A 492,346-nucleotide genomic window follows, 5' to 3' on the forward strand; every position below is an offset into this window, starting at 1 on the left:
GCCATAGAGGGAGGATGAAGAGAGAGAGAGAGAGAGTAAAAAAGGAAAACCTGAAGAGTATAATATCCTGGAATCCACACAGGGAAACTTTCAAGGAAAAGGGAGTGATCCACTATATCATATTTTGATGTTGGGTCAAATGAGATAGTACACAAAACCTGATTAGGATTTAGCACTATGGAGGGCCCTGGTGATTTAATAAAAGCTATTTCATTAGAGTGGTGACTTCAAAACTTGACTGGAAAGGGTTTAAAAGACAAAGGTAGGAGAAGAATTGGGGACTGTTAATTCAGACAACATTTTGAAAGTTTTTATACAAAAATAAATAAGAAATTCAGTGGAAGTTAATTGGGGACAGGGTCAATAAAGTCATTTTTTAAGATGGGAGAAATAAGAGCATGTTTGTACACTGATATAAATGACGTAGTAGAAAGTGGAGGGAAATGACACAGGAAGGAGAACAACGTCTATAAATAGAAGAGAAAGCCAAGTGGAGGAATTGTCTTTAGATAGGAACACGCTTAAGTCAAACACTGTCAAAGCAACAGATGAAAGGAGGGGCTGTGGAAGCTCTTTTCTGCTTGTTTCTATTTTCTCGGGAAGCAGTCATCAGCTGGGACTTAGGATTTAAAAGGAAGTATTAGAAGTTTGAAGAGAGAAGAAAAAGTAGGAAGTATTTTTCAGGGAGAGTGGGAGAATGAATGTACTAGGGAAATATAATATGATTGCCAGGCAGCATTAAGAGCCCACTTGAGATTAGAGATCATAAATTTAAAGGAAGACAGTCATTATGGTTGTGATTTTCTGCAGCCGTATTCAGCTGTATGGGAGCAGATGTGGAGTAGGCAGAGAGATGGATTTAACCATGGATTAGCCATGGATGAAATTCTGTAAGACAGATACAATGCAAGGGAAGAGGGAGTAATTATAAGGATGGGTCACAAGATGTAAATTGGGTGAATAAGAAAGGGACAATGACAACTGGGTGACAATGAAAAAGTGGTGTGAGCAATTGATTTTGGTCCCAGTAGAATACAAATATGTGTGAATTAGAAAGACAAAAGGTAATGGTCACGGAGACAGATTCCTGAAATGGAAAGCTTTGGAAATTAAGAGTTGTTAGTACAAAGAAATTAAATGCTATAACCTGAGTATTGATTGTCCTGTGTTGATAGAAGATGACCCTTTTAGGGGACGTAAGGTCAAGGCACTGAGAAGCTAGATGGAAGCATTATATGACCAAGGATAAAACGGGAGTAGTTTAGGACACAGTGATTTTTATCTCTTGAAAGGAAAAGAGAGAATGACCTGGAGATACATAAAGGAGTGCAATAGGGAAGGGTGATACGAGCTCACAGCATGAACTTTAAAACGGGAAGGATTGATGAAAGAAGGAGGAAAGATTGCCTGGAAGTGGCAAAGTGCATTTTCCCCATCTCCAGGCCCTGTGGTATTAGAATGTGCAAGAGAAAAAGCCACTCATTGAGAGGACTTTTGAAAAAGAGCCTCCTTAAGGAAGAACCAGTTTGTAATGGGAGTGGTTCTCAACCCTGGCTGCTCATCCCATAAATAGTTTAGACAGAGGATCAATTGACTGACAGATGATAGATTTATTTAAGATAAATAGTTTCCAGTTTCCCTGTTTAAATGTTCCCCCCAAGTTCGAACAGACGGTCTACAACATGTTCAAAACAAGTAATTTTTCAGTTACTTAAATCATATGAATGGCATTATTTTCATCTTCTTTATGCAGTGAGAAAACTAACCACCGTCTTGCACCTTAATTAGCTGATATTACCTCAGAGGAATTACTGAAATGTATTTAAGCAGGAAATGACCTCATTTAAACATTTTTTTTAGTATCAAGAGGGAATTTTCCAACAATAATAAAGTCTACTTCTTCATGTTACACTAAAGGGATAGGATTGAATGTGTCACGGGGTACAATTCTGAGAAGGCTACTGACAACAACTACAGATAGGCCATGCAGCCATGTAGACCTAAATGTCTACGCAGCATCGATCCTTCGGACATGATACTCAAGAAGACCGGGAAATACAATGTGAGTCCATCACATTAGGGGGAAATGCCACATTCATTTCCTTACTAAAGGTGTCATGGTGTATAGTCTATGGTGAATTAACATACAAATGGTGGTGGGAACAAGTTCAAGTGCTTAATAATAAGAGAGAAAATAACCAAGTCAAATTGATTTTTAAGACTGGATATTTTATCATTTTTAAGTTTATTCATTTATTCCTCCAGACAGCATGTTTTGAGGGTCTAATGTATGGGAGGCACTCTGCTGGCTAAAGAGGACACAGCAACAAACGAACTCTTAACTTCCCAAAGTTTATAATGTGGCTTCTGCACAGTGAAGGAAATAATCAACAAAAGTAAAGGGCAGCCCACAGAATGGGAGAAGATATTTGCACAATTTACAATCTTCTTCATGCTTGTGAAGAATATTTTTTACTCACCACTCAAAAAGGCAAGGTATATGTGTATGCCCTGATAATTATAATTACAGCAATTACCTTTCATTTAGATATTTACTCCTAAATGTATTTCCTGATACCTCTTGTGAAGACTCGAGATACCTAGGAGTCTTACAAAATTTGGAATGAGGAACCACAAACTCAGAAAAAAACTAGTATTCTTAGTAAATCTCTCATGATTTTTGTGACTTTAAAAATCAAGAATAAACATTTCTGTCACCCCCAGTAAGGGTGGAGGCAGTTAAAATCAACTCAGATGTCTTTGGGTTTTGTTTTTTAACATGAATACTAATAACACAGATTAAATAAGAATAAACAGAGATACAAGGGTTGAAGAAAAAAAAAATTTAATGCATTTGACCATAATTCTTCTGAGAAGAGGAACAAAGTGGAGTAATGTTGCAGAAAGAAATGAAAATCCCCAAGGCAACCCAGAGAAGGGAGAAGAGCTTCTCTTAAAGTACAAATGGGTCTTTGTTGGATTTTAACAAGCCCTTGAAGGAAAGATTCCTGGAGATGTCTGAAGTTCTTCATTTAATGTGAAAATACTTTACACTTTCTCTTAAACAAAGAAATCACCCCACTGGCTAGGAGCCAGAGCGTGCACATTTTTTGAGGCACCACAGGAAAAGAGAAAAGAAGAAAGAAGGCCAGAACTAGCACATTCACCCTCAGGGAAGAATGTGCCCCACTTCCCAGAGTTGTAATCAGTGGCAGTTCTGGATCTTGATTAATGAGTCCTTCCATGTTCCCCGCTCTGCTGTCCCTCTGCTGCTCTACAGTTTCAATTTTCACCCCAAATCTGGAAGTGCGTCCTCAGTGAAGAAAGCCCTGAGATGATGTGCCGGGAATAAAAGGGAAATGCAGATATTGGTGCTACCTGACCAGCAGGAAATTTGAACTGTAGCAACTGAGATGGCCCAAAGAGTTGTTGAAATGTAAGATAAAGTTCAGAAAGGGATTACTATGTCATGTTTCTTTTTGAGGGGGGCAGGGAGCAGAGTTTGAGTTAAAAGCTTAGGAGTCAGTGTGTGGCACACCCTCACTTTTTCATTGTGTCCTGCTCAGGGCTGGGACTTCTTGGAGTCACAGCTGCAGTGAGGATTTCTACTTAACCTGAAAAAGGCTTTTGGTGTCAGTTGGGTGGCTGAGCTGGGATAACTCGTCTGTGAGTTATGATTTATTCAGATATGTGACTATGATATTCACAGACACATTAATGCGAGTAGTAGCACCTACATTTGCATACTATCTGCTGAACAGCGTTAGGGCTTTATAAATACAAAGTAAATGAATCTCCCCAAGAAGGCTATATGGCACAGAAATGGAATTACAGGGATGTACGCCATTGACTCACCATCTCACAGCAAGGAAATGGTGGTCCTTGCTTCAGAGTCTGTGCTTTCGAGCACTCAACCATTTGCATCTCAATTCAAGGAAAACCCTGATATGAGTACTAATTATCATGTTCAAAGAATCCCAGATGCTCCTTTTAAGAGAAACTAGTACTTTATAAAAGTACAAAAGGAGGAAGTATCTAAGACAGCAACAAAGAACAGGAGTTAAGAATTAGGACTGAGTTTGGAGGCTGCCTTTTGCCTGTTTCCAAGCTATGTGACACTGAGCAAAGGGCAATGTTGTTAAAACTCAGTTTTCTCACCCGTAGGATGGGGATAATAATAGCAGGTTTGCCATAAAGAATAAATGAGATAATGCATGTTAGGTAGCACCTATCCGGTACAAGAAAATTATAATAAAGTGTAGCCAAAAACTTAATGCCTTTAACATAGATTTCTCATAAACAATCTGATAGTGAATTTACTCCAGTGAAATCTAAGCTTTCCAATTATTTTACGCCCACAATATAAATTAGAGGACTGTTTTATGTATTTCAAGAACTTGGATATGGCACAGATACTTTTGGCTACAAAAAAACAAATGTGAAAATTAACTTCAGCACATCCAAATCCGGGCATCTAGCTGACAACCTGAAGCAAATTATTAGACTGAGAAGTGACTATGTGCCACACATCAGAACAAGTAATGCCTGTCTTCGTTTGCTTCCAAAACTGTCCCTCAGTCTCAGACTTCTTCTGGGTTACTTTGCAGTCACTGTCCCTGGAGGAGCAGTTGCTTGTAGCTCAGCACTGTGGCTTCTAGCACCAAAGGAAGCTTTCTGACCAGATCACTCTAAGTCACTCTGTGTCAAGCTGCCAAAGACTTTGTGGTTAAGAAGAATGGTCGAAGCCTTCTATAATTTAAAACCAGGGTGTTTTTTTTTCCACTGGAGTGATTCAATGTACATTGTGTGCACACATGTTCCAGTTACAGATGGAGACTCAAATGACTATCAGACCCTTTGGTGTGAGTTCAAATTTCCTGAAGGTGTTGGAATGTCTGTAAAACATCAGATGCCCTTCTGCTTGAGCTTTTTTTTTTTTTAATAAATACATTTTAATTCTTTGCTGATTTGACATCCCGCTTTATTTACGGAAAGATTTGACAGTACCTTTGAAAAAGTATCCGTAAAAAATTTTTGAGTCTCTGGCAGGTAACTGATTTTCATATTAAGCACTTAGATCTGATTTGCCTATAACCGAAGACGAGTCATTGTGTTTGTGTGTGTTCCCTTCCCACCAAAAAATCTAAAATCTTTATTCTTGTTCCAATACTATTAGTCATATTTTACAGAATTATTGGTGAGGTGCTGTCATCACTCTAACGATTTAGTTTTCCTACTTAACCTTCAGAAATTCTTTTCAGAGAAGCTTGGGCAATGTTATCAATGTATACTTGGGCATTTTATTTCTAAGCCTTGTGATAATTGTGAAGTAGCTTCCACTTACCTCTTTTTGCACTAATCCTGATTGTCAGAGACAGAAAAAAAGCCTCCTGTGGTGTTGTGCTTCAAGTAGCAGATGCTGCAGTCCGATGGCTTCCACCAGCTGCCTTTGTTTTTAATGTCTGAGAATCAGAATGTTAAGAAATTGCCGTGAGAAGAAAAATATTTGAAGCAGATATAGTCTTCAGTTGACACCCTGCATTTTTGGTCTCAAGCAAAAAATGAAAACACAGAATATCCATCATCAGCCACCAACCCTGCAGATAGGCTGAAAATGTAGCTGTTTATATAACATGCTTTCAGGTGTATTACTCCCCGGCATGGGATCTCTTGCTCCCTTTCCGATGGCAAAAATTCTACCATTAGAGTCATTAGAGTCATTCCTAAGAATATTAAAGCAATGCCACTGTAACAATGTAATATTACGATGCCATATCATCAATTCAAGACAGGCTCTTCATGCTGTGGTAGCAAATGACCTCCAAGTCATAGTGATTTAAAATCATATAAGTTTTCATTATTTTCTTACTTATGTGACAGGTCTATCAGTGGGGCAGAGGGCTTCTGTTCATCAGTCATTCAGAGACTTCTCTTATCATCATTCCTAAAGAAAAAAAAATCCTAAATGGGTCTGAAAGTCACAAGGAGGTGCCCAGATCCCCACCCTGATACTGATCAGTTCTACTCACAACTCACCAGCCAGCACTTGTAACATGGTCTCTACAACCACAAACGGGTCAGCAAGTACATCCAATATGCACCTGAAGCAGTGGGAAAGCATTTAGTAGGAGCACTAAATGACTCCTTCTTTAAGGGATTCTGAATTTGGAAACAGCCTTTACCTTAATGCTTGAGAAATTCTGAAAAGTCCTGAAGAAGCAGAGGTGAAGGAAAGCAAGGCTAATTGGGTTCAGAGGTTTCTCGGGACATAAGCCCAAGGGAGAGGAACCTGTTTGTTTGGAAACAAACAAACAAACAAACAAACAAACAAAACAGATGTTAAACAAAATTAAGAGGCAGATCAATTTATTATGCAACTTTGTTCATATCAGTTGTGCTTAAAACTACATTGCAATTAGTGTCAAATTTTTAAAAATGTAAGTATAGCATTTATACTTTAAAAATCACACAAAGTAATATTATATGTGAGGAGCACCTGGGTGGCTCAGTCAGTTAAGCGTCTGACTTTGGCTCAGGTCATGATCTCGCAGTCCGCTGAGTTCAAGTCCCGCGTTGGGCTCTGTGCTGACAGCTCAAAGCCCGGAGCCTGCTTCCAATTCTGTGTCATCCTCTCTCTCTGCCCCTCCCCACTCACGATCTGTCTCTCAAAATGAATAAACGTTAAAAAAATTAAAAATATATATACTATTTGACAAGATTATCACAAAAATGTTAAACACATTTATATTTGTGTAATACTACAAATAACAAAGCCAGGTCATTCATTATTTGCTTCAAATTAGCATTGAAAGAAAATAGCCAAAACATGATATGGACATATGCTAAGGTTTTTTTTTTTTTTTAATTTTTTTTCAACATTTATTTATTTTTGGGACACAGAGAGACAGAGCATGAACGGGGGAGGGGCAGAGAGAGAGGGAGACACAGAATCGGAAACAGGCTCCAGGCTCTGAGCCATCAGCCCAGAGCCTGACGCGGGGCTCGAACTCCCGGACCGCGAGATCGTGACCTGGCTGAAGTCGGACGCTCAACCGACTGCGCCACCCAGGCGCCCCTATGCTAAGGTTTTTTAAATGTCTTTATTTATTTACTTTGAGAGAGAGAGAGAGTTTATTGTAAGTCTCCTCAGGATTCACTAAAATGAATAACTACTTGCCAGGAAATCAGTTTTCTTTTGAGAACTATAAGTGGCAGCCACATTTCAATTTGTCTGCTTCATACTTAGATGACAATATTTTCATAACTAATTACATTTTTTATAGCCACTCTCTCTAACCATGAAGCTACCCATCGGTGCTAGATCACTCAACAGTCCCTTAACAGTTAAGTACTTTTTATTGTACGACACACTGCAATTGTGTATCAATTCATCTGTTGAGGAACATTTGAGTCATTTCCAGTCTTTGGTATTACAAATAAAGGTGCTTTGGACATTTAGGTGCAAGTCTTTGTATAGACATAAGCATTCATTTCTATAGAGCATGTACCTAGGAATAGAATGACTAGCCATAGAAAAGTGTGATTTTAACTTTTTAAGAAATTGCCAACCTCTGTTCCAAAGTGATTATTCAATTTTCCTTTCCCTTGAGCATTGTATGAGAGTTCCAAATGTTCCATTTTCTCAAACACTTGGTATAGCCAGCCTTTTTAATTTTAGGCATTCTAACAGGTGTGCAGTAATATCTCGTTGTGGATTTAATTTGAATTTTTCTAACAATGAGTACGTTTTTATTCACCATTTAAACTATTTTTTGAGGTATCTGTTGATATCTTTTGTTTCTTCTTTGATTGGATTGTCTGCTTTTTTTCTCTTTTTCTTTCTTTCTTTCTTTTTTTTTTTTTTTTGGAATTGATTTGTAGGAACTCTACATGTTCTTGATTCAAATCTTTTGTCTGACAGATGTGTTTTGGATAGTTTCTACCAGGCTGTCATTTGCTTTTCATTTTCTTAACTGTATTTTTGGAAGAGTAAATGAAAGAAATGAAAAATATTAGGCAAATGACACTGAAAGTTAGATATTAGTTTTTCTAAAGGAAGGAGCTGTCCTCAAAATTGCATCACATTCTTTCTGGGACTAAGATATTAGGTATCATTAAGATACGCAAAATTCAAAACTAAAGAAAATCATATAAAAAACACCATCACAACAATGTCCATTTCCTGAGTGCCAAGGCTGTGCCAAACAATGTGGTTGGCTACTTAGATAGGAAGTGACTGAGATAGAAGCCTGTCCAACTCCAGAATTATACAACTTTTATCTCTGCCAAAGCCAGCATATTTCTGTTAGTGTTTCATGATTAGTCTGAGAGCCTAAAAAACAGTGAACAAAAAGTACACATTGGTAAACTTCCACTTCTACAAACTTAACTTTTTTAAGTACTGTGATATTGAGTCTGAAAAGTAGAACATTGAAAGTGATGATCTCAAAATGTCGGATCAATCTTTCCATCCATCTTAGTTTGGGGGACTCAAAGGAGTGGATGATACAGGATTACTCTAAATAACAAAGAGGAGTTGTTTGCATTTATTTCTTAAATTATTTTTTTCTTAACGGTTATCTAACATACTTTTAAATGTTAAAGCAAACAGGTATACCGTGAGGACATTCATATGTATTTTTAAGGTAAAATTTCAAGTTTCTGGAAAATATTTTTTTTAATTATTTGAAAATTTTATGTATTTGATTTGAGAGAGAGAGAGCGCATGAGCAGGGGAGGAGGAGAGAGAAGAAGAGAGAGAATTCCAAGCAAGCTCCATGCTGTCAGTGCAGAGTCTGGTGCGGGGCTTGAACTCATGAACCATGAGATCATGACCTGAGCCGCAATCAAGAGTTAGATGCTTTACTGACTGAGCCATCCAGCTGCCCCAGAAAATATTATTTTTATGGTTGATTATTTCAATTATACCCTCATGTACTGGCATTCTTTATTCACTGGCATTTGTCATTTGGGTCTTTCTGAAAAGACAGCTATTTATTGAGTTTCGAGTCAAGGAGTTTGATGCTCAAGTCTTAAGTAGTGGTAAAAAGTTATGCATAGAGTTAACTCTGACTTCCATGTGATCAGTCATAATTTTAAGCTCATGCACTGAGATTAAATGATAAAAAGTCACACCAAAAGAAGGTACAAAGTTGAGGAAATACGTTTATATAAAATATGGAAAATATAAGAAAATAGTAAAATGTAGATTTAAACACAAATATGTCAGTAATTACAGTAAATGTTAATATGTTAAATTCCTTATTAAAGTCAAAGATTTTCATACTGTATTTATCAACAGCAACAACTCTATGTGTGTTGGAAGAAATATATCTAAAAACAAAGTTAAGAAAATAATTGAAAGTAACAAATAGAAAAATATGAAAAGCAGAAACAGCAAACAAAGCAACTATAGTGATCTATCACAAAGTATATTACAAGGCATAAAGCATTTTAAAGAGATGAAAAGAAAATATTCATGGGTAATAAGAGGTTCAATTGGCCAGAAAGATATAACAATTCTAAATACCTAGTTTTATAGCTTCAATTTTATGAGACAAAAATTAACAGAAATTCAAGGAAAAATACAAAATAAATACAGAATATTCTAAAAATTATGATTAAACACTGAACTATAAAGCAATGACTAAAAATAATATTAACCACAATGTGGTTAAAGATGCCAAAACCAAATCTAGAAAAAATAAAAATAATATTCCAATGAGGAAGGTGTTATCCCAGTAATTCTAGAATGAGTCAACCTTTGAAAACCAATCAGTGTATTTAATCACATCAACAAATAAATTAGAAATGCTATTATTCAGAAAAAGAATTAGCCAAACTTTAATATTCATTACTTAGAAAAACTTTTATTTTTTTTAGCAAAGTTTTCATAAAACTGAATTTAAAAACATTTTAAAACAAAAAAAACCAAAAAACTTTCTTCTATACTAAACATATCTACAAAAATGCATAGCAAAATATAAAATTATAAATTTTAAAAGTCTTTCTCACTAATAAATATTCTATTATCACCAATATGTCCAACATTTTATTGGATTCCCAAGCAATTACAGCAAGACAGAAAAGAAAATAAAATGTCTACGGCATTGAAAGAAACAAAACTGTTTTGCTCTTCACAGTGAGAAAATCCAAAAAATTCTACATGTAAATTATTAAAACAAGTAAGTACATCAGGGCTACTGAATATAAGGTTGTAAGAGTGCTCCTGAGGAAAAAAAAGAATGAATAGGATAGACAGATGTATTTTAAGAAAATGCCTTATGCAAGTGTAAGGACAGGCAAGTATGAAATCTGTAGAGTGACAGGCTGGAAATTCAGGCTGGAATTGATATTGCATTCTTGAGGTTGAAATCTTCAGGGCAAGCCAACAGGCAGAGTTGTTTCTCCTCCTCCTCCTCTTCCTCCTCCTCCTCCTCCTCCTCCTCCTCCTCCTCCTCCTCCTCCTCCTTCCCCTCCTCCTCCACCCCTTTCCCCTCCTCCTTCTTTCCCTCCTCCTTCTTCCCCTCCTCCTCCTCCTCCTCCTCCTTCTTCTCCCTCTTCTCCCTACTTCCCCTCCCCCTTTTCCCCTTCCCCCTTATTCCTTTTTCTTCCTTCCTCCTTCTTCTTTCTTCCTTCTTTATTCTGACAGAGAGAGTTAGCATGCACAAGAAAGGGAGGGGCAGAGAAAGAAAGAATCTCAAGCAGGTCCTGAGCTGTCACCACAGAGTCTGATGCAAGTCTTGATCCCAAGTATCTTGAGATACCGACCTGAGCTGAAACCCGGAGGCTGATGCTTAACTGACTGAACCACTCAGGCGCCCCCAGCAGGCAGAGTTTTTATACTGCAATTCTGAGACAATTGTTTCTTTTTGAGGAAACTTCAGTCTTTGGTCCAAAGGCATTCAACTTATTGAATGTGATTCTCCCATGTTATGGGAAATACTCTGCTTTACTCAAAGTCTAATGAGTTAAATATTAATCACATTTTAAAAATAGCTTCATAACATCTTGATTGGTATTAAATAAATAAATGGGCAACATAGCCTAGTCAAGTTCACACATAAAATTACCCATCACAGTCTAGCACTTGTTGTGAACTTGGCACCCCTACACGTCTCCTTAAACCATATTTAATCTCTAATGACATAATCCAAATATACTTCTGCCTAATATGATACAACTATCCCGTGTGCAACCCAAAATCCACTAATTCTTTTACCAGAAGATGATGCAAACTCCTTGGGTGATAATCCCTTTTCCCTCATATCCTGTAACTTAAATACTATGATGTAAAGTTAACAAAACTTAAATACCATGATGCAAAGTTAATACATCTTATATAAGAAGAAAAACAGTATGTCTACATGTACAGAGACACACACAAATATATTCATAGTAGAATAAGGAAGAAATAGTCATAACGATTATAGTTCTAGTTTCTGAAACTGATCACCTGGTTGTGGACGGTATTAATAACCACCTCTATCCATTCCATATTGTCTTAGCCCTCAGGAAGCATGTCAGCAGAACATGGCTCTTTACCTGCTACAGAGACCCAAATAGTCATTCACGAAGAGTCTAGGCCATTAGTAGTCCTGCCTGAATTGGGTTGTTGTAATTTTCCACCGACTCTAACCACAGAGCATGGTAGTAGTAGGAGATGCCTAACAGAGCTTCTGTATTTCAGACATTCTCTTCCTTACATTCATTTTATAGTACCAGCTCAATTTCCTCCTGGAAATTGGAACCATTCCCCCACCAGTATAATAACTCCCGACTTTGACTATTGGTTTAGAGTCAGTCTTAACTTCCAGTTCAATGGAATCATTCAGTGTCCCCTGGTGGAAGCCTTTCTTCCTTTGAAACTAAGATCTCTAGACCAGCAAAACAGAAAATGGTGAGGACAGGAAGGAAAATTTTTGCTAATGGACCACTAAGGGTAATAGTGAGTGGAGCCACTTCCATTCCCACCCCTAGCTTCTTGGACCCATGAGTCCTGGATATGAAATAAAGCATATGTTGAGCACTGATTCTCAAGATTCCTTTATATATTAATTATATATTATATCATATTATATTATTTATATCTGTATATGCATACTATATATTCTAATATATAGAGAATGAGTTATAAACCATATCTTTTTATATAATGTATGGAAGCATGCCTCACAGTATTAAATATTATTGACAGATATATAAATAAAGTATTAAAACTTAGACACAAAAAATACACAAAATATAAGGACAGGGTAACATTTGTGTAAGCAAAGTGGCATGATTGGAGAGAGGTATAAAGAGAACTTCAATTATGAACTTGTTATTAAAAAAATTTTTTTTCTGAAGCAAATATGGCCAAAAAAAAAAAAAAAAAACACTGAATTTTTCAAATGGGGCATGTGAGTCAATGGTATGGACTGAACTGTGTTCTCCTAAAATTCATATTTTGAAGTCCTAAACTCATTACGATGATATTTGGAGATGGGGCTGTTAGGTGGTAATTAGGTCCAGATGAGGTCGTGAGGGTGGGACCCTCATAGTGGGCTTAGTGCCCTCATAAGAAGAGGCTTCAGAAAACTTGCTCCCTGTCTCTCCACTATGTGTGAATACACCCAGGAAGCAGCCATCTGGAGACCAGGAAGAGAGCTCTCACCAGAACCCTACCCACTGGCACCCTCATCTCAGACTTTGAGCCTCCCATACTGTGAGAAAATAAACTTCTGTTGTTGAATCCACCCAACTCATGGTATTTTGCTATGGGCCCACAAGCTGGGAGAGTCATCATTATGCTATTTGTATTATAACTCCTCACATTTAAAAAATGACCCCCCTTTAAAAAAAATTTCATCACCATAAATAGCAAGGTCATGTTGCCCAAAGAATGCATGGAAACATGGAATACAGCAACAATTAAAAATAAGTGAAGGCATTCTTCAATTAAAAGCAAGTGAAGGCATTCTTCAAATTTAAATTACTACACAAATAGCAGGTATTGTAAAATCCTTGAAGGCAGGAATTATATGAATATCCCCAGTGCCTAGTGCAATACTTGCCATATACCAGTGCTTAATGTCTGTTGTATATAAAGAGTACATAAGTTAAACAACTTCTAAAACTACCCAAAGAAACAAACTTTACAACCAATGTTTTCTGAAATTCCATAAAGACATAAAGCTACATCAATAACAACTAAATATTTCTTTGAGCGGCTTATTATTATGTAACATGTTTCTTAACTTTTAAAGTTACTATAAGTAACATGGACCTCTTGGTCTGATAAAAGCAATCTTCTACTATCTTCTTTATACAAATTAGCAACTCTGACTTTCCCTGCTGTCTTTATAACTCTTTTCAATTTCCCTTCCCTAGCCTTCCTTTTCTGGTCCAAAGTTGGATCCTTTCAAACTAAATAGGGGCATGTGATAGCTTCCTTATTTGTCTTCTTTTGAACTAATAGTCCCTAAGAAACTATTATCATTTTTATTTTCTGTCAGTCCCAAGACACATACTGCAACTTTTTCAGGAAAAATGATCACATTTTCTTTATTAACCTGCATCAGACAATGCTCAGATTTTTTTATTGATATATAAATAAGCTATCATTGTAGAGAACCACATCTAGAGTGTGGACCTGGGTGCTATTTCTACAAATGGAGCTATCGAGGAAATTTTAAAAAGAGTGGTTGCAAGCAAGCACTGTATACACAGGTTTTTCTTTCTCCTTTCTTTTGTCTCCTTTTGTCTCCTTTCCTTTCCTTCCTTTCTTCCTTTCTCTTTTTCTCTCTTCTCTTTTCTTTTTTCTTCTCTTACATCATATGTGTTTATACTTTCCCTAACTTTGCAAACGTGTTAATTCAAACTGGTCTCCTAAGTATTCCCTCCTGTTGGTGGCATTTGGCTGTATAGTAAAATGAGCAGCTCCCACAATTGTTAATGCTTCCTTCCTCAAAGGGAGAGAAGTACAAATTTAAGTTTGTGTTACTCCCCACCTGAGGCAAGATGTCTCGTCGTTTTTTGGTGAATTCAAATAATTGCTACAACAGTTTGTTCTTATTTGCATTATATAGAACTATAGCAACAATATTTGCACTGTTATTAACCTGTTTTGCAGTAAATGGTGTTTACTTATGGCCTTGTACATGTGGTATCTATTAAGTAACATCCCCAAGAATGGAAGCTTGCTTACTTGCTAAATGGAAAACAAAATGTCAAAAGTAATTGAGGGGAAATGAAAAGTAAATGGCAAATTTTGACAGGCTTAAGGCTTACTCAAATTATCAAAAATGCAGATTACTTAGACATTAATAAATGAAATACTAATAACAGTTCTTCAGGCTTGACTGGAACTATTTATGGCAAGATTTCAACATTTCTTCACATAATATGACATATTTACATTTTCCCAATGCAGTTAAGATTTCAATTATTAATGTAATACATATTTTATTAGTCATTTAGTAATACTGTAGAATAATTGAAAAATGCAGTGAATGATTTATAAAATGAGAACAGTGATTCCAAGAGACTTTCTTCAATTTAAGCAAGAAAATAATACAACTTTTTTTATAGAAGGAAAACACCATCTTCCATGGCTTTATTATTGTTGAATGTATAGCTCATATTTCAGTTGTCTTTAAAAATGATTTGAGATGGCCTAGCATAAACATAATGCAACCCATGTTACTTTAAAAAATATATATTTTAAATATTTATTTACTTTTGAGAAAGAGAGAGACAGAACATGAGCAGGGGAGGGGCAGAGAGAGAGGGAGACACAATACGAAGCAGGCTCCAGGCTGTGAGCTGTCAGCACAGAGCCTGAAGTGGGGCTCATATTCGTAAGCCGTGTGATCATGACCTGAGTGAAATCTGAGGCTTAGCTGCCTGAGCCACCAAGGCACCCCAATTAAAAATATTTTTAAATGTGAATGATAGGAGTCATTTGGGAAAGGAGAATCTGAGTACTTTGGCCAAAGGGTAAAAGTGGTATCTCACCAAGTGTTTTCTGCTCAGAAAGAGAATTTGTTGTTGCCAGCATCTCATGTGACATCAGATCCAATATGAGAAATGTTCAACCATTCTGCAAGACGATGCTACTCAGAACTTGAGCAAGAGGGGCGCCTGGGTGGCGCAGTCGGTTAAGCGTCCGACTTCAGCCAGGTCATGATCTCGCAGTCCGTGAGTTCGAGCCCCGTGTCGGGCTCTGGGCTGATGGCTCAGAGCCTGGAGCCTGTTTCCGATTCTGTGTCTCCCTCTCTCTCTGCTCCTCCCCCGTTCATGCTCTGTCTCTCTCTGTCCCAAAAATAAATAAACGTTGAAAAAAAATTAAAAAAAAAAAAGAACTTGAGCAAGAATTGAATTTCCTCTGGGAAGGTGTTCTTTTTTTTTTTAAGTTTTTTAAAATTTATTTTAACTAATCTCTACACCTCCTGTGGGGCTCTAACCCAAGACCCCTAGATCAAGAGCCACACGCTCCTCCAACTGAGCCAGCCTGGTGCCCCTCCTCTGGTAAATTGTTGCGCATCTACCTCATTGACAATGTGGAAAAATGCTGGGAACTAACATAACATCAGAAATTGCCCACCTGTAGCACCTGGGTGAATCAGTAGGTTGAGTATCTAACTCTTGATTTCGGCTCCGGTCATGATCTCACAGTTTATAAGATCAAGCCCAGGCAACAGGCTCTGCACTGACAGCGGAAAGCCTGCTTGGGATTCTCTCTTTCCCTCTCCCTCTGACCCTACCCCAGTCAACCACACTCTCTTTCTCTCTCAAAGTAAATCAGGATTTAAAAACTATAGGCCAATAGGTAAGACTTTGAACTATGCCACCACTCAATCCTTGATATAGCAGAGTATTAGAACACAAATTCCAAAACCCAAAGAAATTTGGAGAGGTTATACTATGTCTGTGGATAGGTGGAAGAAAGAACTGGAAATAAATCTAGAACCTTGGATCTTTCATTCTCCAACTCACCAATTTTCATTGACAAACCTTAAAAAAATCCTAATGCAACAATATTAGGTTTCTGTTTTTTATGTAATCAAACTAATCTCACAACTGAGTTCCCATCCTGTAAGGACGTTGAGGAAGACTCCATTTCAGTTTTCCTGGGGGTCTCCCTACCCAGAGTAGTACAAAAGTCCCAATGTTAACAAAATGGGAAATTGTTCTGAGTCACATGTCACAGTTGACATTGCTGCCCTCCAGAGGACTGATGTCCTCTGCCTTCAGGAGCTGTGATGCCCCTTTTTAGGCATGTTTGAAAAAGCTGGAAATATTCTTCTCAGGGAAGCTCCAGGGACTTGTGTGACCAATGGATCTTTAACCTCTCTCTTGAGTCATACTAATACCCCCATATTTTTCTGCTTCTCAAAAGCACACCCCTCTCTTCTGCCTCCACAAGACCCCAACAATGCACTTTCACTGATCCTAGGAGAAGTCTACATCATGAAGTTTCTATTTGCTTCCCTGCAAAGACCTCCAAGGAGAAGAATAACAAAGATCAGCTGTCTGCCTAGAATGAAGGGAAGAGAAAAATTGTACGGAGCACAAATGCTATTTAATCTTGAAACCAAATATTGCCACCAGAATGACTTAAAAATGATAAAAAGTTTGTCAGAACGTTTTAATTTTAATACTAACTGAACCAAAGTGTGCAAGGTATTGTATCTTACCTTTTCAATGCAACCCATTTTAAGAGGTCATGAAGCACATGATGTAATTTTTTTCCCATTCATTTTTGTTCGGTTTCTTTGAATTCAAACTAAAATTGACTTCATCACTCATTTGACTCTCCTCTCCAAACTCTCCCCAATCCACTGATTTTTTTTTCTCTTGTCTGTGTTGGTGATTGCACTGCCAAGGTAAGTCCTGTGATATCTCTTAAAGAAAAGAAGCAAGAAACCAAAATAACTCAACCCATTTAGGCAATCCGTTATGGTAGCTCCTACACAAGCTATGGACACCCATCTCTCTGTTTTTACAGAAAGTACTTCTCTATGATAAGGTATGGCTCTTCTACATCTGGAGCAACCTCCAGGATTCTCTAAGTCCAGGTCAAGACCTACCTTCTCCAAAAAAAGTGCTCCTCAACCTCTTTTTTTTTTCTTCTTGGAAAAAGTTGTTCCTTTTGTCTGAAAACTCTCAGATTTGCTTCTCTGCAACATTTCACTATTTCCTGGAGTATATACTTGTCTTAGGCATCTTATGGTTGTACTTATATTTTTATTTATTTTTTTGCACTTATGATATTTTTAAATCATTTATATTGTTTATAAGACTTTGCCTATGTGTCTCTAGACCATGAGCTTTGAGGGTGAGGTTATGATTCTTCTCCATAAGTTCTCCATACAGAGATCTCCATAGGCCCCCAATGAGAGGCCCCCTGTGAAACTGTTGTATCCTGCCTTCAAGATGTCTGAGAGGAATGTACAGCCATACCTCAGCCTGGTGATTCTGACAGAATTTAGAGAAAAACATGTTTCCAGTGTAAATTAACATAGAATAAATTAGGTAAGCAAAGGCATTTGATGCCTTTATATTTCTCACACATTACATTAATATTTTAAATGTGTTCCATATACATATATGTGTACTTATCTATTTATATATACACTTTCCTTATCAATAAAATGGTTTAGTATATATATCCTGATTTTTGAGAGATTTGGAGAAAGGAACCTCACATTTTCTGGAATAAAGAAAGAGGAAATTCAACTAGTGCAGGAGGTATCTTTCCTCCAAAAGAAAGCGGAAAACTTCCTCCAGCAACCAAGACCCAATCTAATTTTAAAAGGTCCTTTTTATGAATGTAAAAATGAATACTATTTGAATTATCCATTCATCAAAGCATTAAACTTAAAAACGAATTTCTGCTCTCCAGAATGGCGCCATTGCACATTTCTGCTCCAGAATAATTCGTGTGGCTATATCTGGCAGCCAAACATGAAAGTGTGGGTGTTGAGTGGCTGGCAGCTGGCCCAGTATTTAACCCTGCTGTTTTAGAATGCCATAAAATAAGCACAATTTAATCTTCCCAAATCATTTGGTCAGTGACTGTGATTTCCGCAGAAAATAACTTCAAAGAAGACAGGCACCTTTGTTGATGCTTGTTTAAGCAGCTTTGAGTGCCAACATATTTAAGGATAGGAAGCACAAACCTCAAAGCCTATAATACATTCTTGGGATTATATACCAAGGGGATGTGTAGACTGGCCTATTAAATTTCCCTGGTGGTAAGGATGTGCTTAGATTGACACAGTTAAGAGATAAGGTCATCAGATAAAAAGTCTGGCTTAGTTAAGTAGAACATGACACTCTTGATCTCAGGATTGTAAATTCAAGCCCCACCTTAGGTGTTTAGATTACTTAAAGATAAAATATTTGGGGCTCCTGGGTGGCTCAGTCACTTAAGTGTCAGTTCAGGTCATGCTCTAGTGGTTGGTGAGTTAGAGCCCCCCTCAGTCTCTGTGCTGACAGCTCAGAGCCTGGAGCCTGATTCAGATTCTGTCTCCCTCTCTCTCTCTGCCCCTCCCCCGCTCATGTTCTGTCTCTCTCTCTCTCTCTCTTTCAAAAATAAGTAAACATTTAAAAATAAATAAAATATTTAAAATAAAAGTCATCACAAATGGATAGGTACTGCTAGTTAAAAATCTATGAAAGTAGAGACTTTGCCCTAGATACTGAAAACAGACTGGTGGTTGCCAGAGGTGGGCTGGGGGTGGATAAAATGGATGAAGGGAGTCCAAAGGTACAAAATTCCAATTATAAAATAAGTAAATCATGGCAATGCGATGTACAGCATTGGAACTAAAGTTAATAACACTGTAGTGCATGTTTGAAAGCTGGTAAGAGAGTAAACCTTAAAAGTTCTCATCACAAGAAAAAGTGCTTTTTGTAAATATATGTGGTGATGGATGTGAACTAAACTTATTGTCATCATTTAAAAATATATACAAATATGAAATAATTATATACACCTGAAACTAATATAATGTACATCAATTATATTTGAATTTTAAAAAGATCGAGACTTTGCTATAAAAAAACATAAATCAGCATATAAAACTATGATGTTTACTTATGACCTGGAAAAAAAAAAACTTCTTTAGGATACTCTCCATAATAACCTCCATTAATTGATGACATGAAATAAAGATTGTATCAATTTATCTCATGTTTAGTTGGGAACATAATAAACAACTATTTTTTTAATGTTTACTTATCTATTTTTGGGAGAGAGAGAGCAGGAAAGCAGGGAAGGAAGAGAGAGAGGGAGACAGAATCTAAAGCAGGTTCTAAGATCCAAGCTGTGAACTCAGACTGGACTCAGGACTCAAACTTACGAACTGTGAGATCATGATCTGAGCCAAAGTCAGACACTTAACCAACTGAACAACCCAGGCACCCCACAAACAACTAGTTTTTTAAGCTGTCATTTGACAGTTTTGGAGAATATTACATGATGTAATTTCAGTAAGTGTATCCATTATATGTAGAAACAAACTCTAGGGAAAGTACCTGATCTCCTTTGATTAATGCTGAGAATCTATTTTAAATTAAGGAAACCAAACCTGACCTACTCTAGTATGAGGGAACCTGATGTCATAAACGAATTTTGGTGTTTTCAGTAAAACTCTAAGACATGATTTATTTTTAAGAGCTTCCCATCTTGTCTTGAATTTAAAAAAAAAATGAAAGACCAACAATACATTATTTTTCCCAATGCATTTATCTCACTTAGACTTACATATGTAAAAGTAGTTTAAACCAAAATTACTTCTAATATCAATAACACAAGGCAATTTACCTTCTTTATCTTACCACTGAAGACGAACATAGATAAGTCATATTACATATTTATTAAGATGCCTAAGAATATTTTCTGTCATCAATTTTGTCCATTATTTGCTGTGCAAGTATTCTATTTTGCCTCTCTTTATATTTTCCAGTGACAACTTTTAATTCGCTTCTCAGTCCCAGTCTCTTACATAACTCAACCCATTTCTTAGATTTTCAGTTCCTTTATCTCTTTCTCTTAACTTTCTTTTCCAATCCATACTTAATTTCTTCCCTACTTAAAATGGGTTCCATGATTTGTCCTAATACTACCCTCAAATTCCTTGCCCCTTGACTATCTTTGTGTTGTACTCTTTAGAATGTCAATTTCTATCTCTGATTCATTCTAACTAGTTACTTTGTTATTTTTCCTGGCTACCAGCGATTACCAGAAAAAAATAAAATGGCTTAATTCTATTAATAAATGCCATTACAAACATGATATTAGCTGGAGCCATCCTCATAGTGATTCTTATTTTACCCAGAGATTGTTATGTTCTTCTCATACCTATATGATTCACGTTCTGCAAAAGATCTATCTTTGGAAATCACAGGGCAAAATTTCCTCCCCTCAAATCCCACAGGGATAAAGTTCTGGATCATTCCATGAGGAAAGTAACCTAGAGTGTGACAACTACTAGTTGATCATGAGGGCGTCTAAAACAGGTGGTAGAGGAGGGGACAAGAGTATTAATTACTCTCCAAAAGATGACTCACTAAATAAACCCAGAATAAACCAAACATTTTCTGAATCTTCATGTAGCAGATGTTCTATCTTTTCTTAAAGATTGATGTCAATTATTCCTACCAGTACTGTGACTCATTTGCTTTCTTCATGGTCTTTGGCATAAGGAGCCTGAAGTAAGTGACTGATAGGTATATCATAGAATTCCAAGGGACTATTACTGTGTACACTGATGGAAGAATTCTCCTTTGAGAACCATAACCTCTCAATTCACAGAACCCTAAATTTGTGGCAATGAGAAGTACAAGGACCCCAAGTATGTCACTGGGAGTGATGGTAAGTGGGAATATTTGTACTTCAGCTACTTGGTTCCCAAGTTCATGTATTCTCTTTGAAGACAAAACCTCAAATAATAGTGTTTCATTTAGAGTATACACTCAACCCTGAGAATAATGTAGTCCTGGAGGAGGATTCTTGCAGGACATAATTTCAAACTTGTGCCTCAGCCACATCTTTAAGAGGTCAAGATACTGTGTTCTGAGGCTAGTGACTGGAAAAGAACCGCGGATCTCTTGGTCATTTTTCCACTGCCACACTTCCTTTGATATACTTACCAATATTAGTTTTATTTGTGAATAAAACCACTCTGCAAGCCCTCAGATAGTGGGTCTAGAGAAAGCTCTGTTGGCATGAAAGTCAATCCCATAGCAAGAATAAGTGTCAATTACAGAGAATATGAATTGCGATTCTTTCAGAGTGGAAGGGTCCAATGTAGTCCACCAAGAAGCTGACTGTACTCTTCAAGGAACAGCCATGTACTAGGGGCCAGGATTGATTTCTTTGCTGACAATTTGCATATTCAACAGGGAAAGTCACTAGATTAGCACTGGTAAGTCAGTGCCTATGCAGAGCCCCCATGACTACATTCTTCATTGTCCATAGTGCCAGCACTAGGGTGGATTATCATGGAGGTTGGGTGATGTCTACTGGCCAAGTCACTGTATCAATTTGGTTGCTCCCTTCTGTGGACAATGTGTGTTTTCTCTCGGAGATACTGACATACCAATCAAAGATCTTCACATTTTGTGTTTGTTTCATAGGTCCAAATGCAGGTCACTTCTCCAGACCTCTTGGTCCCCAATTTTACATTCTTCCTTTTCTATGTCCCTGACTAACCAGCTATTGCCACTATTGATGAGTTCATGTGACCATGAGGTATTTCTCTTTCCACACAAAGTGAATGCCAAATACAATACTTCCAGCTTTACTTATTGAAGAGTTTTCCTACACCACTGCCTTCCAAGGAAACCTCTGCTTGGAGGTGTGATTCATCCATGTTTTCACCTAACATCATAACATACCAACCCTTTAGTGAACTCATGACTGAGGGGCATTCTCTTCCATCACCTGTTTATAAGTGAACTTCAACACTGCAGTAGGTGTGACTTGGGGGAGATGTGCTGCTACAGGAGTGGTAGATAACATGGTGTGGTGGAAGGGATTGTCTGGGCCACTAGCTTATGCAATTTATTATCTCTCCTTACTCCTGACCCTGGATGTATCATTTCCATCTTACAGCTGTTGGGTTCCATCTGATCGTATTACTTAAATAATCTTAGAGGACTCAGTACATGGTGGCCATCTCTGGCTATTTAATCACTGGATGCCACCAGGTCAGAAGCTCAATTCCTGCCAGGGCCCAGCTGCATACCAGGAGCTGTCTTTCAGTAGGTATGCAGTTCATTACAATAAATAATGCGGCCTTGTTCCAGAAACCCGGGGGTCTATGTTTTAATATTTCCACCAGTGATGCCTCTGGTCTCATATTACCACAGGGGCTACGTTTTCATTCTCCCAATGCACATAATCCTGGTATCACAGTACAATATGGCTCAAGAGACACTGTGATTACACCATATTATTCCCTTTCCTGCTTTGAGCCCCGCTAAAAATCACAATAGCCTTCCATGTCACCTAGAAGATGTATTAGAACATCAGTCTTAAGTGCTGAAGATGCTAGCTAGAGAATTCAGAGTTTTGTTACAGAATAGCGAGTTTTGTGCTTCTTTCTTAGAAAACTTATTTAAATCTCCACAATCACCAAATTTTTCTTTGGACTGGTAGTATATGAACTTGGATAGGAACATTTTTACATCTCTATTTACCATTTCCATCAATTATGTTCCACAGTTGTATTAGGCAATACCTATTACTGTGTCATGAATAGAATCATAGATATTTTCATATGATATTATAGTTATTATATATATCTTGAACTAGTATTTTTATACATGATTTTAATATTTTGAGGTATTAGACCTGCCTCTATCTCTTAATATTTAATAATTTAATTAATGCATATATTACATTAAAAATGCATGTTCAACATATTTGACATAATATTTCAATATAATAGATTTAACTTACAATTCTATAAATTTTTCCATTTATTTACAAATATTTTTACTCTGTAAACTTCTAAAGAATGCCACAGAAGTCCAGTTTATAACATAAAAACATCTAGAACCCCTACCTAGAACAAGCCTCTCTCTCTGGTGAGTACGCCTCTATGACATTCAGGTCATCCACCCTAAAGCAGCCTCCTGGGTGCTTTTTACAACATCCTGTTTTTTAGATTTCTTTTCATCACCATGTTTATAAATGCCTATATTTCCTCGTTCATATGGCTGGCTGTTGTTGGCTCACACTTGATCTGGTTGACATTTCCTTCTTAAAATGTCCCACTTTAACATGTCAGGCTTATCCCTCTAGACTTTCTTCAATGGATAAACTTCCTTTGAAAGATAATTTTCCTTAGTTTTTGTCCACTAACACTTCTTTATTCTCTAATTCATTTTCCTATGTGGATAACTTCATCCATTGACACTAGTCCAAACATCATTAAAATGTATTATTCCCAAGGGGATATACAAGTCCATAATCCCTTATGTGTCATCCTGAAATCCCTAAACCTCCTTTTTCTCTACAAAAGTCACTGGTGGCAAAACATTACCTGAAATTACAAAATAGCCTATACTTACCTCATGTCCTATGAATATTCATACATTTCACCAATAGAATTTGTATTATGGTTTATTACACGGTGCAGCCAGGATCCTGCTAAGAATACTACCTTTCAAAGGATGGGAGTAAACTATTATCTTTTTTCATTTAAATTATAGTTAGTTGGGGTGCTTGGGTGTCTCAGTCATTTAAACGTCCAACTCTTGGTTTCTGATCAGATCGTGATCTCACAGTCCCTGAGACCAAGCCTTGAATGGGTTCTGTGCTGACAGCATGGAGCCTGCTTGAGATTCTCTCTCTCTCTTTCTCTGCCCTTCCCCCACTCATTCACACACATACTCTCTCTCTCTCAAAAAGAAATAAACTTTAAAAAATTGAAAAGAAATAAATTTGAGTTAACATACAGGGCAATTTTGGTTTTAAGAGTAAAATTCAGTGATTCATCACTCACATACAACACTCAGTGCTCAACCACGAGTGCCCTCCTTAGGACCCATCGTTCACCTAGTCCATCTCTCACCTACCTCCCTATGTCAAATCAGAGTTTGTTCTCTATCATTAAGAGTCTCTCGAGGCACCTGGGTGGCTCAGTCGGTTGAGCGTCTGACTTTGGCTCAGGTCATGATCTCCCTGTCCGTGAGTTTGGGCCCCACGTAGGGCTCTGTGCTGACAGCTCAGAGCCTGGAGTCTGCTTCGGATTCTGTGTCTCCCCCTCTCTCTGTCCCTTTCCCACTCACGCTCTGTCTCTGTCTCTCTCAAAAATAAATAAACATTAAAAAAAAATTAAAAAAATAAGGGTCTCTGGTGGTATGTTTCCTTTTTTCTCTTCCCCCCACCCAACTTTCCATATGTTCATCTGTTTTGTTTCTTAAATTCCACAAATGAGTGAGATCACATGGCATTTGTCTTTCTCTGATTGACTTATTTTGCTTAGCCTAATACATTCTAACTGTATCCATGTCATTGCAAACAGCAAGATTTCATTCTTTTGGATGGCTGAGTAATATTCATTGTTTGTATGTATGCATGTATGTGTATGTATGTGTATATGTGTGTGTGTGTGTGTGTGTGTGTGTGTGTATGTACACAAAACTTTATCCATTTATCAGTTGATGGACAATTTGGGCTCTCCCCACAGTTTGGCTATTGTTGATAATGCTGCTATAAACACTGGGGTGCATGTACCCCTTCAAATCTGTATTTTTGTATTCTTTGGGTAAATATCTAATAATGCAATTGCTGTAAGGTAGGGCAGTTCTATTTTTAGTTTTTGAGGAACTTCCATACTGTTCTGCAGAGTGGCTACACTAGTTTACATTCTCACCAATAGTACAAGAGGATTCGCCTTTCTCCACATCCTTGCCAATACCTATTGTTTCCTGAGTTGTTAATTTTAGCCATTCTGACAGGTTTATCTCACTGTGGTTTTGATTTGTATTTCCCTGATGATAAGTGAGGTTGAACATCTTTTCATGTGTCTGTTAGCCATCTGGATATCTTCTTTGGAAAAGTGTCTATTCATGTCTTTTGCCCATTTCTTCACTGGGTTATTTGTTTTTTGGGTGTTGCTTTAATAAGTTCTTAAGAGATTTTGGATACCAACCCTTTATCAAATATGTTGTTATAAATATCTTCTCCCATTCTGTAACCTGTCTTTTACTTTTAAAGTCTGAAAAACTGTGAAACTGAAAAGAGATCAAGAGACGATATTCATATTGCTAGCCCATATTTAGAGAAGGATTCAACTGTCTTCTGAACATCCCCCAAACTCAACACAATTTCCTTCCTCTCCTATATGCCAGTCACATTGCCACTCATCTCCCTAAGGACATCCAGTGTTTGACCATGTCTGACCAGGTTCCTGCATGCACCTTACTGTTCCACACCTCTGGCCCTGGACAGTAACAAAGCAGGATTCATAAATACCATCTGGGACACTTATGGCTGAATAATTATTGCTGAAATCCTAGCCATATTAAATTACAGAAATGCACCTTCTAGTATTTCTCTCACTACTAGATGAGGAGCTCCATAAGTGAGGGAGGCATGTCATTTTCCCATAACCCAACACAGTGCCTGGCTTTGTGTTGTCTATTGTGTCTGTCACTTAAGCTGAGTTCCTTTATTCTCCCTCTCATCTTTCTCTTTAACCTCTGTACCTATCAATCATGCCTTTTGAATCCATCTTCTCACCTCTATCCTTCATGCCACTACTATGTGCCCTCATGAAGCCACCCAATGTCCTGAGATACTGTCCACTGTTTCTCTGTCAAGTCACTTTCTATATAGTCCATTATCAATCTAAATGAATGCTTTAATTGTTAAATGCTAATGTTATTTTTTTTAATTTTTTATAACATTTATTTATTATTGAGAGACAGAGAGACACAGAGAGTGAGCAGGGGAGGGGTAGAGAGAGGGGGAGACACAGAATCTGAAGTAGGCTCCAGGCTCTGAGATGTCAGCACAGAGCCCGACGTTGGGCTTGAACTCACAAACTGCAAGATCATGACCTGAGCTGAAGTCGGTCGCTCAACCAACTGAGCCACCCAGGCGCCCTGCTAATGTTAAAACTTTTAAATGACTCTACACTATCTGTAAGATGTTCAAAACTATTATTGTGGCATAAACTTCCATAATTTGCTCTCCATCTGCTATTCGAGCAATACTGTGTATAATCCAACATCATTTTCTTTCTTTCTTTCTTTCTTTCTTTCTTTCTTTCTTTCTTTCACTTCTCAGTAATACCTCTTTGAGTTGAATCTTCTTGCTCTTGATCCCATGGCAAGAATTATTTCACAAGGAGGCCAGGTACAATTTCATTGGTAAATTTGTAGAAATTCTCAGGAAAAACAATAAAACAAAATACTTTGCCAAGAAAACAGATCAAAACACAAAATAAGTACATATTGTCATTTTTAAAAATAGCATAAAAAAAGAAAATTTCATTCTAATCTAACTTAGGCTATTCAAACTAACAGTGTATGACAAAAATATCACATTCCAATCTAATTTGCAATATGAGGACAATAAAGTAATTCATATAAAAATCCAACAATTTAAAACTTTTAATTTATACTTACTTTTCTTTAATGAAAAACAATTATATTTAGTATTAGGAAATATAATCTAAACAATTATATTTAGTATTAGGAAATTAAACTCACCAATTAATAGATTAAATGATGAAAATGGCACATCTATCTCAATATAAATGGGTAATCACCTAATAAAATTCAATATTCACGAATATGTCAGCAATATATGGATAGTTCTGTAGTAATATTAAGTTTTTTCTATGATAAACCAATAAGAAGAATATACTTTAGAATAAAACACTATTTAATTTGTATTAAAATTAGTGTTTTCATAGGGTTCTCTAGATAAACAGAACCAATAGAATATATATAGGCATATAGGAGGAGATTTATTATAAGAATTAACTCACGAGGTTATGGAGGTCAAGTCTCACAATCTGCTGTCTGCAAACTGGAGAACCAGGAAAGCCAGAGATATAATTCAGGCCAAGGTTGAAGGCCTGAAAATCAGGTATAAACAAACAGTATAAGTCCCAGAGTCCAAAAGCCTAAGAACCAGGAGCTAAAATTCCCAACAGCACAAGAAGATGAACATCCCAGTTCAATAAGAGAAAGAGAATTCACCTTTCCTCTGACTTTTTGTTCTATTCAAGCCTTCAATGCATTGGATGCTGCTGCCTATATTGTTGAGGGCAGATCTTCTTTACTAAGTCTACAACTCAAATGCTACTTTTTTTCCAGAAACACTGTCAGAGACCCTCCCAGAAAGAATGTTTTGCCAGCTATCTGGGTATCCATTATAATAGTTAAGCTGACACACAAAAGTAAGCATCATAGTTAGAATTAAGATAAGGGTATCAGTTATCACCACTATTATTTAATTATTCCATAAGTAGTCAACACATTAGTAAATATATATATATACACACACACACACACATACACACACATACATATAGGTATATAAGAAACAAAATTTTAATTTTTTGTAGATTATATGACATTTCTTCAGAAAAGCAAAATAACTACTGCATAAATTATTAGAAATTTTAACGTATTTCTTTGCAGATAAATTATTTTTCTTTACCAAAAGTATCACATATAAAATGTATATCCCATTTACAAATCAATAGGAACATAACATGTCTGTAAGAAAACTTTAAAAGTAATGGTTAATATCAAGATAAATATGATTATAAAACTTACTAAGGGTCATTAGGGTGCCTAAGTGGCTCAGTCGGTTAAGCCTCCAACTCTTGATTTCAGCTCACGTCCTGATCTTGGGGCTTATGGGATCAAGCCCCGCATGGAGCTCTGTGCTGACAGCTCAGAGGCTCCTTGGGATTCTCTCTGTCTCTGTCCCTTCATTACTCACACTTTTGCTCTCTCTAAACTTAAAAGAAAAAAAACTTAAAAAAAATTAATGGAGTATATATCATATTACTGGATAGTAATTTTCAAACTATTTTAAAATAGTAACACTTCCTAAATTAATGTGAAAATTCAGCACATTACCAATGAAAGCAACATTTCTTTTTCTTTGGTCTCAAATCAAACATGAATAAAGCTAAGAAAATTCTTTGAAATACAAATAATGCGAGTGACCTAGTCCTACACAGCATTAAATTTTATTACAAAGTTAAAGTGATTAGAAACATTTGATATTGATGTGGAAACAAACATATCAATGGCACAAAAGAGAGAATCTAAAAATAGATGCGAATGTGCATGGGAAAATAATATACGTAAAAGTTGGCATATCTACATAGTCTAGATCATTCATCAAGTAGTATTGGGCCAAATAGCTTATAATTTGGAAAAAAAAAACACATGGAAAATAAACCTGGACAGCTACTTTACTTGCACTAAAATAAATTCCAAATGGACTTCAAAGTGTTATGCATGTAAAAAACAACTAACATATTGTAAGAAATAATATATAAATATCTTTCATTTTGAGGTAGGGAAGCTTTTCTAAGTATGTTGCAAAATTCAAAAGTCACAAAAGGAAAAATTTAGTAAGTTTTAAAACATAAAATCAAAAACTGTAAGGAAAAAAAGGAAAACCCTTAACAGAACAGAAAGACAAAAATATGAGAGTCAAATGAGTGATAATTCCAATATAAAATAAAGTCCTATGAATCATAAAGTAAGCAAAGATCAACACAAAAGAAAATTTAGCAAATTTCCCCAACTGACATTTTAGAGTCAAAGGTATCCAATGCCCTAAAAACATACAATCAGTTTCTTCACCTCAATAATACAAGAAAATTGTGACTAGAAACAGTGAAATATTATTACCATATTGCTGACAATTATTTTTAAATGATGAATAAGGCAATTGGCAGTATTTATCAAAATTTTAGTTTTGCCTATTTTTGATTCCATAATTCCAATTCTACATATCAATTCTTCACAAATACACAAGTGGCAAAGATTTCTGTGTGAGGTTGATATGAGTAGTTTTTGTAGTAGGGAAAACCTGAAAACAGCATAAATATTTTCAAAAGGGGAAGAATAAATTAGCATACAAACTACATAATATGAAGTCATTAAAAAAATAGACATGCATGATATATTTGCAGGTGCAGAAAAGGGTATTGTAGAGTCAAATATAAAGTAAGATCCTACTTGTGACCAACAAGTAGTATTTATGTTAAGAACACATGCCCACACTGAGATTTTTTAGAAATACGGAGAGACTATAGCAATAGATAGGGGAGTGAGATTGGTGTGTGACCAGGAGGAGAGAGGACGTAAAGACCAGTGGAGAAGACAGTAAAAATTGCTTTTTAATATTATATATAGTCATGTATGGCTAAGAGATTTGTACATTAGCACATACTATTTGTATTATTTTTTTTAAGGAAAAGAAAGAAGAAAGAAATCGTGCTAATATTCATGTTTGATTGAAGGGTTAAAACGTGCATTCTCTGGGGCGCCTGGGTGGCGCAGTCGGTTAAGCGTCCGACTTCAGCCAGGTCACGATCTTGCGGTCCGTGAGTTCGAGCCCCGCGTCGGGCTCTGGGCTGATGGCTCAGAGCCTGGAGCGTGTTTCCAATTCTGTGTCTCCCTCTCTCTCTGCCCCTCCCCCGTTCATGTTCTGTCTCTCTCTGTCCCAAAAATAAATAAACGTTGAAAAAAAATTAAAAAAAAAACGTGCATCCTCTGGACAATTTTTTGGCAATGTAAATTATGAGAATTTTTTGGAACCATGATAAGTTTAATTACATACATACAATCTCTCTCTGTATGTGTGTGTGTGTGCATACATATACATGCACACAGTATTATATTATATATAAGCCCAATTACGCTTAACTGTTTATGAGGGGATGCCTATTGAAGAACTGTCCCTAACAGTTAAAATCTGGAAACAATCTAAATATTTTATCAATAATGAATTAGTTAAATGAATTATGATTTATTATTTAAGAGCGTACAGTACAATATTAAAAATATTGGTGCATATCTCTGTGTACTGGCAGAGAAAGTGATCCATGAATTATTAAGCAAAACGAAGAGGTTGTAGGACAGGATCTAAAATTCCATTAGTTTTTGTAAATTAATAATACCATTTACATAACAATAATATGAACTATTAGTGTATAGCCTATTGGTGTACACATGTAAAAAATCAGAAATAACATGAATCTGTTAACACATATATGCTGCATATAGAAATATTGATATAAACTTGGATATATTTTAAGGGTAACATTAAGGAAGTTCTCTAAATTTCTGCTCTCCTATTGATAAATCCTTTCAACCGATCACTTAGTACTCTTAAAATTACAAAATAAGAATATATTATTGATAATTCAAAACTACCTAAGTTTTTAGATGTCTACACGAATTGTTAATATGAAGCATGTCTTGGTGAAATTAAATATACTGTCTTCTTTGCAAAAAGGCAAATGAAACTTAATCTATATGTAAATATATTAATTCAATGTCATTCTTGTAAAAATATAAATACCCAAGAGTTCAAATATTGCCTTTTTGCACAAATGACACCACTCATACAGGTGATATTAAAGGGTAGGAACACTCCACATGATTTTTACAGAAATTAGCTTATCTCTCTGTAGGCCTAAGAAATACAAAGACTTTCATCAGTGCCCATATCCTGTAAGTGGCGGTTTTCCCTCATTCAATAACCTAAAAATAGTTCTTAAGGACAAGATTGTTCATCCTCATCTCTGTGGTTACAGTTGAGAATTTTTTTCTTTTGGAGAACTATAGAAATAGATGAGCCACATCATCACTAAGCAACCCACTTCCATCTTATGCATTATTTGTGCACTCTTAAACACTGAGAGCTTGTATTCTCTTATGAAAAACTTATTCCCATATGATATTATGACACTGAAGCTGAAATTCACAGAGATAATATTAAAAGAGTCAATTACGTTTTCAGAAGATTTTATCTTCTTTCAGACTTTGGTCATAATTAAAACCTTTAATCACTTGTACTTTGTGAGTTGAAGAAAAAATTAAGTATAAAATTTGGTATGGTATAGGAACTCAAAGTAACTTATGAACTGAATCTAATATATACAAGTAAGGAAGTCTATGTTAAATATCTCATTTAGATTGGATTGAAAGAGGCAATAAAAGCATGAGTAACATGATTTTCTTAAACATATATTGACGAAAGACTATTTTAATAATAATAATTCCTTACCATTCAATTTGGAGTTAAGTATGTAGATTTTAGTTTCCTACACATATAGTATTTATGCATCTTAGAAACTCTAAATAATTTTCATTTTACGTAAAGTCACAGGAGGGCAAAACTCAAAAAAAAAAAACACCTCTAAAATTCAAGCTGATAATGGAAATAACACCAAGAAATAAACAAATAGATGGAAAGATAGGTAGACAGATAGATAAACACACACATGTAGATATCTGTTGTAGGCTCTAAGTTATAAAGTCAAAGGTTGCAGGGTAAGATAAACAGATACCCTTCCTTCTGCACATATCTTATGTACACACATTTACTGAACTACACATACGTATGCAGACACACACATACGTATATAATACATATACACAACACATACACCTAACACTGCATCTCCTGGACTCTAGAAGCAGAATGCCACCTCTCAACCACACCCATGCTCACTGAGCAGTTTAAAGGCATGGCTACTCCATACTTTAGGGCTGTTTTTTAATTTTGAATCATTTCCTCTAGCTTTCCATGGTAAAGTATATTTTTTAATATTTCATATAAAAAATACTGAATGGCCTTATTAGCTGCAAGCTATAAATGCCACAAAACAGATTTGGAAATTGGAACACACCCAACATAAATGGTTACCAACAGTGAATGGGAAGGCATACGAAACAGGGCAGTAAAGCCACCACACAATATGAGGAAAATCATTAAACGATCTGGAAAAGCATCAAGATGGCTGGCCTCTTTGTAGTTCCAGCACAAAGACTGAGACTTATTTCTAAATATTTTCCCTGGTGGGGAATAACAGCTTGAAAATAATCCCAGATGTATTCATTTGTGTAACCATTTGCTTCTTGTAGCATATAGGCATGGAAAAATTATTGAAGGCTTCAATTCTGGACTTGTATTTTTTAAATGTCAGGCTTTTGAAAAATAGCACCATTTTTCTTTAAAACCATTCATTTACCTGGAATGTTGGCCAGCAGGCCTATAATATGGACTTGGTTTTGTTAAGATTGAAAAAATGCCCAATGGCAAAAGAGGAATGGGCAATTCCAGTGGATATAACTAAATATGAACCCAAATTCAAATGAGCAAATGTCCAAGCAGAGTAAAAAACAATGTTTTTATGTTTCTAAGCTGGCCAAGGATTTCTAGATCCTGTTAAACATAAATTTAGAGAAAGAACACAATCTAGAAGGTTTCCTTTAAAAATACTGGAAGCAGAGCCTGTGCAATAAAGTGTAAGCAAGTTCATTTTTTACTCAGGCATTTTTTTCCTTTGAAAGTCTCTCAGTTTGAATTTATTCTAGACATTGAGACAAGAGGCCCAAAAGCTAAGTGTCATTTTTAACAATCAATTTTAAAACACAGATAGAGGAAATTCACAGTTCTTTTTCAATTGTCGGTCAATTAATTTAAACTCAACTTTTCAAAGTTCTAAAAATATATATTATTTTAAAATTTAAAGAAATACACATATTCTAAATGTAGAGTACTTAACTGTCTGCAGCAGAGTACTTAATACAGAGCATTAATACTCTGTTTAGTATTAATTCTGCTTTTTACATCTGAATATACATTACTTTTTTTTAAATAGAGTCTGTGGTAAGTGTGGTATATGTGCATGTCTATGTGAGTATGTGTAGAGAGAAAAAGACAGTGAGATTATAATCAGTGTCTTTTTCTTCTACTTGATCATATTTTGTTTTAAAAGTCAATGGGGAATATCTATGGGGCGCCTGGGTGGCACAGTCGGTTAAGCGTCTGACTTCAGCCAGGTCACAATCTCGCGGTCCGTGAGTTCGAGCCCCGCGTCGGGCTCTGGGCTGATGGCTCAGAGCCTGGAGCCTGTTTCCGATTCTGTGTCTCCCTCTCTTTCTGACCCTCCCCCATTCATGCTCTGTCTCTCTCTGTCCCAAAAATAAATAAACGTTGAAAAAAAAAAAAGTCAATGGGGAATATCTAACTTTTTTTGGTAGGCATTCTAGTGTTAAAGTAAATGTTGGATAAGATTGTTATTGTTAATAACCGGGTTGCTGTTTAGAATGTGAAGAGGTGTGTTTGAATCCATCATCCATTTTTCAAATATTTAATGAGCTCCTATATTATGCCAGCCGCATTCTGGCAACCAAGATTTCAACATTGGCAATGAAATTTCAGTAAAACCTTCCTCTAGAATGCTTCTTACGAAAACTTAGAAGCATATTCCTGATCATCTAAGGAAAACAATTTGAGATTAGAAAAAAGTAGGAGAGTATTTTTTTTTTATTCACAGAACTCTGTTTTATGGAGAGTGCCCCAATACGATGATTTATGTAAATGATTTATCATCTATGCATGTGTAACTGATATCCACCAACTTAGAAGGGATGCCTTTGACGCCAGTCATCTGCTGCTTGGAGGCACACTATGAGTGACATGACAATGAGACCAGAAGGAACGGATTGGATTAATTTCAAGTGAAAATAAGGAACTCAATCTAAACTATGTAAAACTCACCTCACTCTGATTTATTGCTTTTTCAGACCATTGAAGCTACAAATAAAATTTATGAGGGAAGAACAATAAATTAGGATTGGATAAAGGCACAATTTTAGGCCTCAAGTTGCTTGTACAGTTAGATTTTAGCACATAAAATTGGGAGCATAATACTAACAAGTTAATAAAATCAGCCAAGTGCTGACATGTAAAAACAATTTTTTTTAACAATTGGTTGGTCCAATCAGTTAGCCTTGTTGACAACTTGAAATTTTGAAAACCTACGTTACTTATATTCGATGAACATTAAAAATGTAGAAAAGTTCATGGATGTATGCAACAGAAGTTCATTGGTCTTGGAATACATTTGGGGGGTGGGGAACTTGCCTTTAAAGTTAAAACTATAAAATTACCACATAATAAAAGGCTGTGCTTTGAACACTAATTGCCCATTTACTTATTTTTTTTAAATCTCTTTTCCTATAATTATGGTGTGATGTATAAACTTTCTTTGGTTTTACTGAGGTGTGTTTTATATATTTTCAGTTCTACGGCTCTTTTCCATTTATTCTTAATTTTAATTTTACTAATATGCATTAGTATCAATCAGGCATCACGTCTACAAAGATTCCTACAGCGTTTTAATTGAGAGTAAATTGCCTTCAATAAATGGGGCCTCCTACTGGCCTAGAAAACTGGCCCACCCTAGTGGCTGGGCACAAATGCTCATTTGAAGAGTTAAACCGAGGCACGATAGCCCACTTTGTCAGCTGCCTAGAGGGACGTTGTCAAGTCTGGGACCCTGCTGCTTTATTCCTATAACTGTGTTTTAGAAACACCTCACAAGTGGAATTGTGGTTGCCTCATCCAGAAAATGTGGAAAGGATTAATGTGGCATGTAAAACAAATCACTCCTGAGCTCAGCTGAGAAAGTGGGTATTAAAAGCACTCCAGTCAAAAGAGCTTTAGTGAGAGGGTCACGGTGATATACAGTCAGCATATGTTGGGCTGGTAATGCTGCAGGGTGTTTGGAAATGGTAATGGTCCATGGGTGTAAAGTCTTTCAAGACCTCTTAAAGACACATGTGTTTCTTGAGCGTGTTCTCCAAACAAGGACCTGTTATGGGTTAGATTCACTGAAGCTTTTAAACTTTATTGATTGGTTTGTGGGATTCCAGGTTCACTCACTGCTTAAAAAAATCTGTTGATAAACACAGGCAAGAATCCCACTTTAATCTTAACCTTATGAATCAATAAACAACGTGGGATGTTGCCTCCTCATCGATTATGGTACGTACTGTTTATTTTTATCATGGAAGTGCTTGCTAGTTTTCAGAGTTAATGGGCAATATATCTATGTTGTTCTTCTAAATCCAGGTGCTTTGTAGATTTATTTTGAGGGGAAAGAAAAGGGAGACACCTGAAGATTTCTTGCTATTTGAAATATGAACCATAGCCTTAATAAAAACTTGTGGGTTTCAAGTTGAGAGAGAACAAATAAACCTGCTAAGTGTAATTTCATAAACTGAGACAATTTTCCTTGGTATTTCCAATTTAGGAAGGAATTCATTAAGATTTAACATTATAATGCAAATACATAACTGTAGCCACAGCTGAATGCACTCTTAAGGAAATAAACTGTACTAGTTTTCTATATGTGAGTAAACTGTTTCTGACTATTCTCGGTTTGGTTTATATTTTGCACTTTTTAAATGGGATCCTTATACTTTTTTTTTCCCTGGAAGGTTATACCTCATCAATTTATTCATTTTTTTAAGTAAACTATACCAAAGGATCATGCAAAATCTTTGAAAAGATGAAAGCACAGGCAAAGCTTGCAATAAATAAGGGCTGATGCATTTAAGCAGTTGTCAGCACATGTACTCAAAACAAGCATGTGTTTTTAGATTAGACCTGGTAAAACATCAAGACAGGTTAGCAGGAAGTACTAGTTAACTAACCTAAAAATCTCTTCAGTAAAACTAAACAAATAAAAATATTATGTGAGGCTGGAAAAAGTCATGGTGCTCTTGGATTTGGGTTCAGTGCTCCTGAGTTTGACCCCAACTTACAACCATGACTGCAAATATTTTTTCACCAACTTCAAGCATGACATTATTTGTTACCTTTACTTTACTGCAGGCCTGGTAAAAGTCAAGATCAATAATTTCGCAGGAACATTTCCACTCTACACTGAAAATACAGCCAACTTGAAGGACACAGCAGATATAAAATTTCTTGCCATCTCTGTAAAACTCATAAAGCATCACCACCACCTTGTGTTTTAATTGAACTTCCCGTCTTAGGCCCATTCATATCATTGCTATCTAACTCACACATTCAGTCAGGAGGAAGGCCTCAAATAGGAGTACATAGTCATTGCATGGCCTATGAAGAAGTTAGGTACAGAAACAAGATAAAAATGTTGCAATATAATATCAAGATGGTAAGGGCAAATGAAGCTGTCGATATCATATGGTTGTATTTTACTACAATATCATGGCTATGGCTATTTAATATTCAAAGAAGCAACTAATGTTGCTGCCTTCCATGTGCTTGATTGTGGCTAAAAGAAACACATAACTTTCTATACAAAATGCTTGGAGGATTATGAGTCACTTCCATGCACTGACTGCTTGCATAGACTTTTGAGCTTCAGTTGCATATATTCTAGTGAAAAATTTTCAGAATCCACAAGTAAGCATGAATCTGCAGTCGTATCTTCCCAATTTACTTCTAATTACTGTTCCAGGGGCTTCCGTGGCAATAGGTATTTCTGCATTGTATAGAAATGGATGCAACTTTTATGTTTTCTACTAGAAAACACCAGTCACAAATAGAAAACAATTGAAAACTTCCTATTCTAGGTTTAAATTTTTTCAAATGATTTTTCCGAATAAGTTAAACACCCAGAAAGTCAAAGTGCAATGCCTGTCTGTTCCATATTACTGAAAAAAATAATTTATTTTCATGTCAGAATGATGACAGCAAATGCATGATCTTGACGACAGTCTTTCTTTTGTTGTCAGGTGTGTTCGAGTCTGTGTGTGACATTTTAGCAGCTTTACACTGAAAATTATTCTGGGCCTGAATGAGAGATTCTGCGACGCCTAACCAGTCCTCAGTTGGGAAATCACTGACCACTTGTCCCGTGTGCTCAGTGGTCCTGACTTTGAATGCTTCCCCAAACACACTAATTGGAGACCTGGACTATTTTGAGTCTTGCAGGTTTCCATGTCCCCCAGACACACTGCACATGAGGGCAGACTAACCCTCACCAAGATGGGCGGCACACCTGTACAACAGATGACCAATTTGAAATGTGCAAAGAAAAACCTCCACAAAATAATACGATGTTTCCTTCACGTGGTGTACATACAATTCAGACAGCTAAGGGGCTAAAGCATGCCATTTAGCTGTAAGTTTTCATTGCTAAAGACATTTTATAGGGCTTAAATTTTATATAGTCCAGTATCAAGTAGTACTCCTAATTGCATGACTTCAAAGTAGACATGTGAGCCCTACTTTCATATTATTTTAGTGGCAAGCAGTCATTGCCCTTCCAATTGTTCCTATGAGGTCCTATATTAACATCATTATTGGAGATTTTATTTAACTTCAATTTTAGTGAAAACTATGCCTCCTTCTTTGAATGGGAGTTTGAACACTGAGATTAAATTGATAGAGAAAATCAAGTCTGAATCAGTTTACAGCCCAGAGGTACATTGTGAATCCCATAAAGCATTGTTGCAGGAACCTGGTTAGTGTTCTGTACACCTGCTTAATGTTTTTTTCATCATCACAAATGTCAAAGTGCTCGGTAAGTCACTGGGGTTTGAATGACAGCCATGCACTAAGCAAGCAGTTATGTTTTTTCACTACCAAATTGGACCATAAATGATGAAAAAGAGGTCAAAAAGGAAGTATGGAACCATACAAATTTGAAAGGGGAAACTGCTAATAGCCATAAACCCGGTGCAATCAAAGGCTTGGCAAGTCATTGCAAATTACCTGCTCTGTGAATTACTGATCGCACTGCATTATGATATAGAACTTTCTAACTCCTTTCATCTGTAGTAACAGGCTTTCTAATAGCTCACAGATCAAAAGCAAAACACTGCCAGTGGAATTTTGATACAAATACACCAAGGTTGTACAAGTATAATGCATATGAATAAAATGTTAATATGCATCCAATATTGCATCTAGTCCATTATTTAATATAGTATATGCATTTTACAAACCAAACCCACTAATATCATACTTACAGAAAGAGATGACTGGTAAGATATGCTTAATTTAAAAGGAAGATGAAATCTTGCATGATACTTTCAGCAGGGATTAATGTAGGTTGGTATGCTTTAAGCAAGATCTTGGCAATCTTTCAGATGCAAGAGGTCAAGTTCCTAAATCCTTTTCTTCTAGCTCAAGACTCAGGCATGTGGAAGTCCCTCCAAATATTGCACCGCCAAATATTGTTCCTATTAGGGAAAATATCTGTATCAATAAGTTTCTTTCAAAAAGATATGTAATGCCCAGGAAGGGTGAAGTCTCCTGGTCACTTTAATCAGACTTTCCGCTTGCCTCCTTGCAGGAGATAGTATGTACCAAATAAATGGACTGTTTAATTCTAGGTAAATAGCCTGGGGGTGGAGGAACTTTGGATGATGAGACATTTTATAATACAGATTTGGCTGAAGTATTGCCAAGCTAGATTTTGCAATGATACAAAAATACCTCTGGTGCCTGGGTGGGTAAAGGGATAGAGGCAGACAAGGTTGACAGTTGGAAAAGAGAGATAGTTGCAAAAAACTTGGATCCTTTATATTTGATAATGGCTGATATGCTTGAAATTGAAAATCATTTCAACTGTGTGTGCTAGATGTGGGTTCTTACATAAACCACTGTGATTCTTTTTAAGAAGAGTTTAGTTTGCTTTTGTAACAATTAACCATCAATTAGTGTTACTTCCTTTCATGTTGAAAATAGAGATAAGAGAGATACCATGCCTATCTTTATGGGAAATGGAAATATATAGAGACATTCACATGAATAAAGAAAGTACAGATTATAACAGTGCTATAAAGAATATAAGCATAAGCCTGAGAGGGCTTTTGAATAAGACTATTTGAGGTAGAATGATCAGGAAAGACTCTCTGATGAAGTAATCTAAAAGTTGGGATATGATTAATATGAAAAAGCTAGGCTAGTGAAGAATTGGCTAGATGGACAAGATACGACACATGGAAAGAGAAACAAGCATAAAGACCCAAAGTATGTGAAGGGCCAAAAGTGTTGATAAAGAGCAAGAAACACAATGTGGCTGAACCATAGTAAGCAGGGAAGGAAACAGAAAATGACAAGATCAGATAATCTAAGGCTATGAGTCAGAGTAAGGAGAAGCAACACATTGGAACTGGCTATTCTAGGGAGAACACCGGATCTGTGAGAAAGAACTGAATCAAGAAGACCAGCTAGGTCAGCACAGAGTTGCCCAAGTGAAGGATGATAGTGGTTCAGGTTAGAATGGTGGCAGTGGAAGTGAACAGAAATGAAAGCAACATGACTCATACCCATCAAGTCCCCAGAGAAATCCTGAAAGGCTCTCAGCCTTCCAGTCCATGTGATATAGCAGCCGAACCTTCTGGCTCCAGTGTTTCAATGAACGGCTCTCTACCCTCAATCAGAAATTTTGGTTCTCCCACTAACATTTCCTTGGTGGGAAAAGTACATAAATTGGTGAAGTACTGTGTGTGTGTGTGTGTGTGTGTGTGTGTGTGTGTGTGTGTGTGTGTTTCTACCTATTTAATGAGCAAACTACAGAACTCAGTGACACATACAAATCACTTCCGCAATGTCTGTTTTAAAAGTGGTTTCAAATCTCTGTGGCATGAGGTAGGGTTATGTATCCATTGGTCAATAAATTGCAGCTGATTGAATCTGAGTCACTGAGGTGAAGTTCTTATTTTTGTGGGGGAGGTAGGAAGAATGGGAAGTTGGCTGGTTATTAGAGAAATGGGTGTGAGATTGGGGAGGGGTTTAGAAAAAAATGACTCAGTTCTCTTCTACACATTTTTGCGTATTATTTTTAAAAATAGCATGCATCAATGGCTATTTTGCATAAATGAAAAAAGCTTATTTAAAAAAAATTTTAACGTTTATTTATTTTTGGAGAGAGACAAACAAAGAGCGAGCAAGGGTGGTAGGGCAGAGAGAGAGGGAGACACAGAATCCAAAACAGGCTAACAGCACAGAGCCCAATTCAGGGCTCGAACTCACAAACTATGAGATCATGACCTGAGTTGAAGTCAGTCGCTTAACTGACTGAGCCACCCAGACACCTTGAAAAAACTTTATTTTAAAATTAGTTTAAAACTTTTTTTTACATTTATTTATTTTTGAGAGACAGAGTGAGACAGAGTTCAAGGGGAGGAGGGGCAGAGAGAGGAGACAAAGAATCTGAAGCAGACACCAGGCTCTGAGCAAGCATTCAGCACAGAGCCCAATGTGGGGCTCGATCCCATGAACCATGAGATCCTGACCTGAGCCGAAGTTGGACACTTAACTGACAAAGCCACCCAGGCGCCCCTTAGTTTAAAACGTTTGGAAACAGTGTCTGGAGACTTTCTGCAATCAGTATCAGATCAAAGACGGAAGGTATGAGCAAGGAAAAGAGCAGACCAAAAAGATCAGAGGCTGTTTAAGGGACTATCTGTAACAGAAATTCAAAAGTCTGCTCTCCTAGTCAAGCCCAGGGCCAGGGTCGTGAGAGGAGCAGTTGGTAGATACTACTAGATAGTCATGCCTGTATTTCATTTATAATTGCTGGTGATATATAATTGTTTTGTGAACCACATATAGTTTACCATAGAGTACAGATCAGTGTTTATGAACTCTTGTGTGTTTTATAACCAGACTTAATTCATTAGTATAAACAACAATGGCCCATAAGTTATCAATAGATGATACCACTAAAAGGAAGACCAATAATCAGTATGTCTTGCAGCGGAGATTCCTTAGTCCTTTCTTGCCATGGCATACAGAAAAAAAGGATGATATTTGTATAGTTCACTTGAGGAAAGTAGAAGGGATTTAAGAGTGTCTATAAATATCTTTTTGGAGATGAAAAAAAGCATTACATTTTCTTAACATTAAATAATTACAAAGACACAAAGCATTATGGAAAATATTAAATGTTGAATTTGCACCATACTTACAAATAAAATCTTTTCAAATTTTCTTTGAAAAACTGGTTAACTTTCATGCTTATTATTTTTTTTAAGTAAACCCTATCCCCAACATGAGGCTCGAACTCACAAACCCCAGCTTAAAAGGAACATGCTTTTCCAACTGAGCCAGCCAGCTACCCCTTTCATCTTTAAACTACTTGCATTTGGAAAACTCAATCAGGTCTTTCACTGACAAATGTAATTGAAGTTGGCATTTCTGAGGGCAAAGTGATTGTTAATCCAATTAAACTTTTTCACATAAGTTATCTCAAACTAAGACTCAGAAAGTGTATGCATTGTCAGAGCATGGACAAGCTCAAATGTCACTAAGAGAACACAAATGTGAAAAAATTATATAAGTATCCCATATATGTGAATACAGGGATTGAGACCGCCACTCACAATTAAGCCTATTAAGAATCCTTGTAAAACTCTGCTGCCACTACAGGCTGTATATCATGGTCTTTAGATATGTGAGACCTGAACTCAGCTATAAACTGGTAGGGTCCCACAACTAGTACAACCTGAACCCTAGTCCTGAATAGATAGATACCCACGGATAGAACAATTATTAGCATGAGTGAACACTATTCAGATTGTCAGATGGCTGCAGATATTATTGGACTTTCCTTCAAACATACTGTTTTGTAGCTATTAGCCAGGGATCATTTCAATGTTGCTCATAGTTGGAGGCTACTAAACAAGGATGCCAGCCACCTCTGGCCCTATCTGGACTTTCTAGGCCTGAGAGAATAACTTGCTATACATCTGCAATTCATTGTTTAGGCTATGTGCTGGAAAGTTATACTTTACAAAACAGTCACTGGACCAGGAAGCTACCTCACTACATACACACCAGCCTGTAGAACAAATAGGCCCAGTCATGCCCCAAAAGAGGCATAAACTGAAATTTCTCTTTGATATACTCATCCCAATAAGCCAAAGGGAAAGGGGGGAGAGGTGGAATGAAGGACAAAGAATAAATGACTGGTTTTCTAAGAGGACTGTTGCATTTTCTTATTAATATATATTTCTGGCTAATATTTACAACATAGCATATGCTGGCCTCTTTCTGAAAAAAAAAAAAAACACAAAAATGCTCCAGATTATTTATTTCTTCCCTACCTTTTAGACATGGAAAAAATAAGGCAGCACAGGTTCATTGTTTGCCTTAGGTAATAATATTTAATTTATAATGACAGAGAAGCAAGTTTATTAACTAAAGTGATACAGAAAGAAAAATTAGTATTTCTCAATTTTTCTCAAAAAGCCTTAATACTTCTATTTGAAACATAATAGCTGATGTTCCCCAGATGATCACTTTGCATATTTAAAAATAATATTGCAATCATTTTATCATAGAGTAACTGATCCAATATCGAATTAGAATTTGGATCCCTCTGGCCTTCAGTCCTTGCTTTGCTTGCTGTTTGTGCTCATTGCTAAGCTTCCTCTCTCATATTCATGGAAATTTATTTATTTACATGTTTCCTTTCACATAACCAAAAGCACATCCAGAGGTGTCACAAAAAAATAATATATCAAACCAAAAGAGTGTGTTTTTGCATATATACATGTAGCATACTATTTTTTAACCACAATCTAAATTTTTCCAGTGTTTTCCCATAACGTGCATTTTCCTCTGAAAAAGAGAATTTGAAAAGAATTGCCAAATCTGTCTTGGAACTTCCACTTTAAATTCAAAACAGATCCCAAAATGTCTACTGGGATATATCTCTAGTATGACTAAGAATGTGCACCTGTGATTACCTAAACCAGCCAAAGAATGGCACCATTGCTTCACATAAATGTAGTCACAGATATTTTTTATATGGTTATAGAATTTTGTCATAAATCCCATGGCTCAGTGTAGAATTCTATCTGTCCTACAGGTCCACTTTTTGCCTTTAGATAACATTTTACAGCAAAAGCCTGATGTATTGCTTCTGTCACCCTTTGACCACTAAAGGAACTTAGAACAGCACAATGGGTGAATAATAAGGAGTCAAAGGGAATTTTCTGCCCTTCTGGCTCAGTCCATGCATATGGTCATAATTTTCCAACTTTATGATAATAAGGGGAATGCATTTATCACCCCTCTGCTCCTTCTCAAGTTGATCCCCCACTGTTAAGTTTAGCAGTTGGCTATCGATAATATAGAATTATTAAATAATATGGAGGGTAATGAGTGAGATGGCCACTTGAGTTTCACAAGGAAATAATAAATGGTGGAGAGAGATTTCCAAGTTTGAGGGACAAGTTCAGAAAAGTATTAACTAAATCAGATGGTTATCTTCCAACTTCTGAGAGTTAAAATGAAAATTAAAGATAGCTTGAGAGATCTTAGGCTAGTTTGTGCTGTCATATTCTGCTCCAGATAAGATAAGCCATTATCAGCACTGGGATAACTACAATGAAAACATAAATTATTTTCTTCTTTAAAATTGGAGACTGTGCCTAATATTCCTTTACTTGATTTATCTACATTTGCTTTACAATTTGGATAGTTTCATATAACTGAGGTTTAAAAAAACCTGATTAAATAACACAGTGATTTCACTTGGATTCAATACTCTCAGTTTTCAAAATGGGGCAAGGAGAAAGAAAAACAATCAATTTTTTTAATGGGAAAAAATAATGAACAGTTTATATAGGAAGATAATCAAATGATTGAAAAACACATGAAAAAGTGTTCAATATCATGAATCACCAGGAAAATGTAATTTAAACTACAATGAGATACCTCTAAAGAAAATCTAAAATTTAAAAGACTGAGAATACCAGATGTTGGCGAGCTTATAGAGTCACCAGAATATTCATACATTGTCAATGAGAATGTAAAATGGTACAACCACTTTGGGAAAATATTCCTTTATAAAACTAAACAAATATCTACCCTATAATCCAGCAATGCTACTCTTAAGTATTTACCTAAGAAAAACGAAAACATGTGTACACCAAAAAGACTTGCACGAGAATATTCAGAGCAGCTCTATCACCAAAAGCTTGAAGTGAAAACCACTCCAAGCTTCCATCGAGGGAAGAATGAATGAATAAATAAAATATAGTATGTTCATGCACTGGGATATTACCCAAAAACAGAGAGGAATAAACCATTCATTACAACATGGATGAATCTCAAAATCATTATGCTGAATAAAAGAACCGTTGCACAAATGAGTAGATATTATACAATTCATTGGAATGACCATGAAATCTACTATCAGTAGGTTAATCTATGCTATAAAAACTGTAACAATGACTCTCTTAGCCGAGGGCTAAAAGGTGAGGATTATGTTGGATTTGACATAGTAATAGTCTACACCTTTAAAGAGATTTTAGTTCCATAGATGTACATACTCGTTAAAAATCATGAAATGAGTGGTTGCCAGGAAGGAATATTGTGGAGAAGGAAGATCCTGAGCTCACCTCCTCCCATGGACACACTGAGACAACAAGTACATGCATTACAACTCTCCCTGAAAACAATCTAAAGACTGGCAGAATAAATCTTCCAGAGCTAGTCATAGAGAGAAGACCACTTTGGAAATAATAGGTGGGATGGAGATGTGATTAGGACCCAAGCCTCCAGTGTGACTAACCACAAATGGGAGAGATATAATAAGCATGGGGAAGCAAGGACATCAGACTCCTTACTAGGCACCCTTGGCCCTGGGGACTCACACTAGGAAGATGGGTCCCCATAGTGTCAGTCTTTGAAAATCAGTGGGGCTTCATTCCAGAGTCTTTAAAAACCAGTGTGCTTTACTCCAGGAGAACTGAAGGGCAATGTAAAGCTAAGTCCCCACACTTAAAAAGCCAACATACCAAATAACTGAGCCCAAGACCCAGCACAGAAGCAGCAGTTTGAAAGTGCCTGGGGCATACATAAAGGAGATTTATTGACTAATTTTAAGACATGTACCAGTGTAACAGATATCTACAGAAATTTTCTCTGGCAATGAAGGAGCAGGTAAGCACCATTTTTCTTGCCCTTCCCCAGCCTAAATAGCCAGACACTTGTGGGAGTCTGTGCTAACATTCTCCATCTACTGGGCTAGCACTGTGTGATCCATCCCAGCATCTTCTGTAGACGTGTCACACCTGACCTGATCACACTGGCAGACACCACTCCAAAGCAACTCCCACCTCCTCTATACCTGGGAGGCAGCCCCAGCTGGGACCCATATCCTCCAAATCAACCCTACCCTGAGGAGGGAGGAAGTTAACTCCACATACCACTGTGCCCACAGGTGCTGGAGTTGAGCTTTTTAGTTGGCAAAAAAGGGACCAAGTGCATGCATCCCACACAGAGGACACTCTTGGAAGCCTGGTCCTGGTTACCAGTGACGATTGTGGTACAGGGCACCACAGGACGCCTTCTACACAAGGCCACCTCGTTTAAGATCAGCAGATGAAGGTGACCTACCTTCAATACTAAGAAACATAGAGTTAGAAAACATGAGGAGGCAGAGGAATATGTCTCATATGAAAGAACAAGAAAAAGGCAGAGAAAAAGAGCTAAAAGGAATGTAGATGAGCAATAGGGTGGATATGGATAAAGAGTTCAAAGTAATTGCATAAAGATACTCACTGGACTTGATAAAAGAGTGAATGAACTCAGTGAGAATTTCAACAAAGAGAAAGTATTAAAAAACAGAACTGAAGAACAATAACTGAAATGAAAAATACACTACAGGGAATAAAGAGCAGATTAGAGGATGCAGAAGAATAGATCAGCAACCTGGTATACAGGGTCATGGAAAGCAACTAATCTAAGCAACAAAAAGAAAAAAAATGTATTAAAAAATCAGGACAGGTTAAGAGAGCTCTATAACATAAGCATAATAACATTTATGTTATGGGGACCCCAGAAACAGAAGACAGAAACAAAGGGGCCGGAAACTTATTGGAAGAAATAATAGCTGAAAATTTCACTAATCTGGAGAAGGAAACAGACATTCAGGTCCAGGAATCACAGAGAGCCCCAAACAAGATTAACCCAAGGAGGTTCTCACCAAGATAATAAGTTAAATAACAAAGATTAAACATAGAGAGTCTTAAAAGCACCCAGAGCAAATAAAGTTACACAAAAGGGAAACCCCAGAAGACTATCAGTTGATTTTTCAGCAGAAACATTTCAAGTCAGAAGGAACTAACATGATATATTCAAAATGCTGAAAGGGAAAAACCTACAACCAAGAATATTCTACCCAGCAAGGTTGTCATTCAGAATTTAAGGAGAAATAAAAAATTTCCCAGACAATTAAAAGCTAAAAGAACTCATCACTAGCAAACCAGGTTTACAAGAAATGTTACAAGGACATCTTCAAGTAGAAACAAAAGGTCACAACTAGAAGAAAATTATGAAACAAAAGAATTTCACAAGAAACAACAAACATATGGTAAAGGTAGTAGAGTGATCACTAAGGAAGCCAGTATGAAGTTAAAACTCAGAAGTAGTAAAATCAAAAATATCTACAAAAATTAGTCAAGTGATATAAAAATGAAAAGATGTAAAATATGATATATATATAAAACGTGGAGAGAGGAAGGAGTAAAAATTTAGGGCTTTTATAGTGTGCTTGAACTTAAGTGACCATCAACTTAAATTAGAGTGTCACACGCATATGATGTTGTATATGAACCCCATGGTAACCACAAACCAAAAATCTATAATAGAAAAACAAAATATGAAGAGACAGAAATCCAATCTTAGCACTGAAGAAGACCTTTTAACCACAGGGAAGAGAGCTATGAGGAAAAATAAGGAACAGAGAAGAACTATAAAACAACCAGAAAATAATTAGCAAAATGGAAATAAGTACATACTTATCAGTAATTACTTTAAATGTAAAAGGACTAAATGCTCCAATCAAAAGATATAGGATGACTTAATGGATGAAAAAGTAAGATCTATCTATATGCTGTCTACAAGAGACTCACTTCAAACATAAAGACACATATAGACTAATAGGGAAGGTATGGAAAAAAAATACTCCATACAAATGGAAGAATAAAAAAGCAGGGGTAGCAATAATCATATTAGACAAAATAGACATTAAAACAAAGACATGAACAAGAGACAAAAAAAGAAAGGTCATTATATAATAAAGGGATCAATCAAATAAGAGGGTATAATAATTGTAAATATCTATGAACCCAATGTAAAGGCACTTAAATATATAACGCTTATATCAACACACATAAAAGGAGAAACTGACAGCAATACAATAAAAGTAGGAGGCTTTAACACCCCACTACATTAATGGACAGATCATCCAGACAGAAAATCAATAGGGAAACAGTGGTCTGAATGTCACATTAGACTAGATAGACCTAACAGAGGTATATATAACATTCCCTTCTAAAACAGCAGAATACACATTTTTTTTAAATGCACACAAAATATTCTCCAGGATAGGTCACATGATAGGACACAAAGCACGTCTCAATAAATTTAAAAGGAATGAAATTATATTATGTATCTTTTTCTACTGCAACGGAGTGAAATTAGGATTTAATTATAAGGGGTTAAAAACAACAAAAAAAAACTGAAACACAAAATATGGAGACAATATATTACTAAACAACACATGGGTCAACAAAAAAATCAAAGAGAAAAATCAAGAAATACCTGAAGACAAATGGAAATGAAAACACAATGGTCCAAAATCTTTGGGATCCAGCAAAAGAAGTTCTAAGAGGGAACTTCATAGCAACACAGGTCCACTTGAAGAAATAAGAAAAATACCCAACAATTTCACCTAAACCCCCCAAAAAACTAGAAAAAGAACAAGCAAAGCCCAAAGTCAGTAGAAATAACAAAATAATAAAAAAGACACAGAATGAAATGAAACAGAAACAAAAACAATAGAAAAGATCAATGAGACTAAGAGTTGGTTCTTTAAAACGATAAACAAAATTGGTAAACCTTTAGCCAGATCAATAAAAAAAAAAAAAGATCCCTTTCTCTGACGCAAATAAACTTTAAAAAAGAAATACAAAGGATTTTTAAAAATTCATAAAAAAATTATATGCCAACAAACGACAATCTATAAGAAATGGATACATTCTTAGAAACATACAATTTTCCTAGACTGAATCAGGAAGAAATAGAGAATCTGAATAGATCAATAACTAGTAACAAAATTGAGCTGTTTATCAGAAAACTTCCAACAAACAAAAGTCAAGTATCAGATGGCTTCCAAAAAACAGAAAGAATGCTTCTAAATATATTCTATGAGGTGAGCATTACTCTGATACTAAAACCAGACAAAGACACCACAAAAACAAAATTAATAGACCAACATTTCTCCTGAACACAGATGGAAAAATTCTCAACAAAATATTATCAAACTGAATTCAAAAATACTCTAAAATGATTGTTCACCACAATCGAATCAGATTTATTCCATGGATTCAAGGATGGTTCAGTACATACAAATCAATAAATGTGTGGTACATCACATTAACAAGATAAAGGATAAAAATCATACGATCATCTCAATAGGTACAGAAAAAACATCTGACAATTTTCAATATGCATTCATAATTAGAAACTCCCAATAAAGTAGGTTTAGAGGAAACACATGTCAACTTAATAAAGACAAACATACATGACAAACACATAGCTAGCATCATACTTAATAGTGAAAAACTGAAAGCTTTTCCCCTAACATCAGGAACAAGGCAAGGATATCCATTCTCATCTTTTTATTTAACATGGTACTGGAAGTCCTAGCTAGCTATTAGACAACAGAAAGAAATAAAAGGCATCCAAATTAGTAAGGAAGATGTAAAACTGTCAATATTTGCAGATGACTTATACTATATAGAGAAAACCCTAAAGACCACATGAAAATCAAACCTAATAGATCTAATAAATGAATTCAGTAAAGTTGGGAGACACGAAATGAATATATAGAAATCTGTTGCATTTCTATACACTAATAATAAAATAGCAGAAAGGAAAATAAACAATCTCATTTACAATTGTATGAAAGAGAATAAAGTACCTGGAATAAATTTAACCAAAGAGGTAAAAAAAAACTGGACTCTAAAAACACCGATGAAAAACAAAACAAAACAAGGACCAAAAAACAAAGATGACACAAATAAATTGAAAGATGCAAAGATACACAATGCTCACAGACTGAATTAATGTTAAAATGTCCATACTACCCAAAGCTATCTACAGATTTAATGCAGTCTCTCAAAAAATACCCAGTTTTTGAGTTGAGTTTCACAGAGATCCAACAAAAAATTCTAAAATTCATATATAAGCACAAAAGTCCCCAAAGAGCCAAAGCAATCTTGAAAAAGAAAAATAAAGCTGGAAGTGTCACAGTCCCACTATAGTACTGACACAAAAACAGATACACAGATCCATGGAAAAAATTGAGAGCCCAGAAATAAAGCCATACATATATGGTCAATTAATCTATGACAAAGAAGGCAAGAAGATATAATGGGAAACTCTTCAATAAATGATGCTGAAAAAATTGGGCAGCTACAGGCTAAAGAATGAAACCAGACCATTTTGTTACATCATATACAAAAATAAACTCAAAGTGGATTAAACACCTAAATCTAAGACCTGAAACCTTAAAACTAAAAAAAAAGATAGGTGGTAATCACTTATACAGCAACCTTAGTAATATTTTTTTCTTAATCTGTCTCCTCAGGCAAGAGAAACAAAAACAAAAAAAAACAATTGGGACTATACCAAAATAATTGCACAGCAACAACCCATCAATAAGATGAAACGGCAACCTAGTGAATAGGAGAAAATATTTGCAAATGATAAATCTGATGAAGAGTTAATATCCAAAACATGTGAAGAACCCATACAACTAAACAGCAAAACAAACAACTCCCCCTCCCCGCCCCCCCCACACACATGAAAATAACCCAATTAAAAATAAGACTCTTAACTACAGAGAACAAACTGAGGGTTGCTGGAGGGGAGGTGGGCAGAGGGTTGGGCTAAATGGGTGATGCGTTTAAGGAGGGCACTTGTGATGAACATTGAGTGTTGTATGTAAGTGATGAATCACTAAATTTAACCTGAAACTAATATTACCCTATATGTTAATTAACTAGAATTTTTTTTTTAATTTTTAATGTTTATTTATTTTTGAGACAGAGAGAGACAGAGCATGAACGGGGGAGGGTCAGAGAGAGAAGGAGACACAGAATATGAAGCAGCCTCCAGGCTCTGAGCTGTCAGCACAGAGCCCGACACAGGGCTCGAACTCACGGACCGGGAGATCATGACCTGAGCCGAAGTCGGACCCTTAACCGACTGAGCCACCCAGGTGCCCCAATTAACTAGAATTTAAATACAAACTTGAAACATAAAAAAATAAAAAATGAGAAGACTTAAACAGGTTTTTTTTTTAAAGAAGACATACAGATGGCCAACAGACAGACACATGAAAACATGTTCATCATCACTTACCATCAGGGAAATGCAAATCAAGACAACAATGAGAATTAGAATGGCTAGTATCATAAAATATAAGAAATAACTTGTGTTGGTGAGGATGTAGAGAAAAAGAAACCCCTGTGCACTGTTGGTGGGGATGTAAAATGATACAGCCACTGTTGAAAACAGGATAGAGGTTCCTCAAAAAACTGAAAATAGAAGTACCATATGATAGGGGTTCCCAAGTGGCTCAGTCACTTAAACATTAGAGTCTTGTTTTTGGCTCAGGTCATGATCTCATTGTCAGGCTCTGTGCTGGCAGCATGGAGCCTGCTTGGGATCCTCTGTCTCCCTCTCTCTCTGATGCTGCCCTGCTCACACTGTCTCTGTCTCTCTCAAGATAGATAGATAGATAGATAGATAGATAGATAGATAGATATAGATAGATAGATAAATAAACAAACAAACTGAAAAACAAAGAGAAAAAGAAGTACCGTATCATACAATAATTCCACTTCTGCATATTATCAGAAAAAACCACTAATGCAAAAAGATATATGCACCTCTATATTTAACACAGCATTATATATAATAACCAAGTTATGGAAGTTACCTATGTGTCTATTGATAGATGAATGGATAAAGAAGATATGCTAGATATACACAATGGAATAACACTCAGCCGTGAAAAGAATGAAATCTTTCAATTCAAAACAACATGGATGGACCTATAGGGTATTTTGCCAAGTAAATTTAGCCAAAGACAAATACCACATGATTTCACTTATATGTGGAATATAAAAAAATAAAACAAATGAACAAATAAACAACAATAACAAAGAAACAGGCTCATAAATATAGAGGACTGGGCTCCAAAGGAGACAGGGGCACAAAATGAGTGAAGGAGATCAAGAGGTGCAAACTTCCTTCCAGTTATAAAATAAATAAGCCACAGGGATGAAAAGTACAGTATAGAGAATATAGCCAATAATATTGTAATACTCTTATCATGATGAGCATTTCATAATTTTTCTAATTCTTATATCACTATGTTTTACACCTTTAATATTACATGCCAACTATATTTCAGTTTTTAAAAATCATCAAACAATACACACGATTTGTGCATTTTACCTCATATAAAATTTACCTCATCAAAATAGTTAATGAATAATGAACTCTAGCTGATGAGATGTGCATTAAGTGTTTTGAGGTGAAGAATACTGATTATCTTCAATTTTAAAATGCATAAAAAAATAGAAGAATGGATGGACAGAGATATTGATGGATAGATAGGTGAAAACTGAAGTCGGCAAAATTATAGAATGTGATAATGGTATTCCCCATGTAAAACTTCAGCTTCCTTTATGTTTAGAAATCATCATAATACTAGAAAAAAATAAGGTAGATCATTTTTCCTTTCTTTCTTCATTTTTATTGCTCCTGAAATAAAATTTCAGGGGCATGTACCATTGAGGGTCATTCTAAGGAATAATAAAGTACTACGGGTACTAACAATTATTATCACACACACACACACATGGAGAAGAGAGAATGGAAAAGAAATTAACTTTGCTGGAATTTAAAGAAAAGTTTTTGAACAAAGGATCTAATGATAAAATAAGGAGCTAGAAAGTATTGAACTACACAATTCCTAGTTTTTCCTTCCTTGCTTTTTTTTTTGTTTTTTCACTGTGTGGTTTGGAGATTTTTGGGTTTTTTTGTTTTTTGTTTTTTTTTTTTCCTCTTTGAACACTGAAGCGGTGACAGCAATGATTATTCCTAAGTACACATTTGAATGAAAAGCCACACTATGTAATATTTTACTTTCCCTGCAAATCTTCTCACAACCTTCTCATAAATAAATGGGGCTAGAGTCAAGGAAACTGGGCTAAATCCCTCCCTTACTGCTTGGACTATTCCCAAATCATTCATCAGGGACAGGGAAGGATGGGAGCTTCTCTTTGGCATATATCTTAGGGAGGTCTGGCAGGGTTAAGGTAAAGAGACAAAGAAGCCTATGCTCAAATATCCTGGGTATTTTTGCCAATCTACTTAAAAAAATACATGCACAGCATGCTTTTGTCAATAAATCCTCCATGTGCTTATACTGGAGGTGCTGAAAATTGCTTGGATAGTTCAAAATTGTATCTGGAGCTTTTGGCAGATCAGTGTTCTGACAAGTGAAGTTGAAAATTTCTACCTCTAGATCCTGTAGTCAACAACCTCTGAGAATTGCTAATGGTTTTTACTGGATTAGAATTGACGGACTCTTCTGATTTGAGCGGTATCCATTTCAATTATACCATTACTCCCCAGGCAAGGAGAATGATCTTGTGCAGGAGCATTGGGCCAGCTTGAGAGCAAAAATATCCTGGTCCCAGGGAAATTATGCATGGTGTGTAACAGTCACAGAATCCATGATAGATTGTTCTGTGCAATTGCTCTTAAGTCTGCTTAGGATTCTATGTCCTATTTTAAATCTGTGAAATGAAATTTCATGCCATAGGGTTCTCAATGAGAGGAAAGATTACAGGAAAAAAAAAATAAAGAATAAAGCCAATGCAAGACAGAACACCTTTTATGGTATGAATGGCTCTTAAAACTCTTTTCCTTTCACTAAAAAAAAAAAAGTTTTATTGTTAACTGTTTCATTTTGGGAGTATAAAATTGTTTATGGGGCTTAGAGCAGAAAGCCACCATGCCTTATCTTTTCCTGGCTCCTATTCTTGAAAAGAAAAAAAATGCCTAATAATAGTGTGGCAAGACTTTAAGTAAAAAGTGTATTTTATAATTTCTTTAATTAAACATGATCAAAGGTGCCTTTAAAACATTTGAACGAGCACTTTCCTAGTTATGTGGCACTGTCTATATTCTTTAAACATGGCCATTGGCTCAATGTCCCTGTTGTTGGTTCAATAGTTTCTTTTGCTATGGACGACCAAAATTTTCCATTCTTTGAAACCTAGTGTTTTTACTATACACAGATGAAACACACCTGTTTCTGATATACAACCACTTTCAATTCTTGTTAGCTGCGAAAAATTCATGAAATGGAAAAAATCTGTGTTCTCCTTGCTGGTGTAAAATATAAATTTGGAGCTTCACATTGTCGATTAAAAGAAAAAAAATAGCAAACACCTACTGTGTGCAAGGAGGCTGCCATAGAATTCAACAAATCTGAAAATGCTTATTGAGCACCCAATCTGGGTCATGCTGTCTCGCACAATCTAAAAGGTGGGCTATGAAAACAAACAAAAACAGAAGCAAAAACAACAATAAGCAGGAAGAAAGTGAGTAGAGAGTTCTGGGGATAGGAGGACTTTTAAATAGGATGACCAGGGTCCTCTTTATGGGGGAAAATAATATTATAATGGGGAAATCTGAAGATTGAAGGAAGCAAAGGTTTAAGCAATGTTGGTTTTGGGGGGAGGACCTTTCCCAACAGAAGGAGCACCAAGGGCCTCGAGGTAGAATACCGAACACTCTAAAAAAAGAAAGGAGGCCAATGACATCACAGGTAAACACCTGAGGTGGGAAGCAGTAAGAGATGAGAGCCTGGAAGGACAGGGCACCAAATTATTCAGGGTCTTGTAAGACTCGGGGTTTTACCGTGGTGGGATGGGATATTTTAGAAGAGTTGAGTGAAGGGACACAGTATCCGATTTTATATAATACCTCAATCAATATGGCTGTTCTATTGAATATGTGTACACTACACGATGCAAGTGCAGAAGAAGAGAAGCCAGTTAGCAAGCCACTGGGTACCTCAGACAAGAGATGATTATAGCTTTGATCAAGGTCATAGATATGGAATGGTGAGAAGTGGTCAAATTCTCAATATATTTGGCAGATAAAATGAGCAGAATTCATTGAAAGGTTGCATGAGGGGCACCTGGGTGGCTCAGTCGGTCAAGCGTTCGACTTCAGCTCAGGTCATGATCTCACAGTCTGTGAGTTCAAGCCCTGCATTGGGCTCTGTGCTGACAGCTCAGAGCCTGGAGCCTGTTTCAGATTCTGTCTCCCTCTCTCTCTGCCCCTCACCCACTCACGTTCTCTCTGTCTCTCTCAAAAATAAATAAACATAAAAAAAAAGGTTGCATGAATGAAGTGAGAAAGATGAATCAATGATGATTCTAAGATAGTGGTTGCCATTTGCTAAGATGGGAGGTAAAGCAGATTTGAGGGGCAGCAAATGGGGATTTCTGTCTGGGACACATTACATTTGAGACACCAGGTAAAGATACAAGTGAAGATGATTCCACATGAAGGTGGAGATAACCATCTGGAGTTCAGGGTAGATGGATATATGTGTATATATTTGTGAGTCATCAGATGATTCATACATATATACAGGACCATCAGCAACTAAGGGATTCAAGGCTGAAATGACAATGAAGTGAGCAGAGGCATGCAGCTGTGAACCAAATGTAGGATAATTACTAGCAGTTAGCCATTACAAGGTTAACTGCTTGTGTTCTGTTAAGAGTCCAGACCAGTGACTCAAAACAAAACAAAACAAAACAAAACAAAACAAAACAAAACAAAACAAAACAGTAAAAATAAATGGCCATTGAGGGAGGGAGAAAATTGAGAAAGCATGATGTCCTAGAAACCTACTGAAAAAACAAGTAAATAACATTTACCTTGTGATAAATACAAATAATTTTCTAGCTTATAATGAAGATAAAAGTAGATAAAAAATATTCAAAATTTAGCATACAAAGTGGTAAATGCTGCAAAAGATTTTAAACCCAATGTTGAGAGATGGATAGAAACCTGACTCACAGAAAGAGGAAGAGTAGACATTTATATTAGAGGGAAACTCTTAAAAAGGAGTCCTGAGAAGGGAGCACAACGTATATTTGAGGAATAGTGAGTAGTCCAAGGTAGCTGGGGAGTACAAGATGTTTTTTATAAATGTCTGAGGCAGGTTTCCTATGCCAAAAGATATTCAGATTTTGCTGTATGTGCATGTGTGTGTGTGTGTGTGTGTATCAAATCTCCAGAAACAATGGGTCTGAGAACATAATAATGAAACTTACTTTATTTGCCATCCCATCCCCACCCCCGCCAATCTCTCAGCTATCAGATTTTGTCTTTTCATCTGTAAATATACTAATAGCTAAGTAAAACATCTATCTCTATCTGTTTAACATCTATGGAGTGCCTGCTCCATGTAAACTCTGGTGGAAGGAGCGAAGGACTAACATAAACATGCAAAAATATTCATTGCAATGCACGGAACTGGGCCTTGTGGAACGAGGAGGGAGAAAGTAGAGAAATATGAATACGATAAGACTCATTCTCTGAACAGTTGTATAAATTTATTAGGATAGTCTGCCTTAACAGTTGGAAAATAGAAAATCCATGCCATAGATTTGGAGTTTGGCCCAGCATAATCTGACCTATGCTCCAGTTCCATGGAGACGAGAAAGCTATTTTGCCTACAATCACATACAAAATTCTTTAAGGATAACAGTCATCACTTCTGGGGTCAGAACAACTCATGGCATTGAATAAAGGAAAAGAGAATCACAAGGAATCACACAAGACTTTATTTTTAGTAACAGAAAAACTTACTATACTCCATTCCCCAAAGAGGAACGTGGTAAATTTTCGTAAAAATTTGTTAACGTGAGTTTTAATTTTAGGGCCAATTCTTCACAGGTATTTTTCCCACCTTTGTATTCTCAATGACATAGTGGGATGAACTGAGTCAGAGGACCTATTTCCCAATCTAAACCAAGACACCAGTTGATCCCCTTAGTGTCTTTACATCTCATGCGTCTCATTTGCAAAATTAAGAGAGAGGACAGTGGTGTAAAGTGGGAAGGAACACTTTGGAGTCATACAGACTTAGAAGCTATATGATATTAGGCAAGTTACTGAATGTCTGAATTTCAGTTGGTAAACAGCAAATTAGAATAACAGGGCTCACACAATGTTGCCACAAAGATAAAGAAGTCATGTACAGAAAATTTCTGGCATATAGTAGACACTCAATGAATGTTCATTTCCTTCCTGCTTTTAACTTGAGCAATTCAGTTCCAATATAATGTTAAGACTTAATTCTAGAAAAAAAAAAGTTTAGGAAAGTAATTATAGAGTTTTACCACTATCGGCTATTTTTAAACATTTTTTTTTTAATTGGCATCCGGTCTATCTCAGAGTTAAAAGACAACTTCTATCTTTAGAGTAAAAATAAAGAACTTACAGAGAGCATGTACCACGCAAACGGTGAAGAAAAAAAAATGCTCCCCTTGAGAGAAGTTTCAAGAATATTGAGGGGAAAACTAGAAAGAAAGAAAGGCGGAAAGAATTTAGTTGATACACAGTTTTAGAGTCTATAAATTAAAAATAAACCAAGTAGGAGAGAGGTATTTGCTGTGTTGCCCTCCTGATTAAGATGGGTTAGGTACTATGGCTGGCATAACACAGTCATCTTCCTTTCTCTCAAAACGGAAAATTTATTTTTCATGAAAGTGAGAATTTATTGCAGGAATGTCAGCTCAGTGAATGAGTCTATGCTCTATGTAAAAGGAAATGGATACTTTACTACTTTGACCTTTCTATATTTTTCATATTTTGTCTGGCTGCATATTGCAACCATTCCTTTCGGTTAGCAATTAAAGTCAAATTTGCAGCTGCTTTTACAAAACCAACACTTCTCTCCTACAAATGAAAATTTCAAAGTCCTCATGTTTGATTTCTAATATCATCCAATTTGTTATTGAGACATATAAAATACTCCAAGGATGAAGAAACACAATAGTCACTGTCCCTTAGCACTATCTATCACTCTGCATTTTAGTTTGTCATCCAGTATAAAAAGTAAAGAAAGAAAAGTAAGCAAGAGGTTGCAATAATTTACGCCTGTCTAGGAAGTTTGGCACTGTAGCTTCAAGTATAGGGAGCCCTTTACAGGAGAAAAAAACGTAACCAGAGACTATGTGAGTGTGGAAGATGAGATCATCCACCAACAGCAATCTTTCAAATTCACAGACACTTCCGGATTCATGAGGTGAGAATGAACAGTGCAGAGTACTGTAACACTCATTTGTAGTGTTTGAATTTGTTAACACACACTCTCAAGCTGTCTTTGTCTGAGATAGCGTTTATACCACAAGTGAAAAAAATCAGTATGGACAATACCACTATCATTTGAAATCAGGATAGTCTTTAAGTATGAAAAAAAGGACAATATGTAAATCTAAAGCATATTTAATAGAAAAAAGTGCAAATTTGGGAGAAACTTGCCATCATCTTGTTTTTCACAAATATTTTCCTAACGAGTCTTTTAAATTATTAACTTGAATTAATTCCAACTTATTTGAATGTATTTGTTTCCTACTGAGCATGATCAATCTTTGTCTTGAAGGTTTTTTTAACTAAACATTCTATTCAAGGTACAATTAAATTTATCAACGATTAAGAAAGATAAAAGAAAATAATTTATAGAAGCATGCAGCGATCCATACCTCTTTTACATGTCTCTAATAAAAACTGACGCCGATATAATTTCAGCCTCAACATCAGAAACAGGAGATGAGAAATCTATCTTGGTAGTTTCTCTAGAAACATGCAAATCAAAATCTAGGGATCAGATGGTGAGAATAGTAAGGTGTTTCAGGGTAGGAGAAGGAGGATGTGGTATTAATATTGGCTACTTGGGTCCTAGTGTGTATCAAAAAATATTAAAATAATGTGCATTAGTGAAGTATCACTTACTTTGAAGGACTTATGTAGCGACCCAAGAATTAAAAAAGCAAGTATTTGGGCTAACAAAAATACACAGATATGATGACAGACATTATTAAATTAATAGATCAGGAATACATGAAAGTATATGTAAGGGACTTTGAGGTATAGACCAAGGCTCGTCAAATTTTAGAGTATAAAAAACAGATTTGTGAATCAGTAGATTTGGGATGGGACCCAAGATTCTGCATTTCTTGCAAGCCCCCAGGCCATGCTGAGGCTGTTAGTCTAAGGATCATACTCTGAGTAGCAAAGCCCTGATCATGACAAAGAAAGTTTAGGGCTTATCTTAGAAATTGCACCTAGAGAAGTCTGAATATCAAGTTATCTGTCTCACCAACTCGTGCCACCACTCTTATTTTCAATGGAATCCATTCCAGGAAATAGAAATACAAGTGGCTAATGCTTTTAATCACAATGTGACATTTTTATATTAAGGTAAATAAATGAATTATTTAATTTAACCCTCAAAAGAGTCCATGAGGCAAATACTTTTGTTATCTTCACTTTACACTAAAAAGGAACAGGCTTGGGGAATTTAATTAATCAAGCAGGATTCAGAAAGAGAATTCTGAATATGGTAGCCCTGACTCCAGAGCCTAAATATTTTCATCAATGTTACTGCAATGATCAAGACTGTTCTATTGCATTATTAGTAATGTTACAAAGGATAGGGATACAATTTTGTATAAATTTGGGGGTGTATCATCATTAGCTTCTAGAACAGGATTTATTCAAGAATAACTGCTCCTGACATTAGAAATCTTAAATGAATGGTGACTAGCAGTTTAGATACACCAAATATAATCACTTTCAAGAGTCAGAATAAATAAAGGATGGGACTAAAATTCTTACTGGATTGAGTTCTTTGGATTAAAGAAAGAACAGATTCTAGATAGGGACTGGAGGCTCTATAGTCCTCAACATATGGGATAACCCTTAAAGCTCCACGTCTGAAAAAAATACCCCTTAAACTTTAGAATCCCTAAAGGATTTTTACTATTGAAGGGTACACTATTAAATATTTTATGCATTCTGTTATTTTTAAAGGGTGTAATCCCTCCTAAGGTGTGTTGGCCCTGGGGTCTTTGAACCAGTCTAGACCAGAATTAACTAGGAGCCATCATTTTCATTATAAGTATGTTATAATTATGTTTGCTTATTTCACACTGTTTAATATACTCCGTCCTGTTAAACTACATCACAGGGCCTTCAGCACCTGTTGCTTATTTCTGCCAGATTGAAAGTATTCCTTTCTCTTTATTTTTTGTGTGCAAGGATAAGATGAACTTGCCAAGGGTTGTCATTCTTGCATACACCTGCCAAGAGGCAAATAGTTTAATAGTTGAAATGCTTATAGCATATGCTGCAGTTGCTGCAGCTACCAACTTCCAATGCCTGGTATTTCATAAGAGATTGAATATAGTCGGGATGACAGATTCATCCCTTGATATATGCATATGAGACCATATGCCCCTGAGTATACACCCTGTTTATATACCACATCCCTGGAATTAGTGTTGGCTGAGAATATATCTTTCAGTAATTTACTACCTACATCCTCAACTTTTAAAAGTCAATAATAAATCTCTTGACACTTATTGATTTGTTGGCACTGCTTACATGAAAGATGGCATCAGGCTGTGCCGAAAAAACAAAAACAAAAACAAAACAAAATAGGGTTTATGGCTGTAAGATAGGATCCTTCTTCTTGCTTTGTTAACTTCTTTACTTTCCCTAAGGATTCCTGTTGCATTTCCCACTCTTCTGTTAGGTCTTCAATCCAGATGAAAGTAAATATTGATAAGCTATGGTATTCAGAGTTGAGCTAAGCTTAGAAAAATAGGGTGAAACTACCCAGCTGCTGGGGTTCGGCCAGTTGACTCTAAGACTCAAGGGACACTAGACAGTTTTCATGTAAGGCACAACAATCAGCATCCTAAAGATAGGCTTTCCCTTGGATGTAATTGAGAAATGGGTCTTAGCATAATACTGTCTTTCCTTGAATCCTACTGAGGTAACCAGAAAGATAAAGGCAGAAAAGAATATATCCCTTTTCAATGATTTTTTTCAACTCTATCCTACCAATCTTGTCAGATCTCATCGGAAGTGTAGAATGGAAGGTAAGAAGTATAGTTAAGGTTTTATAGAAGGCTGACATGTGACTAAAGTGAAGAAAGAGCAATGGAGATATGTTTCTGCTTTCATTGTTTTACTACATTCCCAAGGACACGTGAAGCCTTCCTGGCATTGAATTCCTGTCAAGCCCATGCACATATCAGTATGTCTATCTTTCCTATTCATGAGTTGATCAAGGTGGCACAACCTTAACTCCTATTCCTTGACAAATAAAATTCCATCCAAACTCTCCTGCAATCCACAGTGAAATTGACCTCTACAGCAGTTTTGTGAGTACCCTCAGGAGACTGGACAGTTAGTTTTCCTTTATAACAGTGCAACACATTCCTAGATATCTCTTTCCATCTCCCTCTCCTTCCCTCTCATGGGTGCAAACACCACATGAGCCCAGGCTGTTTGATAACCAAGGAATGAATTACATATCTTCAGACCTTCACAATTAGAAGAGAGATGGGTTTAATTCATTAACTGCAAGCTTTCATGAACCAAGTGGTCAAGAGCTTTCTCAGGGTAGTGTCAGAATGGAACCAGGGGATTTTTCTCAAAGAAAAACTTCTAATGACATTATTTTTAATAAGTCCACTAACCTCTACACTGGCAATTCATTATACTTTCTGGAATAAGAGGTAGGGCTATAGCTAACTGGCTTTTCCTTGTCCTGAGCTACTTACTGTGCCTCAGTAACTAAACCTCCTTGGATATGGTTCAGTCACAGATAGATTTTCTCAGAGGTTCTTGGCACACCTAATTTTAACTTTTTCAAAAATGTTATTTATTTTTGAGAGAGAGATAGTGCAAGTGGGGAAGGGGCAAAGACGCGGGACAGAGGATCTGAAGCAGGCTCTGCACCGACAGCAGTGAGCCTGATGTGGGGCTTGAACTCCCAAACCATGAGATCATGACCTGAGCCAAAGTCAGATGCTTAACCAAATGAGCCACCCAGGTGCCCCTAATTTTAACTTTTTAACTGATGCATCTGCTGACATAAAACCAGGAATGGGATGTACTTGAAGATACAAAGCATCTTCAGGTATGCTCAGGTACACTATTATACAGGAAAGAAACAGATAAGTTCCTATGGGCTATACGTCTACTACCTAGCTGGTAGTGTCACTGAATCATTACCTGGTAAAACATAATAGGAAAAAGGGTCAGAGTTGGTGGCTTTCATCATACTCAGAAAAACACATAGGAGACACAGCAGAAACTCTTTCTTTTAGAGCCTATGTCACTAATCAAAGAATTCCAAAGAGAATTCTATGCACTGTCACTGTTAAAATTTAAAAGGAGATTAGAGACCCACTTCCAGCCAGAATAATTTGAAAGCTCTGACATGTACCATTAGATTGTTTGATGAGCATTTGCAGAAGAATGAAATGTCTGTTTTGACCTTTGCAGTGTGAGTAACATATGTCGAAAAGAAGGACAGGAGGCTTATTTTTATACAGATAACAGAAAGCTGCTCTCCTTGTTAAGAAAGTATGGCAGGCTGATTCTTTCTTTTTCCTTTGTAATTTCAAAGTCCTCCCAGATAAACCTTTGCGATATACAACTTGGTTTTGACATCCTGGCTTTATGCCTCTTACTGTTTATAAGTCATGTAAGGAAGTCATCTATCTTGACCAATATGGCTTAGACATATTTTCCATGTTAATTACACATGTTTGGACTGACACTGCAGTGATACAATTTCATTTGTTTAAAACAACAGAATGGATGGCTCTTTAATTCAACAAATGTAGGTAAAAATTCTTCCCAGAGTAAATTGAACAAGTCTGGAAATTATAAAGTCACAGGCACTAGTGGCTGAAGCCCCAGAGACGAAGAAGCTGATATTCTGCAAGGATCCTTATTTAGATTAAAAGCATATTGGAAAAGTACAACACAATTATCAAAAATATATAATTATAATAATATATACGTTAGACACTCCAACAAGATTGGTGTCCTAAAAATAATCACCAGTTTAAAAGGAAGCAGAAGCATTTTTTACTTTGACCCAATGGAAATGTTCAGATTTGGGCTGTGTTTTTAAGCAGGGCATCAACCCTTTTTTACACTTAACAGAACCCCAGCAGTTAACCCCGTAATGGCCAACTGCTAGTTATTATCCTACATTTGGTCCACAGCTGCATGGTTCTGCTCACTTTATTGTCGTTTCAGCCCTCAATCCATTAGCTGCCTGGTGACCGCTTGCATGCAGAGGGGCGTTTGGTTAACTAAATCCCCATCAGGATCACAGCTGTTGTAAAATATGCGGTGACAAAAATATCCATGTGCAATGCATTGTAGATAAATCTGTAAGCCAATTTAAGCAAAACTTGAAAAACAAATGAGGGGCCTCACTGAATTCTCTGGCTTCTGAACATTATAAACTACATTTCCTTTATTTTAGGGAATAGTCTTTGTAAGATTCCAGCATTCTCCTTTTCCTGCATGGGATGAGTGGGGCTAAATTTCAAAATAATAGGTCCAGCTCAGGAAAGTATTTCTTCACAACTTCTTTCACTCAGCAGTAAGAGAATAAGAGTCATGTTCAATAATTCAAACAAATTCCTGATTTTGGCATAGCATTAATGTCAGCATTAGGTATTTATTCACAATGTGCCTGGACTTAAACACCATACCATTGTCTGAATTTCTCCCAGCCAAGAGGCTTAACTCAGTGGTTATGTATGTGCAAATACATCATACCACAACTGTTTGCAACAGCCAAAGCTGCCAGGTTGAGTTCATCTCACAGAGGGCTTTGAAAATGCCCTAAAAGTATTTTGGTTGGTATTATAATGGTCAACCCTATGTCCAGTTATGACAATGAGACATTATGCTGATTATGCTCCTTCTTGCTACCTGGAACTATTTATAAACAGGAAGAAGATGAGGAAGTAAACAACTATACCAAAAATAAATAGTGAAGAAATCCTTTTCTGTATTACATCAGTGAATGTCACTTCTTTGTCACTTTGTCAAAATCCAAAATCAAGAGGCAGATGTGATCTGAAACCTCCTTAGATCTAACCAAACTTGACCCCACCAATGGGGAATTGTTTCTATTTCTAACTAATCTAAAATTTGGTTTGTCCCTGCCTGTGTTGACTGATTTGAATACCTACCCCAGATTCTGCTTGTTTTACTAAATTGTTCAGATGTTCCTTACAGTGACCTAGATTTTTCTACTTCATTAACTCATTCAAATATATCTTAAGCACCTACTATGTGCAAGGCACAAGGGATAAGATATTAACGAGTTGCAGTCCCTGCATGCAAGGAAGTTAGGTTTCAAAGGCATAGAATCTGCCAAATGTAAGAGGAAAGATTCTTTTTTTTTCTTTTCCTTCCATTCATCCTCCAGTCCTGTGGTGTCATGAATCAAACAAGTGAGAGAAAAAGTGCCATTAGTTCTTTCTAACTGTTTTACCAACTGGGTGAGATAAGTGCAAACTCCTGAGATATGTATATTACCAGTATGCTGGTGACTTATTAACTTCTTCCTAATGTTCAGTGAGAAAAAAATTAATTACAAATTATCAGGTAGATATCCAGAGTATTACCAATGTACTACATGCGGGAAATTAAAAAAAAAAACAAAACAACAACAACATAGTATAAATTATACATATTATCTTCCAGGAATTTACAACTAAGTCAGGGAGACAATATTATGACAATTAAAAAAAAACAGAATGCAATGAATTGCGGTATGTATGTGTATATACATTTACACAATTGACATAAAAAATAAGAATGATGAGTTTTAGATATAAGAGAGCTCTTAGTTTAGAACTGTCAAGGAAGGTTTAATTAGTTTAGATCCTCCTCATCTCACATGATATGGTTCTACTTTATGGTTTTTTGAGAAGGGTCCCCTCTATCCACAAGATAAAGCATTGAAAGGACTGTGTGGAATCCAGAGGTGGAGTGCAAATTCACTCTGCTACATGGAGCCGGTAACCTTGTTACAAGTTTGGTCAAGAACAGTGAATTCCACTGGGCTCCTAACTATTAGGCTAAGTCCTAAGCCTACTGGAGTCCTAATTTTTCTTCCTATATTTTAGGCCTTTTTTTCTTTTTTCTCTTCTCCATTGGTTAATTCTGTGCTACTATTTGAAGGCAGGTCATGGTCTATAAAATAGGGTTTGTTTGTTTTTTTTAAATAAAGTTAACAAAGATTAAAATCAAATTTTTTTTCTTAAAATCTGGATTTAAATGTGAACTTCTATCTGACCAAGCAGACCCACAAGACAGATCCCTTTTTGCTATATATATATATACACACACACACACACACACACACACACACACATATATATACATACATACCTGGAGCTAAGAATTAAATATTTCCTGTTCTTTATTCTAATTTAAAAAAAAATAATAAAAACTTCTTGAAATTGTAGTTTAAAGTTGTTTTTTTTTTTTTGGTTTTTGTTTTTTAATTAGAGCAGCCCAGGTCTTAGATATAACAGATGAGAAATAGAGATGTTGATATTCAATTCAGTTCAAAAATCTGTTACTGAGCATACGTATCTATCTTCTATCATCTATCTATGTCCTTTAAATGAGATATTATGAAAACAAAATAAGACAGTCTTATATGTCAAGTTACCTCTAATCACTGGCAAAGTATAAAACAAGCCAAGACTTTAATCATGATATAGCTAGATTGTAAGAATCAAAAACATCATAAAAAAATATACAGGTTGAGTACCTGACACATAACAGATAAGATCTCAAACAGAAGGCATACTAATTCTTAAAAGAAAACCAAAGTTAAGGAAATCGAAGAAACAGGAATGAAACAGACTTTACTTCCAAGGAAACACCTTCTAAAAGGAACAGAGATATAAAATATGTTAAATTTTAGGGAAAAAAATGCAAAATTCAACGGATAGGGGCACCTGGGTGGCTCAGTTGGTTGAGTGTTCGATTTTGGTTCAGGGCATGATCTTAACGTTGGTGGGTTCAAGTCCCATGTCAAGCTCTGTGCTGACAGCTCAGAGCCTGGAGCCTGCCTTGTATTCTGTGTCTCCCGCTCTCTCTCTGCCCCTCTCCAACTCATGCTCTCCCTCTTCCTCTCTCAAAAATAAATAAACATTTAGGAATTTAAAGAACAAAAACAAAATTCAAGGGATAGAGAGATGAAAGAAAAGTTGGAAGAGTAGTCTGGGAAGGAGGGCTTTATGTACCAGATTACAGAGTTTGGAAGTTATGAGATAATGAAGATACATTTAAAAATTCTGTGAAAAAGTATCTCATGATGAGATAATGAGGACTTATGCTAAGTACTATTTGTCATGAACTGGAAAAATAAATATACTGAAAATATTCAGAAATAAAGTCAATAGGACTTCATGTGGGAAAGACAGAGAAAACGCTTGTGTCAGATATGAGGCTGAAGCTCCTATCTTGAGTGAGTTATTGGTTGATAGATTTTATTACCTGTAATAAGCAGCACAGAAAAAGTAATTAGATCAAGGCTTAAATTGAAGGTAGGAAATTGTATATCTGAAATTACAGAGTAGGTAAGAAAAAGTAAAATACCAATGAATTTGTATTCATCAATTTTCTCTTAAACTAGATAGAATTTTAGAATCTGGCTGGCAAAATCTATCTAAAAGAAAGATTTTTTTTTTTTACAAAGATTGCACCTAATAAGAATGAATCTAGGGGCATCTGGGTGGCTCAGTTTGTTGAGCGTCGGACTTCAGCTCACATCATGATCTCACACTCCGTGAGTTCCAGCCCCACGTTGGGTTCTGTGCAGACAGCTCAGAGCCTGGAGCCTGCTTCCGACTCTGTGTCTCCCTCTCTCTCTGCCCCTCCCCTGCTCATGCTGTCTCTCTCACACTCAAAAATGAATAAATGTTAAGAAAAAAATTTAAGAATGAATCTGAAAGTCAGTCCTCCTGAAGAAATAATCCATATTCACAGAAAAAAATGTAAGAAAAAATATTTCATGGGAGGTCTAACTATAAATTTTTGTAGTTTTAGAAAGTGTTAGATGTGCACCATTATCTGAAATACATTTTTTATTTAACATATAAGCTTTGCATTTCACTTTAAAGTGAAAATATTGTTCTCTAGATCTTATGAAGTGAATCATGGAAAATATACAATTTATAAGATATTATCCAATCTTTAAATTTTTTTTTTCAACGTTTTTTATTTATTTTTGGGACAGAGAGAGACAGAGCATGAACGGGGGAGGGGCAGAGAGAGAGGGAGATACAGAATCGGAAACAGGCTCCAGGCTCCGAGCCATCAGCCCAGAGCCCGACGCGGGGCTCGAACTCCCGGACCGCGAGATCGTGACCTGGCTGAAGTCGGCCGCTTAACCGACTGTGCCACCCAGGCGCCCCATCCAATCTTTAATAAAAAAATATATTTATAGGCCCACCATTCACAATACTGTGAGAGAGAAAATGAGAAAATATCCATATACATTTAATAAAAATACAAATTAAAATAATTTGATATCACTATCAGATTGGCAAAGTTGAAGAAATATTTTAAATAGTGCTTGTAGAGATAAAAAGATAGTTTCTTAGTTGGAATTTGAAAATATAGATTAAAACCTTAAAAATTTTCTCATTCTTTTTATCAAGCATGTTATAATAACTTATGTATTCAAGAATTGGGCTGCAAATATATTCATCTCTATTATTTATGTATTGCAAATTAAGTCGTTTTTACCATTGGTTTTCATTTTAAAGAAGTCATATTCAAAATATACAAGTATTCAAAAACTATTTAAAATCAAATTTTTACTATTTCTCAAAAGGACTTTTAAAAATATTTATTTTTGAAGTATCATTTGACATACAAAGTTATATTAGTTTCAGGTGTACAATGTAGTACACGGTAATTTTTAGTATTTCTCAAAGGGACTTCTGACTAATTCTAGGCATACTACATTACAGAAGTTCCAAAAATCCTCTTCTCCCATTTATCTTTCCTAAAATCGTACTCATCACAATTCGGCAGCTGGTCCCAATATCTCTGATTCTCTATTAAAACTCTCCAAAACTTTCTTCTACAACTGAGTGCTGGCCATTTCTTCTCTCTAACCTCTTTTCTCCATCTTTTCAGCTCAATCTTTTTCCTTCTCTCAAATGTGTCCTCACATGAGTTAATATAGCCTCTTAGATATATACAGCGCTCTAATTCATCAATTTCCTGGACCAACACAGCAAAAACCAATGCCTGAAACTGCCTAAGCAATAAAGTTTTCATCCTCTTTAAAAGGTAGAAGAGGGGCGCCTGGGCGGCTCAGTCGGTTGAGCGGCCGACTTCGGCTCAGGTCATGATCTCGCGGTCCGTGAGCTCGAGCCCCGCGTCAGGCTCTGTGCTGACGGCTCAGAGCCTGGAGCCTGTTTCAGATTCTGTGTCTCCCTCTCTCTGACCCTCCCCCATTCATGCTCTGTCTCTCTCTGTCTCAAAAATAAATAAACGTTAAAAAAAAAAAAGGTAGAAGAGACGCTTTAGAAAAAGAGCCAGCTGAGAATTATGTTAATTTTTGAAAATATCTGTCATAATTATCATACCTGTCATTTATCATAAACACTTAAAAATCTGATTATCCAAAAACAATAGATTGATTAAATTAATTATGTTAAATTCATGCAGTGAAATTTGATGCCACGGTTTAAAAAAAAGTGTGTGTACATATTTAATGACACAGAAATATAGATATTATATTATATATAGATGTATTAAGTTTTAAATTCAAGAAACAAATTAGAGTGTATCATTAATCCCTACACTTTTTTAAATGGATATATTTTTATACCACAATCAGAATATTTTTAGTAATTATCCTTACATAGTAGGATAAAAATTATGTTTTACTTTTGTTCTTATCCTTCCATGTTTTCTAAATATTTTGTAATAAACATTTGTGATAAGAATAAAATTAAATTATTTTTAAAGGTGAAAATCTTTCCTGCTTTCATGTGAAGTAATATGTTAAGTTCAGAGTAAGGAAATCATATCTAATTTCATCCCAACAGAATTTTTTTTAAGTCTCCAACTGACATTTATGCAAAATCATGCATGCCAGTTCTAAAAAAAGATGACTATGAATTATTTTTTATACTAAATTCCAAAAAATAAAACCATTTCCAACTGTATTAGTTTGCTAGGGTGGCCATAAAAAAATACCAGACTTGGAGACAAAACACAAATTAATTTTCTCATCGTTCTGAAGACTCAAAGTTCATGGTCAAGGTGCTGGCAGAACTGCTTGGTTTTCTCACTATGTTCTCACACGGCCTTTCCTCTGTGCACAGACAGCCCTGGTGACCCTTCCTCACCTTGTAAGCACACCAGTCCCATTGCATTAGGACCTCACCCTTGTGACCTCTTAACCTTAATTACCTCTTCAAAGGCCCTATCTACAAATATGGTCACACTGAGGTTAGGGCTTCAACATATGAATTTTTAAGGGAGCACAAATGAGTCCAAACATCCACTAAAACATACTTTGTAAGTTAAAATAGAATTAAACTTATCCATAACTTTATTAACTAAGAAACATAATTAATTGAAAATTCCTTCTTTCACTAATGCTGAAAATGGAAAAGGCTGAATGCCATCCCTTCATTTTTAACCTAGCTGTGCCATTACAAGGTGTCACATATATACCTGTACTAAAAAGGTACATTCGTCTCAAATGCAGGTTTGAAAGGAGATGGTAGACTTCAGGAAATGCCTTAAAAACAATAGGAGGCCTACTCTTCAGTTGTTCTTTGTTTGCTACCTTGGATTATATCAAACTAACCAAAACTTGGATGTATAATTGGTCGGTTAAAACAAAAGCAAAGTTTAGACAGAGAACATTAATCAATTCATATTTCAATATGTACTGGGACCTTGGGCAAATCACTTAAATTTCCAGTGCTTCATATTCTTTATCTGTAAAATGAGGAAATGATTCTTATCGCATCTTTTAGAAAGATCAAATGATAATAGTGTTTGAGCATTTAGGCACAAAGCAGTTCCAAACTAAGAAATACAGTATATCCCCTAATCTAACCAAATGCTGCCCTCCCTCTCAAATCTTTTTCCTAGCCTTGTGAAAACCCAGAATAGGTAGGGGAGGCTTCATAGACGTGCAACGGGTACAGTCATAAAGGGCTCCACATTTAGAAGCATAGTGTTGCCATGTTGACATTCTTACTGAATTGGGGACATGATTTCCTACATGTCTACATTGTACTGGATCCTGCAAATTATGCAGTCAATAATATGTCATCCTGAGATTCCCTTAACACTTCAAACTCTCCTCTGAATATTATCTTCAACTTCTTAAGTCCTGAGGACATCATTCTCCTTGCAACGGTCTGAAGCAAAGGATTTTTTTCAATCATGCACCATATACCCAATAGCACTAGAAGGTAAGGAGTTAGTGTGTGTCACTCCCTCCTGTTTGAAGCTTGCACTATCAGACTATAATCACCTACTATATCTTCTTAGACTCATGTACTGACTCAGTTACTGCTTCAAATTTACTCTGGACTCATTCTCTTCCTCTTCTTCTCCATTCCTATTCATTCCATCATATTTGGTGGCTTCAGAATTCATGCAGATGAACCATTTTGCCTAGCTGTCAGATCCTTCCCTTCTTCGCCTCTAATCACCTGTTTTCCCACCCCTTCCCAGCCAGTGATACTGACCTTGCACCAGCAGCAACTCATTAAACCTGAAATTTTAATATCAATCACTCTTTTCTCTGCTTCCCACCTGCTGCTCTTTCAGGTTTCACTCTTCAACTTCAGGGAAACATCTATGACAATGACTCCACTTTTTGCCCTCTTTCTATCTACTTCTGTGTCCTGTTCCCTCTTTCACCTGGCCTTGAGTCTATGTTTTCTACTTGAAATTATTCCCGTTTTAATTATTTTAACTTGCTTTCCCCTTTCTCTAGCTTACTCCAGTGGAAAAATGCATACACCAATTGAATCCATTTTAAAACTTTTTCATGCCAACTTCTGACATATTTGCTGACTATAATTGTAAAAGATCACGAATGAGGAAGAAGAAAACCACTTCAAATTAAGGCTAACATTTTTATATGGATACCCAACACTGACTACCAGACTTCCTGCACTCCTGTAGCAGTTTAACTTCCTAAAAGTGAATCATAAATGACACTTTATAGTCTCTCCAGCCTCTTCTAAGAACTACCTGTTTCTCTGTTCCCCTTCAGTGCAAAGCTGCTGGGATGATTTTCTAGCACTTGCTAACCATATTTGCTGCCATTCAGTCTTCAACTTACAACACTGTAGTTTTTTTCCCCCATCATTCTCAACAATATTTTCTTGTTAAAGTCACTTGTCACCACCATCTTGCCAAGTCTACTCTTCTATCCTATTCTTGACATTCACCAGCATTCTTTGGTTGACATCCTCTTTTCCCTTGGTACCAAATATCTGACACTTTTCTGTCTTCCTCTTATCCATCTCACTGGTTATAACCTTCTAAAATTACTTTCTCTTTTTTTTTTTCAACGTTTATTTATTTTTGGGACAGAGAGAGACAGAGCATGAACGGGGGAGGGTCAGAGAGAGAGGGAGACACAGAATCGGAAACAGGCTCCAGGCTCTGAGCCATCAGCCCAGAGCCTGACGCGGGGCTCGAACCCACGGACCGCGAGATCGTGACCTGGCTGAAGTTGGACGTTTAACCGACTGCGCCACCCAGGCGCCCCTACTTTCTCTTTTAATATTTACCTGATTCAATCCTTGAATGTGATCTCCTTGGTTGCTTTTATCTGATCCCATGGTGTAAATATCATCTGCATAGGGTAAGCCACTGCCCCTGTCTGCCAAGGACTAAGAGGATTCCCAGCTCTTGGGATTTTCAGTAACATAATAGGGACAGTCTTGGGCAAACCAAGATGGTTGTTCACTCTGTATATGTTATAACGCCTCAAGCCATGTAAGTCCAGATCTCTCTGATGAGCTGTATTTTCACTTGGCTTGTAAAATACGCTTCAAACCTAAATCTATATAGAGAAACGGAACTATAGAGTTTTACCTTCACATTCTTCTTCTCTAATTATCCCTTATCTCCATACATGTTATCATAACATACCAGTTCCTAAGGCAGAAGAAATCAGAAATCATTTAAGATTCCTCATGACTTTTCCTTTTCCATTCCCATGTACAGCTGCCACTACTGGGTCCAGGCAGCATCATCCCCCACCTGCACCACCATAATTTTCTCTTAAGTACTCTCCTTCTTTTAATCCTTTCCAATATGTTCTGCACAATGAAAGCTGGAATAACTCTATTTCTAAACTAGGGAACTTCTTTTTCATAAAACATATACACTCATTTCTTTTCAAAACATTTCAGTGGTTGCCCACTACTCTAAGAATAGCAACAAAACATTTCTCCAGGGTTTACAACAGTGCTTCTCTACCAACCTGTGGAGAGGATGAGTTTGTTTTCATTTTTGCTTTTGCTTTTTTCTAATCCATTATGGACTGACACATGGTCCTACTGCACATGACCAGAAGCAATTTGCAACATGAGATGCATGATGAAAGTCTGAAAATATGTGAACTGAGATGATCCAGTGATCGTGTGCTGGAGTCTCAGCAATGTGAAGTTGCTGCAAAGATTTTGAAGTTTAAGTGCTGACCTTGTTTAATGACCACAAGCAGTCTACAAACCCAAACGTTTATTAGCAGTGGTCTACAAGGCCCTGGCTCTCTGACCTTAACCCACACAATCCAGCCAGTTTCTCCCAACACAGCAGGTGCCCTGGCTTCCTTTCTGCCCTTCAAATGAGATATCAGGTCCATGGACTCAGCTGAAAACATTCTTTGTCCAGCTCCCATCAATAAAACTTTTTGTTATCCTTCAAGTCTCAGCTTACTCTCCTCAGAGAGGCTATCTCACACCACTCTCTCTGACTTGATGTTCTCCAATTATTCCATGACTCATATAGTTTATTCCCTTTATAATACATTCTTGTGTAGTAACATATATTTTTAATTAAAATATATATTTGTGATTTTTAAGATTTGTTAGTATTACGATATTAAAATTACCCTTTGCTCTCCAATTCTATCCTGAGGAAACCAGAATATCAATCGGTGTGTATCCTGTCATCTTGCTGGTACACACACACACACACACACACACACACACACACACACACACACTTGTTTGTTTACTTGCTTTTTAATGGAATTATTTACATATTATTTTGGAATATTAAAAAAAATTTTCACCTAATAATATGTTTTAGACATGTCTAAAGTGTAGAACCCTAAATGCTTTTATAATTTCTCTTGAAATAGGTATACATATAACTCATGTGAATAGTTTTATATTAATGAGAGTTTTGAATATGTTTTTAACTTTCAACTCTTGTTTTGTTTTTCTGTTTCCCAGCGTCTCTGTTCTTCTTCTCCACCTGCATCACCTTACCTCTTTCATGTCCACAACCCAATGTGATTCTTGTTAACAACTCAGTGTCTTTCCTTTCTCACAGTGTGTTTTGTATGCTATTCTATTTGCTTCTCTGCATCTTGCTTTTCTCATTCAAAGCTCATTGTCAAAATAACTCCAAGACAAACAACATAGATCTTACCCATTCCTTACAATTGCTTTTTTAATACCTCATAATGTGAGGGTATCATATTTTTTTTTCAACTGAAGTCCATTCACACTTTCAGTCTTTGCCACTACAAAAAATAAAAAAGAACATAAGCATCCTTGTATATATATTTTTATATAGTGGTTCTTTTACTTCAAAGGAATGGGGTTGCTTCTAAGACTATGGTTATTTTAAATTATACAGACATTATTAAATTGCTTTCTAAAAAGGTGGGGATAGTTTCTGTTCCCGTAACAAAAGGTGGGGATAGTTTCTATACCATTTCCTTCACAGCCTGCTGGCAAATTTATTAAAACTTTTAAATTTTGTCAGTCTGTTCAGTCAGTGCTATCTCCTTGTGATTTTAAGTTTAAGAAATTTGAATTTACTCTTCTGTGGACTCCCTCTTCATATCCTTGATCTATTTTTCTATTGGGTAGATTGTCTTTTTCTTAACAATCTTTAAGGACATGTTCTCTATCAGAGAAACATTAAACATTCATCTTCATCTGGGTTGCAATACTCCCCCGGCCATTCTATCATTTGCTGACTTTATGTTAATGTAGTGGACATTTGTCATACTTGTGGTTGCTAGAGGAAATAATGAACATCTTTTCTATATGTGAGACTTTACCACTTATGAGTCCTGTCCCTCTAAACTAGAAATGTGATTTCACATGCTATCTTGCAGCTAAGACACAAGAATATGACCCAGTCTCTTCCTATCAGATTCTCCTGCACGTAACTTCAGCTAGGAAATGATCAAGGCAGGACAGTAGCTATAGTACTGATGCCCTACAGAGGTAGCAGTGGTATATTCCCAAAGTAGTCTCTCAGTGACATTTAGCTGTTTTCTCTTCCAAATTGTTTTTCTGGCTATGCAGTATTGTTGGTATACCAGTGAGCACAGCTGCCTGCCTAACTGTTTTCCGCAACATATATCTAAAATAGATGCTGTTGCTTTCAGTCAAGAACTCCAATGGATATTGGTTTCTAGGCTTGTACAAAAGTTATAATTTCTTATGTCAAATATATCTCTTTTTATTTTTTTCTGGGTTTCTGGTAACGTTATCGTTTCCCCCGAAATCCTACATTGCATACGTAGCCTTGATGATTTTCTTCTAAGTGTTTCATATGTAAGTTTCCTTATATGTATAAGGAAACGGAGGAAGGGAAGATCAATACTGTCCAATATAACATTTTACAAAGATGGAAATCTTCCAATAATCTACACTTGCCAATAAAGTGAACATGGACCACGCTTTAAAACATGATTAATGCAGCTGAAGAACAAAATTTCAATATTTATTTTTAATTAATTTATATTTAAATGGCACTTGTAGCTTGTGGCTACAGTATTGATCAGCAAATGTAGTGAAAATGGGCACAACAACTTCCTTCTGCATAAATAGCTAATTGGTAGCCCCATTTGCTAAATAATTATTTTCCCACTGAATATACCATATATGAAATTTTCACACACAGTCATCTATTTTATAGATTCTCTATTTTTTTATGGCTCCATATGGCTAATACCATATTGATGTGATTATAGTGACTTTATAGTCTGATGAATAATGTGTAAAGCAAATTTCCCAGCTTTTCATTCTTCTATATGAAACTTTTCTTGGCTGTTCTCAGACATATATTCTTTCAAGCAGACTTTTAGGTCACTGTATCCATTCTAAAATCAACCTTGATGAAGTTTTATTTAGAAGTGGCTCAAATTTATAGAATATTTCAAAGAATTGACATTTTTACTGTATTAATTCTTCCCATGTAAGTGCATATTTTCCATAAATATTAGTTTATGTCCTTCAGTAAGATTTATAGATATTTTTACATAGATCTGATATTTTCATCTTAAAATTATCTGTAATATTATTGTTTATTGTAAATAGATATTCAATTTTTATTGACATTTGCTTACAGATAACATGGACAAAGCTGTTGATCTTTACATATTTACCTTATTTATCTTACATATTACCTTATTTCTACCTTAACAAATTCTTATTCAATTTTTTCCTGGATTTTGATTTTAATTAGAATCTTGAGATTTCTAGGCATACAATATTGTCATTAGAAAAAAAATCTTATTTTCCAGTGTTTATACTGACTTCAATTTTTTTTAACTCACTACCCCACAACAATGATAGCAGTAGAAATTTCCATCTCATTTTTAATATTTAAGTTTATTATTTTGAGAAAGAGAGTGTATGAGAGCAGGGTAGGGGTAGAGAGAGGGGAGAGAGAGAATCCCAAGCAGGCTCTGTCAGTGCAGAACCTGATGCAGGGCTCAAACTCACAAACTGTGAGATCATGACCTGAGTGGAAATCAAGAGTCAGATGCTTAACTGACTGAGCCACCCAGGCACCCCTCTCATTTTTTATATTAATCACAATGAGAATTTTATAATTTAGAACTATAATTAGTTTTGGTTTGAGGGAAGTTATTTTGTCATATTGTGTAGTTTACTTTTATTCCTATTTAACATAAATATTTTTTTAGGATGTATTGATATTACCATAAGATTGTGATCTTTTATAGACTGACATAAATAATTATACTAGTTGGTTTGTAGATATTAAAAATAAAAATATTTTATAAATTTTTTAGTTTTATATGAAAGTTATATATATATATATATATAATTTATTGTCAAGTTAGCTAACAAACAGTGTATACAGTGTACTCTTGGCTTAGGGAGTAGATTCCCATGATTCATCACTTACATACAACACCCAGTACTCATCCCAACAAGTGCCCTCCTCAATGTCCATCACCCACCGACCCCCCCACCCCATCAACACTCAGTTTGTTTTCTGTATTTAAGAGTCTCTTATGGTTTGCCTCCCTCTCTGTAACTATTTGAGAAACTTAACAGAAGACTAGGGGGGAAGGGAAGATTTTTACATCTGTATTTGTATATGAGATTAGGCTACAGTTTTGTTTTTTATGCTAAATTCATGAAGTTTTATATTAACGATTTTTTATAGTGGATTTTACTATTTTAAATAACGTGGAGATTATCTGTTTTGTTTTCCAAAGGTTTGAGAGAATTCAGTTGTGAAAATCTGTGGTCTCGGTGGATTTTATTAATGGCAGATTTTTAAACTTCTCCATCACTTTTGTTATTATTGAATTAAGTTTTTTACTTTCTCTTGAGATAATTTTAGAAATTTAAATTATGTTACAGAGGCATCTCTGTTATCTCTAAGGTTTTTAGGTTTGTTGCCACAAAATTGTCTGTAGAGATACTTTATTTTTTTATTACTAATTTAATCACACCTCCAGTAATGTCTCATATCTCATGCCCATTCTTGTGTATTTTGCTCCTTTCTTTTGTCTTAAACAGGCTTATTTGCCTAACTTCTCAAATCTCACTTGACTTTCAGTATGGTTCAATAATTATCAAAAGTGTAATCTCTAAAGACCAAATGGATACAGTTTTAGGTCAAATTTTTACATGATATTTCTAGTTTGTTATTATAAAACAATTGACACTTATGAATAAGAAATTCTTCTAATAGCTTGAGTCTCGAAATAGAGCTCAATCAGAAGATCCCATTCAGTAATCAAAATTCACTGCTCTATTTAGGGCCTACTATGGGTAAGAGAGGAAAGAAGGCAAAGAAAATAGCAAAGTGGGGAAGGACAACTGTTAGTGCTTAACAAATTTTGGCAACACAGTAGTGCAGCCTTCAAGTGGGCCTGCATGACTGACTTCCAGAACACCACTGAAGCAAAGATCCGTCAGCACTGACTCCTCCTATCACAATCAGTAAACTTCAACCAACACTACGTAACAGGCTGTACTATAGTTCCTGAGGATATAACAGTGAACAAATCAGACAATAAATACCTGCAGTAATAAAGTCTCCCTTCTGGGGGCAAGGTAGGGATGAGAGAGGCAAGATAGGAAAGCAAGCAAGGTGAATATGTAAAATAGATATTATGTTAGATGCTGATAATTGGTATGGAGACACACAAAGCAAAGGAGGTCTGAAATTTTAAATAGGTTAATGAGGGCAGGGAGGAAGGCATGTTGATAACTGATGGAAAAAAGTTCCAGGAGGGAGAATAGCTGGCATTTTTAAGGACCAAGGAGACAAATGGGGTTAAAACTGAGTGAGCAAAGAGTTGAATCATAATATGCTGTGACCACAAGGTTATAGGTAAGATGAGAAGTTGGGGATAGGCATAAGGGGCAGTGTACATAAGGTCCTATGGGTCGTGACCAGGATTTTGGTTCTTACTCAGTGAGGTGGAGAGCTATTGAAAGGTTTATTGTTGGAATGACATGATCTAACCTATTTTTTAAGAGGATTCCCCTGGGTTGAGAAAAGGGAAAGGGAGGCTTGTTGGAAGACTACTGAAGTCAGCTGAGTGAGAGACAATGATGATTCCCATTATGATGCCATCAGTGGATGTGTTAGACAGGAGCAAATTCAGCACAGGTACAGATAACAAAATGTGTTGATCAATCAGATACTTGGTGTGAAACAAAGTGGGGAGTCAAAAGTAACCCAAGATTTTTTATGAGCAAATTCAAGGATGGAGTTTCCATTAACAAAGATGTAGAAGGCTATGAAAGTAAAATTTGGTGGGGGCAGATCAGAAGTTCAGTTTTGGACCTGTTAAATTTGAAATGATTGCTACCCATTCAAGTTGAGTGTCAAACAAAAATATGAGTCTGGAATTTTATGGACAGCCCAAACACAGATTTTTCTGCTGAGATGTGGAAACAAGATGCCACCTAGTTTTCCTACGAAAACCTTTTATCCCTTCAATCATTTCCTACACTTTCCTTGAAGTCTTTTTTTCTTTCATATTTTCACCTATGTTTGCTCTAAGCTTTCAGGTATTTCTTCCACTTGATCTTCATATCTTAGTAAGGCTTATCCTCGACCTCATTTCAATTGATCTTTAATTTAAAATCATGTCTGTAATTCAAGAAAAAGGTGTATATATATGCACACAGACACTGCATCATGAATGCCCCAATATGTTCTTATTATTCTTACTGTGTTAATTTAAATGGTCCCTTCTTCTACAGGATCTCTACTCTTTACCTGCCTAAAGAAGTCATATTGTTCCTCGTACTAACTGAAGCTCGAGTACCACCTTGGGATATACTTCCTATCGTGTCATACTCCTGAATAGGGAAAAGCTCAAGTGGTTTGGTCTCTGGGACCAGGAAAGAGGCCTCTGGAAGACATTATTATAAAGGTACCAGAAAAAAGAGTGCCTGCCCACAGACCTATTCTGAGGACTCAGTCCATGGGGGTTGTAAAAACCAAGCACCTTCACTGGAGCCTATATTGCCAGTGTCACAAGAAATGCAGTATCTTATTGGAATCCTCTGTTTCCTGATTCCTGTCTTGGACTTCTATATTCTGGATGCCATACCAAGAGCATAAAGTTTCCATTTGCTCTTTTTTGATGTAAAAAAAAAAATGTCAGGAGAATTCCCCTGGAAAACCACCCTGGACTCTTGTTTGTTGGGAGATTGGGAGATTTTTCATTACTGATTCAATTTCTTTACTAGTTACGGGTTTGTCCAAATTTTCTATTTGAAACATGTTTCAGTTTTGGTAGTTTATATGTAAGAGTTAATACCTATTCTTTTGAATGTGTTCCAAAAACTAGAAATGGAAGGAAAACTTCCAAACTCATTCTATGAATGAGCATTACCTTAATTCCAAAACCACACAAAGACCCCACTAAAAAGAAAAATTACAGACCAATTTCCATGATGAACATGGATGCAAAAATTCTCAACAAGATACTAGCAAATTGAATCCAGCAATACAGTAAAAAGATTATTCACCACAATGAAGTGGGATTTATTCCTGGGTTGCAGGGGTGGCTCAATAGCCTAAAATCTATTGATGTGATACATCACATAATAAAAGAGAGTAAGACCCACATGATCCTCTCAAAAGATGCAGAAAAACCATGTGACAAAATACAGCCTCTTTTTTTTGTTAAAAAAAAAAACCTTGAAGAAAGTAGGAATAGAAGGAACATACCTCAATACCATAAAGGTCATATATGAAAGACCCACCACTAAGATCATCATCAATGGAGAAAAACTAAGAGCGTTCCCCCTAATATCAGGAACAAGACAGGGATGTTCCCTCTCACCACTGTTGTTTAACAGTGTTGGAAGTCCTAGCCTTAGCAATCAGATAACAAAAGAAATAAAAGTCATACAAATCAACAAGGAAGAAGTCAAACTTTCACTCCTTGCAGATGGCATGATATTTTACATGGAAAACCCAAAAAACTCCACACAAAAAAACGGCTAGAACTGATACATGAATTCAGCAAAGTTGCAGGATATAAAATCAATGTACAGAAATTGATTACACTTTCATACACCAAAAATGAGGCAGTAGAAAAAGAAATCAAGGAATTAATTCCATTCACAACTGCACCAAACACCATAAGATACCTAGGAATAAACATAACCAAAGAAGTAAAAGATCTGTACGCTGAAAACTAAAGAGAGCTTATGAAAGAACCTCAAGAATACGCAAAGAAAATTAAAAATGTTCCATGCTCATGGGTTGGAAGAACAAATGTTGTTAAATGTCTATACTACCTAAATCAATCTATGCATTTAAGGCAACCCCTATCAAAATAACACCAGCATTGTTTACAGAGATAGAACAAACAATTCTGAAATTTGTATGGAGCCAGAAAAGATCCTGCATAGCCAAAGCAATCCTGAAAAAGAAAATCAAAGCTGGAGGCATCACAATTCCAGACTTCAAGCTGTATTACAAAACTGTAATCATCAAGACAGTATGGTACTGGCATAAAAACAGGCACATAGATCAATGGAACAGAATACTCAGAAATGGACCCAATGTATGACCAACTAACCTTCAACAAAGCAGAAAAAATATCCAATGGAAAGAAGATAGTCTCTTTAGCATATGGTGCTGGGAAAACTGGACAGTGACATGCAGAAGAATGAACCTGGACCACGTTCTTACACCATACATAAAAATAAGCTCAAAATGGATGAAAGACCTAAATGTAAGACAGGAAATCATAAAAATCCTGGAGGAGAAAACACGCAGCAAACTCTTTGACTTCAGCTGCAGCAACGTCTTACTAGGCATGTCTCCAGAGGCAAGAGAAACAAAAGCAAAAATGAACTATTGGGATCTCATCAAGAGAAAAAGCTTCTGCAGAGTGAAGGAAACAATCAACAAAACTAAAAGGCAATGATGGAATGGGAGAAGATATTTGCAAAGGACATATTGGATAAAGGGTTAGTATCCAAAATCTATAAAGAACTTATAAAACTAAAATTAACAGTGCAGAAAACAACAGATGTTGGTGAGGATGCTGAGAAAGGGAAATCCTTTTGTACTGCTGGTGGGAATGCAAACTGGTGCAGCACTCACCCTGGAAAACAGTATGGAGGTTTCTCAAGAAATTAAACATAGAACTACCCTAGGAATCAGCAATTGCACTACTAGGTACTTATCAAAAGGATACAGGAGTGTTGATTTGAAGGGACACAGGCACCCCAACATTTACAGCAGCACTGTCAACAATAGTCAAACTATAGAAAGAGCCCAAATGTCCATCGACTGATGAATAAAGAAGACATGGTATACATATACAAGGGAATATTACTCAGTGATCAAAAAGAATAAAATCTTGCCTTTTGCAGCAACATGAATGGTACTAGAATTTATTATGCTAAGTGAAATAAGTCAGTCAGAGAAAGATAAATATCATACGATTTTATTCTTATGCAGAATTTAAGAAAGAAAACAGATGAACAAAGGGAAGGGAAGGAAATATAAGATAAAAACAGAGAGGGAGACAAACCATAAGAGACAAACACAGAGAACAAACTGAGGGTTGCTGGAGGGGTGTTGGGTGGGGGAATGAACTAAATGGGTGATGGCATTAAGGAGGGCACCTGCTGGGATGAGCACTGGGTGTTATATGTAAGTGATGAATCACTAAATTCTATTCCTGAAACCATTATTACACTATATGTGAAATCACTTGGATTTAAATAAAATTTTTAAAAAAGAACAATTCCATCACCACACCTCCTAATGTCCTTTTGTAAATACAAACACCAAAGTAATGTTGAAAAAGAAAACTAAAGCTGGAGGCATCACAATTCCAGACTGCAATTTGTATTACAAAGCCGTAATCATGAAGACAGTATGGGACTGGCACAAAAACAGGCACATAGATCAATGGAACAGAATTGAGAACCCAGTATGGAGGTTTCTCAAAAAATTAAAAATAGAAATACCATATGACCATATGACAATAGCCAAATTATGAAAAGAGCCCAATGCCCATTGACTGATGAATGGAAAAGAAGATGTGGTATGTGTATACCACATTACTTGGCGATCAAAAAGAATGAAATCTTGCCATTTGCAACAACGTGGGCGGAACCTGAATGTATTAATAATGCTAAGTGAAATAAGTCAGTCAGAGAAAGGCAAATCTATTATGTCACTCATATGTGGGATTTAAAAAACAAATCAAATGAACAAAGGGGAAGGGAAGGAAAAGTAAGATAAAAACAGAGAGAGAGGCAAACCATAAGAGACTCTTAAATTCAGAGAAAAAGTGAGGGTTGCCGGGGGGTGTTGGGTGGAGGACAGGCTAAATGGGTAAAGAGCATTAAGGGAACCTGTTGGGATGAGCACTGCATGTTATTTGTGACAAATCATTAAATTCTACTCCTGAAACCATTATTACGCTGCATGTCAACTAAATTAGAGTTAAATAAAATGGGAAAAAATTGTCAAAATTGTCCAGACCCACACTTTATATGCTCAATATTTTATTGCCAATAGAGGCCCCAAGTAGCTATGGGAGGCTATAAAGTGGAAAATGGAGGAAATATAAGCTAGCACTGATTTAGTACCTAAAATGTGTCACACACCCTGCTAGGTACTTAACATCTAGTCCTTGTAACTATTCTACAAAGTAGATAATATTTACCACGTTTATACATGAAGACCTCTATTTCAGGTTCAGGTAAGAAATTGCTCATAGTCACTCAGTGTCAATCCAAAACTTTCTGACCCAAACCCCATGATTTTGCTACTGAACTCTTTTTACCTTTGAACTATTGTTAACTTTTCTGAAAAGATCAATATATGCAAACATGTCTGAATACTTTTTGAATATTTCTTGATACTTTCTGTATATACTATCTCTTGGGATGATAATGTTTCAAGTCCCTCAGCCACTCAAGTGTCAGAGATTGAAATGGCAGAGTGGGTACTAAAACCCAGAACTGGCGGTCTCCAAAGCACATGCTCCTTCCACTGTACTACAGTGTATTTTTATATTAACCATACCTCAGCTCCCCTATTTATGCATACACAATTAATATTGATGTTATTTAGAGAAGTAATTGGACTTAAGTATATTAAAGCAAATTTCCTTGTATATTCCTGGCCATAGGGAAATTCCTAGAAAGTTCTGACCACCTACTGTGGTACAACCCAGTTATTGCTCAGTCTGAAAACATGGTGCCTTGAGTTTGGCCTTAAAAAATGCCAACCAAGGTTGGCAGCAGAGTTGGTGATGTGTGTTTGATGGGATCTCTAGTCCTTTCAATTTATATACTGAGATACTTAGGAGTAATCACCAATCTTAATAGACTGGGTCTTGTCCAGGCCTAGTTTCTTGGACTTTTGTGAATCTTTTATGATGGCCCCAGAATTCATCTGTATTAACTGCTAAGGACCACCCAGAAGTATCTATTAGCCATATCTATTATTAGTATCTATGGCTATTATTAGTATCTAATAGCCACATCTATTTCCCAGAGTTTCTACAAGCAAAACGAGGTCACCAAAGGACCACACAGAGGCAGAACAGGATATCTTGTGGAATTCTGGTTTGAAGCCAACTTCCACCCTTGTTGCAATGTCTCCTCCAATACTGAGTAAACAAGAGAGAAAGTCTAGAGCCCACTTACTCATGGAAGCAGCTTGGATGCAGTGTATTAAGCCACCACTTGGCTTCAGTGATGTGTATAAGCATCAGCTGTCTTCATCTGAAGATCACAACGTGTAAATTCTAAACTGCATTATCCCAAAATTATGGTAAAAGCCATCTCTCCAATATAGCTTACTCAAAAGATTAAAGAAACCTCAACCTTTGTTACTGCTCAATTGTCTTTGTTTTATTCTTGGTAAATTCAGAATATTTTAATCAAGATTTTATATAAAATTATTAACAGGTTAAATGTGTAGTACCTTGCAGTTTTTAGATGAAATGTGTCATATACATGAAGGCTATTGACATAGTCTGTCATTCAGTTTATTTCTAGCTGTGAATTTTGGAAACAACACAATCCCAAATATCTATTAAACAAAGACTATATCAAGATTAATCCTGTGAAATGACACTAGTAGGTTGAGATTTGGTACTTTTATTTTAAAGCCTGATTATGCAGTTCCATGGTTTAACTTACATTAGTTCTATGTCTTTGTTTCACATGAGCAAAAATGGAATGTGATGAATGAGCATATTGAACTAGTCTCTAGCTGAGAATTTTTGACCTTTTGAGTATATATTACCATTGCCATATTCCAAACCTTTCTGTTAAATCCCTGAGCAAGCCCAAATTGATATTGTTATTTAAAAGAAATTTTTCTTGTGTAAAGGGATACTAGTATAGTAACACTACAAGTCACCATATAATCTGACCTAAGCATAGACATGCCTTTGAAAAACTCAGGATGCTGCTTTTCCTTCAACCATTCATCAACCCAATGGCTGAGAATATAAGAAAATTCTGTTTATGACGTTCCAATTTCTCGCAAAGCCAAGAACAAGAGGTTTCATCAGCTTTTGAAATATTTTAAAATTCATCTAAAATAGATAAATTGATATGTGGGTGATAGTTCTAGCGAGAAAAGGGAAAGTTCTGCTGGATTTGTCTATTTCTTAAAAAAGAGGAGGGGTTAACCCAAGAGCCATTCATCAACCACCATGTGGAATCACTTATGCCAGACTAAGCCATCAATTAAATTGGAAAGCATCGCCCTGTACTTTCTAGATCGTAGAAAAATGCTCATACAACTGAGAAAGAAGGAGCAGCAAGACTGTACCTGGTTAGTCCAATCCCCTGAGTTCTTCCAATTCTATTACCGTAGATTGTCTTTCATCACCTTCTGGATTTTTACCTACAACTGCACTGTAATGCCAGCATCCAGTTACATATCCACACCACTGGTTAGCAGACAGACTAAGAAACCTCTCCAATTTAGTCATTTATGTGTCAGCAAGCAGGGAGCCCCACTTCCCTCTTTGCCAGACAACTTACTCCTGCAGCACTGAAGTGATGGCCAGACATTTACAAGCCATTTTCTTTGGCTGACAATTTTGTTTTTAAACTCTTAATGGAGCATCTGCAACTACTGTTTTATTGAACTAATTTCAAATGCAGTCTTGTTTCCAGTAATCTATGACAGTTTTAAAAGTTTGAAGAGACCAGGAGTTGGAGACAACAGTAGAGCAGATGTGTTTCATTGAGATTTGTTAACATCTTACTACACTATGATATAGACATATTTTAGGAGGCAAACAATTAGTCAAGCAACAACTCCCCTTCATACATATATAATTCCACGTCCAATGATAAAATGAGAACACATGAGCCTTGTCCAATATCCAACTTTCACAAATGTACACATAATAAAGGGTGAGTGATTACCAAAAAAGTCCTGAAAATGTCACAACAGATCATTATTTTGAAGAAAATATACTCATTCATTTTTTTTAAATGAATAACCATTGAGCACCTACGGTATGTCAAAGACTGCCTTAGATTCATGGGATTCGTCAATGACTAAGGTGCCTGACTTCAAGAAGCTTCTGTTACTGGGAATGGGGGGGAGTGGCAAAAGCAGACTAAAACAAAGATTAATAAAAAAGTAAATTACAAATTTTGCTAAAAGGTGAAAAGTGCAGTAAAAAGATGAACAGGTGGAGCAGTATAAGGAAGCTCCAAAGTACAGTGACTATCAGGTGACAGAATTTGGCTAGTCAGGATACTGTCTGACAAAGCAATATGTGAACAAACAGCTGAAGGACAGTTGGGGAAAAGAAATTATATTTTAATGATAAATTATTAAAAATGGAAGTCTAAAGAATTAATCTGAAAAACTGCACACAAATCTGATAAATAGAGCTGAAGACTAGTAGTACACTATCAAAAAGTAAGAGTGATGGAAAAAAAACACTCTACTCAGGTACTTCTCACTTTGATCTTCCCACCAGTTTTGCCTAACTCCCTTTTCCCTCATTTCCTGCTTTGCTCCCCTTTTCTTCCCCTGAATAATTCATGTACTTCCTCTCCCTCTTTATATGTATTATTAAAAACTATATGAATAACTATATATTTTTTCCAATAATACAGTACTTGTCCCCCCTTATCCATGGGGGATACATTCCAAGACCCCCAAGGATACCTGAAACCATGGATAATACTGAACCCCACATATACTGTCTTTTTCTTTTTTTTTCTTTTTAATCTTTAAATGTTTCATTTACTTTTGAGAGAGAGAGTGAGCGAGGATGAGTGGGGGAGGGGCAGAGAGAGAAGGAAGCACAGAATCCGCAGCAGGCACAAAGGCTGTGAGATGTCAGCACACAGCCCAATGCAGGGCTCAAACCCACAAACCGTGAGATCATGACCTGAGTTGAAATCAGACGCTCAACTGACTGAGCCACCCAGGCTCCCCATACTGTCTTTTTCTATACATACATACATATGATAAAATTTATCAACTAGGCACAGTAAGAGATTAACAGTAATACATGAGAACAATTATAATATATTGTAATAAAAGTTATGCAAATGTGCTTCCTCTCAGAATATCTTGTGCTGTTCTCACCCTTCTTCTTGTGATTATGTGAGATAATAAAATGCTTATGTGATGAGACAAATGAAGTCAATGATGTGCACACTGTGATATAGTGCTAAGTGACATTTGTCAGGCTATGTATCCTCAGAAGGAGGATCGTGTGTTTTGGACTGCAGTTGACCTTGGGTAACTGAAAGTGCAGAAAACAAAACCATGAATAAGGGGAGTATACTGTATTATTTCCCAGGAAACCAATATATCCACTTACTTTATTCTTGCTGGAAACTCTTTGCTCATGTTGTGACCATGAAAATCAAAGCAAAGTCTACGTCTCATTTAATAATTTTCATTTTGCTCTTGAAAATTTTGCCTTCAAGTGAAAAGCCATCAACTGAAAACAAAATTAATTTTAAATGGTAATTATGAAGTATATTATCTCAAACCAAAATAATTTTCATAGATTGGAGTGTATGTTTATACATATATATGTATAAACATACACTCCAATCTATGAAAATCTATGTATATGTCCATATATATAAAACAATAAAAACAAGTTTACAGAGATAATAAACAATAGTGTGAATGTAAAGTTTGAATATAAATCGTAATGAAGTTTATTTTACTCACCAAGAAAGGAAAAAATTGGATAAGGGGTGGCGGTTGGTGCTTATCTTTAGACAGGCATTTGCTATCAAAATGGGATATGCTGGATATATTAATTTCCTAGGGCTGCCATAACAAATTATCACAAGCTGGGTGGCTTGACACAAATTTATTCTCTCATAGCCCTGAAAGCTCAAAGTCCAAAATCAAGTCCAAAAGGCTTGGCAAGCTGTCTGCAGTCTCTGAGGGAGAGTCTGTTCCATGCCTCTCTCATAGTTTCTGGTGATTACTGGCAAGGTTTGGCATTCTTTGGCTCATAGATACTTCCTTCCAGTCTCTATTTGTCTTCACATGGTCTCTCTCTGTGTCTCTGTATCCAAATTTCCCTCTTCTTATGAGGATATTAATCATTGGATAAGCATTCACTCTCCATTATGATTCCCCTCATAACTTGATTATACCGGCAAAGACTCTAATTCCAAATCAGCTCCTATTTACAGGTACCAGGGTTTAGAACTTGAACCTATCTTTTTGGTGGACACAATGCAACCCCCTGGATATGCACTTCCTTTTCCTTAAGACTGTGACAAAATAAAGAAACTACTGTGTTAAGTAAGTGGTGTGTCTTTTCCTGAAGCTATACTGATTTAATGTATTGTTTTCAGAAATTTAAGATTAAAAAAAAGTTGTTTTATTCCCCAAAAAAGTGTTGAGAAAGATGAACTGTTGTGGTGAAAAGACAAAGACATAATGGTCACAGAGACATAATGTGAAGTATCTATATTTCAGATTCAAGAACAATCCAACTGTGACCTAGATACGTTATATATTTTCACGATAACGTACTAGCACTATTTCCAATGTATGCTATTGAGGAGGCCCTTAAGAAGTATTAAATATCCCTATTACAAGTATACATATCTTGAACAGCACTGAGTAATACATGGAATTGTTGAATCACTATATTGTACACCTAAAAACTAATTTAACACTGAATGTTAACTATACTGGAATTAAAATCAAATTAAGTTAAAAAAACAAATAATAAATTCAAGATTTTAAAAAGTACTATAAATTTTTTTAAAATCTTAATACCCCTACAGCCTAAAATTTCCCCATAAAATGGAGGAAGAGAAAAAAAATGTCATAATGTGGATGCCACAGGATCATTTGATAAGTAATTTGCATATAATCTGTATTATGAGTTATGTTCTCTCAAAAAGATATGTTCATGTTCTAACCCCTAGTACCTCAGAATGCAATCTTATTTGGAAATAGGGTCTTTGCAGATGTAGTCAAGTTAAGCTGATGTCATTAGAGCACTAACCCTGTATGATGCGTGTCCTCACAAAAAGAGGAAATTTGGATAGATACAAATACTGCATGAAGATGATGACAGAACACCATGTAGAGATAAGGGCTGAGATCAGGATGATGCTTCTACAATCCAAGAAAACCAAAGACTGCCAGAAAACCACTAGAAACTAGAAGAAAGGCATGGAACACATTTTCTCTCACAGTTTGGTTGTGAGAGACCTGCCCTGATCTTGGATTTCTAGCCTCCAGATATGTGAGACAATAAATTTCTATTGTTTAAGCTACCCCATCTGTGGTATTTTGCCATGGCAGGCCTAGAAAACTAAAATACCTTTTGGTATAAGAAAATTTTACAACTCTTGTGTGAAGAAGGCTAAAATAGATAGGACAGAATATATGTGATGAAACTTCAAGGTTGCTCTTCGACAATGAAAATTTCTTTCATATGTTGAATGCCAAGGGGTAGGGCTTCCGGGTACAATCCTGTCCATACTGCCCCCCAACCCCCAGGAGAGTTTAGTCTAATTACTGGTCCATCAATAATGGGAGATGAAAACTCAGGTTTCTATAACAAAGGTGGTCAGTGGATGAAGTTTTCTAACTTTGGCTTTGCATGATTAACTCAGAAGAGGAGTCTAAGTGGGTACTGAAATTCAACGTATGTAGCAGTAAGACCTCCATGTTTCTATTCCTTCCTTTATATTATTACATAGTTGTAATAAAGCACTGGATGAGATGTCTGGAAAAGTTTTATTAAGCTGACAGGTAGGTGCTACTTTACTTTACATTTCCCCCTTCTTTCTTTTCTTTCCCAAAACCTAGTTGTAAATTGAGGTCCAGCAGCCATTTGGGGACCATGAGTGGATGGCTTACAAATTCGTCCAAGTTTCCCTGACATTCCCATGCTATTGAATAGATATCAGTAACTGCCTGTCTACATACTTTTTTATTGACTGACAAAAATAAAACCATATATATTTAAATTATTTAGCAGTCTCTCATCGGTAGCCAAATACAATTCTTAACTGATGTAAACACCTATCCATTCAGCAGACACACCTTTGGTTTAAAAGTCTCTATGTAGCTTAATCCAACTTTGTCATATTTTACAATGCAGATCAACACACTAACATTCCTCATTTTTGAAACTGAAATAAATATTTGACTGTGAGGGCATTAATGTACATTTTAAGAAATATAGTTCTAAGAAAGCCACAATAAACATGGTTTTATTTTGTGGTCTATTCTTATCAGGCAACTAGTTCAGAAATTAAAAACAAAACCAAAACAAAACCATTTGACTCACTTTCAGTTTTTCATTAGCCACAAAAGTAATCATTTTTCAACAGCTACAAAATGGATAAGACCTAATTATGTGATGCGAGCTTGACAGTTTGTTCCTTTGTTTATTATGAGCTTGAGAGTTTTAAATTTTATAGGTTGCTAAAACAGATGAAGGCTGGCAATGGTTAAGCACTGATTCATTGAGACTTCTCCAAATATTTTCACTAGTCCAGGAGTGGAGAAAGTGGAAACTTAAAAAGGAAGCACTTGAGAGACCCTTTACTCCATGGATATATTAGCTACTCCTTCGAAATACAATGAATGTCTAGGGCAAAATTCTGAGAGGTTAGGTAGTTTTACTATGGAAAACACTTTAACTGGGGTGCCTAGGTGGCTCAGTTTTTTAAGCATCCAACTCTTGCTTTCAGCTCAGGTTATAATCTCATGGTTTTGTGAGTTCAAGCCCCACATTGGACTCTGTGCTGATGGTGTGAGGCCTGCTTGGAATTCTCTCTCTTCCTCTCTCTCTGCCCCACCCTGGCTCACATGCACGTGTGCACACGCTCTCCTTAAAAATATACATATGGAAAACACTTTAAGATATACCACAGAACCACTTACCTGGGGATCTACCAGGAAAGTTTTTTTCCCCCATAGTTTTATAGACAAGAGAATAAATACAAGCTACTCTTTGCTTTTAATAATTTCTGTTTCCTTCCTCCATTCAAAGAAAAATGGAAGGAAATAGACGGGGAAAAAGGAGACTATCCTCAAAATTTCTTATAAACTGAGGCTAAAACATTGCCTAAGATTAAGTATATATCATCTTTAATATCATAAAATTAGAAGTGCATGGTCAAAATGTCTCTTAAAAAAAACAAGGTGATATTTTAAGGAATTTCCCCATGCTTTCCTAGTTAAAAGGCCTTATTAAAAACCTGTACTTTTTTCAGCAGTTTCCCTAAAAATTGTATTATTTCACTTAAGAAGTCAGTCCAATTCAATTAGGTCAATTATTTGGTATTGTTTCTTCGTGGGTATCATTTTCCACATGAAAAAACAAGTTGCCGATGATGAGCAAGTATATGACATGCTCCAAATAGTTTGGCTTTTCTTTTTGGCTACAACCAAACTTAGCAAAACTGTGTCAGGGGCATAAGAAAAAAAAATATTTTCAATTTATTACCATTCTAGAAAAGTTAGCCACCAAAACTTTTTGGGATAGAACATTCTAGGACTGTCAGTCAGTGAATGACAATCTTAACCTACACCAGACTTCATTTAAGAACTATAATTCTTGGCCAAAGAAACAAAAGTCTTAAATGTTTCTATCATTCTCTTCTATCTCTTCCTCCATCTAAAGATTTTCATTTTAAGACTTATGATTCTGCTACTATTCTAAGTGCTTTCCCCCACTTCCAACCATTCCTTTCTTTTTATTTCCATCACTGTTATCCTTCCAAAACCTGTTCTGAAATGACAACATTCTTGAGCTCTTTGAAGCTTAACCTTGATATATAAGTGTAATATTTCAAATGTTTATGACACCTTTGAGCAAAATGAGATTTTGTATGCATTATCTTATTTCTGATGAGGTAGGGCAGGTAGGGGGACTCATAAATACAAAGTTGGACAGTGAGGGCCAGTATAAGTATTTATCACTCAGCTAGGATCACATATACACTAAGTGATTGAGCCAAGACTAGAATCCATTCTTCAGCTTTCTACTTCATTCACTGTAGTGTACTTCACTTCTACTCTCACTTGTGAAATGGGTATTTTTGCCCCATCAACAGGACGGTGATTGAAGTGACTCATGAGAGATAGAATTCTCTCCCAGTTAGACATGTCTCCAAATTTAATTATTATTGTTGGCAAAAGTTTATGAAGGTCCTAAATAAGGTAAAGAAAAATGTCTGTTTGAAATAAGCAATTTGTATTATATTACTCTCTACAATTAGGTCATTTACAAAACTACAATATTCAATGCCATTCATTGCAAATGGAACACAAAAGCCATTCTTAAAAGCTGACCAAATGACAAATGTTTTCAGAGGTATCTTTTGCCTGAATTATGTGTTTACCTTAGGGAATTTTATGAAGCCAGGTACAGGATGTCATAATGTTTGCTTGGATCAGAGGGCTTTTGCTTCTAGATTTACAGGACATTTGGCTTGTATTCTTTGTTCCTCTGTCTCATCAGTTATTTCTAAGGAGACCTATAGTGCCACAGTCTTGGAAAATGGTCTACAGGGTTAGCGAAGAATGAAGATTGGTGGCAAAAATCCAGTTCTTCCAATTGCTACTTAATTTTAGCTCCATCTATAGCCATGAGAATCAGCCTACTATAACTACAAAAATAACTACAAAAATAAGGTTGAGTAAGCACACCCAGAGCCCAAAGAAATACAAACTTTGTATGTGAGGGTGTAAGTGGCTACTAGCTTAAGCATAAGGTATACTAGTGATTTCTCTTGATTACTTTTCTGTTTTTCTTAGCCATCTTGATGGGAAATAAGTATTCTGAGTTTATACATTAAAGAAAAAAATATTAGAAATATTTTAGAAATATTTCTAATTTTATTAGAAATTTTATTAGAAATATTTCTAATATTATTAGAAATAATAGAAATAAAGAAGTAATTTGTTACATCAATTACTGGTTCAGTGAATATCTATTCAAAGTTTATTCTGAGAGAAAGTATGAAATTCCCATGATATAATGTGAACCAGATGAGTATGGTCTTGCCATCATGAAGCTTACAGTCTGATGGAAATGTACAAAGTAAAAATAAAATTAAACATAACTGCTACAACAGCAGACATATGAGACTCTCTAAGATAATTTGAACCAAAACATTCCCGTGGGCATGACTAAGACTAAATATGACTCACTGTCCAACAGGTTTAACACAACTCTAACTTTCTTTTGCTCTTAAAGGATGTAGGAAAAAAAATAAGACTGATATTATTATAAGGATAACCTTGAGCTTGTTAAAGTGTAGAGAAAAATTTAGACTATTCTTAAATACATTACTTTTTAAAATTTTATTAATTACAGTTTTGTGTGTTGTAATACTATGCTTCTGATGTCATCCTAACATATAAAGAGATTATTTTAAACATTAGCTTAGACTAAAATCAAAAGACATCATCTTTCATGCTAATAAATGTTTATAACAGTACAACTTTACCTTCATTGTTCCATGTGTTAAACTGAATGCACTTAGGGTATAATTTCAAATACCCTACCAACCAAATAAAGCCAACCAAAATTTAGTGGTAGGAGACAGCAACAGCTAATGTTCATCTATATTAAATGTAATAAATAAATTTTATTATTCTATAATATTGTCAGTGCTTTAGCACTGAAAAGATACCACATTTTCAAATTGCTCAACTAAATTTATTGTTAAGAAGCTAATTGTGATGGCCCACAACTGATGTTAATACTCAAAAAGTAATAATGAAGTAGAGTATGTTACAAATTACTTTCTATAACTCACTAAATATACTGAGTGTTTCTATGAGAAATAACTAAGAAACCCTTCTCATGATTCCACACTGATCTTATAATGTCCTTCCAGAGAAAAAACTTGTGATAGGATCCTTAAACCTCCAACTACAAAAATCCTAACTTTGAGTTCATATCTTGAAAAACAACAACAATCAAAATGAACGAACAGGAACATTTATTTCTGTTGAGGGATCTTTACTGCTATCAGCTAGTTTAGAAAAATTTTCCACAGGAACTTCATTCTCATCATTAAGATAGCCAACAACTGAAACAGATGATAATAGATGTTCAAAGATTAGCCAGCTGGATTTTCAAGGTTTTTTAGAATTTGAAATGCCTATACATTTCAATAGTTAGAGTCATGTCTACTGAATTTTAGTCTGAGGTCAGACAAGAGTTATTGTAGTACTAATTTAATAGAGGAATACTTTGTTGAATACTTATTTCTTCCTTGTCTCTCTAATATAATACATGTTTACTTGACAAATACTTCAAATTTAACTATAGAGATCCATGAAACTGACAGGGATTACGATACCCCAAAAACATAGAACCCATGCAAATGTTTGCCAAACTCAGGTTTATATCAGTCCCAAATAAATACTTCCTAATTTCTCCTTCTAGTCTTATCTCCTAGAAGACTACCAATTCTGACAGCTGCTATTACTACAGCTATAGCCAAGCCTACTCTAAAGCAGATAATACCAAATATATACATATACAATTTTTTTCATGTTTACAATTCCCAAGAGAGTAGTTGTCAACTGGCCAGGGAATGTGTCTATGTGGGCCAAACCACAGGGAAATATTCTTATCTAGTGTATATTTATTTTACTATTTGGCATATCCTAAATATGATCCAAATTTCCCTTCCTTCATGAGATGTTAATATATGTGTCCTGATCAGAGACTGGAAATTTCTGCCATGCGAGTGTTTTTAAAAGAAAAGCAAAATAAAAAGTTCCATATTATATCCAGATATTATGATTTAATGCATTGTAAAAATTTAGTTATATAAGTAGCTTCAAATAATATCCAAAATATGCATAATATTAAAAAATAGAAGAATATTATTATTCTTCAAATACATTTCAAAAGAAAACATTCTCTTTCTAGAATTAAGTAATGTACTTTTTGTGAATATTTTTATCTGGGATTTGGCAATTAGTTCATGCTCAAAAAAGATTATTAAATTTACTTACAGAACAAATTAAGTACGTAATTTAAAAAAAATCTCTAATCACATTACCATAAGAACTGTGATATACTAAACTTTCTTATATTCAGTCCAATATACAACACTTTTTCACTAATCCACTTTAAAAATTCACTTTAAAAATAATGAAAAATAAATATTCATAGGAATTTTTAAAAATTACCTGCTGCCTTTTATTTTGAAAATTTACATTTTCAAAGTAACTAAATTTGGCTTTTTCTAATTTGTAACTTAAGGAATTTGACTACACATATTTGCTTTCCTTTCCTGTTGCAATGACTTAAAATGACAGTAACAATAACAACAACAAAAATAAAGAATACATTCATAACAGTTAAAGAAATGGAAGGAGAATGAGTAGTATACTAGAGAATTTGCCAAAAATAACAAAAGGTAGATGAGGCAAATTCTTTTTCTGGCAGCTGGGAAGCCTAGATACCTTAACATAACCTGCCCTAAAAGTAACTAAAAATGCAATGTACATAGCATCAGTTAAATTTGTGGGTGTGCTATAAAAAAAGGTAAGGACTATTTGAGGCTAAAAATAAAGTGAAAGAAACTAAGCAAAAGAAAAATGCTTTTACCTGGAAGATATCTGACAAACCTAGGTAATCTGGAGCTTCCATTTTCAAAGTTTCATAGATCATGAGAAACATGAATAAACCCTAGAGCCAAGCCAACATGGAAACCTTTATAGATGATTTTTCTACATGAACTGGAAAGGACATAGTGTCATATTCTTGGTTAATATACAGGTGTACTCTGTTTCCTACAATCTCTTACATCCCTACCCTCACCCCAACTCTCCATTTCTTACCACCAACCATACCTTTTCTGCTAATGGTAAAAGGGAAAAAAAATGTGCCTTGAAACTTGGTACTGGAAGAGGAAAAAAGTTACCTTTCTTAAGATTTCATAAATACAAATAGGTTCTTACTTACTTAGTAGTAATTATAGACACTGGCAGAAACAATTTCATTTATTTCCTGAGGGATACCAAACTTAGACCAAGGACTTAAGGAAATGCCAGATAAACTTCTAAGAAATATGAAGTCATAGTCAAAAGTCACCAAATATGTAGGAAATACAACACCATGAAGAAGAACCAGCAGATTTAAGAAATAGCAGAATTAGACAAAAATAGAAACAAATATCAAGGGCAATAAAAAGAAAACAGTAATGGACACAGTAGATATTAATCCAACCACATCAATAATCACCTTGAATGTCAAAGGTCTAAATGCACCAATTAAAAGACAGGGACTGTCAGAGTGGATCAAAACAAACAAACAAACAAACAAACACACACCCACACACCACCAAGACCCAAGTATATGCTATGTACAAGAAAACTACTTTTAAGATAACGATGAATATGGATTAAAGTAAATGGATAGACAAAAATAAACCACTTTAACACTAATTAAAAGAAAGTAAAAGTAGTTATATTTCAGATGGGAGACTTCAAAGGAAAGAAAGTTCTCAGGAGTAAAGAATGACACTATATAATGATTCTTCAGGAACACATGACAATCATTAACATATATGTACCTAACAACAGAGCATTAGACTATGTAAGGTAAAAACTAATAGAAATCCAAAGAGAAACAGATAAAGTCACTAATAGAGACTGCAACATTTCTCTAACAGAAATGGACAGATCCAGCAGGAAGAAAATCAGTAAAGACATAGGTGAACTCAATAGTACCATCATTCAACTGGACATAATTGACATCTATAGGCTACTTCATCCAAAACCTGAATCCACATTCTTCTCAAGCTCATAAAAAGCATTCACCGAAAAAGACCATGTTCTGGGCCATGAAGCACACGTTAGCAAATTTAGAAGGATAGAAATCATACCATGATTCTCTTAGACCACAATGGAATTAAACTAGAAATAAAAGCTTAAATAATACACCTGTAATACTTGGATCAAAGAAGAAACCTCGAGAGGAATCATAAAAATATTTTGAAGAAATAAAAATGAAGACTCAACTCATCAAAATGTGTGGGATAGAACAAAAATAATGCTTAGATAAAAATGTATAACAATGAATGCATACATTAGAAAGAAGATCTAAAATTAATCATCTAAGTTTCCAACTTAACAAACTAGAAAAGAAAGAGCAAACGAAGTCCAAAATATGCAGAAGAAAATAAATAGTAAGAATTAGAGCAGAAATCAATGAAATTGTAAATAAGAAGTCAATAGAAAAAAATCAATGAAAGCAAAAGCTGGTTCTTTGAAAATCTCAATAAAATTGCTAAGCCTCTAGCCAGACTAGGAATAAAAGAGAGAAGACACAAATTACTATTGTCAGAAATGAAAAAGGAAGCATATCATTACAGATTCCACGGACATTAAAAGGATAAATTAATGTTATGGTCAATTCTACGCCAACAAATTTGAAAACCTAGATAAAATGGACCAGTGCCTTGAAAGACACAATTTGCCAAAATTAACACAAGAATAAACAGACAACCTGAATAAGCCAAATTATATTAAAAAAAAATTGAACCAGTAATTAATCTTCAAAAACAGAAGGCCCTAATATGTTCACTGGTGACTTCTATCAAAACTTTAAGGAAGAAACTATACCAATTCACCACTATCTCTTTCGAAGATAAAAGGAGAGAGAATATTTCCTTACTCATTTTATAAGGGCAGAATTACCCTAATACCAAAAACAGACAAAGACATTAAAAGAAAACTACAGACCAATTTTTCTCATGAATATACATGCAAAAATCCTGAACAAAATATCAGCAAATAAAATCCAAGAATGTATAGAATGAGTTATATACCACAACCAGGTAGAATTTATTCCAGGTAGCAAGTCTGGTTCAATATGAAAAAAATATAATGCATCACTCATCAACAAATGAAAGAGGAAAAACCACAACAATAAATCACATAAATAGATAACATAAATCACATCAATAGATATGTAAAAAGCACTTCATAAAATCCAACACCCATTCATGATGAAAACTCTTAGTAAACTAGCAATAAAAGAGGAGGATCCTCAAGTTGATAAATACCTACAAAAACCTACAGCTAATAAACTTAATGATGAGAAACTCAAAGCTTCCCCATTAAGATCAGATACAAGGCAATGATATCCCCTCTCACCACTCCTTGTCAACATCACACTGGGAGTTCTAGCTAATGTATAAGATAAAAAAAAGGTATAGAAGTAAAAGTAAAGAGATTAGAAAATAAGAAATAAAACTTTGTGGATAACATAATCAGGTATGTATAAAATCTCAAAGAAACAACAAAAAACTTCTGGGAATAATAAGCAATTACAGCAAGGTTGCAGGATATGAGGTTAATATACAAGAGTTAATCACTTTCGTATACACTAATAATGAATAAGTGGAATCTAAACTTAAAAACACAGTACCAGTCACATTAGCACCACAAAATTGAAATCCTTAGGTAAAAATCTAAGAAGAAATGTACAACACCTACATGAGGAAAACTATAAAGCTCTAATGAATGAGGGGCACCTGGATGGCTCAGTCGGTAGAGGATGTGACTCTTAATCTCAGGGTTGTGAGTTCAAGCCCCACATTGGGCATGGAGCCAACTCAAGAAAGAAGAAAAGAAAGAAAAGAAAAGAAAAGAAAAGAAAAGAAGGAAGAAAGAAAGGAAGGAAGGAAAGAAAATAAAAGCTCAGATGAATGAAATAAAAACAAATCACATAAAGAGAGATCCTATACTCATGATGGATAGAAAGACTCAATATTATTATATATTATATCAGTTCTTCCCAACTTAAACCATAGATTCAATGCAATCCCACCCAAAATTCAGGGAGTTATTTTGTGAATTATCAACAAACTGATTCTAAAGGTTATATAAAAAGGTAAAAGACCCATAATAACCAACACAATATTGAAGGAGAACAAAGTTGAAGGACTGACACTACTCAATATAAGACTTATTATAAAGCCACAGTTTTCAAGACACTGTGCCTAAAGAATAGACAAATAGATCAATGGAATAGACTATAGGGCTCAGAAACAGACCCATACAAATATACATAACTTGTCTTTGACAAAGGAGTAAAGGCAGTACAAGAAAAAAAGATGGTCTCTTCAACAAATGGTACTGGAATTACTTGATATCCACACTGGAAAAAAATTGAATCTAAACACAGACCTTACACCTTTCACAAAAAGTAACTAAAAATGGATCACTTATCTAATTGCAAAACCCAAAACTATCAGACTTCCAGAAGGTAACAGAAGAAAACCTAGATGACTGTGGGTTGGCAAGAACTTTTCAGATACAACACCAAAGGCACAATCCATGAAAGAAAGAATTGATGAACTAGACTTCATTAAAAGGAAATAACTAAAAAAAAAAAAAAAAAATCAAAAACAAAAACAAAACAAAACACATCTGCTATGTCAAGAGAATGAAAAGACAAGCCAAAGACTTGGAAAAAATATTTCTAAAAGACAAATATTATAAGGAAATGTTATCTAAAAAATACAAGGAACTTTTGGGGCACCTGAGTGGCTCAGTTGGTTGAGTGCCCAACTCGCGATTTCAGCTCAGGTCATGATCTCAACATCATGGGACTGAGCCTCACACTGGGCTCCGTCCTGAGGGAGGAGCCTGCTTAAGATTTTCTCTTTGTCTCCCTCTGCCCCTCTCCCTGACTTGCATGCTCTCTAAAGAAAAAAAAAATTGAAAGAACTTCTAAAACCCAATAAGAAATAAAAAACCCAATTAAAAAGTAGGCAGAGCCTTAGAGACACCTCACCAAAAAAGATGCACAGATGTCCAATAAGCATATGAAGAGATGCTCCACATCATGTGTCATCAGGGAAATATAAATTAAAACAATATAGAGATACTGCTGCACACCTATTAGAATGGTCAGAATTCCCACAACACCAAATGAATGTAGGGATGTGGAACAACAGGAACTCTCACATATTGTTGTTGGGAATGTAAAATGGTTCAGTTACTTTGGAAGACCATCTGACAGTTTCTTACGAAACTAAACATATTTTTACCGTATAATCAAGCCATCACTCTCCCTGATATTTACCCAAAAGGAGCTGAAAACTTTTATCTACACAACAACCTGCACACACATTGCACAGCAGCTTATTCATAACTGTTTTTCTTTTTTTGTTTGTTTGTTTTCTTCAATCTGTTTTATTTAATATCAGGAGAATATATTACATGCAACCTGAGTAAATATGTAATAATATTTCCTTTTCATCTGGAGACTTTTCCTACCACCTGTCTCTGAACTTACTCAGATATCAAATCTATTACACACTGGAATCTGGTGTTAAAAGAATGAGTAAGAAGTCATCTAAGTGAAGTTGAGAATAGTCTAAAAAAGTGGAGACAGGGGCGCCTGGGTGGCTCAGTCGATTGAGCGTCCGACTTCGGCTCAGGTCATGATCTCGCGGTTCGTGAGTCCGAGCCCCGCGTCAGGCTCTGTGCTGACAGCTCAGAGCCTGGAGCCTGTCATAACTGTTTTTCAAAACTTGGAAGCAACCAAGATGTACTTCAGTAGGTGAATGGATACCTAAACTGTGGTACATCCAAACAACACATAGTATTCAGCACTAAAGAGAAATGAGCTATCAAGTCACATAAAGACTTGGAGAAACCTTACACTCATATTACTAAGTCAAAGAAGCCAATCTGAAAAGGTTACATACTGTATGATTCCAATTATACGGCACTCTGAAAAAGACAAAATTTTGGAGACAGAGAAAAGATCAGTGGTTGCCATGGTTGAGGGAGGGGAAAGGGTGGATAGAACACAACGGGCTTTTAGGATACTGAATATATTCTATAAAATAGATACTATGATAAGGCTGAAGAAAATGAATGTTTTCAATTAAAAAAAATAAACATGTAGCAGAACACAAAATCAAAAATTACAAGGAGCTACCTCTTTGGAACAGGACTGTGGGTTATAGAGAATTCCTATTTCTCATTATAAGCTGTCCTGTACTAGGTGATCTTTGTCCTATTAAAATGAACTGCTTCGGGAGCACCTGGGTGGCTCAGTCGGTTGAGCATCTGACTTCAGCTCAGGTCATGATCTTGCGATTCATGTGTTCGAGTCCTACATCAGGCTCTGTGCTGACAGTTTGGAGCCTGAAGCCCCTTTTGAATTCTGTGTCTCCCTCTCTGTCTCTGCCCCTCCCCCTGCACATGTGCGACCTCTCTCTCTCTCTCTCTCTCTCAAAAATAAACATTAAAAAACGAACCACTTCCATCTAAATAATGAATGATAAATAACACAAAAAACAAAATACAATGATTCTTGTTCAGAATACTTATCATTCATATAACTAATGGTTGCCCCAGCCTGACATTTTCCACTTGATACTACTTTTACTTCTTTGTTAAGATATACTATCCCATATCATGAGATATAATGATATCTACTTTTCTTTGCAAGAAAAGAACCTGAATAAACCCCAGGGCGAAATGCAGGACATGTTTTCAGTAGCTTATAAAATATTTTATAGACATCATCGTAAGGGAGTTGAGTTGCCTTATCAATCATAGAAGAGGAAGAGAAAGATGCAAGTGAGAGTTCCTGGAATCATTTCAGCTAATTTATAGCCAGAATACAATTGGAATTTAGAGATCCTCAAGGATGTAGAGTTGACAGCTCAGTCATCTAAACAGCCCCGCCCCTTAATTGGAACACACCCAAAGACAGACAATGATGCTCTAGGTCTGAGGTTCACTCAGTGAATCCTGCAGTGACCCAGGACCAGCTAGTGGACAATGTGACTCACCTCTGAGTCAGTCCCATTATGTCCCTAGTTAACCCGATACAAAGTTCTCTTGGTCTTTTTATTTTATTTTTCAGGCTTCATAATTGAAGAAAATATTACAGGATAGAACCTTGTTTTTCTCATCTCCATGTAGAAACAGGAATGACAAGTTGCAAACCTGTCCCCCAGTGAAATAGCTGATGCCTGACTGGGTGGTTTGCCACTATACCATCAAAAGGACACAGCTCTCTAAACATTGTTAAAGAAAGCATATAATCTCATAAAGGGGCCAAATATATTCTCTTTCTTCTACTACTGAGAGAGAAAGAGAAAAAAAAAAAAAAAGAAAGTTCCAATCTTGTCTTACTACTGTGAGTTTTAATTCAGTGTTCCCTCCAATTTTCATTCCATGAAACTACTCCCAATATATCCCAAACCAGGAATATGGAAACCCCAAATCACACTTTTCTAAAACTGTCCCCATTTAGTGAACAAGCATAAAGTAGGGACTTACATTAAAGGAATGATTAATGCCCCAATTTTGACTTTTAAAAATCTTGTTTACTAACTCATCACATATCCCTATATTATACTATATATTTACTTTATATTCTTTACTATATGTTCTCTAAAACTTTATCAACTGAATGAGTCTTGTGTTTCATATCACCTTTAAAACTATGCAGAGAGACGAGAAAATCATTTCACAGACTAGGTCTCCCAAAAAGAAAGGATCAGTAAGAAATCATTGTTAATCTTATGATGAAATTTATTTATAGGTTTGATGCACTTAATATACTGTATAATATTAGCACAATATAATCATTGTGATTATAAAATCACAAACACATCAGAATCATCTTTCACCTCCCTGTATTTGCTGTTTCCCATCTCCATGTAAAAAGCAGATTTTTCAAAGAGCAATTTATCTAAACCTGAATTGTGAGTAGTATACCTTAACATTCAATGACAAAATTATGTTAATGAAATGTGTATTTGCTCCAACTGTCTCAGGTATTTAATTTTATTTTATTTTAATTTATTTTAATTTATTTTATTATTTTATTTTAATTTAATTTAATTTTATTTTATTTATTTTATTTTATTTTATTTTATTGAGAGAGAGAGCACTCACATGTGTGTGGGTGCAATTGGGGAAGGAGTAGAGGGAGAGAGAGAATCTTAATCAGGCTCCACATTCAACACAGAGTCTAACGCAGGGCTCAATTCCACCAAATGACCTGGGCCAAAGTCAAGAGTGGGACGTTCAACTAACCGAGTCACCCAAGCACCTCTCAGCCATTTAAAAATGCCTGCATGTATTTAAAAAAAAAGGGGAGGAAGGGGCACCTGGATGGCTCAGTCGGTTAAGCATCTGAGTCCAGCTCAGGTCATGATCTCATGGTTTCTGAGTTCAAGCCCCGTGTCAGGCTCTGTGCTGACAGCTCAGAGCCTGGAGCCTGCTTCAGATTCTATGTCTCCCTTCTCTCTCTGCCCCTCCCCTGCTCATGCTCACGTTCTCCCTCCCTCCCTCTCTCTCTCTCTCTCTCTCTCTCTCAAAAATAAATAAACATTAAAAAAAAATTAAAAAATAAATAAAATAAAATGCCTGCATGTACAGAGGTCAGGGGTGCACTTGCACATGGGTGCAGATGAAGTTAGTATAACCACAGACATACATGCCATAAATATTAGCCTTCATGCCATTCTTCCAATACATCCTGTCCCCTTGTCTTGGGGCTCTTTACATACTCTTCCTGTCTACCACGCTTTCTGAAGGAAGACAGACAAATGGTTTACCCCTTCCACAACTTGATGCTTTGCTCAAATGTCACTTTCTTAGGGAGGTGTCTTCTGATCACCAACTTAAAAGTATAATTCCTCCACCCCAGCACTCCACATATTTCTTTTCTTTTTCATTTTTCTCCATAGTATTATTTATCTCCTACTATAACTGCTTTATTACATTTGTTCTCTAACACAATATGCCTGGAACATCAAGATGTTCTAAAATAACTTTTTGAACAAACAAATGAATTTATAAAGACAATGCAAATGATGTCAGCTTGGTTTTCTGATAATTTTTTTACGGTGTCAGTTTTCCACTGGAAACATGCATTTTCTTTTACATTTTAGTAAAATTATATCCCCTTTTAATACACAAATGTTGTTTTATTTTTTTTCCCCAAGAGACATCTCAGGTTAGCATTTTCAATTGGTAACATCTCTCTGGCCTTCCACTCTGTCTTCACCCGGTGTTTATTTGACATTTCCTAGTTCACCAAGGACCACCTCAACAAAGAGGGGTTTTCCAAGCAAAAAAAATCCCACAAAGAAATCAACTTTGATGCAGGGAAGAAGACAATCTGTTGTGGGAGATCATGTAAACATGGGAATTATAGGCATTGCTCCACTCAGAAAGAGAAAGAAATTGGACTATCCAAGGAATCCCTTGCTCCCCTTCCTCAGATGAGAGGCCTCTGGCAAGGGTCCCATTTACCCCCTCAAAGGGCAATAATTTTCCAGCAGAACCCTTTAGACATATGGCTACTTTCCAGTCATTTGAAAAGCTCTCCAGAAAACGTGTCCTGAGAAGATGTCTACAGTGTAGGTATGATTTCAGAAGATAGATCTGCCTGAATGATTTCTTGCCTAGACTTGGCTGGGACTTTTTTTCCATCTATTCTAATTTTTTTCAGTCTATATTTTTATGAGTATTGAATAATAAGAGTATTTTAGATGTCTCTAGTAGCTGAGATCGAGTCTTAGACAAAAGACCTCTAAGACTGAAATAAAAATAGAGAAGAGTTCAGGATGACATCATGTTGTATGCACACCAGAAGTGACCACAAATAACCTACAATAACCTTTAAAATTAGTTTTTTCCTGACTTCATAAAACAATATTTTATTTGGCAGGCATATATTGGCAAGCTCTTTCAAAAGCTCTATTTGTTTTCTGTATCCAGGAAGACACAACCAGTGTTTTCACATAGGTTTCCTTCTATGCTGTGGTTTTGCCATTTTCTGCTTCTTTATGAGTAGCTGCTGGAGAATATTTTTCTTTGGGACGTTTATTAAGAGTAACAAGGATATGAATGAAAAACCATCCTTATAACAATACAGGGTGGGTTTCTGCTTCCATATGTAATGCTGACCAAATCCAAAGGATGTAAGAAGAATATATCAACAGTGATATGGTTGCTTTATTCTGAGGTTATATAATAACATGCAGCTGGATCAAAATATATTACAGTGAAAGAAATCAGTCTATGTGTCCTTTGATGAATTAATTAAATCCAATGATAAAAAAGAGAATGTAAAATCCTAACAGAGCTTTAAAAAAAAGTGTAGAATTATCTAAGTCAAATTGAGGTGTAACAGACAGCAGGAAAACACTATTTCAAAGTTAGTTAACTTATGTCATAAGTTAGCCAATTGTTCTAGTTTTTTTTTTATGTTGCTATTATAAAAGTGATATAGTTTAACATATTACTAAATCTTGTCTGGACTTGATTAATTTTTTATCTCTCAGTTTTTCTAATTTCTACTATTTCCTAGAAGACCAAGATGAATAAGTGCAATCTTTTCAAATGTAATAAAAACAAAACAAGTATTTCCCAAATAAACATCTCTTCTAGAATAAATCACTATATTTCATTTTCTTCTTTTGGTTCCTATTAATCTTTTACTCTCACACAGGCAAAAGAGGAAGGTTCCAATAATTAACCTTGTGCTGTTGACCTAACCAAAATTAACTGGCTATGCAACAATTTAGTTGTCCATATAAAAACAGGAAGAGAGATTTCCCCAAGTAACCCTTATTCACCATGAGAAAAACAGCTGGTGCTCTCTCTTTCCATGTAAGCCTGTGGGGCATGGATGAAAGGATGTATATTTCTGATATCCTCTCTTGTAAATGGGTGGGTTTTTTGGTGGAAGTGTGCCAACACTCAGTTCCTGAGAAGCAGAGGCCCAAGAAAGTCTGGTCAAAATATTTAGAATTATATCTTTATAAGATGAGGTCTGTGAAAATGAACAAAGTTTCCTCACCAGTGTTACATGAATAATCACTGCAAAGTAATAGTGGAAACCTACACCTTTTCCTCCTAGGAAAGGAGGGAAAGATTAATAAGAAACATTGCCCTTCCAACAGCAAAAATCAAAGTTTTAGTACCAGACTTCTTTGTGTCCTGTTTTCCAGTAGTTCTGCTACATTTCCCACAGTACACTGCTGGGATTTTTTATTTTTTATTTTCGCTACGCATGCTCACACATCTGTTGCACATGTGTGATCAACCGACTAGATTTTTGAGCCAAATGTCCTGTTAAATGGACAGAGTGGGCAGAGCATTCCTTTGAGAGTTAGACTCTGCCTCTGGTGGATTGCCTCCAAATGCAGTGGTGCAATAAAGAAAAGAAATCTGCTCATTTGAATTGCATTGAAATGAACTGTGTCCTCTCCTAAAATACCATATGGTAATGATCCCTGGAGGTATGGCGCATAACACCTAAGTCTGGCAGACTCCACTGGAAGGCTGTAAATGTCCCTGTGTATTCAGACTGTGAAAGGCAAGATAGTTGACAAGAAGCATGTCGAGTAAAACAAGAATCCTATCTGATGTCTCCCCAATCAACTCGAAACGAAAAGAAAGTAGATTAAACAAAGAAATCCTAGCAGTCATCTTGGAGAAATCCTTCTTCTCCCATTAAAAAGCCGTTCTTGGATCTCACCTCCAGTAAAGTGAAACCGTATGGAAAGAAAGCTGTTTCACCTGAGCAGTAGCCAGAGTTTCTTTGCAGCAAATTATCTCAATAAGACTCAAGTGTATGTCTGCAAAACAAAATGCAGTCTTCATAATCAAACCTCCACCAGAGAGCAGATGGACCAAGTAACCGGAGACGCTGCGGCGTGCCTCTGCTTTGGCTAGCACTCTCAGTGAACCTGATCCTGCCGCAGGTAGTAGCTAGTGACCTGCACACCATCCTCAGAAGTCTCTTGAGGGACACACACACACCACAGTCTTTTCTGGTGACGAGAAACTGAGGTAACATTGGGGACGAGATGCTGTAAAGTCTGTATGAGAAGAAATAGAAAAGAATAGCATATTTTGTCCCCTAGAGCAGTAAGGTACTGCTTATAGAAATTAAGAGAATGGGACTTAGCTACGATAAAACTTCAATAGCCATTGGTGCCTTAAAAATTTCCATTTATGTCAACAGCTCAATTCTGGTCTGTTCTTTCATTTTTCTTGAAAAGGAACACATATTCCACTAATTTGGTTCATAATCAAATATACTTATAGAAATAATATAAGAAATTCCTAAACACATGAAGCTATTCCTGTTTGAATTTTTCCTATTCCTTTTTTAAACACTTTTTCTATTCTAATAATTTGATCATAATGGTGTATATCTATTAATGGGGTAAAAGAATTCGTGAAAGTAACTTCTGAATTCTCACTATTCTTTTTCTAGAAGTTTTGACAACTAAAGTCCATCCATATACCCAAATTTAAGTACTGGCTTTATAGACTTCCTTGGGACTTTTCTGAAAATTTAAGTTTTATTTTTCCTATCAAATGTAACTTTGCTTTTGATTTCTACAATTTCTTTGTGATTCGTTTGAGGAAACTATGTTATTATTTACAAAGCACAGTGTGTAACAGGATAATAGTAGCTAGGACATTTTAAGCAGTTTTATCTTAGTTTGTAGTAACTCATTTAATCTTAACCATAATCTAGTACCGTAGGCATTATCCCTGTATTATACAGATGTGGAAATTAAGATTTAGCGGAATTCTGAAACATGCCCTAGGCCAAACATAGGTGGTAGAGTTGAGGTGTAATCCCATTTTCTGTTTCCAGAGCCAGAATTCTAAAATGTCTATTACACCATCATGCTGGAAGAGTGTTTGGTTTTATATGGTTTTTGAAATCCAGACTCTAGAATTGTCATTTCAAACATGTCTTCTCTACATTTTAGGACCATCAAAGGAGAAAATTCTATTTACCGCAATACATTCATAGTTGTTTTAAAAAAAAAAAAAACATGTGTAACTCAATATTTTTACTTCTTCAAATATGGATCTTTCCCATCACGGAAGTAATAATCTACTGTCTTTAAATTCTGCCTCTAATATGATTATATAAAAAGTTTAACTTTCTCTTCAATTTTTTCTTCATGAGAAGGAGACAATTTCCCCTACTGTTATCAGAATTATCTTTTTTCCACAAATTTCTAAACCAAGAAAGTATTTTGCTAAAAGTAGAGGTCTAGGAGTACAAATACATACATAGATTTTGTTTTAAAATATTTTGAGAGAACTAAGTGTGTTTGATTGAAGTCTTCATCTCTGTAAGGGCTTGCCTTGTTGGGTGATTTTTACTTGAGGATCTCTATGAATATCGAGATCACAAAAATGGCTCTTGGAAATCATGTAGCAAGCAACTGACATTTCCAGTCATATCCATAATGCAGAATAATCCTCATAATATCAACACAGATGTTTCTCTTTTTCATTAACCATAATATCTTCAAATTTGATACTGAAACACCAAATAAATGTCAGCCCCTCTTTGTTGTTGATAAAGAGAACATTGGATTCTGAGGCGGTACTCAAATTCATATATTACAACCCTGTTTATTGTTTCAACAGAGGAATTCTGAGCACAAAGTGTGTGGGAAGAATATTTATCTTATTTTTACAGATCAGAAAGCTGATGCATAGAGATTAAATTATATTTATGAGGTCAATGAAAATATCAACAGAACTGTGATGAGCCAAATCTGCATTCCACAAAAAGTCTAAAAATAAATTATATTTCTAAGTGATATGTAACTAGCATTTTAAAACATTGTATAAAGTACTCTTATAGTCATGCCTTTCATTTCAGCTTTAATTTAGGCTATCTATATTTTATTAGATTCACAGGAAATTACCAGCACAAGTTTGCCAAATGATATTAGAACATAAAGTCCAAACATATATATATATATATATATATATGTATATATATATATATGACTTTTATATATATGATTTTTATATGTATTTCTTTTTTATTTATTGTATATATGTATTTCCTTTTTAATTTACAGGGTGTGTATCTATGAAATGCACAGGATCATATGTGCTAAATAAACCTAAAAGTACCAAATTTGCCTTTAGATAGGGACAAGACTGCAGAAATACAAAATCTCACATTTTTTAGCTTTATTGTAACAGCTATTTTCTAGCCGTTTTAATAATGCTACTAATTGTCATGGATGCAAATTTCAGAGTCGCTGTATTTCTTTTGGGATGTTTTATGTCTTTCTTGTACTAATGTGGATTCTTAAGATTCCACAGAAGCTTGATTTGTCCTCCTGGACCCTCATGTCATTAATCCCCACCTCTTACTGAACTTAAGTACAACTGTTAGGTATGTTTTGGTGAAAGCAAATAGCAGTCTCTCCCCATTAGCATCTGCAAAACTAAGAAAAAGGCTCCTGATTAGGCACATGAGCATGGTCCGATAATAATCTTGAAAATTCTCCCTGAAATTTCACATTTGAATTAAATTTAAGAAATTAACACAGCAGCTCTCTCACCACAAGCATGTGCGCACACGCACACACACATACACACACACAGAGGAGAGATTGAGAAATAAGCAAATAAACGAAAAATAAGGATTTTTGCAGACCCTTCTCAGATGGATGCCTCAGAGACTAGAGTCCAACTGCCATTTCTCCAGTTGCACACGATGTGTTGTATGTGAAAACAATCATACATAAACAGGAATTTGAGCCCGACAACACTTCTTACTTTCTCTTCCACTCTCCTCCCTTCTCAACATCCTTTTACTTCCTAATCTGCCAAGTCAAATGGTAAGTCAGGAGCAACAGCCTACAATTAGCTTTTTTTCAATTAAAATGTAGAGTTCAAAGTTGACTCCAGAGTGAGTAATTGCTTTTGAAAACCACAACCAGCAGGCAGCTGCCAGATTATTACAACAGTTTATTTAACCTCAAAACATCTGATCAATTTTATTATCTCAGCAGAAGGGAGATATCCTGGAGAGTAGGATTTACAATATACTACTCATCCTAGCTGTCTGAGAGAATATAAAAATTATTCAACACTATAAATACCCTTGTGCCATCACCTTGCTGAGAAAACAAATTCAAATCACACTTTCTCCATTGGAAAGTCAATAGAAATGAAGAAACTGAGTGCAAATCTTCGTGACATCACTGGGGTGGGAGTGTGGGGAAGGGGGCCAGGAACAATCCACAAAATTACAAGGTTTAAAAACATTCAAACATCCGGCTCATGATGTTTGGAGTTTTTATTCATCCAGAAAGAAGACACAGAGAGGGCTGCCAACTTCACCAAAACAAAGACTATCACGTTTCCAGGATCCTGATTTGGCTGCCTCCACACTGCCGAACTTATTTGGAAATCTGCTCTGAGGCTCCAGAGAGATGAAGGGAAATGAAATGTTCATATTACACAAATGGGCTGAGCAGCCCTCAGAGCTCCCGCCTTGTTCAGCAGAACCAGGGCACGCAATGTAACCCTTCTTGCCCCCACGGAATGGCCTTGGGATTCCTCCCACTTCTTCCTGACACTCCTACCAGGACTTCCCTACAGATCTTTGCATTCCATCTCCCCCACTGCTCCTTCAAGTCCAAGGGAACCTTCCACATGAAATAGGTCGGGTTGATTATTTCACCCTTTACAAAGAGGCAATATTTTGTAAGAATATAGACCCTTCAGCAATTGTCCTGGATTTCACTGTCAGCTCTACCATTCACTAATAGAATAATCTTGAGCAAATTATTTCTCCGTTGCTCAATTTTCTCATCTATAACCTCATGGCTTTGTTGTGAAGATTGAACAGTTCTGTGTTGAGTGGTTAGAACCAGGTGTGGCACATTGGAACTGCTATGAGAATTTTAGCTGTTTGTTTTTAGCATTCACTCAGGATATAGTCTTTAGTTCCCTTTGGCTCTGAACCTCAACTGTTGGACAGTTCTATCTGCCTCAGGCCCAGTTCCCAGCTCTTGGAACATCTCATCATTTAGCCTGGAAGAAGAGTTCAAATAGCTAGCTACCTGGGCTATTTTTGTATCTTGACTTTGGGATTATAACAAAGCTTTAAAACGATCATCTATCTCTCATCTTTCTACCAATTTAACCACCTTGAACAATCCCAGATAGACCGAAAATACAGATAACCCTCAACTGTAGTCATCTCCAAAATATACCATCATTCACAGCCACAGAGGAGAGTTAGGTAAGAATTACCGTCACTGCATCTGAGGAATGTGAGTATTGCATTTTTCCTGTTGATTTCTGCAACTGTTCACTTAAAAGAAAAACAAAATTCAAAGATCAACTTAGAAGTTCATGGGGAATAAACCACTGATTTCTATAATAAGACACATCAGTATCCCAAAAAAGCATGAAGACATTGTTAAAAATGCTTATTCTGTTTTAGTTTCTGATTGTATTTGGTTTATTCTCCAATCCCATTTCACTCTTCTTTCTAGAACCATGTTAACATATTGGATATCCTTGAATTCCTAGGGCTTCTGGTTTAATACACAATGTTTTGTGTATATTTTAATGTAAAGTGCATTCATTTAGGACCTCGTAATCATTAAAGGAAAGGTTATTGATTTAAAAAGATTTTGATTCATTCTATTACATGAAGCATTCATTAGTGTTCTTACAATATATTTGTGTTGTTTTATATACAATAATTTGTTGCTTTTAATTACTATAGAGTACTCCAGAGTGTGTCGTCATAAGAATTTTACTAACCACCTGATGCCTGCCATTTAATTAAAAAAAAATTAATATCGTGTTGTTAATCTCATATTTGATCAACCTGATCTAAAGTCACAGTGATTCTGGTAATTCACAGGGAATTTTTCCTCCAATCTTTTACATAAGAGTTTCCACCTGAATTAGTAAGACAAATGATTCTTTCACTTTCTAGTAAAGATACACTTAAAGAAAAAGCACTTTTTATTTTGAAATCTAACTGTTGGGACCCAACATGCTTTGTTGATAAAAGTAAATACTGTTCAGAGACACAGAACGATATAAAACATAGACAAACTTTGTGGGAAAAGGCCATGAATAAAACGTAATTAATAAGGCAGCCATTTTTGAGCCATCTATAGCATTTAAATTATAAAAAGATAGGAAATGCACAAGATTTCAAAAATGTTCAAATTCCTACATTGCAGGACTTTGCTATAATGTGATACTAGAAACAATTTAAATGTCTATCAGGAAACTGGAGTCTAAATAAAATATGGAATTCTATGGAACTGTAAAAAATGAAGTAATTCTGTAAGCACTGACACAGAAACATCTTAAAAATACATTGTTAGTGAAAAAAAGAGTCACAGAAGAGGTTTTTTTTTTTAATATGACTCCTTTTTTGTAAGAAAAGGGAACATACATGTATAATAATGTGTACATATGCAGAAGAGCATGTGCTAGAACGTATCTGGGAAGATACAAACTGCACAGAAAGATAGCAAAACCTTAGAGACAGAGAAAAAAATTACCTTTTAACTTTTGTCCTTCAGTACCATTTACGTATGTTTGATTGTTTACGACATATATTAATTCCATACTAGCCTTTTCTAAACATAAATAAAAGTAAATAAAAGTGACTTGTGAAGAAGGTTGGAGACTGATTTTATTTACAAATGAAGTAATGAAGGAGTCCACCCAGAGACAGAATCACTGAGGTGGGCAGAAGCAAATTTAAGAAAGGAACAAAAGAGCAGATCAAGAGATTAAGAAGTCACCCTTGCCCCAAAGAACTTATTAAAAGGCAATATAAAGTCAAAATAACTTAGCTATTTCCACACTGACGCATCATTTGCAAAGTGGTGGTATTTTTTTTTATTGCAATGGAAAAGAAATATTTTTTAATTCGGTCTAAATAAAGTAATAATTTTCAGTGAACTGAGAGGTTAGGGGAAAATTCTTTTTTGACTACTGATGCTGACAGGAAGGTAACTGATAAAGAAAATCAGTTGAACATGTTTTTCAAATAGTTAACATCCTAAGAAATTAACGTCTTGCATTAAAAGATATTTGAAATAATATACATGTGCTTTTTTTCCTTTGACAAGAATGATGTAAATTCCAGTTTAAAATATATTTAAGCAATAAAAAGCTAATATCATCTTAGTTTTTGAGAAATAATTTACCTTTAACTTTTAAAATCATGTTTTAATGTTCAGTGCTTCAAAACAGATTATAAATTATTTTGATTTTTTCTCCAAATATTCAAAAATTAAAAGTTCAAAACAGAACTTGGCAACTTATGTCAAAATTTAAACTGTATTTCAAATTACTTACAAGAACTTGGAAAAATGTAAGAAATTTTAACAGAAATATGAGACAATTAGAGGTAAATGTAGAATCATCCATATGGGAATGAGTAGTACTTTTTATCCTTGAGCAATTTCCATTTTTAATTTTCCTAAGACAGGAAGATGTTTTTTAAGAATTCAACATTTGATTTTTTAACTGTATAATCAAACCAGTTCTCCAGTGGAAAAGTTTATCTTAAATGTCTAGGAAAGAGCTCATAGAAAGCGGTAGCAGGCTTACAGGTAAACACTGGAATCATATCCATGGCAAATAAAAAAAGCAACAACAAACGTAACAAAATTTGGTGATACATACTCAGTATAGAACCAAGATGTTTTATGGTGATAGGCAATGTAATTGTGTGGATTCTCTGTCTACACGATGATTTTAAATTCTGAACTTTTCATGTATATAGTGAAAATACTAATGTTCTATTAGTGTATACTACACTAAATTTTCTTAGGACAAAATGTCTTTGCTTATCAGAATATTCCTTAAGATTTCAATGAGAAAAATATTAAGAGAGTATGAAGTAAATTCTAGGAATTTGAACTTCAATCTTGCTTTTCTACTGCTTACCAGAAACAAGGCAACTGAAAGGAAGTATTTATGATGTTATACTCCCTCTAGTGGGCATTTTTTAAATAGAAAGTTCAGCACCCTCCCTGCACACTGCAATACACTGTGAGCTCCAGGATTCTCATGATCCTGAATGGGGAGGGTCTTTGCAGATTGTCTAGTCAACAGCTCCTGGGAAGCAGGAACTGCTTCGTGTCGGTTCTGTTTCACCCCCTCAAGAAAGCTACTGTTTCTATTTTAGAGGAACTACTGTCAGCAAGTTATGTTTGAGTCCAAATTCCAGTCTTTGTAACAAGGGGTTAACAAGAGGTCTTTTTGGACCTCTTGAAGAAACTGGGAAAAGTATACCCTCTTTTCCATTTTTCCCATCTTCAAGTATATTTAGAAAGTGGCTCACTGTCACAGCAGATACTAAACAAGTGCAAAACAGTAGTGTTAAGAAGTCATTTAAAAAATACATCGTCTCAGGCAGGAGTAACAAAGTAAGAATGCCCTATTGATAATCTGTAAAATCACAACCTTAACAGGGTTATTTTACTTGCCACTATATAATACTGTTGCCCGTAATACTCCAAACGGAGTATTATACCCAAGACCAAAGAGTTTATGAGGACAAATATGTCCAATAAATTTTTAAGTTTTTAAAAAATATTCATTTCACTTTATATGAAACTACAAGATTAATTTCTATTAGGTGGAAAAGCTAGTGCGACTTATTATTTTTATTAATCCACAGTAGTAGAGGGGGTGTGTGTAGAACCTAAAAGACCTCGAGGGACTTATAGTCCAAAGGGAGAGTAAAAATGTCTGTGGGAAATAACAGGATTTAGTCACACAGTAAAGGAACTTAAGCCATACCTATCCTACATTTACTCAAATTCAATTCCCCAGTTTCAAAGATTTCACATGGAAATTCCCACCATTATGTTGTACGCCCCTTGAGCAGGAAAATCCCCCTGCCCCTTTGCCCCTCTGAGCTGACACAGAACCTACAACTGAATAAATGCTTACGTCAGGCTTTCTGTTGATGAAAATGTATCCCCAGGTTCAATGCTTGGGGTCACCAATAGGTTCTAACTCCCCTTGATACCACATTATAGATTAACCTGCTTTTCAGGGAATCTGCTGCTCATGGAACTGTTTTAGGAAACTAGGTGTGAGGAATAAGCTTAGGAATTCCCTGAGCTTGCACCTATGGGTTAACAAGGCATACAAAATAGAAAGCCACAGAATGTATGCATCCAAGATTAGGTAATCAGTGCAAAGGTCAAAGATATGGGAATACCAAAGCCTCAGGATGAAAGCATCAAAAATGGGGTTAACAGGATTAGGTATGCAGAGCAGAAACTCTCCCCCGCCAACTTAGTACAATAGCAGAAAGCTGCTTTTACAGGAAGCAAGGACCAAAATAGGTAAACAGAGGTGTAAAGGAAGCAGGGAGAAGGTGCCCAGAGCAAATTAGCAAAAGAAAGGTGCCTTGTTGACCCTGTGGTAGCCTGCTCTTTCTTATTCCCTAGGCCAGTTTAGGTTAACAGAGGTGGGGCTCATGTCTGTGGTAAAGAACCTTCTGCCCAGGGCCAGGATTTTGTTTTGTACTGACCCAAACCCCTAACACCGCATATCTTCAAAACACCCTTTTCCCCACTGACAGGAGTTAACGTTCACCTTTTCATTGTCTCTTTGTGCCCGCTCTCAGGCCTGCAAGCCTTCTGCTCCATAATAAAAAGGATCCTTACTTGAGGCTGTTGTCTCCTCCCGGACATTAGCCTCTTTTGCATTTTAATCCTGCGTTCTCTCTTGCTGGACAAGAGAGAACTCCAGACTCAAAGTCTGTGACCACTAGGGAGAGCAATGAGAATTAGGACAGGTCTTAGGGTGTGTCATGGTGGGGAAAACCTTGGCAGGCAGGTGGTTACATGACTTACATAATTGCAAGGGTGAGGGAGCAGGTGAGGCAGAGGAGAGGTGCTGGGATATGGACAGCTAGATGGTAGGGAACGACTGGGTAGACTGGATATTGTGGGCACACACTGATGTCTGTACAACCACACAAAGGCACCGAGTAATCTAAGGCAACGTTTTGAAAGGGAGGGCCTACGCCGATGGACTCCATCTAGTTCTGTGTCCTTCACCTTGACCACACCTCCTCCCCTTGAGTAACCCCCCCCCCAACCTGCCTAACAGGACTCAGACCCTTCCCCAGCCAATCGGCTGAGGCCACAGCCATTACCTCACCAACTGCCCCTAGGCCCCAATAAAACCTTTGTCCTTTTGAAACTCGCTCTCTCTTCCCGGTATCTCACCGCTGCCTTGGTGCAGGTAGGGGATTGAGCTGGAGCTAGCTCGAATAAAGGCTCTTTTGCTTTTGCATCGGACTCAGCTCCCTGGCGGTCTTTGGGGATCACGAATTCTGGGCATAACAGTTTCTCCAAGTATGGCCTGGGATATCCACTACAACATCCACCTGCAGTTTTTACAAACACAATTTCCAAGATGAAATCCAAGACCTATTCAGTATGAACTCTAGGAATGTTGCCTGATAAGCAATATATTTAACAAGATCACTGCTGATTTCTGTACAGATACTCAAGGGTAAGAATCTTAGCACCAGGGATTTTAAAAACCTCTACACAGGTCCTTACATAAGGATGAATATGCAAGGAATGGGAATGGGGACAAGTAGCCTCTCAAATATCAACTACTATGGGGAAAATCATACATAAACCTTTACAAATCCCTTAGAAATTGCCATTTGGAGACAAACATGCTCTCTCAATGAGATTTCCCTGCTATGTGGCAAGAGAATTTATTTTTTTGACTAAGCACTAGATTACAAAATTATCTAACATTTGAATACCATACTGAAAACATTTATCTTTAAAATCTAGAACTACCTTGGGCTTGCAGAAATTGTACCCAGAATCCCCGGGCAAAACAGAGACTAGCTGGGATATACTGGATAAATCAGAGAAAGTGCCAATAAAATGAAAAGACAAATTTATTGATTAGTTCATTTACTCATATTGGGCAGCAACTCTATATTCGGTGTTATGCTTAATGACAGGAATATCAAGATCGTGAGTGAAATTAGTGTGATCCTAAGTAATGCAAGTTTGTTTTACTTCCAGAAAATACACTATGAAAAGTTATAAAGCTAAGGTGAGAAACCTCTTAACAGATATTTTATCTGTGAATTGATACTGTAATACGTATTAAGAATTCTAATTACGTGAAAGAAAACCATAGGGACAACTAAGTGGAGATAAAGAGAGGAGTTTTCATCATTCACAGGTGATAAAGAAGGAAGTAAGCCTATTGTTCTATAGAAGTGATTTATTTATTTTAAGGTGTCATGGCTTTCTGGCCTATTTAGTTGATGTTATTAGTTATTTAAATGTTTTATAGTTATCACCCACTTTCTTGTAAATCTGGCATATGATTCTAAGAAGTGGACTACTACGAGGACTACTTGCATGAATATTGGGTCTGGGGGCTTGACTGTCTTCTATGTTCCTTGATTACATGTAAATGCATCATTGCCCGAAATATACTTGACAGCCAATGTATCCATCAATAATATCATATAAGCCACAAAATGTTCTTACTGTGCCATACTACCGTGGAAAAAAATATAAACCATCACTGTTTTAGTGCACTGCAAAATGTCAGCAGTTCTCTGGTTTAAAGGCAATAGAAAAAATTTAAAAAAGTTCCTAACAAACATCATGCATCTCAGGAGAAACAGTGACAGAGTGTCCAGAGTGATCATAATTAAAAACACATTCTCTATTCTCAAGGAAGTCAGCTGCAGGAGCATTCAGAGAGCTATACGAATTTATGTTTTTATTTGCTAAGCACTATTTCAATCATAAACCCCAAAGAGTATTGACACAAATTCCCTTTTTGCTCTAAGTGCATTTTCAAATGAGAGAGAACATTCTGCAATTGATTTACATAGAAATACTTCATGTGTGCTTAAATCCATTTCTATTGACAGACTCTCAATATTCTGATGTCTAAGCTTTCACATTGAATTCCTAATTCTGCACGCAAGAGCAACTACACTTCCCTCTCAACCCTTTCCATTTACTTTCCCCAAAATCTGTGTGCCATGAACTTGAATCAAAGAGTCCCTCGTGTCTATAGCACTACTTGGCTGTGGCCTTTCCAACATTAGATAAACTAAACCGTGGCCAAATCACCAGTATTATTTTGAGAATTTGTCCATATGTCATTTTTAAATTGAAGTAATCTATGAACAGACGATGGGACTCTTGGGGAAAATAAAAAGAAAGTTTATCTTTTGATACCTTCTACCTATTGCTAGTTCTTTTTACCATCTGTCTCCTACCTGCAAAGTCCCATTGCCCTGCCACACTGGAGAAACTAACATAAGTCTTTAATCAAACCTTCTCTCTCTGCTACATAGGGGTAGGAATGGCTTAGAACAGTGATTCTCGAGACAAGGTAGGGAAGAGGAGAACAAGAGATGGTAAGAATTTTGCATTGTTCTAAAAATTACGAGTTAAAAAAATAATAAAATAAAAAGTCATGACTACCTTTGAAAATATTTTCTTTTCATAACAATTTCAGAGAGCAAACTTCAGCCAAAACTTCTTTGCTGGTATATTAGTTTCTCATTGTTGCTGTCGTAAATTACCACGAACTTGGTGCATTAAAATGACACAAATTTATTACCCTCCAGTCCTGTAGGCCTGAATTCCAACATGAATCCCCAAGAGCTTAAATGAAGGTGTTAGAGGGCTATGTTTCTCGAGGCTCAAGGGGCCAATCTGTTTCCTTGCCTTAATCTAGCTTCTAAAGGACATCTGCCTGCCTTGTTCTGTGGCTCCTCCTTCCCTAAGAAGAACACTTCAGTAGCCAGCAGTGCCACATCATGATTATTGGGCCCATCCATTTCATGTAGTGTAACATATTTAAAGTCGACTTTAAATAAAAACCTTTTTCAACTTTTTTTTTTTGGAACAGAGAGAGACAGAGCATGAACAGGGGAGAGGCAGAGAGAGAGAGGGAGACACAGAATTGGAAACAGGCTCCAGGCTCGGAGCCATCAGCCCAGAGCCCGACGCGGGGCTCGAACTCACGGACTGCGAGATCGTGACCTGGCTGAAGTCGGACGCTTAACCGACTGCGCCACCCAGGCGCCCCTAAAAACCTTTAAAAACCTTAATTTCATCTTCAATCCTAATTTTCTTCTGCCATGTGACATAATACATAATATGGTTTACAATGTAAACATCTTTGGTGACCATTGGTTTTCTGGCCACAACTAGTGATGATGGTTGTAACATGGTAATTATTAATCACAGAAGAGGTGCTCCCTTTAAAGGGAGATGCAAAATGAAAATCAAAAAAGTGGTGGGGCATCAAGTATTTAACATCCTCAGAGGGGGACCAGGTTTGGAAGGCTGGGCAACTAGCTTAGTAATAAAAATAACTGTTCAGGACATGATTTGATTGGGTGGGAAAGGTACATATATTTATGTGGGAGCTTAGATTTTAGCCTTAAATCTTCAACAGAGGACTCGTGTGCCTTTGTCAAAGCCACACTGTCTGGAGACCAGTTCCCTTTGTGAAATAAACATTTGGATCTGAGGGGGCCTAAAACAACTAAAATAATCTCAACATGAAAATAAATAATATAGCTTTGGATACTTCCCAGCCCAGGAGTTTGTGCTTTAAAGAAAATGAAACCTTTAAAATTTGTGTCAGCTAGTCATTAGGGAAAGTACTTCTTTTTTTCAAATTTTGTACATATGAAGCACACCTATTCCACTGCTGAGGCTATGTGTTAAATCTGAGAGAAAGCAATTCTTTACTTTCATATGAATTGCTTCCTTCATGGTTTTGATAGTTACTGACCCACCTTTCTTTATTTTCTCCTTCGACTAGACTATAAATTTCTCAGAGAAGCATCACAGAAGAACAACAATGGTCACAAATACTAATACCTACAGAAGCCAGCCAATAATGATGAGGATACAGAGTATGAGCATGAAGGAGTAGTGGGCTTATGGAAAATTAGAACATGTACCCCAACTAAAAAGGAGTAACTGTTGCTCACATTGAGTTTACTTGCCTTGCAAAAAATAAATAAATTAATTAATTAAAAAGTCCCTTATTGCTAGATAGCTACATTTTTTATGACATTTTCCAACTTTCAAACATGGGTAACTCTTTTAAATTTTAATACAAATATGAAAAAAAAAAACCCATACCCATGGGTTAAATCCAGCCAGAGGGCTTCCAGTTCATAAACTCTGGAGAATTTTCTAGTCCTTATAAAGCTAAATGCTACCCAACGTCACTCAATATATGAGGTATACATAATAATGCTCTCTCATGCTTGTGAGAGAGAACACAGTTGTGTACTGAGTAAAGGGTTGAGCTATTCCAGCATGAAAATATGACTTAATACCTTCAAATGCTTCTCCATGTTGTTTGTATGATATCATATGAATTATAAGAGCCTTTATATCAAAGCATAAATTAAGTCCTTTGAAAGAATAGTATGAGACATGGGTGGGAGAAAAGATTTGGTCTGTGATTTTCACAATAAAATGGTCAATGCTGAGAGCCTGAGCATCATAAAACATTTAAAATCATACAGTGCTAAATGCCCTGTTTTAAATGTCAGTGTCAGTAAAATAAGTAACAAGAGCATTTCACAACTTTTGTGACAGAGGAAAGGCTGCAAAACACACACACATGCACACACTACTGTATGTATGCATGCATGCATATATAGAGATAGAAAGATGTATATTGAATTTGTTATTACTAATGAAATGATCGGTGTACATTGAGTTCAAAACAATAGCAAATTCTACCACCAGGTGGAGCTTAGCTTCCATTAAAGCAGCACGTATATAAAACGATTTCAAGAGCTTGTTTGAATTATTCGTATACCTTCAGAAAAGAGTGAAGTAAAAAGTAAACTTCAAAGGAGACTGAGCTTTAAAAGCCTGTTACAAATGCCAGGTATCGAGGACTTTAAGCATTTTTCATGAGAGTGCACAACTGATCAGGTGTTCAGGGGCCACTCATAAATGATTTTGACAACTGACTTCCTTCCTGCTCTTTTCCTTTTCCTTGTATGAGAATGTTGTTAAATTCCTCAACATTGAAGCACTCTCTTTTAAAAATCATAGACACCACCATAATAGGACCTAAGAAGTAAAATTAGAAAAAGAAATAGCTTATACTATGCAAAAGCTGGACTGTTTATTTTACACACCAGAACATGTATTCTCCATTAGGTGAAATTAAATTTCAGCACATAGAGTATCTAATGCGGTACCTGAAATAGCTGGTAATAAAAGTTACTTCTGCCACAGTTGCAAATGAAATGACCATTCCATGATTAATCCCTAGCAAGTCAGTGTTCTACATGTCTATGAAATGCTCATTGCATATTCAAAGCATATCTAGGGTCTGTAGAGCAGCCAATTATAAATTGAGATATGGTGTTCGTCCTCAAATTGAGGAGAAAAAAAAATGCTATACAAATAAGCATACCTGACTCGGCATGTGAATTGTCATGAATTTGCACCTTGTAAGTACCATAAGAATGGAGAGGTCAGGGAAGGTATGCTGACAGAATAGAAACAGGAATTAATCTGGTAGGAAGGATGGGGATCGAATCAACAGTGGACAGGTGACATGTTTCTGATAAGAGCAAGAGTCAAAGTGCACAGCCGGCGTGTGCTCAGGAAGGCAAGATGTCTAATTCCACTGCAGGTACGTTTTGGCCTAAAGGATAGAACCAGACAGGAAATAGGTGGACTAAGATGATGGGTCCTAGTGAAAGACAAATGGTGGATTTACTTGCTAGAAAAAGTAGGTAGAGCGTTACTGAGGATGGTGGGTCAGTAATTCAGAATGAGGACAGCATCATCTATGTGGCTTATTGAAGGGAAAGAAAATCTGGGAGGCTTACTCAGTATTAAGTACGTCTGCCTGCCGAACTTCTTTATACCTGCAACCAACATTTACTATTCTAATTTCAAAGAAAAGCGAGACGTATAAAACGTGTCCTCTATTTTTAAGTTGTCTAGTGTTAAAATACTGTAAGTTTTGTAGTGGTGGGTCAGTACTACATAAGTATAGATGCAGAAGAGTGATTCAAATGTGTATAAAAAGATCTAAGAATAGAGCATGCCAGGCAGTAAGAGTGCGTTCAAAGGTGCAAGGCAAAAGAACAGTGTGATCAGGAAATGGTAAGTGGTTTCCTGCCATGTGTGGCATATCAGGCACGAGTAGCTTATAGCGATGAGGACACAAGCCAAAAGGACGACAGAAATAAGAGAGCCTAGATTTGATGGATAATTCAAAGAAAGATATGCAAGTTGCATAAGGAACAACTGTGGGATAAGGTGATACCAAAGGACCCAAACCTCCCAAAGAGTAATGTTCCTGAGGAGGACAAGAGAACTTCAGGTTTTTGTTTTTGTTTGAAGTTTAACTAAATAATAGTTAAGTCCAAGGATAAAAGTGTTTTTCAGTAAGCAGTTGGCGGTTCACGTGATATCCGTTGGGTGTGGGAGGGGTTTGCGAGACATCAGAAAAATGCGCTGCAATGCGTGGCATTCGTCATCGGCATCCCTCATTTAATGCTTAATATACGGTAGCCAGGATTACTTGAGTAATTCGTGTGTCTTTTGCTCTTTGTACTTTTTCCTCATACTTACACTTACAGATAGTAGCCTGGCTTTATGGTTCCTTACTTCGGGGATTTCGGAAAGGGGGAAAGCAGGAAGAACCTAAAATTACTGGTGCAGCTGGTTCTGGTGTAAAAGTCAAACTCCATTAGAATTACTAATGATCCTTGGGTAAGGGGAAGAGAGGAAGGACCTTCGAGGCCAGAAGACAAAAAGAGAGATCTGGAGATGGAGAAGGGGGGTGATGACCCTGAGAGGACCGTGAGGACTAACCGCTGAGGATGAGAGGGACAGTTATGATGGTCTGATGCTTGACACCCAGGGTCTTCCAACATCCATGAGAGAAGAGCCTGAATGATGCCTGAGGTTGACTTCTAGCCTAACCCCCGAGGACTGGGGCTTGACATCACAGATAAACAGATTTTTTAAAAATAGGTTTTGTAGACACATGAATTTATGAATTGAAGATTCCAACACGTTACATAGGCTCCGATGGATTCCTAGATATCACTTCATCTATGTATTCCATCTCTCTTGCTAAACAAGACTGTACATTTCTCAAGGGTTTATATCCCAGCAGATAAAGGCTTAATTAAAGGGTGTTGATACTGTTGAGAGTCTGAAATTAAATTTCATGCCTGAAAGGGACCTTACTTTACAGGTTACTGTTACATTTAATGAAAACTGAAATTAGCCAGATAGGTAAAACTTTCATGCTTAGCCTCAAGGAGATTACATCTTCAAAGTGGACAGAGATGTATAAAAAGAACATTTCAATAAAATATGTGATCAGAAAGTGAAGGTATCCACCGGTGCTACACGAATACTGGCAAAGGAGGAAGTGCTGCCTTGTGTGAAAGCCCAGGGAAAGAATTTAGTAAGAGCCTAAGTGAAATCATCAAGACTAGGGCAACAATAAGACCGAGAAGCCTCTACCTCAAATGCTTGAATTTCTCTCCTCTGAACCCATCAATACCTAATGATACCACTTATTTCACATTTACTGTATCACTTTCCATAGTCAAAATTTTCATTTGTTTTTCTCACTTTTCCAGGAAAAAAAAAAAAAAAACATTTCAAGGAGAATAGGAATCCTGCCTTTCATCTCTTTATACAATTTCCACAGCACCTAGAGGTCTTGAACATAAGAGACACTCAATTAAGGGACCAGCATTTGGTCTGCTCTGGCGTTCTCACTTTACTGACCAGGAAATACACCTCTGTTGTTAACGACTACCTCTGACAGCTGGCCTGAAGCCCACAAAGTAATGAGGATAGAAACAAAAACTTAAACCCGACTGATCAAGTAGACTCTCAAAAGCTGCACTGATAACCACATTTATCCTTTGTCATTTCTTATTCTAACTTATAACATTTCTTACTGATAACTTTTAGACCCTATTGATGACAAGAAGCATAGGGGGAATTAAAAAAAAATACAGGATTTGGGAACTGGCAGTGCCACTTATGAGTTGTGTGATCTTAGGAACATCACGTGTTCTCTGTGAGCCTCAGGCTTTTCTATAAAGTATAGATAACTGAGTTCTCATAAAAGTTATATCAGATATGTAAAAATTATTAGGAGAAGACTAAAATGCGACTCAATGGTAATTATAACTGAATAACTGTCTCTAAGATCCTCTTCTACTATAATAAAGATCACAGCAATTTTAAAAAGAAAAAAAAAGCAGAGTCTTTATTTTACATACTTTACCCTTCATTTGTGTTACTTTGTAAAACTGTCTAATTTATTCAAGTCTCGTAAAATATTTCTCCCAGTTAGATACGGTATTTTGGGGAAGAAAAGACCATTTTCTTAGTGTTGCAAGTTAACCATGGCTAACACTAAAAAATCCAGACGTTAGGAAATCTGACATTCACACTCCTTTATGTTGAACTTGTTGGACACATTGAGCTTTTCTCTTGAAGAGAAGGGATGATAGTGCTATCACCCACTCTGAAGAGGGTCTCATTGGGAGATAAGACATAAATCAGTCCTTCAAATGAAGATGTAGCTGAGGGTAGACACGGCTTGCTCTCTGGTCTAGGAATAACTGGGACCAGACACCCAGGAATCGAGTGTTTCTGATAGTGAGCCAGTGGAGACAGGCCTGATGTGACTGGCAAAACCTACCTTGGCTTCTCGCTGGTAGCAACACATATCCCTGCAGCAACAGAGAGATGACTGCAATGTTGGGGAGCATCCAGCCTCTACCTCCTAGAATTGCTCCTTGGTTAAGCTCTCTGAGTGAGCTAGAAGAGCATCCAAGACTGATACCCTGGATACAAGGACAGTCCCTCCTCTGGGGCTACAGGAGGACACACAGGAACAGTTAAGACTAGAACCAGCAGGACCCAGAGTGGTTTTCTCATGACCATCATTAGGAGAAGTTACAACATGGCAACACAATGAAAAGAGTAAGAGAAACTGAGGGACTTATTCTAGAGCATTCATGAAATTGTAGGGAGTATGACTTTGAGTCAGTGTAGCCACTGGCAGAAACCATATGAGTTCATGTTTTAATAACATGGGTTTAAAAAAAATAATGTAAAATCATTTTATATCAGGGGCTAGTGAGGTCTCTATTACTAAAGCTATACAATTACTTAAAAATTGTGTTGGATCTGCTTTGCCAATCAGTATTGTTAATTATGCATAATTACTATATACAAATTTGTATTTGTTATATTTGAGTAGGTACAATATATTTTCTCTATTTTCCCAATTTATTTAAGATAAACTTTGCTAAATCAGTGAGAGCTAATATGCTAATCTCTAGAAGTTCTTCTTATATGTGCAGAGGCCAAGCTCATGCTGCAATTGTTTGAGAATAATTCTTTCAAAAAAATGTTGACATGAAAAAATATATCCATTTTTTTCTTTGTCTACATTCTCTCCCTACATGCACACGTGCACGTGCACACACACACACACAGAGAGAGAGAGAGAGAGAGAGAGAGAGAGAGAGAGAGTCAAGATGAAATTAATAGAGATATCCTAATGGTGATAAACCTGTTCAAAGTTTAAGAGGAATTAAACTTAGGGTAATCTTTCTTAAGGGGAAGTTTTACATTTAAGTTTTAATTCTAAGTGAAAGGAACTAGAGAGACCACAATTTTCAATTCATATGCTAGAGAGACAGTTGGAAGAAGAGTATATATATCAAAAAAATACTAGTGGAAAAACCCCCAGTCTACCAAAGTGTCATTTACTGTAGTCACAGATTTATGCAGATGGGTAGAGGGTGATTCATTATCAAGGGTAAAGATAAATAATTTACATATCCTATATATTTGGTGGGCCAAAATAATTTAAAGCAGTGGCTTCAGAGTTGAAAGTTTGTCTGATAGTAAACAACTAAAAGTTAGTGAAATAAAAATGAAATTCAATTTAGGCAACATATATAAGTTTGGGGAAAAATAGTGTTATGTATAACTGCACAATTAAACCAGATCTTTTAATATCCATGAAGATTCTCAAACTAAAGCCAAGGATATTTGGTCTATAGTTGTTTCGCCCTGCTATCTTATTAAAGCATATTACACTTATCTTAAATTCCTGATTCATGGTAAAATTTATGGATATTCCCACTGGGATACTCAAAATTCTTAATTTGTTTACACATTTTGGCTTCTTTCCAGATTTTATGTGAACAGTCACTGATCCAAGAAACAAACAGGCGGAAATGTCTTTGAATAGCATTCTTTTACTATCAGGTCATACATACCTCCATTCAGTAAAACAGGCAACGAAATTCCTGAACTGGGCAGTTCAATAACACATTTTTAAAACTCAAGAGAATGATCTTCCATTCAAACAAGAAAAGAAAAAAGGAACTATGAACTTAACAGGGTCTTAAAAACACACACAGGATGGAAGAGAAATTCCTTCAAACTATTGAAAAAGTTAGTAACATGCAGATTTTATCATCTATTTCCTTCTCCTCAAAGGGATGTTTTGTTATCCACTTAGACTGAAGAGCTTGCTTTCAACCAAATTAAGGGCTCAGATGCAAAGAATAAGAAGGGGGGGGGGGGGGAGAAAGCAAAACCTCACATACCAACAAACCAACCAATTTCAATAGCGCATTTTATAATGAGGTAGAACAAAGAACAAAATGGATAGCTCCAGAATGGCAAACCTCCAGAAACCTCATTCAGTTAATCTTCTAGATGCTTTGCCAAACCTTATCCAAATAACCCAATTATTATAGTCTACAGACTAGTGGAAATTCTTACAAAATTGGCTTCCTTCTGGAATCTCAAATCATGTCTCCACTCGGGTCAGAAAGATCACTAAGAGTGCCTTGTTGAAGTTTTTGCCCCTGGGCTCAACTGCAATTTTGCAAAATGAAAAATGAGGGAATGCCTCCAGGTAAAATTCTGGATGCAGGTTTAGATTTTGTTAAAACCTTAAGTACAGAACAGCCCCTTCCTAGTTGTAATCTAATTCCCTGAAAAACTGTCTGAAGTAGACTCAGAAATTCTGGATTCCCAAACTCAGTTTGGCTTTCAGTGTGTGGAGTGATCAGGAGGCCTTAATCTCTGCATATGCCTTTTTGCAACTGTCACAACACAAGGCTGATACAGACCTACCTCAAAGAGACCCTGCAAAGATTAATTAAGGTTAAACTGGCAAAAAAAAAAAATAAATAATAATGCATTTGACAAGTCAAGCTTTATCCATGCTGCTAAATAGACCCATATGTTTTAAGAACTGCTCAGAGTATTTGGTAGTATCTTCAACTAAGTAGAGAATATATTTACATAATGCATTTCAGCTGTGAAGCCATTTTTAAAAATCAAAGATTCCAGTATTTCAGATGGTAAGAGAAAACAATCTGGCTCTGCTCAGGTCTACCTCATTATATGGAGCACCATTCACCCCAAAAACTGCCCATCAAGCAAATACTGACATATGTGCTTAGGACTGTCTAATGGCCAGGGAAGACTTCATACTTCGTCATGCCTTGGCATTTCTCTAGACTTTCCTTTCTCCTATAAACATGACGAATGGATTTCTACTTCTCTTTTTATGTCTTCTCATGTTGCTGAGGCACAAATGGCTATCTATATTCACCTCTGGGTCATCAGGAAAGTACTTCTGATTTTTCGTTATTCAAGTGTATCTGAGATCCACTAAAAAATTCCTACAACTTTAGAGCCCTCAGAGATGGCATTGATAGTAATTGTACATCAGTATTAGTCTTTGTAAATTTTAATGGCACAGGCAGACACAGTGATGTTCCAAAGCATGTTCATGTGTTGGGGGTGATGATGGGCAAAGGAAAGGAAGAGTATAGAAATACCGAAAGACAATGGGACTTAGCTTTTTCACCTCTTATTAAAGAAGACTCTTTTGAGAGTCATTCTTTAACAGATCTTAAAGTATTATGTTTTTGTAATATTGCATGCCATTGTGTTTAGGAATATGAGCTCTAAAGTGAGAAAGCCCTTTGTGAACCTCATTTCTCCCACATGCTGCTTGGGTGACTCTTACTCTCAAGAAGTTATTTGAAATGTATATGCCTTGGTTTCTTCATTTTTTAAAACAGAGATTGGTACACAACCTGGCACATAAAGTTATTATGAAGAAAAAAAAGATACATGAAAAGCACTAAGAACAATTTCTAGAACATAGCACTCATTCAATAAATGTTAGTTATTTTTATTATTATTTTAAATGCCTATATTTCAATTCAATATCATTTTAGGCCCAAGAAAGTTTAACTTCCTTTGTAAACTTTTCTAAAACTTTCAGGTCTGTTTTTCTTTTAGTAACTATTAAATAGGGAGGAAGAAACCCTCAGGACCTTCTAGTACTTTGGGACCAACATTTCTCCTCACAAGCATTCTACTTAGCAAAATGTGTGTCAGTAGATACATCCTAGATTTGTGAGGACAAACATACTGATGCATTGCCACAGATGTTCTTTCCTTGGTTACCACTTGGTGTGCAATAAAAAGTTTCAAAACATAGTATTAGCAAACAACACTGAGCGTTGCTTTAGCTCACCTGTCTGGTGGAGGTCACCTGAACTGGCCTGGGGAACCCTGCTGCTCTCAGCAGGGCCTCTTCATCCATTTGTTGATTATCTGGACATCAGCTGATCTGGGCTTTTGTTTTCCTTTGGAGACACCAGGCCAGGTAGGACATGTTCATCTCATGGTGGGAGCAAGAGCGGAACGGAGCAAATGGCAACATGCAAAGTCTCTTAAGTCTAGTCTCAGGCATACACAAGCCACTTGTGCCTCACTCTGCTGGTCAGAGCAGCTTACACGGTGAATCCCAAAGTCAAGGTGTGCACATATATTCCTCCTATGGAAGCTAAGTGGAAAGAAAGAATATTTCTGAACGAAATTCAATTCACTACCCCCATGCAGACACTGTTAAGTAATCACAGTACTCCGTTCCACTGTGACTGAATATAGCTTTTATATTCTCAGCAGCCATTTTAATTGCTAGGAAACCTGCTAAATATGAGGGAAAGAAGAAAAAAAAAACTGAGACTTCTGATTTTGCACATTTTTAATATATTTTACAGAACAATAAATCTGGATCTCAAATTCTATAAAATAAAACATCACTGTTATTTTCTGAGAGTAAATGTTATATTTATTCAATTGTAATTGAGTTAGTTTTAAAAATATGTATATATACACTAAATATCAATGATAACTGCCATTGGATATTAAAATACCAACCACTTAGTTATTTATCAAACACATATTTTGCTTTATAAAGAGAATATATTGAAAATCTTGAATAGTGTGTTGCTGTCATTTAAAAAAATCTGTACATTTTTCACAATTTTGAAACTAAAAATGTACAAGAACATATAAAATGGTACAGTACCCCAGGCACCTCACACAGCCAGTTCTGACTTATTTTAAACCATACTAATAAAGCCCAACATGATAAGTATTTTTCATTTATTCTGTTTATTTTTGAATTAAACTTTTAAAATTCAATCTTTCTTCATCAAAATGGCTTTAACACTTAAACTATTACTTATTTTTCCTTGGCCTAAGTAGTTTCAATATTAAAAGGAAATAAAATGTGAAGATTTAATATAAGAAAATGTTTTACTGCATTGTAATTTTTATAAAATGATCATTGTATTTATACATAGTAAAGTTTTATAGTGCTAAAGATCCAGTATGAAAGTGAAAGTTTACCTGTTGAGCCAATGCGAATCGCTTAAAGTGACCACAGAAAGAACGGCTCTGAGTGGAATAGAGAAGTCTAATTCTTACCTGTAAATTCATATACTTGCAACAAGTTATCTCTCAAACTGAGCGGTTCTAAAAAATTTATACCTCTTACCAGTATGTCATTAACCAAACCATTGAACACACTGTTAAATTCTTTAAAAGGCTAATTAAATTGCACTCAATTAGCAAACATTTAGAAAAAAAGAGTCTTTCCACAGAACTTTCCACAGGTAGAGGACAATGCACACCCCTGAAGCATAAATTACTATTATTTTTAACGATATTTGGGAAAATAAAGTGAAAAAAAGAGTTCCCATGAAAGTAATTAAGTTTACAGAAGCAGTGATGAAAATGTAACTATAAAGTTTGCCTCTGGATCTCTTAAACAATAAAAACAATCAGTTTATCTTTCTCTCTTGGCTAATACTTCTCTCCATTCCCTTCACCTCTAGGTATAATTACCAATTAGTCTATGTTGGAAAGATGGCTAGAAAGCCAAAAGCTTCAGGACTTTCCTCTGGTCATTGGGATGATCTGTCCCTCCTTATCCATTCCTCCAATGCACATTTGGAGCCTCTGGCTTACTTCCCATAGCTTCTCGGCTGGATGTCCTTTGCCAGCATTATGATTAAACAGGGAGATGAGGTTGAAACTTACTATGAGTGGTCCTGAGTTTAATCCCTACTTTTTGTCACTACGCAGCCCCACAGCTGTGGACAAGGCAGTTAAAGATCCCTGAACCTCCAGTTCCATCTAAGCAGTCAAGGATGTGAGAAGACTTCTTTAAATTATTTTCAAAGCTGTGAATCACTTTATAAACTGTAAAGAAAAAGATTGAATGCTATGATAAGGTGATGATGATGATGGTAATTATTTCATGCACAATTTAATATTAACTAAAACTTCATTACACTATTCCAATTGCCTAGGGTAAACTCACAGTCATTGCTCCTAGATAAATTTTCGTCTTGCATAACAGTCCATAAATAAGTTGGAATCTAAGGTAACTTAATTAGCACTCAATCGATAGAATAGTTTTGTTGTGTCATAGATAGGCCGATTCTTGCCTTTTACTCAAAGGCACTTTCTCTTTAAAACCCGGATAACATTTCCCTATTTGCCTTTATAAGCACTTCCAAATTCTTAAAACATTTTCACCTGAAGACTTAAAAAGGTGCAGGTGTGAACCTTTCGCAACACAGCCAACCCACCACCTTAACAATGACACAGGCATTCTAACCAAAAATCTACACATTATCCATATATTTTCATCCTCAAGAATTTGAACTATATCATTTATTTTATATTTCTTAACATCCCTAGAGAGAGAGGAAAAAAGTGGCAAGCCCAGAAATTTACATCCAAGCTACACTGAAACAATACATTTCATTTAAGAGAATGAATTATAGTAATAACTCCAGGTCCATTATATTCTACTATTACTGAAATGTAAAACATCAACTCTCCCACCAAAATAGATCCTTGAGAAAAATAGAGAAAATCATCCAACTTGTTAAGAAGAAATTCTGTAAGGTAGGTATTTCACAGTCGATCTTCAACTGATAACATCTCCTGCAGCTTTTATAGTTTCCACATGTAACCTAAGTCTTGGAATCTGATCTAATGTGTTTTATAAAGTAAATGTAAATATAGAATAAAAGTTATCTCTAATGATTGGATGTACATGATTGTAAAATTTAGTTTTAGGGAAAATCATTTACACATTTAAGGTGTATATACCAGGGGAAATTTGAAAGATTGAAAACTTGATTTTAAACAACAACAGTATCTGTATCAAAAAATAATTTAATTCTTGAAGATGCAATGACTCCCTCCTTTTCAAAAAAGACTAATTTGGGATTGACCAAAATAATTTCACTTTCATGGGGATTTCCAGTCTTCTTTTAAATGTATCCAGAAAACTCAGAGACCATTCAAAGTAAGTCAAAATTATTTTTCATAAACCAAGGAAAACATACAATTTTAAAATGGAAAGTAGGAGAGGATTACATCTTCTTTATAGACCTAGAGTAATGTGGGCCCAACGGTGAAAATATCTCAACCAGAGTTCCCTGTTATCTCCTCTTTTATTTATTTTTTAAGGTGTGGAAAATTAGAATACAGGTCAAAATATCACATGGAAAGAGGACAATTTTAGTATTAAGAATAATTCTAAGTCATATCTTTTAGTATCAAGACAATGTGATTTGCTAATTAACACAGAGATAAGATCATGGTTGTTTTCCGAATTCTCATTTCGAGGATGATTAGCTCAGCCATCATTATTTCTATTCAATCTTTTATGCTTTTGTGCAAAGATTATGTGAAAGCAATTACTTTCCATTTACCTATTTTCTGATTCGATTTATATTTGACATGCACAAAAGTATATTTTTATTTCACAGATAAAACAATGATCCACTTTTTTAACCCAAACATCACATCCCATCAATTATGAGACATAAAAGACAATATAAACATGCCACTACATATAATAGGGAGGGAGCACAGCAGAGATACCTAGATAAATGTTTCTAAAACCCAATAAGTAATTATCTCTGTGTTCTTCATGCTACCAGGAGCTGACCAACAAGTCCAGAATTTCTTTCTTTGATTAAGGTGGCAATAATCGTAGCACCTTGCCTTAAACTTTCCTGTAGCTTCTGCTCGTCCTAAAAAAATAAAAAAAAAAAGAAGATAATAATAATTTTTAGAAAGATGTCACACATTAAATTTAATAGTTACTTCAAGTTTTTTTTTTAATATTTCTTCATTTTTACTTTTTCCATCAGCTTTATAGAGACATAACTGACAGATAACATTGTATAAGTTTAAGGTGTACAATGTAATGATATAATATACATATAAATTATGAAATGATTACTACAAGAAACTTAATCCATCACCTCATACACCTACCACTACAAGGGTAGTGAAACATTTAAGATCTACTCTCTTAGCAACTTTCAAGCATAAAATATTGTTACCTATAGGCACCATGTTATACATTAAATCCCCAGAACCTATTTACTTATAAGTAAAGTTTGTACTGTTTGATCAACATCTCCCCATCTCCTCCCCACTCAGCTGCTGATAACCACTATTCTACTGTTTTTATGAGCCACTCTTCAAGGTATGCTGCTCTCTAGAGTAGGCATTTATGGAACTCAGGCCACAGCCACTGGTATATACTTGGTCCCTCAAATAAAGAAGAAATTAAAAAAAAAAAATAAGGTATATATATTTTTGAGAGAGAAAGACAGAGCATAAGCCAGGAGGGGCAGAGAGAGAAGGAGACACAGAATCTGAAGCAGGCTCCAGGATCTGAGATGTCAGTGTCAGAGCCTGACACAGGGCTTGAACCCATGAACCATGAAATCATGTTCTGAGCCCAAATCAGAGGGTTAACTGACTGAGCCACCCAGTGCCCCCAAGGAGAAATGCTTTTGCAAGCACTTTTCATTATATGCAAAAAGTATCCGCTGAAGATACCAAGAAAACTCTGACACAGTTTCAAATGTTAACAGTATGAAACAAAAGATTTTCCCTTAATCCAATATCTGACCAACTTTGGCTCATCACTCAAGTGTGAATAGTTCATCAATGATGCAAACCTTTCCTTCATCTTGTTTCTGAGTGTTCTCCAACAACAGACTTTGTTATAAACTGTGAATACTGGTTGGGAGGAAAAATAAAAACGGCTTGTTGTTTGTGAAGTAAGGATCAGGCAAATTAGTGAAATGAGTTTCTCACAAGTTGCTGAAATGTGGTTTTGCCTTTGAAATCATACTGCCTATGAATATATGTTTACTCTAATGATTTACTCTTCTTGAGGGGATGAAGGGATGATAGTATGAAGGGGAAAAGAAAGTCAAAAGAGAGATAATACCTTTAAAAAGATTTTTGTGTTATTAATTGCACTAGGTTCAAAAAGAAGGACCTGGTAACCAACCTCTAAATGTGGGCATCATCCTTAACGCCTTTTCCTTTTTTTTCCCCCCATGTTTATTTATTTGTTTTTGAGAGAGAGGAGTGAGCAGAGGAGGGGAAGAGAGAGAGGGAGAAAGAATCCCAAGCACACTCCATGCTGTCAGCACAGAGCCCAATGTGGGGCTCAAACTCACGAACCATAAGATCATGACCTGAGCCGAAACCAAGAGCCCAACGCTTAACCAACTGAGCCACCCAGGCATCCCTTTAATGCCTTTTCCTAATGTTCAGTGTAGCAAAGTACCTCCTGCTTCTACCTCCTTGGTGTTTTTTTCAATCCATACAAGCCATTCAAAGCCCTGCTCCCAGCAAAACATCTCTGTCCTGAATTACTGCAGCAATTTCACCAACAGTCTCTTTCAAGTCTTGTCCTCTTCTACCCTGTTTCCCACACAGGAATCAAAACACTTAAAGTACAGATCTGCTCACCTCACTACACTGCCTAAAATCCTTTCAAGGCCACCTTTTGAACTTCAGGATCAAGTCAGAACCCTTTACCTCTTTACCCTTCCATCCTCTTCCTGCCTTTCCCTTATGATCACTAAATTCTCCCAGCCACACAGAACTGCTTATGATTGCCCAAACAAGCTCTTTTTCTAGCCTTTCCCCCCTTTGCACCAGTTAATGCCTTTGCCAGAAAAGCTATCCCACTCTCTTTCAAGTTTGGCTGACCGTGGTTACTCTTTATAGTTCGACCCAGTTTTCAATGGCTACAATCTACCCTAACTCCTGCCCTCCAGCCCAGTTGGATGAGGTGAATCTGTTTCCACAGCTATGAATTCCTCTGGTACACTGAGTTTGCAATAGCCTTTTGAGTTAACCATCTATCTCTTCCACCAGATGATGAGTTTCTTGATATAAAGAATTTTTCATTTTCTTTCTGAATACGGAACACTTAGTTCAATGCCTAACACATGGTAGCACTCCACAAATTATAATGAATTCAAATCACAGGAAGCTATATGATAGAGAAATCATCACCCTCTCAGTTTAACTCATTTGTTAATAACAGTGACCGCTTTTGGGTTACTCTGTTGACTCCTGTTTTCACATTTACCAGGAAGCCTGGCAATGGCACAAAAAATATAATCAAAACCTTTCTACTATCACACCTTCACCAGCTCAGAGATCCAAGGTTCCTCACTTATGAGGATGTTGGTGAGAGACCACCTCTGCATAAGCTCCTCTTTTCCATCAGTTTGCCTGATTGTGTTCGCAAGGGGGGAGCTGGGGAAAACCCACAAAGGGGCTAAATGGTCAGTACTTTGCATCTTGCAAGTGAGGTTTTTTTTTTTAAAGATTTTTAAAATTAATTATTATTTCTTAGAGAGGGAGCACACAAGTGGGGTAGGGGCAGAGAGACAGAGACAGAGTGAGAAAGAGAGAACCTCAGGCAGGCTCTGCACTGTCAGCACAGAGCCTGATGTGGTGCTTGAACTCGTGAACAGTTAGATCACAACCTGAGCTGAAGTCAGACGTTTAACCCAGTGAGTCACCCAGGTGACCCTCAAGTGAGTTTTTTTAATTTTTTTTTTAACATTTATTTTTGAGACAGAGAGAGAGAGCATGAATGGAGGAGGGGCAGAGAGAGAGGAAGACACAGAATCTGAAACAGGCTCCAGGCTCTGAGCTGTCAGCCCAGAGCCCCACGCGGGGCTCGAAATCACAGACCGCGAGATCCTGACCTGAGCTGAAGTCGGACGCTTAACCGACTGAGCCACCCAGGCACCCCTCAAGTGAGTTTAATGACATTTCAATATTGGATTTCAAATGCTGTACAGGTTTCCTGAAAATCACATATTAACAAATCATTCTAAAGCCATATATGTTTATGCTTAAAATGTTATTCATTCATAAATACACAGAATACTCTAAAACTGAACAAAATACAAATTAACTATAAATACGTATTTGTCACTCCTTATGATTAATTACAATACTGTACAGTTTATAATACACATCCACACCTGTCTCATTTATTGAGACATACAAAAGATGATGACAATTAAGTTTCCTTCTCTAAAAATAAACACAAAAAGACTATCTGAATAGCTTCTATGAAAACAGTTTATACTTGTGATAATGAAAGCCACCAAGTAACAAATGAACAAGGGGAAGAAATCTGTTTAAGATCCTAGGGCTACAAAAATCACATTTCTTTATCTTAGAATAAGGCTTCTGGGGCGCCTGGGTGGCGCAGTCGGTTAAGCGTCCGACTTCAGCCAGGTCACGATCTTGCGGTCCGTGAGTTCGAGCCCCGCATCAGGCTCTGGGCTGATGGCTCGGAGCCTGGAGCCTGTTTCCGATTCTGTGTCTCCCTCTCTCTCTGCCCCTCCCCTGTTCATGCTCTGTCTCTCTCTGTCCCAAAAATAAATAAACGTTGAAAAAAAAAGAATAAGGCTTCTGTCCTCATTTTATAGTCCCATAACTTACACATTGTTAAACAATGAATTTAAGTAAGAATGCTCTTTTAAAGGTTAATTTATTTGTGCAAACTTTATAGGCATCATTTAGAACAATTTTAATTTGGTGAGAAGAAACTATGTTATTCTACTGTTTTCCCTCCTGAGCTTACTTTATTCCTGAAAAATAGAGAAATTTAAAAAGTGATTAAACAAGATGCTGAGACACACCTACAATCAGAAAATTCTAGTATGTACAAAAGCAGATATTCAAATAATGTGTGGATTTCAAACTCATCTCAAAATTTCTTACCTCTATAAAAGTATTGCTAATGTAGTTTTGAAAAAAGGCAAATTCACATAGATATTTTTTTTTGAGAGTGAGAGAGAGAGAGGGTGTAAATAGTGAGGGGCAGAGGGGGAGAGAGGAAAAGTGGCACTAACCGGGGGTTTGTGTTTTACCCAAAGTGGGGCTCGAGCTCCTTGAACCCATAAACTATGACATCATGACCCGAGCCGAAGTCAGATGATTAATGACTGAGTCACCCAGGTGCCCTGGCTGAGATCTTTAAAAAAGCATTTCTTGCTGCCAGGGGATATGCAAACCAGTGTTTTTAACCCTTGAGGAGGGGGGGAACACAGGGGCCTTACAGGTGGTCATTTTATTATCATTCTCTCTCTCTCTCTCTCTCTCTCTCTCACACACACACACACACACACACACACACACATATGTATATGTATACATATGTGCGTTCCCTTGTGTATACCAGGTATTATATAATAAAAATGTTTAATGTTAAAACTAAGCAAATTCAACATAAATACTGAAAACTCCTGTTGATAGTACACATTCTTGGTATGATATAATGAAATGGCATTTACTGCTGTGGTCTTCCTCCCCAAAACATAAGCCCAGTCTAATCATGAGGAAAACATTACATACAAACAAAAGAGGGCATCCTACAATATATCTGACCAGTCCTCCTCAAAATTGTGAAGTTTATCAAAAAACAAGTCTGAGAAACTGTCATCGCCAAGAGGAGCCTAAAGAGACATGACAACAAAAAGTAATAAAATATCCTGTAATAAGAAAATACATTAAGTAAAACTAAGGATATGTGAATGAACTATGGATTTTAGTTGTTAAAAATAGGGGAACCTGGGTGCAGGGCATGTATGTTCAATTTAAAAATATTTCTCGATTTATGTGCCAGAATTACAAAACTTGAATTACAAAGGTAACTTGTGCACACCAGCCCATTTGTATATTCCTTAAATAAAATACACTATTCTTTTAATAAATTATGCAACTGATAAGGGCACCAACTCTGTCACGAGTCCGCTGGTACTAGAATACAGGCTTTGACAATATTCAAGTGATTTTTAGCAAATTCTGTAGTTTCATAGTTCTCCTTTTTTTTTTCATCTAAAACAGAGATAACAATATTAGCTACATCACAGCTTGTCTGTGGGGACTACATCAGACACCCGTAAACCACAGACTTAGGTAAATATCCATTCATAATAACTATTAGAATTATTTTATGGTGTGCGCTAATTTCACACATGACAGAGGGGCTGATATCACCCTCTGATCATATGTGACAGTTAAATCTGATGATCTACTATATGTAAAAATACTGTTGCAGGTCTTGGACAGGTCACCTCTCTATGTCTACAACCCTTGAAAGACAAGCCTATTAGCTAACATTCACCCCTGCTATCGTGTTGAGAGATTTTTTCCAAAGTATAAAGTGATACAGAGCCCAAGAAGAGAAGAATGATAATTTCTCAGGCAGAAAAGACACAGATTGCAATTTAGAGTTGTTAAGGTCATTGGACTTCTGCAGGCAAAGTCCCTGGGAGTGGGGACTTGAGAGAAGTTCTAAAAATCTGCTAAAAATTCCTTGATTCCTTGGCCAGCTTTTAAACTGGGCTTACACAGGAAGAAACTCAATGGGGTCTAGCAGAGAATAACTGCTGGAAAGCTGGGGAGCTGAGCAAAAGTTTCAGAGGCTACACCGTACTGAGGACAAGAAGGTTAGATCTGAGTTCGGCTAGAATGAAGAGACCTTGGTGAATACCCATGGCTTGCAGTTCAGAGCTCTAAAAGGCTATGCGTGAAGCCTGGGAATAAAGACAAAATTGAATTGGACCGGCCCTAACAAAGGTTAAACAGTCTCCAGAAGATCAGGTTGATCTCCCAATAATACAAATGCTTTCCAGAACAAATTTTAATATTCTTTGGAGGAAGATAAAATAAGCTAGAGCGTTTAAAACGTTTTATAACTCAAGTATGGCATATAATAAAATCTTACTACATGAGTAAAGAGGCAGAAAGCAAAAAAAGCAGGAAAAAAAACCATAAAGGAGAGAAAATGATCCATATATTGGATCCATATATTGCACCATTTTCAGACATAGTCCATATGTTAGAATTGGCCTGAAAGAATTTCAAAATAACTATAATTAATATGTTAAAAAAAGATAGGGAAGAGATGGCAACATTGATGAAAAATGGACATTTTCAACAGAGAATGGGACCTATAATAAAGAATGTTTTACAACTATAAGATGTAACACTTGAAATTAATAACTAATTGTAGTGGTTTAATATGAGATGGGCAGGGCTGATGATCCTGAGGGCAGATTAAAATAAATACATACATATCCAAACCAAAGCACAGAGAGAGAAATGGTGAATTGTTGCTATAATCATCTTAATACCTGTGACCAACTACTATTTCACTTCCCTACCGCTTCCTTATCTACTGTTACACCCCAGTGCACCACCAGGAAATTTGTTTGGGACATTTAGAAAATCACCTATGGGTTATCTCAGCAGCCATGTCACCTGGGAATATTCACTACATGAAACTAACAAGCAAAAAAACAGTCAACCCCATTTCTAGACAAGCAGTGCAATGTCATGTACCTAAATGTGCAAAAGATGAGGCTGAAGGTAGTATTGTTACAGCTGGCCCTAAAGGGATGAGAGAATTCAGAGTGTGGTAAGACCACATAAGGCTGGAAAAATGCCTGAAGGAGGTACAAGCAAAAGGTGAGAAAAAGGCAAAAACTGCAGAGCCCAGGATGGACAAGAAATACTGAGGGAACAAGAAATCATGACTAATTTTCATGGTGGCATATCACTGTGAGAGGCTAGACCTTGCAAAGATATTGCAAGAAAAGTGAGTACCCAAACTCCCCCCTACACACACACACACACACATAAATAAAATTACCAAAATTACATTTATCAACAGTTCATATACTATCTGTAATTCTAGTAATTTCCAGGCTTTAGGTTTACCTTAATTTCTACTCACAAGTCATAAAGAGCATAAACTGTAAACACGGCACACCAATTTTTACATTCTCACACATAAAAATCAAAAGCATACATTTCGTGAGTTTAAAGAAAAACAGGAGAGTATTTAATGATACAAAACGTGTTAAAGTTTGTGTTAAATCTAAATTATTGTCATAATCGTAATTACTTCTTTTATCTTGCTCACTTCATAGCAATGTAAAATTTTTGAGAAAAATCATAAAAATTGCCAATTCTAACCTGTCATAAAACAATAAAAACATAACTTTTAGCTCAAAAATAGAGCATTTACTTTCTTTGGTTACAAGTGTATTTAAACAAAAAATTGGAAGCCAGCAAGAAAGGAAATAAAGAATACAGTGGTCTGATTTCTTGAAATACTAGAGGGGAAAATAGCAAAAAATTAACAAGAGTTCTTTTTGGATGATGGATTTATGGCTATTCTTATTTCTTCAGTGTGTTTTATTTTCAGAATTTCCAAACGGAACACAACTTACTCTTCTAGTAAGAAGAGTAAGTTGTTCTAAAATTTAGTTTCAAGACTATTTAAGTCCTGGTAACTAAATTTGATTTGTTATCGCATAAAGTCAATAATATAGAACACTGTCCAAATTTCCAGGAAATATTTATCTTCATAAAAAATCTTAAAAATCGATATGAACACTTTTTGTTTGAATATTTTTGTCTTCATTGGACAGTCCAAGAAAGAATTATGTTAATAAATCACAAGGCCTTAGCTTTCCACTGACTTAGAGCTTAAGAAAAATACCTTGGACATCACACGAAAGGAAACAACAAAAATTTTGTCCTTAATTTTATTCAATACATTAAAAATTGTTCATTGAGATCCTGGATAGTTTACCATGCTTTTTCATATTAGGAAGAACATTAGATGAAATATCAACATATAATAGCTATTTTTAATTTCATATACTCTCAAACTGAATTATTTGGGATTAAAATTCATATGGATTTCATATGGACTTCATCTAGAAACATCACACTTAGCTATTTCTTTATCCTTTGTCATTTCAAGATTAAGATGAAATGCCCTATGTTTAGATGAAAGATGCACAGAAGTTGCAATTATTGTCTTAAACACAGAAGGTAATTCTAAATTTACTCCACAGCAATTAAATCAATGGAATGTCAATGGAATCCTGGTCTTTAGTCTGTCTGTCTGTAGTTGGTTTCTTTTCCAGTTGATACATAGGTGTCCATATGATGGTTGTGTGTATCTATCAACTTCCATAAAGGAGTAAAGTTTTGATGCAAAAATTCTCACGGGACTTTGAAGCAGTTGGCAAAATTTGGGAACTCGGGGAAAGTAGGAGGTGTTATTTTCATAGAAGACTGGGAATGACAGGAATGGTTCCATAATTTATAGCAGCTCCTCTTTTCCCTCCTCCGTATCAGCTACCAGTAGTGCCATTTTCATATAAAGCCTATGTCTTCGAAATTCCTTACTCTCCGAATGTTCCCTTCCATTTTCTCAAGGACAACTTATGGCAGAACTATTCCCAGTGTACATGAACTCTGAAAACTTTTTAAAAGATTTTTTTTAAACATTAAATTCTATCACTGTACTACACTGCTCTGAGTCTTTGAATTAAAGAGGCATAAACAAATTTATAGTATGCTGTTAGAACCAAATTTATGTCTATTTTGCAGAATATGTTGTCAAAGAATAGCAGGAAAAGCTATGACATCATTGTTGTCCAAATCTTTATAGACAACCTGAAAGGAAATCTTGTAGAGATACTCATCCTCCCTACACATCACTCCTAAAGAAAACTGTACTGTGTTAAAAGGAAAACTATAAAGTTAAAATATATGTATATATTAATTTAGGCTTTAGATATGTCACTAGATTACACAGCTCTTTTTGAAACGTAAGCATTATGTTGTCTCAGCAAATTCCATACCTAAACCCTAATTCAATTTCTATGAATTACAAAACCATCCTGAAATTCAGGTTGCTCTTATTTTGATATTAATATCCTTCTTTTCAGCTATCCTTGTTTTGGTGAACTTATGCAAAATAATATCAAAATGTCAAAACTGTCAAGCATTCCAATTAAAAGCTCACTATAACATACATTTACAGAGAGCATATACAATATACAAAAATATATAATAAACAATATATAAAATGCTACATTGTTGACTTAAAAATCTTTTAACACTTTTGTTACATTTATAAGATAATATCAAATAAAAGAAATTGTATATATTTTCCTGATATGGAAGGAAAAAAAAAATCTAATGGTAACACACTGCCCCCTAGTGGATATGAAGATAAAAGTTTGCTGTGTATAAATTTCCAAAACTTCAGGAAAAAGCAGTCACTTATTGATGAGAGTTTGAGAAAAACAAAACAGTCCTATCCAAATGAAAAGCATTTGTCTCTTGATAATTTGAGTTAAACAGCTGTCTCCAGAAAACCTCGGTAATAAAACAGTATGATATGCACTTGGATTTACTTACTAACATAATCATCACATAGCAGTGTCAGTCTCCTTTTTTCTTAATGCCTTACCCATACTGTAGGTATTCAATAAGTATCCGTACAAAGAGTTAACTAAGAAAAATAATCAGTTAACAAAACTCTGGGGTCCACCACTGTTACTTTGCTTAACAGATAAAGATAGGAAAGACCCAAACTTTGCAGTGTTTAGCGCCATAGCACAGGGGGGTAAAACATGGGCAACCAAAAAGCAGATGTCTACTCTGAGAAACAAGCAGTTCATTGTTATGTCAATTATTTCTAGATCTGGGATTTGTCACACTGTCATCCTTTATTTTCTTTTAACATCATTCTTACTATCAATTTCACAACTTAATAAAGTTGAAATAAAGTGTTCTCATACACAATGTCCCTTTTAATTAGCAGAATGTTTTGATCCTACACAACTTGCCCAGCAGCCCTGCTAGCTTTCCACTGTGACATCCCTCGCCAGTCACACTCCAACTGCTCAAAGTCTGCATCCGCACCATCCTTTGGCTGGATGCTACAGGGATGCTGGATGCTACCTAGGATGTCTTAACTGGAGTGGTCTAGGATGTCCCAGCTGGCTACTCTTCTTTGCTTTTGGCTACAGCTCTCATCTCACTAGGACACCATTTTCATTATCAAACCCACCTTACTTTCAGCACATACTTGACATTACAATCTAAGACTCTCCACAAACAACCTAATTAACCCTTCTAACCATGGTTCTCACTTCTTTACTATACAGAATCCACTTTTGTGGCCATACTGGTATAATCAGCTATTCCTTCTTTAGTAAAATGGTTTCCTCATAATTGTTTTTCTACTTCTCATCAATTTTCAAAAACCTGGCTGTGATGACATGCTCTAATGAAATTATCTATTTTAGTGAACATCAATAATTTACATTATCATTCTCTTATTAGTATTTTTATTAGGTTTCACACATATAAGTCTTATTTTCTTAGCTAAATTGTAGATAGTAAAAGAAAAGTCTCCTAAATTAAGTTATAACATCAAATAAAGTACTATATTCATAGTAGGTACTCAATAAATACTTACTAGGTCAATTTGCTAATTCTATAAAGATCTGGTCCCATATATGACTATTAAGACATCGCTGAAACATCAAAGTATTTAGATAAAGGATGCATCTTTATAGAAATAACCTATTAAAAATAAAGTAAGAAAAAAAAACCCTGCTTTCTGTACTTGAAAATTGGAAAGATGGCAAAGGCTAGAATTTTGTGTTACATGATTCCTCCTACTATGAAAGAGTGCTTGGTTTGGGAGTTAAATCTAAGGGACATTGATAAATTGACATTAATATACCTAAGTCAAGGGGATAAAGCCAGATGATGAGGCAAACATTCTCAGATAGGGTAGGTACATAAGCAGAAAAGCAATATATACTAGACATAGGAGGGCAATGGGTACTGTTTCCAGAACGCATGAGAAATGACAAGGGGGACAGAAAGATGATGCACAAGTTTCTTCTTGAGGGGAGGTCTAGGTAGAAACACAGTTAGTGGGAAAATGTTGATGATTCTCTCAGCAGAAAAACCTTTTTTCCTATAAATTTTAGATTCAAATTTTTAATAACAAACTTAATACAAGGGAAAAACTTAAATGGATCAATGCAAACATATTTTCTTGGTAGCTGTGTGTGTGTGTGTGTGTGTGAGAGAGAGAGAGAGAGAGAGAGAGAGAGAGAGAGAGAGAGAGAGAGAGAAGGGGGGGGAATTATTATTGGAATAGTTTTCAGCAGTTAAAAAGAAAAGGATGCATAGTTAATGATCATTAGATTCTTGACTATTGGTTAAATGGGTAAATAGTATCCAAAATCTTAATCCCCAGGTTCCACAGAAAAGTGTTTAACATTGCATTAAAAACTCTATTTTATTCCAAGAAGCATGCTTTCAATTACAACTTACAAAAAGAGTTGCATCCTGACCAGACTGGTGCTAATTTTTGTCAGTATTAACCAGCAAAAAGTAGATTGGCCAAGCTCCCTCCAAGCATCAGAGCAGAATTATTTCTCAGGAAGAAGCTCACAGATAGTAGAATTGTGCCTCTAAAGCACTTTCCAGGGAGGAGAAACAAAAAACCAGATATGCAAAGCAGCATTCTAGGTGGAAATAACTTACTGGAATTATCAGAATTCAGTCGCTTTCTGAAATGACACTACTAAGTGAAGACAGTAAGATTAAAGAAGATGATTCAATCATAGGATTGGGAACAAAGAAGGAATAATTTTATGTCATAAGGGATTTCATGTAGGTATTAAATAAATGTATTTTGAATTAAAAATCTCATTGGAGGTGACAGATAACCTACTTTTTCTATATAAAACTGAATTCAATAAGTGGAAGTCAAAATTTGAAAACGTTTACAACTCAGAAGAATAAAGGACAAAAAATAGTAAAAAGTCAAGGCATTATATTAAAAACTAAACTATATAAGAAAATTGGGGGAGAAAACACAACAGATTATGCAGAAGTTATCATGATGCAGGAAAAAAAATCCCTTAATTAAATAAGATCAGGAATTGCAGAAAGGTATCATTTAGTGCCTTGAAAAATTAGTGACAACCATCAAAGAAGCCATATTCAGATGTTATCTTTAAATTTAAATATAAAAATTCAACAGCCTTCAGCAGACAATACAGATTATTTCTAATAAGCAAGAATGGTTCATGTGTAACTTATGTGAAATGCTAAGTATTAAAAGAAAATGGGGTTTAAGGAAAACATTGTTACCAAAGAATCAGGACTGTGTTAGAAGAACAAAAAAGAAGACATTGTGCAATATGCAAGGGCTCTAAATGGCCAGTTAGTGGAATGTTTCTTTAAAAAGAACTATTTAAAAACTTATCCAATTATTAAATGAGGAAAAAAGAATAGGGACTCCTTTTAACAACTATTTAAGGAATTTAACTAATAACAGACAGTAAGCTATATATTAAGAAGTAACAGACACATAGTTCTTTACCTCTGTGGAATATGTGGTCAGTTAAGTCAAACAAACACATAAACATATTCTAATAACAAGTTATGAAGGAAACAACAGACCCATTTATTACCAAAATAAAATCAGCATTAGAATTATCAGGCACAAAACATTTTTAAAACCATATTAAAAAATCCGAATAAATCAACACAGGAACACAAAAATGCGCAAGCAAAACAACATTCTCAAATATGTAGATTTGAAAAATAAAAAAAACAGAACTCATACAAATGAAAAAAATTGCTGACTTTAAACAAACAAAACAATTTCAAACTATGGGTCAGAATAGAGATTAGACCTAACTGAAAAGAGTATTACTGAAACTGAACACAGAGTTGAAGAAATTACTCAAAACTCATATCAGAGATGATAAGGAATAGAAAACATAATAGAAGTTTAAGGAATTTGGCAAATAGGACAAAAACGTCCAATATATATTTAATCAGAACCCCAGAAAGGGAGAACAGAGACAATGGGGGGAAATAAAAAATAATTATTGCTAAAAAAAACTTCCAGAAGTTATGGACTACATGAATTCATTCATAAGGGAAACCCACTAAATTCCAAGGTTGATAAAAAGGAACACAGACCAATAACAAGGGAACTGTGAAACACCAAATATAAAGAGACAATTAAAAAGCCACTAGAGAGAACAGACCAAGAGAGGATTAACAATAGACTTACAACAGTCTTCCTCACAGCAACAAGGAAGCAAGAACATGATAATGTATTTGTAAAGAGTGGTAAAGACAAAAAACAAACATTAACTCCCTCCAAAACAAAACAGAACAAAACAAAAAACTATTAACCTAGAACACTTATTACTTCCTATCACAAACACTATGTATCAACAATGAAGATAGAATATGGGCTCACTCAGTTAAACAAAACCTAAGTTTACTCATTTTATTTTTTTTCTTTTTCTTTTCTTTATTTTATTTATTTACTTATTTTATTGTTAATTTATTTATCTTTAAAAGTTTACTTATTTATTTTGAGAGAGAGAGAACATGAGTGGGGGAGAGGCAGAGAGGGAGAGAGAGAATCCCAAGGAGGCTCTCCCTCTCTGCCTCTCCCTCACTTATGCTCTCTCTCTCTCTCAAAATAAATAAACTTTTAAAAATAAATAAATTAACAATAAAATAAGTAAGTAAATCTGAAAGCAATGTCTCCAGAAAATTAATGAAAATAACATTTAAGGGGTGCCTGGGTGGCTCAGGTGAGTAAGTGTCCAACTTTGGCTAAGATCATGAGCTCATGGTTCATGAGTTCAAGCCCCACATGGGACTCTCTGCTCTCAGCAAAGAACCTGCATATGATCCTCTGTCTCCTCTATCTCTGCCCCTCCTCCCAGCTCTCTCTCAAAAAAAAAAAAAAAAACAAAAAAAAAACCCAAAAAAAACCATTAAAAATTAATTAAAAAAATAGCATTTAAGGGGTGCATGGGTGGCTCTGGTGGTTGAGCAGCTGACTTCAGCTCAGGTCATGATCTCACAGTTCAGGAGTTTGAGTCCCACGATGGGATTGCTGCTGTCAGTGCAGAGCCTGCTTTGGATCCTCTGTCCACATTTCTTTCTGCACCTCCCCACTCATACTCTCTCTCAAAAATAAATAAACATTTTTCAAAAAAGTAACATTTAAATACAGACGGTATTTAAAAGAACAAAAAAAAATACTGGCTAAGAACAGCAGCATAAAAAGTAGAAGGTGGGCAATCAAACAAAATATTCTAAGATCAATGAAATTGTAGGGAGAGTGATTAAAATTCTAACTAGACTTTCACATAAATATGCAAAGTAAATTTCAGAAGGCCTCCTAAATGTCTAATAATAGAATGTGGGGGTGCCTGGGTGGCTCAGTCAGTTAAGCATCAGACTCTTGATTTTGGCTCAGGTCATGAGCTCATGGTTCATGAGTTCAAGCCCTGCATTGGGCTCCACCCTAACAGTAGGAGTCTGCTTTGGATTCTTTCTCCCTCTCTCTGTCTGCCCCTCCCTTGCTCACACTCTGTCTCTGTCTCTCTCTCCTTCAAAATAAATAAATGAACTTAAAAAAACAAAACAGAATGTGAAACCCATTTATTAGTTAAGAGAAAACAGAGTGAAAAACCATTGGGGCTTCCAGGTACCTAAAACCAAAGATGGTTCTCACAATATTTTAAGAAAAAAAAACAAGAAAAAGGAAAAACAAGAAAAAGAAAAGGAGAAACAAAACAAAAAACATAAACAAAACTTAACAATGAAAAGATCAAATAAAATTTACACACAACAACAACTTGAGTATAATTTGAAGAGAGAGAACTTCCAAAATAACTTTAAGTCAAAAGAAAAAAAAAAGAAAAATCACCAAATTTAAATAAGCAATTTCTCATATTCTTCTGCCCTAACACAAGCCTTATAGCAATGAAAGGCAATCTGGGAAAAACTTAGAAAGAAGGAAGAAGGGACCTACTGATGAGTAAAAAGCTGATCTAAAATAATCACCACAAAGAGTAAGCCTGCCTTAAGTTTGATAAAACAGTAAAAAGAGTGTACATGTGACCAGCATGACCAATTTTAAAAGACTTAAAATTATGCTGGATTTGAAGTGGGAGCCTTATTCTGGTGGTAAAAACCACAAAAGGAAGAGAGAAGTGATCTTTGTCAACTGAGTGGTAAAGGGGAAAAGAAACAAAAAGGAAAAATTTTAGAGTCCTGAAATACAAAAGAGAAAAAAAAATTAAAGGACACACAATTCCTCTTTCCACCATTAAATGAGATAAATTAACTAAACTGTATTTTGCTATATTGACAAGAGAGGGTGGCACTGAATTAGGTACTAGGTAAACTAGTCAAGTCCCCAACAGATGCACAGGAGAGAACTTAATACAGCCATACAGAGTTATTACACAACAGAAAGATTTAACCACCTCAATTAATGAACCACCCTCCATAAGAAGAAAGAGTTGCAGAAGACAGTAAAGTAACACTCCAAACGGAATAGAATTTTTGCAGAATTGCGAAACTAAGAATCACACTAATGTTTCACATACTCAAAAAAAACAAAAAACAAGAAACAAAAAAACCCAATTAGAATCAACAAGGTCAGCAGGGAGCTATCCAAAGTGGATTATTAACAACATCAAATGAACTCCAACATATTATAAATAAATAAAGAGCATTAAAAGGATGGCTAGGAAAAGAACTAACCTCAGTAATTTTGAACAATATTATTTTGATTCTATCCTTTAAGATAAAGAACTGTATATGACTATCATATCCTAATTAGTAAACTTATTTTCCCAGAGTGGCATTTCTGAAATTATACTTCGGTGTATTCCAGGATTCAACAAAGAAGTAAACATACTGCTGATAATGAAAGATTCCTCACTGGTGGAGAAAGTATTTACATATAAGAAAAGGGAGAGGCTATGGGCACCTGGGTGGCTCAGTCTGTTAAGCGTCTGACTTCAGCTCAGGTCATGATCTCATGGTTCATGGGTTTGAGCCCCATGTTGCTCTCTGTTCTGACAGCTCACAGCCTGAAGTCTGCTTTGGATTCTGTGTCTCCCTCGCTCTCTAACCCTCCCCTGCTCACGTTCTGTCTCTTTCTGTCTCTCTCTCAAAAATGAATAAACACTAAAAAAAAAAAACTTAAAAAAAAAAAAAGGAAGAGGTTAGAAACACCCTCTAATGTTAGACTGGAAACAGATGTTAGTATGAACTCAGTTGATTTGAGACAGGTTATAGATTATATACAAACACACACATAGATATAGAAATAGGTGTATGAAAATATATATATTTCCTAGCAAAGTCCACTGTAAGAGAATACAAATAATGACACTCTGGAGCAATGAACACCCTTAGTGCCCAGATTCTGGTTTCTAAATACCATCACCTACTAAAAGAAATAAGAATTACTTGGAGAAACTGTTGATTCCAAAACTGCAAGAGGAAAAGAACAAGATGAGCCTACAACATCTCTTGGCGCAAAAGCGTAAGAGGATGCTCAAAATCTGAAAAAGATATTTTGAAACACAATAGAAGGTAACATGAAGAGGTTTCTAAAAACCAAATCTGGCACTACTAGAATAATAATATAATGAAACAGAACCCATAATGTAAAACTAATATTCATGAGTTCTGATAGACTGATAGACAGATGGAAAGATAGATGAATAGTTTACAAGAGAAAGCTCTTCTTTATGATAGAATACAAATTGATAAATTTGGAAAGAACGACAGAAATAGAAAACCTCCATTTGATGAGCACTATCATTTATTGCCGGAAAAAATCATGCATGTATACTAAAATAAGTCTGCACAGCTATCATAGAAACTGTGATATTTACCAAGTCTTAAGGTATTTTTCCACAAGATACCTGCCAATTATAAACAGGAAAATAATTTTCAGTGGAGAGATCTAGCAGGCACTCCCTGAACCAAATGATCACGATTAACATCAACAGTTAACAGACTCTGAGACGTCAGGTGACCCCTGATACGATGTACTGAAAAGAATACACTACTTCTATTGGTAGTCTTGCCAAAAATGCATAGCCTGACTTTAATCATGAAAGGCCATCAGACAAACTTCTACTGAGAGACACTGTAGGACATTAACAGGCCAGTATTTATCAAAAAGGCAAGGTCATGAAACACAACGACTGGTGATGTATCCCAGATTACATGAGACCAGTAAGAGGTGACAACAATATATAAAAATTGGATGCTGGACCAGAAAAAGGATAGCCTTGGCAACAATAACAAATTTTAGTAAGATTTGTAGATTACAGTGTTACATCAATTTTAACTTCTTGATTTTGAAAATGGAGTGATATAAAATGTTGATATTGGAGTCAAAGGTGCATAGGAATGCTTTGTACTCTATTTGAAAAAATTTTAAGTCTGAAATTAATTCAGGATGAAAGTTAAAAAGAATAGAAAAAATTAAAAGCAACAAAAAAAATCTCAATTAGAGAGTTAGAAAAAAAAAACACAAGAAATGCAGAAGAGACAGAAGTCAAAAAATAAGGTGGGAGAAACTGTTCCCAGTATTTTTCTAATTTCAACAAATGTAAATGACAAAACTCAGAAACACAAAGATTCTCAGATTGCATTACAAACAAAACACAGCTATACAGTCATACCTAAAACACAAGGACATGAAAAGCTGAAAATCAAGTAACTGAAAAAGGTCTACCAGATGGGCACTAATCAAAGGGAAGTTTTGTTCACTATGTTCAGTATATGCACTAAAAAACAAAAAAACAAAACAAAAACAAACAAACACTGCCTATAAGACAAAAAGCAATTATTATGGAGAGTCACTACAAAAGTTACAAAATGTTAAATTCACCAGAGGCAGGTTTTCCATACTGTGAGTTATGAAGTCCATTCTGGAAAAATATGAAATGCTAGGGAGACATCCAAGACAAAACATCAAATATGCAGTTGTGCATGTGAATCTGGAGCTTGGAAATGACTCACCTGCACAAGAAGGGTATTTAACATCACAGAGTAAATGAGAATTCTTCAGAATCTCACCAGACAGTGCCCTAAGAATCTCCATCAGTTAGGGACAGAACAAAAACAAACAGGATGGCAAGGAGTCTGAGAAGGAGCAGAAATACTTTATAGAAAGAAATCAGAGGAGTGTAAGATTATAGAACTTGAAATTTAAAAAATCCACAAAGATGGGGTGCCTGGGTGGCTCAGTAGATTGAGTCCAACTTCAGCTGAGGTCATGATCTCGTGGTTCATTAGTTCAAGTCCCTCATCGGGCTCTGTGCTGACAGCTCAGAGCCTGGAGCCCGCTTCAGATTCTGTGTGTGTGTCTTTCTCTCTGCACCCCCATGCCCCATTTGTACTTTGTCTCTCTCTCTCTCTCTCTCTCTCTCTCTCTCTCTCTCTCTCTCTCTGTGTGTGTGTGTGTGTCAAAAATAAACACTAAAAAAAAAAAAAAAGAAAAAAAAGAAGCCATGAAGAAGAAAATGGTACCTAGTTATCCATCTGTATTTACAGATTGTTACAGGAAAAAAAGAGTCAGTTATACAGAGATAAGGATAAGGATAAGGATATTGTTTTTAATAGGTTATGAATCAAAGCACTGCTTTAATAATAATCATTATTCTGCAAAGATAATGTTCAAAAAATAGGTTAAAGTGCATCACAAAACAATGGAATGTGAAAAGGTAATTAACAAGGTTGAAAATTACATTGAATTCCTCATTTTACACAAGGTCAAGACAATATATATTAAATCATCATTGATGTACATAAAACTCAAAACGTAGTATGAACCCAGATATCTTACAGAATCACTAGAGACAAAATTAAAGAAAATGGAAGAAACCTCGTGAAGCAAATTCCATTATTTAGAAAACTTATAACAACAAAGGTTGAATAACATGTCTAGAGTCACAAAGATAATGACTGAAAAACCCAGATTTGAAACCAGAATCAGAATCTATAGAGTCTAAAGCATTTAACCTTAGGGACATTATTATCCAAGAAAACTTGCTCCTAAATGACTATTACAAGTTCAGATCCATTATTTTTAGATGGCCTAATTTAATACAAAATTAAAAAATACAATCCCTCTTGAGATTTTTAAATGACTCAGCAGCAATAAGTTTACTGTGTGGTCCAACACATATTCACACCCCCATGGGATGCATATCCTGGTTTCACCACTGCAAAAAAATCACCAGGGTAATTCATGTTTTATGTCATGAATACAAACTGATGAGAGAATTACATCTCTTTGGTTAATAATAATAAATACTCTAACTTGTAAATTGGGACACTGATTCCAGAATTTTTAACATCCAGACAAAAGGTAGAACCAAGTACTTTTCAAAGAATATTGATGGAGGAATAAAAAAAAGTTCTGTAAAACAGATGTAGGGGACATAAAGCAAATATTTACTGAGTCAAAATGCCATTTTCTCTTATAGTTTATAGCGTCACACATACACATTGGAAAGATATGCAGGAAGCCTTGTCAATTTCAGGACCTGTCATGCCATAAAATGATAAGCCAATGGGAACAACAAATAACAGAGTCAAGTTGCTAAAGCAAAGGCAAAAATAAAAATCTAAAACAAAACATACATTGATTTGACTGTCATGGTTGGTTGGGTTTGGCATGATCCCTGGCGGGATCTGTTTTGTGTAGAGAAATGATGAACATTTGCTTTCTCTGCCGACATGTTTTCACTGAGGTGTAGAACATAAGAAAGGCTAAGCAACATTTTAATTACTGCTCCAGTATTTTAATAAACTGAAAAAGATCTGGGGACAGCAGAAACAAGCAGCACATTAGAAATCTCCTGTGACGCCCTGGAAACCTTACAAAGGAAATGCTAACATGTTTTCCATTCCCTCAGCCTAAAGCCTAATTCTCCAGTTTCCTGGATATACTAATTTCATAAAGAATAATTTAAGTGTTATATAGAACACACACAATCAAAAGGAAAAGAAAAGCTACAAAACCTTTCTTCCTTTTAATTGTTTATTCATTCTGATTGGGATTGGAAGGCCTTTAAAAGACAAATAAATGCTTGCGGCTATAAATAATTAAAATACCAGTAAAGAGGAGTAATAATTACAAGAAAGAAAATGTCTGTCTGGATTACACACACGTCGACTAAAGGAGTGAGAGACACTGCTGAACAGTGAGCACTAAATCATGAAAGCAAAAATGATTGATAATCTTTATAGGGATATATTAAAAGGCATTTAAAAAGTAAGTGTCAAGTTCAATGAAGGAAGTTCTTATTATATACGTTCTTATAAAAATATAATCCTCTCACAGAATGAAATATCTCCTGACTTAAAAAATGAAACAAAAGCTCGCATGAGGATTTCTAGCCTGCTTAGATTTGTTTTGTTTTAGATCTGAGCACTTTATTTACTTGGAAATAAGCTCTCAGCATTGCGGAACAAAAACAAAAACACACACTCTCACAGCTCCCCTATGAAAACTGTAGCTTACAATGGCATTCTTCCATATATTATATCACTGATTTTTTTAAATAATAAGTATTGTGAAGTTTAGGAAAAGAAGGGTAGGGGAAGTTGGTCTCATTATTATTGGAGATGCCTTTGGCATCGTTATTTATATTCTCAATAATAAATGCTAGAGTAACAGCCTGATTTATAACAATCATTTTCAGTCTGAGGTAAGCATTTCTTGTACATCCCTTTATAGCATGTTAACTTTCTGCCTTCAAACTAATTATATATGCTGAATAGAAGGAGTAAAGTGAATGTTTTAAGAGGGAAACAAGATAGATTAAATTGAACAGTAAAACATTCCTTGTTTTCAACCAGGAACATCTTACACATAAGAATTTAATGGAATACAACAGAGTGCAAAGAGTCTTTAGTATCTTATAACATTAGTTTGGTTATTTACAGTAGGCTTATGAATCCAAAACAAGAAGTTATAAGAAGAATACAAATATAATTGATAAATGCTAGATATTATTAAAATTTTTCTTTCATGTCTATTATTTATTTTTGAGATACAGAGTATGAGCAGGGGAGGAGTAGAGAGAGGGAGACACAGAATCAGAAGCAGGCTCCAGGCTCTGAGCTGTCAGTGCAGAAAAGCCCAACATGGGGTTCAACCTCATATACAGTGAGATCATGACCTGCCCCAAAGTCGTACGCTTAACAAGTTTAGCCACGCAAGTGCCCCAATAAGTGCTATATTTTAATATGCTTGAGATTTAAACATCCTAAGATTCTAAGTACTTATTCTTCTTCCCTTCAAAAGAAAAGAATCAGTTGCCATTTCCTGCAGCCTGATGTATAGCTTATTGCTAGGGTGTATAAAGCAACAAAACAACAAGTTAAGTTACGGAAAAGGAATAGTGACTATAGATAAGCCACAAGGGAGTCAAATTTTAGGGAAGTCCAAAGGCAAACTCTGTTAGATTCATGCAGATCTATCTTGTTTGTCAGGAAATAAGATTCAAAAGCCCTAGTAACTCAGAGCTCTGTCCAGCAACATCCACCTGCATATCAATCACTAGGAGCCGAAGATATTTTTAAAAAAATAACTGTTTTAACGTGCATAGCAGAAGCTCATCCAACTTACAGGGCCACCCAATAAATATCATGTGATGGTGATAATGAACTCTAACATGTGCACTGTATGCCAAACTGTATGGTGCTTAAGAGGAATGACAAGAAGTAGTCACCATACCACACTAAACTACAGAAATCATGGGTCAGGGATTTAAAAGGGATACTGAATGTGTGGGGCTTTTAACTGCTTTACTTACAACTCTCTATATTTTATAAAAATAGCTTGAGGGGCACCTTGGTGTCTCAGTCAGTTTAGGGTCCAACACTTGACTTCAGCGCAGGTCATGATCTCACGCTTCATGGGATCAAGCCTGGCCTCAGTCCCCACAGAACAGAACCTGTTTGGGATTCTCTCCCTCCCTTTCTGTCTCTGACCCTTCCCTCTTCATGTTCTCTCTCTCACTTAAAATAAATAAACAAACTTAAAAAAAAATAGCTGGTAAATGAAGGACAAATACATAAAGGTTTTCTTCAGCACCCAAACATTAACAAAGTATTTTCATTAATACAAACAAAATAAAAATTGTAAATTTAATTTGACTTAACAGTTATCATGATATTAAATTGCTAATCACCTCTTTTCAAGAGCCATTGAAACATTGAATATATCACCGTGGCATGAAAAATACAATTTATTTCACTAAAGGGAAGGGAAGGAAGCAACAAAAGAGTGGTTTCTTTCTTCCAAACTATAACTAAAACTTGATCTTTTAAAACTGTGAATAAACATAAAACAGTTTTGTTACATAAACTTTCTAACAGTTTTGTTACATAAAACAGTTTTGTTACATAGTAATTATTCAGTTTCTTGCTTCCAGTTAGAAAACAGACAAGGCTATCTTCCATTTACTCTGGGGCCATCTCTATAACATACAATTCATTTAAAAATAGCTCCTTTCTCTTATGCAGCCCCATAGAATCATTTTTACGTTCATTAAGAATAAATTCAATGAATCAACTGGAGAGTAATCACCACAAATTTGAAGATAATATGAGAAAGATAACAGCCAAGACAGGATGACCTTTCAATGAGGGGATTATAAGTAATGAGAGTTACTTATTATTCATTATAAGTAATTACTTGTAATTACGCTTACTCGTTATAAGCAGTAAGAATTATAATGGTGGACCTCTTTGGGGACCCCCCCCTCAAAGAAAGTGTTATAAATTCTAAGTGTACCTTTCAAGAAGAATTCAATTACTTTTTAATTTTATGAAGTAGATTGCCTAATGGATAACTTAATAATGTATCAGAAGAACAAAACTCTAATTTGTGAAAGGGTTCCTTTTTAATAAATCATTGAGAAGCTTGATCAAGGTGGTAGCCTAAGGGCACATGTCTTCCTCATTTTAAATCCCTGCAAATGTGTACTGGTGGTTATGGTGGGGTTAAATGCACTTGGAACCTCATACATGCACACACAGATACACATATGATAATACTGGAAAATAACAGGTCATGCTATAATGTGACTAGAAATTTTGGAGAACTCTTGAGAAAGAGAAAGAGAGAGGACTAGGCCAGAAACAAAAACTACAGACCCAAGTATAGCTCTAGAGAAGACAATTCTGTGTTGATTCAATTTGGGATTGAACAAATTCACGGAGCAGAAAAAGATCCTGGCCCAATCTTAAAGGTAAGTATTCATTAACTACATTCTAAGGAGTCATTAGGCTGACAGATCCATCACTCCCTACCTGCATTAAAGAATTGGCAATACAGATGTTTACTCACAGCCTAAAGCAGATCATAAGAGCACTTAATCTGGAAAAAAATGACAATGTCTTAAGTTGTCAGGGAATTTCGAAAGAAAAATAATCTTCTATAAGGGAAGCAAGCTATTGGAAGTAAATGACATTTATACGGTAATAATAATGTGAATACATTGTGTTAACTAAAAGTTGTGATAATATGCATACAATGTTCTCTCACCACAATACACTGTGAAAAAGAAGAGTTTACACTAAGATTTCTAGTTTGGTTTCAACATATAAAAATCTGTTATTTAACACATTATAAAATGAAGGGAATAACACAGGAAGAACTTTTAATTACATTTAGTATTTGTACTGTTCAACATCTATTCCTGAGAAAGAAAACAAAAAGAAGTCAAGTGGGGAGAAGAATCTCTTTCATACGAATTTCCCTTAAAAGAGACACAAGGATAAGTGACATCACTTCTAATATACCTCACTGCACTGGATTTCTTAGCTAATATAACAGGGAAAATAAGAAATATAAGGGTTAAATACTGGAAAGTAAAATACAATCTATCCTTCTTTTAAACATAAAAAAGTAATCATTTGAAAATATAAAAGAACTGTGAACAGAGTTCAGTAAGTGGTTAGGTTTAAGAACAATCCACAGAATAATATGCACTTTCCTGTAAAATATTAAAAAAAAAAAAAACGTTATAAAATTTAATATTTTCAAGGGCGCCCAGGTGGCTCACTTGAGTTAGCAACCGACTTCAGCTCAGGTCATGATCTCACAGTTTGTGAGTTCAAGCCCCACATCGGGCTCACTGCTGTCAGCACAAAGCCAGCTTTACATCCTCTATTCCTCTCTCTGTCTCTCAAAATTAATAATAATAATAGTAATAATAATAATAACCACCTTTAAAAACTTTAAAATAATTTAATACTTTCAAAGACCCTAACCACAAAACTTGGTAGCTCTCAAAACATTGGCAATAACCAATTATGAAATGTAATAAAAAAGATAATTATCACATTGGCAAAAACAAAGCAAAATAAATTAAAACCCATAAAATGGTCATAATTAAGTCTTGAAAAGTGTCAGACGGAGTACCAACATTTCTAAATTAAAACAGAATTATCAACAATAACTTTTAGTAACTGCAACTCACACCAAGTAATTTGAGTCTACATTTGTAGGATGTTCAAAAAGAATAAATCACAAAAAAACTAATTTAAATTTTACTTACGCCATTTTATAGCAAATGGATTCATTTTTTACACTGATAAACAATAAATACCATGTGACTTTTTCACATGAGTTATAAATCAGGGAGAAAGGGTTTCTAACATAAAGAAGAGAAACCAGATGACAAATAACAAAGCCAAGAGAGTAACTTGGTAAGAAAGCTAGATTTAGGCTAGAACATAAGACATGGAAATACTTTTTTAAGTTTATTTATTTATTTTGAGAGAGAGAGAGAGAAAGAAAGAGAGAAAGAGAGAGAGAGAGAGAGAGAGAGATACCCAAGCAGGCTCCATGCTGTCAATGCAGAGCCCAACATGGGGCTCGATTCCCTGAACACAAGATCAAGGACATGGAAATTCTTAATGATAGAATGGAAAATTAAAAAAAAAAAGTCAGTGAAGATCAAGAAGAATCCACACCAATTCAAAGTCATAAGGCAGAAAGACAAATTAGACCCAAATAACACACCACGTTAGTAGGAGCCCATAATGGACAGAACTAAGAATATGCCACACAGGGTATATTTACAAAACATTATGATAGTCATAGAAATAAAGTCACTATGACTAGGGATAAGATGAATAAAAAAAAAGAGAAAGTATAGTAATGAGCAATCCATAGACATCCGAAAATAATTAGTTTTACTTCATGACTAAATGCATAATATACAAATTATTTTCAGTCTTACAGGATGGTTATAAATAAACATTGGTATATATTGCTTTAATTACTGTAGCTTAACCATGAGAATAGAAGCATAAAAGAAAAAGATTCAAAGTTTGAGCAATACATCCAATTTTAATCAGTACAATCAAACCCATTATTTTTTTTAGGAAAAAATGATTTGATCCCTCTCGCCACATCACACATGGTGCTCCTCTATAATTATGCTCCTCCTTTATCTCTCCAGTCTAACCTCATTAGCCTATTCTTAAGCCTTTTGAGTTGAAGTTCTCTTCGGTCATAAGGCATTCTTATCCTTTCTTCAGAATTCTTTCTCTTCCATCATTACTTTCCTTCAGATCTCAGAGTGGGTGAAAAAGTTCCTTTTCATTTTTGTTCCTCTTCCTCAAAAAAGTCCTTCTGGACATGCCTGCTTAGGTCAAATCCATCCATCGTGGCTCTCATGGGACCTCTCCTTTTTAGCTCTTGTCTCTGTTCCAATTTTGTATTTATTAATGTGATTCTTTCCTGGCCTGAAGCTCTAGGCTGATACCAGATACATGTAATCTTGTCTGTCCAGGCTCAGCACTGCACTCCCAGTTTCCTTATGATGCCTACACCAGAGTGAGTGCTAATACATATTTGTACAGGGAAGCACATATTTTGAATGAAAAAAAATGTCTAAGAAATGAAATTTAGGTTTCTGGCTTTATTTGTTGATAACTCTCTGCAAGCCAGATGTAACTTAGTCTCTTTTCCTATTCTACATGTCCATTTCATCTCCCTCCCAGTGTCTCTCATTCCTCTTTGATATGTAATCTCAGGGACCAGAAAGTATATTTCTCTTTCAGTGTTTCACCATTTCTGACAGATTGCCATTCCAACTCACAGGACTCATTGTTTCCCTATTGAGGCCCTACTTTCACACAAGACCTGAGACAAGAATGGGAATGTAATCGAACAAGTAACTATTGAACTTAAAAAAAAAAAAAAAAAAAAAAAGCTGGTCCACATTCTACCCAGGATCATCTGAGACTGCACCCACCGCATGACAATCATACCCCCCCAGATCAGTTGCCCTGATAAAACTCTTGAAAGGACTTATGTGCAATAAAAAAATTATAATAATGAAGGTTAAAATAATAGATGTGCTATAATATTTTGATTATTGGAAAGAGAGAATATTCTTTTTTTGAAATCAGAAGAAATACTTATGTTCCTTTAATGATGCATATTAGATATTTTCCAGATAGAAGGAAGCAAGAGAGAAAGGGGTCTTTTTAAATACAGACTCTAGGAAATTGTTGGTTATGTCAGAGACCATCTGAAGCTGCATGGTTGAGAAATTATGCTGCTGTGTCAGCAAAAATTGAGTTCTGAAGTGAGAAGATGGGCACCTAGCAGAATCTGTCTTACATGTTTTATTTAATCCTTAAAACAGAATTAAATAAACAAATTAAAAACAAAAACAAAACAAAAAACACCATGACTGCAAGTCCTATCCTTACTGCCCATTCCTAAATTGGAAAATGGATTTGCAAAGGGCAGATATCAACTCCCTAACACTGACCCAGCCTCATTCTGCCAAATTGCATTAATTGGGAAACTCCCTTGAACTAAGTTTCTTCCTTTGTATACTGCCAAGGAACACTTTTATTTATGGGACATAAGTAATGAATCTCTGTATCCTGTTTTAAAAATTAGGTCCAAATTGAATAACATCTGGAAGATATTCCTAGAAGTTTAGGATTTAAGGATGAGGACGTTCCCTATTTTCAGAATGGAATATATGTCCTGTTTTTTGTTGTTTTAGTTCATTTTTAGGAAAATTTCAGCAAAAAAGATGAATGTATCTATTTAGTCCTTATAATCTATAAATCTGCCCAGGCTAAGATTCTGCTTTCTGTTTACTTTGTTTCCAGTATGACTTTTGATGACTTGGCCATGTTACTCTGTTCACACAGTTAATAACTATCTATTATGTATATACATAGTGCTATATATCCAAGTGTGAGTTACATAGCAATGTGTTATCAGGTAGGTTCTGTCATAAAAAGATTTATAATCTATAAGGAATTTTATAGTTAAACATATACCAAAAAGTTAAAGAGTAATACAAGGGTTTGTATCTTAATATTATCTGATAATGCCTCAAAGGCTGCTTAAGAATCTAACAAGAAATCAAGGAGACTGAAACTTCTCATTCTGCTCCTCAAATAGATAAGATTTCTGGTTTCCAAAGGGAATATGCTCCATATTATTATTTTCTTAAATTTACATCCAAATAAGTTTGCATTAAGTACAACAATGATTTCAGGAGTAGATTCCTTAATGCCCCTTACCCATTTAGCCCATCCCCCCTCCCACAACCCCTCCAGCAATCCTGTTTGTTCTCCATATTTATGAGTCTCTTCTGTTTTGTCCCCCTCCCTGTTTTTATATTATTTTTGTTTCCCTTCCCTTATGTTCATATGTTTTGTCTCTTAAAGTCCTCATGTGAGTGAAGTCATATGATATTTTTCTTTCTCTGAATAATTTCACTTAGCATAATACCCTCCAGTTCTATCCACGTAGTTGCAAATGGCAAGATTTCATTCTTTTTGATTACCGAGTAATACTCCGTTGTATATGTATACCACATCTTCTTTATCCATTCATTCCTCAATGGACATTTGGGCTCTTTCCATACTTTGGCTATTGTTGAAAATGCTACTATAAACATTTGGGTGCATGTGTCCCTTTGAAACAGCACACCTGTATCCCTTGGATAAATACCTAGTTGTGCAATTACTGGGTCGTAGAGTAGTTCTATTTTTAGTTTTTTGAGGAACCTCCATACTGGTTTCCAGTGGCTGCACCAGCTTGCATTCCCAGCTCCATTTATTTTTGCACAATGGATTTCATTGATAGAAAGAATGTTTTAAACTGAAGATAATCAGAGAAATGAGAAAATAAATAGTGAATAAGTAGTATACAGATAATGACATAAACTCACTGAAATGATTTTGTACAATGGTTAATTATGTCTTCCAGGACTTGAGCTAGTTCAGAAGTACAGGTAGAAGAATTCCCCAGCACCACCAGGGTAAGAGTAGGTGGCTGCTGTGAAGATATGGGGCCCAAATACATGCTAGAGTAGGACTGTTAAGTCAACTCCCTAACTAACAAAGGCAACAGAAGACCTCACAGCAGCAGGGATGGGATGTATTAATTGAGTAAGTTTGAAACCAGGGTACAGAACTTAGATCATGTACTCATAACAACACCCTTGAAGATGCTTCATCAGGTGATTTACATAGCATAAGTAGTATTTTAAAAAGAATCATCTGGAGAACAAATGATCAAACAGAAATTAGAGCAGGGGTTTTCAACCTGAACGTGATGGTCACTCTAGGCTTGAGTAATGATCACTGGAGGCTGTCCTGTGCTTTGTATGATGTTTATCATCATCCACAACCTCGGCTCATTATCCGCCCATAGCACCACACCCTCGGTTATGACAACTCAAAATGTCTCCAGATATTATTGCTAATGTGCCACAGGATGAAAGGTAAGGAAAGTAATTATTTTTAGATATGAAGGGAGACCTTGACTACAAGGATGAGCACATATATATATATATATATATATATATATATATATGTATATATATATATAGTATGAAAGTTTATTCAGAATTCCCTCAATGATTCAACTTTGTAGACTTCTTAAAAAAAATTTTTTTAATGATGTTTATTTCTGAGAGAGAGAGACAGACAGACAGTGTGAGTGGGGAGGGGCAAATAGAGAGGCAGACACAGAATCTGAAGCAGGCTCCAGGTTCTGAGCTGTCAGCAAAGAGTCCAACGCAGGGCTAGGACTCACAAACCATGAGATCATGACCTGAGTCAAAGTGGGTTGCTTAACTAACTGAGTCACCCAGGAGCCCCTAAGTTTCTAGACCTTTTAATGGGAAAGTAGCACTCAAAAAAGGGAAAGTAGAGAAGAAAGCATGTTTTAATGAGGGAAAGGAAGGTGTGGAAATAGGGATATCAAGTTAAATAATTTCTTATATATGAAACCTGTCTGTACAGCATAACATCTTAAAGAACACTTTCTATAATTTTAACAGATAAGTAAAAATGAACATAGGATTAAATGATACAGAAATGTATATGGCAGGATATGCATAATACTGACATTTCTCAACTTGCTTTTAAAAATTATGATTGAATTTTAGCCACAAACATACAAATTTGCAAAATACTAGAAATGTTTCTAAGAAGTTGCACAAAATTGGGGTGCCTGGGTGGATCATTGGTTAAGCATCTGACTTTGGCTCAGGTCATGAGCTCACATTTTGTGAGTTTGAACCCCGTGTTGGGCTCTGTGCTGACAGCTCAGAGCCTGAAGCCTGCTTTGGATTCTGTGTCTCCCTCTCTCTCGGCCCCTCTCCCACTTCTCTCTGTCTCAAAAATAAATAAATGTTGAAAAAAATAAAAGTTAAAAAGAAGCTGCCCCAAATTAAATCTAACCAGAAAGCAAAGGTATCATGAGAAGTTCCATATTTAAGTGAATACTATGCTAGACTTTTCTGAAAATTAACAATTCTATAGTATGATTACTTACTAATATCCCATCTTAGGGTCTGGTTTTTAAGTTTTATTTCCCCCAAAGTCAAACACACTATTTGAAAAGTAAATAAATAACACTAACTGTCCTTGGCCAAGATCTCAAAACCACTTTATTCCAATATACCTAAACAAAGATGTAGCATTTTCTGCCTTTTGAGGATCACCTTCTTAGCATTATTGTGAGGTGCTTTTGGAAATGCTCACAGCAAAACAGAAAATTCATACAAGGATGTTTTAAACAGGCACAATTTCAAATGCACAGCCAGAAGGTTTTAATAAACCTAAAGAAGTAGAGTGTCAAGCAAAAGGTTAAAATATACTTCTGTGAAGACCTCTGCTTGACTGTTCTTTGACTACTTTGTGGTGAGGTAAGACTCTATTATATAAACTATATATTGAGCTTTACCTTATAATTATGGTAAGTGTTATTTGTGAAAGTTACTTAAACTGATTTGGAATTTTGCTTCCTCAGCTGGCAGCAATTACACAAAGACCACCAGAAATTATTCTTCAGCTCCTTTTGGGATCTACAAGCTTGTTATGAACACTTATGCAAGCGTGCATGAACATTACACTCTGACAACAAACAAGGCCAGAGGGAAGGTTTTTCTTTGCTACTAAAAATCTGCTTGTGATTCAAAAGCCAAAAGCTAAATCATAATTCTACCAGCATATACAACTTTATCTAAAATCAGAGTCACTCCATGCAGGATTTTGACAGTAACAAGTCACACAAATTACTAACTACTTCTTACCCAGTGAGTACAATCATCTAACAAAGCAATTTCCATACGAGCAACCAGAAACATTTCTGGCTTCAGTTGTTAATCTTCCATGAAAAACTATTTCCATACTATTTTTAACTTGTATATGGTAATAATTATATGTTTATCTCTGAAGCATGAAAACTCTTACAGGACCCTTTTTAATGCATTTGTGGACCGTTATCCCTGCCATGTCCTTGGCAGATGGAAGTATTCCTATCTTCCTTCCAGGAACACAAGCTGAGAAACACACTGCTTTCTTTTCAATTGGCTCCTTTTGTGTGTCCTAAACTCGCACATTTTTGGGCCTACTTCTCAATAACCTTTCAATTTTATTTTCTTAGATAAAAAAAAAAAATGTAACCGTGTGATACCTAAAGCCAATTAATATGGAAAAATACATTAAACGGCAAATAAAATTCATGATTTACCTTGACCACGTACATATAAAATTTAAGTATTAAATATTTTACTATAAATTGGAAAGTTTATTTAAAAAGCAAAGGAATCATTTCAAGATATTTAACTATAGAGATCTGAACTAAAATATCTTACACACCTTTTACCAACTGTTTTAAACTCATTTAATACACTGAATAACCATATGATATGAATATTCTTTTATCTTTATAGAGGAGGAAAATTAATCTAAAAAAAAATTAAGTATCTCATCCAAGTTTAGACAGAAAATAAGTGAGGGTCCTGAGTATTAAGTCCAGTTCCATCTGAATTTCCAAAATAACTTTATTTCTTTGATTCTATGTATGCTCCATCCTTTCTGAAGTTCAAAAAGGACCCAATTACCAACTAGACTGACTTCAAATACGTAAAACCTGAAACAGGGTTACAAATTAATGCTAACAATTGCTAACCAACACATGGTCTTTATTCTTAAGGAACTCATAGTTTAGTATTGGACACTAACATTTTATTTCCAGGGTGTCTTCACTGCATCAAATGCATAAAACATCAGCACCTCACAGAGATTTCATACAAGAAAGTAGGTATCCATTGTCTACTGTAATGGAATGAGAATGAGGGTAATGGGAAGATATTAAACATACATTTTATTAATGCTGTATATCATATAAAGTTATAGGATTGTATTAATGTATATAGACAAAAACATATATTAAAGTATTAATTATACATGTTTATATTGTATACACATATACACACATATACATACACACACATATATATAATACCCAATACATATATATCAGGTATGTCTTTCCACTACCCTCCTCTCATTCCACCTCAATAAACAAAGGATATCTACTTTCTTCCATAAAATTACTCTGTGAAGTGATGTACCATGTATCTCTGACACACATATACACACGTGTGTGTTTGTGTGTGTGTGTGTGTGTGTATCTGCACATTACTTATATCTATTTCTTTTTGAAAGAGAGAGAGCAAGCATGCACAAGAGTGGGTGAGAGAGAAAGAGGGAGAGAGAGAATCTCAAACAGGCTCCACACTCAGCATGAGCCTGACAGTGGGCTCAATCTCCCTTCTGTGACATCATGACCTGAGCCAAAATTAAGAGTTGGTTGCTTAACCAAGTGAGCTACCCAGGTGCCCCACCTATATATTAATGTATGTATGTATACATCTTAAGACTTCTGTCTAGATTAATCTCTCTAAAAGTATTCCCTACATCTGAGAGCTCTGAGATCGCTAATTTGCACCATTTGAATTCTTTACGATAATTTCTTGAAGCACTGTATCATAGAAAACAAGATTGAGATACTACTTCAGAAAGGAAAACTGAAATACTCAACTCTAATGATCTATACTTTAACCTTTTTGATGTGATTAAGTATGGGAGGGGAGGGGAATAGGTAGAGGAAAAGACTTTTGCTCTTAATTATACTTTTACACTTTAAGAATTATTTTATAAAAAGTATGGGTATTAACTTTATACTTTTTAACGGTAACAATACTGAAGACACATGGTATTCAAAATTAAATATTCAAAGGAGGACTGAGGTTTACAGATAGCTACAGAAAATCTCCTTTTATTAGCATACGATTACGAATATTAGATCCTTTTGTAGTCCTAAGCATGACTGCGTGTTCACACCTTTGTGTGATATGTGCCTCCCTCAAACCTTATTAGGACCTTGGCACTTTACCTGTCTGATATGGAAAAAAAAAAAAAAAGAACACTACATAAAATTTAATTTTTAATCATCTTATTTCAAAAAAGAGGTTCATTTTTTCCTTCAACTTCCACTGACACTATTCTTCAGTTTTTCATTAGAATATCCACTGCTGTAGTGGTTCTTTTTTTTTCTTTTCTATAAGCATTTTGTACACAAAAATAATAAGAATAAACCTAATAATGAAAATTCTGAGCCAGATGTACAGATAGTTATGAATTTTGCTTTCTCATTATCATACTGTATGATATGATATATACAAACAACCATGAAGAATCAAAGATTCATGCTTGCAATTATAATCTTGCACAAAATATGAGCACTGAGTGCTGATTAAACTAGTGATGCTTTATTAAAACTTCAGGAAAATACCATGTAGGAAAAATATTTTACAACATAAGCTTTATTCATTTTTGAAGTGACCAAAAATAGATATAACGTAAATATTAAGACAACAATAAAACCAACATGCTGTAAAAATAAACAAGGTTAACAGAACATAAACTATGTCAACTATTCACATATATATCTGATATATTTCTCTAACTGAACTCTTTACAGCTGAAGATATTTATGTGAAAACAAGATCATCATTTCTAGACGTCTGCTGCTTACTTACCACCTACAATAATTTTCCAGATAGAACAAATCACTGTCGGCTTAAATAACTCTAATTTCTCAGGAAAAGGATTTGGCTATGCAAGGGTACAATTGGCAATGGTATGGTATCTTGGGGTGAAAGGAAAAAGTTAAGCCATTCTTGAGTATACCCTGAGAAATACAAAAACTAAATTTGAAGTACTGGCAAAAACAATTAACCAAGAATATTTTAGAATCATTCAAGAGGTTTTAAGAGATCAGAGGGTATCCAAATTATGCCTTCAGTGTGTATTTACCGGTATTAACCTGTGTTTCATGCTTTAGCAATGAGGGGTGTGAGCTAATTATAACTTGAGCACCAAAACATAAGCACAAGGAAAAAAAAGGAACTTGATGACCCTAATATACTTTTTAGTTCCATAAAATTGTCTACATATTATGAAAATATTTAAAAATCTATTTTCTTTTTTAAAATTATGCTGTACTTTGGTGAATGGTAGACGGTAAGAATCATGAGTTAAAATATTAACTAAACATTTTAAAGGACCTATTTATTCTCTGTGTGTGTAGCTCACTTTACATGAGAAAGCCCTAAGGGGTAGTAAGTGAGGAAGAGGCAGAGTGCAGCATGGTAAAGAAGAGAGAGAGGAGGAAACAGGCAGTCTAACAGATCTCTGATGTAAGATCAGCGCCCTTGGGTATCATTAAGCTTCTTCATTCTCATTTTCTTTTACATCACCAAAACAGAGACAACAAAACCTGATGTGTCCACCCCTGAACCCACCCTATCCACACCAGAAATTTTCTAAGGTTTAAACGGCAGATCCAAAAATGTCCTCATCAAATATAACATTTTAAGAAATTAAATTGCTTTATTTATCATGAGCTTTCCCCCCAAGTAAATAGTATTAATACTAATTCAAAAGAGAAATGTGATACCAAAATCAAATGCTTTTTTTCTTTCTCTTGCAACTAGACTATATTTACTACAGACCCCAGGTGCTTAGGATATAGTAGGCACGTAAAAAACATTAATCAATAAATGAAGGAATGTACAAATGCATCTCTTGTGTTACTTAGACTAAAATCTGCTATACAGCTTAAGAATTAATAATATTACTTAAATATTCCCAAAGTAGACACTTGGCAGAATTTTCTACATTGGAATTACAATTCTAACCTTCAATAGGTGCAGTGTTTTTCCAGGGAAAGAAAACCTGCTACAAAATACAAAGAAGTACCATTATGGCTAACAGACTCATAGTCTGGTCAGCCATATTTCCCACAGACATGACTAAATTTAAGACTGATATTACTTTGCCATTATTAAATTCTCTGTTAAAAAAAAAAGTGTCAAGCAGAACTATTGCCCATGATAAAGTATATCCAAAGAAATACTGTACAGGCTAGGGAAAAAAACAACAACAGTAAATTGTTCATTAACTTACTATTACACAACTAGTTTTCAAGAAGTATGATCTCATTTCTTATATTTATATTAATTAATATGCAGAGACTTAAAGAAATAAATACAAAGGTGAATTGCCTCCATTGAAGATCAGGAGCAGCAGTGACACTTTCCTTTCTGACTCCCTCATCACCCACAGAAGCCCGTGAGCAATCTGTTGGATTTTTCTGTAGAGCATAGTTTCAAAACCATCGCCTTTTACAATCCTTTTTACTCAATCTTGTAGGAACTGGCTTTCTAATTGATGGGCAACTTTGATGAGGTTTAACTATTTCTCAGCATCTCCTAGAGATCTGTTTGAATAATCCAGGAAACATTTATTTATAAACTTTTGCCATTTTTAATTAATAGAATGCTTTTTAATATTTGGGGGGCACAATCACTCAGGCAGTGAAGACAGGCATGAAACATTTCACAAGAAAAAGAAACCAGTATACAACATTCTGCATGCTAATGCCTAAAAGTGATCAATGGACCAAATATTAAGAACCTTCTCTTGGTTGGTGTGCCTGGGTGGCTCAGTCAGTTAAGCACCAGACTTAGGCTCAGGTCATGATCTAATGATCAGTAAGTTTGAGCTCCACCTAGGGTTCTGCATTGACAGCACGGAGCCTGCTTAGGATTCTCTCTCCCTCTCTCTCTTGCTCTCTGCCCCTTTCCCTCCCTCAAAATAAATAAACTTACAACAAACAAACACTTTGCTTCACTTTCCTCCTTCCATGTCAGGGGTCAGCAAACTACGGCCCTCACAACAAATCAAGGTTCCTTCGGTCTTTACTATGTGTCACTGGTACATGGCCAATCATTCATTTACAGTTTATCCATGGCTACTTTTGTTAGAATGGTGGAGATGAGCATCCACAAACCCCCTATATCTTCTTTTTTCTTTTTTAAGAAAAATATTGTATAACAATTTATAAAATAAAATATTTTGACACCGAGGCTTTAATTATACAATTTCTTAAATATTTAACCAATACTCAACACTTGAATTTATTCAAAACACCAAGAACCAGCTTTTATATATTTTTCTTCTCTAATTTATGTAAATGAGTAAAAAAAAATGGACCCTAAATGAGCAAAAAGCTGTACAGAAATTTTGATTTATTTTCTTACAAAGACTAACAAATCTAAAATATTAAAATAAGAGATTTAACTGAGCTATGTAAATATGAATATTAAAATATTTCATTTTAAAGGGCATAGCAAAAAGGCATCATATATTCAACCATTCACTATAATTCTTATCTTTCCCAGGCTAGTAATTATCAGAGTGCTAGAAAGATTATTTATTTAACTACATTTCAAATTCCTTGATGAGAAAAACCCCAAAGCATTTGTATGCATAATTTTAGACAAGCCTGGATCTTCCGCTGAGTACAAAATATGCACATACTCAATTTAAATACAGGACCATGCTTATTATGAAAAGGTTTCTAATTTCAAGAATAAAGTTCTATATTGCATTAAAGAAATTATATAGTCCAAAAAAGACTTTATTCATTGATATGCTGGTAATTTAAATATAAATTATAATAAAACTATTGATTTTGAGGTAGGCATGGAAAAACAATTGTTCGAAAATAGTCCCCATATCTTAAGGAAAGTACTCTGTGATAAGAGTTTTCCACGTTTATATTCATACACTATATTTTAAATTTCTTTGGCTATCTTCCTAACCTACTCAAAATGCACCACCTACATTATAAGTATAGGTCTGTAATAAATCTCTTGAGAATAATGCATAATTCAAAACCCTGTCCTGTGTTAAATTCTAATGAGGTTTTAAGTACTTTTCGATTTTAGCACATTAATGCATTATAAAATCACCAGAGCAAAGAGTAATCAATCTCAACCCCAGTTCCCCTATAACTTAGTTTCTTCCTCCTCAGACAAGAATTGTCGTAAGGTTCCACCAAGATGATTTAAAAATGAGTAACAATTGCTTGAAATAGACCAAGAAAAACTATAGTAAGTATTTGTCATCAGGTAGGCTTGGCAGTTTTATACTCTACTTGAACCTCATGGTTGAAAAATTAAGTTGGGAAGAATATCAGATATTCTTTATGTTCTAATTGGCTGAGTTACTAAGTACAAAGCACCGAGAACAGCATGTGCCATCTATGTCAAGCAGTTTACAAACTCCACACCATGACCATCAGAACCATGATTGCATTTCCATCGTAGAAATGAAAACACAAACAAAAAAAATTAACCCATATGTAATCTTCTCTGGGAGTAAAGTACTTGAAGGCCAAAGTGATTTGAAATGCATGCTTCAGGGCATTTAGAGGGTAAAACTTTCCATTATTCAGGAAAGATTTTATCAAAGACATCCAGAGAATTAAAGACTTCTCTTATGCAACAATTTTGAGACACAAGTCAATAAAAACACAAGTCCCAGAAAAGTGTAGCACAGAAAGCTATGAACATGCATGAAATCCATTTAAGCTAGGGGTTAAGTAGGATGTTAAGTGTTCACAGAAGCAAGTTCCTAACTGAAGAGAAAAGTACAAATAAGGTCACTGGATGTGCAACTTATCTCCAAAAGAAATCCTTGAATGACGAACATTTAATTCTGGTTGAAGTCATATTTACATAAAGTCTATTTCTCTCTGACAGAGGAATGACTGAAAAACTATGGTTTCCTTAGTCATGCGCAAAGCACTAATGTACCTATCATCATTGTCTCTTTTTTTTTTAATTTTTTTTTAATGTTTATTTATTTTTGAGACAGAGAGAGACAGAGCATGAACAGGGAAGGGGCAGAGAGAGAGGGAGACCCAGAATCTAAAACGGGCTCCAGGCTCTGAGCTGTCAGCACAGAGCCTGACGCAGGGCTTGAACTCACGGACCGTGAGATCATGACCTGAGCCGAAGTCGGATGCTTAACCGACTGAGCCACCCAGGTGCCCCTCATCATTGTCTCTTAATAGCAGCCCAACACAGTAACAATGGTATGAACAATGGAATCTACAGATGTAGTCAGGTATTTTAGCTGTGGGATGTAGGACAGTTTTCAGAAAAGACATTACTGGAGGAACCACCTATGAAACTATCCCAGCAACTCCTAAGAGGCAATGAATACCTAAATTATAGTGGTCACATTAGGAATAAAAAAAGGAAGTGGGAAATGCCAGAAATATAGAACTAGAATTCAGAGCACTTAGCTACTGACTCTAGAACATGGAGGAATAATTAGGATTCTTGGTGGCATTCAAGTAACTAGAAGAACAATGGCTCTCCTAACAAACAGGGAGTCAAGAAAATATATTTCGGATTCTTTACCTATAAAATTGGAATAAATACTACCTCAGAGACATGCCTTGGCAATTAAAGAGATAAAGCCTGACTGCTAACCAATGGAGCACACAATATCAGGCCTTCAACACGTTGGCCTCTATTGTCTAAATAGAACTGATGGACCTTGGAAAACACAACTATGATAAAGTTTGCAACCAAGGGGAAGCTGATTCATGCAGCTGATTTATGGTCACAGTAAACTTTACAATTTCTTATATAAGTCTTCTACAAAACTATGACATGATTTTAGACCTAAATATAATTATTAGCATGCATTCATAAAATAAATGATGTCACGCACAATTTTTACTAGAGTCACCACAAACACTTTGAAAAGAGGCGAGTTAAGATCAACGGGATATAATGACGACGATAATAGTACTAACAATAAGTAAATTTTTTTAAGTTATGAAATTAAAGATATTAAGAATTATTTCTGAAATCCCTAGTCCCATAGAAACCTTTATAAACCTCTGTGGTTCTCTACCTGCAAAATGAAAGAAGAAAATAAAGGAATTTCAATTGATTGTAAAGGTGCAGTACCTCCCTCCACTGCCATGTTCCAACCATAAACTCCTGAGGCCTTAGTTTCCTTACATGTAAGTTTCTGCATGAAGGCAGTTTCCAAACAACGTTAAACAACATGTACTGTATGTTCTGTGACAAAAGGGTATCATAGTCTGCTAAGTGTGGGAACTGCTGGGTTAAACTGGCTTCTTTGCTGCCTGACTACTGAGAGCATCTTATAAGTCAATATAAATCATCAGTTTCCATGAGTATTATACAGTAACATAATTTTGCCAATAAATTTCACCATGCAGTCATTAACTTTGGCGGGGGGCGGGGGGGGGGTGCAGAGGAGAAAATACTGAAAACCCATGCCTTAGATTATTTCACATGAGTCTCTAATATATTATGTCATTTGAGCCTCACAACCAGAAAGTAGGCCACAAAAGGGTCCAAAGAGAGAGAAAAGGAAATTTAAATTCAAAGAGATAAAGCAAGCAGCAAGTAGTGAGATTTATCTTTACATGTACTAAATCTCAGTCCAGCAATATTGTTTTATTAACGGAGACAAAATTTCTGATCTCAGGACGAGTATCAACCTGGAAGTGGGAGAAACTAATGTCTCTTCCAAATAAGATATTCTATTCCACTGTATACAACAGCCACAGTGCAGTTTACTGGCTAACTTTGAAAGATTTAAGCTTTTGGAAACACACTTTATAACTTAAGCCTAAATGGGAAGGCCCTTGGTGTTATGAAAGCACGTACCAAGTCAAGTGTTTGATATCCCTGGAACTTTCTGTGATACCTAAGTTCAAAGTTCTCTTGGGAGAGACTAATGGCTGGAAAACCAAGGCAAAAAGAAGTTTTTCAAAGATAAGTAATATTTCTGGAAGGACAATCAGCTGCTAGCTCTTCACTGACAACCTTCATGAGGGGCTCTTTAAAATTCTTGAGAAATTACTAACTGCACATTTGCTTTAAGAGTCCAAATGTATTTTGCACATGGTTCATTTTAAGTTGCAGAAACATATATAGTCCTCTATTCAATCCCTTATACAGGAGACCTGGCCCCAATACCAAAACTTTTCCTGGGAAAGCTCATTATGGTACCATTTGTAACCCAGAGAAAATGATTCTTATTTTGTTAAAGCACACATCCCCACACACAGACATGTACACAAAGATACACATACTTCATTATGAATATTAGAAACTTTAAGAAAATAAGGATTAAGGAAATCTTTTCGCCAATATCATGACATATAAAACATGATTCCTCAGATTTGAGGTACTTTATTATACTGTCAATATCCAAATAATATGGGTGCCAGCATATTTATAATTCTGCATTATATTTAAAAATATGTACATCCCCTTTTAAAAATCCCTAAATCATGCCAATGAGCTTCATGTGGTTAGATTCAAATTGTTGCTTCACCAGCAAATATTAAAAAAAAAAAAAAAGTACTCTAAGGCTCACACTTATTCTAAACAAATCATGATTTTAAACTATGATATTAAATTCTAATATATTTTAATTAATTTTTATTTATTTATTTATTTAGAGAGAGAGAAAGTGAGAACGAGCATGAGCACACAAGCAGGGAAAGGGTAGAGAGAGGAAGAGAAAGAATCCCAAGCAGGCTCCATGCTGTCAGCACAGAGTTCAGCTTGGAGCTTGAGATCATGACCTGAGCCAAAATCAAAAGTCGAACACTTAACCAAAGGAGCCACCCAGGAACCTCTTAAATTCTATTAATTTTGACATTTTATTCTCCAACTTCTTGTTGGCACTAATATATATTTTGTTTCAAGCATTTTCTAACAGTAACCTGTAAATGTTCCTTACCACTATTAAATATTTATGTATTAGTTTTCTGTTTGTTGCCGTAATAAATTACCACAAATTCAGTACCTTAGAACAATATAAATTTATTATCTTAGGTATCTTCTAGAAATTACCCATATTCTTTGGCTTGTAGCCTCCTTCCATCTTCAAAGCCAGCAATAGCTGGTCACATCTTTCTCGCTTCACATCACTGAGCCTTTTGCCTTCGTCTTCCACTTTTAAGTACCCTTATGAATACATTGGGCCAACTCAGATGATGCAGGATCATCTGCCTATTTAAAGTCAACTGATTAGCAACCTTATTTGCATCTGCAACCTTACTTTTCTTTTGCCATGTAAGGTAACGTATTTGCAGGTTCCAGGAGTTAGGGCATGGGCATTTTGGGGGGGGGGGGTGCCACTATTCTTACTAAGTTGGCTAAAGCTTATATTTTATATGCTGTCGATCAGTATCTATGCTTATCATCAAATGCATTCCTCTCTAAAGAATATTTAGTAGATAAACGCCTCAAATAACAAGTAAAATAGCACATACTTTATACTAAAAAATTGAGGACAAAAGCCTTAAGCAACAGAGTATCTCATACATAACTTATCATTTTTGAACTTTTAATAGAACCTAATAAACTTTACATTCATCACTTTTGAAATCATAAAACTGGGATGATGTCACAAGTGACAGCCTCACCCTCTCACATCAAGAGGCAAGTCCCTAGTTTTTGGAAAAGCACTCACCTGACGCATGCCACATGCCTCTCATCCACCTCATTATCAACCTCCAAGGAGTCATCTTTTAAATCAAACCTTCCATCAGTAGCATGATGTAAGTATGTGCGATTACAACATGCCCTAACTTTGTAACCACACATGCTTCCATTCTTCTGTGCATGCGTGTCTTCTGCCAAGCATGGCTTTCATATGACTGATGCTATTTACGTAGCAGTTGCTTACTTATCTATGTTCAAGAATTAAACAACAGAACTTGCCATCCAAAAACAGTAAAACATGAATTTCCCCTACCTAAACCCAGTTATACTCTAAGCTCTTTGATGGTCGGAACACATCTGCCTTATTTTAGTGCCTTTTACCTATCCCAGTACAGTTCCAAAAAGTATTGTTCAAAGAATAAATGAAGGCACAGTACCAAGTATCTCAAGCTTTCTACCATTTTTTGTCATTACTTGTCTAACAAAATCTATTACTCTCAGTATAAGTTTTGCTTTAGTTAAAAATCCAACAGTAAAATCTGTGCTACAATTATGTATTATCTGCAAGGCTTGCCATACCCTTAATTATCTGCAAGGCTTGCCAATTATCTGCAAGGCTTGTCATACCCTTAATTAACACAATGATTATTTAGTTCCTGCCCTCATTCTTGTAACTGTGGTCTTTCAGATTTTTTTAAATGTTTTTATTTTATTTGAGAGAGAAAGAGAGACAGAGCATGAGCAGGGAAGGGGCAGAGAGAGATAGAGGCACAGAATCTGAAGTAGGCTCCAGCCTCTGAGCTGTCAGCACAGAGCCCAACGTGGGGCTCGAACTTGTGAACCACAAGATCAAGACCTGAACCAAAGTCCAAATCTCAAGCGACTGAGCTATCCAGGCACCCCTTAGATTTTCAATGTTAGGCATTTGATATTGATATCTATTCCATAAAGCATTTCTCAATCCCCTTGAGCAGAATGATCTGTCTCTTCTAGCCCTTAAAACTATCTATTCCACCTGCTACTTGCACTATCTCATGTGGCACTTATTTATACACACATTGCATCTCCCCCAGTGCAATTTCTTATATAACTCCTTTGAAGTTATCTTTACACACACACAACACTTTCAGCAGAGTTGGACATAAATGCTTTTTTCTCTTCAAAATATATTCTCCAGAAAACTTGGGAAGGATATGTTTTCCACTCTGAAACTGTAATTCTCATTTTCATTAAAAGTAATTCTTTTCTCTTTATCAACAATGAAATATTTATGAACTCCTGGCTAATACAAAATATTTAGAGTGTGATTACAAAGTAAAACCAGGGCACAATGGATAAATATACAGAAATTATTATTCTACAAATAAATAATATTCATTTCAATTATCTCTGTATACTAACAAAAATTATAAAACAAAAAGTTCCCCTACAAGGGGCATAATTATAATGTTTTTCCTAATGATATTAGTGACGACAGTCATATGCAGCAATCATTATACAGTTGATCCTTGGACAATATGGGGGTTATGAGCGCTTAACTCTCATGTACTTGAAAATCTGTGCATAACTTTGGACTCCCCCAAAACTTTAATAGCCTACTGTTGACCAGAAGGCTGACATATAACATTAACAGTCGATTAACACATACTTTGTAGGTCATATTATATACTATATTTGTACAATAAAGGAAGGTAGAAAAAATATTAAGAAAACTTTAGAAAGAAATACATTTACAGTATGGTACTGTATCTATTGAAAAAATCTGCATATAAGTGGATCCACACAGTTCAAACCCATGCTGTTCAAGGGTGAACTGTATTAACAATAATTTAATCCCATCACACTTTCCATCATAAGGGAAGAGAGCAAAGGCAGAAAATAGTTGTAAATAGAATTCAAAATCAACTGCAAGATATGCATCTCATATGCCAATCTCTAAGTCTTTCTGTAAAGCTTATGAAGGCGTATTCTGGAATATTCTATGGTATTAATATAAAAACAGCATAAAAATCTGGTATGTACGTGATAGTAGGGGGTGGCCTTTCTTCGAGAGTGTTTGAATCTAAAAAAACTTAAATTAGAAGACAATAGACGTGTGGCCCAGATTAAGTAGACTGTGTCGCAGAGAATGTGGCTACTTGACAAACGAAGTAGGATTTGATCTGCGAATGGCTGTCAGCTCTCATTTCTAACCCTTTGTAAAAAGTAATGACACTGTTGCCTCAGGAGAGGGCAATCATGCAAACCTGTGTGTATGAACAAGTTGTTTTGTTTTGTTTTGTTTTTCTCAATTTTCTTGCCAACTAGTATTTCAAAAATGTTTGTTAAGGCTTTCTTAAATAAACAAGTCTGCCAAATACAATAAAAACCTACCTGATACGCTACAGTGAAACAAGTGGATAAGCAACGACTATAACCACAAGGTTTCAGTTCATGCAGGAGAAAACAATTTTAAGTGGTAAACAAAAATAAGGCGTCTCGGTAAAGTTTCTGAAACATCTTAATGCACCATTTGGGCTTGAAACGATTTATATCCAGAAAAATGAATATTGCGTGTTAAGGATCAGTAAAGCCTCAAGTTTAATTTTAAAGTTAACTATTTCCAAGTTTGAAAATATCTTCTGTTTTGTTTTTTACTTTATCTTCAGAAAGAAAGAAAAGTAACCTCTAAGCAGCCTATTATCATAAACAGTATTTTGTAAGCATCATTATAAGTGTGATATTAAGTAAAGAGAAATCCATAGGAAACACAAACCAGAATTTCATCTATGCACAACAAAACTGGATTTTAGAACAAACATGGGCTTTAAAAAAAGTCAGGTCTACATATGGTTTGTTTCACCACGTAGCCACGAACAAAGCCATTGGTGATGTGGAAGTAACTGAGTTGACTCAGATTCACCTGGGATGAATTCCAGGGTTAAAAAAACACACAGGCCTCAAATGGCATCACCTGTGCTAGGTCAAGTCCCCAAACCAGGGCTTAATACCTAACCTATTTGTAATCTCAGCCTCCCTGAGAAACTAGTCCTGGTCAGTCAGGATTTTTCTGGTCAGCACTGATGAGGTAATCTGTCACAGGGGCCCTCTCAGTTCCCTAAAGGATGATGAGGCAATCCACCTAGTAAGACCCTTTTCTCTTCCTCTCAGGGAAGGTGACCTTGCCTGAAACAATTGTTGTTTTGCTAACTGTCCCATCCAATTCTGCCCATAAAATCCTTCCATTTCCACAATTCCTAGGAGCTACCCTTTTCTAGACTGGATGTTGTTGATTCATGCATCAATTAATAAAGCCAATTAGACCTTTTAACATTCACTTGAGCTTCTGTCATCTACCACTAAAAATCTCTACTTTTAGGGGCGCCTGGGTGGCTTGGTCGGTTGAGTGTCCGACTTCGGCTCAGGTCATGACCTCACGGTCCGTGAGTGCAAGCCCCACGTCGGGCTCTGTGCTGACAGCTCAGAGCCTGGAGCCTGTTTCAGATTCTGTTTCTCCCTCTCTCTCTGCCCCTCCCCTGTTCATGCTCTGTCTCTCTCTGTCTCAAAAATAAATAAACGTTAAAAAAAAAATTAAAAAAAAAATCTCTACTTTTAAATGCTTTCCAAAGAAGCTATTAGGTAGTGAAGTTAGAACATCGGCATTCTATCTTGCCACAGCATGGAAAGACAGACCAAGTTTATGGTGGTGTTATTGAATGCCCTATGCAGAAGAGCATTCTATATGGGATGTCCAGGAAACATGCAGGTATCTTTTACAGGCCAGTGCCAGTGATTTCTAATTACGTGGTAATAAATATGACATGACTGGTCATGTAAAGGCAGTGCGTTTAGTGTGGAGAACATTATGGCCTTTATCTAGTATTCTCGGTTTCTTCAAAATTTAGGATTCAAGCTTAACATTTTTATTAAAAAGTAGTATGTGGTATCCTATTCACTGAAATAGTTCTTGAAGATACCACCAAACGGATTCATAAAAATTAAAGTTGTAACTACATCCATATAATCATTTAGCTTTTTAAATAGAAACATCAAGTATTAATAGAAGCTCATTTCATCTTATTGGGACATTCTACATACAATAAAAACTGGTGCTATTTCATAATCACTGATAAATCACATAATCACTGATAAATTAATTTTGAGCCATAATTACTTAAAACCTTTTACTCATACACTCAAATTAAGACTTTAAATGAGCAAATGACTTTTTAATGACAGGTTTATCAAAACCTTGTGCTGTACAATCTCCACAGAATATTTAGGGAATGGGAATCTACTTAATAATTTCCCCTCATTTGGAAATAATCAGCAACTTCCTTTTTACTTTAGAATCTTTACAACTCATTTTAACTATTAAGACCAACACCTGTCTTCTTAAGGAGGCTATAGAATGGCTATTCATGGGAATACACAGAAGGGATTCTACTGACAAATCACCATGTTGAAGATACTAAATGTTAGGACTGAACCCCTGTTACACCTTGAAAGTTTTAAAATTTTAAGTTGCTTTGAAATTGCTCTTTCCATCTCACATTAAATACTATGACTTGATGCTAACTGGGGTCATGGCCTGCCTCCTCCTAATTTTAACACAGTGAGCCAGAATCAAACAAAAACAGAACTCAAGGTTTTCATTTCCAGGAATCGAATGTAAATACATTTGCCGAGCTCTGGTTAAGTTTTACAGACTTGATTCCCCATTAGGAATTATATGTTTCCAAAATTATATGTCGAATGGGAAGGAATGCTTATATATATCATGTCTAAATACAGTAACAAGATTAAACTTTTGCCACAAAAGAGTAAAAAAGTGTGCCCGAGTATTAATTATATAATCACTGATAAATTAATTTCTTAGACTTGTCAACCAGATTACAACTGGAGACAACATTTGAGATTTTCTTGTTCTCAACACTTTAGAGCAAAAAAAAGTTTTTTTAATGTAGTTGTTTTTGATCACTGCTTTTCTATATTAATATTTTATCAGTGATTCTTACTTTAAAAATGTGTAAACTGTTATTGCATTTGAATACTAATGCATTGCTGCACTGTGTCTACTTGCCTATGGATGTCTCATACCAAACCAGAGGCCAGCTATCACGATCATACATATTCTACATTTATCAAGTGCCCTGTCATTTTAGGGCTGCAGAAATTCCTGCAAATAGCATCCCTGCAATTTCCAAGCAAGTTGTCACTGGACTCACTCAACAGGCTACAGACCAGTTCAAATATTGTTGGATTTAATCCAGTGAGTCATTGTGACAAGTTGCTCAGTGGGTATATACAGTAAAAACAAAATGACAGGTTGAGGAAAATTACAATTTAATAAATAAGTATGTGTGGTAAAAACACATAGATTGGGTAAAATCACAATTTAATAAACAAACAAATGAACAAAACTGGATCATTTAACCTCAGTTACTTTGAGAATCCATAGTCTCTAGGATATGGGAGAGACAAAAAGGGAAATCAAGGACAAGGGGCAGCAGAGATAAATATGATTAAGGTCAATATAGATCCTGTGAAAATTTCTTAGAAGACTAAACCATTGTTTATAAATTAAGCAAACAGAAATGAAGCTAAACTCTGTATATTCTTATGGAGTTATGGAGAAACAAAAAGTCATCAGTATATAATTATGCTATCTGGAACTTACAAAGTCTGTTTGGGTTAGTTTATTTGAGCACTGGCCAACGTTCAGACTTAAAAATAGCTCTAAGGTCAACACTCATTCTCGCTTTATCTCACTCACTTTATCTCTGTAACTGTCACTGCTCTGAGTTAGACAAGCTTTTGGCCAGTTTTGCTCATGCTTGTACTTTGCAGCCAATTTCTGTCCAGGACAGACATCGGCAACTCTTTTAACAGTGCCAAGGGTTTCACATCCTTTCTTGCGGCTTGCATAAGCGAAGGGAAGAAAATCTAAACATGCCCCTAGTCTCAAGAATCAGGTGGCAGAGGTTTTGACCACACAGAATCCTCCCCCCACTGACCTCTGTGATTTTCCCCACTCCATCCTCCCCCTCAGAGACCTGATGCTGTGATTAAGGTGGCATCTTAGATGATCATAGAGGCACTAAAAGGAACAGAATAACTTAAGAATGAATTCCTAGAATAGGGCTACATCTAAGAAAACTATTATGCCATGCCGAATATTTTTGCTACCAATAGCTTTATGGCAACAAATCCAGTGGCTATGTCAATGATCATACTAGTGTTTTTTGTTTTTATTTCGGGGGGCCCAGAACCCTAAGAATCTGATGAGAGCTGTGGATCTTGTTGGAGACAAGTGCTTCAATAAATAGACATACAATTTTCCATGTAATATTAGGGATCCCCTAAATGAGGTCAAGAGCCAAAAGAGTTAAAAAAACTCTTATCTAATCCAATCCTTTAATTTTATAAATAGCGAAATAAAGCTCCAAAAGAGTGACATCTTCTGCCTAACACAAGTTAACAGCAAAGACAAGTTTTTTCATTCTAGCTCCAATGCTCTGAGAGACTCAAATTAATTCTCCTGACAACAAAGACTTCAAAGCAAGTCACAGGAAGCAAGTCACAGGAAGAGAAAAAGAAGAAATACTTCTAGTGCTTTGTGAGGCACAGGGAAATCTTTCAGAGCACAAATGTGATGTGTGTGTGTGTGTGTGTGTGTGTGTGTGTGTGTGTGTGCGCGCGCATGTGTTTTCCCTAGAGAGCCAAGAAGTGAAATTCATAAGCGTGTTCTTGCCATTCTGATTGGGAGACACAGACATGAGGAAGATAAGCAACTAGAATTGGAGGAAGTACTTGGAAGGACATCTAAGAGTTGGGAGAAGGTTCTCACATGGAAACAATATGTTCTGCTTACAAGTCGGCATTAGCATAAAACTGAGTCATATGAACATCTTTGTCATTATACTAATAAGATAATATTAATTAAATTTCTAAAACTGAACACATGTGTGAGCTCCCCTTTAAAATGTTCCCTCTTCCTCTGCTTGGCTTCCACCTGCACTGGCTGCAAACCTGAACCATTGAACCATGCACCATTCTGGGTCCCCAACCCACCTTGCCCTCTCATTCTCTAAGATGTCTCCATTCTGCCCCTAATGAGTCTCTTGACTGCACCTTCTGAGCTCCTCCCCACCCTTCCTGGGCTCACCTCTCACCGGGCCTTACTTTTCTGTAGTCACTTCTCTTTCTACCTGTCTTTATTTCAATTCATCCTGTAAGCTGCTTTGAAAGGAATCTTACCATGAAGTAATGTAATACATTACTCTCTGGCTAGAACACCTTCAGTAGCTACCCGTTACCCATAACCTTCCTTGGAAAGTTTTATGAAGTTTTGAAATCTTCTCAACATGTTATATGAGAAATGCTTCATCATTTAGTAAGGTTGAAGACAAAAAAGAATGCTCATTTTAGATCATTATATTAGCAGAGACTGTATAACAAAAGTTATCTCAGTCTTTAAACTCATTTTATATGTAAAAAAAGAAAGTGCTCTTCTCATTGAAAAATGATGGATACAATTGTATTGTTGTATACTTACTATTTAAGAAAAAAGATTTAAACCTTATTGCATATTAAAATGTAGACTGAACTTTTATTCTGTTACATAACAAAAAACAGATTTAAAAAATACTGTTATACCCTGAAATTTGAATTTCATATTTAGAGCTTAATAAATCAGCTGGTTTATTTTTTATGGTGATATGTTTAATGATTAAAAGCTAAGAAAAAAGAGAAAATATTCTAGAATACCATTTGAAAGAACTTCTCCACAGTGACATGAATCCCAGAAATGCATTCACACACACCAGGGGTTTTGAATCACCACATGGGTCTCACTGACATATCAGCGTGGCATCCACGGTCCTTTTGAATACTCTGCCCCATTTCTGAGCCCTTCACTCTACTTTTATCGCCTAATTTGACGTTCCCCAGACCCCATGTACTTGAACATACATTTTTTTTCTTCCTTTAATGTCACTGCTTTGTTATTTTCCTTTTTGTAAATGTTGACAGTCTATTCCATTCTTCATACCGCACATTAGGATCATCTATTCCCTGAGTCCTTCTCTGAAACACCTCCTCTTTGCCACCTCTCTATTTCATGTATTACACACGATTGTCACCAGATACACTTCCCCCTTCTGAACTCTAAAGTTCTAGGCAGGAAGAAACCCAATACCAAACATAGTACGTGGAAATGCATATTTATGAATACATTTAGAAATAAACAGTTAATTCAGGAAAATAATTCAAGCAATTGGAAAACAGGTATAGGTCAAACAAGTATACGTGAAAATCTAACTACAACATGGCTTTTTATCTCCTTCTATATTGTTGTCCTCTCCTTTAAGAAGGTTTGTTGGTTTTACAGAAAATCGGTTACATGAACTTCATGCATTACGACTGAATCTACAATATCACAGTCATCTGGAATAATATTAATGAGACAATCATTTAATTGTCTTTCCAAACCTCACTTTCCAAAAATTTCTAGGAGTGCAATGATGCTTCTAAAACTGTGCATTTCTCCTTTACTGGACTTGTACCTGTGTTAGATCTTGTTAGCTGTCCACTAAAGACTTTCTCCTCCCTTGCCCAGAATAGTCAAATGTGGCTGAGACACGGCTGCTGGATAGGTATATTTCCTAGCTTCGTTTAGCTACGTATGTGACCATGTGATTGATGCCTCATTGCTAACGGAGGGCAATCAAGAATGATGTGAGCAACTTTTATTTGACTTGCTTCAGAGGAAATCTTTGGCCCAAAGCTTATGTTCTTTTCTTTCCATTTCTATTGACAGCAATGGCAAACAATGACTTTTGAAGTTACACATTACAAGTAGCAGGGGCGCCACGTGCATGAGACAGAGCTGCTGAAAAACCTAGATGATATATCTGGATTGTTAGCCAAAACATAAATAAATATCTATCTTATTTGAGCCACTGCTTTGGGATGTCTTTGTTAGAGCAGCTTAGTCCTTTACTCTGATACATACTGTATCAGAAATTAGAACACTACCAATCTTGGGGTGCCTGGGTGACTCATTTGGTTGAGCGTCCGACTTCGGCTCAGGTCAGGATCTCTCAGTCTGTGAGTTCAAGCCCCGTGTCGGGATCTGTGCTGACAGCTCAGAGCCTAGAGCCTGCTTTGGATTCTGTGTCTCCCTCTCTCTCTCTGCCCCTCCCCTGCTCATGCTCGGTCTCTCTCTCTCCGTCAAAAATAAATAAACATTAAAAAAAAAAAAGAAAACTACCAGTATTCCTTTATTCCTATACATATTTTAATCCAATTTAAATAATCCTCAAAATAGAACTTTTAAAACTAGCAATATTAATACTTATAATGAGAAACTCATTTTCTGAAGTGTAAAGCCTTTGGATAGCAAATTTTATAAAACTTGATATAAAAAAGTTATCTTTGTATCTACATATAAAAATAATTTGCTGACAAAGGTAAGTAAACTTTTATGTACAATGGATGTGACAATGTTTCCTGTGTCAAACCCTATAAAAAGAGAAATGCAAAGATACAAAAAAAGAACCATATGTTTTCCAAAAATGGTTAGGTCACATTTCAAATTTTTGTAGTTTGAGTATGACTTCTCAATCATTAACAAAACTAAGAAGACTGCCAGTTTCTTTTGTTATACATGAAATATTATTAATGGGATCCCAGCTTCGTGGTAGACACAACCCCAAAAAAGCTTTACAGTCTAGTTTCTGCTAGTTTTCAAGTCGACTCCATTCAGAATAAAAACTTCTGTTTTGCACCAATCATACATATTTTATAATTCATTTTAGAAATGAACTCTGTGGTAAAGTTTCTCTTCTATTTTTATGGCCAAAGGTTGCTCATTAAAAAAAGGTGGGGGGGGGGGAGGGCTACAAGATAAATTGATTTTCTGTAGATAAGTACTCAAAAAGGGAATTTTTAGTATTACAAATAAACAGGTGGATAGATAAGCAATTTTTGAATGCTTTTTTTCCTAGCATTTTAAATTCAATGAGAAAGACATAACAGGTGCACCTGCATGGCTCAGTCGATTAAGTGTCCGACTTTGGCTCAGCTCATGATCTCACGGTTTGTGGGTTCGAGCTCCGCATCGGGCTCTGTGCTGACAGCTCAGAGCCTGGAGCCTGCTTCGGATTCTGTCTTCCTCTCTCTCTCTCTCTCTGCCCTCCCTGACTCGTGCTCTGTTTCCATAATAAGTAAACATTTTTTTAAAAAAGACCTCATTTCTGGTGGTGTTTTCATGGCTTTAAGTAATTTGGCCACCTATTGTAAAGCCGACCTTGCCTCCTGTGGATGCTCATCAACACCACCTCTCTGAGGCTTGCCTGCTGTGCCCTGGGACCCACAGAATTCTGTTTGAGGGCTAAACTATGACTTCTAGTAGTTTCTTAAATAAGTAGCCCCCATTAAATGGAGTAGTACTGGCTCTATTACTCTCACAATTTACTCAAGTACTGAGGGGTACGATGTTTTCCAGGTGGATATTACTGTTCATGTCATTCTTCTTAAAATTTGCCTCTCTTTTTCAAAGAGAAACTGCTAGCTATCAGACAGGAGTTTCATGAACCTGAGATCAAGTTGCAATGTAGCTGCAGAGGAAACATCCTTTCTCCCTGGATTCCATTACAGTCATCCTTACCCCTTGAAGCCCCGCTGCTTAAGCATGCTCTTTATCCTGCTACTTCGACATCCTTATGCTATGGAATATCTCCTCTCATCATATTGCCACCTACTTATGTTGGCCTTAACACCAGCATGTTTTCCCATCTTAGAAAAATGAAAATATCATAAGCCCACCACTCTCTCTCAAGCCCATACTTTCCTCCCTGCCTCTTCATAGGTATTACTATTGTCTTCAAATTTCCCCAAATCAGACTTCAATTGATTGCCATTGGACTTCCCCTTAATTACAAAGTGACATCTCTTGTCAAGGTTTCTTCTTTCCTGCATTATGGTTAGATCTGCCTATGTAAAGCCTTTGGTCAACAGAGAGCCTCAAGTGAAATCAACTCAACAAGCTCATGCCTAAACATAATTAAGATTAAAGCTGATTAAGTTACCAGGAAATATGTTCCGACTTCATCCACATAAATATGGTTTAAATACACAATGTAAATATAAATTTAATTCTGGCTCTTCCAAGGTGAAAATAATGCTTTGGAAAATTTTATAAATTTATGATGCTAGACATCAGCTCACTTATTTAGAAGAAATAAATTTCATGAAAATGCAGATTAAATATATTCACTTTTAAGAATGTGATTCACTCAGAGCTGTTTGTATCATTAAGTCCACACATCAATTAACCAATCACAGCACAGAAATGCCCAAAGATCATCCATGAAGGAGTATATGTATTTGCTCCAACTCAGGAAGAAAGAGTAGTGATAAAAATGTCCTTGGGGCATGTGGGTGGCTCAGATAGATGTCTGACTTGTAGTTTTGGCTCAAGTCCTGATCTCACGGTTCATGAGATGGAGCCCAGCATCAGGCTCTACACTGATGGTACAGAGCCTGCTTGGAATTCTCTCTCTCCCCTCTCTCTCTGCCCCTCCCACCCTTGCACTCTCTCTCTCTCTCTCTCAAAATATATAAACTTTTTTTTAAAAAAATGTCTATTTTAGGTACTACATATATATACATATAATATGAAAAAGTTATTTAGTCAAAGTAGCCGACAAAGTGACATTTTACCCATAACAGGTATGCACGTGATAAAGGCAAAATTCTTATTTTATTTTTAACAAAACCAGTGACAAGGGGGCATAGATCAGGGGTAGAACATTTGACAGCAAAACCAGTGACAGTTTGTGCCTTGTGTGTGACTTTAAGTTGAGGGTGCACTAAAGTTGCTGCACTAAAGTTGTTTCAGCATCCAAATCATCATGGCCAGAATGGAACTCATCACCTGTTCCGTCGAATCTGCTTCCTGCCTCATGTCAGGTTTGTAGTTAAAGACCCCATCATAAACTAGAAGTCCAGCCAGAAACATGGGTATCATCTTTGCTTCCTCCCTCTTGACAATTTCCAAAATGCTTTTGTACTATAATCTCTATATTCTGATTGTAGCAGTCCTGTGAGGGTGTATTATCTTTATCTTATAAATGATGATATTTATTATGTTCAGAGTTTAAGTGCTCTGCCCAAAGGCACAGAATAGTCATGATACTTATTTTCTGGTGGTTCATTTAGTTAATATATTCATGCACACTATCTTACTGAATCATTAAAACATTTATGTGCTTTCAGTCCTTTTTTCTCAAATAAGTACATGGAGAGATTGAGCCCATCATTTGAGGATTTGAATACATCAGCCTTAAAATCTCCACTTAATTATTCCTGCTCTTAGTGAATTACTGAGTAGGGATCTAAGATCTAAATCCAATCTATTTTCCCAGTAGGCAAGCATTCACCTGACCGGATATCCTATTGATGGGACATTCACCTTAATTTGGCACTAAAAGCTTTATAAAAACACTTTTACTTTAAGCCTTTTTCTCAAAAAACATTCTCACTTTTGCACAGTCTGTTAAACAGAGCTTATATTTTAGTGATTAAGAAATGTATAATGCATTTCCAATGTGTCAATATTAAAAACGATTTTCTGTAACAGTGACAGAGTTTTACTTATAGAAAACAGAATAGAACAAAAACATAGAGAAGACTCTGAAAGCTACTTTTCTGTAGAACGATTTCATAAGTCTATTTTCTCACCATTTTTTTTCTTACCTAAAACTAAGATTCATGATTCTTCTCTAGCCATCTTCCCCAACCCTCTCTCCCAGAAAAATGCAACCATCTGTATATTTTTAATTAATAAAGCCTGCAAGTTTTATTTATGATTACACATGACAAAAGAGAAACACTCAGAGATTAAATGATCTGAGTTATACAAATGAACTAGCAATAGTACGAGGAGCACAGTGTGTTTAAATTCGTTGTATAAATTAAAGCCAGATACTTTATTTATGACATATGGGAAAAAGAGCCATATTTCTAAAATATGTTCAGTCATCATCAGTTCCAGGAACCAGATCAATGCCATAAACATATTCCAGTGATCGAACAGCAACATCAGACTGCATGTGCTATAGCAGCAGTCCACATATATAAGCACCACACATGAGAAGTCAACAATTAACTAACTTCCTATGTTCGTTTCGTCAGATGGAACCCACGTGTAAATGTAAAATCAAAAATAGCCCTTTCCCTAGAAAATACTTAGGATGAGGTTTTGAAAATGCCAAAATTGCTTTCTTCCACCTCTCTCTCTCTCATTCCTCCCCACCCACTCCAGTCTGACTGCTATAAAGATCAACAGAACCCAAACACAAAAATGCATAGCTCATGTGGGTGAGCCTGGTCAGAAACACTTCTGTAGTGGTCCTGCCAGGTGTACTGGCAGAGCCTTCTGGAGACTGAGAGATATAGATGCCAGTCTATCTTCATATTGTAAAATCTTCAGATTGAACAAGGCCAGGAGGTTGTATCTACATTGTCATCATTCCTCCTTCATTTAAAATCTCCAAATCCCACATTAAATTTTTCCCAGTTAAAAGAAACTGCAAAACTCCCTTGATCACATTCTATCTAAACAAGAACATTTTATGGCTCCCCCTTCTTTCACTATTTTTTAAATGTTATACTTATTTATCCAAATATCCAAAATTAAACCTATGTTTCTGTTCAAGAGGCTTTGGTAATTATATCAGTTTCGCCTGTTTTCATTTGCAGACCCTTAAAAGAAAGGAGATGTAAGTGATACATATTTCTCTGTTTAAATGGTTCTTTTAAATGATGTTTCCAATACTGTTGTTATTGCCTAAATTATTTTTAATAGACCATAAGGTAGGGAATTTCCACAATGTTTGTTAGTTATCAGTTAGTTAGAAATGCACTGGCCTCTAGTGCCTCCAGTATCTCCTTACTATCTACAGTGCTAACTTTAAATTCTTTGGACTATTTCACAAGACTCAGAGCATGGCCTAATTCGGTCTCTGCTCTCCACTGGCATGAACCCAACACTCTATGCTGTTAAGTCCCGCTCCTTCCCATCTCTTCATCTTTGTCGATTCCTTTCTATTTGCTTTTCTTTTCAACATAACAATACAACCCTAATATTGTTCATAATCTCTTCAAGAAAGCTTTCTCCGTCTTTTCCAACCACTGTCATCACCAATTTCTATGAATTCGTGGAAAATTCATTAGGTCATAAGACAAACTGATATCTATTTGTTGCTCCTAGGTGATTGCATTGACTCAGTTCAATTTCATCATCTAATTGATACACTCTGTAAGCACAGGAAATAAATCTTGTAATTTATTTTGGACATCTATTAACAGATACTACCTATATGGAGGGTGATCAATATCCCAAATATATTAAGAGATTAAAATATTTTCTGCCCCAGATTTTCCAAGAAGTAAGAAAGATTTCTACTTATTAGCTATCTTACTGGGATAAGCAAGTTCATCTCTGAGCCATTGACACCTTTGTTTAAAATAAGTAGAAGAATACTCAGTTTTCACTGACTTCTTTGATTTCTTTGAATATACTAAGCATATGTTGCCTCGGGCTCTTCATTGTGCCTCAATATTTCTTTTCCATCTGTTTATCTAGTTACTTCCTCTCTATCCTTAAATATAACATTTTACAGAAGCTTTCCTTCTTACCCCTTCCTCCTATCACTTTATTTATTCAATGACCATCCTCCCTGGTAAACTGTATCCTGCTAGAAAGCATGGATTGCATAGTGTTATTCCACACTGTGTATTCAGTGCACTGTGTAAATATGTGAATATTCGTTATTGAATATTTGCTTTTTTCTTCTTTGATCTTGTTTTTATCTTGTTTTGATTTGTACTTAAAATATCATAGTTATTTTTCTTATTCCTTGATGTGTTTCTTGGCATTGGATGATAGTCACCAAGCACCATGCAATAATTTGAAGTGGTAAAATATAAAATTATGTTATTTATATAGGTAAAATAAGATCAGGCCAAACAGTTCAAACATGAGTCCACATCCTCTTTGAGTGAACTGGAAAAACAGAGGATTTGCAGTCAATGCTAAGTTAGCTGCTCATTTTGATAGCCATAAATACTTCTTACAACCTGAATCATGATAGACAATATGGCTTAGTTTTAATGACTTACTGTGAAGCTATTTAGAATTAAGTGAACAGAGAAAACGCATTCTATGATGGGGAATGAAATGTAAATCAGAGATGCTTCCTTGGACACAAACCATTATTAACAGGTACTATACTGGAATAAATTCCCATGACCAACAACATGAAAATTGTAAATTGACAGGTATTAGTATTTTCGTACATAACGTCAGTTTTTTCACTCTCATTCAACCTGCATAAATAGGAATCCAGACTGTTACAAGTTATTAAGACTGACATGAAACACACACAAACACACATGACTGACAGCACCAAAATCAGAAGTGACACTGACATTATCAATGAAAAGAGATGACACTTATTATTAACACAAGGGAGTTCGAATTTCAATGACTCAGAAATAGTTTATTAAAAGTCTAAAAAAAAAAATCTCAGTCTATACAAATAAATTCACCAGTTCAATTTAGTAAGACTGAAGGTTAAGGTTAATCAGTACATTCTGAAGGGGAAAAAAGGAATATATCCTATGTGACTTTATTTACAAAACTGTTAATGAAAATCAACTTTCTTAACAAACAGGTAATGATGACTACCCAAGCAGTTACAGTAAGACTAGGCTGATATTACTTGGCAAACCAATGGTCCCTGAGGGGGCTTCTCAAATAAAAATCACAACCACACACAGCTGAAGACTTGTAATCAATGCTCATATATGTGCCAAATTTTGTTAGGGAAATTTAAGGCACCTAAGATTTAAAAAATTGAAATCCAACTCCAGAAACATTTTGTACTACTTCTTAGCTGGCATAACAGTACCATCATGCCTGTCTTATACAGATAAAAAAAGACCATGGAAATGTTATCTTAGTTCCACTTTAATACCTGGTTTATATATTCCCTAACTTATAAAAGGCAAGATATCATTCAAATGGATAAAAATACTGCTGGGGCACATTGAAAAGCACCTGCATTACATTAACAATAAAGAATGAAGGACAGGAACTCATAAAGCAGAAATACTTCAATCTATTCTCCAAGAAATAAAAGTTTTTTGAAAGAAAACAAGCTTTAACTGTACACTTCTAATCCTACTTTTGTCTAATATATTTACGTAACTAAACATTGCTAATCATAATCTAAAATTGAGGGCCAGGAAAGTGAATTTACCTAAGTAAACTATTTCTCATAAAGGGAGAGAATGACTGCCTTTTAGAGTGTACTAAGCATTCAAAGAGGAGCATGCTTACTTAGACAACAAGAATGTGGGCAGTTTAAGGAAGAAATAGTAAGGCTTTAAAATTCAAGAAAGAAAAACAAATTCAATGATGTTTAACGTCCAGCTAACTCACAATGTGAAACAGTTGCCTAGGAATTACCACTCCTGAACCAGAGATCTTTCCGCCTCATGGTGCATCACCATTTCACTAGTGTGTGTCTGAAGGATTAGATCAGGAAAGGAAGTTATAAAATTCAAATGCTTCTTCTGAATGATTGGCAAAATGAGGCAATTTCCAACAGTCCTTTTGACTACTTAGATAATAGGAAAAAAAAAAAAACCCTCCTTAGATCCAGAAAAATGAAACTCCTGTACTAAGATAAAATAAGGACAAATGCTAATAATTAAATTATAAAAAAATAATTTAGGTTTTCTTGGTAGACATGATAATATAATAGTTTTAGGAAGTTCTAAATTTCTGTGACCAGTGGCCAACATTTCTAATTAGTTCATATATATAAAAGAGAATGTTTAGGCCCTAAATAAATTTATATAAACTGTGATAACCAAATAAAATATGGAAGTACAATTCATAAGCATAAAGTAGAATATGATTATTTCTGTGAATTTATAGAACTGATTCTTTATATAATTTCTTTGAGAGAGCTATTCACCCATATTCTCCTATTTCCTTTGCAGTAACAGAAAGCAATTAAAATTGTATATATTTAATTAGAAAACCAGAAAACATATCTTGCAACCCAAGATCTTTAGAAAATTTTTACAGAACAGATTTTTAGCTCAAAGACATTATCTTAAAATCTCTCATTATTGAATATCAGAAGGCACCTGTACAGTATCAGCAAACATTTAAAATGTTCCTTCTACTTTTTCTGTAACTCAGAACTGATTGCACAGCCTTTTATAATTAAAAACACTAATTTACACTGAAACTTAAACAGTGAAATATGTTGTGTGTATTTTTATATTACCTGTTTCTTTCATATAATTTTTGTTTAAAATGTATCTGGCTGATTTTTAAACTCAAAGCTTCAGCCTCAACTATTTGAGTGTAATCAAAAAGAACACTTGATGTCAAGCTGTTTTGAACAAAGGATGAATTTTCCCTTATAGATAATTGCTTTGGTTCTCTGTATTTCCCTCTTGCCAAAACAAATAAGATATATTATCTATTCTTAGCAGGTATACTAACTCATTGGCCTCTTCCTTGCAACAACCCTCTTGATAATCACAGTAAAATTTTTTCAAGGAGTTTATTTAAATAGGTTATAAATATAAATATAAATATAAATATAAATATAAATATGAATATAAATATAAATATAAATATAAATATAAATATAAATATAAATATAAATATAAATATAAATAAACTATGTTACAAATACTACTATAATTTTTTTCCTTACCTACTGAAATTGCCATTTTAGTCTCATACGCTTTCTTCAACTTCCTCCCAAACTGGCAGAGTATGGCTGCTATTCCACCTGTTACAAACTTTTAATTTGTTAATTAGAAGGGATTCTTACCCAATTCCTTTCCACCATAAGTAAGGCAGCAGAGACATTGAAGAACCTCTTCTCTGCAACCATATAAAGAGAAGGAGGCAGAATAGACCCTAAAGAGCTTGGCACTCATTGTTCTGGAAATGTAGCTGCAGCTAGAGGTAAAGAATGGTCACCAGGCAGCTGCCGAGGTGAGCTCCTTCCTCACACAGTGGAAACAGAAGAAATGTGGCACACAACATGAGAAATGGGTAGTCAGGAACAAAAAGGGGAAGACAGTTGAAGACAGGTTTGTCCCATAACACAGGCAAATGGAAGGATATCTCTTCCTGTAGAGATAGCCCTGCTGTCCAAAAACTTGAGCTTTAAAATAACACGTGGTTATATGAATCATTTCCAGGTAAGGGTTTTTTAAAGAGGAGGTTGCTAGTATGTAAATGGTGAGTCAACTCACATTCTGATAATGCAGAAAAATGAAGACTACTAAATAGCTTTTCTTTTATGAATTATACATGTGATTATAAATATTTAAAACTGCGGAGCATATTATCTATCCTACATGACCATCATACAGGTCTAGAATAGGTGTGCAGGTATTGGATAAAAGATACTTACCATGTTAATCTTAATCCATATTCATTTTGCAAACTTTTAAGTAAGACATGAGGGATCCTGGGGTGGGTAGAAGACCTTTTGATCAAAAATAATTTAAGTATCAGAAAGTCAGCAGTTACAACACACTGTGAGAATAGGAACACTTTTCTCCACAACTAAAACTACCTTCTAACATACTAAAATTCATGATATCCATGAATAAAACACTGATGTATTTTTGTTCTTAACCAAAGAAATCCATAATATTCTAGAGTTTTGTCAATATGTTTTAAATTATGGAGTCAATATTTAGAATTTTCAACTAGTTTAGATAAATATTTTTTAGAGATTTGTTAGTTCAATGGGCCACTCCAATGATTCTCAAACTAGTTGCAAAGACAGTATCACATGGAAGTCTCCTGGGTAGCTCAGTCGGTTAAGTATGTGACACTTGACTTCCACTCAGGTCATGATGTTGCCATTCTTGGGTTCAAGCCCCACTTTGGGCTCTGAGGTGGTAGTAAGGAGCCTGCTTGGGATTCTGTGTTTCCTCTCTCTGCCCTGTGCTCTCTCTCTCTCTCTCTCAAAAAAAAAAAAAAAAAGGAATCACCTGGGAAGCTTACAGAGGCCTAATTCCTATCCCAGACCAATTCAGTGAAAAGCTCAGGGAGTATAACCTAAACAGAAATAAGTAACTAGGCTTCCTCAGATGATATCAAGGCAGGCTGGGAGAAAAATCATTGTTCTGCCCTTGCACCTAAATCTTCTGTGGAAAACATAAATTCGTGTTCTAAGAAAAACTTTCCCACTGTCAAATATTTGTGAAGTAACCAAGGATAATCATTATATTTAATGGATGTCTGAAGCATTCTTTTAATGATAGAAAATAAGGTATTTCTATTCTCATAACTACAGTTAATGTAATTGAGCAAGTTGTGATTAATACTTTCTGGAAAGAAGAAATAACATATGTTAAAGCCTTAAAGAAAGAATGAGAATGGTAATATTTGAAGACTACATGATCTGCTTACAAAAACTAATAAAATCAACATATAAACTCTTAAAAGTAATCAGAAAGTTTAGCACTAAGACCAGATATAAGACTGATTTATAAGAATCAAGAGCACTCCTCTAATTTGCCTCTAATATGTATTGAATACAGGAAGCCAGTCACAATACTAAGAAAAACTACTCAGTATGAAGGAATTTGTTAACAAACTATTTAAAGATTCCTATAGAAAAACAAATAAAAATAAAATAAAATAAAGATCCCTATAGGGAAACAAACAAACAAACATTAAAGGCCTTTTAAAAGGCATAAAGGACTGAATGAAGAGCTATTTCCTGTTATTGGAGGAGATGATTTAATATAGCCATGCATTCCAAGTTAAACTATATATTCAGTGCAGTCTCAATAAAAATTCCAGCTGCATTTCTTTAGGAATACTCAATGGTAGCTGATACTGAAACAAGTTGATCGTTATATTGAGAAAAAAATTCAAGTCTTAACATGAAAGTTAGAGTCCTGACAGATTAAATTTCTAAGGATGGAAAGTAAATCAGTAAGTTAATAAAAATAATGTAGGAGAATATATAACATTTACTACATAAGGGTGAGGAAAGACTTCTTTAAAACTCCAAAAAAGTAGGGGTGCCTGAGTGGCTCAGTCAGTTGAGCATCCGACTTCCACTCAGGTCAAGATCTCACAGTTCATGGGTTCGCGCCCCACTTTGGGCTCTGTGTTGACAGCTCAGAGCTTCGAGCCTGCTTGGGAACCTGCCTTCCTCCCTCTCTCTCCCTCTCTCTCTGCCTCTCCCCTGCTTATGTGCTGTCTCTTTCTCAAAAATAAAATTAAAAACCATTAAAAAAGTAAAAAATAAAACTCCCAAAAAACAAAAACCTATATACTTTATGTGTCTATTTACAAAACAGTCTAGAAAAGGCAAAAATACTGCATCAGAAGGTAATAGATCAGTAGTTGCCATGGATTAGAGGTGAGGGGGCATAAGGAATGCAAAGAAATACAAGAAAAGTTTCTGGGGTGATAGAAACATTTGATATCCTAATTTGGATGGCAATTGCACAATTATATACATTTGTTGAAACTCAATAAACTGTCAATTTTAAAATGTATAATACTGAATGCAAATTATACCTCAATAATCCTAACAAAATTCCCTTTAAACCATAAATTACAAAGTTGAAAACTGATTAACTTACTACATAAATATTAAGATTTATATTCAAGGAAGGGTAGCATAGAAACATTTGGAGAAAAGAGACTTGCAATGTCCGAAAAACAACAAAGAACAAATACATAAGCAATCTCTGCAAATAAAGAAGACAACAGACACCTCAATAAAATTATGACCAAGGATAAAATCAGATCAATCATAAAATGGAACTCTGTAATGATAATAAGGATTTGAAAACAGTTGCTCATTAGTGGAACATGGAAAAATATATAAAAAGTGAAGAAAGGGGTGCCTGAGGGACTCAGTTAGTTAAGTGTCACACTCTTGGTTTCAGCTCAGACCATGATTTCACAGCTTGTGGGTCCGAGTGCCTCAACAGGCTCTGCTCTGTCAGGGCAGAGTCTGCTTGGGATTCTCTCTCTCTTTCCCTCTCTGCCCCTCCTCTGCTCAAGCTCTCTCTCTCAAAATAAATAAATAAACTTAAAAAAAAAAAAAGGTGAAGCAAAACATCAGTTACACCCAACAGTTAAACCCAACAAAGGGTAGACTGAGGACTGTCTTATTATCTTTGTTGACTCCATTGACTTTGTCCTAACAGCCAGCTTGAATATTCATTTATTCAATTACATATTTAACCCACCTCTATTCTTAGCTTCATGAGGTTTAGGTTATATAAAACAATTTTTATTTTATTTTTTGCTTTTTGTACATAAGGAAAGACAAAATTAATGGGGTTTCATTGAATGGAGATACTGTGACTCAGGAAGTCTATGTGTTACACAGGTATTCTAATCCACATACATCTGAGGTAGAAAGTTTTTTAATGGTGAAAATGAAAACTCAGATGAAATGAACATACACCTCTGAAATAGCAACAACAACCTTGACAATGGCTTAAATACTTAAGTGCAGGTTCACTGAATGGAACACTGAAAATATGCTTCTAGTAAATTTAAGTGGTAGCCTGAAAACACCATCCTGATGCAACTGAGTTATACAATAACCTCAAACAATGGGAAAATGCAAAAGTAACAATTAAAATAATAAAATATCAGATAGAAAAGATGGAATGCCAGTTGAACTACTAGAAGAAATTGTTTTTCCTGTAACTATGAGTCATTCTGGACTTAAAGTTGTTGATTTTTTTTTATCAATCACAACGCCTTTGAACCTAACACCATCCAAATCAACACTCTGTCTCAAATCTAAAATTTAGTACAAAACCAGATTCTTCTTTAATACAGGCAGTTTAAAATTTTTCCATTACTTTAATTACTGGAAACATGAACTCACCAATTTGGGGGGAAGAATATTTTTTACCTTAAAATTCTGAGACAAAATTCTTATGTAGGCTTTATTTAACAGATGTATCATCAGGAATTTGTTTCATAATATATACAAATCTCATGTTTTTCATAATGACTTTCTTTTATCCAAAGGAGTACAGAGGAAGAAAGGATATGATGGGGTGCAAAAACAAGGCCCCCTAAATCAATGCATGAATTCCTAGTAAATTATGAACTGCATGTGTTTGGACTGAATCAGAGCAATATTGCAAAGTATTCAAAAACTGAACTATTTATTACACAGAACATTACCCAACTCCTAGACTTGGCCATGGTTGGGAACATGTGGGATGACCTGATACCATTAGGTTTGAAAAATTAAACTGAAAATTGAAACCACAGCACTCAAGAGGCAGAAGAGAATGTGTAATCTGAAAATAATTAGATGAGTTGAATATTAAAACAAAATAAATCAACATTATTGATGGGATTTCAACAGAATATCTAATTTCATAATGCAATATTCAAAATGTACATAATAAAAATTTTACTCAGGGCACAAAGAACTGGAAAAATCTCAGTTCTCAAGGTAAAAAGATAACCAAAAGACACCATCCTCAAAATCACCCGGGGGGGAAATTATCAGACTTTTAAATGGATGCAATAACCATGCCCCATGAAATGAAAACAAAAGCTCTTAGGGTAGTCTTGGCAAAAATATATATAAATTGCAACCAATCTAATTTAAAAAACATAAATAAATAACAACAACAACAAAAAAAACAAGTGTAGGCAAAAATGTAGAGAAATTGGAACACCTGTGCACTGTTGGTGGAAATATAAAGTGCTGCAGCTGTTAGGGAAAAATGGTGTGGTAGTTTGCCAAAAAATTAAACATATAATTAAACATATGATCCTCCAATGTTAATTCTGGGTATATGCCCAAAAAATGAAAGCAAAGTCTTAAAGAGGTACTTATGTGACAATGTTCACAGCAGCATTATTCACAACAGCCAAAAGGTAGAAGCAAGCCAATGTCCATCAATGAATGAATGGATAGATAAACATCACATATACACACAGTGGATATTTATTTATTTATTTATTTATTTATTTATTTATTTATTTCACACAGTGGATTTTTAAACAGCCTTTAAAAGTAAAGAATTCCAGAGTTCTCGAAAGATGGCGGCGTAGGAGGACGCTGGGCTTACCTCGCATCCTGCTGATCACTTAGATTCCACCTACACCTGCCTAAATAACCCAGAAAACCGCCAGAAGACTAGCAGAACGGAGGCTCCGGAGCCAAGCCCAGACAAGAGGCCCACGGAAGAGGGTAGGAAGGGCGGAGAGGCGGTGCGTACTCCACGGACTGGCGGGAGGGAGCCGGGGCGGAGGGGCAGCCTGCCGGCCAAGCAGAGCCCCCGACTCTGGCTTGCAAAAGCGGAGGGGCCAGACTGAGTGTGTTCCCACAGCAAGCAGGACTTAGCATCTGGGAGGTCATAAGTTAACAGCTCTGCTTGGAAAGTGGGAAGGCTGGAGAACAAAGGGAGGGAGAGTTGCTGAGCCCCGGACAACAGAGCTCAGTTTGGCGGGGAACTAGGCGCTCCCTAGCGCCATCTCCCTCGCCCATCCCCCAGCCAAAATCCCAAAGGGAACCAATCCCTGCCAGGGAACATGCTCGCTCCGCCCGACACCCAACACTGTGCTTCTGCGGAGCCACACCTCCGGCAGCGGATCTGACTCCCTCCCACTGCCACAGGGCCCTTCCTGAAGCAGATCACTGAAGGAGAAGCGAGCTAAGCCTCCCCCTCCTGCCCCCGTGCACCATGCCTACCCACCTCAGCTAATAGGCCAGATCCCCAGCACCACAAGCAGCCCAGACGGGCCACGCCACCCCACACTGAATCCTGCCCCTAGGAGAGGGGAAGAGAAGGCACACAATGGTCTGACTGTGGCCCCAGCGGTGGGCTGGGGGCAGACATCAGGTCTGACTGTGGCCCCGCCCACCAACTCCAGTTATACACCACAGCACAGGGGAAGTGCCCTACAGGTCTGCACCACTCCAGGGACTATCCAAAATGACCAAGCGGAAGAATTCCCCTCAAAAGAATCTCCAGGAAATAACAACAGCTAATGAACTGATCAAAAAGGATTTAAATAATATAACAGAAAGTGAATTTAGAATAATAGTCATAAAATTAATCGCTGGGCTTGAAAACAGTGTAGAGGACAGCAGAGAATCTCTTGCTACAGAGATCAAGGGACTAAGGAACAGTCACGAGGAGCTGAAAAACGCTTTAAACGAGAGGCAAAATAAAATGGAAATGAACACGGCTCAGATTGAAGAGGCAGAGGAGAGAATAGGTGAACTAGAAGATAAAATTATGGAAAAAGAGGAAGCTGAGAAAAAGAGAGATAAAAAAATCCAGGAATATGAGGGGAAAATTAGAGAACTAAGTGATACACTAAAAAGAAATAATATATGCATAATTGGTATCCCAGAGGAGGAAGAGAGAGGGAAAGGTGCTGAAGGGGTACTTGAAGAAATAATAGCTGAGAACTTCACTGAACTGGGGAAGGAAAAAGGCATTGAAATCCAAGAGGCACAGAGAACTCCCTTAAGATGTAACTTGAATCGATCTTCTGCACGACATATCAAGTGAAACTGGCAAAATACAAGGATAAAGAGAAAATTCTGAAAGCAGCAAGGGATAAACGTGCCCTCACATATAAAGGGAGACCTATAAGACTCCTGACTGATCTCTCTTTTGAAACTTGGCAGGCCAGAAAGTATTGGCACAAGATCTTCAATGTGTTGAATAGAAAAAATATGCAGCCGAGAATCCATTATCCAGCAAGTCTGTCATTTAGAATAGAAGGAGAGATAAAGGTCTTCCCAAACAAACAAAAACTGAAGGAATTCATCACCACTAAACCAACCCTACAAGAGATCCTAAGGGGGATCCTGTGAGACAAAGTACCAGAGACATCACTACAAGCATAAAACATACAGACATCACAATGACTCTAAACCTGTATCTTTCTATAATAACACTGAATGTAAATGGATTAAATGCACCAACCAAAAGACATAGGGTATCAGAATGTATAAAAAAACAAGACCCACCTATTTGCTGCCTACAAGAGACTCATTTTAGACCTGAGGACACCTTTAGATTGAGAATGAGGGGATGGAGAACTATTTATCATGTCACTGGAAGTCAAAAGAAAGCTGGAGTAGCCATACTTATATCAGACAAACTAGACTTTAAATTAAAGGCTGTAACAAGAGATGAAGAAGGGCATTATATAATAATTACAGGGTCTATCCATCAGGAAGAGCTAACAATTATAAATGTCTATGCGCCGAATACCGGAGCCCCCAAATATATAAAACAATTACTCATAAACATAAGCAACCTTATTGATAAGAATGTGGTAATTGCAGGGGACTTTAACACTCCACTTACAACAATGGATAAATCATCTAGACACATGGTCAATAAAGAAACAAGGGCCCTGAATGAGACATTGGATCAGATGGACTTGACAGATATATTTAGAACTCTACATCCCAAAGCAACAGAATATACTTTCTTCTCAAGTGCACATGGAACATTCTCCAAGATAGATCATATACTGGGTCACAAAACAGCCCTTCATAAGTATACAAGAATTGAAATTATACCATGCATACTTTCAGACCACAATACTATGAAGCTTGAAATCAACCACAGGAAAAAGTCTGGAAAACCTCCAAAAGCATGGAAGTTAAAGAACTCCCTACTAAAGAATGAGTGGGTCAACCAGGCAATTAGAGAAGAAATTAAAAAATATATGGAAACAAATGAAAATGAAAATACAACAACCCAAATGCTTTGGGATGCAGCAAAGGCAGTCCTGAGAGGAAAATACATTGCCATCCAGGCCTATCTCAAGAAACAAGAAAAATCCCAAATACAAAATCTAACAGCACACCTAAAGGAAATAGAAGCAGAACAGCAAAGGCAGCCTAAACCCAGAAGAAGAGAAATAATAAAGACCAGAGCAGAAATAAACAATATAGAATCTAAAAAAAACTGTAGAGCAGATCAACGAAACCAAGAGTTGTTTTTTTGAAAAAATAAACAAAATTGACAAACCTCTAGCCAGGCTTCTCAAAAAGAAAATTGAGATGACCCAAACAGATAAAATCATGAATGAAAATGGAATTATTATAACCAATCCCTCAGAGATACAATTAGCATGGAATACTATGAAAAATTATATGCCAACAAACTGGACAACCTGGAAGAAATGGACAAATTCCTAAACACCCACACTCTTCCAAAACTCAATCAGGAGGAAATAGAAAGCTTGAACAGACCCATAACCAGTGAAGAAATTGAATTGGTTATCAAAAATCTCCCAACAAATAAGAGTCCAGGACCAGATGGCTTCCAAGGGGAGTTCTACCAGACGTTTAAAGCAGAGATAATACCTATCCTTTTCAAGCTGTTCCAAGATATAGAAAGGGAAGGAAAACTTCCAGACTCATTCTATGAAGCCAGTATTACTTTGATTCCTAAACCAGACAGAGACCCAGTAAAAAAAGAGAACTACAGGCCAATATCCCTGATGAATATGGATGCAAAAATTCTCAATAAGATACTAGCAAATCGAATTCAACGGCATATAAAAAGAATTATTCACCATGATCAAGTGGGATTCATTCCTGGGATGCAGGGCTGGTTCAACATTCGCAAATCAATCAACGTGATACATCACATTAATAAAAGAAAAGAGAAGAACCATATGATCCTGTCAATCGATGCAGAAAAGGCCTTTGACAAAATTCAGCACCCTTTCTTAATAAAAACCCTTGAGAAAGTCGGGATAGAAGGAACATACTTAAACATCATGAAAGCCATTTATGAAAAGCCACATCTAACATCACCCTCAATGGGGAAAAACTGAGAGCTTTTTCCCTGAGATCAGGAACACGACAGGGATGCCCACTCTCACTGCTGTTGTTTAACACAGTGTTGGAAGTTCTAGCATCAGCAATCAGACAACAAAAGGAAATCAAAGGCATCAAAATTGGCAAAGATGAAGTCAAGCTTTCACTTTTTGCAGATGACATGATACTATACATGGAAAATCCGATAGACTCCACCAAAAGTCTCCTAGAACTGATACGTGAATTCAGCAAAGTTGCAGGATACAAAATCAATGTACAGAAATCAGTTGCATTCTTATAAACTAACAATGAAGCAACAGAAAGACAAATAAAGAAACTGATCCCATTCACAATTGCACCAAGAAGCATAAAATACCTAGGAATAAATCTAACCAAAGATGTAAAAGATCTGTATGCTGAAAACTATAGAAAGCTTATGAAGGTAATTGAAGAAGATATAAAGAAATGGAAAGATATTCCCTGCTCATGGATTGGAAGAATAAATATTGTCAAAATGTCAATACTACCCAAAGCTATCTACACATTCAATGCAATCCCAATCAAAATTGCACCAGCATTCTTCTCAAAGCTAGAACAAGCAATCCTAAAATTCATATGGAACCACAAAAGGCCCCGAATAGCCAAAGGAATTTTGAAGAAGAAGACCAAAGCAGGAGGCATCACAATCCCAGACTTTAGCCTCTACCACAAAGCTGTCATCATCAAGACAGTATGGTATTGGCACAAAAACAGACACATAGACTAATGGAATAGAATAGAAACCCCAGAACTAGACCCACAAATGTATGGCCACTAATCTTTGACAAAGCAGGAAAGAACATCCAATGGAAAAAAGACAGCCTCTTTAACAAATGGTGCTGGGAGAACTGGACAGCAACATGCAGAAGGTTGAAACTAGACCACTTTCTCACACCTTTCACAAAAATAAACTCAAAATGGATAAAGGACCTGAATGTGAGACAGGAAACCATCAAAACCTTAGAGGAGAAAGCAGGAAAAGACCTCTCTGACCTCAGCCGTAGCAATTTCTTACTCGACACATCCCCAAAGGCAAGGGAATTAAAAGCAAAATTGAATTACTGGGACCTTAGGAAGATAAAAAGCTTCTGCACAGCAAAGGAAACAACCAACAAAACTAAAAGGCAACCAACGGAATAGGAAAAGATATTTGCAAATGACATATCGGACAAAGGGCTAGTATCCAAAACCTATAAAGAGCTCACCAAACTCCACACCCGAAAAACAAACAGCCCAGTGAAGAAGTGGGCAGAAAACATGAATAGACACTTCTCTAAAGAAGACATCCGGATGGCCAACAGGCACATGAAAAGATGCTCAACGTCGCTCCTTATCAGGGAAATACAAATCAAAACCACACTCAGGTATCACCTCACGCCAGTCAGAGTGGCCAAAATGAACAAATCAGGAGACTATAGATGCTGGAGAGGATGTGGACAAACAGGAACCCTCTTGTACTGTTGGTGGGAAATCAAATTGGTGCAGCCACACTGGAAAACAGAATGGAGGTTCTTCGGAAAATTAAAAATAGACCTACCCTATGACCCAGCAATAGCACTGCTAGGAATTTACCCAAGGGATACAGGAGTACTGGAGTACTGATGCATAGGGGCATTTGCATCATGAATGGATAAAGAAATTGTGGTTTACATACAAAATGGAGTACTACATGGCAATGAGAAAGAACAAAATATGGCCCTTTGTATCAACGTGGATGGAACTGGAGAGTGTGATGCTAAGTGAAATAAGCCATACAGAGAAAGACAGATACCATATGTGTCCACTCTTATGTGGATCCTTGAGAAACTTAACAGAAACCCATGGAGGAGGGGAAGGAAAAAAAAAAAAAAGAGGTTAGAGTGGGAGAGAGCCAAAGCATAAGAGACTCTTAAAAAGTGAGAACAAACTGAGGGTTGATGGGGGGTGGGAGGGAGGGGAGGGTGGGTGATGGGTATTGAAGAGGGTATCTTTTGGGATGAGCACTGTGTGTTGAATGGAAACCAATTTGACAATAAATTAGATATAATGAAAAAATAAAATAAAGAATTCCAACATGGGTGAACCTTGAGACATTATGCTAACAGAAATAAGTCAGTCATAAAAAAGATACCGTATGATCCCACTAAACTGAGGTATTTAGAATAATCAAATTCATAGAAATGGAAAGCAGAATGGTAGTTTCCAAGGATTGGGGACAAGAGGAGCATGGAGTTATTGTTTAATGGGTGCACAGATTCAGTCTTGCAAGATGAAAAATGTGCTCTGGATGAATGGCAGGTATGGTTGGACAACAATGTGAATGTAATTATGTCACCAAACTGCACATTAAAAAGGATTTAAATGGGGGCACCTGGGTGGCTCAGTCTGTTAAGTGTCCGACTTTGGCTTAGGTCATGATCTCACAGTTTGTGGGTTCAAGCCCCACATCGGGCTCTGTGCTGACAGCTCATAGCCTGGAGCCTGCATCAGATTCTGTGTCTCCTTCTCTCTGTGCCCCTCCTTAGCCCATGCTCGCTCGCTCTCTCTGTCTCTCTGTCTCTGTCTCTCTCAAAAATAAAAGAAATTTTAAAAAATGATTTAAATTTTGTATTATATTTACCACAATTTTAAAACATACTTTAAATATTATAAAAAATAAATAAAATGAAATTTTGTAATTTAAAAACAAAATACTGAAATTTGGGCTGGATGAGCTCAATTACAGATTGTAGAGAAGAAAGAGTTACTGTCAAAACAGACCATTAAAAATTGTCAAATCTGAAAAAGAGTAAATTGTTTAAAACAGTTCATCAGAAACTCAGAAATCAGTAAAACAATATAAGTATGAGATCTGACATGAGTATCCTTAAAGTTTCAGGAGGAAAGATTAAGGCAGAAAAAAAAAATTAGGAAATAATGACTAATGTGAGACCCAAATGTGAGACCTGAAACCGTAAAACTCGTAGAAGAAAACACAGGCAGTCATTTCTTTGATATAACCCAAATAATCACTTTTCTAGATATGACAACTCCTCAGCCAAGGGAAACAAAAGCAAAATTAAACTATTGGACTGCACCAAAAAAAAAAAAAAAAGTTTTCCACAGTGAAGGAAACTATCAACAAGGCAATCTACCAAATTAGAGAAAATATTTGCAAGTAATTTATCAAATAAAGGGTTAATATCCAAAATATATAAAAAACTTAAATACCACCAAAAAACCCCACAAATGATCCAATTAAAAATGGGCAGAGTACCTAAATAGACATATTCCACCAAAGACATACAAATAGCCAACAGACACATGGTAATACGCTCAACATGACTAATCATGAAATACAAATCAAAACCACAATGAAATATCACCTCACATCTGTCAGAATAGCTAAAATCAAAAACACAAGAGAGAAGAAGTATTGCCAAGGGCATGGGGAGAAAGGAACCCTTCTGCACTGTCAGTTGGAATGCAAATTGGCACAGCCACTGTAAAAAACACTAGGGAGGTTCCTCAAAATATTAAAAATAGAATTACCATATGATCTAGTAATTTCACTATGGGGTATTTATCAAATAAGAACATAAACACTAATTTGAAAAGATCTGTTCACTCTGATATTTACTGCAGCATTATCTACAATACCCAACTGATGGAAGCAATTCAAGTGTCCATCCATAAATGAATGGATAAACAAGTGGCATTTGTGTGTGTGTGTGTGTGTGTGTGTGTATGTGTATATGTGTGTAATAGAATACTACTTAGCCATTAAAAGGAATGAGATCTTGCCACATGCAATGATAGGGATGGAGCTAGAGAGTATAATGCTAAGGAAATAAATCAAAGAAAAACAAATACCATACTTATACATGGAATTTAAGAAACAAATGAACTAAGGGAAAAAAGAATAGACAAACAAGCAAGCAAGAAATAGACTCTTAAATATAGAAAACTATTTGTTGCCACAGGGAAGGTGGGTAGAGGATGGGTGATATAGATGAAGGCATTAAGAGTACAATTATCTTGATGAGCAGCAAGTAATATATAAATTTGATGAATCATAATATTGTACACCTGAAACTAATATAACATTATATGTTAATTATACTTCAATAACTAAATATCCCCAAAATACACATATATAAATATAAATATTTATATATTTACAGATTGAAAAAGAGTGCCAACCCCAAAAAAGGATAAAGAAAAAAGAAGACCAGAGGCAGATGCATATCAATCTCACAGATGAAAACTAAAGATTAAGAAAACGTTTTGGTGGCATAAAAACAGACACTCAGCTCAATGGAACTTAACAGAGAACCCAGAAATGGACCCACAAACATATGGCCAACGCATCTTTGACAAAGCAGGAAAGAATATCCAATGGAATAAAGACAGTCTCTTCAGCAAGTGGTGCTGGGAAAACTGGACAGCAACATGCAAAAGAATGAACCTGGACTACTTTCTTATACCATACACAAAAATAAACTCAAAATGGATGAAAAGACCTAAACGTAAGACAGAGCGCCATCAAAATCCTCAAGGAGAAAGCAGGCAAAAACCTCTTTGACTTTGGCCGCAGCAACTTCTTACTCAACATGTCTACAGAGGCAACGGAAACCAAAGCAAAAATGAACTATTGGGGCCTCATCAAAATAAAAACTTCTGCACAGTGAAGGAAATAATCAGCAAAACTAAAAGGCAACCGACTGAATGGGAGAAGATATTTGCAAACAACATATCAGATAAAAGGTTAGTATACAAAATCTATCAGGAATTTATCAAACTCAATATCCAAAAAACAAATAACCCAGTGAAGAAATGGGCAAAAGACACGAATAGACACTTCTGCAAAGAAGACATCCAGATAGCCAACCAACATATGACAAAATGCTCAACATCACTCATCATCAGGGAAATACAAATCAAAATCACCATGAGATACCACACCTTACACCCGTCAGAATGGCTAACATTAACCATTCAGGTAACAAGAGATGTTAGCAAGGATGTGGAGAAAGAGGATCTCTTTTGCACTGCTGGTAGGAACGCAAACTGTTGTAGTCACTCTGGAAAACAGTATGAAGGTGTCTCAAAAAAATTCAAAATAGAACTACCCTACAACCCAGCAATTGCTATATATATATATATATATATATATATATATATATATAGTATATATATACTATATATACATACACACATACATACATACACCCAATGGAGTATTACTCGGCAATCAAAAAGAATGAAATCGTGCCATTTGCAACTATGTGGATGGAACTGGAGGGTAGTATGCTAAGCAAAATTAGTCAGTCATAGAAAGACAAATACTATATGACTTCACTCATATGAGGGATTTAAGACACAGAACAGGTTAACATAAGGGAAGGGAAGCAAAAATGATATAAAAACAGGGAGGGTGACAAAACATAAGAGACTCTTAAATATGGAGAACAGAGGGTTACTGGAGGGGTTGTGGGAGGGGGGATGGGCTAAATGGGTAAGGGGCATTAAGGAATCTACTCCTGAAATCACTGTTGCACTATATGCTAACTAACTTGGATGTAAATTAAAAAATACAATTAAAAAAGCAAAGAACATGTCTTGGAAGCATGCAGAGAAAAAAATGGCACATTATATGTAGGAGAACAATGAACTTAATGCTTTCAGATTTACTATAGAAAACATAGAAGCCAGATGACAGTGCAACATTATTTTATAACTGTTCCAAGAAAATAACAACACAGAATAGTATTTTTACTATTCAAAATTCAAGGCAAGAGAAAACACATTCTCAAATGAGTGAAAGTAGGAGAATTCATTACCAGCATTTCTGCTGTAAAGGAAATGCTAATGTAAGTTCTTCAGGCAAAACAAAAATGAAACTAGAAGCAAATTTGGAACTCCGGACTAAAGGAAGATCAAAAGAATCAGTAAATATCTGGGTATATATAACAAACTATTTTTTCTCTTCTTAAGCTTGTCAAGTACGAAAGACTATATAAAGTAAGAATTATAACATTGTTGGAAGGGTTTCCTTGTGTGGATGCAATGCATGTGACAACTGTAACATACAGGCTTACGGAAACAACATGGTTGTAGGTTTCTAAATTTTACTTTAAGTGATAAAATATTAACTCTAAGTAGACTAGGAGTATGTGTGTTATGATAAACCAACCAGTCAAAAATATTTAAAGAGACAGCTAAAAACCAATAAAAAATTAAATAGGGGTACTAACAAATATTCAAACAATCCAAATAAGGAAAGGGAAGCTAGAAGATTGAAAAGACAGGGAACAAACATAAAACTATTATAAGTGGGAGACCTAAATTTGCCCATGTCAGTTACAACATTAAATGTAAATGATCTGAACAAAAAAATAAAAGAAAAAATCAAATTGGATTAAAGAACTAAAATATACACAAGAAACCAATTTTAAACACAATGATATTCCTAGGATAAAAGTAATGTCCTAGTAATAGAGAAAAAAACAAAAAAGACCAATCAAAAGAAAGCTGCAATGAATATTTTAATTTCAAGTTAACGAAGATTTCAGGTTAAGGAAAATTTTCAGGGATAAAAACAGCATTACCTAGTGGTAAAACTCAATTCACCAAGAAGACAAAACTATACATGTGAGCACTTCACAACCCATGAAGCAGAAATTGATAGAATTGAATTCAGACTTAAACAAATGCACAATTACACCTGAGAATGTTAAAATTACTAAGAGATTGACAGAACAAGTAAACACAGAATCTGTAAATACATAGAAGCCCTGAAAAGACAAACTCAACCAACCTGAACACTCTGCCTAACAAGAGCAGAATAGGCATTCTTTTAAGTGCACATAAATGGACCATATCCTGTGTCCTCCAACAAACCTTAACTATTTAAAAAAGTTGAAATCATACAAAGTATATTCAATGACCCTAATAGAATTATGTAAGAAAGGAACTACTGACATATACCCTGAAAATCCCCCATATTTATAAATATGGAATGAAACAACATATTTACAAATATGGAATGAATCAAAAAAGAAGTCTTACAAGGATCAGAAAGTATTTTGAACTAAAAAAAATGAAAATATAACACATCAAAATTTTTGAAACACAGCTAAGGCTGACAAGAGTTAAATCTATAGCAGTATTGCTTTTATTAGAAAAGAAGAATGGTCTTAAGTTAACCATCTAAGCTTCCACTTCAAAAAAAAGAAGTGAACTAACCGAAAGGAAAGAGAAAGTAAATAGTAAAAAACTGAAACAATAAAATTAAGAGGAAGAAATGAGTAGAAAAATAATCAATGAAACCCAAAACTGGTTCCTTGAGAAGAATAAATTGATAATTCTCAACTTCCTCAACTTGATAAAATCTTCTATGAAAACCCTACAGCTAACATCATACTTAATAATCAATTTATGAGTCCCTTCACCTAAGACCATAAGTCAAAGGTATCATTGCTGACAACTTTTTTCTTTTTCTAATTTTTCTTAATGTTTATTCATTCTTGAAGACAGACAGAGCATGAGTGGGTGAGGGGCAGAGAGAGTGAGGGAGACACAGCATCTGAAGCAAGTTCCAGGCTCTGGGCTGTCAGCACAAAGCCGGATGCGGGGCTCAAAGCACAAACTGTGAGATCATGACCTAAGCCCAAGTCAGAAGCTTAACTCACTGAGCCACCCAGGTGCCCCGTTGACAACTTTTTTTCTAACAGTGTACTGAAAGTCCTAGTCAATGCAGCAAGGAAAGAAAAAGCAATAAAATATGGAAAGATGACAGAAAAAACTATTTTATTTGCATAAAACATGCTTTGATTGTCTTTGTAGAAAATCTCAAAGAATGTATAAAAGAGATCCTAAAATTAATAAGTGAGTTTAGTAATATCACAAGACACAAAGTGAATATATAAAATATCAATAATATTTCTATGTAATAACAGAGAGTGACTGGAGAAAACATTTTTCAAAAAAAGTACTACTCGCTACAGTATAGCTCTCCTAACCACTCCCCTCCCACCAAAAGAAAAGAAATTCTTAGGAATAACTTCAAATGATCTGTATGCTGAAAACTACAAGCCACTAATAAAAAAAAAAAGTGGTTTTTAAGTCCTAAGTATATGTATAAACTATGTTCATGGATTGGAATAAATGTTGTTAAGATATCAAATCTCCTCAAATTGATCTACAGAAAGCAAAACTCAAGCATGAATTTTTATAGATACTGACAAGCTCATTTTAAATTTATACAACAAATGAAAGGAAATAGAGCATTCCGAATAACTTTGAAAATGAAGGATAAAGCTGGGAATCTTGTATGAACAAGATTTTAAGACTTACTATAAAGCCACAGTAATCAAGACAGCATATTATTAGTTCAGAAATACCTACATGACTATTGTCAGTTTATATGTGAAAATAGCACAGAGGCAGCGCCACCGCAAAAGGATAATCTTTTCAACGAATAATGGTAGAATTTGTTACCTGTTAAAAACAAACCGATACTTCATGTCTTAAATAAAAATTATTCAAAATGGTTCATATATCTAAATGTAAAACTCCAAACCATGTAATTTTTAGAAGAAAATATAAAAGAAAATCTTTGTGAGCTTGGATTAAACAAGGATTTCTTATTTAAAACACTCCATAAAAGAAAAAAAAAAGTTAATACATTCAGATTTCATAAAAATCAGTGTATTTGTTCTGTAAAAGATGTCACTATAAAAATAAAAAGACACATACAGACTGGGATACAAACAACTGTAAATCACATATGAGACAAAGGACTTTAATGAAGAACATATAAAGAACACTCAAGACACAACTACCAAGACCACGAAAGGTGGGCAAAAGATTTGAACACACCATTCAGCAAAGAAGATATATGGATAGGAAATAAGGACATAAAAATATGTTCAGTATCATTAGCCACTAGGGAAACATCAACTAAACCCACATGAGATGCCTTTACACATCTATTGCAAAGGTTGGAATAAAAATAAAGCAAATAGCCAGTGCTAGTCTGTAAGTGAAGCAACTGGAAATCACACACTTCTGGTAGTAACGCTAAGTGGTAGACCTACTCTGAAAAACAGTTTTAAAAAAAGTCGGGGTGCCTAGTTAAGCATCTCACTCTCGATTTCAACTCAGGTCATGACCTCACAGTTCATGAGTTCAAGCCCTGCATCAGGCTCTGCAGGGACAGTGCAGAGCCTGCTTGGGAGTCTCTTTCCCTCTCTCTGCCCCTCCCCTTATAAAGTCTTATAAAGTTAAATGTCATCTTTGCATATGACCCAGCAATCACACTCCCAAGTATTTACTCTAAAAACATTAAAACATCTCACCACATAAGAACCTTTACAGGAGGGGTGCCCGGGTGGCTTAGTCAGTTAAGCATCCAACTCTTGGTTTTGGTTCAGGTCATGATCTCATGGTTCATGGGATCCAAGCCCCGCATTGGGCTCTGCACTGATGGTGTGGAGACTGCCTCTCTCTCTGCCCCCCACCCCCCCGCTTGCTCTCTACTTCTCTCTCTCAAAAATAAATAAACACTAAAAAAAAAAAAAAAGAGCTTCTTTAAAAAAAAAAAAAAAGAGGGGCGCCTGGGTGGCGCAGTCGGTTAAGCGTCCGACTTCAGCCAGGTCACGATCTCGCAGTCCGTGAGTTTGAGCCCCGCGTCAGGTTCTGGGCTGATGGCTCAGAGCCTGGAGCCTGTTTCCGATTCTGTGTCTCCCTCTCTGCCCCTCCCCCGTTCATGCTCTGTCTCTCTCTGTCCCAAAAATTAATAAACAAACGTTGGAAAAAAAAAATTAAAAAAAAAAAAAAAAGAACCTGTTTAGGAACATTTGTGACAGCATTACTTGTTATCTGCAAAATCTTTAAACAAACCAAATATACTCCTACAGGTTCATGCAAACATCGTACATCCACCAAAACAGTATTACTCAGCAATGAAAACTTAATATAATCAGCAAAACAAATTACTCTCAAATGCATTATGCGAAGTGAAAGAAGAGACTCAAAAGGTTACATATTGTTTGATCCCATTTATATGACATTGTTAAAAAGCCGAAACTTTAGGCACCCAAAGCTGTTGTTGCCAAGGGGTGAAGAGGTGCATGACTAGAAAGGGACAGGGTGAGGAATTTCTTTTAAGTAAGGGAAGTGTTTTGTTATCCTAATTGTGCTGCTGGTTACTGGATACATTTGTTAAAACTAATGGAACTGTATACTACAGACAAACATGAAGCTATTGAACTTAAGTTTTAAAACACAGTTAAATATCCAAAACAAGATGAAGTATGTATTATGTTCTGTTGGGGTCAACTTCATTCATTAACTTACTTTTTAAAGAAAGTGGTAATAATTCACTTTTTTTTTTTTTAAAGCAGTCACAGAGATTTTTCTGTTCAACAGCCTCTGTGCAACATACAGAATTGTAATTCTATGAGGCAGTTAGAACTAAAACTGCAGAAGTCAGATGATTAGCGAGATCTGGAAATAATCAGTTGGAGGTCATCTTCAGGTGAATGAAAGGTATCGAAGTGCTAATTCAGAGAAGATAATAAATGTATGTATTTCTACCCACTACTCTTCAACACTAACAAGTTTCAAGGCAAGTAATTAACAAATCCAGAGCACTTCATTTTGAAAACACATTCTCCCACTTTAAATGTATTCTTCACATAACCTATCTTTTCTGTTCAAATAGAAATACAGGAGCTTAAATAGCAGTAGTACATGACAGTTTTTTAAAGCTGGGCATCATTTTAGATGGGCCATCAACTGAAGGGCTACTTTCCCTTTGGAATTTTTGCAGGCTTACCCATAGCAATTGCAGTCTGTCGAAGCACTATAATTACTAAGTACATTTTTTTTTTTATCTTTCTGTAAACCCACTATACCAACTTTTTCCATCAAATCAAGAGCCAGAAGATAATTTCACTAAAGTGTAAATAGTACATAAAGAGATTAAGTGAGGTTTCTGGCTGTTGCCTTGGATAGGGGGGAAAAGGGACAAATGGCAGGCCTGACTGGAACTTGTTTAAGACATCTGAATGTTTTTGAAGACAGCTTTAAGGCCTTTCCCTTGGCTGCTCTTAAAGATGTCTGGCTGCTAACTTTAGGGAGAGAATGTTTATTTGGAAGATTTTGGCACCTAGGAAAGAAAGTGGGATGTATTTCAGGACAGTAAAAGACGGAAGTGACATACACAAAGAATAGTATGACACTTGTAAATGATTTTTGTCTGCTGGCATCTGGGAATAGCCAAGGATATTTAGGGAGGAACCCAAAATGGTTTACTAATGATTCCCAAACCATATGAAGTACAGTTGTCGAGCAGAACTTCTAAAGATTCATACTGATGTCTGTAATGCTTTAGAATTTTAAATAAAGACGTAATTGGTGGAATATGAAGACTAAAAAAACCTTCATGCATACACACACAAATTCTTACGTGAATTACTGGGAAGTAGCAGGGTAAATAATTTTATGTTAGCTTTAAGAAACAAATGGAGCATACATACCTCTTATCAAAAACCTTTTATCCTCCACACTAAAATCATTTTTCTGTACCTCTCTTAGAGTGCTTTTAAATTTCTTTCCTAAACAGGATATTATATATTCAGTTGAGGGCAGAATGTCAATGATTTATGTTTGTATCATCTATCTACCTCAGGACATTAATAAGAGCACATGACACATAAAAGCATCCAACGAACATACGTTCCTTGCCAAATAGATACACAAATCTACCAAGATAACAATAATTAAATGTTGGCAGAATGTATACATAGCCATTTTTTTTTTACTGATAAGCAATACTACTACTAATAACTAATTTATTGTTCACTTACTATGTTGCTCTTGCTATGTGAAGAACATTAATTGCACCTCTTAGGCATCAACACCTCCATAAAGTTTGTTTAGTATCCATTTATCGATGAATATGAAGACATGAAGAGATAAGGAAATATAACCACAGTGTGTATCTTGAAAATGTCTTATGTACACACAAATCTTATCTCAATTCATACATTCTTGGAAACTCAAACTCTAGTTACATAATAAATCAATGAGAGAAGTGATATGGAATAATTAATTAAAATATTTCTATTTGATTCAAAGTCTTAAAACTCACGTTCAAGAGTTCCTTAAACAACTTTTCATTTGTTAAAGTATTCTTTTCACTGTCCTGCTTGCTTTTGAAACTCTACTTTCTTTTCATTAATTTCTTTGCAGACACTTTATTCAAGGCAAAAAACAACAAACAAAAAATTCCACATTTTAGAAAAAAATATACTAGGCCAAAGTTGTTTGTGGTAGACAAAATAATGTTTCCCTAAAAATACCCTTGTCCAAATTCCAGAACCTATGAATGGGTACTTTATATGGCCAAAGGAGCTTTTCAAGTGTCATTAAATTAAGGATCTCAAAATGGGAAGATTATTCTGGGTTATCTTTATATGGGTGAAGCCAAAAACATCATAAACATAATTCTAAGAGGGAAGTAGGAAGATGAGAAATTGAAACAAATGTGACCATGGAAGCAAAAATTGTAGTAATGCTCTCTGAAGATGGACAAAGGGGCCACAAGTCAAGGAAAGCAAACAGCCTCTAGAAGCTAGAAAGGAAAGGAAAGGGATCTTCTCCTTGAGCCTTGAAAAAGAATAAAACCTTGATGACACAATGATTTAGGACTTATGACATTCAGAACAGTAAGAAAATAAGTCTGTTGTTTTAAAGCCACTACACTAGGTTTGTGGTTATTTGTTAATAGCAGCAATAGGAAACTAATACAGTGTAGCCTACATTTGGGCAGTAAATAGCATCTATGGCTATTTGTACATGTCTTTTTTTTTTTTAGCCACAAACCATTCTTGATATTAATTTATATCAACAGAAACACTTCCAAAGATTGAGCAGCAATAGTAGCGATACCCCTTACATTTTGTTAGATTATATTCATTTTAGCATTATTTATATGACAAAGGCTATGCTTGCTGAACATCAGCAATGAAACCATAACAAGTCAAAAGTTTTTTTTTTTTGGTTTTTTAAGAAATACATAACTCATAGTTTAAATCACATCAAATCAAACCTATGAAATGTTTGAATAGGTCAAATGAAATGTTACGATAATAGTTTGAGGAGTATCTTACACTGTATTGACATGTCTTCAAACCACACTACGCATTACACATTAGAATCAACTGCGGGATTCCACTGCCTGACCCTAACCTGATTCTGATTTCATTCGTTTGGAGTAGGACCCAAATATTAATATTTGTTAAAAGCCCTTCAGGTGATTCTAATACACAACCAGAGCTGGGAACCAGCAATACAGATATCTTTTTCCTTCCTAAAATACTATATTCTACAACCTTTAATTAGTAACAAATTAGGGAAGTAGAATGTTCACAGGCATTTAACAATATAAGAAGGCAATAAATACACTACATAAGATGGTGCCATCCTTCCTTCAAAGATGATGATAATGGCAGGTGTATTGATCAAGCCATACAAGGTTGCCTAATTTCTCTAACCCCATTGGGTATTTATGTGCCAACCATTATGATATGCATCTATTTCAAAACCATATACTTGTATATATTTTTCTAACAATATTTTCTATAACTTATTCTTAAACTGAATGAAGTTTTACTGCACAATGGCAATTCTATAATTGTTACAGTCAACTTTTTCTTTTTCTCAAGAAAAACTGATAGCTGCAAATTCTATAGTAAGTATTTAAGAAAAGCTCTCCTTCCTAAACTGGTGATGTAGCTTATGGGAATTAAGCCTACACATGATATCTCATAAAAATAAAAAAAAACCAGATTATTTCTAAAGTATAGTTTCCTGGAAAATATAAAAACTCTATGTGACTTAGGAATGCCAGGGTGTTTCAGTCGGTTGAACAACCAACTGTTGACTTCGGCTCAGATCATGATCTCACAGTTCATGGGATCAAGCCCTGCAATGGGCTCTAACAGCTTAGAGCCTGCTAGGGATTCTCTCTCTCCCTGTCTCTATTTGCCCCTCCTGTATATGCATGCTCTATCTCAAAATAAATGAACATTTAAAAATTCAAAAAGCTTAAGTGACTTAGAAGGCTGTACCTATGTCTACAAACTGCCATACTCTCTTATTTCCATTGTGTAGAAAATTTATGATATTAACTTAAAGCCTCTGATAATTTTTCTGCAGTGTTTTGATCTTCACTAAAGTCAAGATACAGAAATTCTAATTAATTCTAATACTATGGAAAGTTGAAAAAACCAAATGAGATTATTGAACAAGTTTTATTGGTTGAGGCATATGGGAATTATTTTTAAGAGAACACTACATTTAAACTTAACACTAACTTTTTCTTAGAAGAGAAAAAATAGCAAATCCTAATTATAGACCTTTAACAACATACTTTCCAAATGAATTTAAAATGTATGAATATCCATTAAGATGTTCTAGTAAAATATTAGAATCTGTCCTATCATTCATTAGTTACCATCACAATCACTTTTAGAAGAATATACATATGATTCTAAACAATTCAAATTATTGAATTTTATTACTCTCTCTGTGGCTTATGTACCAAATCTCTAGCTTTAAGATATAAACAAAACACATATGTGGTACCAAAAGCACCAAAATAATAAAAAACACAAACTTAATGACAATTTTCACTGCTAAAGTCCAAATTTTACTGTCAGAGTATATTTTGTTTTTCAAAATGACATTCCCTTTGAAAAGAAAGGAACCCTTTTCAGAATTAAAGTATAAATTATTAAGTGAATGCAAAGATGTGCAACTTGGTATTCCACAACCTGTGTGTTAATTATATTTCTCCAGATATACAACAGCTTTTAAAATACTTTTATACCTCAAAATACTTAGAAATACAAATGTTAAATATTGGCAAAGAAAAAAAAGCACTGACTATATATTTTAACAATATAAATTGTTTCTCAAATAATTATATTTACAGTAAATAATTTATGCAGATTTTTAACTCTTCCATATACAATTCATATACATATGCAATGCAATAAATACCTAATGAACAACAGAACTAGTGTAATTTTGATTATCAATATTTATTTCTCAATCTATAAACCTAATGTTCAATTGCTATTAAGAATAGTAAACATTTGCCACTTAACAGTGAGTAAAAACATACATAATTTATACTCTGAATTTGTTTCATAAAATGTCTCTTGGCATCTGGCTGAAATACATTATTTCAAATTCTATAATTGGCCAACTACTTGCTGTTAGGCAATCATAAAAGGGGTAACAGGAAAAATATTTTTTCTCGGTAAAATTTTATCAACTATTGTATACTTGACATTTTAATTAGCATTATTTTTTTAAGTTTACAACTTTAAAAATATTATGAAATACAGAGAGGTTCATTAAAAATTTTTGAGGTGGGGAGGGTAGAGTGGGGCTGTTGGTAAACGAGCCACAGTAAAATTCCTTGTTCAGACAGAAATGATTTAAGAATTACAAAAGTATAGATTGTCATTATGGTTTGTAAACATCATTTCAACTATATCATAATAAAGATATTGAGAACATCAATATTGAGAACAAAGCCCTCTGTAACAAACTGCTAAATAAATTAAGTATGTCATAAATTATCTCAGGGAAAACGCCAGTGTTAACTTGACCAAAATAATTTGGGGGGATTGGACTTTAGAGAGCATCAACTCCAATTCTCCCATTTTAAGAAGAGAAAACAGACGCTCAAAAAATTATTGCTTTCAAAGCTAGGTCATTATTAGCGAAGCATCAATCCTTGCTCCCCAATTTCCACTTCAAGACCATGCTGAGCCTCAAAATTTATAATCACTTTGAACTCACCCAAAGTTTAATTGTGACTTGTGCCAAGCTTTTATTGCTCTTACCCTGTTGGGTTTCTCCTACCTACACTCTGTCCCTCCATTTTCAACATGTTGCTCAACCTCAAGTCAACAAATCCACCTTTACCTTCATTAAGTGTACGCTCAGTGACTGCCCTCATGACATTTCAGTCAACAGGGTATGAAAAACTGCCTTTAGGTTCATTTATGCTGTCTTCAGAAATGTCCAAAGGCAGGCTTTACCATTTGTATTTCAAGTAACAGAAAATCCTAAACCACAGGAGCTGGCTCAACTTTCACAGAATGAGGACGTTATTATATCAAGCTTCAAGAACTTTACATTCAGAGCACCAGTTGTATGTCTAAAGAATGATCTCCACCATTTTGTTCTGTTGTCAACAGTATCCATTTCATCTTGAGTTTACTTTTTTGCTATTAATGTAAAAAATGGAGATTTCTCTATTTATACCTAATGGAGGAGAGAATGGTTTCCCAAAGACTTCTCTTAAGAGTGTGAAAAAAAATTTCCCAGCAGCCTCCAGAAAACTTCTGTTTGCATCTCAATGGCCAGAGTTCACTTATGTCCTGAAGCAATAATCAGCAAAGCATATGAGATTATCTTTAGACTAACCAGGATATCTCTGAGACAAAAAATGAGTTGGTTTTCTCTCAGACACATGACATAATGCAACCAGAATAGATACCAAACAAAATTTAGGTTCTGTGGAAAAAGAAGAGAATCATGGTTGCGGAGTATTCAGCCATCAGTGTTAACTACTCTTTTAGCTATAAAATATCCCCACACCCCTCACTACCTTATTTTCAAAGCTGCCCAGCCCTACCTATTTCTATACCTTCCCTAAAGGACTAGAACCAAAGTCTCAACCAATCACTGCATCAAGCTCCAAGTCCAAGATTTCCAGGTAAGAGCCATTATCTTCAGTAGGTCCAAACTGCTTAGTGAACTCATCATTTAGGATGAAGTATCTACTCTCTCACCTTTACACACCAATCAACAGTGGAATTAAAAAAAAGAAAAGAAAAAACAGTGGCAACCCTAAAATGTCAGAAAGGGGGCCAATAAAAAACAACTCCGAGTAATCATTGCTCTATAGCATCCTCATAGCCTACATTCTCCAACAGAGAAAGTCCCTATTTCCAGGTCTGAGAAGGGAATGTGCTCCTGGATAGCCTATGTTTCTGCTTTCTGAAAAGCTTACCCTCATCCATTTTCCCCCATGGCCACAATGAGCAAAGTCTTATGGAGAATGTCTTTTCAGGGGGCTGTATACTTACTTACTAGCACATCTCTTCGGAGGACTGGGGAGCCTAGGTATGAACTTGCTTTATGATTGAACAGCACCAAGTACTTATCAGGCCTGGCATTTCTCTGGCTACAGATTTCTCATTTAAAAATGAAGCTCCTAGTGTACCTGCATCTGATTAAACCTGTGGATTTCTAACTACAATCAATGAGTTTCTTTAGCCCTAATCCAGAAGTCTGGAAACTCTGTTCTTCCACTGGCACCGGGCTCTATTTGACAGTCCTATTTAAGACATTCTTAACTAAAAAAATGACCTCATATTGTTTGTCATGTATAATCCTGTCTGTGGTGGAACAGAAAATAATGTGGTGGAACAAGAAAAATCTCTTGTAACAAGCAAGAGAAATAGGTTTGCCTTTATTCCAAACTTCTCTCCTGCCAAGTCTCCAACATCATAACTACTGCCAGCACTTTGGCCTAAGGCACAGAATTCAAATGTTCTAATCCCAAAAGATTCAAATTTAAAAATTCTTTCAACTTAATTTTTTAATGTTTATTTATTATTTTTGAGAGAGACAGAGAAAGAACACAAGCAGGGGAGAGGCAGAGAGAGAGAGACAAAGAATCTGAAGCAGGCTCCAGGCTCTGCGTTGTCAGCACAGAGCCGAACATGGGGCTCAAACCCACAAACCGCGAGATTATGACCTGAGCTAAAGTCAGACTTCCAACCAGCTGAGGCACCCATGCGCCCTTCTTCAAATTAATTTTGAAGTCACATGCAGAAAGGTATTGCCTGACTCAAGTCATGTTTTTTCTTTCTATTTTCAGATAGGCTACCTTTACCCTATATTTATTTCTTTATTTTGGATTACAAAAATAGCCAATGTGATCTAGTATTTTTAATTTTTCCTACCATTTCCTCGAATTTTGCAGCATCTTTAGGCACACAGTCAACGTTCTACTCCCTCGATCCTCCATTTGTTCAAGTACATTTTAGAATTTTTGACTGGCAGTGCCCAGCTCCATAAACCAAATACTATACCACCCCCCCCCCCCATCTGCCACAAAAATTATTTGCTGCAAAGAGCAAATATTCTTTATCCAAATCAGATTATACAAGAAAGCTATTAGGTCACCTAAAAGAAATTAAATGTAAAACATTCTGAAGAGCTGGTTCATATTGCAACCATGGGTGGTTGCTGGTTCATTTGTTTCATGTGACTATGTCATCAAGGTCCAATGTTCTCTCTCTCTGCTTTGAGACCTTTAATGTTGGTTCTATTGACAGACTGCTATCAAGATGACTATAATGGTTTTAGAAACCACATCTTGACACAATGGTGTATAGAGCAAGAAGTAAGACCTTCATTCTATGTCATTCTTTCTTGTGATCAAGGAACTTTCCCTTAAGTCTGTAGTAGAATTCTCTTTATGTCTCAATGCCTAGGATTAGTTTCAATGTCCATTGGTAGGCTAATTATCAGCACGGAAAACAGGATTGCCATGATTAGATTAGACTAACAACTTAGAATATATTTGATGTAGAGAGCAAACCACCATGACCATAACAAATACTTTGCTCACTATTCAATTTTAGACCTAATGAACATTAGGAGAACAATTGTGAAGCAAAAGTCCTTAAATAGCAGGGCTTATCTGCAAAATAAACATGATTTGCCTCGATCAGTAGTCTTTTCAATAGAATCTCCCAAGCATCCCTAAGAAGTATGAATTGGAGTAATATAATAAACAATTACAGTGATGGTTTACTGCTGTTACTTAGTACTGGATATTCCTCTTCTTGTAGTACAAAGCCATGGGAGGCTCCAAGAACACAGGGGACTTGACAACAAATAGACTTCAGCCTAAATTTCAACTCTTGCAGTTACTTACTGTTTGATCTAGGACAAGCTGCTGCAATTCCCTGAGGCTCAGTTTCCTCACCAGTTAAATAAGGATACTAACACTAACTCATGTCACAGGTCTATTTAGAGTCTCAAGCAAAATAATGTGCATAAAGCATCTGCACAGTACCTTGTATATACAAGATAATGTACTTTTACTTGTTTTCCTTTCCTAAACATGACTTATTCTCATGAATTCCTTCATTTTAAATCAATCCCTTTCACCCAGCATAATTACCCACATATATTAAGTTATTCAATAAGATACTAGGTTATTCTATTAGGAGGGTAGGTCCCAATCATTACTGAATTATTTAGAAATTCATTACTAATATTGTTGTTTACAGCATCTTACTGTCTTACTGAAGTGTACTTCTTCATCAAAAAAGTACTATTATATAAAGATATATATATGTAGTTAAAAATATGCACAATTTTTCTATCAGTATAGTAAGCCAAATGGTGGAAATCCAAAAAAAAATCTAAAATTATCAATCTAGTCAGTAAAAAATATTATAAAAACCCTATTATGTAGTTCCCCAGTTTTGCAAAAATTAATAGTGACTAATGCACAAATCCACATTACATAATATCAACACTTGATTATTAAAGCAACTCAAGCAACAGAAAAAAAAAACTCAAGTTTTCCTAAATGCTTATAGTGGTTTGCCACCCAGTACCAAACATTACCTGTTTTTCCAGTAAAATATTACATATGGCTCATGAAAGCAATGTGCAGTATTGCAACTTAGCAGGTAACACATCAAATCTACACTCTTGTAGTTTCATCTCATATTCATCTCATATTTAATTTGTAGAACAATTTTTCTTTTCTCTTAACATTTTCTTGATATCCCACCTACTTAATAAGTATCAAATTTGACAAAAAATTAAAGAGCCTCCTAAGAACTAAAAACATAATATGAATACAACCACCATATTGGTTTTAGTAGAAAGTCAGAAGATTTTGTCTAGAAAATAATTTTTTGATGGCTTCTCAATGGCAGAGATACTCCGGCAGATAAAATTAAAATATGCATGCTAGTTATTATAGATTTTCAGTAAAACAAATATAGTTTCAAGTAACATTAACTAAACACAAAGATCATACTACAGTAACTAGTAGTGATTTTATTTACCTTTTCCTCAATGCTTAGGTGGGTTAAGTGTTTTTTTTTTTTAATTTAAAAAAAATTACCTATTCCTTTATTCGAGATGGCTGAGTTTGTATAGCTAGAATCTTATCTTTCCATACAACTCTGATTGTTGACTACTTTACATAATACTTCCCATGTGTCTCATATTTCTAACTAGCAATGTTTAATAAATCCATCATCTACCAGTGAGGTTATATATCATTTTACTGAACCATTTCTGTGGAGTCTTTCACATGATTTCTAACATTTGGGACATTTTTGTACATATAATTTCCTACACTTGTGATAACTAAAATAGGATAGATTGTCAAAAGGAAAGTAACTGCGTATAGATTACATAGTCAGTTTGAGACTGATACTTAATTCCAAAGCTCATTTTACTACCTCACACATTCTCTCTTAGAGTTGCCTAATTGTGGCATAACAAAGGAAGTGTCAGTAGAATATAAAGCTCAGTGCTTTTGCGTGTGGCCCCTCCTGATAGGAATATGTAAAGCTTACACTCTAAATGATAATTTATTTAGTTTGGTCTCAAGGTCAGTTGACGATTAGGAGAGTAACACTAATTGTGATATGAGAATGAGTCAAAATACTTATTTTATATTCCACTGGGGGTTGAAAAATCAGACAAAAATAAATCCTTCAGGTGACAAGTTATATACGAAATACCATTAATGGCTACCGGCACAGCTCCAAGGCATTGGAAAAGTGCACAAGCACAAGAAAGGGCAGTCACAAGAACGAGCTAGCTGTGGAAGCAGTAAGAAGGCGTCTGTGAAAGAATGCACATATTATTTACTTTAAGAATTCCACTCCTAAGAATACACTATTTCTCTTTCACAAAAATAAACACACATGAGCATGATAGCACATGCTCATATGCCTTAATCCTCTCTACAGAATCAATAGGCCATGAAATAGCTTATAGCAGTGAACACAAATGATAGACTCAAATACATTAGCATGGGAAGTCCTGCAGGATGTAAAACTCCACATGTACACATACATAAATATAGACAGACTCGATAATGCATAGGAATTTATCCCGGTACACACCCGCTAAAATGCTATCTGCCGTTTTCTTTGGAATGGGAGTGGTGGGATTAAAATGAATTTATTGGTTGATGTATGATGTGTTTATTATTTTTCGGCAAATATGTTAAAAATGATAGCTTACTAAGTCAAATAAAAGTGGTAATGACTATCAAAAAAAGTCTTAGCCTTAGGATATCATTCAATACAATCGATGTTTCCTCAAACATTTTGAGGCTTGGTTTTCTAATAATAATAAAAACAAGAACAAAATGTGCTCCTGAGGTTCCTATGTACACTTGGAGGACATTTTTGGACACAGAGCAACTGTCACTCAAGTAACAGACTCAAAGAAGGGCAATACCAAAGATACGATGCCATTACCAAGGGATGCAATGTATTCAGCAATATTAGTTAACTTAGATGGTAAGTATGCTGAGAGTACTCATCAGAAAAGACCGACAAAAGATTTTTAATATTCTAATGTTAGTCTAAGGTTTTATAACTGTTTTTCATGTCCAAAAAGTTGCAAATATTTAAGCGCAAGAAAGCTCCTCTTTTTGTAATTTCCACTTTGCAGAAAAGGTTTGTGAGATGTAATTTAGAGGGGATGCTATAATCAATCAATAAAAAGAGAATCTTTCCCCTTTCAATTTTATAATGCCAAGTTAAAAACAAAATATCAAATAATCATAGCATATATCATCGAATAATATTCAGACTTACAGACTAAACCATGAAAATAAGATTTTCTTTCCCTAGGTATTACCTTCTTGGTGCCTAGCTCATTACTTTAGGCCCATCAAGTGTATGTACCATGTAGTTTCCTTTGTGTTCCATTCATATGTGTCTAATTAGTCACGATAGAGTAAAAACACACACCCTGCCTCTACACAAATTTTTAGGGGATTTTCTGTTCCTAAAACTTGAACCTCACGTTAATATTTCTGGATTATGGCCCCATAAGCCCATATGTAACTTTTTGTTTCATTAAGACAGAAAGACATTTTATTAGCATTTTAATAGTCCATGCCTGCACAAGGAATGTAACAAAAAAAGCCCCACACATATAAAATGAGGCATTTTCCTGAATTCTTTTCAATTCTAGCTTCTGCTTATCATTTTTAAAAAATATTCTGCTTCATTTTTCTGTGAACCTTATAAGATCCAGAGAAACTCATTCAACAATAAGCAAGATTCTTCAGTTTTCAATACAATTATAGATACCACCAACAAAATATAGATACCTAAAACATCAGAAAAACACTAAAGCCTCCATATAAAGAGAAATATGACTACAACTTAATAGACACAATTCAGCAGTCTGGAGGGGACATATGGGATGAATAGGAATTAATTCTTTAGAAATGGGGAGGTGGCAGGGGTGCCTGGGTGACTTAGTCGATTAAGCATCCGACTTCAGCTCAGGTCATGATCTTGCGGTCCACGGGTTCAAGCCCTGTGTCAGGCTCTGTGCTGACAGCTCAGAGCCTGGAGGCTGCTTTGGATTCTGGGTCTCCCTCTCTCTCTGCTCCTCCCCGACTCAGGCTCTGTCGTTCCCTGTCTCTCAAAAATGAATAAATATTAAAAAAAAAAATTGTTTTTAGAGTGGGGAGGTGATGATTAACATACATGAACTGGGTAAGGGGATGGAGAGAAGAAGCTTCGTAGAAGCATAGGTAGGGATAGAGACAGCCTGGGGATCATATAGGTGAAACAGTTATATTGGACACTAACAAACAATTTTTAGAAGTTGGCAAATGCAAACGCACAGGTTTAGCATTTCGGGCTGCACTGTTATCTAGTTCATGGTCTTAGATAAATGAGGATCTACCTCAAAGCTGGGACAAGATGGAAGGAATTAGATGAAGTCATTATTTCAATCCCTCAGTAATTTTGTTTTGTACTATTTCACAACCAGGACAACGAGAACAAACGATGACGTGGTGACGTAAAGAGATGACAATAAGAGGGAGTGGTGTACTATAAATGCTCATCTATTAAAGGGCATATTCAGTGATAGAAATACCAGTAAGATTTCAAAGCCATATTCACAGACTGAAACATTATTTTGCATATATACATGCACACATATGTATACACATATATGCCCAAATGGAACATACAGTATTGTAGTTATTAATATTACAGACTTAGATATCAGACTAACTTGTAATTCTATTCCATCTGCCACTATTAGTTGCATAACCTTGGGCAAGATACAGAACCTTCCTGAGCTTCAGGGAGTTTGCATACCTATGGGATAATTCCCCTAGTAGGGTCATTGTAAGCATAACATTAGATAATGAATTTACAAGCTAAATTCAGTGTCAGACCATAGTAGTCCCTCAGTAAATAATAATACAATTCTTTATCATCATCTACCCAGTTTCTCAACAACAGTATAATCTTTACTATTTACTTTTACACACATTTCTTCCAAAATCAAAGATAATCTGAAGATTGTAGGGGCACCCGATTTCGGCTCAGGTCATGATGTCATGAGCTCAAGCCCCGTATCGGTAACTGTGCTAACAGCTCAGAGCCTGGAGCCTGCTTTGGACTCTGTGTCTCCCTCTCTCTCTCTGACCCTCCCCTGCTCACGCTATGTCTCTCAAAAATAAATAAATGTTAAAAAAAAATTAAAAAAAAGACAACCTGAAGATTGTAACTCTATCATTTTCCCAATCTTAATGATTTATAAATAAGCAACCAATATACAGCACATCTTTTAGCTCCTTTACAAGTCCCTTAACAAGGTCCAATATACAAAAGACCATTATTTCACCTTCTCTAGTCAGAATGAAAAAAGAAAAACAAAAGAAAAAAAAAGACAATTGAAATGCAGACTAAATGACTGATTCCAAGTTGTAATATCATTCACCATCTCCTGGCCCTTGATGGATAGCCACACATCAATAATCTCATGTAGATTTCACTTATGGCGATTTCTTCTCTTTGCCTAACGTAGGCATCAGTACAAGAGCCCCTCCCAGCAGTGCATTGCTGAGCCTATCTCACTAGTCTCACTAATAACTGGTGTATTAACAATGCAAGAGATTTCCTAACGGTGAATAAAACCGCTGTAAATGTAGAAACCTGAGGACTCACAGAACTGCAACAGGCATAGGAGATCCATTTTTGTTGTGGATCATTGAATATTCACAGTGATTAAAAAAAAAAAAGTACACATGAAAGCTCAGAATGTACAATGATTTGTACCTAGACAACAACTGTCTGGAAAACTGTGGCTGCATATTTACCATCTGGCAAGTGGGAAGCATTAGCAATCGAGCATCTAGATGTATAAGCAAGAACCACCACATACCCACATGCATGGAAAATCTGAATCAGCAGCAAAGCCAGAAGCATACATCCTGCCAAAGAATGAATATCCATAGTGTTGCCAGTACCACACAGGTTGAATTAAACACAAATGCAAACAAGTGTTACAATTTCATATTGATATTCTGCCTGACAGCAACATCAAAGACCAAAATATAGAATAATATAGGGTAATTCATCAAGAGTGGATATGCAGTCAGTGTGAAGAAATGAATCAGAGTAGTAATCACAAAGGAATGGCCCTTCTGAGTGGGAAGGCATACTGGAGAGGAATAAAATACAGAACACATGGAAAATCCCAAGAAAAAGTAAGCAAGGTAAACTGCAATCTTTGTAAATCCTTTACAGAGATATTGCTTGAGCCGGTCAAATCTGAATATGTTGATTTCCAGCTTTCTCAATTCTCCTAAGAAGTATTTATTGCTACTTTAAAACCTTCAATGTTAAGTCTCAGCGGAGGGAATTTTACTGATTATCAATATATATTTCCAAATATCTCATACAATAATTATTTGGCTCACCACGAAGATCAAATTAAAGTTCAAACTCTGAAAGCTAGACTTTCAAACAGGAGGCCGAAATGAAAGTTCATCCAAACATCGAAATGTCAAATTATCCTGCAGACACATAAACTAGACATGTATCTGCTAGCATGTACATACACCCTCAAAAGGGTCTGTTTTAACTGTTGCTAATGTTTCCCTTCAAGTATCCCAGGCAGGGCTAAGCTAGAAAGCTATTTTTAATTGCTAACTTTTAATAGAGGATACCTGTGCCTTGGAAATACTGCCTCAAATAATGGATACTGCAGAGAAATTAGGATTTGAAGTCCTTTTAAGCATGAGGAACAGAGATTTAAGTACAGTGAAGTCTGCGTCACTATGTTATGCATCAAGAAACTATAATTAAACTGTAAGCATTCCTCAATAGATTTATTCCATTTGACTTCCTCTGGATAACTCAAAATGAAAAGATATTTTCCAAAAAACACAGGTCTAATCACGTTCTTCCTCCAGTTGAAAATTTCAAAGGCCTTCCTTGTCTTTAGAAATAGCAAATCTTTGGTGTGGCTTTCAGAGCCAATTCAATCTGGCAAACTCATAGCATAGAGCAAAGGTTTTCAAACATTTTCAAGAAGGAGGACTCTTTTCAACTTCACAATTGCTCAAAGATAATGTACCACCCAGCATGACCATAATGGAACTTTTGGTATTTATCAGTTGAATAAAAAATGCATAATTATGAGTTGAGTAATGTCTAAATTGTCTTTTTATCAAGAACACATATGGAGCACCTGGATGACTCAGTTGGTTTAGCATATGACTCTTGATTTCAACTCATGTCATGATCTCATGATTCGTGGGTCCGTACCCCACAAAGGGCTTTGTGCTGAAGGCGTGGAGCCTGTTTGGGATTCTTTCTCCCCCCCCTCTCTCTGCCCCTCCCCATGCTTGTGTGCTCTCACTCTCTTTCAAAATAAACTTAAAAAAAAATAGAATACATATACATATATATACACACATACACAAACACATATATGTAATGTGTATAATTATTATTATTATCTACAGAAAATTTTCAGGGCAAAATATATTTGAAGACCTTTGTAATGACTTTCCTGCTCATGGGTGAGGAACCACTCCCACAATGAAAACAAAGAATTAGAAATTCCCTTGGCACATTATGTGTTTTTACTATCATAGCTCCAAAGCCTAGCACTATGCTTACAGCAAGAATGTACTCAATATCTAGACTTAAACAGTGAACAACTTAAGACCAAGGTTCTAGCCTTAGTTCCCAGGCTTTCAGGTTTCACACTACTGGCTTCCTCTAGTGGATAGGCTCTCCCAAGATATCCACAAGGATCCTTCAAGTCCCTGGTGAAACATGCCACCTTCTTAATGAGGCAAACCTCATATGAGATTCTCAGTGCCCCCTAATGTATTCTACCTATTTTTTCCCCCAAGCACTTATTACTACTATTCCCTAAATTACTATGAAATTTTCTAGTACTTTTATTATTTCATATCCACTACAATACAGGGTCCACAAGTTCAGAGATTTTCCTGTCATCTATTCCTTGGTGCATTCCAAGCTTCTACAAAAACCTGGCATAGTGCAGTTTTTTTAATGATCAAATCTTTGACAAATGATGGCATCTTATAGATCCTAACCCTTCATCTATGAAGAAGGAATTAAAACTCTCTTATCTGCCCAGTTGTTTGGACAAACACTAGATTAGCTGCGAAGAGATTTTGTTAGATAGGCTTAACATTTACAATTGGTTGACATTAAGCAAAGCAGATTATCCTCCATAATGAGGGTGGGACTCTTCAACTCAACCAAAGCTTTAAGAGCCATGACTGAGATTTCACAGAGGATCAAAGTTCTGCCTCAAAACTGAGACAAAGAAATCTTGCCTAATTTTCCAGGTTGCCAGCCTCCCCTACAGATTTCAGACTTACTGAAATCCCGCAATCAAGTGACAATCTCTCTCTCTCCCCATATATTTTCTGTTTCTCTGGAAAACCTTCATTAATATAATAGAATTGATGCAACTCAAATTTTAGGAACAATGGTAGTAACATGCCTGCTTAGAGAGGCAAAGACAACATGCACAATTTGATAAATTATTTCTTAAGAAGTCTACTTTTGAGACATAATTCAGGCAATCTAAAATGCACAGATGTTAAGTGTAAAGTTTAATGAGCTCTGACAAATACAACTGTCTATCCACCATCCTCATAAATGTACTCTTTCATAAACTCAACATGTTGTTTTTGAGGTTAAACTATGTATTATTTTGTGTGTATACCTATAGATTCAGTTTTAAACTTTATATTTAGGTTTCTGGTCATCTTGATTTTCCTTTTGTACCAAGCTAAAGATAGAGGTTGAAGTTCAATGTTCTCTGATAACTCTTTACAACTATTTTAGAAATAGTTGCTGAAAAGATTTTCCTTTCCCTATCAAATCACCTTGATGCCTTTGTAAAAACACAATTTATTAAATATGAGGCAATCTATTTCTAGACTGTTCTGTCCAGTTCCTATTTCTTACACCAATTCCACACAGTTTTGCTTCTTCTGTAGACTCACAAGTCTTTACATCAGTTAGAGTGAGTCATCCCACTTTGTTCTCATAAAAAAAATAATTACAGCTATTCCAAGCTGTTTGCATTTCTATATAAATTTGAGAATCAGGTTGTTATTTTCAATACTCTTGGTATTGTGAGTGGAAATGCACTGAATTTGGTATCAAATCATTATCTTGACAAACCATGAACATAATATATATCTCCACTTATTTAGGCATGAATTTCTCTCAATATTTTGTAATTTTAAGTATAGAAATCTTCAACATTTTCCTATTTATTTATTTATTAAGTAGGCTCCATGCCCAGTGTGAAGTCCAACGTGAGGCTTGAACTCATGACCTTGAGATCAACATCTGAGCTGAGATGAAGAGTTGGACACTTAACCAAGCAACCCAAGCGCCCCAACATTTTTCTATTTCTAAATTTTTCATATCTTATCATGCTACTGTTTAATTACTTTTTTAACATTAGTTTCTAATTGTTTGTTGCTAGAATATGAAAATAGAGTTTTCTGTTTTGATCTTATAGTTAAGGAAATTTAATATTCCTCTAAAGTTAGTTAACTATGGCACTTTTTCATGAAATACTTACTAAAAACTTGCAGAGTATTTTATACAGCACAATATAGAATAATTTGTTTTACTTTTAATGTAAATTTGCTTCAATAAACAACTCTGTATTTGTAATTTGTGATATACTTAATGTTCTCAACCACAGAGCTGCCTGTTAATTAAAAGATATAAACTTTAAGATAATAATTCCACTATATTTAAATTGCTGCTCATATAAGCTTAGGAAGGAACTGAATCAACACTCTAGCATTAATACCATAAATGTAAAAGGGGTTAAATATAAATCTTGTTTTAAAAAAATCTTCAGAAATCAGTAAAGTAGCACTGCTTTTGCAGAGCTAGGACAAAAGTATCTCAAGGCATATGTCCTCCGTGCTTATCCTCTTATGTATGAACAGGGACAATTCACTTTGCACTGTCTTCACTTGTGTAAGATTCTCTCCCCCAACTCTTCAAGAATTTAGAACTCTCTTGACCTCTTCGCCACCCACACCAGTCTGTTCCAACCAAATAGGAGTGAGTTTGACTTTTTACATGTTGTGGCTAATTGGTTGATTTCATTAAAACTAAAATACTCAATGGAAAACAAAAAAACAAAAAAACTGACCAGGAGCAGAAAGTTTAAGCCTTAATGATAGAATTAAATACCTGTTGACCTGTGACAAAAATTTTCACAAGCAAGAAGAGAGCCAGAATGACAGAAGGGAACAAAGAGGACTTGAAATCACATGAGGATTCTTTTGTTGGCCTTTGAGGAAACCTAAGTTAGGCCTTTAAAGCTATGTTGTAAGCAGAAAGGACTATGAACATGGGCCTTTATTCCCACATACACCACCACTATCCTGAGACACACACTGTCGAAGCCTTCTACAAGTGAGTAAGACAGGGCACTTTTATCTTCGCTCCTTCTACAATATGGTGCCTACTCTGTTGAAGTAGAAAACCTTACAGAGGGCTCCTTGGAGGGCTTCCCTTTACAGACCATTCCTACTCTTCCCCTCAAGGACATGTTATATATCCACACACATTTTTTGTAGTACTTATTTTTCAGTCTCAAGTCCCTTACCATGTCTGTCCACATTCCTTTGCCTTTTAGCCTTTTTCTCAATTTGATTACAAGACTTTTAACATGGCAGTACATCATGGAGCTGAAATTTCTGTCAACACAAACCTAACAAAAATCTATCAGAAAGAGCAAAGATCTATTGACAGTATTCCTCTCCCCTATTCTAGGTAACAAAAAAAACCTAATTTTGCATTCACTTCTTATATCCTGTTTTATTTTGCTAAACTGTTTTCATGAGATTTTTTTCTCTTTTATTTTCCTACTCAAGTTTTATGAATATAAGGTATATTTATACATTCTCTTAATGGTGAAGATAAAGAGTACCAAAGGAAAACATGACCAGATTGAAGAGTAGTCTGATCTATCTTAGCACTGTAAAACTTGTACAGTTTTGAAAATTATGTGAGTTTAAACACTTGGTTTTCCTTTCCTTTTGTTTTCCTTTTTTTTTTTTTTTAAGGGGTGGGGGGCAGTCTTAACTAAATAATATAGCATCTGACCTAAAGAGTAGAGATTTTTGCAGTTTGAAATTTCCCCAGGTCATTCTGATAGGTTCCTACACCACCACCAATTATTGCCCCACCCCACCAAGAACCATAGAAGAAAAAAAAAAAAAAAAAAAAAAGCATGAAAAACACTGTTTACAATGTTCTTTGTAATATACAATTAGGAGCCCAACCCAAAACAAAGTAAGCTACACAATGATCCCTGGAAGCAAAGATAATTAAGATAAGCAGATAATTAAGGTGAGCAATATTAGAAAAACAGTGTTATGGCTCCCTAGTACTCTCTGGAATGTATCCCACCAAGCCAATTCTGGCAGTGAAACTAATCAACTACCTAAGAACTATTCTTCCTGGAACCAAATATGTCACAGAGGTTTTGTCTCTTTAACAGGGTTGCTTTTTACAATTTAAACGTTTACTCTAGTTCTTTGAAAAATCAAAACTTCCCCGTCACCCCCCAGTACAGCCTCACCTGCACACATCAAGGTAGTATAGACCAGGAAACAATCTATCTGGGTCTTGATGATACCACAACAAGTGTCAGATCCAAATGCACTGAAATAGGCATTTGCTACAAGAGCAGAGAAGGGCCTCAGCCTCCCACCTCTGGAATGAACCAGAACAATTCCTGTGGAGCCCTCAGCTTCACTGTGGCCAAGAGTGAGAGACTGACAAAGTTCAGGGATACCTGAGATGGTCAGGCAACTCTACTATCTTCCTCCTCAATATCGGGGCTTGGTTATGGGTACTTCAACATAAAAGGCTCCTCCCCTTGAAAGGACTTGTTCTCAGGGGCCATCTTTGGGCTCTGTTCTCCAAGACTCCTCCCACGCTGCACACCCAGTCTTGCCACTCCATAGGAACAGACAATTTGCTTCAGATCCATTTCTTGCTGTTCACTCCTCTGTAAAAACTGATGACAAAGACTGGTTCGGGGATTACAAGTCCATCAAGGCCAGGATTCCTTTTGTTCCTCTAAGTTCCACACTCAATCATCAAGGAAAGATCCTGCCAAACTCCATACCCAGCAGCATCCCACGCTCAACAGCCAAGAAGGAAAGAATGGATCATATAACAATCTAAAGAGAAATTAAGTTTTATTTTTAGGATAAATCAGAAGTCTGGTAAATGTTAATAATATAACACGGCTTCCATTTTAGAGTAATTTTTTAAAGAAGCTCTTCTACTCAAGCCTCACTGAGCAGCTACACATTGTGGTACATTTTAGGTCCAAACCCAATTCAACTACTTACGAGCTTATGGTGTGAAGAGTTACTAAAGTTTCTGGATTAGAGATTCCTCACCAATATATAGTTGAGGTATTAACCCATCATAGGACTATTCTGAAATTTCAATGAAGTGTATACAAAGTACCTAGTGCACCCAGTGCTCCAAAATGTTAGTCTTCTGGTGGCTCTTTCAGCCCACGGGTCCTGTCTCTGCTTTAAGAAAACTGCACTTAAAAACAAAGTGTTAGTCTTCTTCCTACCCTCTATGAATGCCCTTCACTTAGCAGGTCACTCAACTAGACATGGGCACAAGTAGAACATAAAATAAACAATCAAAATTAATGGAGTTATCTTAAGTTAAGAGAACTAACACTATAGATACCATGATCAAGTTCATTCAAGAGAAATGCAGTGGTGTTTTCCAAATAATGTGGCTCATTAAACTTCAAAGATGTAGAGTGTCTTTGCAAACACTCAGGTGTGAGACTCCAGAATTCCAGAAGTCAAGATCAAGAGCCACCTTCACTGATCAGGGTGAGGTCTGTTCCCTTTACATCCGACTGGTCACATAAAATTAGCCATCACTCTAGGGTACATTTTCCTTGAACAGCAAAGACAGCAAACACTAAATTACTCTCACAATTTTGCTGTTTCCATAATAATGTCTCCCTATGACCTAATGATATAAATTATTTTAGTATGCAAAGTAGGCCAACCCTGTTGATTACTCAAATGCTGGCAATCATGTTTCATTGCAATAGAAAAGCCAGTCTAGTGGTCTGACAACATAGCTGGGAAAACCCTTTAATAAAAAGACAAACACCTACCCAAACCCAGGTGGAACAGAGTAAGGAAAACATGATAAATGTGACACACCTACATCATGAATATACCATTGTGAATACGAAGCAGGCTTGAGGGCAAAGAAAGGAAAACCTAGTTATGAAATCTAATCACACACCTGTGAAGGACAGATGCTCCTGTTAGGGGAGGAGACTAGGGTCTACTTTCCGCTGTGTGCATGGTAAAATTGTACATGGTTTAAGTTTAAAAACATGTGAATTCACTTTCTCTCAAAAAAAAGGGGGGGGGGATACATCTGTAATCCTTAGCATTGTCTCATTTGAAAAAAAATGAAGTTTCAATTCAGGAAAACTTATTTCCTTCATTCCTTTAGGTTATAAAGTAACTTGAGAGCTAAATTATTTTTTTTTCAACGTTTATTTATTTTTGGGACAGAGAGAGACAGAGCATGGACGGGGGAGGGGCAGAGAGAGAGGGAGACACAGAATCGGAAACAGGCTCCAGGCTCTGAGCCATCAGCCCAGAGCCTGATGCGGGGCTCGAACTCACGGACCGCGAGATCGTGACCTGGCTGAAGTCGGACGCTTAACCGACTGCACCACCCAGGCGCCCCGAGAGCTAAATTAAATTAATTCTATTTTCCATTGGAAAATTTGAAAATTCTCTATTTTCTATTGGAAAATTTGAAATATTTTTTCACTTCAATTTTATGTAATATAAAGTAACAAGAACTGCACATAAAGACTCTGCCCACAACTCTGTACTGAGATGACAAAACCCTGGCATGCCTTCTAGCAACAACAAGACCAGGTCCCTAGAATGACACCAGTCCCCTATTAAAATGCTTAAGGAAACAACATGGCCAGTCCAATTTACTGTTTGTTTTAACCAATACAAGAGGATAGGCCCCTTGAGTTTCCTTAAGAACATTTAATAAAAAGGGCTTACAAAAATAAATCCTTTCTCTGTATGTTTGGGATGTACGTTTATCTCCTACAAGTCAAGAGTGTATTTCTCAAGTTCCTTCCTTTATGTAATCATCAGGAAGGATAGAACCTTGGTCTCCCTGACTCTGTGAGAGGACAGCATCCCAGCTTCAGCAAGACCCAGCTAGCAGACACATCTGGCCTTATCACGTTTATGTTGACATCCCTTTGTAACTTTTTACTTGAAACTCACTCTGCTCCTCCCTACTCTTTCATTGTCACCTCTTCACAAATCAGAATGGAGCTCAGCTGTTTCCCCTGCTATCATGAGTTACTGAATAAATCTGGCTTCATGACTTTCACTAACATCTGGCTTTGCTTATCTTTGACAGTAATGACTTTGGTATGTGTAAAGATTATGTCCAAAGACCATAATTTTTAAAATTCAGCATCCCAAGACAAAATTTCCTAATAAAATAGATTAGAACTAATCAAAAAACTAACATATTTAATTGATGGCCATAAATCTAACAATTCTATTAACACACACAGGCCATTTAGTAGGATCCTAATTCTGTAGAATGAGTCCAGAAAAGGAAAAGAAAAATTCTTTAAACACAAACTAAAATTATTTTCATATTACCATCAAAATAAAGTTCTCCTTAATCATAATTCCATGTAGAACTTGTATGTTTTCTGAGTGTATGTTCAAAGCATAATTTTTTTTTAAAGTTTCAGTAAAGATCTTTCTTTCACTTGTATTATTGTACTGACTAGAGAATTCATTACAACAGATTCATTAATGAATGGTGTTTCTAGTTTCCAGATTTTGTTATTTTCATGGACCCAAATCAATCAGACATTCTATTATAACTGTAATTTATTCCAAAACCATCACCTTAAGATGTGTAAATGTCCAAAAGAAATTGATTTTATTCGATGGACATGAATATTTTTTCTATAAATAAATGAATTTCTATTACTTCACATGAGTTCTTGTGCAAAATGCATCATGGTTATGCTTAAATACTAAGAACACATTCTTCATCATTACAGTGATTTGCAGTAATTTAAATTCATGCCTCAGTGTGACTATAAATTGTTCAATCTCATAGATGTTGAAAAGTACTGTCTCATAGTAGAAATTGGTAATGTTCATCTACAAACCTCAAATCTACGCATTATTTAAAAACATTTTTTACACCAAGAGTCATATTTAATCTCAATATTAGCTACATTACAATGAGCATCTGGAAATACTATAAACAAGACCTACCTTAAATATTTTCTGTATGGCATTCACATTCCTACAAATTGAAAAAGCCTATGAAGTGCTAGAATGATTCAAGGTATAAAGTTTCAACTAAAAAAGTGAAGCTACTACCGAACTTAATTTCTAAAAACCATATAATTAATCCAGTGATTTACCTTATGGTATCCTAAGATGTTTTATAAGTCAATTAAAATTTTTCTTACAAAAATTTTTGAAAAAAATGGTATCACAAGGCTTTTTCCAAAATGTAAGTAGTGTGTACATTCAAATTCCTAATACTGTCAAAGATTAATAAATTGGCACATGACCAATTCCCTTAAGGGACAAAGCAGCTACCTGACAATGAATGTTCACATGGTAATGTGTTAAGAAAGCATGCAGAAACCTGAAACAGAAACATCTACTACCTAGATATCAAAAATTGTTCTTGCTTAACAGTTTACCAGGAAAAGGGTAATACTGAACACTTCCCAATCAAAAAGTTATGTTCTGTTTTTAATTACTGCTTTTATATTTTTCTAATTATCTTTCTTTTGTTATTTTTGAGCTAAGAATGACAGTCATTTGAACGGAAATATAAATACACCAAAAAATCAAATTCACTCACTGTAAATAAAATAGTAATTACAGATCCTGTAAGAAAGGTCAAGAGAACACACATACCCTCCACTTGGCATAATTCTATTTTATAAAAGACAGCATTTAAAATTAGTAACAATTTGTTGCTTTTGTGTTGAAGTAAAAATGTACTGGTATGTTGATTATACAGCATATATTCTTGAGTTCTCAAATTTGAAAATGTACAGATTCTTGACATTTCTACCAAGACAATCATGTTATTTACAAATATTAATACATTTCTTTCTCACTTTCCAATCCATTGACCTTTTTTCTCTCTTTTGCCTTACTGCTCCAGTAGAACATCCAGAGCAAAGTTGACCAGAATGGTGATTATGGTCATTGTTTCCTTTTCTTTATTAAGAGGCAGCAGACCTAACACACCACCAGTTGGATGTTTAATTTTTTAGGAAATCACTTTATCAAGAAATTATTTCTATTTCTAGTTAGTTAACAGCTAATCATGACTGTACTGGGTGATGAATTTTATCAGCTTTTTGTTCCACCTTGAGATATTTTTCTTCTTTAGTGTGAATAAATGGCAAATTGTTGCAGTGAGCTTATTAATAAACTATTTCTAAGTTTCTGGGATAAGCCACCTGGCACTCATTTATGAATGATAGTGACCTACATTTCAGCATTTATTTACTTTCACCTTTCTATAAATTTAACTGATAGCATAAATACACGGTTTAACCACCTTTCTGTTAATATTTTGTATACTTTCAGGAACACAGTGTGACATGAACAAAAACCAGAGAAATCTAGTAAACAAGAAAGGTAAGGATACTACTCAAATTTGTTATGTTCTGATAATACTTACAAGTATATGTACAATTCTGCACACTACATGTTAGTAAATCAGCATATGGGCATCGAGGGCCTACTTTGTAAGAGGCTCCATTCCGGATGGTAGAAATAAATCAGTAAGTAGAAAAAAAATACACACACATACCCTGCCTTCTAAGGGTTCCCATTTCAGGTAAGGGAGAAGGATAATAAATATATGTAAGTAAAGAACACTGTGCACCAGATTGTGTTACAGTGCTCTGAAGAAAAAGTATGATGGGTGATGCACAGTACTTGAGTGGTAGAAGGACAAGGTCAATACATTTTTATTACAAATCCCATCTGGAAAGAAATCACTAGGAGAAAGGCAGTCAAAATTAAGTATTACAATAAACAGTACGAATCTATGAAAACTATTTCTTTCTGGAAAAAAAGCCAAGTATGGCAAGATTGATAGATAAATAGAAGAGTAATTTCCAACCCATTTCCTTCTACTGTAACAAAAATAAAGAATCATGCTCAGAGTGTGACCTGCTTGCCCTCTCCCTTTTCTAGGAGGGAGACTCTTCTCCCTCCTCCCACTTTCTTCCAGGAACAAGCTGGAATGAAGATAAGATGAATGGGTGTTACTATTCTAGTGGCTAATTGTTTTTATTAATTTGAGTCACTATTTTCCAAACTGTGAAACTATTTTTAGCAATGTCTTTTTCTTACAGAATTACTAAGATACAAAACACCCCAAATAATAAAACAGCTTAGTTCAGGCTGCTATAATAAATTATCATATGCTGGGTGGGTTAAACAACTACTTATTTATCACAGCTCTGGAGGCTGGCAAGTCTAAGACTGAGATGCATGCAGATCAGTATCTGTTGAGCACCATGTCCTATGTTGCACATTGCTGGCTTCTTGTGTCCTCACATGGCAGAGGAGAAGGGCACTAACCCAATTTAGGAGGGATCTACCCTGATAATGTAATTGTCTCCCAAAGACCTCAATGTCTAATACCATCACATGGGGGGTTGTATTTCAACATAGGAATGTGGGGGAAACACACTCAGTCCATAATATTAACCGCTATGCACTTTGGGTCTGTCCAGCAACTATTCACCATGCTGTTGACAATGGCTCCAGAATTTTCTTTTGTGAATGTATCCAGTCCTTACAGTCATCCATGTTGTTTGGATAAGCTGACCTGGCTTCAGAGATGGGCATATTAACTAAGCCTGTTAAGAGAATGAACATCCACATGGGCCACAGTAATTCAGTCAGAAAATAAACAAGCTTACTGAAAGCAAGAACCAAAAGTTGTGGCAAAAGTATTGGGATAAAGACAATCTTTTCCATGCAATTTACTACACTAAAAAAATAGATAAACTTATAACAGTTGATGGTTATGGTTGATACTACTTAAAAATTACATGAGACACCTGTCAGGCTAAAATCAAAAACACAAGAAATGACATGTCGTCAAGGATGTAGAGAAAAAGGAACACTCTTGCACTGCTGGTGGGAATGCAAACTGGTGCAGCCACTGTGGAAAGCAGTATGGAGGTTCACCAAAAGGTTAAAAATAGAAATATCCCACAACCCCGCAATTGCACAAGTAGTATTCACTCAAAAAATAAAAAAAAGCACTAATTCAGAGGGATATATGTACCCCTGTTTATTGCAGCATTATTTACAATAGCCAAATTATGGAAGCAGCCCAATGTCTATTGATAGATGAATGGATAAAGAAGATGTGGTGAGCATGGGCGCGTGCGTAGACACACACACACACACACACACACACACACACACATACTCACACACAGGAATATTACATGAGCCATAAAAAGAATGAAATCTTGCCATCTGCAACAACATGGATAGAGCTAGAGAGTATAATGTTAAGTGAAATAAGTCAGTCAGATAAAGACAAATACTGTAAGATTTCACTAATATGTGGAAGAAACAAATGACCAAAAGAAAAAGAGAAAGAAACCAAGAAAGATACTTTAAAAAAAATTTTTTTAAGTTTATCTATTTTGAGAGAGACAGAGACAGTGCTAGTAGGGGAGGGACAGAGACAGAGGGAGAGAAAGAATCCCAAACAGGCTCTGCACTGCCAGGGCAGAACCTGATGCAGGGCTTGAACCCACAAAACCATTAGATCACAACCTGAGCGGAAACCAAGAGTTGGTCAATTAACTGACTGAGGCAACCATGCACCCTACAGACTTTTAACTATAAAGAACAAATTGAAGGGAGGTTGGGGGAGCAGAGGAGCAGAGATAGGTGAAATACATGATGGAGATTAAAGAGTACACTTACCATGATGAGCACTAGATAATTGATCTAATTGTTGAGTCACTTATTATAAACCTGAAATTCATGTAACACTATGTTAAGTATGCTAGAATTATTTTTTTAATTACATGAGAATAAAGAATGAAGTTATTGGGTGTAGGCAGGGGTGGAAGAGAGACAACAGAGAAAAAGAGGTCATCTCCCTTTGAGTATCTGGGTCTAATAAACCCTAAAGTTATGAATCTTGGATTGGCCAGTTACATTAAATCAATATATATTTTGTTTCTGATATTCACCATTAAAGTTTTCCAAATGATAAACCAAGTAGTTCGTCAATTAATTCAACAGGCTTTAAACTCCTTTCTGCTGTGATTTTCCCCAAGTCAACTTCCTTGAAACTGACATACATGCTACATTTTCTTTAAGTTTTGAAATAATCATAAAATTTTGTTCAGGACGTATAATACTGAAATCTGTACATTAACAAAGCTAGCAGCTTCACATCCATTTATTAAGATAATGTTCCAGATATAAAAAAATATGTATCATTTGTCAAAATTTCAAGGTAACTGGTGGAACATTTAAAGATGAAATTTAAATTCACATTTCTATTGTATAACAAACTGTGGCAAGTGTACGTTTATTTTATAGCTCATTAAAAATTATCAGTCTGTTTACCGAAGTGATAATTCTGCAAATTGCTAACAGACTACACTTGTGTTTTCAAATAAAAATTTTAAGGAACTTGGTATTTTGACTAAAAACCCTTGTTTCCCATCTAAAACATCTTAAGCATCTGAAAAATTCATAACATTTGAAATGAGTCAAAGGTAAGCCTGAATAAATATCCAAATGATACAAACACCAATTAAAATTCTGATTGAGAAGGCTTTAAGTTAGCAGTAATTTAGCCACCATATCTAAGCCCAACTTTGGATGCTTGAGGAGATAATTACAGAATTATTCTAAAATTTCATTTAAATTTAGCACTTAAATGAAATGTCATGGTAAGAAAAATTCCCCTTCCTTTATAATCCTTGTTAAAGTAAGGAAACTACAGAATAAGCAAATTTAGTTCTTAAACTTTTCTAAGACTTTACAAAAAGCATAACTTGTTAACCTTTTGGGATTTTTACTCATTATTTTCCTTTATTGTACATTTTAGTCAGGAAATTTACTATTCTCCAATGCCTAGATGATATCACGGTCTACTATTTTGTCTTAGCACATATGCTTTCTTACTAAATAAAGCCCCAAAAATATGAGAGCTGAAAAGATGTGTAATTCCAAGTGCAATATACAGGGTTTTAGAAGGTAGAGGTTTCCAGAGAGCTAGCCAGGCTGACAGAAGGCAAAATAGCTATTTCCCCATCACTGATTTTCATGAATTCATCACAAGGGTCATAAGGCTCTTGCTTAACTAGTCTCTTGGAAGTAGCTACCTTTGGAAATAATTAAGCTCTGAAAAGCAAATGTTATGCATTTTTAACACCCAGTTAACCTGCTATAGTTCCTTCATTGAAACCACTCCCTGAGGGCAAGGGTCTCAGCCAAGGTTTGACTTTCTCAGTGTCCCCTACAAAGGGACTTACACATATTTAAAAACACAACTTGTCCTTCTTTTCAAGGTCTTAAAACAATCTGCATGGGGCGCCTGGGTGGCTCAGGTGGTTAAGCATCAAACTTCAGCTCAGCTCAGGTCAGGATCTCACAGTTTGTGAGTTTGAGCCCCATGTTGGGCTCTGTGCTGACACTTAAAGCCTGGAGCCTGCTTCTGATTCTGTGTCTCCCTCTCTCTCTGCCCCTCCCCTGTTCACACTCTGTTTCTCTCTCTCAAAAATAAATAAATATTTTTTAAAAAAATCTGCAAAAATTTGAGGAATGGTTGGAAGCATTCAGTTGTGATTTACTTGACTTAGGAGAGTGTATTTATGAAGAAAATCCACGTTCTTGTTATGTTGCTGGCAAAGACTGGTCATCTTTACGAGTAAAGAAAACACAAAACAGGAGGCCCAACTTTATAAAATACGAGTAGAGGCTTCTTAAAACTTATATTGGCCATATCTCTGTTGAATATCATTAAGACTCTTCCCAGTTGTGTTTCTTCTTGAATGCTTGTGCTTCTTGATCAGCACATTTTGGGAAAATTATATTTAACATCCAAACCAAAAAAATTAAACGTAGGGAACATGCTCATTCTCCATGAACCAGAACTGGTAATTCACTAGCTAGATTTTTCATAATTTCTAATGTATGTTTTTATACTATTCTCAAAAAGATCAGAAAAATACTAGGTCTACATCAATGCTGAGTTTACATTATTTTGAGAGAGAGAGAGAAAGAGAAAGAGAGAGAGAAAGAGAGAGAGAGAGAACGCACATAACCAGGGCAGGGGCTGAGAGAGAGGGAGAGAGAGAATCCACGCTGTGAAGCCCAATTTGGGGCTCGGATTCATGAATTATGAGATCATAACCTGAGACAAAACCATGAGTCCAGTTCCTTAACCAGGTGGGCAACAAAGAGCCCCTTGACTTTCTTAATATAAGAGAAAAAGAAACCGACCACCCTCCCTGAAGAGCATAAATCCTTTAATTGCAACAAAATACTTAAAAATATCAGGACAGAAATGTAATCGAGAGATAAGAGGAATAAGATGGTGATTAAGATGGTGATGAAGACGGCACATTTGATACCCATTTCAGTGTGTTATTAATCCTTTTTAAAATTCAACACTAAACACATCACGTCACAATCAGACCTATGTCCAGTAGGCAAGCAAGAAATGACCTGGCTTCTCACTGCAAAGGAACTAGAAACATATACTATAATGCAGAAGCATTAAAAAACCATAAATGCATACATTCCTATTATATGTAGCTTGTTATTTAATAGTATATATCTTTTCACAAACACAGATCTTCACTCGAGCATCAAAATGTTTTTTTGTTTTGTTTTGTTTTCTATCTTTATAGTAAGAAGAGAGCACAAAGGTGGCTCCCACTTGCAAGCCCAATATAAGAAGAGCACACCAGTAGGTGGCACAGATTTGTTTCATGGTCCTTATTGTAATACACTTCACATTGCTCCAATTTCAGCTTGCAAGGTATGTAAAAACAAAAACAAAAACAAAAAAACCCCTACATTTTCTTTGAATAATTTTAACGGAAAATATTTTTGTGGTAAACAAAAGTAAAACGTGTCCTACTAATAATAATTAACTTCCTTTTCTCCTGAATGATCTTTGCAAAAAAAAAAATGCTCATGTAGCAGATCCGTGGCCTAGTTAAAAAATATATTTTGATTTAGACCTTTTAAAGGCCATAAATACACAATGAGAATCATTTTTAAAAAGATAATATGGTAAAAATGCAATTAAACTATGTAATTTTAGTTGAAAAGGTGGTAAATTATCTGTGGTATTCTTTGAACACTATTTCCTTACATATTTTCCTAATACAGGTTTTCAGCATGATACTGTGATGAGAAACATAAAACATAAATAATGACAGAAGCGTAATACTCATCATGCATAGTGTTTGTAAAATATGTTTTTCTTTCCATTAAAATTCGGATTCTACAGGTTAACTGTAGATATGTTTGCTACCAACTCATTTCCTAATAGCGTTAGTATATAAATGCCATTATGCATTCAGTTAGAGGAAGTTGAAGGTTAATTAAAATACATTTCCTTAGCAGTTGTCAAAGGTGAGTAATGAGATAGAAGGAAAACTAATAAACCTACCATTTTCTATACACAAATCTATTTGCCAAACATTACTCATATCTCCCTGATTCTCAGTGGAGAAGGTACCTCTGTATTTCCATTACGATCATAATCAGAAATGCTGATAGAATTTTCAGAGACAATAAAGACATATTCTAATTTTACAAACTACCCTTCTTCCTAAATAGTGACTGGGGTAGAAAGTAAGGGATTCATACCTGGTTAGATATCTTTTTTCTGGAAAAGAGTCCTCACATAGTCTCTGGTCTTACAAATATTACTCTTAATCTCAAGGACATGAAATATCTAATAGTCAATAGGACCCAAATATTTCAAAGTATTCAGAGATGCCGTCATTGGCTTAGAATGTCAAATCTTAAAATAATTATCTTGACTTCACATTTCTCTTAATTTCATTTCCCACTCTACTTGATGTCTTCAAGTCCTCTAGCATGCAGGTGAAGTTCTCCACTTGATTCAGTTAAATGTTGCAATTTTAGAGTTCTTTGTACAGCTGCTTCTGAAGTTTGGATAATTAGTCTTCCATAGAATGAAAATAAACAGAGAAAGGTATCTCCTTCCAGTGTTATTTAAGGAAAATCCACATTAAACTCAGAGTATATATACAACACACTTTATTTCAAAGGGCTGACATAATGCCATATACATTAGAAAACTCTCAATTTTCCAGGAACTAATTATTTAGTTTACTCTTTCACCCTATTTGCCATGTCTATTTTTTTTTCTATTTCATGAGTCAAAATATCAGACTCATGGCAACTAAAATTAAATCTTATTTTTGACTTTGCTTTGATATTAGTATTATAGCAGTTTTGCTGCGGGGAAGGTTTATAGAAAATCATGACTCCCGATAAAGTTTCTCAATATTTTCTGTAAGTCTACAAAGCTGTCTTCCCTGAAAATTACCAATACAATGTCAGATTCATTGGATTCCTTTTATTCCTAGTCACTTAGACTTCCTACGATACCTATCTTTTCCGGAAACTCTTCTCCAAGCCTCTACGACAAAACACTTCTGGGTTATATACTCTTAATGTAATAGGTCCCAACTTATTGAATACTACCACTTTATAGCTATTATTTTGTAATTCAAGGTTCACTCACTAGAACTCAATAAGATAGCTTATCTACAAACATATGTTTATCTTTTTGATGTATGGATACTTGATACGGACTTGATATGAATTTGACCTAAATCAAGCTCTTGAAAAAAAAAAAATTATATAGATTACATCAAGGTAAGTTGCTATTTCTTTGCTCTTCATCTCTCTGCTAGACATCTACAGCTGTTATCATTCTATTCACATATCAAAAAAAATGTGTATGATATGTACATGCATATATATTACTTATTATATATATATATATATATATATATATATATATACACAACCTAGGTTTTTCATTAAAACATTTCTAGCCCTATTTAAGGTTACCAACCCCTTACTCTGCATGGGGTAGGTATCAAGAAATATTTAACCTTAATATTTGCACTCAGGTATTATTGTGGAAGACAGTGTCTGATATGACTCCTAATCATCACCACCTCCAAGTACATATGCCCTTGTGTAATCATCTCCCCAGAGGGTGCATAGAGCCTAGTAATTTACTTCTGATGGACAGAACACAAGAAAGATGATGGGATGTCACTTGGTGATTATGTTCTAGAAGACTGACTTTTTTCTTGGTCCTCTCTCTTGCATGGTCTAACACCGTGAGATACTCTATGAACAGGCCCCAACCACAAGCTTGTAAAGATCTGAGGCCTCAGTGCAAAAGGGCCCAGAAGAACCAAATCCTTCCAATAGCCAGATAAGTGAGCTAGGAAGCAAATCACTACCAGTGGAGCCTTGAGATTATTTGAGTCTTGAGAAAGGCCCAGAACAGCTGAACCCACAGAGGCTGTGAGATTATAAACATTTTTTAAGCCACTAAGTTTGAGAGTAATTTGTTATGCAGTAATAGCTAACTAATACATTATTTGAAAACATAAGTGCATTAGTTTTCCAAGGCCATTTTCATTCATAATGTTGCTTCATTTATTCCAAAAAATTAAGTTGAGATCTGTAGCAGAAGTTTGTTCCTAATACACCATTTCATTTACGTATATCTAAGTATAATAGCTTATTGCCACTCTAATGAGGCTAAGTAAGCTATCCAAACTCCCTAAAAAGTGTTTTGTTTTTTAATCTCACACAATTTGGAAGATACATTATATTTTATGATCTTCGTATTTTCCCAAAGAATGACTAAGTTTAAACATTAAAAGCCAAAACAATATTGGAAGTGAAAAATATTTAGTCTCACAAACATTCCCACATCAAAACAGTCTGATTACTCTGAACAGGGTATTATGGGTTTCTGTAAACAGATTTGGTACAGCATGTGTGGTGTGCATGCCACATGATTCAGTGCCATGGAAAGAATTGTGTGCTAAGTAAATAATTCCCAGTTAAACTACAAGTAATTGCTTGCTGCGGGAAGTGGAGTTTTAAGTCTAACCTCCTCCAAGATTATCATTAAAAATCAGTGTTCTGCTATTTGATAGCATATACCTATTCTCTAAATGATCATACTTAAAGGATGACTCATGTTAGAGGACAGAGAGCAAACGGGATACAGTTAAGAGGGAAAGACTGGTATCAACTCTAGCTTACAAATTCAGGTCTTTTGGCACAAAAGTATCCTATAGCAGTTGGACCTGTTCATACAGTTCTCAGTGTTTCATTATGAATTTACCCGGAGTAAATGACAAAGAGATCCATCAACAAGAATGATTACTGAATGTCCTTTACCGTACATACAAGACTTTGAAAACCCAGGCAGTAGAAAAGGACAATAGTATTTAACTCATCGAGTAGAGAGATCTGGCTTACACTTTGTGACAGAAAATCAATTTACACGGCTTTATTTAAGTTAATGTTGTTGTTAAAACACTTCATTTCACCATTCCATATCCTATTGTGGAGGTTTATAGAAAAATCTCTAATCTTTTACAAATAATTTTTTTTTTAAAAACCACAGAATTAGAAACCTGCTTTGGTAAATTTCTTCATTTTTTATATGCTTTCCAGAGCTGTAGTTGAAGAAAGAGTGACACTGATGAGCAGTGAGAAAGTAACTAAGCTCATCACGTTACCTTCTGACCTCTCCGAGACTTGGATTTTCTATTTCTGCCAATTGGTGCAGTCCTTCCCAATGGCCTCACCTTGTGAAAAATACTCAAAAAGCCAAACTTTGTTTCCAAAGACCCATTTCCCACTTCATCAAACCCAGTGGAATGACAGCCCTGAGAAGAAAGGAGACAGAGGAAAATGCATAGACTAAAATGGTACACAGTCCCTGCCATGCTAACTTGTATACTATTTTAACATTTCACTGATGAATGCTAATTTGTTTCCTGTCACAGACTGCATGTGTGTGTCTCCTGTCAAAATTCCTGTTGAAATTCTAACCCCCAGAATGTGTTAGTATTAAAAAGTGAAGGCTTTGGTTGGTGATTAAGTCATGAGAGTGAAATCCTCATGAACAGATTAGTGCTATCATTAAAACAGACCCCAGAGAGGCCTCCCCCTCTCCCTGACATGTGAGGACGCTATGAGAAAATGGTGGCCTGCAACAGGGAACAGGGTCTTCACCAGAACTTGACCAAGCAAGCACTGGGATCTTAGAATTTCAACCACCAGAAATATGAGAAATAAATTTCTGTTGTTTATAAGTTACCCAATCAACGGTATTGTTTTAGCAGAATAGACTCGGACATTCTCCTCATTGACTTTTACTTTATTGACGTAAAAAAAAAAAAAAAACCCACAAAAACCAAAAAAAAAAACAGTTCCCTCTCTCAATTATAATGAAATATATCAACTATAACAAATAATTTCTCAAGAAAATAAATGAAATAATATTATGGGTAAAGTTTATGGTCACATAAGAAGAGGGAAGAATATCTAGGCTCAGGTTCAGAATCTCCCTGTCAGAATGAATGACGGTTGATGGGGTCATGTGACATTGGGGTCATGTCATACTGTCATGTGCCCACCTCCTGTGTCTCCATCTTCTCATCCAGTGGAGGCTTCAAGAGTTTCTGATTCTGCATTTTACAAATGAATAGACCTACACAAATTATATCACTTGCTCAAGCTCATATAGCTAGTTGTTTCAATTAGATGGGATGATGCTAATTCAGACCAAGAAATAATCAGTTAAATAATAGTTTTGGAAAAATCTTTAGCCATAAGCCTGTGTGCTTCTATTTCTAAATCCTTGAGCATGTAAAATGTATAGATTAAATTAAAAAACTGGTACAGGACTTTATAAATTTTACAGAGTTTACAGATTCTATTGTCATAAAAATTCAGGTGTAAAATTTTATTTTAAAAAAATTTTTTAAAAATTTATTTAAAAAAATTAAATTGTGACATTAAAATACCACATGGAGGCCTGGATTCAGGTAAATGACAAGCCCTTGACAGTCAATATAACATGTTAAGGGTACTGTGATTTCAACCTAGGACAAAATTCTTTCACCTAGGTTGATGGGGCTAACACTGCCAAGTGGTTCAACCAATACCTTCTCCAACCATACCCCAGTTTTCGTTAATATGCTAGAGAGACTACAGAGAAAAAAAAACTACATTTCTTCAGATTCTGTTTTATCAAAATTCTATGGATTCTGCTATGCACATACAGGAGACTTAGAAGGTAGCAGTGAGCAGGTTGACTTGGTTCCAGAAACAGGCAAAGTAGGTCTAAGGCAAAGACTTTGAATTTTCTGTATGATCTGTGGTACAGTTTCTACCTGTAGTTTCCTAGCATCGTATGTACCCAGAGTCAGTGATGGAAGGCACTTTTACTAGCACAGTCACAGAGGAGCTGAGCATTTCTGCCCCCTGCACTGTTCTTGACTAGGTGGTATCCAATCTTGGCTTCATGACTTCAGAAATTCTTTAAGATACAAAATGTACTAAAATAAAACTTTCTTTTACACAACCACTGATACATTTTGTTTACAACTAAGAACCTTAACCAGATAGTTTATGAGTGTTTAGAATGTTTGCTCTTAATGAACAAGAAGAGATGATCTCAGAGGTAGCGGAGAAACTTTTTCAAATGGTCATTCTTCATTCCCTTACTCAAGTTCATCTCCACATTCCATCATGTCATCTGGTATCCCAGAACCTCCACAGAGGTGACAGTCATAAATAACCTAAAGAGGGTCAACAGTTCATTCCAGTATGTCAATATACTGAAGAACCACTCACCTAAGTCAATCATCCAAATCTGGTTCACATTACACTTTCATCAGGGCTTGAGCTTGTGAAATATATAGAGCCCCAGGTATATGCCTGATCGATTGAAATAGATTCCCTAAGGTACAGGCTAGAAATATATATTTATTAAATTAGTCAGGTGAATATAATACTGCCAGCTAAGGACTTTTACAAGAACCAGTATTTAGAAGCCACTGGCACAGAAAATCATTCATCAGCTGGGCCTAATGTAACTTCATCAAAACAACTTAAACTTATTTCTTCCTCCCAGAATACCAATAGAACACTCAAACAAGAGAAAAGTGTACAAATGTTAGGTCTGGACTTGAGAAAAATACATACTAAGATTTTTCATGCTATCTTTGTGAAGAAGAGGGATAAAGCTGAATGTAAAAAGCAGTGGGCACATTATTCAATGGTGCACTGTCTATACAATGACATCAAAAAAGATACTTATCATTGGAATAATATCTTTTGAACCTAGAAGCCCCATCTGTGAATGGTGAGTATGGTTTAAGTTGTATTACAGTAACAACAAAGTTTCTTTTTCATGCTACAACTCTACTGTCAACTTGCTGGAGGCTCTAAGTCACAGCATTTTCATTACCGAAAGAATGCCCACAGTTTGGAACATTTCTAGTGGTACTGGGTACATAAAATATATATCAAGTTTTATATTCAACAAATGGATAACTGTTTTTCTATTCGCAACACTTCTGATACCAAATGTTCATTATTTTATTTTTCCCACACTAAACAATTCTGACACTAACTACCCAGAATGAGCACAGACCATAAAGGTTAATGGTTCAGTCCCACAAGACTACCTTCTGGTTCAGATGGCAATCCAAATCAGGGTCATCTGTACTCCTTACCAACAGGCTATATATAGATCAGGGGTTCCCATAACAACCCCCCCCCAACCCTTGTGTTTGATAATTTGCTAGAATTGGCTCACAGAACTCAGGAAAACAGTTTACATATTATCACCAGTTAATTACAAGAAACATTTTTTAAAAATATACTTGCAAATGTTTGCCTTGAAAATCAGAGTTGTGACATGAAAAAAATATTTTAGACTTCAACAAAGACTGAAAGCTCTGAACTATGGTCTTGAACAGTTCATGCCAGAAATACTAAGTGTCTATAACTTCACTATTTTATCATCACATACAGATTTGAAATAATTAGCACAGGTTCCCAAAATACATAATTTATATCATGGACCTCATGACAACTTGCATCATAAACTTAGAATAATAAGATGAAGAGTAATATTTTACATATAAATTTAAAAGAACACTTAAAAGGGGGATTAAGATCCTTTATGTAGATTAAGCTATAAAACCTGGTTTTAATTATTCACAGTTATGCTTGTAAGGTTATTTTAGAAAGAGGAACAGGACTTGATTTAAATTCATCCAACAAATTTTAAGGGCTAACTTTATGCTACGTTTCTAGCCTAGAACATAAATTTCAAATCTTTCCTTATTTATTTACAACTTGAGGAACTGAGCACTCGATGATAAAGTCAGAAAACTTAATACATAAATGGTCAAGCCAGCCACTTGATCCATAAGTCTAAGTTGAAGGTACCTACAAAGAATCTATTTCTTTTTTCCTTTTTTTAAAATTTTAATTAAATCCAAGTTAGTTAACATATGGTGTAAAAATGGTTTCAGGAGTAGAATTTAGGGCTTCATCACTTACATACAACCCTCAGTGTTCATCCTAAGAGGTACCCTCTTTAATGACCATCACCCATTTAGCTCATTCCCCCACCAACCTCCTCTCCAGAAACCCTTAGTTTGTTTTCTGTATTTAAGAGTCTCTTGGGGCACCTGGGTGGCTCAGCCAGTTAAGTGTCCAACTTTGGCTCAGGTCACAAACTCGTGGTTTCTGAGTTCAAACCCAGCGTTGGGCTCTGTGCTAACAGCTCCGATCCTGGAGCCTGCTTCAGATTCTGTCTCCCTCTTTCTCTGCCTCTCCCCCGCTCAGACTCAGTCTCAATCTCTCCCTATCAAAAATAAACATTAAAAAAAAACTTGAAAAAAACTTTAAATAAATTAAAAAAAGAGTCTCTTATGGTTTGCCTCTCTGTTTATCTTATTTTTCCTTCCCTTCCCCTATGTTCACCTGTTTTATTTCTAAATTCCACATATGAATGAAATCATAAGGTATTTATTTTAAAGGACTAATTTTTTGAAGCTAGCAGAATATTTTAAAGTCAATTTTGGAAAAAGTTAATTTATTCTTTACTACATTGATATAGCTAAGGAACATATTCAGTAATTTACCAAATGTTATCTCTATGATCAGAACAATATGCAAAGTTATGAAGTATATCTAGAGCTAAGCAAAGCATTTGTTAACATTTCTTATATCAATAAAAAATATGGATAAATTGAGTTGAGTTGAAACATTATATAATTAGATGGCACTTGTGAGTAAGTGAATTATCAAGGAATTATCAGTAACTGATCATGGATAACATTGTAGAACATTTATACTCAAGAAGGAATCAATCCTTAACCTTTTCCAAATCAGTTTCTTCCCTAAAGATGCACAGAGACTGCAAATGTCTAATTATGAAGAAACTATGGCTAATTGATCATAGGTTATATTACAAATCCAAAAAGATAAACGATTGAAATACAATTAACAAGTTTAAATTCACCAAACACAGAAAGCCCTACATATTTATGGGGAACTCTATACAAACACAAATAGAGGCTTTACAGCATCATATGTTTAAAAAGAAAAAAAAAGCTTGCATAATTCTATTTAATTATAATTATCATGTATGTCAACACTGTGAAGGAGCAGCCAAGCAGTCCAGACCATGCACATAACCAGAGGTACTATATACATAACAATGCAGGTCTTCTTAAAGCTAGAAAGACCACATGTACAAGCACAGATACTGAAGCCAATCGATTTTATCTTCCAAGGAGGAATTACCAGTAAACTGAAAGCCTACCCAAACAAACTCTTAATGCTATGTCTTATGAAAAATGGTTAAAAATCTTTCTATATTTCACTGATCTAGGTTTCACAGATCAGAGACTGAAAAGGACACATAATAACAATCTATGAAAACACCCTAATGCTTATCATAGAGATGGATTTGTTTAGGGAACAAAGTTCAACATATGAACACTACAAAAAGCTATGTCTCCCGACACCACGGAAAGTACAAACCAACACTCTTCTCACTAAACAATGACAGAAGTTCCACCTTACGAAACTTGGTATTCTTAGGGTTGATATAATACTTGTCAAGTAGGCACTCAAAATTAAAGATACTGATTTAAGTAAGTGGAAAAATTAGTACTGAATTAAAAAGTCAAAGTTTAAAAAAAAATTAAAGATACTGATTTAACTAAGTGGAAAAATTAGTACTGAATTAAAAAGTCAAAGTTTAAAAAAAAAAAAGTAAAAAGACTGTCCAGAGGTACTGCTTTCTTTACACGTGGGCTATTTATGAGCGCTATTCCCCCAAGTTTCATTTAGAGAATAGCCTCATGAGTTGTCTGTGCTTAATCAGGTATAGTAGAAAATGGAAAACAGCATCCAATTTGTCCCCAATTTGGAGATATAAAATGTTCATTAGTATATTAAGCATTTGTGAAAAGCCCTTCATAGAAGACATCTGTTTAACTCTATTCACTGATGTCTCCCCAATTTTTTAACCACCGCCCTTTTTAATGGGGTATCTGATGAACATTCCAGGGTCCTTTGGTAAATGCTCTTTAAGGTAGAATTATGCACTGGACATGTGTTGAGCTAACAGCCAACTGGCACCTGTGTCTTTAAGGACAAAATTAAACACTGTATTTTAAATGTCCTCACATATTTGAAACATCTTTACTATTCTATTTTTAGGAAAACAAAAGCAACATCTACTTAAGCTATCTTTGCTTCCTAAAAAGATGAGAGACATATCTTGAAGGCTTTGCAAGGTCATCTTTTCCCCACTCCTGATAGCTAAGTAGATAGCTCAATTGACAGGTCCAAATTTGCTCAAAATAATAATGGTCAGATACAAAGTTGTAGGCGGGAAAGGTGGCTTCTTTTCAACAAGGCCACTTTTCCAACCAGGAAGCCTTCCCAGGTACAGAGTCACATAGATATGCAGCTGCATTCCACTAATGTGTAGAGCAGGCCAGTTGGGAGGAAATGAAGCATTTTATTGTGAATATCAACTCTACAAGGGTTACCAGGTTTAGTAAATAACAACACAAGATGCCTAGTTACATTTGAATTTCAGGCAGGATAACAAAGAATTTTAGTGTTAAGTACGCTTCATGCAATATTTTGACATACGAAAAATTAGTGTTTATCTGAAATTCAGATTTCACTAGGCAGCCTATATTGCATTCAGACCATACTGTCCACTGGCATGTCAACTACAATGCATACAGACTCTTTGTGCTTAGCCTAAATCATAGGAAAAACAGAGTCCCAGAGAGTGTGTGCGCTCTACCAGTTCTCAGCTTTTGAGATTTTTTTCAAAGAACTATATTTTATTACCTGGATAGTATAGCGTTACTACTGTGTATCCATGACTCCTTTGCATGGCCCAAGAGAAAGAACTGATCATTCCTACCACAATAATCTGGAGTACAACCAAAGACACTCTAGTGAAGAGGAAATATTCTTGAACAAAGATACAGACCCAAGTTTTTATTCTTATTCTGCCAGTTATGCGCTGTCCCGCAAGTGTGTATCTTTAGTCCTTGGCTGTTCTGACTTGAACAGCCCTTATAACACTAACATATTGCACTTCCATGATCCTAAGTAAATTCAGCTTTGCCTCGTACTTGATGATCAACTGGAAGTAATGCTTACATATTTTAGAAGCAGAGAAAACCATCTCAAAGGAAACCAAGGAACTGGCTAAACGATGGTCCTTATATTTAATTAAAATCCATTGTTTCAAAATAAATATTGTTACCTTCAGGCTAACAAGGTACCTTAAAAATCTCACAAACAATAACTGTTATTCATCAACTATATAACTTTAAATGTCTGTCATTCCTTACATAGTCAATACCAAATCACTTTTATTCTACACCATTAAAAACCCCATGGACTATTTCACTTTCTTGATTCCTGTGGGGTACCTGTAACAAACTACAAAGCATTCTGCCATTTCAGAGAAAGCAATCTATGCACAAAGGGCAAATCCATCTTCCCTAACAGATTCTCCAAGTAGTCTGATTTAAATAGCATTTCTCTGCACTCAGAATCTATAATGCTAATTCATTTTGCCTTCAGCTTACCTAACTTTCTGTTTTGAATACAGGGACAGTAAGAATTTTTCCCTGATTAAATACCATGCCCTCTTATAATATGAATGCCAGGCACTGCTTTCAAGTAACTGAAAACCTGATCACCAACATTTTTAGCACAACATAAAAGAAACAAGCCATTTCAAACTATACAAATGGCTGAGTTGTGAACTCAGTTAAATACAAAAGTCTATTTCAATTTGAATTTCAAATTTTGAATTCCAAATTTGGGGCATATTTAATTTATTGTTTAGGGGTGCCTGGGTGGCTCAGTTGGTTAATCGTCTCACTTCGGCCCAGGTCACCATCTCACAGTTCGTAAGTTTGAGCCCCGCGTCAGGCTCTGTGCTGACAGCTTAGAGCCTGGAGCCTGCTTCAGATTCTGTGTCTCCCTTTCTCTCTCTGCCCTCCCAAGCTCATGCTTGCACTCTGCCTCTGTCAAAAATAAATAAACTTAAAAAAATTTTTTTAATTAAAAAAAATAATTTATTGTTTATTTGAAATTCAAATGTATTCAGATATTCTGTATTTTTTATTTGCTAAATGTGGACAATCCATGAGGGCCACCTTGTGTAAGATATTCACCAATTTCACTTTTTTTGTTAATCAAAACATTTTTTTTAATTTTGGGGCGCCTGGGTGGCTCGGTCGGTTAAGCGTCCGACTTCAGCTCGGGTCATGATCTCACGGTCTGTGAGTTCGAGCCCTGCATCGGGCTCTGTGCTGACAGCTCAGAGCCTAAAGCCTGTTTTGGATTCTGTGTCTCCCTCTCTCTCTGCCCCTCCCCTGTTCACGCTCTATCTCTCTCTGTCTCAAAAATAAATAAACGTTAAAAAAAATTTTTTTTAAATAAATAAATAAATAAATAAATAAATAAATAAATAAATAAATAAATTTTTCCATTAGAGTCAAGAGAGGTTCCACCTACTACAGAACATGAATAGATGGGTAACTTTCCAGCCACAATTCTTCTCATCATTATTGTATCTTTGCTTTTAACAACTCACGTTCTCACCCTTACAACTGTAGTGTACAGAACATAAATCTGAGACCAAAATTTTACCTACCTGTGGATAATATATAAGAAGACCACATAATAAAATATTTCTTTTTTTCACTTCCTTTGCATATTCCCTAATCTGCATTAGGTTTTCCATTTTCTGATCAAAAGGTACTGATTTATAATCAAGAAAATACACCTGCAAAATAATACAAAAGGTCACATTAGAATATAATCCTTTCTCTTTGCTTTGAAAAATATAACATTAAAAAAGCTCAAAATACAAATATAATATTATAATATTTAAAAGTTTGTGTTAATTTCTAGATAAGCATATCAAGCCATAAATGCTCAGTAAGATTCCTGTATCCTTTACAAAGACAATAAACAGTCACTGAGAACACGATGTTGAAAAATATAAAATGCCAATATTCTATTTCCACTTGTGTCAGAGTCAAATGTATAAAAAAACATGATTTCCACCATTCACCTAGCTTAATTTATAAATTGCAACTAGGCTAGGTAGAAATATGATAAATTAAGCAATTACTAATATTAATAAAATTAAAGGAAGTGCTCTATTACATTCATAGTTTTTTAGAATCCCTTTCAAACTGATAATTCAAATTCTAATAAATCATCTATGTCTTAGAGTAAATCCAGAATTATATAATTTTTTGCAGTGTTAAATAATATTTTTCATGAAATTACTCCAATGACTATTTTTTTTTTAATTTTTTTTCAACGTTTATTTATTTTTGCAACAGAGAGAGACAGAGCATGAACGGGGGAGGGGCAGAGAGAGAGGGAGACACAGAATCGGAAACAGGCTCCAGGCTCTGAGCCATCAGCCCAGAGCCTGACACGGGGCTCGAACTCCCGGACCGCGAGATTGTGACCTGGCTGAAGTCGGACACTTAACCGACTGCGCCACCCAGGCGCCCCGTCCAATGACTATTTTTTAAGCATTATTTTTCATTTAAATTTTAAGGAGCTCAGGATAAGATTTCCTCCTTTCTTCAAATTTGAAGTTTTAGGGTAATGTTTGTCTTTTGTGGGACATAAACTATCTAAATCACAATAATATCAAAATAAAATGCAAATGCAAACACAGAATAAACATTAAGAAATATTTCTATTTTTTTCACAGTATCAAGAATTGTAACTCTTAAAATTTACAATTTGTTCAATTACACGTATTTATTATCTAGAAGCATTTTAAAATCTACCCCACTCAAAAACTCTTATACTAATCCCTTCCCTTTCTCATTCTTCGATATAGAAATACACTCTATAGAAAATACACAAAATTTTATTATATTCTTTAAGTAACACAAGGGACTGAGTTTTCACCCAACAGATTGCATTTTGCTTGTCCAGGGAAAAGTACTTTTAAAATATCAATTTTAAAAGAGAATTATGTTAGGACATTTATGTATATTAATTCAGTAGGTAAGGTAAGTGAAATAAGCCATACAGAGAAAGACAGATACCATATGTGTCCACTCTTATGTGGATCCTGAGAAACTTAACAGGAACCCATGGGGGAGGGGAAGAAAAAAAAAGAGGTTAGAGTGGGAGAGAGCCAAAGCATAAGAGATTCTTAAATAAAACTGAGAACAAACTAAGGGCTGATGGGGGGTGGGAGGGAGGGGAGGGTGAGTGATGGGTATTGAGGAGGGCACCTGTTGGGATGAGCACTGAGTGTTGTATGGAAACCAATTTGACAATAAATTTCATATATTAAAAAAAAAAAGACATACATATGTCATTGCTTCTTCCTAAAATCTAAAGTGACAATAAAGGCTTTTTTCCTTAAAAATGCTCTACTATTAAGAAACAAAAAGAGGGGCGCCTGGGTGGCTTGGTTGGTTGAGCGTCTGACTTCGGCTCAGGTCATGATCTCACGGCCCGTGAGTTCGAGCACCGCGTCGGGCTCTGTGCTGACCGCTCAGAGCCTGCAGCCTGTTTCAGATTCTGTGTCTCCCTCTCTCTTGGCCCCTCCCCTGTTCATGCTCTGTCTCTCTGTGTCTCAAAAATAAATAAACGTTGAAAAAAAATTAAAAAAAAAAGAAAAGAAACAAAAATAATAGAAAAAGAAGAAAAAGCAAAACAAAACAAAACAAAAAACAATGAAGATGAAAAGCAGGAAGAAAAGGGTCTCAGGCCTTACTATACGCTGAATAGCTGAAGAAAAGACAATGTTATCCTGTGATCTTGAGCTCACCCTCCCCTAGCAGTGATTCCCTGAAAACTTATAAAGATGAAATTTCAGATTTTTTTTTTTTTACCAGGCAACATTGCTTATAGCAAATATAATTTGAGACTTGTGAACTACAGCCAGGCTGGAATAAGTGTTAATGAACTATAAATGCTAGACCTTTCCTTCAGTGAAATTTAACTTGAAACTAGGTGTTGCCCTAGCTGAAACTTAGGAAGCTAACATCAGTTGTTACTAAAGATACTAGTTCCTATTTATAGTTTGAGCCTTTTAGAAGGATAGCTCACCCACCACCTTCTCTGACCTCCTTTCCTCACCCTTTAGAAGCCAAGGTAGAGGAGAAAAAGGGAGGGGGGGGGGGGAAGGCAGTCCTTATAACTAATATGACATTGTGAGCTCAACAGCTAAAGCGGAAGACACATGACCATCACCGTCTTTTTTCCTGTCCTGTAGTCTTTTATAATGTTGCACAAACTAGTGCCACAGTTATCTTCTAGTCTTCTGAGTTTATGATATCTATGTGAAGCTAAAATTGCTGGTTGTGGGCTTGCCAAAAAAAAAAAAATGCAGGGTAATTCCCCAAACTCAAAAGGCATTTATGAAATTACAGTCATATTATGAATCTAAAGCTAGGAGACTGGACAAGGCTAAGACTCTCTCCTGGGCCCATACTGCCAGATCATTACATAGCCCCATACCATCTGGAATGATGAACAATGCTGCTGTTTGGGGTTACAAGCCTCATAGTACTATTTAACTCTTTTAACTGTGTAATTATTCTTACTATTCAGATACCATGAAATACTAGCAACCACCTTACCCAACAAACTTTATGTCAATGAAATGTCCTTGAGTTATGCAATGCACAACCCAGGAAACCTTACTGTTAGCCTAGATACTGAATCAGGCAGACACTTCTCATTTAATATAAGTCTTCCTAACAAATTTTCAGTTCTGAAAAATCTTAAATTAACTAAGGGGGCCAGGGGTGGGGGAAGTACAGAAAGGTTTTCTGGAAAAAATAGCACAAGGAGCAGAAAAGACAAGACCATTCTACTTCATAATTACAGCCTCCATAGAGATTTAAAAATGCATAGAAATTAAAGAGCGGAAATGCTGGGAATGCACTAATTGGAGAAGGAATGATAGATACAACTGGGAAAGTTGCTCCGCACTGCAAAGCTGTCATTGAACTTGGCCCAGGAGGAAGTGCACCTGCCCATGGAACCTCCATGTGAAGTCAGAGCCGGGAGTGGGTGTTCATTTTTCAATTTTCTTAAAAGAGTATCCTAAAAGAGAGCCTAAGGGTAATAACTTTGGGAGCTTAAAAGCTGTAGAACTAAACTGTAGACAAGAATAAATTATACTGAAATGAAAAGGTTCAATAGGTAAAGTGTGCTGAATGTGTGTTTTGTTTTAAACCAAGGACAGAAATTAGAGACCTTACACTGAGTTAACTTACACTTAATTACGTATATTTAAAAAAAGTAATGGTATTTAATTAAAGCTATATACAACTACATTTTATAGGTTTTAGAACTAAGAAGAGGGAGAAAAGGATAATGTGTACCAATTATAGGAGTAGATTATAGGAGTAAATTAAAAGTAGCAAAAATATAAATAAAACAATTGGCCAACAGCAGTAACAAAACAGGCTTGTCAAAAGAACTCAAATATAAAGGTAATACACATAAATTAAAAACATTTAACTCTTTCATAGTATCAGATTGAATTTTTTAAGGAAAATCTAGCTGTAAGACAAATATCTAAGGCAAACTATCCTGACAAGCACATGTTAAAGTATGAACAAGATATGCCATGCAAATACTACCAAAAAAGAAGGATGTAGCAATATGATTCATTTTAGCTTAAGACAAAAACCTTAATTCAGAGGAATAGGGTATAGTGAAAAAAAAAAGAAAGAAAGAAAATTATAATCATAACCTTATTACTAAGAACAATTATTTGAATACACAAAGGAAAAAAAAAATTCTTGACCCAATTATGAGAACAGTTTCCAAATCCACAAATGTATATGTTTTATTGCACTTCTCTTAGAAACTAGTGTATCGGTGAAGCATATTAAAAAGCAAAACAAAGTTGTAATACCTTCTGCTTCCAGTGCAGCAGCTAAATTGAGAGGTTTTTCCTCTCCTTCTTCTCCTTATTATTTTATTCCCGTCTTTCTGGCTGTTCTTATCTAGAAAAAGTTGTATATGAGTTGATGCTAATTCCAAATTATATGGACCTAACTCCCTTATCTACCACTTACACAGAAGCTATTTTTTTTTTTACAGAAACATGTATTACAGCAAAACTGCATAGTGAACTAAAAAACAAAGCACAATAGTGTCAGTTCTCACCAAGACATGAAATGTCAGTCAAGGACTGGAGGATTTTCACTCCAGCTAAAGACCTATGAGACACAAGACACCCTAGTTCCTTGGAAAGAAAAAAGAAACGGAACGCCAAGAAACCAGTCAGCCAATGCTATTCACCAAACATTCCATGAATTAACAAAACCATTTATAGAAATGAATTCCAGGCAAGCTATTGATACATCTACAAATTGCCTATGTTATCACATCAAACCACCAAACTATACTACCCATTAAGTAACCAGTTATTTAAACTATAGGTAAACTCAAAAATGTAGTAAAACCTAAGAGCATAATAAAGGTCATTTTCGTGAATGTGCTTAATTTTGTAATAGTTGACACAATCAGCTTTTAAAGAAACAGATATGGATATGGACTTATGAAATGTAAAGAAGTACAATGCATCTCAAAATTCTCCTTGACCGGATGGGAAGGCCTGATGACATCATGAGAAACAGAAGAAAATCTCTAGCATATGGATTTCCTAATATGAATACCGTGAAACCTAAGCATATACTTTACATTGTGCTACTAATTTTGAACTTCTAAAATCCACCAGTTACTGTGAGTTCCAGGAAAAAATTCAGTTGGTACAATAATGCAATCAAGTTTAATTTTAAAGACAGAGCAGGTTTATACAAATACAGCAGAGGGCTACAAAATGATCATGATAGCTCAAGAGAAATGTAAATGTTTTTGCCTTAATAAAACAAACTTACAGGGTGGACAGTCTTGCGTCCATGGAAATGTAGCAAAACATTTCATTTAGGTTGAGTTCTGCAGATTTGCTTATAAGCTACATTACGTAGATATTCTTTGATCTCTTTTTGAACTATTGACTCATTTGCTACATATAAATTATAGTAACAGTATTTCTCCTTTAGGATGCCATTTCTAACAACTGTTTTTCATGCATATATAAAAAAAAGATAAGGATATCTTCCTACCCTCCACCCCCACATGCAAAGGAACATCTCATTTCATTTTCTTTTGACATAGCAAATTCACTCCAATAAACTAGTAAACTGCTTAAACATTTAACATATGGGTAGCTTCATGGCTTTGTGGGTGGGCAAGGTTTCTGGCAGAGTTTGGAAAAGGCTCCTCTGTGCCTCATGTCTTCTACATTCAGTTCTACACATGCTTTATATTTGTCTGGTAACCATTTAATATATCCCTGGCCCCAGATGAATTCCAATCATTTTTTTTTTATATTTTTATATGTAATTTTTCATTTGTCTCTGAGGACAGGTACATTAATTAAAGGACAATAATTAATATCAAGTATAATATTCTTTACAACATCAGGAATGTTCCATAACCCCACATTTAACACTTCTGTCTCATTCCAGACCCCATGTTAACAGGAAGGCCTGAGAAGGGAGTCAGGAATTGTGGTACGAAGAGAAATGGAGTCTTTGTTTATTTGATTAAGAAGTCAATTTTTGAAGTTTAAGTATATATCTAAATATACACTGCTTAATGCCCACCTAAGTAGAAGGAAGGTCAATCAAAATCAAAATTCTGGTAATTATCAATCAAGTTACAAAGAACTGGTAGGTGGACCAGAGGCTCTCTGAAACCACACAACAGATATTGTGCAATTATCTACCTAGAGGTACAGAAAAGTAAATTGTGGGAATTAGGCCCAGTATCTAGACAACATTACTTTCAAAATAATCATGGGGAGATCTAATAACAGATGAAACTAATACTAAGCAGATCAGAGTAAGAGTTTATCTTAAGGATTAAAAAAAAGTTAGGGAAAGTTTCATCTCACGTCAACTATTTATGAACTACATGGATTCTATTAATGAAAATGAATAAACTATACCTTATTTTTTTTAACTATACTTCTAAAAAGAAAAAGGAACAAGCTTTTACTGTTGAACCAGTTCATTTTGGAACAAGTTTAAATCAATGCTACCAAGAAATTCAATGGATAATTATGATGAATAGAAGCTAATTAAAAGTTATAAGCTATCATAAAAATTCAGAGCAAATGTTTAACAACTCATCTATAAATCTTAAAATACCAGCTAAACTATTAGGTTGAGAAATTATGCCATGTAACCAAAGTAGTAAACAGCATTTTGCGTTAAAATATTAGCCATACAAAAGGTTTAAATTTTTCTATTGATTCAAAGAATTAAAAAATAAAGGAGTTTTATAATGTCAAGACAAATGTTATACTTGTATACCCATTTTGTTTAGATCCTTATGTAAACAATCAAGGAAGTAATGAAAACAGAACTTCACTTTTTAAACGATTTATTTTTGAGAGAGAGTGTGATCAGGGGAGGGGCAGAGGAAGAGGGAGACAGAGAATGCCAAGGAGGCTCTGCATTGCCACTGCAGAGCCTGATGCAGGGTTTGAACTCACGAACCATGAGACCATGACTTGAGCCAAAATCAAGAGCTGAACGCTTAACCAAATGAGAAAGTGAGACAGCCAGGTGCACAGGAACTTCACATTAAACAATCAGTGGGAAAACCTAACGTATCTTGAAAATATATATTTTTTTTCTTTTCAGATTTCACACGGTATCCTCCTAGAAGAACAGACTTGGCCACTGTTGCATTATGGCACAACTTCCTGAAGCATTACATACATATACAAGGGTATAGCAAACATTTCACCTTTGTACAATGTACTAATGGGCTATACATATGCCTAGGACAAAAGAAGCCTGTGTGATATAAATACATTTTATTTGTTCATCATAAATCCTATTAATTTTGGGGGGGGTCATTAGTTATGTGTTTGAGTTATAAAAAGAATTTTCTTTCCTGACTAAATGTTATGTTACTAGTTAAAATCCTCCTCTGAACAAATTGCATCTGGAATATGCAAAACAATAGAGAGTCTGACCTAAAACAGCCTGAGATTTTCTTATTTACATATAAAATATATTTCTGAAAATGTCGATGAATATGAATGTATGAAAATAAAATTCTTAAATTGAGAAAATTCCAGCTTCTGTTTCTGCCTACAAAAGAATAATATGGGCCAAATTTACCTTACCAGTTGAAACAGACAAAAGTATGCAAACCAAAGAAATTTAAGACATGAGGCACCTACAACAAGGGACACCTCTTAGAAATGAGAAAAAATGAAATGAGCCTTAGATTTGCACCAACCTACTCTTCCTTAAAACAGCTTCCAGGCTCTGGCACACTGAAGGGAGAGGCAGATATTTGGGTTTCACAGCATGGGGAGACAAATGTGGGTAGAGTTCACAGGGCAAAGTACTGAAGAGCAAAGAGGTACAAGGAGGCTGGTGACTATCAGACTAACTCACATATACAGCAGAGTACTGATCCCTGCACGCATTTGAGAATTAAAAAAAAATAAAATAAAATAAAAAAGGTGATGCTGGGCAAAAACCTATTGGAGAAGATAAGAACATTGCCTGATGAACCTCCAAGGTCAGGAATAATGGTGGTAACCATTAGCCAGAGTAGAAAACTTCATAATATAGGGCATTAGGTAGAGTACTGAAAAAGAGTCTTGCCTCAGTTACAAACAATGTTTAGACCCACATTAAACATACTAGCTTGACCTAAAAATCATAAAAGCAATGCTTAAAAGGATCAAACTGTTTCTAACTATATCCCAGGAAAAAAAAAAGTTCAAAAATATTCTAGCAATTAAAAAAAAAAAAAATTCAGTAACCAGAGCAAGGTAAAATGCACAAAATCTAACAGCTAATCAAAATGTATCAAATGCCCAAAAAAGCAGAAAAACGTGGTCCATAAGGTGAAAAATCAATCAAAACCAACTCAGAAGTGACACATTTATTAGAATAAAAAAGGACATTAAAACAATTTTACAATTATGTTCCATTTGTTCACAAAGCTCTAGAAGAGAATGCATGGGTTAAGTAGAAAAAAGATGTAAAAGAGACCTGAACCTAAATTATAAAGATGAAAATATCATCATCTGAGATTTAAAAAATATACACTGGGAAATATTAACAGCAGATTAGATACTGCAAAAGATTCGTGAATTTAAAATTATAGCAATAGCAACTGCTTAAAATCAAACAGAAAAAAAGACTCAAAGGAAAAAAAAAAGGAAAAACAGAGCAGTAGTGAGATAATGGATCAATTTCAAATAATCTGCTAGACAGATAATTGGGTATTCCCAGAGAAGTATGGTAATGAACAGAAAAAATTATGGCTGAAAATTTTCCAAGTTAGATGAAAATTAAAAATCCACATAGCACACTTTAAAAAAAAATTTTTTTTTCAATGTTTTTATTTATTTTTGGGACAGAGAGAGACAGAGCATGAACGGGGGAGGGGCAGAGAGAGAGGGAGACACAGAATCGGAAACAGGCTCCAGGCTCTGAGCCATCAGCCCAGAGCCCGACGCGGGGCTCGAACTCACTGACCGCGAGATCGTGACCTGGCTGAAGTCGGACGCTTAACCGACTGCGCCACCCAGGCGCCCCCACATAGCACACTTTAAATACACACACACACACACACACACACACACACACACACACACACACACACACACTTTCCAGGCATAAAAAACAGCAGGAAAATACCCTTAAGAAGGAAATAAATACATCACTTGAAATGGAATCAAACTAATATCAAAGTACCAAGTAGCAGACTAGGATATTAAAAGTTACCATAACTGTTTCTCATATATTCAAAAGTAGAAAAGTAGAAGAGATAAAAAGGACACACACCAAATTTGCAGAAATGAAAACAGCAGTGCCTAAGATGAAAGACACACTGTATTTTTTAAAAATTCAGGCCTCTGCAAGTCTACATACATAGAATGGTGCAATGAGGTACATTCTCACAGCATATGTGTGCTCAGTTCAACAGAACGGCCGACCAGAGGTAAGAAACATCTGCGTGGCACATGCTCTCATCATGGTGTAAGAACAAACTGAGCAACACACGTTAACGAGTGAAATATCACATTCTGCTCATATGTTGTCATCTTAACGTGTATTACAGGTGTGAAGGTAACTTTTGTTCAATTTTATATTTGTGAAAAGGACACAAGCTATTCACTTTCAGGCTTCTGGATTCATTTAATTTAGGAAGACTTTTTTAAGAAAAAATCCTTCTTCAATTGTTAATATTATAATTCTCTAGTAGATCAATCAGTGTATTACACAATCCAAATAAAATGCAGAAATAGACTAGGAAATGAAACCTCCAAATATAATCCATAATCATTGCTTTCAAACTTTAGTCTTCATCAAATAACCTAATATTTCTTATTAAATATATAAGTAAATGCTGTACATGTGAATTAAAAGATAAAATGAATGTTCACAAATATACTTTTTAAAAATTTCTCAATATAGTAGTTATCCACTTAGAATTTATTTTGAAACAAAAAAGTAAGACTCCTCCAAAAATGTTGGAATATTACCCCTAAATTCAATTTGTAAGAGAAAAACAGATTTCCTCTTAGGAATGAGAAACACTTCAAAGGTTAATGCTATTATTTAGGGTAAATACATAAAGTAATTTAAGACATAAATGGTCATTTATAGGCACAATAAGGTATTCTTCCTAACATGAAGCATAAGGATATGATTCACAAAATCTGAAAAGATAAATATGTTAATTAGACAATTATAGTTGAAGGGAAACAAAATTTCTTCTTCTAAAAGGAATAATGGAAAAAATTTAACTGTACTAAGAAGGATAACATCAATCAAAATAGTATAATTTATTAAGTTTAAATTTATATAGTAAATAATACCCTCAGGTAGAAGTAATACTATTCTCAGTCGAACATAGCTATTACTGGAGGTGCAATTTCTATGTATTTCCTTGTACCTAGCCACCTTAATTTCTGCAAATCACTATAAAGCGTCCATTTGTGGTAGGCAACACTGAAACAGGATGGAATAAGAGACATCATGACTAGGAATCCCAAGGCAAGTTCAAGTCAATAAGTCAATAAACATTTCTGAATGCCTACACATGCTTTGGTGGGAAAGGGGGAAAAACTCGGAGCATGGAGGGATTGAAGAATGACTCCAAGAAGAAATATTATCACTCACAAATAACAGTAAGAATTGGGCAAGAAAAACGGTGTCCAAGGTCAAAAAACTCAGAGGAGACACATATATACCAAGCAATCGGGTCAACGGGCTAAAAAGTTCAGTATTACCAGAGGGCAAATTGTTTGGTGAGGAAATAAGAGTCAGGACAATAAAATTAAGCAAGAACCAGACCAGGCCAAGGCTTTGTCATATGACTAAGCTTTGTCCAGTAGGGGATGAAGAGCCTCTAGAAGGTTTTAATAAAGAGACTAGCTCCTTATTAGCAATTAGCAAAATCTGTCACAGAAGCAATGGTGAGGTCAAACTGAAATAAGAGACTGTTGGGACAGCTCTTGGAGACAAGATGATAAATTCTTTTTTTTTTTTTCCCCTAAGTTCATGAGCTTGAACATTCCTGCCAAAACTGAGAAGAATGATAAAGACTAGAGATAAAAATGTAGGAACTGGCATATGAATGACACTTTGAATAGTGAGACTTGATGACCCAGAGAGTGTATGCCTATTACAGAAATGTCTAAGAGGTATTTTAGGTAAAGGTACCAAGTAATGGTGGCAGAAAGGTCATACAGGATTTAAAATCTGAGCCAAAATCCAGGAGACTATAGTCTATGTGTCTAATCCAGACACATGCCTGTTTCTGTAAGTGAAATTTTACTGAAACACGGCCACACCCATTCTTTTACACTGGTCTATGGGTACTTTTGCACCAGAACAGCACAGCCGAACAGTTGTAACAAAGACCGTATTGGCCCACAAAGCCTAAAGTATTTACGATCGTGACAAGAAAAATTGGTCAACTCCTAATATAAAAAATCTATCTCAGTCCAGGCACAGAAAATGACCTGAATTATCTATTATAAATTAAGAGCATCCTATTGAGTGGTTTATAAGATCCATTTCTCCTTCAACAATCTATTTCTCTCTTACTCAAAGAGGGCCAAGTATTGACATCCCTTAAAAAAAAAAAAAAAAAAAAAAAGAACATCATTTGAACCACAAGCGTTATTCTTGAAATGAGCATAATGGCATCTATGATCTTCAACTCTTGGGACCCCTGTGAGGATTAAATGGGATCATTTATATTAAAAGAAATGAATGGTGATTCATTATTTCAAAGCAGTGTCTGTTATTACCACCAGTAACATAATTATACTAATATTAAGTGTTAGTAGGCCACATTTGCAGGGGGAGAAGGGGGCCTGAGGATTATATATGTAGAGGGAGCTCCATTTCTTAGAAATGGGAAAAGCAAAAAACACAAGATCATAGTTATCACTGGTCTAGCAAAAAACTAGACATCCAGTCATTACCCTGAACATATTAAATTAAAAAACTTAAATCTGCAGTTCTCTCTCCAAAGATGTAATACTCAGGTACAATACTCCAAATACTTAGAAGAAACATGCAGGTAACTTTAACTAGTCCAGTCATTCCCAAATAACAATTTTCCAGCATTTAAGTATAAAGTTTAAAATCCCGTAAAACAAAACCTCTGTTGCCTGAAAATTTAATCACACTTTACAAAAGTATCACATACAAACCTATTGCAAATAGGGTTCAAGCCAAAGCATGTTTGGATAAAGAAGTTTTTTGCACTGATTCCATCACCCTTCTATACTTTCAATAAAACGACAGTTCAGGCTTTCCAGAAAACTGCGGAAGTAATCTATTTTTAGGTGGCAAAAAATTTTTATCCTAAAGGAACACTACTTAGGCATGATAATATTCTTACCGTCTTGCTGCCTGCTAATGATTCAACCCATGAACAAGATTTTGATTTTTTTGTTTTCAGTTGCATTTTTCTTTGCATATGAAATGTTGCCACAGAAAATATTTTGTGAAACAACACGATTCATCAGACAAACTCTATGTAAGAGTCTGGGACACGTGGGTGGCTCAGTGAGTTAAGTGTCTAATTTCAGCTTGGGTCATGATCTCGCAGTCTGTGGGTTCAAGCCCCACATCAGGCTCTGTGCTGACAGCTCAGAGCCTGAGCCTGCTTCAGATTCTGTGTCTCCCTCTGTCTCTGCCCCTCTGCTGCTTGTGCAGAATAAACATTTTCTCTCTCAAAATTATCTCTCAAAAATAAACATTAAAAAAATAATAATAAACAAACCTCAAATACTAAGGAAGCTGTGGAGGAATGGAATTTCTCTCTCCAAGTTGGCTTTAGGATAAGAGATTCTGCACATAAACACACACACACACAAATGAATAGAAAGATTTTGACTATGGGCTAAATCTCTGTAAGTATCTCTGAGAACAAATGTGTGGTAATCATCTGCTGACTCAAACTTCATGAACCAAAAAGACTGTTCTCTAATGTCCCCTATCTTAATATTATTCACTCAGTTTCACAAGATACAAAACTTGAGATTTTACCTCTTCTCTCTCATTAAAGCACAAATCTGGGGCACCTGGGTGGATCGGTCAGTTAAGCGTCTGACTTTCAGCTCAGGTCATGATCTCACAGTTCATGGGTTCAAGCCCCACGATGGGCTTTGTGCTGACAGCTCAGAGCCTAGAGCCTGCTTCAGATTCTGTGTCTCCCTCTCTCTGAACCTTCCCCACATGCACTCTGCTAGACTCTCTCTCTCAAAAACAAAACAAACATTTAAAAAAATTAAAATGAGCACAAATTCTTAGTGCTTCTACTTCTTAAATATGCCTCAACTCCAGCAATTTCTGCCCATTCACTCCAAAATGACCCTAGTAGCAGCCACCACCATTATTTCTGAGACAACTGTGATAGCCTCCTAACTACAAGAAATGCATCAAGGAAACTCTCTGATCATTTTAATCTGTTCTCCATACTGTATCCAGAATTATAATGTAAAATGCAAATCTGATCATCCCATCCATTTCTACTGAGCAGTGCTGCTTCATAGAGTTCAAACTAAGAAAAAAGGCCCACCTTGACCTTTTCCTGCCTAATCCTCAACATTCCCCAGTGTGTGATTCAGTCAGTCTCAGATCCACTGGCTCTTTCTAGTGGCCATGAAGAAATGCTATTCTTCCTGCTCCTCAAAGATGTGGCCTGTTCAGTCTTCCAAATTTCAGGTTCCTCTCATATTCTTAAGATCTCTCCTGATCTTCTATTCCAGGCTTATTTACCCCTTTTTCAAAGAGAACTAGTTACAACTTAACCTTGGAATGGTAAATAGAAGAGTAACCAAAATTCTATGAACTCCCAGCCACTGGATCACTTCCCAAACTAACTCTGGCCACTCACTTAAGCATATGTTACTAAAAAATCTTCATCTTCAAAAGAAAATATATAAATAAAATTATTTCCTTACTTAACAAGATAAAATCATCTGAAATACTCTTCTAAAGATGCAGTTTAAAAAAAACTAAATTATTAAATAGCATATGTGTATGTCAAAATGCTTGTCACGCAGATGTTCAACATATGTTCTATTTATTGACATTAAGTCATCAGTTAGGTAATAAAGAGAATAGGATAGTTCACTGTGAAGAGCAAAGTACATGGTGCCTAAAATGAGTTTAAAATGAATAGGTAGGGGTGCCTGGGAGGCTCAGTTAGTTAAGCATTCAGCCCTTTATTTCAGCTCTGGTCATGATCTCATGGTTCATGGGATCGAGCCCCCTATCCGACTCTGCTCTGACAGCTCAGGGCCCGCTTGGAATTCTCTCTCTCTCTGCCCCTCCCCTGCTTGTTTGAGCGTGGACATGCTGCTTTCTTTCTGAAAATAAACTTTAATAAAATGTGTAGGTAAAAAGATGCACTGGTACTTTAATCATTCTCAGAAGGTAGGGCCTCGGATAGACATGAATGGATAGATTCTTTGAAGGGGTGGGATAGGAAGGAGACTCATCATGCAATATTACAATGGTTTTAAAGAGACCAAAAAAAAAAAAAAAGGAATGATTGAAAAAAGATTTAGACTTAACCTAATAAAAATTCTACCACAAAAAGAGAAAGATAATGGATACATGCAAGAGGAAGAATCAAACAATAACGCAGAAATCTTGAATGAGGATTAAAGTATACACAATTCTCAAAAATGGTTCCTAACAAGAATACTATACCACCTGATTCAAAATTAATATGATTGTTATAATTTGAATTGCTCTATTATACCTGTACATAAAGCACATTCACAGTGGGTCATGCAACAGCAAAATGCCTTGACACTATGTATCTGGTATGAAAAATATCTTTAGAAAGAGACGTCACTTAAATTCCTTCACGAGCATCCCACTCTGTGGCCAGATAAAGACTCTGAAGTAGAGGCACCAGGGTGGCTCAGTCTGATGTTAATCTGATGTTAGTCTGATGTTAATCCAACTCTTGACTTGGGCCCAGATCATGACCTCATGTTTTCTGAGTTCAAGCCCCACATCAGGCTCCAAACTGACAGTGTGACATTCTCTCTCTCCCCCCTTCTCTGCTATTTCTCTCTCAAAATGAATAAATAAACTTAAAAAAAAAAAAGACCCTGAAATACAACTGAGAGACATAAAAGTTAGTAAACACTTGTTATTTGTACCTATCTATCCCTTGTACCTTGAACCTCAGTCTTGGGATATCATCCTCACCATACCAAAGAGTTCCTAAAACTTAAAAGAACAGTCAATTCTTCTGTTTAACACCACCTTTATGACAACGTAATTTATTTTCTCCAAGGAGTAAAACCTTCTGAATAGTAAAATAAAAATATACCAAGCCTGACTTTAACCTATATAAGAAATCAACTTTAATCAATGTATATAACACATATAACATGTAATTGTCAAATAAATGATACTGAAAATATATTTGGTTCCATCTTTGTAAAGAAATAGCACAACACAATTGAGCTAAAGGCCATTATTTAAAATAGAGTCCTGTATTCAAAAAAAAAAAAAAAACTAGTAAAAGAAATCCTCAGGCACATTTTCTGATATGACAGTAAATGATCAAATCCATTGCTCAACGCCTTTTCTAAGCCTAAAATTAATGTAAGCTGCCTAACAAAAAAGGCTAGCTTCATTATTTGCCTCCTGTGCATTTCATGTTAAATTTTATAAACTGATTTATATGGAAAGCACTAGCAAATAAAATCATAAACAATTTAGTGCATCTGACCAAATTCAGTGAACTGCTTAAATTAGGAAAATAAATAGCAATTTCAAACCCTGTGCTTAATCAAGAAAAATTCATTCATTAAACTTATAAAAAGTATTCTGGAATTTATTATATTTGCATATTCCATTATAACATCACTCTATCTGAAAATAACCATAATTCATTACCAGAATGAATTAAAACTAGAAAGGTATGTCCTATAAGAATAATTTCTCTCCACAGCGTCAGTTATGTGCCCATCACAATTAATCGTAGGGAATTTTAATATCCCACAACAAAAACCTTGCAGTAACTATTTAGCCATAAGCAAAGATCTTCTAAAACTTAAAATAACAGACAATTCTTTCTATTCACCACCTCCTACAAGAATGACTTCATCATTCCTCACTTTTGTGTTAGATATGAATCCCTTCATGACTAAAATTTCAAAAGGTTCTCAAGGAATTTAAAACCAGGATTGAGATTTTATTATTATTTTAGGCAGGAAATACTTCAGACTTAGTTTATTACCAGAAAACAAATGAAAACATTTGTAGAATTTGTAGAAATGATTACGTTTCTGCCACATTTCTACAATGGCCATATACAGCCATGAAAGAGAACACATTAGTGTACCTAAAGTAAAACATGAAAACATTCAGTATACAATAAGATCATAATTTTTTGAAGGAAAAACAAAAGGCTACAGAAGCAACGTGGTTGAGACTGTAATAGAAGAATGATTTGACTATTAACCACATACACACACATGCACACATAGAGAATATCCATTCAAAAATAAAGACAGATAAAGGGCGTGAAATATACACACTGTAAAAAGTAAACCCAGTATGATGGCAGTGAGAATTACAACAGCCAGCTCTCTTTTGTTTTTTAAGAATTTGTGACCTAAACACATATTTTGTCAGTCTATTAGTAATAGGGTTAACAGAAGGAAATGTATAGAATAAGTAGTTCAGTAAAACATGACAAAGATACATGTTTAGAATCTGGTAAGAAACTTAACAGGACCACAGATTTTTATAACTTAAATTCAATAAGCCTCAAGTCAATACCTTGTGAAGCAAAGAAAGAAACCATTAGCACTTAAAAGAAGGCATCAGTATGTTCTTCCAATTGTCATTTGTTCTTTATTAGGAAAGAATATTAAATACATATATGTGTGTATGTATACTTTTAACCTTTTTCAATATTATTTAACACATCCATGAATGCATAAAAGTAACAAGTTTATATGATACAGTACACAGTGGATTGATTCTGTTCCTAACTCTGCCATTGGTGAGCTGTGGAACCTTCTGGAAACAATTTACATTGCTGAGTTTCCCCAGATGTCACAGTATCAAGTGTCAATGGATGGTGGTTTTCTATTTTTTTTATTTGCTAACATGTTCAAATATTAAACATTTTGAAGTATTTTACAGACCATATATTCTGATCTGTTATGTCAATAAACTACTTCCAGGTAACTAGAACTAAATTAGGTACTTTTGAAGGTTTATTTTTATTTTTCAAAGCATTAAAATTCCATATGGTAATTTATGTTTTTGCTAAATTCAGGAAAAGACTCCTAACACTCATAAAGCACCAATAAAATTATAGTCTACATAGTCAAAAATTAGAGCTTTTGTGTTATTATCCAGATGAATACTGTGAATTTATTTTGTAGTGGGGAAGTGATAAAAATTTTCTCAAGTAAAAGAGTTTGCTTCATTTCTCAGTTTTGAACTTATGTTTTTTGCCAATTTTATTCTGCTTTTAAAAATTAAACATTTCATTGGTGTCTATTATATGAAACAGCTTTACTCACTGAAAAAGTAAGCTTTAAACAAGAATAAACTGTTCATTATATCATCTGATAATAGTAGGAACGGATGTTTTGCACAAAACTTGCCAGATCCAAATAAATGAGAACCTCTCTTTTACTTTTTGCACCTGGGAAGGAATTTTTTAAAGTTTTACAATTAGTTTTACATAACCTTGGCTGGAAAACAACTATACTTAGTTTTGCTTCCCAAAACTCTTATTCTCCATTGTTGGAAAAAAACAGCTCCTTGATCATTAAATACCAAGCAAAGAACTCAGCCTGTAATTGAGATTCTTAGCACTTTTGCATCTTATTTAAGTAAAAGCCTATTTTTTGGGGGGTGGGGGAATGATTTTCATAACAAATTTTATGAGTTCACCTTTTACTATTTGAATATATTTAATATATTACTTTATTTTTCTAAATATTTTTTCATAATTTAAATAGTGGGAAAAAAACACAATCAAAGTAGAAAATAAAGAAATGAACATGCCCCATGTTGCTAGCTATAATATCAGGTGATTCCAAAGAAAGTTTTCAGTCAATCCTCTTGAGAATAGCAATCTGAAAAAGTTGCTAGCAGTGTAACCCCCCCCCACACACACACCCGTACTGGTAACTGCAAAGAAGAGAAGGCTAACAGTAATTTTAGTCAACTCAAGATAAAAACTTGGTTCCTTGATAATTTATGATACATTAAACAGCATCAGAAATCTCATCTGAAAAGGGCTCTCAAAACATAACTCCTACACAATTTAACAAAAGAAAACATGGGCTTTTATGCTTATAAGGTTTTTCTTGATAAAAGACATATGAAAGAACCTACATTTTAAATATTCCTTTGTGCCAATCAGTCTCTAAAATATATATATATGGGGGCATCTGGGTGGCTCAGTTGGTTAAGCGTCAGACTTCAGCTCAGGTCATGATCTCGCAGTTCTTGAGTTCGAGCCCTGCGTCAGGCTCTGTGTTGACAGCTCAGAGCCTGGAGCCTGTTTCAGATCCTGTGTCTCCCTCTCTCTCTGCCCCTCCCCCACTTGCACTTTATCCCTCTGTCTCAAAAAATAAACAAACATTAAAATTTCTTTAAATACGTATTTTTTTCTTTCAGTTAGGAGAATTTTCCTAGTACAAGACATGCTTCTTATCTGATTACCTGTTTCTAAAGGCTCACAGTTAAAAGGCTACATAGGCTAACAAATGTCATCCTAACATAGATGCAGACTCAATGAAAAACAAAACGCTTATAAATTGAGCCCACTCAACTACCTCTGCCTACTTTAATGCTGCATCTATGTAGGCCCAACAGTCAATAGTATCAGTTTCCATCTGATCAAACCAATTTTAAAAATTCTAATGGTTTAATATGATTACAACAAAATTAAGTTACAACTATCAAAATTTGGGATTTTATTAAGTTGAACAAATTAACATTGGTAAACTCCATAAATCCTACTCAACACCATTGACAAATGAGAACTTGGCTAAGTTAAACCCTTAAAAAGAAATAAAATAAGAATTATGACCCCAAAGAGAATTTTGAACAAGGTATTAAGATATTTTTACAAAATTAAAAATGTCCAAAAATATTTTTATAAAAATGACCACTTGAAATGAAGCATCTCATAGCATATTATCATGCAATGTTCACAAAACTAAGCAAAGATGCCTCTTCCAAACACTCTAATTTTTTAAACAGATAAAATTATTTTGATCATTATCTTAGTTATTTTAAGATAAAGTCCTAATTATTTTTTCTACTTTTCATGGTGAAATTTTATTTCTTCTTCTAAGCAGATCTTAAGGCAGTAGCATCTTTCCTGTCAGTTTACCTGAGATCACAAAAACCTCCTACAGTCAGTATTTCCTAACCCATTTCAGCTTCATAAAGGCAGAGAGAAGTTCATCTTCAGACAATCAACACCCTGAAATAAAATTTATTTTAGCTAAATACCTGTGTGTGGTGAATAAGCTTAGGAATTCCCTGAGCTTGCAATGATGGGTTAACAAGGCATAAAGAATTAGAAAGCCATAGGATGCTCACACCCAAGTGTGGGTAAAGATTAGGGAAATAGGTATAGATAGGGCAGGGAAAGGCCCCAGTATAGGATAAAGGTATATGAGATAAACCATATTAGGTATTCAGGGCAGAAATGCCCCCCAACTTAGCACAACAACAGAAAGCTGCTTTCAAAAAAAAGGAAGGAAGGACCAAGTTAGGTAAACAGGTAAATAGGGCTATAGACAGCTGCAGGGCAAAGTAGCCCAGTGCAGGGGGAAGTTGCCCAGATCGGAGTTGATTAGCAAAAGAAAGGTGCCTTGTTGACCCTGAGGTGTCTTGCTCTGTCTTTCTTGTCCCCTAGACCAGTTTAGGTAAACACAGTTGGTGCCTCAGGTCTGCTGTAAACAACCTTCCACCCACCGCCAGGATTTTGTTTTAACTCAAACCCCTAACACTGCATATCTTCAAAAACCCCTTTCCCTCACATCCATGAGTTCATGTTCACAGTTTCATTGTCTCTTTGTGCCCATCCATCACCATGTTTATAAGCCTTCTGATCCTAATTAAAATGGTGCAACGACCTCTAATAGGGGCTCTTGTCTTCTCCAGAACATTAGCCATCTCTCGAATTTTAATCCTGCGTCCCACTTTCTTGCTGGACAAGAAAAAACTCCAGACCCAGAGTCTACAACACCTGTGTACCAAGAATCTAACACCATTAGCCAGTCATTCCTTCAGTGCTTAGCTCTCCCTCCAAGGGATTAAAGTTTCAGATGAGGTTGAAGGTCCGATGTACCACTTAAATGACTACCAAATGACATTTAATAGCAAATTCCAAAATATTTTTCTGCATCTCCTTGAAAATTTAAGACAATGTAAGTTTCACCAGCATGGCAGACCAGACACCAATTTCCAACACTTAAAACCTGATCAAGTGTTGGGGCACCTGGGTGGCTCAGACAGTTAAGCATCTCATCTTATTTTCAGCTCAGGTCATGATCTCATGGTTCCTGAGTTCAAGCCCCACATGGGGCTCTATGTTGACAGTCTGAGCCTGCTGGGATTCTCTCTCTCTCCCTCCGTGCCCTTCCCCATCCTCTCGCTCTCTCTCAAAAATAAATTAAAAAAAAAAAAATTCAAACACCAACAAACAAAAACTGACCAAGTGTTACTTTTGCCAAACAAAATGCCCCAGCTTAACATCAGCCCCATTTCCTCTGAAAGTTTGTCCTTGTAGAGTGAATCATGGTAACATTACAAATGACCACCTTAACTAGTCTCTCAGTTGAAAAAAATCCTCACTAACACCTCATCAACCACAATTTTACTTTGCAACTGGGTGATTCCCAAGTCTTCCTCTCTTCAGATGGACTGAAATTGGAAGTTGATAAACCCTCACATAGGAAAAAAAGGACCACTGTACTACATCTCAGCCTAGACAAAATAGGGTTTTAAACATTTACAATACATGCATTCAATAACTACCGAATCACATAATTCCAAAACAATAATGCATTTATTTTTCTATGACCTTGAAGTCATTTTAGATTTATTTTCTGGTGAATAAAACCTGCCTGCTCAGGGAAGGAAATAAGCAAATTCTTTGGCAACTCTTCTGAGATTTTAGAAATGTTTAAAAGCCTTATTTAAAAAAAAAGATATAATTTAATCTTCTAGCAAAGTAATTCAGATAAAAGTAAAATACACATACCATTCTAGACTGGTATGACCTGCCTATAGTAACATCTTTCCAGTTACATACATATGGATCTATATCTTCATGTGTACTCATACTTCTATCTCCAGACACTGCATGCATTGTTTTTTTTTTTCTACTTACTCATGTATAACTTATGTCCCCAGATATTTAGACTCAAATTTAAGTTTTTATCTTATTCATTTTGCAACTAGAATGATATTTCCTACACAACTACTCATTTGGGGAATATTTGAATGAATCTGCCAAAGATTAAGTCATAGGAAAACTGAAATGGCCTTTTGGCCATTTGGGGAAAAGTACTATCAGAAAGAAATGGGATGAAGCCTTTATTGAATCATTTACAGGACAATTCAAAAATCCAGAAAAATTCATGAGCCTCTCAATCCAAGAACAGAGCATTCTTTATTTTACCTTTCCAGTGATTTGGTCCATCCTAAGGATACAGACTCTAGATATGTTCTATTGACATTTTACTATTGTTTAATAATAACTTTCATATCCCTACACTGAGTCTACCTTTTCACTGAGAAAATAATGGGTGAACAAACATTAATCATGCAGTAATAACAACTCTCCAATTTAAACATTTTCCAATGTTTATGGTATACAAATTTATAATAATACTATCCTCAAACTAGTTCTAGGAGACATTTACTCTCTAATTAGAGGACTATCCATCTTTTTCCTTGGTTTGATATAGAACACCAGGGAATCAAAAATAAATAAATAAATAAAATTCTAGCACTTACTGGGATACATAAAATAGAACTCAACAGAAATAAACAGAAAACTAAATTCAAATATTTATGGAAAAATACAAAAAAAAACAGGTTGACGTGCAATGAAAGAGAACAGTTAAAAACTGTGTGTGTGTGTGTGTGTGTGTGTGTGTGTATGTCCACACACACACGTGTGTTTGATGGTGAGAGGCAGAGGAAAAAGGTAGAAAGGAAATTCAAAGCTAAGGCAGATTCCCACCTGAGTCCCAGCCACAACTACTGCTGCTAAGAGAAATCAGCTTGTAGGAAACATGTTTTTGTGATAGATCTGATACAACACACTTAAGATGATAATGAAGTACTCAAACTGAAGTACCTAATAGAATGTTGAAAAATGTATGATTCAAACTCAGCATTCAGATTAGAAAGCAGTGGAAGTGAACTTTGAGTCACCTAATCTAAATGGGAAAGAAGAGGAGCTAAGCTATTAAAGCTTTTTTTAATTTATTTATTAAATGAAACACTACATGCCTCCCAAAGAGATACCAACTTCAGTTTGCATTTATGTATTCATTCATTCTTCTTAATCCTTACAATGATTTAAGAAGTAGGTTTATTAGCCTCATTTCTAAAATGAGGAAAGCAATTGTCAGGAAACTTAACCAAGGTGACCAAGGAACTGAGAAATTCCAAGTTTAAAGCCGTTGCTCCCTTCATAATGTTGTATACACTTTAGAGTATTATCTGGGGACATGGAAAGAAGGAGATTTCTAAGTAACTTAACACAAAGGGAGGAATAGAGGGCTATACACAGGACTTTTAACCTAAATGTACCCTACAGAGCCTTAGAGCCTTCCAGCATTAAGTAAATTTCATGTTTCCCACAACACCCCCAATGAAAGGCACTGATACTTCTGTTAAAATCAGTCGCTTGTGGAACTTGATTTTCCATAATCAGCAGGATCCATGGAACTTACCATTAGAATATATGCCCACATACAATAGGACAGTAAAACCAATCTTCCCAGTTGCTAATTTGGATGTATTTGCCATGCTAGACTTATATTCATTTGTATTACAAATTTTCTTTTTGTATTAATGATCTTACCTACCATGAACTAAATTCTAAATTCCCACACTATTGGGATGGGCCCAAGATTAGAAACTTGGCAATTGTTAAGCAAATGATTGGAGAATGTCACATTTAGAACCCCTTCCCACAGTAAAATATCACAGACTACACTCTACTCAACTAGTCTCTGATTTTATTCCTTCCTGGTTGTGCTGAGATCTCCCTCTTTTGTACAGTTTAATAGACCAATCAAAAAAAAATGCTGTATTAAACATGTACTTTTAGTCTTTCACAGGAAAGACCTTCCCAAAATTTTCATGGGCCATCTCCAAGGAATTCTCTTTCATCTGTTTCTCCTTCTACTTTGCTGTCCAAGTGACAGAGAAGATGATACAACCTAAGAGACAATTTACTTCCACATGCTATTTTCCCTCTTTTTTTTTAACCTCGGTATTTTTTCTCCAATGGTGTTTTGCTAACATGCTAATAAGCTCTTTCATATTCTCCAAACAGCTAGTGAATTCAGCAGTATACTTTGCAATTTTAATGAAGAAAAAGAAATAAAACTGGTTGCTAGATTAATTTTTTTCCCTAAACTTGTCAATTCAAACAAATAACTACAGTAATAAGGGAATAAAGTCATGGAAGTCATAACAAGAAAGAAAGCTCAGGAATCCATAAAAGGAGTTTCTTCTGGGCTTGGGTAGATTTCCTCAATTGGATGAAATTATGTTAAAAAGGAAAACTGAATCCCAAGGAAGGAAGCCTAAGGATGAGGAGTTAAATCTGAATTAAATCACTTACTGAAATAACAACAACAGGATATAAAATGGAAAGATTACTCTCTTCCAGCATATTCACTAACTTTCGGATTTCCTCAAAATCAGAGGTCATAACCTGAAAGACCAGAAAATAAAAGGAAGTGAAAAGAAGTTCTTAAATGATTTAAAAGTTAATTCAAGAATTAAAAGTTAATGAAGGAAAAAATATGGAGCTTTTACATACACATCCAAAATATTTATCAAGCTTAATTTTCACTTTTTGAAAATTTGAAAATTTTTTGAACAACTTTCAAGGATACCCATATGGTCATATCTATTAAAATTTGAATTCTTCATTAATTCAAACCTGTGTCATCTTATCTGCTTCATACCAAATAACTGAAAATGGCATCTACAGAAATATCACCTTCTTCTCATTATGGGAATTAACTTGTGAAAAAATATTTTTTTTATTTCAAGAATTAAAAAATACAACTTCCAAATACATACTGAATAACACAGCTCATCACAAAAACTTAAATTCAAACAATTAAAAATCAAGAAATAGTTATCTTGCACATTACATTTACACAGATCGTCAAAGGCTTTGAACCATTTAAGGTCACTACTTACATTCACGCAAACGTAACTGTAGCACTGCTCTGACATGATTTGATCAAGATCTCTGCCAGTGTGACATGGAAGTCGAGACGTGACTTTTACATGCTAGGAGAATAAATAATTAAGAAAGAGCAGTTTATAAACTAGATACAAAGACCAAATCAGAACCTAAACTAATGTTACAAATGAGCATAAAATTTCAACAGACACAAAAAGCCAAAGACCATAAAAAGTCAAAATAATTCAGTCTAAAGTTTATGAAGCTTCCAAGAAAAAGACATCTGAACTACTCTATGACTGATGAATATTATTTTGGTGAACAGAGATACAGATAAAGGAAATAGTTTCAAATAAGTAAAGGTACAGGATATATGCAGGGACAGGCAGTACCTGTTTTTTTCTTATACAAAGGATGTATTTCAGAAAATTCTGGATTATAATCAAATGGTTGGTTAGATGGGAGTTGTTGGATGATTCTGCAAACATGTTAAATTCTACAGTTAGATAGATTCTGCCAAACCTGGAATGACTAGAAGCAGGAAAAGCATTAAGAAATTATTAGTGAGGGAGGAGTCAACATGGTGGACACAGCACTATCAACAGCCAAAGTATGGAAAGAGCCCAAATGTCCATCAATTGATAAATGGATAAAAAATCTGAAACACATAGATATATATACACAATGCAATACTACTTGGCAATGAGAAAGAATGAAATCTTGCCATTTGCAGCAACATGGATGGAATTGGACGGTATTATGCTAAGTGAAGTAAGTCAGTCAGAGAAAGACAGATATTGTATGTTTTCACTGATAAGAATTTGTGAAACTTAACAGAAGACCATGGGGGAAAAATAGTTTTAAAGAAAACAAACCATAAGAGACTCTTAAATACAGAGAACTGAGGGTTGATGGGGTGGGGGGGAGGGGAAATGGGTGACAGGCACTGAGGAGGACACTCGTTGGGATGAGCACTGGGTGTTGTATGTAAGCAATGAATCATGGCAATCTATCCTGAAGCCAAGAGTACCCTGTATACACTGTATGTTAGGTAACTTGACAATAAATTATATTTAAAAAATTATTATAATAATCTGAGAGAGAAATAAGACTTGAACTAGGACAATGATAATAAAACAAGAGATGAAGAGATTATTACTAGAGGTGGTCCCAGACTAGATTTAGAATAGCACATATAATACAAAAATTCTCCTAATGAGACTTTTATTCCATAAACTCAATATTCTAATTAACTTCCATTGTTTCCCTCTAATAGCAATAAGAACAAAAACTTAATTATTAAACAAGAGGTCTTTTATGTATGTTATTTTAATTCCCCAGAAAGCCACATTTCAATGGTTAATACTGGCATTACATTTACAATGCTTTACAATTTACGATTCTAAAACAGTAGGCCAGTCCCTTAGTAAAACATTAAACTGTGTACTTCCAAGAACATTACATAGTAAGTAGGATTCATCTTAGTTCTATGTAATTTTGACAGAATATTAGAGAAGGGGAAGTAAATGTTTTGAAGTCTTAGCACTGCTACGAATTCATTGGCTTGCAAATTTCAAGACTTTTTTCATTTTAAAATTCTTATTGAGTACCAAGTTCGAGACAACATTAAAAAAATTAACAAAATAGTTCCATTTGCACCAGCCACATACTGATAGTTAAACAGAGAAGAAATTATTGGCTTTCACTGTGCAACATTAAGTTTGTTCAAGGAATCACATCTTCTAGATATTACAAGGAGATAATTTTCCAGGGATGTCTTATATACCGAAACATTTTCAAAGACATTAATAGCTAACGCACTCCAGATGGACTTTTCAAAGATGTCTGCATAACAGGCAGATTTGCAAAGATAGGGATGTCTCTTCCTGGAGTATATTTGTGCATATTCCAAAAAAATAAAGGTAGCCTCCTCTCTCTCCCTGGGGCAGATCCGCTTGACATTCCAGAGGAATAAAGACAACATCTCTTTTTTTTGCCCATGGTCCCTGAACAAATTAAGTGCTTCCCAACATCAACATCTTTAATTTACCTCAACTAGAACAGCACCTAGTGGTAACAGCGTTCCCCTGTAGGAATTGCAATGTAGACTATCAGTGCAACGCTATATTCTCCTTAATGCTACTGCTGTTAACAAATAGTCTTTCCTCTGACCACAGAGTTAAGGTCTTATGCCAGTATTTAAGATATTAGTGTGAACAGGGGCACCTGGGTGGCTCAGTCGGTTAAGCATCCGACTTCGGCTCAGGTCATGATGTCACGGTCTGTGAGTTCAAGACCCGCATTGGGCTCTGTGCTGACAGCTCAGAGCCTGGAGCCTGTTTCGGATTCTGTGTCTCCCTCTCTCTCTGACCCTCCCCTGTTCATGCTCTGCCTCTGTCTCAAAAATAAATAAACGTTAAAAAAAATTTTTTAAAAAGGTATTAGTGTGAATGTCTGCATACAAGTACTATAAAATTCCTTAGATCCTGCCAAGTTTGACTTAACAGATATAAAATAAAACAATCACATCATGAGATAGTAACTTCAACAAATGTGAAATGTGCATTTTACAAAATGATTTCATTTAAAATTTTATTTTGCATATACATAAATGAGGTCTAGGATGAGAACATGAGAGACTGATTTAACTTCTGAAGTACTGAAATGGATAAAATTCTTAAGGAAAGGATATGGGGTCCTTGTGCACAGAAACACGAATGTTCTTCCCACTAGCAAATACTTGATATATAGGTATTTTAAATTTAAAACAGTTTCAAGACAGGGAGGGGGACAAAACATAAGAGACTCTTAAATATGAAGAACAGAGGATTACTGAAAGGGCTGTGGGAGGGGGGGATGGGCTAAATGGGTAAGTGGCATTAAGGAAATCTACCCCTGAAATCATTGTGGCACTATATGCTACCTAACTCTGATATAAATTTAAAAAAAATAGTTTAAAAAAAGTCGTTTCAAGAAAAATGGTGTATTGTTCTTAAAACCAACTACTTGAAAAAGGTAAAAAAAAAAAAAAAAAAAAGATCCAAAAATACCACTACCTAGTAACAATTACCCCGAACATTAGCTAAACATCATTCCAACAATACTCTATTAATTCTATTAATATATGCAGTAGGATTGTAGGACAAAAGGATGAAGAAACAAAAGCAATATGGCATTCAAATCAGATAACACGAAGGTCTTTTTTTAGCTAGTGAGGAAAGAAAATTCAGTAGAGTGAAACTGAAGCAAATGCTGCTAAATCTCAGGTAATTTTTCACTTTCAGAACCCTAAACTTCTAAACGTTAGGAAGAGGTAGTATGGATAGGATTAAAATACTGGATTTTTAATGGCAATGCATTTTATTTGTCGGCATTAGCTGTCCTCCTTCTATGAAAGAAATAGCACATTTTAGCTTCCACCTAGAGCCTAGTTCTGGTAATCATGTGATTTTTACCCATTTAATAAGATTAAATTCACATCCTATTCTAACACCATAAAACCCACAATCTAGACTTATCTACACTCAAAAGCATTGACTTTTTAAATTTTAACATTTATTTATTTTTGAGACACAGAGTGCAAGTGGGGGAGGGGCAGAGAGGGAGACACAGAATCTGAAGCAGGCTCTGGGCTGGCAGCACAGAGCCCGACAGTGGGGCTCGAACCCACAAACCATGAGATCATGACCTGAGCCAAAGTCAGAGGCCCAACTGAGTGAGCCACTCAGGTGCCCCCCCAATCATTGACCTTTTAAACAAAATTTCTCCATTTTTAAGCTCTTCATTTTAATTCCCTTCTTTATTTGATAAACTTTATCTGCAAGTAGTTTCTTTAGTTGGTGTTCCTTTTTTTTTTTTTTTTTTTTTTTTTTTTTTTTTTTTTTTTTTTTACAAAAGCCTAAACATCTTTATGTTCCTTGAGTTTTGCTTTTACATTCAAAGAACCTATTACCCGGGAGTCAAAGTTGGGTTCGCTCTTCTCTCACAGATTTGTAGTCACTGTTCCACCATCTCCAAGAATTATAAACTTATCCTAAAGCTTATAATCCATCTGTCAGTCACTTACTCTCCATTCATTATGTCACCGGGTAGATTCAACATCAGTAGTTCTATTACGAAATACAGTAGGCATTATATTTGGTTTTCCTCCTCAATTTTGACTGAAAATTTGGCTGGTGGTCCCATTCTTCGATTCTATATGCATTCTCTCTGAAGTTCACAGACACTGTTTCTTTTTATTTGGATAATGAATATTGTGGAGACGCAAGAGGTCAGGCAGAGTATCCTTTTTTCCTTTAACTTTTGATTTTATTTTCTTATACCTAGGTCCCTATGTGAAGAATTCTTTATGAGGAAATTCAAAATCCTAATCAGAATCAACATGTGTTTAATTGTCAATTTTTATACCTCAGTTTTTCCCAAGTATGCCTGTTAGGTCTTACAGCATCAGTTAGTCATTTCAAGAAAATTCTCTTCAAGCTTCCCCAAGAAGCATTATCCTATGCTGAATGCCTTTATCATCATTCACATCTATTCTCTTTTAGTTATCTTTTACTTAGAACACACTCTAATTATCTCAAGTTTCCTACTATTATAATAACCTGACATCAGCTGTAGTCTATTTTTAATCCATTATTTTGTTTTAATATTGATTCTTTGAGAGAGAGAGAGAGAGAGAGAGAGAGAGAGAGAGACACAGCATGAGCGGGGGAGGGGCAAAAAGAGAGGGAGACACAGAAACTGAAGCAGGGTCTAGTCTCTGACGTGTTAGTACAGAGCCCCACACAGGGCTCAACCCCACGGACCCCAAGATCATGACCTGAGGCAAAGTTGGACTGCCAACCAACTGAGCCACTCAAGTGCCACTCTGATCTGTTAAGCAGTTCTAAAACAGTGCTGCTTTAGTCTGAATTTTGTTTCCTCTGATAGTTAATAACTGTATTCATCTTTTGGCATGCCATCTTTGAAGTTTGTCTTTAACCTTTGTGAATTCATTTTTTTAATCTTTTTATGTTTATTTATTTTGAGACAGAATTCAAGTGGCATAGGGGCAGAGGGAGAGGGGAAAGAGAGAATGCTGACCAGGTTCCACACTGTTAGCGCAGAGACCAATGTGGGGCCCAAACTCAGGAATTGTGAGATCATGACCTGAGCTGAAATCAAGAGTCAGATGTGTAACCTACTGAGCCATCCAAGTGCCCCTTGAAGACAAATTTTTACTGAATTGTACCAAAGAAAAGGTATGATAACATTTTAAGGGGTGAGCTGTGGGGTTTCTTTCCTATTTTTAAAATCTGATTTGCATGGAGTATGATTTTTTGGTATGAATTGCAGAGTTCCCTAATTATTTTTTCTCACAAGTTGTAGAGTTAAGAATCAGTAGGCACTGAAAAATTTCCCTGCCTCTGCCACTGTACTACAAAGATTTAAAAGGTTTTCTCTGACTTTTCCCTGACCTTCATTTCAGCACATCCATCGGTTTCTCCCTCAATTAAAATTTAAGAATTTTGGGGGCGCCTGGGTGGCTTGGTCGGTTAAACGTCCGACTTCGGCTCAGGTCATGATCTCGCGGTCCGTGAGTTCGAGCCCCGCATCAGGTTCTGTGCTGACAGCTCAGAGCCTGGAGCCCGTTTCAGATTCTGTGTCTCCCTCTCTCTCTGCCCCTCCCCTGTTCATGCTCTGTCTCTCTCTGTCTCAAAAATAAATAAACGTTAAAAAAAGTTTTTAAAAAATTTAAGAATTTTCTGGATAATCACCATTTGCCCTTTCACAGCGTCTTACAGATCCATGGGTGGGGTTTAGAAGACATGACAAACCAGATGAAGGTGTAGGTAGATTCACTGACTGATAAGAGTCCCCTTTGTGGTTCAAAAACAACAGTCTTTCTACTGCATCATCACATGATGGCAAAAGCAAGGGAGCTCTCAGGAGTCTCTTTTGTAAGACAACTGACCCCTTCATGAAGTCCCCATCCTCATGACCTAATCATCTGCCACAAGCCTCACCTCTTAATACCACCACACTGAGGTTAGGATTTCAAAATATAAATTCTGAGAGAGAACACATTCAGTCTATAGCACTTATGCATCATACATTCTTTAAAAAAAAAAGTATTCACTAAGTGTCAAGAGTATTTGAAGATTAATATTCCTAAAACTGAGTTTCATTTTTTCGATTCAGAATATTTAAGAACATATAGTTATATATAGAACATGTATGTGTTTATTTTTTTTTAATGTTTATTTATTTTTGAGACAGAGAGAGACAGCGCATGAACGGGGGAGGGTCAAAGAGAGGGAGACACAGAATCTGAAATGGGCTCCAGGCTCTGAGCTGTCAGCACAGAGTCCGACACGGGGCTCGAACTCACGGACCACGAGATCATGACCTGCGCCGAAGTTGGCCGCTTAACCGACTGAGCCACCCAGGCGCCCCAACATGTGTGTGTTTAGATTGAATCTCCAATTGTGAAATTGTCTTTAAAGTACTCCATACTCTAATTATATTCAACTATTGCCTTTTATAATGTTAATTTTTGAGAGAGAGAGACTGAGAGAGACAGATAGTGTGTGTGTGTGTGTGTGTGTGTGAGAGAGAGAGAGAGAGAGAGAGAGAGAGAGAGAGAGAGAGAGGAGGTGGGGCAGAGAGAGCGAGGGAGACACAGCATCTGAAGCAGGCACCAGGCTCTGAGCTGTCGGCACAGAACCCAACGTGGGGTTCAACCTCAGAAGCCCTGAGATCATGACCTGAACCTAAGTCTGATGCTTAACCGAGTCACCCAGGCACCCCACTACTCAAATGTTATTAACCATCCAACTCGACTTATTAACTCTTCTCATCAACACAGGTATTCTTAAACTCCAAGGCCATTTTCTACTATTGCCACAAATACTGGGTTCATTCTTGCCTGTGAGGGTTTTAGCTGATAATGATTTCAATATATACTTGTTTCCTTATTAAAGCTTTTATTTCTTAATTATTAACAGTTAATAAATACAACAAAAGCTGCTCAAATACAGGATATAGATATATGGGAAGCACAGTACCCAGCCAATGTTAATTATTGTTGCTATTATTAAAATATATTTGTTCTACTATTACTTAGTGAATTAAAATTCCAATTAAAAGATAGTCATTCATTAACTAGGGCCTACAAACTAAGAAATGGACACACAATATTCTTACATAAAGTATTAAATAGTAGCATTTTTTAAATACTTCTAAAACAAAGCAAAACAACACTGCCACTTATTCCTTCCTGAAAGTGACATTCTTAAGAACTGTTTCTAGTTAAGTGTCTTTTTTCTTTTTCTTCTCTTTTTTTTTTTTTTTTTTGGTCACACTCCTTTTCCCAACCAGAAAGTATTTTCCATGCTTGAGTAAAAAAAAACAAAAAAACAAAAAACCTTAGATTTACCTAAATATAGCAAAGGAGTCTTGAACACCTTTGATAAACAAAGACCACATCAGACAATGCTATTAAGTTGTTTATGAAAATGCTCTACAGTATCATCTTATGCTGTCATTCCTAATGTTTCCACACTCAAACACAACAAACGAAACAATCTCCTGGCTAGAAGAACTCCTTGTTCTGTAAATATTTTGGTTCAAAGAACATTTAAACAAAATTTGAAACAACCTTCCATTATGTTCAGTAAAATTAAAGAGGTATACCAAAAAAACAAAACAAAAAACCATGAAGTACTTTCCTTACATCATGACAAATAAGAATTTAGAAAAGATTTACCATTAACTAAATGCAACCATCTGGATACTAAAAATACTATTTAAAGCATGGCTATTAGGAAGGGAGATGCTTTGTCAAAAAATGTTTTCCATCTCAGGAAGAGTTAACGATTAACTAAGGCTCAAAGACTTTGGTTCAAGTCCCATGAGTCAGAGGTTCAAAAATGTGTTTCTGAAAAGCCAACCTTCTTTTTACAGAACATGTTGGCTGGATCATGTCTGAATCTGATTCCATTAAATTCTCACCTCCCTCCCGTTCAAACATGATACTCATGTGGTCATAAACAAGAAATCAGAGCAAGATGCACTTTTTCACTCTGTAGACAATACTTACAATTAAAAGTCTTGTGTTTGCCAAGGGCTATGGCGGGGGTGGGGGGAGTGGGGAGATACTGGTGTAAGGGTACAAATTTTCAGGTCTACAAGATGAATAAGTCAGAGATCTAATGTACAGCACAGTGACCGTAATTAACAATATCGTATTATATACTTGAAATAATTTACTAAGAGGGTAGACCTTTAGAAAAAAACAAAAAAACATACAACAAAGTGGTAATTATGTAAAATAATGGATATGTTAATTAAACATGATGACCATGGTGTATATGTGCATCTTATCATCAATAGATATAATTTTATATATGTAAAAATAATTTTTATTCATCAATTATACCTCAATAAAGCTTAGGAAAAAGTATCTTTGTATACTGCAAATCCTCATTTTTGAAAGGCATCTTCTGTAACTATGACTCCTGCCAAATGAAGGCTGTGACTGGTCCCTCAGTTCATCCGTCACTGTGTTTATCAGTGGAGTCGCCTCTGGTCTGTGAGTGCTGTGTCTGGACCTTCAGTCAGAGGTTAACAGCCCAGAGCCTCTCCTTCATATTTAGTAATCTTCACCTCAGTAACTGCTTTATTAAGGATTTATTATTTTCTAATTTTCAATTGCCAATTCAACTTTACTTCATGGTTATTTTATTCTTTTGTGGAGGTTTTGTCCACTGAGCATTTACTATTTTTTAATTTTTTAAGAATCAGCTTTAAAGCCCGTTTTTGTAGTTAACAGCATGGCCTCTGGAGCCAAGATCCCTGCCTGTAAATCTAGCTGTGTCACTGGCTTTCCATATGACTTTGGATAAATTATTTAAGCTTCATGGCTCAGATGAATCATCAGTAAAATAAACACTTCATTCAATGAATTGATAAGAAAGTTGATTAAATTAGTATATGAGAGTTAAGGTTTAACTTTTCCAGAACTTCTCCCCTATGGTTGGGGTTCCTGGAAAGCTTCAGAGGAAAAAAGCTATTGGCCAGAGCTTTAAACCAATAAATCTTAATGCACCTTTGAGGTGATAAATGATCCAGGTTACCGTTCTCCCATGTTACATATGCTATGGACCTCCCAACATGAACAGTGAGCTGGTACATCATACTAGACTCCTTGTACTTCACAAGCTGCAACCATAAGCCTCAAACTCTAGCCTGTTAGATATACCAAAGAGAGTCTTGACCTTCTGTTAGCCTTAAGTGCTGGGCAGGCAGGATAGCACTAGAACCATGGTTCTACAATGCCAAAATGATGTTGGACCCCAGTACTTTATCACACCAGGGGAAGGGCTGGTACTCCCTTAATTATGCAGCTTAAAAGCCACACTATGCAAAGACTGGAGTCTAACATGAGCCTTAAGATCCATTTGCAATGCTACATAATACAATGGACAGTGCCTCTGTTCCTGAGTCCATGGACTTTCCCCACTAATCACTGTTCTAGAAAATCTCAAGTCTAGCATGAGTGTTGTCACGTCATTCATCTTTGTTTGCTGGTATATATTTAAAGCATTAATAACTATCCCTGCACCTAGTGCTTTATTAAATGTTTGCTATGATTATTCCACTCCAGATTTAACTTACATATTTAAAGAGCACTTTAACACATCACCACACCTCCATTACCCCTTGACATTTTATGCTTTACGTTTAAAGTGTTACCATTTGTAAGAATCTACACTAAATACTTTGAGAAATTATCTTATTGAAGTCACCAAGTACACCTGTGCCTATATTATCATGATCCTTACGTTAAGAAAACTGAGGTACAGAAGTCTATTTAAATAACGTGAGATCATAAAACCAGTACATAGTAGTACTCAGACTAAGATCTACTGGATTTCCAGGCCCATTTACTTAATATCCACAATACATTGGGTATCAGTTTACTCCAAGTGACTATTACCTTATCATGAAAGTCACAAGGCCTTTCTTCAGAGAAAATGACACTATAGATTCCAAAGTCAAACCAAAAGAAATGCTTCATCTAGAGAAAATAATCTGAGTACTAAGAAGTTTATTTGTTGCCACACACAATCTCCTAACTTAGATCATTTTTCTGGGTCCTGCACAGTGAACTAAGTATCTAAGAAAGGTCCTCCAATGCAGGTTCTTAGATTTTATCCTGGAAAAGAGTCAAGTAATTCTGGACCATTGCATTCAACACATGCTGAGTAGTTGGTGATGGTAGCAGAAGGAATTATTGTGGTAACACTCCCTTAATAAAAGTCTACCATTATACATCCCCTCTATTAAAATACTCTTCAAAGGCCATTACTGTTCTGATTCAAAACTACAAAGATTGAAGGACAGAATATACAGACCCTCATCTCAACAAACCTGAGCATTATCACAACAAATTCAAGGCTCCCATTTTTTTTTATGAAATTTATTGTCCAATTGGTTTCCATACAACACCCAGTGCTCATCCCAAAAGATACCCTCTTCAATACCCATCACCTACCCTCCCGTCCCTCCCACCCCCCATCAACCCTCAGTTTGTTCTCACTTTTTAAGAGTCTCTTATGCTTTGGCTCTCTCCCACTCTAACCTCTTTTTTTTTTTTTTTCCTTCCCCTCCCCTATGGTCTTCTGTTAAGTTTCTCAGGATCCACGTAAGAGTGAAAACATAAGGTATCTGTCTTTCTTTGTATGGCTTCTTTCACTTAGCATCACATTCTCCAGTTCCATCCACCTTGCTACAAAGGGCCACATTTCATTCTTTCTCATTGCCACGTAGTACTCCATTGTGTATATAAACCGCAATTTCTTTATCCATTCATCAGTTGATGTATATTTAGGCTTTTCCCACAATTTGGATACTGTTGAGAGTGTTGCTATAAACATTGGGGTACAAGTGCCCCTATGCATCAGTACTCCTGTATCCCTTGGGTAAATTCCTAGCAGTGCCACTGCTGGGTCATAGGGTAGGTCTATTTTTAATTTTTTGAGGAACCTCCACACTGTTTTCCAGAGTAGCTGCACCAGTTTGCATTCCCACCAACAGTGCAAGAGGGTTCCCGTTTCTCCACATCCTCTCCAGCATCTATAGTCTCCTGATTTGTTCATTTTGGCCACTCTGACTAGCGTGAAGTGATATCTCAGTGTGGTTTTGATTTGTATTTCCCTGATGAGGAGCGATATTGAGCATCTTTTCATGTGCCTGTTGGCCATCCGGATGTCTTCTTTAGAGAAGTGTCTATTCATGTTTTCTGCCCATTTCCTCACTGGGTTATTTGTTTTTTGGGTGTGGAGTTTGGTGAGCTCTTTATAGATTTTGGATACTAGCCCTTTGTCCAATACGTCATTTGCAAATATCTTTTCCCATTCTGTTGGTTGCCTTTTAGTTTTGTTGATTGTTTCCTTTGAAGTGCAGAAGCTTTTTATCTTCATTAGGTCCCAATAGTTCATTTTTGTTTTTAATTCCCTTGCCTTTGGGGATGTGTCAAGTGAGAAATTGCTCCGGCTGAGGTCAGAGAGGGCTTTTCCTGCTTTCTCCTCTAGGGTTTTGATGGTTTCCTGTCTCACATTCAGGTCCTTTATCCATTTTGAGTTTATTTTTGTGAATGGTGTGAGAAAGTAATCTAGTTTCATTCTTCTGCAAGTTGCTGTCCAGTTTTCCCAGCACCATTTGTTAAAGAGAAAGGCTCCCATGTTATCAAATTATATATCCAATGCTGGATACTGTGTCTATAAAGAAGAGAAAGCTATCAAATACACATCTGCTCAAGTTTATCTTCCCATTGAGTTTTACTACATAATGTTATACTACATACAACTAGGGGTGCCTGCGTGGCTCAGTCGGTTAAATGTCTGACTCTTGGTTTCAGGTCAGGTCATGATCTCAGGGTTTCATGAGCTCAAGCCCCACATTCGGCTCTGAGCTGGCAGCTGGGAGCCTGCTTGAGATTCTCTCTCTCCCTCTCCCTCTCGCCCACTCACACTGTCTCTGTCTCTCTTAAAATAAACAAACTTAAAAAAAAATTTATACTATGTGTAACTAATAGACAACTTTGTAGTAAATGAGAAATTATTGGCTTTAGCTCCTAACTATTTTTTGGCAGGTATATCATGTAAATATTACCCATTTTGTCATTTTATAAATGATAAAAAAATATGTTAAAAAGTATGTACAGTGGGGGCACCTAGGGAGCTCAGTCAGTTGAATGTCTGACTTCAGCTCAGGTCATGAATTTGGGGGCTGTGAGTTCAGGCCCCACGTCAGTCTCTATGCTGACAGCTCAGAGCCTGGAGCCTGCTTTGGATTCTGTGTCTCCCTCTCTCTCTCTGCCCCTCCTCTGCTTGAGTTCAGTCTCTCTCTCAAAAATAAACATTTAAAAAAAATTTTTAAAGTATGTACAGTCATTTGACCTCTTTCTTCTTCCTAGTAATGCATAAAATATTTGGAAGGTGAGAACTGGAAGGCTGACACCAACAAATCTTCTGCTTAATAAAATATTTAACAAACATAAATAGAGTAGCCTATCCACTGATGGATTTGCATTTCATTCACTCAATGAGTATTTATTGAGGGCTCTGAGCCAGACGCTAGATTGTACATTAAGATCATAGAAATGAACTACACAAAGTTTCTGTCCTTATGGAGCTTAAATCATATTGGGAAGATGAAATCAAGTTTAGACTTGTATTTCTCCAATTTATTAAAAATACAGATTTTTATTCCATTATATGCGTAGTGGGGTTTAAGAATCTCCATTTCTAACAAGCTTCCAGCTGATGTTGCCTTAACTGGTTCATGGATCACACTCTGAGGCAAAAAGAGGTTAGATAATTTGAATACCATTTAATCTAAAAGCCTACTCTCATTTTTAGTTAAGAGTGTGCCCCCATCTAGCAATCAGAAGATCACTTAGCTTTGACTCTACTGAAGCCACTGCCTTTCTGTGTCATCTAAAATAAATTACCCATATCTTGGGGCACCTGATGGCTCAGTCGGTTAAGGGTCTGATTCTTGATTTCGACTCAGATCAAGATCTCATGGTTTGTGAATTGGAGCCCCCGTGGGTTCTGTCAGCACAGAGCCTACTTGGAATTCTGTCTCTCCCTCTCTATGTGCCCCTCCCCCATGTGTGTGTGTGTGTGTGTGTGTGTGTGTGTGTTCTCTCTTTCAAAATAAATAAACTTGAAAACATTACCTGTATCTTGATTAAATCTATCACACTATAGCAAATATACATGAGTAAAATTGAAGAATTATTTCAACTGTTTTATCCAATTTCTTACCAGATTTATAGCATCATCTAATTACTTTTACAAAATTTTAACTTTTTCTAAGTACAGAGACATTGCCAGAAGTGTTACATAAGTATAATTAGAGCCCATTTTCTATATAAGTATACACTAATAAAGTACATACAACTTATATTCTAGTCAAAATGTCATTGATTTAATTAGAATCAACATGAACAAAAAGTTCCTAATCAGTTTTAGAGATGATTTAAATAGTATACTGAAGACTATAGTTTATTACGTTTAGCTATGCATTCCCTGGAAATTACAAATACATATATGGCTTTACTCCCAACGCACTGTAAAATCTGAGCATCCATGACACATAACAGGTTGTATTAGCAGTTCTTAACTTTAGGCAACCTTGTCCTCAGAGGGAAGTCAGCAATGTCAGGAGACATTTTCAGTTGTCACATGTGGGATAGGAAACTACTAGTGGCACTTAGTGGACAGAGGACAGGAATGCTGTCAAATATTCTATCATGCACACACAGGTCAACCTCCAGAATTAAAACAAAACAAAAAAAAATACACACACACACACACGCACACACACACACACACGGAAGGCAAAAGCAGAGCTACGCTGAAAATTTTAATATTAAAGATAATTTACATTTTAAGCAAAATTAACTAAAACATGCTCATGTGACTTATTTCAAAAGTGTGTGAACATGTGTTTACTTCAGGATATTTTTTAAGCTGTATATGTCCAGATAATGAAGAAAGATAGATTCATATCTTGATGTAGCATCAGAATCATATTACACATTCTCAAGAACAAACCTTAAAAGTGTTGCTTATGGATCTATTTCTTCACCCCACTTCAATTCCCCCTCTGCAAAGCTTATTTCTTCATCACTCCCTCCTTCTCTTTTCCTGACAGAGGCTGCCGGACACCAACTTCAACCTCATCACTCTAGCTGACTCCAGTTCATCTCATCTTTGCAACATCTGCTCTTTGCCCTTCCTTTCCCTCATTTTGTGAAAATAGTTGTCTTCTGGCTGGGAAATCAATTAGAGCTTTTTGGGCGTACTTTGTGTTCTAAACTCCTCTCAGCGATTCCCGTGATTGATGGATGCCTGGCGGCCACCTCTTTATCTCCAAAAATGTATTTGGCTGATGTCCAGATGGAGAGGTTTTCCATAAGCTTGCTTGTTCATCATCCTATCACCATTAACCGCAACTATATATCTAGCTCTCACTGTGTGCAAGTCTTGTGCAAGGATCAGTGATAAAAGATATGGTCAAAGAGATAGATGTAAGAACAAATAACAATATAAAGTAGATCATGCATAATAACACCACTGCTGTTAAGTAGTTTAGGAAGTCCAAGAACTGGAAAAATGAAGACAACTTCATGAAACGAGTAATATTAAACTGAGCCCCAAATGAAATCTGCAAGTGACAAGCAGGGATGGCATATAATTAAACACAATGCTGAGTAAAAAAGAGAGAAAACTACATAATTTCAAGGCATGAGCAAGACAACATTTTGGACTACCATAGAGATAAGTGAAAAGTTCAATATAGACTGCAAAAGAGATCAAATAACTGGTCAAGCTGTAGAGACTTGGACTCACACACAGTGAACAGTCATTCAAAGTATGTGATATCAATGCAAGAGAAAAAGAGACTTTAATTTAAGCAGGTAAGTACTTCTAGGCTTTGGAAACAAGATGCCATGGATAATTTATTATGACCACAAGCTCAAATGGATATATTTTGCTCAGTTTCCCTGGAAAAACAAAAACCCTAGAGCCATTATGTAGCAAAAGTCATGAGAACAATATATAAATGCCTTTATGGTGTTACAAAATAGAATTATAATGCATGCAAATAATTGAAATGGAATGCATCTCTCAAATCATTAGGGGAAACACAATAACTAAAAATATAAAATTGTATTTTTAGAACAGGTATGCTCTATTTGGAACCAAAGAAAGTCAATAAAATGAAATGAAATCACAATAAATAAGCTCTAAAATGATACCACACTTTAAATAGCATTAAGATAACTAGTGAATTCATCAAAATCAACTGATGAAGGATGGAAACTAACATACATTCCATACAGTATTTTTTTCAGCTTTTTATGAAGACTCCCCTCCTAAACATACTCACCAGGTATGTGTGTAAAATTAATTAATTTCCTGAATTAGAAGTCCTGATCTTTACAAATATATGCCCAAAGCTAAATGTTGGGTATTCTTTTGGTTTGTTTTGAACTCAGCATAACAGTTGTCTAGAATTTGTGAAGAATGACCTCATTCCTAAGCGGGCAAGGATGCAGAAAGCATTGTTCCAAATTAACCATCTGGTTCCTTGAGAAAGAGTAATATTTCATTATGTCCCTGCAACTCAAAAGCATAAATGGATACAAAAAATGAAGATATGTATATAAAGTAAACAAAGTGGTATGTGAGGAGGATTGTACTTAACCCCTCATTAATAATCATCCTAAAACTATGACAAGTAGTTATAATTGTAAACTGTTAATTTTACTAAATACAGCATGAATATAATTAATACCATCCCAAGCAACTAGGTGGTCCAATAATTTTGATTTTTTTTTCTTTTTTACCCCTGGAAAACTGATCAGGAAATCTGGCCAACATCCCAAACAAACTAAAAGAATCTAATTGGATGGTCTTCAGCTAGTTTCTGTAGTCCTATATACACACTAAAACCACATACTCTAAGTGAAGCAATTATACTGGTATTGTTCAGAGGTCCCATTGTAGTGTTTACAGTGTTATTTCACTGTACTTCACTGCAGTCAGCTTCAAAAAATGAACCAATCTTTTATCTTTAAGCTAAAATATTATGCTATGTGTCAAAATAAGCATAAAATAACCCCACTTTGCATGGGCCTAACAGTGCTGCAATGGCTTAATTTGTTCTCTTTCCTATCTGCTCTTATTTCATTTGCTATTTGTGATGTTTTGTTTAACTAGTATGTCATACACTGGATCTAGTTAGGTCTGTAAGAAAAGGAACAGATCCATACACTCACTGGAAACAAACTTGAGGGCAGCAGGCAAAATGAACTAGGTATCTCAGACAGCCTCCACAAAACCAAAGCTTGCTATACACCCAAGAAAACAAACATGCTTCAGTTATATCCTGCCCATCACAAAATGGTGGTTACACAAAATGATAATTAAATTAAAGGCTCCAGGAAACAGGAAGGCGTTGATAAGCAAATACGTGAAAATATCCTAGAGTCCCTGTTTGTTCAAAATACAAAATAAGCATTATTTAAGAACTTTGTTTCTTCTATTATATGAGTGAAAAATGGATTAAAAAGACCTGTGCTTTTAGAAGTACACGTGACATAAGAAAACATTAAATACTATGCGTCTTCCATAGAATTTTACTTTAAGAACCAATAGTCAACATAATCTCTTTATAGATATAACTGGTTTATGCCATTTCCAGCTCAACGTTTCTATCAGTTCGTTTTCCTCTTAGGACAAATTATTAGTAACAGTAGCAGCAGCAGCGGTGGTGGTGTTAGTCACCTTCACACAGTGTCCCCACACCCGCACCTTCCACCACACGTCTTATTTCAGTCCACTCAACAAAGCTCTTTGAATGCCTTGAATGTGCTCTTTTCTCCTGGATTTCTCCTTAAATAGCTAATTCCTGATTACTCGTTTCGGTGTAATTAAATGTCCTATGTGCCTTCCTTCTGCAATTTAAATCATTTTCCAGGGCTCTCTTACATTAGCATACTTTACTTTTGGCTTAGAATAGTCATCGCCATTTGTAACTCAACATGTTTTTGTGTTCATTTACTGTGTCATCCCCAACTGGGAGTACGTTCCAGATAACCCCTGAAGGAACCATACTTGTTTAGTTCAACTCCATATATCCAGTGACTAAATCTTGATAGTCAAGTATTATTTGGCAAGTAAATTAGGAAGTTAAGGAACTAATGAAGAATGATCACATCTTCCTCCTTACAAATCCCTAACTACTCAGCCCAGCATATAGCATAAGCTATTAAGTTAGCAAGAAATGAGAGCAGACTCTTCCATCACTGTCTCTTGTACCTTGAGAGAGCTCTATCTCCAAAGTAATTGTGGTGCATGAAATACCTCAAACTCCTTAAGAAATCAAGGAAGGAATGTAACAAGCCTAATAATAAAGCCTTGAAATTCAAGTCTGAGCAAAATGTTCATGTGTATGAAAAGTGGGAAGGGTGTCCCTTACTTAGTTTCTTATTATTTTTTTTTTTTAACCAACTTCCTTCATGGATATGGTGTGTTCATCACTGGAGTTTAGGTATTCAGTTCACACCCTAAGGTATGTTTCAAAATCTAGCACGGATAATGACAACAAGAATACCCAATCTCTTCCTTGAGTTTCAATGAGAAACACTTTTTCTTTTCATGCCAACAAGACAATCCTCCCATTGTGTACTGAGCAGCTCCACACCCACACCTATCTGCCCAGCAGGTGCCTGGATTTCAACCGTGGTGACTTCAGTGTTTTTAGATGTTCTTTTCAAAGTAAGAAAAAAGCTCTGAGAGGTAAAAATGTCAGAAAGTGTGACATTTTGTGTTTGTCTTAGGTTATGAGCTGAAAAATGACACAAGGTAAATTTGCCCATATGATGGAGAAAGACATTACAAAACTAAGTACAGTAAAACCTTGGATTATGAGTAACTTGTGCTATGAGTATTCTGCAACACAAGGAGACATTTCTAATAAATTTTATTTTATTTTATTTTTTTAATTTTTTTAATGTTTATTTATTTTTGAGACAGAGAGAGACAGAGCATGAACGGGGGAGGGTCAGAGAGAGGGAGACACAGAATTGGAAACAGGCTCCAGGCTCTGAGCTGTCAGCACAGAGCCCGATGCGGGGCTCGAACTCATGGACCGTGAGATCATGACCTGAGCCGAAGTCAGACGCTTAACCGACTGAGCCACCCAGGTGCCCCTCTAATAAATTTTAACATGATAAACAAGCAATGTCTTGCAATATTAGTACATGATGCCAAATGTCAAATGACTACAAGTGAGCCAATGGTTCTTCTCTCTCTAGCTCTATGTCTCTCTCTCACCGCACAATTGTGGGTGATTGTCTCCCATGCTAGGATGCTGGGTCTCAGGCCACAATGTTTGGCAGAAATCAGTGTTTTTTTCAGAATGTTGGAAGGTGCCCACCACTGGCACTAGTGTATTTTTTGTCACTTCAAAGCATCTACATTCCTTTGCTTTTCCATTTAACAGTAAGCTTAGGAATGCTTTGCTTCATTCTATTTTATTAGATAGGTTCCTTGTTATTAAACTTGCAAAAAAATTAAAAGATTCCACTGAGCTAATAGCCGTGATTCAGTTAGTGATAGTGAAAGTCATCCTACACACTAACTCTCCTCTCTCTTGTCTCCCTCACAACAGCCACGAGGGTTTTCAAAGGAAAGTGCAAGTTAATTTAGCTTTCTTTATATTTTGTATTTTATTATTTTGTGTTATATTACAGTAATCATTTTTATAGGAATATTTTTGGGTTTTGGAACGAATTATCTGGGTTTCCATTATTTTTAGGGGGAAATTTTGCTTTGATATACAAGTACTTTGGGTTACAAGCATGTTTCCAGAACCAATTATGCTCACAAACCAAAGTTTTACTGTAATTCTTTTCCCAAGGGGACCTTCATCCTGACTTTGGGTATAAACCCTATTAAACATCTGTTGTTGTTGTTTTTTAATTTTCTTTTACTTTACCTTTTCTTAAAGGAATATTTAGTAAAGTCACCATGAATCAATTAGCGCCTACACTCATTACTTATGTAATCACAGGCAAATCATTAAACCATAGTTTTCCTATTTCTATTTGTAAACTGAGGGGGAAGTTGTAGGATTATTTTAGAGGATTAAGGTATATAGCATAGTCCCTCTGGCACATAGAAAACACGCTAATTGTTAGTGTTGTTGCTGTTTGAGAGAAAACATTTTGTTAATTCCTTCTTTGGTTTAAGAGTTTTTAGGTAAATTTAGAAACCAGGACAGATTTTGCAGCTATGAATGACATCTCCTTCCAAGATAAACCAAGATTGTCTAAGTTCACAGCACACACAAAGCTCATTTTTCTAAGTTCTATATTAACTCCTAGTGTTAAAAAGTCCAACATATTGTCCTCAAAGGAGTATATTAAAGTTAAGAGATGTTTGATAAACAGTGGTTCTTCTTTCTTTTGAACATCCATGTACTTCTTGACTTTATAAAATCCTTATGAAATCCTTAACTTCAGTCAAGACTAATTTTTTAAAGTTCCAAAAATGCCATGTGTATTTATAGATCAATTAGATACTTGAAAATCAGAGAGAAATTCAAGTGCTTAAAATTACAAATACTAGGCGAGTACACATAAATAAAGGGGAAGAGGATTCTGGAAAGATAGTTCTTTTAGTCTTCAAGTGTCTGTTGATCTCTCCTTAAAAACAGACAGTACAAGAAAGACTTCAAAACCAAAAATCTGTAGATAATATCTACCACAAAACCAATTGTCAGTGGGTAGAGACAAACTGCCAGGATCTATAAAGACCCCCACCATTTAAGACACTGTGCAGAAGAAAGCAGAGTGGGGGGGAAGAGCCCAAAGAAAGTAACTCAAAACCATCATTGGGTACTCTCTGGATAGCTTAGCAAGCCATTCTGGAAAGAGCAGCAAAAACTAAAAGAGGTTTTTCTAGTCTCTGAGTTGAAAACAAAGAAGCTACATAAAGGTTCTCACTCTGCTGGGGATTATTAGGAGTCGGGACCCAAATTAAGAAAGCACCTTCAAAGTCAAAGCATCAGGCAGAGAAATCTAAATTGTCAGAGGTGTGCTAGGAGTGACAGGGAACATCCAGGCAAAGGAGAAAGGTAACAGAGACAGAAGCTGAGAAAGAGCAAGGCAATCTCTTCCATCTTTTCCTGAACAAGTGAATAAGAAGCATATGCCACTTATCTATAAAACTTATTATGACCCACCCTTTCCTCCTAAAAATAGATTTAAAAAAACCCTCTTAAAGAGTAGCAATAAGAAAGGACCTCAAATCTCATATAAGAAATAAAAGAATAAAGAGCAAAACAATGTCCCTACAGACAATACACATACATCACAAAGATATTCACAAAGCAGGTGAAAGCTGCAATCCAGCATTTAATAATAAGCTAAAACAAAATGAAAAACTACAAAAGTGAGAACTGGAATAAATCAGAAACAAGGTGACTAGAACAAGAAATTGGGGAAATTAATTTGAGAAAATAATTTGTTTCAGAAATGAAGGGTAAATTATGAAGAACACCAAAGAAAATAAATATGACAGACAACTCCTGAAGAGAAATATAAAATTGAAAGCATGAATTGTTTAAATTAAAAAAAAAAATCCAAAAGAAATTAATAGCTACAAAGATGGGTAAACAATATGTAGCTTTTATGCAATAGTAATCCAATAGCAAGAGAAAACTAAAGTGATGGAATGCAAATATACTAAAAACAACAATGCTATAAAAGTTTCAGGAAATAAAAAGATGTGAAATTACACAATAATAGACACATTGTGTACAGAGCAATATTAACCTAAAAGGACCAACACTGAGAAAATTCTAGTACAAATGGACTTTAAATAAATAAAAAAAAATTCAGCGGGCATCCAAGCAAATATGCCAAGTCATTTATAAGACAATCAGATTTTAACCACACTTGATCCAAAAACTCTATGATAGAAGAAAATACCAAGCCACATTTAAGGTGTCCAAAGAGAAAGTTTTGAACCAACATTTTTTTGAGCCAAAACCAACTTGCAGATTTTTAGCCAAAGACTAATTTTATTCATATGCAAGAACATGGAATACTGTGTCTGTCGAGGAACCCTCCCTAGTGAATCTACAGGCGCATTATTTTCAGAGAACCAACATATCTGCAAAATATCAATGTAAGTCTTCTTAAAATAAGACCAGCATTTATTATAGAACTAAGTATAAATAATGGTTTTGAGGGAGACAATATAATATGTAATCACATATTAATGGGAGAGAATATAAAAAAGGTGTTAAAGTGGTACTTAAAGACATTAATTCAGATTAGGTAGGAGGAAGAAGGCACTAGTTAATTTCAATGTTGCTCAGAAAAGAGATCCATTAGACAACAGCCAAAAGAATTTAATATTAGTAAAAGACAAAGGTATTTCCTAAGAATTTTAATAGAAAGGTAGTCATCAAAGGGGGACAAGAGGAAAACTTTATAAATGCAAAACAATACTTACTATACAGAAACTGATAAGGAGGGTAAGGAATAAACCATAAAACTTCAAAAAACTGGTTACTCGTAGAAGAGGAAGGCAATAGGCACAGAAAGCAGAGACAAAAGTTGGACTTCTTTGAGTGTAATTTGCTTTGTAGATTTTATTTTGGTACAGTAGAATTTCATACAAATTTATAAAACATGTTTCTTTTAAAAAATCAACGTCTAGGGGCGCCTGGGTGGCGCAGTCGGTTAAGCGTCTGACTTCAGCCAGGTCACGATCTCGCGGTCCATGAGTTCCAGCCCCGCGTCAGGCTCTGGGCTGATGGCTCAGAGCCTGGAGCCTGTTTCCGATTCTGTGTCTCCCTCTCTCTCTGCCCCTCCCCCGTTCATGCTCTGTCTCTCTCTGTCCCAAAAATAAATAAAACGTTGAAAAAAAAAATTTAAAAAAAATCAATGTCTAAAAATAAGATAAGCCGAATGATTTTGTGTATCCAGATAGTGTCATAATCAATTACAATTCTAAATGGCTGGAGAAAAATTAATTTGATTGTTCATCCTAAATAGGACATAGCCTATTTAGAAAATACCTTACCTATTTTAGAAAATACCTTACATTGTTCACAGGAATGGACTGATGACACGGTGAAATTGAAAGGTTAAGACCACCTTGTGGTATGTGTATCATGAGAGAAAGTAAATGTGTTTGTTATGTTGGAATAATGTAAAACAGTAAGTTTCACTATTGGCGAAAGTAGAGCTAAAATACATTAAAAAAAAATTCTGCAACTCCAATTCTAATTTCATTTGGAAATATCATTGAGAATTCAAGATGTGTTTTATGTTTAACAAATAAGGGAAATAGTGTTTTCTACCTCTGTTAACAAAATAAAAAGTGAAAACAATGACCAGTCTAGCAGCAGTCAGCTAGAGAACTAGTTGATTCCAGTTTTGGTCAGGAAATGCACAAGATGAATCTAGAACATCTTGTCACACCAGAAAGCAGGAGTTATCAAAGACTATTAGACTAATGCAAAAAGGATTCAAGCTAACTTGAAAATGCTTCACATGGCCAAACCTGGACCAATGGAACATCAGTAAAAAATAACTGCTATGGATTGAATCCCATAAATATATTTTAAAATCATGACTCTATCTATAATCTTTAAGGGAAAAAAAACCCATTGATACTCTCCAGAGGAGAGCCACAATCTCCACCTTTCTTGCAATGCACTTTTTATCATTTTGCAACCTTCACATAATAATGGTTCTAGACAGTAGTGTCTGTCTATACCACAAAAATACACAAGACTAGACTTATGTACTTCTTGGGAGAAGTATACATCGCCATGAAAAAAGTAATTTATTTTTGCCAAAGAAAAACTTTAGTCAAAATCTGAACAAACCTCTAGATCTTATTAACAATTTCTAGGATATACAGGGGACAGAGAGACTTGTTAACTGACACCACAGAGTCACAAACAATAAAAGCCACATTATGGGCATTTCTAAAGGACAATTTACTCTAAAAAATATGAAGATAAAAACTGTAGATAAAAATAAATTTCAGAAACATATTAACTGATGGTTGTTTGTGGACATTCTTGAAAGAGAATGAAAGGCTCACTGAAAGAGACAATGATTCAAATAAATGGAAAACAAAAGAATAAAATACATAAGAGAATTGGAGAAAGTGAATAACTGATGGACATTTGATGATATTATGGCACAATTAAGGATATTTTGGAGTGTGGTTATTGTATTATAATAATAGCTTAAAAATAAACTTTTTTTTATACAGGTACATACTGAGATATTTACAGATGAAATGACAGGATAGCTGAGATCTTCTTTAAAATAATCCGGGGATAAATGAGTATAGAGAAAACAATACTGGCCATGAGTTGGTCATTGTGAAGCTAGGTAATAGGTACGTGAGAATTCTTAATAGTATTGTCTCTTTTTAGGTATGTGATTGAAAATTTCTATCGTCAAAAGTGACAGAGAGAGGGAGGAGCACGGGAAAATAAAAAATATATAGAAAAGAAGATGAGTAGAAGCTCAGAAACTATCTCTGAAGCTGTGAACAATATGTTAAGACCATTATGTCTCTCTTTTGAAGGCTCATTTCTTCTAAGATTAATTCAATATTTAGTATGTTTTACCAGATTATACAATAGGTTACCTAGGGTTATACTATGGACTAATCAACATAAAATTCTCAACAAATTAGTCATTGACTCTTTTCTTTGTTGGAGTTTGAAAATTTGTTAGACTGGTTTATATGGAAAGAACTGCATTTAATTCAGGAGATTACAGTCATTCCTGCTCAGAGTACATCCTGAGGCTTTTGGTTTAGGCTAGTTAGCTCCTTTTGTCTGTCGTTGATTTGACAACTATTCAGATGTTTCTGATTAACTCTGGTGTGAGTCATATAGAATATCTGATGAACTCAAGTACTAATCCCTAGTTTTCATGTCAAATAGATTGTGCCTCCATTTATTTAACCAAGGAATTATAGTTTGGCTGGATAATGATTTCAATGAGGAAATTTTAGGTAACATAAGGCAAATTTCTAATAGAGAAGACTGAGACTTATATACAGTACTGCTTCACATACCGCAAGAAGCTAGATGGGACACGTTACTGGGTATTTTTTTTTCAACTTCATGATGAATATATGTTTGTAGCAAGCAACTTCTAAGAGAGGTCCACTGGGGCATCTGGGTAGCTCAGTTGGTTGAGCATCTGACTCGATTTTGGATCAAGTCATGATCTCAGTCATGAGATTGAGCCTCATGACAGGCTCCACAGTGACAGCAAAAAAGCCTGCTTGGGATTCGTTCTCTCCCTCTCTGTGGCCATCCCCCACTCAAGTGTGTATCTACTTGCATACTCACTCTCTCTCAAAACAAACATCTTAAAAAAATAAGAGAAGCCCACTAACAATCACCCTACCTCTCAATATTCACCATCTTGTATATTCACTTCCTCTGGAGTGTGGGTTGGATATACTTACTTCCTTCAAAAGAAGGCAAGAGGACAGAAGTGAGGGGATATTCTTGTAAGATCAATTTACAAAGACATGCCTTCAATTCTGAATAGCATGTTGTGAGGCAGCTCTGTGGAGAAGTCCACATGGCAAAGGATTAAGGCCCACCAGCAACTACTTGAGTAAGCTTGGGAGCAGATCCATTTCCATGGCCTCAGCCTACAGAAAACAGCTTGACTACAACCAAATTGAAACCCTGAACCAAAGCCTACTGGCTGTGCTGTGCCTACATTCAGGTCTCGCAGAAACTGTGAGATAATGAATGCTCATTATTTTAAGTCACTAAATTGGGGGTAATCAGTTATGCAGAAAGCACAGTACAATACATAATACAATGTTCAACTTAGTGATAACAAGTCATGATCATTTATCCATTTTGTTTATTTAACATTCAATAAATCTCCTCCTAGAATCAAGATTGCACTAAGCTCCGGGAAGACTTCAAATTAGTTCAGATAGCAACCTGGAGAATACAACAAAAGAGTATGTAAACCAGACTGTAAAAAAATAGTGAGCAGGAAAAGCTCCCTGGGGAAACACTATTGGGGACAAAGAGTGAAGAGGTAGGAAAGTGCTATCCAATTTGAGAAACTCAAAGAAGTAGAGCTAGCCTGAATAGTGAGCAATATGGAGAAGCAAGGGTACCACTTTAAGAGGATAGACTTTGGTATCACATAAATCCATATTTATCTCCATGTTCCTGCTTTGCTACTTCATGGCAATGTTAATAAGGACAATTTAGTCATGCCCCTGTGCCTCAATTCTCTCATCTGGAAAATAAAAATAATACTACCTATTTCAGAAGGTTATTAACAACATATGCTATGGTACCTAACATAAAATAGGTGCTGAAAAATGTTTATTATTATTGTTGCTGTGTCTGTCGTCTTTAATAGCATCATTAGTAACATGAGAGATCTTATAAGATTGGCAAGGAATTTTTACATTAATTTAGGATCAATGGCAAATCAAGCAACAGTTTTGAGTGGAGAGTAACATGGTAAGGCATAGGAGTTCTAAAAATGAATCTAACAGCCATACCAAGAATAGATGTGACAGAATCAAGACTGGAGGCAGGATATCAGTTAGTAGACTGTGTGATAATCCAGACAAGAGCTGGGGTACATAGGATAGCGACAGGGTTGACGAATACAACACAGTTGAGAGATAATGAGGTAAAATGAAAGTGTTTCAGAACTTTATTTGCTTCAGGGATGAGATAGAGAATGGGTGAAAAATTATACCAGGTTTAAGGATCTAGGAAAAATATACGCAGGTCAGATGAAGGAAAATTGGAACAATTTATGAAATATGAAATATTACTAATATTCAAACTTGAGAGTCTGGGAGACTTCTAATTGAATTTATATCTCTAACACACAGGATAGTGATCAATTAAACACAGGGTCAGAGACTGATTTTGTCCCTAACAATTAGAGGATATATGAAGCATCGGCATAGTTTTTCCAGAGAAAACCACTCACCTATGTACAGGAACCAGAAATTATAAACAGTATCCTATAAACAAAATTAAGAGGAAGCCACAAAGAAAAGAAAACAAAACAAAACAAAAAAAAGGATGTTCAAAAAAACAAGATTTTACAAAATGGGATGAGATTCCTTATAGAAGAAAGTATTAGACAAGAGGGTCAAATGCTGCAGTAAATCAGGGTAAGGACTGATGAGGTATTGTGGATTGCTCAAAGGGTCATCGAGGACCTCACTGAGAGTAGTTCCTTCAGAAGGTGGGACTAGAAATGAGGCTATAATATATGAAGGAATGAGAAGTTACATTACTCTAAATAAGTACAGCTTCAGGTAACCTGAGTTGAGAGGATTTTTTTTTTTTTTTTGCTCTGTTTCCATTAATGGAAGGAACTTGAATATGGTGGAATGTTGATGGCAGTGGGGAGAGTGGAGGGAGGGGAACCAGAGCTCAGAAGAGAATACAGTCTTAGTAAGAGCATGACTACAGATTGAAGACTCTGCGGAAGTTTGGTGCCAGGACGATAAGGAGTTCCCATGTGAGAGTATAAAATTATGCTCTGAAGCTGGAGACAATTTCAAAATAACTAAGAATAGGGGTCAATATAGAATTAGACCAACATTTCTCAACTAAAGGGGGATTTTGTCCCCATCCAGGCACCATTTACTATATAAATGCAGATATTTTGGTTGCTACAATCAGGAGCTGGGAATGATAGTAATATCTGGAGATAACAGGGACATCCAGTGGTACAGACCAAGGATGCTTCTAAATAGTGTACAATTCACAAGAGAGCTCTAATAAAGAATTATCCAGCTCAAAATACCAACAGTGCTGAGGTTAAGAAACCCTGGGTTTGGCATTTGAGAGAAGTGCTGGAGGTCTAAAATATTCACTGAGGAGGATGGGAGCTCACTATGCAATCATGGTATGTTTGCTCTAAAACATTCTGTGTCCACTGCAGATGGAGACCAGTATTTTTTTTTTAATGGCAACAATCTGAACTGTATAATTTCCTCCAGCAGTATTGTTTGAGTCAAGGCTAAGAAAGGTGAAAGTTAGACTAATACATGGATACGGCTTTAACCAAGGGGGTGAATTCCAAAGAACAGGGAATTGAGGCTATCAGTAGAAGATCCATGATCCACTGAAGTGATAGAACATGGTATGTGAACGAGGCAAAGAAGGGTATAAGATAAAATGTAGCCAAAAGGGACAATATAGGGGACCTAGAGCTCCCTATAAAATTCAAAAATGTACAGGAATGCATTTTGTAAAAGTTATAGAATGACAAAATCTGTGATCAGAGGTTAAGATATAGCCTTAGTACTTATTTTTCAGCCCAGTGAAGATGACGGCAATATCCAGACAGGGTCCAACAGATAGGTAAATCAAGGTCACTGAAAATGAGAGGGGTAAGGTCTTGAGGGGCCATAGTGATGAATCAATCACACAAGACCAGTAATGAACCACTGTGTGTATCCCCACATCTCATGCCGTTTTATCACTAAACATGAACAGAAAAAGAAGCAACAAAAAAATACTCTATTAACAGAATACTGCATTAACTGTGACTTGCTTAGATTTATTCCTAGGTGTTTTATGGTTTTTGGTGGAACTGTAATAAATAAACTGTAATAAATAAATAAATGGGACCGATTCCTTGATTTCTCTCTCTGTTGCTTCATTGTTGGTGTGACCCTGAGAGAATATTGTTGGAACTCTGGCTATTCTTCAAGTCTGAGGTGACAGAGCTGGGTTTTTATACTCTTGTTGAGTACCCAGCTGTAGTGACACAGAATATAACAGCTGGGTACTCAACAAGAGTATAAAAACCCAGCTCTGTCAACTCAGACTTGAAGAATAGCCAGAGTTCCAACAATATTCTCTCAGGGTCACACCAACAAAGAAGCAACAGAGAGAGAAATCAAGGCATCAGTCCCATTTACAGTTGCACCAAAAACCATAAAACACCTAGGAATAAATCTAAGCAAAGAGGTGAAATTTATACGCTGAAAACTATAGAAAGCTTATGACAAAAATTGAAGAAGACACAAAAAAATGGAAAAAGATTCCATGCTCCTGGATAGGAAGAACAATATTGTTAAAATGTTAATACTACCCAAAGCGATCTACATATTCAATGCAATCCCTATCAAAATAACACCAGCATTCTTCACGGAGCTAGAACAAATAATCTTACAATTTGTATGGAACCAGAGAAGACCCTGAATATCCAAAGCAATCTTGAAAAAGAAAACCGAAGCTGGAGGCATCACAATCCTGGACTTCAAGCTACTACAAAGCTGTAATCATCAAGACAGTATGGTACTGGTACAAAAACAGACTCTCAGATCAACGGAACAGAATAGAGAACCCAGAAATGGACCCACAAATGTATGGCAAACTAATCTTTGACAAAACAGGAAGGAATATCCGATGGAATAAAAACAGTCTCTTCAGCAAGTGGTGCTGGGAAAACTGGACAGTGACATGCAGAAGAATGAACCTGGACCACTTTCTTACACCATACACAAAAATAAACTCAAAATGGATAAAAGACCTAACGTAAGACAGGAAGCCATCAAAACCCTCGAGGAGAAAGCAGGCAAAAACCTCTTTGATCTTGGCCACAGCAACTTTTTACTCACCACATCTCCAGAGGCCAGGGAAACAAAACCAAAAATGAACTACTGGGACCTCATCAAAATAAAAAGCTTCTGCACAGCAAAGGAAACAATCAGCAAAACTAAAAGGCAACCGAAGGAATGGGAGAAGATATTTGCAAATGACATATCAGATAAAGGGTTAGTATCCAAAATCTACAAAGAACTTATCCAACTCAACACCCAAAAAACAAATAATCCAGTGAAGAAATGGGCAAAAGACATAAATAGACACTTCTGCAAAGAAGACATCCAGATGGCCAACCGACACATGAAAAAATGCTCAACATCACTCATCATCAGGGAAATACAAATCAAAACCACCATGAGATGCCACCTGACGCCTATCAGAATGGCTGACGTGAACAACTCAGGCAACAACAGATGTTGGTGAGGATGCAGAGAAAGAGGATCTCTTTTGCACTGCTGGTGGGAATGCAAGCTGGTGTAGCCACTCTGGAAAACAGTGTGGAGGCTCCTCAAAAAATAAAAATAGAACTACCCTATGACCCAGCAATTGTACTACTAGGTATTTATCCAATGGATACAGGTATGCTGTTTTGAAGGGACACATGCATCCGAATGTTTATAACAGCAGTATCTACAATAGCCAAAGTATGGAAAGAGCCCGTATGTTCATCGACAGATGAATGGATAAAGATGTGGTATATATATACAATGGAGTATTACTCGGCAATCAAAAAAGAATAAATCTTGCCATTTGTAACTACATGGATGGAACAGGAGGGTATCATGCTAAGTGAAATTAGTCAGAAAAAGACAAATATCATATGACTTCACTCATATGAGGACTTTAAGAGACAAAACAGATGAACATAAGGGAAGGGAAACAAAAATAATATAAAAACAGGGAGGGGGACAAAGCATAAAAGACTCATAAATATGGAGAAGAAACAGAGGGTTACTGGAGGGGTTGTGGGGGGATGGGCTAAATGGGTAAGGGGCATTAAGGAATCTACCTCTGAAATCATTGTTGCACTATGTGCTAATTTGGACATAAATTAAAAAAAATTAAGTATTATGTTGAAAAAAAAAATTCTCTCAAGGTCCCACCTCAGTGGCTTCTGCATTGATTGGAAAAAGAATAAACGAGATTACCCAAGAGTAAAAGACTATTTTTGAGGCAAAAGGGCGCTTCAGTGGGCTAGACAGTGGAAAGTTATCTATAGTTTAGGATTTTTTTTTTTGTAAAGAGAAAGAGTGTGAGAGAACGAGCGCGCGCACACACTCAAGCTGGGGAGGGGCAAAGGAAGAGGGAGAGAGAGAATCTCAAGCAGGCTCCACACCAATGGAGAGCCCAACTTGGAGCTCCATCCCAGGACAGTGAGATCATGACCTGTGCTGAAATCAAGAGTCAGACTCAACTCACTGAGCCACCGAGGCTCCCCAGGAACAGATTCTTAACAAGTGAACTTGAGACAGAAAGCAGAGAGCAAAGTGCTAAAATTTTCAAAGATGGGGGGAAAAACCCCAGAAAGTCAATGGATAGAAGTAATACAGAAGACTAGATTATAGTATGACCTTTCCACCTAAGAAACAGTGGAAATGGTAATCATTTTTTTTTTTTTTTTCAGCTTTGGGTCGTTGCTACAAACACTACTGGTAGAATTTGTCACTGATTGTCAATACCACCTGGGGAAGCTTGTTAAAAATTTGGATTCCAGAACTAATCCCAGTGTACGGTTCACTCAGTTTTTACATATTCCAGGGATCTATGTTCTTAACAGTTCGTGTACCTAATTCAGGACTAAATTTTGGGAAACCAGTAGTATTTACTACTTAATACATATCTGTGTCATCATTGAAAGTTTAATTATTATAGCTCATTTTCACCAAAAACTTATTACAAGCCAGATGCTTTTCTAAGTACTTTAAATTTATTTAAACTTTAAATTCAAACTTTTAAGTTATTTTATTCAACCCTCTTAATAATTTCACAAAGTGGATATTATTGACATCTTCAATTTAAGATAAGGAAATTAAGCAATAAAGCTGCCATCTGAGTACAGACAGTCCTAACAGAGCTCATTCCTCTTCTAACTATGCTATTGTAATAAAATTAGCTACCAAAAATCAACTTTTTCCTTCAGCTTTTAAATAGAATTTGATCATGTATATTGTTAACAAGTTATCACATGTTCACCATAAACTTTGATAGGTGGTATACGTTTTAACAGAAACAGGGAAGTTACTTACAGTTAAATAAAATCATTCTGTCAAAACATTTCAAGACACAAAGTTGTCATAGAAATAAATAATTGAAGTCATTAGTGGTAAAACTTACAAATAATTTCTATGGACCTCACATTTAATTACTACTTTCATTTCCTTAGCCCAATTAGATATGAATTTAACTAGCAAGTTCATCAGCTCAAAAAAAGAGGTATAGAATGAACTCAACTCTTTGAGATCATGAAACTCAATCTTTGAATACTTACATTTAATTCGTCTTTTAGTACTTCTTCAAGACGATGACCTACATGATTCTCATCTTTTGTGTCCATAACCAGGCAAATGTGCTGTGAAATTCTTTCTGAGATTAAAAAAAAAAAAAGAAAAAAAAAAGAAAAAAAGTAAGTTTCTAAGAGAAAATGGAACAAAGCCCTAGTATGCTAAAACCTGGATTAACCTGTTGTTTGTAACTGTCAAACTACAAAGCTTTTACCTGCAGGCCAGTGAAGTCACTTGGAATCCACACTGGTAAGTCCTCCACTCTTTACCACCCAAGTCAATAAAGATAGGGATTCAGTGCTGTGTAAGTGGCTAACCAGGACATCGTATAATCAACAGAAATAAGACATCATAGGATATATCTAAAAGGACTAACTGAAGGTGACAGCTATTTGCCTGACAGTTCATTCCTTATCTGTTTATAAAGAGTCCCCTAGAATCTGATAAAATCCCATCTCATGCAGATCCCCCACTTCAGGCTAGAAAGTACCTTCTGTGTGCAACTCACTGTGCCACCTAGTGTCCTGGATGAGCACAGAAGTGTCCTTGGCATTCGTCTTAATTCAGTCAATTCAATACAATTAAGTTCTTGCCTGTTTAACTGTTACAAGTGAATATAATAGCCAAACTATTTTCTTCAAATTTGTTAAGTGTCTTCGACATGATCCATTTTAAAAACACAATTCAGGGGCGCCTGGGTGGCGCAGTCAGTTAAGCGTCCAACTTCAGCCAGGTCACGATCTCGCGGTCTGTGAGTTCTAGCCCCGCGTCAGGCTCTGGGCTGATGGCTCAGAGCCTGGAGCCTGTTTCCGATTCTGTGTCTCCCTCTCTCTCTGTCCCTCCCCTGTTCATGCTCTGTCTCTCTCTGTCCCAAAAATAAATAAACGTTGAAAAAAAAAACTTAAAAAAAAAAAACACAATTCATATGACATAATCACGCTCACCTTTGTAAACCTTGGATGCACTCTCTCAAAAGATACATAATCCTACTCTACACTAGCTAGGTCTATAATACTAAGAAATAGCTATATTGCTGCCAATTAAGAAGACAATGCATGCTATTATGTCAAAAACTTTTACAAAGGCTTACTTTTAAATAAGAATCCTAAATCAAATTAGTTTAACATTTAACCCAGCTGCTTCTTCAAGGAACAACTTTATATAACATGATATATATAAACGTTAATCTAGTAATAGTTAATCATTTTTCCAAGCACAGCTGGGGACAACAGACATTTAAAATATTAAGAAAAGCACCAATTAATAGTACTCATTTTACTAACTACCTCACATCTATCAAGAATATTGTATGGTGCAAGAGCTCTATGTTCTATTATTACCAATGTTCATGATGGCCCTGCAAACAATATTATTATGAATCTATATATAATAGAAACCAGAAACCTGAATTCACAGAAATGAACTAACTTTTTCATGATCACTCTTGCTGAGGCTTTACAAAGGGGAGATAATGTAAAAAAAATGGGAAAATGGTATACCTAGGCAAAAGACAGAATGGAAGTTATATGTACTATTCTTTCATCTTTTGTTTGAAATAAAAAATATTCTGCCCCCCAAAAACACATAAGATACAATAAAAAAATACATGAATATGTGTGTGTTGCATATGTATGTGTATAGTAGGAGATCTTAAAATTCATCTTCTAAAAAAAATTAACTATTGGATGTAACGAATATATTAACCTTATTGTAGTAATCACTGCACAATATATACATACATCAAATCATTACATTGCACACCCAAAACTTGCATGATGTTATATGTCTTTTATATCTCAATAAAGCTGGATTAAAAAAAAATCACCTATTTACCGAAGATCAACGAAAAAAAAATACGAGAACCTAGATTCAAGGCAATATAACAATAAATAAGGTGAATCTTCTATCACGTCGATTTCTATACTGTCTGTTTACGCCTTGTAATTCCCAGGGATTTATACTCCAGAGTAATCTGTGCCAGATTGACCCTTTTCTTTATAGTGTCAATTGTCCATACCAATATGTCCTTTTCCTAGTCATATAAAATTCTCTACCTGTCCAGTGGCATTCACAGTCTAGACCAGGTTAAATCTTCATCAGTTCCCCCAATTCAATGGTTCTCAACTTTGGTTGCACATCAGAATCAATTCTGAGTAGGTTTTGTTTGGCTTTTGTAGTTTTCAAATACATACTTTTAAAACCCACCCAACAAGATTCTTGCCTGTATTTTTTTTGAAGCTCCAAAACTGATTCAGATGTTTAGTCACGTTGAAAACCTCTGCTTGTTCATTGCCTTGATTTTCTACAATGTGGAGTTTATACAAGTTTTCACTTTGAAAAAAAACAAACAACAAAAAAACTAATTGTCTATGATAGCTGATTAATTCCCCCAAAATGGTATAACTCTTTTTGAATATAATCCTTTTGGGATAATTCTGCAGTTTTCTCTAATCTACTCCATATTGTAGCAATTGGAGCATGCTGAGAATTGTTATTCAATTCCCTTTGAGATTGCTAGCGTCAAACTGTTTAAAAAAACCCAAATCCATCCACCTACTCTGATCTTCATGGCTCACTAGAGTTTACAGTTTAGCCGTTTCTTGGCCAGTATTATAAAGGCAATCTAAGAAAAAAAAACACACAATAGTTCATAAATTATAGATATAAGGCACTTCTTGGGCATTTAATAATGTTTGTTAAGTTCATGAGCAATGTGCAATTTTTTTAAATGCTACAGGAATCCAATATCCAAAAAATTCTATAAATAGTATATTCATGCTTTATCAATATTTTACATGTCTGAAATATGCAAAGACTAAAAATCAGTTTCTATGTAGAAATGACAAACTTTCTACACAGAATTTATAAATATACGAGAAATGAAGGAAACATGGGATAAAAGATCTAACATTATGACATTTTAATGAGGATTAAATGAGGATTTAATATACCTAAAGTTACATAGAGTGTCTGGTCCAAGTAAATCCCTAATAATTGTTCACATAATAATTGTCACTTCCATGGTTACATGGATCCAACAAAAATATAAATTAAAATTAGTTTTGTCTACTCAAGATACGACCCATCTGTAACTACAAATGGCCCCTGGTCTCTATGGTCTTAATTATTTCAGTTTGGTTAAAAAAAATCCATTTCAATTTTGTCCCACTAATCCTTTTCAAATTTCCAAGTTACACCCAAAAAAGCAGTAATTATGTGTAATAATAAAAACCACATCTTAAGTAACAGTCCTGTGTTTTCAACCCTGCACTTTGTAAGGTTTTTTTTTGTTTGTTTGTCTGTTTGTTTTTTGAGACAGAGACAGTGCTAGTGGGGGAGGGGCAGAGAGGGAGAGAAAAAAATCACAAGATTCCACACTGTCCGAACAGATCCTGATACATGGCTCAAACTCATGAAACTGTGAGATAGTGACCTGGGCAGAGATCAAGAGTGCAACACTTAACAGACTGAGCCACACAGGTGTCCCTCCCTGAACTTCTTTATAACTAAAGTGGATACATTCTGATCATTCTTATCTTGGTTTATCCGTTAGATCTAGGTTGAAGCATCTCATGTGGTTTCTACTGATAATCCCACACACACTGACAATCCTAACTGGGAATACTAATGTACGTAAGATCTTTACCAACAAAAGACAATAGCAATGACTGCACTCAGGCCATGCAGCTGGAGGCTCAAAATGGTGAAGAATGCAGCTATGGAAGCAGGGCTCCAATAGATTGAACCTCCTCAATGCCAGTTACTCTAGTACCCCCAACTCAGAAAAAAATGTACATTTAAAATTCATTTTTTCATGAAGGAGAAAATTCCTTCCAAACATAATATAATTAATACTTACTATTTCTCAAAGCAAACAATTTAACAACTTCTCTGAGGTTAATAATGAAATCAACAAAAACAGGGGCCTTTAGAGTTGTTAATCTGTTGTTCTAACTATTAATAAAGCGATTCTTAGAAATTTTAGACATTAAAATCAACACAACAATAGAATGAGGGAAAACCATAAAATCATTTTGTTTCCCAGAATCATGAAAAATATACCACAGGAATGTAGTCTTTGTTCTCTCCCTTAAACAGACCTAAAGATAAATTAGAAAAATAATGCAGTTAAATTTAGCTCATACCTGACCTGTCAACTTTATTACTAATATTATTTTTTTGAGTTTACTCATTTACTGTAAGACAGTGTGCACGCATGTGTGCAAGTGGAAAAGGGGCAGACAGAGAGGGAAAGAGAGAATCTGAAGCAGGGTCCGCACTGTTAGCTCAGAGCCCGATGTAGGGCTTGAACCCACACACCGCGAGATCATGACCTGAGCCGAAATCAAGAGTCGGCTGTTCAAGTGAATGAACCACATACCCACCCCCAACTAATATTAACTTGTTAGTTTTAGTTGTCACGCTACCTTTTTTATAAAATATTTTTTTAATCTTCCTAAAAGGACAATTATGACACATGAAGTATTTTAATATCTAAACCTGTAGGGTATGTTCTCCACCAAACATCGTTTTTAACACATATTCTCTGATCTGCACTGAAAAACTCTTTATTTACGTACAGCATCTAGGTATCACAGAGCTCAACACAACTAAAAAACAGAAAAAATTCTAAAGGAACATTACGTATAGTCTATACATTAGTTACAAGCTGTAAGCGTTAATAAATAAGAACCAATTTTTCAATTAATACCTCATCCTTGTGTGCTAGAACTTTTAAATGGTCAAAGTATGTGCACAATTGCCAAAAGTATTATGCTAAAAATAATGTACAATTTGATTTTACTTTCCTGGCTGTGATGGATAATTTTATGTCAACTTGACTGAGCAATGGGGTGTCCAGATACTTAGCCAAACATAATCTGTGTGTTTGTGTGGGGGTATTTTTAGATGTGGTTTACATTTAAACTGGTAAACTAAATAAAGCTGATTGCCCTCCCTAAAGTGGATGGGCCCCCATCTAAACAGTAGAAGACCCGAATATAACAGAAGTTTGACCTCCCAGGAGTAAGAGAGGAACCTGCCGCTTACTGGCCTTGGATACGAAACACTGGCTTTTCCTGGTTCTACAGCAGCCTGCTGGCCTGAGGACTTAAACTGTGACACTTGCTATGGAGATTTTGGACCTGCCAACCTCCATAATCTATAATCACATGAGCCAATTCATGTGTGTATCCTGTTTGTTCTATTTCTTTGGCAAACCCTGACAAATATGCTAGCAAATAAGCCTAATTCTTCAGATAACTAGTAATTTCCCTGTCTTCATCACAAAATTCCCACCTCCTGCAATTCTATAAAAGGCAACATAGAATCACCCATGCCTTGAGCAACACTCCTTACTCCTCAGCCAAATCATACCACCTATAATTCCCTGGACATATCTTGATCTTTGGACTAATATATGTGTTCCCCCTACCTGCAAATGCCATTCATGTCCTTGTCTAGTTCTCCAGAAAGGCCCACCTCAAACCATTTGCTTTAATAACCACAGGTCGGTGTTTTAGATGCATTTTGGTCAGGGGTGGGAACAGGAGGAGAGGAAAAAAAGGAATAGGGAGGTAACCTTCACCAAAGAGACTTTTTTGAAACTACAATAAACCCACATCTCCAAATTCCCACTTGTGATACATAAAGCTATCTCTCTCAAACATGTGTAAGCACGCAGCCAGGATTTTCCTTATACCCAGATATGAATTACTGTGTTACTAATCTGCCAGGATTTTCCTTATACCCAGGTATGAATTACTGTGTTACTAATCTGAATGGTTCTAAGGCAAGGCCCTGCAGTGTAAAGTTTCAGAAACAGAAATTTACACACACTTTGGCTGTAATAAGCCACTCACAAAGCTGATGTTCAGGCAGTACCCAGCAACAGAGTCCATATGGTCAGCAATCAATCTGGTAGTCAGTGCATTTATTCTAATTAATCCATATGCATGCCATACTAAGTGGCTTTAATATTGTCTTTACTTTTTACCAAGGTAGACAGTTTTAAACATCATTTATCTCAATCATAACAAGCAGAAATTATTCTCCCCATTTTATAGATTGAGTCTATACAGCCAGTAAGTTGCCTAAAGTCACAGAGCCATGAAATTATAAATTTCTGTTCGCTAACTCAAATCTATGTGAAGTTAGTATCCTAAAGGGTATTTTTTTTCTTTCACATTGGTCTGCATTTTTATTTTGCTTTTATTACAAATTTTACATTGAATTTTATCCTTTGTTTTTCTCTACCATAAAATCACTGACTCCTAAACTCAGTAAACTCTAATTTATTTGATAACTTCTGATTTCCCAACACCACTCCAAAGTTTTAGCACAGGGCACCAACAAGAAGGTATTGACAGTCATTTGTTTTGAGGCTGTGTGCTAGGATCATGACTAAGACAGATTTTGATGGGCTGAATGAATTTTGTCCCCTATCAAATTCATTGTGGTATAGCAGGATTCTTGCACAGAGCCATGACACTGAGCCTTTTCCTTCCAGGAACAAACTGTATTCCTGCCAGCACTGCTCAGTTGGGTTGGTACCCCAAGAACTGAGCCCTGAACTCCATGTGGCATTTATTTTTTTTTTTGCTTCTTTGTCCCTCATATATGGTAAGATACAAACATGTAGTCTGATTAAGTGGTCCCATGTTACAAGGTTGTGAGGGATGTTGTTATGTATGGGTATAATTAGGTTGCCTTGTTTTTGTTTTTTGTTTTGTTTTCCTTAGGGAGGGGACGCTTCCACAGTGGGAGCTCTAACCCTAAGCATCCTCAGAATGTGACCATATTTGGAGACAAGAGACTGTAAAAGGTCATCAGGTTAAAATAAGGACAATTAGAGTGAGCCCTAATCCAACATGACTGTTTTCTTTATAAAAAGACAAATACAAATTAACAGAAAAATTATCAAAGTCAAGCACCATATAAATTTTTTATAAGAGAACACTTCTAAAAATAATGAAGGTGTGCCAGAAATATGTGCCTATGAAGCCAATCGAAATTGCAATCTACTATTTTACAACAAGCTACAAAACATACAGGTAATGAAACCAAACATTAGAGAACTATATAATTTAGAATTTACAAACACAGAAACTAGGTGGTAGTCCTCAGTAAAGAATGTAAAGTAAAACACTATTTCAGAAACAAAGACCATACAAATATGACATAGGTACTAAATTAACAGATAATTTAAGATAAAAAGTTAAAAATGAAAAATAGTTTTAAATTAAAAAATGAAGAGATAAGGATCCAGTAAAGTTACATATATTGAAGTTGGATAAAGATGATCCAACATAAATGTAATAGGAATCCATGAAGAATACTGACATTTTTATTTACACACACACACTCAGATCACATATAAATATCCTCAAAAATTTACCAAGAAAAAACATTACCAAGACATTTTCTAGTAAAATTACTTGACTTTAAAAAAAAAAAAATCACTCCTTTGGTCACCTAGACAAAAGAATAGAGATAATAAAGGTAATGAAACAATCATCAGAATGTATTCAATAAAAACAAAGGAACATATTTAAGTTATTCAAGGAAAAAATTATGAGCCAAGATTTTATATTCAGCAAAAATGACTTTCAAGTATAAAGCACACAATTTTCAACTTGAATTAAGAAAATGATTTTCCTGTGAATATTTCCTAGGGAATGTACTAGAGCTCAAGTTTCAGACAACCAAAGTCTAGAGACACATATATACAATGACTGAGGAACAGCATAAAACAGTTACTTGCAGAACTGTGACTAAATAATGTCTAAGATTAACTGAATACAGTAATAATGGCTATATAATCTGAAAATATACAGTATCAACAAGAAAATGCAACAGGAGAATGAATGGAACATATAAAAAAAATATGTAACTTTTTTCAGAAATAGTCTTGGTTGATAGTACCTACACTTTGAGACCTGGAGGGTACACTGTTGAATAAAGTATCTGAATGATTATACAATATTCTGTTAATTCCTGTATCTTTAAAAACCAAGGTTCTTATTGGGGTGGAATGAAAATAGAATAATAAACTGGAAGTATCATATACATTTATGAAGTATTTCATCTTTATGTAAACACACACACACAAAATAATTGGTAAGTTTAGAGAATGAAGAGAATAAATTTATTCAGTTGAATACTAATAAAAGAAAATAACCATTTACCTTTCTATGTAAACTGTACACTGGGTAAATAAAGTATAGATGAGAAGTGTTTATGAAAGTACCTCAACTAATAGATGAAAACTAATTAAAGGAATTAAAATGTCATGATTTTTAACACCACCTCCACATATTAGGAAATCTAGTCACTGGATATCAATGGCTGCTATCATCAGAAAATAAGAGGGGCGCCTGGGTGGCTCAGTCGGTTGAGCATCCGACTTCGGCTCAGGTTGTGATCTCACAGTTCGTGAGTTTGAGCCCAGCGTCAGGCTCTGTGCTCAGAACTCAGAGCCTGGAGTCTGCTTCGGGTTCTGTGTCTCCCTCTCTCTCTCTGCCCCGTCCCCACTCATGCTCTGTCTCTCTCTGTCTTAAAAATAAATAAAACATTTAAAAAAAAAAAAAGACAAGAAATAAGAGATTACCAAACATTTGGTGTGTAATAAAAAACTCACACCACCTCTCATCTTACCAAAGAGATGAAACTAAATCTTATTAAGTTTCTAGAGCCAGCTAACACTTTGTAGAAGACAGAAAAACATACAGAAATATGCATAATTGAACCATGCAAGAATATACACTCATCAAAATTCAAAATAGGAAAAAATCTACACATCGCATAAACTGGGTTCATCAGGCAACAAAGTTTAAGCAAAATAAAACGATGGGGAACCGGTAGGGTAAGTGAGATTAAACAGGTCATGAAAACACACACACACACACAACTAAACCAAAGTGTCTAGAAATGTACATTTGAGTGATAAAGCTCAGAAGAAATATGGGGAAATTGCTGTAAAATCTGGATAGAGATAGAACAAGTTGTAATTGCCTAAGAATACAAGAAAAAGTCTCTGCTGTGGGTGGGAAAGTTTTATTCTTGATCTGGGTGCTATTACACAGATATGCACATTATTCTTTAAGGTACAAATTTGGTTTGGATTTATTTGGTAATAAAACGTTTTAAAAAACATATGCAAGTGTACTACTGTTTTCATCCATCCTTCTTTCATTCAGAAAGTATCTTTATATATGATCAGAGGACAGGATAAAGGTCTGGAGTGTATCACATAAGGAAATCTAACCAACTGTTAAAACAACGTGTGAACTTTGAAACGTTTAAGAGAAAAGCTAAAAACATCTAGACCCAGGAGCATTATTTTTATTCACAAGGCACTAGGCATTAAAAATTCAAGTTACCACAGAGAGCCCTTTAAATTCTAATTCATGAAAGCAATGTTACTAATAAATAAAAGATATTAACACCCTTTCAGTAAAAACAATTGAGGCACAGAGTAACTCAGCCAAATCACTGGATAATTTCTCACTCGGTAATTTACAAATCATATTATGTATAACATAATAAATGTATATTCTAACCAAAGTCGTATGATGCAGGCAAAACCATTATGTCGTTCTTACAGGTAAAGATTTAAATGATTTTCCTGGGCTTAATTTGGCTAGTGACCTGAGGAGCCAAGATTCAAACCAGGTAAATTAGTCTAGAATTGAAGCCCTCAACCATCGCACATGCTGATAAAACATATAAGGAAGATAGGAAATTTCCTAATTCAGGAATCCCCCCCCACACACACTTTTTTTTTCTAATTGAAGCCACACATGTCAAATGGTAGTCTCACAGATGCATGGAGTAAATAAGATTCTCTGCAGTTTCCAACAAACCTTTGCAATAGAAAATGACATTAGCAATTAGAAAATTGCAATAGAAAATGACTAGGGAAAATAGGAAGTCTTCTTTCATTGTTTTTAATTACATAACTAGCAAACTTCCAACACTTTATTTAATAAGTTAAAACTCCAATGCTACCTCTATGTAACAATCCTAAAATAGAAAGAGCATCTTCCGGGCCATGTGAAGATATACTGATCTCTAGCTTTCTCTGCATTGGTATGCACTAAAATTACCTTTATGTCATCTCCCTAATTTTAATACATTATAAGTTTGTGTAACCACAACATCAGGATACAAAGCAGGTCAATCTCTCATATCATCTCTTTGTTCTCACCCCCTCTGAAGCTCCTTACTACAGGCATCCTCTGTGCTACAGTCCAAGATAGGGCTCCATCTTACGAACCCATGTTATCATGATCTGAGCTGAAACCAAGAGTCAGGCACTTACTTAACTGACTGAACCACTCAGGCTCCCCTCTTCAGGGCTTTTGATCCCCTTGTGTAACATGCTTTGCCATCTAAAATTTAGCCACCTTTGGTTAGGGTATGTGGTTTAGCAAAATACATTCTTGTACAACATGCTGTCCAAAATGTTTAATTCCAGGGGCACCTGGGTGGTTCATTGAGTTAAGCATCTGACTCTTGATTGCAGTTTAGGTCATGATCTCATGGTTCCTGAGTTGGAGCCCCACATCAGGCTTTGTGCTAACAGTGCACAGCCTACTTGTGATTCTCTTTCTCTCTCTCTGCCCCTCTCCAACTTGGGCATGCTTTCTTTCTCTGTCTCAAAATAAGTAAATTAACTTTAAAAAAATGTTTTATTCCAATGTTATTCTGAAGTCCTTCATAGGACGTAGGAAATATTATGTAGACATTCTTAAGTTTATGAATGAGGCCAAACACTAATTTGTAATATACTCATCTTTTAAAAGTTCATCTTATTATCCTTGAACACTGGGCTTCTTGGTAGACATGAAATATAGGGTCTTCCTTCAAGGGTTAGAAAACACATATAATTTGGGGTTTTTGCATTCAACTTCAGAAAACAGTAAAATGAAAACTTTCTAACATGCGCAACCTTCTCTTTACCACATGAAAACCCAATGACACATTAAGAGGAGCACGGGAAAAAAGTTTGGGGGGCACCTGGCTGACTCAGGTAAGCAGCCAGCTCTTGATTTCAGCTCAGGTTATGATCTCACAGTTCATAAGGTTAAGCCCTGCATTGGGTGACAGCACAGAGCCTGCTTGCAATTCTATCCCTCTCCCCCCACTCTCTCTCTCTATCTCTCTTTCTCTCTCTCTCTCTCTGCCCTTCCGCCACCCCGGCTCTCTTTCTCAAAGTAAACAATAAACATTAAAAAGAAAAAAAAGAGGAACAAGGAGTATCTAGACATGTGCCTGCAACTAATAACCAGTAAGAACTCAAGAGTGCTCAAGATTGTATTAATTTTTACAAGAAGGTTTCAAAACATCTTTCAGTAGAGACAAACCTAAATACTAAGTTATTAGTAAGTTCCACAAGTGAGCAAAAAAATCCAGGCCAGCCTTCAATTTTCTTAGAAACATCCTATACCATGACTTCATCAAGCCTCATCATTCACTTTGCTGACCTCTTCAGCCAAAATGTTAGTGTTCTTAGGTATATAAGAAACTATCAAATCCAATACTACTCACCTCCAAAAGATACATCTAGCCCTAACCCATTCAAAATGAAGGAAGTCCTCTTCCATTCCCCTGTTGAGTTCCTTGAATCAACAGCAAATCATATTTTCTGTCTTACAGCAAGGATTTTAAAATAGTATTAAACAGAACCATCACTGCTGAGCCCTGATATCCCTGTTTTCATTTAAACTACAGGAAGAGGCTTCAGGTTTCTCTAAACACCTTCATAGAGGAAGCTATTAGAACAGGAAAAGGGCAGCATACAATCGATAAAGGAAAAAAAGCCAACAAGTCATGTCTCCAGGACAAGCAGAAAATAGGGATGGTACAGAGAGTCTTGCAAGAAAACCACACATACCCACTTTAATAGGTCAAACTGATCTTCAGAGAAGTTAGTTCTATTTTTGACTGTACCTGTTTCAACTGAAGGGCAATAGTACACAGGCAGATACTTTTTTCCCAAGATTTGTTATGTCTGATCTTAACCACATTTTTGAATTAGTCATTGAATACAGGATGAAGTTTCCTGCCTTTCCTACTTACAACTAAAAGTAAGGAGCAGACATGTGATATCTTGTCCCATGACATGTTTTTACATGTAAGATATTACTGTTTTCCAAGTAAATGATGCCATATATTTATATATATTGCTTTTCAAAGTATATATATTCTGACTTAACAGAAATGTGAAAGAAATACATTTTTTAAAATCTAATGACTCACCAAGATATTTACAAAATGTATTATTGCTTTAAGCATAAACGTTCATTTAGAGTTTTTGTTGTTTTATATCCTACCTACATCAGAGTCAAGTATAACTGTCTTTTGTCTTATCAAGTCTTATTTAGCTAATTGCTTGATAACTCACTGTGACCTTAGAAGTTTTTGAATATGATAGATTTACTTCCCTATGCTTTAGTGAGCATCTCACTAATGACAAATAAATTATAAAATTACAGTCAACTCTACTTTCTCTAATCTTCACCCAAATATTTAACTTTCCAATTTACATTCTTTTACAGTAAGATTCCAAGGAAACCAAACTGCTATTAAATCATTTGCAACCCTCCTGTTCTAACTAATTAAAGTTTGACGCAAATGTTCTTACAGATTCTCGTAAGATACAGTCACAGTACTACTTACAAGACAGTGAAGAACAAAAACTATTATGTATAAAGGAGTTACAGTATTAATGTGAAAATGTGGAAAATGAATAATCACAGTGAAAAGCCAGATACATCAAAAATTACAGTTTGTATGTAAATCTTAGCTGTCACTTTGCATTGTACAAAAGCATGGTTAATGACATAAATGGTGCCATCACTGGGTATTTAACAAGAAAAACCTGCTGAAGACATACTACAGATGCAGAGCATTGTCCTCTTACAGATGTAGAAAACCTGATTTAAAGTTTCTCATTCTTTCAATTTGATTTAAAAACCTAAAAATACATTACACTTAAGATGCCATGACTTTAAGGGTAAATATTAAAAAAATCAAAAATATATTGACATGAGTTTCTGCATATGCATAAAATACATATTATCACAATGAGTCTCCCTAATTCTCAGTAACACTGAATTTTATTCACATGTAATTTTACCTTGTTCCATGCAGTCAAATCCAGTTTTAATGTATAAGCTACTTTCAATGTGTAAGCACAAGATGATTCAACTGCTTGCCTACTGGGATAATTTTCTAAAACACTGTATGAAACATAAAAAAGCAGGCTTATGGGTTTTATAGCTTACGTGTTAAAAAAGCACAACAGTAAAAGAATTGCCTTTATCAGTGACGTTGAAAAAAATGTATTTTCAGAATAAAGTCTGTTTCTGAATAGATGTTTTCGAGCAATCAAAGTCAATTTACTTTAACAAATGGAAAACACTAGATAATGATTGGTAAGACATGAAAATTTAGGTAAACATTAGCTATTTTTAATTAATATTAACTGAAGCCATGTAAAAATTAAATTTTCCTTTTTTATTATTTTGTTTTTCCATGTTTACATAAACCATCTTATGACAAGAGGCACCATGAGGCTTTTTTTAATAACACAAACTTACTTAGGTTTGTACAATTATAACCAAGAAAGAATAAAATACTATTTTTCAACAGTTGTTAACCACAAAATTAAATATATTCAAAGATTAGATAGGTTATGATAGATCAGAAAGATTATGCTACAAAATAAATGCAATCTCTTATTTAAAAGTTCTATAGGAGAGGTGCCTGGGTCACTCAATCGGTTAAGCATCCGACTTCAGCTCAGTTCATGATTTCGCAGTTCATGGATTGGAGTCCCACGTCAGGCTCTGTGCTGACAGTGAGGAGCCAGGAGCCTGATTCGCTGCTTCAGATTCTGGGTCTCCCTCTGTCTCTATCCACCCCTCCCCTATTCATGCTCTGTCTCTCTCTCTCTCTCAAAAATAAGTAAACATTAAAAAAAAAAAAAGTTAAATAAAAATAAATAAATAAATAAATAAATAAATAAATAAATAAATATTCTATGGGTTATGTTCTGCGAAAATCTTAGAATATTGCTCCTTTTGCCAAGATAAGGTCACTCGGCCTATTAAATTAAGTGTTGGTTGGGATTGTCTGTATGTCATGTAAATCTAGATTAAGTATGTTACTGCTGGCATCTGTTAACACTAATAGTTTGGGGACATCTGAGCAAGCAAAGCAGGCTTGGGTGGGCTTAACCAGCTTCTGTAAAGTGTAATACCTCTTCATTAAGAAGATGTTTACAAACTTAGCGCGTAAGTTCAATGTCTTGTTGAGTTTAATGACTCTACTCTAGCAAAGTTTGTTTTAAATTTCACTCTTTACGTCAGAAAAAGGAGCAGTAAAATGGTGATGGGAATCCCTATAGCATTTGGCCTGGAAAGCAAGAGGGTCCAATTTCCTGACTTCTGCAAACCAGCTTAAACCAGTTTAAAGCCTGGAGTTTTAAAGGTCAGAGGGTGTGGCTGACGGCTTTGCTCTGCTTTTAGAGAGAAGATTAGCAAACAATACATGGATAGGCATCTTGAAAAGAGGGACCAGAAGAGTGCCTGGGGCACACAGTGGGGAGGTTAATTGCTCATCTCAGAGCACTACCTAGAGAGGCAGCATTCAGTGACAGACTCCTCCAGGAACAAAGGAACTTGGAGGCATCACACTCCTACCGCATCACTCAGCATAACCACAGAGCCACTTGCAGGAACTAAGGCAACACCTCCACCTAACTAGCTTACACCAAGCTTACCTCCCCCATACTCCCATCCAACTATACTTCCCAGTCTCACTTGCCTGAGTCCCAGCACAGCAGGCCTCATCCCCCAGAAGACCAGCTCAAATCCCTGCTCAGATCACACCTCCTGATTCGAGGGTTGTGCAGAGCCTCACTTCTGGCAGTGGTGGCAACAGATCTCATCACAAGCAGACCAGAACACAGCTACTTAAAGCACCACATTCTGGAAAGGGACCAAATCTTGCCCACATCAGGCAAAGAAAGCCTCCACAGATGACCGGCCTGAAGGATAAAGTGGCCAGGACAAAATAGCAGAGTGCACAGAGCATACAGTGGAGACACTCCCGGAAACATTAGGTCCTAGAAACAGGGGGACTGCACTAAAGGGCACTCCTGGACCTCTTCTTCATAAGGCCATTATCTTCAAGAACAAGAGATGGAGCTGACTTTCCTAACACAGAGAAACAGGCACAGAGACTTAGACAAAATGAGAAGACAGGGAAATGCATCCCCAGTCAAAGAACAGGACAAGGCCATGACTTATAGTTAAGCAAAATAGATATAAATAACACGCCTGAAGGATTGTGTAAAGGATCCTAAGGATTCTCACTAGACTTAGGAAAACAGTGGAAAATATCAGTGAGACCCTTAACACAAAGGAATAAGAAAAGAGATATAAAGGGCTCAATACAAGAAATGAGAAATACAATTGATAGAATGAACAGCAGGATGGAAGAAGCAGAGGAACAAATGAATGACAAAGACAACAGAGTAATGCAAAGTAATAAAATTTTAAAAAATAGACAAAAAAAGACTTATACCACATGAGAATAGACTTAGGGAACTCAGTGATTCAATCAAATGTAATGGCAATAATATTACAAGAGTCCAAGAAGTAGGGAGAGAAAAGGAGGCAGAAAAAATTATTTGAAGAAATAGTAGTTGAAAACTTCCATACTCTGGGGAAGAAAACAGATTATCTGGATCTAGGATGCAAAGAGAACCCTCAACAAAATCAACAAAAGCAGATCCACAGCAAGAAACACTGTCATTAAATTCACAAAATATAATGATAAAGACAAAAAATTAAAAACATCAAAACAAAAGAAGACAGTAACATAGAACAGAAAACCAATAAGGCTAACAGGGACTTTCTGAGCAGAAACTTTGCAAGCCAGAAGGGAGATGCATGATATATTCAAAGCGCTAAATGGGAAAAATCTGCAGTCAAGAATACTCTATTCAGAAGGACTATCATTCAGAATAGGAGACACAAAGTTTCCCAGACAATCAAAAACTAAACGAGGTCATGACCATTAAATTAGTACTGCAAGAAATATTGAAGGGGACTCTTTGAGTAGAAAGGAGACCAAAGTGACAGTATGAAGGTAGGAAACAAAAGAAGTAAAAATGAGTATATTTGTTTAAAAAATTCAGTCAAGAAACTCACAAAATAAAGTAAAATATGACAACATGTACCCAAAATATGGGGAGGACAAAAGTAAAAATAGGTTCAACCTTAAGCGACCACCAACTTAACACAGACCAACAAATGCAGGAGAAGTCATACACAAATCTAATGGTAACCATATTTAAAAAACCACTAATAAATATGTAAAGAATATAGACAAAGAAATACCAATGGATCATTAAAGAAAATCAACAAACCATGAAAGAAAGGATCAGAGAAAATCTTCAGAAACAACCACAAACACAAATAATAAAATGGAAATAAATACATGTCTATCAATAATTACTTTGAATGTAACTGGACTAAATTCTCCAACCAAAAAGATACAGGGTGACAGAATGGAGTTTTTAAAAACAAAACAAAACAAAACAAAACAAACATTCATCTATATGCTGTCTGGCAGAGTCTCATTTTAGAGCTAAAGACACTTGCAGATTGAAAGTGAGGGGGTAGAAAAACACCTATTATGCAAATAGGTGTCAAAAGAAAGCCAGGGTAACAACGCTGTATCAGACAAAATAGACTTTAAAACAATAACTGTAACAAGAGACAAATAAGGACACCTTCTATAATAAAGGGAACAATCCAACACAAGGATATAACAACTGTAAATATTTATGCACCCAACATAGAAGCACCCAAATAATAAAACAGTTAATAACAAAAATAAAGGAATTAATCAATAATAATACAATAATAGTAGAGGACTTTAACACCTCACTGATATCAATGGACATATCATCCGAAAAGAAAATCAACAACAATGGCTTTCAATGACATACTCGAATAGATGAATTTAACAGATATACTCAGAATACTGCATTCTAAAACAGCAGGATGCAAAATATTTCCAAGTACACATGGAACATTTTCCAGAATACATCACATATTAGTCCACAAATCAAGCCTCAACAAATTCAAGAAGATTGAAGTTATACCATGCATCTTTTCTGACCACAATGTTAGGACATTAGAAGTTAACCACACACACACACACACACACACACACACACACACACACACACACACAAATAAATAAGTATATATATATATATATATATATATATATATATATATATATATGGAAAGACTACAAATACATGGAGGTTAAACAGCATGCTACTAAACAATGAATGGGTCAACGAAGAAATAAAATAATAAATTTAAAAGTACATGGCATTGGTGGGGAACAAAGGCGCTCGCCAGCGCCATCTCCCCTGCCCATCCCCAAGCCAAAATCCCAAAGAGAACCAGTTCCTGCCAGGGAACTTGCTCACTCTGTGCAAAAACCCAACTCTGTGCTTCTGCGGAGCCACACCTCCGGCAGCGGATCTGACTCCCTCCCGCTGCCACAGAGCCCCTCCTGAAGCGGATCACCTAAGGAGAAGCAAGCTAAGCCTGCCCCTCCTGCCCCTGTGCACCTTGCCTACCCACCCCAGCTAATACGCCAGATCCCCAGCATCACAAGCCTGGCAGGGTGCAAGTAGCCCAGACGAGCCACACCACCCCACAGTGAATCCCGCCCCTAGGAGAGGACAAGAGAAGGCACACACCAGTCTGACTGTGGCCCCAGCGGTGGGCTGGGGGCAGACATCAGGTCTGACTGCGGCCCCGCCCACCAACTCCAGTTATACACCACAGCACAGGGGAAGTGCCCTGCAGGTCCTCACCACGCCAGGGACTATCCAAAATGACCAAGCGGAAGAACTCCCCTCAGAAGAATCTCCAGGAAATAACAACAGCTAATGAGCTGATCAAAAAGGATTTAAATAATATAACAGAAAGTGAATTTAGAATAATAGTCATAAAATTAATCGCTGGGCTTGAAAACAGCATAGAGGACAGCAGAGAATCTCTTGCTACAGAGATCAAGGGACTAAGGAACAGTCACGAGGAGCTGAAAAACGCTTTAAACGAGATGCAAAACAAAATGGAAACCACCACGGCTCGGAATGAAGAGGCAGAGGAGAGAATAGGTGAACTAGAATATAAAGTTATGGAAAAAGAGGAAGCTGAGAAAAAGAGAGATAAAAAAATCCAGGAGTATGAGGGGAAAATTAGAGAACTAAGTGATACACTAAAAAGAAATAATATACGCATAATTGGTATCCCAGAGGAGGAAGAGAGAGGGAAAGGTGCTGAGGGGGTACTTGAAGAAATAATAGCTGAGAACTTCACTGAACTGGGGAAGGAAGAAGGCATTGAAATCCAAGAGGCACAGAGAACTCCCTTCAGACGTAACTTGAATCGATCTTCTGCACGACATATCAAGTGAAACTGGCAAAATACAAGGATAAAGAGAAAATTCTGAAAGCAGCAAGGGGTAAACACGCCCTCACATATAAAGGGAGACCTATAAGACTCGTGACTGATCTCTCTTTTGAAACTTGGCAGGCCAGAAAGAATTGGCACGAGATTTTCAGGGTGCTAGACAGAAAAATATGCAGCCGAGAATCCTTTATCCAGCAAGTCTGTCATTTAGAATAGAAGGAGAGATAAAGGTCTTCCCAAACAAACAAAAACTGAAGGAATTTGTCACCACTAAACCAACCCTACAAGAGATCCTAAGGGGGATCCTGTGAGACAAAGTAACAGAGACATCACTACAAGCATAAAACATACAGACATCACAATGACTCTAAACCTGTATCTTTCTATAATAACACTGAATGTAAATGGATTAAATGCGCCAACCAAAAGACACAGGGTATCAGAATGGATAAAAAAACAAGACCCATCTATTTGCTGTCTACAAAAGATTCATTTTAGACCTGAGGACACCTTTAGATTGAGAGTGAGGGGATGGAGAACTATTTATCATCCGACTGGAAGCCAAAAAAAAGCTGGAGTAGCCATACTTATATCAGACAAACTAGACTTTAAATTAAAGGCTGTAGGGGCGCCTGGGTGGCGCAGTCGGTTAAGCGTCCGACTTCAGCCAGGTCACGATCTCGCAGTCCGTGAGTTCGAGCCCCGCGTCGGGCTCTGGGCTGATGGCTCAGAGCCTGGAGCCTGTTTCCGATTCTGTGTCTCCCTCTCTCTCTGCCCCTCCCCCGTTCATGCTCTGTCTCTCTCTGTCCCAAAAATAAATAAAACGTTGAAAAAAAAATTTTTTTATAAATTAAAGTCTGTAACAAGAGATGAAGAAGAACATTATATAATAGTTACAGGGTCTATCCATCAGGAAGAGCTAACAATTATAAATGTCTATGCGCCGAACACCGGAGCCCCCAAATATATAAAACAATTACTCATAAACATAAGCAACCTTATTGATAAGAATGTGGTAATTGCAGGGGACTTTAACACCCCACTTACAGAAATGGATAGATCATCTAGACACACGGTCAATAAAGAAACAAGGGCCCTGAATGAGACATTGGATCAGATGGACTTGACAGATATATTTAGAACTCTGCATCCCAAAGCAACAGAATATACTTTCTTCTCGAGTGCACATGGAACATTCTCCAAGATAGATCATATACTGGGTCAGAAAACAGCCCTTCATAAGTTTACAAGAATTGAAATTATACCATGCTTACTTTCAGACCACGATGCTATGAAGCTTGAAATCAACCACAGAAAAAAGTCTGGAAAACCTCCAAAAGCATGGAGGTTAAAGAACACCCTACTAACGAATGAGTGGGTCAACCAGGCAATTAGAGAAGAAATTTAAAAAGATATGGAAACAAACGAAAATGAAAATACAACAATCCAAGTGCTTTGGGACGCAGAAAAGGCAGTCCTGAGAGGAAAATACATTGCAATCCAGGCCTATCTCAAGAAACAAGAAAAATCCCAAATACAAAATCTAACAGCACACCTAAAGGAAATAGAAGCAGAACAGCAAAGGCAGCCTAAACCCAGCAGAAGAAGAGAAATAATAAAGATCAGAGCAGAAATAACACAGAATCTAAAAAAACTGTAGAGCAGATCAAAGAAACCAAGAGTTGGTTTTTTGAAAAAATAAACAAAATTGACAAACCTCTAGCCAGGCTTCTCAAAAAGAAAAGGGAGATGACCCAAATAGATAAAGTCATGAATGAAAATGAAATTATTACAACCAATCCCTCAGACATACAAACAATTAGCACGAAATACTATGAAAAATTATATGCCAACAAATTGGACAACCTGGAAGAAATGGACAAATTCCTGAACACCCACACTCTTCCAAAACTCAACCAGGAGGAAAGAGAAAGCTTGAACAGACCCATAACCAGCAAAGAAATTGAATCGGTTATCAAAAATCTCCCAACAAATAAGAGTCCAGGACCAGATGGCTTCCCAGGGTAGTTCTACCAGACGTTTAAAGCAGAGGTAATACGTATCCTTCTCAACCTATTCCAAGAAATAGAAAGGGAAGGAAAACTTCCAGACTCATTCTATGAAGCCAGTATTACTTTGATTCCTAAACCAGACAGAGACCCAGTAAAAAAAGAGAACTACAGGCCAATATCCCTGATGAATATGGATGCAAACATTCTCAATAAGATACTAGCAAATCGAATTCAACGGCATATAAAAAGAATTATTCACCATGATCAAGTGGGATTCATTCCTGGGATGCAGGGCTGGTTCAACATTCGCAAATCAATCAACGTGATACATCACATTAATAAAAGAAAAGAGAAGAACCATATGATCCTGTCAATCGATGCAGAAAAGGCCTTTCACAAAATCCAGCACCCTTTCTTAATAAAAACCCTTGAGAAAGTCGGGATAGAAGGAACATACTTAAACATCATGAAAGCCATTTATGAAAAGCCCACAGCTAACATCATCCTCAATGGGGAAAAACTGAGAGCTTTTTCCCTGAGATCAGGAACACGACAGGGATGCCCACTCTCACTGCTGTTGTTTAACATAGTGCTGGAAGTTCTAGCATCAGCAATCAGACAACAAAAGGAAATCAAAGGCATCAAAATTGGCAAAGATGAAGTCAAGCTTTCGCTTTTTGCAGATGACATGATATTATACATGGAAAATCCGATAGACTCCACCAAAAGTCTGCTAGAACTGATACAGGAATTCAGTAAAGTTGCAGGATACAAAATCAATGTACAGAAATCGGTTGCATTCTTATACACTAACAATGAAGCAACAGAAAGACAAATAAAGAAACTGATCCCATTCACAATTGCACCAAGAAGCATAAAATACCTAGGAATAAATCTAACCAAAGGTGTAAAAGATCTGTATGCTCAAAATTATAGAAAGCTTATGAAGGTAATTGAAGAAGATATAAAGAAATGGAAAGACATTCCCTGCTCATGGATTGGAAGAATAAATATTGTCAAAATGTCAATACTACCCAAAGCTATCTACACATTCAATGCAATCCCAATCAAAATAGCACCAACATTCTTTTCGCAACTAGAACAAGCAATCCTAAAATTCATATGGAACCACAAAAGGCCCCGAATAGCCAAAGGAATTTTGAAGAAGAAGACCAAAGCAGGAGGCATCACAATCCCAGACTTTAGCCTCTACTACAAAGCTGTCATCATCAAGACAGCATGATATTGGCATAAAAACAGACACATAGACCAATGGAATAGAATAGGAACCCCAGAACTAGACCCACAAAAGTATGGCCAACTCATCTTTGACAAAGCAGGAAAGAACATCCAATGGAAAAAAGACAGTCTCTTTAACAAATGGTGCTGGGAGAACTGGACAGCAACATGCAGAAGGTTGAAACTAGACCACTTTCTCACACCATTCACAATAAAACTCAAAATGGATAAAGGACCTGAATGTGAGACAGGAAACCATCAAAACTCTAGAGGAGAAAGCAGGAAAAGACCTCTCTGACCTCAGCCGTAGCAATCTCTTACTCGACACATCCCCAAAGGCAAGGGAATTAAAAGCAAAAGTGAATTACTGGGACCTTATGAAGATAAAAAGCTTCTGCACAGCAAAGGAAACAACCAACAAAACTAAAAGGCAACCAACGGAATGGGAAAAGATATTTGCAAATGACATATTGGACAAAGGGCTAGTATCCAAAATCTATAAAGAGCTCACCAAACTCCACACCCGAAAAACAAATAACCCAGTGAAGAAATGGGCAGAAAACATGAATAGACACTTCTCTAAAGAAGACATCCGGATGGCCAACAGGCACATGAAAAGATGCTCAACGTCGCTCCTTATCAGGGAAATACAAATCAAAACCACACTCAGGTATCACCTCACGCCAGTTAGAGTGGCCAAAATGAACAAATCAGGAGACTATAGATGCTGGAGAGGATGTGGAGAAACAGGAACCCTCTTGCACTGTTGGTGGGAATGCAAAGTGGTGCAGCCGCTCTGGAAAGCAGTGTGGAGGTTCCTCAGAAAATTAAAAATAGACCTACCCTATGACCCAGCAATAGCACTGCTAGGAATTTATCCAAGGGATACAGGAGTACTGATGCATAGGGGCACTTGTACCCCAATGTTCACAGCAGCACTCTCAACAATAGCCAAATTATGGAAAGAGCCTAAATGTCCATCAACTGATGAATGGATAAAGAAATTGTGGTTTATATACACAATGGAATACTATGTGGCAATGAGAAAAAATGAAATATGGCCTTTTGTAGCAACGTGGATGGAACTGGAGAGTGTGATGCTAAGTGAAATAAGCCATACAGAGAAAGACAGTTACCATATGGTTTCACTCTTATGTGGATCCTGAGAAACTTAACAGGAACCCATGGGGGAGGGGAAGGAAAAAAAAAAAAAAGAGGTTAGAGTGGGAGAGAGCCAAAGCATAAGAGACTGTTAAAAACTGAGAACAAACTGAGGGTTGATGGGGGGTGGGAGGGAGGAGAGGGTGGGTGATGGGTATTGAGGAGGGCACCTTTTGGGATGAGCACTGGGTGTTGTATGGAAACCAATTTGACAATAAATTTCATATATTAAAAAAAATAAATAAATAAAACAACCAGAAGGTCAAATAAATAAATAAATAAATAAATAAATGTACATAGCAACAACTGAAAATAAAAACTCAATGGTCCAAAACCTTAGGGATGTAGCCAAAGTGGTTCTATGAGAGAAGTTTTTAGCAATACAGGCCTACTTCAAGGAGCAAGAAAAGTCTCAAAAAACCTAACCTTACATCTAAAGGAGCTAGGAAAACAAAAAACAAAAAACCTAAAACCTGCAGAAGGAAGGAAATAATAAAGTGTAGAGAAGAAATAAATGATACAGAAACTAAAACAATAATAAAAGAGATGAATAGAACCAGGAGCTGTTTGTGGAAGAAAAAAAAAATAAAATCTATAGTAGTCTTCAAGAAAAAAAAAATCCTAAAATACTATCACAAAAAAGCAAATAACAACCAACACTACAGAAATACAAACAAGTTTAAGAAAATATTATGAAAAACTATATGCCAACAAATAGGTTGACCTAGAAGAAATTGAAATTTCTAGAAACACATAAACTACAAAAACTGAAAAAAATTGAACAGGCTGATAACCAGCAAATAAGTTCAATCAGTAATGAAAATACTGCCAAAAAACAAAATTCCAAGACCAGATGGTTTCACAGGAGAAAACTACCAAACATTTAAAGAAGAATTAATACTTACTCTTCTCAAACTATTCAAATAAATAGAAAAATAAGGACAACTTCCTAATTAATTCTACAAAGTCAGCATTATCCTGATATTCAAACCAGATAAAGAAACCAAAGAAAAGAGAACTAACGCTAATATCTCTGATGGACATAGAAACAAAAATCCTCAACAAAATGCTAGCAATGATTTTAAAAAATCTTTCACCAAGATCAAGTGGTATTTATTCCCGGGTTGCAAGGGTGGTTTAATATTCACAAATCAATCAATGTGATATATTACATCAATAGTAGAAAGGATAAGAGTCATAAGATCATTGTAATTGATGCAGAAAAACACACTTGACAGAGAACAACATCTTTTTATGACAACCCTCAAAAAGAGGTTTAGAGAGGGGCACCTGGGTGGCTCAGTTGGTTAAGTGTCCAACTTTGGCTCAGGTCATGATCTCACAGTTCATGGGTTCCAGCCCTGTGTTGGGCTCTATGCTGACAGTTCAGAGCCTGGAGCTTGCTTTGGATTCTGTGTCTCTCTCTCGACCTCTCCCTCGCTTGCACTCTCTCAAAAATAAATAAAAATTTAAAGAATAGGTTTAGAAGGACCATACCTCCATATAATAAAGGACATCTATGAAAAAAACTGAGCTAATATCATCCCTAGTGGCAAAAAAATGACAGCTTTTCCCTTAACACCAGGAACAAGACAAGGACATCCTCTCTCAACACTTTTATTCAACATAGTACTTCAAGTCCTAGCCTCAGCAATCAGACAACAAAAAGAAATAAAATGAATCCATTTTGGTAAAGAAGAAACCAAACTTTGCACATGACATCATAATATATATAGAAAACCCTTAAGACTCCACCAAAAAACTGCTACAACTGATAAATTTAGTAAAGGTACAGGATACAAAATCAGTATACAGAAATTTGTTGTATTTCTATACACTAACAATGAAGCAGCAGAAAGAGAATTTTTTTAAAATCCCATTTATAACATCACCAAAAAATAATAAGATACCTAAGAATAAACTCAAAGAGGTGAAAGACCCATAGTGTGAAAGCTATAAATCACTGATGAAAGAAATTCAAGAAAACACAAACAAATGGAAATATGTTCCATGCTTATGGATTCAAAGAGCAAAAGTTGTTAAAATGTCTCTACTACCCAAAGTAATCTACACAATTAATGCGATCCCTATCAAAATACCAACAGTATTTTTCACAAAACTGGAACAAACAATCCTAAAATATGTATGGAACTACAAAAGACCCCTAATAGCCAAATCAGTCTTGAAAAAGGAAAGCAAAGCTGGAGGTATAACAATTCTAAAATTCAAGTTATATTACAAAGTTGTAGCCATCCAAACAGTATGGTCCTGGCACAAAAAGAGACACATACATCAATACAAAAGAAAAGAAAACCCAGAAATAAACCTACAAATATATGGTCATTAATGTTTGACAAAGGAAGGATATCCAAGGGGGAAAGACAGTCTCTTCAACAAATCGTGCTGGGAAAACTGGAAAGACACAAGCACAAGAATGAAACTGGACCATTTTCTCATACCACACACAAAAGTAAAATCAAAATGAATTAAAGACCTAAATGTGAGACCTGAAACCATAAAAATCTTAGAAGTGAACAAAGGCAGTAACCTCTTTGACATTGGCTATAGCAACTTTTTTCTAGATAGGTCTCTTGAGACAAAGAAAACAAAAGCAAAAATAAACATGGAAGTACATCAAAATGAAAAGTTACTGCACAGTTAAGGAAACAATCAACAGAACTAAAAGGCAACCTATGGAATGGGAGAGGGTATTTGCAAATGACATGTCAGATGATGGGCTAGTATGCAAAACACAGAAAGAACATATAAAACTCAACACCCAAAAAACAAATAATCCAATTTAAAAATGGGCAGAAGACATGAACACACACTTCTCCAAAGAAGACATTCACATGGCACATGTGAAAAGATGCTCAATATCACTTATATTCAGGGAAATACAAATCAAAACTACAATGAGATATTATGTCACACCTGTCAGAAAGGCTAAAATCAACAATACAAGAAACAACAGGTGTTGCTGAGGGTGTGGAGAAAGGGGAACCCTCTTGCACTGTTTATGGGAATGCAAACTGGTGCAGCCACTCTGGAAAACAGTATGGAGGTTCCTCAAAAAGTTAAAAATAATATTATCCTACGATCCAGCAATCGCACTACTGGGTATTCATCCAAAGAATACAAAAACAATAATCCAAAGGGATACATGCACCTCTCTGTTTATAGCAGCATTATTTACAAGTGTCAAACTATGAAATAGTCCAAGTACCCATCAATTGATGGATAAAAATGTGGTATATATACAAGAGAATATTATTCAACCATAAAAATGAATGTAACCTTGCCATTTGCAACAACATGGTTGTAGCTAGAGAGCATTATGCTAAGTGAAATAAGTCACAGAAGGACAAATACCACATGATTTCACTTATGTAGAATTTAAAAACCATAACACATGAGCAAAGGAAAAACAAGAGAGAGACAAACCAAGAAACAATCCCTTAATTATTATAGAGAACTGATGGTTATGAGAGGAGAGGTGAGGTAGTTGGGTGGGGGATAGGTTAAATAGGTGATGGGGATTAAGGATGGAACTTGCTGTGATGAGCACCGGGTGTTGTATGGAATTGTTGAATCACTATATTGTACACATGAAACTAATGGTCACTGTCTGTTTAAATGGAATTTAAGTACCTTTTTTTTAAATGTTTATTTGTTTTGAGAGACACAGTGCATGTGTGAGCAGGGGAGGTGCAGAAATAGAGAATCCCGAGCAGGGTCTGTGCCGTCAGTGTGAAGTATGACGTGGGGCTCGATCTCAGGAACCATGAGATCATGACCTGAGCTAAAATCAAGTCAGACACCTAACCAAGTAAGCCACCCAGATGCCCCCTACCTAAATAAAAACATTAAGGGATGCCTGAGTGGCTCAGTCAGTGAAGCGTCCAACCTCGGCTCAGGTCATAATCTCCTGGTCACTGAGTTTAAGCCCCACATCAGGCTCTGTGCTGACAGCTCACAGCCTGGAGCCTGCTTCAGATTCTGTGTCTCCCTCTCTCTCTCTGCTCTTCCCTTTCTCGCTCTCTGTCTCTCTTTAAATACACATTTAAAAAAATTGTTTTAGGGGCGCCTGGGTGGCGCAGTCGGTTAAGCGTCTGACTTCAGCCAGGTCACGATCTCGCGGTCCGTGAGTTCAAGCCCCGCGTCAGGCTCTGGGCTGATGGCTTGGAGCCTGGAGCCTGTTTCCGATTCTGTGTCTCCCTCTCTCTCTGCCCCTCCCCCGTTCATGCTCTGTCTCTCTCTGTCCCAAAAATAAATTTAAAAAAAAATTGTTTTAACTATAAAAAACAAAATACAAAAAACGATGCTTTGTTTTACCTCACAGTAAATTTGTGATTAACTATATGATTTTCAACACACACAATTGTGTGAACAAATAGAACACTTTATATACACATTTACTATTATCAAATACTTCACTATAGATGCAAATCTATATAAATATACTGATGCTAAAATAAACCTCAAAATACGACTTATCTAAAAATACAAAAATAGAAGTCAAATTTCTAGACGCTACAAGCCACAATTTTAGTCAAAAGCTTGGTTAAGGTTAGTTACATAAAAATTCCCACACTGAACAACAACAACAACAGCAACAAAAAATGGACTTTAACAAACATTCAGATGGACCAAAACATGGATGTTATTCTAGTGAGAAATAAATTGGGGAGTACAAAATGCACTTGTGAGACAGGCCATAAAACAAGAAATGTTTTATAGAGTCTTAAAATACCTATACAAGAAAATGCTTTCATCAGAAGGTAATTTGTTGAGCAGCAATGATTGGAATTCAAGTGAAAAAGCAGCTGGGGAAGGACGATTTACAGAATGAAAACTTCCAACCTTCATCTTGGAAATGGACAACTGGTATGGCTAGATGAACATTCAACTACCAGAATTAACAAAGAACAAAACTAAACAGTAACCAACCAATCATTTTGAAACTATTGCTTTGAGTTTTTATTTTTACTTATCCTTTGGGCATGTCTAGAAATCTACTATTTTAGTATTATGTTTTATGTTTTTCCCACACTCTCTAGAAGAATACACTGTGTGGTTAGCGCAGCACTATAAGAGAACATGTCCACCTTCGACTGTGTGGTTGGACACTCTTCATCAGGCCACAGTCAGATTCGGATAGGCTGAATTTTATAAACCCTAGGCTATCCTGGCTAAAAGAGCACTAATGAAGCTAATATCCACTACAGTACTCAGCATGAGTAACTCATGAATCAGAGGTGCCAAGTGGCCACGCCCCAGAGCAAAGTCAGACTTAAAGACAAGAAGAGAACTGGGTTTAAATTGTGCATCTTGTTCTTACTGTGTGACCAAGAGAAAAGTACTAAATCTAAACATCTGTTTAACTCATCTCCAAAAGGGGAGGAATATTATCTCTATTATAGCATTATAGTTAAAAAAAAAAAAAAAGAGGTAATGTATTTAAATGTTATAAGTGCCATCTATTCCAAACCCTGGTTTTCAACTTTGACATAAAAGTCATACATGTGATTTTATATCATCTTTTATATCATCTTTGAGAAAATATATATGTAATATAGGGACTGATACATGGGGGTCTCAATATGTACCTGTCAGAAGCAGGTAAAGTGGTATGGTTGGAGAAAAAGGCCACTTGTCCCCATCATTTAAATATTTTCGACTCGAAGGAACAAAACCTTGCCATAGCCTACAACATACAAGTCCATTCAGTTAAACTCAGTGTTACAGGCTACATAAGAAAAAAGAAGAGACATCCTCTCATCTTCACAGAGTTCAATCTAGAAGCGTATGACACCAAGTAATGGTCAATGCTGAAATCCAAGATTGCCTTAAAATAGCAAATTTAATCATGGTTTTCCTATATAAATTTGGTGGTAAAATAAGACCTGAATTTGGACTAGATGCTTCATACTCTTCACTCCTGTACTAGATATAAACATTCTTGCATCCTAATTTCCATTATGTGGCAAGGTCCTTAATCTCCACTACTGATGTGACTTGTTGGGTGCTGCATGAACTTCTGAAAAAAAATCAGTATTCCAAATTTCAAAACACATGCAGTCCAAGAATTTCAGAGAAGACAGTTTTAACAATCTCTGCATAAGCAAAAAAAGAGGCAACAGCTGCATTAAGAGATAAACTACTGAAGATAGAAACTTGTGGTTTAAGAATTTATTTTCTGTCTTAAAGCAGTACTTGCTTAGAACCCTTGATTATTTATTCCAATATGGACACAGTGACACAACTTACATCATTAAGTTCTTGGAGAACCAAGAGATGATACCCATGAAATGCTTTAAACATTGTCTGACACAAAGTTAGTACCCAATAAATGCCATGTTATAGTAGTGTCTAGAAAAATATTTTGAACATTTACTAGGAAAAGGCAAAGAGATGAGTATGTAGCTCACTCTACTATATATCATATTTTATTTAAACAAATCCAAGGGTATTCGTTGGCCTATGTCACACATGTTTGTTTCTCCTATCAGGCCTCAGAACTAGAATTAGTGCAAGTCACAAAGGTACGTAGCCATTTCAGGTATGCAAACAAGCATTTGGAGCTGATAAAGTACAGTAAGACTTCAAGCTCTTAATGCAGTAATAATATTATCTGAAAAGAAATGATCTATGAAAGACTCAAGAGCAGCCTAGAGGAATGTTTCCAGAATTTAACATACAAACTAATGATCCAGAGTTTTTGTTAAAATTCATATCCTGATTTAATGTGGTGGGGTCACACATTCTGCATTCGAGTTTTCAGGTAACCTCAACTCTGTTGATCTAGAAGCCCACACTGAGAGTAGAGGAGGCCCCAGAGCAGTGGCCCTCCCAGTATATCCACAACATCACAATCTCCTGGGAAGATAGAAATGCAAACCCTAGAGCATAAGGAAAACCTTGGAGATCATTGATGAGCTCTTTCCATCCAGTCATATTAGTTACTCTGAGAATAAAAGACTACTTTTTTAAAAAATACTTTACAAATAAAAATAAGGGCACCTGGGTGGCTCCAACAGTTAAGTGTCCGACTTCAACCCAGGTCATGATCTGACAGTTCATGGGTTCGAGCCCCATATCAAGCTCTGTGCTGACAGCTTTGGATTCTGTGTCTCCCTCTCTTTCTGCCCCTCCCCCATTCATGCTGTGTCCCTCTCAAAAATAAACATTAAATTTTTTTACTGAAAATAAAAATAAAAATAGCACACTAAAACATGTTGTGTAAATAAGAAAAGCAATTTATCTCTATACAATTTCCAAAAGTGTAATCCCTACAATTATACTTCAAATGTAGACTTTTATAAGAATCCTGATCTGATCAACACTAGGCAAATATAATTTGTAGAATCCTCAGTAGGACCACTTATCAACTACTCACAAAGTAAATCATGTCCATTTTACCTAGGTAACAAAGGTATGATTGTGTAAGGAAACCAGACTAGTTTTCTATTTCCATGTGCTGAGAGCATAAGTAACCACATCATGGTTTAGCCAACTTGTCCACAGTAATGTTTACATAATGCCTGCTTATTGTGTAAATACATGTGGACATTTTGATTTACAGCTATAGATGATCTGTTTGCATACACAGATACACAGATGTATAAATAATGGTACATTAATGGTTTGAAACACAATATTCTTGAAGGACAAAAACCTTAAGGGTAAATTACAAACATACAATGTCATGACCAGAGAAAAGATTTCAGTTTTGTGAATGGGAAGCCAATTGATAATTCAAAATTTGGGGAAAACCTACTTAACATAACGGATGCATTGAGAATTCAGATTCGGCATTTTTTTTTTTCAACTTCCAAGCATGAATACAGACATTCAGCTCTCAGTCAAAACCTAAGCACACAGGTCAATCCTTTATTTCAAAGGAGTCAGTAACAGACTGTAAAGCACCACACCTGCTTCAGGATTAGCACTGTAATTTTTGCTAGGACCACAGATTTTTTAATTTGTTTTAACATTTATTCATTTTTGAGAGATAGAGCGTGTGGGGGGGAGGGGGCAGAGAGAGAGACAGAGACAGAGAGGGAGACACAGAATCTGAAGCAGGCTCCAGGCTCTGAGCTGTGAATACAGAGCCCAATGCAGGACTTGAACTATGAGATCATAACCTAAGCTGAGGTTGGACACCTAACCAACCCAGCCACTCAGGCGCCCCTTAGGACAACGGTTTTCTAACAGTGATTCTCTCAAGATACATCTTAGATGTTGCATCCAGGGGAAGAGTACCTCAGGTGCCTAGTGAATACAGGCCAGGCATGCTGTTCAACAACCTACCACGGATCAAACAGTCTCCACCACAAAGAATTACCTGACGTCAAATACCAAGGGTGCTAGGATTAAGAAACACTGATTTAAGTGACAGAGGCTGCCAAGATACACACTCAACGTCCTTGGTGCATCATCAGTGCATTCCCAGCACGGTGTTCAGCACAACAACAAATATTTGTTGATAATCAAATAAACTACCTTGGTGTAGATGGGAGACGAAAAACAATGATAAAGGGGTTATTACACGTGTAGTATCTAAATTCCAAAACAAAATCACAGTTATTGTCAAAACTGAAATTTAACAAATCATCTAGCTTTACTTCTCTAGTTGGGGGAAAAATAGCTTCATACGAACATGATATACAGTGTACTAGTGTGGCAGTGTTCTAAGGGGTGCAGTGGAAGCTGGCCTCTTCATAAAAGTAAGTATCCTAAGTTAATTAAAATTAGTTTTTACTTCTAATAGTATAAGGATACCATCCTTTTCTTTTTTTTAATTTTTTTTTAACGTTTATTTATTTTTGAGAGACAGAGACAGACAGAATATGAGCAGGAGAGGGGCAGAGAGAGAGGGAGACAGAGAATGTGAAGCAGGCTGCAGGCTCTGAGGTGTCAGCACAGAGCCCAATGCGGGGCCCGAACTCACAAACCGCAAGATCATGACCTGAGCCTAAGTTGAACGCTTAACCTACTGAGCCACCCAAGCGCCCCAGGGTCCCATCCTTTTCTAAGTATTTCCTCTATAAAAATTAAAACTAATGTGACATAAATAATAAGTGATATTTCACAAGCAGGAAACACAAAATGTAATTGTTTTCCAAAAACACCAAATCACAGACCTCTGTGGCCTACAGGCATTTATACTTCTGAGAATTCTGGGATTTAAAATGTCATGAGAAATTCTAAACTGGCTTACATTTTTGAAACACAGGAACTGACAGTCACAAGGCCAAACATACCCTTAATAATCGATTCAGCTGCATACAGATCTCGTTTGTAGGTCACCTAAAGGACCAAAAAAAAAAAAAAAAAAGTCATTAGACTTAACAGACCAGGAAGGAATGTGAGAGCAATAAAATTATGCCCCAAAGGAAATTATTATGGAGAAACTATGAACACATACTATGGACAATTTATAAATTATAACAACATTACCAAGTTCAGAAAAATATATTCTATTTCTGCAAACTGCTTAATATTGGATTTTAGATCTTTAAATTGAGATATTATGTGGCAGTGGTTACCAAAATCTTATTAATATAATTCAAATACTATTTCCAAGACAACGTGGTAGTGTTTAAATAAAAGCACCAGCACTGGAGGTTATTACTGTTTCATAGTAAAGTTTTATGGTGTAAGGAAGGAAGAAAAGTATGTGTAACAAAAAAATCACAAAATTGCATTTTTAGTTCAAATGAGATGATTCTCAAAGATTCATTCACATTAAGGGGTGCCCGGGTGGCTCAGTCAGTTACACGTCTGACTCAGCTGGAGTCATGATCTCGCGGTTCACAAGCTCAAGACCCGCATGCGGTTCTGTGCTGACAGCTCAGAGCCTGAAACCTGCTTCTGCGTGTCTCTACCTCTCTGCCCCTCCCCCACTTGTACACGTTCTCAAAAATAAATTTTAAAAAAAGATTAATTCACATTAAGAGAGACTTCATTCTGAACGGAGATCTTTATGTAGACAAGGTTCACGTTTCAAGCTTTTTATTGACATATGCATCTAATAGAGACTAGATGGTACCATCATGTACATAAGAACAATCATTATCTTTCCTTAAGAACATATATACATCCTCCTTCTAACTGTAACCTGCTTTAGTCCAATGGCACATACTTCCCAGAACACAGCCATGAGTTCAAATAGAGCCTGTCAGGTGTATGGGTCTGCAGAATTAGTTCTCACATCAGAATTGAAAAACCTAGAAGCTAAGTACTACATTGATAAGTACTATAAGCTTAGGAGTTAGTTTACCATTAAAGTACCCAGATGATTTTGATGAAAAGGGTCTACAAACACACTTTGAAAAATCCTTAACAAATTAGTGTATTTCTGTATCTGTTACTCATACTTCTTTTCCTTCAGATTATCTCATAACTAGACTTCTATAGAAACTGTGTTCAGCCCAAGTTGCTCAGGGCACTTCTACTCAAAATAGACTCCCCTGCTATGCCTTTATCCTGGTAGGTAAATCCCGATGCAAAACTATACCCTAAAATTCAAAATTAAAGTAGTAGCTAACAGGGGTGCCTGGGTGGCTCAGTCAGTTGAGTGACAAACTTTGGCTCAGGTCATGATTTCATGGTTCGTGGGTTTCAGCCAGGAATCAGGCTCTGCACTGACAGCAAGCAGCCTACTTGGGCTTCTCTCTCTCTCTCCCCCTCTCTCTCTTCCCCTCCCCCACTGGCTTGCCTGCTCTCTCTCAAAATAATACACTTAAAAAAACAAACAAAAAGTAGTAACTAACCTAAGATAGAAAGCTGCTTGAGCCTTCAACTAAACTATTAAAGTCAAATATGGCATTGCTACATCATTGCCAAAACAAGCATATACCAACCAAAACTAGTACAATAGTTCCTGATCCACAATATAATTCCATTATCTGGATACAAAACAGATGTATTCACCAAATTAAACACTATATTGATCTCATTCATTCATTCAACAAAAGTTTATCAAATAACTACTATGTTCTAGGTCCTATTCTGTTTTGGGAATAGAGAATGAAAAGAAGGAGCAAAATGCCTTAACCTATGAAAACAACATTTTGGTGGAGAAATTTTCTTAGAAGAAATGCATCAAGTAAGTTCTTCTTCTGTGTTCTTGAAAACCCAAAGTCAGCTAGGTATCTAAAATCAGGCTTCAATATTTGTAATTCAAATGAGACACTAGTGTTTTTCTGTAATAATTTTCTGCTGCATAGGGCAAACTTAGACCTGAACGGCCTAATTACCATTATTCATTTTGTATTCTTTCCTGCTATAAGGAATAAAACTGCATTCAAAATTAAAATAGAGGAACTATGAAAGTACCTTATACTGTTTTTTTTTTCAAGGAGATTTTGACACATTTTTTTAACTTACAGAAAAATTGGTCTCAAATCCTAAAATCCCTTTTCTAGCATTCTTGCAACACTTAAAAGTTTTGCATTGCAATCAATCTTAGTAAGACACACATTTTTATCACCTAAAGGTCCTTTCTCCACTATTATTAAATCATTAACCGTATAAACAACAAAGACTCCTCCATTTCCTTTTGTCTACTCTTTCTTGTAGGCTGTAGATACTGACTATACACAGATTAAAGCTTTTATTTTTTACTAATATCTTCTACATAATGCCTTACATCTACTACTTGAACTCCACTTCTCACCAAACACAGATTTAATGAAAATAAAGTACAAAATGTTTCTCACAAACTCGTAAAATACTGCATTTAAAAATAGCTTTCTTTTTTTCCTAATTGAAAGTTAACGTACTTCAAAGGGAACAAACAGTACTGGAAAATGCTGTAATTCTGAACTGATGAGTTATACTTTTTCTGTCAAACTTTTACCGTAATATGGGTTGCCCTTGCCTTATTTTTTTAATTTTCTAAAGTTTATTAGATCAGTTTTGAAGTTGATTTCCTTCTGTCAGCATGATCTGTAGTTTTCCTTTGACCTTGCACAATGCATTATGAAAATTCGTTACTTTAAAACATCAACCCTTAAGTGAATCAGAGGATTGAGGCTCTCTTCCATCACTCATTTTCACACCACTCAGTAGAGGCTCAGGAGCCGCCTGAAGACCAGGGCAGGTGCTCTGTGCGCCTGAGGCTCAGGGCCCCGAATGTGCCCCACAGCTATCCATTCTGTCTCTTTTCTTTGTGCTTCTGTGCAGTATTTCATCTGAGCTAAGTGTGTAACTGCAGGAAAAAACTACTCCATGGAAAAGAAGCTTGAAACTCAGAGCCAGAGCGGTGGTCTTCTGGTTCCGTGGCCAGGGCTCCCTCAGCTGCCTCAGGGTGGGTCCCCAAGACCACCACCATCACACCTTCTTGTGTTGCTCAGTGTCAGCACTCGATGTAGGAATTTAGATTTCTCAGTGCCCAGTTCAGTTGGCCACCGTCTTCGGTAAATTAGAGAACACGTAATCCCTATCTTTCCCATCTTTTACCTTGTAAGAAAATGAATATGTCACTGCAATGATTAGAAGCCTGAAAACAATAAATTTTAAAAATAGAGTATGGTGTGTTATTAGACACAAATGTGGATTTGGGGATATATTGATTTTATTTATTTCATCAATTGGATCTATCTGAAGATATTCTTTCGTCTACACTGGATGACTAGATGAAAACCTCTGAAAATAAACAAGGTCACCACATTGCATTTTTGAAATTAAGAAGTGAGACTATTTTGTTTCTTCTGTTTTAAACAAAGATGGCAGAACACTTGGATCTTAAAAAAAAAAAAAAAAAAGGTAGTTCTCATCAAAAGGATTCCTGAAAAGTCAGTTATTCCAGTAATATGTGATGACTCAAACAATTCAGAAGCTCCTCCTAAACAAGTATTTTCAGACAATGGAACACAGTTGAATTTCTTTAATACCTGGTTATAAATCTTTTATGCCTTAAGGATAGTTCTAACATTTAAAAACAAAAAACCTATTCAATTAGTCTGTATAGTGTAGTGAGCATGTATTTAAATATATTGGGACAAAAATATGGTACAATTATAAACTAAAGGAGAAGTTCTTATGTCTACTAGATGAAACTTTGTAAAAGTAATAATGTGTTCACTAAGGCCTCGCAAGGCACAACCCCTCAAGGGAAAGGAAGAGAGCCAATTCCTACTCCAGAAATCAGTCCTGCTCTCTTCTTTGTCCCAGGGAGTGGGGGACATCCTCTACCCTGCACGGTGATTTAAATGTTTCCTCCAGGCCACAGAGGAGCTACTCCAAGAGAGGTGCCTAACTCTGAGCATTTACTTCTTGCATTTACTTTTACAAAAAAGTATGTAAAATACAAAATGTCCCTCTTGGGATTTCTGGTGGCAGTTCAAAGAGTTCTACAGGCACGAGACATGCCTAGTCACTCCTCACATCACGGTGGGAGACAACTCCCTGACTTCTGAGGGGTAGGGAAATGTATCCTGGATCCATGTTTCAGAATCCTCCCTTGCCTTACTTTTTTATGGTTGTAAAATGACTCCTGAAATGCATTTTTCAGCCTGTCAAGATTTGTGAATCACGTGCCAGGTACTTGGCTCAGCCATCTGATTCCAGTATCAGTTTTAGCCTCCTTGTACTAAATATTCTTTCAGATCTATATTTTTAAAAAATGGCAGCATCTTTAGTGCTAGTATAGAATTAGAACACTAAGTTCTAAGTGTAGATTCCATTGCTTTGGTTTAAAGAGAAACTGAAAAACTTTTACGCAGACAAAATGCCAGGACCTCAAAATTAAATGAGAAGCCTTTATACTGAAGACAGTTCACACAATGTCATCCAGATGCTCAACAAGGTGATACCAACAGCTAGGAAAATATCAGCAACAAGAAAAAAGCTGCGGGTGGGGGTTGCGGAGGAAGACAATGAGAGACAGGAGGAAGAGGAAACATAGAAGCTGCAACAACTACAGTATTTGTACTCAAAATAATTTCACATCAACAGAAGAAATGTGGTATCTATAAAAGACATCCTCACTGACATTAAAAGACTTTTTGCCCAATCCATTGTGTTAAGGACCCTTTTAGAATCCAAGATCCCATTCTTCAAACATTGTAAAGAAACGGGCTTCCCCCTATCCCTTCAGGTTTGTAAACTGATACTATAAGGCTGATCCCTCTGGGCCTAAGCTTGTGGAATGTTTATTAGTTTCCCAGGGTTACCATAACCAACCACAAACTGGGTGGCTTTGAGACTATTCTCTCACAGTACGGGAGGCAGGAAGTCCCAAATCAAGATGTCAGCAGGGCCATGTCCCCCTCTGAAAGCTTGATGTGTCAAAGAATGCTTCCAGGCCTCTTCCCACTTGGCTTTCCTTTGCGTGTAGAGGCAGCACTCCAGTCTCTGCCTCCATCATTAGTCACTGGCATCCTCCCTTTATCTCTCTCCCCCTTTGGCTATTCTTCTCTGTTGAATTCAGGGCCTACTCAATGACACTAAGACCTCATCTTAACTTCATTAGATCTGTAAAGATGTTTTTTGTTTTAATGTTTGTTTATTTTTAGAAAGAAAGAGAGACAGCAAGAGCAGGGGAGGGGCAGAGTGGGGGGGAGGGGCGGGGAGAGGATCCCAAAAGCAGGCTTTGTGTGGTCAGCGCAGAGCCCAAAGCAGGAATCGAACTCACAACCATGAGATCATGACCTGAGCTGAAATCAAGAGTTGGATGCTCGAGTGACTGAGCCACCTATGTCCCCTGTAAAGATACTTTCCAAATAAGGTCTCTTTCTCAAGTGCAGGAGTTAAGTTAAACTTGAACATAAGTTTGTGGGGGACACTTTAACCAGTAACAGCATCATGAAATGACTCACAAGGGGAATGATGAGAAGCACTTGGCAAGGCCAATCCCTGACTCTGGGCACAGACATTGGTGCCCATGAAAGGGAAGCCAAGCACCAAGATGTGAGCGCTAAAACTGTGTTGCTGGAGAAAGCAGTGAAATATGAGATTTCACAATTATTTTTTTTAATTGAAATAAATTGGTGAGGAACAAGTGGAAAATTTCAAGAGCAATGTGTTACTTTACTTTCATCTGCAAATCTCAGGGCACTTGACAAGTTTCAAAAAGGCTCTGAACACCCACAGAGATAGATCACCACACCCCCTAAGACATCAAAAATGAGGTCAGGGAGTGTTATGTTAACATGTTGTCTGCGAGTTTTCACTCCCTTCTCCCTCTGCCTACAAATTTATTTAGCACACAGTCAAAAGGGGCCTTACAGAGATAGGAGTCAGCATCTTGAACAAAACATCTACTTGGTAAACACCACAGTCCTCACAATATGTTCATCACCATCAGAGCCACATATAGAAAAGAATACACAGAATGAATAAAATATTTGCCTGCTGGATTGATGACATTTGGATACCCTTAAAAAAACAATAATATTGCATGGATTTTCTCCACCAGCCAATAATCCAGACATGCCAATATTTTGTAATTTCAGAACATTTCAAGTGTGTATGAGACAATCTTAGAATGCAGCAAGGCCCTTCAGTTTAACATACATAATACCTAATGAACTTAGTAGGTTTGCTTTCTGGTTTGTTTTCAAGTCAATGGGGAAATATGCCTTTGGATTCATAAAATCTTAGAGTTAAAATGAATCTTTCCTAACCAGATTTAGATACAAATATCACTATGACATTTATAAATTTTCATCCCATATTTCAAAAGCAGCAATACTTGAAAAAAGAAAACAACCCTACCCTATTCCAGAATAGATCGTTCAGTTCGACACATTTCCACCTTTATACAAACGAAAGCCACACTGTGAAACACTCCATCCTCCACAGGAAGCTTTAGTATGAGAGTGTTATCACTTCATTCCCTCCAAAACAAATAATTTGTCATTATGAGTCAAACCTTATTACATTCAAGAGTCCAACTGCTCACTGGGGCTATCAAGTGGGTCCAGTCATCCAGTCCACAGAGTCAGAACTATGGCCGATATTTCTTTAACCCAGTCAAGTTGGAGCCACCACCCCAGGGACCAGAAGGAAATGTTGCCACTTTGGGAAGCAGAGTTGCATCCTTAACCCAAAGCAGTATAAGGCAACAGAATAGAACGATATAGGGAGAGAGAAGGAAAAACAATGAGTAAAACCATCTTATCAGCTAAAATGGAATTTATTTGAATAAATTATCTCCAAGTGAATTTTCTTAAAACAAGGAAATAGAAATGATACCATACTTTGATGGCTCAGATAACCCAGTGAAACTCTGAATGCCTTTAATATATACATACATACATACACACACATACATACATACATTTTTTTCCTCAAAATATTCTTTCAGTATGAAACCACATATTTTTATACCACTTCTCCATTTCCTGAAGCAGCCAGAAAGTGTTTACACTTACAGAATGGGTTTTAGGAATGATATACAAGCATAGCCAAGACCCAGAGCAAAACACCAACTCCCTTACCTTCCAGAGGTCAGGTGATCCTTCCACAAGTTTGGCTTTAATGCGACCATATTTTAGAGCCAACTGTAAACATTCAGTTCCAAATTCCAAGTCATAGTCACTGCACTGGATAGAAAAAAAAAAAAAAAAAGGAGAAGAAGTTGTTTCAACATATTTTAAGTACAGCTTTTTTTTAAATTACATAATCAATACAGAAAAGATAGGGCCTAGAGAACTCATTAACTCTTTGATTAGCTACTTATTAATTGATTCGCTACTTATTAATCACAATACACAATACACAATAATTTTACCTGTGCCCTAAAAGTCAAAAAATATATACAGTGTAGGAAAATTGTAATCCCAAGTTTTAAACTTCCTCAATAGTTTTATGGGTCAAATAAACATAATGCTTTGCTTCCTTTGATTATAAGCTACCTTTCCAAGCATGTTTCTAAAATGTCTCAGAGTATGGCTGAAGATCCCTGTATCAGAATTTTATTTAACAAATACACGTATCCATCAAACTTCAACTCTGATATTTATATCAACATATTTTCAGGTCACAGCTCTTGTTCATTTTAATATTTTACTTGTCAACATATCATTTTTAAAAATGTGTATTTTTATTCTTAACTTGAAAACATTTCAGTATTCCATTATTAAACAGGAATGGAAAAGCCTCTCATAAACTTAGCAAAATACAAGCAACATTTTTAAGCATTTCAGGCAAAACTATTAAAATGACTAACAATTCAGGTGAATAATACTGGGTGCCAATTATGTCCAAGCTCTGTATTACATACCAGCACATAAAGATAAATGAGACATGTATTATGTCCTCAAGGAACTCACCTCTTAAAAAGGAGGCTGATCTAAAACAAATATTTTGCAACAGAATGTGATAAATGCAACACTAGAAATATATCTATAAGTAGACCAGGAAATAAAATACTTAATTCTGTGTAAAGGCATCAGAGAAGGCCTTTCAAAGGAAATGGTCTCTGATCTCACTCTAAAGACTGAATACAATTGGAGGAGAGAGGGATACCTTTAAGAGAAAAGGTGGCATAAAAACATACCAAAGTTTCAGACATCTGATAGATTTGGATTTTAGAATGAACATACCCATGTAAAGAAGACCAAAGAAAGGCCACAAATATCAGTATGAAATGCAGCACTTGTTGCCAATGTTGTACTGTTGTACTGGCGATTCCAAAATCCTAGCTACAGTGGTTTGGGAAGGTAATGGCGAAGAAAATAGAAGCATCAAATATACATAGTCCCAAGTTGACTAGGATGGTCTCAGCTTCTATCTTCCATTTTGATACACTTTAACATGACAGATTTCTTAGACATTATAATCTTTGAAAAGTATTACCAACATTAGTTATATGCAAATAAATGAATTTGTTAAACCTCTTTGTAATTCCAGCATCTGGTCTCGTTTAGCAGTACGTGAGACGTATGTACAGTCAACAGAATGTTCTCTTTAACACACGGTTAAATCTGAAAGATGACCAGTATTAGCCCTTTTCTTGACTCTTTTCAGAAACAAGATATTTACCACATTTGTAGGAAGACTTCAAAGTGCCCACGAAGTTCATACTGAGAGGAGACCATAGGAACAGGTGTTCCCTCCTGTCTTAGGTGGTACAAAGAGAATTACTGGATGCTAGACTCTTGCCGGCCACATATTGTACCATGAAAGATGACAACAGCCTACAAAGTGTATGAAGTCTTTAAGATTCCAGCCACTAGGGCCAATGAGAAACACAGAAAATTCTGGTCAGGTATATAGGAAATATATACTAGAAACAGAGGCTGAGCCATCTTGACAAAAAGAACAGCCCGAATTTGTCATTCATTGTTATAGACTAATAGTACAACTATTTATAAGGCTTTTGGTAATCTTTGCAATAAAATTAACTGTGGGGGTAAATTCAAAACTACACATGTTTAATGACCAATTAAATTTTGAATTTCTACATTTCTCTCTAACACTGATTAGGATTTCTATTTTTGTGTAACATATAGAAAGCTGGAAGAAGTCATGTTCTTTTCTGAAGAAAAAACAGGTAAGTTACCAAAGCAGAACTTTTCTTGAATCCACCAGAGCCAAGGTCACAAGAGGACCAAGCATCCTTAAATCTAAGAAAAGGCAGGCCTCCCCCAAGGACAGAGAGAATGCCATCACCAGCTTACAGACAGTACAACAGAAGAACAAGAGACATCAGGTGTTATACAAGCAGCTAAGAAGAAATAAGTAGAAAATTTCAACACATTGCTAAGTACTGAGTGGAGGTGAGTAGGAGAATATAGAACTTCTGGGAGCCACATACTCAACAGGAACTTTTACACCCCTGCAGGCTCCCCTTGTGCAACCTACTACTTTGGGCTCATGAATACTATATTATTATTTGAAGGTGACCGTGACTACACATACATTCTGAAGTCAAGACATGCACTAAGTATTTTTAAGTTAAAAATAAGAAATCAACAGTGATAAGACAGAATCTTTAAAATAAAACAATTCATATAAAGGCAGGCAGAAAAAGAAACACAACAGATGGAACAGAAAACAACTACCACAGTGGTAGATTTTTACATTAAGAAAGTTAATCAGTGTGTAATTGCTGAAAATTTAGATCTTTATGATTCAGCATAGGAATCATAGTGATATCACTGGTCACAAAAAATACACATACACACACTGACGCTAAGAACCCTCTGCCTCCATCAACCTGCAGCCCAAAAGAATGTCAAACAATATTCTTCCTAGGCAGAAGCCCTGAGGACACTGTCAGAGATCCCCAAATACGGTCCATCTCAGTCATGGTTATAATGAAACTCAAAGTCAACAAGCTCCACCTACAAAAGCCAACACGTACAGTCACCCAACAGATAAATATGACCAGAAAAAACAGATTTAACTGAAAACCAAGACTAACATGAAATCTAAAGTCAAAAAGGCAAAAATTAAAATGTTTACAGAAATTATGCAGTTAAAAAAAAAAGGACTAAAGCATGATAAGGGAGAAAGTGTTTATAACTATAAAATAGGGTAATATTTAAAAAGCAGAAACAGAGAAAAAAACAGTGACCACAAAGTCCAATATGTTAAAAAAGAAAGAAAAGAAAAAATAAAAGTCAGAAGGGAAGAACACAAAAGAGTAGGAGAAAGATCAAGTGTTTCAAAAAAAATTACAGTAATGAAGAACATGAGTTTCCAAATTAAAAAGTTTCAAGGAATGTAGAAGCTCATGAATGAAAATACACCAAACTCAATTAACAGCAGCAACAAAAGGTCTCCTATAAAGCAGGAGCCCAAATTGGTTGAGACATAATAGCAAGAATGAAAATTAGAAAAACAAAGGGATAGTTTCTCCATAACTTTGAAGGTAATGATTGTCAACATAAAACTGTACTTCAAAAACACTTTTTCATCACATGTGAGGAAAGGATATGGATTTCTACAAACACTGAGGCTCTCAACAGAATTTTAGTTCCTCTGCATTCTCTTTCATTTTGAGTTTCATAGGCTTTGTCTTTTTAGAGCAATTTTAGGTTTGCAGCAAAAGTTAATAGAAGGTATATGTATTTCCTATATACCCTCTACCTCCACATACTCACAGCTTCCCCCATTATCAAAATTCTACACCAGAGTGGACCATTTGCTAACATTGGTGAGCCTACACCAACACATCATTATCACTTCAAGTCCACAGTTAACACTAGGATTCACCCAGCGTTTTTACATTTTATGAGTTGGCACAAATGCGTAATGTATTTCATCATTTTGGTACCATAAAGAGTATTGTCCCTGCCTTAAAAATTCTCTGCACTCCTTCTATTCATCCTCCTCCTTGCCTCCAACCCCTGGTAACCACTGAATTTTTCCTGCCTCCATAGTTTTGCCTTTTCCACAAGTCATATACTTGCACTCACAGTACGTGGCCTGTTCAGATTGTTTTGTTTTGTTTTCACATAAAAGCATGCATTTAGGTTTCTTGTATGTCTTTCATGTCTTCTTCAATCATTTTTTAGCCCTGGGTAATATCCCATTTTCTGGATATACCAGTTTATGTATGCATTCACCTTTCTGGCTTGCTTCCAAGTTTTGGCAATTATGAAAAAAAGCTGGTATAAACATTCACGTGTAGGTTTTTGTGTGGGACATAAGTTTTGTGCTCGTGTGAGTAAACAAGAAGTGCAATGCCTGGACCATATGGTAGGAGTATGTTTAGTTTTATAAGAAAACTGTCAAATGGTCTTTCCAAGTGTATATGCTGTCCTACATTCATTCTTGCCAGGAATGAATGAATTCCTGTGGCTCTGTATCCTCACCAGCATTAGGTGTTGGCATTCTAAATTTTAGCCACTCTAATAGATGTACAGTGATATCTCAATACTTTAGTTTGCATTTACCTAATAACTTAGAATGTGGAGCACCTTTTCATATGCTTATTTGCCATTTGTATATTTTCTTGGTGAGATGACTATTGAGGTCTCTTACCATTTTTTGAATTGTTCTTTTTCTTCTTGTTGAGTTTTAATAGTTTTTTTTTTTAATGTTCTGGATAGGAGTCCTTTATCACATGTGTCTTTTATAGGTATATTCTCCCTTAATTTTAATAAAGTCCAATTTACCAATTTTTTCTTTTGTACATTATGTCTTTGATGTTGTATCTAAAAAGGTATCACCAAACCCAAGGTCAGCTAAGTTCTTCTCTCTCCCAGGAGTTTTATGGTTTTGTGTTTTACACTCAGGTCTATGATCCCTTCTGAATTTTTGTGAAATGTGTAAATTACATCTAGATTCATTTTTCCATGTGTATATTTAGCTGTTACACCATTTATTGAAAATATTACCTTTGTTTCATTGTATTTCCTCTCCTCTTTTGATGAAAATCAGCCATTTACATGGTCTATTCCAGAGCTCTGTACTCTGTCCACTGACTGATTTGTCTGTTCTTCCACCAGTTCCAGACAGTCTTGATTACTATAGCTTTATAGTAAGTCATGAAGTTCAGTAGTGACAGTTCTCCAATTTTATCCTTCTTAAATAGTGCACTGGCTGTTTTGAATCTTTTGCCTCTGTATATGAACTCTAAAATCAGTTTACACATACAAAAAAAATGCTGTTTTTTTTTAATTGGATTGCTTTGAGTCTACAGACCACATAGGAAGAACTAACATCTTGGTAATACTGTCTTCCTATTAATGAACATGGGATAGATCTCGTTTATTCAGCTCTTTAATTTTGCTTAGAGTTTTGTAGCTTTTCTCCTATGGATCTAATACATATTTGGACAGATTTTCAAGTATTTTATTTGGGGGGCACTACATACAAATTGATGAGGGAGCATAATGCAAGCTGAGGGCAAAGTACAGGCTAGCGCCCTTCCCTGCAAGTGAAGTATGTGTAATATTCCTTGGACACTCCAGGCTACCAAAGAACAAAGCAAAGGGGTTTAAGTGCTTGCCATGGTGATGCAGGAAACTAAGGCAAATGAAAAATTCAATTCCCTTACTGTCTACAGCCCATTAAACAAGTCCTTGAAACCAGCAGAGTGACCTCCCTGTAGGAGCTCAGCTGCCTTGACGATGACACTTTTCTAGGAGCAAAAGGGAATCTTGGCTTAACATTATCCTGACCCCCCCCCCCCCAGGATCCTGCAAGTCTACTTTAACAAATAAAAATTCTCTTGGAGGGGCGCCTGGGTGGCTCAGTCAGTTAAGCGTCCGACTTCAGCTCAGGTCACAATCTCGCGGTCCGTGAGTTCGAGCCCCGCATCGGGCTCTGGGCTGATGGCTCAGAGCCTGGAGCCTGTTTCAGATTCTGTGTCTCCCTCTCTCTCTGCCCCTCTCCCATTCATGCTCTGTCTCCCTCTGTCTCAAAAATAAATAAACTTAAAAAAAATTCTCTTGGAAATGTCCTTTATCTCAATTCCCCCAAGATATACTCTAGCAACCATACTCCAGGTTTATGGCCCCCTGATAGATATCTGAAGGGTCTCATTTTACTAAATGAGATTTTACTAAATGGTTATAAATGGCATTTTCCTAACACCACCTAGCTCCTCAAGGTCCTGGGAACCTTGCTTCCCAACTTACTGAGAGACTTCCTCTAACCCTAACCCCATCCCAACCTGAGGGTATATAATCAGTTACCCGTCACAAGCCTATTGCAGCTTTTTCTGCCCATGGGCTCTGTCCCTGTGCTTACTAACATCATCTTTTTGCACCAAAGACATCAAGAATTCTTTCTTGGCCATTGGCTCCAAACCCCACCATCACCCCCAAAATCCATCACAGATGATGTGTTTAATTACAAATTTCACCTGTTGATTTATTATATAAGAAAGCAATGGACTGTTGTATATTAACTTTGAATTATGCAACTTTTCTACAACCACTTCCCTCCAAGAGTTGGTTCCTTCTTCCAGATTTTCTACAAAGACAATTTTGTCACCTGCCAAGAGTTTTATTTTACCTTTCCCAAAGTACTTACTTCCTTTTCTTACTAAGAGTTCCAGTACAATGCTGAAAATGAATGGTGAGAGGGTACATTTTTGCCTTGTTGCTGATCTTAGCAGGAAAGTTTCTAGTTTATCATTAAGTGTGATGTTAGCTGTAGGTTTTTTGTACATATCATTTACCATATTGAGGAAGTGCTACCTCTATTTCCAGTTTGTTAAACTTTTATCATTAATGGGTGCTGGATTCTGCCAAATTCTTTTCCTGCAAGTAATGAATTATTTTATTTTTTCTTCAGCCTGTTGATATATTGTTATTGATTTCTTTTTAAGAGGAGCTAGCTTTGGATACCTAGGATAATTCCCACTGAGCTCAAGTCTTTAATTACTCACATACATTGTCGGATTCTACTTGCTATTTTTTTTTTTCACTTGTGTTCATGACTTAGTGCTCTGTTGTTTTCTTGTAATACCTTTGTCTGTTTTTAGTGTTAGGATGGCATCAGAATGAGTTAGCAAATCATCCCCTCAGCTTCTGTCTTCTAGAGGAGAATTGGTATAATTTCTCCTTTCAACATTACTGGACTTTACAAGTGAATGCACCCAGAATTGGTGCTATTTTGGAAAACTACTGATTTCATTTCTTTAATAGATATTAGACTACTCAGACTGTCTTTTCTTATGTGAGTTTTGGCAGATAGTCTCTCTCAACTAATTGGTCCGTTTCATCCAGGTTATCATCCCCTTGAGGACGTAGAGGTGTTCACACTATTCATTTATTATCCTTTTACTTTCTGGTGGTTCTGTAAAGATGTACCCTATTTCCTTGCTGGGTTAGTAATTTGAATCCTCCTTCCTCTTTGTGTGGCACAGTTACTTTATTAATCTTTTCAAAGAACCAAGTTTTGGGTTTGCTTTTGATCTTACTGTTTCCCATTTCATTTGTTTCTGCTCTAGTTTTCATTATTTCTCATCTACCTATTTTGGAATTTATTTGCTCTTTTTCTAATTCCCTAATATAAAATTTTAGATTATCAATTACAGGTTTCTTCTTTTCTAGTATGTATATTGAACACTATATATTTCTCTTTAAGCACTGCTTCTGCTATATTCAAAGGTCAATGTTTTCATTTGTATTTAGTTCAAAATACTTTAAATTTCACCTGTGTCTGCAATACTGAGGACAGTATTTTGCCCTGTGACTTCACCGCTGATGGATCTAAAAAGAGTTAATTTTTCACTTTGCTCAAATTTTTGCTCTTCTTGGAAGAGAGTGATACCTTCTATGCTCTTTACGTGCATAGGAAAGCAGAGAATCCCCCATGCCCTCTTTTCTCAGGACATGGTGCTCCACACAATTGAGGACTATACTGCGTAAACTGCAGACAAAGGATATGGAAAGCAAGATATCCCCACACAGTAGAAACAAAAGGCAACTGCTAGCAGAGTAGTGAAGTAGAGTCTCCAGGTGACCATTACGCAGACAGAATGAGAAACTAAGTGAAAGAAGGTGTTGTGCCTCCTTAGGAAGGGGTGCCTATAAATGGGAAGAGATTCACAGACCTAAGTTAAGAATGAATAGAATCTCTTTAAAAAGTCTCAAGAGAAACTGCCTCTAAGAAGGAAGAACAAGGGACAGAGTTGACATGAAGGCTCTTGTTAACCCTTGCTACATGTACATTGTCCTTCGATTACCTAGTGGAAAAAAATTCATGTAACATTTATATAGTGTAATGTAAGAAGCAATGTCAATATTATATCCCCAAGAGATAGATGCTTCTGGATTAAGGATTGTGTTTCAAAACACATGTATTTAATACTTTAAACAAATGAATCTGATATTCTGGTGATAATTAAGGTCAAGAACATTTAAAAGTCTAAACAATGAATTTGAAATAACAGTCCATGTGAGTTACTCTATTACAAAATATGAAATCTAGTCATTGTGATAAATTTAAGGTATTGATTTTCAATTTGTTCTTGTTCTTTAACAACTTACAGAAATTTATAAATTATCTGTTAAAATTTATCACAAGTCCTTAAATGTGGCTGGCTCACCTGATAGCAGTATATATATACTCTCATGAATTTGAGACCCTGTTACCAAGTGTTTAAGAGCATGGACACTGAAGTCAAATAATTTTTCCACAAGTTGGACAGAAAATATTTATGTAGTCTGTTCCTCAGTTTCTTCCATTTGAGAAATGGAGAATGAGAGTTATTTAAAAAAAAAAAAAAGTAAACAGACACTGGAGGTGTCTGGTGTAGTGAGTAGTTTATGGCTATTCCTTGATAAAGTCTGGATATTGGTTATGCATTTAGATAGTTAACTATACAAATTGGGGTTTGTTAAGTAGCCAGAAACTGTATGATAACATCTAATGTTTGTGTAAATTTCTGTTTCCTCTGTACCCATATTGGAATAGCTCTGACCATGTTTATGAATCTTTGCTTCTGCTTTCCCTGACAGCCAGTTTCCTTCAGGAAAAAAAATGAGAAAAATTAGTGTTGCAGTTGGAAGAATAAAAATAGAAAATGAAAAGAAAGGTGTATGTAACTATTATGAATTCTCAACTGTTATCATTAGAGTATTGGATTTTCTCTTCCCATTCTATAATTAGATTTTTTTTTAATGTTTATCTATTTTTTTTTTAATTTTTTTTTTCAACGTTTATTTATTTTTGGGACAGAGAGAGACAGAGCATGAACGGGGGAGGGGCCGAGAGAGAGGGAGACACAGAATCGGAAACAGGCTCCAGGCTCTGAGCCATCAGCCCAGAGCCTGACGCGGGGCTCGAGCTCACGGACCGCGAGATCGTGACCTGGCTGAAGTCGGACGCTTAACCGACTGCGCCACCCAGGCGCCCCTGTTTATCTATTTTTAAGAGACAAAAAGAAGCACGATTGAGGGAGGGGTAGAAAGAGAGAGAGAGGTAAAGAATCCTCAGCAGGCTCCACTCTGTCAGTGCAGAGACTGATGCGGGGCTCAGACCCATGAGCCATGAGAGCATGACCCCAGCCAAAACCAAGAGTAGGATGCCTGACTGGAGCCCCATTCTCTTCCCATTTTAAAGTACTCTGTAAATCACACATAGTTGAAGCTTTTTGTTATGTATATCTTGCTTTACTGTTTTTTCCATATGCAGGAGTAAAGTTATATGACTAACATCAAAGTAATATCCCTCCCATACTTTTGGGTCCCTCTTCATGGATCTTCACCCCATAGTTAACCTCCTTCCCTACCCTTTCTACTGTACCATTCTGTTATGCTGTGGTACACTCAATCTCATTACATAAACAGGTTCTTCACTACCTACAGCTGAAGGTACACCAACTGCTTGACATCTTTCTCATGTGGTATCTACTGCCTTTCCCAACCATCAGTTACTAAAAAGGCTTGAAGTCAGAGTTAATATTCCAGATCCCCACTGTTCTTCCATAACAAGGAATTTTTTTGGAATCCTATCCTTCCATAATTCATGTCATCTGGTAAAATCTTCCCATCTTCATAGTACCATCACACTCCTTCACAGGCTCTGCAGTTTTATGCACATGGATCAGTCTTCCTTTTTATTCGAACTACTGACACTACCTTGGCTGAATTCCAAGCCCATATACAAAACTTTCAAATCCCCTAGAACTCTGTTTCACCTTTTGTCTTCCCCTGAGCAACTACTTTTCTGTAATCCTCCTAGAAACTTTTTTTTTGACAATTATTTAAGACCTTTATTAACAGATGCTTGTCATTTGACTTTTTTGAAAAAAGTTAAGCCGTAAACTTTTATTACAAATTGAAAATGAGGTTCTTAAAAATCTCAACTTGACCAGGTATGAAACAATTTAAAAACCTTTAAAAGGGTGTTGAGGGGGCACCTGGGTGGCTCAGGTGGTTGAGTGTCAGACTTCAGCTCAGGTCATGATCTCACGGTTTGTGGTTCAAGCCCACATCTGGCTCTGTGCTGACAGCTCAGGGCCTGGAGCCTGCTTCAGATTCTGTTGTTTCCTTCTCTCTCTGCCCCTCCCCCACTCACACTCTGCCTATCTCTGTCTCAAAATAACCATCACGAAAACCAACAATAAAAAATAAAGGGGTGTTGAGAAAAAAGTTTTTAAAAAACATGTTTGCCACTATAATAATAATAATAATAATAATAATAATAATAAAATTAAAACCCCATGCTACATAGATAATGCAGATCATTCTATTTATCTGGTCCAAGCACTTAAAAATTTCAGCTCCGATCTTTTTTTTTTTTACATTTCTTATTGCTGGAATTTCATCTTCATTTCTCTCTGTTGGATGACTCAACTGGATGATGGTGGAGACGGTAAGCCCACATGTACTCAGACCCACCCTTCTCAACCTCTGGAGCTAACGAATTCTCAGCTTCTGGTTCGGCTGCTTTTGTCTCTTGCCCATCTTATGATTTAGGGTTTTCTGGGCACCTGCATGCATAAGTGAAATTGTGGCAGCACTGACAACGAGATGGCTGCTGACTTTGGGTCTCATCTCCTTGATCTTCCCTATCTTCTTCAGTGCTATCCTCCAAAGACTAGGCTGTCTTTGGAGAGGAGGACCCCTGTGCAATGGTGATCTATAAGCCCGATGCATATTTTATCTCACGGGTCTACCCTGAAGTCTACCTCAGAAGACTGTGGCCAACAACCACCGGTAACCACCTGTAATAAGATGGAAATCATAGCCTGCATGAGGCCAGGCCTTTAGGAGCAAGCTCAGTTCCCACTCTTTCCCCCACTCTCACTATACTGGGTATTTGCTGGGAGTCGCGGGGATGACACTGGCCAAGGGGATAGCATGGATAATGGTTATGATCTGCTGCTTACCTACTGCCTGTCACTGAAATTCCACTCAGAGCCTGTCACATTTGCTGCCTGCATGCCCTTTCTTCTTTTAACGTCTGACTCCACAGTTCCTCCAACTCACATACTGCGAAGGTACTTCCTGGGATTATTCTTCTTTACAGCAGTCTGGGGCATTCCAGTTGATGAAACCATATCAGTTTCTTATACTCAGTCATTTTATTGTTCCCAAAACCTTCATCAGGATGACCTTGTTGTCCCCACAGGCAGATGCCACCACTCTGTGTGCCACTGCCTATGGGGCCACGCTTGGTGTCTTCAGTGGCTGCCGGGTCTCGGCCTCACTGCTCCAGATTGCGGTCATGGTGACTGGGATGGTCAGAAAGCTGTGGCGTCTCCCAGGGGGGTGGGTGATAGTAACTAGACTGGGGTCTGCTGTCCACTCTTGCCACCATTCCAACTCTAGAAACGTGATTTTTTTTTTCTTTTTCCTTCTGGATCCTTTCATAATTTCAGTTGTTTTTTGAGGTTTTGTTTTGTTTTGTTTTGTTTTAATTCAAGTATAGCTGCCACACAAGGTTACATTATTTTCAGGTACCCAACAGTGACTCCACAAGTCCATAAGTTATGCTGTGCTCATCCTAAGTGTAGTTACTATTTGTCACCATATGGTACTATTATAATATCTTTGACTATCTTCCCTATGCTCTTTCATCCTGGTGACATACATTCCATAACTGGAAGGCTGTGCCTCCCACTACCCCTTCACCCATTCTGCCCATCCCTCAACCTTTCCCCTTTGGCAATCACCTTCAAACTTGATTTTACCTCTATCTGTTCCTCGTAAGACATTTTTAATTTCCACAACTCAAGTCTCTGACTAAAACTTCCAATCCATCATTTCTCTTACTCTCTCCTAACATTAATCTTGCCATTTTAGCTCAATGAGGCATTCGACACTATATTAAACAACATTTAAAAAATCAGAAGACTATAGTTGAAGGCATTTGAGCTTTATTACTGCCTTGATCTATTGGCTATCCACTAAATCTCCATTATGAACTCCAACTACAAATCAATCATGCTGTTTTATTCCCTTAATTTTCTATTCATATGTTTTATCAGTTTTAAGTGTACATACTTTGAAGAACCAAATATCCCTACAAGATTTGTCACAAAAAATTTTACCTAACCCCCTTCACTCTAATTGGTCTTCCCCACACAATTATTTTTCCTTCATTCAACTATCTCTTCTATTATTCACTTCCATGTTTAGCAGTCAACTATTGCTGGAAAACAAATACACAGGCTCAGTAGTAATAAGCTTATTTTTCACTTGCAGAGCTGTGTGATGGCTTACATGGTTGTGCGGCAAGCTGCAGGGCTTTGAGTTGGCTGCAGCAGCTAGGACCCATTGGTCACACTCTGCAAGACAAACCGGAGGGGCTACAACCAACCAGTATATGCCTTCCTAGCGGCAATACTAGAACCACAAGAGGGCAAGCCCAACAGCACAGGCACACTTAAGCCTCCATCTCTATCACATCTGCTAAAATCCCAAAGCAAGTTAGGAGGTCCAATTCACAATCGATAACCAGGGAAAACCCTTCCCTCACCAAGAGGCCATGGCAGGGGTGCAGAAGTAGAACAGTGTAAGAGGACTGAAAATCTGGGGTCAACTAACTTATCACATTGTGATCTCTGAACATACTGTGATACTACCTCTTTATCTTCTGAACTGTCTATCTACTGAAGAATTCTGTCCCTTTCCTTCCAACCTCACCATGATATACACTAATACTTACCAATTCCCCACTCCTTCAATGTCATAATTTTGGTTAAATCAGTATTGAGTGTTTACATCACTGACTACGTAAACATTCTTCTGAGCTAAGTCATTTATTATAATTCCTTTCTTGCACAAGCCTTTGTCTTCCCTGGAATTAAAACCTATCTTCCAAGTGTATAGTTTTCTATATACTTAATGACTCATTCAACAGCTAACACTTAGCTATTTGTTTAGATCTACTGTCAAGACGTTCACACACAGGCACTTCACCACTTTTATATTCCTGAATTAATCATGCTTGGAGTCTTCTGAGGTTTTTCAACAGGGACAAGTTGTCTTCTTCCACTCACACGTTTTGTGTATGATGTGGTTATTTTTCTGGGAAAGGATTTTACCAGTTTGAACTTTTATAACACACATCGAAGTTAGGATCCATTGTTTTATGGTAATTGTGTCACAGTCCATGGCTACAGATAATCCAGTTACCTATCTATCCTTTCAGCTTTAACATCATTCACAGTATTATTTCTGCAAGGCAGCCTGGGAAGTTTGCCCAACAAAGAACAATATATACATTAGAGAAAAACTAAATCAAAGGCATGCATGCACAGGTTTCTCACTCTGTAGTTACAGATCCATGCTCAGAATGTTTCAAGTAGAAACAAAATAGGCTATCTTACAATTAGGTAAACAATGAACACCTGCATTCAACTTATCATCTGAAAATCAAACTTTAAGCAGTTTGCATACATTTACATTGTCTGAATTATGCAACATATTCTAGAATTGCATGGGAGACAGTTATCCAAGAAGCTTGGTTCTTAAAATTTATCAGATCATTTTATGAATAAACAATTTCAGACTAAGTCCATAGGAGGCTGATAATTCAGAAGCATCTCTCATGCTTCAGGAAACAAAGCACAAATGACCTGGCTAAGGACAGGATTTCTTTGTATACAAGTTTTTTTAATGTGTTTACATAAAGTTGTACTCAGAAAAGGTTTTCAAGTGCCTATCAACAGAAAACAAAACTGTCAGTTTATCACATTTTTGCCAACCTTACCCAACCAAAATTCGTTATGAACCTAGAGAAAAACACCATCCATGTGTATCAGTTCACCATTACCTAGAAAATGTTATTTCCTTTTAGGTCTCCAGGTAATTGGGGAGAAAAGTTATCATGGGAAAATGAATTTACCAGTAATTGTAAAACTGCCTTTTTAGTCCTTCTGTTGACTTTCACAATTAAATATTGTCAAGCACTATTAAAAAGTAAGACTTTCACTGGAATATCTTACTCCACTCTCTCCTGGGCCATCATTGGAAAAGTAAACTGATCAAAGGTTAACAATAAAATTAAGAGTAAAATATTGCCGAGAAATATATTGAATGGACATATTATATATGCATTATCTAGCCCTAATATAAACTAAGGGGAAATGGAAACCCTTTATCACCATCCAACCCCAGAGACAAGGCAGCTTCAAATTTATTTACAGAGATCTGTTAAAAGGCTGTTGCCAGAATGTCAAGAGATGATAAGTATCTGAAATAAGTCCAGGAAATATTGAGAAAGGAGGATCAAAAGTCACAAGTTATTTCAGTAGCTACAGGACTGGTGACATTATTATCTAGGCTGAAAGATGTAGAAAAGTGAGTAGGTCTATTGGTTAAGCTCAAGGCATCATTTAGATTTAAGTCACCTATAGGACATATAGTAAAATTACTCTTAGGAAACTGTAAATAAATACCAAACATTCATGGGGAAAACACAGAATAGAATTATCAGGAAAGTTGAGGAACATATGTATTTACTAAGCAAATATTTAAGGATAATTTACCAACCATTAAAAACTATAGGTACTCATGGGGAACCTGGGTAGCTCAGTTGGTTAAGCGTCCAACTTCAGCTCAGGTCACAATCTCGTGGTTTGTGGGTTCGATCCATGCATGAGGCTCTGTGCTGACAGCTCAGAGCATGGAGCCTACTTCAGATTCTGTGTCTCCCTCTCTCTCTGCCCCTCCCTCATTCATGTTCTGTCTCTTTAAAAAATAAATAAACATTAAAAAATAAAAAATAAAAATTACAGGCACTCAGAAGGATGAGTAAGGCTGGGGAAAATCATATAGGCAAATTTAACACAAGGAGATGACAGGTATATCGGAGGTATGTTCACAGGCTGAAGGAAATAAGAGAAGCACCAATCCTTTCACAATATTAGTTACTATTTTTTTTAATTGACACATTATGTAAGTTCTACAAAATTTAACCTGAGTTCAGGGCAATTCAAACTTTATCTGCCTTAAACCTAAATTAGACATTATCTGAAGTCCTTCATTGACCAGAAGTATAGTTTTAATATTAATCCATCTTCTACACAACTTACCCAGTAGCCTCCTTCTAAAACACATTTGTTGGGGCTCCTGGGTGTCTCGGTCTATTAAGCGTCCAACAAGCTCAGGTGATGATCTCACAGTTTACAAGTTTGAGCCCCACATCAGGCTCTGCACGGACAGCTCAGAACCTGGACCCTGCTCCGGATTCCGGGTCTCCCTCTCTCTCTGTTCCTTCCCCACTCGCACTCTGGCTCTCTCTCAAAAATAAACATTAAAAAAAAAATACACTCCTTGTAATTTATTATCTTTAGTCTTCTCTCTAGTTTGCTCTTATCTCCCATGATAGTTTCACCCCTTTACAGTCTTTCACTTTGCAATTTAGTTTCCTCAGCACTAACTCTCAACTGACAAATGATCTAGGAAACTACCTGTGGCATTTTTCATGAACTCTGTTCTTTCTAATCTACATCCTTCGATCATGAAAGAAGTCATAACTAAGAGTAGGAATGAAATCTGCCTCAACAGTAGGCCAAAGAGATGGAACAAAAAAATGATCTGTTCAACAATGTGAATGAATTTCAAAATCATTATGTTTTAAACTAGTAAGCCACACACAGAAGACTACACCTCTAGGATTCCATTTGTAAGACTGCTAGAAGGTGAAAAACTATACAGGCAGAAAACAGATCCATGATGGCTAAGCCTGGGAATGGGGAAAATGAATTCACTACACATTTGGCCACGTGATTTGTACTATCCAATAGGAGAAGTGACAGTGTCGCAGTTGCAAAGGTTGTAAATCTAACCTTTAAAAAACCTTGCAGCTTACCACTCTCTTATACCTTTGTCACTTCCATAAAAGAACATACCTGGAATAAACTGCTGATCAAAGAAAGGCAAAGCATGGAAAATTGTCCAGTGTATATACACCTGCAGTGTGAGGCAGAGCTACCCCAAAACAGAGCTATCTAGCTAAGTCCATATCAGAATCTCAGCTAACCCACAGGCACATGAGCATAAATTAATGTTGAACTACCATGTTCTTGGATGGTTTATTACCACCATGGATATAGCTATGGCAAACTAAGTTGTTGGAAAAGTTTTCTGAAATTTACCGACAACTAGGAAGACTTTAATGACTATTCTCTAATACAGCAAGCAACTCTAAGTAATAAACTACAAATATATGCAGAAGGAGTCTCAATAATGTCTACCAAAAGTCATGGAGAAATATTACCAGTAAGACTCTCTTCATACATATATTCATAACCAAGTAATTTTAGGAAACTCTAGTTATTTGTTAAGATTGTAGAGGTAGACAAGAAAATTATTAGCACAAAATTAAAATAGGAGTGAAGGGAATGCAGGACAAGGATGAAAACAAAAAGGAGAATACTGAAGACATCAAGTAAAATACCAGCAATGTTTTATTTCTTAAGCTGGATGATAAAGACAAGATTAAATACCTATTTTCTTTTAAAACAGTCTATCAAATATATGTAATACATGCTAAGGAATATATTTTATCAAACATGCATATTAACACACATGTACACAAAAGCCTTGCCGCATAGAGAAAGAATTAAGACCTGAACACCTGTCCCTCATGCACAGAGAGCTAAAACTGTGGTCCCTAGACAGGATGAACTTCATAGTGCAGTTACAGACTGGTGAGGATCCATTATAGCAAGATGATCTGGATACACTGGAAAGTTATCTAGGAACACCTGGATTTCAGTATTTCTTCTGTAATAGGTAACAAGGTATTCTGAGGAACTTAATAAATCCCATTAGCTACAAGGAGGGTTTTTTTGTTTGTTTTTGTGTTTTGTTTTGTTTTTTAATCAAAAAGTATAAAGCAAGTGAGTGAGAACACGGCCCAATAGATAGGTCACTTTCTGCACGTCCTCTGTATGTTGTATGAATTCCATCCTGGATGAGCAGAGTATGCCCCTGGCAAACAACAACTGCTCCAGACCATTACACCTAACTTTGGCCACCAGCCTTTGATGTACTGACACCCTTGCATTTCATATACTACACTAGCCCTTGTCTCTAGCATAGATGGAGCAAATAAAATTTGTACCACTAGTAAAAAGCCTCAAAGTACACTAATACACAATCTCTAACCTCATTTTCCTTGAGTAAACTGTCCATGATACAACAACTGAGTTGTCAAACAACAATTTTAATGTCATACTCATTTTTATCTTAGTAGTGAAAATACCTACAATAGAAGATTTTCAGTTTTTGCCTGAATTTTTCTGAGGACATCATCAAGTAAAATACTGTATACTTGAAATTGTTTTAAGATTTTTATTTCATTCTTAATTTTAGGGAGAAAGAGAGCACAGGAGCAGGGGAGCCAGGCAGCAGCTGGGCGGGGGGGGGGGGGGGGGGGGGGGGGGGGGGGGGGGGGGGAGGGAGGGAGGGAGGGAGGGAGGGAAAAGAGAGACAGAGAAAGAGTATCTTTTGTGCGTGTATGTGGAAATAAGATGAAACGTTTATTTTTGGTATCACACAAGAACACAGCTAAGTAATCCAACTCTACTGCAGCATTATAAAAATCATCCCTTCACCACAGGGTAAGATTTAAATGCATCTGCACAAGTATGCATGCTATATTAAAGGAGAAAGGTTGCTGCTGCCCTGCCAAGAACTTATGGCCCCTATCCAGGTCCTACTCCAATACTGGTGGTCCCAATGGTTTTATTGAAATAAATCATGTTTAAAAAATAAAGCATTTAAAAAGACAAGTCAAAATGTCTCAGTAACCATATACCCATCTCAAACTTCATCTATTTAAATGTTATATTTGCCTCTCGCTAATAAGCTTTTATTTCACTCAAACTGAGCAATAAATCTTCCATACTGACATATCTTCCTTGCCCAATTAATCCAAAGGAAGAAAAAAACTGCAATGATTAATAAAGAAAAATGTAGGAATTAACACACCCTTTTAATATGTTTTTAAATATTTTTAAGGATTAAAAAGTGTTTAAAGTTTGTAATTCCTAGTAGGAAAACATCATCTGAATGAAAACCCTAATGGTAAATCACTCTAAAATGTTTCAGTTGCATGTGGGGCAGAGGGGTAGGGATTATCTTCACAGCACCCCAGCTTTCTCCATGAGAACGTCAGAGATACACTGGTTTGTATTACTGTGACATCCAATAGGTGATCGAAGTTGCTTTTCCTTCAGCAAGGGCTTTGTTTGTCAGAAAGGCATTATGCTTGACCTCCAAATTTGGCTGACAATTTACAATGAGATTCATAACCTTTGGGCTACTCTGATATTTTGACGTATTTGCTGGGTTCTGGGCCACATCCTGGAAGGCCACCATAACTTCTGGATCCTGCATGGCTGCAAGAACCTCTGGGTCACTAAGAATTTCATTCAGCCCAGGCATTCCTGCCATTCCAGGCATTCCTCCCCCCCCCCCCCACCCCCATTCCAGGCATGCCTCCAGGAAAATTACCAGGCATTCCCCCAGGAAAGCCACCTGGGAAAGAGTCATACTGAGCTCCTGATCTGTCTGCCTTTTTCCTCCCTCTGGGCTCTCATGTTCTTCCGAGCCTTCTTAACCCTTTCTATTCTTCCTTTGATCTCTCGCTCTTCACGTTTTTGCTCACACTTTCTCCAACGTTCAGCAATTTTCTGGGCCCTTGGTTGAACTTCTTCCAACATTGCACGAGCATCTTCATCATAATCCAGTTTACAAGCAAGGGCAATATCATGTGCTGCTTCTTCCCAATGGCCCAGAAGTCAGTGTGCTTTCCCTCACCCCTTGTAAGACTGAGCTGAATCAGGATTTATTTCAATAGTTCTGTCACAGTCTCAGATGGCAGCATTTGGCTTCTGTAATTTGATGACGACACTGGCTCTCTTGGCATATAGAATGGCCAAGAGAGGATTCAGTTTGATGGCATCCATGAACAAGTCAATGGCATCCCGTAGTTCACCATCATTTAGGGCATCAATGGCAGCCACTTTTTTATCATTTGCCTGATCCATCATTTCCTCAGTTATCTCTACATTTTCATCTCCCATTTCTTGATGGGAATCAGTATCTGGCTCAATCACACCTTCATTGTCAATTTCTAGATCACTTTCCTCACTTGATGGTTCATCTGTCTTTATGTTTTCCTCCACCTTCTTACTATCTGTTTTTTCTCCCTTGATATTGTCTTCTGATTTAGTTTTATGAGTAACAGGTGGTATTTTACCCTCCATGCTCTCTACCCACTCCCGCAGGAAGCACATTTCCTTGGTGTGCAGAACGCTCGGATCCTGCTTACACATTTTCATGAAGGCCTGAAGCTCACTCACTTTGCAGGGGTCCATGGTCCAGAGGCGGTGGTGGGTGGCCGACGCAGCTAAGGTTGTGGCCCCATTCCAGGCGCAGGTACTAACTTAGAGTGACCGTGTGGAGAAAGAGAGTATCTTAAGCAGGCTCCACACTCAGCACAGAGCCTGATGCAGGGCTCTATCCCATGACCTTGAGATCATGACCCAAGCTGAAACCCAGAGATGGACATTCAACTAACTGAGCTACACAGGTGCCTCTACTTGAAATTGTTTTAAGTTTATAGTACATGTATTAGATGCTTACCCTGCCTACCCCCCCCCGCTTTTTTTTTTTTTTTTTTTTTTTAAGGAAAATGCCTAATCTACAGTCCATGGTAAAGAGGCATCAACCATGTTTTATTTCCTGTCATTTCTTCCCTCTCCAACCCCATTCTGGTGTTTGGTCTATTGCATCAGGACCTATCAACAGAGTAGCCAATCTACCAGATGATCTGTGGCTTATGGTCTGGATGAATAAATAAAGCAGAGTAAATCACATTCCATCTGCAAGAAATTTGAACTACGACATAACAAAACAATCTGCAAGCTGTGAAAGGAAGCCAAACTTACAATGGCACACATTGTTCTTACAGCGGAAGAGATATGGCAAGTAAAACTCAAGTTACAGGAAACAGAAATCATAAATTAAGCAGAGGAATAGAAAAAATGGATTAATCATAAAGCAACAAAAACCCTAGTTCTAACAAATGTGTCAACAACTTGCCAGTTACCAATTCCATTTCTCCAGAAACTTAGAGTCTGTCTTGGAAAACCTGAAGTCTCCTTTCTTTGCAAAACCAAGAGATAGTCAAGGAGATACCCTGAACACTGGAAAGTTAAAGGAACAGGAAGAATTGTTAATAGAGGCAATTCACCTCAAAATTCTCCTACAAAGCTGGTGACTGTGTAATTGTAACAACATCACTGCTGTTTGTAAATATGGTCACGATCCAAAAATCTTTCCCTAAACAATATTTCAAATATCACACTGAAACCCTCCAAGAGTGAACTCTGGCAACTCTTTCACAATACATGTGAAATCCGCCATATCAGCTTAACTTCGGCATGAACTTCTAGAATCTTCCACCACGCTAAGTGGTTTAGAGTGCCTTATATAGTCTCAGGTTCAAGGATTTCATTTTTAACTATAAATACGTGTGTACAATACATCTACTATATAACCAACATCAAAAGGAATGGTACTTACTCTTTTTAGAACACTATGTTGGTAACATATGGTGCATAGGAAACATAACGGAAAATGATCATCTGTCCAAAAACTGTTCGAAATTTAGTCTTTATGCTAAAAAAAAAAAAACATGGTCTAAGAGTAGTCTTTCATAAAAAAGATGTGGAATATATTTTAACTAAGAAAAACTAAAGGGAAAAAAAAAAGCTGAGAGAGAATACTGAGAACAAAACAGAGGACTCCTACCCACTGCCAGGTCTCAGTCTTCTGAAGGAAAGGCATTCCCTCCTTGATTAATAATCATTATTTCCCGAGTGTTGACAGTTATTCTCTGATATTCAATGTGAGCAAAAACACACTCTCTCCCCCAAAAGGATTTTCATATTAAACAGACATCTAACAGACACAGGCCTAAATTAAATACAAAAAAGTAAAAAAAAAAAAAAAAAAAAAAGCAACTAATTAGTTTTCATTGTGAAAATATCAAGAGAAGGAAATATATGTAGATACTAAAGAAAGAATGTCTCTTAAAATGTAGATGTCATGGAATCAAGAAAAATCATCTGCCCTACTCATCACTCATCACTCATCACAGAGGTAATATTTCTCTACGGAATTCTCACATGGGAAGATTTAAGACCAATCAAGTCCTGTATGAGCTAAAATTATCTTAATTTTTAGGCACTGGGATCACAGAAAAGATGAAAAAGTATTCTCAGAATAAACTTACCAATCTTAATATATGTCATTTATATATTTTTATACATTTCATTCATTACATATTCACTGTTTTATGTGTTATGTTTTGAGGTTAGGAGAGAGAGAGAAACAAATTCAAAACATACCAGAAGAGTTCTTACCCCAATCTTGAGGAGTTTATGTTGTGTGATCTTTTTCCATAAAGTGTGCTTGTGAAAGATTTGAGTGATTTCCCTGAAAACTAGAAACTATCTTACTTGATCATGCAAATGCACAGCAAAAAGATATAGAACTTTCTTCCTGATGAAACTTTAAGTTGGACCAACTGGGAACTAATTTTGTCTAGTGCCTGAAAACTACCAAATCATGAAAAAGCCCCTATATTTCCCCCAGCCAGTGCCATTTCTGATTGCCTTGTCACAATGTAAAAGAAAAATAAGAGTTAGAATCTTTTTGTCTTTCTAGGTTGAAATAAAGTCAAAGTAAGTGCCAGGAGTAGGGCATTCCAATTCATTTTCATGTTTTTAACTTTGTCCCTTTTTTCCGCAAAAAGTAGAAATATTTCTATGCACCCTTTCAATCACCTCCCTGAGAGAAATAGTCTTCCTTTCTCATTTCCAATAGCGGGGATGTAGCAAGATTCTCACACAAAGTTGTGACATCGAGGTTTTCCTTTTTCCAGGAAGCAACTTTATTCGTGCCAGCACGGCTCAGTCGGGCTGAGCCCTAAACTGAGCCCCGAACGCCATATGGCAGAGTTTTTAATATATTTCCTAGTTCTTTGTCTCCCATATATGGTAACACACACAAACATGCAGTCTGATTAAGTGATCTCATGTTACAAATCGTGAGGGATGTTGTCACATACACACATAGCCAGGTTACTTTGAAGTTTCTGTGTGTGTCTTTGTGTGTGTGTGTGTGTGTTTTCTTGTCTTAAGGAAGGGACCCTACCAAGGGAGGGCTCCAATTCACTCCACATGAAATTGGCTATCTTCAAAAGGATCACAGCCTTGGAGAAAAATAAGGGAAGGTGGCTAACATAAAAGGTGTCAAGTAACCTTGAACACTGTGGCTCAGAGCACATGTTGTGCAGACAAAAAAAAAAAAAAAAAAGTAACTCAAAGGAAATAGCTTCTGGAGACCAGCATTGCTCTCCACAGGGTAAAATACTCTTTCTTTCATACATTCATTTCATTGAAACACTTCCTAAGGTAAACGGTGTATTTGTCTTGAAATTTTTATGTCAGTATATTTATATCAATGTGTGTATACCCTTATCTACGTATAATTTATCAATACATGCACTAAGGAGGAAGGGGAAGCTCCTTGGCTCAGCAATAAAGGGGCAATGTGCAACATACACTCATTCTACCCCACCTTACACAGAAGTGGAAGTTCAACACAGCCTAACAAGGGTGTGTTCCATCACTGACTTGCTACAAAATCCTAGGCCATATTCACCACCACACATGCCTTTGCCCAAGGTTAATGCACACTTGGCCTAATTTTAGTCTCTTTTCCGTTTCCATAAAGCTCAAAGAGGCTTCCTGTTACAACTTCTCTCATCTATTTTCAAAAACTACATACATGTTGTACCTTAGGACAGTAATTTTAACCACACTCACTGCACGCTTAGTGGGAGAAAATGTCTGCCAATTTGTCCAGGATACCTTGAGGGTTTTTGTTTTGTTTTTTGTTGTTTGGTTTTTTGTTTTGTTTTGTTTTGTTTTTTACTTTACTGAGTCTCCTGAACGATTCTAGAATCCTGCCTTAATTTCTAACTGAAAGTTTATATATCCTGGACATTTCATCGTGCAAATACTCTGATCAAATGCAGAAAAACCTAAATAGACTACATTCAAAATACCACCAATCTTGTTTCAAATCTTGTTAGAAGTACTATAGAGTACTGCACCAAGATTATGTCATAATAGTTTGGAAACAAATTAAAAAATTGTTGCTTTCTTTATAAGAATCACACATGTGTAACTCTCCACCTACAATTTTGTTGATGAAATCCTCACTACTGTGTTTTGAAGGAGAAAACAGTAATCTGGGGTCCTTTTTAACATGATAGCCTGCCAACCCTCCAATAACACAGTACACACTGCAGGCCACAGAAGGCCAAGTGGATCCTTTCCTACTAGCTTTCTAGACAGCTTGTATAAAATACCTGCACTTCAATCATTAAAATAATTAAGACACACTATAACCCCACTATGGCAAACTTCAAAAAACTAGAATTCTAGCCAGAAACATTATCATTCACAAAATCACTTAAGGTTCAACTTTACAACACAGGTTTTTATATTTTTTTATGTATTTTTGTATTTTTATATTTATATTTTATATAAATATATATAATCTGAGGTTCAAAAGAGTCCATTTTTAACTGTAAATAAATGTGTACAATACATCTACTATTCAACCAACATCCAAAGGAATGGTACCTACTTTTTTTGGGGGGGGGGCACAAGTGAGCCAGGGGCAGACAGAGAGAGAAAGAACATCCCACGAGAATCAGAGGGAGAGAGAAAGAAGCAGGGTTCACCTGAAGCAGGGCTCAAGTTCACAAGCAGGGTTCAAGCATCTGAGACAAAGACAGATGCTTAACCAACTGAACCACCCAGGTGTCCAATACTTACTCTTTTTAAAATACATTGGTAATATATGGTGGACTTGGCAGAATAGAAAATGATCATTTGTCCAAAAACTGTAAAAAATTTAGTGTGTGTGTATGTGTGTATATACACACACTAGTGTGTATAGATATATCTATATCTAGATATATAGATACCTATATATATATATCTAGATATAGATATATCTATAGATCTGTATAGATCTATAGATACATCTATACACACACACCATTTTAATCAGCAATTAATATCTAAGAGACAAGTCAGGTTTATTCAAGGTCCAGGCTATAATGAATTTAGCACTGGGAGTGATTAGACACTTGTAAGATCATGATTTTAGTCTTTTACAGATTACTTCCTTCCTTATGTTACTATGAATTTGAAAAAAAGGGGCAAGAAATTTTGAATACTAAACACCTTCAAGAAGTAATCTATTTTCAAAGTGTATTTCAAAAACATCAAACATATTCTTACTAAAATTTAGTATAAATCATATGCCTTTGAAATGCAAAATTTTTACCCTTTGGATTATCTGACAACAGTTTTTCTGCAGTAATTTTTTTTTTAATTGTAATTTATCATGGCTTAGGAAATCAGCTAACGAAACATTAGAAAGATATATGGAATCAAATTAAGGACTTCTTGTACATGGATTCGGTGATGTCTATTTTGGGTGACTGGAGTTTTTTAATTTTTTTCTTTTTACCTTTTGACCCCCTTTACTCATTTCTCCACCCACCCCTCACTTCCTACCTCTGGCAACCACTAATCTCTTCTCTGTACCCATGAACTTGAGTTTTGTTGTCAAGACTCCACATAAGAGATATTTTCTTTATTCACCATCTATTGGCACTTTGGTTGTTTCCCTATGTTGGCTATTGCAAATAATGCTGCAATGAATGTAGGTGCACAGATATCTTTTTGAGAGTTTTCCTTTTCTTTTAATAGATATCCAGAAGTGGAAGTGCTGAATCATGGCAGTTCTTTGAGAAACCTCCACACGATTTTCCAGGATGGCCGCACCGAGTTAGACTCCATCAACACTGCAGGATGGTTCCCTCTATTCCACATTCTCACCAACACTTGTTATTTCTTGGCTTTTTTATACTCTGCCTTCTGACAGGTGTTGAGAGGAGATCTCATTGTGGTTCTGATATGCATTTCCCTGACTGGTGAAGGTGAGCAGGTTTTTATGTACCTGTTGGTCAGCTGCAGGTGTTCTTGAAAAAGTGTATTCAGATTATGTGCCTGTTTTTTTAGCTATTTCTCTATTGACTTGTAGGAGTTCTTTGTATACTTTTGACATAAACCCCTTATCAGAAAGAAGATTTTTAAGTATGTGCTCCCATTCGGTAACTTGTATTTTGATTTCTTTCCTTCAGAATGTAGATACAGATTTCAGTCTGATGTAGTCTCACTTATCTGTTGTCCTTATTTTTGGTGTCAGATGCAAAAAAAAACAAAACAAAACCAAAAAAACCATCATTGCCCCGATCAACGTCAAGGAGCCTACCACCTATGTATGGTTGAAGTTTTCTTATGTTCAAGTATTTATTCCATTTTTAAGTTATTTTTTGTGTATGGTGTAAGATACTGGTCCAGTTTCCTCCATAAACACATGGCTGTCTAGCTTCACCAACACAATTTATTGGAAAGACTGTCCTTTTCCCATCTGTTCTTGATTTGTTATAAAGTAACCATATACCTACGTGTTTATTTCTCAAGTGTTCAAAAGAGTTCAATACCTTTTCCTGAATTTACCAACCTAGAAATGGTTGCATAACCAAACACAGGAGCTCAAAATTCTATTTCAGTTTCCTATAGCTTTCTTTCTTCCCAGTGATAAGCTCTATGAAAGTTTATAAAATGCATTAATCCGTTACACACACACATTAACAGCTGCTGTATGTGTAGAACTGTGCAAAGCATTAAGAAAAAATTGACTGCATTCTTAAAGTTCTATAGCACAAATAAACATTTAATTTTGTCAACTTATTAATTCCTCATTATATATAAAAGATATGGCTAATGATACAGCTTAGTAAAACTTAAGTACCTTCCTATTCTCCAGCTAAGTATGCAAGATTGCCTTCGTCGTTACTTGTCCCCCCTACTCACCTCTGCGTATCTTGTCTGTAACTAGCTGAAATAAAAAGTTAAAGTAAATCTATAAAATTATCTAGAGGTCCATTGGTTTCTTCTGCAAAAATGTACTTGTTTCTCACGATATTACTAGCTATGATCCACAGAATATGCTCCTCATGCAAATAAGTTTGGGAAATGCTAGCTTAAAGTTTAGCAACTTTGCATCAGGCCTTGGTTACTAATATCCACTTTAAATATTCAAATGAGGAATATTATGCCTAGAATTTCCCAAATATATTTTACCATGAGGCCTTTTCCCAAAACTTACTATCTTCAAGAATATTCCATGATACCCAGTTTAGAAAATTATGATTTAACATTTCTGAGTTCAGCTTTTTCACTCATTCTCTTTCTGCAGAATATACTCACAATCCCACCCTCTCAAATCAGGTAAATCATATCTACTTTATGGTAATTAAAAAGCAGAGGCAGGCACAAATGTACATGTTAGAGAAGTATGTTCACAACTTACAGAAAAAGACATTTAAAAGACATATATTTAGTATCAGAATATTATTAATAAGTCACATATTGGTTATGGCAAGTAAATAGCATATGGTCAAGAATCAACTTGTGTATATGGGGCCCCTGGGTGGCTCAGTCGGTTAACTGGCCAACTTCAGCTTAGGTCATGATCTCACTGCCCCTAAGTTCAAGTCCCGCATCAGGCTCTGTGCTGACAACTCAGAGCCTGAAGCCTGCTTCAGATTCCATGTATCCCTCTCTCTCTGCTGCCTCTCTCCCATTCACACTCTATCTCTCTCTCAAGAATGAATACATGTTCAAAAAATTAAAAAAAAAAAAAAGAATCAACTTGTGCATACTTGGCTCTTGCATATTTGACTTGACAGTCCTACACTCAGACATAACTGAGAGTTACAACTGTCACATAAAAAAACAAGGAATATAGTTACTTGTTGAGGGCACCGAAATTCTTTTCTCTGTAAAAACAACAAGAACATTGACAGGTATTATGAAAATCACCTTTTTCACAACTCTGGAAGTTAATCAAACCCATGTGTCAGTCTACGGAATGTTTGCTGAAGTAGGTAATGCTAAATCTTGGTATAAAAAAAAAAAGACAAAACCACAGTGAATGTTGTAGCATTTTAATTTATCCCGTTTCCTCCACCTCATGCCCCACAGTCTCTTCTGAGTATGATGGTTATCCTGAACACCAACAACCTACAGCTACAGTGAAAAACAGAAGCCTAACAGCCACCGGATAAGACAAAACAAAGTTGGAGTTTCTCTAAATTCCAGTCCCCAGGTAGCTGCCATAGTTTCACCTGTCTCCTGAAAACCCTGAAAACCTGAGTTCTAAGGTTTGTTTTTGTTTGACTTAAGTCAGAGATTTCCAGTATAGTTTCCCTAGGAGCATGTGCTAAAAATTATCAGCAGTAACTGCTTACCACAGCAGCTGCCTAATGTGATGGTAACAACTGAGGCAAACAATAAGCTAAGCTAAACCATTAAAAGGAAAAGCTGAAGAGTAACATGTCCAAACAAGGCTTTGAAAAGCCCAAATGCTATTCCTGGGTATCCAGTAAAGACCATGAACATACATAGAGCTGTCCACATGTCCAGGAAAGACCTGACAAGGTCCCATGCTCTTACTTCTGACTAATCTTGTGCTTCACAAACAGGAAGTGAGAAGGAAGCCAGAGTTGTAAACTGCTTTCCTGAGCATAGCCAAGTGTGTCTCTACACACAGAGACAACAGGCAAAACTGGGAACATGGTTTGTTCCAGATACTTAAGGAAATCTCTTACCATTAACTGACCACTAAACTATCCTAATAGAGACCTCAATGGCTACATAGGACATAATAGACAAGAATACACATACTATAGAATTCAGGTAAGTCATTTAACAAATCAAAAGTACCAACAAGTGGGGGCAACTGGGTGGCTCAGTTGGTTAAGCGTCTGACTTCGACTCGGGTCATGATCTCATGGTTCATGAGTTCAAGCCCCGCGTTGGGCTCTGTGCTGACGGTTCAGAGCCTAGGGCCTGTTTTGGATTCTGTGACTTCTCTCTCTCTCTGCCTCTCCTCTGTTCATGCTCTGTCTCTGTCTCTCTCTCAAAAATAAACAAACATTTTTAAAAAATTTTAGAAAGTAGAAACAAATGTTTTCAACAGCAAACCATAGAGGTGTGGGTTCTTATTTCCAAAGTCGCTCTATTACTAAAAAAGTTAGTTTTCAACAAAAATTAGCAGATATGCCAAGAAACAAGAGCATATGTCAAGAAAATCATACAACTGTCCTGAGGAAGACTAGACTTTGGACTTACTAAAGACAAGTTATTTTAAATATATTTAATGAACAAAAGGAAACCATATCTGATGAACTCCTGAAGGCAGTGGGAGAGCATATTCTAAGCGCTGATAGGAGAAAGACCATGAACTAAGAATTTTATATCCAGCAAAATAATCCTTCATAAATGAAGGATGACATTCTCAAGTAAGCAAAGAGTGATAGAATACTTTGCCAGGCAGCATGCGCTACTAGAAACACCAAAGGGAGGCCTTGAAGCTAAAGTGAAGTAACATTAGACAGCAACCTGAATCTACATAAATAGACACAGCCAATAAAAGTAACTACATACATAAGTTAACACAAAAGGCAGTATAAATATCTTGTAGCTCATTATCTGATTTAAAAGGCAATTGAAAAGAATAATTATAAATGAGTCCTGAAGAGTATACAGTGTATGAAGATGTCATTTGTTTGACAATTTAGCACAAAAGACTATACGGAGAACCCAGCACTGCTGAATCTTATGCTGTTGACAAAGGTAAGGTTTGTTTTTGTTTTGGTTTGCTTTTAATGCTAAAAATATATATAATTAAAATAAAATGCAGAAGAGACCCACACCTTTGCAGGCAGTACTCAATTTTCAAATCACCAGTTTGGGAACTTTAGTGTCACTTTCAGCCCTATAAGAAGTATAAAATGCATAGAATTAGTCCACTTTATATATTGGAAATGTACTTTATAACAGTATGAGCAACCTGCTGCTGGAGCTACATTTACTTAGGTTATTACCTTCCAGAATCCAAACAACTTCCTTGAATACTCTGCATCAAGATATAAAGATTTTGTTTAGGTGTTGCTAAATTCAGTACCTATAAAAATTCCGACTCAAAACCCATCAGATCAGTGTTCTAATGTGTTGTTTAATAAATGCTTATAGTAAACTGTCATACCAAAATGAGATACAGTAAAGATAGCTGATTTCACCTAAAAACATAAACTTGTTCTAGCTTTTCTTCCATTTATTTTATTCTTACTGTTTTGTACCAGTCTCAGCCTACTGATAGGAATGCTATCAGCTGCAAATGTCCAGGGGCACTCACGTGGGCCCCAGTCAGCCTCCCAACAGGCATCTCCCATCTCCAAAACAATGTTTTGACTGAACTAACCCTGGTTGTTCTTACTGTGATTCCCAGATACCCTTCAACAACAACCATCAGGAAACTTGGAAAACAAAATAAAGGTTTATCGCTTACAAAACTTGGAAATGACACAGCATAACCAGGGATACACAATGAGCTCCAGGTAGAGAACACACATGCACAGGTCAAGGGTTCTGCTGTCCTGGGGTCAAGCATGGGGACCTACGGTTTGGGAGGCTCAGTCTTTATTGGTGAATTTAAAATGTACAGGGAAGAATTTAAGGCACAGAAAGTGAAAAGTGGTCCTAATGGTCAGTTATCAAAATCAGCTAACATCTCTGAGGCAAACACAATGAAGATGAAATCCCTGCCTTCATGGACTGCATATTTGCAGGGGATAAACATAAATAAACCAAATAATTACAGATCCAACTAAGTACTACAAAGGAAATTAAAAAGGGAATTAGAAAGAAGGAGAAAAATAGACAGGAAGGCTTCATAGGGAGTTGGTATTTAAGTCGTGATCTACAGGATGAAATTAAGCCAGAGCATGAGAAAAAGCACTTGTGTCAGCAGAGAAAATGATATATGACCAGTCAGGTTTGTAAAGCTGTTAATACCTCAATAATGTTACAGGTTCAATACCTACTTTGTTCATGTCAGAAAGTACATGGTAAGAAGAAAAAGGAAAAAAAAAGTTAATATTTTTTAAAGGCAAAACAGAAACATCTACTATTTGTTTACTACTGATCATAATTGTTTCATTACCCTGTAGTAGAATGATAATACGATTTTCTTGCCACCATCACAAATGTGAAGTGTACCTGCTCACTAAAGTGATGTTGGGATTGGTCACATGGCTTGATTTGTCCAATGGAATGAAAGCGAATGTGTCAATGTGGTAGGCGCATGCTTATCACTTATGAAGAATCAGAGTTTTCCACTTGTCTTCTAATTTCTGCCATTACGGTAAGAAGTTCTCCAAGATAGCTGCTGGCCCTTCAGTGTGGGCTCAAGAAACACACAGAGAGCAAACCTGAGCATAGCCCTCAAGCAAGGAACCACATACAACAAGCCAGTCAAGCCCAACCTGGATCAACCAACTCCCAGGCAATCCACAAACAAGAGTAAACAATTGTTGTTTCATCCTGTGAGTTTGGGGGATATCTGTAACAGCTGACAAACACTTCTAATACCAAGCACTGAACTAGAAAATTTCATATTTCATCCAAAGTTCTCACTGACCCTTTGAGATAGGGCTTAAAGACATACCTATGTAACCATTAAGAAAATGAGGTCATGAAACAGACGGATAGGTTAAGAACCAATGTTCAAATCCAACAAATGCAATTTCAAAGTTCTGTGGCTTTTTATTACTGTGATAGCCACCTTTCTCATCATTAGCTTCAGTCTACTAACAACAGCATCAATCAACACATAGATTCTTGGCCTGTTGCTAGTCTAGGATTTTCAGATGTGAATTACAAAAGATAAACTAAGAACTCTAATTGGGGTTTCCTGATTTGTTTTTGTTCTTGAGTGAATCTCAGGATTCACTTTACCTGGGTGCAAACTAAACAGAGTCCTACCAAATCTTAATACCACTTTAAATAATATCACTATTTTATCTTCCAAAAAATAGAGTCAAGAAGCAAGCTACACCAGGGGGAGAAAGTATATACAATTATACTATTGATCATTGTCATTTGATTAGAATAATTTATTTTTTATTTTTTAAAATTTACATCCAAATTAGTTAGCATATAGTGCAACAATGATTTCAGGAGTAGATTCGTTAGTGCCCCTTACCCATTTAGCCCAACCCCCCTCCCATAGAATAATTTTTTTAATTAAATTAAACTTTCACCACAATGTGTTCATGAAAACAAGAAGACATTTTAAGTACACAATTTGACAGTGGTAACCCCTCTTCAAAAAGAACTTATTAAAGAAAAGATGTTCCTTTTAGAATTAAAACTTAATAAATTAATAAATTCCTTCATCTTAATGAATAAAGCCATGGTAAAAATAAAAAAAAATAAGTTTATTTAACTGTGTGTTCAGTGCTGCATTTTAAGGGTCCCCCCCCCATATTACACTGCTTTATATCCCACTAGGACAGGATCTAACATGATTTAGAATAGGGTTGAAAACAAAGGGCATTTATGCATTCCAAAATACATCCAAATCAAGTTTGCAGTAAGTAGGCTAACCTACTTCTAATGAAAGGGGAAAAGTGTAACTTCCTGATACTCTTAATTCCATTTAGTACTTTGTGGTAGGGAACACACAGACTGCACCCATGTTGCAACCTATCTTCATCAGATTAAGGAAGGCTTTGGACATTTAACTTATAAAGAAACTTCCGATTACCTTAAGAAGAAAAAAAAAAGCCTGACCAAAGCATTTTACAAGTTTTAGTTATTTTTAGAATTACAGGATAAAACATTTTTCCTGGCAGTTTTCTCATTACCCTACAGACTACTATGGCTAAGAAAAAGGTGTGTTTCCAAGAAAGGAATTTAGAATCATTAAACACAATTAAGTAGGATGTTTCCTGAACCTCCTTCACTGAACTCGATCAGAAAATAATGGAGTTAGTCATCCTATTTTATTCCATTTCAAATACACTTATTCCCCTCGGGCATATATATAAAAAAACATATTCAACATCAAGACTAACCCACAAAGTTAAACCAAAAAGATGAAAACCAGAGATAAAAAGACAGACAATATGCTAATAAAAACTGTACTGAATATACTTCCAATGAAGTAGGTAAGGAAATACTCCAGTCTTTTCATTCTGTGTTGCCAAATCTTATTGAAAAAATATTTGTATAAGTAATGATACTTTTTACAAGTGAGTATCATCAAGATGTACTAGAATAAAGCATGCCATTGTTGCAACAATCAATTTCAGGAAACCTAACAGGTATTGTAACGATACCACAATTTTGATCTTGTTTTTGTCATTTAACAGATAGATACTGTCCAAGTACCTTAACCTCTTAATTATAAAATAGGAATCTATCACATACTATTTATTCTGCCTTCCATAGAGTGGATAATCTGAACTAGTAGTCTGCCTTTCCCTTTGCATGAATGGGTAGTTCCATGTTAATTTAACAAATTAAGTTAATTTAACAAATTAACAAATTAAGTTAATTTAACAAATTAACAAATTAAGTTAATTTAACAAATTTAACAAATTAAGTATTCTAAGATGAGGCAGAAGAAGACATTTTCAATCAGTTTCAACTGACGATCTATAATAATCTTAAAAAAAACATGTACACTCCTCCTTGGTCAATCCTCCTCTATATAAACTCCCAACCAACCGAGCAATGAACAGCAGCTAAAAATACCTGCTGCTTAAAATAGACACTTAGGCACAACAGACACCAAAAAGAAAATTGAAATCAAAAGGGCAAGTGGTTCTATATTAAGTGATAGGCATTTACTTTTGTTCAATGAATACTGCATTTTATTATTTAAGTACCATGTATTTTAAAGTAAGAAATCTAACAATGAATAGAAATATGTGGCCAAATCGGTTTTAATTGTGTAAGCTAAAAGATCAGTTATTACTGGAACGCTGCAAACTGAGGCCAGTATTTCTATCACTGAAATTAATCTTTTGAAGTTAACAGTTTGAAATGAAGTATGAAATCTCTTTCAAGCCAACTGTTTATTTTCTAACCCAACTTGAAATGCCCTTGTCGTGATTCACCTGGCCAATGCCTTCACTACTGCAACCTCTTATATGCTTTGAGGGCATCATTCCATCGGCTCAGTCTCTGCTGCATTAATATCTCATGCTTACTTAGGCTTATATCACCAACCAAATGACCACTGAGTATCCTGTCAACCTCTACTCAGAGGTAATCATTGCCATACCCAACTCTTTACCTGTTTCTGAACCATAAAATGAGGGGCAAAAAAATTTTAGACTTTCAGGTACAGGGGTGAATATAGGCCCAGAAATATTTAAGATCATGCTCATTACTGTTCAAGTTCACGGAACTAGAAATAAAAGTAGGGTATTTGGGGGTCCCAATGTAATCACTATTCTTAACTTCTTCCATCACTGGGAAGGCGAACAGGCTTAAGAAAGGTAGTATATTAGGAGGCCTTTCTGTCAAGACAGGCAAGCCCCCCAAAGGGAATACTGACCAGAACAGTGGCTTTAATCAGTACCTGCTCAAAGTGGAAGTTCATTTATTACTACAGTATCAAGTATAGTACCCTACTACTGCCTCTATTATTTTTTTATTACATAACATATAGCCTTAGATCAAAATTCCTGATTTAAGTTATAACGGCAATACGTAGCTGGTTCAACAACTTATATACCTTATTTATGCTCAATAAAACATTATTGGAAATAGGAAAAAATTTAACACAATTCTACATTACTTACAAATCTATCTCAAAATGATGAAACAAAGAAAAAAGTTCATATACTTAACCACATTTACATATAAATGTTACCAGGGACTGAAGTGATTGAAATGAAGAACAATAGAATTGTTCATAATATGTAACTTTAATTGTATACTATTTAGAGACATTTCTTTCTCAATCCAGCCAACACTGTATTATCCCCTTTCATGGACAAGAAAACAAAGACTCCAAGAAGTCTAAGAGTAAGTTGCTGAAACTAGCAGAAATTCAGCTATCTTCCCCATGTGTTACTCTTAAAACAGAATGATTGTGAGAGATAAAGAGCTTCAAATTCTTTGAGGAAGGCAATCTGTTTTCTACTGGCTGTCTTCTAACTACTCCGACCTACATAGTCAAAGAAAAGAGATGGGGCCTAGGCACAGACCCGGAACCTTACAAGACTGGCCACTTCCCCCTTAGACTCATAGAACATAGTCTATTTTCAAGTTCACCACATTCTTCAATTCACTGTTGATCACAGACAATAGATTTCAATATTTTTTTTTATCCTGGATGTTTTTTCAGTTCTCAGTTTTCATTGTATTTTTTTTTTATATATTTTCTGTATTTGTCTTGAAATTCATCAGGTCTCATCTATTAAGTCAATGTTTTCTTGTATATTCAACATTTTTTTCAATATTCTTATTTTGAAACACTACTGTTTCCAACATCTGTTTTTTTTTTCTATTGACTCGTTTTCTTAACATAAATCACCTTTACTTTTTTTTTTTTTGAACATACAATAACTTTCAACTGAGTGGACACTGTAGATACGTGTTAAGACAAGTCTTTCGTCTTTCTCTGAAGAGAGTTGACTGTTGCCTGTAAGCGGTCTCGACTCTTAAGATGTGGTCCTTCTGGATTATTAATGAAAATCCAAAGGTGTTTACTCACTACTTTTAACATGACAGGATTCCAACCCTCAACTCTGTTTCCTTGGGGGTGAGTACCTGCTTCAGTCTCTGGTCATCTTTCAGCCTTCCAGTTGATGTCTTCACATTGCCTTGGAGTACTGCCCCATACTGTACAGTTCAGGAGTTAGCAAAGCTTTCAAGATGTTAAAATCACATATGCCCCAACTGTTCTGTAGCCATCCCAACTTCCCTGGGAGTCCCGTGCTCTAGACTGTGGCTTCTCAGGACAAAAGTCGTAGCTTTCTTCCTTGCCACTACAGGAATGGAGAAGTGGCCTCAAGATAAACAAGGAAAATGATATTGTTCACTCTTCAGTAAGGACTTGTACACTACACATAATTTGAACAAGAAAGGTTTAAACCTCTCTTTAAAGGTCTTTTTTTTTTTTTTTAATGACTTGGATTTAATCATCAGAAGCAAACTAAGTAGCAAGCTTACAATAAAGAAAACTCTCATGTGACGCCACCCAGGCACCCCTGTCCTTATTTGATTTTAATACCAACACTATATTTCATGAGGTAGGTCATTTTTCCTAATTCTCTGGAACGGTGTGTATAAGAAGCATGTTGAATCTTCAAATTCTGTTAGAACTTCCTACTAAAACTGCCTAAGCCTGGAGATTTTTTTTAGGGGGCGATAGGTTAGGAAGATAGCTTTTTGGTAGCTGTTGAATTAACATAATTTCTGTAATGGTTATTGAATTATCTAGGTTTTCTCCTTTGAGCTATTTTTGACACATTTTTTTTTTAGAAATTGACCAATTTCCTTGATATCATCACTTGTTGGCATATTAATTAAAAATCTATAGGAAGCCATTGGTTTACGAATTATATATTTTCTTTCAAGACCTGTTTGCCTATTGCAAACTGAGCTCAGACAGAAAGGGGCTGGGGCCACCCCTCAATCTGATCCCTTCCAAACAAAGACATCCACAGTGTCCCTGAGAGTCTAGCTCAAGGAAGAGGGAGCCTCTGCTGGCTCTGTACACTGAGGTCGCCTTGCCCACCACTCACTCCTGGCCAGCAGTGGAAGCCCACCTTGCTATGGTCATCACCCTTTTTTTTTTCTTTTTTTTTTTTTTTGTGGTTGGAGATGAAGTCCTCAATCCCCAGTAGCAGAACTGCTGTCTTTTATGTTTGCAGCTTGACAGCCAGGGGCGCCCAGATGCCCACCTCTTTCATGTCCACCAAGGTACTGGTTTCAAAGCTTTCTGGGTGTACTTGGCCCAAAGGAAAGTAATCAGATAGATGGCACTGGCCTCATAGTTCTGGATAAGGGTACGAAGAACGACCTCTAAGGCCTGAACAACAGCCTTATGGCCTGTATGGCCATTGTTGCACACCAGTCACAGCCTTGGACTTTTCTGTCAAAACATGGGCCACAGCTATTTCAGAGGCCCCACCTCCTGGAATCATCTGGGGGTCCAGAAGGACATGGGGACATACTTGTATGGCATTCTGGAGGTTGCATTTCACTTCTGAGAGATTCTCTTTGCTGGCCCCATGGAGGAGAATGGTACACGCCTTGGGGTCTTTACACTCAGTGATGAATGTAAAGTACTTATCTCCAATTTTCTTGATATCCAATACACCTGCTGCCACTGTCCCAGCATCTTCTCTCAGCTCCTCTGGCCAGCTGACTACCCAGGCCCCACAGGCTCTGACAATGCCATTATTGCCTATCTGACAATGAGTAAAACTCTAAAAAGTCTGAGGAAATATACCCAAGAAAGGAACAAACTTAGAAAAAAGAGGCACCCCTCTCCACAGCTGAAATTGAGAGCTTAGACCTTTAAAAAGGTCTGGCTGTGGTGCCCGGAAGGCTCAGGTGGTTAAACATCTGAGCTCCTGATTTGGGCTCTGGTGGTGAGATGGAGTCCTGCAACACGTTCTGAGCTGACAGCGCTGAACCTGCTTGGGATTCTCTCTCCCCATCTCTCTGCCCCTCCCGTGACTGCATGTACTCGCTCACTGTCTCAAAATAAACATTTAAAAAATTAAAATTAAAAAAAATAATAATAATAACTGCAAAGGCCTGGCTGTAGCCCATTGGATGGTCAAGAAGTTTAGCAGCCTGACCTGGGCCAGAGATGGTGCACCATCAGCAGGCCAAGGCTGGGATGTCAGAAACCATGGGCTACGATACATGGCCAAGAACTCAAGGCGGCTGAACAGGGTACTGCCCACAGGGACCAACAAGCTGGAGCCTTCTACTGTGCCAGGGAACTAAGGCTAGCAGGCACATAACCGCAGGCTGGGGCTGGCCAACATGAAAACCTTCGCTAGGGTGTCAGCAAACAAAAGCTGCCTGGAAGGGAATGGGGGGGGGGGGGGGCAGAACTGCCATTAAAAACTTGCTAGAGAATAAACAACACTCCACGTTGCACACCCATGCTAATGGCAGCTGTGGACACGGCAAGAATGCAAGCATACCACAACCAGGAGGAAAAACCCCTTCCTCCCGCACTATCCCTTCAGTACCCTCCACTGAGCAAACTAAAATTTTCTTGGCAACGGAGAGATGTCCACAGGATCTAGCAAGACAGCAGTGACAAGTAGATTTAGACATGAGAGACAAATTAAGTGGCATCTCATGTAAATGTGGGTTTTATCCACTGTTGATTCCCATCAGGGATTGAATCTCTTTCATTTCTGCCTACTTTTAGTTGGTCTTTACTGCGTTCACCATAGATCTATTATACAGATATATAGAACATAAATAGATCGTCTCTGTATTTCTGTCTTAATACATATAGGTGGCATAACTTTTATTTTTTATCTACTTCAAAGTCGGCCATTCGAGCTATTGTGTCATCAGTAGAAGTCAAAAGCTGTGGATGATCATTTGATTTAGAATCTAGAGAACGCTTTGAGCAGAGAACTTCCACTCATTTAATGTTTCAGGCTACTTACTGTGAGGTTTTATCAAACATGGCCATGTTGGCATTCAACGGTACACCTAAGTGTCACTGACAAACCCTTATCCAAGATGTCCTCAGGGGAAAAAACAGAATTTCACTACACCTCCAACAAAATTGAATTTACGCTAAAGCATATGAAATGGTATCCTCAAATGGACCAGATAAATGCCAAAATCACATTTATAGCTCACAATTTGAAACATTCTCAAGATGTCAAGGCTCAAAAAAATCCTGTCCACAAAATGCAGCAAACTTGGAAATGACATGTCAATATTTTTATGTGTTAAAATGCATAATATTTAAATACATGTTAAGAGACATGTAGTTTGGAGGGATAGATTACACAAAATTAACTCGGATCGGGGTATTCTCTACAACAAAGGTTGTTCCTAAACATGCCAGCTTTAATATTATATAGTTAGCAATTTTTTTTTTATGTCATTATATAGGACTTTAAAGTTCTAGGCAGCAGACCAATAAACCACAATCCTGTGGGAACCACTTAAAAGCAAAACTTTCCTTCTAGTTCTTGTGGTAATACTTTGTGAAACAATAAGAAAGCTGTATTACAAAATCAAGTAACATTGGCACCAAACACCACAGAATATTTTTATGCAAGAATTGTGTGTCTTCCAAAATGTATTCTTTTGTAAACAAAGTAAGAAAATTTAGCAGTGCTCACAATTCAGTAAGAGCTGACTATACAGGATTTATCGGTCTGGGGAGCAGGGCTACTGTAAGTGATCTAATCCCTTGTCACACAGGAATCAGACCTCACACAATTGTCAGAATTACTAGGGAAGGAGCAGAATAAAGGATGCGTTGAAGGATCAGAAGAGTCATCATTGATTCATCAGTCTGACAAGCCAAACCTACCCAGACACCTAAGGGGGACTTTGAGGACAAAGTTATGCTGAGATCTGTGAACAATAGTTGCCCTCGTATAGTTCCTGCCTCAGTGGGTCCCCGGCCCAGTGATGAACCAAGGCTGGTTATGGTAAAACAGTAATGATGACTAGCCATCATTAGGATCAGTTAGATGGCGGAACATGATGGGAAGGACAGGTTGGAACCCGCAAGGCACCATTTGTCTGTCCGTCACCTAGTCTGAAAGCACAAAGACCTTAGGAGAAAAATGGCTTCTGTTTCACTTCAGCGTTCAAAGTCTCACTCTTGCTCCTTTGATAAATTTAACCAAAATAAAAAAAATAATAATTAAAAAGGAAGAGGAGGAGAATTCCCAACTTAACAAAACCAGCATATGGATACCTGCCATGGATGAATATTATGTAATTCAGATATACACAAAAATGAATTTATTAAGCCTAATTTTTCTTAAGTAAAAGAGCCTCAAATAGGACTCAAAGTTCTTAGATCTGTTTAAGAAGTCGGTTTTGTTTTGGCTACCAACTGCTACTCTACCATCCGGATGTTAATGCTCACACTACACAAGTTAACATAATAGGTTGAAGGACTAAATGTGATTGAAATGTATTTCATTATGTGACTCTAGATGAACCCATACCTAGTTGAACAGGAACAATGCACCAATCATCCTTTTATCGGATGTCCTCTGCCATCCTCTGATGTCCTCTGACCTGAGTCCTCTGCCTCTTTTTTTGTTGTTGTTATTCTTACTGACACTTGCAAGTGGACTCCATCTATGCTACTTTTTCAAAAACTCCACAACACAGGTAAAAACAGATGTTCTTATCTTCAGACACACTTCTTAAAGAACAACTGTGAACTAATGAAGAGTAAGAAAAAATTTGTTAGTATCATTCTTTCAAGTTTCTACAGTAAGTCCAATTTTCTACTCCATAATATTGAAGGAAAAGAAATTCACTATTCTGTAAGAACATTCCGAATCTTATACTATAAAAAACTCTCCCAATTTTTTTCAATTCTCACATTAATACGTATTAAACATCTACTGGGTTTGAGGCACTATGCTAGATAATGAAGACAGAAGAATAAAGAGAAATTGTTAATGTCTATAATGTTAGAGAGCACTTTCTCACTCTGAATAGCCAAAACAATCTTTAACTAAAAAAAGTTGGACATCTCACACTTCTTGATTTCAAAGCTTACTGGGAAACTACAGTGACCAACTCATACAGTCCTGGCATAAAGACATATATACCAGTGGAATATAATAGAGTACCCAGAAATAAACCCCTGCTTACATAGTTCGTTTCTTGCAAGGATGCAAAAAACATTCAGTAGCAAAGGACAATCTTTCAACAAATGACACTGAGAAAACTCGATATCAAGATGCAAAATAATCAAGTTGGGTTTTATTTAACATCATATACAAAAACTCAAAATGAAACAAACACCTACCTCTAAGAATAAAAATTATAAAACTCTAAAGAAAATGTAGAAGAGGGGCACCTGGGTGGCTCAGTCAGTTGAGCATCCGACTTCAGCTCAGGTCATGATCTCAAAGTTTGTGAGTTTGAGCCCCGTGTCGGGCTCTGTGCTGACAGCTCAGAGCCTGGAGCCTGCTTCAGATTCTGTCTCTCTCTCTCTCTCTCTGACCCTCCCCACTCACACTCTGTCTCTGTCTCTCTCTCAAGAATAAATAAATATTTTACAATTTTTTTTAAAAAAGAAAATGTAGAGGAAAGCTTTATGGTGTTCACTTTGGCCATGATTTACTGAATGTAACACCAAAAGGACAGGCAACAAAATTAGAAATAAATGAGGCCATATCAAAATTAAACTTTCATATATGAGAGGACAATATCAGAGTGAAAAGGCAATCCCTGAGATAAAAGAAAGAATTTGCAAGTTATTTATCTGGTAAGGGGTTCATATCCAGGGTATATTAAGAACTCTGAAAACTTAATGAAAAACCAACCTATTTTTGTTAATGGGCATAGGACTTAAATAGCAACACATCTTCAAAGAAAATATATACTTTGTAAACAAATGGCCTCCTATAGATTTTTAATTCATATGCCAACAAGTGATCATACCAAGGAAGTTGGTTAATTTCTAAAAATTTCTCAAAAATAGCTCAAAGGAAAAAACTTAGGTAATTCAATCATCATTACAGAAATTATAATGGTAACTCAACAGCCACCAAAAAGCTATTTTCCTACCATTATTGCCCCCTAAGAAAATATCCAGGCTTAGGCAGTTTTACTAGGAAGTTCCAAGAGAATTTGAAGATTCAACATGCTTCTTATAAACACTGTTCCAGAGATTAAATGAGGAAAAATGACCTACCTCATGAAATATAGTGCTGCTATTAAAATCAAATAAGGACATTAATTTTGTATCCTGTGACTTTGCTGAATTTATGTATCAGTTCTAGCAGACTTTTGGTGGAGTCTATCAGGTTTTCCATGTATAATATCATGTCAATCTGCAAAAAGTGAAAGCTTGACTTCATCTTTGCCAATTTTGATGCCTTTGATTTCCTTTTGTTGTCTGATTGCTGATGCCAGAACTTCCAACACTATGTTAAACAACAGCAGTCAAAGTGGACATACCTGTCGTGTTCCTGATCTCAGGGAGAAAGCTCTCAGTTGCTAATTTATTAGCTAATAGATAGCTAATGCTATCATCATTGAGGATGATATTAGCAGTGGGCTTTTCATAAATGGCTTTTATGATGTTTAAGTATGTTCCTTCTATCCCGACTTTCTTGAGGGTTTTTACTAAGAAAGGATGCTGAATTTTGTCAAATGCTTTTTCTGCATCAATTGACAGGATCATATGGCTCTTATCTTTTCTTTTATTAACGTCATGTATCACCATGATTGATTTTCGAATACTGAACCAGCCCTGCAGCCCAGAAATGAATCCCACTTGATCATAGTGAAGAATTCTTTTTATATGCTGTTGAATTCGATTTGCTAGTATCTTATTGGGAATTTTTGCATCCATACTCATCAGGGATATTGGCTGTAGTTCTCTTTTTTTTGCTGGGTCTCTGTCTGGTTTAGGAATCAAAGTAATGCTGGCTTCATAGAATGAGTCTGGAAGTTTTCCTCCCCTTTCTATTTTTTTGGAACAGCTTGAGAAGGATAGGTATTATCTCTGCTTCAAATGTCTGGTAGAATTCCCCCAGGGAAGCCATCTGGTCCTGGACTCTTATTTGTTGGGAGATTTTTTATAACTGAATCAATTTCTTCACTGATTCATTTCTTCTATTTCTTCCTGTTTGAGTTCTGGAAGTGTGTGGGTGCTTAGGAATTTGTCCATTTCTTCCAGGTTGTCCAGTTTGTTGGCATATAATTTTTCATAGTATTCCTGATAATTGTTTGTATTTCTGACGGATTGGTTGTAATAATTCCATTTTCATTCCATGATTTGATCTATTTGGGTCATCTCCCTTTTCTTTTTGAGAAGCCTGGCTAGAGGTTTATCAATTTTGTTTATTTTTTCAAAAAACCAACTCTTGGTTTCATTGATCTGCTCTACTGTTTTTTGTTTGTTTGTTTGTTTGTTTTTAGATTCTATATAGTTTATTTCTCCTCTGATCTTTATTATTTCTCTTTTTCTGCTGGGTTTGGGGTGTCCTTTCTGTTCTGCTTGTTTATCCTTTAGGTGTGCTGTTAGATTTTATATTTGGGATTTTTCTTGTTTCTTGAGATAGTTACATTCTCATACACTAATAATGAACCAACAGAAAGACAAATAAAGAAACTGATCCCATTCACAATTGCACCAAGAAGCGTAAAATACCTAGGATAAACCTAACCAAAAATGTAAAAGATCTGTATGCTTAAAACTATAGAAAGCTTATGAAGGAAATTGAAGAAGATACAAAGAAATGGAAAAACATTCCGTGCTCCTGGATTGGAAGGATATTGTTAAAATGTCAATACTACCCAAAGCAATCTACACATTCAATACAATCCCAATCAAAATTGCACCAACATTCTTCTCAAAGCTAGAACAAGCAATCCTAAAATTTGTATGGAACCACACAAGACCCTGAATAGCCAAAGTAATATTAAAGAAGACGACAGAAGAGGGAGGCATCACAGTCCCAGACTTTAGCCTCTACTACAAGGCTGTAATCATCAAGACAGCATGGTTTTGGCACAAAAACAGACACATAGACTAATGGAATAGAATAGAAACCCCAGAACTAGACCCACAAAAGTATGGCCAACTCATCTTTGACAAAGCAGGAAAGAACATCCAATGGAAAAAAGACAGTCTCTTTAACAAATGGTGCTGGGAGAACTGGACAAGAACATGCAGAAGAATGAAACTAGACCACTTTCTACACCACTCACAAAAATAAACTCAAAATGGATGAAGGACCTGAATGTGACACAGGAAACCATCAAAACCCTAGAGGAGAAAGCAGGACAAGACATTTTTTACCTCGGCCGCAGCTATTTCTTACTTGACACATCCCCAAAGGCAAGGGAATTAAAAGCAAAAATGAACTATTGGGACCTCATGAAGATACAAAGCTTCTGCACTGCAAAGGAAACAATCAACGAAACTAAAAGGCAACCAACGGAATGGGAAAAGACATTTGCAAACGGCATATCAGATAAAGGGTTAAAATCCGATATCTATAAAGAATTCACCAAACTCCACACCTGAAAAACAAATAATGCAATGAAGAAATGGGCAGAAGACATGAATAGACACTTCTCTAAAGAAGACATCCAGATGGCCAACAGGCACATGAAAAGATGTCAACGTCACTCATCATCAGGGAAATACAAATCAAAACCACACTGGGACATCATCTCATGCCAGTCAGAGTGGCCAAAATGAACAAATCAGGAGACTATAGATGCTGGAGAGGATGTGGAGAAACGGGAACCCTCTTGCACTGTTGGTGGGAATGCAAATTGGTGCAGCCGCTCTGGAAAGCAGTGTGGAGGTTCCTCAGAAAATTAAAAATAGACCTACCCTATGACCCAGCAATAGCACTGCTAGGAATTTACCCAAGGGATAAAGGAGTGCTGATGCATAGGGGCACTTGTACCCCAATGTTTATAGCAGCATTTTCAACAATAGCCAAATTATGGAAAGAGCCTAAATGTCCATCAACTGATGAATGGATAAAGAAATTGTGGTTTATATATACAATGGAATATATATGATGAGAAAGAATGAAATATGCCCTTTTGTAGCAACGTGGATGGAACTGGAGAGTATTATGCTAAGTGAAATAAGTCATACAGAGAAAGACAGATACCATATGTTTTCACTCTTATGTGGATCCTGAGAAACTTAAGAGAAACCCATGGGGGAGGGGAAGGGGGAAAAAAACGTTAGAGAGGGAGGGAGGGAGGCAAACCATAAGAGACTCTTAAAAACTGAGACTAAACTGAGGGTTGATGCAGTTGGGAGGGAGGGGAAAGTGTGTGATGGGCATTGAGGAGGGCACCTGTTGGGATGAGCACTGGGTGTTATACGGAAACCAATTTGACAATAAATTTCATATTAAAAAATTAATAAATAAAATAAAATAAAAATAAAAGACAGGGCAGGCTGGGTGGCTCAGTTGGTTAAGTGGCCCGATCTTGGTTTCAGCTCAGGTCATGATCTCATGGTTCATGAGGCTGGAATTCTCTCCCTCTCCCACCTCTCTCAAAATAAATAAATAAACTTTGAAAAATCAACTAATGACAGCACAAGAAGCATACAACAATTTCACTTATAAAAAGAAAAACAATTCCACATAAAATACCAAGTAGCTAAGTCCAATAATATAAAAAATACTATTAAGTATTGTTCATCCCCAAATCATAAAGACAACTCGAAATCAGTACGTCTATTATGTAAATTCACCATATTAGCAAGACTGAGAGAAGTCACAAGATGATCTCACTACATAGAGAAAAATTTTCTCAAAAAGCAAAATAACTTTTTTCTGAAATTTTTAAAGAAATAAACCATCTTGGAAAAGAATTAATCTGTTAAAGCCTTTCAAACAAAAAACATAGAGCAAAGATTTTATTTAAGAGTCCATTTAATGATAAAATCCAGAAAAACTTAACTCCATTTTCTTTGCTGTCCTACAACATAACACCAGTGATCCTGGCAAAAGGGACAACAAAATTAAGGATTCAAAGGAAAAAGACCTATTTGTCATCACTTGCAAATAATATCATTTATGTAAAACACTTTAGAAGACTTTACAAATTTAAAACCAGAGGTCAATAAAACTATTATAAGCTCAATCTACCAAAAGGGAGTATGGGGAAACTTAATGCCCAATAGCAAATAAAAATTAGAAAATAAAAAAGAAGATGGATTATATATACATTAGCTGTAATAAACTATGAAATTACTTATAAGGAATACATGATATATAGCAAAGTAAAAAGCCTTCAAACAACATAAAAGATCTGAATGAGCTACATTATGTTCACGAGTGCAACAGACTACTGTTTAAAGCCATTAATTTGGTCTGTAAACTGATGCACAATTTCCAAGAATTCCAATAAAAACATATAACTGGTGGAAACTTTAAGTTTCAAAGTTATATAAAAGTAATAAACGTCAACAGATAATTCATCAGTCCCATCCTACACCTTGCCTCAGATTCTCTTAGTCTCACAGTCCTAGGTCACCAAAGTAACTACATAGGGAGCCACATGGTCCTCTAACAGAGGCCACAAACCAGAATATCCGATTTGTCCCTATAGCTACCTCTGGACAGAGTTATGGTATTATGGTATGAGTCATGGGATCTGCCTTCCCTTGGAACTGAATGAATGAACTAGGTGGTACAACCAGGAGTTCAATCCCTGTAGGATTAACTGTAACCCAGAAGAAGCTGGAGAGATAAATTGTCTCCTAGAAAGTCCACTGTCAGGAAGAACACCGACAGTTTTGTATAAGCATGTCAGGTCATGTCCCATGTGATAACGTGGCCAGCTATGTTTGTGAAGCAGCAGCCAGGTTAGTAATGCATCCCCTTACACAGCAGTTAAGCCTGTCTAAGGCTCTGTTAGAGATCCTATGCAGGAAAAGACCAGTTTAAAAGTAAAATTTAAAACAATATGGTAGTTCACAAGAAAGCATTTATTAGTACATAAAGAGCTCAGAAATACACACACACATATATATGAGTGTACATATATATATATATATATATATACACACACACATATATATGTATGTGTATATCTACCTATCTAAATATATCTATATATAGATAGATAATTTCCAATATAAAAGAGGCAGTTTCTCAAGTTCAAAAAAGAAAAATAAGTTATTTACTAAGTGAGGTTGGACAAACTAGCTCACTTTATAAGGATGACAAAAGCTGTAGTCCATTATCACAGAGTATTTTTAAATGACCTCACAAGAGATCAAAGACTTAAGTATGTGGCACAAAAACAGACACTCAGATCAATGGAACAGAATAGAGAACCCAGAAATGGACCCACAAATGTATGGCAAACTAATCTTTGACCAAGCAGGAAAGAATATCCAATGGAATAAAGAGTGTGCAAACTGTGCTGGGGAAACTGGACAGTGACATGCATAAAAATGAACCTGGACCACTTTCTTACACCATACACAAAAATAAACTCAAAATGGATGAAAGACCTAAATGTAAGACAGGAAGCCATCAAAATCCTCAGGGAGAAAGCAGGCAAAAACCTCGTTGATCTTGGCCGCACCAACTTCTTAGTCAACACGTCTCCAGAGGCAAGGGAAACCAAAGCAAAAGTGAACTATTGGGACCTCATCAAAATAAAAACTTCTGCACAGTGAAGGAAACAATCAGCAAAACTAAAAGGCAACTGAAGGAATGGGAGAAGATATTTGCAAATAACGTATCAGATAAAGGGTTAAAATCCAAAATCTATAAAGAACTTATCCAAATCAACAGTCAAAAAACAAAGAATCCAGTGAAGAAATGGGCAAAAGACATGAATAGACACTTCTGCAAAGATGACATCCAGATGGCCAACCGACAGATGAAAAAATGCTCCACATCACTCATCATCAGGGAAATACAAATGAACACTACAATGAGATATCACCTCACACCTGTCAGAATGGCTAACATTAACAACTCAGGCAACAGATGTTGGTGAGGATGCAGAGAAAGAGGATCTCTTTCGCACTGCTGGTGGCAATGCAAACTGGTGCAGCCACTCCTGAAAAGAGTGTGAAGGATCCTCAAAAAATTAAAAATAGAACTACCCTATGACCCAGCAATTGCACTACTAGGTATTTATCCAAGGGACAGAGGTATGCTGTTACAAAGGGGCACATGCACCTGAATGTTTATAGCAGCACTATCAATAATAGCCAAAGTATGGAAAGAGCCCAAAAGTCCTTTGATGGATGAATGGATAAAAAAAAAAAAAATGTGGCATGTGTACACAATGGAGTATTAGTCGGTGATTCAAAGGAATGAAATCTGGCCATTTGCAACTACATGGATGGAACTAGAAGATATTATGCTAAGCAAAATTAGTCCGAGAAAGACAAATATAGGACTTCACTCATATCAGGACTTTAAGACACAAAACAGATGAACATAGGGGAAGGGAAGCAAAAATAATATAAAAACAGAGAGGTGGAGAAAACATAAGAGATTCTTAAATATGGAGAACAGAGGGTTGCTGGAGGGGTTGTGGGAGGGGGGATGAGCTAAATGGATAAGGGGCATTAAGGAATCTACTCCTGAAATCATTGTTGCACTATATGCTAAGTAACTTGGATGTAAATAAATAATAAATAAATTAAAATAAATATATATATATATATTTTTTTCTGAGTAGGGTTTCTCTGTAACCCTACTCAGAGACTTCTATTTTGAGAAATAAGAAAAAAAAAAGACTTCAGTATGAAACAGCAAACTAAAATGAAATAGAACCACAACGTAGGGACAAATTTCATAAAACTTTAAATGCACAAGATTTGGCTGCATCGCAATGAAGAACACTGAGAGATTACAGACTAGCAAAATATGTTTGTAATGTGTACAACTAGGAAAGGAATAGTAGCTAGGCTATACAAGAAACTCCACCAAATTAAGAATTAAGAAACCCAAATGAAGATTGACAAGTAGTAATAAACATTCAGAGAACAAGCACAGAAATGTACTATGCAGAAAAGTTTACCCTCACTAGAAATCAAATAAAATCAAGTTGCAACAGAGATGAATACCTATCAAATCAAGAGTAATTAGAAAGTTACAAAAGGTTAAAACTGCAGAAGATGCAGCTAAAACTAGAAACATGTCCTCACACTTCTGTTAGGAGGTTCTCAAACACACACAGCTGTTCTGGAAATCAATCTGGTAATAGGTTACTGAAGCCAAGGACGCATTTACCTTATGACCTGGTAATTAATTATACTTCTCGACACATACCTCAAAGAAACTCTTGCACCCAAGCCCACAAAGTGACATATGCCAACATTCATTTCTGTTGTTTGGTAGAAGGCAACGTAGGTGTCCACCCTAAGACACCAATAAATAAAATGTGGTTGGTGCATGACTGAAAGTTATCAAATAATCAAACAAAAGTTTTGGATGCTTCAGCATGGATGGTTTCCTAAATAATGCTGATAAAAAGTCACCGTCTTCTGTGTGAATTTTAAAAGCATAACAGGATACATTTTAAGAATATATATAGTTATTAAAACGAAAATCATTTAACAGAATTTCTTCTGGAATCTCGAATAAGATTTTAGATTGGAAACGGAAAGAAAAAGTAGTTTACAATAAAAAACAGCTAGCAAAGGTAAACAGCAGCAGCAAACTATAAACCAAGAAGGATCATCAACTCAATTCTATGTATCAAGGTTCAAAACCAAACAAAAAGATGGAACAAAGAAGCTTGCACTTTAATGTGCCTCTAAATACCTGTTAAATACTACTTTAAATGTTCAAATGTGTTGTGGTGCACGGGGACAAATTTCAATGGTTTTAATACGTGCAGAAACTATCAGGAATTCAGGAGGTTCAATAAATAAGGAGGAGCAGAGGATGTTTGAGCAGAAGCCCCAATTAGAACTCTTTTCTCTGTTTAATGAAAACTGGAAAGAATATACCAAAAATAGACATGGTGAGATAAAAGGTACATATACAGTGGAGAAACTACAACTCATGATACCCATAGAAGGCAGTTCTGAACCATCAAAGATAATTGCAGGCCATGTGAAGGGATAGGTACTTTATGCTGTGGGCCATCGAGGGCTATGGACCAACATGGACAAAGTTGCACATTATAAAGATCCTTGGGGTGCTTGCTGATATTAAATGTTCATGAACATGGACACGGAAGGCAGGAGGAAAACCATCAAGAATTTCTCCCCTACCCCCCAAGTCCACATGTAAGATGCTAAGAGCTAAGTCAAGATATTTAACAATTAAAATTTCATTCAACAGTTCTAAATAAAAGGAAGATACAGGAAAGACCAAGTTTACGTAGCATTTATACATTGGTCTCCACACATATAAAGAAAAGAAGACAAATTAGTTTCAGGCTAATTCCTAAGAAATTAATTTCTGGGGGTAAAGAGGTTAATCTTCTCAAAGGAGGTCCCAGAGAAGGTCACAGAGTAACTTTTCCAACACTTTCGAAGATTCCCCAAATGGGACCAGTAAAATGACAAGGCTTACATGAGCCTATCTAGAAGAATTGGTAGAAGAAAAAAAGATGTGAGAAAGAGACAATCAAAGATAAAAATCAGGAGAAACAGGACAAAGAGAAGAACTCTGGCAATGTTTGTTAACTGTCCAAATACACCAGGATTGTAGATTTACTTTATCTTGAGTACTATACCACACAGATTGTGGTTTTACTAGTCACTAAGATGTGCAACTTGCTACTGTGGTTTATAGTGAGCAGTCATGAGGCAAACTGATGGATGGCAGTAATTTTCAGTGAAGTCAGTTCCTTCCAATTCCAAACACTTCATCTTTAGATCCTTTCCCTCTCACTCCCTTTTCTTTCCATTTTCTTCCACCTTTCACACACTCCTCCTCTTGAGGATCTTTTAATTTCTATCCCTTCCTCAGTTTTCCATTTGTTAAACAATTTATGTCCTTTTCTTATCCCTTTCCTTTTGGAAAAGGTTTTTCCTTTTCAAAACCCCATGTAATATGAGGTTTCTTCTGAGACTCTTCATTCTGAGGCTCTTCCTGACCATCTCTTAATTCAATCCAGGCCTAAGTCAACAACTACCAAAGTCCCCCTCCTTCAGCACACTAGAAGTGAGGGAGAATGAATGGGAAACTCTACTCTGAAAATAGCAAACTTCTTAGAACTGCAATGCTTGTAGACACAAAGACAAGACAATCTTAGTAAAATTCAGTCTTCTTGACAAGCTACTTGTCAATTTAGCATTTAAAGCCCACACTTATTAGCAACTAATACAAGATACGGTCTTATTTTCTCTAATGCATATGGGGTATATGCACAAGATATGTATTAAAAAAAAGGGAACTCCTGCTATATTCTCTAATTTTATGGTCATTATATTCCTGTACTTAGAGCCTTAAAAGATTTATTTTTAAAATTGAACTTTCTTAAAGGTGTTTTCACCTTTTCAAGATAAATAAGCCCTTTTTAAAAAGTGTTTATTTATTTATTTTGAGAGAGAGACAGAGAGCAGGGGAGGGGCAGAGAGAGACAGAGAATCCAGAGCGGGCTCCACAGCTGTCAGTGCAATAAAAATTCTCTGGACCAATCTGAGATTTTCATCATATACCTAAAGATAGCATAACTTACTACTGAATTTCTTTGTTCAAGTTACCAGGTTTTCTTTTTTCCTTTATCAACCTAATTTGTCATTAAATACTCCTAAGAAATAGATTTTAGACCATAAGAATCAAAAACACCTAATTACATGGAAAAGTAATAATGAAATACATAAGTATTTATCTTTTTTTTTAATGTTTATTTATCTTTGAGAGGGAGAGGGAGAGCAAGTGGGGGAGAGCCAGAGAAGAGGGAGACACAGAATTTGAAATAGGCTCCAGGATCTGAGCTGTCAGCACAGCTCACACAGGGCTAGAACTAACTCATGAACCATGATATCATGACCTGAGCCAAAGTCAGGTGCTAAACCAACTGAGCCACACAGGTGTCCCAAGTATTTAACTATCTCATACCTGTAAGTTTTTATTAAGTTTTAAATTAATACTAACCCATGCACACATTTCAGTATTCACAGATAAAACTAGTTTTTTTTTAATTCTATGCACTCATACATTTACACATAAGCATAAATATGTACCATATGTAGCCAATATACCTTTATATCCTGTTCCATTAATATCCAATCATGAGCATTTTCATGCACCAATGAAGTTTTCAAAAACATAATTTTCGGTGATCTTTTCAAGTTACTAAAAGATGTCACTATCTGATGTCTAGATATATAGACTGAGAATCACACACTTATAAAAATGCTGCTAGTCACCAACTTTAGACACAAATATTTGCCAATATTTCTAATATTTTCATATTAATTTCTTAAAGGTTTCCATAAATATTTTGAAATATACAAATATGTACACATATTTTCCCCATGCTCAACTCATAATTTACATTAGTGTCAACATAATATCTACATATAAATAGCTATGTGCATGAAATTCTCTCATTTGACAGTATTAAGAATCTAGGGTAAACCATCAAGTCTTCCAGATGCTAAAAGAAAAAGTCCATGCATTCATGGAACAGACATGGCATCATCAGGGAGCCACGAATACTTACCAGAAATACAATTATGTAACCTAGTGAAATATAATGAGGAAAACTAAAATAGAATCAAGAAATATGATAGAGGAGGTTATTATACCTGACATTATCAGTGAAGGATTCCTAGGAGGTGACATCTATACAGGGAGGTAATCAACAATGGAAACAACGTTCATAACTAGACAAAGTGGCCTGGAAAAAACAGTACATAGGCCTTTTTTCATGTACTTATATGCACATACACTCTTAGATACTCTTTCCATTCAACAAATACTTACTTGGGACTAATGTATCAGTCAGGTGGCTATGAACTCAGATACCATCCTGCCCATACAGAACTCAGTCTAACAGGGGAGTTAGACATGTTATGCACAACTTACCAATTATTCCATTTTGATATTAATTCTGGGCAAGAAAAACAAAACAAAACAGGGCACTAGGAAACTTGTAGGGAGTTGGCCTAATCTGGTTGAGGGTAGGGGAGTGGGGGAGATAGGAAAGACTTCCCTAAGTGATAATTTAGGCATTATCTAAAGGGTACATAGCAAGATAGGAAGAAAGTCAAGTTCCTGAAAGGAGAAATCTTCTTTGTGAGGAAATAAGGTCAGAATAAGCTACAATATAAAGAACGTTAAGTATGAAGGAGAGCAGACAGCAGAAAGGATAGGGGAAGTAACAGGCCAGCAAGTCAATATACATAATGCCATCTTGACACCTATGATCTCTCAGTACCATTTCATAAGCCATGTCATCTATAACCTCAACCTTCACATCTCCTACTTTTTTGTGTGTGTCATATTAAGATGTGTTTCTCCCACATGACCTTACTACCAACATCCCAATTTTTGTTCAACTCTCCAGGTATAGGGAAGAGTATGTATTTTCTGCACAAGTTCCAAAGACATAAGTTAGACCCTTGATAAAGGAAAAAATAATAATAATGTCAAAGTCTCTATCTCAAAACCACATGAATGATTAATCCATTCAAGGTCTTTTACTTTTTTTCAGAATTTAGTGATTCATCACTTACCTATAACACCCAGTATTCATCACAAGTGCCCTCCCCTTAATACACATCACCCATTTAGCCCATTCCCTCATCAACCTCCCCACCAGCAATCCTGTTTGTTCTCTATAGTTGAAAGTCCCTTGTGGTTTGCCTCCCTCTCTTTTTTTTTCCTTCTTCTATGTTCATCTTATGTTCTATGTTCACCTATGAGTGAAATCATATGGTATTTATATTTCTCTAACTTATTTCATTTAGCATAATATACTCTAGCTCCTCCGTATCATTGCACATAGCAAGATTTCATTCTTTTTTATGGCTGAGTAATATTCCATAGCATATGGCCATTCCACCATGAATGCACCTGATCTCCTCTTTTATTACTATTAAAAAAAAAAAAAAGTTTTTAATCACTTTTCCAGGAATGCCCAGAAATAGCACTGGAAAAATATAACTTTTTTTTTCAGGACAATTTTTTGTATTTTAGGCTACATAGAAGAGAATAAAACTAAGTATTTAGTATTCCCAACTTTCTTTAAGACTTCACACCTCACTCACCTCCCTGTCAGCTGATTATTTGCTTCCTGTAACAGTAAGACAATAAAAAACCAAGAATAAACAAACTTTATATCCCCCTACCACATTTACTTATACCTGTGCACACACACACTCTGTATTTTTCCTGTCCCCATGGGTGACCTATCCATCCTCCTTGTCAAGGTCAACTCCAAAACCATGAATACATTATATCCCAATCTCCTTTCAATATGGCATCACTTTTTGTTTCCCTTTACTAAATCATATTAGATACCAATATGCTATTGTACCATCCATCTAAATTTCTTAATCCATAACGTCCTTCAGCCACCCCCTCCATTTTTCTGCTCAATATTAATGGAAACTTCCTCAAGGGGAAGCCCTCCTTTTCTCTAGTAAATAAATTCTATATGGGTTTTCATATTCACCACTCTCTTCCAACAGCAGTAGACTCTCACTGCCAAGGCTAATAATTAGGGTTTTTAATTTTTTTTTTTAACATTTATTTTTGAGAGAGACAGAACATGAGAAGAGGAGGGGCAGAGAGAGAAGGAGACACAGACTCCAAAGCAGGCTCCAGGCTCTGAGGCACCAGCACAGAGCCCAAAATGGAGCTTGAACTCACGACCAAAGGGATCATGACCTGAGCTGAAGTTGGATGCTTAACCGACTGAGCCACCCAGGCGCCCCCAATCAGTTTTATTTTTTTAAACGAATATGTAGCATTTCCTACAATTGCCCAATTCTGAAACACATTCTTCCCTAGGCTTCCATGACATTACCCTGTGGCCAACCCTTCTTCTATCCCCTTAGCTAATTGAGGCCCCTCCAAGATGTCTGTGTTCTCTTTCTCCAAATCTGAGTACATTAACTTACATGACAAATAGACTTTTCAGGTATGATTCAATTAATGATCATGATGGGCCTGATGTAGTAACTATGATTCTTTTAAGAGGAAAGCAGGAGAATAAGAGTTGGGAGTAATGTAACAGTAAAAACAGGAATTTGGAAAGATTTAAGGACTAAGAGACAAAGAATGCAGCCAGACTCTAGAAACTGGACAAGTGAAGGAAGCCATCTTCTCTACAACCTCTAACAGTTCTGACAATACTTTTATTTTAGACTTCTGGTCTCCTAAATAAAAGAATAAATTTATGGTTTTGCAATTCACTAAGTTGGTGGTAGTTTATTACAGCAGCAATAGAAAACTTACATACTTCCTCAACCTGATAATCTTGGACTGCCCCCGGGTTCAGACTGAAGTCTATACCCCCTCATTCTATAATCTCAAATCAACTCCAAGGTAGTCAATACTTGGATGATGACAACTGTTTATCTGGACCTCTCCATTGAATTCTAGATTTGTATCCAATTATCTCCTTGACATTTTTAAGGTGCTTAAAGGAAATTGTAGACTTAGTGTATCAAAACTAAACTCTTGGGGCGCCTGGGTGGCGCAGTCGGTTAAGCGTCCGACTTCAGCCAGGTCACGATCTCGCGGTCCATGAGTTCGAGCCCCGCGTCAGGCTCTGGGCTGATGGCTCAGAGCCTGGAGCCTGTTTCCGATTCTGTGTCTCCCTCTCTCTCTGCCCCTCCCCCGTTCATGCTCTGTCTCTCTCTGTCCCAAAAATAAATAAACGTTGAAAAAAAAAATTAAAAAAAAAAAAAAAAAAAAAACTAAACTCTTCCTCAGCTCCCACAAAACCTTCTCTTCCTTTAACATTCTCCATCTCAATAAAGGCAATTGTATCCTTCTAGTTATTAAGATCACGCCTTTATCTAAGACCCCTCTTATTCTGAAACCCCACATACAATCCATTGGCTAATACTCTTCATTTTACCTTCAAGCATTCAGAGCATAAGCACTTCATATCACATTGTCTACCATCTCAATTGTCCAATTAGTCATCACCACCTTTTGCCTTCAGTATCACAAAAGCTCCTCCCTTCTTTCCCTTATACAATCTATTCTGCCTCAACTGACAGGGTAAGTCCTATTCTCTTTCAGTGTAAAATCTGAAGTCTGTGCCATAACCTTTAGGGGTCTACATGCTATGGGACCCAAATACTCTCCAACCACATCCCTTCCCAATCCTCCTTACCAGCATCACTATTCCATAGCCAGACTTTCTTACACTGTGTCCTGTATCTGAAATGTTGTACTCTCATTTATCTGCATGACTCATTCCCTTCAGATCTTGCCTTGAATTTCGCATTCTCCCAGAGTACCAGTCTGATTACTTAATAGGAAACAGCAACTTCCAACCCCTGGAGCTCTATCCTACTTTTCTCTTTAAACATTTATCACTATTTGATTTATCATGTAGTTGATTATTCTCTCATTATGAAAAAAAAAAAAATCCAGAATGTGGAAGTACGGCAAAAGCCACCCAAGGACTATTTTTCAAGAACTTATTTCACTTTTTTAAAAGACAGTCTTAAGTTAGTGTTAACATCGATATTTTTCTCCTATTAGTGATATAAATAATTTAAGTAAAATGGAAAAAAAAAACGAAAAGTATGTGACCTGGTGAGACATAAATCAATTTTTCATCCAACCTGTAATCTTATGCTAACAGACCTTGTTAAGCTGCCTACACATATTTAACTTTTCGAACGTCCTCTGAGTGAATACTATCATCATACTGGCTCCTCCATGTGTTGAAAAAAATTTTCATGTGCTCATTTTGTATTTGAATGTCGCAATTTTGTCTTTTTAAAAGTGTCCTTTAGTCGACATCTGTCTCCCCTATTAGGATGCAATCTTCATAGAGGAAGTCCAACAGGAAAGCAACATGGGAGACTCCTCAATGTCCCTCCTCTCACAGATGTACTGCCACACCAGAAGCACTTTCCTTTGAAACCCATCTAGAACCCAGCTGAGTGATTTCTACACACTAGGCAAACAAGAAAAATGCCTACATCAAAAAAGTAAAGGTGAAAACTCATCCTAAACATCCCCAACCCAAAACAGCCTCATACAATCAGGAGGAAACTCCCAACTCAACAGCTTCTCCGTGATAAGCAAGGGTTTTTACCATGTATCTATACTCCAACTTTAAGATTCCCATAGTACAGGTAGGATCCTGAGACACCTAACTCTGCAAGTCCATTAGGCTTGTGGTCACAAGACCCAGAGGGTTGCAGCAAACTAAACAGTAGTTTCTTCAAATAGGCGTGGACATGTGGACATGAACTGCAGCTATCCCTTTAGGAATCAAAGCAGGGCAGGAGGCAGTTGGGGGTGGTGGCAGTGTGTGGAGGAGGGAAGAAAACAAGTCATTTCAAGGACAACGGAAGACAAGAATTCACTGCAAACTTTATAAGCTATGCCTAAGGACTAAGGATCTGGCTTCTAATTTAGCACACCTCTACAGAGTGGCTGCTCTTCTCTGCAGACTGGGGAAGCCAAGACACATTTCCTTTGGTCCCTCCTCTGGACTGTTCTAACAGTAAAATCAAGTCACCAGTATCTCCTTGGAGGCAGCCTGTACACCTATTTGGGTGCCCGAACTTTTGTAGCTGCTATTTGAGACGGGACCCCAAATCACCTAAGAGCTCTGATACCCAACAGGGCATTCTTGAGTCCCACAGGACTATAGCAAATCCAGTAATTATTAAACACAGCAAAACTTATGGGATGTAGCAAAACACAGTTCTAAGAGGGAAGTGACAAGTTCCTATATTACAAAACAAGAACCTAAGTCAAAATTTAAAAAATTTTAAAAAGGAATAAAGAATAAAGAACTATTTAACTTTATACCACCAAGAAATAGAGAAGCAGAATAAGCTTAAAGTTACAAACAAGTAACAAAGATCAGAGTAGAATTAAGGGAAATAGAGTACAGAGACAATAGTTAAGATCAATGAAAGAGATGGTTTACAAAAAAATACAATAGACAGACCTTTTGTTAGACTTATTAAGAAAAAAAGTTTCAATTTTAAATGAAATATCTAACACTATAAATGGTAACACACAACTACCAAGAATCACTGCCTTGAAAAAACATATATCAATAAATGGAGCAACCCAAAAGAAATGGTTAAGTTTCTAGAAATATATAACCTACCATGACTGAATCAGAAAAAGACAATCTTAACAGACTCCTAGTAAGGAGAATCAGTCAGTAATCAACAAGGTCCTCCTCTAACTATAAAAAACAGAAGTTAATACTTACAATCTTAATTTTTTTTAATGTTTGTTTATTTCTAAGAGAGACAGAGACAGAGTGCAAGCGCAGGAGGGTCAGAGAGAGAGGGAGACACAGAATCCGAAGTAGGTTCCAGGCTCTGAGCTGCCAGCACAGAACCTGACTCAGGGTTTGAACTCACAAACTGTGAGGTCATGCATGATCTAAGCCAAAGTCTGATGCTCAACTGACTGAGCCACTCAGGCACCCCCAATCTTACTTTCTAAGGCCAGCATTACCCTCCACCAAAACTAAACAGGACACTAGCATAAAATTACACAACAATATCCATGATGAACACAAATGCAAAATTCCTCCAAGTATTAGCAAACCAATTCAACAGTACATTGAAGGATCATACACCATGATCAACTGGTGTAATTTATCCCAGAAAAGCAAGAATGGTTCAGTATATATATATATATATATATATATATATATGTGTGTGTGTGTGTGTGTGTGTGTGTGTGTGTGTGTGTGTGTGGAGGGGGGTGGGGGGGAACAATGTTGTGTAACACATTAATAAAATTAAGGATTAAATAGATACAGAAAAAGCATTTTACCAAATTCAACATCCTTTCATGGTAACAATTCTCACAGTGGGTATAGAGGAAACATACCTCAACCATAATATAAGCCATATAAGACCAGCGCACAGTTAGCAACATACTCAGTGGTGACAGTTCAAAAGTTTTTCCTCCAAAATTGAGGAATAAAACAAGGGTACCCACAATCTTGGCACTTTTACTCAACATAGTAGTTTTGGAAGTCTTAGCCAGTTATCAGGCAAGAGAAATAGGGCATCCAAATTGGAGAAATCAAACTGTTATCATTTGCACATATTATATACAGAAACCAAAAAACACCTATGTGAGTAAATAAATTTGGTGAAGCTTTAAGATACAAAAAGCACACAATAATCAGTTTTTTCTATATACTGTTAGGAAGTATCTCGATAAAAAAAAATTACAATAGCATCAAATATAAAATGCTCTGAAATATATTTAACCAAAGGTAAAAGATTTGTACACTGAAAACCTTAGGATATTGATGAAAGAATTTGAACACAAATGTTAAGATATTCTGAGGTCATGGGTTAGTATGATTATTAAAATGTCTATATGACCTAAGCTGATCAAAAGATTCAGTGTAATCCTTCAGAATTCCAAAGGCATTTTTAACAGAAAAATAACAATGCTGACATTTATATGTAACCACAAAAGACCCCAAATAGCCAAAGCAATCTTGAGCAAGAATAAAACCACAGGTTCATTCATTTCCTGATTTACTACTGCATTACATAGCTATAGTCATCAAAATGATATGCTATTGGCATAAAAGCAGACACATATCAACAGTCTATAAATAAACCCAGGTATATATATATAGAGCCAAAAATATGCGATGGGGAATGAATCTCTTCAAAATAGTGGTCCTGAGCAATGATTGGACAATTTATTTTTACTTCAGCTTTAATAAGGTATGTTTGAAATAAAAACCTTCACAAAAGATAGCCTATTTAGTCACTATTGTATCCCAGTAACAAATATATATTCAATATTCACTAAAACTTTTCCATGAAACATGTTCTTAGTTGAAAAATAGTTCAAATTGTTTATCCTTAGTAAGCTAACTTGTATAGAAATCATAACTGGGTGGAGTTTATGCATTCAAAGTAGTTTTTTCATGTTAAAACCTATTCATTTTCATCAAAAAGACAAGGTCACTTTTTTGGTAAGGTTGAGTTTTTTTGTTTGTTTTTTTTTTTTTTTTTTTTTGGTGGGGGCATAAGGGGTTGCTTTTGTTTATTTTATAACCTCAAGCCTTTTTTTTTTTATTTTCACTTTCTTCCCTAGTGTTTAGTATTGTTTTATTGGCTTTTGAAAATCAAAACATGTAAATAAATTACATCAAGAGCAAATTATTTAATGTATTTAAGTTTATTTGTGGGTCCTTAGGATCAATTTTCTTAAAAACTTATAGCTAAACTGCTCTGCCAATGCTTCTTCTCTCAGGCAAGTGTACCTTAGTCTCAGCATGGCAGGCCCCTTCCTGAGAAGACCAGCAGAAACCCCTGGCACAAACCATGCCTCCTGACCAGAGTTCAGCAAGGCTTCAGCTCTAGTGGAAGTAGCATCAGGTCTCATTTAACAAGCAGTCCAGAACACCCCTAGTTAAAACTCACCACATTCAGGCCAAGGACCAAACAATGCTCACAGCAGGCAAGGAGAGCCGCTGCAGATGACTGGCCTGAAGAATAGAGTAGCCAAAGCACAAGAGCACAGGGCATGCAACACACACCAGAGATACTCCCCCAAGTGCCAGGTTCTGGACACTATATTCCTGCTTAATCATAAAGCAATTACTCTAAGGAGCAGGAAAGTTAACAGCCTTTTCTAACACAAAGAACAAGACAGAGGCTTAGACAAAATGCCATGACAGAAGAACCCATTCCCAAAAAAACAAGATACAGTAACGGCCACAGATCTAATCAAAACAGATATAAATAATATGCCTGATGGAGAATTTAAAGTAACAATCAAAGGGATACTCGCCAGGCTTAAGAATGAAGACTTTAGGGGTGCCTGGGTCGTTCAGTCAGGTACATATCTAGCTCTTGATTTTAGTTCAGGTCATGATCTCATAGTCTGAGAGATTGAGCCCCACATACTGTGCTGAGAGGGCATAACCTGCTTGGGATTCTCTCACCTCCCTCTCTGCCCCTCCCCACTCCTGTGTGCTCTCTCATTCTCAAAATACATAAACATTAAAAAAAAAAAAAAAAAGAATGGATGACTTCAGGGAGGCCTTTACAACAGAAATCAAAGAACTAAAAAACAACCACTAAGAAATAAGAAATGTAGTAACTGAGGTGGCTGGGTCAGTTTAGCGTCCAACTTCAGCTCAGGTCATGGTTTCGCTGTTGACGAGTTCCAGCCCCACAACCGGCTCTGTGCTGACAGCTCAGAGCCTGGAGCCTGCTTTGGATTCTGTGTCTCCTTCTTTCTCTGCCCCTCCCCTACTCATGTTCTGTCTCTCTCTCTGTCTCAAAAAGAAACATAAACATTAAAAATTTTTTTTAATTAAAAAAGTTAAGAATTTTTTAAAAATTTTAAAAAATAAATGCAGTAACTAAGATTCAAAAAAGACTGAATGTAATGACCACAAGGATGGAAGAGGCAAAAGAATGTTTAAGTGATATAGAAGGATAAATAATGAAGCTGAATAAAATAGAGAAAAAAATTATGGAACACAATAGACTTAGTAACTCAGTGGGTAACATTTGTATTACAAAAATCCAAGAAGAAAAAGAGAGAGAAGAGGGGACAGAACATTTGAGGAAATAAGAGCCAAAAATTTCCATAATCTGGGGAAGGAAACAGATATCCAAATCCAGGAAGCATAGAGGACTCCCATTAAAAATTTAAAAAGCAGGCCAACCAGCAACACATATTGTAGTTAAATTTGCAAAATATAGTGGTAAAGAAAAAATCCTAAAAGGCATCAAAAAAAAAGAAGTCCCTAACTTACAAGGGAGACATGTAAGACTAGCTGCAGATCTCTCCACGGAAACTTGGCAAGCCACAAGGGAGTGGCATGATATATCCAACATGCTGAATGGGAAAAACTGCAGCCAAGAATACTCTACCCAGCAGGCTATCATTCAGAATAGAAGCAAAGGTAAAGACTTTCCCAAACAGAAACTAAAGGAGTTCATGAGCACTAAATCAGCCCTGTAAGAAATAGTAAAAGGGTCTCTGAATGGAAAAGACCAAAAGTGAAAAAGACTAGAAAGGAACAGAGAAAATCTCTACAAACAATGACAAAACAGGTAATGAAATGGCACTAAAAACTTATCAATAACTCTGAATGTAAATGGACTAATATCTCCAATCAAAAGACATAGGGTATCAGAATGGATAAAAAAATAAGACCCATCTAGATGCTGTCTACAAGAGATTCATTTTAGAACTAAAGACATGAACAAATTCAAACTGTTAGGATGGACATTTACCATGCACATGGACATCAAGAATGCCAGAGTACCAATACTTATGTCAGACAAACTCGATTTTAAACCAAAGACTGTAACCACAGATGAAAAAGGGCATTACAACACAATAAAGAAGACTATCCAACAATAAGATTTAACAGCTATAAATATCTGTACCCTCAACTTGGAACACCAAAATGTATATAACAATTGATAACAAACATAAAGGAACTCATTTATAATAATAATAGAGGACTTAACATGCCATTTACATCAATGGACAGAAAATCAACAAGGAAACAATGGCTTTGAATGACACACTGGACTGGATGCACTTAACAAATATATTCAGAATTATTTCATCCTAAAGAAGAATACACATTCTTGTCAAATACACATGAAATATTCTCCAGAACAGATCACATACTAGGTCAAAAATCAAGCCTCATCAAGTACAAGAATGAGATTGTACCATGCATATATTCTGACCATAATGCTATGAAACTTGAAATCAAAGTCCAGAAAAAATTGGGGAAGACCTCAAATACACGGAGGTTAAACAACATGCTACTGAAGAATTAATGGGTCAACCAAGATATCAAAGAAGAAATTTAAAAAGTGTATAGAAACAAATGAAAATGGAAACATGACAATCCAAAACCTTTGGGATGCAGCAAAAGCAGTCCTAAGAAGGTAGTATACAGCAATAGAGGCTGCTGAAGAAGGGAAATAATAAAGATTAGAGCAGAAATAAATGATAAAGAAACTTAAAAAAAAAACTTAAAAAAGAATGTATCAATGAAACCAGAAGCTACTTGAAAACATTAATAAAATTGATAACCCCCTAGACAGACTTACCAAAAAGAGAAAGGACCCCAGTAAATAAAACCACAAATGAGACATGAGAAATAACCAATACAACAGAAATATAATCCATTATGAGAAAATAGTCTGAAAAATCATATGCCAACAAATTGAACAATCTAGAAGACATATATTCCTAGAAACATAACATACCAAAACAGAAACAAGAAGAAGTAGAAAACTTCTGCAGACTGATAACCAGCAAAGAAATTGAATCAGTAATCAAAAACCTCCCAACACGCACAAGTGTAGGGCCCTAGGCGAATTCCTAGGCGAATTCTACCCAACATTTAAGTAAGAGTTTATACCTATTCTTCCCAAACTATTCCAAAAAATAGAAATGGAAGGAAAACTTCCAAACTCATTCTATGAGGCTAACATTACCCTGATTTCAAAACCAGACAAATAATACACTAAGAAAGAGAACTAGAGGCCAATATCCCTGATGAACATGGATGTAAAAATTCTCAATAAAATACTAGCAAATTGAATCCAATAGTACGTTCAAAGAAGCATTCTCCACAAACAAGTGGGATTTATGCCTCAGCTGCAAGGATGGTTCAATATTCACAAATCAATCAACATAATACACTATGTTAGTAAAAGAAAGGATAGCAACCATATGATCCTCTCAGTAGATGCAGAAAAAGCATTTGACAAAGTCCAATGTCCATTCATGATAAAAACCCTCAACAAAGTAGGGTTAAAGAAAGTACACCTCAACATCATAAAGGCCATGTATGAAAGATCCACAACTAATATTATCCTCAATGGGGGAAAACTGGGAGCTTTTCCTCTACTGGCAGGAACAAGAGAAGGACGTCCACTCTTACCATTATGATTTAACATAGTACTCCAAGTGATAGCCACAGCCATCAGACAATGCATCCAAATCAGAAAGGAAGAAGTTATTCACTCTGCAGATGACAGGATACTCTCTACAGAAAACCTAAAGGACACCAGTAAAAGAATGCTAGAAGTGAAACACGAATTCAGTAGACTCACAGAATGCAAAAATCCATTTACAGAAATCAGCTGCATACAGCAATAATGAGGCAGAAAGAGAAATTAAGGAACTGATCCCATTTACAAATGCACCTAATACCATAAGATATGTAAGAACAAACCTAACCAATGAGATAAAATATCTGTACTCTGAAAACTATAAAACACTGATTAAATAAATTTAAGAGGACACAAAGAAATGGAAAAACAGTTCATGCCCATGCATTCAAAGAATATTGTTAAAATGTTTTTGTTACTCAAAGCAATCTACATATTCCTATCTTAATACCACCAGCATTATTCACAGAGCTACAGTCTACCTTAAAATTCGTATGGAAGCACATAAGACCCCAAATAGCCAAAGTAATCTTGAAACAGAAAAGTAAAGCTGGAGGCATCACAATTCCTAACTTCAAACTGGATTACAAAGCAGAAGTGATCAAGACAGTATGGTACTGGCAAAAAACAGACACAGAGATCACTGGAACAGAAGAGAAAACCCAGAAATGGACCCATAACTATATGGTCAACTCATCTTTGACAAAGCAGGTAAGAATACCCAGTGGAAAAAACAGTCTCTTCAACAAATGGTACTAGGAAAACTGGACAGCAACATGCAGAAGAATGAAACTGGACCACTTTCTTACACCACAGACACACAAAAAAAATAAACTCAAAATGGATGAAAGACCTAAACATGCAACAGGGACGTTGGGACTACAACATAATAAAAAGCTTCCCCATAGTGAAGGAATCAACAAAACTAAAAGGTAACCTATGAATGGGAGAAGGTATGTTCAAATCACATATCTGATAAAGGGTTAGTATCCAAAATCTATTAAGAACTTATCAAACTCAACACCCAAAAAACAAATAATCCAATTAAAAACTGGGCAGAAAACATGAACAAACACTTCTCCAAAGAAGAAATCCCGATGGCTAACAGATACATGAAAAGATGCTCGACATCACTCATCATCAAGGAAACATGAATCAAAACTACGATGAGAAATCACCTCACACAAGTCAGAATGGCTACAATTAACAACACAGAAAACAACAGATGTTGGCAAGGATGTGGAGGAAGGGCAATTCTCTTACAGTGCTGGTGGGAATGCAAACTGGTGCAGCCATTCTGAAGAAAAGTATGAAGGTTCCTGAAAAAAGTTAAAAACACAACTACCCTACAATCCAGCAACTGCACCGCTACACGTTTACCCAAATTATACACAAAATACTAATTTGAAAGGATACACCTACCCTGATGTTTATCTCAACATTATCAACAATAGCCAAGTTATGGTAAGAGCCCAAATGTCCATGGACTGGCAAACAAAGAACATGTGGTATGTACATGTAGATAGACATACATATACATACACATACATACATGAAATGGAGTATTACCCAGCCACAGAAAAATAATGAAATCTTGCCAGTGTCCTTTGCAATGACAAGAAAGGAGCTAGAGAGTATTAGGCTAAGGAAATTTAGTCAGCCAGAAGACAACAAATATCCCACAATTTCACTCACATACGAAATTTAAGAAATGAAACAAATGAACAAGGGGGTGGGGTGGAAGAGGCCAACCAAGAAACAGAACAAACTGAGGGTTACTGCAGGGCAAGTACTTGGACAGGATGTCTTAAATAAGTGATGGGTATAAAGTAGGGCACTTGTGATGAGTACCAGGTGTTGTGCTAAGTGATGAGTCGCTAAATTCTACTCCTCAAACTAGTATTACACTGTATGTTAACTAGCTGGATTTTAATCAAAACTTGACAAAGGGGGGTGGGAGGGAGGGGCAAGTTGGTGATGGGCACTGAGGAGGGCACCTGTTGGGAGGAGCACTGGGTGTTGTCTGGAAACCAATTGGACAATAAATTTCATATTAAAAAAATAAATAATAAAATAAAAAATAAAAAGTACTTATAAAAAAATTAATTAAATAAATAATTAAACCAAAAAAATTGAGGAAAAACCAAAAGCTTATAGCAAAACCTTCAAACTGATTCTGTAATTCAAAATTCCTCACCTGAACCACAGAACACACGTAATTATTGTCATGTTACTATTTTCTGAATTCTCTCAAGAACGCAGTAGAAGAGTGTCTGATTCATTACATGGTGTGAATGCCTTAGGGTGGTGGTTCCCAAAATTCAGTGTATTAGGATCACATGGCAGAGTTGTTTGTTGAGACACAAGTTGCTGGGCCCCATTCCCACAGTTTGTAATTAAGTGGATCTGAGGTGGAGCCCCTGAATTTGCATTCTGACAAGTTCCAAAGCATACCGATTCTGTCTGGGAACCACACTATGAGAACCAATACTTCAGTGCATTAGCACTTAATTCTCCAGCAAAAACTGGGGGGGAAAATGCTTCTTTAATGTGAGGAAATGAAATTACATTCATTTTATCTTCTAAAATATACTAGGAAGAATGACATGTGATAGCTCTAAGTGTTTAAGGATCAACAATTTTAGGTGGTAAGGCAGATGTGGTCTAGCTCTGCAACATTTAGGATGTAAAAGAGTATTTGAATAAATATTTATAATAGCTTACCCTTGGAATAATTAATAGCCAAATATAGGTAAATTCCTGTACTCCAAATTCATTTTAGGGAAATAATACAAACCATGGCATACTGTTTATATCACTAAAATGGATTCTTATTTACATCCTCTCATTTTAAAACTAACCAACAGAGATTGAGCCATAATTTATTGTGTTTGTGATCACCTTCTATCCGAAATAGGAGGCATTCTTCTGTTTTAAGTGTCAATAACCCTATTACCAGTACCTCATATTCCTCAAAGTCCGTCTATTCAAACTACTCTTCATAGATTATTTAACATCAGTCAAGCAATGAGTTACTGTAGTCATAACTTATTTCATGGGGTATTTTCTGACAAGAATAATACCTAATATTCAGTAAGTATTTAATCCATTAATATGCAATGAAAGCCAGGAAAACTTATATGGGCCCCAAAACATTTTTAGAACATGAAAAACAAAAAGGTAATCCGGATCATCTAAACATGAATGAATTATGTGAGATTCTAAAACAAGTTATTTTGTTAATTGAAATTTTCAAGGTATCAGTATAGCTGTGCAGCAAATTTATCACACAAGCCTAAAACGGCTGTCCTTACTTTTCCACCTCAATATGGGAAATTGGCTCTTGCAGTATTCTCACTGAACAGTTAACCACTAAGTATGGCTCACTGTGCTCAGACTATCTGCATAAACAATATGGTTGAGGTTGGACAGCTACCTTCTTTCTGGGAATCTGGAATTTTTATACATGCTAAGGCAGAGGATCCCTATATGACCAACCCCAATAAATACCTTGGACACTAAGTCTCTGATGGTCTTCCCTGAGAAGAACCATCACACACATGTTGCTAAATTTTCATTGCTGGTGCGAGGAAGGGAGTGCTCTGTGTGACCCTTCAGGGGAAGGTGAGAACTTCAGAGTACACATGTATACTTCCAGACTCTGCATGTGTTTCTCATATGACCCAGCTGTGAATCGTCCGTACTTCACTGTTGTCCATTTTAACCATGAGCCCAGCTATACACGGAATCACCCAAGTTCTTCCAGCAAATCTCCAAATAGACGAGCGTTCTTACAGACCCCCAACACAGCGGTTTTCAGAAACCCTGATTCTTACCTGCTGATATGCTTCATAGATCACATCAAATAGAAAAGCCTGTGGCATTTCACTTGCTCTGTGTCTGGCACGTTCTAGTGAATGGTCTAAGCAACCATCAGCAGATGGACTGATTACAGTAGATACAAGAGGTCGAATTGCTCCTGCTGCCTGAAAAACAGAGATCAAATTAACATTTGTTTCACCTAGAGCATATTTCACAATCAAACTCTCAACTTCCTCTCTTATTTTTCAGAGGTTCTATTTCTAATTTTAACAAGCAACCTCAAGAAAATATTTGAACAAGTGTTAATTTGGTTAATAAAACAGTATTTCACATCAAAAAATCTATTTCTTAATATTACAGTTCCAAGTAAGAGGTACAGATACTCTTTTCCATTGTAAGTTCGTATTTGTTTTTTATCACTAGCCATGTAAGTCTTATACTAGATCAGAATGGTAAGATACAAGTGGCTGTTCCATGAACGAGAGAGGGAGAAGAATTAATGGGGAAAAACTAGAGAAGAATGACACATCATTATTTCTTAGCGGGCTTTCAAAAGATTTACCTTAAACACAGATAATTAAGGAAAGAGACCTATCTCCTAAGAAGGACAAAATGAGACTCAACCTGAATAACAATGAATTTATGCCATACTCTAATTCCTGTAAAAAAAAAAAAAAATTCCCTTCAAACTATCCCAGTGCAATGTGCCCTCATGTAAAGCAGCCATTGATTTCAATAGCTCTAATTAAACTGTCTCATTTATAGATGCATTTAAACATTACAAAAAGACACCTTCATATCTGACAATTTGTCCCCTTTATCTTTAAAAGTGTTTCATCGTAGTCTTGAAAGTCATTCCCAGACAACTGCTTTGGAGAAGTTGCTTTAAAATATAGTTCCTATGGTAGGCCATTAACCAAACGTCCTCCGCAAGTTCCTATCTTCCACCTGACTAATACACAGATACTGCAGGCCATCAAATTGATACACCAACAAATTTGGACTTGAGAAGACTAGTATTTGTGCAAGATAAATAGTCCATAAACTGGCTTATAAAATCCAAGAGACTGGCTGAAAATAAAAGCTAATGTGTGAGCCAAGTAGACAGTTTATAAACTGTCACAATTCCCAGAGACTTAAGTAGAAATTTGGAACTTTGGAATAAAAGCAAAAATGAGCACATTGCCAGGGCTGACAGGAAGGCAGTAATGTCCAAGTAGGTGCAAGTTCAGTAAGGAGCAAACCCAAGTCCTCAAGCCCAACACCTGTCAGTAAAGGTTAGAAGGCAAGAGAAACACATACACGTGTGTGAGCACACACACAACTTTTTACAGGAAAAGTTCTATTTACGTTCCAACTATGGACAAATAATCTTCTATACCAGGCCATGAAGCAAAAATTCTATTTAATATACAACATGAAACACAAAGCGTGAGCAAGAGGACCTCACCAGATTCTCTCTCCAGCCAAAGTAGTGAAAGTATTTTACTGCAACCATTTAAAGTCTTTGAAGGGCATGCAGCAAATGAAACATTTTTTTTAAGAAAATCAACTAAATCTTGCTAAAAAGAGAGAGCTTTTGGTACTCAAGGCAAGATCTATTTCTTCCTTAATAATCCACCCAGCTTAGTGTGACTGAAGTTCCACTCGGAGTGGTATGGATGAAAAGATGGGGCTCCCTCTCCCACTACCTCCCAGAAGGAAGGCAGAGTGTTAGAACTTCCCATCCCATTCAGCCCCAGGTCATAGAGGCTAAATTAAGGAAACTGCTGACAAGAGATTGCCCGACTCCCTTCCAACCACATAGCCACAACTTGTGAATGGATTATCTACCCCAGGCACAGTAGGTAGACAATAAATATTGGGCCCTGAAAACCCTTAACCCCCAATCTCACTTAGGGCAGAGTTTTCATACCAGAAGAATAACAAGAGTCTTTGAATGTCTCCATGCACCAACTTACTTGTGAAACAGAAGATTCACTTAGAGAAACAAGACATCATGCCCCCCACCCCCTACTCAAGTAGCAGTACAGGGATTTTTCATGGGACAGACAGGCTTTAAGAACAGAGCTATCAATCTCTCCCAAAAGGGAACTCACCTTATATGGAACTGACTGTGAGCAAGTTTAAACCTTAGTGCACTCTCAAAAAAAAAAAAAAAAAAACCAAAAAAAAAAAAAAAACAAAGACTATCATCACACTAAGCTATTTAGACTGGGGTGGTAGCTACAAGACAGAAAAAAGCTAAATTGTTGGCAAGCTAGTTTACCAGGGACACCTTGGAAAGAGCCAGGTAACAGCAGCTGGCATGAAATCACAGCAAACTTCCAACACTGGCCTCAAAAACTACCATTGCAGAGGAGGCAAAGTGTAACTGAATCACACTGTAGAACATTTTATAACTCAGGCATTGTCAAGCGAGGGAAGGAAAGACAAAGAAATAGAGGAAGAAATAAGGAAGAAAAGAAAAAAGAAAGCAATTTGCAGGCAATGAATAGACTTTATCAGTTGGGTGTGATATCAGAGACAGACAGTAAGAGATTACAAAACAAAGACAAAAAGAATCCTACTAAAACCACTGTCATTCCAGGGTGAGTATATCCATACCCAAGATTGCATCCTCTGTGAAGTGATTTCAGAGACTTCACCTGGTATGGGGGGAGGGGGAGGGGAACATCACTGAAATAGACCAGCAAAGTCACATACAACAGCAACAATAAGCCCTGAGGAAATGGGAGGGAGACCATCACCACCTAGAACTGATAAATTATCTCAAGGTCCACCAACCAATGACTGGATAAAGGAAATGTGGTATACACATCCACAAGAAAATATTTTTCAGCCTTAAGGAAAGGAAATTTCTATTTCTAGCAACATGGATGGACCCTCAAGAGCAATATGCTAAGCGAAGCAGGTTGGAAAAAGACCAATACATACGAAAAGACCAATCTCACCTACACATATAACCTAAAAAAAAAAAAAAAAAAGCCTCAAAGACACGTAAGATTAGTGGTGGCCAGAAGTGGGGGTACAGAAGGGCAAAACAGGTGAAGGCAGTCAAAAGGTATATCCAGTGACAAAATAAGAACTAGAGGTGTAATGTACAGCATGGACTACAGCATCAAGTTGCTGAGAAATCTTAAAAATCCTAAGGATTCTGTAACCATGTGTGCTGACAGATGTTTACATTGCGAAATTATCACCAAAATAAAGTTAACAAATTTGAAACATTATCTTTTACCCCTGAAACTTATGTTGTACATCAATTATACCTCAAAAAAAAACAAAAACAAAAACAAAGACAAAATCTGTCAATAAATTTTAAATGTGAGAATTTCAAAAATGTGGAAGGTGAACATACTAAGAATGAATGCAAGAAGAAATTAGGAAAACAGAAGACACAATGAGATGAAAAGATATAATACGAAACAGAGCATGCAGGAGAAGCAATCCAAAGAGGGAAATTTATAGTGTATGTCTATACATAAAGAGATATTCTCAAGTCAAAAATGTTCTACCTGAAGACTTAACACTTCTAAAGTTTTTTCGGGAAAAAAAACTTAAACTAAGTATAAGTAGTAAATAGAGACTAGGGAAGAAATAAATGAAATAGAAAGTAGTAAAATAGAAAAAAAAATCAATATCCAAAGTTAGTTCTTTGAAAGGATAAAGAGGATTGACACATCTTTTGCTAGACAAACCAAGGGAGAGGGAAGATTCTAATTAATCAGGAATCAAACAATGACATTCTACCAACCTTACAGAAGAAATATAAAACTATGAACAAGTATATTTCAGCAAAACAGATGAAATTTCAGTTTTCTAGAAAGACATCAACTACAAAAACAGATTCAATAACAATTTTTTTTCCAATATATGAAATTTATTGTCAAATTGGTTTCCATACAACACCCAGTGCTCATCCCAAAAGGTGCCCTCCTCAATACCCATCACCCACCCTCCCCTCCCTCCCACCCCCCATCAACCCTCAGTTAATAACAAACAATTTAAATAGACCTGTACAATTAAGAAAGCTGAATTAGAATTTTAATTTCTCACAAAGAAAAGCCCAGGAGGCTTCACTGGTTATACAAAAAATCTTGAATACCCATTCCTCACATTATTCCAAAAAGTGACATAGGAGAGAATGCTTCCTAACTCACTCTGTAAGATGAGTATTGCCAAAACTAGACAAAAGACATCACAAAAAAGAATGACAGACCAAAACCCCTGATGAATTCAGATGCCTAAATCTTCAACCAAATACTAACAACCAAATTTGGCAACCAAATGGGATTTATCCCATGAATGAAAAATTGATTCAATATACCAAAATATCAATGTCATATATCATATTAATTAAGGTCAAAAAAAATAATAAACACCAACATGTCAACATATGCAGAAATAGTATCTGACAAAATGCAACACTCCTTTGTGAAAAAACCATGCAACAAATTAGGAACAGAACTTCCTCTAGCCAAAAAACGGCAACTGTGAAAAACCAATAGGTAACATCGTATTTGATAAAAACTCTGGATTTTCTCTTTAGCATCAGGAACAAAAATATATCCACTGTCACCACTTCTGTTAAATGTTGTACTGAAAGTTCTCGTCAGGAAAATTAGACAAGAAAATCCAATAAAAAGCATCCAGAAAGAGTGAAACTATCTCCATTTGCAGACAGTATTCCACAGAAAATCTGGATGAATTCCCTATAAAACTAGGAATAGACATATTTGGCAAGAAAGCAGAGGACAAGATCAACATTAAAGAATCACTTCTATCTCTATCTATACTAGCAATAAACCATCAAAAACAAATACTTAATGTTTAACAAAGGAAGTTAAAATTTATCTTCTGAGAACTACAAAAAAATTTCCCAAGCTCCTATGTAAAAGCCAGTGTCTGAACCTATCCACTGGCACCCATCCCTTTCTCAAGTCTTTCACCAACAGTGTGCCTTCTATCCTGCTTCATCAATTTTTGTTCCTTTACTGTCAACTATCTTCAGTAGCATCCAAGCAATCTTTGACATCTCCCGTCAAGTAAGTCTTTCTTTGATCACACCTATCTTCCAACTATAACCAAATTACTCCTAGTGAGGTTCAAACAAAACTCCATTAAAGTAATTATCTGTATTCCTTAGAATCTGCAATGTCTGTCTCTTCTCCTGTTCTCTGCAATCGACTTCAAGGAGGATTCTATCTCCCCCAATCCACAAAAATACATTTACAAACATCACCCATGACCCCCACGTGGCCAAATCCAATGGGTATCTCTGTCTTCAAGGGCATCTGTTCTCCTGGCTTTCAGAAAACCTTCTCAATCATCTCACAAGCAGAGACCTCAGAGGTCTCTAGCTACCCTCATTCCGTGACTTCATCAAGTCACAACATTTCACATACTATCTACATGAGAACTTCCAAAACTATACCTCCATCCTCAAACAATCTCTTCAATTCCAGACTTTCAATATCTGAATACCCTATTTAACTTCTCAGATCAAGAGCTACCCCTCAACTTTAACACACTGAGATCAGTTTTGGTTTCACATATACCACACAGTCCATGTCTGCTTTTCCATACACTTCCCATCTTCATAAAAGTCAACTCTATTCTTCTAGTTATTGTCAAAAACCTTGATCATCATTAATTTATCTCCTCTCATACTCCATTTGAATCAAATCCATGAGCAAGCCCATCACCTTCAAAATATACCATTTCAGCACAGTTTTCACTTTCTGCACCACCACAATCTGAACCCAGCACCCATTCTCCCTCCCTCAGATCTCATACAGAAAACGAAGATCATAAGAGAAGACATTAGTATTTTTTTTTTAATTTTTTTTTAACGTTTATTTATTTTTGGGACAGAGAGAGACAGAGCATGAATGGGGGAGGGGCAGAGAGAGAGGGAGACACAGAATTGGAAACAGGCTCCAGGCTCTGAGCCATCAGCCCAGAGCCTGACGCGGGGCTCGAACTCACGGACCGCGAGATGGTGACCTGGCTGAAGTCGGACGCTTAACCGACTGCGCCACCCAGGCGCCCCAAGACATTAGTATTTTTAACTACATTAAAACAAACTGGAAGAAAATGATTACAAGGCATATAATTGGCAGAATATTTGTGTGCCTAATATATAAGTAATTTCTAGAAATTGCTTTTTACTTAAAAAAATAAAAGTAGGGACAAAAGACTTTCATGGGCAATTCAATGAGAACTCATAAATCCTGTAAATACTGGGGAAAAAATGCCAAACCTATTAACAAAATACCAAATTAAACCACGAAGAGAAAGCATTTGCCACTAACTGGATTAGAAAAAAAGACCATTAACAATATTAAATGGTAAGGATATGGCTCTAGCTCAAACTCTTTTTATACCCTAGTGAGTAGAATTTATCCAAGTTCGGTAAGTAATTGAGCATCATCTGGTAAAGCTGGTGACATGCATATATCTTGACTGTAATGAAATCCTTGGGTCATGTGCTTAAGACATTAATAGTAATGTTCATGCTAGCAATGCTTGCATTGGCAAAAATTAAAGAAAACATAAGTTCATCAACTACAAATAGATGAACTGTGATATAAAACAGTGATCATGAACATGTGATAGCTGCACAGATTCACATAAATACAATTCCCTAAATGTATTTGGGGGGGGAAAAAGTGCTGTCAAAATAAGCAAAAGTTCAATCATACAAATAATTATTTTTTTACAGGGATATGAAAAATCATACAAACCTACAATGCCCTTTAGGAATACATCCGACAAAAATGAAAACAAAAAACAAAACAAGAAAATAAAAACAAATTTCAGGATAATGTTTATCCATGTGGGGGAAATAACTAAGATCAGGGCAGGGATATGGTTTAAAAGTGACCAGTAATGTTCAGGGTGGTAGATACCTAAGTGTCTAAAGTGCTTTTCAAATTCTCCCTTTTTAATTTCTAACAGTACATTTGTGGACTCTCATTCTGACTACTAAAAACTTCTGAAGAGAAAAAATAACATCCATATCTGGGATGTAATTATGGTAGGACCGGGATACTCCAAGACTCAGTAAGGTTTAACTGGAAGCCTAGAGATCAGCTGTATAGTAGCACAATAGGAAGACCATTTAAAGCACAAAGTGACTACTGGTTTACTGAATAAAATACCCATAAAAAGGATAACATGTGGAAAAAAACTACCACTCACTCAACTATCTGGTTTAAACAAAGATGCTAATCCTGACAGGCATGCACTCCATAGCTGTTTCCATAGAAAGGGATGTTTGTTCAGAAACCTAACTCCTCATTTATGTGAATCTTTTCCGAAATGTAAAGTATCAAAATTAAGACACAAGTATGAACAAGGTCAGTTAGGTGCCTCTAAAATAGAGCTATTTGGGTAGTTTGTTACATGAAGCATAATTCCCAAGTTATCAACTACACTGCCTCATTGGGAATTAGCCTAATAAGCCCTGAATGGAAGCTTAACAGCTCAGCACCACAGTGATTACTTGCCTCTCACGCTAATCTATCCAAGTATTTCCACAAGTCAATGCATGGAAATCACAGATACAAATCACACAATGTGGAAAAATGAACCCCACCTCTTCTGTTTACTTTTAGAAGCAAAATTCAACAATACTTATCCATACACAGAGCAGGTGCTGACATGCATTCCTACTCGCCTATCTTCATTCAGGCTAATTATGACAACATACTATAGAAATCCTGACTATATAATTACAATTTCATTTAGCTGAGTTGTCTCTATTCTGAGACTACTTAATGAATGTTTACACAATCACATCTTCAAAGCTAATCATTGGGCATTATGAGATTGTATTTCATATTTTGATAATACAATAACTCCAATATCCTTTCATAAAAATAATTTATTCAATACAGAAATACCAGTATTTTAGAAAAACTTATCCAAATTTCTCTATCACTCTATGTACCCCTAAAAAAAGGATATGTAGCATGAAGAAATAAAGCCCCCATTTGATATACTCAACTTTAATTCCTGAAAATTAAAGCAGTACCATTTAACTTACATGTAATTTGATCAAAAGTATTCTGCTTGGATGTCCTGGGTGTTTAATAAGCCTTACTACATTTTAATCCCTAGGTATACCACCACCCCTTGATCTGCCTCCTTCTCCAACTTGATTTAGAGGTAATACATAAAATATACAGGAGTCACAGTTTTAGCTAAAGAAAACAAAAGCTTTTCACACAGTAGCCTTTTCACCATCAGTAACACATCAAGTTTTACCTCATTCCATAGTCAGGGAATAATTCACTACCTGCCCTGGGCACTTCAACTTTGTTAAAATAAGCCTCAACTTTGCCACTAAATACTCAGAAATCAGGCTTTCTCACATATCAAACTGCTTCTTTTAGACCCAGGTCTTAATACCAATGTTTCCCTCCAGTAAGATACAGAATCCAATGGCCCGGGAGCGCTTATTACCTGACCCCCCACCCAACACTGAATGAACTCTGACCTTCAATGCACTTGATCATGATCAAAACTAACCAATAGAGATCTAGTACAATTTACTGTTAGCCATGGTCAATTCTACCTAAGATTCTTTGTTTGGAAAATAACATCTGTCGAGTCATTTAGCTCTTTAATAACAAGCCCAAAATACTTTGCATAAATATCCAATACTGGATAGTCAAACAGTTTATTTTTCCTGATACACACATATTAGCTTTTACTTCTCAAGTTTTCCTTAATCGTTACTGAGTACAGTCCTGCTGTAAAATACAAAGATTGCCCCCCCGCAAACACACACACCGCCCCCCCACCCCCGTCAGAATTTCTGTTTATTAGGTTACACTATTTCTCTTCAGAAAGGGACTCAACATATTTTCTAACTAATGATGCTAACCATCCTACAGGGCATGAGATAGCTCCCCCCCAACAGAAAGTACCTTACGAAAACATGAAAGATTGTGCCAAGTTTGAGAAATGCTGTGCCACTTCAGTAATCAGATACACAAAGAAACTCAGGTCTGGAAGTCTACTCTCAGATACAAAAATACCTGTTGCCTTAAATACTGGAGAAACAACCCAATATAGTAAGTGTAGGGTATTTTTTATTAGGTAAGCAGTAAGATGTACCTAAGGGTCAGGAGTTGATAAGATCACAAGCAGTTAAAATTCTTTAGGTAATTAATATTAACATGGGTAGGTCTGCCAAATTCTGGAAAGCAATTCAGTGTCTGAAAAGGATGCTGAGGTCTGGGAGGGCAGGAGCATTTTAGAAGAGACGATGAGGTCTACTGTCAGGGAATGGCAAAGAAAAATTAAAGCATTCACAAGTACATGTGTCGTATTACCCCTTGGCTCACATCATCCAATCAGGTCCAGCCAATCCAGTTCCTTAAACTCTTCCCCTGGCCCCCAACCTCTACTTCTTTCTCTATTTCAGTCTGCTTAAATAGACTTTGACCACTTCGCTAGATCATTACATAGATCCCAAACTAATTTCAGTCCCCTCAACCTCCTGTACTCCATCTATCTAACCAGGGAGACAGACATCTTTCTAAACTTCAAGTCTTAGGTTTTTTCCCTTGGATGGGGGGAGGGGGAGATTTAATGGTTCCCCCCTGGTCTCCAAAAGCTAATTCAAGGAAAGAAATCAAGGAAGATTAACGAGTTCAAACCTACAGATTATTCCAGAGATGCTAAAAAAGGCAAATTTAAATGGTTCTGTTCAGTTGGAAGCTTAACATACCAGGTCTGCAATTATAGCAGAGAAGCTATAGCATGAGAGATTTCAGAGTAAATATGTCAATTTGGAGTTAAAACGGGTACATGCAAATGCTTTGTACCACGTCAAATAATCATCTCACAAATTTGCATGTTGTAGGATTCTTTTTATACAGTACTCTGGAAGAGACAAAAACAAAGGGACTGAGCACCTATCAAGAATTGACCTGGATTAGGAAGAGAGCAAGGGTCTGAGTACCAGGCAGCAGCAGGAGGGAATTCTTTGGCGTGTTACAAAGTTCTGTTGCGATTGTAATCATCTATACAGGTATAAACACTCAGACTGTATACCCTCCCAAAAGTGAATTTTACTGTGTAACAGGTTTTCAATTAAGTAATGTGAGCATGATTTTGATTGCTCAGAAGTACTTTGTTCAGTTATAAAAGAAGTTAAAGGAAACATTTCGAGTATGGGAAGATGTATCTGGAAAGAGTGGTCAAAAAAAAAAACAGCAAAGATTGCAGTCACAGAAGACAAAGCAGAGAGAGCTGCAGAAGGAAGGTCTGGTTAACGCTGTCAATTTAGCTAAGACACTCTGTATAGGCTGCTTTGGTATAATATGATTCTTTCTAATGTCAGCCACCTGGACTTAGCACAACCCCCACAGCTCACAACCAGAATGCCCTTATTTTAGACACCAGACCCAAGTGGGATCCCCACATCACCAGCTCTGCTGACCTACTGGCTGCAAACCCAGAAGGTTCTCACAACCTCCAATGAAGTTTACCCAAAACTCCTAGAACTCAGGAAAATGATTAGAACTACATTTTGACAATGATTATTTATGATCACATGTGTATGACCAGAGATATGTATCAGACCAGATAAACTTAGAGAAACATGGGGTGAGGGCCTGCGAGTTCAGAACACAGCTTCTGCAGTGCCCTCTCCCCATGCAACCAGCACATCGCTGCTCAACCAGGTCGCTCCCCTGAGCTTCAGTGCCCAGGGTCTTCATTGGGATATCATTTTGTCAGTGTGAGTCATTGACCATGTGGTTCAACTCAGTCTCCAGCCCAATTACTCTCCCCCAGAGGTTGGGCTGGTTCAAAGTCTCAAACCTCCAAATGCCATTGGTAATGAGACACCATTAGTATTTCTGACAACCAGCCCAGATCCTGAGTGATCTCATTAGCATCATCTCAGGGGAGAAGGAAGGGGATCATGAAAAACAAAAACCCTCCTCTATTCAGAAATTCTAAATACTTCAATTCTTCCTTCAAGGAACCAGGTATAAAAGCCAGTCATCTTACTTATTTTATAACAGACTAAAACTGCACATATAGTTTGGGAGCTGAAAAATTACAGGTGATTTTGGACAGAGTAGTCAGAGGAGAAGAAGCCAGATCACTGTGCACTGAGGAGTCAACTTTTGCACTGAGGAGGTGCAAAAGAAGGAGCAATAAATGTGACCTGTTACTGTCAGAACTTTGACAAGGGAGGAGAAGATAAAACATGATTAGAGATCCAAGAACACAGGGCTTTAATATGTGCAAGTAACTATGGAAATGTCTTCTCTCAGGAACACATTTTGAGGAGGTTGCCTTTCTGATGCACTATCATTTTCAAATTCATGTTATTACTGGCAGTTTTGTGCATATAACAGCTAGCTTATTAGTCCTAAAATGACTCTCTCACATTTCTATGTTCCAACTTATTTTACCCTGTCCAACATCTCCCTTATAACAATGTCCTCGTTACTACTTTTCCATCTCTGGACTTTTAATTATGCAGAAATATAAAAATAATTTATACTTAGTAAAAAACCTTTTTTTTTAATTTTTAACGTTTATTTATTGCTGAGAGACAGAGCACAAGCACCACCAGGGAGAGAGGGAGACACAGAATCCAAAGCAGGCTCCAGGCGCCGAGCTGTCAGCACAGAGCCTGACGCGGGGCTCGAACTCACGAACCCTGAGATCATGACCTGAGCTGAAGTCAGACGCTCAACCAACTGAGTCACCCAGGTGCCCCAGTAAAAAACTTCTAATTTCAGGACTATGGCTGACAAATTATCTTGCAAAACCTTTTGCAATGTAAAAAAAGTTCAGGAGAAAATGTTATTAATAGCTTTTTTTCCCCGGTGTGACTCTTAAGGTTATTTGTTTTTAGTAATTTTTTAGGGGTGCCTGGGTGGTTCAGTTGGTTAAGCAGCAAAGTAGCCAACTCTTGGTTTCAGCTCAGGTCATGAACTCACAGTCATGAGATCGGGCCCCACATCTGGCTCCATACTGAGCATGGAGCCTGCCTTGAAATTCCGTCTCCTCTTCTCTCTAGGCTCCTCCCCTTCTCTCTCCCTCTCTCTCTCAAAATAAATAAATAAACTTTAAAAAATCATTATTTTAGAACCGTGACTCATGAGATAACTACCTAGGACTAACATCACATACAGAATCCAAGGAAGACAGTGGAGATGCGTTGGGTTATTAAGAGGATTTAGTATAAACAAATGACACAGAATGAGGAATTCTGTCCTGAGACTATGCTACCTAGTCCGCAAGAACTGTGGTCCTCACATTAAGATCCAGGTAACCATTTAAAAGGTAAGCTGGATAAAGCACAATAACCAGTGCGTTAAGATTATACAAAATTGTCTGTATCCTAGCTTGTATTCTGATGGGGAGGGGAACCTTCCCTGAGAGGCCCTAACTGTCATCTAGACTTAATGGGAGTTCAGAGTTTGGTTTAACATGACCATAAGGTGGATAAAACCTCAAGCCAAAAATTAACATAATGGGAATCCAAAATGGTAAAACCCTCAGAATCCCTGGCAGAACACAAATCTGCTTCAAAAACACATCTTCATCCCATGCCCAAAGGATTCCTACTGATAAAGTCCTGCCAAACATGGGACTACAATACAAACTGCTCAACAGAGGAAGAAACAAATCTTGAATAAAAGTGGAGAAATGAAGAAGTTAAGAACTATGAAGAATTAGCTACAATAAATTAAATATTTATATTTAAGTACTGAAAGAATATAAAATCGTGAAAAAAAGGGGGGGGAAGGCAATGACAGCTGAAAAGGACCAAATCAAACTCCTAGGAAGTCAAATTTTGATTGTGACAATACTTCAACAAGAGATTATATTAGGACTAATATAAATGAAAACCAAGGCTACTCAGAAAACACCACCCCCCCCCACATACACGCACACACGCGTGCACCAGAAAAAAAATGATGTTATGAGGACAGGGGAAGGTTTACCACACATACAGTGATGCAGAACTAGAAGGGAGAAAAAGCTGTAGGGTCAGAAATGGGGCAAAGTCAATATTTAAAAGTTAATGATATGGAAGGCTCTAGAATTGATAAGATATTAATCAAACTGCATGAATAAATCCTAAGCAAGGGAGGAAAAAGATATTATCTAGTCACACCATAGAGACAATGCACAATACCTTTGAAAAATAAGTGACTTTAAAATCAACCTGGCAGACACTATGCAGTTAAGATGCCAACTTAGCAGGAGGACCCTAGACTTGACTTATCCCTTGAACACAGCTACATTATTGTCAAATCATACTCCCGAAAGTGACTTGAGTACTGACAGAACAGACTGTACAACTAGAAGGATAGAAGAGGCCACACAGAGGAAGGTATGAAGTATGGAGACATGGTTTGGGGAAGAAACCTATCATGGGTGCTGCAGAGGGAAAGGAGTCCTGGCCACAAAGAAAGCTAAGAGAAAGAGAGAGATCGGAGTGCACGTGGGTACACTCAGAAGTCTTCTCCAAAGCCATTGGCTGGGAAAAGGAGAGAGGCTGATTTTCTTGAGTTTCACCAGCAGGTCTCAAAGCCAGGAATTTTAGCGGTTGGCGGGCTTGGCTGGGAAAGAGGCCTGAGAACACTGCCCTGCTCCTGGAAAGAAGGCAGGCGAACCATCCGAGAAAGACTGCATGGTCTGAGGGTTGCCTAAAGTGCTTGGGAAGAGACCGTTCACTCGTCCACTGTCTCTTAGAGGTGGTGTTCACAGAAACGCCTGTCTGGGGACAAAAGAGCGGGCAGGCAGCACTTCCCTCCCCTGCCCCTCAGCATAGGCGCAGAGACACCTGCTGAGGGCAGCTAACCCAGACACTGGCTGCTTCGCCTGCGTCGCTACAAACCCCATGCCCCTGTGCTCCGGCTTACCTGCCCTTCTCAGTCAAACCTACATCTGTCCCAGAGTGGCGAGACCCTCCCCAGAAGACTAGTGCAGGCCCCCTAACATGGCACATCCTTAAAGTTTGCAGTTTAAAAGTCATCATTAAAAACAATTTTTAAAAAAAAAAGGCATCAGGCTTGACTGGGATAGAGCCCAAAGGACAATGTACTGTTCCAGGTGGGCAAGCAACCTGGAGACAGACTGTGTGACATCAGCAATCTGAAAGATGCCTGGGACACTTATGGGGAAGTTACTTGATATTCGGGGCGGGGGGGGTGGGGAGGGTAGTTCCCTGACAGCAGCAGGCACAGAGACTCCTCTCCATGGACACAGGAACTGGCTGGTGCCATCTCCCTCCATGACCCCTCAGCATAAACCAGCTTCACTAAAGAGCACAGGGCCAGCCAGATTCACTCAACAGCATACCACTGGCAGCCTCACCAGCTTAAACCAAGTCCTGACACGCCAGGACTCTGCTGGTCCTCCTTTTCTCAGACAAGCATGCCTAAGGCCTAGCACAGCAGACCCCTTCACCAGAAGATCAGCAGAAACCTGCGCTCACACCATGTCTTCCAACCAGAGAGTTCTGCAAGGCTTCAAGTCAAGAGGGAGGAGCATCGAATCTCATTTAACAAGCAGACCAGACCACACCTAGTTAAAACTCACTACGCTCTGGCCAAGATCCAAACATTGCATGCTACAGACAAGGAAATCCTTTGCAAATGACTGGCCTGAGCAATATAGCAGCCAAAGCACAGCAGCAGACTACATGCAGCATACACCACAGAGAGGGCCTGAAGCGCCAGGCCCTGAACACTTTATGACCTCTCCTTCATAAAGCCATTATTCTCAGGAACAGGAAACCTAATAGGATTTTCCAACACAGAGAAGACAACAGAGACTTCGACAAAATGCCAAGATGGAGGGGAACTCATCCCCTAAGAAAGAACAAGGAAAGATCCAGACAGAGATCTAGCTGATACAAGTAATGTGCCTGATGGAGAATTTAAAGTAGCAACCACAAGGACACTCACTGAGATTGAGAAGAACAGGAGGACATCAGGAAGACCCTTACCACAGAGATAAAAGAGCTCAAAACCAATCAGGCAAAAATGAAAAACTCCAACAACGGAGATTTGAAACAGACTGGATAGAATGACAAGGATGAAAGAAGCAGAGGAATGAGTAAGTCATATAGAGGAGAAAATTATGAAAAATAATGAAGTGAACAAAAGGGAGAATGAATTATGCAACACGCAAGTAGACTTAGGGAACTCAGTGACTCCATCACATACAGTAATATTTGTATAAAAGGAGTCCCAGAGGACGAGAGAGAAGAGGGGGCAGCAGGTTTATTTCAGGAAATAAGAAGTAAAAACTTTCCTATTCTGGGGAAGGAAACACATAGATATCCTAATCCAGAAGGCATAGAGAACTCCCATTAAAATCAACAAAAGCAGGTCAATACCAAGACATATTGTAGTTAAATTTGCTAAATATAGAGAAAAAGAAAACATCCTAGACGCATCAAGACAAAAGAAGTCCTTAACTTCCAAGGGAGACCCATAGCGCTAGCTGCAGATCTCTGCACAGAAACTTGGCAAGCCAGGAGGGAGTGGCATAAAATATTCATTGTGCTGATTGAGAAAAATCTGCAGCCAAGAATACTCAACACAGCAGGCTATCATTCAGAATAGAAGGAAAGATAAAGAGTTTCCCAGACAAACACAAACTAAAGGTGTTTGTGACCACTAAACCAGCCCTGTAAGAAATACTGAGTCGAAAGTAAAGACCAAAAGTAACAAAGATACTTCAGAAATGACAAAACAAGTAATGAAATGATACTAAATACGTATCTATCAATAATTACTCTGAATGTAAAGGGACTCCAGTCGAAAGACACAGTGTGTCAGAATGGATTAAAAAAAAAAAAAAAAAAAAACAGAACCCATCTGTATGCTGCCTATGAGAGACTTATTTTAGACCTAAAGACACCTGAAGATTTCAAGAGAGGGGCTGAAGAAACATTTACCATGCAAATGGACATCAAAAGAAACCCAGACTAGCTATATATATATATACAGGTAAACATTTTTTTTTTAATTTTTGAGAGAGACAGAGAGACAGAGACAAAGCACAACCAGGGGAGGGGCAGAGAAAGAGGGAGACACAGAATCTGAAGCAGGATCCAGGCTCTGAGCTGTCAGCACAGAGGGCGACTTGGGGCTCTAACTCACAAGATAAAGATCTGAGCCAAAGTTGGATATATAACCAACTGAGCCACCAGGTGCCTCCAAACAAACTACATTTAAACCAAAGACTGTAACCAGAGATGAAGAAGGGCACTACATCATAACAAGCGGAACTACTGCCAACTGTAAATTGAATTCCAACATGGAATACCAAAATATATAAAACAGTTAATGACAAACATAAAGAAACTCATTGATAATAATACAGTAATAGCAGGGGACTTTAACACCTCATTTACATCAATGGAGACATCATCTAAGCAAAAAATCAACAAGGAAACAGTGGCTTTGAATGACACACTGGACCAGATGCACAAAACAACTATATATCAGAACATTTCATTCTAAAGCAGCAAAATACACCTTCTTTTCAAATACACATGGGACATTCTCCAGCAAAGATCACATATTAGGTCACAAATCAGGCTTCATCACATCCAAAAAAAGTAAGATTGTACCATGCATCTTTTCTGGCCACAGCACTATGAAACTTGAAGTCGATCTCAAGAAAAAAATTGCTAAGACCAAAAAAACATGGAGATTAAACAACTAAAAAATGCTACTAAAGAATGAATGGGTCAACCAAGAAATGAATGAAGAAATTAAAAAAATTAAAAAATTAAAAAACACGGCAACAAATGAAAATGAAAACACAATGGTCCAAAACTTCTGGGATGCAGCAAAGGCAGTCATAAGAGGGAAGTATACAGCAATACAAGCCTACCTCAAGAAATAAGAAAAATCTCAAAAAACCTAACCTTACACCTGGAGGAGCTATAAAAAGAACAAATGAAGTCTGAAGCCAGTAGAAGAAGGGAAATAATAAAGATTAGAACAGAAATAAATGATATAGAAAGTGAAAAGAATATTTAGATCAATGAAACCAGCTGTTTACTTGAAAAAATAATACTGATATGCCCCCTAAAAGAGAAAGAACCCCAACAAACAAATAATAAGAGGAGAAATAACATCCAACACAATAGAAATACATACAAGATTATAGTATGAAGAATTATATTCTAACAAATCAGACTACTTGGAACAAATAGATAAATTTCTAGAAACATAAAATATCAAAACTGCAGCAGGAAGAAATACCAAATTCGAATAGACTGATATCCAGCAAAGAAACTGAATCAGTAATCAAAAATCCCCAACAAACCAAATCCAGGGCCAGATGGCTTCCCGGGGGAATTCTACCTAACATTTAAAGAAGAGTTAATACCTATTCTACTCAAACTTTTCCAAAAAATAGAAATTGAAAGAAAACTTCCTAACTCATTTTAGAGGCAGCATTACCCTGATTCCAAAACCAGACAAAAATTCCACTAAGGAAAAGAACTAGAGGCCAATATCCCTGATGAACATGGATGCAAGAATTCTCAATTATATATATATATATATATATATATATATATATATATATGCAAATTGAATCTACAGGATGTTGAAATAATCATTCATGGGGTGCCTACATGGCTCAGTCAACTGAGCACCCAACTCTTAATTTTGACTCAGGTCATGATCCCAGAGTCTTGGGATCCAGCCCTGTGTTGGACTCTACAATGAGCATAGAGCCTAAGATTCTCTCTCTCTCCTTCTCTCTCTGCCCTTCCCCTGTGGTTGCTCTACCAACATAAATAAATATCAAAAAAAAAAAAAAAAAGTATTTCACCTATCTGTATTAAACTCATTTCCTACTTTCTTGAAAATTATTCCTTAACACCATCCAAATAAGACATCACTTCCATTGTGTTAAATGTTTATTTTTGAGAGAGACAGAGAGAACACAAGCATGAGCCAGAGAGGAGCAGAGACGGGGACAGAAGATCCCAAGCAGGCTCTGTGCTTACAGTCAAGAGCCCCATGTGGGACTCAAACTCACAAACCGTGAGATCATGAATTGAGCCAAAGTCAGACGCTTAACCAAATGAGTCACTCAAGAGCCCCACAAGACATTATTCCTAGAAGACATCAAGTTCCTGAAGCTTCAAAATAAACAGTGAAGATTTTGCTTAAAACTAGCTTCTTAATTCAAAGTTTCACAGATTTCATTAAAATATCATGTATGATTTAATCATGTGCATAATACATAAAAGTTATTCTATTAACATTCATTATAAAGAGTCAAAGAATTCCAACACATCTGCAACAACAACAACAAAAAAAACAGTAAATGCTATGCATGTTTATGTTTCATTAAGTCACCAGTTAAACCAGGATATCTTAGCTTATTATTAACTGCAGCAGGAGAGTCCTCTTAACTTTCAGACCTATTACCACAAGTATCACTTTATGGACAATCTTAGAAATAAGATCTCAAAAAAAAATAATCAGCAAAAAATTCCAAATGTGTAATTTGTATTGTGAGCGTGAATGATATTTTTCCAAAAGGTAACATAGCCAAAGATCTCTAATTTTATTTTCCTTATAGTATAAATTTTTCATTATCTGCCCCACCTATACAGTGCTCCCTAGGAACTTGCTCAAATTTGTCAAGTTTCACTCTAATTCCTCAGTGTTATAAATCCTGTGCCCTTTTCTTCCTCTTCATTTCACTTCTAACTGATCACCTTGCATCTACTACAGTAAAGGAGCCTGGAGAACAGGAAGGAGTCACAGAAGAAATAGGAGGGCCCTGACCAAGTTTTGAGGTCAACTAATGTACCTCTATGATCATTTTCACTCCATTAACACTACATCAAGCTACCATTTTTAAGTTACACTGAAGAAAAATGTTTTATTTGATTGATGGAATTCTTATACAGGTTTAAAAGGAATTCATGCTGCAGGGAGATGAGATAAAATTACCACCAATTTCCTGACAAAATTGCAGTTACATATAGATCACTGAAGACAAATCAAATACTATCTTTTCCAGATTGGTATTTTTTAACTCACCACCCATATGGCTAAGAAGGCTTAGAGGACTCTTTCCATTGGTCTACAATCCTACATGTTGTAATTCATCTTAATACCTTTTTTATTTTTAAAAACTTAGCACCTAATTTCCAATAGTAAAAAACCCCACAGGTATTAGCACCTGCATTGTTTTAAGTGTTTATTTAAAGAGAGAGAGAAACAGAGAGACAACTAGAGGAGGCACAGAGAGACAGGGAGAGAGAGCATCCCAAACAGGCTCCACACTCAGCACAGAGCCTGACTCAGGGCTCAAACTCATCACTGTGAGGTCATGCATGACCTGAGCCAAAATCAAAAGTCAGCCATTCAACCAACTGAGCCACCCAGGCACTCCATCGTCTGTATTTTTACAAGTAAGGAAAGTAAAGAAAATGGGCTCGACGAGGTTGAGAAAGTTGCACATACACCATTAATTAAAAAATGTTTAAGAGGGGCCTAAGCATGTCCAGCTCCATAGCTTATTGCTATTATGCTATACCAACTGTGTACAACACGTTACACTGTCTCAAATTTAGACTAGAAAACTATTACCTTATTTTTAGGATTTTTATCTACTAATATAAGAACAAAACAAAGATGTTCTAGACATTACCAAAGGTCTTTTGCTATCCTGTCTTCTTTGGTGAAATATCACACAGAATTCTGTGTCATCTTAAAATGTTTCACTTTAAAGTGTGTGAAAATCTTGCCTAGTTATTCGTGCTGGAAAGTAAACCAGTTCCGGAAAGTCAAAACACAATGTGCATGTGATCAGCCAAATTTTTGATAATCGTGTGTCCTAGACTTGAGAATTTTCTTATTTTCAGATAAGTGTACATTGCTTCTCATTTATTGAAGGTGCATACATAGCCATACTCTGAAGACATTATTACATTTTTCTCCAAAAAGCTCATGTTATGATGAGGCACTGGACTGTAAGAAAAAATAAATTCCGGTACAGTCTCATGACCTACAACACTTCAAGCTTCCTGAAAAAAAATTTAGCATGATGCTTTTTAGTCATCATGCCTGTTTCATATAGACATTTAAATAGGATTTCATCAAAATCCAGCAATTCAACATTTGCTATTGTATTTGCATCTTTTATCCACCTTCAGAAGTATAAACACTTACCCCATATTCCTTAGCAGCTGTGACAACCTTAAGAAGGACATCTTCTTCAACAAATGGTCTCACAGCATCATGGATTATCACAACTTCTGGCTTAGACAGTTTAGAGTCAGGCTGGTCCTCTGCCAGTGCTTTGAGTCCATTGAAAATTGACCTGTGACGGGTCACTCCAGCTTCAACCAGTGAGATGCGTTGATGCTGGTACTTCTGAATGATACCCTTCATTGCTTCCATGTTCTCTCTAGTTACTGCAACAACAATGTCCTTTATCCAACATACTCTAAAAGCAAAGAGTACATACATTTAATATAAATAGAGCCTTATACAAGTTAAGCTAGTAACAAAACTGAATTAGTAAGCACTACTGTAACTTCATAGGGCTATCAAAAACTGAAAGTTAAATCAGTTTTATGCTTTTTGTGTCTAGTAAAAAGATTGTTAATCAGTGAATATTTCACACTATAGATAGTAACAGATGTAGTTAATGTTTTATACTCCATAGTCAAATTTTATCTATATAAATACTATACATTAGATATGGATTCCAAAGTTTGGATTCTATTATCAGTACATTGAGATAAAAGAATGCAGTAATAGTCCTTTAAATTGATTTTTTCCCAAATCATTTGTTCAATAAAATAGGAACAAGTCAAAGCAGTTTTGAATACCAGAATTTCTGTCTCTCTCAAGAAATCCATCAAATCACTAACACAGCTGCATAACTTTGCCTACATCCAAGTGAAACATCATGTCTTAAATGGGATACTAAGATTATATCAAGTTCAAAATGATAAACTTTGTAATAAAATATTTAATGAATTGACCTATTGAGTCACACAAAGTATTAAACAATTTTTCTGTTGTAAAATATTTTTTAAAAACTTACTGACATTTTGCACTGCATGCTCCATAGCATTGAGTGGCAACTGCATTAGATTTTGGCAGACTTCTTGAACACCAGCACTAACAGAGCTTGAGGTCATTATAGACTCTATGTTCCACATAGAGCCAACAGGCTCAGACCAGGAAAACTGCCTCTGACCCACGATACCAACTCTGAATAAAGGTCACTTTAAAATTAATTATTATTATTTTTTTTAATTTACATCCAAGTTAGTTAGTATATATCGCAATAATGATTTCAGGAGTAGATTCCGGTGATTCATTCCCTATGCATAACACCCAGTGCTCATCCCAACAAGAGTCTTCCTTAATGCCCCTTACCCATTTAGCCCATTGCCCCTCCCACAACCCCTCCAGAAATGCTCTGTTTGTTCTCCATATTCAAGAGTCTCTTATTTTTTGTCCCCCTCCCTGTTTTTGTATTGCTTTCGCTTCCCCTCTCTTGTGTTCGTCTGTTCTGTGTCTTAAAGCCCTCATATGAGTGAAGTCATATGATACCTTTCACTAATTTAGCTTAGCATAACACCCTCTAGTTCCATCCACGTAGTTGCAAATGGCAAGATTTCATTCTTTTTGATTGCCGAGTAATACTCCATTGTGTATATATACACCACATCTTCTTTATCCATTCATCCCTTGATGGACTTTTGGGCTCTTTCCATACTTTGGCTATTGTTGATAGTGCTGCTATAAACACGGGGGTGCATGTGTCCCTTCGAAACAGCACACCTGTATCCCATGAATAAGTGCCTAGTAGTGCAATTGCTGGGCCGTAGGGTAGTTCTATTTTTAGTTTTTTGAAGAACCTCCATACTGTTTTCCAGAGTGGCTACACCAGCTTGCATTGCCACCAACAATGCAAAAGAGATCCTCTTTCTCCACATCCTCGCCAGCATCTGTTGTTGCCTCAGTTGTTAATGTTCGCTATTCTGACAGGTGTAAGGTAGTATCTCATTGTGGTTTTGATTTGTATTTCCCTGATGATGAGTGACGTTGAGCATTTTTTCATGTGTAGGTTGGGCATCTGGATGTCTTCTTTGGAGAAGTGTCTATTCATGTCTTTTGCCCATTTCTTCACTGGATCATTTGTTTTTTGGGTGTTGAGTTGGATAAGTTCTTTGTAGATTTTGGATACTAACCCTTTATCTGATAGGTCATTTGCAAATATCTTCTCCCATTCTGTCACTTGCCTTTTAGTTTTGCTGATTGTTTCCTTCACTGTGCAGAAGTTTTTATTTTGATGAGGTCCCAATAGTTTATTTTTGCTTTGGTTTCCCTTGCCTCTGGAGCCATGTTGAGTAAGAAGTTGCTGTGGCCAAGATCAAAGAGGTTTCTGCCTGCTTTCTCCTCAAGGATTTTGATGGCTTCCTGTCTTACATTTAGGTCTTTCATTCATTTTGAGCTTATTTTTGTGTATGGTGTAAGAAAGTGGTCCAGGTTGATTTTTCTACATCACTGTCCAGTTTTCCCAGCACGGTTTGCTGAAGAGACTGTCTTTATTCCACCAGATATTCGTTCCTACTTCGTCAAAGATTAGTTTGCCATACTTTTTTGGGTCCATTTCTGGGTTCTCTATTCTGTTCCATTGATCTGAGTGTCTGTTTTTGTGGCATTACCATACCATCTTGATAATTACAGCTTTGTAATACATCTTGCACTCCAGACTGTTATACCCCCAGCTTTCATTTTCTTTTTCAGGATTGCTTTGGCTATTCAGGGTCTTTTCTCGTTCCATACAAAGAACTCTCAGCCTCTGAGACACTCTATATTCATGCTAGACAGTGAAAATCTTATATACATTTTTACAAAGATGGAAAGTTCTGAAAATTACTGAGTGAAATAAGTTTTATTTATATGAACATTTGGTTGATTTACTTCATTATTAACCTCCAACCTTCTGTAATTGAACCAACCCTTTCCAATCCCATTCTTCCTGTCGCTACAACAGTAATATACAGATGAGCAACACAAAGAGCTACTTTATAGGCACACTGTCTTTTTAAGTCCATTCCTTTAACAGGTATTTACTGAATGAAGATGCTGATAAACTAAGCATTGACAACACAATGAAAATAAATACTGCCTTTGCTGAGGTTACAGATCAAACAAAGAATCCCAAGGAACAACGGCAATCTGTGATCAAGTGTTATGAAGAAATCCAGGCTCACATGCAAGCAGATCATCTGACTAGCACAGAGAAGACCAAGGTGATATTCCCTAAGGAACCAGAATTTGCTATAGGATCCAAATGGTGAGTGGCAGGGGAAAAATAGCCAAAGGAGTATGAAGGTCTGCTGTAAGTAAAAGCCATTACAAGGTCCTGAGGGCCAGGAAGCAAATGGAGTCAAATTGTTTCAGCAATGGAATGGAATGAGAGCCTATGAAGAAGCTGGAGGTCAAGGCAAGACCCAAAATAGGGTAAGCCATGGGGCCTCACAGACCATGTGATGAGTTTTAATGTTATAATACAAAGCCATAAACAAAGCTTTATGCAGGAGAGGACATTTCTATAAAAAAATAAAAAAAAAATTAAAAAGTGCTCACTTACCCAAATGTGTATCATGTCATAAGACAGTGCCTAGAAAACTCTAGGAGTCAGAAAAGCCCCTAAGAGAAGACTACTTCCTAATTTCCCAAACCTGTGAAGGGACAACCCTACATGCCAAAGGAACTTTACAGATGTGGTTAAGGATCTTGAAATGGAACGATTTTCCTAGACCATCTAGGTATGTCTAATATAATCCCAGGAATCCTTAAACGTGAACAAGAGGCAGAAAAGTCAACGCAGCAGATGAGTTAATAGAAACAGTGGCCAGTGTGATACAGGACCACAAGTCTAGGAATATAAGCAACCTCTAGAAACTAGAAAGTGGCCAGGAAATGGACTGTCCCTTGAGTGTCCAGAACAAACATAGCATTGCCAACACCTTTATATTTTAGTCCGGTGATACCTACTGTAAACTTCTAACTTCCAGAAGTTGAAGGTAGTAACATGTTGCTTTAAGTCACTCACTTCATGGTTTTTTTGTTTGTTTTTGTTTTGTTTTGTTTTAACAGCAGCTAATTTAGTACACTCAGTTTTACTCTTGCTACAAGGTACAGAAGACATCTGGTAGAGAAAGAGGGAAAGCAGACAGACCAACTAGCAGATGACTGCTGCTTCATTCTGGGAAAGACGATGACTGTAGCCTCGCTACCAGATGGAGCTTGTAGATGGGGTTTAAGAGATAAATTAGAGAGCATAACCTTTGCAAAATTGGCAAAAAAGTTTCATTATGACATAAAATAACTAACATTAAGCATTTACTATGGCTTAAGCCTTAGTCATGTTCTAACTCCTGTAATCCTCATTCTCTACGATCTCTCTTAAGTGGGAAACAATTAAGAGGTGACATATACATTCTACTTAGCTTTCCCAAACTACCATCTTGTACCAAAAAGTTCTTAAAATCGTTTTACCAAAATACAATACCATATTCCATCTTCTAGAAGGTAACTTCCATGACAGAAAGGACAACATCTGTTTTGCCCATTGCTTTTCACATACCTGGTATACCCTCATTTATTTGTTGAATAAATGACCTTGGTCAATCTCACCTACCAACAATGGTGTAGTATCTCTCAACACAACATCATCTCAAAGGTTATAAAAACAAAAGAAGCTCTTCATTAAGCTGATCAGCTACAAAAACTCAAAAAAAAAAAAAAAATAGTATAACCTTCCCTATGTGATGTGGTTTTGTTTCAAGCATTTGACTCCTTACCTTCATTTCAATAACTTTAGGCTCCTAGAAAGCCATAATTACTTATGTTTTGTCAGACACTGGGGGGAATTCTAATCACAAGCAAGCTGAAACAATGCAGAAATATTCACAAAGCACCTAAGAGTAAGATATGTATTATGATGTGCAGTCAATAGAAAGTATTAGGGAAAAGTCTCAGTGTTGTTGCTCTGCTTTGTAGACCATCCATCCCCCATCCCTTTCATTACAAACTTAATTGATTACAGTGTACTCACACAGTTTAGAATTTATACTGTACTTAAAGCGCCCACTCCACATGCCCCCCCCCCCCCCCCGCAACTGACAAGTGACAGTCCGTGGTCTCTAAATGTGAAGCTTCCCAAGGTTCTGTCTTCACTGACACAAGCTGTGACCAAAGCACTCATCTCCTCCATTATTTATTGCCCCAGCCTCTTAGCTGGTCTCTTTCTACTTTTTATCCCACCATAACACATTCTCACCACTTCTAGAGGATTTTTCTCAAGTGCAAACCTAAAGTTACCCCCTGCTGCTTCTTGAGCAGGACCCTTCAAGGTCAGCCTACTTGTCCCTATGCCACTTCATCTGTCCCATTCCCCTCTTATTTAGGAGGACATTTTCTCTCCCATCCAGGTCTTTGCTTATGTTACTTCCTTTGCTACCCAGCACACCTACCCCATCTTGGGGTGGGGCAAGATGGGAAGCCCAGTTCCACCTGTTCAGCTGTCAGTTCAGATATGGCTTCCCCCAGGAAGCTTTCCCAGGCATTTTGGGAGCAGCATCCCTGTTCTCCACTTCCAGAGTACTCTTACTGCTAGAGAGATTTACCATCATACTCCACGGTTTCCTTTTCTATCTCCTTCACTAGGCTGCCAACTCACAGAAAGCAAAGTCTACACTTCAGAGCTTGGCACATTCTAAACCAAGGAGTATTAGTAATATTAACAGCAACTAAGATTGATGGCTCGCTCAGTAACATGTGCTATGTACAGCACTTGCCTGCAATATCTCATCCAATATATCAGATCGCAGGAAATCACTATTATCACTTTACAGAGGACATGGAAGCAGTGACCTGCCCATGATCTCACACTTAAGAAATGCAGGGACCTGGGTGGAACCAAGTCTGATTTGGGAGCACACTGTTAACTTCTACAAATGCACTAACAGTCTGTGAGAAAGAAGTGGTAAAATTATGTCAGTATCCATTGTGTCTCCAGCACATCATTTATATTCTTAGTGATGAGCCATGTAGTACTGCTACATTTGTGATCAAAATGACTAGTTTCCTTCATTTCTCATAATTCAAGCAAAAATAAACACCTAACATTTGCCAGGCAGTATGCTAGACACTTGTTATATAATAATGAACCAAGACTGGCAGAATTCCTGACCTCATAGACCATATGTCAATATCTGTTAAATGAATCCATGAATAGGAAAGATTTAAATAACTAGAAAGGAATAAATTATTACTTTTGTAATTGTTTAAGCCTTTTCTCTGTTCATGGATTCAGTTAACACTTTTGACATAATGGTCTGTGATTTGCTCAAGTTTATAGGAAAGAATTATTAACAGTGATCAAATATATTTCAGTTTATTAATAAAACATCATACTAAGGTTTTTATTTTTTAAAAACATTTTAAGTACATGCTCAACTAAATCAATAGGCAAAACTACTCTATAATCAAGAATTTAACTTGTACTCTAAGCTATTTATCTCTTCATAGTGTATTTTATCAGGAAAAAAAGTCACTTAAAAGCAACTTTTAAAGATCTTAAGTTGCTATTTTTTCATAAAAATTACTTCCAATTAAATGTTAATACTGAACAATTAAGAAGGAGAAAGACAAGGCATTGCTAGACTTAATACTCATTCAAATACCTGCACAATGAGTCAATGAATTAATGAACTCCCCAAGATAGTTAGAATGCCTCCAAAGAGCTATAAAATAATTGTTTCAAAGAAAGTCAGTCAAAATAGATGTAAATAATTAAATATACCCAAGTCCTTTGATTATTTCCAAAAGTCGTAAGAGACTCTAAGCAGCAAAGTCTTTTAAGTCTTTTATTCTTTCTCAAACTATAGATTAAGGCCTATTAGAGTATCAATTTAGGGAGTTTAGGTGAACATTTTTGGATGATATAGAAATTAATAGAAGGGTAAAGTTAGAATGCATAGCAAATAGGACAGGTTTTCTTGAAATTCAAATACGTACATATTGTGTATTTATGTGTTTGATGGAGTCATAATGCAAAATATTTTTTTAAACAAGTTACAATAAAAAAATTTAGGAGACATGGTCTTAAACCACTCTTAAAAGATAACAGAATTATGGTATTTTGTTCAGCAACCAAGCACTTGCAATCCTTTTTAAGTACTATTTATATTTCAAAGGATTTATTCACATTCTTTTCTAGTTGTAGAATTAAGAGACTTTTACAGTATTAAAGTTAAATAATGTAGAATCATGGGACTGAGAAAAACCTTAACTACCTCACACAGTGCCTACTGAACAAGTATTTGCTGAATAAATGAATCTGGCTGACCTCCTTAGTGGAAAGCATGTCCACACTGAATTGCTATACCCAGATTTCATCAAGTTCTCTTGACTAATTCCTTTCTAGCACATTCCACAGGCAAATTACAAGGCTATCACCTATAGACATTTTGAGGAAAAATTATCATTTCTCATATTTTCTCCCACAATGCTAAAAAATCACTTACAGTATTCTGCTTGGGAAGTTTAATATGATCAGTTAAAAATGACAGATTTAAACACATGCTTTTTAAATAAACAGACAGGGAGGGAGATGCCTGGGAGGCTCAGTTGGTTAAGCATTGACTCCTGGTTTTGGTTCAGATCATGATCTCAGTTTGTGAGTTTCAGCCCCACATTGGACTCTGTGCTAACAGTGCAGAGTCTGCTTGGGATTCTCTCTCGGTCCCTCTTTCTGCGCCCCCCCCCCCACCACCACTCATGCTGGCTCTCCAAATAAATAAACTTTATAAATAATAAGCAAACAGATACATGGAGTGCCTGGGTGACTCAGTTAAGTGTCCAACTCTTGATTTCGACCCAGGTCATGATCTCATGGTTGGTGAGTTTGAGCCCCACGTCATGCTCTGTGCTGACCACGCAGAGTCTCCTTGGGATTTTCTCTCTGCCCCTCCCCAGTTTGGCCCCAAGGGACAGTGGCAGCTAGGGCTGACTGCCATGACAGTCTTCATAGAGATTAGGCTTGTGGATTGTACTGTGGCCATATTTGGTAGATTTACATCTCCCCATACCTACCCTGCCATTTTAGCAGCAGCATTGTTGAGTTGGTGTGAAGGGGATGGCTCCCAATTGCCCCCACAATGTCAGGTCTCCTTATCAGGTCTCATGACCCCAGACTTCCTACTTTAAGTCCAACCTACCAGTCCTAATCTCTCCTTGAAAGAGTCCCATGGGGGCCTTCCCACTGGCAATTTGACACAAACATCTAGTCATACAAACACAGTCTTATTGTATTTTTAGTACATAATGTAGGCCTATTGTTTCCCTTAACTCAGATTTGACCCTTAATGATGCATTAAGAAAATTAAAGTTCAATTCCTGTATTTGAACATGTTCAACTGAAAGTAACTTAAGTACCTTTTTCTTTCTGAATCGTTAATTCAATTAGTCACTAAAACCAGTCAATTCCTGTCTAAACATTTCTCCTGTCTTCCCTACTCCAACTTTTAGTTCAATTCAAGCAATCAACATTGCTCATTTAAATTAACATTTATATATGTACATATATATTTCTATCTTGTTTCAATACAATTTCCAGGGTTTTCAGAAAGAGTAAGATAGAACAAGTACACAAGAAAGCAAAAATTAGAGACAATCTATTAACTCAGAAAATCTAATAAGCCATCAGTGCATACACACACTTCAACACATACACCTATCAGCTGGGAAGATGGTGGAGTAGAGGACATTAAGCTCACCTCACCCCATGGTTACAACTAAATGACCATATCAGTATAAATAACCCAGGAAACGACCAATACACTAGTAGTACAAACTCCACAACTAAGGGCAGGGAAAAGGTCACATCAAAGGTACAAAGGGCTGAAATGTAGTCTGAGAGCAAAACAGACCATGCCATTCAAGCTGGCAGCACAGTAAAGGGCAGAAAACACATTTTCACACCAGGAGCCCATGAACTGGGAGAATGAATCTCTAGTATTTTCTTTTGAGTGAGTTGAGTGAAGGCCAAATTTCATGAGTTCCTAAAACAAGCAGGACTTAAAGCCTGGAATTTCAAAAATCCCAGGCTTGGCTCTAGGAAAACCCAGAAAGCTTTAGGAAGCAGAATCCCCATCCTTAAAGAGATAGCAGGATAAACAGCCCATGCAGATACAGTGTAGAACCAGCAGTTTGAAAAATGCCCAGGGTAGACTGCCCCCTCCCACCCCCCCACCAGATAAGCAGTTTGCTCATCTCAGAACACTGCCTGGACAAACAGATGCCACTAGGAGACACCTCCAGGAACAAAGAAGCTGGCAAATGCTATTTCCCTCCCCAGCCCCATAGCATAAACAATGGTTACCTGTGGGAAGCAGCACAGTACTGACACTCATAGCTTAACTTGCTTTCACAAAGCTCCACCAGGCCATGCCGCTCCCAAATGCTTCAATGGATCCACCCCTTTCCAGTCACTCTTGCCTCCATCCCCCTGCTCTGGGCCCTCCCCCAGAAGACCAGCACAAACACTGCCAACGCCACATCTGACCTGAGCATTTTGTAGGTCCTCAGTTTACATAGTGGTGGGGGCAAGTCTCAGTTCTCAAGCAGACCACTGCACACCTTGCTGCCCACAACAGGCAGAGAGGGACTGTGCTGACAGCTGAACTGAACGAACAATAGGGCAAGACTCAACAGCAGAGCAGACACAACACACATAGAAGACATTCCCTGAAGCTCCTGGCCCTGGGTAACTACAGAGCCCTGAAGGACCTCTTCATCATAAGGCTATTATCACAGGAAAGTCAGCTACTTCTCTTGCTCTTAACAGAGAGAAATAGATACGCTAAGTCAAACAAAATGAGAAGACAGAAATACATTTACCAAATGAAAGAACAGGACCAAATCACACCATCTGACCAAAGCAAAACAGATGTAAGTATTATGGCTGATAGAGAATTTAACATAAGTACCATAAAGATACTCACTGGACTTAAGAGTGGAGGACATCAGTGAGACACTTAACAGAGAGTAAAAAAAAAAACAACCAGAGATCAAGAACACAGTAAGTGAAATTAAAAATATACTTGATAGGGGCGCCTGGGTGGCACAGTCAGTTAAGCGTCCGACTTCAGCCAGGTCACGATCTCACGCTCCGTGAGTTTGAGCCCCGCGTCAGGCTCTGGGCTGATGGCTCAGAGCCTGGAGCCTGCTTCCGATTCTGTGTCTCCCTCTCTCTGCCCCTCCCCCGTTCATGCTCTGTCTCTCTCTGTCCCAAAAATAAATAAATGTTGAAAAAAAAAATTAAAAAAAAAAATATATACTTGATGGAACAAATAGCAGGCTACATAAAGCAGACAAATTATTTAATGACCTGGAACACAGACTAATGGAACATAACCAATCTTAGCAAAGTAAAGATAATTATGCAAATTGAGAATATTCTTAGAGAACTCAGTGACTCCAAGCATAATATCTGTACTATAGGATCTCAGATGAGGGGCAGGAAACTTATTTGGAGAAATAATAGTTGAAACTTCCCTAATATGAGAAAGGAAACATATCCAGATTGAGGAGACACAGATATCCTTCCCCCCCACCCCCCAAAAAAAATCTCTACCCAAGGAGGTCCACACCAAGACATATAGTAATTAAAATGGCAAAAAGTAGTAAAAGGGAAAAAAAAAAAAGTAAAGCAATAAAAGATGACAGTTACATTCAAAGGAACTCCATAATACTAACAAGGGATTTTTTACCATAACTTTGCAGGCCAGAGGGAATGGCAGGATATATTCAAGGTGCTCAAAGGGAAAAAATCTGCAACCAAGAATACCCTATCCAGGAAGGCTATCACTCAGAATAGAAGGAGAGAGAAAAGTTTCTCAAACAAAAACAGAGCTCATGACTACTAAAGCAGTCCTATAAGAAATATTAAAGGGAATCCTCTGGGTGGAAAGGAAGATCGTAAGTGAGAACATGAAAATAAACAAGCAGTAAAAATAACCTTTTCTGTAAAAACCAGTCAAGGGATTCATTAAAGGATGTAAATTATGATGCTATACACCTAAAAAATGGGAAGAAGAATGAACTTAAACTAAAGTGACCATCAATGTCATATAGACTGCTTTACTAGAAGATGTTATATACAAACCTAATGGTAACTACCAATCAAAAACAGGTAATAGATATGCAAAGAATAACGAGAAAAGGTTTGAAAGAGATCACCAAAGAAAGCCAAAAAATTATGAAATACAATCAGGGAAGCATCAGAGAAAATATACAGAAACAACCACTAAACAAGTGACAAAATGGCAATAAACACGTATCTATCAGTACTTACTTTGAATGTGAATAGAATAAGTGCTCCAATGAAAAGACACAGGGTGGCACGATAAATAAATAAATAAATAAATAAATAAACAAAACAAACAAACAATCAAGACCCAACTATATGCTGAATAAAAATAAATAATATACAGGCGCCTGGGTGGCTCAGTTGGTTAAGCGACCGACTTCCGCTCAGGTCATGATTTCGTGGTCCGTGAGTTCGAGCCCCGCGTAGGGCTCTGTGCTGACAGCTCAGAGCCTGGAGCCTGTTTCGGATTCTGTGTCTCCCTCCCTCTGACCCTCCCCTGTTCATGCTCAGTCTCTGTCTCAAAAATAAATAAATGTTTAAAAATTGTTTTAAATAAATAATATAAAAACTAAAAAAGCAATAGAACAGATCAATGAAACCAGGAGCTGATTCTTTGAAAAAACTCAACGAAATAGATAAACCTCTAGCAAGACTCAAATAAGAACATTTTTAAAAATTAACAAATAGATGACCCAAGTAACAAAAATTTACAGAAAAGGAGAAATAACACCACAGAAATACAATTTTAACAGAATATTATGAAAATATTCATCAATATCAAATATTAATATCAAGTAGAAAATTTTAACAGACCAATCACTAGCAATGAAATTCAATCAGTAATCAAAAAACTTCCCAAAAATAAAACTCCAGGACCAGATGCCTTCACAGGTGAATTCTACCAAACATTTAAAGGGGAATTAATATCTATTCTTCTCAAGCTATTTCAAAAAATACAAGGGGCGCCTGGGTGGCGCAGTCGGTTAAGCGTCCGACTTCAGCCAGGTCACGATCTCGCGGTCCGTGAGTTCGAGCCCCGCGTCGGGCTCTGGGCTGATGGCTCGGAGCCCAGAGCCTGTTTCCGATTCTGTGTCTCCCTCTCTCTCTGCCCCTCCCCCGTTCATGCTCTGTCTCTCTCTGTCCCAAAAATAAATTAAAAACGTTGAAAAAAAAAAATTTAAAAAAAAAAAAAAATACAAGAGGAAGGAAAACATCCAAATCCATTCTGTGAGGCCATTATCACTCTGATACCAAAGCCAGACACAGACGCCACAAAAAAAAGAGTACAGGCCAGTATCTCTCATGAATATAGATGCAAAATCCTCATAATATTAGCAAACCATATCCAACAATATATTTAAAAGATCATACACCATGATCAAGTGGGATTTATTCCTGGAATGCAAGAGTGGTTCAATATCCACAAAATAATCAAAATGATATGGCACATCTGTAGGACAAAGTATAAAAACTGTATGACCATTTCAATAGTATAGAAAAAGCATTTGACAAAGTATAGCATCCCTTCATGATTTAAAAACAAAAACAAAATCTCTGCAAAATAGGCCTAGAGGGAACACATCTCAACATAATAAAGGTCTTGTATGAGCAAACATCATACTCAATGAGGCAAAACTAAGAGCTTTCCCCCTAACATCAGCAACAGGGATGTCCACACTCACCTCTTTTATTCAATGTAGTACTAGAAGTCCTAGCTACAGCCTTTAGACAAAAAGAAATAAGAGGCATTCAAATTGGTAAGGAAGGAGTAAAACTCTTTGCAGATGACATCATACTACACATAGAAAACCCTAAATATCCCACCAAAAATCTACTAAAATTGGCCAATGAACTCAGTAAAGTCCAAGGACACAAAATCAATGTATAGAAATCTACTGCATTACTATACACTAATAACGAAGCAGAAGGTGAGATTAAGACAAAAATCCCATTCACAAACATACCATAACAATAAGGTACCTAGGAATAAATTTCAATGTGAAAGACCTGTACTCCGAAAACTATAAAACACTGATGAAAGAAATTCAAGACAACACAGAAAAAGGCAAAGACATTCCTTGCTCACAGGTTCCAAGAAAAAAAAAATCGTTAAAACATCTATATTACCAATGCCATCTACAAATTTAATTCAATTGCTATCAACATACCAACAGCATTTTTCACAGAACTTGAATAAACAATCCTAAAAATAGTATAGAACCACATACACACACACATACACACAAAACCTCCAATAGCCAAAGCAATCTTGAAAATGAAAAACAAAACTGGAGTTCAAAATTCCAGAGTTCAAATTATATTACACAGTGGTAGTAATTAAGAGTGCAGGGGCACCTGGCTGGCTCAGTCAGTAAAGCATCTGACTCTTGATAACAGGGTTCTAAATTCAAGCCCCATATTGGGTATAGAGATGACTTTAAAAAATAAAATCTTAAAAATAAAATAACACAGTATAGTACTGGAATAAAAATACACATAGATCAATAAAACAGAAAACCCAGAATTAAATGCACAATTACATGGCCGATTAATCTTTGACAAAAGAGGAATGAATATACATACAAGGGGGAAAAGACAGTCTCTTCGATAAATGGTATTGGGAAAACTGGACAGAGATATGCAAAAGAATGAAAACGGACCACTTTCTTTCACAATATACAAAAGTAAATTCAAATGGTTTAAAGACCTAAATATGAGTCCCGAAACCCTAAAAAACACTTCAAGAGAGGGCAGGCAGTAATCTCTCTGACACTGACCATAACAACAGTTTTCTAGATATATCTTCTGAGGCAAGGGAAGAGCAAAAAATAAACTACTTGGACAACATCCAAATAAAAAGTTTCTGCACAGTGAAGGAAACAATCAACAAAACTACAAGTCAACCTACAGAATGGGACAAAGTGTTTGCAAATGACATCTGTTAAAGAGTATCCAAAATATAAAAAGAACTTAGAAAACTCAACCGAAAAATAAATAATGCATTTAAAAATGGCAAGACGTGAACACACATTTCTCCAAGGAAAACATACAGATGGCCAAGAGACACATGTAAAGATGCTCAACACCACTTATCATCAGGGAAATGTAAGTCAAAAATACAATAAGGTATCACCTCAAACTTGTCAGAATGGCTAAAATCAAAAACACAAAAAACATCAAGTGTTGACAAGGACGCAGGAAAAAAAAGAAGCCTCATGCACTGTTGGTAGAAAAGCAAACTGGTGCAGTCACTCTAGAAAACAGTATGGAAGTTCCTCAAATTCAAAAAAGAACCACCCTATGATCCAGTAATCACACAGCTGGGTATCTACCCTAAAAATACAAAAACACTAATTCAAAGGTATGCACGGACCCCTATGTTTATTGCAGCTTTACAGCAGCCAAACTATGGAAGCAGTCCAAGCGTCCATCAACTGACAAATGGATAAAGAAGTGGTGCATATATGCAGTGGAGTATTAGCCATAAAGAAGAATGTAATCTTTCCATTTGCAAAAACATGGATAAATCAAGAGAGTATCAGTGAAATAAGTTAGTCAGAGAAGGGCAAACACCACATGACTTTAGTCATATGTGGAATTTAACAAAACAAGGGAAAAAAAAGAGACAAACCAAAAAACAACTCTTAATTCTACAAAACCAACTGATTATTACCTGAGGGGAGTTGGGAGGGAAGAACGGCTGAAATAGGTGAAGGGGATTCATCATGATGAAAAAGAAGGATTTAAAAAGTAAATAGAACACAAAAACATATGTACAAATACAGAATCACTACGTTGTACACCTGAAACTAATATGTCGATTATGCCTCAATTTAAAAAAGGCAAGCAGACAACACACACACACACACACACACCATGGAGTCTCAGTTTCTAAAACTGGACTTCCATTGATTTTCCAAGTGGCAAGAAAGCAACCCAACTTAACCACAAAAATCTACTTTCCTTAAGATCAACACATACAAATCCACAAAACAGCTTTCTTTGAAATTCATCTGACATTATCACATTTATGTTGACTAACTTACATTAGCCAAACTAAGAGTGAAACCTGAATTAGAATGCCAACACATTAACAAGGATATATATTAGTATCCAAAGTCTGCAATGCTTTTTATTAGTGGGACAACCCATTTCCTTCCTAGAGGAGATTTATACTGGCTGCCAGTTTATAATACAGTTTCAATGGGCAGTGAACCCTATCGAGGAACAAGTCATTTTAGGCAGTGTCCTCTACCGCAGAAAACTTGAGAAACTTCTCCAACTATGCAGAAGGCAGTGCCAGACTTTGTTCAAATGTTATCAGCAGAGGAACTCCCACTCCTAGCCCACCATCACCATGAATCTGAAGAAGCATGGCCAGTGTTTGCCTTGTATTTGACAGTGTTTGTCTTACTTTTCTTGTATTTGTCATTTTAGTTATTCAGCTAAGCCAGATTAACCATTCTTTTTTAAAATTTTTTTTTTTTTTTCAACGTTTATTTATTTTTGCGACAGAGAGAGACAGAGCATGAACGGGGGAGGGGCAGAGAGAGAGGGAGACACAGAATCGGAAACAGGCTCCAGGCTCCGAGCCATTAGCCCAGAGCCTGACGCGGGGCTCAAACTCACGGACCGCGAGATTGTGACCTGGCTGAAGTCGGACGCTTAACCGACTGCGCCACCCAGGCGCCCCCAGATTAACCATTCTTAATGAGTTTCTTTCCTTAGATATTTGGAACCCAAAGTAAGCTTAACGGCAGGGGTTTTTACTTCATACATAAGACCTGGGAACACATTTTTTTAGACAGCAAAAGAGCAGAGTTGATCTGTAAAGTGTATTTTACAACTTAACTGCCAGGGCTTTATGCCTCCACCACTACCATGGCCACCTAAGTTTTCTTAGAGCAATATTTCTTTTAAAAACTCTGGTCATACATAAATCAATAGTTACATAAGGCGCTAGTACCCTTGATCTCAGTTCCTTGTTAGTATGCTGAGGGGCAAAGAAAAAGCTCTCTTCAAATTATAAATCTTTGGTTTAATAAACTTCTATTCCCTCTACAAGGCCAAAAGCAAAGTTTCAAAATCCTAGAAACATTTTTAATCAACTTCTGAAAGACTCTTGTTCCTAATACAACCTACCAAGTAGTTTTGATTGTTTTAAACCCAAATGCACAGATCCAAACGACCAGCTGTATCATCTTAATAGAGGTGGCATATAAACATGTATGAACATACATACGTTTATACATACACATGCAATGTTTAATGGAAATATATGCACATACAACTGACTGATAGACTTTGTCCAGATAGAGCCATAGCCAACGTCTCCCAGATTTGGGAAGGTTCAGAGAGTCTTTTGAATGTCATTTAATAATTAAGAAATGTCAGGGTGCCTGGGTGGCCCAGTCAGTTGAGCATCTGACTCCTGTTTCTAGCTCAGGTCATGATCCCGGGGTCTGTGCTAGGCTCTGCACTGAGCACGGAGCCTGCTTAAGGTTCTCTCTTCCCCCTCCACTGCTGGCACTCTCCACCTCCCAACACACACACACACACACACACACACACACACACACACACACACACAAAGATATTTCAATGGCCTACCAGAACTTGACTAAACTAGAAAAAAAATATTTTCCCAATGTCACCCGAATTTAAAACAATCCTGAGTCTCAGTCAACTCACAATACAGACTCTCTGAAGGTCCCCTCTAACTTTTCAGTCATTTAAGAACAGGTGCTTTAATATATACCATGTTGTTTAAAAAGTAAAACAAAAAAACAAACAAACAAACAAAAAAACTCAGGGTGCCTAGGTGGCTCAGTCAGTTAAGCATCTGACTGCAGCTCAGCTCATGACCTCACCACTCAGTGAGTTTGAGCTGGTGTCAGGCTCCATGCTGACAGCTCAGAGCCTGGAACCTGCTTCGGATTCTGTCTCTCTCTCTCTCTCTCTCTCTCTCTCTCTCTCTGCCCCTCCTCTGTTTGCTCTCTCAAAAATAAAAATTAAAACATTAAAAAAAAATGGGGGGGGGGGGGCTCCCGTGAGTTGACCTTAGAAGCTAAGGATCTCATCACCACAAAGTACAGTCTTCCTCTCAACTCCTCTATGGCCATGGAATCTTCACTCAGCCATTGGCTGTGCTGAGTCAGAGAATAAGCTTCAAGTATTTTGATAGTGAGCTAGGAGTTTAACTGTTTCTTTTTAAGGTTGCAACCAGTTGTTTTTATTTTGTTTTGTTTTGAGCTGTCTACCCCACCTTCCGAAGCATCCTGTACCTCTGATTCCTGAAACATTCCAAGATCTGGGGACTTCAACCAACTTGCTTCTCCACAGCTGTTCCCATTTTCTTGGGGACTGTTAAGTCTGATTGATTACCATCCTGTTCTTCCAATGTTTTGTTGTCATCTTTTATCTACTCCAGCTCTTCTTACATTCATTTTCCCTTGTGTGACTATACTGTTTTTAGTCTCTTTGGGTGGATAAATACAACAGTGAAAATAATGCCATTTAAACCTGTATTTAACTAAAACAAAGACGAGCCACATTTCTTTACATTTCCCTATCCCAATTTAAGAGCTGTGGACCAAACTTCAGAGGTAAAGTCTCTCGTATGCCATAGTTTTTTATCGGTTCAAAATTCCAAAGGACAGATCAAACTATGAGGGTCATTTTTCAGTCAGTGAGTATCTTTAATTCCATAGTCAAGATCAACTAATAAAGATTATTCACAACAACCTCTCTATTAGTGAGATGGAAAAAGCTTGAGAAAATAAAGTCTTAACTTCTGCGAGACAAATGAACTTTGAAATCAAATTAGAGGGCAAGGAGAACTGACACTATCCTAAAATAATCTAGATGATTGACAGTGGTGACACCCAATTACATCTTTTCTGATCTGATGCATTAGAGTGATGCTTCCCCTTTAATATGTGGTAAGCATGCATCATTTTGCCAAAGAGCAAAACGTAAGAATTTCATACAACATTTTATGCTTCCATCTCCTTTCCTTAATTGAACTTGCATAATTCAAGAGGGTGAAATAACCTAGGCTTTTTAACACCATGCTCTAGGAAGTCTATTAGCAGTCAAGAGAATGCCCTTCCTTTAGCACATGGCTAAGAAGCACCCATACCTAAACCCCTGTAATGCAAGATTTCCAAGGATTTCCTGAAACATACCCCAAATGCAATCATCCCTTAAGTTCTTCAGGGATTTTAATAGTGACAAAAATGATCTCCGATGGATTTCAAAATGGAGGTTTCTTTAGCTACTATTAGAATTTTATCACTGCTGTTAGCAATACAAAACACATGTTCCTCATCTTCCATTAAAAAAGGCATTCCCAGAACATTTTTACTTCAAAAGATTTTTCCAGTAACCACCTATCTCAGTCTACCCCAGAAGATGCAAACGTGCTGATGTTAATTTGCTTCATAGGAAAGAAAACTGAACGTACAAGAGACTATATTCCCTTATACCCAGTTATTAAGCAATTAGGTTCTGCTGGCCAAAATCCATTATGTCCCTTAATATAACCTACATAAAGGAGTTATGTTGTCACGGGGTCTAACATACTGTAGTACTGTAGTTACATGATTCATACACAGAGAAAAGGTGGGCTACAAGAGTAGGGAAAGCACCTGAACTGTTTCCATGTTTGTTTGAGTTTCAGATGTGACCACTGGCCTGATTACCCTAATCAAGGGTGGTTATGACTCTTCATGCTTCCATAACCATATCCAACACAACTTGGGCCCTTTGGCTTCTGTGATGTGTGCAAGCATGATGGGACAGGAAGAAGAGCTTTTCTGGGTAATAGGCTAACAGCCTTGAATTAGCAGCAACTCATTAGCTTGGTCTTCATGAAAGCCACCTGCAAAGGATATACTAAAATAATGTTATCCTTCTTGAGACACAAAGGACTCACTTCAAGGTTTAACATCCCATCACAGCACCACACTGGCTTCAACCCATAGCAACTCATCTAGGGACCTGTGCAACTGTCCAATTCCTACCCCTCCAGACTCACCCCACGCTCAATCATACTACTATGCGCTAAAACAATTAACAAACCCCCTATCTCACTACTGCGCCTCTAGTCCTCGCCCCAATTCTACACGTATTGGCCTTAACAATTTCGCACCCTTAAATCTATATCCACCGGTGAAAGCCTCGGATTAAGTTTTGTCCCTCCGTCCACCTCGGATTAAGTTTTGTCCCTCCGTCCACCTCGGATTAAGTTTTGTCCCTCCGTCCACCTTCAGCACTTCGTAATTAACATAGGATCTTAAGAGATATTCAGTTAATGTACATGAATGGATAAAGTGAACAAAGGCCCGTGAAGTGAGATGTGTGAGTAAAACTCCAATCCACGCATGCACGGAGAGCACAAAACATTAACAGAGATTGAGAAAGAGGCAGACGGGCAGGAAGACTCCTGAAAGAGCTTGTCATTAGGCCCCAGTGGGGCCACTGTCAAAACTAAATGCCTTTTAGTTCCAACCCATGCTCTCCTTAGTCCAGCTCCAGGAGCCGGGCTCCCCACCACCACGTCGACTGCCCGGGCACCGAAAGGGGTCTGTGGGGCAGCCCCCTCTTGCGTGCAGGTCTGTTAGAGGATCAGAACCACCGGTCCCTGAATTGCAGGGGAGGACGCAGCCCAAGCCAGGGATTGAGCGGGCGGAGTCGGGCCCGCAGTCCGCCGAGAGAAGGCGCCAGCGCGAAAGCAGCACGAGGGGCAGGTGCCGCGGGCCGCCCTAGGCGGGCCGCACCAGGAGCGGAAGGCCGGGCCGGGGACCGGGGGTGCGCCTTGCGCCGCATTACCTCTCCAGGGCCTGCAGCGTGTAGCTGATGAGCGGCCTCTCCAGGACGGGACAGAACTGCTTCGGGGTGGGGACGCCCATGCGCTCCCCACTACCCCCCGCCGGCAACACCGCAGCCACTGCGGGAGCGCGGCGCCCAGCTGGCCGAGCCTCGGCCCGGGCCGCGTTCAGCGTAGAGGCCGAGGGTGTCTGGTCCGCGCCGAGAGAGTCGCACAAGCGAGGCCGCGGCGCGGCGGGCCTGGGCTCCATGGCGGCGGGCGGCGCGGCCGGCCGGCCGGCCTGGTTCGCCCCGGGCCACAGCGCCCCGCTGCGCTCGGGCGCTCGGCTGGGGTCACCGGGAAGATCGGGGGGGAGGGCAGAGGAGGCCTGACGGCGCCCACCGGAGCCGCGGAGTCCGGGCCGCTGCGTGTCCCCAGGGGACGCTCCAGCTGCCGAGCTTCCTCCTTTGGCGTCCGCGGCCTCAGCGACGAGCCCAGCGCCCCCGGCCGGGCTGCGTTTTCGCGCCTCCTCGCTTCTCTGGCGGGCCCAGCGGTCGCCTCGGGTGGAAGTGTCAGCCCTCCGTAGGAACCTACGGGTCCCATTAAACTTAACAATTTTGCATAGGCTGTAGAGGTCAGGACTCCCTCCCAGTCCCTCTCCCCTTAAGGATATTTGGATTCAGGTCACAGGAGGGGACAGAAAGACCTCGATTTCTGACTTTGATTAAGCTCGTAAGATTTCCTGGTTCCACCTCGAAAAAGACAGGTGGCCGGGCAGTGTTATTATGAAATATTAACCCAAACTGCCACGGATCCCAAATTTGTCTGCAAATTGGAACTACCTGGGGAGCTCAGAAATTGCTGACACCTATGTCCCACGCTCAGAGACTGGGATTTAATTAGTCTGGTGTGTGGCCCGAGTTTGGGAATGTTTTTAAAGACCCCCAGGTAATTCTAATGAGCAGGCACGTTTTGGACCCACAGAGCCAAAGCAGTAATACTAATAATTGCTGAACAAGCGACACACATTAGCTCATTTAATCTACAGGAGAACCCAGCTATTACTGGGGTTTTGTTGGTTTGGGTTTTGTGTTTTGACACAGAGAAAGAAAAAAGGTTGTAATGTTTAAGTAATCTGTGTAAAATTACACCTCTAACGGCAGAACTGCCGTAAGGCCCTTGCACAGAAGCACAGCCAGAGTTGAAGAATTCCAGGCCTGGAGGTATACTGCCCTTAGTACTATTCTTGCTGGCAATGTTTACCATAAAAATGTATCGAAGTATTTGGAATGTCAGAGCCCATCGTATTAGGTCCCTGGAATGTAAACTCTAGGAGAGTCGGGTTTTTACTTTTTTGGTGTGGGTTCTATGTCCAGCACCTGGAATATAATAGAAGCTTAAAAAATATTCAATCAGTAGTTCATTCAATACATAAGTTAATGATAATTGAAGTATATACTAATAAATATTTTCTAATTCATATTTATCAATCTTCAACAATAGTTAATACAAGATTCATAAAAATTGAATCTTTTAAGCGCTGAAAATATTATCAGTTTATAATATCCCATCCAACTCAGTATTTTTACTAATTTTTCCAAATTGAGATTAAAGCATACACAATTAAAATATGATTTTCCCATCTGTTTTTATCAGTGATTGAGCATGTTTTTAATATATTCAATGTACTTGTATTTTCAATACTCAAGTTTCAATGCAGAAGTACTTTCAATACAAAAGTAACAAAAAATTACTGTTATTATAATTAATGTTTAACTCCGTTACAGTTTCAGTTTGTCAGATCATTGACTCTTAGCTGAAAAATAAGCACCATAATACACCTGACTTTGTACCATCACCACCACACCTGTGTCTGGCCTGTACTAGGAATTCAATTAATACCTGTTGACTGGACGGATAAATGAATAAAGGAATCTATACAGAGGCAGGAAAACAAATCAAATAATTGTTCCAATTAATATTGATCTTAAACTTCCCTTTTTAATCTAACAGTGGAGTTAAAGCTAGTTTTCATTTTGTTAATCTTCAGCAAAAAAAAAGCATAGTAATAAGTCTTAATTGCTATATAATTATACATAAATCTTAATAAATTTTAACAATAATCTTGTTTTATTGATTTGATTGTTTTAGAGCAAATATATTAATTTTGCTGTTTGCTATGAATCCTTACATATTTTATACTTTATGTTAACAATATTTAAGACTTGTATTGAAAGAAAAGGACAGACTGTTCATTTGTCTATCACAGTATGAGAAACATTTTTCTGTATCTTTTTATACAGGTATAATTAGTTTCTTATTATGCGTACTTTGGGTAAAAGATATAGTTTCCATGTAATTTTATACCAAGTTGTAACAGCCACATTACGAAAATACTTTCTCTGAAATGAGTAGCTAAAAGCGCATACCTTGGAAAGTAAGATCCTCTGTGACCCGTTGGTAATAACCAGTCTGTGATATCAGTTGAAAAGTTTAGAAAAAACAAATCCCAACTGCATTACAATGCAGGGCATGCAAAGGGGAAAGTTCTGGAGTGGTTTTTGATCTGGGTTTCTGTAGTACGTAATACTGGCTTCCCAAAGCTGCCCATGTTCTAATCCCTGAAACCTGTGAATGTTACCTGACCTTCTATAAAAGGAACATTTCAGCTGTGATTAACTTAAAAATCTTGAGATGGGGAGCGGAGCCGGGATCATGCAGGTGTGCCCAATGTAATCACAAGTGCCGTTATCAGAGAGTGATCAGAATTTAAAAAGTACGAGGATGAAATTGTAGGTGAGAGTAATACAGAGCTATAAGTCAAGGATTCCAGGAATTTCTAGAAACTGGATAAAGGAAGGAACCAAAGTCTTCAACTAGAGATTCCAGAAGAATATAGCCCAGCCAATCCATTTTGAAATTTCTCACATCTATAACACTAAGATAATAAACTTGTATCGTTGGGCACCAGGTGGCTTAGTCGGTTAAGCGTCCGACTTTTGATCTCCACTCTGGTCTTGATCTCACAAGTTTTGAGTTCAAGGACACATAGGACTCTGTGCTGACAGCTCGACGAAGGCTGCTTGGGATTCTGTCTCTCCTCTGCCCCTTCCCTGCATGTTTCTCTCTCTCAATCTCTCTCTCGCTCTCAAAATAAATAGACAAGCTTTAAAAAATAAATAAATTGTATTGTTTTAGGCCACCAAATTTGTGATTTGTTGTAACAACCATAGGAAACTAAAACAATTTCATACACAGGAAAACCTTCAAATTTACATGTCAACCGTAATTTCCAAATGAAGTTAGACATAATTAGAAATATATTCATGTGACTAACGAAAGAAAACACTGTTCATTTGACTTCACTTATGTCCCATAACTACACCCACAGTGCACTGTGATTTTTAAAATACCCTTTATCCTGTGAATAATGAAATGTGTTTCATTGTACTGTGACTGTTCAAAGCATAGCTTTGTTAAATGTATGCCACAATTTTATAAACTCACTTTGACATGTCTTTTTTTAATGCTTATAGAAGTGCCCATTAAATGGAAGTGGCTCTCATCTGTATATCTGAAAGACCCAAAACTACCTTTTGTTGTTTGTTTCTACATGTCAGTGTACCCTGGAAGATTATCTTGGGGATATTATTATTATTACTGAATTTTAGATCAAGTTGAGGTTTATTTTTTTTACTGTTAACTCAAGTATAATTGTCACTGCCAGTCATTCCCCTCCTCCCCAAACACACTTACTATTTAATAGCTATTCTAGAGGTTATTTGGGGTGTTGCTCACAAATGCTAATGAACAGCTTAATGGTTTACCCTTTAATTCTGTTGGAAGAGGGGCCAAACAAAATATATAATTGTTCTACCAAGGGCCAGCCCCAACATTTCTGTCAGCCTATGAATTCTCTTTTGCCATTGTGTCTTATGAAAATGCTACAGTCTATTAACCCCTGACCTTTACCTCATTTTTATATGTAAGAAAAATGATGCTCCACAATGAGGTCTTTCTGTGGGTAATTCAAACTAAACACCACATGACAACAAGATTATCATCTTTCATTTTCTCAATATATCTTACAAAGTTAATTATCAACTGTCACAACTGTCTACTTTGTTTTTCCTATTACAGCTAAAAAAGGAAACAATGATGAATAGCCTTAGGACTGAATGATAAAGTTGACATCATTAATATTACTAAAGTTTAATTTGTCATAAGAATCAGTTGGGGACAATTGTGAACATATACAGTATTTCTTATGTATTTTATATAATTCCATTTGCATATTATATATTATATAATAATCTTAGAAAACATATTATTGGCACCTTATGACAGAAAATTAGATTCAGTAGACCTGCAGTATGTCCAGAAATCTGCCTTTTTTAATATGCTTCCTTAGATGATTCCAATGTTAAGCGTGAAGCAGACTTAAATAAACATTGAATTAAAAAAAGAATGACACCCAATTCACTTTATATTCAGTGCATTTAATTTCAAGACCTAAAGCAAAAGGCATGTAGTATATTAAACATGCCACATAAAAATTGCATAAGAAATCCATTAAAACAGTTATGTCTTATTTCCTTGTTAATTTAAAAGGAGGAAAACACAAGGAAAAAATATTTAAGTACCGGGGAAAAAGAGACGTTTTAGAGAAATAGAGAAATGAATCATCCCCTTGTATTTCTACAGAACTGTCATTTAAAAACAAATCACCTCTGAGAGCCCCCAAAAGCCATATCTTGGACCACAACTTAAGCAGAATTGAAATTGTTCCCTGGAATTCTGCTTCTGTGCATAGAACTAAAGGGCACGGTTCTACTGTTGGATGCCACACAACTTCAGAAACTAAAAGAGGGGAATGACTTCTATGCAGAAGGAATGTGGGAGGGGTGATGTCTTTGAAAGTTTGTTTAGAAAACAAATGACTAGTCTAGAATTGGTGGTGGCTAGTTTTCATAATCTGTTGAAGGGAAGAATAATCAGAATGATCAAAGAAGAGAACAGTTAGAAAAGGAAGATTTGCTTTTGTGCAAGGTCAGATATTGGCAGCAGCTATCCCTATGCATTTTAACTACAACTCAGTACTAAAACAAGATTTATTGTAATAGTTCCATTTTCATTCATGATTTTATCTATTTGGGTCATCTCCCTTTTCTTTTTGAGAAGCCTGGCTAGAGGTTTGTCAATTTTGTTTATTTTTTCAAAAAACCAACTCTTGGTTTCGTTGATCTGCTCTACAGTTTTTTTAGTTTCTATATTGTTTATTTCTGCTCTGATCTTTATTATTTCTCTTCTTCTGCTGGGCTTAGGCTGCCTTTGCTGTTCTGCTTCTAGTTCCTTTAGGTGTGCTGTTAGATTTTGTATTTGGGATTTTTCTTGTTTCTTGAGATAGGCCTGGATTGCAATGTATTTTCCTCTCAGGACTGCCTTTGCTGCGTCCCAAAGCGTTTGGATTGTTGTATTTTCATTTTCGTTTGTTTCCATATATTTTTTAATTTCTTCTCTAATTGCCTGGTTGACCCACTCATTCGTTAGTAGGGTGTTCTTTAACCTCCATGCTTTTGGAGGTTTTCCAGACTTTTTCCTGTGGTTGATTTCAAGCTTCATGGCATTGTGGTCTGAAAGTAAGCATGGTATAATTTCAATTCTTGTAAACTTATGAAGGGCTGTTTTGTGACCCAGTATATGATCTATCTTGGAGAATGTTCCATGTGCACTCGAGAAGAAAGTATATTCTGTTGCTTTGGGATGCAGAGTTCTAAATATATCTGTCAAGTCCATCTCATCCAATGTCTCATTCAGGGCCCTTGTTTCTTTATTGACCGTGTGTCTAGTTGATCTATCCATTTCTGTAAGTGGTGTATTAAAGTCCCCTGCAATTACCACATTCTTATCAATAAGGTTACTTATGTTTATGAGTAATTGTTTTATATATTTGGGGGCTCCGGTATTCGGTGCATAGACATTGATAATTGTTAGCTCTTCCTGATGGATAGACCCTGTAACTATTATATAACGTCCTTCTTCATCTCTTGTTACAGCCTTTAATTTAAAGTCTAGTTTGTCTGATATAAGTATGGCTACTCCAGCTTTCTTTTGGCTTCCAGTCGCATGATAAATAGTTCTCCATCCCCTCACTCTCAATCTAAAGGTGTCCTCAGGTCTAAAATGAGTCTCTTGTAGACAGCAAATAGATGGGTCTTGTTTTTTTATCCATTCTGATACCCTATGTCTTTTGGTTGGCGCATTTAATCCATTTACATTCAGTGTTATTATAGAAAGATATGGGTTTAGAGTCATTGTGATGTCTGTATGTTTTATGCTTATAGTGATGTCTCTGGGACTTTGTCTCACAGGGTCCCCCTTAGGATCTCTTGTAGGGCTGGTTTAGTGGTGACAAATTCCTTCAGTTTTTGTTTGTTTGGGAAGACCTTTATCTCTCCTTCTATTCTAAATGACAGACTTGCTGGATAAAGGATTCTTGGCTGCATATTTTTTCTGTCTAGCACCCTGAAAATCTCTTGCCAATTCTTTCTGGCCTGCCAAGTTTCAAAAGAGAGATCAGTCACGAGTCTTATAGGTTTCCCTTTATATGTGAGGGCACGTTTACCCCTTGCTGCTTTCAGAATTTTCTCTTTATCCTTGTATTTTGCCAGTTTCACTATGATATGTCGTGCAGAAGATCGATTCAAGTTACGTCTGAAGGGAGTTCTCTGTGCCTCTTGGATTTCAATGCCTTTTTCCTTCCCCAGTTCAGGGAAGTTCTCAGCTATGATTTCTTCAAGTACCCCTTCAGCACCTTTCCCTCTCTCTTCCTCCTCTGGGATACCAATTATGCGTATATTATTTCTTTTTAGTGTATCACTTAATTCTCTAATTTTCCCCTCATACTCCTGGATTTTTTTATCTCTCTTTTTCTCAGCTTCCTCTTTTTCCATAACTTTATCTTCTAGTTCACCTATTCTCTCCTCTGCCTCTTCAAGCCGAGCTGTGGTGGTTTCCATTTTGTTATGCATTTCGTTTAAAGCGTTTTTCAGCTCCTCGTGACTGTTCCTTAGTCCCTTGATCTCTGTAGCAAGAGATTCTCTGCTGTCCTGTATACTGTTTTCAAGCCCAGCGATTAATTTTATGACTATTATTCTAAATTCACTTTCTGTTATATTATTTAAATCCTTTTTGATCAGCTCATTAGCTGTTGTTATTTCCTGTAGATTCTTCTGAGGGGAGTTCTTCCACTTGGTCATTTTGGATAGTCCCTGGCGTGGTGAGGACCTGCAGGGCACTTCCCCTGTGCTGTGGTGTATACCTGGAGTTGGTGGGCGGGGCCGCAGTCAGACCTGATGTCTGCCCCCAGCCCACCGCTGGGGCCACAGTCAGACTGGTGTGTGCCTTCTCTTCCCCTCTCCTAGGGGTGGGATTCACTGTGGGGTGGTGTGGCTCGTCTGGGCTACTTGCACCCTGCCAGGCTTGTGATGCTGGGGATCTGGCGTATTAGCTGGGGTGGGTAGGCAAGGTGCTCGGGGGCAGGAGGGGCAGGCTTAGATCGCTTCTCCTTAGGTGATCCACTTCAGGAGGGGCCCTGTGGCAGCGGGAGGGAGTCAGATCCGCTGCCGGAGGTTTGGCTCCGCAGAAGCGCAGAGTTGGGTGTTTGCGCGGAGCGAGCAAGATCCCTGGCAGGAACCGGTTCCCTTTGGGATTTCGGCTGGGGGATGGGCGGGGGAAATGGCGCTGGCGAGCGCCTTTGTTCCCCACCAAACTGAGCTCTGTTGTCAGGGGGCTCAGCAGCTCTCCCTCCCTTTGTCCTCCAGCCTTCCCGCTTTCCGAGCAGAGCTGTTAATTTCTGACCTCCCAGACGCTAAGTCGCGCTTGCTGTCGGAACACAGTCCGCCCGGCCCCTCCGCTTTTGCAAGCCCGACTCGGGGGCTCTGCTTGGCCGGCGAGCCGCCCCTCCGCCCCGGCTCCCTCCCGCCAGTCCGTGGAGCGCGCACCGCCTCGCCGCCCTTCCTACCCTCTTCCGTGGGCCTCTCGTCTGCGTTTGGCTCCGGCGACTCTGTTCTGCTAATCCTCTGGCGGTTTTCTGGGTTATTTAGGCAGGTGTAGATGGAATCTAAGTGATCAGCAGGACGTGCGGTGAGCCCAGCGTCCTCCTAAGCCGCCATCTTGCCCAATAACTCTCAGAGATACAAACAATTATCAGGGAATACTATGAAAACTTATATGCCAACAAATTGGACAACCTGGAAGAAATGGACGAATTCCTGAACACCCACACGCTTCCAAAACTCAATCAGGAGGAAATAGAAAGCTTGAACAGACCCATAACCAGCGAAGAAATTGAATCGGTTATCAAAAATCTCCCAACAAATAAGAGTCCAGGACCAGATGGCTTCCCAGGGGAGTTCTACCAGACGTTTAAAGCAGAGATAATACCTATCCTTCTCAAGCTATTCCAAGAAATAGAAAGGGAAGGAAAACTTCCAGACTCATTCTATGAAGCCAGTATTACTTTGATTCCTAAACCAGACAGAGACCCAGTAAAAAAAGAGAACTACAGGCCAATATCCCTGATGAATATGGATGCAAAAATTCTCAATAAGATACTAGCAAATCGAATTCAACGGCATATAAAAAGAATTATTCACCATGATCAAGTGGGATTCATTCCTGGGATGCAGGGCTGGTTCAACATTCGCAAATCAATCAACGTGATACATCACATTAACAAAAAAAGAGAGAAGAACCATATGATCCTGTCAATCGATGCAGAAAAGGCCTTCGACAAAATCCAGCACCCTTTCTTAATAAAAACCCTTGAGAAAGTCGGGATAGAAGGAACATACTTAAAGATCATAAAAGCCATTTATGAAAAGCCCACAGCTAACATCATCCTCAACGGGGAAAAACTGAAAGCTTTTTCCCTGAGATCAGGAACACGACAAGGATGCCCACTCTCACCGCTGCTGTTTAACATAGTGCTGGAAGTTCTAGCATCAGCAATCAGACAACAAAAGGAAATCAAAGGCATCAAAATTGGCAAAGATGAAGTCAAGCTTTCGCTTTTTGCAGATGACATGATATTATACATGGAAAATCCGATAGACTCCACCAAAAGTCTGCTAGAACTGATACAGGAATTCAGCAAAGTTGCAGGATACAAAATCAATGTACAGAAATCAGTTGCATTCTTATACACTAACAATGAAGCAACAGAAAGACAAATAAAGAAACTGATCCCATTCACAATTGCACCAAGAAGCATAAAATACCTAGGAATAAATCTAACCAAAGATGTAAAGGATCTGTATGCTGAAAACTATAGAAAGCTTCTGAAGGAAATTGAAGAAGATTTAAAGAAATGGAAAGACATTCCCTGCTCATGGATTGGAAAAATAAATATTGTCAAAATGTCAATACTACCCAAAGCTATCTACACATTCAATGCAATCCCAATCAAAATTGCACCAGCATTCTTCTTGAAACTAGAACAAGCAATCCTAAAATTCATATGGAACCACAAAAGGCCCCGAATAGCCAAAGGAATTTTGAAGAAGAAGACCAAAGCAGGAGGCATCACAATCCCAGACTTTAGCCTCTACTACAAAGCTGTCATCATCAAGACAGCATGGTATTGGCACCAAAACAGACACATAGACCAATGGAATAGAATAGAAACCCCAGAACTAGACCCACAAACGTATGGCCAACTCATCTTTGACAAAGCAGGAAAGAACATCCAATGGAAAAAAGACAGCCTCTTTAACAAATGGTGCTGGGAGAACTGGACAGCAACATGCAGAAGGTTGAAACTAGACCACTTTCTCACACCATTCACAAAAATAAACTCAAAATGGATAAAGGACCTAAATGTGAGACAGGAAACCATCAAAACCTTAGAGGAGAAAGCAGGAAAAGACCTCTCTGACCTCAGCCGTAGCAATCTCTTACTCGACACATCCCCAAAGGCAAGGGAATTAAAAGCAAAAGTGAATTACTGGGACCTTATGAAGATAAAAAGCTTCTGCACAGCAAAGGAAACAACCAACAAAAGTAAAAGGCAACCAACGGAATGGGAAAAGATATTTGCAAATGACATATCGGACAAAGGGCTAGTATCCAAAATCTATAAAGAGCTCACCAAACTCCACACCCGAAAAACAAATAACCCAGTGAAGAAATGGGCAGAAAACATGAATAGACACTTCTCTAAAGAAGACATCCGGATGGCCAACAGACACATGAAAAGATGTTCAGCGTCGCTCCTTATCAGGGAAATACAAATCAAAACCACACTCAGGTATCACCTCACGCCAGTCAGAGTGGCCAAAATGAACAAATCAGGAGACTATAGATGCTGGAGAGGATGTGGAGAAACGGGAACCCTCTTGCACTGTTGGTGGGAATGCAAATTGGTGCAGCCGCTCTGGAAAGCAGTGTGGAGGTTCCTCAGAAAATTAAAAATAGACCTACCCTATGACCCAGCAATAGCACTGCTAGGAATTTATCCAAGGGATACAGGAGCACTGATGCATAGGGCCACTTGTACCCCAATGTTCATAGCAGCACTCTCAACAATAGCCAAATTGTGGAAAGAGCCTAAATGTCCATCAACTGATGAATGGATAAAGAAATTGTGGTTTATATACACAATGGAATATTACGTGGCAATGAGAAAAAATGAAATATGGCCTTTTGTAGCAACGTGGATGGAACTGGAGAGTGTGATGCTAAGTGAAATAAGCCATACAGAGAAAGACAGATACCATATGGTCTCACTCTTATGTGGATCCTGAGAAACTTAACAGGAACCCATGGGGGAGGGGAAGGAAAAAAAAAAAAAAAGAGGTTAGAAAGGGAGAGAGCCAAAGCATAAGAGACTGTTAAAAACTGAGAACAAACTGAGGGTTGATGGGGGGTGGGAGGGAGGAGAGGGTGGGTGATGGGTATTGAGGAGGGCACCTTTTGGGATGAGCACTGGGTGTTGTATGGAAACCAATTTGTCAATAAATTTCAGAAAAAAAAAAATAAATAAAATAAAAAAAATAAAAAAAATAAAACAAGATTTAAAGAAGAAAAGAAATGCTTCCAGAAAATGCAGTCATTACTGTCTTCTGCACAGTAAGAAAGGAAGAATGTGGATATTTGAATGTGACATTATGACCACAACCACCATCACCATGCAAAGCACAGAATCAATATAAGAAGTGAACTGTCCATTAGAGTCTGAATATGGGACATCGTTGCCTAATAATACTTTAACCATGACGATAGCAAATCTTGACCTTAAGTGGATCAAAAGGGACTATGGTGGGGTAGAGGTACAGAGAGGCCAATGGGATAGCTGGCATGAAGAGAGAGAGAGAAGACTGAGAGACAGGTAATACAGTCTCTTCATTGACATCCAACGGATGTGAGGATATAAAAAAGTTTCTAATTTTTATAAAAAATAAAATTAAATCAAAAAGTGCTTCATTGCTCTCTAGCATGGGTATTCACTGGGCTAGCAAAGAAGGAGGACAGGGAGGAGGAGGAAGAGAAGGAGAAGGGGGAGAAGGAGAAAAGGAAGAAGAAAAGGAAGAGGAAAGACAAGAAGCAGGAGAAGGAAACATGAAGAGGAGGAGGGAAAAGAGGACGAGGACAAGAAGAACACAGAATTCGGACAGTGCTGGAAATTCTAGTTAAGAGAACAATAGACAGGCTTGGACAAGAAGTGTTTAGTGGTAACAGAAAGACAATGTTTCATGTACAAGTAACTTGTGGCAGATCGCAAAGAGGTGGAAATTAGGTCACTGTTGTTTATGCTTTATGTGAATAGAAATAACTTAAATAGAAAAATTAAATATTTCCATTTGTGACCATGGCTACCACTAATTGGTTTAAGACGTAAGTGAAAGAATGGATAAATGAAAAAAGGTTAAATGTGCCAATGGCTATAAACTTAAATGCATGAAGACCAATTTTCACTTAGTCTTCAGAAACATCTGAATGCTGAAAAGTACTCCCAAATGAAAAAGTTTCAATTTTAAGTTTGCACTAACCCTCCTCACCCCAACTTCATATTTCTTCTACCTCTCCTATCCTGCTCCTTAAGAGAACTCAGGACTTTGACAAAAGATTAAAAAGAAAAACACTTCCCCTTTTTGTCAAATCTTTCTTTAGCAATTATTCTATTCTAACTTCAAAAATATATATGATTATTATTAGCTGCTGTGGTACAATGATAAAAATATGCACAAACTAACCAGCACTGGTCCTGGGCAAATGTTCACATTTCTGTTTGTCTTTGGCCCTCCTGGCATCTTGCCTTCCTGACTCTTTTCCCTTTTTCTCCCATCTCCTGAATTGGGTGTCTCACTACCAGCTCTGCTGACCAGTAGTTCATCTGTGGCTTTCACCTGTGGAGTTAACTCTACTAGTCCAGAGCAGAACAAGTAGCTCCATCGTGTTAGAGGGTTCCATTTTTGAACTTGTCTCATTGCCTAGAACTGCCTTAGTGTTCACAGGGTGTACCTACCTTCTGGAAACCTTCTTCTTGAACTCCACACCCATTGACCTAGGTCCTGGGACTGACCTCTGCTTAGAATTCCACATCTCTTTGACATAAGGTGGAAGAGAACCCCAGTTTGACTGGAAGAGCTTTAGTAACCAGAAGGCTGATCTCCATTTAATGGATGGATAACTTCTCTGGAAAAATTAATCACATAAAAACAGATGTAATCACAGTGCTAGGCCTGTGAATTCTGATGCCTGGATCTCCCTGGAATATTCTGTAACCTGGCCTTAATTTATTTCCCATTTCCACTGGCTGCTGCTAACATCTGGGATTATTCGAGTTATGACACTAAGGCCCTTCTACCCAACTAAACCTGTATCTCAAAGTGATGAAAATCCAACCAACTCTTTTATCCTGGGGAATAGCAACTAATAAAAGCTGAGATATTTCCATTTCAGTAAATATCAGAATCATAATCTAAAAACATGATATTGTATCTCTGGAAATTCCCAAGGCCTGGAAATAATAGCAAGTCAAGAAATAAACCATACACATGAAGCCAGTGAGAGTCTAATCTTAAAAATGGTACACTTTCTAGTCCTTATTTTGAATGGATGGTCAAAGATAAGTGTGCTATGTTATTGCTAAATCATATTAAAGTCTGAAGAACAAGAATTATGTTGTTTTATAACTTTTTTTCTAGGTGTCTATTGATTTACAACAAACCATTCCAAAACTTAGTGTCTTACAATAACACCATTTTATTTCTCTCAGTTCTGTGGGCCAGGAATTGGGTTGGGCTGAATGAAAGCAGCTCATCTCTCTTTCCTTTAGGGTTGACTGGGGAAGTTCAACTGAGGCTGGAGAAGGATTCAAGATGGACTCATTCATATGTTTAGGGCCTTGGAGCTGGCTATTGACTGGGCATCTCATTTCTCTTCGCGTGATCTTTCTCCAACAAGATACCCTGGCCTTCTTTCTATACCAGATGGGTTCTAAAAAATCAAAAGTAGATGCTACTAGGCCTCTTTTTTTTTAATATTTATTTATTTTGAGAGAAAGAGAGAGCACGTGTGCATGTATGTGTGTGTGTGTGTGTGTGTGAGAGAGAGAGAGAGAGAGAGAGAAGGGGAGGGGCAAAGAGAAAGGGAGAGAGAGTATCCAAAGCAGGCTCCTTGCTGTAAGCACAGAGGCAACACAGGGCTCAGGCCTTGATCTTGTGATTCATGAGTTCAAGCCCTGAATCCAGCTCTATGCTGACAGCTCAGAGCCTGAAGCCTGCTTCGGATCCTGTGTCTTTCTCTCTCTGTGTCCCTCCTCCACTCATGCTCTGTCTCTCTCTCTTACTCTCTATCTCTCTCTCAAATAAACGTTAAAAAAAAACTGTCAGTCGCTTAACTAAGCCACCTAAAATCAAGAGTCAAACACTTAACTGACTGAGCCATCCAGGCGCCCCTCCACTAGGCCTCTTGACTCTATGTCCAGGACTGGCATAGCATTACTTCTGTCTCATTCTATTGGTCAGAAGAAGTCACAAAACCAGCCCAAATTCAAGAAGAGGGGAAATGGCTCTACACCTTGAGGCAAAGAATAGCACACACAGGGAATGGGGGAATTAGTAATGACCATCTTTGCAGACAATCTTCTATAGGCAGCAATCACCCATTTGAGGGATTCACATGTCTTTAGATTAGAGCAACATCTACTCAGATTTATAGACCCCATAGATTCCTGGCCACACCAGGGCAGATTCAAAGAGTAATTTCTAAAAGAGAAAGTGGTCAAAGAAATGCACAGTGATGTGTATGACCCTATCTTCTCTTTGGAATTTGTTTTTACAGATTATACTATAAGCTATCAATAACTGTCCACAACCCTCTTCTTTGCCCTCATAAAAGCCAAAACTAGGGCTGAAATATTAGCAAAGTGTGTATATGTCTAAGAAATTGTTTCTGCTACGAAAGGCCCTATTGTTACATATACCAAGTGATCGTCCAAAAACTGATTTCCAAGATGTGACAACCTTTGGGTCTCTCTTATAAGTGAAGGTTTCCTCAGAACTGTACTGTGTGCACTAGCATTTTGTTACAGGGAAAAATGGTAGTGGTCCCAGTTCTTCATTATTTGTTTTCTTTCAATTTTTGAATTTCAATCACAAGTGTTAAATTCAACTTTAATCATTTAAAACTATTTCAAATGATGTTCCTAATTCAGAATTCAATAAAACTAAAACTATGAGGACGTAATTGCAATAACAGCAATGAAAAACACAATTCTTTGAAAGTCTATAAACGATTTGAAAAGTGACTTTTCTTACTCCAAAATTGAAAATTGTAAGTTCTGTTACAATTTGTGCTGGTCATTTATTCTACAAAAGAGCCATTTCTACAAAAATTATATGGACTTTTATTTTCTTCACCTACAAGTTATAGACTCAGCCAACCAGGGATTTCTGAATGCTAAACGTACACGATCTTGGAAAGGGAGCCAAAGCGTCCAATATCCATTACAGAGATACAAACTTGTTTCAACAGAATTAAACATTCTGGTTCCCATTTTCTTTTTTTTTATAAATAACACCTTGGTGGTAACACTTGGAGAAAAATAATGCAGTTGCCTAATTTCTTTCATATGGACATGGGGTCCTGTTTCAACTACCCTGTTTGTCTGAATCAGGCCTCTCTTTTGAAATCATGTATGCCATGATTAAGCAGTTTTGGGAGTATTCTCTCCAGTTCCAAATTTTGCAAAGAGTAAATGACACGTTTATACGTAAATGTGTCAGCCAGAAAACAGTGGAAGGAAGTATCAACAGATAGGGAAATCAGATGGTGTGGGATAGGCAGGTAACTTTTTCTGTCTATGTATTTGAACTTCTGCTCCCACGGCAAGTGGAAGCAGAGACCCCCATAGTAATAACAGCAACTAAGGCAAAGGCAGCTGATAAGCTGGAAACTTGAGAGGTTAAAAGCAGGTCCAGGGCCTTCTTGGAACATAATATAGATTAGTAGCTCTCAGACAGGCTACCCATCAAAATCGTCTGTAGGGTTTTTACTGGTGCAAATGCTGAATCAGATACTGAGGTGAGAGCTTGGAAGTTCTTATTCTCAAGAGCCCCTCTGTAGGCAGTTGCTATACTCGACTATATACAACGAAAATTGTATATAATTTTTCGAAAATCTGGCCTGGTTTGCATAATGGATTGAGCACTGAATCAAGGGATAGGTGCACCTTTCCTCTGTGGTTCTATAGACTTGATGAATAATTATAGTGAATTATATGGATTACATGCAAGGCACTGTATTATGCGCTTATATCAATAATGCTTTCAGACCTCACAGCTGCTTTTATGAAACAAAGCTTATCACTGCTGTGTTGCCTTTTTACTGATGCAGAACCTAAAATTAGTGACTTGACAAAAGAAGTGGTGGGCTATAAAAAAATAATAAATAAATAAATAAAAGAAGTGGTGGGCTATAATGCCAGGTCTGTCTAAACTCTGCTGACCTCTGAAGGAGAGGCCAAAGTTTTCAATTTGTGTTCAGTATTCTTCATAGTGCAGTTCAGTTCCTTACTGCCAATCTTGACAAAAGGCTACGATAAACATTCACTTCAGTGAACGGTGAGCAGTATCTCCCACAGCAAACACTCCTGGATATAATGAGATGAGCTAAGCAAAGAAGGCATTGAAAACTACAATATGCCTTAGAAATCAAGATTTCTTTTCGTCACGAATGATGGCTCTTACGTTGTCATTCTAGAGCACAAATTACATTTTTTTCCCAAATATTACCACTTCCTCATTTTGATACCAGACTTCAACATTTTCTATTATTTCTTAATTGTCATGTCAAACACTTTCTGACCTAAGCCACCACAACTCTCCTTGAACAGAGGTGTAATATAAACAAATTGAAAGTGAGCTCCCTCATATGATGAACTATTCCACCAAATTTCACCGGGACTCCATTTTTAATGGTCTTTGTTGTCGAAATTTGAACAAGTTTTTTAAAAGTGTTTAACATGTTTGGGGGTACCTCGGTGGCACAGTCAGTTAAGCGTCCAACTTAGCTCGGGTCATGATCTCACGTTTCGTGGGTTCAAGCCCCATGTTGGGCTCTGTGCTGACAGCTCAGAGCCTGGGGCCTGCTTCAGATTCTTTGTCTCCCTCTCTCTCTGCCCTTCCACTGCTCATGCTCTGTCTCTCTCTGTCTCTCAACAATAAATAAATGTAAAAAAAAAAAATTAAACATGTTTGTTTTTTCAGAGATCCCTGGTATAAACGCAAAGACATCATTACCCCTTGCAAAAAAACAAAAAAACAAAAACAAAAAACAAAAAAAAAATACCCATATATATATATATATATATATATATATATGGCTTGTCTTAGATGAATCACTTGCCCCAGCATAATACCAATGGAACAAGGCCACTGTTACTGAACTCCAGGAGACACCAAGCCTAGAAAATATACTGCAACCTTTGCCTCCTAAATTTGGGTAATGCAACGATACAGACAAAAACTTTCATTTATTATTCCATCGCTTGTTGTTAACTAATTTTAGAAGACCGTGAGGGTTTTTGTGTGTGTATATTAGGTTTGGGATTTTACAAAAATGATTTTATATGCCTAACTGGCATGTTTTAGATCCCTCAAAGGATCAATTAAAATTTGCTTATTTTTTTCCTGGTAAAACCTATTCATTGAGCTAATATCTAAAAAAATTGAATTTTAGTCTTACCATAAGATTGAAGTGGAAAATTGCTTTCTGTGAAGGAAGAATTTGCTCAAATTATTAAAAAGTAATTAAAATGGAGCTCTACTAAGGAGTTTGTTGTGGGAGAGAAAGTGATCTCCTCTTCATGAATAGTAGCTAAATGTTTTCACAAAGTGGTATAGTTATTGCAACAGCACAAATTATATTAATAGCTGTTTGGGGATTGAAATAAAATGTTACTGTTTCAAAGTTTCCCCTTGTAATTAAGTTTTATGTGATTGTCACATGAATGGAATAAAATCTAACTATTTCTCCTTTTTGTGCTTGTGGGGAAGACATCCCTTTGTTCAAAAATTTTTTTAATTTATTTCTTTATCTGTTTATTTATTTTAGTGAGCGATCAGGGGTGAGGGGCAGAAGGAGAGAGAGAGAGAGAGAGAGAGAGAGAGAGAGAGAGAGAGAGAGAATCTTAAGCAGGCTCCATGCTCAGTATGGGGCTTGATCCCATGATCCTTGAGTCATGACCTGAGCTGAAATCGAGACTCCAACACTTGACCGACTGACCACCCAGGCGCCCCCAAAATTTCCTTGCTTATAATCATTAGCACTCAAACTTGTTTTGTTGTCACGTTGTCAAAAGCTGAAAAGCACAACCTAGAAACAAAGTAAGAAAAGTGAACGTGAAAAACTTGCAACTCTCTACCGTTTGACAGAGACCTTCATGACTAGAGTGTGAAGATCAGATTTTTTTAGAATGTGGATTATTCACTCATAGCTTAAAAGACACCCAGAACTCAATACAATACCACTTTCACTGGACCACGAACCCACATTGACCAACCCCTTTGCCACTTGTGTATAATCATCTATAATAGTGTACTCCAAAGAAAGGTATGTGGACCCTTAAAGGTGTACAAGATCATCCATTAGGGTACAGAAAGTATATATTAAAGCTTCTATTTGTATTTGTTTAATTTTCATCTTTTAAATAAATTTTTGCGGGTTTTGCGATGTATTAACATTAGTGTAACAGCAAATGTATACTACCTAAAATGCTTTTTTTTTAATGTCTATTGCTAGTACACTCTCAAAATTTTTTAGTGATGGAAATACAGGTCCAACAATTTAGAGCCAATGTTCTATAGCTCTGTACTTATTTTAGTGCTCAAGTAATGACTGAAAGTTCCTGGGCCCTTACCAACTTTTTGACTTTAGGTGAGTTACTAAATTCCTCTATGTGCAAAATAAAACAAATAATGACATATTACAGAGGATGTGGTGATGATTGTATCCTTTTTATGAAGAGTCTTGGAAGAGATAAAGTGCTATTCAAATGTGGGTGAACACCTTGAGAGCAGACAATAGTTCATTTTTATATCCCCAAGACTTTTTACAGTGGCCGGGAAATAGAATATGTTCAATAAATATATGAACAAATGAATGAATGAGGGTCTATGTATCATTAACATTCTTATGGGAAAGAGCAAGATGTCATTTAAAATATAAATGGTCATAAAAAAAAGAACAAACAAGTTAAGTCTTGCTCCACCCCTGGCTCTTTGATTTTTGAAAAAGTCATTCAATTTTGCTGAGCTCAGTTTCTTCCATCATAAGCTAGCCATAATAATACCATTTTCCTGCCTTACCTCACAGGGTAGTTTTCAGAACAAAATTTATGTGAATCATATAAACGAAATTTTGTCATAAGCCCTAAAGAAAACTCCATACTAACGTGTGATTATTTCTTGTGGTTCTATCATCTTTTCCCGTTAAATTGTACTAGACTGGAAGGGAAGGTTCCTCCCACCTTATGTCTTTGTTGCATTCACTTTAGGGTCTAACAATGCTTTACCCATAATGAGTTCTTTAAAAAAAAAAAAAAAAGCAGGGGGTGGGGGTGGGGGTGGGGGGAGGTTAAAGAATGGTCGCCTTCTGTTTTGAAACCTGCCTGTGCTTTTCAGCAAAAGACCGTGGTGTTTGAGGGGTTCCAACCAGTACCAACTTGTGTCCCCCCCAAGCACTTTTTATCAGTAAAAAGGCAAAGCATGTACTGAAGAGAATGCTTGATTTATACCTGCCTAGGCAATCAACCTGCCACCCACAGAAGTGTTGGTAGTTTGGCAGTCTATCAGCAAGGCAATTTTTGTGCTCTATTCTCTGTTGATGACCCTTTGAGTCTGTTCCATAATGGTACTTCTTTGTTGTTTTGTCCCATAATGAAATCTCTGTGGAAAGAGAATTTGTCTGTATCTCCACATCATCTCCAGAACAATGCCGGAAATATCCAGGTCCTCAATAAATACTTTTTGGATGATGAATTCAACAACTTATGGAAATGAAATATGTGTACTCAAATTAAAAATATGAAGTATTTACCCAACCATTAATTGGCTTTAATTCAGTAAAAGTTTCTCCCAACTTCTGTCTTTACAGAAAAGATTAGGAGCAAAAACAACAACAGCTAGAGTTTGCGCTGAATTCTTTTTCCAGTGTTTTAAACTCCCTCCCATATTCAAATTACATTGTAATTACTCTCCTGCATTTATGTGCACGCATATTTGTTTTAAATGTCCATAAATTATGGGCATCCTTTCAATTACAATCCAGTTCTATCTAAACTTCTGTGTTTTTTTAAGGACTATAATGTTATGTTTGAGGAAAAGAAAAAAAATCACTATGTTTAAACATCCATTATCAAGGATATACATTTCTTCGGACCAATTACACCTTTCCCCAAATATATAACACAAGAAATTATTTTATATACAAACCAGAGAGGTTATAGAATGAATAAGTTTCAGCCACTGAAGATATCATTCTTTTTTTACTTTCAGGAACTGAATCATGAACTTGAAAATTCTCAGTACTGTTTAAATGTGCTTTCTTTAAGACTCAAAATTCAGATACAGTATTTCTCTGCTAAATAGCAGTTTTCTGAACCATTTAACATTATCTCTACAAGTGTTATGGAATAAGATTACTGAAAGGTTCAGAGCTGCATATAGTTACTCAACTGACCAATTAAATTCCTTTCTCTTTTCTCACCCTGCCCACCTCTTGGTCAATCAATTAATGAGGAGTGGATTGGGTAAAAAGCAAGGAGTGAGAAGAGAGCCAAAGTCCTGGATAAAGAGAACTAGAAAATTAAATCCTGTATAGTCGAGAATGGACTTAAAACAGCTCTTTTCAAAGAGGACTTTAAATTGCTGTCTCCTTACCAGTCTGGAGAATTCAATTTGTCAAGATCAGTTGATTCACACACAGATAATATAAACTGACAGCAAGCAACATGTAGGGGTCTGGTGACCAAGCCAAGAAATTTGGTAGCACAGGGTAAATGGAAATGAATCTTTTTCTAATCAGGATTATATTTCTTAGAGGTTGCTTAGCCTGTTACATATTAACAGCATGTTTTAAACAGACTTTGTGCTTTTTAAAATTGTTATAATTATAAAAAAATAGATTTTTTCTGCTCACACATTAACTATGCAAAAAAAATGATGATGAAGGCTTACTTATTGACCCGGGTTCATAGTCTAGGATGACAGGGATTTTCACAGGCCGATTGGCATAATTGAACTTGTTTTGGGTGGATGATTAAATTGGGCTGGAAGAGAACTTAATTTAGAGTTTAATCTATAAATATTCATTTATTACAGTACTGTGGAGCTAATTTTTAAGTGACAGATGCTACTCTCATTATTAAATATATGCAATAGATTTTGCAGATGCCTAAAAATATAGCCGAGAAAAAAAAATGCTTTTGAAGACAGAAGAAAGCAAAATTCATGTAATATCTAGATCTCAGCTAACAGAAATGAATGAATGAATGAATGAATGAATGAATATGTCTAAATTATGTTTGTCTACAATGAAGGCAAAGTACCAGCTTCCCAGATGTTTATTAATGTCACCCATCCCGTTATAAGTCCTCAAATGCTGACTGTACCTCCTTTGGGACAAGGGAGACATAAAAGAGAACAGATGCTAGTGGAATGGGGAAGTCCAGCCAGAAGCATATTGGACAAAATAAATGGAGTTCTTAAGCAAGAATGTGCAAGGAGCGTTGCATAACTGCACATTACTGAAAAAGCACAACAGTCAACTGCCCAGTCTGTGACATCCTCCACCAGAGATAGGGCACCTCCTTTTTAATGAGGACTCTCAGTCCTGGAAGGCACATGGCAGTTTTGAACAGCCAAGTGTTCTGCTTATGTTGACTTCGATTGTCAAACACCGGGTCATCAACAAAATAAGGGATCAGTTGCTTTGTTCTGTTTTATTTTGTTTTGTGTGCTTTCCCCATTGTAGATACTTGATTAATATTTGCTACACACCCTTCACTGCCTTCACTGCACTTACTGAAAACAGATAAATATCTATTTTCTTATTTCCTATTTGCCACTGTGAACTGTAAACTACCCATGATCAATTTTTGTAGGAAGGGAAAAAATTTGCTTATCGAATTATAATATTCATGCATAAGAGTACACACACCCTTAGTGTAGAGGTGGACAAATTTTCACACATCGAGCACAATTGTATGACAAGTACCAAATTAAAACAGTGAAGATTAGCAACATGCCAGAACTCTGGGTATTATGTTCTAAGTTTGTTACACTCCAAAGGTAAACATTTTCTGACATCTTAAAAGCTAAGATTTCTTTTGCATCTTCTTGGACTTGATATAAATAAAATTATATGGTGTGCGCTATTTTGTGTCTGGCTTCCTTTGTTCAACATGACTTTTATCAGATTCATTTTGTTTTGTGTAGTTGTAAATCATCCTTACTGCTGTATGTTATCACTTGTGTGAAGACACCACAATTTATCCCTTCTGCTGATTTGCATTTAGGTAATTTCTATTCCAAATAATACTGCTATGTGTCTTTTGGTGAACATATGTACATATCTCTGTGGTATTTATACCAAGCACTGCAATTGTTGGACCACAAGATATGTTCAATTTCAGTGGATGTGCCAGACAAGTTTCCCAAAGTGGTTACACCAATTTCCACCTTTACCAGCAGTATGTGAATGAGGAATAGTAACTGGCTCATTTATCAATGTATCTCCTACACCTGTCATAGTGCTGGTCAGTTTTGGCTGAATAAATTCAATTGATGGTTATTAGAAGTAGCTAAATGACTATTAACTTTTCATTCATTTTTAAGGTTTGTAAGAAGCCAAAACTAGCCCACTTTATACTTTTGCCCAAAGCCACCCACAGGTAATCTGTCCCTGAAAAAAAAGATCTCTTCGTTGAATGCTGTTCTCCAGCACAATTAGCTGATGCAATATCGCTCTGACAATGCAACAAAATGTGGATACGTTAGCACAAGAAGGCATGTCAATCTCAACTTTTCCAACTTGTCTTTATATAGTTAAAGACACAGAGGCCTAAATAAACCAAATTAGGTTCCCTAAGATTAAGAAAACATTCTTGGCATTTATAAATGGACATATGTTTTGTTTCTTTAAAACTTTGGGTTAAATGATTATTTGACATGTATAAAATGTGTTTGGCCAAGAACAGACTGGAGATTTTATTTCATTAGTATAAGATTCATATTTTTACTGTGATTGCCCTCCGAGACCCTTTTCTTCTTTTCATTACTTAAATAGAAGAAATTATTTTTGTAAAATTGCTTAGATTGTCCTTTGGGATGAGGTTTGCTCTCTTTTTCACATGGTCTGATCAAAATCAGTTTAAGGATTAGTGGGGTTTTTTGGATGAACTTTTTATTTGTCCATTTCTTTTTGCCAAATGTGTCTAACAAATCAAATCATGTTGAAGAATAATAAAGTTTTCAGTCTTTCATCTAAAGAATCGGCACTTCATAGTACATGCAATGAAAATGGAGAGAAACTCAGTTCCACATTTACTGTGGTCTTCCTCAACAACTATAAATACACTGAGGAGGGTGGAGTCTGAAGGGTTTCAAGTTCTGGGACAAAGACTGAATGTGGATAAAGATACACGTAGTATATTCTACTAATTGCATCAGAACTTTACCCCTTCTAGAGTATCAACGCTCTTTGGCATGTTACCTGCAGTTTCTTCCAGTAAAGAAACAGAGTATACTTCCCCACTCTTTGACTTTAAATTCAGTTATGTGACTTTCTTTAGAAAATGGAATGTTAAGGGACATGAGTGACCAAATTCTTAAAAAGCACCTCTGCTACTAGGCTCTCTTGAGCCTCTCCTATAAACCTCTCCATGTAACAGTGGAGGGTGAGGGGGAAGAAAAAACAAACAAACAAACAAACAAACAAAAAACCTCTCCGTGAGATACCCTAGCTAGCAGGCCAGTTCTTGCAGGAAAGCAAGAGGCTGAGCTTAACTGCCCCAGCTGAACCTAAACTATATCACCTGAACTCCAGCTGTCCTCCAGATTTATAAATGATTACCCTGATAGCAACCAGGCTAATCCAAAACCCATCTAGATCAAGTGACCCCCAGGAAACCCTTAGACCTATGATCTAAATAAGTACTTATTATTTTATGCCATTGGAATTTTGTGGTTGTTGTAAAGGAGCGGCATTGAAGACAGTTAACTGACACAGTATCATTAGGTAAGCACAGCTTGATTATGACCATGTTTACCAGAAGACGGTAAAAGGCACGGGTGCCACAGCAAGGCAACTTGTCAGTAAGAGACTTATGTAAGTAGAGAGAATCTTAAAAACGGGACTACAGTTCAGCATATAGAGTTTAGAGGTCACATTCTGTTCTAACAAGTAAAAACACTAAACAAACTGAAAAATCAACAACTCTTCTTAGATCTTTCAGAGAAATGAGATCATGAGGCATACCACCAGCCCCAAAGTGATTTTTATAACGTCTTATAGCTCTGAATCCTTTCCACCCAGCTAATCTTATTACTAACACATTTTATGTGCCATGTTTGTTTTTCCAGAAACATACTAGATGCTGTGTAAGAGTAAACTACTGACTCACCTTAGGCCATTACTAAGGCCTATTAAATCTCAGGTCTTGACTGTAGCAGAAAAAAACAACTTTTTCAAGAAATAACAAATTGCAAAAATCAAGAGCTAAAGTCAAGGGCTGTCTAAGCTATCCCAAGCTTCATCAAGTTAAAAGAGTATGTCAGTACTGACACTTTATTTGATATGGTTTGAAAACAGATTTTTGTATGAACATCCTTAAAAGAAGTTTAGGACTAAGAAAGAAGGAACCAAACAATTAAAATACAACTGACTGATTCAACTAACCCTATTTTGATATAGAAAACCATATCAAAGAGAACATGCATCAGTTAGACTTGCACAAAAACCTACTTTGTTTCATCCGCATTGCTAAGATTTTTCTGTTTTATTAGACAATGATTCTTTGTGTTAAGGGCGGTGCATATACACTGTAATTAGTCATCTGTCTGGGCTTCAAAAATCTGCTTGAGATGCTGATTTCACCTCCCAAAAGGACAGAATTATAGAATCAAGAAACATAGAAGGGAACTGGGAGTGTGGAATAATAAGTTGAAGTAATAAGCCTGGGAAAAGTTGGAAGAAAATAAGAAACATTGGGGAAAACACCATCCACATGAAACAGACTTTCCATCAATCCTTGACAAAGGCTGGATCCAATCTTAGCATTGAACCGCCCCTTCCAGCAAGCCTCACCAGCACTTTTTGTTTTTTGTTTTTTTCTATCGTTAATTTACAGCTGTCTGTAGCATTCATCTGCTCAATGAGATCCCAACCAGCCAGGAATCCGGGATTGTGCAAGGCCTACCATCAACAGGAGGGTGGAGTCTCAGCCCTCATTTCCCATGGCGGGAAGAATATGAGGTGGCAGCTCTGGGCATCTTGCTGTCTCAACAGGGTCTCAACAGCCTCTGCCTGTCTCATAGCAACAGTCAGTCCCAACTCCCTCATACACTAAGGGATTCTCTGGTTTGGGAAAAACTAAGGAAATTGTTCCTCCCCAGGAGGCTACCAACTTGTTACGTAAGAGCTACACAAATGATACAAAACATCGCTTACCTCTCTAAGAGACTTCAGTCTAATTGAAGGGTAAAAAAACGATGTACACAAAACCTGTGCCACGAAGTGGTTGATTACATGGTTGCAACAAATGAGACAGACATCTGATATTATTTCTGTTTCCATTTCAAAAGAATTTGATTGTTATTCCAAGGTTTAGGTGTTATAGGGTAATCGAAATAGCTTACCAGTCACAGCTGCTATACCTTGTATGTAATTTCTAGTTTCCCCTATGGAAAGCAAATACCAAACAGGAGGGAAAAAAAAAGTGATTAATAGCCAACTACTATTTCAAAATTACCAAGTCATACTCTATTTCTAGTATACAATAATTAAAACATGAAGTTTTTTCATCTATAGAAATGAAAATTCTAATGTTCCTAGTGTTCCTTCCTTTTCTAATGTAAAAAAGACACCAATGGAGAGTTAATATCCATATTAAATGCAGGCATTAATTAGGAATGTAAGGTTTCTAAAGGATATAAAACAAATTTGCCAAGTATATTAAGGTTATACTGGTATAAAAAAGTTTCATCACTTTCTTTATGCCAATAAACTATGTTGAAAGAATCTTTAGTAACAAAGCCTCTATTGATACCTTCTAAATATCTTCTTGTGAGGCCAAGGATAAGATATACTTCCAGATACAGCAGGCACATTAACCTGGAATTTTGCCATTACTTTTTAGAATGATGTTAAATGTTTTACTTCTATTTATGTCATTGTCTTCTGGATTTCTCTTCATAAAATCATCTTGGAATATAAAAGAAAATATATATGACACAGAAATTAGTAAATAAGGGAAAGATTAATCAGGGTGTCAAAGAAGACTATAATTTATTTGTAAGGCATAACTACTGATAGCATAGAGCATTTTAAGGAGGTTATAATAGAAGACTGAGAAATGTGCAAGAAATACTTAGAAGTGTAGTTTAAATAAACTATAAAATCTTGCACAAGTTTTCCAAAATTATATGACGTTTACTATTTTCAGAGAATATACTCAAGTTCATGTGTCATTATCTTATTTTGCATTATTAATTATTGTTAATGTTATTAAGCTTTAATGATCCATTGGAATACAGGAAAAATAATTTGTATTAATTTTAACTCATTTTATTCTATTCCTGTTTTTAAATTTATTTCATAATGTATATAACACATTAATATGGTTATATAATTTTTAAGTAGATAAATAAATGTGTTTTGGAAAAAGGTAATCATAGTTTGCTTTTTTTTCTTGTGGAGAATATGTTCAAAAAATTTAGGGAATGACTTTAGAGGGTTATTAGCCATCAGTTAACGCAGATTATAAAAAGAAAAAATAGACTAAAGCAATAGTCTGAACATTTAAAATTAGATTGATACATTGCATTGGAATTATGAAAAAGCAGAAATGAAGCGAGAAACTACTATTTCTGTTGTTGAAGAAATGAATAATAAAGTGTGAGCCTTTGGTGACCTATTGGTAAAGTAAACAAATAGAATAGTTTTCAGGATTAAGTATAGGGGTGAAAGGAGCATAAATGCATGAAAATACTTCCTACCTCAATTTTTGTATCACAAGATACATGAAATAAATAGGAAATGACAACATAGCCAAGAAAAACAAACTTAGGATGATTCAAAAAGGCAATGGATAAAGGCATTAACTGTGTGTGTGTGTGTGTGTGTGTGTGTGTGTGTGTGTGAGAGAGAGAGAGAGAGGAGATTTCCTTCCTTGAAAGATGCCAAAGCTTTTCATTTTTATTTTAAGTTAAATAAGATCAGCCCAGGGGTGCCTGGGTGGCTCAGCTGGCTAAGCATCTGACTTTGACTCAGGTCATGATCTCACAGTTTGTGTGTTTGAGCTGTCAGCACAGAGCCTGCTCCAGATCCTCTGTCTCCCTCTCTCTCTGCCATCCTCTATTCGCATGCTCTCTTTCTCATTCTCTCTCTCTCAAAAAAAAAAAAAATTAAAAAAAAAATAATAAAATAAAATAAAATAATAAAAGAAAATCAGTTCAGAATATCTTCCAAAAATATTTCTGTCCTCCATCTTGCATTCTCCAATCTTGCTAACTCTTCCTTCTTTGATGTGCTTCTCCCCTTCTTCCTCCTAGTCTACTTTCTGGATCAAGAGCTTGGAGAAGAAATCCCTACCCAAGTCAACATTCTCCCCCACTCAGCTAGCTGGTCTTAACAAAGAAACACAATAATAACAATAACAATAGCAGTAACCACTAACACTGTCAGCACTTACATTCAGAATCTCGTTTAAGCCACATATAATTACCCCATTTTATAGGTGAGGAAATTGAGGTACATGTTGTTCAAACAGTACCTAAGCACAAGGCCAGGATTCATACCCAGGTATTATAGCTTCAGTACTTGTACTCTTGACTACTATTCAATACTAACAGTATGCCACATAAAATACAAGTGGTTTGAATAGATTCCACATTTAATCTTTTCCTTGTCTTCCCATTCCTAGGATCTTAACATTTTAGAACCTTTGTTTGATCAAGTAATATTATCATTAGTGGATTAAGCCCAACATATGGCCTTTCAAGTATAAGGGAATGGCAGAAGAGGAACAGGGAACTATTCCACTTACAGATGTTATTGCTATGCATTCAGATGTAGGTAAAGGAGAAATTGCAAAGTTGGCAGTACTTCTTATCCTTTGTACATCTAAAGGCTCTGCTCGGCAGTGTAACCACTAAGCAAAGCCTGGCACAGCTGTTCATTCTTTCTCCTCGTCTTTTATCTATGTAGTGCTTCCTCTTAAAGTGAGTCTTTGAAATTCTGAAAGCCGAGTGCTTCATTTCCCATCATTCCACACCTAAGCCAACTTTCAAAATTGGCTTTGATGTGTATTTAAAGTGTCTTGGCATTCCTCTGCCATCATTCCCTGGATCCGTCCCACTCTGTGAAACTGTGATATGATCGTCCCAGTCCCAAATGAAGAAGCCAGCTGCATATGGAACCATGATGATAATCTATAACTTCGTGTAGGTCGTGGGTTACACTGATGAGTGCTGGACAGTATAGCGTGAATGGGTAAGGGTTACATGTTTTGAAATCATGCAGGAGTAATGTAGCCACCTTCTTTTAATCTGGAGACCTTCAACCTTGTGGTTTTAGATCTTAAGCTTCCTTCTCACCATAGATCACGACAGCTACCAAGCTTAAATGCTGCCTGATTCAAATGCTTTATTTTCTAAGGTTGTGGAACAACCCTAACATAGTATATATTTGTATTCTAGATAATGCCTTTTAGTGAGCATTATCATATTTGGTGAATTGTTCTCATTTGATTTCCAGGGAATTTATGGAACAGATGGTTCCTTCTTCTTCCAATGAATAGACTATTTCAGAGCTTGAATGGCCTTCATGAAATAAACTTTCAAATAGAAATTGATTTGTAGTTAGTCATTCACCTGTGACTGCATGTCTAATGACATGGTTGTTATTAAAATATGTAACAACAATAATAGCAAAAATAAACACCCAACTACTACCTCCTACATAGAATGTAAGTGTATGAAAATTTCTCAGAGGCTATAGGAGTCTACAGTATACATGGCCCACTTATTCAAGTGCTACATGAGATATTGCTCAAAATATTATCTCAGATTTTGCCTTTTTGGCCGGTTTCTTGAATCACATGATATCTAACCTTAAGGCAGGGCATCTAAAACTCTCAGAATTTCTGGGGCGCCTGGGCAGCGCAGTCGGTTAAGCGTCCGACTTCAACCAGGTCACGATCTCGCGGTCCGTGAGTTCGAGCCCCGCATCAGGCTCTGGGCTGATGGCTCGGAGCCTGGAGCCTGTTTCCGATTCTGTGTCTCCCTCTCTCTCTGCCCCTCCCCCGTTCATGCTCTGTCTCTCTCTGTCCCAAAAATAAAAAAAAATTAAAAAAAAAACTCTCAGAATTTCTCCCAAATGTCTCTTTCAGATTTTTGCCTCGAGTATAAAATAATGAAGTGGGGAAGACTAATGAGGGAAGGGAACTTGGAGAGCATCTTAGTACAGTAAAACCTTGGCTTGAGAGCATAATTCATTCCGGAAACATGTTTGTAATCCAAAGCACTTGTATATCAAAGCAAATTTCCCCATAAGAAATCATGGAAGGTCAGATGATTTGTTCCACAATCCAAAAATATTCATACAAAAATGACTACAATACTGTAATCTAATACAAAATAATAAAGAAAATACGAAATATAGAGAAAAATAAACAAATTAACCTGCACTTACCTTTAAAACCCTTTGTGGCTGGTTTGAGGGAGAGGAGATACAGGGGGGTTATTGTGTAGGATGACTTTCACCATCACTAACAGAATCACTGCTATCTATGGGTTCAATGGAATCTTTTTCTTTTTGTGCAACTTTAACAAGGAACCTATCCAATAACACTTTTGCCTTCTTTTGAGGATTTCAGGGAAATGGGACATTGCATTGTCATTAAACAGACTCGCCCCTTTCACTGCTACTGCCTTATTTGGGTGGTGCTTTTCTACACAATTTTGCATTGTTTCCTACATTTTACACATCTGCCTAATCTCATTTGAACTGAGTGATTCCTCCACCTTTTTCTCTTCTTCCTCTGCAGACGAGATTTCCTCCATAACCTCTTGCTGTTGCTCCCGATGCAGATCCATCAGTTTGTCAGTGGTCACCTCAGCCTGAGGCGGAGCATTGGAGCACAGGAGATAATCACCCACAATCCTGTAGCACGTGAGAGAGAACCATTGGCTCAGCTGTGATCATGTGACATTCGGCATCACGTGCTACTTGTATGGCAAAATGTTGCTCGTTTATCAAGTTAAGTTTTTTGAAACGTTTGCTCGTCTTGCAGAACATTGGCAGAACAAATTCCTCACAATCCAAAATTTTACTGTATCTACATTCTAGGAATTAAAAACAAAGAAAGATTCTATAACAACTCAGTGCCTATTTAATGTAATACACTGTTCCAGACATTGTAAAGAAAAGTATGCTAGAGGAGATTGTGCCAGACAACTTAGGTTTTGCTCTCCATATCCACCCTCTACTCTTCACCCTCCCCTAAGATTAATCTATATGGATTACATCCACCACTCCCAAGCCCATGGCCTCTGGTGGGGACTGCCAACGGAGAGACCGGCCAGGGGATCCATCAGAGGAGGAAGGAGAAAGGAAAGTGAGGAGGCTATTATTCTCTTGGTTCCCTTGATTTGCAGGTTCCTCTAAATGACTCCTCAAATCGACCATAGCCCTCTGCTCCATTTCCTGGGTGCCCTTGCCTGCCAAAGTCCCATACCTCATCCTTCCCTCTTTACTTATGGTCTCAGGCTGTGACAGCTTTGCTGTGCTCCTCTGCTGCTCCTCCACCATTGTCTTGTGCTTTCCTGACATGCCCACCCCCACCCCAGACTTGTATAATTAATCCCCCTGTAAATAAATCCTCCTTAACTTATTCTGAGTGTGTTGTCTGTTTTCTTTTGGGGAGGCTAACTAATACAGAGATGTCAACTCAGATCTCAAGAGGTTTATACTTTAGCTGAATTTTCTAAAGCCATTCAGAAACAGTAGACTTGAGATTGGAATTAAGGTCTCCTAACTCCTGAGGGAGAAATCGTTTAAGTAGCCACATGTGGCCCACAGACCAGTTTAGCCTAATTTTAAACAGCTTTAAAAACTTAAACCCAATAAGTAGATTGGTATGCAGAGTTCAGTAGGTACAGGGCTGTTGTTGTTGTTGTTTTTAAGTCTACTGCTAATATTTAAAAATTAGGAAAGTTCATACAAAGTATTTGGACTTTTGGTGGAATTTTTGCTACTGTATGGCAGAGCACTCTGTTATGCAGGGTTTTTTTTTCTATCATCCTCATCATTTTCCCTTGTCTTACTTCTAAGCTACTGGTGCTAGTAGCCACTGACTTTGCAAACCTTCCCTTCGTGTACTTTCTCTTCCAGACATGTTTGTATTTGAGAGGAATCAAAAATGTTAAAAAATGGAAATGACCTAGTGTAGGATACTAGGTCTTAGTAGTTTAAAAAGAGCTGGAGAGAGGATTTTTGTTGGTTTATATTTGTTTTGTTTGTTTGTTGTTTTCACCAGGGAAGGAGAGAAGCAGGTCATCTCATGGCCTTGAAATTGAACAGCATCTGAAAATTCCTCTTCTGGGCAGCAGTCCTGAGAGACTGTGGCTTTTCGGAACTCATTCCAAAGCTGTGTTATGGTGTTGATTGTGTGCCCTTACAAGCCTTTTTCCCCTGTCATCAGCATTTTCCAGCTCTTCATTTCAACTTAACACACAGCTCTTCTGGTACTGTGGTCATCCTCCCATTGCATATACTTATCACGACTACTGGTAATAAAAGAGACAATAAAACAAAACAGAAAATCCTTAACCCAGAAGGTCCAGAAAGCACACCTGTTTCAGTTTAATAATATTACTGAATCATAAATGTCTTAACTCCAAAGGAACACTATGATCAAAAAAGAGCCTTCTTCCAGTTCCAACATCTGCCAGAGGCATTCTCTTGGCTTTTCTTTCCCATTATATGGATTGAAGAATGGGGATATGATATAAATTTACACAAATGCAATTCACGTCTTTAAAAAAGTAGTACCCTCAAACATAAGTTAATGACTGAGAACCAACTTAAGTTACGCAAAGCAGTATGGTTTGCACGGTATCACTGCGACCTACTGCTGTAATCTATAAACATCTCCACATTTGGGGAGATTACTTTGCTGGGAGTTTACCCTACTCAGCCAGCCAGATCACCCCACGACTCCTCTCCCAAGCAAATTGATTGCCATGACATTATTTCTAAAGTGTACAATTATTTTAAAATATCTATGTAAATGTTGGATACAAGCAATATTTGGTGCCCTAGATGAACAAATACCTAAATATTTTGTTTGCTAAGGTGCCTGGGTGGCTCAGTCAGTTAAGCGTCTGACTTTGGCTCAGGTCATAATCTCATGCATGGCTCATGAGTTCAAGCCCAGAGTCCAGGCTCTGTGCTGACAGCCTGAAGCCTGGAGTCAGCTTCGGATTCTGTGTCCCCCTCTTTCTCTGCTCCTCCCCCACTTGCACTCTGTCTTTCTCTCTCTCAAAAATAAACAGTGAATTTTTTAAAATAAATAAACAAATACATAAATAAATAAATAAATATTTTGCTGAAATTGTCTATAGCTGTTGCCTTTAGTCATGCTATCATCAGCAAAATAAAATGATTCCATTTAATATATGGAAGCTATTAGGAAACAGGAATTTTTATATTTAATATTGTTCAGAAAAAGATGGTCTTTAAAAAAACAATTTATTAGGATATCTAAATAAGGAGAAAATTCTGTATAAAATTGATAACAACTTTGTACAAAAAGATAGGTTCTTTTCAGGAAGTTAGTGCTAAGATTATGTCTGCTTGAAAATAAAGGCTTCAACTCAATTTGGCCGACCTAAAAATCATAAGGAAAAAACAAACTTTTTTCCAGTATACGTTTATTGTTTGTTATAGTCTACCTCAAATTTTTATGACAATGTTAGTGTTCCCTTTTTAAATATTTTTTTTTCTGTTCTAAGTCCAGATAGTGCAATTTAGATAATGGATCATAGCAATGATGTCCTATGAATCTTGCTCAAAAACGAGATTATATGTAATTACTTTTGCATTTTGCAGGAGGGCATTTTTTTATCTTCTTAATTGGATTACCATTTGTTTACCAATATGTTCTTAGAACCTAGTAGACACAGACTAGGTTTTCAACAAATATTAAACAAATGAATAGATTAATGAATGAATTCCAAATATCACAAAATATTTGGCCACTTACATAATAATATGTATTTGTATTTAAGGTTTTCAAAATGAAAACTGTCAACAGAACATAACGTTATTATTTTCCAATAAAACCCATTTCTCTGTATTAGATTATAGCTGCTTTCTCTTATTATTTTTCTATAAATGAGTAGGCAATAGAGTAGCAATACTATTTTTTATAGAGAAAATTTCTAGTCTGTTTTGTGCAAAGTTGCCTCACCTGTCCCTGGTCTTTAACATGTTCCTGGTGTTTGCTCAAGTTTAGACAAAATGTGAGAGATGTCCAGTAACAGGCTATAGTTTCAGCCCTCCTGGAGCTGGGTCTCCAATTTTGTTTTATATTGCCTACCTTAACAAGGTATTGATTATGATGAAGTATGTCAATTCCATAACAAGTCTGACCAAAATCTTACTCTGAAATTTCACAATTGAATGAACTGGAAACATCATCAGAACCAGAGAGTAGCATTAGTCAATTCTGCCTTTGTGGGTGTCAGTGAGGTTGAAAATATGGCCTAATTTTGGAGGATAACAGAATGTGAATATTTTAGGATAACAGAATGTGTGTTATCACATTATGTGATAACAGAATGTGAACATTAGACATTATCTGGTCCACGTCGCTTATTTTATAGATAAAGTAATTGAGCATTAGGAACATTAAGACACAAATATAATTTCACCCCACTGGCTAGCAGCAGCAGAGTTTAAACTATATCCCAGATCTTCTGTTTACAAGTTTACGTCAGCATTTTTCAAGAGTTAGAAAAAACAAACGTAAATTTATATGGAACCACAAAAGAACCCAAATAGCCAAAGAAATCTTGAAAAAGAAGAGCAAAGCTGGAGACATCACAATTCCCAACTTCATTAATCCCTGACAAAGGAAGCAAGGATATCCAATGGGGAAAAGACAGGCTCTGCAGCAAATTGTGTTGAGAAAACTGGACAGCAACATGCAAAAGAATGAAACTGGACCACTTTCTTAAATGATACATAAAAATAAATCCAAAATGGATGAAAGACCTAAGTGTGAAAGCTGCAACTATAAAAATCCTAGAAGAGAACACAGGCAGTAACCTCTTTGACATCGACCATAGCAACATTTTTCTAGATATGTCTGTTGAGGTAAGGGAAACGAAAGCAAAAATAAACTATTGGGACTACATCAAAATAAAAAGCTTCTGCACAACAAAGGAAACAATCAACAAAACTAAAAGGCAACCTATGGAATGAGAGAAAATATTTGCAAATGATATATCTCATAAAAGACTAGTATCCAAATATATTAAGTATGTATGGGTGCCTGGGTAACTCAGTTAGTTAAACAAACATCTGACTCTTGGTCTCAGCTTAGGTCTTGATCTCAGGGTCATGAGTTCAATCCCCATGTCAGGCTCTGCTTTGGGCTCTGCATTGATCTCCACATTGGACATGAAGCCTACTTAAAGAAAAAGAAAAACTTGTAAAACTCAGCACCCAAAAAACAAATAATCCAACTAAAAATGGGCAGATGACATCAATAGACATTTTTCCAAAGAAGACTATAGATGGCCAAGAGACATGATCATCAGGTAAATGCAAATAAAAAGTATAATGAGATATCACCTCACACTTGTCAGAATGGCTAAAATCAACAACACAAGAAACAAGAGGTGTTGGCGAGGATGTGAAGAAAGGGAAACCCTCCTGCACTGTTGATGGGAACACAAATGGTACAGCCACTCTGGAAAACAGTGTGGAGGCTCTTCAAAAAATTTAAAAATAGAACTACTCTGTGATCCAGCAATCCACTACTAGGTATTTACCCAAAGGATACAAAAATACCCATTCAAATACTCACACACCTCAATGTTTATAGAAGCATTATTTACAGTAGCCAAATCATGGAAATAGCCCGTGTCCACCAACTAATGAATGGATAAAGATGTGATATGTGTGTGTGGTGTGTGGTGTGTGGTGTGTGTGTGTGTGTGTGTGTGTGTGTAGCCATTAAAAGAATGAAATCTTGCCATTTGCAATGACAGGGATGGAGCTAGAGAGTATTAAGATAAGCAAAATAAATCAGAGAACTACAAATTATTTCACTCATATGTGGAATTTAAGAAGCAAAACATATGAGCAAAGGGAAAAAAAGAGAGAGAGAGGTAAACTAAGAAACAGACTCCTAACTACAGAGAACAAACTGATGTTTACCAGAGGAGAGGTGGGTGGGGCGAATGGGTTAAATAGGGAAGGGGATTTAGGTAGGCACTCCTGGTGATGAGCACCGGGTGTTGTATGGAAATATTGAATCACTATATTGTACACTTGAAACTAATATTACACTGTATGTTAACTAACTGAAATTTAAACAAAAACTTAGAAACAAGACAAGTTTGCATGTCTTGAAGTCACTTGTATAAAAAGACTACATAAAAAAGCTGCACGGGGGCCTGTGTGGCTCAGTCAGTTAAAAGTCCGACTCTTGATTTCCTCTCAGGTCATGATCTCACAGTTTCATGAGTTCGAGCCCCACATGAGACTTCGCACTGACAGTGCAGAGCCTGCTTGGGATTCTCTGTTTCCCTTTCTCTCTGCCCCTCCTTAACACTATCTCTGTCTCTCTCAAAATAAATACATGTAAAAAAAAATTATTTTTTAAGCTGCAAATAAGTTAAATTGAAAATTTCATTGTTTATTACTTTTTTAGAATGTCAAATTAAGGGGTACCTGGGTGGCTCAGTTGGTTAAGCGTCCAACTTCGGCTCAGGTCATGATCTCACAGTTTGTGGGTTCGGGCCCTGCGTCAGGCTCTGTGCTGACAGCTAGGAGCCTGGAGCCTGCTTCAGATTCTGTGTCTCCCTCTCTCTTGGCCCCTCCCGCACTCACGCTCTGTCTCTCTCTCTCTCTTTCTCTAAAATAAACATTAATGTCAAACTAAGTCACAGATTAAATGTAAAACACTTCTTAATCAGTATACAAACTTGTCAAAATTAACCAATTCTTAGGAAAGACAGTATTGAACAAGCAAAATGGAACTTCATTTGATTATTAAATGCATCTGGCACGTTTTATCTTTGGATTGCAACAAAGAAATTCATAGCAAGGAAGAGTTGGTTATTTTTTTTACTTTAAACTTGAAGAATTAAAAAAACTTGAAATATTTTATAACATATAAGCTACATATGAGAAGTAAGAGAGGAAACAAAGCAAACAAATATATTGAAAGCTCCAGCTGGTAAAGATTGTCAGTCAAAGCTGACCCTTGAACAACATGGAGGTTAGGAATACCAACCTCTTTTTTTTTTAAATGTTTTTTTATTATTTATTTTTGAGAGAGAGAGAGAGACAGAGAGAGTGAGTTGGGGAGGGGCAGAGAGAGAGGGAGACACAGAATCCAAAGCAGGCTCGAGGCTCTGAGCTGTCAGCACAGAACCTGATGTGGGGCTTGAACACATGGACGCCAGATCACGACCTAAGCTGAAGTTTGATGCTTAAACGACTGAGCCACCCAGGAGCCCCTAGTGATACCAACCTCTTGCAGTCAAAAATTCATGTATAACTTGTGACTCCCCCCAAATTTAACTACTGATAGCCTACTGTTGACCAGAAGCCTTATCAATAACAAAAACAGTTAACACACATTTTTATGTTATATATATTATATGCTATATTTTTAAAATAAAGTAAGCTAGAGAAAAAATGTTAAGAAAATCGTAAGAGAAAGGCAACTGACAGAATGGGAGAAGATATTTGCAAATGACATATCAGATAAAGGGTTAGTATCCAAAATCTATAAAGAACTTATCAAACTTAACAGCCAAAAAACAAAGAATCCAGTGAAGAAATGGGCAAAAGACATGAATAGACATTTCTCCAAAGAAGACATCCAGATGGCCAACTGACACATGACAACATGCTCAACTTCACTCATCATCAGGGAAATACAAATCAAAACCACAATGAGATATCACCTTACACCTACCTGTCAGAATGGCTAACATGAACAAGTCAGGCAACAACAAATGTTGGTAAGGATCTGGAGAAAGAGGATCTCTTTTGCATTGTTGGTGGGAAGGCAAGCTGGTGCAGCCACTCTGGAAAACAGTATGGAGTTTCCTCAAAAAACTAAAAATAGAACTACCCTATGACCCAGCAATTGCATTACTAGGTACACTTTATCCACAGGATACAGGTGTGCTGTTTCAAAGGGACACATGCACCCCAATGTTTATTGCAGCACTATCCACAATAGCCATAGTATGGAAAGAGCACAAATGTCCATCAATGGATGAATGGATAAGAAGATGTGTGTATATATATATATATATATACACAATGGAGTATTACTTGGCAATCAAAAAGAATGAAATCTTGCCATTTGTAACTACGTGGATGGAACTGGAGGGTATTATGCTAAGTGAAATTAGTCAGTCAGAGAAAGACAAGTATCCTATGACTTCACTCATATGAGGACTTTAAGAGACAAAACAGATGAATATAAGGGAAAGGAAACAAAAATAATACAAAAACAGGGAGGGGAACAAAAGAGAAGAGACTCATAAATATGGAGAACAAACAGAGGGCTACGGGAGAGGGTGTGGGTGGGGGATGGGCTAAATGGGTAAAGGGCACTAGGGAATCTATTTGTGAAATCATTGTTGCACTGCATGCTAATTAATTTGGATGTAATTTTTTTTACAAAATTAAAAATTAAAACAACAACAACAAAAAAAGAAAATCGTAAAAGAAAATACATTTATAGTACTGTACCATAACAAATCCATGTGTTACTGGACCGACACCTTCCAACCCATGTTGTTCAAGGGTCAACAGTATAGACATAGAGTGCAAATTAAAGATTGCATGGATTGTCAAAAAGTTCTGGTTACTAGACTGCTGGGTTCTGTGTTTTAGTCTGTCTCTCAATG

The 492,346-nt window shown here is 36.5% G+C and overlaps 1 protein-coding gene, 2 long non-coding RNA genes, 1 other non-coding gene and 1 pseudogene across 5 annotated transcripts; 1 reads left to right on the forward strand and 4 right to left on the reverse strand.

Moving 5' to 3' along the window:
• Positions 1-5,357: 5,357 nt before the first annotated feature.
• Positions 5,358-6,275, reverse strand: LOC125160755 (uncharacterized). Its single transcript, XR_007150352.1, has 4 exons — positions 6,183-6,275; positions 6,037-6,101; positions 5,870-5,944; positions 5,358-5,462 (listed from the first exon to the last, which is right to left on the reverse strand). It is a non-coding gene; the product is annotated as an uncharacterized LOC125160755 (long non-coding RNA).
• A 116,051-nt stretch (positions 6,276-122,326) lies between these two features.
• Positions 122,327-455,046, reverse strand: CRPPA (CDP-L-ribitol pyrophosphorylase A). Of its 2 annotated transcripts, XR_007150469.1 has the most exons (11): positions 454,421-455,046; positions 434,572-434,848; positions 414,373-414,522; positions 347,327-347,431; positions 340,142-340,187; positions 307,936-308,030; positions 276,722-276,814; positions 276,132-276,224; positions 252,334-252,465; positions 130,227-131,069; positions 122,327-122,336 (listed from the first exon to the last, which is right to left on the reverse strand). XR_007150469.1 is itself a non-coding variant. In XM_047850755.1 (10 exons), exons 1-10 carry the CDS (start codon positions 454,666-454,668, stop codon positions 130,965-130,967), a joined length of 1,344 nt encoding a protein of 447 aa, XP_047706711.1. In that variant the 5' UTR covers positions 454,669-455,046; the 3' UTR covers positions 127,833-130,964. The 2 variants fall into 2 exon arrangements, 1 of the variants encoding a protein (XP_047706711.1); XM_047850755.1 differs by lacking the exon at positions 122,327-122,336 and having other exon boundaries at positions 127,833-131,069.
• LOC125161413 (small nucleolar RNA U13) lies at positions 163,742-163,841 on the forward strand. The gene has a single exon (XR_007150617.1). It is a non-coding gene; the product is annotated as a small nucleolar RNA U13 (small nucleolar RNA).
• On the reverse strand, positions 288,689-295,235 carry LOC125161116 (uncharacterized). Its single transcript, XR_007150470.1, has 3 exons — positions 295,111-295,235; positions 293,774-293,779; positions 288,689-288,708 (listed from the first exon to the last, which is right to left on the reverse strand). It is a non-coding gene; the product is annotated as an uncharacterized LOC125161116 (long non-coding RNA).
• Positions 365,904-367,077, reverse strand: LOC125161115 (hsc70-interacting protein-like; annotated as a pseudogene).
• Positions 455,047-492,346: the final 37,300 nt, after the last annotated feature.

The sequence above is a fragment of the Prionailurus viverrinus genome, chromosome A2 (assembly GCF_022837055.1).
Source record: "Prionailurus viverrinus isolate Anna chromosome A2, UM_Priviv_1.0, whole genome shotgun sequence".
NCBI lineage: Eukaryota > Metazoa > Chordata > Mammalia > Carnivora > Felidae > Prionailurus > Prionailurus viverrinus.

Bases quoted from the DNA above. Each gene is read 5' to 3' on its own strand.
- CRPPA (XM_047850755.1), bottom strand. From the start codon at position 454,668: ATGGAGCCCAGGCCCGCCGCGCCGCGGCCTCGCTTGTGCGACTCTCTC. The intron at 308,031-340,141 runs GTATGTTTGGCC...TTTTAATCTCAG, and splicing joins AGCTGAATCGATTATTAAGG to AAAGAATTTCACAGCACATT. The intron at 276,815-307,935 runs GTAAGTATTCAA...TTATTCTCCTAG, and splicing joins TACTAAAAGACGAATTAAAT to CATGTAAAAGTCACGTCTCG.